The sequence below is a fragment of the Lissotriton vulgaris genome, chromosome 8, assembly GCF_964263255.1.
Source record: "Lissotriton vulgaris chromosome 8, aLisVul1.2, whole genome shotgun sequence".
In the NCBI taxonomy this organism is placed as follows: Eukaryota; Metazoa; Chordata; class Amphibia; order Caudata; family Salamandridae; genus Lissotriton; species Lissotriton vulgaris.
In genome coordinates this window covers 1551782940-1552359655 of record NC_141696.1, presented here as the reverse complement: position 1 = coordinate 1552359655, position 576716 = coordinate 1551782940, and the positions used below count along the sequence as shown (strand labels likewise).

The window sequence follows — 576716 nt, the reverse complement described above, 5'->3', positions numbered from 1 at the left end:
CAGCTTGAGGCCCGTGACCGTGCACGCGTTCCTCCCGCCTGTTGGTACAAGCAAGAGCGTGATGTTTTAGCGGCCGCCTTGCCGCTGGGAGCGAACCACCCCTTGATACCTGGGGGCCACAGGGGAGTGCATCCAGTACTCCCCTCCTTGTGGATTCACGGACACTGAATGCAGAACCCACCTGTTTGCCAGGGCCCACTGGGGGGCCGAAATTGCCAGCAGAACATTTATCCACGCACATGCAGAGGAGATATCCATATTCCTCAGGACTGCAGGTACCAGCAATCAATGCGCAGTCAGCTGATCCACAGCGCGCCAATAATAAAGCTCATAACTGCAGTACCTGCATATGCGTGTCTTTCTCCTTCACCCAAAGCCTCTGATGAAGACTTATCGAAACGCGTCAGGCAGTGGTGTCTGGGGCTGCCAAACGGACGTGGCAAGCAGGCAGCTTCTAGATCACGGATTGAAACTGGGCTGCAGCTTGAGGCCCGTGACCGTGCACGCGTTCCTCCCGCCTGTTGGTACAAGCAAGAGCGTGATGTTTTAGCGGCCGCCTTGCCGCTGGGAGCGAACCACCCCTTGATACCTGGGGGCCACAGGGGAGTGCATCCAGTACCCCCCTCCTTGTGGATTCACGGACACTGAATGCAGAACCCACCTGTTTGCCAGGGCCCACTGGGGGGCCGAAATTGCCAGCAGAACATTTATCCACGCACATGCAGAGGAGATATCCATATTCCTCAGGACTGCAGGTACCAGCAATCAATGCGCAGTCAGCTGATCCACAGCGCGCCAATAATAAAGCTCATAACTGCAGTACCTGCATATGCGTGTCTTTCTCCTTCACCCAAAGCCTCTGATGAAGACTTATCGAAACGCGTCAGGCAGTGGTGTCTGGGGCTGCCAAACGGACGTGGCAAGCAGGCAGCTTCTAGATCACGGATTGAAACTGGGCTGCAGCTTGAGGCCCGTGACCGTGCACGCGTTCCTCCCGCCTGTTGGTACAAGCAAGAGCGTGATGTTTTAGCGGCCGCCTTGCCGCTGGGAGCGAACCACCCCTTGATACCTGGGGGCCACAGGGGAGTGCATCCAGTACCCCCCTCCTTGTGGATTCACGGACACTGAATGCAGAACCCACCTGTTTGCCAGGGCCCACTGGGGGGCCGAAATTGCCAGCAGAACATTTATCCACGCACATGCAGAGGAGATATCCATATTCCTCAGGACTGCAGGTACCAGCAATCAATGCGCAGTCAGCTGATCCACAGCGCGCCAATAATAAAGCTCATAACTGCAGTACCTGCATATGCGTGTCTTTCTCCTTCACCCAAAGCCTCTGATGAAGACTTATCGAAACGCGTCAGGCAGTGGTGTCTGGGGCTGCCAAACGGACGTGGCAAGCAGGCAGCTTCTAGATCACGGATTGAAACTGGGCTGCAGCTTGAGGCCCGTGACCGTGCACGCGTTCCTCCCGCCTGTTGGTACAAGCAAGAGCGTGATGTTTTAGCGGCCGCCTTGCCGCTGGGAGCGAACCACCCCTTGATACCTGGGGGCCACAGGGGAGTGCATCCAGTACCCCCCTCCTTGTGGATTCACGGACACTGAATGCAGAACCCACCTGTTTGCCAGGGCCCACTGGGGGGCCGAAATTGCCAGAAGAACATTTATCCACGCACATGCAGAGGAGATATCCATATTCCTCAGGACTGCAGGTACCAGCAATCAATGCGCAGTCAGCTGATCCACAGCGCGCCAATAATAAAGCTCATAACTGCAGTACCTGCATATGCGTGTCTTTCTCCTTCACCCAAAGCCTCTGATGAAGACTTATCGAAACGCGTCAGGCAGTGGTGTCTGGGGCTGCCAAACGGACGTGGCAAGCAGGCAGCTTCTAGATCACGGATTGAAACTGGGCTGCAGCTTGAGGCCCGTGACCGTGCACGCGTTCCTCCCGCCTGTTGGTACAAGCAAGAGCGTGATGTTTTAGCGGCCGCCTTGCCGCTGGGAGCGAACCACCCCTTGATACCTGGGGGCCACAGGGGAGTGCATCCAGTACCCCCCTCCTTGTGGATTCACGGACACTGAATGCAGAACCCACCTGTTTGCCAGGGCCCACTGGGGGGCCGAAATTGCCAGCAGAACATTTATCCACGCACATGCAGAGGAGATATCCATATTCCTCAGGACTGCAGGTACCAGCAATCAATGTGCAGTCAGCTGATCCACAGCGCGCCAATAATAAAGCTCATAACTGCAGTACCTGCATATGCGTGTCTTTCTCCTTCACCCAAAGCCTCTGATGAAGACTTATCGAAACGCGTCAGGCAGTGGTGTCTGGGGCTGCCAAACGGACGTGGCAAGCAGGCAGCTTCTAGATCACGGATTGAAACTGGGCTGCAGCTTGAGGCCCGTGACCGTGCACGCGTTCCTCCCGCCTGTTGGTACAAGCAAGAGCGTGATGTTTTAGCGGCCGCCTTGCCGCTGGGAGCGAACCACCCCTTGATACCTGGGGGCCACAGGGGAGTGCATCCAGTACCCCCCTCCTTGTGGATTCACGGACACTGAATGCAGAACCCACCTGTTTGCCAGGGCCCACTGGGGGGCCGAAATTGCCAGCAGAACATTTATCCACGCACATGAAGAGGAGATATCCATATTCCTCAGGACTGCAGGTACCAGCAATCAATGCGCAGTCAGCTGATCCACAGCGCGCCAATAATAAAGCTCATAACTGCAGTGCCTGTATATGCGTGTCTTTCTCCTTCACCCAAAGCCTCTGATGAAGACTTATCGAAACGCGTCAGGCAGTGGTGTCTGGGGCTGCCAAACGGACGTGGCAAGCAGGCAGCTTCTAGATCACGGATTGAAACTGGGCTGCAGCTTGAGGCCCGTGACCGTGCACGCGTTCCTCCCGCCTGTTGGTACAAGCAAGAGCGTGATGTTTTAGCGGCCGCCTTGCTGCTGGGAGCGAACCACCCCTTGATACCTGGGGGCCACAGGGGAGTGCATCCAGTACCCCCCTCCTTGTGGATTCACGGACACTGAATGCAGAACCCACCTGTTTGCCAGGGCCCACTGGGGGGCCGAAATTGCCAGCAGAACATTTATCCACGCACATGCAGAGGAGATATCCATATTCCTCAGGACTGCAGGTACCAGCAATCAATGCGCAGTCAGCTGATCCACAGCGCGCCAATAATAAAGCTCATAACTGCAGTACCTGCATATGCGTGTCTTTCTCCTTCACCCAAAGCCTCTGATGAAGACTTATCGAAACGCGTCAGGCAGTGGTGTCTGGGGCTGCCAAACGGACGTGGCAAGCAGGCAGCTTCTAGATCACGGATTGAAACTGGGCTGCAGCTTGAGGCCTGTGACCGTGCACGCGTTCCTCCCGCCTGTTGGTACAAGCAAGAGCGTGATGTTTTAGCGGCCGCCTTGCCGCTGGGAGCGAACCACCCCTTGATACCGGGGGGCCACAGGGGAGTGCATCCAGTACCCCCCTCCTTGTGGATTCACGGACACTGAATGCAGAACCCACCTGTTTGCCAGGGCCCACTGGGGGGCCGAAATTGCCAGCAGAACATTTATCCACGCACATGCAGAGGAGATATCCATATTCCTCAGGACTGCAGGTACCAGCAATCAATGAGCAGTCAGCTGATCCACAGCGCGCCAATAATAAAGCCCATAACTGCAGTACCTGCATATGCGTGTCTTTCTCCTTCACCCAAAGCCTCTGATGAAGACTTATCGAAACGCGTCAGGCAGTGGTGTCTGGGGCTGCCAAACGGACGTGGCAAGCAGGCAGCTTCTAGATCACGGATTGAAACTGGGCTGCAGCTTGAGGCCCGTGACCGTGCACGCGTTCCTCCCGCCTGTTGGTACAAGCAAGAGCGTGATGTTTTAGCGGCCGCCTTGCCGCTGGGAGCGAACCACCCCCTGATACCTGGGGGCCACAGGGGAGTGCATCCAGTACCCCCCTCCTTGTGGATTCACGGACACTGAATGCAGAACCCACCTGTTTGCCAGGGCCCACTGGGGGGCCGAAATTGCCAGCAGAACATTTATCCACGCACATGCAGAGGAGATATCCATATTCCTCAGGACTGCAGGTACCAGCAATCAATGCGCAGTCAGCTGATCCACAGCGCGCCAATAATAAAGCTCATAACTGCAGTACCTGCATATGCGTGTCTTTCTCCTTCACCCAAAGCCTCTGATGAAGACTTATCGAAACGCGTCAGGCAGTGGTGTCTGGGGCTGCCAAACGGACGTGGCAAGCAGGCAGCTTCTAGATCACGGATTGAAACTGGGCTGCAGCTTGAGGCCCGTGACCGTGCACGCGTTCCTCCCGCCTGTTGGTACAAGCAAGAGCGTGATATATATATATATATATATATATATATATATATATATATATATATATATATATATATATATATATATATATATATGTATATATATATATATATCAGGAACACTCCAAACTTCACCATACATGAAAGGCACTGACTCCGTGAAATTTTGAATTCCAAATAAGTTTTAATCACTTATTGGCTGCTTGACGCGTTTCGGCGGTAAGCACCCGCCTTGTTCACAACATCTCTGCAGTTTGTGGTTTAATTTATACCCCTGTGACACTCCATTACATCATGTGTGTTTGACTCTTATCTCATGGTAGGAGACAGCTTGTTTTACATTTCTGTCGCCTTGTTGCCTTGGTTACATTGGAAGCACTCGGTTTTGGCAGACATAGAAAAGTTCCTAAGGCATGCACATTCCTGTGTAACGTCATCCTCCCTTTCACGTTTACTCGTAACTATAGAAACCTCGCAGTGGCAACAGCCTAGTGATTCCTTCATTTTTACAGCGCGCTTGGCAAGTGCAGTACGGTATTTCATGTCTGCGGCGGTGTATTGTGCCAAATAAGTAACCGTGTTTGTATGACACATCCAGTTAGTATTTCGGCTTGCACGCTAAGACGGAGCATGTGTAGTTTGTCCGCGGCGGTGTATTGTACCCAGTAAGTAAGCCGTGTTTGTATGACTCATGAGGTTAATACTTAGGTTAGCGCGCTGGAACGAAGCATTTATTGCCTGTCGTTCGCTATGTGAGGGAAACTAATTCAAGGTTGAGTAACCGTGTGGTTCATGTCGGTGAGGTTGGTGGGTTTGTGTGAAAAGTGGGTCACGTTCTCCGCGATCCCAGACTAGACATCCGGGGGACCCTGGTGTTATCTGCGTGCAGTCGGATTCCCCAATTATGTGTATTGCACGGCCGTGGTTTTCGGCAATTGTTACAACTACCGCATGTGCCTAAAACACTTAACTTCTCCCAGTGGAATATATATATATATATTTGAGAGCTCAAGGTTACCCGTCCGGAGAGAAGCACTCAAGCCACAGTGTGCATCAAGCCTTTATTTGGTACGGTCACAGTTCCGCTTTTTGATTCATTTGAGACAGCCACTCCGTTATTGCCTGACGCGCTTCATTGTTAAACTTCTTCAGAGGCTGGCGGAAATGGTGAGTGCTCCGATCTGCTTCCCATTATCAACAATTGCCCGCCCTCGAATGGGCGGCTCCTTTGAGGCAGGGCATTATGGGGGATGCAGTTTCAGTAATTAGTCCTCCTTTATGGATGCACTTAATTCCTGTCAAAGTAGTGTTTTAAAAGCCCGCAGATGGGCCTCAATAGTCAGGCTGTGACCTAAATCCATCACCGTAGCTCCACAACAAAGCTCCGTAGTTACCAAGCCTCATGGCCCCTATCCATCTTCGGGTCGGGTGGTGCATTCTCGGCAGCTGGGCTGCTGCCTAAATGTGAGAGCTCAATGTTACCCGTCCAGAGAGAAGCACTCAAGCCACAGTGTGCATCAAGCCTTTATTTGGTACGATCACAGGTCCGCTTTTTGATTTATTTGTTTGACCAATTCGAAGAGTTTCTTGGGGCGGTTTGCCGCTTGATCCAGTTGGTGTCTGAAGTAAGTCGCCTTAGCACTTATCGGCTCCTTGCGTCTTTAAGGAGTTTTAGTTGGTTTGAGGAGGGATTGACTCACCATGAGCGTTCAAATGCCCTAAGGTTTAAGTTTTTGTTATACCAAGGTTTGGATATTTTTGTTGAGGCATTTTTTGTTGGAGTGGGGCAATATTCTCCATGATGTTGGAGATGGTTGAATGTACCTCAACTATGTCAGCTTGGAAGGAGAGGGCAGATTTACAATGGCAGCTAGTTTGTCAGAGTTTATAGCTCTTATGTCCCTTTTCCAAATCTTAGATTTTAGTGGTTGAGCCTTACTCATCAATACCTCTCTATTGATATAAAAGAGGATGCAGTGATGGTCGGACAAGTCACAAGGGGGTAATGGAATCTATGGAGATAGACTGCTCTTTAGAAATAATGAGGTATAACGTTTCTCCTTTGTTATCAATCAATCAAACATTTATAGAGCGCGCTACTCACCCGTGAGGGTCTCAAGGCGCTGAAGGGGGGGTGCTGCTACTGCTCGAAAAGGCAGGTTTTGAGGTGTTTCCTGAAGGTGAGATGGTCCTGGGTCATTCGTAGGTGTGCGGGGAGGGAGTTCCATGTTTTGGCTGCCAGGTAGGAGAACGATCTTCCTCCGGCGGTGGTTCTGTGAATTCGTGGGACGATGGCGAGGGCGAGGCTGGCGGATCGGCGCTGGCGGGTGGGAGTGTAGAACGAGAGGCGGATGTTGAGGTATTCGGGGCCCATGTCGTGGAGCGCTTTGTGTACATGGGTGAGGAGCCTGAATGTGATCCTCTTGTCGACGGGGAGCCAGTGCAGGGTTCTCAGGTGGGCGGATATGTGGCTGTAGCGAGGGATGTCCAGGATTAGTCATGCGGAGGCGTTTTGTATGCGTTGTAGTCGTTTCTGATGTTTGGCAGTGGTCCCTGCGTATAGGGCGTTTCCGTAGTCCAGTCGGCTGGTGACAAGGGCCTGGGTGACCGTCCTTCTGGTTTCGGTGGGGATCCACTTGAAGATCTTTCAGAGCATGCGCAGGGTGTTGAAATATGATGACTAGACGGCGTTGACTTGTTTGGTCATCATGAGGGAGGAGTCCAGGATGAATCTCAGGTTGAGTGCGTGGTCCGATGGTGTCAGCGCAGAGCTCAGTGCTGAGGGCCACCAGGAGTCATCCCAGGGGGATGGGAATAGTCCGAGGATGAGGACCTCCGTCTTCTCTGAGTTCAGCTTCAGGCGGCTGAGCTTCATCCATTCTGCTACCTCTTTCATTCCTTCCTGTAGGTTGGTTTTGACGTGGCTGGGTCTTTGGTGAGGGAGAGTATCAGTTGGGTGTCGTCGGCGTAGGATATGATGTTGATGTTGTGTTTGCGTGCTGAGCGAGGAGCCTTGGAGTACGCCGCAGATGATCTCGATGGCTTCTTAGCGGAAGGGAGGGAGACGGACTCTCTGGGTTCTGTCGGAGAGGAACAAGGTGATCCAGTCCAGGGCCTTTCCTTGGATCCCAGTGTTGAAGAGGCAGGTTATTAGGGTGCGATGGCATACGATATCGAAGGCTACTGAGAGGTCTAGGAGGATTAGGGCGGTTGTTTCTCCGTTGTCCATCAGGGTCCTGATGTCATCGGTGGCCACGATGAGGGCAGTCTCGGTGCTGTGGTTGGCTCGAAATCCAGACTGGAATGGGTCCAGTGAGTTGTTTGTCTCGAGGAAAGCAGTCAGCTGTTTATTGACGGTCTTCTCGATGACTTTGGCCTGGAAGGGGAGAAGAGAGATGGGGCGGGAGTTCTTGAGGTCTTTGGGGTCCGTTGTGGGTTTTTTCAGCAGGGCGTTGATTTCTGCTTTGATTTCTGCATGCTTCCAGCTCTCGGGAAGGCGGCTGACGCGAACAAGCTTTTTATGACGTTCCGGAGATGGGGTGCGATGATGGTGTCGGCTTTGTTGAAGATATGATGGGGGCAGGGGTCCGAGGGTGAGCCGGGGTGGATGGAGTTCATGACGTTGGTGGTGTCTTCAGTGCAGATGGGGGTCCAGGAGCTTAGGGTGGAGGTGGGAGTTGCTGGTTCGGTGACTGGAGGCGGAGTCTGGGGTCTGAAGCTGTTGTGTATATTTTGCGATCTTTAGGTGGAAGAATGTGGCGAGGGAGTTGCAGAGTTCTTGTGACGATGTGATGTCGTTGTTGCTGGCGCTGGGGTTGGAGAGCTCTTTGACGATGTTGAAGAGTTCCTTTCTGTTGTGGGTGTTGTTGTCTAGTCGCTCTTTGAATGATGTTCTTTTGGCGATGCGGATCAGCTAGTGGTGTTCGCGGGTGGCGATCTTTAGGGCTGTCTTCTGTGGTTCGTTCCTGGTGCCATGTTTTTTTAAGGGATCTGCAGGATTTCTTAGATTATTTGAGGGCGTCTGTGAACCATGAAGTTTTCCTGTTGCCGGTCCTGCTTGGGGGGTTCTTCGGTGGTGCGAGATCGTCGGCGCAGTTGGTGATCCACTGTACGAGGTTGTGGGCTGCGTCGTTGGTGTCTGCGGTGTCGGCTGGCGGGTTCTAGTTCAGCGATGAGTGGAGCTGGTTTGTGGTGATTTTGCTCCAGCATCTGCGGGGGGTTTGTTGCGTGCGGTGGTGGTGGGCTGTATTCTTTTCAAAGGTGGAGTGGGTGCATCTGTGGTCGGTCCAGTGTAGTCCGGCGGAGTGGTTGAATGATACGTGGTTGCTGGCGGAGAAGAAGGGGTCGAACGTGTGGCCAGCGATGTGGGTGGGAGTGTTCACCAGTTGCTTGAGTCCGAGGTTGGCGAGGTTGTCGAGCAGGGTGGTGGTGTTGTTGTCGCTGTTTTTCTCTAGGTGGAACTCCAAGGAGGATGTATTCTGGTGAGGCTAGGGCGTGCGGGCTGATGAAGTTGGCGATGGTGTCGCTGAATTGTGTGCATGGGCCCGGGGGTCTGTAGATGAGCGTTCCTCTAAGGGTGGGCTTGGGGTCGGTGTGAATCTGGAAGCGTAGGTGTTCGGCAGCGGAGAGTGTGTCTTCGGTGGCAGTTGTGATGTTGATGGTGTTCCTGTAGACAATGGCGATTCCTCCTCCTGTCTGGTTGATGCTGTCCTTCCGCGTGATCTTGTAGTCGTCCGGGATGGCTATGGCGATGTCGGGGACCGAGGAGGCGTTCATCTAGGTTTCTGTGAGGAAGGCGACATTTGGTGCTGTTGTGTCGATGAGGTCCCATAGTTCGACGGCGTGCTTGTGGAAGGAGCGGGTGTTGAGGAGGATGCACTTGAGGTGGTTGTTATTGTTGTGTGGTCTGGTGGGAGGTCTGCAGGTTCGGAGGCAGGTGTATTTGCAGGTTTGACAGGTGAAGGGTCCGTGGTTTCGCTTCGGGGTGGCTCGGTAGCAGGCGGGTGTTTGTCCAGCGTTGAGTGCGTTGAGGGCGGCAGAGTCCTATCTCAGTCGGGTGCTCTGGGTGCGGAGGGGGCCAGGTGCGCGGCCGCTGCGCGGCCTCCATATGAGGCAGAGAGGGAGGGAGGAGCAGCTGGGAGGCGGGAGTGGGGCAGCCAATGGGTAGCGAGGGGGCGCGCGGTGCCGTGAGCTGTGAGAAAAAGGTGGCACAGAAGGCAAGATGGGGCAGGGGGGAGAGACGGGCACAACGGGCGAAAAAACAGGGGGCACAATAAAGTAAGAGGGAAGAGACAAAAACCAGACAATCAGGAAAGAAAAAAACACTAAACACTAAACGAGCAAACGGACCAGTCTGCAGGGAGGCAGCAGACAACACGGAGCAGGGAAAGGCAGCAGCGGCATACAGGGGGTCAGCGCGGTGGCAGAGGGAGCGACCTGCCTGGTCACAGGGTCAAGGGTCGCTCCCTTGAGTTGGTTGGACACAGTGCTGAGTCAGATCTTGATCAATTAATAAAGATTAATTGCAAGATACAGCGGGGTTGTTGGGGTTCGACCAATTAAGGTTGAAATCACCAAGGAAAATTTGGGACACCGCTGAGTCGACATTACTAGAGATGATTTGCATTATCTGCTCAGTGAAAGGGAGATTGTCACCCGGGGGGTGGTAAAAGGTGTGAAGTTTGCAAACTGGTAGGTTCATACTTCATATAGTGAGACAGAGGTATTCACAAGAGGCAGGCGTCAAAGAATCTGAGTGAGAAACCAAAAGTGTGTTTCTGTGAATACATGCTAGTCCCCCACCCAGTTTCAGGGCTCTATCAAGCCTAATTATGTCATGAGTGGGGGGTACTAGGAGGTCTAAGATAGGAGTGGAAGCTGGATTTAGCCAAGTTTCAGTGAGGATGTTAATGTCTAAATCATTGTGTTGGATGAGGTTGAAGATATCAATGGCATGTTTACTGGCTGACCTGCAATTAAGTAGTACACATTTAAGACAGGGTGGATTTGGGGGGGAGACATCTGGGTGACGTTTACACAGGTGAGGTTGTCAATATTGCTGCATCTAAGATTGCGACGGGGTTCTCTGTATGGATTAGAAAGGATGGAAGGAATTTGTCTCGGAGGGTCATGGTTAGGTTCGGGCTAGAATTGAGAGAGTCATGTGGATCAGTGTTCGAAGGGTGGGACTCAGATCCACTGTGACAGGGGTTGGCGTTGAGTAGTGGGATAGATTCGGTTTGGAGGGAGCTAAAGACTGGACCATGTGATCAGTAGTCCTAGAGGCCTCTTTAGGCCAGTTTGTAGAAGTGAGGACAGAAATGATCATAGGGAAGAGATCAATTGAGAGGGCTTTAAGCTCATGTAGTTCAGAGGAGAGAAGGTGTAGCTGTAGAGATATATCATCAAGCGCGCAGTCAAGTCAGAGTGTTGGGTGAGGGGAGGAAGGAGTGGGGGAAAAGCGATAGGCGACAGGGAACCTTGGGGAAAACCTGTAGGGGCTTATGGGGGTGATCAAAGCCCAGACTCAAGTCAGTGTGTGGCAGGGCTATAGGGTAGGGGAGGGGGGGACATCATCTGAAATAAGAGAGGACTGTAAAACTAGCTCTGAAATTAGAGAGAGGACTGTAAGACTAGAGGGAGCGGCTCCACCCTAGAGTCTTCCTGGATCGAATTGACAGTAGGAGAAGAGATTGAGGCCATTGGGACTCGAGGGAGCAACTCCGCTCCAGAGTCGTCAAGTGTCAAGCTAAAAGTAGGTGAGGAAGATGAGGTCATTGGGGCTTGTGAGGGGGATCGATGCCCAGACTCAAGTCTAGTATGAGGCAGAGTTATAGGGTTGGTGAGAAGGACAGTGTCTGTTACATGGGAGGACTGTAAGACTTGAGGGAGTATCTCCACTCAAGAGTCATCGTGTTTCGAACTGACAGTCAGTGAGGACATAGAGGCCATAGATCCATCATCCAGTTGAGGAGGCGAACTAATGAGCTGAAGTGATCTGACTGTGGACACAGTGGCTATGCGATTATCCAGCTAAGGTGTGGGGTATAGGGAGAGTGGGGTACTCCTTACAGTTAAAGAGGGTGTTCTAGTGAGGTAATCTGACTGGGGACAGAGAGGCTATGGACTCAGTAGGAGGAGGTGAGGGGTTTAGGGAGAGTGGGGTACTCATTGTTGTCAAAAGAAGAGTAATATTCAAGCCTAGCGGAGAGGTGGTGGTTGAAATGGGGTCAGAGGAGTCACCCTAGACCGCTTTCCTGAGAGTTGGGTAAATATTCGCTATCTTTGCTATGTTGATGTTAGAGCCTTGGATTACGATGATACCATTATTATAGGGGGTAATAGTTGTGGTGGCTTTGAGAAAGGAGGAGGGAGACGTTGTTAGTTTGAGGCCATATGCGGTTTTCTTGGATCCAGTTATTCGAAGCATGGAGTAGAGCATAGACCGCCAGCAGGCCCGCTTTCTAGTATAGAAGATGAGATCGTTAACCACAGAACCTTTGTTGGTGCAGAAGTAGTGGTCAGAGATTAAAGTTTCTGGTCTAGCTTTGAGTAGGCGATGTTTGTATTTCTTTGCCGCATTCTTGGAGAGGTCAGTTGGGTAATTAATGATAAAGTCATCGAAATCATTGGGTCGGGACTTATCTCCATTCTGAGAAAAGACCAAGTAAGGATGGGGGTCCAGATAATGTAGAATCAGGGGAGGGAGAAGCTGACATCACTCCTGGGGACTCGCAGTGGATCTTGCAGAAGTAGTAATGGAGAGACCTGAAAGGGTCAATCCAGCGATGAAATGAAATCATTGACATGGAGGAATAATCTTCATGGAGTGCACGCCTCGTACCAAGCCCTCTGATATCAAACAATAACCAGAGCCACTAGCAGGTATTGAGTGCTAGGAAGAAGATCACAATCGAGAAATCCGAGGCAAAGTCAAATGTGTAGTGGGACATTACGCATGAAGTGTATGGAACTGCCACAAAACCACTAATTACAGTTCCTAAAACAGTGCTGATCCGGCTTTCTCTGCTCCTTTTCCACTGCTACCGACACATCTGAGAGAGCTCGAGCATTTATATCCAAATACAGGCATTTATAATCCAAGTACAGCCCACTGATATCAAACAATAACCAAAGCCACTAGCTGGTAGAGTGTGCTTATAAGGAGATCACAATCGAGAAATCCGAGGCGAAGTAAAATGTGTAATGGGACGTTACGCATGAAGTGTATGGAACTACCACAACACCACAAATTACAGTGCCTAAAACAGTGCTGATCCTCCTTTCTCTGCTCCTTTTCCGCTGCTACTGACACATCTGAGCTCGAGCATTTATAAACCAAGTACAGGCTTTTATAATCCAAGTGCAGGCAATCTGAAAGAGCTCGAGCGTTTATAATCCAAGCACAGGCATTTAAAATCGAAGTACAGGCAATCGTTAACACAGAGCGCCACCATTTTAAAGTCAGGCATTTGCATGCTAATACAATGTCTTCTTAATTACGCCATTTTAAAGTCAGGCAGAGAACAACAATCCTGCAAGAGAAGTAAGGGAAGCTGCAGACTAGCACCGCAACACGGTGGCCGTGTGGTCATGGTGCCGCACCAGTAAATAGGAGTCCTAGGGCGGGAGACTTGATGAGAGAATCTCGTCATAAAGAAGGCAACCACGAGTGGTATCAACATCTGGTGATTGAACTCCTGGCAGGATCCAGGCGAAGCCAGACCGCACAGCGCTCGATGCCGGTGGACAATAAAGGTCGGAAGTATAAAGACAAGCCGCCTGGCTCCAGGCACGACAGAAGTGGTACTATCATTTCGGTAAAAAAATAAAGTAAAACTGGACACAAACAGCGGACTCGGGAGCCCGGCAAAATTGTTGGCAGACATCTTGGAATGGTAAAATATACATGTAATTATAGTGAATACTGAATGCTCGCAGTTCCTGTGTCTTTTGCTTGCAGCTACCCAAGACAATACAATCTACGACATTGCAAGATAGTGAAATGCAAAATAGTAGTAAAATACAAAATCCTTGAAACGGACATGAATGGTGGTCTCTGAGAGCGTGACGATTTTGGAACTGCTTGTCAATATATATATATATATATATATATATATATATATATATATATATATATATATATAAATATACAAAAAAGAAGCAGAGAACTCTGGGTAGTTCTCAAGTTTAGGTGGAAACCAGCTGAACAACAACTGAATCGGATAAGGAATACATTAAAATGTTGAACATCAACTCTTTGAATTTACATTTTCAGGTACAGTAAGTCCAGTGGCAGTGGACTATCTGGACCTGAAAGTGTTTATAGCCGATAACAAACTAGAGACAGCCTTGTATCGAAAATCCACGGCTGGTAACTCCACATTGTTTGCCACCAACAATCACCCACCTCAACTCGTACAAAGTATACCCTACGGTGAGCTTTTGCGAATAAAAAGGAACAGTACCAGGGATGAGGACTTTGAAGTAGCAGCTAGAGAATGCCTTGTCAGATTTGGGCTTAGAGGATATACAAGCAAAACTCTAGAAAGTGCATATAATAAGGTAAAAAAAACTCCCAAGACAGCAGCTGTTGGTACAAAAGAACAAAAGCAAAAAAGAGATTGAAAGTGAGGGAAAGTTCAGAATGGTAACCACCTTTTCGGCAGAGGCAAACATTTTGAAACATATGCTAAGGAAACATGGGCATATTTTAAAAACGGATAATGTTATCTGTGAGGACCTTCCGCCTTATCCGTTGGTAACTTTCAAGAAGGCAAGATCGATAGGGGACATGTTAGTCAGGAGCCATTTAGATCCTGTACCCAAGCAGGCCAGCACCCTGAGAGAAATGAAAGGGTTTTTTCCTTGCAGAAAATGCAAGGCGTGCTCTAAGAGTAAAAGAGTACTAATGATGGAGCAAGGATTCGCACGTAAAGCGACTTGCTCACATTCATGAACCTCGTTAACCTGTAATAGTATTAACCAATCCCGTTTGTCATTAATATCGCACTTTTTCAGTACACGCGGGTGTCCCAGAGATGCTTGCCTATGTGTCTATTAATCATAATGGGGCTTGCATACTACAGCATCGCTGCTTCGCAGAAATTCAGTCTGCGCATGCGTCGGTCATACCCATGTGATGTGACGCACTCGCAGTTATGGAGGGATTATTTCGCTCATGCGCATTATTGCTAAAATGGCCGCTTTGTTTTTAAACACGCTCTCTGCTTGCCAGTGCTGCTTTGCACATCTGTCTATTTCTGCATACCTCCTAACCACTATAGTTAATATGAAGTAAGGGGTGCAGTGTAGATTATCATGGTGTACAGTGTATTCATTTTTTCTGTGTTTCTAATTTGTTTTCGCTTACTTTTCATGTACCGCGTATCTGGGGGCCTGGGAGTTGGGGAGCCTCTCCATTTTAGAAGTCTATGTGGACCCGATCACGTGATATGAGGACCGGGCCTTGCATCAGTGGAACTCAGCCAGCTGGCTATCGAAGCTGAAACGCTCCTGGGAAGATCACCCTTAACCCCGGGAGAAGATGCTGAATTTCACCTGAAAATGATACATTTGTTTCTTTCCACTGTGTACTCTATTGTCTTCTTCTACACGTATGCCTGGGAACAGGAATGTAAGGGGTGGGTACTGAAAAATAAATATTAATTATGGGAACTTGGAATTTTAGATGGTGACAATGACCTAACCACCTCTCCTGACCAATAGTAAGTAGGGACCCTGTCACTTGCAACATTTGTAGGTGGTCCAGGGACCCGAAAAGAGTATAACTAGCCTAGTTTTAGATAGAGAAATTGTCCGAATTGTCTGAATAGCTGACCTGTCACCGACCCCACGACTCTATAGGTGATTGATACAGAGGGCTGCGGAGCACTCTGTCCGAATTTTCCACAAACTCCAAGGGGTGGAAATAGTCCTAAGTGCTGGCGGAGCACTTTGCTGGGAGGTTCGAGAACCCAATCGGGGTTACTGGCGGATTCCGTGCAGTGAGGGGGTAGCGCAGGCGTTGCATCCGAAGCTGCAGGTGTTGGTCGTGCCCTTTGGTGAGCCCAGTCCTGACCCAAAGTCCTGAGGGGTATCCTGTCCTGATTTTCCGTGAGCTGTACCTTCTCACCTACTGGCATCCTAAACCCTTGAGGGTCCTTGTCCTCGTCTTTTCCCGAAGGTGACCCGTGGCCAGGGTTAGTCCTCATTCCTATCCTAGGTAAATATATCAGTGGGTGTCCGTTTACTATCCCTTTCCTTCTTGTTCTTTAATAAAGCCTCTATGCCCATGATATTCTCTCTGTTCTCTCAAATGTTGCATATGCAAACTGTTTATTAGTATGTTCCATTTTTCCCCTTCCTATAGGGCATATTAAGACTGTTTCTGCTTGAATAGTGTGATGAACATTATTTGATGTTTAGGATCTAAGTTTAGGTTAATAGATAGACTAAAATTAGGGTTTGAGTCACTTATAGGTTTTTAGTAATTCACTGACTAATGTGTTTTATTCACTGACTAAGGTATTTTAAACTTACCTTCCCTAGTATAAGCCTGAAGCTGAATAGCATGTTCCCTGTTATCCTTACCCAGTAGATTTTCCACTCGCACTCAATGGTGCTTGCCCTCATCAATCAATCAATCAATCAGTGACACTTATAAAGCGCGCTACATACCCGTGGGGTCTCAAGGCGCTGGGGGGGGGGGGAGCCGCTACTGCTCGAACAGCCAGGTCTTCAGCTTCTTCCTGAAGGAGAGGTGGTCTTGGGTCAGGCGCAGGTCGGTCGGGAGGGAGTTCCAGGTCTTGGCGGCCAGGTAGGAGAAGGACCTTCCTCCTGTAGTCGCTCTTCGGATGCGGGGGACGGCGGCGAGGGCGTGGTTGGCTGATCGGAGGTGGCGTTTGGGAGCGTAGAAGTTGACTCGGCTGTTGAGGTAGCTCGGGCCTTGGTCGTGTAGGGCTTTGTGTGCGTGGGTGAGGAGGCGGAAGGTGATTCTTTTGTTGACGGGGAGCCAGTGAAGGTCTCGCAGATGTCCGGAGATGTGGCTGGTTCGTGGGATGTCGAGGATGAGTCTGGCTGAGGCGTTCTGGATCCGCTGGAGTCTCTTCTGGAGCTTGGCGGTGGTCCCGGCGTAGAGGGCGTTGCCGTAGTCCAGTCGGCTGGTGACGAGGGCCTGGGTGACGGTCTTCCTGGTCTCGGTGGGGATCCACCAGAAGATCTTCCGTAGCATGCGTAGGATGTTGAAGCATGCCGAGGAGACGTTGTTGACTTGCCTGGTCATGGAGAGGGAGGAGTCCAGGATGAAGCCCAGGTTGCGTGCATGGTCTGTCGGTTTGGGTGCGGTGCCCAGGGCGGGAGGCCACCAGGAGTCGTCCCAGGCGGAGGGAGAGGAGCCCAGGATGAGGACCTCCGTCTTGTCCGAGTTCAGTTTCAGGCGGCTGGTCGTCATCCACTCGGCTACCTCTTTCATCCCTTCGTGCAGGTTGGCTCTGGCGGCGGCGGGGTCGTTGGTCAGGGAGAGGATCAGCTGGGTGTCGTCGGCGTAGGAGATTATGCTGAGGTTGTGTTTGCGTACGATGGCCGCGAGGGGGCTCATGTAGACGTTGAAGAGGGTGGGGCTCAGAGATGATCCTTGGGGGACGCCGCAGATGACTTCGGTGGCCTCTGACTTGTACGGTGGTAGGCGGACTCTCTGTGTTCTCCCGTCGAGGAAGGAGGTGATCCACTCCAGCGCCTTGTCCTGGATTCCGACGTTGCTGAGGCGCCGTACTAGGGTGCGGTGGCAGACCGTGTCGAATGCCGCGGAGAGGTCTAGGAGGATGAGGGCCGCTGTTTCTCCATTGTCCATCAGGGCTCGGATGTCGTCGGTGGCGGCGATGAGGGCGGTCTCGGTGCTGTGGTTGGCTCGGAAGCCGGACTGTGAGGGGTCGAGGGATCCGTTCGTCTCGAGGAAAGCGGCCATCTGCTTGTTGACGGTCTTCTCGATGACTTTGGCTGGAAACGGGAGGAGCGAGATGGGGCGGTAATTCTTGAGGTCGGTGGGGTCCGCTGTTGGTTTCTTGAGTAGGGCGCTGAGTTCGGCGTGTTTCCAGCTCTCGGGGAAGATGGTGGTGTCGAGGGATGTGTTGATGATGTCTCGCAGGTGGGGTGCGATGACAGCGTCGGCTTTGTTGAAGACGTGGTGAGGGCAGGGGTCGGTCGGTGATCCGGAGTGGATGGAGTTCATCGTGCGGATGGTGTCTTCGGTGCTGATCGGGGTCCAGGCGCGGAGGGTGGTGGTGGGGGGTGGTTGTTCGGTCATGGTGTGCGTTGGTTGGTTGTTGAAGCTGTTGTGTATGTCCGCGATCTTGTTGTGGAAGTATGAAGCCAGGGAGTTGCAGAGGTCTTGCGATGGGGTGATGTCGTTGTTTCCTGCGCTGGGGTTGGAAAGCTCTTTGACGATGTTGAAGAGTTCCTTGCAGTTGTGTGCGTTGTTGTCCAACCGGTCCTTGAATGCTGTTTTCTTGGCGGCGCGGATCAGCTGGTGGTGTTTCCGGGTGGCAAGTTTGAAGGAGGTCCTGTTGTCCGGTGTCGGTTCCCTTCTCCAGACTTTCTCGAGGGCTCGGCAGTTCTTCTTGGAGCTCTTGAGTTCGTCGGTGAACCATGGGGCTTTCTTGCTGCCGGGTCTGCTGGGCGGGGTCCTCAGTGGGGCGAGTTCGTCCGCGCAGTTGCTGATCCACTTCGTGAGGTTGTCGGCGGCCTGGCTGGGGTTCGCTGAGCTGGCAGGAGGGTGCTGGCTCAGGGAGGTGGCGAGCTGGTCTGCTGTGATCTTGTTCCAGCTTCTGCGGGCGGTCTGTTGCTGGTGGTGGTGGGTCGTTGTTTTCTTGAAGGTGAAGTGGACGCAGCTGTGGTCCGTCCATTGAAGCTCTGTGGTGTGGCTGAAGTTGATGTCCTTGCTGGATGAGAAGACAGCGTCGAGTGTGTGTCCGGCGAGGTGGGTGGGGGTGGACACCAGTTGCTTGAGTCCCAGGTTGGTGAGGTTGTCGAGCAGGGTGCTGGTGTTGCGGTCGTTGTTGTTCTCCAGATGGAAGTTGAGGTCTCCCAGGAGGATGTAGTCAGCGGAGGGGAGGGCATGTGGGCTGACGAATGTCTCATCCATAGCTACATTATAGTTGTAATCCTGATTATTGATATTTTGATCTGTATAAGTCTTATACTCTTGTCACTCTGAATCTTACTTGATATATAAAACTTTTAAAACCCTCCAGGTGTCTGTGGTCATTGAAGAATCATAAAGTGTTATTGAATGAATAGAGTAATTTTAGGATTTCGTGTCTCCTGTTTACAACTAGCTCCTGATTCATTGTGAGGATAGGTACCTGTGGTAAGTCGGGTGTCATGGTAATAGTGTCAAGGAAAACACACACAAAGTACTGATAGTAGTGCGTAAACTTGCCCGACTCACAAAATTTGTGTTATAATCACGTCATGGGCCCAAGTGCGTGAAAATCTGGTAAACTCAGAGCCGGGTGACCTGCGCGCTCTATCAATATTTTCTGGTAGCAGAGATATGGTTAGTACTAGTTAAGATAGGTAGATAAGATAGTTTGTTGAACCATGAAAAATAAAATGTGCTGCTAAATGATTTTTTGCTGCTAAGATAAGGATTGTTATTTCATTTAAATGTTATAGAATAAGTTTATTATATCTCATGAAATATTGCTATTATATATTACTAACCAATTGTGAGTGATTGTTTTCGTATTGTGGGGATCCCCGGGGAAATAAAATAGCAGGTGGTGAGTAGAATCCACTTGGCTGTGAGGTCACTGGCTAAGAGGGAGATTAGTGCATGGTTAGGCAGAACTGGAAGCGCTAATTAGGATTTTCTTGAATTTATTGATGTGTAATTGTTAGCTACCAATACCTTGATGAAACTCCTGTTGTGATATCACCTAGTAAGGGTCACAGACGGCAGGATTAATAGGTTCTTTGGAGCTTGAATGACAGCAAGGGAGGACGCTGATGAAAAAATTGACTTAGTATATATCCCGGAAAGAAGTGGATTAGTCAAAGGAGTAGCAGGTTATCTATTGCTTGTGTGAAAAGGATAGGCAGAAGAGATCTATCAGTAGTGAATGCAAAGTAGACAAAAGTGGTTTACTTGCAGTAAAAGAAAAACCCTTTTTCTTTTTTAAAACCCTCAAGCACCGTGGCGAACTTTATATGTTGTTAACTAAAATCCGCATTTGCACTTTAAGGAAAATTCAAAGTTTCCGTTACCTTGTAAAGGAGGGAGTCGGTCGCAAGGCTGCACTGACATCACTCCGTGCCGCGCTGGTATTGGTTGAGCCAGCGGGAGCGTAGCGAAGCCAGAATTGTAAGGGATGGGTGAGCACCGAAGAGTGAGACCGCGTCTCACGAAGGGGCCGCGCACCCATTGGTCAACAGATTTTGCAACCTCAGTGTTGATTGGTTGCCGCGAGTTAAAAGACGCACTAGCATTGGAAGCACATAAATAAACAAAATGAATCAATCCGAGCTTGAGGATAGTTTGGAGAGGTGTATGTGGTATCCCGAATTCTTACCTAATCCGCAAAACCTAGGTTTTCATAAGGAGCAGATGCTAAGAGGTAGACCTTACAATATGTACGGAGGAAAGAGAAAACTGTCTCTTGCCGAAAAGATCAAGAATTATTTTAAGAAAGACAAACCCGTTAGAACTAGGGAGGGTGTGATCATTCCACCTCCAAATACTCCCGCATCCTTCATGATGTTTGACAAAGGGTATCATACCTGTGTGTGGTTGGAAAATTAGGTAAAATACACTGAAGACGATGGAGTCCTAGCATTTCCCCTCGATGGTACCTTTAATGGTAGAATCCTGTTTAACTTGAGGACCCAAATGAATGAATTACACCCTCGACCCAGATTAACCCAGTATGAAGCTTTAGAGGAATGGGAGATTGAGGCTCTAGAACGAGACAGACCCCGAATGGATAAGGGAGTGAGCAAATGGTATCCAAAATTACAGCGAGAAACAAAAGAGCAGAAGATGAAGCAGTGGGGACAGAATATGATGGTTGAGGGACTATTTCCGATGTTTGGGGTAACCGAACCAGCAGAAGGAAAAAAGACAGAGAAACTCGACACCTAATGGCCATGGGGGATTCAGAAGATGAGTATCTGGAGGATTTGTTAATGAAAAATCCACCCTAAGTTCGAAAAATCCTTTTTTCCGACATCCCAGAAGTAGAAGGGCCAGAGAGACAGATGTAACTAATGCTGGTAGCAAACCCAGTAATAGTGATGAATTTTGCAGACCTAGTACAGCAGTCCCAAATTACCGACCTTTTGGGGAAGACAGACCAGGGTTAGCCATCCCCACTGCCCCGAATATATATCCTCTTTTAGTGCCCCAAATAATGCATGACTACTCGTCAGATAGGGTTCTACATGAGAAAGAAAGAGACGCCCTGATTAAGCAGCGAAACGATCTAATTCAGACTATAGCTCAGATACATCCCAGTCCTGACGCCCTGACAATCCCGGTAACTATTGGTCCTGCTATACCCCTTTACGGGGATAGGCAGGCTAGTCCAAGAACTCCAGTCATTACCCCAATCTCAGCACCCCCAAGAAAAGAGCCACTCGTAGTTGATGATCAGGCGAGTGAATGTGAGTCCGTGATCTCCCTGATGGATTCGCCCATAAGGGAACCTGGGACTAGTGAACCTCGGGCAGGGAGTCAGGCCAAGGCAAGGGAAGTCCTAATAGAAACAACGTCAGGGATCCGGAGTTCCACAGTGGTGACTCCAGAAGAACTGGATAGATGGACTAAAAAAATAGACAGATAGACTTCCCCGCCCAGACCTCTGGATATTTACCGGCTAAGGATAGAAATGGAGGAACAAATGGCCGGAAATGTGGGATTAGGCAGATTAAATACCCTTAATGAAGAAGAGTTGCTGTTTATCAGCAAGAGCCTTACCCGGAATACCAGAGTGCTTCACGAAAAACTAATGGACGCTGCTGCTGATATGGGAATTGATGTGAGTCGATCCAAAGTCTTGTAGAAACCCTATAGAGCAGAATTCTCAGATAAAGATTTGGAGAACATGAATGTGTCAGGAAAGAAAACACAGATAAAGGAATTACTGAACATACTGCAGAAATGGGGAGATCTAGACAAATGGAAAGCCAGATGGGCAAAGAAAAAGGAAGATAGTAGGGTCAAACCAAAGACTTCCGAATACGTGTTAAAAGAAGTAGGCCAAGCAGAAAAACTGTATCCCATGAGAGAAGTGCCAGGTGGGAAATTTGTACATGCCCCGTGGTCCCGGCAAGACATTGTGTCATTTACCAATGACTTGCCAAAATTGAGAGAGAAGCCAGTGGAGTGGTATAGGCAGGTGGAGCGATTTGTGAAGGTCCAAAAATGTCTCCTGAAGGACCTGGATGGGTTCTTTGACATTTTAGTTCCTGTAGATTCATGGACTGATTGCAAGATAGCAATTGATTGGCTCAGTGACGAATATACAAGGGACTCCCGAACTGGAGCTCCTTCCCCAGATGTAATGCGAAAGTATGAACAAGTCATACAATACCTAAAAGGAAAGGTACCAGCAAAAGAGACTGATTGGACCTGAATAGATAGGACTACCCAGGATCATAACGAAATTGTGAATTCCTATTATGAGAGACTATTACAGGTATTTAAAACCTACAGTGGCATCGATAACATTGAAATGAAGGATATGACTCATTTCATTTATCGATTCGTGCTGGGTTTGAGACCGGAGATATCCCAGTGGATTAGAGACAATAAAATCTGTTGGCAGGGAAAGCCCATAGATGATGTCCTCAAGTACGCTAAGTACTGTGAGGATGAAATGGAGAACAAAAAGAAGGCCCTGAAGGAGAAGGTGATGTGGGCACAAGTAAAATTGGCTGAGCAACAAGAGAAACAGTTAAGTAAAATGAATAGTAATACTCCAAATACTAACTCTGGGGGAGGAGGAAAACCCCGAGTAAAAATGAGTAAAGAAGAGGCTAAAAAGAAATTTCCCTGTCACGGGTGCGGTCAGATAGGGCACTGGAGAGACGAGTGTCCACATTTGCAGGCTGGTAATGCCCCCATAAATGGTTTAAATCCACAGGTGCAGAAAGAGGGGCTGCGAAAGAATCAGCAACAGGTAAATCCGCCTCCATTGCCTCGAGCTCCTAGACCTAATTATAAGAATCAGGCTCAACAGAATGAAAGGGTCGAGGTATGGGAAGGAGGGAATGAGAGAAATACAGCAACTTCACAATTCCTGTTAAATGATACATTCCTCTGTGATGAACAATACTGACGGGGCCTGAGGGGGGAGGAAGGGGAGTGCGTGCTTGGCGCCTTCCTACCGATAGACCAGACAGGGCCATACATTGAAGGAAAGGTTGAAGGAAATGATGTCACCTTTCTGTTGGACACTGGTGCTACCCGTTCGACTGTAAGAACAGCGGACGTTCCCAACCTACCCCTCTCGGGAGAAGCGATCCAAGTAGTGGGCGTATCAAATCAGATAATTAGTACACCTGTAACTGAACCAATGGAGATTTCTATAGGGAATTTCAAAGAGATGCACAGATTTGTTGTCTGTGATTCTAGCCCAGTGAATCTACTGGGACGTTATTTGTTGTGCAAAATGAATTGTACCATCTTTTGCACGCCAAAAGGCGTCGAAATTCGGACCCCAGATAAAGATGGCCTGTACAAACTAATGTTGTTAAGGCCCGATGCAGCAGTTAAAGCTCTGACCATTCACGACTTACCTGAAGAACTCCAATGAAATTTGATACCAGAGGTATGGGATTTCACCAGGAAAGATGTAGGATTGATGGCAAATGTGGACCCAGTTAAAATAGCCATTAAACCCAATGCTACCTACCCGAAAACTAGACAGTATAAAATGAGTGCAGAAGTAAAAGCTGGAGTCGCCCTGGAAGTAAACCGGTTGCTAGAAGCAAACATTATACAGGAAGTAATGAGCAGTCCTTGTAATTCACCCATAATTGGAATTAAAAAGCCTAGCGGAAAGTACAGGGTAGTGCAGGACCTGCGAAAGGTAAACCAGATTGTTGTACCTTGCTGTCCTATAGTGCCGAACCCTGCAGTGATCCTGTATCAAATCCCATGAAATGCGGAATGGTTCACTGTCATTGATTTGTGCCATGCGTTCTTTTCTATCCCATTGCACCCAGACAGCAAATTTCTTTTCTCGTTTGAGTTTGACAGCCATGTCTATGTCTGGAATCGTGTCCCCCAGGGGTACACGGAAAGCCCCTCAATATTTAATCAGATTCTAAAAAGATGCCTTGAATCCTTAGTCCTACCAAAAGAGTCTGTCCTGGTTCAGTACATAGACGATCTTCTAGTGGCGTCTAAAAGTCAAAGCGACTGTGTTACTGATACCATTGCCTTATTAAATCATTTGGGCAAGGGAGGACATAAAGTGTCACCTGACAAATTGCAGTACTGTAAAAATTCATTGAAATATCTGGGGCACCAGATAGAAAAGGGTTTTAGGAAAGTCACTTCCGAAAGAGTTAGAATAATTCGAGATATGGAATTACCTAGAACCCAGAAGGAAGTTAGAATGTTCCTAGGGGTTGTGGGATACTGCAGACAGTGGATTGTGGGATTTGCTGTTTTAGCCAAACCTTTGATAAAAATGACCAAGAAAGGAGTAGATGATCCAGTTAGTTGGAATGACGAAAGCATGACTGCCTGGATAAAATTACGAAATTGTCTGTGCTCAGCTCCGGCATTGGGAATGCCCGATTATTCCAAGAACTTTGAATTGTTCTGTGATACTCGAGACAATTGTGCGCTATCAGTCCTAACACAAGAACATGGTCTGACTAGACGTCCAGTGGCCTACTTTTCAGCCACTCTGGACCCAGTGGCTGCTGGGTTACCCGGGTTTCTGAAAGCAGTGGCTGCTACTTGCACGAGTCTGGAACAGAGTGAAAACATTGTCATGGGACATCCTGTAACGGTTTATGTTCCACATTCAGTTGTGATCCTGCTAACCCGAACCAAGACCCAGTATCTCACACCTAGTCGGCTGACTAAGTATGAGAGAATTCTTATTGGTGCAGAGAATGTGATAATTTCCCGATGCAACATTTTAAACCCTGCAACTTTGTTGCCCCTCACCCAAAATGCAGAAGTGGAAGGCGAAATTGAGCATAATTGTATTGACTTAACTGAGTTCAGCACCAAACCACGACCTGATATAAAAGAAACGGCCCTTCCCATAGAGGATCTTGTGATGTTTGTGGATGGCTCCTGTTTGAGACATGAGGATGGCGGGTTGAGTGCTGCCTATGCTGTAGTCACACTGGAAACGACCCTAGAGGCATCCTATTTAAGCGAAATAAAATCTGCTCAAGTAGCCGAGTTAATTGCATTGGCCAGAGCTTGTAAGCAAGGGAAATATAAGAGAGTAACTGTATATACTGACAGTCAATACGGTTACGGGGTTGTTCATGACTTCGGCCAGCTATGGTTGCAAAGAGAATTCATGACTTCCTCAGGTACCCCTATCAGAAATGGAAAAGTGGTACAAAACCTACTGGAAGCAATCCAGTTACCCAAAGAATTGGCGGTAGTCAAATGTGCTGCTCACAAGTCTAGTAACGACGATGTGACAGCTGGAAATAGATATGCTGACCAAATTGCCCAATATTGCGCCCGATACAAAATGTCCCTAAAAATCAAATTATGGGGAGGCGGAAACAGCTGCCAACTTATGGTGTTTGAGAATGTATCTACTTGGAGGGAACTGAAAGAGTTGCAGCAAGCAGCAGAGGAGGAGGAAAAGCAAAGATGGGAAACTGAGGAATGTCAACTTAGGGAAAGAGATGGTGTTATGGTTGATAAGGCGGGTGTGCCTGTGTTACCGGATAGCATGGCTGCCCCAATGGCACGGATGATACATGGAGATACCCATATTGGGAGGGTTGCAATGTGCCGTATGTTCCTCCAAGTATTCTATAACTCAAAGTTCAGAAACATCGCGGAGATGCTTTGCCAAAGGTGCTTAGTGTGCCAACAGTTCAACGCAGGGAAGAGGACTGTAGTAGAGCAAAGTACAATTGGAAGGGCAGAAGGTCCCTTTGTCAGACTGCAGGCAGACTTCATTCAGTTACCCATGTGCAAGGGATATAGATATTTCCTGGTAATAGTTGCCTATTCTCAAGATGGGTGGAAGCCTACCCAGCAAAGAAAAATGATGCCCTTACTGTAGCCAAGTTGTTACTCAGGGAGCTAATACCTAGGTATGGATTTCCAGAGACAATTGAAACAGACAGAGGTGGGCACTTTGGCAACGAAGTTCTAAAAGAGCTTTATACAGCTTTCGAAATTGAGCCTAAGCTACACTGTGCATATCGTCCAGAGGCTTCTGAAATAGTCGAACAAGTGAATGGCACTATAAAATCAAGATTGGGCAAGATGTGTAATTCTACAAAATTGAACTGGATAGAAGCTTTACCCCTTGTCTTGATGGGATTGAGAAGCATTCCAAATCGGAAGACAGGCCTAAGCCCCCATGAAGTACTAATGGGAAGAGTGATGCGACAGGCATGGGTACCTGGACACAAACTGCTGAGTATTTCTGATGATTTGGTGCTAGAATACTGCAGGCAGCTGGGTGACCAAGTGCGTTCTATCTCTCACCAGATTGGGGAGACTGCTGTCGAATGGCCAACCACTCCAGCCCATAAACTGATACCTGGGGATTGGGTGGTGTTGAAGAAGCATACCTTGGACCAAAGTGGGGAAAACCGAGGCAAGTGATCCTTGTCACTACCCCTGCTGTAAAGTGCGCTGGCGTGCCGAAGTGGATTCATGCCAGCCATACCAAGAAGGTAACCGAAGAAGAGGCGGCTGAGGCTGAAGGTGTGGAGAAGTGTGGCTCACTGGTTAGAGCAGGCAGACCCTGAAGCATAGGTCAGACCCGGGACCAGGGTTCAATTCCCGATGCGGCAGGGTCTTGAGCTCAAATGCCCACGGACTCGATAATTCTCGCTTCGGTGCCTGACCTAATCATGGGTTCACACTCTGCAACTCTGGGCATTAAGCTTGCTTAATCTCCACAACGGCCCCCCGCGGCGGGATGCCTGGCTTTCACCTTGGGGATGCCCGACAGGGGCTATCTCACAAGGAAAAGCCAGGACGGGTTCCCAAGGCAAGCGCCGAGATGCCTCCGGGTGATTCGAGCGCTATATAAGAACATACAAAAAAAAAAAAAAGTGGTGCAGCTGAGGAGACTTCAGACGAGGGTCCGGATCTAGCTGATGTAATACTACCGAGCACCAGCCAAGACGAATGGTTCCCAGCAGACGACCTGATTCTTGACCCAATAAGAACCAGAAAATATTCCTACCTAGATAGAGAGTGGGATAGTGAGGATGAGACAGGACTAGAAGAAGAAGGTCAGGTTATCGAGAATCACGTCAGACCTGATCAGGAAATAGGTCAAGTAGGGACAGACCAAGTCATCGACACACCTCCAAAGACTCCAGAAACTGAAAAGGGACAGATAGTAATTAAAGCTGAAGTTCATGCGGAAGAAAATCAAGGGTTCGAAGTGCATGAACAGGAACAGATAGACTTAGACGAACGTGTTCAGGAAATCGAGCCAGAAACAGTTGAAAATAAAAGACAAATCCAAAATATACCTGAACAAGGCCAGCTTAGAAACCAGGCAGAAAAAACTGAAGAAAGACCTGGAACTAGTCAGACAGGAAGGGAAAAGGACACTGCCAAAACAATAGTGCCACAACAGAACGAAAATAAAAGAGCTCGTGAAGAGGGCCCAACTACAGTAATAACTGACAGGCTCAAGAAGAAAAGTGAACCCAGATACATAAAAACAAACAAAGTTGAGAAACCTTAGACCGCACTCCTGTGGGCTAGTAATTATAACAATTAGGGCATAAGTTATAGGCCCTCAATGAATCAGACTCTATTAGTTATAGAGTAAACAAAGAAAACACATGACAAGGTAGCATTCAAATGGAAATTGTCCAAGCACAAAGTTTCAAGATATAGTCCACTTATTTTTGTTTTCTTCAATCTTTATTCTTTAGATTCCATAAAACAGATATTCCCAGCAAAATTAGAAATCACCAACACGTGTTTCGTCCTACACAAGGACTTTTTCAAGGCATGAAAAGAACGAACTGGGGTGTATGATGGGCGTCATATATAGACAAGGTAGACCGATATTGTAGAAAAGAGGATAATTATCCAATGTATGAGTAACACGGTGAGGAGTAAGGGTAGGAAGTGAGGTAAGAAAATCTTCCGGTCCGAAGTAACAGTCACAATGGTCAGATATGACCCAGCTCGTACGCTAGCTACACAATTATATCATCGGTGGAAGCACGTATGTTAATCTCGGGTTCTAGTAAACGAACACTTAAAGACGGACCGGTATTGTGGCAGAGGTAAGGTTAACAACCATGATAAGTTGACAAGCAAGAATCAGACTATCACATGTCCTCAACCATACGGTCTCTGCAGCGCTGCAGAGACCGTATGGTTGAGGACATGTGATAGTCTGATCGGTCTACCTTGTCTATATATGACGCCCATCATACACCCCAGTTCGTTCTTTTCATGCCTTGAAAAAGTCCTTGTGTAGGACGAAACACGTGTTGGTGATTTCTAATTTTGCTGGGAATATCTGTTTTATGGAATCTAAAGAATAAAGATTGAAGAAAACAAAAATAAGTGGACTATATCTTGAAACTTTGTGCTTGGACAATTTCCATTTGAATGCTACCTTGTCATGTGTTTTCTTTGTTTACTCTATAACTAATAGAGTCTGATTCATTGAGGGCCTATAACTTATGCCCTAATTGTTATAATTACTAGCCCACAGGAGTGCTGTCTAAGGTTTCTCAACTTTGTTTGAATTTATGTGACACACTTTTAGTGTGTACCAACGGTACCTTTAGGTGGTAGGTGCCCTGAGTTTCTATAGCACCCTATTCATTACTATTTTTCTTACAAGAAATAAGACTATTTTGATGTGTACTTAATTTAGAAATAATAAGTCTGTTTTGTAAAGTGTGTGCGGACGTTTCCCTTTGGGAACACTACCACCCTTCTCTTCCAGATACATAAAAAGACTGAAATTAAGATTGAAAACAGTAGAAGAGAAAATAGATGGCCGGAAAAGAGCTGTCAGTGAAAGACAAAGAGCAGGAACTCAGCAAAACAGACGCAGTACCCGAGTAAAAAGACTAAATAAAAACTATCGGAGTCCTGAATGGACCTATTTGGTGTTGGAAGAGATTGATGATCCTGAAGTGAGTGACAGAAGCGATCAAGATTCGATTGAGAATCTGGGCCCTGAGGAAGAGGATCCAACCTGAAAGAGAAACTGCGAAAGCCTCTCGTGTTGAGAAACTAAGAGGGGTTGGTAAAGCCACCTGTAAGCTAAAATGTCTGATTCAAATGTGAATGGAAGACCTAGAGGGAATTGTTGTAAAACTTGCTGTAAAATATGCTTATGCAGCGTAGCAATAGTTATAATAGTATGGATAGGACTAACAGTCTTTATACTTTTTATGATAAGTAAAGATACTAACTTGTACCCTACTAAATCCGTGTCACTAGACACGGAAGTTGTACATACCGAAGAAACACCACGAAGTGTAGAAAGACGTGACAATTCAGTCAGCTTGAAACAAACCCAACCTGACTTAGAAGCACCAAATGAGGAAGGACTGCATTTTCACAAAATGAGAAACAGATCACATTTGAATGTCTTTGCGAATCTTTTAGTGCATTACGTAGAAGCTATGGAAATAGAAGATTGTTATGTTTGCATGAAGCTACCTACTTCAGTAGCTGAAGGTGTGACCTATCACCATTTACCCCTGACCTAAGGAATTTCCTGTAGTATATTAGCAAGCTTATTTTATAGAAACACTTTACAGTACTACTATTCCAACACTGACGTGATTTTTTCTGAACTTCCTATTCGGGGAAACCTGAATATTGTACATGTTAGAAGCGAAGTGACTCGTTACATGGGAGAATACTTTCTGACTATAGGTGACATAGATTTAAATGAAGCTCGCAGAGAAAATTTGACTTGTTCATTACATGAAAAAGAGAAAATGTTTTTGAAGATGGCAGAAAAGAGAAGGGAGAGTTTCCAAAGAAAGGCCAATGATAAGAGACAGAAAACTCCTAAATGGGCTGAAAACATGGAAGGCACCTCAAATGGCGAAGCTAATCCTGCGCTGTTGCTGGACTTTGAACGGAAAGGGAAACTCTGTCTTCATAGAGAAAAGACTAGTTATTATAACAATGTATTCATCGGTTCCAGTGAATGCGAGCATAATTACAAGGTAATTGGAGGTTGGGGTTTCAAAAATGGGTCAGAACCTGTGTTTCCCAGAATTTATTATATATGTGGAAACAAGGCTTATTTCAAATTGCCAGATCACTGGTATGGAAGCTGCTATTTTGGCATTGTCTTCCCAAAAATATACCATGTGGACAACGCCGCTGGAAGCAATGAAAATACTAATGGTTTAGTACGTAGTAGACGTGAAAGTGTAGGAGAAATTATAGGTGATATATTTAGTGCACTGATACCTGGAGTGGGAGTGGTTCTGAATACTCACCGTATTTGCAAATTGTCTACAGTAGTGGATCGGTTGTCAACTGACACTGCTGCTGGATTTCTGCTGGTCAATACCGAAACGGTTGCGATCAGATCAATGGTTTTACAGAATCGCCTTGCTCTTGATACCTTATTGGCAAAAGAGGGCGGAGTCTGCAGAATGCTGAAGGCGTAACATTGTTGCACTTACATTCCTGATAAAAGTGTAGAAATTAAGAAATATGTACGAAACATAACTAATTTGGAAAAAGAACTCAAACCACTGGAGGTTGATAGTGCCTGGAAGAGACTGACTGATGGTCTCTCCTCTGTGGGTAGTTGGCTTACTAACATAGGTCGTAGCCTTGTGGGAAAAATACTGATGCCAATAGCTGGAATAAGTCTGATTGTGTTCATTATAATGATTTGCTCCAAATGCCAAAAATGCAGAAAGAAGTACACTGTAAACAGGAGGGGAGTAAAACGGAATGTGGATGAGTTGGAGTTAGAGGAATTAAGGAATCAGATTTATAAAAAAAGCCAAAAGTTTCCATCCAAATAAGGATGCTGAAAAGAGGCTCAACAACAAATTTGTTGAAATCGAAATGAGTGAGATGTGAGAGAGACGAAGTTGGCATCTGTTTCCATTAATAGTGATGATAGCAAATATCATCAAAGAGGGGATTGATGGAGCAAGGATTCGCACGATAAGCGACTTGCTCACATTCATGAACCTCGTTAACATGTAATAGTATTAACCAATCCCGTTTGTCATTAATATCGCACTTTTTCAGTACACGCGGGTGTCCCAGAGATGCTTGCCTATGTGTCTACTAATCATAATGAGGCTTGCATACTACAGCATCGCTGCTTCGCAGAAATTCAGTCTGCGCATGCGTCGGTCATACCCATGTGATGTGACGCACTCGCAGTTATGGAGGGATTATTTCGCTCATGCGCATTATTGCTAAAATGGCCGCTTTGTTTTTAAACACCCTCTCTGCTTGCCAGTGCCGCTTTGCACATCTGTCTATTTCTGCATAACTTCTTACCGCTATAGTTAATATGAAGTAAGGGGTGCAGTGTAGATTATCATGGTGTACAGTGTATTCATTTTTTCTGTGTTTCTAATTTGTTTTCGCTTACTTTTCATGTACCGCGTATCTGGGGGCCTGGGAGTTGGGGAGCCTCTCCATCAGTGGAACTCAGCCAGCTGGCTATCGAAGCTGAAACGCTCCTGGGAAGATCACCCTTAACCCCGGGAGAAGATGCTGAATTTCACCTGAAAATGATACATTTGTTTCTTTCCACTATGTACTCTATTGTCTTCTTCTACACGTATGCCTGGGAACAGGAATGTAAGGGGTGGGTACTGAAAAATAAATATTAATTATGGGAACTCGGAATTTTAGATGGTGACAATGACCTAACCACCTCTCCTGACCAATAGTAAGTTGGGACCCTGTCACTTGCAACATTTGTAGGTGGTCCAGGGACCCGAAAAGAGTATAACTAGCCTAGTTTTAGATAGAGAAATTGTCCGAATTGTCTGAATAGCTGACCTGTCACCGACCCCACGACTCTATAGGTGATTGATACAGAGCGCTGCGGAGCACTCTGTCCGAATTTTCCACAAACTCCAAGGGGTGGAAATAGTCCTAAGTGCTGGTGGAGCACTTTGCTGGGAGGTTCGAGAACCCAATCGGGGTTACTGGCGGATTCCGTGCAGTGAGGGGGTAGCGCAGGCTTTGCATCCGAAGCTGCAGGTGTTGGTCGTGCCCTTTGGTGAGCCCAGTCCTGACTCAAAGTCCTGAGGGGTATCCTGTCCTGATTTTCCGTGAGCTGTACCTGCTCACCTACTGGCATCCTAAACCCTTGAGGGTCCTTGTCCTCGTCTTTTCCCGAAGATGACCCGTGGCCAGGGTTAGTCCTCATTCCTATCCTAGGTAAATATATCAGTGGGTGTCCGTTTACTATCCCTTTCCTTCTTGTTCTTTAATAAAGCCTCTATGCCCATGATATTCTCTCTGTTCTCTCAAATGTTGCATATGCAAACTGCTTATTAGTATGTTCCATTTTTCCCCTTCCTATAGGGCATATTAAGACTGTTTCTGCTTGAATAGTGTGATGAACATTATTTGATGTTTAGGATCTAAGTTTAGGTTAATAGATAGACTAAAATTAGGGTTTGAGTCACTTATAGGTTTTTAGTAATTCACTGACTAATGTGTTTTATTCACTGACTAAGGTATTTTAAACTTACCTTCCCTAGTATAAGCCTGAAGCTGAATAGCATGTTCCCTGTTATCCTTACCCAGTAGATTTTCCACTCGCACTCAATGGTGCTTGCCCTCATCCATAGCTACATTATAGTTGTAATCCTGATTATTGATATTTTGATCTGTATAAGTCTTATACTCTTGTCACTCTGAATCTTACTTGATATATAAAACTTTTAAAACCCTCCAGGTGTCTGTGGTCATTGAAGAATCATAAAGTGTTATTGAATGAATAGAGTAATTTTAGGATTTCGTGTCTCCTGTTTACAACTAGCTCCTGATTCATTGTGAAGATAGGTACCTGTGGTAAGTCGGGTGCCATGGTAATAGTGTCAAGGAAAACACACACAAAGTACTGATAGTAGTGCGTAAACTTGCCCGACTCACAAAATGTGTGTTATAATCACGTCATGGGCCCAAGTGCGTGAAAATCTGGTAAACTCAGAGCCCGGTGACCTGCGCGCTCTATCAGTACTAACATATAACATACCAGAAACAGGCATAAATTGGAAGATAACTAAATTCATTACTTGCAGTATACTGTCTGATATGCCCATGCGGGCTGCGCTACATAGGCAGCGCTATCAACCCTATAAAAATCAGAATACTCGAACATCTGAGGGCGATAGATAAAAAAGACGCAGCATATCCTGTTGCACGTCATTTTGCAGAAAAACATTCCAGTGACCACAACAAATTACAGTTTTTTAGTTTGGACTGTGTTTCCTCAAATGTGAGAGAAGGGGACAGAACCCACAAGGTGCGCAGATTAGAGTCGCAATATATAATAGATCTGCAGACTAAGTTTCCGAAGGGATTGAATTTCGGGGAGGAATTGGCCTCACATTTGGGTTTATGAATTCCTCTTATGATTTGCGTATAAAATCTGTGGGCTGATACACAGCATGATGTAGTTAGTATGCCCCCCTAGACAGAATAAATGGTAAGACAACTTTATGATAATGGTTGAGATTGATGCTTAGCTGTAACTCAATGAATAGCGCTTTGACAGTGTTTTCACAGGATGTTGATAATTGAAGGGACCATTGCCGATCCACGGCAAGATAAATGAAGTACATTGCATACTGCTTTCATTTCTAAATGATGAAACTATGACCATGAAATGTAATCGATATAATGTATTCAGGAATTAATGCAGCATAATGTACCGTTAAGTATAGATAACTAATACAGAAACGGGCATACAATGTAAATATGTATATATTTATATGTTACAAAATGGCGCCCGTGTTCTTGCTACAGCGCTTGTCCCTTTTTTATTGTGAAATGCACTGAATAATTAATTTAAACATGTTGTCTTCCGGTGTGATGGTAACACCGAGGAAGGCTGACTGCTGAAACGCGTCTGTTGTCCACTTGAAAATAAAGGTTCTTCAAACGCCCCGTGAGTGCGGACTTTTCTTTACAAATTAGGAAAGTGGAGCGATAATTTAGTGCGGATTCCACAGCCGCATATCCGCACCCGCTCGAGAGTGCTTCCAGAGAAAGTGGAATGGGAGCGTGAATATATATATATATATATACATATATATATATATATATATATATATATATATATATATATATATATATATATATATATACAAAAAGAAGCAGAGAACTCTGGGTAGTTCTCAAGTTTAGGTGGAAACCAGCTCCTGTATAGAGCACTCTCAGCACCAGGTTGTGGGCTTATCCGGAGCACACTAGGATTTCATTCAGGATGCACCCGTCCTCACACCCGCTCCGCCTTACGGATATTAGGAGTCACGTGCATTTACCCCACCGGGCTTCTTATCTAATGAGATTTTTTAAACCATTAATTCTTGATTACCACGTATCATTTGCTTTTGTTTGTAGATTTAAGTTAGATACCAACTCGAATTCCGCTTGAAAATCTCCACATACAGACGAGACGTAATTTTCACCGGTCCTGGGCCCTTCGGGTCGGAATTATCACCGATAGAGCGACCTTTCAATTCGTACCCGTCCGGTACAGCCCTGAAGAGTCGTAGGCAGACTGTGCCATACGCGACAAAACACCAGGGTGGAGCCCACTTAGGCGAGCGCTCTGTGCAATATGTTAATATGCGTTTGCGCTAACCAGAGAAAACAGCACTGCATCTATCAAGGTCTCCATCCCTAAGACTATGATCAGGGGGGCAAAGGCTTAAGCTTTGGACTGATAAAAGACTCTTGAGTGGGCAGTGCTTCGCCATCATTCTTACTTTGGAATTAAGTTCCCTGCTAAAGAAAATGCTCTCTTTCTTCAATTGTCACAGTATTTGGTAGCATTTCTGTAGAAGCAAATTCTTGCTCCTGGGAATTCTTTTGCCCATGGCAATGTGCAGGAGTTCAACAGCAGATTTTGAAAGCATGCCTCAAACAATAGCAAGTGGAGAGTCCTTAAAGTTGGGGTAATATGATCTGATTTGGGTTCTCTGTGACTCAGTGAGCCATAGTATGGAGGGTGGTCTTTGGGGGTAGGATGGAGTTAAGCTGGTAGAGCAGAGAGGATGGTGTTCTCTCTTGCAATTCTACAGATAATCAATCTATAATAATAAATAATCAATCCAGCTGTGGTCCTCAGCTGGCCGCTTGTAAGGAGGAATTCTATTTTCTTCAGATGGGGCAGGTTTGAAAGCGTCATGGGATGTGGGCATGAAGCCTGTATTGATACATTCATCACTAAAATTGGGATTAAACCCCAAAGATTGAATTTACAAATAATAAGACACATAATAGTAGCAAGTTGAGGTTTTCCAAAAGGATTACTGGGATTTATATATGCATTCATTACTAAAAAAAGGTATGCAGACTTTAAACTCACTTGTTGATTACTACTTTTACAGCCAAAAGAAAATCAGAACTTCTCCCCAATCTAGTTATGCTACAAGCTAAGATGTGAATCTAGAATTAATTAATTGTGTATTATTATTAATGTTGGTTTGTTTGCCATCTAATTTGTGCCAGTAGTCATACTGTTTGCCTGGGTGCATTACTTTACACACATTGTTTACCCTGACCCAGGAACTTTATACATATCAGGGGGTCCTTGCTTTTTACACAGTGAATCTAGAAAACAACACTTCATTTTTCTCTCTAGTATTTGTGCTCTCATGCAGTGGGGGGAAAAGCTAGCTCACTTTGTTGTTGATGACTTCCTCAACGCGGGACACTTGCGAGACTTTCTGGGGTGCTGGCATTGTCAAGATCACAACTCTGGTGTCAACAACTGCAGCTGTACAACATTCCAGGAGAACATTTGACATCTACAGTTGCAGAACGGTATGTGTGTTGACGTCCTGCCCAGATCATTTGCCTATTAGCTAATATTGCTATATATAATTTAGGGGCAACTTACATAAATTAGATCCCGAGCTATGAAATATTTCTGTCAGATTGAAAGTGAGCCTACCTCTTGTCATGTCGCTTTGCCTGAACCTGATGTTAAGACAGGGCAGGCGGAGGCGGAAGGGGCGGGGACAGGAAACAAAGGGTGAAAGTGGAGTAGAGAATTGGCACAGGAGAATAAAGAGGTGTCAAGAACGTGCTCCCGTGTTGAGTCTTCCTTGGGGCTTAACGGGGCCATTACACCACTGGCGACGAGGATGGGATCCTGCCCACCCACTGCTGCTGCCCTCCTGCTGTGATCGTGCAGCCAAAGAACAGTCTCCTCAGCGCGCCAAAACACAAAAAGAGCGCGAAAACGCAATCGAAATCGCGAGGGGAGGCGAACGCTGTTTGAGCGCCATCACACGAAGACTGGAGCTGCAAGAGGGTGAGTCCAAGTCCAAAATATTGACTACCCTTGAAGAGGCAAATAATAAACCGAAGTCACTGTAAAGAGAGAGATTCATGTCCCTTTTGGCGGCCATCTTGAAGTCAGGCGCCAGTCATAGGACTACATTGACACTCATCCGGTGGCCATTTTGATGTCAGGCAACCTCCAAAAACATTCAAAATCACCGGAATCTCAGCAAATAAAGCACTGTCTAAACTGGAAAGCCTGTGCCTGAAACCAGAATGTCAGTAGAACCTGACACCTCACGCCCAGCAGCCATGGGATCAGCCTTACAACCCCAGCAACCACACCCGATGTTATTAGGAGTGTTGTATCTGCGCCCGCCAGAACCGTTGGAACTGACGTCAGGGAACAGCATGGGGCCCAAATGGAAGAGTTGGGCTGAAGATTTTGAAGACTTTATGACAGGGTCTCAAGTACAAGACCCCAAGCAGAAGCTGATAGCGTTGCGAAACCTGATAGGGAAAGACATCGCTCAAATCATCAAAGAATTGCCTGCCGCCAGCGCCGCTTCGTAAGATGATGTGAAAGGAGCTCTGGATCAGAAGTTTCTGCACAAGCGAAATTTAGACTACGAGCGGTACAGGTTCAACTTTGCGTCTCAAGAAAAGGATGAACCGATGTGCAATTTCATTGCGCGCATCCGGTGTCTTGCCCTATATTGCGAATTTGACACATTCAACACAGAAGATGCGTTGCGGCTGCGCATCATTGCAGGATGCCAGTCAGAATCATTACGCCGCCGGTTCTTAAAAAAAACACTACACACTTGAAGAAATAGAGGAACTAACGCGCATAAACGATCAACCAGAAGACCAAGCCAAGAAGATGGAAGCCAACAAGCCTGAGAAAAGGGAACAAGTATTCTGAATGCAGTCAGGCACAGACCCGAAGCGCCGGTCGGATCACCGCAAGACAGGAAGATCCACACACACCTCCCGGGGGACATCTTCCAGCGATGGACCTCGAAGCAGTTTGACAAACAGACCAACCTCGAAATGTTATAGGTGCTGACAAGACTACCCCCATTCAGGACAGTGCCCTGCCATCGGACATCAGTGCCACTGCTGTGGTAGAGAAAACCACTTCGAAGCAGCCTGTCAAACACGACGATCAGAGACAAGGACAACCATGTCAAGTTCAGACACTCGTCACCACGCCAGAGCGGTGAAGTGAAGAGGGAGCCGCTCATCCAGCTCGTCGAGGTCGAGCGTCCAATCAGCCAGCTCATACAGATCCCAGAGGTCAACGTCCCGAGAATCATCGTCTCCCACGCCTGTCTCACAGGACAGCGATGAATACATATGCATGGTGTCAGATCCTGACAGACTGAAAAGATACGCAAAACTGGACATTCAAATATGGAATCACCCCGCCAAGTTTGTACTAGACTCAGGAGCGTCCCTGAACTACATGTGCGCCCTGGAATATCAAAGCATGAAACCCCAGCCGAAACTGGAGCCAACAGCCGTTCGAGTCTATACCTGGATGTCCAGGAAACCACTACCGTGCCTGGGACGGTTCAGCACGACAGTAGCCTATAAAGACCGACAGATTCAAGCCTAGTGGTTGAGGGTCTAGACGCAGCAGATTGCCTTCTCAGTCTGCCGACAGCAGAACACCTCAAGCTTGTCGAACTTCTATACATGGTAGATGATTCCCTAGTCATTGTCAGCAAGTTCCCGAACCTCTTCAAGGGTCTTGGGAAACTCAACCAGTTCAAAGTCAAGCTACATATCATTGAACAGTCCACAGGGACCACTCCGTGGGTATCGCCAGTAGTGGTAGTGCCCAAGAAAGGACAAGACAATAAAGTGCGCCTGTGTGTGGACATGCGCGCACCAAGCAATTGAAAGGGAGCAACATCCTGGACCTCATATCAGCGATATGATTGCTCGCCTCAATGGAGTAACCGTCTTCTCGAAGCTGGATCTCAACAAGGGATACCACCAGCTGGAACTGCATGAGAAGTCTCGCTACATTACCACCTTCACCACTCACCAAGGCCTATTTCGCTATAAACGCTTACATTTTGGAATATCCTTTGCTGCCAAGATATTTCAAGAAGCTATTCGGCAAGTAATCCAGGGCATCCCAAATGCCTTTAACTACAGTGAGGATATTCTAGTCTTCGGAGAAAATGAAACAGAACACGACAAAGCATTAGACCGAGTGTGCCACGCATTACTCAGTGCCAACCGCACACTGAACTCAGCCAAATGTGAATTCCAGAAATCTACATTGAAATTCTATGGACATATCTTTTCCAAAGATGGCATGAAACCAGATCCTGAGAAGGTGTCGGCCCTTACAGACACCCCACAACTACAGGACATTAGTGACCTTCGCTCGTTCTTGGGAATGGCGAGTTACTGCGCTCGTTACATTAAAGACTATGCTACCATCAGCTACCCCCTCAGAGAACTCACCCACCAAGGTCAAAAATTCCAAAGGTCACCCGCGTGTGAACACGCCTTCAACAAAATCAAGAAAGCCGTGAGCTCTGCCATTAACCTAACCTACTTTGACACAAAAAAGAAAACTGAAATCACCGTGGATGCCAGTCCTGTGGGGCTAGGTGCCATCCTGGCGCAATACAACGATGAAGCAGACCAACGTCCTGTGGTTGCCTATGCCAGTCGCAGTCTCACCGACATGGAGAAGGCTTACTCGCAACCCGAGAAAGAGAGCCTCGCGGTTGTGAGGGCCACCTGTTCGTATACGAGAAACACTTTATGCTCATTACAGATCACCAAGCCCTTGTCACCATATTTGGCAACCCACGAGCAAAGATGCCCCCGCGCATAGAAAGATGGGGCCTACCATTGCCCATAAGCCCGGGAAAGCGGAGAACCCTACGGACTATATGTCACGGCACCCACAATTGCATACCCTGGAGCGCTGCTCTGTAGCTGAAGAATACATTCACTTTGTCATCGACAGTGCATGCCCTCCTGCAGTACCACTGGAAGCCATTTGTGAAGCATCTAGTCAAGACCCCACGATTCAAGACGTCATGGTCCGAATATGTGACAACTCATGGAGACATCTAAGGGACATCAAGACACAACCGTTGATGTCCAAGAACTGGTAGCTTTCAGACATGTCCAGGATGAACTGTCAATCAGCATGGATGGCCTATTGCTAAGATGGGGGAGGATAGTCATTCCTCGGCGACTGCGACAAGGAATCATCAACCTGGCCCAGGAAGAGCACAGAGGAATAGTAGCCACCAAGAAAGCACTTTGGGAACGTGCCAGGTTTCCCATACTTGATCAAATGGTGGAAGCCACACTTAAAGACTGTGTCTCATGTCAATTAGTGGGTCGAGACGAACCTCCAGCTCCCCCACAGATGTCCGAACTACCAGATGGGGTGTGGCAGCAATTGGCTATTTACTTTTTCGGTCCACTGAAATCGGGCAAATATATAATCGTCATCATGGACGAGTACTCTCGCTTTCCCATCGCACATCAAGAACCGTCCACCAAAACAACAGCCGTCATCCCTGTCATTGATGAGACCTTTGCAGCATGGGGAATCCCCACCGGAGTAAAGACAGACAATGGACCACCGTTCAATGGTCACAAATTCGCTGAATTTGCAAACCATCTTAATTTCAAACATAGGAACATCACCCCTTATGGCCTCAAGTAAACGGTATGGTGGAACGGTTTATGGGGACCCTCAAGAAGGCAGTCCAGCAAGCAGAACTCGCTCGTCGTGACGTACCTCAAGCCTTGAATGAAGTACTGCGAGCCTACGGCACCATGCCACACAGTGCCACGAATCAATGTCCAGCCACCCTGATGCTTGGACGAGTTCCTCGCACACGGCTACCCACCTCAAGCGCTGTCACGCAATCTCGAACTGTGACCACGGATCATGATACGCTGGTGAAGCTGGATCACAACAAGAAATTAAAAATGAAAGACTTTGCTGATCAACGCAGGCATGCCAAACAGACAGATATTCAGGAAGGAGATTGGGTGATGGTTAAGCGCGACCGTAGAACAAAAGCAGACAGTCGATACCTCGCACACCCATTGTGAGTCTCCAATCGGAAAGGGACCATGGTTACAGCTGAGGCTGCCAACAAACGAATAACCCAAAACATAACCTATTTCAAAAAATTTAACCCCTCGGCTCGCGATCGAGCCCAGGCTCGGGACTCCAGCACTGATTCATTGAGCCAAGGAGAAGACAGCGATCGAGAGTATTCCAGCCCAACAAGACATGAAGATGTCAGAGATCACCATCTTCCTGAGCAGGTGCGTGCCAGCCACCCACGGAGGATTGCCAAACGACCTGTCCCTCTGATTGAAGAACTCTAAGAGACAGTAAGCCTTACTGTACAAAGGGGGGAGGTGTTGTGTCGCCTTGCCTGACCCTGATGTTAAGACAAGGCAGGCGGAAGAGGCGGGGACAGGAAACGAAGGGTGAAAGGGGAGTAGAGAATTGACACAGGAGAATAAAGAGGTGTCAAGAACAAGCACCCGTGTCGAGTCTTCCTTGGGGCTTAACGGGGCCATTACACCTCTCAAAACTGCATGAAAAAGATCTTCTAAAGGGCATTAGAAAACTTCTTAAAGCTCAATGAGCTATCTCGAAACTCTAACAAAAGGACCAGGCCACTGTTTAAGCTGAATATGGTTGCCATCCAACCCCATCAACATCAGCAAGATTACTGGCCTTTATACAGGCAATATACTTTCATCTGAGCCTCATGTAAATAAACTTGCCCAAACCACAAATATCCTCCATCATTAATTACAAAGTATAACATCTCGGCTCTGTAACAATAGACTCAAGCCAGCCTTTTATGCAATGATAATATCCGGATTAGACGCAGAAAATATCATCCCATCCGGCCTAATGCCAACAACCTTGCAACCCCCAAAAGCAGCCATACACTCTACAGCATGGACTGTCTGAGAGAAAAGAACACTTTACCATGTCTACCATTAGCTACCACTTGAGGCTAAAATCTAATAAAAAAATTTCAATCAGACATTCAAATTCATCCACATAGGTAGATTGAGCTATCTGACTGAACTATCAAAACTATTATAATGTAGCATCCATACTTTTCTTGGACTTCTTGTATTATACTATTTTAAACCATACTTCTCAATGCCTTTGTACCTTTCTTCTAACTCACAGTAACTAACGTTCTGCGTCCCTCCCTCCCTCTTCCTGAGGCTTTTGGGTGAACTTTTCTTAGCTGTGTTCTGCAGGGCTTTAAGTGAGATGAAAAAACTGGGGTGGGTCTCTTAAAGGGGCGTGGTCAATGTAATTAAGGGCGTGGCTTAAAACCACGTAAACTAAAAATCCGTGCCTAGCATAGTGTGCCGCCCGACTTGTATTTTGCTGTTCCTGTAATTGCGTTCAGATATATGATACAACAAGTCACATCATACCTACAAGTCAGGACTATTGGCTTTGTCAATGGTTGCTAGTTGCATAAGATAAATAAGCAGTAACTATGGTTTGTATATAATATTGTAAACACTTCCACTTAAAGCCTTGGTAACACCACGACAATGTTGCTGCTCCTGAGTTTCAAAAAGAGAAGGGAAATCCAGAGAGAAAATGACTCTCTTTAAAGGATTTGCCTTCCCCTACAACACTCACCACGCGCACATCGATGTGTCTGCTGTCACTGCAGGACCACCTGTGCCAGGGCACAAAACAGAGCCCGATAGAGACCCGTTTCGAGGCCTCCTTGAAAAAACTGCCAGTGCTTGTAATGTTTGAAGACTGCATGTTAGCAGTCTAGTTTGTCGTGTACGTAGACGTGCACATACGCGGTGTCGTACGGACGCCGCGTAGGGTATAAAATAAAGGAGGCGTGGTCCCGGAGTTAGTAGTTAGTCCGGAACACGCGGAGAGTGTAACTGGTGTCCGGGTCCCTCATTCCTGCGGCGCTGTGTGTATGCGCGCCCAATCACATCTTGAGACCCGGCAATGGCGACGAGGGAGTGAACGAACCTCACGCTGTGCTCGGTCGGCCGCTCCGTCTGCCCCGTTGGAGTGCCGATGCCGCCCCTGTGGCTGACGCCCTGAATGCGGTCGGCCCAGCCGAGCCCCCTGTCCCGACCTCAGCAGTCGGTGGACGGCGGCCCGTGGTGCGGTTGCCCTGAGCACGAACACACTTTGTGAGGGGTGCAGCTGGCGGTATGCGCCCGAGGGCATGTGCCTTAGTCTGCCCGGCAGAGGGAGAAAGGAAGGCGCCGGTGACCTACACACGCCGGTGGAGCCCACAAGGCCTGAGAACTCGCAAATGAGATCTCCCCATCACCAGGGGTGCCCCTGCTCATCGCTGGCCTTGCTGCACGTGTGCTGAGTGACTACCTACCGGCGAATCACCTGAGGTGGGTGTCATTTTCTGGCCTGTGCAGCGCTTGTGATCCTCCTTCTACTCACGACAGATCCCCGCGTGCCAATAAATCAAAATGGCGGCCATCCCCCCCATCGACCCATTTGTGGTTGACGGTGCTCCGGCTTCCCTAGCGCCTCACTGGAAGGACTGGACAGAGCGACTGCAATTCTATTTCGAGGGTGCTGGAATGGCGAGGGAACGGCGTAGAGCGCTTCTTCTTCATCTAGGGGGAAAGGATATCCACAGAATCTACAAGACCCTGGTAGAGGATATGCCACATACCTACATCACATTCCTCAATGCGCTCAACGCACATTTTGAGCCAATGACCAGCAAAGATTATGAATGATTCATTTTCCGGCAGGCGCGACAGGAGGCAGAAGAATCCCTAGACGCATTCGACGGTAGGCTGAAAGAACTCGCCAGCACCTGTGGTTTCAGAGACGAACAGGAAGAGATATGTGGCCAAATAATCCAAGGCTGCAATTCCTCCAACTTGCGAGTCAAAATCCTCCAGGAGGATGGAAAACGGCTAGCCGAAACTTGGCCGCTCCAAAGAGTTATCGCAGGCGAGAGCGTCACACATGGAGGCGGCGCTCCATAGACCGGTGAAGGTCGTGCAAGTCAACGTGGCTGAGCAAGTGAATGTTGTCCGACCGAAGCAGCGACAATTCGGTCGAAAGAAGCCGCAAGAACGGCGAAAAGAGTGCGGATACTGCGGGGGCGTGCCCCACCGCGCTCAAGACTGTCCAGCACGCGGGAGAAAGTGTGGCGCATGTGGACGGATGAATCATTTTGCATCAGTTTGTAGATCCTCTAAACAAAAACCGGAGGTGGCCCATGCCATCAAGGAAAACCCAGATAGTGAAGTCATGGACGACGACTCCAGCGACTATCCAGTCCACTACGTTTTTGCCATCAATCCGCCACAAAGAAAGAAGAGGCGGCTCCCAAAGTGCCGAATAAGATTAAACCACCAAGAGGTGAGGGCCACCATTGACACAGAAGCCTCGATAGAACTCATGGCAGCGGATGTGTACAACCAACTGAGAGACAAACCAGTCTTGAAGACAGCGAAAATCCGCGTCTTCGCCTATGGACAGAAAACCCCAATCCCGCTGATCGGGTGCTTCCAAACGGAACTACGACATCAAGACCGGAAGGTCCCCACAACCGTCTACGTGACCAAAGAAGGCAGAGGCATGCTCCTCAGTGGACGGGCGGTGGAGGAACTCCAACTGATCTTCTATGCAATGGCAGTGTTGGAGGATGAGCTAGACGCAATTCTCGAGGAGTTTGAAGACACATTTCGAGGCATTGGATGTCTAAAAGGAAAGGAAGTGTCTCTCCACATAGACCTGTCCATCCAGCCAGTCGCCCTCAGGCACAGGAGAATAGCCTTCCACCTCCGGAAGAAAGTGGAGGAAGAACTCGAGACCCTCGAGAAACAGGGCATCATTGAGAAAGTCAGCGGGCCCACCCCGTGGGTATCGCCAATCGTGGTGGCGCGAAAACCCAAACAGCCAGGACAGGTCCGCATATGCGTAGACATGCGCCTACCCAACGCGGCAGTCAAGAGAGAACTGTATTTGACGCCCACCATTGATGACATCCTGGGGGAATTAAACGGCGCAAAATGGTTTTCCAAAATGGATCTCCGATCTGGCTATCATCAGCTGCCTCTGCACCCAGACTCCCGGTACATCACAACCTTCTCTACCCACGTGGGCCTCAGACGCTATCGACGCCTCAACTTCGGTATTTCCAGCGCAGCCGAAGTTTTCAAAACACCATCGGAGAAGTGTTGAGCGGACTCCCGGGGGTAATGAACGTCAGTGATGACCTGCTCATATGCGCAAACACCGTTGAGGAACACCACCAGAGGTTGAAGGGTGTATTGCAGAGAATCAAAGACTCAGGCCTAGCGCTGCACAGGGAGAAGTGCCAATTTCTCCAGAATAAGATCAGCTTCTTCGGGTACACATTTTCTGACAAAGGGATCGCCCCAGATCCAGACAAAGTCAAAGATGTACAAGCCGCTCCAGCCCCGACGAACATATCAGAGGTGCGAAGTTTTCTGGGGATGGTAAACTTCTGTGGGAGGTTCATCCCTGATCTATCCAATCTCACCAGGCCCCTTAGAGAACTCACCAAGTCGACCACCCCCTGGCAGTGGGGCGAGGAACAAAGCGCGGCATTCCACAACACCAAGGCCGCACTGTCTGCAGAAAAGACCCTGTCGTACTTCGACCTGGCAAAACAGACCAACATAGCCGTTGACGCCAGCCCCTACGGCCTGGGAGCAGTTCTGAAGCAGCGCCAAGGCAAAGAAGACTGGGCTCCCATTGCCTACGCCAGCAGATCACTAACCGAAACGGAGCAACTGTACTCCCAGATCGAGAGGGAGGCGATTGCAATTCATTGGGCCGGCAGACACTTCCATGTATATGTATATGGGCACCCGTTCACCGTCCCCACGGATCACAAACCTCTAATCCCCCTATTCCGAGGATCGATCTCCAAACCCCCTCCCAGAATAGAAAAGTGAATCCTGCAGCTACAGGAGTACGATTACCGTCTGGAGTTCAAAGCAGGAGCAACCAACCATGCGGATTACCTCTCCAGACACCCCCGGGCAGGCACCAGCGGGGAGAAAGAGGATGCAGAAGAGACGGAGGAATACGTGAAGGCGGTAATAGAGAGGTCAAGGCCGCTACCCATGAGCATGGACATGATCATTGAAGCAACCCGGAAAGATGAGGTCCTCCAACTAGTGGTGAACGCCATACAGGCCAACGACTGGAGAACACTTCAAGTGTCACTGAGCAAAAGGACACCACAAGCAAAGAGTATTCTAGAAGCATTGCTGAGAGTACGGGAAGAGCTATCGGTGGACAACCAGGGGTGCCTGCTACGAGGGCCCCGAACCGTGATGCCAATGAGTCTAACCCAACAAGCCATCGAACTCGCTCACCAGGGGCACCAGGGCATGGTGAAAACCAAGAGCAGACTTTGTGCGAAGGTGTGGTTTCCGGACATGGACGCCAGAATAGAACGGACTGTCAAAGAATGCCAATGGTGCCAGGCAGCAGGACAACCTGACTGCCCACCCCCAGTCATCACCGAGGACGACCCACTGAAGCCCTGGAAACGCGCAAGTGCAGACTTCGGTCACCTGCCGGACGGGAGACATATGCTCGTCATAATGGATGACTTCACGAAGTACCCGGAAGTGGAAATCGTGACAACGCTCGCAGCTAAAGAAGTAATAGCCAAATTCGAGAAGGCCATCGCCACCCACGGCATCTTCGAGTGGGTCAAGACTGATAATGGACCTCCATTCCAGGGACAAGAATTTGCAGACTATCTTGCAGAGTGGGGAATCCAGCACCGGAAAGTGACGCCTCGATGGCCTCAAGCCAATGGAGAGGTTGAAAGGTTTATGCGCACTCTAAACAAAGTCATCCGGATAGCCCATGCTGAAGGAGCCCCGTTGGAGAAGGCAATCTACTCGTTCCTCAGGGAATACCGGCTCACGCCACATCTCACTACGGAGTCCGCCCCGGGCCCGTCAGCAATGGGACGGGTAGTCAGAGACACAATCCCTAGCCACCACACCTGGACTCCAAGTCGTGCAAATTCAAGCAAGACATTGTTCAAGCGGAGGAGGTCAAATAATTATGTCACCTTCCGACGGAGGGCCAAGGAACCATCTATCAATGAGAGAGACCAGGTCTATGTGAGGGACAGATATCCGGGAAGTAAGTTCCGCTCCCATTTGAGCCACAGCCATGGACAGTTACGCGCCGCACTGGTACTACGGTGACGGCTCAGTGAGGAGGAGAGACCGTCATGCGCAACGTCTCGCTCTTCAAGAAAGCAGCCAATCCAACAGAAGATCGCCACGGCCAGGACTCCGGTCAAGACTCACCCAACCGGCCAGAAGAGAACAGGAGTCCACTTGGAAGTGAAAACAGTCCCAGGAGTGACAGCTCAGCAGCGAGCCCTTTTGGCTCGGAGACGCCGAGGTCTGCAAGTCCTCAACCCCCCCCCGGAGACCCGGTCGGCCGGACCCCCACATCACGAGACCCCCAGGAGGGTACTGTTCCGAGGGGAAGCGGCAGGCTATGGACTAAGAAGAAATCCAGCCCCATCTTCGCAGCTGGGGACTTTGCTGTGGGCTGAATGCGGACTCCCGAACCATGATACTTGAAACTGGCCGGATCGGCCATCGTTCTTTATCAATAATGCAATGTTTTGATTCTTAAAAAAATAAATAACTGTGATTTTCGTTCAAATAAAGGTTGAAAGGAATGTAATGTTTGAAGACTGCATGTTAGCAGTCTAGTTTGTCGCTTACGTAGACGTGCGCATACGCGGTGTCGTACGGACGCCGCGTAGGGTGTAAAATAAAGGAGGCGTGGTCCCGGAGTTAGTCCGGACCACGCGGAGAGTGTAACTGGTGTCCAGGTCCCTCATTCCTGCGGCGCTGTGTGTATGCGCGCCCAATCACATCTTGAGACCCGACAGTCCTCAGACCCGGTGAGACCCGGCCCATTTAAAGCCCTGGTGTACGGGATCAAGAATAGTAAGGGTTTGCTATGCGGTAATCATAGGGGGAAAGTAAGGGACTGGAGGGTGGACTAATAAAATTGTATTCAGGCAATGTAAAATTTGATTTGTCCTCTGTTGCTCCTTATAGGCTGTACAATTTAGAGCCTTACGTTCGGTGAAAACAATCCCAAAAGAGTGTTCAGCAGATGCTAACCCCTCTGGGCAAACAGCTCCGGGCCTACCCACTGACGAGGTGTTGGAAAAATTCTATTAGAGCACGTATGATTGGCCTAGTAGTTTGATGCTTCTTGGCATGCACCCCATTTGCTTGTAGGTGAATAATATTCCTCGATATTCGATAAAAAGTGGATATAAGTTAATTGGATATCACCTTAGGGCTTGCTTTGTATTAGACAATGCAAGCCCAAGTTAATGTGAAATATCTGGACCATATGTGGAGCCATTCAATGTACTGCCATCCTGGGTAGGAGCGATTTCAAATTGCTCAATCATTTAAATACTACTATAGAGGCCAGTGCATTGCTGTCCAAACTGAAAAGACTGCTTTGGAATAGGTTGGGAGTTTAGGTTTAAGATTTTTTTTTTATATTAGTCCCAGCTGCTCTCTGTAGCTTATTAGTCTTTTTTCTTCTAAATCAGTGTTATATGTATATAAATATTCTATGTTCAAGAGAGGAAGATTGTTGGGACAGCACATTTATTTTAATCAAATGTGCAAGGGCGCTTTTATTCCCAGAGGACTCGCACATCTTGAGACTGCCCTTGAAGTTTCCAGATTACACTTTAATTTCTTCATAGTTTTTTCATATAGATGGTTTGGAAGGGGCGAACTCGCAACTGGGATAACAAATGTGTTTATCCGGGTCTGACATGTGTTATATGCGCATGCGCACGCAGGCGCACATAACACCTTGTCAGTTGCTTAAGAAAGTGCGGCCTGGGATAAGACAGAGCTCATTGGTGCATGCGTAGAGAGGCGGCCTGTGGCATGCGCGTGCGCGTGGTACCATACACTACAGCTTGCCTAGTAACAGTATACCATCCACCGAGTCCTGTGTCTGCGCATGCGTCGTGCTGCTGTAATGTCTGCCATCATCCCTGCTCTGTCACAGCTGGATGGTGCAGTCTCTCGCTGGTACAGCGCAACCAGACATGCTTCTGCAGGTGAGGAACATACGTCTTTATGCTGCTAATGCTAATGTGACACAGCTGTACGTTCGTGTATAAAAGTGTGGCATGTTTATGCCTTGTATGCAGGGTGTAGCTTGGTCAGTATGTTTGAGGGGGTGAGAGCCTCAGATTTGACAACAATCACACTGGTTAAAATACATTATATGAGTAGCAGGGCAGGTGGGGGTCAGGGGGGGGAGTTAAGGAGCAGTAGGAAGGAGGAGGAGGGCGGATTGTGAGGGGCAATTAAAACAAAAAAAATGGTAAAATAACCATTTTTAAGACCTTTAAAACAAAGGTGACAATGTGTGTGTGTTTTTGTCTGCATGTGTATGTAAAAGTTCCAAGTGAAACACGACAAACACCTCGACATACCCGAGGTAAATCTCATTTATCCAACTATTTACTACATAATCCATTTATTAGGGGGGTGTAACATCCCAAACTCCCCCTGAAACTACTCCCATGTCTATCTCAGGGACATTAAAACCTTCTATGATAGTGAAGAAGGACGAAAGAGTTTAGCCAGGGCCACACACCTCTGGCTTTTGGTAAAATAACACAGTTTTATCATGTCAGAAAAACGATGTCATTCGTAGGAAAGGAGGGAGTTCAAGTTCAAGTTCAAGTTCAGGCATTTGTATAGCGCACTACTCACCCAGAGGGTCTCAAGGCGCTAGTGGAAGGGGTTCACTTATTTGTCGAATAGCCAGGTTTTCAGTTCTTTTCTGAAGGAGATGTGGTTCTGATTAAGGCGGAGGTGGGTGGGGAGTGAGTTCCAGGTCTTGGCAGCCAGGAAGGAGAAGGATCTGCCACCTATGGTGGATTTCCGGATGCGCGGGACTGCGGCGATGGCTTGATTGGACGATCTTAGTTGGCGGGTGGGTTTGTAGAAGGACAATCGAGTGTTGAGGCATTCGGGTCCTAGATTGTAGAGTGCCTTGTGTGCGTGGGTGAGAAGGCGGAAGGTAATTCTTTTGTTGACGGGAAGCCAGTGGAGGTCTTTTAGATGTCCGGTGATGTGATCTTGGCGCGGGATGTCTAATATGAGTCTCGCTGACGCGTTTTGGATGCGCTGGAGTTTTTTCTGTAATTTTGTTGTGATTCCGGCGTAAAGTGTGTTACCATAATCCAGTCGACTCGTGACCAGAGCGTGGGGGACAGTCTTTCTTGTCTCGAGGGGGATCCAGCGGAAGATCTTTTTGAGGATGCGAAGTACGTTGAAGCAGGAGGACGAGACGGCGTTGACTTGTCTGCACATCGAGAGAGAGAAGTCAAGGATGAAGCCAAGGTTACGTGCATGGTCTGTGGGTGTGGGTGCTGTGCCCAGAGCTGAAGGCCACCAAGATTCGTCCCAAGCTGAGGGTGAAGATCCTAGGATGAGCACCTCCGTTTTGTCTGAGTTGAGTTTTAGGCGGCTCTGTTTCATCCATTCGGCTACTTCTTTCATGCCTTCGTGAAGATTGGTTTTGGCGGTGTTGGGGTCTTTGGTGAGGGAAAGGATTAGCTGGGTGTCGTCGGCGTGAGAGATGATGTTGAGGTTGTGTTGACGCGCGATGGAGGCGAGAGGACTCATGTAGACGTTGAAGAGGGTGGGACTGAGTGAGGATCCTTGAGGTACGCCGCAGATGACTTCGGTGGCCTCTGAGTAGAATGGGGGAAGTCGGACTCTTTGAGTTCTCCCAGCGAGGAATGAGATGATCCAGTCCAAGGCTTTTCCTTGTATGCCGATGTTGCTGAGTCGATGTATAAGGGTGCTGTGGCAGACAGTGTCGAAAGCGGCGGAAAGGTCGAGTAGGATGAGGGCCACTGTTTCTCCATTGTCCAGGAGTGCTCGGATGTCGTCGGTCGCTGCAATGAGGGCGGTTTCGGTGCTGTGTTTGGCTCGAAACCTGGATTGAGATGGATCAAGGGAGTTGTTCGATTCAAGGAAGGTGGCGAGCTGGCTGTTGACGGCTTTCTCGATGACTTTGGCCGGGAAAGGGAGGAGGGATATGGGTCGGTAGTTTTTCAGTTCTGAGGGGTCCGCTGTGGGTTTCTTCAGAAGGGTGCTGAGTTCGGCGTGCTTCCAGCTTTCTGGAAAGGTGGCAGAGTTGAAAGAGCAGTTGATGACATCGCGGAGTTGGGGTGCGATGATGGAGTCAGCTTTGTTGAAGATGTGGTGGGGACAGGGGTCAGAAGGCGAGCCAGAGTGGATTGAGTTCATGAGGTGAATGGTGTCTTCAGTGGTGATTGGGTTCCAGGCGCTGAGGATGTTAGTTGGAGGAGTAGGATCTGAAGGGGGTGGGGGGGTTGATCGCTGGGAGAATTCTCGAAGCTGTTGTGGATGTCGGCAATTTTGTTGTAGAAGAAGGAGGATAGCGCATTGCAGAGGTCTTGGGAGGGGGTGATGTCGTTAGTTGCTGCGGTGGGGTTGGTGAATTCTTTGACGATATGAAGAGTTCCTTGCTGTTATGAGTGTTGTTGTCAAGACGATCCTTGAGTGCTGATTTCTTGGCGGATCGAATCAGTTGGTGGTGTTTGCGGGTGGCTGTCTTGACGGAGGCCATGTTGTCTGAGGTTGGGTTTTTTCTCCAATTCTACTCTATGGTGCGGCATAGCTTCTTGGATTTTTTAAGTTCGTCATTGAACCAGGGAGCCTTTTTGCTGGCTGATTTCATCTGGTGCTTTTTCAGGGGTGCTAATTCGTCCGCACTGAGGGTAATCCAATGCCTGAGGTTGGTGGCCGCTTGGTCTGGGTCCATAGAGAGGGTGGGAGGGTTTTGGCTGAGTGTTGTGAGGAGTTGGTCGGTGGTGATTTTGTTCCAGTTTCTCTGAGGAATAGGTTGTGGACGGTTGTGGGTCAGGGTGGTTTTGTAGCTGAAGTGAACACAACTGTGATCCGTCCAGTGGAGAGCTGTAGTGCGATTGAAGGAGATGTGCTTGCTGGAGGTGAAGATAGGGTCGAGCGTGTGTCTGGCTGTGTGAGTGGGGGTGTCAACAAGTTGTTTGAGTCCGAGATTGTCCAGGTTGTCCAGAAGGGTGGTGGTGTTGTTGTTGTGTTTGTTTTCAAGGTGGTAGTTGAGGTCTCCTAGAAGAATGTAGTTTTCGGAGGTGAGGGCGTGTGGGCTGACGAAGTCCGTGATGTCATCGCTGAATTGAGTGCGGGTGCCTGGAGGCCTGTAAATGAGGGTGCCTCTAAGTGTCGTCCTGGGGTCGGTGTGGATCTGGAAGTGGAGATGTTCGGCGGTTGCAAGATTGTCGTCGGAGCTGGTTGTAATTTTGATGGTGTTTCTGTGGACGATGGCGATGCCTCCTCCTGTTTGATTGGTGCGGTCCTTTCGGATAATTTTGTAAGCGTCCGGTATGGCTATGGCGATGTCGGGAGCAGATGATGTGTTCATCCATGTTTCAGTAAGGAAGGCGATGTCAGGTGACGCAGTGTCGATTAAGTCCCAGAGTTCTGTTGCGTGTCTGTGGACCGAGTGGGTGTTGAGCAGGATGCAATTGAGGCGGTTAGGGTCGGAGTTGTGTTTGGAGGACGTGGATTTGGTGAGGGTCCTGAAGCAGTTGAACTTGCAGGAGAGGCAGGCGAATGGGCCGTGGGTACGTCCTGGAGTGGCTTCGCAGCATTGTGGTGTGCGTCCGGGGTTGAGGGCGAGGAGAGTTGCGGCATCATATGTGAATCTAGTGGATTGGGTGTGGCGGGGACCAGGGGGCCTGGCGCTGGGCGCGGTCCAGGCGCGGACGGGCGTAGACGGGCTTACCTTTGGCGCACCTTCAGCGCGGCCGTAGCGCGTGGACGCTGCACGTAGGTCCATCTGTCCATAAATGGATAGTGTGGGGGGGGGGAGCGTGGGAGGGTCAGCTGGGAGGCGGGAGCGGGGAGGAGACACGGGGACAAGGTAAACACCAACAACAACAGCAAAATGGCGGTAGGGTAGCGCGAGCCAAAGCAGGGGCACAGTCGTACTTCAAAATGCCTAAATACAGTACACGCGCAATTAAATAAATTATGTTACCGCTATGCAGGAGCACTGAGCACAAATTAATAAATTAATCAAATCAAACAATAGCAGACGCTATGCAGGAGCACTGAGCACAAACGATACCAGGCACTATGAAATCTCCAAGGCACTTTCTCTGGACAGGCAGGGCTCGAGGAGGAGCGAGTGGGAGCGACCGCTGAGTGCAAGATCCAGACGGTCACAGAGGTAGAGGAGGACGGGGCCTGCAGAGCGATACTAGTGTGTGGGAGGGTCAGCTGGGAGGCGGGAGCGGGGAGGAGGCACGGGGACAAGGTAAACACCAACAACAACAGCAAAATGGCGGTAGGGTAGCGCGAGCCAAAGCAGGGGCACAGTCGTCCTTCAAAATGCCTAAATACAGTACACGCGCAATTAAATAAATTATGTTACCGCTATGCAGGAGCACTGAGCACAAATTAATAATTTAATCAAATCAAGCGATACCAGGCGCTATGCAGGAGCACTGAGCACAAACGATACCAGGCGCTATGAAATCTCCGAGGCACTTTCTCTGGACAGGCAGGGTTCGAGGAGGAGCGAGTGGGAGCGACCGCTGAGTGCAAGATCCAGAGGCAGAGGACTATTCACTAAATTGCCTGGGGTACCGGAAGTGACATCACACACCCTTTGACATCATAGGAAGTGGTATATGATCTGGGTGTCGTCGGCGTAGGAGATGATGTTGAGGTTGTGCTGGCGTGCGATGGCTGCGAGGGGGCTCATGTAGACGTTTGAAGAGGGTTGGGCTGAGTGAAGATCCTTGTGGTACGCCGCAGATGACTTCGGTGGCCTCGGATCTGAATGGAGGGAGGCGGACTCTCTGGGTTCTTCCGGTGAGGAACGAGATGATCCATTCCAGCGCTTTTTCTCGAATTCCGATGTTGCTGAGGCGCTTTACTAGAGTTCGGTGGCAGACGGTGTCGAATGCCGCAGAAAGGTCCAGGAGGATGAGGGCCGCTGTTTCCCCGTTGTCGATCAGGGTTCTGATGTCGTCGGTGGCTGCGATCAAGGCGGTCTCGGTGCTGTGATTGGCTCGAAACCCGGACTGCGAGGGGTCGAGGGATCCGTTCGTCTCAAGGAAGGCGGCCAGCTGTTTGTTGACGGTCTACTCGATGACTTTGGCCAGAAAAGGAAGGAGCGAGATGGGACGGTAGTTCTTGAGGTCGGTGGGGCCCGCCGTTGGTTTCTTCAGGAGGGCGGTCAGCTCGGCGTGCTTCCAGCTCTCCGGGAAGGTGGCGGTGTGGAAGGAGGAGTTGATGGTGTCTCGGAGATGGGGTGCGATGGTGGCGTCGGCTTTGTTGAAGACGTGGTGTGGGCACAGGTCGGTTGGTGATCCGGAGTGGATGGAGTTCATCGTGCGGGTGGTGTCTTCGGTGCTGATCGGGGTCCAGTTGCAGAGGGTGGTGGTGGCGGGCGTTGGTTCGGTGGTAGGGTGCGTGGTCTGTGCGTCGAAGCTGTTGTGTATGTCTGCGATCTTGCGGTGAAGAACGAGGCAAGTGAGTTGCAGAGGTCTTGCGACGGAGTGATGTCGTTGTTTCCGGCGCTGGGGTCGGAGAGCTCTTTGACGATGCTGAAGAGTTCCTTGCTGTCGTGGGTGTTGTTGTCCAGTCGTTCTTTGAGTGCCGTCTTCTTGGTGGCGCGGATCAGCTGATGGTGTTTGCGGGTGGCGTGCTTGAGGGCGATCCTGTTGTCTGTGGTGTGGTCCAGCCGCCAGGCTTTCTCAAGGGTGCGGCAGTTCTTCTTGGATTCCTTGAGTTCGGCGGTGAACCAGGGGGTTTTCTTGCTGCCATGTCTGCTGGGAGGGTTCTTAAGTGGTGCGAGGTCATCGGTGCTGGCGGTCAGCCACTTGGTGAGGTTGCTGGCTGCTTCGTTGGCGTCCGTCGTGCTGGTGGAGTGTTCTGGTTGAGGGAGGCGGTGAGCTGCTCGGCGGTGATCTTGCTCCAGCATCGGCGGGGGACCTGTTGCGGGTGGTGGTGGGTCGTAGTTTTTTTGAAGCTGAAGTGGACACAGCTGTGGTCGGTCCAGTGGAGTCCGGTGGCGTGGCTGAAGGAGATGTGCTTGCTTGATGAGAAGACTGGGTCAAGCGTGTGGCCGGCGTAGTGGGTGGAGGTGTTCACCAGTTGCTTGAGTCCGAGGTTGGCGAGGTTGTCCAGCAGGGCGGTGGTGAGGGCGATAGATAGATAGAGTGAGGGCGATAGATAGATAGACAGATAGAGTGAGGGCGATAGATAGATAGATAGATAGATAGAGTGATGGCGACAGATAGAGTGAGTGTGATAGATAGACAGAGTGAGGGCGATTGATAGATAGATAGACAGATAGATAGAGTGAGGGCGAAAGATAGATAGAGTGAGGGCGATAGAGAGATAGATTGAGGGCGATAGATAGATAGATAGATAGATAGATAGATAGATAGATAGATAGATAGATAGATAGATAGAGTGAGGGTGATAGAGTGAGGGCGAAAGATAGAGTGTGGGCAATGGATAGATAGAGTGAGGGCGATAGATAGACAGATAGATGGAGTTAGGGCGATAGAGAGATAGAGTGAGGGCAATGATAGATAGAGGGCGATAGATAGAGAGAGTGAGGGCGATAAAGTGAGGATGATAGATAAAGAGAGGGCGATAGAGAGAGTGAGGGCGATAGATAGAGTGAGGGCGATAGATGGAGTGAGGGTGATAGATAGATAGAGTGAGGGTGATAGATAGAGTGAGGGCGATAGAGTGAGGGTGATAGATAGATAGAGGGCAATAGATAGATAGAGGGCGATACATAGAGTGAGGGCGATAGAGTGAGGGCGATAGATAGATAGAGTGAAGTCGATTAACAGAGTGAGGGCAATAGATAGATAGATTGATAGAGTTAGGGCAATAGATAGAGTGAGGGAGAAAGATAGATAGAGTGAGGGCGATAATAAAGATAGAGTGAGGGCGATAGATCGAGTGAGGGCGATAGAGTGAGGGCGATAGATAGAGTGAGGGAGATAGATAGAGCGAGGGAGATAGATTGAGGGCGATAGATGGATAGATAGATAGATAGATAGATAGATAGATAGATAGATAGATAGAGTGAGGGTGATAGATAGAGTGAGGGTGAAAGATACGAGTGTGGGCGATAGATAGATAGAGTGAGGGCGATAGATAGATAGACAGATAGATGGAGTTAGGGCGATAGAGAGATAGAGTGAGGGCAATGATAGATAGAGGGCGATGAATAGATAGAGTGAGGGCGATAAAGTGAGGGTGATAGAGAGAGGGCGATAGAGAGAGTGAGGGTGATAGATGGAGTGAGGGTGATAGATAGATAGAGTGAGGGTGATAGATGGAGTGAGGGTGATAGATAGATAGAGTGAGGGTGATAGATAGATAGAGGGCGATAGATAGATAGAGGGCGATAGATATAGTGAGGGCGATAGAGTAAGGGTGATAGATAGATAGAGGGCGATAGATAGAGGGCAATACATAGAGTGAGGGCGATAGATAGAGTGAGGGCGATAGATAGATAGATAGATAGAGTGAAGTCGATTGATAGAGTGAGGGCAATAGATAGATAGATAGAGTGAGGGCGATAGATAGATAGATTGAAAGAGTGATGGCAATAGATAGAGTGAGGGCGAAAGATAGATACAGTGAGGGCGATAATAAAGATAGAGTGAGGGCGATAGATAGAGTGAGGGTGATAGATAGAGTGAGGGAGATAGATAGAGCAAGGGAGATAGAGTGAGGGCGATAGATAGAGTGAGGGCGATAGATAGATAGAGTGAGGGAGATATATACACAGAGTGAGGGAGATAGATAGAGTGAGAGAGATAGATAGAGTGAGGGTGATAGATAGAGTGAGGGCGATAGATAGATAGAGTGAGGGCGATATATACACAGAGTGAGGAAGATAGATAGAGTGAGGGAGATAGATTGATAGAGTGAGGGAAATAGATAGAGTTTGGGTGATAGATAGAGTGAGGGCAATAGATAAGTAGACTGAGGGCGATAGATAGATAGATAGAGTGAGGGCGATAGATAGATAGAGTGAGGGAGATAGATAGACTGAGGGCTATAGATAGATAGATAGAGTGAGGGCGATAGAGTGAGGGCAATAGATAGATAGAGTAAGGAGATAGATAGATAGAGTGAGTGAGATAGATAGATAGAGTGAGGGTAATAGATAGATAGAGGGCGATACATAGAGTGAGGGCGATAGATAGAGTGAGGGTGATAGAGTGAGGACGATAGATATAGTGAGGGAGATAGAGTGAGGGCGATAGATATAGTGAGGGAGATAGATAGAGCGAGGGAGATAGAGTGAGGGCGATAGATAGAGTGAGGGCAATTGAGAGATAGATTGAGGGCGATGGATGGATAGATAGATAGATAGATAGATAGATAGATAGATAGATAGAGTGAGGGTGATAGATAGAGTGAGGGCGAAAGATAGAGTGTGGGGGATAGATAGATAGAGTGAGGGCGATAGATAGATAGATAGAGTGATGGTGACAGATAGAGTGAGTGTGATAGATAGACAGAGTGAGGGTGAAAGATAGATACAGTGAGGGCGATAGAGAGATAGATTGAGGGCGATAGATAGATAGATAGATAGATAGATAGATAGATAGATAGAGTGAGGGTGATAGAGTGAGGGCGAAAGATAGAGTGTGGGCGATGGATAGATAGAGTGATGGCGATAGATAGATAGACAGATAGATGGAGTTAGGGCAATGATAGATAGAGGGCGATAGATAGATAGAGTGAGGGCGATAAAGTGAGGATGATAGATAAAGAGAGGGCGATAGAGAGAGTGAGGGCGATAGATAGAGTGAGGGCGATAGATGGAGTGAGGGTGATAGATAGATAGAGTGAGGGTGATAGATAGAGTGAGGGCGATAGAGTGAGGGCGATCGAGTGAGGGTGATAGATAGATAGAGGGCAATAGATAGATAGAGGGCGATACATAGAGTGAGGGCGATAGATAGAGTGAGGGCGATAGATAGATAGAGTGAAGTCGATTATTAGAGTGAGGGCAATAGATAAAGTGAGGGCAAAAAATAGAGTGAGGGCGATAGATAGATAGATAGAGTGAGGGCGATAGATAGATAGATTGATAGAGTGAGGGCAATAGATAGAGTGAGGGAGAAAGATAGATAGAGTAAGGGTGATAATAAAGATAGAGTGAGGGCAATAGATAGAGTGAGGGCGATAGAGTGAGGGCGATAGATAGAGTGAGGGAGATCGATAGAGCGAGGGAGATAGATTGAGGGCGATAGATGGATAGATAGATAGATAGATAGATAGATAGAGGGTGATAGATAGATAGAGTGAGGGCGATAGATAGATAGACAGATAGATGGAGTTAGGGCGATAGAGAGATAGAGTGAGGGCAATGATAGATAGAGGGCGATAGATAGATAGAGTGAGGGCGATAAAGTGAGGGTGATAGATAGAGAGAGGGCGATAGAGAGAGTAAGGGCGATAGATGGAGTGAGGGCGATAGATGGAGTGAGGGTGATATATAGAGTGAGGGTGATAGATAGATAGAGGGCGATAGATAGATAGAGGGCGATAGATAGAGTGAGGGCGATAGAGTAAGGGTGATAGATAGATAGAGGGCGATAGATAGATAGAGGGCAATACATAGAGTGAGGGCAATAGATAGAGTGAGGGCGATAGATAGATAGATAGATAGATAGATAGATAGATAGAGTGAAGTCGATTGATAGAGTGAGGGCAATAGATAGATAGAGTGAGGGCGATAGATAGATAGAGTGAGGGCGATAATAAAGATAGAGTGAGGGCGATAGATAGAGTGAGAGCGATAGATAGAGTGAGGGCAACTGATAGAGTGAGGGCGAAAGATAGATAGAGTGAGGGCGATAATAAAGATAGAGTGAGGGCGATAGATAGAGTGAGAGCGATAGATAGAGTGAGGGCGATAGATAGAGTGAGGGAGATAGATAGAGCGAGGGAGATAGAGTGAGGGCGATAGATAGAGTGAGGGCGATAGATAGATAGAGTGAGGGAGATATACACACAGAGTGAGGGAGATAGATAGATAGAGTGAGGGAGATAGATAGAGTGAGGGTGATAGATAGAGTGAGGGCGATAGATAGAGTGAGGGCGACATATACACAGAGTGAGGGAGATAGATAGAGTGAGGGAGATAGATTGATAGAGTGAGGGAGATAGATAGAGTTTGGGTGATAGATAGAGTGAGGGCAATAGATAGATAGAGTGAGGGTGATAGATAGATAGATAGATAGAGTGAGGGCGATAGATAGATAGAGTGAGGGAGATATATAGACTGAGGGTGATAGATAGGTAGATAGAGTGAAGGCAATAGATAGATAGAGTGAGGGAGATAAATAGACTGAGGGCAATAGATAGATAGAGTTAGGGCGATAGAGTGAGAGCAATAGATAGATAGAGTGAGGAGATAGATAGATAGAGTGTGTGAGATAGATAGATAGAGTGAGGGCAATAGATAGAGTGAGAGTGATAGATATATAGAGTGAGAGAGATAGATAGAGTGAGAGCGATAGATAGATAGACTAAGGGGGAGATAGATAGATAGACTGTGGGAGATAGATAGATAGATAGACTGAGGGAGATAGATAGAGTGAGGGAGATAGATAGAGTGAGGGCGATAGATAGATAGATAGATAGAGTGAGGGCGATAGATAGATAGAGTGAGGGAGATAGATAGACTGAGGGCGATAGATAGGTAGAGTGAGGGAGATAAATAGACTGAGGGCAATAGATAGATAGATAGAGTCAGGGCGATAGAGTGAGGGCAATAGATAGATAGAGTGAGGAGATAGATAGATAGAGTGTGTGAGATAGATAGATAGAGTGAGGGCAATAGATAGAGTGAGAGTGATAGATATATAGAGTGAGAGAGATAGATAGAGTGAGAGCGATAGATAGATAGACTAAGGGGGAGATAGATAGATAGACTGAGGGAGATAGATAGATAGATAGACTGAGGGAGATAGATAGAGTGAGGGAGATAGATAGAGTGAGGGCGATAGATAGATAGAGTGAGGGCGATAGATAGAATGCGGGCGATAGATAGCTAGAATGCGGGTAATAGCTAGCTAGAGTGAGGGCGATAGATAGATAGATTGAGGGAGATAGATAGCTTGAGTGAGGGCGATAGATAGATAGAGTGAGGGCGATAGATTGATAGAGTGAGGGCGATAGATAGAGTGAGGGCGATAGATAGAATGCGGGCGATAGATAGCTAGAATGCGGGTAATAGCTAGCTAGAGTGAGGGCGATAGATAGATAGATTGAGGGAGATAGATAGCTTGAGTGAGGGCGATAGATAGATAGAGTGAGGGCGATAGATAGATAGAGTGAGGGCGATAGATAGAGTGAGGGCGATAGATAGAGTGAGGGCGATGGATAGATAGAGCGAGGGCGATAGATAGATAGAGTGAGGGATATAGATAGACAGAGTGTGGGAGATAGATAGACAGAGTGAGGGAGATAGATAGACAGAGTGAGGGAGATAGATAGACAGAGTGAGGGAGATAGATAGATAGGGTGAGGGAGATAGATAGATAGATAGAGTGAGGGCGATAGAGATAGATAGATAGAATGAGGGCGATAGATAGAGTGAGAGCGGTAGATATATAGAGTGAGAGAGATAGATAGAGTGAGAGCGATAGATAGATAGACTAAGGGAGAGATAGATAGATAGACTGAGGGAGATAGATAGATAGATAGATAGATAGATAGATAGATAGATAGATAGATAGATAGACTGAGGGAGATAGATAGAGTGAGGGAGATAGATAGAGTGAGGACGATAGATAGATAGAGTGAGGGCGATAGATAGAATGCGGGCGATAGATAGCTAGAATGCGGGCAATAGCTAGCTACAGTGAGGGCGATAGATAGATAGAGTGAGGGAGATAAATAGCTAGAGTGAGGGCAATATAGATAGAGTGAGGGCGATAGATAGAGTGAGGGTGATAGATAGAGTGAGGGCAATGGCTAGATAGAGTGAGGGAGATAGATAGACAGAGTGAGGGAGATAGATAGACAGAGTGAGGGAGATAGATAGACAGAGTGATGGAGATAAATAGACAGATAGATAGATGGATAGATAGATAGATAGATAGATAGATAGATAGATAGATAGATAGATAGATAGATAGAGTGAGTGAGGGAGATATATATAGAGTGAGGGAGGTAGATAGATAGAGTGAGGGCTATAGATAGAGTGAGAGCGATAGATAGAGTGAGGGCAATAGATAGAGTGAGGACGATAGATAGATAGAGTGAGGACGATAGATAGATAGAGTGAGGACGATAGATAGATAGAGTGAGGACGATCGATAGATAGAGTGAGGGCGATAGATAGAGTGAGAGCGATAGATAGATAGACAGAGCGAGGGAGATAGATAGATAGAGTGAGGGAGATAGATAGACAGAGTGAGGGAGATAGATAGACAAAGTGAGGGAGATAGATAGAGTGAGGGAGATAGATAGATAGAGTGAGGGCGATAGATAGAGTGAGGCAGATAGATAGAGTGAGAGTGATAGATAGAGTGAGGGTGATAGATAGTTAGAGTGAGGGCGATAGATAGAGTGAGGGCGATAGATAGAGTGAGGGCGATAGATAGAGTGAGGGCGATAGATATAGTGAGGGCGATAGTTATATAGAGTGAGAGCGATAGATAGATAGAGTGAGGAAGATAGATAGACAGAGTTAGGGAGATAAATAGATAGAGTGAGGGAGATAGAGAGATAGAGTGAGGGAGATAGATAGATAGAATGAGGGAGATAGATAGAGTGAGAGCGATAGATAGATAGAGTGAGGGAGATAGATAGACAGAGTGAGAGCGATAGATAGATAGAGTGAGGGAGATAGATAGATAGACAGAATGAGGGAGATAGATAGATAGAGTGAGAGCGATAGATAGATAGAGTGAGGGAGATAGATAGACAGAGTGAGGGAGATAGATAGATAGAGTGAGGGAGATAGATGGAGTGAGGGCGATAGATAGATGGAGTGAGGGCGATAGATAGATGGAGTGAGGGCGATAGATAGATACAGTGAGGGTGATAGATAGATAGATAGAGTGAGATAGATAGATAGAGTGAGGGAGATAGAGTGAGGGTGATAGATAGATAGAGTGAGGGAAATAGAGTGATGGAGATAGATAGAGTGAGGGCGATAGATTGATAGAGTGAGGGCGATAGATAGAGTGAGGGAGATAGATAGATAGACAGAGTGAGGGAGATAGATAGATAGAGTGAGGGAGGTAGATGGAGTGAGGGCGATAGATAGATGGAGTGAGGGCGATAGATAGATGGAGTGAGGGCGATAGATAGATACAGTGAGGGTGATAGATAGATAGATAGAGTGAGATAGATAGATAGAGTGAGGGAGATAGAGTGAGGGTGATAGATAGATAGAGTGAGGGAAATAGAGTGATGGAGATAGATAGAGTGAGGGCGATAGATTGATAGAGTGAGGGCGATAGATAGAGTGAGGGAGATAGATAGAGCGAGGAGATAGAGTGAGGGCGATAGATAGAGTGAGGGCGATAGAGAAATAGATTGAGGGCGATAGATAGATAGATAGATAGATAGATAGATAGATAGATAGATAGATAGATAGATAGATAGATAGATAGATAGAGTGAGGGCGATAGATAGAGTGAGAGCGATAGATAGTGTGAGGGCAATAGATAGAGTGAGGACGATAGATAGATAGAGTGAGGACGATAGATAGATAGATAGAGTGAGGGTGAAAGATAGAGTGTGGGCGATAGATAGATAGAGTGAGGACGATAGATAGATAGACAGATAGATGGAGTTAGGGCGATAGAGAGATAGAGTGAGGGCAATGATAGATAGAGGGCGATAGATAGATAGAGTGAGGGTGATAGATAGAGTGAGGGCGAAAGATAGAGTGGGGGCGATAGATAGAGAGAGTGAGGGAGATAGATAGAGTGAGGGAGATAGAGTGAGGGTGATAGATAGATAGAGTGAGGGAAATAGAGTGAGGGAGATAGATAGATAGATAGAGTGAGGGAGATAGATAGATAGAGTGAGGGAGATAGAGTGAGGGTGATAGATAGAGTGAGGGCGATAGATAGAGTGAGGGCGATATATACACAGAGTGAGGGAGAGCGATAGAGTGAGGGAGATAGATAGAGTTTGGGTGATAGATAGAGTGAGGGCAATAGATAGATAGATTGATAGAGTGAGGGCAATAGATAGAGTGAGGGCGAAAGATAGATAGAGTGAGGGCGATAATAAAGATAGAGTGAGGGCGATAGATAGAGTGAGGGCCATAGATAGAGTGAGGGAGATAGATAGAGTGAGGGAGATAGAGTGAGGGTGATAGATAGATAGAGTGAAGGAAATAGAGTGAGGGAGATAGATAGATAGATAGATAGATAGATAGATAGATAGATAGATAGATAGATAGATAGATAGATAGAGGGAGATAGATAGAGTGAGGGAGATAGAGTGAGGGTGATAGATAGATAGAGTGAGGGAAATAGAGTGAGGGAGATAGATAGAGTGAGGGCGATAGATTGATAGAGTGAGGGCGATAGATAGAGTGAGGGAGATAGATAGAGCGAGGGAGATAGAGTGAGGGCGATAGATAGAGTGAGGGCGATAGAGAGATAGATTGAGGGCGATAGATAGATAGATAGATAGATAGATAGATAGATAGATAGATAGATAGATAGATAGAGTGAGGGCGATAGATAGAGTGAGAGCGATAGATAGAGTGAGGGCAATAGATAGAGTGAGGACGATAGATAGATAGAGTGAGGACGATAGATAGATGGAGTGAGGGCGATAGATAGAGTGAGAGCGATAAATAGATAGAGCGAGGGAGATAGATAGATAGAGTGAGGGAGATAGATAGACAGAGTGAGGGAGATAGATAGACAAAGTGAGGGAGATAGATAGAGTGAGGGAGATAGATAGATAGAGTGAGGGCGATAGATAGAGTGAGAGCAATAGATAGAGTGAGGGAGATAGATAGACAGAGTGAGGTAGATAGATAGATAGAATGAGAGTGATAGATAGATAGACTGAGGGAGATAGATAGATAGAGTGAGGGAGATAGATATAGAGTGAGAGCGATAGATAGATAGAGTGAGGGCGAAAGATAAAGTGAGGGCAATAGATAGATAGAGTGAGGGAAATAGATAGAGTGAGGGCGATAGATAGAGTGAGGGAGAAAGACATAGTGAGGGCGATAGTGTGAGGGCGATAGATAGAGTGAGGGCGATAGATAGATAGAGTAAGGAAGATAGATAGACAGAGTTAGGGAGATAGATAGATAGAGTGAGGGAGATAGAGAGATAGAGTGAGGGAGATAGATAGATAGAATGAGGGAGATAGATAGAGTGAGGGCGATAGATAGAGTGAGAGCGATAGATAGATAGAGTGAGGGAGATAGATAGACAGAGTGAGAGCGATAGATAGATAGAGTGAGGGAGATAGATAGATAGACAGAATGAGGGAGATAGATAGAGTGAGAGCGATAGATAGATATAGTGAGGGAGATAGATAGACAGAGTGAGGGAGATAGATAGAGTGAGGGAGATAGAGTGAGGGTGATAGATAGATAGAGTGAGTGAGGGAAATAGAGTGAGGGAGAAAGATAGAGTGAGGGCGATAGATTGATAGAGTGAGAGCGATAGATGGAGTGAGGGCGATAGATAGATGGAGTGAGGGCGATAGATAGATACAGTGAGGGCGATAGATAGATACAGTGAGGGCGATAGATAGATGGAGTGAGGGCGATAGATAGATACAGTGAGGGTGATAGATAGATAGATAGAGTGAGGGAGAAAGATAGATAGAGTGAGGGCGATAATAAAGATAGAGTGAGGGCAATAGATAGAGTGAGGGCGATAGAGTGAGGGCGATAGATAGAGTGAGGGAGATCGATAGAGCGAGGGAGATAGATTGAGGGCGATAGATGGATAGATAGATAGATAGATAGATAGATAGATAGATAGATAGATAGATAGATAGAGTGAGGGTGATAGATAAAGTGAGGGCAATGATAGATAGAGGGCGATAAATAGATAGAGTGAGGGCGATAAAGTGAGGGTGATAGAGAGAGGGCGATAGAGAGAGTGCGGGCGATAGATGGAGTGAGGGTGATAGATAGATAGAGTGAGGGTGATAGATAGATAGAGGGTGATAGATAGATAGAGGGCGATAGATATAGTGAGGGCGATAGAGTAAGGGTGATAGATAGATAGAGGGCGATAGATAGATAGAGGGCAATACATAGAGTGAGGGCGATAGATAGAGTGAGGGCGATAGATAGATAGATAGATAGAGTGAAGTTGATTGATAGAGTGAGGGCAATAGATAGAGTGAGGGCAAAAGATAGATAGAGTGAGGGCGATAATAAAGATAGAGTGAGGGCGATAGATAGAGTGAGGGCGATAGATAGAGTGAGGGAGATAGATAGAGCGAGGGAGATAGATAGAGTGAGGGTGATAGAGTGAGGGCGATAGATAGATAGAGTGAGGGCGATATATACACAGAGTGAGGGATATAGATAGATAGAGTGAGGGTGATAGAGTGAGGGCGATAGATAGATAGAGTGAGGGAGATATATACACAGAGTGAGGGAGATAGATAGATAGAGTGAGGGAGATAGATAGATAGAGTGAGGGAGATAGATAGAGTGAGGGAGATAGATAGAGTGAGGGTGATAGAGTGAGGGCGATAGATAGATAGAGTGAGGGCGATATATACACAGAGTGAGGAAGATAGATAGAGTGAGGGAGATAGATTGATAGAGTGAGGGAGATAGATAGAGTTTGGGTGATAGATAGAGTGAGGGCAATAGATAGATAGAGTGAGGGCGATAGATAGATAGATAGAGTGAGGGCGATAGATAGATAGAGTGAGGGAGATAGATAGACTGAGGGCGATAGATAGATAGATAGAGTGAGGGCGATAGATAGATAGAGTGAGGGAGATAGATAGACTGAGGGCAATAGATAGATAGATAGAGTGAGGGCGATAGAGTGAGGGCAATAGATAGATAGAGTGAGGAGATAGATAGATAGAGTGAGTGAGATAGATAGATAGAGTGAGGGTAATAGATAGATAGAGGGCGATACATAGAGTGAGGGCGATAGATAGAGTGAGGGCGATAGAGTGAGGGCGATAGATAGATAGAGTGAAGTCGATTAATAGAGTGAGGGCAATAGATAGAGTGAGGGAGAAAAATAGAGGGAGGGCGATAGATAGATAGATAGATAGAGTGAGGGCGATAGATAGATAGATTGATAGAGAGAGGGCAATAGATAGAGTGAGGGAGAAAGATAGATAGAGTGAGGGCGATAATAAAGATAGAGTGAGGGCGATAGATAGAGTGAGGGCGATAGAGTGAGGGCGATAGATATAGTGAGGGCAATAGATAGAGTGAGGGCGATTGAGAGATAGATTGAGGGCGATAGATGGATAGATAGATAGATAGATAGATAGATAGATAGATAGATAGATAGATAGATAGATAGATAGATAGATAGATAGAGTGAGGGTGATAGATAGAGTGAGGGCGAAAGATAGAGTGTGGGCGATAGATAGATAGAGTGAGGGCGATAGATAGATAGACAGATAGATGGAGTTAGGGCGATAGAGAGATAGGGTGAGGGCAATGATAGATAGAGGGCGATAGATAGATAGAGTGAGGGCGATAAAGTGAGGGTGATAGATAGAGAGAGGGCGATAGAGAGAGTGAGGGCGATAGATGGAGTGAGGGTGATATATAGAGTGAGGGTGATAGATAGATAGAGGGCGATAGATAGATAGAGGGCGATAGATAGAGTGAGGGCGATAGAGTAAGGGTGATAGATAGATAGAGGGCGATAGATAGATAGAGGCAATACATAGAGTGAGGGCAATAGATAGAGTGAGGGCGATAGATAGATAGATAGATAGATAGATAGAGTGAAGTCGATTGATAGAGTGAGGGCAATAGATAGATAGATAGATAGAGTGAGGGCGATAGATAGATAGATTGATAGAGTCAGGGCAACTGATAGAGTGAGGGTGAAAGATAGATAGAGTGAGGGCGATAATAAAGATAGAGTGAGGGCGATAGATAGAGTGAGGGCGATAGATAGAGTGAGGGCGATAGATAGAGTGAGGGAGATAGATAGAGCGAGGGAGATAGAGTGAGGGCGATAGATAGAGTGAGGGCGATAGATAGATAGAGTGAGGGAGATATACACACAGAGTGAGGGAGATAGATAGATAGAGTGAGGGAGATAGATAGATAGAGTGAGGGAGATAGATAGAGTGAGGGTGATAGATATAGTGAGGGCGATAGATAGATTGAGTGAGGGCGACATATACACAGAGTGAGGGAGATAGATAGAGTGAGGGAGATAGATTGATAGAGTGAGGGAGATAGATAGAGTTTGGGTGATAGATAGAGTGAGGGCAATAGATAGATAGAGTGAGGGCGATAGATAGATAGATAGATAGAGTGAGGGCGATAGATAGATAGAGTGAGGGAGATAGATAGACTGAGGGCGATAGATAGGTAGATAGAGTGAGGGCGATAGATAGATAGAGTGAGGGAGATAAATAGACTGAGGGCAATAGATAGATAGAGTTAGGGCAATAGAGTGAGGGCAATAGATAGATAGAGTGAGGAGATAGATAGATAGAGTGTGTGAGATAGATAGATAGAGTGAAGGCAATAGATAGAGTGAGAGTGATAGATATATATAGAGTGAGAGAGATAGATAGAGTGAGAGCGATAGATAGATAGACTAAGGGGGAGATAGATAGATAGACTGAGGGAGATAGATAGATAGATAGATAGATAGACTGAGAGAGATAGATAGAGTGAGGGAGATAGATAGAGTGAGGGCGATAGATAGATAGAGTGAGGGAGATAGATAGACTGAGGGCGATAGATAGGTAGATAGAGTGAGGGCGATAGATAGATAGAGTGAGGGAGATAAATAGACTGAGGGAGATAGATAGATAGAATGACTGAGGGAGATAGATAGAGTGAGGGAGATAGATAGAGTGAGGGCGATAGATAGATAGAGTGAGGGCGATAGATAGAATGCGGGCGATAGATAGCTAGAATGCGGGTAATAGCTAGCTAGAGTGAGGGCGATAGATAGATAGATTGAGGGAGATAGATAGCTTGAGTGAGGGCGATAGATAGATAGAGTGAGGGCGATAGATAGATAGAGTGAGGGCGATAGATAGAGTGAGGGCGATAGATAGAGTGAGGGCGATGGATAGATAGAGCGAGGGCGATAGATAGATAGAGTGAGGAAGATAGATAGAGTGAGGGAGATAGAGTGAGGGTGATAGATAGATAGAGTGAGGGAAATAGAGTGAGGGAGATAGATAGAGTGAGGGCGATAGATTGATAGAGTGAGGGCGATAGATAGAGTGAGGGAGATAGATAGAGCGAGGGAGATAGAGTGAGGGCGATAGATAGAGTGAGGGCGATAGAGAGATAGATTGAGGGCGATAGATAGATAGATAGATAGATAGATAGATAGATAGATAGATAGATAGATAGAGTGAGGGCGATAGATAGAGTGAGAGCGATAGATAGAGTGAGGGCAATAGATAGAGTGAGGACAATAGATAGATAGAGTGAGGACGATAGATAAATAGAGTGAGGGAGATAGATAGATAGAGTGAGGGAGATAGATGGAGTGAGGGCGATAGATAGATGGAGTGAGGGCGATAGATAGATGGAGTGAGGGCGATAGATAGATACAGTGAGGGTGATAGATAGATAGATAGAGTGAGATAGATAGATAGAGTGAGGGAGATAGAGTGAGGGTGATAGATAGATAGAGTGAGGGAAATAGAGTGATGGAGATAGATAGAGTGAGGGCGATAGATTGATAGAGTGAGGGCGATAGATAGAGTGAGGGAGATAGATAGAGCGAGGAGATAGAGTGAGGGCGATAGATAGAGTGAGGGCGATAGAGAAATAGATTGAGGGCGATAGATAGATAGATAGATAGATAGATAGATAGATAGATAGATAGATAGATAGATAGATAGATAGATAGAGTGAGGGCGATAGATAGAGTGAGAGCGATAGATAGTGTGAGGGCAATAGATAGAGTGAGGACGATAGATAGATAAAGTGAGGACGATAGATAGATAGATAGAGTGAGGGCGATAGATAGAGTGAGAGCGATAAATAGATAGACAGAGCGAGGGAGATAGATAGATAGAGTGAGAGCGATAGATAGAGTGAGGGAGATAGATAGACAGAGTGAGAGCGATAGATAGATAGATAGAGTGAGGGAGATAGATAGACAGAATGAGGGAGATAGATAAAGTGAGAGCGATAGATAGATAGAGTGAGGGAGATAGATAGACAGAGTGAGGGAGATAGATAGAGTGAGGGAGATAGAGTGAGGGTGATAGATAGATAGAGTGAGGGAAATAGAGTGAGGGAGATAGATAGAGTGAGGGCGATAGATTGAATGAGTGAGAGCGATAGATGGAGTGAGGGCGATAGATAGATGGAGTGAGGGCGATAGATAGATACAGTGAGGGCGATAGATAGATGGAGTGAGGACGATAGATAGATACAGTGAGGGTGATAGATAGATAGATAGAGTGAGGGAGATAGATAGAGTGAGGGAGATAGAGTGAGGGTGATAGATAGATAGAGTGAGGGAAATAGAGTGAGGGAGATAGATAGAGTGAGGGCGATAGATTGATAGAGTGAGGGCGATAGATAGAGTGAGGGAGATAGATAGAGCGAGGGAGATAGAGTGAGGGCGATAGATAGAGTGAGGGCGATAGAGAGATAGATTGAGGGCGATAGATAGATAGATAGATAGATAGATAGATAGATAGATAGATAGATAGATAGATAGATAGATAGAGTGAGCGATAGATAGAGTGAGAGCGATAGATAGAGTGAGGGCAATAGATAGAGTGAGGACAATAGATAGATAGAGTGAGGACGATAGATAGATAGAGTGAGGGCGATAGATAGAGTGAGAGCGATAAATAGATAGACAGAGCGAGGGAGATAGATAGATAGAGAGAGGGAGATAGATAGACAGAGTGAAGGAGATAGATAGACAAAGTGAGGGAGATAGATAGAGTGAGGGAGATAGATAGATAGAGTGAGGGCGATAGATAGAGTGAGAGCAATAGATAGAGTGAGGGAGATAGATAGACAGAGTGAGGTAGATAGATAGATAGAATGAGAGTGATAGATAGATAGAGTGAGGGAGATAGATTGACAGAGTGAGGGAGATAGATAGACAGAGTGAGGGAGATAGATAGATAGAGTGAGGGAGATAGATATAGAGTGAGGGCGAGAGATAGATAGAGTGAGGGCGAAAGATATAGTGAGGGCAATAGATAGATAGAGTGAGGGAGATAGATAGAGTGAGAGCGATAGATGGAGTGAGGGAGATAGATAGACAGAGTGAGGAAGATAGATAGAGTGAGGGAGATAGAGTGAGGGTGATAGATAGATAGAGTGAGGGAAATAGAGTGAGGGAGATAGATAGAGTGAGGGCGATAGATTGATAGAGTGAGGGCGATAGATGGAGTGAGGGCGATAGATAGATGGAGTGAGGGCGATAGATAGATACAGTGAGGGCGATAGATAGATAATGTGAGGGAGATAGATAGAGTGAGGGAGATAGAGTGAGGGTGATAGATAGATAGAGTGAGGGAAATAGAGTGAGGAGATAGATAGAGTGAGGGCGATAGATTGATAGAGTGAGGGCGATAGATAGAGTGAGGGAGATAGATAGAGTGAGGGTGATAGATAGAGTGAGGGAGATAGATAGACAGAGTGAGGGAGATAGATAGAGTGAGGGAGATAGAGTGAGGGTGATAGATAGATAGAGTGAGGGAAATAGAGTGAGGGAGATAGATAGAGTGAGGGCGATAGATTGAATGAGTGAGAGCGATAGATGGAGTGAGGGCGATAGATAGATGGAGTGAGGGCGATAGATAGATACAGTGAGGGCGATAGATAGATGGAGTGAGGACGATAGATAGATACAGTGAGGGTGATAGATAGATAGAGTGAGGGAGATAGATAGAGTGAGGGAGATAGAGTGAGGGTGATAGATAGATAGAGTGAGGGAAATAGAGTGAGGGAGATAGATAGAGTGAGGGCGATAGATTGATAGAGTGAGGGCGATAGATAGAGTGAGGGAGATAGATAGAGCGAGGGAGATAGAGTGAGGGCGATAGATAGAGTGAGGGCGATAGACAGATAGATTGAGGGCGATAGATAGATAGATAGATAGATAGATAGATAGATAGAGTGAGGGCGATAGATAGAGTGAGAGCGATAGATAGAGTGAGGGCAATAGATAGAGTGAGGACAATAGATAGATAGAGTGAGGACGATAGATAGATAGAGTGAGGGCGATAGATAGAGTGAGAGCGATAAATAGATAGACAGAGCGAGGGAGATAGATAGATAGAGAGAGGGAGATAGATAGACAGAGTAAGGGAGATAGATAGACAAAGTGAGGGAGATAGATAGAGTGAGCAAGATAGATAGATAGAGTGAGGGCGATAGATAGAGTGAGAGCAATAGATAGAGTGAGGGAGATAGATAGACAGAGTGAGGTAGATAGATAGATAGAATGAGAGTGATAGATAGATAGAGTGAGGGAGATAGATAGAGTGAGGGCGAGAGATAGATAGAGTGAGGGCGAAAGATATAGTGAGGGCAATAGATAGATAGAGTGAGGGAGATAGATAGAGTGAGAGCGATAGATAGAGTGAGGGAGATAGATAGACAGAGTGAGGAAGATAGATAGAGTGAGGGAGATAGAGTGAGGGTGATAGATAGATAGAGTGAGGGAGATAGAGTGAGGGCGATAGATTGATAGAGTGAGGGCGATAGATGGAGTGAGGGCGATAGATAGATGGAGTGAGGGCGATAGATAGATACAGTGAGGGCGATAGATAGATAATGTGAGGGAGATAGATAGAGTGAGGGAGATAGAGTGAGGGTGATAGATAGATAGAGTGAGGGAAATAGAGTGAGGAGATAGATAGAGTGAGGGCGATAGATTGATAGAGTGAGGGCAATAGATAGAGTGAGGGAGATAGAGTGAGGGTGATAGATAGAGTGAGGGAGATAGAGAGATAGATTGAGGGCGATAGATAGATAGATAGATAGATAGATAGATAGATAGATAGATAGAGTGAGGGTGATAGATAGAGTGAGGGCGAAAGATAGAGTGTGGGCGATAGATAGATAGAGTGAGGACGATAGATAGATAGACAGATAGATGGAGTTAGGGCGATAGAGAGATAGAGTGAGGGCAATGATAGATAGAGGGCGATAGATAGATAGAGTGAGGGTGATAGATAGAGTGAGGGCGAAAGATAGAGTGGGGGCGATAGATAGAGAGAGTGAGGGAGATAGATAGAGTGAGGGAGATAGAGTGAGGGTGATAGATATATAGAGTGAGGGAAATAGAGTGAGGGAGATAGATAGATAGATAGAGTGAGGGAGATAGATAGATAGAGTGAGGGAGATAGAGTGAGGGTGATAGATAGAGTGAGGGCGATAGATAGAGTGAGGGCGATATATACACAGAGTGAGGGAGAGCGATAGAGTGAGGGAGATAGATAGAGTTTGGGTGATAGATAGAGTGAGGGCAATAGATAGATAGATTGATAGAGTGAGGGCAATAGATAGAGTGAGGGCGAAAGATAGATAGAGTGAGGGCGATAATAAAGATAGAGTGAGGGCGATAGATAGAGTGAGGGCCATAGATAGAGTGAGGGAGATAGATAGAGTGAGGGAGATAGAGTGAGGGTGATAGATAGATAGAGTGAAGGAAATAGAGTGAGGGAGATAGATAGATAGATAGATAGATAGATAGATAGATAGATAGATAGATAGATAGATAGATAGAGTGAGGGCGATAGATAGAGTGAGAGCGATAGATAGAGTGAGGGCAATAGATAGAGTGAGGACGATAGATAGATAGAGTGAGGACGATAGATAGATAGAGTGAGGGCGATAGATAGAGTGAGAGCGATAAATAGATAGAGCGAGGGAGATAGATAGATAGAGTGAGGGAGATAGATAGACAGAGTGAGGTAGATAGATAGATAGAATGAGAGTGATAGATAGATAGAGTGAGGGAGATAGATAGATAGAGTGAGGGAGATAGATATAGAGTGAGAGCGATAGATAGATAGAGTGAGGGCGAAAGATAAAGTGAGGGCAATAGATAGATAGAGTGAGGGAAATAGATAGAGTGAGGGCGATAGATAGAGTGAGGGAGAAAGACATAGTGAGGGCGATAGTGTGAGGGCGATAGATAGAGTGAGGGCGATAGATAGATAGAGTGAGAGCGATAGATAGATAGAGTAAGGAAGATAGATAGACAGAGTTAGGGAGATAGATAGATAGAGTGAGGGAGATAGAGAGATAGAGTGAGGGAGATAGATAGATAGAATGAGGGAGATAGATAGAGTGAGGGCGATAGATAGAGTGAGAGCGATAGATAGATAGAGTGAGGGAGATAGATAGACAGAGTGAGAGCGATAGATAGATAGAGTGAGGGAGATAGATAGATAGACAGAATGAGGGAGATAGATAGAGTGAGAGCGATAGATAGATATAGTGAGGGAGATAGATAGACAGAGTGAGGGAGATAGATAGAGTGAGGGAGATAGAGTGAGGGTGATAGATAGATAGAGTGAGTGAGGGAAATAGAGTGAGGGAGAAAGATAGAGTGAGGGCGATAGATTGATAGAGTGAGAGCGATAGATGGAGTGAGGGCGATAGATAGATGGAGTGAGGGCGATAGATAGATACAGTGAGGGCGATAGATAGATACAGTGAGGGCGATAGATAGATGGAGTGAGGGCGATAGATAGATACAGTGAGGGTGATAGATAGATAGATAGAGTGAGGGAGAAAGATAGATAGAGTGAGGGCGATAATAAAGATAGAGTGAGGGCAATAGATAGAGTGAGGGCGATAGAGTGAGGGCGATAGATAGAGTGAGGGAGATCGATAGAGCGAGGGAGATAGATTGAGGGCGATAGATGGATAGATAGATAGATAGATAGATAGATAGATAGATAGATAGATAGATAGATAGATAGATAGAGTGAGGGTGATAGATAAAGTGAGGGCAATGATAGATAGAGGGCGATAAATAGATAGAGTGAGGGCGATAAAGTGAGGGTGATAGAGAGAGGGCGATAGAGAGAGTGAGGGCGATAGATGGAGTGAGGGTGATAGATAGATAGAGTGAGGGTGATAGATAGATAGAGGGTGATAGATAGATAGAGGGCGATAGATATAGTGAGGGCGATAGAGTAAGGGTGATAGATAGATAGAGGGCGATAGATAGATAGAGGGCAATACATAGAGTGAGGGCGATAGATAGAGTGAGGGCGATAGATAGATAGATAGATAGATAGAGTGAAGTCGATTGATAGAGTGAGGGCAATAGATAGAGTGAGGGCAAAAGATAGATAGAGTGAGGGCGATAATAAAGATAGAGTGAGGGCGATAGATAGAGTGAGGGCGATAGATAGAGTGAGGGAGATAGATAGAGCGAGGGAGATAGATAGAGTGAGGGTGATAGAGTGAGGGCGATAGATAGATAGAGTGAGGGCGATATATACACAGAGTGAGGGATATAGATAGATAGAGTGAGGGTGATAGAGTGAGGGCGATAGATAGATAGAGTGAGGGAGATATATACACAGAGTGAGGGAGATAGATAGAGTGAGGGAGATAGATAGAGTGAGGGTGATAGAGTGAGGGCGATAGATAGATAGAGTGAGGGCGATATATACACAGAGTGAGGAAGATAGATAGAGTGAGGGAGATAGATTGATAGAGTGAGGGAGATAGATAGAGTTTGGGTGATAGATAGAGTGAGGGCAATAGATAGATAGAGTGAGGGCGATAGATAGATAGATAGAGTGAGGGCGATAGATAGATAGAGTGAGGGAGGTAGATAGACTGAGGGCGATAGATAGATAGAGTGAGGGCGATAAATAGATAGAGTGAGGGAGATAGATAGACTGAGGGCAATAGATAGATAGATAGAGTGAGGGCGATAGAGTGAGGGCAATAGATAGATAGAGTGAGGAGATAGATAGATAGAGTGAGTGAGATAGATAGATAGAGTGAGGGTAATAGATAGATAGAGGGCGATACATAGAGTGAGGGCGATAGATAGAGTGAGGGCGATAGAGTGAGGGCGATAGATAGATAGAGTGAAGTCGATTAATAGAGTGAGGGCAATAGATAGAGTGAGGGAGAAAAATAGAGGGAGGGCGATAGATAGATAGATAGATAGAGTGAGGGCGATAGATAGATAGATTGATAGAGAGAGGGCAATAGATAGAGTGAGGGAGAAAGATAGATAGAGTGAGGGCGATAATAAAGATAGAGTGAGGGCGATAGATAGAGTGAGGGCGATAGAGTGAGGGCGATAGATATAGTGAGGGCAATAGATAGAGTGAGGGCGATTGAGAGATAGATTGAGGGCGATAGATGGATAGATAGATAGATAGATAGATAGATAGATAGATAGATAGATAGACTGAGAGAGATAGATAGAGTGAGGGAGATAGATAGAGTGAGGGCGATAGATAGATAGAGTGAGGGAGATAGATAGACTGAGGGCGATAGATAGGTAGATAGAGTGAGGGCGATAGATAGATAGAGTGAGGGAGATAAATAGACTGAGGGAGATAGATAGATAGATAGACTGAGGGAGATAGATAGAGTGAGGGAGATAGATAGAGTGAGGGCGATAGATAGATAGAGTGAGGGCGATAGATAGAATGCGGGCGATAGATAGCTAGAATGCGGGTAATAGCTAGCTAGAGTGAGGGCGATAGATAGATAGATTGAGGGAGATAGATAGCTTGAGTGAGGGCGATAGATAGATAGAGTGAGGGCGATAGATAGATAGAGTGAGGGCGATAGATAGAGTGAGGGCGATAGATAGAGTGAGGGCGATGGATAGATAGCGCGAGGGCGATAGATAGATAGAGTGAGGAAGATAGATAGATAGAGTGAGGGATATAGATAGACAGAGTGAGGGAGATAGATAGACAGAGTGAGGGAGATAGATAGACAGAGTGAGGGAGATAGATAGACAGAGTGAGGGAGATAGATAGATAGGGTGAGGGAGATAGATAGATAGAGTGAGGGCGATAGAGATAGATAGATTGAGTGAGGGAGATAGATAGATAGAGTGAGGGCGATAGATAGAGTGAGAGCGGTAGATATATAGAGTGAGAGAGATAGATAGAGTGAGAGCGATAGATAGATAGACTAAGGGAGAGATAGATAGATAGACTGAGGGAGATAGATAGATATATAGATAGATAGATAGATAGATAGATAGATAGATAGATAGATAGATAGATAGATAGATAGATAGATAGATAGATAGGTAGATAGACTGAGGGAGATAGATAGAGTGAGGGAGATGGATAGAGTGAGGACGATAGATAGATAGAGTGAGGGCGATAGATAGAATGCGGGCGATAGATAGCTAGAATGCGGGCAATAGCTAGCTACAGTGAGGGCGATAGATAGATAGAGTGAGGGAGATAAATAGCTAGAGTGAGGGCAATATAGATAGAGTGAGGGCGATAGATAGAGTGAGGGCGATAGATAGAGTGAGGACAATGGCTAGATAGAGTGAGAGTGATAGATAGATAGAGTGAGGGAGATAGATAGACAGAGTGAGGGAGATAGATAGACAGAGTGAGGGAGATAGATAGACAGAGTGATGGAGATAGATAGATAGATAGATGGATAGATAGATAGATAGATAGATAGATAGATAGATAGATAGATAGATAGATAGATAGATAGATAGATAGATCCAAGGCCGACCCTGGGCTGGGGCTGATCCAAGGCCGACCCTGGGCTGGGGCTGATCCAAGGCCGACCCTGGGCTGGGGCTGATCCAAGGCCGACCCTGGGCTGGGGCTGATCCAAGGCCGACCCTGGGCTGGGGCTGATCCAAGGCCGACCCTGGGCTGAGGCTGATCCAAGGCCGACCCTGGGCTGGGGCTGATCCAAGGCCGACCCTGGGCTGGGGCTGATCCAAGGCCGACCCTGGGCTGGGGCTGATCCAAGGCCGACCCTGGGCTGGGGCTGATCCAAGGCCGACCCTGGGCTGGGGCTGATCCAAGGGCGACCCTGGGCTGGGGCTGATCCAAGGCCGACCCTGGGCTGGGGCTGATTCAAGGCCGACCCTGAGCTGGGGCTGATTCAAGGCAGACCCTGAGCGGGGGCTGATTCAAGGCCGACCCTGAGCGGTGGCTGATTCAAGGCCGACCCTGAGCGGGGGCTGATTCAAGGCCGACCCTGAGCGGGGGCTGATTCAAAGCCGACCCGGAGCTGGGGCTGATTCAAGGCCGACCCTGAGCTGGGGCTGATTCAAGGCTGACACTGAGCTGGGGCTGATTCAAGGCCGACCCTAAGCGGGGGCTGATTCAAGGCCGACCCTGAGCTGGGGCTGATTCAAGGCCGACCCTGAGCTGGGGCTGATCCAAGGCCGACCCTGAGCTGGGGCTGATCCAAGGCCGACCCTAGGCTGGGGCTGATCCAAGGCCGACCCTGGGCTGGGGCTGATCCAAGGCCGACCCTGGGCTGGGGCTGATCCAAGGCTGACCCTGGGCTGGGGCTGATTCAAGGCCGACTCTGAGCTGGGGCTGATTCAAGGCCGACTCTGAGCTGGGGCTGATTCAAGGCCGACCCTGAGCTTGGTCTGATCCAAGGCCGACCCTGAGCTGGGTCTGATCCAAGGCCGACCCTGAGCTGGGTCTGATCCAAGGCCGACCCTGGGCTGGGGCTGATCCATGGCCGACCCTGGGCTGGGGCTGATCCATGGCCGACCCTGGGCTGGGGCTGATCCATGGCCGACCCTGGGCTGGGGCTGATCCAAGGCCGACCCTGGGCTGGGGCTCATCCAAGGCCGACCCTGGGCTGGGGCTCATCCAAGGCCGACCCTGGGCTGGGGCTGATCCAAGGCCGACCCTGGGCTGGGGCTGATCCAAGTCCGACCCTGGGCTGGGGCTGATCCAAGGCCGACCCTGGGCTGGGGCTGATCCAAGGCCGACCCTGAGCTGGGGCTGATTCAAGGCCGACCCTGAGCGGGGGCTGATTCAAGGCCGACCCTGAGCGGGGGCTGATTCAAGGCCGACCCTGAGCGGGGGCTGATTCAAAGCCGACCCTGAGCTGGGGCTGATTCAAGGCCGACCCTGGGCTGGGGCTGATCCAAGTCCGACCCTGGGCTGTGGCTGATCCAAGGCCGACCCTGGGCTGGGGCTGATCCAAGGCCGACCCTGAGCTGGGGCTGATTCAAGGCCGACCCTGAGCGGGGGCTGATTCAAGGCCGACCCTGAGCGGGGGCTGATTCAAGGCCGACCCTGAGCGGGGGCTGATTCAAAGCCGACCCTGAGCTGGGGCTGATTCAAGGCCGACCCTGAGGCTGATTCAAGCCGACCCTGAGCTGGGGCTGATTCAAGCCGACCCTGAGCTGGGGCTGATTCAAGGCCGACCCTGAGCTGGGGCTGATTCAAGGCCGACCCTGAGCTGGGGCTGATTCAAGGCCGACCCTGAGATGGGGCTAATTCAAGCCCGACCCTGAGCGGGGGCTGATTCTAGGCTGACCCTGAGCAGGGGGCTGATTCAAGGCCGACCCTGAGCGGGGGCTGATTCAAAGCCGACCCTGAGCTGGGGCTGATTCAAGACTGACCCTGAGGCTGATTCAAGGCCGACCCTGAGGGAGGCTGATTCAAGGCTGACCCTGAGCTGGGGCTGATTCAAGGCCGACCCTGAGCTGGGGCTGATTCAAGGCCGACCCTGAGCGGGGGCTGATTCAAGGCCGACCCTGAGCGGGGGCTGATTCAAAGACCCTGAGGTGGGGCTGATTTAAGGACCCTGAGATGGGGCTGATTCAAGGCCGAGCCTGAGTTGGGGCTGATTCAAGGCCGACCCTGAGCTGGGGCTGATTCAAGGCCGACCCTGAGCTGGGGCTGATTCAAGGCCGACTGCCGACCCTGAGCTGGGGCTTATTCAAGGCCGACCTTGAACTGGGGCTGATTCAAGGCGGACCCTGACCTGGGGCCGATTCAAGGCCGACCCTGGGCTGGCGCCGATTCAAGGCCGACCCTGGGCTGGGGCTGATTCAAGGCTGACCCTGGGCTGGGTCTGATTCAAGGCCGACCCTGGGCCGGGGCTGATTCAAGGCCGACCCTGGGCCGGGGCTGATTCAAGGCTGACCCTGAGCTGGGGCTGATTCAAGGCCGACCCTGAGCTGGGGCTGATTCAAGGCCGACCCTGAGCTGGGGCTGATTCAAGGCCGACCCTGAGGGGGGGCTGGTTCAAGGCCGACCCTGAGGGGGGGCTGGTTCAAGGCCGACCATGAGCTGGTGCTGATTCAACCCTGAACTGGGGCTGATTCAAGGCTGACAGTGAGCTGGGGCTGATTCAAGGCTGACAGTGAGCTGGGGCTGATTCAAGGCTGACACTGAACCTGGGCTGATTCAAGGCTGACACTGAGCTGGGGCTGATTCAAGGCTGACACTGAGCTGGGGCTGATTCAAGGCCGACCCTAAGCTGGGGCTGATTCAAGGCCGACCCTGAGCTGGGGCTGATCCAAGGCCGACCCTGAGCTGGGGCTGATCCAAGGCCGACCCTGAGCAGGGGCTGATTCAAAGACCCTGAGGTGGGGCTGATTTAAGGACCCTGAGATGGGGCTGATTCAAGGCCGAGCCTGAGTTGGGGCTGATTCAAGGCCGACCCTGAGCTGGGGCTGATTCAAGGCCGACCCTGAGCTGGGGCTGATTCAAGGCCGACTGCCGACCCTGAGCTGGGGCTTATTCAAGGCTGACCTTGAGCTGGAGCTGATTCAAGGCTGACCCTGACCTGGGGCCGATCCAAGGCCGACCCTGGGCTGGGGCTGATTCAAGGCCGACCCTGGGCTGGGGCTGATTCAAGGCTGACCCTGGGCTGGGGCTGATTCAAGGCCGACCCTGGGCCGGGGCTGATTCAAGGCCGACCCTGGGCCGGGGCTGATTCAAGGCCGACCCTGGGCCGGGGCTGATTCAAGGCTGACCCTGAGCTGGGGCTGATTCAAGGCCGACCCTGAGCTGGGGCTGATTCAAGGCCGACCCTGAGGGGGGGCTGGTTCAAGGCCGACCCTGAGGGGGGGCTGGTTCAAGGCCGACCATGAGCTGGTGCTGATTCAACCCTGAACTGGGGCTGATTCAAGGCTGACAGTGAGCTGGGGCTGATTCAAGGCTGACAGTGAGCTGGGGCTGATTCAAGGCTGACACTGAACCTGGGCTGATTCAAGGCTGACACTGAGCTGGGGCTGATTCAAGGCTGACACTGAGCTGGGGCTGATTCAAGGCCGACCCTAAGCTGGGGCTGATTCAAGGCCGACCCTGAGCTGGGGCTGATCCAAGGCCGACCCTGAGCTGGGGCTGATCCAAGGCCGACCCTGAGCTGGGGCTGATCCAAGGCCGACCCTGGGCTGGGGCTGATCCAAGGCCGACCCTGAGCGGGGGCTGATTCAAGGCCGACCCTGAGCGGGGGCTGATTCAAAGACCCTGAGGTCGGGCTGATTTAAGGACCCTGAGATGGGGCTGATTCAAGGCCGAGCCTGAGTTGGGGCTGATTCAAGGCCGACCCTGAGCTAGGGCTGATTCAAGGCCGACCCTGAGCTGGGGCTGATTCAAGGCCGACTGCCGACCCTGAGCTGGGGCTTATTCAAGGCCGACCTTGAGCTGGGGCTGATTCAAGGCTGACCCTGACCTGGGGCTGATTCAAGGCCGACCCTGGGCTGGGGCTGATTCAAGGCCGACCCTGGGCTGGGGCTGAATCAAGGCTGACCCTGGGCTGGGGCTGATTCAAGGCCGACCCTGGGCCGGGGCTGATTCAAGGCCGACCCTGGGCCGGGGCTGATTCAAGGCCGACCCTGGGCCCGGGCTGATTCAAGGCTGACCCTGAGCTGGGGCTGATTCAAGGCCGACCCTGAGCTGGGGCTGATTCAAGGCCGACCCTGAGCTGGGGCTGATTCAAGGCCGACCCTGAGGGGGGGCTGGTTCAAGGCCGACCCTGAGGGGGGGCTGGTTCAAGGCCGACCATGAGCTGGTGCTGATTCAACCCTGAACTGGGGCTGATTCAAGGCTGACAGTGAGCTGGGGCTGATTCAAGGCTGACAGTGAGCTGGGGCTGATTCAAGGCTGACACTGAACCTGGGCTGATTCAAGGCTGACACTGAGCTGGGGCTGATTCAAGGCTGACACTGAGCTGGGGCTGATTCAAGGCCGACCCTAAGCTGGGGCTGATTCAAGGTCGACCCTGAGCTGGGGCTGATCCAAGGCCGACCCTGAGCTGGGGCTGATCCAAGGCCGACCCTGAGCTGGGGCTGATCCAAGGCCGACCCTGGGCTGGGGCTGACCCAAGGCCGACCCTGGGCTGGGGCTGATCCAAGGCCGACCCTGGGCTGGGGCTGATCCAAGGCCGACCCTGGGCTGAGGCTGATCCAAGGCCGACCCTGGGCTGGGGCTGATCCAAGTCCGACCCTGGGCTGGGGCTGATCCAAAGCCGACCCTGGGCTGGGGCTGATCCAAAGCCGACCCTGGGCTGGGGCTGATCCAAAGCCGACCCTGTGCTGGGGCTGATCCAAGGCCGACCCTGGGCTGGGGCTGATCCAAGGCCGACCCTGGGCTGGGGCTGATCCAAGGCCGATCCTGGGCTGGGGCTGATCCAAGGCCGTCCCTGGGCTGGGGCTGATCCAAGGCCGACCCTGAGCTGGGGCTGATTCAAGGCCGACCCTGAGCGGGGGCTCATTCAAGGCCGACCCTGAGCGGGGGCTGATTCAAGGCCGACCCTGAGCGGGGGCTGATTCAAAGCCGACCCTGAGCTGGGGCTGATTCAAGGCCGACCCTGAGGCTGATTCAAGGCCGACCCTGAGCTGGGGCTGATTCAAGGCCGACCCTAAGCGGGGGCTGATTCAAGGCCGACCCTGCTGATCCAAGGCCGACCCTGGGCTGGGGCTGATCCAAGGCCGACCCTGGGCTGGGGCTGATCCAAGGCCGACCCTGGGCTGGGGCTGATCCAAGGCCGACCCTGGGCTGGGGCTGATCCAAAGCCGACCCTGGGCTGGGGCTGATCCAAGGCCGACCCCGGGCTGGGGCTGATTCAAGGCCGACCCTGGGCTGGGGCTGATTCAAGGCCGACCCTGGGCTGGGGCTGATTCAAGGCCGACCCTGGGCCGGGGCTGATTTAAGGACCCTGGGCCGGGGCTGATTTAAGGACCCTGGGCCGGGGCTGATTCAAGGCCGACCCTGCGGGGGGGCTGATTCAAGGCAGACCCTGAGCTGGGGCTGATTCAAGGCAGACCCTGAGCTGGGGCTGATTCAAGCCCGACCCTGAGCTGGGGCTGATTCAAGCCCGACCCTGAGCTGGGGCTGATTCAAGGTCGACCCTGAGCTGGGGCTGATCCAAGGCCGACCCTGAGCTGGGGCTGATCCAAGGCCGACCCTGAGCTGGGGCTGATCCAAGGCCGACCCTGGGCTGGGGCTGATCCAAGGCCGACCCTGGGCTGGGGCTGATCCAAGGCCGACCCTGGGCTGGGGCTGATCCAAGGCCGACCCTGGGCTGAGGCTGATCCAAGGCCGACCCTGGGCTGGGGCTGATCCAAGTCCGACCCTGGGCTGGGGCTGATCCAAAGCCGACCCTGGGCTGGGGCTGATCCAAGGCCGACCCTGGGCTGGGGCTGATCCAAGGCCGACCCTGGGCTGGGGCTGATCCAAGGCCGACCCTGGGCTGGGGCTGATCCAAGGCCGACCCTGGGCTGGGGCTGATCCAAGGCCGACCCTGAGCTGGGGCTGATTCAAGGCCGACCCTGAGCGGGGGCTCATTCAAGGCCGACCCTGAGCGGGGGCTGATTCAAGGCCGACCCTGAGCGGGGGCTGATTCAAAGCCGACCCTGAGCTGGGGCTGATTCAAGGCCGACCCTGAGGCTGATTCAAGGCCGACCCTGAGCTGGGGCTGATTCAAGGCCGACCCTAAGCGGGGGCTGATTCAAGGCCGACCCTGAGCTGGGGCTGATCCAAGGCCGACCCTGGGCTGGGGCTGATCCAAGGCCGACCCTGGGCTGGGGCTGATCCAAGGCCGACCCTGGGCTGGGGCTGATCCAAGGCCGACCCTGGGCTGGGGCTGATCCAAAGCCGACCCTGGGCTGGGGCTGATCCAAGGCCGACCCCGGGCTGGGGCTGATTCAAGGCCGACCCTGGGCTGGGGCTGATTCAAGGCCGACCCTGGGCTGGGGCTGATTCAAGGCCGACCCTAGGCCGGGGCTGATTTAAGGACCCTGGGCCGGGGCTGATTTAAGGACCCTGGGCCGGGGCTGATTCAAGGCCGACCCTGCGGGGGGCTGATTCAAGGCAGACCCTGAGCTGGGGCTGATTCAAGGCAGACCCTGAGCTGGGGCTGATTCAAGGCAGACCCTGAGCTGGGGCTGATTCAAGCCCGACCCTGAGCTGGGGCTGATTCAAGCCCGACCCTGAGCTGGGGCTGATTTAAGCCCGACCCTGAGCTGGGGCTGATTTAAGCCCGACCCTGAGCTGGGGCTGATTCAAGCCCGACCCTGAGCTGGGGCTGATTCAAGCCCGACCCTGAGCTGGGGCTGAGTCAAGCCCGACCCTGAGCTGGGGCTGATTCAAGGCTGACCCTGAGCAGGGGCTGATTCAAGGCCGACCCTGAGTTGGGGCTGAGTCTGGAAAGGACAAGAGCTGAATTCAGCCTCTATTCGCTGTAATGGTTGTTAAGAGCAGGTTGGGATAACCTTTTGAAGGAATGTCATTTTCTATTCACCATTTTACAAATCTGAAAGGCGGAAAATACTGATTTTTCACATTTCAAAGTTGTTCTTGGCTTTGAAATGATAAAACTGTTCATTCTAGTTAATTAATGCACTGGTCTGGTGGCAGTCCTGTACACCGTACTGAATAAAGTAACATGATTTCCCCGGGAATATGAAAATGGTCCCACTATAATTTCTTTACTAGGTTATATTATTAGGTATATTAACCCCAACCCAGTAAACAAAGGAGACATTTTATTTTTACAGATTAGTTCACCTAATGAGGGAAACCTATCTCTTCAGCTGACAGCCAGGTCAGGAATAGAGAAACTCTGCTCTTTAGGTCTGGGTACCAAACGCCTTGGTGTAACGGAAATCCTTTAAGTCCTTGGCTATTAACCCTGTACTAGAGCCCCATTAATAGCTGCTACAGAGTGGAGAACAGCTTTGTGTCTGGATGTGTTGCCTCTAAACCCATTGCTGTTGAAGCCTAGAATGAGGATCAAGAGAAAATGCGTTAAATGTCGAAGGACATGAACTTGAGATGGGGAGGTATGAGTGTTATGATGCTCATTTTATGCATGACATCACGAGTGTTACTGATCACAAGGCACTAGGTAACTCATTCCAGACTGCAATGGCTGGCTTATGAAAACACTGCAAATACAAATACATGAAAATGAAGTAATTTGGCTTCTTTGGTGTCCCAGGACATGTTTCTTGATGCTTTGGCCATTTCTGGTATAACCGCTTTGAACCCAATGACTCCATATCTCTGGAATTTTTCAAATTGCGACATAAAAGAATATTCTTCCAAATAGTTTCCCCTGTTCATCTCATCATAAGGTTCTCTGGAATCATACATGTGATCTAAAACAAGCCTCTGAAAAATGGTCTACGCTTGCAGTGGCACTGATTGTCGCTGGGTCACTGGCACCCTTTGGCCTGTTGTACATATAATGCTCTCTCCTATGGCAACCACCAACAATAAAGCAATCTATTAGAGCAGCTTTTCCCAAACTGTGGTCCGCTGACCCCAAGGGGGCCGTGAGACATTACCAGGGGGTCCGCAGGACTCGAGTGCCTGTCGTAGTGAAAAATGAAACGCCCAAGAGCTGTGAATGTTGGCGCAGGGGCGGCGAGACCACAACAATACAATCAGGAGGCGGGGGCGGCGAGTGGGCAGTCAGTGGGGCGGGTCCGCAGGGGCCAAAGCGGCTGGGGAGACTAGTGGAACAGAAGGCAAAAGGGGCACAAAAACAAGGAAAAAACAAGTGGCACAGAAGGCAGAAGGGCACAAAAAGCGAGGGGAAAACGAAGTGGAACAGAGGGCAGAAAGGCAAAAAAAACGAGTGGAACAGAGGGCAGAACGGCACAAAAAACGAGTGGAACAGAGGGCAGAAGAGCACAAAAAACTAGTGGAACAGAGGGCATAAAGGCACAGAAAACGAGTGGAACAGAGGGCAGAAGAGCACAAAAAACGAGTGGAACAGAGGGCAGAAGGGCACAAAAAACGAGGGGAAAACAAGTGGAACATAGGGCAGAAAGTCACAAAAACAAGTGCAACAGAGGGCAGAAGGGCACAAAAAATGAGGGGAAAACGAAGAGGAATAGAGGGCAAAAAGGCACAAAAAACGAGTGCAACAGAGGGCAGAAGGGCATGAAAAATGAGGGAAAAACGAGTGGAACAGATGGCAGAAAGGCACAAAAAACGAGTGGAACAGAGGGCAGAAGGGCACAAAAAACAAGGGGAAAACGAGTGGAACAGAGGGCAGAAAGGCACAAAAACAAGTGGAACAGAGGGCAGAAGGGCACAATAAACGAGGGGAAACTAAGTGGAACAGAGGTCAAAAAGGCACAAAAAACAAGTGCAACACAGGCTAGAAGGGCCCAAAAAACGAGGGAAAAACGAGTGGAACAGAGGGCAGAAAGGCCCAAAAAACGAGTGGAACAGAGGGCAGAAGAGCTCAAAAAACGAGGGGGAAACGAGTGGAACAGAGGGCAGAAAGGCACAAAAAACAAGAGGAACAGAGGGCAGGAGGGCACAAAAATGAGAGAAAAACGAGTGGAACAGAGGGCAGAAAGGCAAAAAAACGAGGGAAAACGAGTGGCACAGAGGGCAGAAAGGCACAAAAAACGAGGGAAAATTAGTAGAACAGAGGGCAGAAAGGCACAACAAACGAGTGGAACAGAGAGCAGGAGGGCATAAAAATGAGGGAAAAACGAGTGGAACAGAGGTCAGAAAGGCACAAAAAACGAGTGGAACAGAGGTCAGAAAGGCTCAAAAAACAAGTGGAACAGAGGGTAGAAAGGCACAAAAAACGAGGGGAAAATGAAGTGGAATAGAGGGCAGAAAGGCACAAAAAACGAGTGGAATAGAGGGCAGAAGGGCACAAAAAACAAGCGAAAAACGAGTGGAACAGAGGGCAGAAAGGCACAAAAACGAGTGGAACAGAGGACAGAAAGGCACAAAAATCAAGTGGAACAGAGGGCAGAAGGGCACAAAAACGAGGGAAAAACGAGTGGAACAGAGGGCAGAAAGGCACAAAAAACGAGTGGAACAGAGGGCAGAAGACCACATAAAACGAGTGGAACAGAGGGCAGAAGGGCACAAAAACGAGGGAAAAACTAAGTGGAACAGAGGGCAGAAAGGCACAAAAAAGGGAAAACGAGTGGTACAGAGGGCAGAAAGGCACAAAAAACTAGGGAAAGAGTGGAACAGAGGGCAGAAAGGCACAAAAAACTAGTGGAACAGAGGGCTGAAAGGCACAAAAAACTAGTGGAACAGTAAATGAGAAAAAACGAGTGGAACAGAAGGCAAAGGGGCACAAAACGAGGGAAAAACAAGTGGCACAGAGGGCATACGGGCACAAAAAACGAATGGCACAGAGGCAAATTACAGAATACAGAATACAGAAATACAGGGGCAGCTAAGAACAGTAAGCAGAACGGGCAGAGAGGCACGGGGCAGCGAGGGGAACAGAAGGGAAAATCGGGCAGAGACACGAGGCAGCAAGGGGTACAGAAGGGAAAACTGGGCAGAGAGAGCACGGGTACAGTGAGGGGAACAGAGGGAAGAAAAAGGGGCACGGACCACGTACAGGCAGCGGGGGAAGACAGAAAACAGCAGTCACAGACACAACAATGAAAATACAGGCAATACAATAAAAGCGATAAAATATTGAAAGGCACATGTGTATAGGTTACCGTCACTTGGCAGGCAGGTAAAAATAGATGCAGCCAGGATCAGCAGTAGGATTTTCGTGCTACTGTTTGATTGCTCACTTTCCACAAGCCCTTGGGTACCACTAAATATTACACTGCTGTATGCATACATGTCCATGCCAATAGACCCAATTCAGGCTGTCTCCCTCTTGAAATTGACTCTGCTTCAAAAGGCGTTTTTAAAAAGAAATTTGTACAAATTGCTTGGGGGTCCCCGGCTTCCAGTAGTGATTCAGTGGGGGTCCTCATGAGTCAAACGTTTGAAAACCACTGTATTAAAGTGTTATTATTGGCTGAGTGTTATCAACAGTGTTGCTTCTTGGCTGGTGATTATGCACCCACTCGCTTGTAGGTAAATAGCATTCCTCAATATTCGATTGAAAGAATCTATAAGTTGATTGGATATCACCTTAGGGCTTGCTTTGTATTAGACAATGGCAAGCCCAAGTTGGTGTGAAATATCTGGACCATATGTGGAACCATCAGATGTCTCCTGTGATCATGGGTAGGAGCTATTTCAAGTAGCTTAATCATTTAAGTATTGATACAGAGGCCAGTGCATTGCTGCCCAAACTGAAAGAGACTGCTTTGGAATAAGTTAGGAGATTACGTTTGGGAACCTTTTAAAGTTAGATCAAACGGTTCTTTGTAGCTTATTAGACTTTTTTTAAATCATTGTTTTAAGTATCTAAATATTCTGTGTTTAAGGGTGGAAGATTGTTGGTACAGCACATTTATTATATTCAAATGTGCAAGGGCACTTTAGTTTTCAAACATAGGACATTCACAACTTGAGACTGCCCCTGAAGTTTCCTTCTTTCAATGTAATTTTGTCATCGTTTTTAGTTCTCGTGCCTGCGTTGCAGTGCGTAGCACTGCTCACGCAGTGAGAGCCCTTTTGTATAGCGGTTCTGAAAGCTGCTCACACGCTTGTGAGTGTGATCAGGCTTTCGCTGGCTGCCATTGGGTTTAGCGTGTTTTTTAAATAAAAATTATGCACGCAAGTGGGCAAAGGCGAGCGTATGTCCCGTCTTTGCTTAGCCCATTCCCACCGGTGGCCAACAAGCGCAGCAGCGCGCGTTCGCCTCGCTGCCGCACTCCCTCCCCTCGCTCCTCTGTGGTGCGCCCGCACCACTGGTTTTTCACTACTTTTTTTGGTGTGTTGGCACTTCCTGTCGCTTTCTGCCCGTCCTTGCAGATCAGCTCACGCCTTGCGATGCTCTCCCCACACCATAACTTCCTATTCCTGCTTGCTTTACTTCTGCAGTCACTTCTCTACTGCTGCCTGCTAAGTAAAACAGGTAACCGGCTGCCGCACGTTCACGTTTTGTTTCCCATTTCGGCTGCGTGTCTTGTTGCTTTTATATAGTGCATACTCGACCCGAGTGTATCAGAGCGCTTTACAGACACACAATCATTTTTTATTATTCACGGGGAGATTTGCACAGAATCACGGGATGTTGAGTTTAGCGTCCCTGCTGAAACTCGAATCCGTTTCCAGAGCTCAACCGTTCTAGCCGTTAGGTCGCATCCTCGCCCAAATCTTCTTTTTTTTTTATTATTTATGTATTCATTTATTTAGCCGCAGAGTTTGTATGTGTAGTTTTTCTACTGGGTGGGTACTTTTCATCTGATTATATAGCGCATACTCGACCCGAGGATATCGGCGCGCCTTTCAGATACACAATAATTTTTTATTAGGCATGGGGAGATTTGCACAGAATCACAGGATGTTGAGTTGAGCGTCCCTGCTGAGACTCGAACCCGTTTCCGAGCTCGACCGTTCTAGCCGTTAGGCCGCATCCTCGCCCAAATGTTTGTTTTATTTATTATGTATGTATTCATTTATTTAGCCATTTTCTAAACCATCCTTTTTCATTTATATAAAAGCAGTGTTTGAGGTCCGCCTAAGATCGCGGAGTTTGTATGTGCAATTTTTCTACTGGGGTGGTTACTTTTCATCTGATTACATAGCGCATACTCAACCCGAAGGTATCAGAGCGCTTTACAGACACACAATCATTTATTATTAGGAACGGGGAGATTTGCACAGAATCACAGGATGTTGAGTTGAGCGTCCCTCCCGAGACCCAAACCCGTTTCCAGAGCTCGACCGCTCTAGCCGTTACGGCGCATCCTCTCCCAAATGTTTGTTTTATTTATTATTTATGTATTCATTTATTTAGCCATTTTCTAAACCATCCTCTTTCATTTACATAAAGCAAGTGTTTGAGGCACGCCTAAGATTGCAGAGTTTGTATGTGCATTTTTTTTACTGTGTGGTTACTGTTCATCTGACACATGCCCTTTGAATGCAACACGTTGACGGGCTGGGGATTACTTAGCCACGTTTCGTTGGGAGCTTGCATGTTTTGAACATTGTATTTTCAAAGCACCGAGGTTAATGCTTATTGTAATACGGATGTATGACGTTACAACGCATGCTTTTACCACGCATGCCTTTACAACGCGGTTTTTACAATGCAAACCTTTACAACGCATAGCTCTTTGGGGTGCTGGATAGTGAATAGTTTAATTTACTATTCCAACTCCAGTCCCCGTGGACACTAGGGAAGGTGTTGGATAGTAAATTAAACTTATTCCCTATCCTAGAGCGCCACCCAGCGCAATGCGTTGTAATGGTTTGCATTGTAAAAGTTGCGTCATAAAGGCACTGCGTGGTAAAAGTTGCGTTGTCAAGGATGTTTCAATACAGCACTCAGCGTTGCTATCATCAGCTTCAAGGCGCACTTTTTAAAACTAACAAACTAAAGTCTCTAAAAGGGGCCGGTGTTGTCCCTGCTCTTAGAAGTCTGAGGGGCATCACTTACTGATTATTTGCACATCTCCCAACTCCTGTGGTCATCGCATGGTCCATTTCCATTATTTTCCGGGGGACTCTTCTCTTTCCCAACAAACTCAACAGCTTGTGCGCCTTGCAGTACTGATTTTTCACATTTCAAAGTTGTTCTTGGCTTTGAAATGATAAAACTGTTCATTCTAGTTAATTAATGCACTGGTCTGGTGGCAGTCCTGTACACCGTACTGAATAAAGTAACATGATTTCCCCGGGAATATGAAAATGGTCCCACTATAGTTTCTTTACTAGGTTATATTATTAGGTATATTAACCCCAACCCAGTAAACAAAGGAGACATTTTATTTTTACAGATTAGTTCACCTAATGAGGGAAACCTATCTCTTCAGCTGACAGCCAGGTCAGGAATAGAGAAACTCTGCTCTTTAGGTCTGGGTACCAAACGCCTTGGTGTAACGGAAATCCTTTAAGTCCTTGGCTATTAACCCTGTACTAGAGCCCCATTAATAGCTGCTACAGAGTGGAGAACAGCTTTGTGTCTGGATGTGTTGCCTCTAAACCCATTGCTGTTGAAGCCTAGAATGAGGATCAAGAGAAAATGCGTTAAATGTCGAAGGACATGAACTTGAGATGGGGAGGTATGAGTGTTATGATGCTCATTTTATGCATGACATCACGAGTGTTACTGATCACAAGGCACTAGGTAACTCATTCCAGACTGCAATGGCTGGCTTATGAAAACACTGCAAATACAAATACATGAAAATGAAGTAATTTGGCTTCTTTGGTGTCCCAGGACATGTTTCTTGATGCTTTGGCCATTTCTGGTATAACCGCTTTGAACCCAATGACTCCATATCTCTGGAATTTTTCAAATTGCGACATAAAAGAATATTCTTCCAAATAGTTTCCCCTGTTCATCTCATCATAAGGTTCTCTGGAATCATACATGTGATCTAAAACAAGCCTCTGAAAAATGGTCTACGCTTGCAGTGGCACTGATTGTCGCTGGGTCACTGGCACCCTTTGGCCTGTTGTACATATAATGCTCTCTCCTATGGCAACCACCAACAATAAAGCAATCTATTAGAGCAGCTTTTCCCAAACTGTGGTCCGCTGACCCCAAGGGGGCCGTGAGACATTACCAGGGGGTCCGCAGGACTCGAGTGCCTGTCGTAGTGAAAAATGAAACGCCCAAGAGCTGTGAATGTTGGCGCAGGGGCGGCGAGACCACAACAATACAATCAGGAGGCGGGGGCGGCGAGTGGGCAGTCAGTGGGGCGGGTCCGCAGGGGCCAAAGCGGCTGGGGAGACTAGTGGAACAGAAGGCAAAAGGGGCACAAAAACAAGGAAAAAACAAGTGGCACAGAAGGCAGAAGGGCACAAAAAGCGAGGGGAAAACGAAGTGGAACAGAGGGCAGAAAGGCAAAAAAAACGAGTGGAACAGAGGGCAGAACGGCACAAAAAACGAGTGGAACAGAGGGCAGAAGAGCACAAAAAACTAGTGGAACAGAGGGCATAAAGGCACAGAAAACGAGTGGAACAGAGGGCAGAAGAGCACAAAAAACGAGTGGAACAGAGGGCAGAAGGGCACAAAAAACGAGGGGAAAACAAGTGGAACATAGGGCAGAAAGTCACAAAAACAAGTGCAACAGAGGGCAGAAGGGCACAAAAAATGAGGGGAAAACGAAGAGGAATAGAGGGCAAAAAGGCACAAAAAACGAGTGCAACAGAGGGCAGAAGGGCATGAAAAATGAGGGAAAAACGAGTGGAACAGATGGCAGAAAGGCACAAAAAACGAGTGGAACAGAGGGCAGAAGGGCACAAAAAACAAGGGGAAAACGAGTGGAACAGAGGGCAGAAAGGCACAAAAACAAGTGGAACAGAGGGCAGAAGGGCACAATAAACGAGGGGAAACTAAGTGGAACAGAGGTCAAAAAGGCACAAAAAACAAGTGCAACACAGGCTAGAAGGGCCCAAAAAACGAGGGAAAAACGAGTGGAACAGAGGGCAGAAAGGCCCAAAAAACGAGTGGAACAGAGGGCAGAAGAGCTCAAAAAACGAGGGGGAAACGAGTGGAACAGAGGGCAGAAAGGCACAAAAAACAAGAGGAACAGAGGGCAGGAGGGCACAAAAATGAGAGAAAAACGAGTGGAACAGAGGGCAGAAAGGCAAAAAAACGAGGGAAAACGAGTGGCACAGAGGGCAGAAAGGCACAAAAAACGAGGGAAAATTAGTAGAACAGAGGGCAGAAAGGCACAACAAACGAGTGGAACAGAGAGCAGGAGGGCATAAAAATGAGGGAAAAACGAGTGGAACAGAGGTCAGAAAGGCACAAAAAACGAGTGGAACAGAGGTCAGAAAGGCTCAAAAAACAAGTGGAACAGAGGGTAGAAAGGCACAAAAAACGAGGGGAAAATGAAGTGGAATAGAGGGCAGAAAGGCACAAAAAACGAGTGGAATAGAGGGCAGAAGGGCACAAAAAACAAGCGAAAAACGAGTGGAACAGAGGGCAGAAAGGCACAAAAACGAGTGGAACAGAGGACAGAAAGGCACAAAAATCAAGTGGAACAGAGGGCAGAAGGGCACAAAAACGAGGGAAAAACGAGTGGAACAGAGAGCAGAAAGGCACAAAAAACGAGTGGAACAGAGGGCAGAAGACCACATAAAACGAGTGGAACAGAGGGCAGAAGGGCACAAAAACGAGGGAAAAACTAAGTGGAACAGAGGGCAGAAAGGCACAAAAAAGGGAAAACGAGTGGTACAGAGGGCAGAAAGGCACAAAAAACTAGGGAAAGAGTGGAACAGAGGGCAGAAAGGCACAAAAAACTAGTGGAACAGAGGGCTGAAAGGCACAAAAAACTAGTGGAACAGTAAATGAGAAAAAACGAGTGGAACAGAAGGCAAAGGGGCACAAAACGAGGGAAAAACAAGTGGCACAGAGGGCATACGGGCACAAAAAACGAATGGCACAGAGGCAAATTACAGAATACAGAATACAGAAATACAGGGGCAGCTAAGAACAGTAAGCAGAACGGGCAGAGAGGCACGGGGCAGCGAGGGGAACAGAAGGGAAAATCGGGCAGAGACACGAGGCAGCAAGGGGTACAGAAGGGAAAACTGGGCAGAGAGAGCACGGGTACAGTGAGGGGAACAGAGGGAAGAAAAAGGGGCACGGACCACGTACAGGCAGCGGGGGAAGACAGAAAACAGCAGTCACAGACACAACAATGAAAATACAGGCAATACAATAAAAGCGATAAAATATTGAAAGGCACATGTGTATAGGTTACCGTCACTTGGCAGGCAGGTAAAAATAGATGCAGCCAGGATCAGCAGTAGGATTTTCGTGCTACTGTTTGATTGCTCACTTTCCACAAGCCCTTGGGTACCACTAAATATTACACTGCTGTATGCATACATGTCCATGCCAATAGACCCAATTCAGGCTGTCTCCCTCTTGAAATTGACTCTGCTTCAAAAGGCGTTTTTAAAAAGAAATTTGTACAAATTGCTTGGGGGTCCCCGGCTTCCAGTAGTGATTCAGTGGGGGTCCTCATGAGTCAAACGTTTGAAAACCACTGTATTAAAGTGTTATTATTGGCTGAGTGTTATCAACAGTGTTGCTTCTTGGCTGGTGATTATGCACCCACTCGCTTGTAGGTAAATAGCATTCCTCAATATTCGATTGAAAGAATCTATAAGTTGATTGGATATCACCTTAGGGCTTGCTTTGTATTAGACAATGGCAAGCCCAAGTTGGTGTGAAATATCTGGACCATATGTGGAACCATCAGATGTCTCCTGTGATCATGGGTAGGAGCTATTTCAAGTAGCTTAATCATTTAAGTATTGATACAGAGGCCAGTGCATTGCTGCCCAAACTGAAAGAGACTGCTTTGGAATAAGTTAGGAGATTACGTTTGGGAACCTTTTAAAGTTAGATCAAACGGTTCTTTGTAGCTTATTAGACTTTTTTTAAATCATTGTTTTAAGTATCTAAATATTCTGTGTTTAAGGGTGGAAGATTGTTGGTACAGCACATTTATTATATTCAAATGTGCAAGGGCACTTTAGTTTTCAAACATAGGACATTCACAACTTGAGACTGCCCCTGAAGTTTCCTTCTTTCAATGTAATTTTGTCATCGTTTTTAGTTCTCGTGCCTGCGTTGCAGTGCGTAGCACTGCTCACGCAGTGAGAGCCCTTTTGTATAGCGGTTCTGAAAGCTGCTCACACGCTTGTGAGTGTGATCAGGCTTTCGCTGGCTGCCATTGGGTTTAGCGTGTTTTTTAAATAAAAATTATGCACGCAAGTGGGCAAAGGCGAGCGTATGTCCCGTCTTTGCTTAGCCCATTCCCACCGGTGGCCAACAAGCGCAGCAGCGCGCGTTCGCCTCGCTGCCGCACTCCCTCCCCTCGCTCCTCTGTGGTGCGCCCGCACCACTGGTTTTTCACTACTTTTTTTGGTGTGTTGGCACTTCCTGTCGCTTTCTGCCCGTCCTTGCAGATCAGCTCACGCCTTGCGATGCTCTCCCCACACCATAACTTCCTATTCCTGCTTGCTTTACTTCTGCAGTCACTTCTCTACTGCTGCCTGCTAAGTAAAACAGGTAACCGGCTGCCGCACGTTCACGTTTTGTTTCCCATTTCGGCTGCGTGTCTTGTTGCTTTTATATAGTGCATACTCGACCCGAGTGTATCAGAGCGCTTTACAGACACACAATCATTTTTTATTATTCACGGGGAGATTTGCACAGAATCACGGGATGTTGAGTTTAGCGTCCCTGCTGAAACTCGAATCCGTTTCCAGAGCTCAACCGTTCTAGCCGTTAGGTCGCATCCTCGCCCAAATCTTCTTTTTTTTTTATTATTTATGTATTCATTTATTTAGCCGCAGAGTTTGTATGTGTAGTTTTTCTACTGGGTGGGTACTTTTCATCTGATTATATAGCGCATACTCGACCCGAGGATATCGGCGCGCCTTTCAGATACACAATAATTTTTTATTAGGCATGGGGAGATTTGCACAGAATCACAGGATGTTGAGTTGAGCGTCCCTGCTGAGACTCGAACCCGTTTCCGAGCTCGACCGTTCTAGCCGTTAGGCCGCATCCTCGCCCAAATGTTTGTTTTATTTATTATGTATGTATTCATTTATTTAGCCATTTTCTAAACCATCCTTTTTCATTTATATAAAAGCAGTGTTTGAGGTCCGCCTAAGATCGCGGAGTTTGTATGTGCAATTTTTCTACTGGGGTGGTTACTTTTCATCTGATTACATAGCGCATACTCAACCCGAAGGTATCAGAGCGCTTTACAGACACACAATCATTTATTATTAGGAACGGGGAGATTTGCACAGAATCACAGGATGTTGAGTTGAGCGTCCCTCCCGAGACCCAAACCCGTTTCCAGAGCTCGACCGCTCTAGCCGTTACGGCGCATCCTCTCCCAAATGTTTGTTTTATTTATTATTTATGTATTCATTTATTTAGCCATTTTCTAAACCATCCTCTTTCATTTACATAAAGCAAGTGTTTGAGGCACGCCTAAGATTGCAGAGTTTGTATGTGCATTTTTTTTACTGTGTGGTTACTGTTCATCTGACACATGCCCTTTGAATGCAACACGTTGACGGGCTGGGGATTACTTAGCCACGTTTCGTTGGGAGCTTGCATGTTTTGAACATTGTATTTTCAAAGCACCGAGGTTAATGCTTATTGTAATACGGATGTATGACGTTACAACGCATGCTTTTACCACGCATGCCTTTACAACGCGGTTTTTACAATGCAAACCTTTACAACGCATAGCTCTTTGGGGTGCTGGATAGTGAATAGTTTAATTTACTATTCCAACTCCAGTCCCCGTGGACACTAGGGAAGGTGTTGGATAGTAAATTAAACTTATTCCCTATCCTAGAGCGCCACCCAGCGCAATGCGTTGTAATGGTTTGCATTGTAAAAGTTGCGTCATAAAGGCACTGCGTGGTAAAAGTTGCGTTGTCAAGGATGTTTCAATACAGCACTCAGCGTTGCTATCATCAGCTTCAAGGCGCACTTTTTAAAACTAACAAACTAAAGTCTCTAAAAGGGGCCGGTGTTGTCCCTGCTCTTAGAAGTCTGAGGGGCATCACTTACTGATTATTTGCACATCTCCCAACTCCTGTGGTCATCGCATGGTCCATTTCCATTATTTTCCGGGGGACTCTTCTCTTTCCCAACAAACTCAACAGCTTGTGCGCCTTGCAGTTTTCTACTAGTTTCTAGCGCTTAAATCAGACCGCTGGAAAAAAAGACTTTGGGTCCAGGCAGTTAATTGTTTGGTCTGCTCAGATAGGCACATGTGACATAGGTGTAACATATCAATGGGAACTTTTAAAGGCTGAAAACCAGGATTAATATGTACACCACCTTCAACTGTAACCACATTATTCAAAGTTAAGCTTATTCACAATACTCAGTGCCTAGTTATCAGCGTGGGCATTTTCTTCATTCTCATGAAGAACGCCAAAGCCATAAGTACAAAACTTAAAATTTCAGGCAAAGTACAGAGTGTTTTAATTAGAGCTCAAGAGTTGCTCCCCTCTGGTAACTATAACCACTGGCAGAATCAACAATAATATAGAACTTTGCAGATGGGCTAATTCCATTCATTAATAGTATTTATTCACAGTAACATTCTGATTCAATACCTTCATTTTCTATTTTATTATAGCCTTATAGCCCGCCGTAGCGGGCTATACCGGCTATTAAAGGCCCGCTGAATCGTTAAAGGCCCAAGCCGAAGGCGAGGGACTTTAACGAGACAGCGGGACTTTAATTGCCGGTATAGGCCTGCTGCGAAGGGCTATAAGGCTATTAGAACATTCTGCCACTAGAGGGCAGAATGTTCTAACAAATTAAACAAAGGGTTCTCGAAGCTCGAGGGGATATAAATCCCCTCGAGTTTCGAGAAGCCTTTGTAGAACATTAGAATGTTGCTCTGCGGGCCTTTACCAGCCCGTAGAAGCAGGGAGCACTCCATTGTCTGCAATGGAGCTCCCAACATTCCAATGTTCTAATATTACATCAAGATTAGAAGATTAATGAGACACCAAAGGCACATGCTCAACCATTTAAACATGAAGGTCATGTTAGTTCATTCTAATGTAGAGAGTAAAATAATGAACTTGAAGTCTCATTTAGATGTTGCCGAACAAGGTACTCGGCCACAAATGTCCTCGAAGCTGACAGTCTGTTCAGAGTTGGGGGGAGGGAGCCATCATGATTTCACAGATTTAAAAAAAACATTTTATTAAATTTAAAGCATCAACTGTCGGATACATCATGCAACTTGCATCAATATGCTGATACATTGTGATTAGACTATACCAACTTGTTTCCCTCCCTCTAACTCCCACAGGTGTAACTCTGGTGTGATAACATATTAACAACATTTTGGTGTAGATATAGGTATGTAACAAGGCGGGATCACTGTATACATTGAACAGTTTGCAAAACAACACTTTTTGAGCCTTAAGTGGTTCTCATGGCTTCCCAGGATTACAGTGCATAACCGTGAATATGCCATGTATCTTTACTATTGGCTATTCGACTATGTCATCCCCAACCGGTGTACCCTCCCCCATATGCAGATCCAAGAGCATCTGTCTTCACCCCTTTAGATCATCTTCTAGCTTCTCGTCATGCCTAACATGCCTCATTCTGACTTCTTCCACAGTTGCCCACTTCAGCATGCCCCGCAACCATTCCCGATGACTGGGTGGCAATGCATGCAGCCATTTAATAGCAATTTGTCTCTTGGCAAGCACTAGTCCCAGGCCTGACAACACTTCGTGGGGAGTACCTTCAAACTCCCATCCACTAGCTCTCCCAATTATCCCACTCATCAAACCAGGTTATCGCATGCTGAAGGTTTGCTGCCATATAATAGAACTCTAGATTGGGGTGTTCAATTCCCTCTCTTTCCCAGGGTGTTGCAACATATGTAGTCCAATTCTTTTCCGCTTCGTGGCCCATAATAGATTCACAAGGAGGCTGTCCAGCTCTCTAAAGTACCATCAGGGGATCTCGTATATTGAGCCCTGCATGACATATAGGCAGCAAGGCAATATCACCATCTTGAATAGGGCCGATCTCCCCATCAGTGTTAGAGGAAGGTCTTTCCAAAGTTGGACCGGCGCACGTACTCCTGTCAAGACCCTACCTATATTCAAATCCAGGAATCTCTACCTCTCTGTGGTTATCCTAATACCCAAGTAGTGGACTCCTTCCAGGCACCACGCTAGTGGAATTTGCGGGGGGAGTACGGGGTCCATATCCATTAGTGTCCCTAACGAGGCCGGGTCACCCCCTTTGCTTCCCACGCCTGCCGCTGCCTGCCTCCTGTTGCAGTTGAGCGACCCAGCCACCGCTGGGCCGCCCGGACCTCCCCTCCTGTTTCTCACGCCTGCCCCCTGCTGCAGTTGAGCGACCCAGCCGCGGCTGGGCTGCCCGGATCTCCCCCTGCTTCCCACGCTTGACCCTGGTACAGCGACCCAGCCGCCCGCCGTCCAGAGGTCCCGCCGCTGCCTCCCTGCGGCCCCGCCCACCACCAGCCCATTGGCCGCCCGCTCCCGCCACCCAGCTGACCCGCCCTCCCGGATCCTTACTAAAGGGGTCCGCGGGGTCAGCTAGGGAGTGACCACTGCGCCTTTAACGAGGCCGGGTCACCCCCTTTGCTTCCCACGCCTGACGCTGCCTGCCTCCTGTTGCTGTTGAGCGACCCAGCCGCCGCTGGGCCGCCCGGATCTCCCCCTGCTTCCCACGCTTGACCCTGGTACAGCGACCCAGCCACCCGCCGTCCAGAGGTCCCGCCGCTGCCTCCCTGCGGCCCCGGCCACCACCAGCCCATTGGCCGCCCTGCTCCCAACACCCAGCTGACCCGCCCTCCCGGCTCCTTACTAAAGGGGTCCGCGGGGTCAGCTAGGGAGGGTCACCCCCTTTGCTTCCCATGCCTGACGCTGCCTGCCTCCTGTTGCTGTTGAGCGACCCAGCCGCCGCTGGGCCGCCTGGACCTCGCCTCCTGTTTCTCACGCCTGCCGCTGCCTGCCTCCTGCTGCAGTTGAGCGACCCAGCCGCCGCTGGGCCGCCCGGATCTCCCCCTGCTTCCCACGCTAGACCCTGGTACAGCGACCCAGCCGCCCGCCGTCCAGAGGTCCCGCCGCTGCCTCCCTGCGGCCCCGCCCACCACCAGCCCATTGGCCGCCCCGCTCCCGCCACCCAGCTGACCCGCCCTCCCGGCTCCTTACTTAAGGGGTCCGCGGGGTCAGCTAGGGAGTGACCACTGCGCCTTTAACGAGGCCGGGTCACCCCCTTTGCTTCCCACGCCTGCCTCCTGTTGCTGTTGAGTGACCCAGCCACCGCTGGGCCGCCCGGACCTCCCCTCCTGTTTCTCACGCCTGCCGCTGCCTGCCTCCTGCTGCAGTTGAGCGACCCAGCCGCCGCTGGGCCGCCCGGATCTCCCCCTGCTTCCCACACTTGACCCTGGTACAGCGACCCAGCCGCCCGCCGTCCAGAGGTCCCGCCGCTGCCTCCCTGCGGCCCCGCCCACCACCAGCCCATTGGCCGCCCCGCTCCCGCCACCCAGCTGACCCGCCCTCCCGGCTCCTTACTTATGACGCCCCCAGAGCGACCGCGCAGCGGACCCGCGCAGCGGACCCGCGCAGCGGGAGCACCGATTGAGCGCCGAAGGTGCGCCAAAGGTAAGCCCGTCTGCGCCCGTCCGCGCCTGGACCGCGCCCAGTGCCAGGACCCCTGGCCCCCGCAGATCCCAGCCCACCCGCCGGACCTACGACGCCACCGAACTCAACGCACTCAACACCGGCCGGATCCCTGGATGCTACCGAGCCACCCCGAGACGCACCCACGGACCCTTCAGCTTGCACTCCTGTAAGTTCACCTGCATCCGGACCTGCACTGCACCCGCACCCACCAAGCCGAACACCTGCAGCAACCACCTCATGTGCATCCTGCTCAACACCCGCTCCGTCCACAGACACGCCATGGAGCTCTGGAACCTCCTCGACACAACATCACCAGACGTCGCCTTCCTCACGGAAACCTGGATGAACGCCTCCTCAGCGCCCGACATCACCATCGCCATCCCAGACGGTTACAAGATCACCCGGAGGGACCGCGGCAACCAGACCGGAGGAGGCATCGCCATCATCCACAGGAACACCATCCGCATCACGACCAACAACGACGACACCCTGACTACCGCCGAACACCTGCACTTCCAGATCCACACCGACCCCAAGACCACCCTCAGAGGCACTCTCATCTACAGACCCCCGGGACCACGCACACAATTCAGCGAAGACATCGCCGACTTCATCAGCCCGCACGCCCTCCCCTCCGCAGACTACATCCTCCTCGGCGACCTCAACTTCCACCTGGAGAACAACAACGACCGCAACACCACCACCCTGCTGGACAACCTCGCCAACCTCGGTCTCAAGCAGCTGGTGACCACCCCCACCCACTACGCCGGACACACACTCGACCCCGTCTTCTCATCCAGCAAGGACATCGCCTTCAGCCATGCCACCGGACTCCACTGGATGGACCACAGCTGCGTCCACTTCAGCTTCAGAAGAACCACGATCCACCACCACCAGCAACAGGTTGCACGAAGAAGCTGGAACAAGATCACAGCCGAACAGCTCGCCGCATCCCTGAGCCAGCACCCTCCCGCCAGCTCAGCGAACCCCAGCCAGGCCGCCGACAACCTCACGAAGTGGATCAGCAACTGCGCAGACGACCTCGCCCCACTGAGGACCCCGCCCAGCAGACCCGGCAGCAAGAAGGCCCCTTGGTTCACCGACGAACTCAAGAGCTCCAAGAAGAACTGCCGAGCCCTCGAGAGAGCCTGGCGAAGAGACCCAACGCCAGACAACATGACCACCCTCAAACTCGCCACCCGAAAGCACCATCAACTGATCCACGCCACCAAGAAAACAGCATTCAAGGAACGGCTGGACAACAACGCACACAACAGCAAGGAACTCTTCAACATCGTGAAAGAGCTCTCCAACCCCAACGCAGGAAACAACGACATCACCCCATCGCAAGACCTCTGCAACTCCCTCGCCTCCTACTTCCACAACAAGATCGCTGACATACACAACAGCTTCAGCACACAACCAACGCTCCCCATGCCCGCACCAACGCCCCCCACCTCCACCCTCAGCGCCTGGACCCCGATCAGCACCGAAGACACCATCCGCACGATGAACTCCATCCACTCCGGATCGCCCACCGACCCCTGCCCTCACCACGTCTTCAACAAGGCCGACGCTGTCATCGCACCCCACCTGCGGGACATCATCAACACCTCCTTCGACACCTTCCCGGACAGCTGGAAGCACGCCAAACTCAGCGCTCTATTGAAGAAACCAACAGCGGACCCCACCGAACTCAAAAACTACCGCCCAATCTCGCTCCTCCCGTTTCCAGCCAAAGTCATCGAGAAGACCGTCAACAAGCAACTGGCAGCCTTCCTCGAGACGAATGTATGCCTCGACCCCTCGCAGTCGGGCTTCCGGGCCAACCACAGCACCGAGACCGCCCTCATCGCAGCCACCGATGACATCCGAGCCCTCCTTGACAATGGAGAAACAGCGGCCCTCATCCTCCTGGACCTCTCCGCGGCATTCAACACTGTCTGCCACCGCACCCTAGTGCAGCGCCTCAGCAACGTCGGAATCCAGGAGAAGGCACTGGAGTGGATCAAGTGGAGAAGTGTGGCTCAGGGGTTAGAGGCGGCAGACCCGGAAGCTGAGATCGGTCCTGGACCAGGGTTCAATTCCCCGCCTCGGCGGGTCTTGGGCTAAAAATTCCACAGACTCGATAATTCTCGCTCCGGTGCCTTCTCGACTCAAGGGTTTACACTCTGCGACTCTGGGCAACAGCTTGCTTAATCTCCACAACGGCCCCTCGCGGCGGGATGCCTGACTTTCACCTTGTGGATACCCGCTGGGGCTATCACACAGGGGAATATCAGGATGGGTTCCCTAAGCAAGCGCCGGGACACCCACTGCGGGTAGCTGTGCGCTATATAAGCTCAACTACATTTATATTTACATTTACATCTCCTTCCTCGCTGGAAGGACACAGAGAGTCCGCCTACCGCCGTTCAGATCAGAAGCCACCAAAGTCCTCTGCGGCGTTCCTCAAGGCTCCTCGCTCAGCCCCACCCTCTTCAATGTCTACATGAGCCCTCTCGCAACCATCGCACGCCAACACAACCTCAACATCATCTCCTACGCCGACGACACCCAGCTGATCCTCTCCCTTACCAACGACCCCGCCACCGCCAGAGCCAACCTACACAAAGGGATGAAAGACGTAGCCGAGTGGATGATGACCAGCCGCCTGAAACTGAACTCAGACAAGACGGAAGTCCTCATCCTGGGCTCCTCACCCTCCGCCTGGGACTACTCCTGGTGGCCCCCCGCCCTGGGCACCGCACCCAAACCAACAGACCACGCACGCAACCTGGGCTTCATCCTGGACTCCTCCCTCTCCATGACCAGACAAGTCAACGCCGTCTCCTCGTCTTGTTTCAACATCCTGCGCATGCTACGTAAGATTTTCCGGTGGATCCCCACCGAGACCAGGAAGACGGTCACCCAGGCCCTCGTCACCAGCTGTCTGGACTACGGCAACGCCCTCTATGCCGGAACAACCGCCAAGCTCCAAAAGAGACTCCAGGGAATCCAGAACGCCTCAGCGAGACTCACCCTCGACATCCCCCGACACAGCCACATCTCCGGACACCTGAGAGACCTGCACTGGCTCCCGGTCAACAAGAGAATCACCTTCCGGCTCCTCACCCACGCACACAAAGCCCTACACAACCAAGGCCCGAGCTACCTCAACAGCCGCCTCAACTTCTACGTTCCCACACGCCAGCTCCGTTCGACCAGCCACGCCCTCGCCGCCGTCCCCCGCATCCGAAGAGCCACAACAGGAGGAAGATCCTTCTCCTACCTGGCCGCCAAGACCTGGAACTCCCTCCCGACTCTCCTCCGCCTGACCCAGGACCACTTCGCCTTCAGGAAACAGCTCAAGACCTGGCTGTTCGAGCAGTAGCGGACCCCCCCTCCCAAAGCCCCTTGAGACACTCCGGGTGAGTAGTGCACTATATAAATGCGATGATTGAATAGCGGCATGAATTGTGACTTCTGGGCGTTCACCGAGAGGCCGGAGACCGACACAAACTCAGACAGTGCTGTTTGTCGTATCGGCAGTGCCTCGGCTGGGTCCCGCAGATACCCCAGGGCGTCATCGGAGTAGAGCGATATTATATGCACAGTTCTCCCCACCCTGATTCCCCATTGCTTAAGCCTGTGTCGTAGCAATATTGCGAGCGGTTCCATTGCCACCGCAAATAATATCGGCAATAGAGGGCACCCTTGCATCGTTCCGGGCATAGAGGGAAGGACTCCAGCTCATAGCCACCAGTTCGGCCACTGGCGGTCGGTGCAGTATACAGTAGTATTATCTACACTATAAATTTGGGCCCAAACCCCATTTTCCTCATGACCTGCCATATGTATGCCCCCACTACCAAATCAAAGGCTCGTTCTATATCGAGAAATTCAACCGCATATGGGCCATCTTGTATTTCAGGGGGATGGAGGACGTTAAAGAGTCTTTGAAGATTTAACATGGTGCTCCTCGTAGGGATGAACCCACATTGATCTTCATGTGGCAGTGTAGATAGGTAGGGAAGCATTCGGGATGCCAAAAGATCACTCAGTATTTTGGTATCCATGTTAAGCATCGAGAGAGCGCTGTAAGACTTCACCTCATCTTCTGGTTTGCCCGGTTTGGGCACTAACACCACAAGTGCTTCTCGCATAGCATCCAGGAGGCACCACACTTGGTAAGCCTCGCTGTATATCTTCAACAGCCTATCTACAATTAAGTTTGCAGATTTATGATAACATTTTGAAGGAAAGCCGATACCTGACGGCTTTTGATTTTTCAACGAGGCAAGAATCTCATCCTTAGTCAGGGCTGCCTCGATTATAGTCCTATTTTCCGGCCACAGACTAGTCCCGCTAAATAGAACATCCCACTGGGGTCTGGCGTTGTCATTTCCAGTGCATACAAGTCAGTTAGTTGAGGTCATATCAGCTTATTTGTACCCCCCTGTGTTGTAAGTAATGTGACCCCTGGGTCACTCAACGGCAAGATGGAAACTCGGGAGTCCTGCTGCCTCACCTGTCTGACTAAGTGAGCCCCCATCTTGTTCCCCCTCAGCATGTAGTCTCTGTCTGTGGGCCATATAAGTGTATTTTTCCAGTTTGCGCCAGTCATCGAGTACGGCACTACGCAAGCGTCACCACTCTTCTAGCCTGGAAGGTTGAGTTGGGAGCATCTTTTCTATCTGCAATAATTTGGATTCATCTCATTTCAGGTCACCTATCAATTGTTTCCGCACCCCATATGATGTGTTCATACACACTCCCCAGATTACCACTTTCAACGCTTCCCAGTCATGAGCCCTACTCGTAGAACTTCCCCAGCTTTTGTGGAAATAATGCCCTATTGCATTCTGGACCATGGCCAAAACTGGCAGGTCTGCCAGTGACTCTGCACGTAGGCGCCATTGCGGCACCACTGGTCGCAGTAGTTACCAAGCCAGGAAGAGCAAGAGGGGGTTTGGTCAGAAAGATACCTCGCCAGATATGTCACCTTGCAAGTCAGAATTGCAAGGCCTGGAGTCGATAGATAATAGTCTAGTCTGCTATATGTACCCGCTGCCACTGTGTAGCAAGAGAATATTCTAGCAGTCCGGTGCCTTTCCCTCCATACATCTTTTAACCCTAAGTCAGGCATCAATGTCTGCAACCATGACATCATGTGGGGTTTTGTGTGTATTCTGGGAGGCTCGTGGTCCAGCGCTGGATCTAGTATACAATTACAGTCGCCTGCGAGCTGTATGTCATTGGTTAGGTATGGAGTCGCTACTGTTACCAACTCAGTAAAGAACTGCGAGTGATCTGCATTTGGAGCATTTACCAAAATTAGACAGAGATCTCGCCCATCTAGCCCTCCAGACAAGATCCCAGAACGGGGGATCAGTGCCCACTACATGGCCCCTGTGCTGAAACGGCACCCCGGGAGCCACCCAGATTAAGGTATCTCGTGCAAACAACAAGTACGATGTTGCATACAGCTGACTCCTCCATCGCTTACAAAGCGCCAGGAGACAGTTCCCCCTTGACATGCGTCTCCTGTAGAAAGGCGAACAAGATATGATATCTCTTAAGGTATGCATTCACTCTTTGACTTTCCACGTCAGGAATTTAAATGTCTTATCTACCATTCTAGTTTGTCTGCCGAACCTGGTCTATATTTGAACAAAGTTCCAGGTAGTGCCTCGTCACACCCTTACCCTTTCATCCTTCTAAGTTATCCCCACCCTGTGTTGAAACAAGAAAAGAACTTCCCATACCCACAACTCCCCTCACCCCCTGCGTAGTACCACCAAGCCGGTCCGGCTCACAACAAGCAGCACTAAAAACTGCTGGTCCCTCCCCATACCCAACTTTGTACTCATGAGTATATCAAATCAAAAACTTGAGATAACTGCTGTGCAATACTAGGGGTCGGTGCCCCACGACCGGCACCAGAGGAAGGAAGGACTAGAAGAAAAACCTCCCCCTCTCGCTACCCTGCCACAGCCAAATGACCCCTGGTCCCTACATGTGAAAGCTGTGCCTGTCAATACAGTGTTATCTATAAGAAGTTCTCGCCCAAGCCCCTCTGCTTACTAGAAAGAAAGTACATACAAACTTGGGAATTGAAGTATGTGGGGGCCCATTTCCTGATAGCAACTCCCTCCCCGGTTCACAACAGCAGAAGCATACAAACGGATTCTGCAAGTCCAGGATGTAGTAAAGGAAGTTTAATTAGTAGGGGCCTTGCAGGAGTTCCTGTCTGTGCCACCACCCATCACAGCCTCTGGTCTGTAGAAATGACCATATTTTGTCAGGAGAAAATCATGGATGGCTGTCGTCTGTGCTGTCAGTGTAGTACTCAGGGCCATCCCGTCTATCTAAATGAAGTTTTGGAGTTGCCAGCTGGGCATTTATTTCACACAGTGCTCCATCAGAGCAAACTTCTATGCGTCCCTGTCCAGTATGCGAGCCAAGCCGTACACTTTTCACGGCTCGCCGTCTCTGTCGTGATGATCTGCATTTAGTCGTTAAGGTATGTAGCCTTGATCTCCCCGAAGACGGAAAAGGGGACCCTTGGAGCGTGTCCACCCAGTCTGAAGCTTCAGCCGCTGAGCAGAAGAAATGCACCTTTCTCTGTGTAGATTATGGTTGCGGAGCTCCCTTTGACTGCTGGAAAAGTTCGCCGCTGCTCTTGGACCTACAAGGTGTTATCCGGGAACACAGAGATCGAGGGGCCCTTCACTCACATGCGCTGCAGTAATGCGTCCCTATCTCTGTAATTAAACATCCGGGTGATAATGGCCCTTGGCGGCGCACTAGGACGAGGGGCTGCTCCAGCGCCCTATGTGTTTGTTGCACTGTGAAGAATGTTGATAAAGTCTGTGGGTGCTTGATCTCTTTGATCCACTCCCTGAGGACCAGCTCCGCCGACTGCTCTTCCGCCTTTTCAGGAAACCCACAAAGGGGAGGTTGTTCCTCTGAGACCAGCCCTCTGCATCTTTGACTCGGACTTCCAGGCGGATGGTAAATACTATTTTGCGAAGAGTCACCACCTCTGACTGCTGGTCCGCCACGTCACTCGGTCCGCCACCCCTGCAGGTCCTCCCAGAGCAAGGTGACATCGATGGCCACAGAGTCTATTTTAGCAACTAGCTACGTGCGTGTGCTCTGGATGGCTGCCATGAGATCAGATAATGCGGGCTCCTTTGGTGGGACTGTCACAGTTGAGTGCTCGACAGAGTCAGTATGCACCTCACCAGCGCTTCCCGCCGGTGCAACGACCTGGGTATAATTGTCAATTTTGTTGAATTGTGTAGTCTTGGTGGCCTTATCTTTTCCCATGGTGGCCCTGTTGTTGGCCAGTTCAGGGCCCATCTGGGTACTGTCAAATTCACTCTTCAGGCACAATTACAATTACTGACTCACAGTACCCTGCCAGAAGGATGTTGTCTTCAGGTTCACAGATAACGTCAAGCAAGGGTAGAGTCTTTTCCACTCGTCCACTGAGGCCCAATGCAGCTCGGTCCAGCAGCGGTCAGTGTTAGTATACCCCCATCCCAGGCTATGTACACCGCCTCATGCTTGCCTCCAAGCATCTCCACAGTCCTCAGGTGCTCTGGCAATGGAAAGCCGCATGGGTCTGCCAAGTGTGTTAAGGGGTGGCAGGCAACCACAGTCAGGCCGGGGCTGCCACAGCGCAACCACCACGATGCCAGAGCCCCGTTAGCTCATGCAGCGCACTGTAGACTGAAGGCTCTGCTCTCTGCTTCCCAAACAGCGAGGGGCACCGTACTCAGACCCAGGGAGCATCTAACGGCCCTCAAATGGGCTGCCGCCTCACTATATCATATTTACAGCAAGGGGTGGTGAGGGACAGAGTCTCTGAATTAAGCAGAAAGCTCTCACCCAGTCAAGAGATCAGGGCTAGATCCAACACCGTTTTTTAGCTCACTGCACCATCCCAGTTTCAGAACCTGGCTGTATGCAAATTAGTCTGTTCCTGTCCCAGTGCATGATGGGAACAGGGCAAACCAAACTACAAAAGCCAATTCTTACACTGGGAAGGAAACAAGCTCCCGGGGACCGGTTTCTGGCATTACAGCCGTCTTCGGCCCGGTTTGCTTGAATCCTGATGGTGCAATGAGCAAGGGTCTCACATCTGAGAATACCCTTCCACGCTTAGGGTGGACAAAAATATTTACAGCAAGGGGTGGTGAGGGACAGAGTCTCTGAATTAAGCAGAAAGCTCTCACCCAGTCAAGAGATCAGGGCTAGATCCAACACCGTTTTTTAGTTCACTGCACCATCCCAGTTTCAGAACCTGGCTGTATGCAAATTAGTCTGTTCCTGTCCCAGTGCATGATGGGAACAGGGCAAACCAAACTACAAAAGCCAATTCTTACACTGGGAAGGAAACAAGCTCCCGGGGACCGGTTTCTGGCATTACAGCCGTCTTCGGCCCGGTTTGCTTGAATCCTGATGGTGCAATGAGCAAGGGTCTCACATCTGAGAATACCCTTCCACGCTTAGGGTGGACAAAAATATTTACAGCAAGGGGTGGTGAGGGACAGAGTCTCTGAATTAAGCAGAAAGCTCTCACCCAGTCAAGAGATCAGGGCTAGATCCAACACCGTTTTTTAGCTCACTGCACCATCCCAGTTTCAGAACCTGGCTGTATGCAAATTAGTCTGTTCCTGTCCCAGTGCATGATGGGAACAGGGCAAACCAAACTACAAAAGCCAATTCTTACACTGGGAAGGAAACAAGCTCCCGGGGACCGGTTTCTGGCATTACAGCCGTCTTCGGCCCGGTTTGCTTGAATCCTGATGGTGCAATGAGCAAGGGTCTCACATCTGAGAATACCCTTCCACGCTTAGGGTGGACAAAAATATTTACAGCAAGGGGTGGTGAGGGACAGAGTCTCTGAATTAAGCAGAAAGCTCTCACCCAGTCAAGAGATCAGGGCTAGATCCAACACCGTTTTTTAGTTCACTGCACCATCCCAGTTTCAGAACCTGGCTGTATGCAAATTAGTCTGTTCCTGTCCCAGTGCATGATGGGAACAGGGCAAACCAAACTACAAAAGCCAATTCTTACACTGGGAAGGAAACAAGCTCCCGGGGACCGGTTTCTGGCATTACAGCCGTCTTCGGCCCGGTTTGCTTGAATCCTGATGGTGCAATGAGCAAGGGTCTCACATCTGAGAATACCCTTCCACGCTTAGGGTGGACAAAAATATTTACAGCAAGGGGTGGTGAGGGACAGAGTCTCTGAATTAAGCAGAAAGCTCTCACCCAGTCAAGAGATCAGGGCTAGATCCAACACCGTTTTTTAGCTCACTGCACCATCCCAGTTTCAGAACCTGGCTGTATGCAAATTAGTCTGTTCCTGTCCCAGTGCATGATGGGAACAGGGCAAACCAAACTACAAAAGCCAATTCTTACACTGGGAAGGAAACAAGCTCCCGGGGACCGGTTTCTGGCATTACAGCCGTCTTCGGCCCGGTTTGCTTGAATCCTGATGGTGCAATGAGCAAGGGTCTCACATCTGAGAATACCCTTCCACGCTTAGGGTGGACAAAAATATTTACAGCAAGGGGTGGTGAGGGACAGAGTCTCTGAATTAAGCAGAAAGCTCTCACCCAGTCAAGAGATCAGGGCTAGATCCAACACCGTTTTTTAGCTCACTGCACCATCCCAGTTTCAGAACCTGGCTGTATGCAAATTAGTCTGTTCCTGTCCCAGTGCATGATGGGAACAGGGCAAACCAAACTACAAAAGCCAATTCTTACACTGGGAAGGAAACAAGCTCCCGGGGACCGGTTTCTGGCATTACAGCCGTCTTCGGCCCGGTTTGCTTGAATCCTGATGGTGCAATGAGCAAGGGTCTCACATCTGAGAATACCCTTCCACGCTTAGGGTCGACAAAAATATTTACAGCAAGGGGTGGTGAGGGACAGAGTCTCTGAATTAAGCAGAAAGCTCTCACCCAGTCAAGAGATCAGGGCTAGATCCAACACCGTTTTTTAGCTCACTGCACCATCCCAGTTTCAGAACCTGGCTGTATGCAAATTAGTCTGTTCCTGTCCCAGTGCATGATGGGAACAGGGCAAACCAAACTACAAAAGCCAATTCTTACACTGGGAAGGAAACAAGCTCCCGGGGACCGGTTTCTGGCATTACAGCCGTCTTCGGCCCGGTTTGCTTGAATCCTGATGGTGCAATGAGCAAGGGTCTCACATCTGAGAATACCCTTCCACGCTTAGGGTGGACAAAAATATTTACAGCAAGGGGTGGTGAGGGACAGAGTCTCTGAATTAAGCAGAAAGCTCTCACCCAGTCAAGAGATCAGGGCTAGATCCAACACCGTTTTTTAGCTCACTGCACCATCCCAGTTTCAGAACCTGGCTGTATGCAAATTAGTCTGTTCCTGTCCCAGTGCATGATGGGAACAGGGCAAACCAAACTACAAAAGCCAATTCTTACACTGGGAAGGAAACAAGCTCCCGGGGACCGGTTTCTGGCATTACAGCCGTCTTCGGCCCGGTTTGCTTGAATCCTGATGGTGCAATGAGCAAGGGTCTCACATCTGAGAATACTCTTCCACGCTTAGGGTGGACAAAAATATTTACAGCAAGGGGTGGTGAGGGACAGAGTCTCTGAATTAAGCAGAAAGCTCTCACCCAGTCAAGAGATCAGGGCTAGATCCAACACCGTTTTTTAGCTCACTGCACCATCCCAGTTTCAGAACCTGGCTGTATGCAAATTAGTCTGTTCCTGTCCCAGTGCATGATGGGAACAGGGCAAACCAAACTACAAAAGCCAATTCTTACACTGGGAAGGAAACAAGCTCCCGGGGACCGGTTTCTGGCATTACAGCCGTCTTCGGCCCGGTTTGCTTGAATCCTGATGGTGCAATGAGCAAGGGTCTCACATCTGAGAATACCCTTCCACGCTTAGGGTGGACAAAAATATTTACAGCAAGGGGTGGTGAGGGACAGAGTCTCTGAATTAAGCAGAAAGCTCTCACCCAGTCAAGAGATCAGGGCTAGATCCAACAGCTTTTTTTAGCTCACTGCACCATCCCAGTTTCAGAACCTGGCTGTATGCAAATTAGTCTGTTCCTGTCCCAGTGCATGATGGGAACAGGGCAAACCAAACTACAAAAGCCAATTCTTACACTGGGAAGGAAACAAGCTCCCGGGGACCGGTTTCTGGCATTACAGCCGTCTTCGGCCCGGTTTGCTTGAATCCTGATGGTGCAATGAGCAAGGGTCTCACATCTGAGAATACCCTTCCACGCTTAGGGTGGACAAAAATATTTACAGCAAGGGGTGGTGAGGGACAGAGTCTCTGAATTAAGCAGAAAGCTCTCACCCAGTCAAGAGATCAGGGCTAGATCCAACACCGTTTTTTAGCTCACTGCACCATCCCAGTTTCAGAACCTGGCTGTATGCAAATTAGTCTGTTCCTGTCCCAGTGCATGATGGGAACAGGGCAAACCAAACTACAAAAGCCAATTCTTAAACTGGGAAGGAAACAAGCTCCCGGGGACCGGTTTCTGGCATTACAGCCGTCTTCGGCCCGGTTTGCTTGAATCCTGATGGTGCAATGAGCAAGGGTCTCACATCTGAGAATACCCTTTCACGCTTAGGGTGGACAAAAATATTTACAGCAAGGGGTGGTGAGGGACAGAGTCTCTGAATTAAGCAGAAAGCTCTCACCCAGTCAAGAGATCAGGGCTAGATCCAACACCGTTTTTTAGCTCACTGCACCATCCCAGTTTCAGAACCTGGCTCACTGCTCCATCAGGATTCAAGCAAGCCGGGCCGAAGAAGGCTGAAATGCCAGAAACTGGTCCCCGGTAGCTTGTCTCCTTTCTGGTGAAGAATTGGCTTGGTAGTTTAGTCTGCCCTGTTCCCATGATGCACTGGGCCAGGGACAGACTGATTTGCATATAGCCAGGTTCTGAGCTGGGATGGGGCAGTGAGATAAATAACGGTGATGGATCAAGCCCTGATCTTTGGACTGGGTAAGAGTGGTCTGTTTAACTCAGACACTCTGTTCATCACCACCCCCTTATTGTAAATCGTTTTTGGCCACTATAGGTGTGGCAGGGTATACTCAGACATGAGTCCCTTTCTCACTGCTCCATCAGGATTCAAGCAAGCCGGGCCGAAGAAGGCTGAAATGCCAGAAACCGGTCCCCGGTAGCTTGTCTCCTTTCTGGTGAAGAATTGGCTTGGTAGTTTAGTCTGCCCTGTTCCCATGATGCACTGGGCCAGGGACAGACTGATTTGCATATAGCCAGGTTCTGAGCTGGGATGGGGCAGTGAGATAAATAACGGTGATGGATCAAGCCCTGATCTTTGGACTGGGTAAGAGTGGTCTGTTTAACTCAGACACTCTGTTCATCACCACCCCCTTATTGTAAATCGTTTTTGGCCACTATAGGTGTGGCAGGGTATACTCAGACATGAGTCCCTTTCTCACTGCTCCATCAGGATTCAAGCAAGCCGGGCCGAAGAAGGCTGAAATGCCAGAAACCGGTCCCCGGTAGCTTGTCTCCTTTCTGGTGAAGAATTGGCTTGGTAGTTTAGTCTGCCCTGTTCCCATGATGCACTGGGCCAGGGACAGACTGATTTGCATATAGCCAGGTTCTGAGCTGGGATGGGGCAGTGAGATAAATAACGGTGATGGATCAAGCCCTGATCTTTGGACTGGGTAAGAGTGGTCTGTTTAACTCAGACACTCTGTTCATCACCACCCCCTTATTGTAAATCGCCTCACTATATCAGCAGCCACACCTCACCAGGCTCGCGCTTTCAATGGCTCCCCAGGATCGGCACCGGGACTCCCAGCCCCCACCGCCTACCTTCTATCTCGCAGTCTGCCCTCTGGGACCTCCGACCAGACTGCAGGTTGCATTTCCAGCATGCAACCTACAGCGTTTGCCCAAGGATCAGGTAGTCTGCCACAGCTTCCTAGTGCTGGGCTGTCATCTCATGCCTGCCCGGCGCTGCTGCAGCATAAACCCCTCAGTTCTGAGCAGGGGGCCTCCGCCCGATCAACTGTCGGGCCAGTGGGCCACTCAAGACGATCAGGAATAGCCGCGGCCGGCTTCCAACAGTCTTCGTAGCAGTGTTGCCGGGCAATGCACACCCCCTCTTGTCTCCGACAGCCCCGTCGTGGGCCGCAGACTTCACACTTGTAGACCTCACCACCATATTCTTGTCTACTCAGGCGCCTCCAAACTATCAAAAACAATAAGGAGCACAGAGGGAAAAATACGGACATAGGTCGCCCTCCACTCATAAAGTCATTTATACACCAAAGACCTAGTCCCCAAAAGGCACTATTTCAAGGTCCTGTACCACACGTTGCACCAAAATTACAACTAGCCCCCCTCTTTAAAGTCTATGGGGTAGGGGGTACATCAGAACCGTGCCAATTATTAAAATCAACCACAGTCCCTTAATTCAACAGTTGTGAAACATAAAACACACACCCTTTTGTGTCTATGTGAAAAAATGTGTGTGAAAGCGAGATGGCACCTCACGGGCGCACCACCATCGGGGAACCTGGCAGGTACTCACCAGGGTTGCCCTGTTCTCATCATCGGTGCCATCAAGCCATAAAAATGAAAAGTGTCCTAACAAAACTTACAGGTGTTTGTGAAACAGTGCAGTAGAAACACAGTGTATTACACAGACAATACACTGTGATATAACACAACATAAAAGTTAAATTACAAACAACACGAATATGCCAATTTTATTCTGTTCTTTTCGTGCTGATTGTGGAATACGCATTCGCAGGCTCCCGCGAATGCGCAGTTTCAAGAAGAAGCCGAGATAAAACAGGAAGATGCCCCCGTGATAAGGTAAGTGTTTTTTTTTTTTTTTTTAATTTTTGAAAACCTTTATTGAAATCAGAACACACAGCTATTCAGCCTGACATCCCGGAGGCAAGGCAGCAGGAATAACAGGAGAGAAATAGTGTCAAACAATTAAGACATAGTCGTCGAAGGTTGATTTTATATTAGGATGAATACAACAACAAGGCGCCCGCGGGCGCGAAAGTGGCAGTGTGAATAGTGTGACGCTGGGTGTCGGGGATGGGTAGGGGAAAAAGGCAGGGAGACGTGCATCAAGGATAGGTTGCAGAATGGGAAGGAGGAGGCAGGGGGAAGGTGACAGGAGAATACAGTACAATAGAGCTCAGTTGGCGTCACAGGCTAGGGAGACATATTATCATGCTGGCTGATTGATTCAGGCGGTAAGCACACATCTCCCCTGTATTCATTCCATGCTCCCAAAATTTTAGTCCAAGTTCGAGGTCTCCCTCTGGCCACATAGACTGTCTTCTCCCTGAACATGCACCAGTCCATGTTGGCCTTCCACTGTACCAGCAGGGGGGCCTCGGCCGCACCCCACTTCTGGGCTATGTCCCTCTTAGCTACCATGTTCCCAAGGGTAACCCACCTAGTCTGCGCAACGTTGTGATCGGAAGGCTCCCATACGTTCAGAAGGCATCGACGGGCCTCAGCGTGAGCAGCCACGCCAGTCACCTCCTCCATAACGCGGTGTACTCTTCTCCAGTAGGAGGCGATCACCGGGCAGTCCCAAAGGATGCGCAAGAAAGTGGCAAGGGCTCCACAGCCCCTACGACAGAGACCGTCAGGCGAGAAACCCATGTGCATCAATCGGGGTCCTGTCATATACACCCGGTGCAGGATCTTAAATTGCACGAGGCGAAGACGGGAAGAAATGGCCACCTCCTTAGGCGAGGAAACTGCGCTCTGCCAATCCTCATCGTCCAATTCAAGGCCATCCGCCACCCACTGGTCTCTCAAACTAAGGAGGAGGTCCGTGCGCACATTGATTAATTTTTTATAGGAGAGGGAGATTGCGCTGTCCGGCATGTGCCCATCCAGTATCCTGTCTTCCAGAGGGGAACTCTCGGGAATGACGCCGTCCGGCGGAGAGGCCGAGAGCAGCGCGTGTCGCAGTTGAGCGTAGCGAAAAAACTCCGTCGCGCCCAGCTGGTATTCGGTTTGTAACTGGGGGAAGGTCTTAATTGAGCCCTTGGAGAGCATATCATCAACTCTGCTGATGCCGATAAGGTCCCACTTATCAAATCCCTTGGTGTGCCATAGTCTACCCAGGATGTCCGAATCAAAGAGGGGAGTGAACCTCGTGAGTCTGCCCTGCCACCCTTGTGCTTTATTAACCGCCCGCCAAGTGCGGACCGCCGTACGGGTGGGGCCCGTCAACCGTCGGTCAAAAGACTTCGAGTATAGGGCCCGATAATAGTTACCATCGCCCATCAGCCATCTATCCATGGCATAGCCGGGGCTCTCCACTGGGCCATAGAAGCCGTGGTTGAGGGCAGCTAGTTGCGAAGACCAATAGTAACGGCGCACATCTGGGAGGACGATGCCACCGTCGTACCAGGGGAGTGTGAGTTTGTGAAAGGCAACGTGGGGCCGACCCTCCCAGAGGAGGGTCCGGAGAAGGCCTTCAAGATCACGAAAGTAGCGCGCCGGGACCGGGTCCTGAGCGTTTTGGAGCGCGTATAGGAACCTGGGCAGGGCCATCATCTTGAATAGAGCGGCACGGCCAAGAAGGGAGAGCGGCAGTTTACGCCAGCTGTCCACATCACGCCGTAACCGCTGAAGAGGAGGGAGTAGATTGTTGTCATGCCTCAACTTGGGATTACCAGAGATGTAGATGCCCAGGTACTTGAAGCCGCGCGTGGCAATCTGAATCCTGCAGCCTCTGGGGAGACGTGGAGTATCCCCCTTGAGGACATACAGGGAGGACTTGGCCCAGTTGATAATCAGGCCAGAGTACCGCCCGAAAAGTCTGATCACATCACAGGCCACAATGAGGGACCTGCAGGGGTAAGTCAGATAAAGCAGGATATCATCGGCGTACAGGGAGACCCTGTCTTCGAAGCCAGGGGCCCATGTAATGCCTCGCAGGTCAGGATGCGCACGCAGTAAAGCCGCAAGCGGTTCAAGGGCCAAGGCAAACAGAAGGGGCGACAGGGGGCAACCCTGTCTAGTACCCCGGCGTAGGGGGAATGGCGCCGACAGGCGACCGTTGACCGTAACATTAGCCATCGGGTCCGCATACAAGAGCTTCACCCAGCTCACAAAGACAGGTCCGAACCCGAGTTTGGTCAGCACTGCCCAGAGGTATGGCCATTCGAGCGAGTCGAAGGCCATAGTGGCGTCGAGAGACGCCAGGACAGCCGGCTCTTCAAGAGTGTGGGCCCTGGCCATGACACCATGGAGACGACGCAAATTGAGGGCAGTGTTTCGGTGGGGGATAAATCCCGACTGGTCGGGGTGCACGAGGTCGCTAATGACGCCAATCAAGCGGTTGGCGAGCAGCTTGGCGAGGACCTAGGGCTCCACGTTAAGGAGAGAGATAGGACGGTACGATCGACAGACGTCCCGTTGCTTACCCTCCTTGTGGATGACCACGATGGTAGCTAGTCGTTGATCCAGGGGGAGACAGCCTCTCTCAAAGGACTCCAAGAACATCTTACGGAGGTGCGGGGAGATCGCGTCCGAGCGGATTTTATACAGTTCCACCGGTATGCCGTTAGGCCCGGAGGCCTTTCCGGTCTGTAGGGAGCGGATCGCAAGGTCAATCTCGTCAGCGGTGATGTCTCTATCCAGGTCCGCTCTCTCTTCCTCGGAAAGGCAGGGTAGGTCAATATCCGAGAGGAAGGCCGATGAGTCCGCCTCCGAAAAGTCCAAGGCAGACTCATAGACCCCCTGAAAGTAGCCAGCGAATGAGTCAACGATAGCACTAGGATCCGTAAGGACCACACCGTCATCTCCGAGGAGTTCGGGTACCACACGGCTGGCCATCTCCCTTCTGTCTAACCAAGCCAGCAACTTCCCGGCCTTATCGCCCACGTCGTAGATGCGGCCTCGCTGTTCCTTGGCCAGAGCGAGGGCGGCATTAGTGGCCAAGGCATGGTACTCCGCTTGTTTCAGCGAGAGGGTATGCAGGACAGAGGGGTCCGGCTCGGGCCCCAGCTGGGCCTCGAGTCGCAGGACTTCCTGCTCAACAACCAGCATGTCAGAATCCCTAGTCCGGCGGGTCTCAGCGATGAGCGCCTGGGCCTCGCCACGGAGCACCGTCTTGAAGGCTTCCCAGAGTGTAACGGCCGACCTCACCGAGCCCACGTTCTCGGAGAAGTAAAGATCAATGGTTTTGGCCAGAAGGGAGCGGGTTTTGAAATTCCGGAAATACCACGGATTGACCGCTGCCGGTCGTTCCGACAGGACCACCCCAAAGTCAAAGGAGACCCATAGCGGGGAGTGATCAGAAATGCCCCTCGCCAGAAAGCGGGCTTCGGAAACGGCCAGTGCGTCCGAAGCCAATGTGAGGACATAGTCGATGCGAGAAAGACTCCCGTGTGCACCCGATAGGAAGGAAAATTGACGGAACGTGGGATGCAGAAGTCGCCACCCGTCTACCAGACCCATGGACTCGAGAAAGGATGGCAGCCACATCTGCGGGCTACGTAGGTCGCGGGGCGGTTGGCGATCAAGCAGACCAGAGCAAACTGAATTAAAGTCACCCCCCACTATCAACCAGCCAGCCGGCATAGACAAGATGGCACCACCAAGGTCATGAAAGGTACTAGATTGGAGCCCCGGGGGGACGTACACAGAGAACAACGTGAGGGAACGCCCTTCCCATCTACCAGCCACGGCGGCGTACCGCCCCCTGTCATCAATCAAGGTGGTCTCTATCTCCAGGGGAAGGGACGCGCGCACGAGGATGCCCGCCCCCCGGGAGCCGGAAGAGAACCCCGAGTGTGCCACCATTTTGTAACCCTTATGATTCAGAGCTTTACAAGCGTTGCCCACCAAGTGCGTCTCCTGAAGAAGGACAATATCTGGCATGTGCCGTTTAATCAGTTGTATCACCACCCCTCTCTTGATTCGGTCACCCAACCCGTTAACATTCCAACTGAGAATTCTTAACATCCTACCCCCCATTCCCCCACTGCCCGCCCCACCCAAAGCCCAAAGACACCCGCATCAAAAACAGTTCAGGAGCACCAATGTCCCATTGCCACACAAGAGAAAGAAAGGAAAAAACAACACACAAAATAACTGTACCCAACAAACCCCCCACCCTGCACCCCTGCAGTAGACTAAAAAGCCCCCCCAACCAGCAGTGTGCCTGTCGCCCCATTAACTACTCTACGAAAGACCCAGAGGAGTAAGGAATCCCCGCGAAATCGTCCCGCCACCCACCATGTAAATGAAGGAGAGATCATTAAGTAACAAAACACCAGTCCGACGGTCATTCGAGGCGGGGGTAGCATCAGCTCCTAGTTCAGTCTTGCCGCTCCGCTCCGCCCGAGGCGCCTCCAACTTCATCCTCTTGCTCGTCACGAGCAGGCGAAACAGTGTCCAGCCATTCACTGACATTTACAGGATAGTCAAAAAAGAGGGCACGTCCCTTGTGTTCAACACGGAGTTTCGCAGGGAACATCATGGAGTACTTGAGACCCAAGTCTCTGAGGCGTCTCTTCACCCCCGCGTAGCTCAGGCGCTGACGCTGCACCATCCTGGTGAAGTCCGGATAAAAGTGCACCTCCGCATTTTGGTAGTGAAGTGGTCCATGCGATCTGGATGCTTGGAGGATCGCGTCTCGGTCTCTGAAGTTGAGGAGGCGCGCCACAATCGGTCACGGCGACGCTCCCGTTTTCGGCGGGCCCCCCGGTACACGGTGGGCACGCTCCACTGAGAAAAAATTACTCAGTCCAGAGGGCGCCAAATGAGTCTTAACCAAGTCCTCCACAAATAGGTCAGCTGCGTCATTCTCGGATCCCTCCGGTACCCCTACTATGCGGACGTTCTGCCGCCTGGCTCGCCCCTCAAAGTCCTCCAGCCGCCTTGAGAATAGATCAGCGGTCGTCCGCAGGTTGCGGACCTCAGTCTGTAGCTCGGAAACGTCCGAGGTTAGGCTGGCGGTCTTGATGTCGAGAGCCTTCACACGCTCGTTGGTCTTGCCCAAGTCGGCCCTAATGAGGGTGATATCAACAGCCATGGAGTCCACTTTATGAGTCAGGGTCTCGTGCTGCTGCTGCATGTCGGCACGGAGGCTAGTAATGGCACCCATGATGTCCACGAGGGTGGGGTCCGATCCATCTGGCGGGCTAGTCGATGGGGTCCCTTTAGAGACGGCCCCAGATGTAGGTGGCGACTTGAGATTAACATATCGCTCCATGCGATTGTTCTGCGTTTGCGACTTGCCCCGACCACCTTTATTCGATGCCCTGTCCGGATCACCTCTGCCCGCCATGATGGGTGCGTGAGAACAAAGGCGAGGTGGCAACAGATCTGGGTCCACAGCCGAGAGGCAGACGGATCAAGAAGGCAAGACCAGGGTGCCGAAGGCTCAAGCAGGAGCGCAGTTACTTCACCAATGAAGGCGGCAGGCGGGCACTACGCAGTCCGATCGTGCGAAGTGACGAAGTCCGGAGGGACAATGGCACCGTCACGGTGCGGAGTTCAGCTCGACGTAACTTTGCTCAGGATCCACCGATTCGGAAGCCGATTGCAGTCCCCACCTCAGTAGGCCACCAGCATTACAATTCCACCAATGTGGACCAGGATTTCAGGCAGGATAGTTGCGGTGGGTCGGACGGTCCACGGAGCTCCGAGCTTACGCGGCCATCTTGGTCGCCCGAGAAGCTCCTCCCCCAAGGTAAGTGTTTTTAAACTTATTTTTGGTCTTTTAAACGATGTAATATTGCGGGCGGGAGGCGGGTGGCCAACTTCCGTTCCGCCCCCGAGTGTGCGGAAATTTGCCCCATTTTTCCGCCTTCTTTGCGGAAGGCGGAAAAGGCACATTTCTGCACATTCCGTGGGCGGAACGGAAATGTCTGCCCACCCTTAAATACCAGTTGGGATGTTGTCTGTTTATTCTCAAGCTGCGTGTCACGCAGGGCTCCAAAGTGCATATCTTCACGGAGCCAAAGGCTGCATTGGCCTATGCGAAGAAATTTGACCAGGCACAATGCTCTTCTCAATCCTGCTCCCAGGCTGTTGTCGACAGCAACCTGAGTGATAATGACTTACTCCTGCCTCTGCTATTGTGTCTTTGCAATCTGTGCTTTCTGGTGTAATGCTGCCTTCCATAGCTGAGTTCCACTCTGTCCCAGTTACTGCATGTGTCCCTTCTCTCCACTGTTGCGCTCCTGCTCGTTGTCCATTGGGCCCTGGGACTCGCTATAGTCGTGGGGCTACTCACCGCTCCTGCAGTACTGGCCTTCTCCTTACCTCCTCTCTCCCATGACCTCCGCTAGCTTCCATTTCTGGTTTTTACACTGCACTTCCCATTTCCTCTATTCATGGTCCCCATTGCCCATCTGTCCATATTCGTCATTCATTCACCTGGCACTGCGAAATGACGTACACCACTCTCTGGTCTTGGAAAGTCCGCGATTTCAATAACCACTGCAAGGGCCGCCTGGTACATGCCCACCTTATCAGGCATAAGGTTGACCTTTGTTTTCTTCAAGAGACCCACCTGCTGCCCGCCACCTCCTCCAAGCTTCTCTCTAGACATTGGGGTGAAATCGACTTCTATTCCAACTATTCTCACGGGGTATCCCAGACCTCCAGGGATGCTTTGTCATCCTGCGCTGCACTCTCCTGGCCCAACCACTGATCCTCGCGATGCTATATGCTCCTAATTCCGATGGCCCTGAATTCTTCGTGCAGGTTAGGCAGCACATTTCTTCTCCGGGTCTAGCCGCGCTCCTTTTTGGGGGAGTGAGGGGGGGGGGGGTGCGATTTCAACATTACACTATCAGCCACTCTTGACATGCTCTCCACCCGCGCGCAACCTCTCTTCTGCCTTCTGCACTCCATACTCACTGATAACTCACTGTTCGATGCGTGGCGGCACACCTGTCCCGTGGCATGCAAGGGCACATGCGTGACAGGCTTCTGGGGCTGCTGGTCCCGCTCTTGATCACTACGTCGGACGCCTTTGCGTGGCTTACCTCGGTGGAACACATGGCGCGCACCCTTTCCGACCACGCTCCCGTTCGCCTCTGTGTGCAACTCCCTCATTTCCCACGGCGCATGTTCTCTTCGCAGCTGCTCCCAATGCACTCCGGGATTCGGTATTTTGTGACGAGATTCAAACGCAATCACAAGCTACTTTGACCTCAATGTAGGCTCTGACGACTCCCCTTCCACGCCCTGGGAGGGTTTTAAGGTAGGGATCCGAGGTGAATGCATCTCCAAGCAATTCAGTGTACTACGCTCTATGCGCGGCACTCTTGACAGGATGGAGGGGGAGATTAAGGCTGTAGACTTGCATTCTCTTGACCCTAACCCTGACACTTTTGCGAAGCTCCGGGGTAAACTCACTGATTTCAATGTTGAAGCCAATAGGGAGCTCTCCTTCTTAGGTGGAGAGGCGAAGGCGCGCTGCTTCAGTGAGGGGGATTGTCTTGGCAAGATCTGGCCAATCTCTTACGACAGCCCCACGCGGGCTCTTTTATTACTGAGCTCCAGGACGGACATCCGTACAGAACTACCTCTCCCGAGGAAGTAGTGGCTCAATTTACTGCATTTTATTCCCAACTCTACACAGCTGGGGCCGTGCCCTCGCTTGACATTCTTGATCAATATTTCCATACCCTTCAGCTCCTCTGGCTGGGCATCAGCCACCGGGAATACCTCAACGAACCTTTCTCCATGGAAGAGTTCCTGGCTGCCATCAACAGCCTGCTGGGGGACAAGGCCCCCGGTTTTGACGTCTTGCCAGCGTCCTTTTATAAGTCTTTTGCGGTCTTTCTGGTCCGCATCTCACTGCTATGTACAACAAATCATTTGAGTGTGGCCAATTCCCTCCCTCCCTCCCTCCCTCGCTCTGCGAGGCCTTGCTAAAGCTTCTCCTGACTCTTATCGTCCTCTGTCTTTATTAATACTGATAACAAGATCTTTGTCAAATTGCTGGCCTCCCGACTTCTCCCTCTCATAACGCTAATCGCTCGCCCGGCCACACTACGTCACATAATCTCCAGACCATTTTTTCTGTCCTTCATCAAATCAATCCCGCACTTCTGGCTGTGGCGGCCCTTTTGGACACCACCAAAGCTGTTGATACTCTAGAGTGGCCCTTTCTTTTTTACCTACTCCCTCGCTTAGGCTTTAGCCCATTTTTTCTGCGCAAAGTTCAGCTTCTCTACACCCATCCCACAGCCCGCCTTTGGATCAATGGTCAGATCACTGAGCCTAATCCCATCGCTAGGGGCACAAGACAGGGGTGCCCGCTTTCACCCATGTTATTCGTTATCGCCATGGAACCCCTTGCTGCCGGGCTCAGACAATACCACACCCAGAGGGGTCTCGGCTTCGCGGCTCGAGCTCTGGTTGTCTCCATGTATGCAGGCAACGTCACACTCTATGTCTGCAATCCCCTGGAGAATCTCGGACCTACGGTCCGCGAGGTGGTACGTTTCGGGGGCCTATCTGCATCCAGGTTAACTGGAGCAAGTCCATTCTTTTACCCCTCACAGACGCCACTGTCCCCTTCACTCCTGATTACCCATTTTCATTGGAGTCGGGACCTACTAGGTACTTAGGCATTTGGGTCAGCAGGGATGTGGACGAACTCTGGAAGGCCAATTTCAGCCGCGCAGTGGACTGGCTGGAGTCTAAAATCCAACTCTGGCGAAGACTGCCCCTGTCTCCGGCGGGACGCATAGCCATCGCCAAGATGGTGGTGCTCCCGAAGTTTTTGTATTTATTCATGAATGTCCCCATCTCCCTCACAGCTCACTTTTTTCGCAGACTCCACTCACTTATAATCAGCATTGTCTCGGCCGGTCGGCAACCTTGATTCACATATAATATACTCACTCTTCCTTTGTTGTGTGGCAGACTGGGAGCCCCGGATTTCAAACTATACGCCCTCAGCGCCCAAGCCAGCTCCCTTCACTTCTGGCTACACTTGACGGCTTGTAACATGGGTAAGGGACCCCCTCTTTTATACTTAAAGCCAGGGAAGAGAGAGGAAAACATCAATACAACAAAATAGAATTCCCTGATGGCCTAAATAATTTTTCATCTTGTGACATAGTTCATGTACTTTTCAAAAAGCCCTTCAAAGCATAGCAAATAAAACACTTTCTATATTTGTATTTTCAGTATTTTATTGATTTTTTGTATTATATCAAAATACTTTTATCTACGTTTTTTATATATTTTTCTTTTTAAATTCATTAAACTCCTTTGGTTCTTTCATATAAACATTAAAATACACATCAAATATATATTTTTCAAGTTATACATACACATCATAGAAACCACCCTTCAATGCCACACATCTCTACACACTCACATACTACTCATACATACACTTACACACACTTCACTTCTCATCCAGAACAATCTCTTTTTTCTGTGACTGAGGTAACACAGATTGTAATGTCAATTTCCACGCCAGGTCGACGCGCATTTCGGTGGGCTTGTACCACCTTCCTCAGGACCAACAGAGAAAAGTTTGCTTCCTTTTTGTGTGGACACAGGGTTTCCCCCAAAGATAATAGTGATGCACCAACGTGTTATCAATTGCTGCGCAACCACTTTGTTCACTTTTCAGTCCTATTAACAAGATAGATGTTATAAACTTGTTATGCGATGCTTCTTTTTCTCTTATTTAGGACATTCACAAACACAGTCTTTGGTAGAGATTTCTTATTTCAATCAGCAGACTTGACTTTTTGTTAATTTCTTCAAATTATTCGTAATCGAGTGATCTTTTGTCCTTTACTATATTTTGTACTAGTTTGGAGATGTTTTTCAATAAACCATCCTCCTCATTTGTTCATGTTTGTAAGCTTAGTCCATCAGTCACACGCCGCGAAAACACCCAACGACTTTCCAACTGCTCTTGGTGGTGGAGGCTGATCTTGCTGTTCCCTGGCCGCTCCTGACCACTCTTTTTGCCCCAGCGATACCCCCACACGGCGAGATCGACACAGTGGAGACTTTGCGTTGGGCCTGGGATGGGTTCCGGAGATATTCTGGCTTTAGCATGCTCTCTGCAAATGCCATGCCCATTGCACATAACCTTACATGCCCCCCTCTACAGACGGCCGGAATGGTCAAACGTGCGACCCGCTTGGGACTCTCCACGGTGTCGGACCTCTACCCTAGCAACACGTTCTTTTCTCTCACACCAGAGTCCGTCCCCATGGACACTCTGCTTTATTATCAATTTAGAGATCTCTGCAGGGAGCTTCATCCCACGTTTCCTCAGCCCCCCCGATGGCTGTCCTCAACTTTATCTACACATCCTCCTTCCCCACAAGCAGGTCACCAAGAATTACGCCCTCGTGCTTTGCGGACTCTTCCATCTCCACTGACCAGGCCCGTGCGGCATGGAGTGAAGACCTTGGGGGCGATCTCTCTCAGGAGGTCTGCTGTACTTCTGCAATCAGACCAAACGCTTATCCCTAAACTACCGCCTGCGCCTCATGCATTTTAAATACTTGCATAGACTATACCGCTCCCCCGCTGAGCTGCACAAAATGGGCCTCACCCCCAGCGACAGATGTGTGCGATGCTCTGCTCCTGCGGCAGACTTCTCCCACCTCGCCTGGCTGTGCCCCAAGGTCTCAGCATACTGGTGCGATGTGTGCGTCGCTATCACTGACATTACCTCTATGCCTGTCACACCGGACCCACTGCTTTGTCTCCTAGGCTTTGTGAAATTCTGCAAGACGCTACTCGTCGGCAGACTGCAATGCTTCTCGTTTTTGCACGGCGCAGGGTCTCCATGTGCTAGGGTCGAAGATCTGTGCCCTAGGTTAGCGCTTGGCTCGAGGACGCTTTGCGCTGTTAGACACTTCTGTACGAATTCTGGGACTTAGTGCCTGTCTCTTATCTCGAGCGCAAAGGCGCCCTGCCCTTTGCGACCTCTCCCACGCTCCCCGCCCGCCCGCCGTGGCTGCCGAAGTTGGCTCGTGAGGTGCTGCCTCCCCACCCACACACTCTTCAGGTCCCTTCCGCCTTCTTCCATCTCACCTTAGCATTTCTCTTTCTGTGTAATGCAATGGGCTTCTTATATATGATGGTTCATATAATATATGTAACAAATGTAGTCCTCCTCTTCGATTGCGGACCTTCCGCCTGCATACACTGTAACTTGAAGTGCCATTCATTCTCAATAAAGGTTTTTGACAAATTAAAAAAAAAACGTTTTGCCCTCTCTACTTGGAGCACGGAGTTCGGTAAAACTCCGCCCACCACTGGCGTGGCTGAGAATATCAGCGCACGCTCAAGAAAATGAAGGATACTGTGTCCCTTTCGGGGAGACAAAAGGGTTGCCTGGCGTGTGGTCACCATTGAGACGCTCTGGCTATGCCTCCGGACTGCAGTTGGCTTCCACTTTACCCCGTAACCTGCTCACTTCTTGCTCCTCCTTGTGGGCGCTGCATGGATGAAGCACCACCAGAGTAGAGGAGTCACTCCATAACCCGCACCATGTCAACTGCGAAGGAGGAACACAGTACCGGCCGACACCCGTCCCCTACTCAGCTTCACCCTGCTCTGGGTGTAGGGTAGCTTTCTGGGCATCACTGTACTCGGGTGTCGCACAGAAAGAAAGAAATCCCAGTGGCTCATACAGACTGCTACACTCACCGGTCAAAAACAGCTAGGACTGGGAAGGAGCTGAACTGCTGCCATTCCCTTAGAGTGCTATGCGAGCACTGCTGCACATGCACTGATGTCAGGCGTGTGTTTGGTGCCATCGAAGTACCTGATGCTGCACGTGCACCAGGCATTTGTTCAGTCCAGTAGAAGCAAGTACTTGATAGTGCACGTTCTCCTGGTGCCATTCATGTACACTACTTTCATTCACATAGTGCAAGCCGAGAACTTGATGGTGCACATGAAGCACATTGCTGCACACGTACTTATTGCAGTGCAACAGTACACGATCCTGCAGGTGCACCCTGGGCTGGAGCTGGACATTTCCTTCTTTGGTCCAGTTTGCACTCGGTTACGTATACAAACTCGGCGAATTCCACTGAGTTTTTAGATAACTCCGCAGATTAGAGTCCGCCCACCCCTACTGATAACCTTGTTTGAACAAAGCTTTTGAAAATGTGGCTATTTGTTCAGTAAAAAATTCGCTTCTGGCCGCAGCTTCCTTCCCTTTAACATTAGAAAACTGTAATTGGTATTGCTGTGCTCCTCAAATAACTGAACTAAGTAAATAATGTCTTAGAAGCTTTCTTATTTAGCCCAATACATGCTGTGGATATTACCATTAAATGATAGATGTCGTTATGTCAGCGTCAATTCATGCTGTAATCATTGGATTACACTTCTAGGTTTTTGTTTTAATCCATGTTGTCAGCAGAGTCATGTTTGCCACTTTTTCCTATGTTTGTTGTCATGTATTTGGTCTTTGGATTGCAGGTTTCTCAGTGTGCATTATAATTTGTGATGTGAACATTGTTAATGAATGACTAACAATGTGCTCTGGATCTCGTTACAAGATTGCGAGTGTTTTGGTTTACACACAAATAAAATACCATGTTCATTAGATTATGATTAAACCACTTCTATGCTAATGTACAATTGTGTACCTGGCTTTTGTTAATTCATTTCCATATAAGAAAACAAATAGATTTTTTTTTATTCTGATATTTGTTTTTTTGGGCTCATGAAATGCTAATGCTTAGATATTATTTTTGTCCTTTTAGTGAAAGACAGCAAGAATAAAAGCAATAGTCAAAGGAATATTATGGACAGCAGGAATTGCAATTTAACTTTTGAGACACTAACCACCTGAAAAGTACGGAACAGTTTTCGGAGATTTTTTTCCACTAAAGAAGCTCTTCAATTGTTACAGATGTGCATTCCTTAGACAAACAGCCTTTTTCTGTGCTAAATTGGTAGCAGACCCCAATAGAATGATGAATGGGACATAGTACCTCACAACAAAGGAGTAAGGAGTATCTCTTGAATATGTCTATATATTAACATTACAAGGAACTCTAATCAATCAAGTGACCTACAAAGGAGAAAGTCCACAGAAATGTTTAGAATGTAATAAATCTTTCCAGGCTAAAGTAGCTTGGATAACAACAGAAAATGTATACATTTACACTGGACACCAGCCACGGACACTTCTACTTATTGCTGTCTTCTGCGTAAAAGGCAACTCTAGCAACACATCAGAATATCCCCTAGTGAGAGGCTAGCACAGAGCATCACCATGTAAATAAACATTGAATATGAGAACAGAAATGGCTATCTTCTGATAAATCAAATGTGCCAGGTAATGCCATAATATTGACTTTATACCAGCGAGAAAGGAAATAGGAGAGAGATAGAATGCAGAAATGTTGCCTCCACGGTGTTAAATTAGTAGAAATTATTTACTTAATTTGTCATGGCAAAGAGAAAGGTGCACTTCATTTAAGTACACAGCTTTGCAGTTGTAATATTAGTACCAAGAATTTAGAATGTAGAGAGGTTATTTTTCATTTATATGTGTTAGTAAAATGTACCTAACTTGAAAGTACTAACCTGGACAGACACAGGAGAAGCTACATGCATTTACTCAGTGTCTCTAGAATTTTATTACAACTATATAATTATTTAAACATAATATGTTTAAATGGGGGAGGCACACAAATGCACTAAATGTGATGATTTCTATATAAATATCCATCTGGAAAAACATCAAGGAGACCCATCTGGAAAAACATCAAGGAGATCTCAGCATATTAAGATTAAAAAAATCGGCAGTGTTTACCAAGACTTTTATTAGAAAAAGCCATTGGATGGTAGGCAAACAAAACCATACTGTAAAAAATAAAATTCAGTGTCTCAAAGGTAAAGGCTATATCTCAAATGGCTCTCATTGGACAAAAGTCAGGCTACACTGAACGAAGACCTTATAAATGCACTGAATGTGACCAGATGTTCATTACAAAGGCACAGCTGCTGATAGATCAACAAACTCATGCTGGTGAGAAACCATGTGAATGCTTTGAATTCAACAAGATTTTCAGTCAAAAAGGTGGACTAGTACTACATCACAGAAATCACACTGGAAAGAAACCATATAAATGTTCCGAATGTGTAAAGACTTTGAAGCATAAGAGAAAATCATCATCACATGAGAGAATTCACATGGGGGAAAAACCATATAGGTGTTCTGAGTGTAATAAGGGGTTCCATCAAAAATCCAGTTTGATAAGACATAAAAGAACACACACTGGCGATAAACCATATAAATGTTCTGAGTGTGACAAGTGTTTAATCACAAAGAGCCAGCTAATAATACATCAAAGAAATCACACTGGCGAGAAACCATATAAATGTTCCGAATGTCAAAAATCTTTTACTAGAAAAGGTGGAGTAATCAGTCACCAGAAAACTCACACCGGCGAGAAACCATATAAATGTTCTGAATGTGACAAGTGTTTCATTACAAAGAGCCAGCTAATAATACATCAAAGAATTCACACTGATGAGAGACCATATAAATGTTCTGAATGTGACAAGTGTTTCATCACAAATGCCCAGCTGATAATACATCAAAGAAATCACACTGGTGAGAAACCATATAAATGTTTGGAATGTCAAAAATGTTTTACTGGAATAGGTGGAGTAACCAGTCACCAGAAAACTCACACCGGTGAGAAACCATATAAATGTTCTGAATGTGAAAAGGCTTTCAGTTTAAAGTCATCATTGGTAATACATCAGAGAGTTCACACTGGGACAAAACCTTATGGATGTTCTGAATGTGAGAAGGCTTTCATTACAAAAGGACAGTTAAGAAGACATCACTTGTCTCACAGCGGTGAGACTCCATACAAATGTTCTGAGTGTGACAAGGGTTTCAAAGCCAAGCCTCATCTGATGCGACATCAGATTGATCACACTGGAGAGAAACCGTATAAGTGTACTGACTGTGACAAGGCTTTCAAACAAAAATATATATTGTCATTACACCAGAGAAATCACAAGGGAGAGAAACCTTATAAATGCTCTGAATGTGGCAAGGCTTTCATTCTGAAGGCTGAACTATTAGTGCACCAGAGATATCACACTGGAGAGAAACCCTACAGATGTTCTGAATGTGACAAGTCATACATTGATAAGAAAAGGCTGACCATACATCAGAGAACTCACACTGGTGTGAAACCTTATAAATGTTCTGAATGTGATAAGGCTTTTACGCGGTATAGTGATCTGTACAGTCACAAGAGAGTCCACACGGGGGAGTCACCATATAAATGTACGGAATGTGACAAGGCTTTCAAGCAAAAGAATCATCTTTCAGTTCATCAGAAAATCCACACAGGGGAGAAACCATATAAATGTTCTGAATGTGACAAGGCTTTTACTACAAAGAGAACACTGATGATACATCAGAGGATTCACAGTGGAGAGAAACCATATAAATGCTCTGTATGCTATAAACCTTTCAGTCAAAAAGGTAATCTGTTGCGTCATCTGAGAATCCACATACCTTCACTACATGTGTAGATCCAGTGACAAATAAGATTATTTACAACAGAGAAACCAAGTACATTTACTTAGTGTGACAAGGCTTTCCTGGGAAAAAATTATCTATCACTCTATCTGGAAGAGATAAAGGAAACAAATCATGTTAATGCCCTAAGAGCCTGATTACAAGTAGTTATTGCCCCTAATAAATAATGATACCACAGGGTATGGTATTTATCAGGTGCGATAAATAACTCCTATTATGAGTTTATGGGGAACAACTTGTGGATTCAGATGTTTAATGCCCCAAAATCTGCATGATATGGTAAATGCTGCCTGTTTTCTGTGGTTAAATATTGTCCGGTTTAGCCTGCCGAAATTTAACAAAAGTTGAGTTATTCAACACGTCTGATAAATATTGGATGCGTTAAATACCTTTAAACTCGTAATTCTGACCTATGAGTAAACAGGGGTTAAAACATGGGTCAGAAAGTTAGAAGCAATTCATAATCGGGCCCAAACTGTAAAAAGTCTTTCACTACATAGTGTGATCATATGAGAGTCACTGCACAGGCGTAACAAACGCCCCCACAGTGCGGGTGGGGGCCCAAGCTCCAGGGGACCCTGCCGGGCACAGTACCCTAAGGGTGTGTCGCTGGGGCCTAATTTTAATGTTATGCTTGTCGCTATTATGTAGTGTATTCTGCACACGCGCTTCAGTGCTGTCTTGAGCCTCAGGGTGGGGGCATAGGGTGGGGCAGAGCTGTGCTGGTGTGATTGAATTGTCATATGCAGACTAGTTAGTGTAAAGTAAACGCGCGAGGGCCGACAGGGCCATTTCGGACATTGGGACCAAAGCAAAATGTAATTTCCAGCTGCGGTCTCCTGACTGTCGGCCCATGCATGACACCAAAGCGGCAGGTCTCAGGCGAGTGGGTGAGAGAGAGTGAGGCGATGGCATGACTGGTAGTAGTACTCCAGTCGCTCCCTATGTTGTTAAGTTCTGCCACGTTCTTTCTTCACTTTTCTGCATTCAGGGCTGCTTTTACTCAGGGCTCCAGGCAAGGTTGCTTGGTACCGTTGCAAGGCTTGAGCAACACATAATATTAGGCTTTTTAGTCCTTACGTGAAATATTGTTGAAAGCGACCCTGCGGCCCTGCGAGGGCATTGTTGGAGTTATTGATGATTTTTTATTACAGGGCAGGTAACTCTCCAGTAGCTGCAAGGGGGGTGGGACGCATACCTAAATAAAAGCCTGGTAAATGACAACTTATGCAGATGGTGCAGCCATTCTTAAGGATTTTAGGCAGCAATTCCATTGCACCTTGGTGGAAACTATGAAAGCAGACAATTGACAAGTCTAAATTGTTTTCTATGATCGCATGCTTCCTCTGGAGGAGCAGTGTGGTATTCTGTTGATATGACAATGTTCATTTTTCATTTTGCTAAAAATGCCTAATCGTGCTTCACATTCAGATATTCAAAGTAAATTACGCATGCCCCCATTCCTGTTTTTTTCTGTAACTGTGTGAAAATTAGGCAAGATTTGAAGTGATTATGTTCTGAAGAGATGACGTTTGGCTACCGCTTGCTTAATTTTCAATTTGGGTGAGTGTCTATTACAGACATTTGTAGTTAAATGTTGTGTTTATGCTACATGCAACAGCCATTCAAAAAGTTTCTTTAAGATCAAATTAGTACCTCACATATGAGAAATGTCTGTGTCCCAGAGATTATTTGGAGTTAATATTAGTGAGATACTCCTGTGTTACTGTATTAAAAACACACATCCCCTATCCCTGAATGTTTACATGTAAACATAATTTGAATTTGGACCAGTGTGCCTGTGCACTATCTCTGACATGGGCAACGATAACATGAAAGAGCTGAAACTGGATCATGAATTTAAAACAGTTCCTAACAGGGGCCCCCAAAATATGCTTGGCCCAGGGACCCCAAAAACCTTAAGATATCCCTGGGGCCATCTGTGAATATGATGGTCATAGTTACCACGTGTGCTGGCACGGCTAGGTCCATTATGGGAAAGACATTTCCATTTCTCTTTGCATTACAAGTGTGCTCACGTCCCATTTCCTCAACATGAAAAATGACCTTACTGAAAGAGTATCATGCTGCAGAAACAAACAATACATCTAGAGATCTATTTCATCCATTCATCTCTGGGTAAATTAAGATCGCCAAATTCTGAATTGGCTGAAATTCACAGAATTGGGAGCTGGTTGAACCCACAAAGCATTTTTCAAATGCGAGCTTGTGGTTTGTGGGTTTGTGCGATGCATAGTGGGCAGTCTGGCATTTATTTTAATGAGCGCTATACTACACCAACATGTAAGAGAAATTAGTAGTAGTCGGAAGCACCACACATGATTGCAACAACCTCCTCTTTCATAGACTGCCTAGTGTCAAAATAGCAAATATTCTCTCTTTATGTCATCAAGAATGGTACAACAAGATGAGTAGCATAACAAAGCCTACATTTTAATCAAATGCATGTATTTTTAAAACATTATTCATTCACATGGGAGGTAATAATGCCTGTCTCCTATGTTATTTACCACAAAACTCATGAAAAATATGTTGAATGAACTTGGGAACTCCTGCAGTGGGTACCAGAATGTAAATAATGTCATCCTAGCACAGTGGCCTGGAATCCTGAAGTCTATTACGTGGTAATGATGGAACACAATACTGCCTGGCTTCCTTGAATTTGAAATACACTCCTGGCATTTTTATCAACAGTTGGCATTAATGATGACAATCACTTCGGTGGAGCTGCTGGGGGTTGACAGTGATGTGTGGGTTTTTAGAGCTGCCTCACTCATGGAACCCTCGAGATAGAGAGGGTCAGCCTGAATCACGCTGTGTGCTTTTGTCCTCCATTCGCCATCATTTTAGCTTTTAATGAGACATTAAAGAGTTTCTAATTCCATCAACGTGTCTCCTACCTGCAAAGTATTAAAGAGGGGAACTTATTTTCTATTAGAAAGTCTGAGCGATCTTCATTTATTTCCTACAGTTTGTAATCCAGAAATTTCTTAAGAAGGCAGTGTTAAGAACAACTTGCACTTTGCGAGGCTTTGTGTCAAGGGGGTGTACTACAGGTGGGCCATGGCCTGTCCTCTGCAACCAGTGCTTAAAATGGGCCGGTGATGTCTGGTACAGAATGCCTGCACTTCTAAAATTTGGCAGGGAGATTACCTGCACTTCTCAGCACTAGTGCATTACTTTTAATAGGACAGTGCCAGCACTCCTCATTTGAAAACAGGTACACCAGATGATAGAGTACTCACACTTTTATATTTCCATTTCAAGGATTACAAGCAACCAGACATGTGTTTGTCGCAAATCACTATATACTAACCTATATGTGGATGGGTATTTACACCAAAAATGTATATAACTCCTCAAGGCATCACTCACACACTCATCTTGAGCTCACGCATCTTGCACAGTGCAGCGCTCACATACTCCTCATTCATCCTCACTTTGAGTAATCGCAGGGGCAGTCAGCTGAACCTGCTGCAGACGTGTGATGCAGCACAGCACATAGACTATAATCCATCAGATTGCTTAGCACTGTGCACTATTGCACAATAACCTGCACACATCTCGCTCAGTGGTCCTCGAACACAACATGGAAACACTTCCCACATAGCATCAAAACAAATACAACACCCTTCCAACCGCACACCCTACACATAGTATAGCTTGCTACTCATGTAGGCAAGCGGTAAGCGCTTTAGTGCTCCACATAGGGGTAGTAAGCCCTCTATAAATATGACAATACAATACATTCAAGATAGCTCCCGGCTCTTATCTCCTGTCTTCTTGGCTCTGTCCCTTTAGCTCCTGCCTCCTTGCCGTTTATTTAGTTCATGCTTTCTTGCAGCTATCCCTTTAACTCCTGGCTTGTATCGTCTTCATCCAACTGTTGAGTGATTACCTCCCAATCCCATCCCTTCTGCTACTTCCTGTTTTGTATCTTTCCCTTGAATACTCGCCTTCTTGCATCTATTCCTTGATGCAAGAAGAAAGAGGGATTGTTTTACAAGACATGCTTGAGTTTTGTATATCGTTGGACTGTTGATTGTATTATTTTGCACTTTGAAAGTATTTGCACTTTTTCTTTTGCTTTAACAACTACTTGCTGATATGGTCTGTAAAATGTGTGCCCTAAATCTTGCAATTAGCATTGTTTACACTTAAGAAATGATTAATTCAAACATACAAACATCTGCAACAATGTTCTGAAGCATCCAAGCAGTTTTCATTACCAGCCTCGTTTTTGTCCTGATTACTAATACAGGCATGATGGTAGAAAGTAAAATTGCTTCTTCAGTTCAATTTATTTTCATGTACACCCTTGACAATCGCAAGTGTGTGGCATGCAGATAATTCACTAGTTTATCTCTCTTGGAGCTTGCAGTATGCTGAGTTATAGCTTGTGTACTCATGTATTGTCAGTCGAGTCTGTGAAATTGCAAGTTTGGGTTTGTCTTTCAAAGTTTCAGGTTATTGTCTATCAAAATAGTTGTTCTTTGTTCTTCAGCGATAGGCAGTTCCTAAGACAATAGGACCACTCCTTGGCATTGTTCGGATTGCTGTCTCAGTTAAATAATCTGCTCTTGACAATGTTACAAATGGCGCAGTTTATATATTAAGAGTGTTTCCCACTTTCTTATTAAAACATTGAACTAGACAATATAGAGGCATTTCATTAAATGTTGGAGGTGTAAAAATCAAAATATACCAGATTTATGGGTAGTGAGGCAAAGTAGAAGGTGGTGGGCTGTGCCGCTAGGAGGGCCCATGATGTATTTTTCAGGGGGGCCCCCTCAAGTTTCGTTACGCCACTGAGTCACTGTAAACTGAAATAATTTAAATATTCTGAATGTACATTACAGAAATATCACTTCTAGTACAAAAGAGAACCCACACTAGTCTGTTACCGGATGCATGTTCTGAATGTGGCAAGACTTTCAAGTAAAAAAGTCCTCTCTCATGACATCAGATAGTCCCCACCAGGGAAATCAGGAAACCCTCTAAATATTTTGTTTTTTAACTATGAAAACTTATACCTGATACAGAGCACACAGAGGATAGGGCATAAAGGAATCATGCATGGCTACTGGAAACCATCCTTCGTCTACAGAGGTATGGCAATACCAGTGACCTAAATGTTCAGAATACTGTACAGCTTGGGTAGATGAGAGTAAGTGCGGATTTCATTATTAGATATGGCCTGCCAATGTACATTTCAAAACTGTTACAGAAGACGCCCACTACAAGAAGAAAAACCACGACTACACACAGAATAACTGAATAACCATTTAAGTAACAGAGCAAGCAGAAGAAAACTAGACAATTAAGCATCACTTGACATATAGTAAAAAGTACAACATACTACAGAAACCTCATTCTGATTAAAATAGAGGCATAATGGTTATATGTGGTTATGAAAGACTAAATGAAGTCCAGAAATGATCGATAACTCCTATCATACAAGGTTAGTTGACATTCTACTACACAATTTACCAAATGTGTAGAGAAAAACTGAACAATCGGAATCATGCAGAATCTGCAATACATGAAAGATACAGGAGATGGTGGTCACTTTATCAGATTCCAGTATCGTCCCATAATCTAGATTGCAGTATGGCAGAAACACTGGGACTGCCAGCTAGATTAAATTATGAAATTACAATTATTTTTAAACTGCTGTTCCACCACTGCATTCTGCAGTTGAGCGAAATCAAATATATCACATAAAATGCCTCTCTGGACCTTAAGAAGGCTTGAAATTGAGCTTTTCACTCCAAGGTGCTACTTATATATTTGTGGACATGAATCAATTTTGGAGACATTATTGGATTAACATAAACCTTTAACTGGAACTGAAAACCAGTTAATGCATTGATGAAATGACTCCCTTCTTTGCATTCCTTTGTTTGCGTGGCAGCTTCAGGGTCTGAGGCACACTAGAAAAGATATCTGGGTCAAAGACATCAAATAATGGGCCAGATCTATTCCTGGAAATGTTTTTAAAATGAGTAATTCCCTCCGTTCACCCGTTCTGAGTGTGCTGTTTGCTATTTATTGCATCACTGCATTTTGACAATTGTTTCTCTCAAGATCTGCCATTTGCACAATTGCACAAAGACCAGCTCTCCCCTGAATATTTGTTGTTGCCTTTAGATGTAGTTAGTGTAATAAAATCGAAGAACCCATCTCAAGGAGCGTGATGAGGTGGCAGTAATTCCTAAAGCAGCCTCAGATGCCCAATATATTTTGTACTTTGTACATGCCTCCGCCTTAGAAGCGGAGTGTAGGTCCTAGTTTACAGAGAAGGAGCTAAAGAAATAATGAAAACTGGGTAGGTGGAGGTTTGTAATGGCATAGGATTGTGAATCGGACACACGCCGATTGTCCTCACCAGCTCCACCAGGATCCAGATTTGACCTGGACTCGCTATTGGACCGAATGCCTTACTAACAACTGCCCCCCCGGACTCCTCATCTTGCCTCCGGCTCATCGCGTTTTTCCCAGCTTGGAACAATTCATTACCCTCAGCCCCTGGATGCACAACTCGCCGGACCGCAGCTGAAGCCCTCCACTCCCACAGGACTTCTGTTGGTCATCATCCTTCCTCCCATTCCTTGGGACGGATGTTTGCTTCAAATAGGCATTCTTACTCCTGTGTACTCCGGTTGGCAGTACACCAAGCTCACTGGGCCCCGCACCCATCAGCAGAGATCAATTTCTCCTGGTTTACCCCCCATCAGCACCTACGCTACGGTAACCTGATCCTAAAGATGACCCTGACTCATTAAGGGTTAAAAAGTCGTTGACTCCCAGTGCAGCTTTCGGCGCTTGCCTCTGGTTCACATAGTGCTAATTTCTGTGCAATCTTGTGTAAATAATTTATTGTGAACCTAAAGCTCTCTGGAAATATTTCACCACTGTGCACTCTGCGCCGTTTATCGCTGTGTCATTTGTCACTTGCGCCTTTCACCTTATGTGTCACGAGCACGTATGTGCACAAAGTGTTTTCTGGTTATGCTTACATTCAGTGTAAACAATGCTGATACTATTGTTTTCCTACACTTTTTTCAAAATACATAGTGCCATTGGCACATTCTCCTACTTTGGAGTCTCTCTTGTCTTTTCCTTTTGCAATTATATGTGCATACTTATATAATAGCCTAAATTGAATGTTAACTGTTGAGACATTGTTCATGTTACGTTCATCGCCCAGTTCTCAACTAGATATATGGGTGTATTCCTGTCGTTTGTTCTCTAAATTCTACATAGTAACACAAAGGAAATTCTGGATTGGGACCAGTATCCATACATGTACATGGCAATTACATGATGAGTTGTCCCTTAGCCAGATGTTTTTTTTTATGGGGAGAGTGTTACTATGTACCATTATGGTGGTTCTATATACTAAACTGCTTTTTAATGGCATTGAAGGGCTGTGCATTTGCGTCTTTTCGGTGGACGCATACCTGAGATCTTTTTCTAACTCAGCAATTGCTGTTGATTGGAGGAAGCCAATTATTTTATTCCACACTCTCCTCTTTAGTTGACGTAATGCTGACAGGCTAATATCAATCTTGAAACATGTTTCTGGGCTTTTTGTTTCTGTGTTGTGTCTCTTTGCAGCTTGTAGATTTCCTTTAGCTGTTCCTCTTCTGGGGTCTTAGCCACATGATTGCTTAAGATAACTGGCTGGATATTATACAACCAGGTATTTAAAAGTCTTTGTTGTGTTATAATCAATAGGTTTCTAATTTAAACAAGGTGTCCTTTTTGGATCGTGGTTTCTAGATCATGATTTCAGAATTTTGATGTACTGAAATAAGGAAAGTTCTTGGAGCATCTGCATACAAAAGCAGCGTAATGCTTGTGTTGCTTCTTCTTATGGACATCAGGACCACCTCCTTCCTCTCCGGGAGAACCCAGAGCGTCCGCCTCCCCCCCCCTTCCGCTCCGAAGCCACCGAGATCATCTGCGGCGTACCCCAGGACTCATTTCTCAGCCCAACGTTGTTCAACGTCTACATGGCACCACTCGCCCACGTCGCCTGTCAGCATGACCTAAACATCATCTCCTACGCTGACGACACCCAGCTTATCCTCTCGCTCACCAAGGACCCCCACACCGCCAAAACCAACCTCCACGAAGGAATGAAGGCCATCGCCGACTGGATGAGGAACAGCCGATGAAGCTGAACTTGGGCAAGACAGAGGTCCTCATCCTCGGCTCCACCCCCTCGGCCTGGGACGACTCCTGGTGGCCGACGGCACTAGGAGCACCCCCTACACCTACCAACCACGCACGAAACCTAGGGGTCATCCTCTACTCCACACTCTCCATGACAGCAGGTCAACGCAGTCTCCTCCTCCTGCTTCAACACCCTCTGCATGCTTCGCAGGATCCTCAATTGGATCCCCACCGAAACTAGAAGGACGATCACCCAGGCCCTCGTCAGCAGCAGACTGGACTACGGCAAGGAGCCCCGGCCAAACTCCTGAAACGACTCCAACGCATCCAGAACGCCTGATCCTCGACATCTCCCGCCGCAGCCACATCACACCCCACCTGAAAGACCTGCACTGGCTCTCCATCAACAAGAGGATAACCTTCAAGCTCCTCACCCACGCACACAAGGCACACCACAACACCGGACCAGCGTACTTCAACAGATGACTCAGCCTCTACACCCCACCCGCCAGCTCCGCTCCGCAGAAAACGCCCTCGCCATTGTCCCCCCGCATCCGAAGAATGACCACCGACGGCAGATTATTCACCCACCTTGCCGCCAAGACGTGGAACACACTCCCCATCTGCCTACGTCAGACCGAAGACCTTCTAACCTTCAGAAGACTCCTCAAGACCTGGCTCTTCGAACAGTAGCAGCACCAAACCCCCTCCCCCCCCCCCCCAAGCGCCTTGAGACACTCACGGGTATGTAGTGCGCTTTACAAATGCTATGATTGATTGATTGATTGATTGCTTGAATACTCTTGTCTGTTGCAAATGTTGTGCATCTTGTTCCATTTAGGCCTTTCCTGGTGCTTTAAAATCTGTTTAGAAATGGGTTATTTGTTTAGATCTCGCCTATGCAGCGCTTGCTCGGGCTCTTTGAGACATGCTGTATTCAGGTATGGACTTTAAGCTCTGCCTATTTTCCACCCATCTTTTCTATTGGCTCCTGTTACTGTCCGTTGTAAATGGTGGCTTTTGATTAGGCAATATGCTTAGTAGTTCCTCCTTAGTACCTCCTTTTCACCTGTTGTAACGTCCCCTGGGACTCCCCCTGTTACATGTGTTGTTACTCAGGATGTTTTACTTACAGCCTGCCAGCACTATTTTCTTGAATCTGCTCTGCTCCAACGCTATCCCAGTTCACCTAATCTTCGTGTCCTTCGCAGAACAACATCTCCCGCCCCTGTCCTGTGTGTAAAGAGCACGAGTGCTCAATGCTTTCAGTTGCCCTGAGCTTCAGTGTCAGGCAGCTGCTTATTTCCCGTTTTTGTTTCGAGTTCATGGGGCTGAGGGGTCAATATTGAACTTCTCTAAATTAAAACATTTTATAGTGGATGGCTTTACCATGTTTTTGCATTTGTGCAAGCGTTGTGTACTAAATTACATTCAGTTATGGACACGCTGGCTGCCTCGCTGTATCGAAGACACAGAGAAGAGACAGGTGCTTGCAATGGAGCCCATAGAGCTGAAAACTTGGCGGCCATCTTGGAAATGTTTAGAAACACACACATCATTTGATGCCTTTGGTCATGTTTTCAAAATATTCTTTTTATTGTCTTTCTGAAAAAATTCCAATCAGACGACAGTACTTTCAGTTTCCAAACACACACGGCATTCAATGATAGAGGTTGGCATTTTTAGTTTAGAAACACACACAACTATGATTGCTTCAGCTAATGTTTTCAGATTGTTCTTTTGTTTGTCTTTCTGGAAAAAATGCAATCAGATGACTCTGTGTTTCGTTTCTAAACACACACGGCATTTGCGCACAGATGTTTATTTTTTGGGGTGGAAACACACATGGCATTCGCTTGCCTTGGCTCGTCTTTTTAGAATGCCTCACAAAACGCGAACAGATAACTTGCTTTTGATATTATCTTCATACAGCAAATGATAAATTATTTGGCACATTCTGCAAATCCATAATTATGTAGAAAATACTGTGGCCACAAAATAGTATAATTCCAGTATTCCTGCCTACGGATGAGCTCTTTTGTTAAACTTCGGAATGGCAACATAAAGGCTGGCTCTCCCTGAAAAGTGAATATATGAAACAGTCTCTGGTGCCATTTACTGATAACACTATTATTTGGGAGTTGATAGAAAGACAAAGCCGATGTGTAATTTATGGTACCTACACAAGTCAGTGTTGACAGAATACAAGAGAGCACCCTGACGCGCTGATGGTGTCGTAAACCACTATATAAAGCAAAAGCAGTAATACACAAACATTTACATAACCCTCAAGTTCCGTTAACATGGTGAGCCAGGCACAACACTTCAGGAAACAAGCCTCTGAATGCCTTTCTGCCTCATCTTGGGTCTTAAACGCAGGCGTGACGAGTTTCTAGACAGGACCATTTAGTGAAACCTGGTTATTTTATCCAGTTTGTTAATAATTCCGATGGTAAGCTAAGCAGTGGTGCTGATGAAATATATGTACGACATAAACCCCAAATGTACCTACAATATTACAGAACATCGCTAAATTGTAATTGTGAGTTGTTCCAGGTGTAGGGTGCTCCAGGAGAGGATTTAATCTTGCGGTCCTTACTCTCTCCCTGTGTCTGTTTATGCATCCACTTTGTTTAGTTGTGAGCGATTTATCACTATTAGTTTAGTGTTTTTACCTCCTCCCTTGATTGTGGTTTTATTGGTGGTCGTATGTTCTCAGTCTCTTTCTCCTGACTGCTACGGCTGGTTACTGCTTATTATTATAGGGGTGACTGGTCTTGGGATTTATCACGAACTGTGCAATTGAGTGGGATAAGGGATGCATGTTATGACCTTGGTTTCATTGCTGGAGTGAAGTCTGTGCAGGTTCTGATTATCAAACAAAAGAACAGGTGTGTGTGTCTCAGATGCCAGGATGGTACTGATCCAGCGGTTCAGCATCAACAGACACTCCACTACCACATACTCACCTGGGCCCATAAATTCACACAATATCTAAAACACTGGGGATCAAGTTTATACATTTTCACTAACCATTTAGGATTGGTTTTATTCAATTTTCTCTGTTAATTTCTTAAGCTGACCCCTCACAGATCAAAAATCTCTTTCGTCTGGTCGATGGACCATTAGTCGAGCTAGTTGATGGTGATATTAACTTAAATACTTACTAACTTTGAAATAACCTTATAATCAAATAACCACAGACTCTGAATAGTTTTAAAATGTTATCTTAAGTAAAACATGCATGTGAACAATCTCAATACAGTGTAGACACGAAATCCTTATGAGAGAAAAATTCAATTAGGTGATACAATGCATCATTCTCGAACCCTTGCAATAATAACAATGCCTTAATTAGAGAGGATAGAAGAAAGAGACAAAAGAACATTTAGCAATTAACGGAAAAATATAATTAACCAGGATGGTCTGGAAGACTAACCCTCTGGCCAAAGGGCTTGAGGGGGTCCATTGGGATAGGTTCAGGAGACAAAGACTTCAGGACAGGACAGCTGGACCTCTCTAAAATACCGACGGTTTCACTGCACCCTTCTCTGGCACTCTCTCCCTCCTCGAGGTGCTTCCAGAATCTTCAGAACCAACCCAATTGGATCAGGATAGGATGATCTTCTTCAGGTTCTGCATTCAGCTCCCTCCACCCGCTTAGGCATCTGCTCCAGCAGCGATTCACTCCAACACGCTCTTCCCTTCCATGCAAAGGTTCCGCTCTTGTTCCTCTAACTAACTAACTAAACTACTTCAATTATACCTTTCATTTCACCAGGTTCCACCCACTAATGTTTCAATATCGGGAAAATTCTGAGATTGATTGGACAAGGCAAGGAGTGGTCTTCATCATACCATGCTTATATGACAGATATTCAATTCATTCATTGTTAAATAACTCGTCCCCTTACTTTTTAATCATAAATCTCATTCCCATACATCACTTGTATCTTTATTGGTAACAAGTAAACTTTATTAAATGCGACAATTCATATTCCAGTGCTGGACAGTTCCTTTCCCACGAATCACCGAAGACCAACTACACACAAACTCGCTCTCAGCCCACCCAACGAACCCTCCAACACCAACGATGCTGCCCACAGCCTCACACGCTGGATGCGCCAACATCCTGGCCCAGCTGAAGAAACCCCCCCACAGAGACACCAGCAAGAGGGCCAGCTGGTTCACCCCAGAACTCCTAGCCTCCAAGCGGGCCTGCCGAAAATTAGAGAAAAAATGGCACAGGGAACAGACTCCGGACAGCCACGCAGCCCACAAGGACGCCACCCACAACCACCATCACCTCATCAGGACTACCAAGAGGACCTCCTTCAAAGACCGCCTCGACAATAATGCAAACAACAGCAAGGAGCTCTTCAACATCGTGAAAGAACTCTCCAACCCCAGCCCCAACACCAACGACATCCCGCCATCGCAAGCCCTGTGCGATTCCATCGCCACATTTTTCAACCACAAGATAGCAGACATCCACAACAGCTTCATCACCCAGACAGCCACAACAGACAGCAACACAACAGACCCTCCGTACACCATCGACCACGACCCCCTGCTAGCCTAGGCCAGCGTGAGCATGGATGACACCATCAAAACCATGAGCACAGTCCACTCCAGCTCCCCATCAGACCCATTCCCGCACCACATCTTCAACAAAACCAGCCACTCCATTGCCCGCCAAATGCGCAACGTCATCAACCTCTCCCTCGAGACCGCAACCTTCCCAGAGAGCTGGAAACACGCCGAGATCAACTCCCTGCTCAAAAACCCAAGGCAGACCCTAAAGACCTCAAGAACTTCCCATCTCTCTGCTCCCGTTCCCAGGTCATCGAGAAGATTGTCAACAGACAACTAACCCGATACCTAGAAGAAAACAGAATAGAATCCTGGACCCTTCCCAGTCAGGGTTCTGCAGCAACCACAGCAATGAAACAGCCCTCATCGCCGCCGCTGACGACATCGGGAGCATGCTGGACAGCAGTGAGACTGCAGCCCTCATCCTCCTGGACCTCTCTGCCGCCTTCAACACCGTCTACCACCGCACACAACGCGCATGCCTCCACGCCGTAGGGATCCCTGGAATGGACCACCTCCTTCCTCTCCGGCAGAACCCAGAGCGTCCGCCTCCCCCTTTTCCGTTCCAAAGCCTCCGAGATCATCTGCGGTGTACCTCAGTGATCTTCCCTCAGCCCAACACTGTTCAACATTTACATGGCCCGCTCGCACAAGTCGCCCGACAGCACAACCTCAACATAATCTCCTACGCTGACAACACTCAACTGATCCTCTCCCTCACCAAGGACCCCATCGCCGCAAAAGCCAACCTCCATGAAGGAATGAAGGCAGTCGCCGACTGGATGAAGATCAGCCGACTGAAGCCTAAATCAGACCAAACGGAGGTTCTCATCCTCTTCTCCAACCCATCAGCCTGGGACGACTCTTGGTGGCCGACGGCACTGAGGGCAGCCCCGACACCCACGACCACGCACGCAAACAAACAGCAAATAGCAGTAGGAATCGACAGTTGCACCACCCTAGTATATACACAAACAGTCAAGGCAAAACCTTATTTACCATAGTTGCCCACCTCTTAGGTCCACTGCTATAGAACCCTAATTATACAGACAAAACTAGAGAACAGAGAGGCAACAATTTAGAATACAGTGCGCAAATCAAGTTTTTGTTCAAGAAAAGTTTGCATGTGTTCACAAAAAAGGGGGTAGTGGTCCTTCAAGTTGTTTTTCAAATATATTTTTATTGCAGTCTTCAAATAATATCTTGACAGAAATGACAGCCAACGTGTTTCGACCAGAATTGGGCTTCCTCAGGGCAAAAAATATATCTTTGAACGCAAATGGCACTGCAGTATGATGTCTCACAAATGGACTCAGAATCGTTGATAACGGTTTAAAACTGTTTACAGGTGGTGCAGTCCGCCCGCTTTCTATTCAAGTATAAGATGCAAATATGCATGAAATCCGGAAACGGTCCAGATGCTGCAATATGAGTTCCAGTAAATCTTTCTCAACAACGTATAGTAGTCAAGTCTCAATGAGAAATGCATTGAATTCGGGTAGACACTATGATAGGTGTCACTGGATGTCACAAATTATGAGGCAGAGCGAGGTGACGCCATCCAGCACCCGGTCCAGTATCTTTGTCCGTGTCAATTTTTTAAAAACGCCGCGTGACTACCCCCACGCACGCAACCTGGGAATCATCCTCGACTCAACGCTCTCCATGACCAAGCAAGTCAACGCCGTCTCCTCCTCCTGCTTCAACACCCTCCACATTCTCCGCAAGATCTACAGGTGGATCCCGACAGATACAAGAAGAACAGTAACCCAGGCCCTCGTCAGCAGCAGACTCGACTACGGAAACACCCTCTACGCAGGAGCCCCGACCAGGCTCATCAAACAACTGTAACGCATCCAAAATGCCTCGGCACGACTGATCCTCAATGTTTCACGCCACAGCCACATCACCCCCCACCTGAGAAACCTGCACTGGCTGCCCGTCAACAAGAGGATATCCTTCAAGCTCCTCATCCACGCATACAAGGCACTCCATGAGACCGGCCCAGCCTACCTCAACAGACTACTTTCCTTCTACATCCCTAACCGCCAGCTCGGCTCTGCTGACCTCGCACATCCGAAGAACAACCACTGGCGGGGGATCCTTCTCCCACCTCGCCGCCAAGACCTGGAACTCCATCCCACTGAGCCTACGACAGACCCAAGACCTGCTGACCTTCAGGAGACTTCTCAAGACCTGGCTGTTCGATCAGTAGACACCCCCCCTCCCCTCCCCAGCGCCTTGAGACCCTCACAGGTATGTAGCGCACTCTACAAATGGTTGATTGATTGATTGATTGATTGATTGATTGATACTACACAGATGTAGTTGACGCATGCCCGAAACAGATACCCAGATTTAAAGCGGTAATAGTCTGATTTCAGAGTTATTCATGGTAGGCATGCATACATAAGCGTCACTACCCCACATGTTGTTGTAATGCGTATTAATTTTCACAAAACTTTATTAATAACTTGTTAGTGAATTAAGCGAGCGGATTGCTTCTGACCAAGTCTCTATTTTTCGCGAGACCTTGCTCCATCAATCCCCATTTTAGAGCTATCATAAAATACCCATTCTTTCCCACTTCCCAACTTCAATTGATCTCAGTTTCTTCTTCCTCCCTCATAATTTTATCATTTATTTCTTTTCTTTCCAACTCTTTCATCTGTTTATACAGTTTTCCTTTCACCTCCTCTAATTCTATTTCTTCTATTTCTCTCTTTCTTTTCTTTACTTTCCCAATTATTCCTGTATTTATTCGTCTTTTCCCCTTACTCCTGCAACATTTGAATGTGATTATTATTATTAGTACTGCTATTATTACTGTAGCTACTGGTAGCATTATTTGACCTATTATACTCCTCCCAAAGACAGAAAACCAATTCCCTATAGCAGAAATACTTTTTGCTAATCTTTCCCATACACCGCCAACCTCTAGTTGGGTCAGGTCTTCATGAAGTTTTGTAATATTTTTAATATACCCTTCAATTGTTTTACGTTTGTCCAGATAAAATGTTCAGCAAACTCCGCCCTCTTTTGCCAATAAAATATCAAGAGCAAGACGATTTTGCAAAACCATCGCAATCATTTCTGTATTAATCATCAAGAAACCTCCAGCATTAAAGTCGATAGACGATCAACTACTGTTGATAATTTTCCAATCTTTTGTGAATTCAGAACGACTCCAATTGAGGGTATCAATGCACCAAATATGTCACCTACTATTTCAGTAAACCTTGCTCTCTTTCGTCGTGTTAGTCCTCTACTTATTTCATTGATTCCATTGGATCTGTCCACATGGTAGATCTTCGTAAAAACTATTCCGAAGTAGCAGCTACCATACCAGCGTGCAAGTAACCTATAATAGGCATTTTTACCACACACATAATATACTCCCAAAAACACAGGACCAGTTCCCCATTTTAGTTCCCTTCCCCCTGTAGAAATTTGTGTTCACACTCACTGGAACCAATGAAATACTATTATACCTGTAGATACAGAAATTTCCCTTCTTGGCTAAGTCTTGGGACATTGCAGCATAAGCCTCGCCTTTTGTATAGTCTCTTCTTTCCCAACCCATGGGGGTACATGAGTTTTCTGTTCAGCAGCCTTTCTTTTAAAATCCTGCCTCCTTTGACTAATTAAAAAATTATTTCTCTTCTTCACGCAACACACATGTTAAGTTATTCTTGTGAGCGTGTGCTATGTCTATTGAACTTGTTGTCAAAAAGAACTCAAACATGAACTGTGCATCCTTACTACTAAGTATTGGATTCATATTTCTTCTAACAGGCATTTCTGAAAACACTACATCTAAGTTTGAATAATAATACTGCAACTTTCCTGTTACATAGAATAAGCTTGCCAAAACACTACATGAAACACCATATGTTACAGGTATATGGTGGTAAGTTACCCCTTCTGAAACAGATGAGGGCAACTTCATACAGACATAGCAATCACTAACATCCATTGTGTCTATGTATTGAAACAACAGTTTTGTAAACACATTCAGAGATGAATCCTTATCAGATTTACCATGATGATACACGGCCTCATCCACTTGTTCTAGCCCTGTATTTTGTTCTTTTTGTAACAGTATCTACTTTCTCGTTAGTAACTGTATAATTCATGTTATTTGTTACCATTAATAAAGGTATCACCACAACCTTCACCTTCCCCGTCCTTCTCCAAAGCTCTCTTGTTTTCCCTTTTTTTAGGCAAAGTCTGATCCAGATCTTCTGCTCTTCCCTTTTTTACTGACTGAGTTGGTTCCGGATCAATTGACCCTCCTTCATTTTCTAATTGACATTGCTGTGTACCCTTTGTCTCTTGTTCTGCTTCTCCCTGTAACTGTTCAGGTCTTATTATGGTTATTTCTTCTTCTGCCTGAGCTTGTTCTTCTACCCCTACCCCTACCTGGTCCTGTTCAGGTCTTATTATAATGTGTTGTTCTTCTGCCTGAACGTGTTCTTCTTCTTCTAGCTGTCCCGGCTCAGGGTACCTTCTTCTATTTCTGCCTGAGTGCGTTTTTCTTTCCCTGTCTTTTCCTCACTATTTTTCTGTTTTCTCAAAGCTTTTCTGTAACTCTTTGGCAACAATTTCAGGTATTTCAGTCTCTGGTATCCACCTTTCTTGCCCAGGTATTTCCATTACCGGTATCCACCCTTCCTGACTTGTGCTTGTTTTTTCTTCGTCTCTGTATTCTTCAGAATATGTTACTCTAGATGCTTCTACTTCACAACCCTCTGCTTCTGGTATCCCAACTTGTTCAGTTGGATGCTGTTCTGGTTGCTCATGTGGACCTAGGACTCTTCTGGTATGACTGTGATGAATCAAATTAGGCAAACCAGCTCACTTCACTGCTGTGGTAGTGACTAGTATGACTTGACATGGTTTATCCCACCTGTGAGAAGTTGGCCCGATATGCAGCGTTCGCTATTCTAGCGACCGCTATGTATCGTTCCAAACGACCCTTATGGTGATTGGTTGTAAGTCAACCTATAGACCAGCTATCCTAGTAGCGTGGATACGAGCAGTCTAAGGCTAAAGACTCGAGAGGGCGCGTTAAGCCAGCTGTTTACCACACATGTACCCCTTGAACACCAAGTGAAAGGACACCACACAAGTGTTATGAAAATAAACAGGATATTTATTAAGATTCACAACAGCCCTGTACTCTTTATGAGGACAGGGTACTAAGCACAAACCAAATCTCTTAGGAAAATACTTCAAGTGCACAATTAAAACAAGTGTCCGAGGACACGGAAAGTTTAGAGGTCTCGGGCGGACCCGATAAGGCAAGTCGGAAGCGAGGGACTCGGGACCCTAGTGTAAAGAGGCTATGCAGGCACCGAAATGCCGAGTTACCTAGCCACGAGGGCTGCGGCTGCACAAGTCTTACAGGCGTCGGGGTCTTCGCTGACGAGCCAGGAGCCGGAAGAAAAGGAGTTGCTGGCCGGCGACCAGTGATGAATAGTTCGTAGAGATCCAAGCCTGGATCAGAGATCGTTGACACCTGAAAGCAGAGGGGACCAAGTTCGTACTACTAGCCAGTAGTCAGAGGGTACCAGGAGGGCACCGGTTGGCCGTCACCTCGACCAGGTGAGTGGGCGACGCTAGGCTCTGCAGTCTCACGGACCAGGAGGCGTTGTCGGCGACCAAGGTGGAGGTGCGAGCTGTCCCACGAAGGATGATGCTGTCGGCGTCGCTGGGCCCAGGATTGGGGCAACAAGCCTTGGCAAATCTCAGGGCCACGTGGTGGGCCTAAGATGGCGTCTGGAAGGGACCAGGAGGGTCCGGGGTGCTTCTCGCAAAGATGGAAGCAAGGGCCAGTCTGGAGCAACCAGACCAGCAGCGTTGGTTGTCGGATGTCGTCAAGGAAGGGCACAAGCCAGCGGCTAGTGACCAGACAACGTGCTGAGCAGCGAGCAGAAGGGCCCCACGCAGATCGTGGAGATGCTGGGAGACTGCACTTCGGTGCTGGAGCGGCTTAGGGTCGGGGCTTCTCGGACCCCAGAGCACTCACCAGAGAATTACTTCGATGGTCGTGCTGGTTAAGAAAGCGTGCAGGTTTTGATGATGGCCGGTCCCTCGAGGTCTCGTCGCACCCACAGATCACAGCTGAGCTGATGACGTGGGTAGAGGTCAGAGGTGCCAGGGAAGCCGGTTCTCGTCGAGCTGGGCCGTCGGATCCTTGAGGAAGGACTTGCAGCAAACCGCAGAGTTCTTAGATGGTGCCCGCTGATGCAGGGTGACTACTCCTTAGTCACAAGGGAGAAATCTTGAGAAGAGTCTTGAATGTCCTTTCGTAGAAAGTAGTTCTTGATTCAAAGATGATCTAATTTGGAAGGGTCCCCGCTCCGGCCTTTATCCTAAAGAAAGGGGTGGGTACATGACTAGGTCCTGCCCTAAGGGTGGGACCAGGAAGGGGGGTAGTTACACCCCTCTTCCCTGCCGGACTTTCCCCAGGCCAGGGCTGGCGCCCCTGGAACTGGTTCTGACCGGCAGATGCGTAGTGAGCACCGGGGTGCCACTCCGCAGTCACCTTCTTGCAAAAGCCCTACCTACCCAGAATACACAAACCCTGTCTGGGACGGTGCGAACACCGCCCTCGACAGGAAACCCTTTGTCCAAGCGCTCCTCGCTGGAAGGACTCCCAGCAGCAGGAGGTCAGACTCGTGTCTGTGGTGGCAGCATCCATTTTGTGGAGCTGAGGCTTTAGTTAACTTTAACCGGGGTTCACAGTTACGTACATGTCGTGTCCCTCTAGAAGGGCGGAATGCTAACCTCGTCGCCAGAATTGGTGAGAGGGCAGCATCCCGATTCGTATGACACCTTACTCGACATGTCTTGATAACGCGACACCAACGTTACCGATGTGGTACGCGTTATCATGGATCAGCCATTGGGTCTTTGATCCGCAAGCTGCAACCGGCTCGGCTCGGGCCAGAGCACAGTTCACACGAGCCCACGCACTCTGCCTTCAGGATTGTCAAGGCCTGCCATAGGAGTGACTGATAGGAACTCGGGTGTCCATTGTATGGTTAGATATAGAGCTACTATACCTAAAGCAAAGGGTGATTACACGACTTCGCCCCAGCTGTCATGCAGCCAGTTGTGTCAAATTTAGGAGGCCAGCCAGGGGTGGCATAATACATGCTGCAGCCCCTGGCGGCCCTGGGTACACCTATGCCCTGAGTTACAGGGTCTGATAAGGTGGCCCAGTACCAATTGGTAAATGCACCTAGGGTACATATCGTAATTTAGAAAGAGAACAGCCAGGCTGTGGGTCTGATTAGCAGGCCCACAGCCAGAGAAATTCGTAAACCAGTGAAACAAAAGTAAAAAATCTGGGTGATCATAGGATTGCAGACCCTACTCTCCTACACCACCTGGGTGCCAGACATGTTTTCCTTGTGTGTTTCTTCACTAACACCCAGTCTTCCAGAATTTAAATTGTGTGCTTGAGTTGGCTGTCCTGCAATTTTGTTTTCTCCAACCTGATGAGACACAGAACGTACCAGATCAGCTAATCCCTTGCAATAGTCCAACACTAGATCATCAGTTATAATCATCTATATATTTCCTGGAACATATGCTTGTCTCATTGCTCTTCCCATCAGGATTTCATGGGGGCTTAGTCCTGTGTTTCTGTCAGGTATGCTCCTAAGACCCATCAGTACAAGGGGTAAGGCATCTGGCCACTTTAGTATTGTGGATGCGCACACCATACCTAATCTTGACTTTATTGTATCATTAAGCTGTTCAACCATTCCAGAAGCCTCTAGTCGGTAGGCACAGTGTAACCTTTGTTCAATATTGAATGCAGCAAAGATGAGTCGAATTATTTCATTATTAAAATGTGGTCCTCTATCTGATTCCAAGGTGATTGGGAAACCGAAACGCGTAATCCCCTCTCTCAACAGTAGTTTAGCCACTGTGAGATTGTCATTTCTTCTAGTGGGATACGCTTCCACCCATCTCGAGAACAAGCACACAATCACAAGAATATATTTCAATCCATTGCATGGAGGCAATTCAATAAAATGTAGCTGCAACCTAGTGAAGGGTCCTTCGGCCTTTCCAATTTTTCCCCCAACTGTCCACTGTCTTCCTGCCTGGATTTTGCTGCTGACAGATTAAACATTGTTGGCAAAGGCTCTCTGCAACTACCCTAAACTTTGGATTATGCCATGTTTGTCTGAAAAGCCTGATCATTACATCCCTTCCAATGTGTGTTGTCTCATGATATACCCTCGCCCTTTGGGAGAGCAAACAATCTGGCACGACTGGTCTGCCATCTGAGTACACCCACACCTCATAAGAGGTGTTATTAATTATTGAAAGAGGGGTTGATGTTCACTAACTGTCCATGTAATGTCTCCTGCGACTGATTGTTACCAGAAACACATCTCACTCAAATATTTCTCAGTGGGTTGTGGGGGTGTAGGAAATGCGTTCCACCATTTAATCCACCTGTTTTTTGCTTCTGACTACTTATTTTGTTTTACTTTTTACTGCATTACCCCAGATAGGGGAACTGAGTAGAGAGTCCAGTTCTTAGAAAAAGGAACGGGGGGAATGACAGGGATGTTAGTGAAATGATACAGTTGTCAGGCACCATTATCATTTTAGCCAGGGCCACTCTTCTGATTGGAGCCAGGGGGACGGTCTTCCAGATATTTACAGCCGCCCTTATCCCTGCCAGTGCCTTACGATGGTTGCCCTCGTATAAATCGGTGAGGGAGTGGTACATTTTGACTCTATAGTACTTGGGGACGTGAATGCCCCAGGTGAGATCCCAGCCGCCCATGTTGATCCTTTGAAGGGTAAGATCTGGCCTCAGTGGATAGATCATGGATTTTGGCCCATTGATCCTTAGTCCCGATGCTTCGGCGAATTCTGTATGCATGGTCCAGATTGGGGCCAGGTCTGTTGTGATATCTCACGGCGTTGCTGCTATGGAAAGGCATGTGGTATCTGCATGTGGGGGCCCAATGCGGGCCCCCAGGGTGTCGGGGGTGGGGGTGGGTGCACATAGGTACCCCCCTGCATTTGCATGCACAACATGGCAGGCACCGGCCACATTGTGCATGCAAATGCACAACATGCCTTTTTTACATTGCGGCTGGTGCTTCTAAAAAGCATCGCACGCCGCAATGTAAAAAATGCAGGATGCGCCTGCCAGTGTGGTGGGCGCATCCTAATCTTCCCCTCGGGTCTGCCGCACATATGGCGGGTGGTCCCTTTTGCCGTTACAGTGGCGGGCAGACTTTGTCCGCCCGCCATTGTGACAGTCCCCATAGTGTGGTCATTCATCATTGACAACAAGCTCACCATGAAATCACAGCTCAACGCCATCTCCTCCTCCTGCTTCCTCACTCTGCGCATGCTACGTATGATCTTCAAGTGGCTGCCCCTATACACGAACTGCACAGTGACACAGGTCGTCATCACCAGCCGACTGGACTACGACAATACCGTCTTTGTAGGAATCACTACACACCTCCTGGCTCAGCTCTCCCCATGTTGCTGCATCATTCTTGCTCCTGTCTTCTCCCTTCTTTTTTCTCTGTTTTTTTTTTAGTTCCTGCTTGCTTTTTTCCTAATTTTCACTGCATTCTCCTTGCTTTTCCTCTGTTTTGTTAGTGCTATCTCCTTTCATTTCTCTATTTTTTCACTGGCTTCTCCAGTGTATTCTATGCTTTCTTTTTACTTTTTCCCCTGTTTTATGAGTGCCTTCTCTGCCTTTTACCTCGTTTTCCCTGCTTTCTTCTGGCCGCTTTCCCTGTTTTTTGAGTTTTCTTCTCCTTGCTTTTCCCTCATTTTTCATTGCGCTCTCCTGCTTTTCCCACATAGTTGAGAGTGCCTTCTTATTGCTTTTCCCTCATTTTTCACTGCTTTCTCCCTCTTTTTCATGTTTTTTGAGAGCCTTTTCTTTGCTTTTTCCTCATATTCACTGCTTTTCTTCTCTTTTTTTCCATTTTTTTAGTGCCTTCTCCTTCTTTTGTCTTGTTTTCACTGCATCCACCTTACCTTTTCCCTGTTGTTTGAGAGCCTCCTCCTTGATTTTTCTTCATTTTCACTGTTTTCTCCTTGTTTTCCCCATCCTCTGAGTACCTGCTCCTTGCTTTTCAATCTTTTTCACAGCTTTGTCCTTGTTTTTCCCTCATTGCCCTTCCTATCAGCTTTTTCCCACCTAGTCCCGCCCACCAGCACCCCTCCCTCCTCCTAGGACATACTTAATGGAGTGGCAGGGTGCTTTGCTATTCCCTCAGTCTTTTGAGTGCTTTCTCTTTGCTTTTCCCTCATTTTCACTGTGTTCTCCTTGCTTTTTCCCTTGTTTTGTACCTTCTCCTTGCCTTTCCCTTGTTGTGCCCTCATTGTGACATAATAAATAGATCGCCATGAAGCAGTTAGCAACTCCAGCTAAGATCCTCATGGGTGATTTGCCACACTTTATAAAGCCTGATTGTTTGATTGAATTATTGCTCTCCTACAGAGACTTCAGACCATACAGAACGCAGTAGCCAGACTCATCTTCTAGCTTCCCCGACGAACCCACATCACATCCCACCCAAGGCAACTTCAATGGCCCCCCATACAGGAGAGATGCCAAATCAACCTGTCGGCCCACGCACACAAGGGTCTACACAACCAAGGATCCGCCTACATTAACCACCGCCTGAACTTCCACCGACTTTCGAGGGGCCTACACTCGGCCTCCCTTTCACTTACCCAAACTCCTCACATCAACCGAAGCAGAAGTGGAGAACGCTACTTCTTCCACATCGCAACAAAGACCTGGAATAGCCTCCTACGCAATTCCAGACCATCACTCACTTCCAGAGTTCTGAATGGCCTAGATGTCTGAATAATCCTCCAGGACCTGCAAGTGCCTGGATACCGCGCTTTATAAATCCTGATTGACTGACTGATTGATGATGTAGGTAGAGGAACATCTATATGTTACCCCTCTGGCAGAAATAATTCTCTTTTTTAGTTTTATCCATTTCTCATATGCGGATGTTAGCAGGTTGATCATCAAGTTTGATGGAAACCTTCCTGCACTCAAACTAAGATTTAAACAGTGAATGATTGAGAATGTTGACTGGATGACACCCAACTCTTTTGCCTTAAACTTCTCAAAATTTGAGGAGCTGGTGTTAGGAGACCTCTCAGTCTGGACTCTCGACTGGTGGCCCACCTCGTTTCATTCCTTGCTCTCTTCCTCCTTTTCTGCTCACAATATGGGTATAGTATTTCATGGTTCATGAACAGAATATCGACTTACAAAAATATCGAAGTCCTATCTACATAATGGTACGTACAAATATATTGAGAAAAAAATCATCTTTGTTCGAAATATCGTTGTTAAAAATATTGTTTTTTGTAATGTTTAAAATTTGGGAAAAACCACTCCGAATAGCCGTACGGAGCGTTTTCTCGTACGAATCATCCCCTGCAACCTCCCCCGTACGTACGATAAAGTATGATGAAGTACCAGGAGCAGGACTACGTACGAATCGTACAAAGACCATACGACTCTAATCTCCGTACGATTCTCCCTCGGAACCCGCTGTACGTGACATCTGTACGGTTCGAAGCAGATTTTACCGACCCAGCAAGTTCGATTCGTGCCGGGTACGCACTGTACGATGCTTTTTTTACGGGAGCCCAAAACATCCGGAGAAGCAGAGTACGCCTCGAAACAGGTACGGAACGCTCCCCCCCCCGGGTACGGTGCGTACACCTCATGTCTGAAGGGGTACGATTCGTACCCCTGCGTTCATGGGGTGTACGCACCGTATTCCTGCGATCATGGGGTGTACGCACCGTATGATGTGTATATGATTGTGTGGTTGTCCGTACGAATCGCCCATACCTGACGTGGACCGTACGAATCGCGTCCTCATACCCCAGTCTGGATCGTACTCGTCGGGCCGTACGGCATTTACGAATCGTACGGAGAGGGCTTCGGATACGATTCGGAAGGACACTTTTTTTCCCGGATCGGAATCGCCCCCATAATGTAAAAGTAAATTATAAAAAACATTTATATAAAATATAATATATATATTTACTTAATAATATTGATAATTATTTTAATAAATTATAACCTGTTAGATCCATATAAGAAATGATAAATACATATATATATATATATATATATATATATATTTTATGTTATTGGTGTATGTGTGTTTATATATATATATATATATATATATATATATATATATATATATATATATATATATATATATATATATATATATACACATACACCAATAACATAAAAATTAAATATATATATATATATATATATATATATATATATAATATAAAATAAAACAATAAAAATGTTTTAATCTTTTTAAAATACATTTTACACTACATTAACTGAAACAGTGTTGGATAGCGGAGGGGTACAAATGACTATTCCCACTCCAAAGAGTGCAACAGTAGGGATAGTGTTGGGCAGCAGAGGGAATAAAATGACTATTCCAACTCCAACTAATGCAACAGTAGGGAAAGTGTTGGATAGCGAAAAACAAAAAAATACTAATCTCACTCCAGTGAGTGCAACAGTAGGGAAAGTGTTGGATAGCGTAGGGGTAAAAATTACTATTCCCACTCCAGAGAGTGAAACAGTAGGGAAAGTGTTGGACAGCAGACGGGTAAAAATTACTATTCCCACTCCAGATAGTGCAACCGTAGAGAAAGTGTTGGATAGCAGAGGATTAACATGAATATTTCCCCAAAATTTTAATATTACATAAAAATAAACAAAATAGCAACTACAATATACAAATTGTTAATAAAACAAATATAAAAACCATATAAAAAAATTGTGAATTACAAAAGATAAAAAACTCATTTTATGGTTAGAAATATTACAAATTAACTACAAACATTAATTTATAAAAGTTTGAATACAACATTTTACAAACAAATAACTATCTTCAAAATAAATTAATTATAATCAAAAAAATATGTATTTATTATTTTTAAATAAATTCCTACACACCATATTCCCCTATAAAAGCACAAACATCTCCTACAAATTTGACACATATTTATCAATTAATTATTTATGATTTACAATTAATTAATAATTAATTTATAATAAATAAATTGCCACAAACACGTCATAAAATCGAAATATAAAATAAATACTAATAAATTAAAAATATTAATTACTTTATTCTATTAAATTACTTCCCACCCCACTCCCCTATAAACCCACAACCCACTCCTAAAATAAATAACAGTATTAATATAATTATCAATTAATTATTTAATAAAAATGAATAGCCAATTAATAATAAATTAATTATAAATACTAATAAATAAAAAATAATAATTACATTATAATTAAATTACTTCCAGCCTATTCCCCTGTAAACCCACAACCCGCTCCTAAAATAAATAACGCTATTAATATAATTATATAACTTTGTCTGCCCGCCACCCTAACGGAAAACGGGACCAACTGCCAGAGGTGCGCAGGTCCCCCGGGCCAATTAGGATGCGACCGCCACCGTGGCGGTCGCATCCAGCATCTTTATCATTGCGGCCTGGGGTGTTGTAAGCAGCATCATAATATGGATGGTGGTGCCTTCCAGGCACCGCCACCATATTGTGGGCCTTTTCCGCCTGGCCGGTAATCGTGTGGATTGCCGACCGACGGAAAAGCGGCGGACGGACTTTCCGTCCGCCGCAGTACCCCAGTCATGGTAATATGGCGGGGGTAAATGGCAGTCGGGCGGGGAGATATGGCGGGCGGATCGCCACCACCGGTTGGGCGGTGGCAATCCGCCTGCCATCATAATAGCCTCTTTATTTTTACTAATGATATTACTAACTTCGGTATAAAACAAAATGATATTTCTTACCTTCATGTTGATATTCTGGTCAATGATATTCTTGCAGTCGATATTGTGCCACTTTGATATTTACAGCTCGATATTCTGGCACTTCGATATTCTAACTTCGATATTCTGTCTGTGCACCGTTTTTCATACCAGTCACCTTTCAAAAGCAAATTTCTAAACTGTTCCACCTACTTTTTTTTTTTTTGTCAAAGTAACTCCACCTACTTTTTCATCTTGAAGTTTCTAAAGAAGAGCTTAGCCCCTCGCACCCAATGACTGCTGGAAAACACTAGTCTAAGCATCCATTCAGCCATCCCTCTTGGTCAACCTCAAAAACCCTTTTTCAGACTTTGAAGCTTACAGAATGTCTCTGCCCATGTACTTGGCCTACAAAATTATGAACTTATTTCTCATCACCTGCATACACTCCATTGGCTTCCTGTTGAGAAAATTGCATTTTCAAAGGCCTAAGCCTTGTCCAGGCAACAAGAGATCAGGGTCAGTGTTAAATTAAGAGCTTATTTCCTAGCAATATGCCTTTCCACGCTCACAGGTCAGTTTCTGCAGAAAGCATTGTTATCCCCTATATAGTAAAAACAAGGATTGATAATCAATCCTTTTAGTTTCTAACTTTTTTTTGCTGTGGAACAATCTACTACAGTCCCTTTGCTTCATGGTTTCTTACTTGCAATTCAGGGGAAACCTGAAAACATAACTCTTGACTCATTGGTCCATCCGGACCAAATGGGCTTTATGCCCTGTAGAAATACCGCCCTTAACCCGTTGCGTGCTTAAGACGGAACAACGCCGTCATGAGTCACGGGTGGTGTGTGCTCATGACTGTGTGGTTCCGTCATGCGGCATTAATTCCCTGCCTGTACAGGCGAATTAATGAGTGGGCGGGGCCATGACGGACCCACGCCGTCATGAACACACGCCGCCCGTGACTCATGATGGCGTGTTTCCGTCATAAGCACGCAACGGGTTAAGGGTGGTATTTCTACAGGCGCTCACCCCCTAGACCTCCCCCCGCACCGTGGTGAAATTCGCGCCACGGCAAAGGAGTTAATCTAAGGTGCTTTTATGGCGTGCTGAGCAAGGCTAATAACCTCAACAAAGCACTTGAGTCTTCTCACTGGACGCCTAAATGGCATTTGATATGGTGGAATGGAGCTACATGCTTGGAGTGCTGACTAGGCTGGGTTTTGGCCTGACTTCTTCCTCAAATGGGTTTGCCTTCTATAATCTGGCCCCCTGGCCAAGGTGTGAGTCAATTGTGGATGCTCTCAGGTGTTTGAACTACAATGAGGTATAACACAGGACAGTCCTCTTTCACTGTTGATATTGCATTGGTCCTAGAGGCCCTAGCAGCCTGGTTCCGCCAAGATCCACTAATTCAGGGCCTTTACTGGACAGATGACTGGGACGCAGAATATCACTATATGCCAATGATATCCTGCTCTACATTACGGACCCATATTTTCCATTAGTTAGGATAATGCAAAGTTATCGTTTGGCCCATACTCAGGTTACATGATAAACTGGCATAAATCTACGATCTATATCTTGTAGGGACCGCTTCCTACACTGCCTTGTGACTGTGAGGCAGTCATAGTTAGTGAAGGGTTCCGCTAACAATAAACCTATATTACAACCAAAACAGAATTATTATTTAGCAATATTCTATTGCCTCCATTGAACAGGCTGAAAAAGAGATGCTTGCCATTGGAGATCCTTGCTGTGGTCACTCCTAGGAAGAGCCACAGTGCTTAAGATGATTTGCCTTCCTCATTTTCTATACGTTCTATATAATACACCCCATCCAATCCACATTTCATATTTCAGACCATTGGAAGGTGAACTCAAAACACTACTATGGGATGATAGTCAAGCTTAATTAGCCTTACGTAAACTCACTAGGGGATGGTATGACAGTGGCATTGTCCTACCCGACATTCAGAAGTATTACTGGGCGGCACAACTGACCACTATAAATAACTAGGGGGCCTATTACTATTTCCGCCTGCCATCGTAACGGAGCGTGGGGCCGCCCACCGATGCTGCGGCGGTCCCGCCATGCACATTAGGATGCGCCCGCCACACTGGAAAAGGACTGTGCACGGCACTCCCATGCACTACATGGCAGGCACCTTGTGGTGCCTACCACGTAGTGTATGGCAATGAGGCGGGTACCATAGGTACCCCCATTTGCACCCCTCACCCCCCCTTCACCCTGGGGGCCCGCGATGGGCCCCCAATGCAAGGACGTATGCATTTCCATGGCGGCAATGCCGCTGTGGAAAGGCCATTGACCGCCAGCATCCTAATATGGATGGCGGTGTCTCGCAGACACTGCCACCATATGCAGGCACTTTTTCCGCCGGTCGACGTTTGAGTTTGATGGGGTAAGGGTACCAGTCTAGGAGCATCTTAGAGTGTGCCTTTCTAAGGGCTACTGAATGATTATGTTTGGTGAGAGCCCCCAAAATGTGTTTCCACTCGTCGGCAGTAATGTCTCGCCCTACCGCCTGTTCCCAGAAAGACATGTACATGCCCTTGGAGCGTGTATATTGGCAGGCAGCATGGCATATAATGTGGAAATTGCCCCCTTCATGGTACCCGCTCGTCTGATCAATCTCTCCATGGCAGTGTATTCCCTGATGGCCGCGTCTCTTATGGGCGGTTGAGAGACCCAGTGCTTCAGCTGGAGGTAGTGGTAGTGCTCGCTATGTGCTACATCAAAGTCCCATTTCAGTTCTCAAATGTCAGCACGTCATAGTTATTAAATAATTCGGAAACCGTTAAACAGATCCCCTCCTTCCAACAGTCAAAGGGCCCATCGCGCATTGCTGGTGGAAAGGCAGGGTTAAAATGGATTGGGGTATAGGGAGATCGCGGGAGGTGATAGTTGGCATGGACCATGTTGAGGAACCCGTCTCCAAAGCCGTATTTCTGCGTGGTAAGAAAGAGGAACAACCAATCAACCCTGTCAAAGGCTTTTTCGGCGTTGAGGCCAACCAGAATTGCCGGTCTTAAATTTAGATACTTTTTCGATTAGGTGCAGAGTGCACCAGATGTTATCATGCGGCTGCCGTCCCTTTATGAAGCCGGACTGATCAGGGTGGATTAGTGTGGGCATCAGGTTCTCAATACTCGCGGCTAACATTGAGGAGTAGAGTTTTGCGTCAAGATTAAGCAGAGCAATGGGCCTGTAAGAGGCACAGCCTTGGGGATCCTTCCCGGGCTTTGGAATGACAGTTATCACCACCTCAGCCATCAAGGGCTATCGCATTATCGCATTAAACAACGCAGTGAGATGCGGGATAAGCTCAGACACCTAGCACCTGTAAAACTGGGCTGTGAGGCCATCGGGTCCCGGCGCCTTATGAAGCTTGAGTTTGGAGATGGCCTGTCCAACCTCTTCTTTGAAATGGGTGCATTTAAGTAAGGGATCCGCGGTAGCCGGGGAAAGATGGGAAAGGTCCACCGAAAATAGACACTGCTGTTGTAATATGGCATCGGAGGGAGTGCCATGATAGAGCTCCCCATAAAATTTACCAAAAATGTTAGCCTTGGTATCATCGTAGTGGGTGAGGTTACTATCCCCATCACGAATACCCCCGATATATTTGTGTTCCCTCTTCTCACACAGTTGGCGGGCTAGATGTGCCCTCACCTTGTCGCCGTGCGCATATGATGTCTGCCGTAACTTCAGCAAAGTGTACTCTGCTCTATTTTTATAGATGGAGTGCAGTGTGCCTCGAAGGGGGGTGAGCTGACGCTGCAATACCGAGTAGGTGTTTCCTTGTGTGCTTTCTCCACCACCTTCAATTCTCCCTCAAGTGCTGTGCGTTTCTTCTCCCATTGTTTATTCAGTACATCATTAAGTTGGATATATTTGCCCCTTAGGACCGCGTGTGGACCGCGTGGGGACGCTTTCCTCAGTGGTCGCTCCCCTCGCCCTCTGCCTCCCTTCAGACGCTGATTAGCACAGAAAAGTACATCGCGCTGCTGCCTGCCTGCCCTGGAAGAGCGCATCCAGCGCCCGGTATCGTTCTGCAGCCTCTTTATCTAATTATTTAATTAATTGCACACTCGGCGCCTGGATTCATTTGCCTGCATTATACGCTGATTAGCACAGAAAAAACATCGCGCTGCTGCCTGCCTGCCCTGAAAGAGCGCATCCAGCGCCCGGTATCGTTCTGCAGCCTCTTTATCTAATTATTCAAATAACTGCACACTCGACGCCTGGATTCATTTGCCTGCATTATTCCTATCTGTAATAGCGGCGCACTATTGGCATTGTTTGGGGGGAAGAGAAAATTGTGTGGAGAGTATTTAAAATTGTGCACCACTCCGGCTGTAACTCACTTTCGTTTCTAGGACCGGGCTGCCATTTTAGGCTTGTGTTTACCTGCGTGAGCCCGTGTCTCCTCCCAGCGCCCGCCTCCCAGCTGACCCTCCCACCCACGAGTACAGCTACGGCGCCCCGTCCCACTACCATTTGTGACCGTGTGGACGCTTTCCTCAGTGGTCGCTCCCCCGCCCTCTGCCTCCCTTCAGACGCTGATTAGCACAGAAAAGTACATCGCGCTGCTGCCTGCCTGCCCTGGAAGAGCGCATCCAGCGCCCGGTATCGTTCTGCAGCCTCTTTATCTAACTATTTAATTAATTGCACACTCGGCGCCTGGATTCATTTGCCTGCATTATACGCTGATTAGCACAGAAAAAACATCGCGCTGATGCCTGCTGCCCTGAAAGAGCGCATCCGGCGCCCGGTATCGTTCTGCAGCCTCTTTATCTAATTATTCAATTAACTGCACACTCGGCGCCTGGATTCATTTGCCTGCATTATTCCTATCTGTAATAGCGGCGCACTATTGGCATTGTTTGGGGGGAAGAGAAAATTGTGTGGAGAGTATTTAAAATTGTGCACCACTCCGGCTGTAACTCACTTTCGTTTCTAGGACCGGGCTGCCATTTTAGGCTTGTGTTTACCTGCATGAGCCCGTGTCTCCTCCCAGCGCCCGCCTGCCAGCTGACCCTCCCACGCTCCGCCCCCTCCTCTTACCATTTATGACAGATATTCCCCCGCGCAGCGTTCACGCGCAGCGATCGCGCCCCATTCGCGCCAAAGGTGCGCCAAAGGTAAGCCCGTCTACGCCTGTCCGCGCCTGGACCGCGCCCAGCACCAGACCCCCTGGCCCCCGTCCCACCCACCCCACCCGCATTACTTACGACGCCTCCACCATCTTAGCCCTCAACCCCGGTCGACTCCCCAACTGCGCCCAAGCCGCTCCTGGACACACCTATGGACCCTTCACATGCATTTCCTGCAAGTATGACAGCACCAAGACCAACTCCTCATCCCCTAACACTAAACAGAGATCTGACACCAACCACCTAAAATGCATCCTGCTCAACACCCGCTCGGTCCACAGACACGCCATCGACCTTTGGAATCTTCTAGACACCATCTCTCCGGACGTCGCCTTCCTAACAGAAACATGGATGAACGCCCCCTCAGCCCCCGACATCACCATTGCCATCCCGGAAGGCTACAAGATCATCCGAAAAGACCGTACCTACCAAACAGGAGGAGGCATCGCTATCGTCCATAAGAATTCCATCCGCATCTCAACCAGCTCAGACGTCAACTTCGCTAGCGCCGAACACCTCCACTTCCAGATCCACACCGACCCCAAGACCACACTCAGAGGCACCCTCCTCTACAGGCCACCAGGACCCCGTGCACAATTCAGTGAAGACATCACTGACTTTATCACCCCACACGCCGTCCCCTCCGAGGACTACATTCTACTGGGAGACCTCAATTTTCACCTGGAAAAAAGCAACGACAACAACACCAGCACCCTTCTGGACAATCTTGCCAACCTCGGACTCAAACAACTTGTTAATACCCCCACTCACTACGCAGGTCACACACTCGACCCTATCTTCACCTCCAGCAAACACATCTCCTTCAGTCACACCACAGTTCTCCACTGGACGGACCACAGCTGCGTTCACTTTATCTACAAAAAGACCTTAACCCACAACCCTCCTCAACCTACCCTGCGAAGAAACTGGAACAAAATCACCATCGACCAGATCTCCTCGTCGCTTCTTCAAAACCCCCCTGCCCACTCTTCGAACCCTAACCAAGCAGCCATTAACCTCACTCAATGGCTAACCAACAGCGCCGATAACCTAGCACCTTTGAAGAAACGTCAAATTATACTAGGCAGCAAAAACGCCCCCTGGTTCAACGATGATCTTAAGAAATCTAAGAAACTCTGTCGCTCCCTTGAGAAGGCATGGAAAAAAGACCCAAACACCAGCACAAGGGACACCTTCAAAAACGCCACCCGCATACACCACCAACTGATCCGGACTGCCAAGAAAACCGCATTCAAAGACCGACTAGACAACAACGCCCACAACAGCAAGGAATTATTCAACATCGTCAAAGAGTTTACCAACCCCACTGCCAACTCCAACAACATCACTCCCTCTCAAACGCTCTGCGACTCCCTAGCTTCGTTCTTCCACAACAAAATCGCAGACATCCACAACAGCTTCGACAAGCAACCCGAAGACCAACCCACCCAACCTTCCGCCGTACCTTCACCCCCCGTGAACATCCTTAATGACTGGAACCCAGTCTCCACTGAGGACACCATCCGTCTGATGAACTCCATCCTCTCAGGATCCCCCACAGACCCATGCCCTCACCACATCTTCAACAAAGCAGATTCCATCATAGCACCACACCTCCGAGACGTCATCAACTGCTCCCTCAACTCCGCCACCTTCCCGGAAAGCTGGAAACACGCCGAACTCAGCGCCCTTCTGAAAAAACCCACAGCTGACCCCACCGAACTCAAAAACTACCGCCCCATCTCGCTCCTTCCATTCCCTGCCAAAGTCATTGAGAAAGCTGTCAACAACCAGCTCGCAGCCTTCCTCGAAACCAACAAATCCCTAGACTCCTCACAGTCCGGCTTCCGAGCCAAACACAGCACGGAGACCGCACTCATCGCAGCAACTGACGACATCTGAACCCTACTGGACAATGGAGACACAGTCGCCCTCATCCTCCTCGACCTCTCCGCAGCCTTCGACACAGTTTGTCATAGCACCCTGTTACAGCGCCTCAGAAACATCGGAATCCAAGGAAAAGCACTGGAATGGATCACCTCGTTCCTTGCCGGAAGAACTCAGAGAGTCCGCCTCCCACCATTCAAGTCAGAGGCCACTGAAGTCATTTGCGGCGTGCCACAAGGATCTTCACTCAGCCCCACCCTCTTCAACGTATACATGAGCCCCCTCGCGGCTATCGCACGCCAACACAACCTCAACATCATCTCCTACGCTGATGACACTCAACTGATACTCTCACTCACCAAAGACCCTAACACCGCCAAAACCAGCCTACATGAAGGAATGAAAGAAGTAGCTGAGTGGATGAAGCACAGCCGTCTGAAACTGAATTCAGACAAAACAGAAGTCCTTATCTTAGGTACCTCCCCCTCCGCCTGGGACGACTCTTGGTGGCCAGAGGCCCTTGGAAAAGCACCCTTCCCGACGGACCACGCACGAAACCTGGGCGTCATCCTGGACTCCTCACTCTCGATGACCAGACAAGTCAACGCCGTCTCATCATCTTGCTTCAACATTCTTCGCATGCTCAAAAAAACATTTTGCTGGATCCCCACCGAAACTAGAAAAACGGTCACCCACGCACTGGTTACAAGCCGCCTGGACTACGGAAACACTCTTTACGCCGGTACCACCGCAAAACTTCAGAAAAAACTCCAACGCATCCAGAACGCATCAGCCAGACTCATACTAGACATCCCGCGTAAAGACCACATTTCTGGTCACCTAAAAAACCTCCACTGGCTCCCCGTCAATAAGAGGATAACATTCCGCCTCCTAACCCACGCACACAAAGCACTTTACGAACTGGGACCCGAATGCCTCAACACAAGACTTTCCTTCTACACCCCCTCCCGCCAGCTACGCTCTTCCAACCAAGCCCTTGCTGATGTCCCTCGCATCAACAAAACCACCATGGGAGGAAGATCCTTCTCCTACCTGGCAGCTAAAACCTGGAACTCACTTCCCATTCACCTTCGCCTCACTCAGAACCACCTAGCCTTCAGAAAGCAACTTAAAACCTGGATATTCGACAAGTAATTCCCCACCCTTCTTTAAGCGCCTTGAGACCCTCTGGGTATGTAGCGCGCTATATAAATTAATTGATTGAATTGAATTGAATTAAAAGCATCCCAGTTATTTTGGGGGGAGGTGGCTTGTGGAAGATTGTGAGTGAAATAGTCAATGGTGGAAACTCTTAAGTCGTCCTGTAACGTCTTATCCCGTAAGCGATGTAGGGAAATACCACAGAGAGGTGCTAGGTTTTGCCCCCCCCACTGGCTAAGCTAATAGAGATCAGGCTGTGGTCTGAGATGGAGATGGACAAGATCTGGGAAATCTGTAGAGTACCCTCCAGTGTTTGGCTGATGAAGCTGTAATCAATCCGCGAATAGAATTGATGGACATGGGAGTAGTATGTAAAGTCCTTAGTAGTCGATTAGAGAGTGTGCCAGCCATCCCGCAAGCCTAAGCCATGCAGTTTCTGTTCAACCCCCTTGGGGAAATTGCTGAGGGCAGCCCTGTGAGAACGAGAACTGTCCAGGGCCTCATGCCACGTCAGGTTAAAGTCGCCCAACAGATTCACCGGGCCTTCCGCAAACTCCCCAATCATGTCCAGGGCGGAAGTCATAAACGCTGTCTTTCCCACATTGGGTGCATAGAGTGAGATGAAAGTGCAGAGGCCGACCTGTAGTCTCCCCTTCACTGTGAGCAACCTCCCCTCTCGATCAGCCTTTATTGCCTCAGGTTGAAATTTGGCTGTACTACGGAAGAGAAGGGCTACCCCTTTTTGCTTGGTATTAGCGGAGGACCTGTAAATTAAAGGGTAAGATTTGTGACAGAGTCGCAATTCCTCTGATTTCTTGAGGTGAGTTTCTTGTAGCGCCACAACCTCAAACTGATGGTCGTTGAGGTATTTCCAAATCTTCTGCCTTTTATGAGGGGAATTCAGCCCCTTGACATTCCAGGATGCTATGGACACCATGGGCACACCCAACCCCCCTCCTCCAGCCCCTCAGCACTGCCACGTGAATCATTTACCTGCGATCGCACCACAGCATCCCACCAACTTCGCAGCCCAGAGGAATCCCCCAAAATGACCAGCTCGACTCCAAATAAAACATACATTAAAAGTACCAATGTGCCACCACCAGGAACCCTCCCCCCCAAAAAGAAAAACCCCGAAACCCCCCAAATACTGCATGCTGAGTTGCCAACGGGCTCCCAGATCTTAACTTCGTAGAGAAGAATTAAGTAATTCTGGTCAATAAGAACAAGGCCCGCCCCCCTGATTGCCCTTGCATTGAGAACACAGAGGACAGTTTGCGGACCATGAGTAGCTCAGGGTATCGGGTGCGGCTCAACAGAACCTGTATAAGTGTTCAAAGCAGCCACCTGGCGCTGTCATCGCCATGGTTAATGTCCCATCATCGGGCCCCGGCAGGCTTGGGACATGAGCTTCGCCTTGACCAGGGCTCACTTAGCCAGGAGACTTCATTTAGGCGTCTGTCTGTTTTTGGGGACCATATGCCAAGGTCGCTCCAGGGCAACCCCTAATCGGTAGATTGCTGTCGTCATCCGGGATGGGGAGACCCAGAATGCGTAGACCCTCCTTCAAATCTGAGATATGATGAGATTTGTTTTTGTGTTCAAAAGACAGTCCCAAGGGGAAGGTCCAGCGGTATCTCACCCGTCTTCTCGTAATTTGGAGGTGACAGGACGCAACGCCTGCCTTCGTGCCAGTGTAGAAGGTGCCAAGTCTTGAAGTAGCGCACATTTGTGACCTTGGAACATGATCTCTTCCTTTTTCCTCACCGCGCCCCAGACGACTTCTTTAGTGGTGAAGGAGTGCATCTTGACCAGAACATCCCTCATATGTCTGCGCTCTCCCGACTGTGGAGTCCCCAAACGATGGGCCCGGTCAATCTTGAGCTTCAGTTGTTGCAGACTTAGGACTTCAGAGAAGAGGCCCACTACCAGTGCCTCTAAGTTGGGGCCCTCCGCGCCCTCTTCCAGGTCCCGGATCCATATGTTCTCCCTCCGGGATCTGTTTTCCAGATCCTTCGCCTTCAGAAGCACTTGGTGAAGCTGAAACCGAAGGTCCTGTTGAGTTCTTGCATTTTGGCAGAGCGGGCATCCAGGGGCTGCATCTGTTCCTCCACCTCCACCACTCTGGATCCCAATGCGTACACGTCTTGTCGAAGCACCACCATCTTTCCCCAACAGGTCAGCCTTGAGTTGGTCCATGGAGGCACGCAGGTCCTGTTTTATTTCCAGGTATAGCTCGGCTTTAAAGTCCGGGAGGGAGGCCACCGGATCCTCCCTGGTGTGCGCCATGTGGTGATTTGATTTGAATTTTGATTTGAATAAAATTTATAACGCGCAGACAATAACCCGAAGGCATCAAGGCGCCTAACAAAGCATATCAAAATGTATAACCCTGACACCTTTACAAATAGGCCTGCACAAAGAGATGTGTCTTCAGAGCACTTCTGAATGCCTGAAGAGTGGGTAGTGATCTTAGTTCCAGTGGAAGGGCATTCCACCACTTGGGCGCCAAAGTGGAAAAAGCCCTGCCATCCCATTTGGCTCTTCTAGAGCGAGGGACTGTCAGGAGAAGTCCACTGGAGGAACGCAAGTCCCTGGAGGGAATATAGCGGGACAGGATAGATACTACACCAGTGGAACTATTTTTGGCAAGGGCCCTATAGGTCATACATAGGGTCTTGAAACGGATACGTGGTTCTGCAAAACACACAAGATGATGGACCGAATGTTGCACAATGGCAAAACATTCACACCCAGTCACAGATCTGGGTTTCATCCATCGTTATTTTGCTCACCAAGCCACCCCAGTTCAGACATGGTCATATGCAAATCAGTCTTGACCCTGTGCCTCATGGGAACAGTCCAGACCGAACTGCCAAGCCATGTCTTCCCTGGACCCGAATCAATCATCCTAGGACCGGTTTCTGGCTATCAGCCAGGATAGCTTGATTCCAGTGAGGTAGTGAGCACGGGACCCATGTCTGGGCATACCCTTGCCACATAGGGTGAACAGCAAAACACAAGATGATGGACGGAATGTTGCACAATGGCAAAACAGTGCAGTTCCTCCCCCCGCTCAACTCTGCGCCATTTTGCGTGCTCGCCCGGCTCTCCAGTCTGCCTTGTGTTTGGGCTGCAATCACACCCTGAATCTGGACATGGGGTAAATACGGCGCTCCGATCAGCACGGACACCAGCAAGAGCGGATTGCATGCCTGTTGGTCCTCTGTGGGCTCAATGAAAGTTAGTGGGCAAAATTTGGGGGCTGGAGCTGAGATGGCTCACGTCTGTTCAGCCATCTTGCTTGGCCACGCCCCGAGTATATATTTTTTAACTGTGACTCTGTAATCCTGAGCGCTGGTGTAAGGTATTTGCTTGACAGTTTAAGACTACAACCCCATACAGACCAGGCAACAGTGGGAGGAAATGATTAATGGCATCCATTCAGATACGGTTTTTACTGCCAGAATGAGATGGCTTGACCAATGTTTTCTGTGTTTCCCAATATAACTTTAATAAAAAGATTTTTAAGAAAAACTATTCACTTATTAAGCTCTTTGTTAGGCACTGCCTCCGCTTATCCAGCCAAGTGCCAGGCTACTCCATTTTGGATAGAAGCATGCTGTACAAAATCCTCAATCAATCATGACCAACAGCAGCAGATGAGATCTGTAGACTGGTGGTGCCACCCAGAGGTTCCACACTGAGTCCAGATCTGCATACATTTTCCTATGAAGACTACCAGCCAGATTTCTTAGTGTTCATGCAATGCAGGACAACTACAAAAGTGTGGCACACTTTCAGCTGCCCTATGGTAGTTTTTGTAAGACTGCACCCGTCTTGATAAATCCGTCCCTATTTCTCAGTGAATGAGTTTCTGCAATTCTACACAGGATCAGAGCATAAGCAACCATGCCACCTTTTCAAAGCAAACTGAGTCTCTAAGCATCACCTTGTTTTCAGTGTAAATCTTTCTAACAGTGATATGGAAGTAAAGGTAAAATACACACTCATTGCAACTTTTATAGACTTTCAGCCGAGGCTGCAAAAAAATGTGACTACTACAATTTTATTTTTTCTAAATATTTTTATATCAGAGATTTCAACAATGACATTAGCAACAAAGTTGGCATCATAGAATAAAAACAATTCATCTTAAGAAAAGAAGAAAAGAGAATAGCAGTTTGTCTTATAAACCAAAACTACATTCTTAACAACTCCAGAGAATAAATGACATTAAAATATATTGCACATTTACTCATTGCCCACATTTTTCTAAGATTAATACATTTTTATTTTGCTTTACCTCCTTCTTCCCCCCTCCTTATCCAAGAAACTCCCACAATTGTTTAAACTTAGTATAAGAGCTTGACCTTAGTGCATATATTTTTCCAGTTTCCCAATTCTGCACAATTTGGACCTCCATTGTTGGAACGTTTCTTTAGTTACTGGCTGTGAACTCTCCTTTTTTTACCCTTGCATCGCCCCCTTGACCCTCAAAACCCGGATTCCCAACCCATGAATTCTCCCGTGTAAGGATTGCCCACTCCTCCTTCCGCCTGCCCATCTTTCCCTGGGTACCAGTGGAATGCACCCTTTAACGCACAAATCTTCTCATATCTAGAATCTAATTCCAGAGGGTCCCGATCCCCTCTTAATGACCTGCATTTGATACATTACAATTCCCATTTTTTCCCCACATAGCGTTCTTATTTTTAGAAAACTTCAAGAATCACGTAATCATTTCCTAGTGATAATCGCGCTGCAGACAACTACGAGCAATCAATTACATTTGGTTTTATAATTTTCAAGAAGCGCCCGAGCATCACGATATCACTAAACATGAAAAGCTGGCCTTTCGCCAAAACCTTAAGCTTTGCCAGTTGAACAATGGACGCCTGAGCGCCCTTAGCCTTAAACGGATCAATCATTTTTACAAATTCTCTTTGTCTCGGACCAGTAACTGCGCACATGGCCGAAAATGTTTTTAATTGAACCACTTCCAGAGTTGAAAGAGTTCCTTTTGCAATGGCATTAGTTAAATTATGTTCCTTAATACAATTTTCTACAAAATTCAACAATATCGTACAAGGATATTTCGTATTTGTGTACTTCTGGACTGGTACCCTGTGTGCTCTGGTAATAGTCAAATCTCCATCTAACTCTGGCATTGCTTTCTTCAAGAGTGCCTCCGAACATTCAATACTTGCACACCCTCACTCCCCCTCTGGAATGCCCACTACCCGGAGGTTGGATCATCTATTGTAAAAAGTCCAGCAATTTATTCTCAATCAGGTTTTTGTTTTTCTTTAGTTGAATAACCTCATGCTGCAAGCTTGAAACCTTGTCTTCCAGATCCGAAACTCAGCTTTCTACCTCTTATAGTCTTTCAAGGGTCATACTCTCTTCCAGTTTTGTAAATCTTTCATGGAGCATTGCTATAATTTACATTTTCTTTTTGTTTTTACACTTTTACATAGCACAGACATGGTCTGAGGGCGTTAGCAAACTTAACAAGAGAACCAGATTCCTTTGTACATTACCCTGAATCACAAGATATTCAGCAGAGGCCAAGATTCAAGCTTGGGGACAGATATACTTTCTACTGGTCAACATTTGCATCCAGTAATGTTAATTTAGGAACCAACCTATGTGTTAATAGGTTGATTCTTAATTCTCCGAACAGCTGTGGGTTGGAATCTGACCTACTTCATGAATATTAAGGAGGTAAATTTGAAATTACAACTCACTATGATGGAGCGAAATCAATGATCAACAAGCTCACATCAACTAAAGCACAGGAGTTTGCAGAAGGGAAACAATATCAAACGAGAACAAGAAACTGCACTACCTCCACAGAGCCATGATCTATGAACAGTAATAAACAAACAATCTGCACAAAATGTCTTTATTACATTTTATTATACATGTATTAAAAAGTTAACTCTAATTTGTTAATGTATAACATCCTCAAATAAGCACATATAATATATCTAATCCATATCAGTGACCTAGAAACCTTCAATCATATCAGTCGCCACCATCCATTGCAATCGCACACATAGAGCATCCAATTAAAAGGTGTACTCATCTGTACAATGGATTCCTAACAAGTTCTCCACAATACATAGGAGGTCTGTTTACAACACAGACTTGACACATGTATCAGTGTTATTCTGATTAGAAAAACATCTTCCGCAGGACCAACATCATAATAGCAATTTCATTATGCCTGGGAAGTCAGGGAATATTCTTCAGTTACTTTCCATATGGTAGGGCAGACTTTCTTTGTTAGATTACTGGTTTTCTCTTCCATATAACATGGGCATCTGTACCAAGGACTATTGCCCACATGCATCAAACTCCCGTTTTGCGTTTCCAAATTTGCGAATTTTACCGAATCGCAAATATGGATTCGCAAAACGGGATGCATCATGGAAAGTGCAAAATATTTCCGATTCGGTAAAATTCGCAATTTTTACCGACTCGCAAATATTTTGTGACTTCAAAATTGCGAATTCGCAATTCCCATTGATTCCTATGGGCCAAAAGGCCCATAGGAATCAATGGAAATTGCGAATGGCACTTAGAAAATTTCATGGGTGCAGGGGGGGGTCCAAAGGACCCCCCCCTGCACCCCCGAAATGTAATTTGAAATGGATGTTTCACACACACATGTCCTAAGGACATGTGTGTCTGTAACATGACATCGTTTAAAATGTAAATTAGTACATTTTAAAAAAAATTCGCAATTTACCACGAGGGTCAACCTCGTGGTAATTTGCACTTCCAAACCTTGTTCTCGCAATTTCATTTCTGAATGATGCATTGCATTTAAGGAATCGCAAATTTGCGATTCCTTAAATGCATTCGCATTCTGGAAAGTCGCAAAATCAGCGAATTCCATTCAGAAATGATGATGCATCTGAAAAAGCACTTTTGCATTCGCAAACGGCCGATTTTAAGGAATCGCACCGTTTGCGAATGCAAAAGTGCTTGATGCATGTGGGCACAAGTGTTGGGCCTTATTATCCCAGTGAAGCTGTATATTTTGCTCTTCATCTAGAACATGCTGGGCATCTGGCCTCTTATGGCATTTTGTCTAGCTCTAGGTCATCTTGCACCAGTGTACTTCCATGTCACCACCTCCCACAAGTACTAGTAAAGAAAGGGCACCTACATTTTGGCAGATCTAATAAGGTGCAATGTCGGAACCCCTTTCAGAGGGCCACAGGGCAAGCAGGGCTTCATGGGGCCAATCTTGGGAGTTGCGGACTTGAAATCCTGCTGTCCTGGGGCCGACTTACTATGAGCCCTGAGTAACTGGGCCAAGTACTAGCCCTTCATCACTTCACTCTCACTGGTAGCGAAGGTCGAGCAGTCCAAGGCTCTTCCGTCAGGACTGCGGGCCTCTGCCACGAGTGTGGAGAATCGGTCAGGACTGCCGGTCTCAGCCATGAGTGCGGAGACTCTGTCAAGACTGTGTGGCTCCAGCCACGAGTGCAGAGACTTCGCCAGGACTGCAGGGCCTCCGCCACGAGTGTAGAGACTCCCTTAGGACTGCAGGGCCTCTGCTACGAGTGCACCGACTCCGCCAGGACTGCGAGGCCTCTGCCATGACTGCAGAGACTCCTTCAGGACTGCGGGCCTCAGCCACGAGTTCAGAGACTCCGTCAGGACTGCGGGCATCAGCCACGGGTGCAGAGGCACCGTCAGGACTGTGGGGCCTCTGCCACGAATGTGGAGACTCCGTCAGGTCTGCGGGGCCTCCGCCACGAGTGTAGAGACTCCCTCAGGACTGCAGGGCCTCTGCTACAGGTGCACTGACTCCGCCAGGACTGCGGGGCCTCTGCCATGACTGCAGAGACTCCGTCAGGACTGTGGGGCCTCTGCATGAGTGTGGAGACTCCATCAGGACTGCGGGCCTCAGCCACGAGTTCAGAGACTCCATCAGTACTGCGGGCCTCAGCCATGAGTTCAGAGACTCTGTCAGGACTGTGGGGCCTCTGCTACGAGTGTGGAGACTCCGTCAGGACTGCAGGGCTTCAGTCACGAGTGCAGAGACTCCATCAGGACTGCGGGCCTCAGCCATGAGTGCAGAGACTCCGTCAGGACTGTGGGGCCTCTGCCACGAGTGTGGAGACTCCATCAGGACTGTATGGCCTCAACCACGAGTGCAGAGACTCCACCAGGACTGCAGGGCCTCCTCCGCGAGTGCGGAGACTCCGTCAGGACTGCAGGCCTGAGCCACAAGTGTGGAGACTCCCCCAGGACTGCAAGGCCTCCGCCACAAGTGTGGAGACTCCGTCAGGACTGCGGGCCTCTGCCACAAGTGCAGGGACTCTGTCAGGACTGCGGGGCCTCCACCACGAGTGCAGAGACTCCCTCAGGACTGCGGACCTATGCCACGAGTGTAGGGAATCAGCCAGGAATGCGGCGATTTCGCCACGAGTGCAGAGACTCCATCAGGACTGCGGGCCTCTGTCCCGAGTGCAGAGACTCCATTAGGACTGTGGTGCCTCAGCTACAAGTGCGGAGATTCCGAACCCGATCCACAGAACTAACTTAAAACAAAATCCTAAACTTACTACCATTTTGGTATTTACAGAAGGCACTTACTCATTTCGGTATTCACAGAAATTGGGAGTCCTAACTTTAGGACTTCTGAATGCCTTCTGTGAATACCGAAAGTCTTAAAGTTAGATTTTTTCTCAGTTTAGGAGTAGTAAAGTTAGGACTCCTAACTTTAGGACTCCTAAACTGAGAAAAATTCTAACTTTAAGACTTTCAGTATTCACAGAAGGCATTCAGAAGTCCTAAAGTTAGGACTCCTAACTTTACTACTCCTAAACTGAGAAAAATTCTTACTTTAAGACTGTCAGTATTCACAGAAGGCATTTAGGAGTCCTAAAGTTAGGACTTCTAACTTATGTGAATACCGAAATGAGTAAGTGCCTTCTGTGAGTACCAATATTCCAGTAGTAAGTGCCTTCTGTGAATACCAAAATGGTAGTAAGTTTAGGATTTTGTCTTAAGTTAGTTCTGTGAATCGGGCCCTATGTCAGGACTGCGGGCCTCTGCCGCGAGTGCAGACACTCCGTCAGGATTGCGCAGCCTCTGCCACGAGTGCAGAGACTCCCTCAAGACTGCGGGCCTCTGCCAAAATTGCAGAGGCTCCGTCAGGACTGCGGGGCCTCTGCCAAGAGTGCAGAGACTCCGTCAGGACTGCGGGCCTCCACCGCAAGTGCGGAGACTCTGCAAGGACTGCGGGGCCTCTGCCACAAGTGTGGAAGCTCTTTGTGAATCAGGCCCTAAGTGTTTCAATGCGAGCACCATACCATGATCTGAGCAGTCCCCCGCCCACGTGGGTCCTCTCCCTCTTTCTTCCTCCAGCCTAACCCCAGTTTCCCTGGCAGGTCTATGTAGGTGACCCCACAGGTGCTGCCTGCACTAGGGTTGGTCCTCAACGTCTAGCTTTGGCCTTGGTGCTCATCTTCTGAGCTTGCGCTAATCTCAAAAGGGCCTGCTGTTGTGGTCCAGTTTGACTCAGCCATGGCTATCAGAAGAGTTTGGAAGCCAGGAGCATCTTCCTTTGCTCTGGCGATGAGTAGATCTCACTGTGTCCTCCCAAGGGTGGTGCGCTGATGCTGTCACAAGAAGCACCTGCTTCCAGGTGAAGCAGCTTCTTGAAGAAAGATTGGTTACAAACCCTTGAGGCAGCGATCCTGGAGGAGCACCCACATTGAAACAGGGCGGGGCAGATCATCGCATTCCACTATGTTACAGCAGAAGATCGGCGTGGTCAAACAGCATGGGGCCTCGACTGATTCCGAACCAAACAGAGGAGCCCCCAGGGTAGAGGTAATGAAAGAGGAAGCCCATATGATGGGGAAACATAGACAGCCCATGCAGGGGTGGAAACACAAACTGGGCCACCAGAGCGGCAACCGAAACACTGGACCCTGGTGCAACAGCCAGCAGAAAAACTCCCCCTGCCTCCCTCCCACTTCCTCCCTCAGCCCAGAGCAGCAGCAGTTAGTGGGGGACTCAGATACACAAAGTAAATATTGGTCACCCACAACAAAAGAGAGATGCCAGTGGAGCCCAGAATTCAACTGGCAGGCAGCAAGAATAACAAAAAACGACCCAACCACATGGTTGATAGCACAAATGTTCAACCACAGAGACAGGGATGACATTCTCCAAGCTTCTAGACAACAGGACCATCTGCAGTTTGAAAATGCAAGAACACGTTTTCTTTCCTGACTTCTCCCTGAGAGTCCAAAGATTGAGGCACCATTTTGATGAAGTGAAGACAGCTCTCTGGGCAAAGGAAATAAAATCTATGATGTTGCTACCCACAAAAATATGGATCATGGCTGAAGGAAAACATGGCACTTCAACACACTGGAAGAGGCATGGGAGTGGCTGGAAGGCTAGATAACCCACCAACACTTTTCGTGTCTCACAAGAGATGAGACCGAGGTCGTAAGGGCTAGCAGGACACAAGGGACACAGTCCACAACAGAGATGATCACCGACATCAAAAGGGGAAGACACGCCCACAACATAGACAAAGAAAGGACAACAACATCATAGACAACACGTGAATAATTCCTGCCCCTACGTGAATTCTGCAGGGGTAACTCATGAACCTCATCCGAGTTGGCCATGCAGATAATCAGACTGAGGAAAAAACACGGGACACTGGCAGAGCCAAGCTGGTGTATAGACAACACATGATTGAAGGGGATTGCTAAAGTAGAGACCCGCGAACCTGTTAACTGTTAAGAGAGGAGTAGTCATTCAATATCTAAAAGGATACGGCCCAAAGTAGTCATGTTGCAGGAAATCAACTTATGGGGCAACATACGTCATTTATTCTAATGGTATGGATACAAGGTGCTGGTCCATGTTGGCTTCACCACTGATTTAAGGGGCGTAGGCCTACTGAGTAATAAAACAGTGCCATAGATCCCTCACAAAATGTGGGAAGACCCACTGTGACACAGACAGGACACTGGAATGGGAAGATACTGAATTTCTGATCCAAATACACCCCAGGAAACTTTAATCAGCTACATTACAGGACTTTGGAGCACTTCTAATACATTTGCCACCTGGGATATTGGTAATGGGGGAGCTATCAATATGGTGGTTGCAGAAGCGATGGACAGGCAGAGGCAGCAGAGAGATAAGGACAGAATAACCCCACTGGCTAGTTTCCTAGAGGCTATGGGCCTAGCAGTTCTGTGGAGGGCCCAGAACCCACTAGATAGGAAATACATGTTCTATTCAAGAGCACACAAGAACTCCTCAAAAATAGACTGCTTCTTAACACATCAGATACATCTAGGCCGCCTCCAGGAGCTCAAAAAAACGGCCAAGGGAATTTCCGTTCACTCCCAACTATGGATCGAGATTAAGGGCCAGGAAGTGTGGAAATCTGAAATAATCTTTGCTAGCATGAGCTGAAGCCATTTTGGTTGTGGCATCCATTTTGTTGGCTTGGTGGTTCTCCTGTCTTCACTGTTGCTTGCCCTTCTATTCTGCTTGAGTCATCAACTTTAGTTAACTCCTTCTTTACCGAGCCAAAGCAATGTACGTGCTGAGAAAAGGCCTGTAGCTGCTAAAATGCACCTGGTCAAAGATGTAACTGTCAATTACTTTCTACTGTTTTAAACAGTTCTGTTCCCCCTCCCACTTTGCTGACTGAGTGATCATTTATCTGTCCTTGTTTGTCGACAACTATTTCTGTGTAGGCTTGTTCCTTCTATTTGTATCTGCATGCTTACCTTGCAACAAATGGGTAAAAAAGCCTCATGGTCTCTGTATTCAATGTACTACCTACTGCAACACTTGAGGGTGTTGTATTGACGTAGTCCCACTCATGAGTAATTAATAAACGTGTTATTTTTAATTCCAGCTTCAGCGTCGATCTCTATTTTGTTGGTCTACGGACCGTGGACAGAGAAGGGTGACCCCTGCATCAGTGTGCGCATTAAAAGGCACATTTCCACAGAAGGAGGAGAAAAGGTTGTCCCATTGACACATGTTTTTCTCAAAAATAAGGCAATTGTGAACAAACTCCAGATAGACTCGAAAAACTATTTCATGGAAAATTTAGAGTTTACACTGTGGGGGCATACAAAATGGTGCTTAGGGGGCAAGCCATCTCTCTGATTGCAGGCGAAAAGAAAAAAACAGGTGGGAGCAAATGACCACACTAGAAAGTGAAATCCTAAAGCTGGAGTTGGCGATGCAGTCACCGTAAGATGAGGCAAAAAGACATCTACTTTGCATGAAGCAGCAGGAATACTGTACCCATATCACACTGGGAACTGTACTCCCATAGTCCTCTCCACTGGAACACAGAACACCAAAGTTGTGTCCGTGATATATGAAAAATTATGAACAACTCACAGGACACTATGGGACAACTGAAAGAAATATCGAAGGTGTACCTAGGGGTCCTCGAGGATGAAGACTGGGAGGAAGTATTAAGAGACCCCCCGGGAGGTGGCAATAAGAGCTGGCTTCAGGCTAATCCAACCACATATTTTACACAGGTCCAACTACAGTCAAGGAGTGCAAAATAAACTGAGCAAGGCAGATGATTATAAGGGCCTGGGGACGTACCCAAGTTGGACCATTTTATCACATCATATGGTCGTGCCCAAAGACACGGCAATATTGGGAAGTGAGTATAGGACTGTTTAAAGCAAGCTATGGGTTAGCAAATAACGCCCCTAATGCATTTGTATCAAATATATGGGGGAAGATGGAGTTCCCAAGTACTCAAAAATACGGACAAGAGTTAGGGACCAGAGGAGACACCAGACCCAGAAAATTGGAAGAGGGACATGAACTGGTGCATGCTAGCCACATCGCAGGAAAATGAAGGAAGAGTGTGGTCCAAGAAGTGGGAGAAATGGGAGAAAATGTATGAGGGAATGGCAGGTACCGGAGGATTAAAATTAACTCTATAGCAGAGTCAAAGAAGAAGTGGAGAGGAGGTCCTTAGATACATTTGAATATCACAGGGATAGTAGAAATCTACTATGTGGTTGATTATAATACGTAGAAGCCCTGTGATGCATGCTGCAACTTCTGTGTTTTTGAACTAATAAATATAAAACTTTTTTAAAACTAATCAGACCCACCACGTCCCCAACAATGAGCCCAGGCCCCATTCACAAGTAACTTATCCTGGAATCAAAGAGACCTTTGATAATAATAATAATAATTCACATTTGTAAAGCGCACAATCACCCGTAAGGGTCTCTAGGCACTGGGGGCCGTCGGGAAGATTAAGAGAGCTATTGCCCAGAGTCACATGGTGCTGGGCTAATCTGCCGCCGGTGCCGGGGATCGAACCGTGATCCCTAGATTCCGGAGTCAGTCGCCCGAGCCGCGGCGCCACACCTCTTCCTCCAGGGTGTTTTTGATGTGCACAGAGGGTGCACAGAGGGTTTCCACCCCAGGCCTCAGAAATGTCACAAATCCGCATCTCCTATCTTGGGTTTGCAGTCCTCACCTCCACTAGCCACTCCACGCCCTGAGCTTCCAAAAAAAAACCACAAGACTCCATGTTACACATCCCAGAACACACATGCAAGAATCACATGCTTTGTGGTCCTGTACACAATCCATGCAGCCAAGGGAGAGTCAAGTATGCACCCATAGAACATTACAGGAGTGGGGTGGTAGACACCACTTCAGTGGCACAGTTAAAAAGACCTGTTCACACCACTGATCACAATGCAACACAAACCCAGTATGATGCCACCACTGCACTTGTGCCATTTAATTCCAGATAAGGGCAGTAGCCCTCGTCCACAATTAAAAAAAATGTTTTATTCTGAAAACCTTTATTGAGGATTAAACCAGACCTCTACCACTATAAGTGTAGGGCTTGGTGCTCCCCTCCTGGTGTAACTGGGCACATTACTATGAGACAGGCCTGTGTTCACCCATGATCACAAATTGTTACCAGGGGTCCAGATATATATTCTGTTTGGGCACTCAGGGCAGGGGTGCATGTCCATCACATGTAGCAGGCTTTTCCGTCCCAACACCCAATTTTTGGAAAAAGTAAAACTTTGTCAAAAATACTCCAGTAGTCCGATTAACTATAAAATATCAGTCTTTCTCAAATATTATAAAATAGAGCTGAAATGTAACAGCATTGTGTCAGAAACACAACCTGAGAGTGCTGCTGAAGGCAAAACTACTAGGAACACCTCCTGGATTCTGGAAAATAGTCATCATTAGTGGGATGCACTATACACGATGAAGAGTATCTCTATGCTTTGTAGCTGTCGACTCACCTGGCTTTGGCGGGGGGGGGGGTACCCATCTTGAGACTCTTCCACTGCATGGGCACAGTGGGCAATCGCCCAGGGCCCCCACCTTCTTATAGCCTCGGATGTAAAGTGATTGGGACAATCAGAAGTCCAGTCAGATGTCCTGCCGTAACAATAGGCATAAAAACAGATCCTTTTTTAATTTGACAGCTGGCCATACAAGCTACTAACCCTTGCGCTTTAAGACAGTTGGTAGCAATTTAACTGAATAAGCATTGGCAAATCCAGTAGATTTTGTCTTTCTAACCTATTGGCTTTGCCAGTGTTTTTACTGATGCTGGGCAGCACTAGCAAAGAGCAAAGTGTTTTTTTGTTAATGATGTACAACAGTGGGAAAAAATAAAGAAAAAATGCTAAATGAAGCGCCATGCAAATGAGTGCATATGCATTGTGACATCATGTGGCCACCTCATTCAGTAGGCATGGACAGCAAAGGCGTTATCAACCCCCTGATGGCAGACACCACTTGGAGCAGTAATTAACAAAAAATTATCTTACCTAAAAGCGCATTTCTTAAAGTGGCAGCATATATGAATTTCTGTATTGATATAATTCTGTTCTTGAAGGGAAGAAAATCAAAATGCTGGCTTCTGTGTATTGTACTGGGGGAGCACTTCAATACACTCCACTTTCCTCACTCCACTCCTTACCTTCACAGGCACATAGGCACTCCTAGCGAAAAATGTCTTGAGCATTTAATATGGGTGCCCACTGGCTGTTGAACCCCAAGCCTGGCCCCATATTAACTACTTGTACAAGGGCATTACTAGCCAGGAAAAGCCCTTAAGATCCCAAAGCTGCTGCACTAGCACTTTTCAGCAATTACACCAAATTTGCTTTGCTTACCCTGCCCCAGGATGCCGTACAAATCTCCTGATGCCCAAAACCATTACCTGAACATAGCCATTACTAGAGGGAAATGCCCCAGGCTCCCAAATTGCTGCATCTGCACTTTATCTACCAATGCACTTTACTTTCTGCACCTGCACTTTATGGTTAAACAGCGTACAAGAACCACCCAGTTGTGTAGTCTGCAGCCCTGCACGTGCTTGGGCCGACACTGCTGAGAAGGAAATTTGCTTGGTATGTTCCGGAGAGAAGCCTTCTCTAAACTAAACTACCAAGCCAATTCTTCACCAGAAAGGAGACAAGCTACCGGGGACCGGTTTCTGGCATTTCAGCCGTCTTCGGCCCGGCTTGCTTGAATCCTGATGGTGCAGTGAGAAAGGGACTCATGTCTGAGTATACCCTGCCACACCTATAGTGGCCAAAAACGATTTAGAAAAGGAGGTGGTGACTGGGTGAGAGTATTCTGCTTAATTCAGAAACTGTGTCCATCACCACCCCTTGTTGTTTAATTATTTTGTCCACCACAAGCGTGGAAGGGTATACTCACATGTGAGTCCCTTGCTCATTGCACCATCAGGATTCAAGCAAGCCGGGCCAAAGACGGCTGTAATGCCAGAAACCGGTCCCCGGAAGCTTGTTTCCTTCCCAGTGAAATAATTGGCTTTGTAGTTTGGTTTGCCCTGTTCCCATCATGCACTGGGACAGGAACAGACTAATTTGCATATAGCCAGGTTCTGAGCTGGGATGGTGCAGTGAGCTAAAAAACGGTGTTGGATCTAGCCCTGATCTCTTGACTGGGTGAGAGTATTCTGCTTAATTCAGAAACTGTGTCCATCACCACCCCTTGTTGTTTAATTATTTTGTCCACCATAAGCGTGGAAGGGTATACTCAGATGTGAGTCCCTTGCTCATTGCACCATCAGGATTCAAGCAAGCCGGGCCGAAGACGGCTGTAATGCCAGAAACCGGTCCCCGGAAGCTTGTTTCCTTCCCAGTGAAAGAATTGGCTTTGTAGTTTGGTTTGCCCTGTTCCCATCATGCACTGGGACAGGAACAGACTAATTTGCATATAGCCAGGTTCTGAGCTGGGATGGTGCAGTGAGCTAAAAAACGGTGTTGGATCTAGCCCTGATCTCTTGACTGGGTGAGAGTATTCTGTTTAATTCAGAAACTGTGTCCATCACCACCCCTTGTTGTTTAATTATTTTGTCCACCATAAGCGTGGAAGGGTATACTCAGATGTGAGTCCCTTGCTCATTGCACCATCAGGATTCAAGCAAGCCGGGCCGAAGACGGCTGTAATGCCAGAAACCGGTCCCCGGAAGCTTGTTTCCTTCCCAGTGAAAGAATTGGCTTTGTAGTTTGGTTTGCCCTGGTCCCATCATGCACTGGGACAGGAACAGACTAATTTGCATATAGCCAGGTTCTGAGCTGGGATGGTGCAGTGAGCTAAAAAACGGTGTTGGATCTAGCCCTGATCTCTTGACTGGGTGAGAGTATTCTGCTTAATTCAGAAACTGTGTCCATCACCACCCCTTGTTGTTTAATTATTTTGTCCACCATAAGCGTGGAAGGGTATACTCAGATGTGAGTCCCTTGCTCATTGCACCATCAGGATTCAAGCAAGCCGGGCCGAAGACGGCTGTAATGCCAGAAACCGGTCCCCGGAAGCTTGTTTCCTTCCCAGTGAAAGAATTGGCTTTGTAGTTTGGTTTGCCCTGTTCCCATCATGCACTGGGACAGGAACAGACTAATTTGCATATAGCCAGGTTCTGAGCTGGGATGGTGCAGTGAGTTAAAAAACGGTGTTGGATCTAGCCCTGATCTCTTGACTGGGTGAGAGTATTCTGCTTAATTCAGAAACTGTGTCCATCACCACCCCTTGTTGTTTAATTATTTTGTCCACCATAAGCGTGGAAGGGTATACTCAGATGTGAGTCTCTTGCTCATTGCACCATCAGGATTCAAGCAAGCCGGGCCGAAGACGGCTGTAATGCCAGAAACCGGTCCCCGGAAGCTTGTTTCCTTCCCAGTGATAGAATTGGCTTTGTAGTTTGGTTTGCCCTGTTCCCATCATGCACTGGGACAGGAACAGACTAATTTGCATATAGCCAGGTTCTGAGCTGGGATGGTGCAGTGAGCTAAAAAACGGTGTTGGATCTAGTCCCGATGTCTTGACTGGGTGAGAGTATTCTGCTTAATTCAGAAACTGTGTCCATCACCACCCCTTGTTGTTTAATTATTTTGTCCACCATAAGCGTGGAAGGGTATACTCAGATGTGAGTCCCTTGCTCATTGCACCATCAGGATTCAAGCAAGCCGGGCCGAAGACGGCTGTAATGCCAGAAACCGGTCCTTGGAAGCTTGTTTCCTTCCCAGTGAAAGAATTGGCTTTGTAGTTTGGTTTGCCCTGTTCCCATCATGCACTGGGACAGGAACAGACTAATTTGCATATAGCCAGGTTCTGAGCTGGGATGGTGCAGTGAGCTAAAAAACGGTGTTGGATCTAGCCCTGATCTCTTGACTGGGTGAGAGTATTCTGCTTAATTCAGAAACTGTGTCCATCACCACCCCTTGTTGTTTAATTATTTTGTCCACCATAAGCGTGGAAGGGTATACTCAGATGTGATTCCCTTGCTCATTGCACCATCAGGATTCAAGCAAGCCGGGCCGAAGACGGCTGTAATGCCAGAAACCAGTCCCCGGAAGCTTGTTTCCTTCCCAGTGAAAGAATTGGCTTTGTAGTTTGGTTTGCCCTGTTCCCATCATGCACTGGGACAGGAACAGACTAATTTGCATATAGCCAGGTTCTGAGCTGGGATGGTGCAGTGAGCTAAAAAACAGTTTTGGATCTAGCCCTGATCTCTTGACTGGGTGAGAGTATTCTGCTTAATTCAGAAACTGTGTCCATCACCACCCCTTGTTGTTTAATTATTTTGTCCACCATAAGCGTGGAAGGGTATACTCAGATGTGAGTCCCTTGCTCAATGCACCATCAGGATTCAAGCAAGCCGGGCCGAAGACGGCTGTAATGCCAGAAACCGGTCCCCGGAAGCTTGTTTCCTTCCCAGTGAAAGAATTGGCTTTGTAGTTTGGTTTGCCCTGTTCCCATCATGCACTGGGACAGGAACAGACTAATTTGCATATAGCCAGGTTCTGAGCTGGGATGGTGCAGTGAGCTAAAAAACGGTGTTGGATCTAGCCCTGATCTCTTGACTGGGTGAGAGTATTCTGCTTAATTCAGAAACTGTGTCCATCACCACCCCTTGTTGTTTAATTATTTTGTCCACCATAAGCGTTGGAGGGTATACTCAGATGTGAGTCCCTTGCTCATTGCACCATCAGGATTCAAGCAAGCCGGGCTGCAGACGGCTGTAATGCCAGAAACCGGTCCCCGGAAGCTTGTTTCCTTCCCAGTGAAAGAATTGGCTTTGTAGTTTGGTTTGCCCTGTTCCCACCATGCACTGGGACAGGAACAGACTAATTTGCATATAGCCAGGTTCTGAGCTGGGATGGTGCAGTGAGCTAAAAAACGGTGTTGGATCTAGTCCTGATGTCTTGACTGGGTGAGAGTATTCTGCTTAATTCAGAAACTGTGTCCATCACCACCCCTTGTTGTTTAATTATTTTGTCCACCATAAGCGTGGAAGGGTATACTCAGATGTGAGTCCCTTGCTCATTGCACCATCAGGATTCAAGTAAGCCGAGCCGAAGACGGCTGTAATGCCAGAAACTGGTCCCCGGAAGCTTGTTTCCTTCCCAGTGAAAGAATTGGCTTTGTAGTTTGGTTTGCCCTGTTCCCATCATGCACTGGGACAGGAACAGACTAATTTGCATATAGCCAGGTTCTGAGCTGGGATGGTGCAGTGAGCTAAAAAACGGTGTTGGATCTATCCCTGATCTCTTGACTGGGTGAGAGTATTCTGCTTAATTCAGAAACTGTGTCCATCACCACCCCTTGTTGTTTAATTATTTTGTCCACCATAAGCGTGGAAGGGTATACTCAGATGTGAGTCCCTTGCTATTTGCACCATCAGGATTCAAGCAAGCCGGGCCGAAGACAGCTGTAATGCCAGAAACCGTTCCCCGGAAGCTTGTTTCCTTCCCAGTGAAAGAATTGGCTTTGTAGTTTGGTTTGCCCTGTTCCCATCATGCACTGGGACAGGAACAGACTAATTTGCATATAGCCAGGTTCTGAGCTGGGATGGTGCAGTGAGCTAAAAAACGGTGTTGGATCTAGCCCTGATCTCTTGACTGGGTGAGAGTATTCTGCTTAATTCAGAAACTGTGTCCATCACCACCCCTTGTTGTTTAATTATTTTGTCCACCATAAGCGTGGAAGGGTATACTCAGATGTGAGTCCCTTGCTCATTGCACCATCAGGATTCAAGCAAGCCGGGCCGAAGACGGCTGTAATGCCAGAAACCGGTCCCCGGAAGCTTGTTTCCTTCCCAGTGAAAGAATTGGCTTTGTAGTTTGGTTTGCCCTGTTCCCATCATGCACTGGGACAGGAACAGACTAATTTGCATATAGCCAGGTTCTGAGCTGGGATGGTGCAGTGAGCTAAAAAACGGTGTTGGATCTAGCCCTGATCTCTTGACTGGGTGAAAGTATTCTGCTTAATTCAGAAACTGTGTCCATCACCACCCCTTGTTGTTTAATTATTTTGTCCACCATAAGCGTGGAAGGGTATACTCAGATGTGAGTCCCTTGCTCATTGCACCATCAGGATTCAAGCAAGCCGGGCCGAAGACGGCTGTAATGCCAGATACCGGTCCCCGGAAGCTTGTTTCCTTCCCAGTGAAAGAATTGGCTATGTAGTTTGGTTTGCCCTGTTCTCATCATGCACTGGGACAGGAACAGACTAATTTGCATATATTCAGGTTCTGAGCTGGGATGGTGCAGTGAGCTAAAAAACGGTGTTGGATCTAGCCCTGATCTCTTGACTGGGTGAGAGTATTCTGCTTACTTCAGAAACTGTGTCCATCACCACCCCTTGTCAGTTACAGAAGGAGGACAGAAGTGAACAGGTACAACCGGTGCCTACAGCCTCAGCAGACCTTACTAGTAAGGGGCGATCCTGCTAAGACCTCTGAGGATGGGATACAAACTATACATTTATGCAAAGCAGCTCCATCTGTAGCCATCACTTAATAATCACTTCATAAACACATCAGCACTTGGTCTTTATTCCTGTCTTGGTCATCATTTCTTTTGCATTGTTTAGGTTCGTATTTTATACCAGCACACACTCAGGTATATATATATTACTTCAGTGTTTTTCAATCAATATTCTTGAACTATAAAGTAGGTCATACAGTATATTTTAGTGCAAATACCCCGGTGTGTGTAACCAACAAAAGAATACAAGCATTGCCAATGCCAATAGACCTTGCTTTAAAGAATGTTGTATGGTAATGTGAAGCATTATAAGTAGATAACTTGGGATTAGATATGTATTTGTGTAGGAGCAAATACTTGAAGAATAATATTGGTGTATGTTAAAAGGTCAGGTGACAGTTCGACTATCAAGTCAGACCTAAAATTCCATGTACTGCTCTCCTGCCATCTGTGCTGCTGACAGAGTAAAACACCATACCTTATCTAGTTATCTAAGGCACTTTAATAGCATATGTGGGCCCTTGAAAGTTGAACTTCAGGCAGCTGGATAAATAAACAAAATGATCACAGCTGTGGGGAAAGCAGGCATTTTTTTGTGGAAGTGCACAAATTCTGCCCAATCAAAATATGTAGTCCTGGTTTCCGACATATGGGCGGAGCCAAAGCCCCTCCCCTGACGTTTTCATATAATAGTTTGACGACAGCTGCTTTGTCAAACCAGACCATTAACAAACCTCTCTAAAACATTTTGGCTCCATGCTATTATTCAGTAATGTCAACTGTACATACAGGGTTAAATAAATTACCCTACATTTTAAATCAACCAATGATATCTCTTTGAGAGCAAGTAGCACTTGCCTAGTAGCCTGTCCTTTAGATAAAGGGTTTACTAATAAGTAGATAAATGGCCTCATTGTTGTTCAACTGTCCCCATTCCTTGGTTATGTTCCTCATAACAGCTGACAATTCGTTTCGAGCTCGAGAAGTGGGTCAGTGCTTGTTGAGGTCTTCCTCCGAGCCCGCAGTGCACCTCCGTCAAGGCAAGACATTTGGGATTAATGCATCATAGTTGAACTTATTTCAATAATTCCACGGGCTTGCTATGTCTTTATGATACAATGAAAGGCACCATACAAAACAGAGTGTCGGTTTTGAAAAAAGAAAGCGAAAATTGAGGGAAAGACTTCGTTTCTGTCACATCATATCAATTTTTTATTTTTATTTTTTAATTTTTTTATTTGATTTTATTGCAAGCAAGTCAGATTACATATATTTTTTAGTAAATACAAAGTATAAGAGTTACATAGGTTTCAAAATACATCTTATTATTTCCAAGAGCATAAAAAAAGAATAGGACACATCATTTCAGCGACCATTTAAAATGAAAAGAGGTGTAGAAAAAAGAAAGAAGAGAAAGAAAAAAACCATAATAAACATAATAACGGGAATAGGGCAATCCCAGCTCCCCTTGAATCCACTGCTGAACTGGCGCCCATATTTTCCGTCCTAGGGCTCTTTTTTTCCGCCCCTTTGTTCTATAGATGGCATGTTATAATTATGCATAGCTAACAAGCGGGCCCTCCAAGTACAGAAGGAAGGTGGGCCTGGACTAATCCATTCTTGAGTAATACAGCCCCGCAAAATTGCCATAGAAATAAATATCAGATTTCTCTTTTCAACTAGCAATGTAGCCGAGGACACCCCTATCAGTACTAACTCCGCTGTTAATTCTAGTGAGAATCCAAGCAATAAAGAAAGAAAAGATTGAATTGTAGATAGCAATGGGGTTAGTTGTGGACAGAAAAAAACATATGAGCTGCATCCGCAGCAAACAGGCCGCATCTACTACATGATGTACCAACTGTTGTTCCCCATTTGGAAATTTTTGCGGGAGAATAATATAGATCGAAAAGTGCCATATAGTGCTGTGTGCGAGTTCTACCTGTCAAGAGAATAGAATTAGCCAGAGAGATAGAGTCCTCTATCATAATGTTATCAGAGCCCAACTTCTCGGCCCATCTCTGTTGAACAGTCAATAAGTCATCTGAGCACAGTGAGATTAGTAAATTATAGAAAAAGACAATCCTTCTTTTGCTATACAAACTGTAAATCAAAGGGATCTTCTGTAAACCAAAGCGTTCAACAGGTGTTAAAGTGTTAAGAAAGCTATGCAACTGAAGGTACTTAAAATAATCAACATGCGGCAAATTGAACTTAAGGTGAAGGTCTGAAAAGGGTATCATATAGTTATTCTGCCATAAGTCACCAAGGCAATTAATACCACCATTGCGCCATCTCGTCAATATATAATCTCTAAAGATAGGAGAAAAAATGTGTGGTGAGTTCAAAGAGGTATATCTCAAAATTTTTAAAATCCCTACATGACGCCTGATTAACTTCCAGGCCCGGAACGCTGCTTTCAAGGTCTTAAATTTTGTTTTTTTGTAGTAACTGGGTTCTACATTTTTTAGCAGACAGCCACGAGCCTCGACCCCTAATGCAAACTCATATATAGAAGAAGCATGTGATTCTAAAATGTGGGCCTTAGCCCCTATTATTAAGGGGGTAATAAACTGTAGTACAGACGCAAGATAATAAAACCCCAGCCCCCCCTTGCCTTCGGAAGAATCCTCTTTTAATATGCTCTGCGCTGCCGTTTATATCCCCACAAGAATCTCGCGGCCATCCTTTCCAATTGTTTAAAAAATATAGGAGGGAATTCGAGGGGTATCAATTCAATTCAATTCAAAAGTGCTTTATTCGAGTATTACTCATAAAAGCAGACAAACAAACACATAATAAAATACAATTAAATTACAAAGTCAGATATGATTTAAGCACAATACACGTTAAAAAGACAGTTTAGAATTACATTTCATCCTGTTATATACAATCAAAGGTGCAAAGTTCATATAATAAAAAGTCAAATTTAGAAGCGATCCAGTATCGCAATTAAAAATCAATGTAAAAATTGTTCGTCGGATAGACACCTCGCATGGGAACAGAGAATAGATAATCTAGCAGTCTCTGTTCAACTAGGCAGAGAGTAGTCACCCTACTAGCAATCTCTGCCTAATTACCCACGCCCACCCCAAGTACTTTGCAGTCGCTATAATAATCCAGTTTAAGGAGGTAGATTTAACAATGCGTAGAGCTACCATGCTGCTTTTAGTACCCAGATTTCTGCACATGGGAGCCAACCAAACACGTCTGGGAGCAGAATATGCATAACAGGCAAACAAAAAGTGACCCAACGTTTCCTTTCCTTCCCCACAAACTGGGCAAATAGCTGGACCTCCATTTCTCCATTTTGATGTTAAATTACTCAGAGGTAGAGAGCCAGCCCTCATTTGAAAAAACAGTTTCCTTTCCATGGGTTTAGTTATAAGATCCCAATACATTTCAAACATGGGAAACAGTTTAGCTTCAAGGAAAGCAGTCGTCATAGACCCATTATTATTACTAAGGAAACTCTTGTTTTCAACATGTTCCCAGAAAAGATTTTTTATGAACAACTTGGATGGGAAGGATGACCCGGTTGGATCGGACCACAGTTTGCTTAACCCTAGTTCACTTAATGCTATTTTTAATGATCTAAACCATCTGATTTTATGGAATCGGTCTGCTTTGATGACATCAGCAAATCCTGCTGCATATTGTGACAACTCAGGGGTGGTCCAGATTCTACGCCAATATAATATCGGACGAAGTTTGCACATTGCCGAGATTTCCTTCCTGCCAAGGTCATATCTGAGAGGCAAAAGGGGGCTGCTCTGTGGGGTGCCTGTTAGTTTTCGGAGGAAGTTATTCTCTGACGTCTGTAACTCCTGGAGGATTTCTTGCCCCCACATCTCTGCCCCATACAATGCTGACCCTATTGCCTTAGCCTCATATATGATTAAAGGAGGTTTAATTGGTTTGGTCAAAGATTTGCTATGCTCCTTAATGATGGTACCAGCCAGTTGTTTGTGTCTTAGTACTGCAATGTTTAAATGGTGGTTCCATCTATTGTCGTTTGAAATGTGGATCCCCAGGTAAGTAAAAGAATTCACTACTTCGAGGCAACGCCCACTCATGGATATTTTGGATTTAAAATTCCTACAAGGATTAAAAACCATGAGTTTTGTTTTGGCTGCGTTTACCTCCAAGCCGTGGTCACTACAAAATTTGTCAAAAATTACCAATGCCTTTTGCAGACCGCTGGGGGATTTTGATAAAATTAAGGTGTCGTCTGCGAACATTAAAATAGGAACTTTTGCACCTGCGAGTGAGGGAGCATCTACAGGCTCAGCTTGCATGCGGGGAACAATTCCATTTATGAAAAGTGTAAACAATGTCGGTGCCATTGAACAGCCCTGTCGAACCCCACGCTCGACAGGGAAATCAATAGTATCGTTACCGTAACCACCCCATTGAACTTTAGCAGAAGTGCCCTCATGGAGTCTCGTGATCAAAGTTAAAATGGTCATCGGGACCCCCAGAGCTGCCAGCACCTCCCACAATTTTGCCCTAGGCACCAGGTCGAATGCAGCCCGTAGGTCAACAAAAACTGCGTAGAGACTGCATCCGCCCAGGACCACGGTCCTCCACTGTATCAATTGGAAACGGAAGACCTGGTCCACAGTGCTGGTTGCTCTGCAAAACCCAGCCTGAAAAGGAGATAAGACGTTCTGCTCCTCTGCCCAATCAAGCAAGTTGTTAATGATTACACGTCCTACAACTTTTTGAACCGTGTCAATTAGGCTGATTGGGCGGTAATTGCAAGGTTGGGCACGATCTCCCTTTTTATATACTGGGATAATGACAGCACCCCGCCAGGATACCGGGATTTCAGCGCCCCTAGCAATATGGTTTAGTAGAAGGCAGATGTACTTGCTCCACCTGTCGGTGTCATTTAAAAAGACATCCGCCGGGACTCCATCAATACCCGGGGCTCGGCCACTATGCACAGATTTCAGGGCAGTCAGGACTTCGCTCTGCACAAAAACGTCTTCATCTGCGAACAGATATGTTGGGCTAGAGCTATTAAAAAACTGATCCCTGGAGGAGTACTGCTCGCTGAAAAATTTAACCCATGCATCATGAGAGACATTATTATTGGGAGTCTCTGGAGATCTATCGTGGCCCCATTTAACAATATGCCAAAATAGTCTAGAGTGTTTACATTCACTTGCACATCTCAGTTTCTGCCAGTGGTCTTCGTCCCATTCTCTTTTTGCCCTGGCAATGCAGTTTTTATAGTGCTTCCTGGCAGATCGAATCTCACTCAAGTTATTACTTTTGATTGCAGCTCCTAATTTAAATCTTGCTGCCCTGCAATCTTGATTATACCACTTTGCTGATTTATGCGGGCGGGCCCTAGTATTATGTGCGGGTTTTAAGAAGAAACTTTTAACTTCATTAAAAAGAGTCGTATGTGCTTTAGTGATGTCTTCATGTCCCTGTGAAGACCCAGTAATATTCTCCAGTGCCAAAATGGCCTTGTCTGCCGCTGCTCCTATCTTTTCCAGGGCCTGCTGATCTGTCTTGACACCAGACCACCTTAACCTACGCATATTATTAGATGGAATGATCGTCGGGAGCACAAGTTGGTCACAAAGGGTTGGAGCAATTTCGTTAGATGTCCACCAATTATGTGAGACACATAGCGGGTCATGGTCGCTTTCTGGCCTAGCTGTTACTACCATGTCACTGAGAGATGACCATATGGATATACTACAAATGACATAGTCAATGCGACTTTTACTTCGCCCGTTGTTAAAAGTCATGGCGGGAACACGATCTGATTGAGTTCGACCATTCAAGGCTCGTAGCCCGTGCTCCAGACACATAGCGTTTAGGCCTAGGATGTCAGCCGTCCACCGAGTTATCGGTGGGGAATCTAGTGTGGGGATGTCCCAAAGCTTATCTTCCTCTGCTCCCAGAGGAGAATCACCAGTGATGAGAGGTTCGAAAGTACGATTTAAATCACTTGCAATTAGAATGTTTTTCCCTGCAGATTGTGTCTCAAGAAGATTAAAAAGACTCAAAAGAACCTCAGAATTGCCTTTACTACCACCTCTAACATAGATATTATAAATGTCTATGGAGATGGATAGATCACTAGTCAATCTGATGAGCTGGATATCTTTTTGGTCAAGCTCCACACATTTTACGACAATTTTTAAAGACTGCCTAATCCATATGATAAGGCCCCCCATCGGCCGCCCTTTTGGTCCCTTAATAGCAGGAACATGAAAATTTACATACCCCAATGCAAAAATAGGTTCGCACGCCCAAGTCTCTTGGAAGATGCAAAGGTCGTAATTATTAATAAATTCAAACCAATCAGCGCAATCCATCTTGGAAGATATTTCAGCCACATTCCAGGACAAGAGGTTCCCTGAGTTAGGTGTCGTAAGAGAACAGGGGTTTGTAATAGGCTTGTGTGACATCCTACCCCCAGTGACCTGATTAGTGGTTATTACATTAGATAGCCCTGGTGAATCATCGGACGGATACCCCTGAGTACAATCTGTTGTTAAATTACTGACTGGATCAAAAGTTCTTTTGTCACAGAGGGGCAAGGGGATAGAGTTACAAATAGATGGTTGTCAATCGCAATCATTTAAGTTAGACAATGCAGAAAAACGATTTTCCAACCCCAAACCCCAGTCCACTGAAGCGACGCCCTTCCTCCCCCTCTTAGTCACAATGTTCCATTTGGTTCTCAAAATACTTGAGTTTGGGCCACTTCCCTTTCTTGGATAGAAGAAGTCCAAAGTCAATGGAACTATTGAGGTTGATCTCCTTTGTGGTGGTAGGATGTTAGGTAAGATGTTAGGCAAAACCCCAGGGTCAGAGAAGTGTAGGACGACGCACTCCCCTTTGAACTTTTTCACCCTGTCCCCAATCCACTGGACCCTTCTTGCATTAACGAGCTCTTCAGAGAGTTGCTGCTTTCCCCATGGAGTGATTACCATGTTGTTGGTTAGCCATGATAGGGATTTGTTTATTAGAGAAGATGTTGTTTCCCGCTCACCTTGAGCCAAGGGAGGAACATTAGCAAGAGCAAGTACCAATGGGGAAGCTTCAACCACAAGCTCGAAAGTCCCTTTTTCAGTAAATGGGTCTTCAGCAACAGGAGCAGGGATCGGGGCAATATGAGAGTCACCAGGAAGAGTACTATTAGTTGCCATTAGGGGGTTTGATACAGGGGTAGGGATGAGTCCACTGATAGCTGTAATTACTGATTTGTTTAGAGATTCCTCTATCTTGGCAGAGACATTTTCCGGGAGTTTTCCTATCTCACCCGTGGTTTTTTGCAGTAGACCTTCCAGTCGGTTTACCTCAGAGGTTAACTTATCTATTTTGCTGACCAGGGGTTTAACCACACCTTTGATTTTAGTATCCATCAGAGCCAGTAGTTTATTAAATTGGGCATTTGAAAGTGTGACATAAGCCTCATTAGTCAGATCAGGCTCCTCTTCCTCTGAATGTTTCCTCAGGAGGTTTGCAACTTTGTTCTTAGCTGACCGTAGACACTCCCGTTTCCCCGGAACGGGTACTGGAGGGGAGATGGAGGGATCATGACTAGTAGTTATCTCTGTCAGTACTTCGTTAACGCTAAGGTCTTCAGGTCCAGCAACAGTACCACTAGGCTGTATAATGATAGTATCCGGAAATGAGTCGAGTGTAGCACAATTTGTGCTATTATTAATTTGAAGGCCAAAGGGATCATCTGCCTCGATGTCAATAAAGGGAGATTGGGTAGATGAGTCTATTCCCAAAGAAGCTCTCCTGTCACTGTTGATTTTTTCTACAACTTGTACCAGATAGTTCTCAATAGAATTGCTAGGAGTAAGTAACTTTTTAGGAGGCATAATACTCTTTGCACACAACCAAAGTTGATAAAACTTACGTTGAAATCAGCCGGGATGAGGAAATACGCAGATGCGTCGATTTCAAGACAGCAAACCAAGAGACCAGGCCCAACCCAACCTTGGCCAACCTCGGACGGCCTCAGACGGCCCGCCCTTTGCCCGGGCTTAGCCCGGCGTCCCGCTTGCGTCCCGCAAGACGGGCTCTCTCTTGATGATGTAGGCGAGGCAGTGGTGGGCGGGGCACGCAGGGGGGCGCTGACCAGATGTCAGGTGGTCAAGCAGGGACTCCTGGGATAGTGAGTCCCTGCCGCGCTACCCCTGCAGCCTCCTCTGGTGATTCTCCCCCTGTCACGGCAAGCAGGCAGGGTCGGTGTTCTTTAAAGTTGGTGGGACCACCCACAAATCGAAGCGGCTCCCGCGCAGCGGGAGCGGCGAGTTGCAGGCTTTCAAATCCGAGGGACAGGCAATCCTCCGCAGCGTCTCTGGGCTCGGCTCAGCAATGGGACACACAAGGCGGGTGAAACCGCTTCCTTTTACTGGTCTGCCGGTGGTGGGCGGGGCACACAGGGGGGCGCTGACCAGATGTCAGGTGGTCAAGCAGGGACTCCTGGGATAGTGAGTCCCTGCCGCGCTACCCCTGCAGCCTCCTCTGGTGATTCTCCCCCTGTCACGGCAAGCAGGCAGGGTCGGTGTTCTTTAAAGTTGGTGGGACCACCCACAAAGCGAAGCAGCTCCCGCGCAGCGGGAGCAGCGAGTTGCAGGCTTTCAAATCCGAGGGACAGGCAATCCTCCGCAGCGTCTCTGGGCTCGGCTCAGCAATGGGACACACAAGGCGGGTGAAACCGCTTCCTTTTACTGGTCTGCCGGTGGTGGGCGGGGCACGCAGGGGGGCGCTGACCAGATGTCAGGTGGTCAAGCAGGGACTCCTGGGATAGTGAGTCCCTGCCGCGCTACCCCTGCAGCCTCCTCTGGTGATTCTCCCCCTGTCACGGCAAGCAGGCAGGGTCGGTGTTCTTTAAAGTTGGTGGGACCACCCACAAAGCGAAGCGGCTCCCGCGCAGCGGGAGCGGCGAGTTGCAGGCTTTCAAATCCGAGGGACAGGCAATCCTCCGCAGCGTCTCTGGGCTCGGCTCAGCAATGGGACAAAGGGGTATTGTTCTGAACAGATATAACAGTTTCGGTAGTATCAACATTTTAAGCACATTATTCCTCCCATATAAAGACAGATGCAGGGGATCGATACATTCCAATGTGGAATTAGCTTTTTTAAGAACTGGATTGAAGTTAAGTTCTGGAAAAGCAGACACTGGAGATGTAATCTTAATGCCCAGGTATGTCGCAACAGGTACTGTGTTAAGATGTGCAGGGGGTTCTGGCCAACAAATAATGTTTGGGTCTTAGACACGTTCAATTTATACCCTGAAAACACGCCGAACTGAGTTGCAAGGTCAACAATCTTTGGCATTGCCTTTGCTATGTCTGAGGAGATCACCACCACATCATCCGCATAGGCGAGTGCTCTATATCTGGTACCCGCAACGTCTACTGGAGTTATATCATCCGCTTGATTCAGTTCATTGAAAAAGATATCGATATAGATGGCAAAAAGGAGCGGTGAAGACGGGCACCCTTGTCTTGTGCCTCTTTAGATAGGAAACAAGGCAGATTTGTTTACCCCAAATTTAATAGTAGAAGTTGGTGAGTCATAGAGAGCTTTCAATGCCACAATCATGCGAGGTCCAAACCCTTTCAAAGAGAGCAGATCCCAAAGGCAGGGCCAGGCCACCCTGTTGAATGCTTTCTTGGCATCCAACAGGGTGACCCCCATGGCAGTATTAGTGCACTGTGCCTAGTCCATTAGGGCAATAATCCTCCGGACATGATCCGTGGTATCCCGATTAGGAATAAAACCGTGTTGCCAGCGTGACACTATACCAGAAATTACCCCTGAAATTCGGGAGGCTAGAATTTTTGAAAAGACTTTGCTGTCGCCGTTTATTAACGAAATCGGCCTGTAAGAGGCCGGATTAAGGAGAGATTTCTCTTTTTTAAGAAACGCCATTATTGTTGAATGTCTCCAAGAAGCTGGAGCCGCTCCTTTTTGTGCTTCCAAAAAAGTAGCCAATAGATCTTGTTTTAATATATGTCGAAATAATCTAAAAAACTCCAAAGGGATACCGTCAGGCCCCATGGCTTTGCCAACGGCAAGAGAGAGCAAGGCCGTCTCAATTTCCCTCCATGGAATATCGGCATCCATGGTCTGTGCCTGGGCAGTGGTTAGTTTCGAGATGTTATCTAGAGTGATAAAATTCAACATAGAATCACTAGAATACATTAGGGTATCCTGCTCATAAAGCTTAGAATAGAACTGCCGGAATACCTTAAGGATTTCCTCAGGTTCATTGTGGATCTGGCCTGCCTCATCCTGTATTTCATTAATGATATTAAGGACCTCTTTTCGTCTTATTTTTTTCACCAGGATCCTGCCCGAGTTTCCCCCCATTTCGTATATCTGTGATCTAAACATTGCCACCTGCTCCGCCAATTTAGTCGCGAATACATCATATAGCCTTGCTTTGTGTATGGCTAGGGTGATTTTAATATGCTCTGCGTCTTGTGATAGACTAATGGGAGTAACTAGCTTTTCCTCCCATTCCTATACCGCCTTATAGAGTGTATCGAGTTTACTCCGAATAATATTTTGCTTCTTGATCGAGTAAGCTAATGTCTCCCCTCGCACCCAAGTTTAAAAGCATCCCAGACATTTTGAACAGAAGCACTTCCTCTATTAAACTTAAAAAATTCGCTAATCCAGTTCCCCATATATTCTATATACGATGCGTCTGCCAGCAGTTTCCGCTCAAATGACCAAGGTCTAATCTCTGCTGAACATCTAGCCACTGTTTTGACCTCTATCAGCACCGGATTATGGTCTGAGATTATTCAGGGAAAAATCTCAAATGAAATATTATTAACAACCCCAGCAGTAGCAAAAAAATAATCCAACCGAACAAACTTCTGGTGCGGGGCAGAAAAGAATGTAAAACCCGGTGTCAAAGGATTTTGTACATACCCCACATCACACAGACCAAAATCCATTACTAGACCTCCTAATGCCTTGTATGTCTTTTTTTTTAAGCCTGAATATATTGAGTCACCCCGAATATCCAACCCGTCTTCCAAATTAATGTTTAAATCTCCACAGAATATTAGAGGAGCTGGCCAGTCAGCTTGTTCTATGCTTAAAAAGTTCAACATATCGGGATCATCCGAGTTTGGGGCATAGATTAAACAAATCGTCCATACTTTGCTATTAATACTGATCTCAAGAATCATCCATCTTCCCTAGTGATCTACTTTGGTACGTTTGTGACAACCCAGTCCTTTTCTCATAAGGATCGCGACCCTTTTTGTGGTGGTACCTTGGCGGGTACATCCCAATAAATGTAGACCCAGGTCATTAAATAGATGCCTGTCGTTCCAGGTGAGATGCGTTTCCTGAAGACACAGTAAGTCTATCCTCATACTCTGTATTATTTGTGCACAGACCCCCATTTTTTTCTTATTGTTGAGACCACATATATTCCAGGTAAAGATCCTCAACTTTCCCATCTTGATAATTTATTCAACAAAAACAAGATTATTCTCCCAAATATATCTGTATTAGGTTTTGCCTTAAGAAATACAAAGTTTTTGTAGTTCATAATCATATTCATATTCAAATTCGAATTCATCTTCATATTCACATTACTCAACAGATTGCTCTCGGATCCATCATTACTGAACTTGCTTGCCCCCTCCTCATCCCTCCCCAACCACCCAGTGCCTTCCCCTGACCCCTCCCTCTCCCCCCCTTGACCCCAACCCAAAGAGGGCAAAGGGACTGAAAAGTCCCTAACATTGATGATGTGAGAAGCATCTTGTGCCTTGTGACTCGCTTCCCATCACGTTTACACTTTTAGGTATAACACTGTGAAATAATTGATAAGAAACAAGAGGAAAGAAAGTATAAGTCTGGTTGATTTCCCTACAAGAAAAGGAACCCGCCAAGAGCACACAGCTACTACCCCACCAGAGATAACGTGGAAAAATCAGAATGAGGCTAGTAGCTCTTTGGCCGCCCCCTCAGATGTTTGAAAGTATGATCTCTCTTTATAAATAATTTTCAATTTTGAGGGGTTAAGGAGAAAGGCCTGGACGGCCTTGGCCTGAAAAGATGGAATTAGTTGGCAAAATTGCCAGCGCTGTTGGACAGTGGCGTGGCAATAATCCGGGCGAACAAAAAACTCCAGGCCTTTCCCCCTACGTTTACGCTCTGGTCTTGCCAGGTCATAAAGAGCTTCTCTAGCCAGAAAGTTGTTCAAGCATTTCAATATAGCTCTTGGTTTGGCATTTGTATCCAATCTAATATTTTTTTGAAAGGGAAATCTATGAGCCCTTTGGAGTTGCACGTCCCATTTCCAGTGGGATAATTCCGGAAAGGCCTCAAAGAAAAGCTCACTGACGAATTGCCTTACATTCCCCCCTCACTCCCCTCCGGTATGCCCAAAATTCATAATTTATTACGTCTAGATCTGTTTTCCAGATCGACTAGCTTACAGTTAATTTCATCCCTTAGACCTTCCAAAGACGATATCTGTTATTTTTGCTGGATCATAGTGTCTTCAATCGCCAAAATCCTGCCTTCAGCCTCCACAACTCTAGCAGTCATTTCCTTGCAAGATTTAGCCATGCGCCTTAGGTTGTTTTGCAGCCTGTGGACTGCACCTTGAGTGTGCAGATTCTCTGCTCTTGTCTCCTCCCGATGCTTGAGCATCAGCTGATATAATGTGCCCAGCGTGACTTCAGGAATCTGAGGCTCATCTATAGTGGCTACAGGCGTGAGTAGTGGAGAGACAACATTATCACCTTGTGCTGTGATAACTGTGTTTTCCTCTGCTCCCCACTCTGGTCCTCCGGAGGGTGATCTCTCCATATCGCCATCTTCCTCCTCTTCCATTGAACTCCGTACTTCATGTGTTGAGCTATTCATACTGATTGCGCTTGCATCGTCCTTCCATTCCCCATCTAGACTCTCTGACTCCAAGGCATTGGATAAGTCAGACATGGAATAAAAGTTCCCAGCCGAGTCAATAGAATCAGTATACCCCAAGGGGGTTGGTGCCTCATGTGTGTTAATTCCAGCAAGTAATGCCTCTGGATGCATTTGTGCGGTTGGGGAACAAGAGATAAGAGCTGTCGAAGGTAGAACCAGTTCTAATATAACAGTTCCTGGAGCCGAGTTTGATTTTTCCTTTGATACAGCAATATTACCCCGCTTACCAGCAATGTCTGGTTTCAGAGAGTGAGAGAGCTGAGTGGATGCAATAATCTGGGGGGTATTTACAACATCATCATCATTTATTAGATTGTCACCAGTCGCTTGGCTACCCTTGCCTACCCTTGCCTGAATTTTGTTTTTTTTTCTTAAACATCCCCGGTATTTTGGGGATTGCACCAGACCTACAAGTCCCAGAATCCACCATAGTTGCATGTACGGGAGCGGATTCAATAACGGTTTCATTAGCTTCGACTGAGATAGGATTTACGCTTGGGTGTGCAGCTGAGTTTTGCATTTGAGAGCTCAAAATAAATGTCACCTGTGTTAGAATTGATGGTATCTCCAATCTGCTCAGCTCCCACAGCTGCCGCTGTGAGCGCTCTGGTTTTCGGCTTCTGGGTCTGAGAGACTACACCGGAGGTAGGATTCTTAGGAGCCATCCTATTTCGAGCACTCCTCCCCTGATGATGCTGAGGCCGTGACCGCCAGTCCCTGGAGACCGCTTGGAGAGAATCTGCAGACCGTGTTTCGCTGCCCCGTTCCGCTGTATGCCGTTCTGCACTCCAAGTCCGGGTCGAAGCAGCGGCTGGGAAACGCCACGCTAACTGAAGTGACCGCCGAAAGCTACACCATAAATCCAGCCGCATCCCAAGTAAGGAAAAAATGCTCCAAGTAATAATATTAGCGGGCTAAAGTTTGCTCCAGAAGTGCTCTGAGATGACTCTGCATGCCCCCAGGTAACTCCGCTTTGGAACTCCGCATACAGGCTGTAGTGGGAAGCGTGTTATAGGCAGGGGAAAACCCAATCAACCCTTGTAGGCTTGGGCACTTGATAGTTAAGGTCAAAGTATGCTACAAGGGACTTATTTAAGAAGATAGTCAATCTTAGTTGTGATTTATACATGTGTAACACACTCAAATGTATCCACAGGATATCATGCTTAGTAAATAGTTGAAGTAAATCAGTGGAAGGTAAAAAGAAAGCACACAGAGAAAGAAAGTATATTCAGAAAAATGTATATTTACTGATGGAACATACAGTTGGGGAGACAAATACAGAAAAGTGAAATAAAGCAACAGTCATGACCAGAGATAGACACTAATTTCTCTACAGTTCACAACCAAAACATCAACTCCTGGTGAATATAGCAGACAACCAAAATTATTTAATAGAAAATGGTCGTGTATTTGTGCCAACGCAACGTTTCTGGAGATGATGGAAGTGTCGACGTTTCAGTCTAGAGGTCTAGACCATCATCAGGACAGAATATTTCATTGCTGAAAAAACTCCCTACATTGAAACAATGAATTCAAATTACTAACAAAGCATGTTAAAAGTCACTAAAATCATACATACATGAAAAACTCCATGTGCCAGGCAAAAACTTCATGTCTAATCAATACCAAACAAATTACCCCTTCCTGGTAATGCTTGGAAAAACAATCATTAGACAGTTGATAATAGATTTGACTCAATCAATTTTCATTGAGTATCATAAAGTCAATATAAGGATGCTCTATGTATTTAAAAATGGCAAAAGAGACATAGTACATTTACAGCCTAGTACAGCCTATAAATGGCTAAAGTCCTTTTTGATAGGGAGGCGGCAGAGGATCCAACTGGGAGAGGAGATCTCCGAGGCGGGAAATGTGGAATGTGGGGTCCCGCAGGGCTCTGCGTTATCACCACTGCTTTTTAACCTCTACCTGCAACCCCTTATTGAGTCCTTGGTACATATGGGTTGTCGAGTGTTTAATTACGCTGACGACACCCAATTGTTATTTAGTATTGAGAACTCAAATGGGGCACCGACACATGTGCAAGAGGTCCTTAGATACACAGTCAGTTGGATGACTAACAACTTGTTGAAAATCAACCCTGAGAAGACGGAGGTTCTGGTGGTGTCAACTGGCATATCACCTTGGGGCGACCTGTTTTGGCCAAAAGAACTTGGGCCCACTCCAATACCAGTGTCAAATGTAAAAAGTCTGGGTATAAAAATTGACAAAGAATTGTTAATGACTGCCCAGATCTCAACCGTCGTGGGAACCTGCATCGGCTTAATTAGGCAACTGCACAGACTAGTCCCTCTCCTGTCCGAATCTATGCTTCGGACTGTGGTTTCGGCCACAATAATATCAAGATTAGACTATGGCAATGTCCTCTATTTAGGCTTGCCTAAGAACCTAATTAACAGATTGCAGGTTGTTTTTAACGACGCTGCATGCTTAATTTCAAGCTTCCTAGAAGATCTCATGCGTCCCCTCTATTGCTCAAGCTTCACTGGCTCCCCGTGAAACAGAGGGTGGAGGGTAAAAGCTTGTGCATAGCACATAAGGCAATATATGGGCAGGCACCTGTCTATATAAAGGATCGTTTGACGCCTTACAATCCGAAACGATCTTTAAGATCATCTGATGCTCAGTTGTTGACCTGCCCTCGTTTTAAAATGGCGACAAAGGGCGGAAGATCCTTTTCTATACTTACCCCACTGCTGTGGAATAAGTTGCCGGTTTCCCTGCGCAAAGAGGCTAATCTTCTTCGCTTTAGAAAGCAGCTGAAAACTATTCTGTTTAGGGAGGCCTTTGGATCTATATGATAGTATATACACTACTTCATCCCCCCTGCTGGTAAGAATATGATGTAGTTCCTTTGGTCTAAAGCGCCTTGAGACCTGTAGGTGAGTTGGCGCTATACAAACCAAAGTAACATAACATAACATTTCTTGTCTTGAAAACATTGTTGCCAAAGAGTAGAATATTTACATTTGTACAACATTCAAAGAAACATTTAAAAAGAAATCAGAAAACGAATCCTGCTAAATCAAGATATAATCATGTTATCAGAAATTGGATACTTTATTGCAAAAAGTTTGATCAGGAGAAAATAGATTTTCCTGTTGGAGCTTGAACAAGATAGTGACAGTTTTAAAAAAAGCTCTTTAGTCAAATTTGTTGCTGCCTCAGTTTTTGTAGAGAAGTAATTGGTTTTGGCAGCTTTAATTGCTGCTTTGCATTCTTCCAGGGTTGATCTATAACTGTGTTTTCCCTGTTCACTGTATTCTAGCCTCTAGGTGCGTTCTAGACGTCTACACTTGGACTTTAAACTTCTAACTTTGGTGGACTACCAAGGGGCTGAAGCTTGATTCCTCCGGTATTTCATCGATTTCTCTGGGGCCAGAGGACTGATTGCCAACCTGAACCAGAGATCAACATTTTCTGTAGCCTTATTATTATCTTGGTCTAGTGGAGGGGGGTGTCTATGGAGGGCCTCTTCTAAAGCAACTGTATTTATTTTATTTTATGCCACATTTGGGCCTTGGTGGCAGGCAGTCTGTTGTAAGAGGGCATTGTGGTCGCCAGGAAGTAGGTGTTTGAAGAAAATAGCGCTAGGATCAGTCCAAGTTAGTGACAGTACTTTTTCCATGACATGATAATCTGAGTCAATCCAAAACCTGCCAAGCTATCCACCAAAAGGGTGGTGTCGATGTTATTCTTACATTGGAGATGAAAGTTCGAATCTCCAAGTAGAGTGAAAGTGGGGATCTTGTGTAGTTCCTATATTACCCATGTAGGACCTGTGCGTTTGGATAACATAAACTGTGGGTCTGGTGGCAGACTGGCTCTGAGCACCCCCACTGAGAATGTTAGCCTGTTTGCATTAGCTAGCTCACAGTGCCACTAGAATCTCCTCTGATCGGGGAGAGAATAGTTTCTGGCAACCTTAGAACATGACAGCCCTGATCCCTCAGGCTTGTGGAAAGAATGTACTACTTTTCGCTCCGTCGCTCGTGCTCATTTATCCTGTCTCAGAGAGTTACACAGAAGAAACAGCCGGGCGTGTTACAATAAGAATTTATTACACAGTTGTTCTTCTAGTGTAAAATAGATGTGCTGATATTAATCGTTAAACACTAGCAGAGATATAGGATTAGCAGTACAGTGAAAATAAAAGGATAGTACAGTTCTACCATCTTGCAATAAGCATGAATAAATACATGAATATAAAATGCATGATAAAAGTGTGCATAAACCTATGATGCCTATCTAGATGTACCGAAGTGTACCTAACATGTGAGTAGGTGTATAGCCAAGAATCCCTCTAGGATTTAGTTGAACCCCATTACCTGAAATGAGAGAGTGTGGGACCCCGTCCTGGTCTCGAGTTGGATACCCCGCAAGGAGCGCATATATGCAAGAGAGTCAGTGTCTCTGGTCGGTGTGTCGGCCTGGAAGTCTTCCTGGAAGGTTCCCTCTACTAACCATAGCAAGATGTTCTGTATTTATACAAAAAGTATCTAGGGTTTCTTTGTCCCTTGTTCCATGTATTAGCCATTATTGAGGATGACGTATGTGATGAACCTTGTACGTAGTTATGGTGGGGAAGGTGGTGTAGCCCATGCCTGGTTTCCAAGAACCCTTATGAATATTCATTCATACTGTATGAGTCCATTGATAAAGTTATAGAATGCTATTGTTCAGGAAAAACCCTACTTCTGCACCCATGACTAGAACTAGGTAAAGGTTCAATCCTAAAGGCTTGTTACTGTGTAGTATAAGGGAGATAACGTAGGTGAAGGTGTATGATATTTCCCGAGCCTATATTAGGGTACCTAAATGAAACATAACAGGGGGGCCTACAAATTATTCCAGGAAAGTTTTCAGAGATTGTGTGAAAGATGCCCTGGGCCCCAGCGGTCGGTAGAGAAGTATTTCTGGCAAGGTGCTAGAGTTACTGAATTTGAAATTAAACATCAACGCTTCTACTTCTAAGTGCTGGGTAGAGTCAAAGGTGCCCTTAAAATTGGTACGATAAATAATCGCTATGCTCCCACTCCATTTCCCTTCCCTATCTACACTTTCTAGCTCATATCCTGCTGGTATAGCAGCAATCCAGTCAGGCTCTGAAGTTTTATTGGCCCAGGTTTCTGTTAAAAAGACCAACTCTGGGTTAGATGTTTGCATCAGACTCTCAAATTCATACTTGTGTTTAATCAAGGATCCTGTGTTCAATAAGATGCAGGGCAACACATTATTTAAGTCCTTGGTCGAGTTGTTAACCCTCAATGAATTTTTTAATGAGGGAGCTGCTACGGGGTTAACCGTGGGGGAAAATTGACTTAGGTTGCAGCTGGAAAGAGCAGTATCCATCACCCCGTCCCATGGGGGGAATTAACGCACGTATCTTTATTGAGTCCTAACAGCTGTTCCCTCGGGTAGCAATGGGGGGCAGAAAGACCAGGGGTTCTAGGCCATGGTGCATTCCGGGCCCTGACGGGCGCAAACAGGCTTGTCTTTGGTGCGTCGGTGGCGCACCTCTGAGCGCGTCCACTGCGCTGTCGCATCAGCATGGAAATGTATGCCTCCTGCGTAGGGAATAACTAGCACGCTGACCATACAATAGCGGACCTGCTCTTACTTACGGGCACCGTGGTCGGCGAAATGAGAGAGAATAGCACTTGAGAGTGAGTAGAAACAGTTAAGATGCCACCACATCTAAAATATCCTCTTGTGCAGTCTAAAAATAAGCTTAAATAATGTCAGGCAATAAACGCTGTCACCCTTTAAGGAATTCCAGGTCCATGAGTGACTTTCTGTTCTAGTCCAGGTATTTTGTTTGCATTCTGGGACTTGTAGTCTTTTTTACTTTATAAAAGCAGGAATACAATACTCAGACAGTAAAGAAAATACGCAAGCAAATTTCACACCAACCTCGTAAACTCAGCAACTATACAGGGCGGGGCGTTGTGAAGCCCCTGATTATCTGCGAACAGCCTCTCCAACAGTTATGCAATTACTTACAGCTTCATCAGATAGGCTAATGATACATCTTCACTAAATTGACAGGGGGCAGCAGTTCATGGATATGGCAAAGCCACCCATGACTATGGCCACATTACTGGTCCCAGCAGGAAAACAATGCCTGGACCTGTTGCACTGCAAGGATCGGTGGTGTTGGAGAAGAGTTGTTACACTGGGGAAGTGAATAAAAAGCACATCTTGTACAGAGCTTTGTGTCCATGCATGCTGCAGTTCTGAGTGGCGCGGAACAGTGTTCTCTTGGGGCACTTCCCATGATCAGGGGTTTTAATCAGAGAATGGGGAAGCTGTCTGTGTCCTGTTCACCTTCATGCTGTGAATTCCTGGACACGTCTAGCAGTTTGTTTGCTCTCAGAGTAGGCAGTCCAGATGAAAGACATGTTTGGTCTCTGAAAGAAAAGAAAGATGGAGATGAGCTCAGAAGGTTAATGCACATGAAATTAAGACTTTTGTCTGACCTACACGCCATTAGGTCAACAGCCTTTAAGATAGCCTTGATATTTTTTTAACTTGATTGTGACATCTAGTGTCGGCACATATATCAACTCCCCCTCATTTGGAACCTGCGACTTATTTCCACTTTCCAAACAAGTGAAATACTTCCCATAGACTTCAGTGGGATCACCCACCCTGAAAATATACCCCATACTCCCAAAAACAAAATAAACTGGTCATGTAAATTAGTTTAGAGATGTATCCTCCAGGACCTCTCAAACCCACCCTCCTGGGGGGTAAAAGGTGCTACCACTGCCTTAAGCTTCGGTGCTCACAACTCTCGGCCTTTCACTGGTGACGTCCCAGGGTCCTTGCACTCACCCAGGGGCTAGCCTCTCTTCGTCACCCGTCTTGTCGCTTTGTGTTACTGTCACAGTGTTTCTGAAGCTCTGGCACTGACTATGGCGCTTGCACCAGGCCTGTTGGCTGAGATTATAGCTCACAGAGTCCCACCCAGCATAGGATCACAAGGGTTAGCAGCTGCTACCCCTAGCCTTGTTTGTCACCTTCGCCAGCCTGGCCTGTATTTTCATACCAACACAGCTATAAAAGTATCATTAAAATCTAGTACTTTTTAATATAAATTTAATGCAACAAATATAAACCTTTCTAAAGAATTCCAATGCAGGTCAGTCTTAAAATACTTTAAAAAGTAAGAAGGGCAAAACTGCTGCGTGCCGATGCCTTTCAGGGCTATTTGCATCAACTGTAGCACTTCCAGCACCACAGAACGCCCCCAATTAGTGGACAGGATGTGGTATAAGGACTGTACCTCCCAACTTTGAAGCTGGGGAATCGAGTTCGAGGCTCACTGGGAGTCTCAATAGCCTGTATTTCTGGGCAATAATCTCTTTATGTGTCCGTCTGCAATACAGGAGGTGCGCATGTAAAGCGCTCCGACACCTTGGTGCCAGTTGGCGCTATAGAAAACTCAACAGAAATGGCCCAGAGAGAGCCCGCCCCCTGCTGGAGCTGTCAGTACAGATGAAACTGCCCTGGATGGATCACTCTTTCTGAGCATGCGTGGAATGCAGTGTTTTCTCTCTGAGCATGCGCAATCATACTATGCCTTTTCCGCGCCTGCGCACTAGCTCCCGTCTCATCTCTGCTGTCGGTGCGGTTCCTCCTCCTTCCTCGGAGCCGCTCTCGGGTCTCAGTTCACACGAAAAAATTAGGAAGAAAGAACCGGAGGAATGAGGGGCAGGAAACCAGAACAAGTGAGTGATGGTGTGTGCATAGCTGCCAAGGTTTCAGAATGCTGTGTGTGACATTTTCATAATTTCATTGCAATTATGAGTGACATTTCAACAACTATGAGTGACACTTTCTCGCGAACAAAATCATCCAGTGAACATGAGGAAAACTACTTATAAATATCAGTAATTACACTCATTTGAGTAACGAGAACCTCTAAAAAGATCTTTAAACTACTACAAAGCACCAGAAATGGAAGGGCACTAACAGACATGTGTTTTATACCGTATATCGGGCTTCTCTGAGACTGGTCAAACTGAAAGCGAAACTAACATTGTTTTTCATTTCTGTTAGAGAACTCACTGACTAGAGAAAATGCTTAACATTTAACACACCAGACACAACCGTAAATGCATACCTCTGCTAAGGCGCCACTTTCAAAATTAGGAGCCAGGGGCCCAGTCGCACTCCGAGGGTAGAGGGGGTGTAGTTATGCCCCTGCCAAACACTAAATAATCCCTGGATATTAGTGCAAATTGTTAATACAGCCTATCTTTCCCCTTATGTAATATAATTTAAAAATAGTGACATGCATATTTATAGTGCTGCAAGAGGCTGGGACTTCCTAGCACTTCAAATACGTGTCACTAATCTCCAATGCATCAACAAGGGTTCCATTCTGTGTCAATGATGTTACAAACACACAGCTGCAGTGATTACATTAACCAGCTGACCTACCACACTAAGAACCCCACCGCCATTTCAGTGCACCATAATTATCATCTACAACATTCTCTGTTCGTTCAGTACTGGAAGCCATACAGATCTCTGCGGGGATACTTCCAGCTTTACATGCTGCGCCCCCTACTGATCTGGTAGGGCAATGGGGCTCGGTACAGGTCTGAGCTGGTGCACCACCTGCTTCTTCAGTTTTGGTTCCAGAACTCTGTGTACCTCGGTCCACTCGAGTGCCACAAGCTGTTCCAGACAACTTGGGCCTACCCATACCCCTCACTGTCCGTTATCTCCCCCTTATAATGCTCCGGTGGTGCTAACACACATAGGACACTCACAGTGCTACATATAGCAATGGTAGGCTGCGCTTCTGAGTTGAAAAAACCCAGCATTTAACATGGTGTGAAATGCCACCTTTACGTAATCCGACCCTTAAATACAAGTACTGATACTCAGCATAGTTTTGTCATTGTCAAAGCTCCCCACTCGCACGTCCGCCCTGCAAGTAGAGCTGTCAGTGCATCTAAATCTTCAGATGTGTCCTGTGAGTACTGGGGCTCAGGAGGGCATTGTCAATGCGCCTCAATCCTCACCTGCACTTACGAGCCGAAGATTTGTTAAATGCAAAAAAGCCAGAAGTAAACCCAGTACGAATCGGCCTGGTGACATTCCCCCATCGCTTCGGTCTCACCTCCTCTTCCTCTGAAGGTGACGGCACTAGTACTGTCAAATAGGGTGACCAACTGGCATTGGTGCAAATTCAGGACGGTGAGTGTAAAAATTCAGGCCAAGGGGTCAAAATTCAGGACACAAATTCAGGACAGGAGGTCAAAATTCAGGACAAAACTTCAGGACAATTGGATACGTTTTACAGACACATCAGAGGTCGCACAATAGTATATAAGTAAGCCCAGCCATATCCAAACATATTCAACCATTTGCAACCCTATCCATCATGTATCCTTCCATCTATCCTTTCACTCATCCATCCTTTATCCATCCATCCACCCTTTCACCCTAGCCATCTGTACACTCAGCCATCCACTCTTCTACCCATCCATTCACTCATCCATCCAGCCATTTACCCTTGCACCCATCCAGCCATCCTTTGACTTACTCATCCATCCACCCATTCACTCTTTCAGTCATTCATCCTCCTTCCTTTCTCTCTCCATCGTCCCTTTCACATAGCAATCCTTCCTTCCTTCCATCCATCCTTCCACCCATCCATCTACTCATCCACTCATGATTCCATCCATTGACCCTATCACTCATCCATTTATCCTTTCCCTCATTCACTCATCTATTCATCCTTTAGTCCATCTACCATCCCTTTCACTCACTCATCCATCCTTACATCCACCCTTTCACTCATCTGTCCATCCATTCACCCTTGCACTTATCAATTCATCAATCCATCCATAATTTCACTCATCCATCCACCTACCCACTCACTCATCCACCTTTTTACTCATCCATCCACCCTTTTACCCATCCAGCTACCCTTCCACCCATACATCCAGCTATTTACCCTTTCTCCCTCCCATCCTTCCACCACTCACTCATCAATCCACCCATCCTCTTTTGTTATCCATCTATTCAATATTTTATTCATCCATTCACCCTTTCACTAATTCATCCAGCCATCCACCCATCCCTTCACTTACTCACCCGCCCACCTTTTCATATTAATTTTGAGCTGAGCCTTTTTGAGCTGCAGGAACCATTCCTGGACTGGGACAGAAGCCACCCAGGGCAGAGACAGGATCCACCACAGGAGGGGGGGGGGGGACGAGGGACAAGAGCCATCACTGGGGGGAGGGTGGGCAGGAGGGGGACCAGGATCCACCAGGGTGGGCACAGGGGTGGGCATGCGGTATTCTAGTATCATCTTGGTCTCTTCCAGGGTGGGGTAGGGCTCCTCACCCCCCCCTGGACAAGACAATGAGAAGTCAGTCTCTCTTTCCAAAGTGTTACTTTTGCCATCCCCCACTGTGATGTACAGTACTTAAAGGAGATACTCCAAGAGAACTGATTTAACCGATTGTCCTCCATACTTTGTTAATCAGTGTGGGTGCGATTGTGCCATTTCTTTATTTTATTACATTAAAGACTTCATGTTTGAAGAATCGAGGCTTGTTTACAATTTAGTGACAGTAATTAAGCTGTGTGCTGTGAAGAGAACCACGTGCTGCCTCGGTGTAATCCAGACCGGTTGTAGGATGTTTGGGGCCCTGGGCAGAAAGGGAATGTCTCACACAAATTGCAGAGACATGACGCATTCAGGGCTGTTTGCATCTGAATAGATCCCCCCTGCTCCTGAAGCTGCACCCCCTCCCTCTGTCACCTTCAAGCACCTCTTAACAGCTCATCAAGGGCTGGAGGTGTGAGGGGTGGGGGCTGCAGCTTCAAGAGCAGGGTGCATCTATTCAGATGCAAACAGCCCTGAATGCGTCAAGTCAAGTCAAGAAGGGAGGTGGGTGGAAGCTGTGCCGGCTTTAGGGAGGTGTGGCCAGTGCCCGGTTAAAATTACGGACAAATGGCGTCCGTTAAAGAATCCTTCACGGACAACGGACAGATGGCCGAAATTACGGACTGATCGTGAAATTTACGGACGGTTGGTCACCCTACTGTCAAATCGGTTAATCCCGGGCCCGCATGGTGTGCCACAGTGACTAGCAAACAATGTTGAGAAGGCGAGCTCATTCCCCCACCCTCCTTGGCAATTGGCAGCAGTGTGTCAAAGCAGCGCGGCACCGCAGTAATTAATATGCAGCCTCGAGCCAGGCACGACATTAGAAGTGTGAATTGCACTAAGGACATTTCTATTACATATCTGACTTACCTTCAAGCTGTGGCATTTGGCCGCAAAGACTGACTCCTGGGGCAAACGGCCCTGCCACCTGGTCATTCACACTCGGATCAGCAAAGCAGCTCAGTGGTGTGATCTCTGGCCTGGCTCCAGCGGCCGCCGCGGGCCTTGGAGTTGGGTCCGATCGCACTCATCCATTTATCCTTTCCCTCATTCACTCATCTATTCATCCTTTAGTCCATCTACCATCCCTTTCACTCACTCATCCATCCTTACATCCACCCTTTCACTCATCTGTCCATCCATTCACCCTTGCACTTATCAATTCATCAATCCATCCATAATTTCACTCATCCATCCACCTACCCACTCACTCATCCACCTTTTTACTCATCCATCCACCCTTTTACCCATCCAGCTACCCTTCCACCCATACATCCAGCTATTTACCCTTTCTCCCTCCCATCCTTCCACCACTCACTCATCAATCCACCCATCCTCTTTTGTTATCCATCTATTCAATATTTTATTCATCCATTCACCCTTTCACTAATTCATCCAGCCATCCACCCATCCCTTCACTTACTCACCCGCCCACCTTTTCATATTAATTTTGAGCTGAGCCTTTTTGAGCTGCAGGAACCATTCCTGGACTGGGACAGAAGCCACCCAGGGCAGAGACAGGATCCACCACAGGAGGGGCGGGGGGGACGAGGGACAAGAGCCATCACTGGGGGGAGGGTGGGCAGGAGGGGGACCAGGATCCACCAGGGTGGGCACAGGGGTGGGCATGCGGTATTCTAGTATCATCTTGGTCTCTTCCAGGGTGGGGTAGGGCTCCTCACCCCCTCCTGGACAAGACAATGAGAAGTCAGTCTCTCTTTCCAAAGTGTTACTTTTGCCATCCCCCACTGTGATGTACAGTACTTAAAGGAGATACTCCAAGAGAACTGATTTAACCAATTGTCCTCCATACTTTGTTAATCAGTGTGGGTGCGATTGTGCCATTTCTTTATTTTATTACATTAAAGACTTCATGTTTGAAGAATCGAGGCTTGTTTACAATTTAGTCACAGTAATTAAGCTGTGTTCTGTGAAGAGAACCACGTGCTGCCTCGGTGTAATCCAGACCGGTTGTAGGATGTTTGGGGCCCTGGGCAGAAAGGGAATGTCTCACACAAATTGCATAGACATGACGCATTCAGGGCTGTTTGCATCTGAATAGATCCCCCCTGCTCCTGAAGCTGCACCCCCTCCCTCTGTCACCTTCAAGCACCTCTTAACAGCTCATCAAGGGCTGGAGGTGTGAGGGGTGGGGGCTGCAGCTTCAAGAGCAGGGTGCATCTATTCAGATGCAAACAGCCCTGAATGCGTCAAGTCAAGTCAAGAAGGGAGGTGGGTGGAAGTTGTGCCGGCTTTAGGGAGGTGTGACCAGTGCCCGGTTTTAATTACGGACAAATGGCGTCCGTTAAAGAATCCTTCACGGACAACGGACAGATGGCCGAAATTATGGACTGATCGTGAAATTTACGGACGGTTGGTCACCCTACTGTCAAATCGGTTAATCCCGGCCCCCATGGTGTGCCACAGTGACTAGCAAACATTGTTGAGAAGGCGGGCTCATTCCCCCACCCTCCTTGGCAATTGGCAGCAGTGTGTCAAAGCAGCGCGGCACCGCAGTAATTAATATGCAGCCTCGAGCCAGGCACGACATTAGAAGTGTGAATTGCACTAAGGACATTTCTATTACATATCTGACTTACCTTCGAGCTGTGGCATTTGGCCGCAAAGACTGACTCCTGGGGCAAACGGCCCTGCCACCTGGTCATTCACACTCGGATCAGCAAAGCAGCTCAGTGGTGTGATCTCTGGCCTGGCTCCAGCGGCCGCCGCGGGCCTTGGAGTTGGGTCCGATCGCAGCAGCGCGGAGGTCGGATCATCACTGATTTTAATATTTTACCCCTGCAGCCTCCAGAACTATTGAGGAACTCCAGCCTAAGCCACCCATAGCCTTGCGCCACTTGTAAGTCTGCCTCATGAGAGCGCTGATGTCGCGGTAGCCATTGGGCACTGGCTATCCTGACGTCAGACGCATGGAGAGAATGCCGTGCCGTCATGTCAGAAATAGCCTGTAGTTAACTTTATAGAACTGCAGCTCAGTAAAGTGAACCCCCAAGCATGCTGGGAGCCGTGTGCCTTCCAGAGTACAGCTGCCGCTCTAGTTTTTTGTTTTAATCACGCAGCATTACGGAATTATTTAGCAGCGCTACGTCTTCATGACAGCTGAGGCAGCCATTCCCACATATGCGTGACGTTGCATTTCAGTGCGGTGATGCGGATCACCACACTGAAATGCGTAACGTCACGCCTCATGTGTGACACTAGGCAGGGCTGTGTGTGCAGAGACTCTCGGTGCTGGAGGGAGGAGGGTCTCACAGTAAATAGTAGAGCCAAAAGCAGAGGTGACCAGGCCAAGCCTGAGCTGATTTAATGCCGACCCTGAGCTGGGGCTGATTCAAGGCCGACCCTGAGCTGGGGCTGATTGAAGGACCCTGCGCTGGGGCTGATTCAAGGACCCTGAGCTGGGGCTGATTCAAGGCCGACCCTGAGCTGGGGCTGATTCAAGGGCCATGAGCTGGGGCTGATTCAAGGCCGACCCTGATATGGGGCTGATTCAAGGGCCCTGAGCTGGGGCTGATTCAAGGACCCTGAGCTCAATCAATCAATCAATCAAGGAATTTGTAAAGCGCGCTACTCACCCGTAAGGGTCTCAAGGCGCTGGGGGGGGATGAGAACCGCTACTGCTCGAAGAGCCAGGTCTTGAGCTGTTTCCTGAAGGAGAGATGGTCCTGGGTCAGTCGTAGGTGGGTGGGGAGGGAGTTCCATGTCTTGGCTGCCAGGTAGGAGAAGGATCTTCCTCCGGCGGTGGTTCTACGAATGCGTGGGACTGTGGCGAGGGCGAGGCTGGCGGAGCAGAGCTGGCGGTGGGTGTGTAGAATGTGAGGCGGTTGTTGAGGTATTTGGGTCCCATGTCGTGGAGAGCCTAGTGTGCGTGGGTGAGGAGTCTGAACGTGATCTTCTTGCTGACGGGGAGCCAGTGCAGGTTTCTCAGCTGGGGCGAGATGTTGCTGTGGCGGGGGATGTCCAGTATGAGTCGTGCAGAGGCGTTCTGTATGCGCTGGAGTCTTTTCTGTAGTTTGGCTGTGGTTCCAGCGTAGAGGGTGTTTCCGTAGTCCAGTCGTCTGGTGACGAGGGCCTGGGTGACCGTCTTCCTGGTGTCGGTGGGGATCCACCGAAAGATCTTTCGGAGCATGCGCAGGGTGTTGAAACAGGATGACGAGACGGCGTTGACTTGCTTGGTCATCGTGAGGGAGGAGTCCAGGATGAAGCCCAGGTTGCGTGCATGGTCCGTTGGCTTGGGGGCGGTGCCCAGGGCAGGGGGCCACCAGGAGTCGTCCCAGGCGGAGGGCGATGTTCCCAGGATGAGGACTTCCGTCTTGTCTGAGTTCAGTTTCAGCTGGCTGAGCTTCATCCATTCCGCGACGTCTTTCATTCCTTCCTGGAGGCTGGCTCTCGCGGTGGCGGGGTCGTTGGTGAGGGAAAGGATCAGCTGGGTGTCGTCTGCTTAGGAGATGATGTTAAGGTTGTGTTGGCGTGCGATGGCTGCGAGGGGGCTCATGTAGACGTTGAAAAGGGTGGGGCTGAGCAGGGATCCTTGCGGCTCGCCGCAGGTGATCTTGGTGGCGTACCGGAACGGGGGAGGCGGACTCTCTGGGTTCTACCGGCGAGGAACGAGATGATCCACTCCAAGGCCTTTCCTTGGATTCCGATGTTGCTGAGGCGCTGTATCAGGGTGCGGTGGCATACGGTGTCGAAGGCTGTTGAGAGGTCCAGAAGGATGAGGGCAGCTGTTTCCCCGTTTTCGAGCAGGGACCTGATGTCGTCGATAGCTGCGATGAGGGCGGTCTCGGTGCTGTGGTTTGCTCTGAAACCAGACTGCGAATGTTCGAGGGATCCGTTTGTCTCGAGGAAGGCGGAGAGTTGTTTGTTGACGGTCTTCTCGATGACTTTGGACGTAAAAGGGAGGAGCGAGATGGGACAGAAGTTCTTAAGGTCCGTGGGGTCCGCGGTGGGTTTCTTCGGAAGGGCGCTGAGCTTGGCGTGTTTCCAGCTCTCCGGGAAGGTGGCGGACGCCAAGGAGCTGTTAATGATGTCCCGGAGTTGGGGTGCGATGATGGAGTCAGCTTTGTTGAGGATGTGGTGTGGGCAGGGGTCAGTTGGACAGGGGTCGGTTGGGGAGCCAGAGCTGGGGCTGATACAAGGACCCTGAGCTGGGGCTGATTCAAGGACCCTGAGCTGGGGCTGATTCAAGGACCCTGAGCTGGGGCTGATTCAAGGACCCTGAGCTGGGGCTGATTCAAGGACCCTGAGCTGGGGCTGATTCATGGACCCTGCGCTGGGGCTGATTCAAGGCCGACACTGAGCTGGGGCTGATTCAAGGCCGACCCTGAGCTGAGGCTGATCCAAGGACCCTGAGCTGGGGCTTCTTCAAGGCCGGCACTGAGCTGGGGCTGATTCAAGGCCTACACTGAGCTGGGGCTGATTCAAGGCCAAGGCAGCTCCTGAGGCGGAAGCCGGGAGACACTCGCCGAATATTTCTAAGCACGAAAATTTTTAAAACTTTTAATTATGTGAACTCACTTAATCTTGAGCACTCCCCCCCCACCCCCCCTTCATCACCAAAGTCGCACCGCGCAGCCGACTTGAACGCTGCCGCGGAGCTTTGGGAAATCTTGTAGCCGCCATTAGAGGGTAGTGAGGCCATGCCCACCTCCAGAGGCCACGCCCCCTCTCCCTCCTTGATATATAAGCCGCGCCGCTCCTCTGCATGCATTAGCCCTGATAGCTCCTGAGGCGGAAGCCGGGAGACCCTCGCCGAATATTTCTAAGCGCGAAAATTTTAAAAACTGTTTTAATTGTGTGAACTCACCTAATCTTGAGCACTCCTCCCCCCTCCTTCATCACCAAAGTCGCACCGCGCAGCCAACTTGAACGCTGCCGCGGAGCTTTGGGAAATCTTGTAGCCGCCATTAGAGGGTAGTGAGGCCACGCCCTCCCTCCCTACAAAATGTGCCTCAACCGGACGCGCAGCGGACGCGCACAGCCGGCGCGCCAAAGGAAAGCCCGTCTGGGCCCATTCGGGCCCAGCCGGCCCTAGGCCCAGACTCTATGCCCAAACCCACCGGCGATCGCTATAGCTATACCCAAGGAAACCTCCTCACACTTAACCCCATGAAAAACGCAAACTGCATCTATACCTACAAAGGGGAGAAAACCTTTACCAACTGCGATCTATGCAACGCAGCCCACACCACGGTAGGACGTCATGCCCTGCAACTTGGCCTCCTGAACTGTAGGTCCCTCCCGAAACATTCCCTAGAGATAAACCACCTTATACAGGATCATACGATTGACATTCTGTTCCTCACGGAAACATGGCTAACCCCCAACTCAGAATCCAACATCGTCAATGCCCTTCCCCAAGGCTACCTAATCTACTCACAGAACAGACCCCTCGGCAGAGGAGGTGGCCTGGCAATAATATATAGGGAGCACTTTGTTTGCAGAGCAAAAAACGGGACCATCGAAGACTGCGAGAGCTGACATTTCACCTTACAAATCTCACCCACAGTCTCCCTATCCGGCTTACTCATATACCGCCCACCGGGAGCCCCGACCAAGTTCTCCAGCGCCCTTATTGAAACCGTCACTTCAATGGCAACGTCATCCCCCAACTTCATAATCTTGGGAGATCTCAATCTCCACTTTCGAGACCCCCAAGACTTGACAGCGTCCGATCTCCTTCTCGAGCTCACCTCGTACGATCTAAGACTAGTGAACTCAGAGGCGACGCATGAAAAAGGTCACCTTCTTGATCCCATCTTTACCAACATCAACGACCTTAAAACCACACCCCTCCTCCCACTTCCGTGGACAGACCACTTCCTGGTCCCTATCGCTTGGCATTCCAGCGCCCCGCAACCTCAACCCCTCAAAACTCGGGTCACGGATAGACCCTGGTCCAAACTATCGACTGAAGACTGGTCCGCCAGACTTATGCAGTCTCTTTCCCCCCTAGCACTAGATCCAGTAACCGCAGATACGCAATTCAATACCTGGCTCACCCACTCACTCGATTCTCTCCTTCCAAAAAAAAGCACCCTGAAACTAGCCAATAGAGCTAACCCCGCCCCTTGGTACACTCCAGAGCTAAAACTACTACGGAAAGAATGTAAAAAACTGGAGCGCTCCTGGAGGAAAGACGGAACCAAATCCAGAAAAGACGCATTTCGCTCCTCCATGAGAACTTATAAAACTGCCTTGCGTAACACCAAAAGCCAATTCTTCGATGAGAGAATAAAAAAGTCCTCTAGCTCTGCTAGAGAAACTTTTATCATTATGAAAGATCTGCTCAAAGTCCCTGACCCTCCCCCAGTTCATGACACCTTTGAGGACAAAAGCCATAAACTGGCAAAATATTTTGACGAAAAAATTCACAACATCCTCGCTACATTGCCTCAAGTAAACCCAAGAGCAGACGCGAACGGTCTACTCAAGTCTGGAACAGAATCTAATCCTCAGCCGGCCAAATTAGACACTCACCTAGACACATTTGGTCCGGTAACTGGAGAAGAGGTCCTCAAAACGCTGGCCACGATAAAAAGTGGTTCTCCCAGTGATCCGGTTCCCCTTCGCATCCTTAAAACGGTGGCATCCACAATCGCCACCCCCCTAACTTACCTCATCAATTCCTCTCTCTCTGTCAGGGAACGGTCCCTCCCGGCTGGAAGGCTGCCGTCGTTAAAGCCCTCCTCAAAAAACCACTCCTGGATCCTTCGGACCTGGCCAACTACAGGCCAATCTCCCTTCTCCCCGGAATTAGCAAGATCACGGAAAAACTAGTTAACAAAAAACTCTCCCATTTCTTGGAGTCTAACAACCTTCTCCGGAATTCTCAGACTGTATTCCGCCCTGGACAGGGCACGGACACCGCCCTCCTGGCTGTGGTGGAGGAGGCCAGATGCATTCTGGATGCAGGAGGATCAGTGGCAGTGATCCTCCTGGACCTCAGTGCGACCTTCGACACTGTCAACCACCAGGTCCTCATCCATCGACTTAATGACATTGGGGTGGTGGGAACTGCTTTGTCATGGCTCACGTCATCCCTAAGCAACCGCACCTTCCAGGTCTGGGAGAATAACACCCGCTCCACGGCGATTCCCCTCCAATGCGGAGTGCCGCAAGGCTCCTCCCTTAGCCCAACTTTATTTAATGTCTACATGTCCCCACTGTAGGAGGTGGTCGCCCCGTTTGGAGTAAAAATCATTAGCTACGCCGATGACACCCAATTGGTAGTCTCACTATCCCAACCCGACCAAGGACCGTCCAATCTCCACACCTGCCTTTCTGAAATCTTCATCTGGATGAATGAATCAGCCCTAAAACTCAATGGGTCCAAGACTGAGATTATGCTTCTTGGGCATAAAGGGCCCACCGGTCCCCCGAACATCTGGCCCACATGCCTGGGAGAACCCCCGCTCCCAAAGAGGAGATCAAGAGTCTAGGGATCTGGATAGAAAAGGACCTGTCCTTTAAAAACCCAAGCTAAAAAAACAGCTGGTATCTGCTTCGGCCTTCTTAGATCAGTCAGAAAAATTCTGCCCCTTCTCCCGCAAACCTCCCGGAAGCTGCTCATCCAAGGACTGATCCTCTCTAGATTGGATCATAGCAAGGCCATCTTCCTGGGAGCACCCAAATCCACCCTCAACAAACTACAACAAATTCAGAACGCCGCAGCCCGGCTTCTCACGAACACCCCGGCTAGAACATCTGCCAAACCAGCTCTGAAACTACTGCACTGGCTCCCAATAAGAGAAAGGATAAAATTTAAATCCCTTTGTCTGGCGCATAAACTTCTCCAGGACAAGGGCCCACCCATCCTCAAAAACCTAATCACGGCCTACAAAGCCTCAAGGCCTCTCCGTTCGGATCATGAACATCTTATAACAGTGCACAGAGTAAAAAAGGCACGCACAGGAGGTTGGCGATTCTCGGTGAACACGGCTAGACTGTGGAACGCCCTACCTCTCAAACTCAGGAGCGAATCCTGTCATCTCCGCTTCAGAAAACTCTTGAAAATCCACCTCTTCCCCTGATCCCCTTTTTCTCCTGGTCACCTCCTCTGAATCGGCTGTCCTGGTTTTTAGCGCTGGGATGCTTCCGGGTTACTATGCGCTCTATAAAACCCACATTCATTCATTCATTCAAGGGGCTGATTCAAGGCCGAGCCTGAGCTGGGGCTGATTCAAGGACCCTGAGCTGGGGCTGATTCAAGGCCGACCCTAAGGTGGGGCTAATTCAAGGACCCTGAGCTGGGGCTGATTCAAGGACCCTGAGCTGGGGCTGATTCAAGGACCTTGAGCTGGGGCTGATTCAAGAACCCTGCGCTGGGGTTGTTTCAAGGCCGAGCCTGAGCTGGGGCTGATTCAAACACCCTGCGCTGGGGCTGATTCAAACACCCTGCGCTGGGGCTGATTCAAGGCCGAGCCTGAGCTGGGTCTGATTCAAGGACCCTGAGCTGGGGCTGATTCAAGGCCGACCCTGAGCTGGGGCCGATCCAAGGCCGACCCTGGGTTGGGGCTGATTCAAGGACCCTGAGCTGGGGCTGATTCAAGGCCGACCCTCGGCTGGGGCTGATTCAAGGCCGACCCTGAGCTGAGGCTGATTCAAGGCCGACCCTGAGCTGGGGCTGATTCAAGGACCCTGAGCTGGGGCTGATTCAAGGCCGACACTGAGCTGGGGCTGATTCAAGGCCGACCCTGGGCGGGGGCTGATTCAAGGCCGACTCTGAGCTGGGGCTGATTCAAGGCCGACCCTGAGGCTGATTCAAGGCAGACCCTGAGCTGGGGCTGATTCAAGGCCGACCCTGAGCTGGGGCTGATTCAAGGCCGACCCTGAGCGGGGGCTGATTCAAGGCCGACCCTGAGCGGGGGCTGATTTAAGGCCGACCCTGAGCGGAGGCTGATTCAAGGACCCTGAGCTGGGGCTGATTCAAGGACCCTGAGCTGGGCCTGATTCAAGGACTCTGAGCTGGGGCTGATTCAAGGAGCCTGAGCTGAGGCTGATTCAAGGCCGACCCTGGGGGGGGGGGCTGACTCAAGGCCGACCCTGAACTGGGCTGATTCAAGGCCGACCCTGAGGGGGGCTGATTCAAGGCTGACCCTGAGGGGGGCTGATTCAAGGCTGACCCTGAGGGGGGCTGATTCAAGGCCGACCCTGAGCTGGGGCTTATTCAAGGCTGACCCTGAGCGGGGGCTGATTCAAGTCCGACCCTGAGCTGGGGCTGATTCAAGGCCGACCCTGAGCTGGGGCTGATTCAAGGCCGACCCTGAGCTGGGGCTGATTCAAGGCCGACCCTGAGCTGGGGCTGATCCAAGGCCGACCCTGAGCTGGGGCTGACCCAAGGCGGACCCTGGGCTGGGGCTGATCCAATGCGGACCCGGGGCTGGGGCTAATTCTAGGCCGACTCTGGGCTGGGGCTGATTCAGGCCGACCCTGGGCTGGGGTTGATTCAAGGCCAACCCTGGGCTGGGGCTGATTTAAGGCCGACCCTGGGCTGGGGCTGATTCAAGACCGACCCTGGGCTGGGGCTGATTTAAGGCCGACCCTGGGCCGGGGCTGATTCAAGGACCCTGGGCTGGGGCTGATTCAAGGCCGACCCTGAGGGGGGGCTGATTGAAGCCTGACCCTGAGCTGGGGCTGATTCAAGGCTGACCCTGAGCAGGGGCTGATTCAAGGCCGACCCTGAGTTGGGGCTGAGCCTGGAAAGGACAAGAGCTGAATTCAGCCTCTATTTACTGTAATGGTTGTTAAGAGCAGGTTGGGATAGCTTTTTGAAGGAATGTCATTTTTTATTCACCATTTTACAAATCTGAAAGGCGGAAAATATACTGATTTTACACATTTCAAAGGTGTTCTTGGCTTTGAAATGATAAAACTGGTCATTCTGGTTAATTAATGCACTGGTCTGGTGGCAGTCCTTTACACCATACTGAATACAGTAACATGATTTGCCCGGGATTATGTAAATGGTCCTACTTTAGTTTCTTTACTGGGTTATATCATTAGGTATATTAACCCCAACCCAGTAAACAAAGGAGACATTTTATTTTACAGATTAGTTCACCTAATGAGGGAAACCTATCTCTTCAGCTGACAGCCAGGTCAGGAATAGAGAAACTTCGCTCTTTAGGTCTGGGTACCAAACGCCTTGGTGTAACGGAAATCCTTTAAGTCCTTGGCTATTAACCCTGTACTAGAGACCCATTAATAGCTGCTACAGAGTGGAGAACAGCTTTGTCTGGATGTGTTGCCTCTAAACCCATTCTGTTGAAGCCTAGAATGAGGATCAAGAGAAAATAGGTAACTCGTTCCAGACAGCAATGGCTGGCTTATGAAAACACTGCAAATCGTGACATAAAAGAATAATCTTCAAAATATTTTCCCCTGTTCATCTCATCAAAAGGTTCTCTGGAGTCATACAAAACAAGCCTCTGAAAAATGGTCTATGCTTGCAGTGGCACTGATTGTCGCTCGGTCACTGGCACCCTTTGGCCTGTTGTATATATTATGCTCTCTCCTAAGGCAACCGCCAACAATAAAACAATCTGTTAGAGCAGCGTTACCCAAACTGTGGTCCGCGGACCCCCAGTGGTCCGTGAAACATTCCCAGGGGGTCGTCAGGACTCGAGTTCCTGTCGTAGTGAAAAAAGAAACGCCCATGCGTCCTCCCAGCACACAAAAGCTGTGAATGTTGGCGCAGGGGCGGCGATACCAAAACAATACAATCGGGAGGTGGGGGCAGCGAGTGGGCAGTCAGTGGGGCAGTGCCGCAAGGGGCAAAGCGGCGAGGGAGACGAGTGAAACAGAAGGCAAAAGGGGCACAAAAACAAGGAGAAAAAGAGTGGCACAGAAGGCAGAAGGGCAAAAAAAAAGGAGTGAAACAGGGCAGAAGGGCACAAAAAGCAGGGAAAAACGAGTGGAACAGAGGGCAGAAAGGCAATAAACGAGGGAAAAACGAGTGGAACAGAGGGCAGAAAGGCACAAAAAACGAGTGGAACAGAGGGCAGAAGGGCACAAAAAAATGAGTGGAACAGAGGGCAGAAGGGCTCAAAAAATGAGGGGAAAACGAGTGGAACAGAATGCAGAAAGGCTCAAAAACGAGTGGAACAGAGGGCAGAAGGGCACAAAAAATGAGAGAAAAACGAGTGGAACAGAGGGCAGAAAGGACCCAAAAAGGAATGCAACAGAGGGCAGAAGGGCATAAAAAACGAGGGGAAAACAAAGTTGAACAGAGGGCAAAAGGCACAAAAAACGAGTGCAACAGAGGGCAGAAGGGCACAAAAATGAGGGGAAAACAAAGTGGAACAGAGGGCAAAAAGGCACAAAAAACGAGTGGAACAGAGGGCAGAAGGGCACAAAAACGAGGGGAAAACGAGTGTTCAATACCCTCTCTTTCCCAGGGTGTTGCAACATATGTAGTCCAATTCTTTTCTGCCCTGTACTAGAGACCCATTAATAGCTGCTACAGAGTGGAGAACAGCTTGTGTCTGGATGTGTTGCCTCTAAACCCATTCTGTTGAAGCCTAGAATGAGTATCAAGAGAAAATAGGTAACTCGTTCCAGACAGCAATGGCTGGCTTATGAAAACACTGCAAATCGTGACATAAAAGAATAATCTTCAAAATATTTTCCCCTGTTCATCTCATCATAAGGTTCTCTGGAGTCATACAAAACAAGCCTCTGAAAAATGGTCTATGCTTGCAGTGGCACTGATTGTCGCTCGGTCACTGGCACCCTTTGGCCTGTTGTATATATTATGCTCTCTCCTAAGGCAACCACCAACAATAAAACAATCTGTTAGAGCAGCGTTTTCCAAACTGTGGTCCGCGGACCCCCAGTGGTCCATGAAACATTCCCAGGGGGTCGTCAGGACTCGAGTTCCTGTCGTAGTGAAAAAAGAAACGCCCATGCGTCCTCCCAGCACACAAAAGCTGTGAATGTTGGCGCAGGGGCGGCGATACCAAAACAATACAATCGGGAGGTGGGGGCAGCGAGTGGGCAGTCAGTGGGGCAGTGCCGCAAGGGGCAAAGCGGCGAGGGAGACGAGTGAAACAGAAGGCAAAAGGGGCACAAAAACAAGGAGAAAAAGAGTGGCACAGAAGGCAGAAGGGCAAAAAAAAAGGAGTGAAACAGGGCAGAAGGGCACAAAAAGCAGGGAAAAACGAGTGGAACAGAGGGCAGAAAGGCAATAAACGAAGGAAAAACGAGTGGAACAGAGGGCAGAAAGGCACAAAAAACGAGTGGAACAGAGGGCAGAAGGGCACAAAAAAACGAGTGGAACAGAGGGCAGAAGGGCACAAAAAATGAGAGAAAAACGACTGGAACAGAGGGCAGAAAGGACCCAAAAAGGAATGCAACAGAGGGCAGAAGGGCATAAAAAACGAGGGGAAAACAAAGTTGAACAGAGGGCAAATGGCACAAAAAACGAGTACAACAGAGGGCAGAAGGGCACAAAAATGAGGGGAAAACAAAGTGGAACAGAGGGCAAAAAGGCACAAAAAACGAGTGGAACAGAGGGCAGAAGGGCACAAAAACGAGGGGAAAACGAGTGTTCAATACCCTCTCTTTCCCAGGGTGTTGCAACATATATAGTCCAATTCTTTTCTGCTTCGTGGCCCATAATAGATTCACAAGGAGGCTGTCCAGCTCTCGAAAGTACCATCAGGGGATCTCGTATATTGAGCCCTGCATGACATATAGGCAGCAAGGCAATATCACCATCTTGAATAGGGCCGATCTCCCCATCAGTGTTAGAGGAAGGTCTTTCCAAAGTTGGACCGGCGCACGTACTCCTGTCAAGACCCTACCTATATTCAAATCCAGGAATCTCTACCTCTCTGTGGTTATCCTAATACCCAAGTAGTGGACTCCTTCCAGGCACCATGCCAGTGGAATTTGCGGGAGCAGTACGAGGTCCATATCCATTAGTGTCCCTAGCGGCATGAGTTGTGACTTCTGGGCGTTCATCGAGAGGCCGGAGATCGGCATGAACTCAGACAGTGCTGTTTGCCGTATGGGCAGTGCCTCGGCCGGTTCCCGCAGATACCCCAGGGCATCATCGGAGTAGGGCGATTTTATATTTACAGTTCTTCCCACCTTGATTCCCCATTGCATAAGCCTGTGTCGTAGCAACATTGCGAGTGGTTCCATTGCCACCGCAAATAGTAGCGGCAATAGAGGGGCACCCTTGCATCGTTCCGGGCATAAAGGGAAGGACTCCGGCACATAGCCACCAGTTCGGCCTCTGGCGGTCGGTGCAGTATACAGTAGTATTATCTACGCTATAAATTTGGGCCCAAACCCCATTTTCCTCATGACCTGCCATATGTATGCCCCCACTACCAAATCAAAGGCTCGTTCTATATCGAGGAATGCAACCGCATATGGGCCATCTTGTATTTCAGGGGCGTGGAGGACGTTAAAGAGTCTTTGAAGATTTAACATGGTGCTCCTCGTAGGGATGAACCCACATTGATCTTCATGTGGCAGTGTAGGTAGGTAGGGAAGCATTCGGGATGCCAAAAGATCACTCAGTATTTTGGTATCCATGTTAAGCATCGAGAGAGCGCTGTAAGACTTCACCTCATCTTCTGGTTTGCCCGGTTTGGGCACTAACACCACAAGTGCTTCTCGCATAGCATCCAGGAGGCACCACACTTGGTAAGCCTCGCTGTATATCTTCAACAGCCTATCTACAATTAAGTCTGCAGATTTATGATAACATTTTGAAGGAAAGCCGTCACCTGCCGCTTTTGATTTTTCAGCGAGGCAAGAATCTCATCCTTAGTCAGGACTGCCTCTATTATAGTCCTATCTTCCGGCCTAAGACGGGTCCCGCTAAATAGAACATCCTACTGGGGTCTGGCGTTGTCATTTCCAGTGCATACAAGTCAGTTAGTTGTGGTCATATCAGCTTATTTGTACCCCCCTGTGTTGTAAGTAATGTGACCCCTGGGTCGCTCAACGGCAAGATGGGAACTCAGGAGTCCTGCTGCCTCACCAATCTGACTAAGCGAGCCCCCATCTTGTTCCCTCTCAGCATGTAGTCTCTGTCTGTGGGCCATATAAGTGTATTTTTCCAGTTTGCGCCAGTCATCGAGTACGGCGCTACACAAGCGTCACCACTCTTCTAGCCTGGAAGGTTGAGTTGGGAGCATCTTTTCTATCTGTAATAATTTGGATTCATCTCGTTCCAGGTCACCTATCAATTGTTTCCGCACCCCATATGATGTGTTCATACACACTCCCCAGAGTACCACTTTCATTGCTTCCGAGTCATGAGCCCTACTTGTAGAACTGCCCCAGCTTTTGTGGAAATAATGTCCTATTGCATTCTGGACCTTGGCCAAAACTGGCAGGTCTGCCAGTGCCTCTGCACGTAGGCGCCATTGCGGCACCACTGTGCGCGGTAGTTACCAAGCCAGGGAGAGAAAGAGGGGGTATGGTCAGAAAGATACCTCGCCAGATATGTCACCTTGTAATTCAGAATTGCGAGGCCTGGAGTTGATAGATAATAGTCTAGTCTGCTATATGTACCCGCTGGCAGTGTGTAGCGAGAAAGAATTCTAGCAGTCTGCTACCTTTCCCTCCATACATCTTTTAACCCTAAGTCAGGCGTCAATGTCTGCAATCATGACATCATGTCGGGTTTTGTGTGTATTCTGGGAGGCTCGCGGTTCACCGCTGGGTCTAGTATACAATTAGTCGCTTGCGAGCTATATGTCATTGGTTAGGTATGGAGTCGCTGCTGTTACCAACTAAGTAAAGAACTGCAGGTGATAGGGGAATGTATCCTATTGTGTCCAAATAAGAGCTCATCAATCATTCATCTCATTGGTTGTAATTAAAATAAAGTCTTTATGTGCGCTTTTATATTCTACTTGGTCGTTTTATTTGCAATTCTCATATGTTTTAGCTGCTTCCCTCAAAGCTTCATTATGTTAATGTGAATTTTGGTACAGGATTCCGTAATTCTTATGTCTGTCGGTTTCACCACGGTGTCACCTTGGGTATTCACTTTCAGATTGGTCAACAAGGTTCTGTAAACTGTATATGTTCTTCTAGTGCTCCACCTCGTACTTCACCGCGGGTCCGTCTAGTTCTGTCAGAACTAGACGGACCCGCAATGAATGATTGATGAGCTCTTATTTGGACACAATAGGATACATTCCCCTATTAAGGATCCTGATAACACAAGATCTAATGTAAAGAATGATTCCACAAAAACTTGGTGATGATGACCCCAATTATTTTTGTCCTGAGGAAGGTGTAACCATATCCAAGGCTAAAACATCGAAACGCGTCAACGCACTTTGTTTTTTAAAATCCAATTAAACCGAGTGGTTTCCATAAATACGCCAATCTTGGACATTGGAATGCTCATACACATTACAATAAGGCTATTGGATCTGATTATCTAGGACTAACATCTATTGTTCCACTGAAAAGAAGGGTTTTTTTGTCTGTTTTTTAATCAAGTTATATGTATTTATTTTGTGACATTTGTTGTTCATGTATACTGCGATAGTTTTTTGTATTGATGTATGTTTTATGAATTTTCTATTGTATTAACGAAGGTGTATATTAATTGTTGTTCAGAAAAAAACTGGTTTTTCTGAAATTTTTATTTGTCTTTGGGCTCCTTATGTTAAGGATAATACCCTATCAAGTGAGGAAAAAGATTTTTTAATAAAGAAAACGTACAAACGTTACATTTTAGTTGGTGGCGAAATTTATTTTTGAATAATGTGGTTATGTTATAGTTAAATGTTATTTAGAATACAAAATTATTCTCCATAAAGTTAGTCCAGGGAAATTCCCTTTGACTTTGATTGTCTGTAGTACCCTGTTCCCTGGAACGAGTGGGGTCTTCTCTCTTTTGTTAACCCAGATGTAATGTGAAACATCTTTTCTGCATCCGAACAAAGACCTCTGGTTGGAGATGCTGTCTCCAGCAATCCATGAACGCATTGGTTTTCAGTACAAATGTTTCTGTTAAAATTTGGAAAGAACCATGGTTTTCGATTTGTTGGGCTGCTACACTGCAACATGTTTGCTTCAGTTTTTTGTGACTTGCACTATGTTGCCCCATGAGCTGTCAATGTGTTTCCATTCAATACCCAGTTTGTTTTGGACAAATCTCATACCAAGCCTGCAAACAGGGATGAGGCCTATACAAGATGACATCAGGCCTAACAGGGACTTGTATTGTCTTGTCTTGTCTTGTATTGTCTTAGTGGGCCAGCTCACACAGATGGACGCACGGTTATTGACCTGCCTTGTGAAAGCATTTGATTTCCTTGTCCAGCATGTTGTGCGGAAAGAGAGGGAGGGTGAGGTGAGAGAAATATGAAAGAGAAGTGGAGAATGTGAAGGGATTTCCGGACACATGTGGCTAAGGTGGAGAGAGAGTAGGATGAAGTAAAGAGAGAAAGGAGTGGGGTGAGCAGAAGTAGAGGGTGAAGTGAACAGGACAGCAAGGTAAACTGGAGAGAAAGGAGGGTGAAGGCGGAAGGGAGGAGGGTGACATGGAGAGACAAGAGGGCGAGATGCCTAGAGCAGAAGAGATCAAACCTATGGGTTTAAACCTCTAGAAATACTCAGTTAAAACTAGCAGTCAGAACCCAGCAATATATATTGTATGCAGCTCACATCCGTACAAGACCACCCAACATGCACACACCCAGCTCTCGGACACCAAGGAGACACTGGACAAGCCGACTCATCTTTATGGCCCAGCCATTCTTCTTCATGGCCTACGTAGCTCCCAAATCCTGGAGTCGATCCTGCTGTGCGCTCTGGGAGGTGCCTGGCTCCTACTAAGTGGGCGCCTTATTACAAAGAATTCCTTTGCAGTATTTTTATTCCTTTCATGTGTTCCTTATTGCACCCTTTTTAGTTTGTTTGGATTTACTTTACCAGTACGACTCTGGGAGCAGGGAAGCCTCTCCTCAGAGCCTGGAATTTTTGGACCCTGGTTGGGAAGCCCATTTCTTTGCTCAAACTTATTTGAATTTCATGCTATCGGCGTTAATCAGGAGACGTCCACCTGGCCCCCCTAACCTCGCAAGGGGGCTTATGCTTCTAAGCACGTCCGCTTAGCGGGCTCACTGCTGGCGCGCACATGACAAGCCCGTCTGCGCTGAGTGCCAGCCCCCTTGCATCTCCAACAATCGAGACAATGCAAATAATAATGTATACTGGGGTGGAGTTATCATGCCTTAAACACCCGAGGTAAGAACTTTGCCTGCATATGCTTAAACTTTTATACATCACCAAATCAGTCTCAAATAACCTGCTACAAGTGTAAGGCCATCCTACCCAATATCATGTTCATAGGAAGTAACCTGAAAACACTCGCCAATCCTTAGTATAGCTCCAAGCAAAACAACAAAGTATTGCGCTGCACCCTGTTAAATGCTAGATCTCTGGTGAAACAGGGGAAACATCCTTTACAACGCAACTTTTACCACACAGTGCTTTTACATCGCAACTTTTACAACGCAAACCATTACAACGCATTGCGCTGGGGGCGCTCTAGGATAGGGAATAGATGTAATTTACTATCCAACACCTTCCCTACTATCCACGGGGACTGGAGTTGGAATAGTAAATTAAACTATTCACTATCCAGCACCCCTCTACACTATGCGTTGTAAAGGCATGCGTTGTAAAAGTTGCGATGTAAAAGCATGCGTTGTAATTTCATACATCCGTGAAACAGAGTATAGAGCGTGCTGAATTAATTGAAAGTCATAATATAAAGATTGCATTTGTTACAGAATCTTAGATGGATGCGACAGCGGGCCCCAAAATGGTCAATGCTACAGAGGGTTCATTTGTCACACCTTGAATAGGCCTTTAGGAGGAGTGGGGGCCTAGCAGTTATTTACCATAACTGATTGTCAGCTTCTTTCGCTACGGTCACTGCTACTACCTGCGAAGCCCTGTACTTCTACTTCCAATATTCTAACCATCACTCTTCCAAGGGAATATTACTCTCTGGACCTCTGGTCCCAAAAGTACTTTTGTGGCAAACCTAGGTACCCTATTAGAAGATGGGTCTTTGCACAAATAATGTCACAATACCTGGTGATTTTAACTTCCATCCAGAATGCACTTAGTATTCAGACACCGCTGTCCTTCAGGACATCATGAGTAGCACTGGGTTAGTACAATTAGTGTAAGACCCTACCCACAATGCAGTCCACACCTGGGACGGCATCTTTTGCAATCATCTGCATTTAGCTTATACAGGTTTATTACCTCTCTCATGGTCTGCTCACTCGGTGATTCTATTAGATTTAGCATCCCCTTCTCGACATCACAATCGCTTTGCCCCCAATAGCCCACTTACCATTCAGGCATGGAACACAATCAGCTGGTCCCTATTAGAAGAACAGCTCTCCACTTCCATGTCATCACTGCCCAAGGATATAGAGGCATCTACGGCCTAGTATACTGATTGGGTCCAATCAGCCTGCATGATTTTAGCACCTGAAAAAAACATCCAAACCTAAGCATTCCTATCCGACCACACCTTGGTATTCATAGGAACTTAGGGAACAAAAACGAATTTGCTAGCACCAAGAACACAATTGGATAAAGAGCTATATTAGCTCAGAAAGAGAAAAATATAAGTCAAAGGTTATCTTTATATAAGGCATTGTTAATAATAACTAAAACAGACTTCTTTGCCAGTCAGCTAACTGCTGCAAAACACTCTACCAAAGAACTTTTTAGAACAGTATCCAGACTAGCCTCTCCCTGCACTCAAAAATGTCTAGTACCCATACTCTTTCGGATTAAATCTCATTGTTCTTTTTAAATAAAGTCAAACACATTTTTCACACCTTCGGTTGCTCTTCGGTGGTGACGAGAGGTCTCATCGATCTCTGACAGCCAGAACACGCATATTGGCTCTGGTCCTTCGGTGCCCATGACACGCTTTACAGAATTCGCCCACTCTCACAAAAAACAACACTAGACTTCTTTCTATATGTTAAATCAGGATCCCCCCTCGATCCCTGTCCGGTAGTAGTGATTAGATTGACTTCTGAACCAATAGTTGAAATACTTACCTCACTGTTCAATGCTATGTTCAAATCAGGGCTTCTCCTTAAAGCATGGAAGGAGTCATCTACTCTCCCCCTTCTGAAAAAACAAAACCTTGACCCAAAGGATCCCGACAATACTGGTAGAAAAGGCCATGAATTCCCAGCTAACCAGATTCATACAGGATAACAACTCATTAGACCCAACGCATTATGGCTTCAGAGGAGGCCATAGCACAGAATCAACCCTTATCAAGTCTGTTGAAGAAATCATGAGAGGCTTTGATGTCGGGGACAACGCTGCTTTAATAATGCTAGCTCTCTCAGCGGCCTTCAAAGGGTCCACCATGACTTGATAATGGATCAATTGAATGCTCGTGGTATTCAGGGCAGGGCCTGGAAACTTCTACACTCCTTTCTCATGGAAAGGAAGCAAGCGGTGGCCTTAGTCACTTGGGGTGAGATGTAGGTATATTAGATTTACTAATTCATAAATACAGAATTTTACCGATTCGGTATTCATGAATAGGTAAATCTAATGTAGGTAATCATTCGGTATCAAATACCGAATCGGTAGGATTTGGTATTTACCGATTCGGTAATTACAGAATTGGTATTTGCCATTATCAATGGCAAATTCTGATTCGGTAATTACCGAATCGGTAAAAATACCGAATTGCCAAGGGGGACAGGGTGTCACTTTGACACCTTGTAGCGCCCCTGTTTCTGGCTTGTGTGCCATGTGGCACATATACATGCCCTAAGGGCATGTATGGCACAGGTAAACATGCACAGATGTGCATGAGCACAGGAATTCGTTATTTACCACCCAATACTATTGGGTGGTAAATAACAAATTCTTAAGGGCCTGTGGCACTGTTTACTGTGCCACCTACATCTGGATTTACAGAATCGGTAAATTTACCGAATCGGTACATTTACAGATTCTGTAAATCTCAAGCCCCCTACATGTCAAACACCAAATACCGGTTGGTAACGGCCAAAATCGCCGTTACCGATCGGTATTTGGTCTCCTACATCTGGCCCTTAGACGCCTAGCCCTACTCTATTTAATGTGTATGTGTCATCTCTGGCGCAATTGATTAGATCATATGGATTTCAATTAATATCTTGTACAGATGACACAGAAATAGTGATGTCACTGCTGCAAAACCAGGAAACAGATACAGGAGGCAAATTCCATGAATGTATGCAGTCAGTAAAAACTTGGATGAATGAAAACTGTCTAAAGTTGAATTTTGGAAAAAGCAAAGTGGTTATTTTGGGAACAAACGCCAACTTTTTGGTCACCTAGATGGTGGCCAGATGAATTAGGTACTCTTCCAACTCTAGTTAAGAAAGCAAAAAACCAAGAAGTAGTAATCCATAGTAATCTCATCTTTGGGGATCAAGTGAATGCTGTGACTTCTTCCACCTTTCTGATTCTAAGGATGATTAAAAAGATATTCCATCTACTGCCTCAGGACTGTCAAAAAATAGTAATAACCTCCCTCATCCTGTCAAAACTTGATAACTGCAATGGCTTATATGAACATGTGCAAAAACCACAGTTGATGGACAGAATGCAGAACAATGTCATACATTCACCCCAGTACAGAGATCGGGCCTAAATCCATCGTTTTTTTGCACTCCACACCACCCCAAGCTTGTTTCCGGTCCAGGGAAGGCATGGCTTGGCAGTTCGGGCTGGACTGTTCCCATGAGGCACAGGGTCAGACTGATTTGCATATGGCCATGTCTGAACTGGGGTGGTGTGGAGTGCAAAAAAACAATGGATTTAGGCCCAGATCTCTGTACTGGGGTGAATGTATGACATTGTTCTGCATTCTGTCCATCAACTGTGGTTTTTGCAATTGTCACCCCGAGTGGAATGGGTATGCTCAGACGTGAGTCCCATGCTCTCCACACCACTGGATTCAAGCAAGCCAGGCTGAGGACGCCTGGAATGCCAGAAACCGGTCCTCGGGAGCTTGTTTCCGGTCCAGGGAAGGCATGGTTTGGCAGTTCGGGCTGGACTGTTCCCATGAGGCACAGGGTCAGCCTGATTTGCATATGGCCATGTCTGAACTGGGGTGGCGTGGAGTGTAAAAAAACGATGGATTTAGGCCCAGATCTCTGTACTGGGGTGAATGTATGACATTGTTCTGCATTCTGTCCATCAACTGTGGTTTTTACAATTATATGAACATGTGACAGCAAAATTTGAATAAATTGCAATTATTGCAAAATGTGGCAGCTAGGCTGCTAAAAGTCATACCTAAGTTTAAGACCGTACAAAATGAAATCAGAAAGCACCACTGGCTACCAATCAGGCATGCTGTTAGATTCACAGCCCTTTGTTCTGCCTCCAAGGCTCTTCATGATTGCGGACCATGCGATCTCAGGCAGTGTTTTAGATGGTATATCCCTACTGGAACTCTCCGTTCCCTATGAACAAAGATGATGGTAGTGCCCAAATTCAGAAGAGCTAACTGGGGTGGAAGAAGTTTTGTCACCTGCACGACCAGGGCATGGAATGGACTTCCTTTCCATATATGTTCCTCTCCAGGCAAGGCTAAACACTGCCGGAATACTTGTAATATATTCTGAGGTTAAATCTGTTACCTTAATCATGTGAGGAAAGAAGTCTGCAGTCTGCGTGCAGAGCATGGGATAACCACTAGTCACCTTCTGTGTTGTGCCTCTCTCACAGGAACTACAGCTTCTTACAGATGCAGGAAGGGAAGCACCAGATGAAGAGGCGCCAGGCGTTGGGGAAATAAGCAGTTAACAAAACAAATGAAGAGGCACATGTATTCAAGGGTTTTTAGGTTCTTTCTGTGGAGGCTCGTTGAAGTAATTAGGATAATGAAGTGCATCAAATTACTCACAAAGACAGTTGAAAGGTGGCAAATATGCGTCCTGAAGGTCCAAGGATGCCATGTAGTCTGCTTCGTGGACTTGGATTGTCTTAGTGGGACTGACAACTTTGCAGACTCTGCCATGGCTTTGAGTTTTATTGCTATTTCCATAGATGGAAACACTTGTCCCAACTGAGTATTAGAGGATCAGTTTCAATACAGGAGTACAGCAGTCACCCTGGACCAGCAAAGGGCCTGGGACCTTAATCATGGTACTGTGTTGCAAGGTTCTTGTGGGAATATGGCCATATGGTCCTCCTTACCCATCTCCATGGGGAGACGGATGGCTTTATATTAGTTTTCAGTCCATCCTGCAGAATTATCCCTGCATCTTCCAGTCAGTCTTTTTTTGCTACTTGCAGGCCATAGTCACCAGGTAAATTTGGGGTAGTAAACTACTAGTGCACTGTACTATTTGAAGGGTCTGGGAGGTCCATGACTTAAGCCTTTAAACTGGGCAGTGACGAGGATCACAAAAGGAGACTGGTTGTTCAAGGATAGCAAAGGCCCGTTGTTGCAGCTTGAACTGAACACCTCAGAACAGCATGGCACCTTACACTTACTATAGAGCTACCCTGCCCCCATTCTCTCCCTCAAATAACTCAAGTTCCCTTGCTATGCTGGCTTGAGGCAATACCAAAGGGGATGATGGAGGGAGCGCTTGAGCAAATCATACAGTCACCCCCAGTCAACTGTTTTGGGTTTAATCCATCATCATTCTTTAGCTCACTCGACCACTCCAGTTCAGACATAGCCATATGCAAATCAGTCTCACCCTGTGCCTCATGGGACTGAAGCACAATTAATGGCTGGCCAAAGCGTCAAATTTTATTTTTCTGTGGTATGTGACTCAGTTTTGTCAGGTCACAAGACTGGTAGGCTTTAAATCCTGGGATCTCATTGAGATATTTCACTAGTGAGGTGTGATTAAATGACCATATAAAATCTGTTGAGCTATTTGCACAGACGTACAACCTAAACTGAGCCCATAGTTTGACGTCATTGTCTGTTTTGCAGTTGGTTAATTGGTGTTCCATTTTGTAACAATATGATGCTGATCAGATGGTGGAGAAAGGAAATGGGACAGAGTCGCCTGAAACTGAGAATGGACAGGGTCAGTGCTTGCCTGTGAATGTAGAGGCTAAGAGGAGTAAGTAGGAAAAGCCAACTCACCTTATAGGAAAGAGGCAGCATTTCAGGCGGTGACCAGGGGCATACAAGTGCAGGCAAGCTTGCCTTTGGCACACCGGAGGTACTCCCTAGAAGCTGATGCCCTTATATGTGTTGAGGCCCTTCTGCACATGCTCAGTATTAAGGGTGGGCGTAAAATCCGTTTCGCGGGCGAATTTGCAGATTTTCCGCGATTTCGCGATCCGGGAATCTCGCGAAATCGCGGTAAAATCCGCGAATCAGCAGGGACGAATTTTCATCCAAGCAAGGGTTACAGCAGCAGGTGCAAAAGTTGAACCTAATTTCTTTGTAACCTTTTACAAAAGGGTTACAAACAAATTAACTTCAACTTGGACACCTGCTGCTAATTGCTTCCTGGCGCCTCGTTGCCTACTTGCAACTATTCTCTGACCCTGCTCTGACCCTTGAAGCAGGGTCAGAGAATAGTTACAAGTAGGCAACGAGGCACCTGTCCAAGGAATTAAACCTCATCAGGAAGCACTTACAGATATAAAAAATTGGAAGAAGGGAGAGGATGGTAAATACACCCATTTTGAGTTGTCAGGAGGGGTTAAACTAAAAGAGACCTTTACAGCACAATTTTCCTATGCATTTTGCTAAAAATAAAAAGCTGTATGTTCTGTAGGGGCAACTCAGGAATCTGGCCCTTCAGAGATCCGGCCTCTCTTTCTTTCTCTCGTTCTCTCTCTCCCTCTCTCTTTCCCTGTCTTTCTCTCTCTTTCTATCTATCTATCTATCTATCTCTCTCTCCCTCTCCCGACTGCATGGATAACTTCGCTATGCAAGCGGCTCGCGAAGACGCAAAAATCCCCGCGTACACGCAAAAAACCCCGCGAGCACGCAAAAAAACAAAAATTCGCGAATTTTGCGGATCGCGAATTCGCAAATTTGCGGATCGCGAATTCTCAAAATTCGCCCATGCTTACTCAGTATATGGTTCAGCTCCCTTTAATAATGTTGCTGGGATATTAGAGGAATTGAAGAGGAGTCGTTACTGGTTGTATCATGAGCAACATGACATTTTAGAGTGTAAAGAGTGACCCTTCAAAAATACTAAGCATATTTTACCAAACTCAAGTAAGGAATATGACTTTAGAACCAGCAAAGGGCTGCAGTATATGATAAAAGCTTCTGTAAGGGCAACGACTAAGGATATGCTTTTTTTTTAACAATTTGTGCATTGTTACTGAATGTGTTTATGATGGACTTCAATTTGCTCTAGTCTGTTTATGGCATGTATGTTATAGCATTCAATCAAATCCTTTTTTTATGTTGAAACCATAAAAGCATAGTTATAGCATTCATATAAACATTAATACATCTTATTTGAATTCAGTTTCTGTGCCACTAAGTCATGAAATTCTCAGGTTAAGAGTAATTTCCATTGACACAGCGAATCCATTGCAGATATCTTGGTTTCTCTGTAATTCAATTCTGTGAACATTTGATCACAGGTATCTTATGGCCCGATTTAGAGTTTGGTGGAGAAGAGGGTATTTAGTCACAAAGGTGGTGGCGAACACACAAACCAACGTACCTCCCACCCTATTTAGAATCAGTAGAAGTGACATCTTTCTGTGAACAAAGACCCCTTTGGCTCTGTTGACGGAAGGTGCCCTCAGGCAGCACAAAAGAGTAGGGGCTGTCTGATGACAGGCATAGCACCGCCCACCTTATTTTGGGTAAATAGTGTGATGTCTCTTTTTCTCTCTGTTACCTGGCAGTTTGATCTGGCAGTAGGATGACGAAAAAAATCACATAGGGACACTCCCTGGATGTCGCTGTGTATAGTTCTTTGTTTCCAAAATTAAACTCACACTTTTTGAAAAACAAAAACTGTTGTTAATTTTGGTGAACCACTAACAAAACTAACAGCGGCTGTCCACCAAACCTTTAGTACCTTGACAGTAACTGCGTGGCCTGCAGCGAGCTCTAAATTTGGTGAATCATAGCCCGTCTGTCAAACACTAAATCTGGCCCTTACTTTCTGTGTTAATTAAAGCTCTGATCAATGAATTAGAAGGTATCTTTGTTTTTGGCATATCCTTGCTCTGTTAATTCGATCACATGTATCATTGTTTGAGTTTTAAACTGCGTGTTTAGAAGGGTTGGGCATGCGCTCTGCTCCCCCGGTAGAGTTTGCAAAGTTTGGCCCTCTCGGGGCCTGTGGCTTAGCCGGCTGCAAGATGGCCACACCTTCAGTGGGCTCTGCCAGCCAAGCCGTTAATCCGCCACGATCCTGCAGACATCAGTGTAGCTGTCTCCCTGCTCTACGCCATCCTGACTCTCCTCACTCGGGGGTGCTGATCGATCTCCCTTCAGGCCCCCGCCGCTGCATCGAGTTCTGCCACTGGATCCAGGCGCGGCTCCTGGGCACTTCTGCTGGCGTGTGGCTGGTATCCCCGCCGTGCTTCTATGGCGCTGCTAAATCGCTGCAATGCCAGTGCCGAACCGTGGGACTGGATCGCCCCATCAGAGCCAGCCTGCCGCCCGGCCTCTTCTGAGTCGCGTTTGTGTGGGGGTTTCCTGCGGCGGGGTAGGGGGCAAACGCACCATACCGTTGGTCCTGGGCCTTTCCTTTCTCCAATTGGCGCCTGCCGACGCCACTCGGGCTCATTACCTCCAGTTGCCTCCCTTGGGCCCCGAGTCGTGGGCAGCACGCTCCCCGTGTCTCCCCGCTGCCTTTGCCCCGCGGGATTGAACTCCTCGCAGCACTCCTGATTTCTCACCGCAGGGGCCGCGTTCTGCGCGGCTGCCTCCTACAGGCCCACCCCCGGCGCACCGGCTCGCAATGCTGGCACTTCTCCTCCTCTTAGGCCTGTGGACCTGGTATCCGGCCTTCATTGCCCATCATCGTGTGCGGCGGCGGTCACGGACCCTTATCGCCTCCTCCTTCAGCGAGTGGCCCATGTGCTATTTCAGGACCCTATGCTGGATTGGCCTTGCAGGTGCTCTGGCCACTGCAGCTGGCTACTGGTTGACTGCCTCTCCTTGTACTGCCACCATCTGCTTCCCGACACATACGGCCTCCCATGCCAGGCGCTGCTGCCGTTCCCTGCTGATGTTCTATGGACAGCGTGCCTCACCTGGAGTAGCCCCGCACATCTCTTTCATCTCTCCGGAAGTTTCCATCTGCCGGGGGGGGCCTGATTCACAGCAGCTCTCCTGTGTGGGCTCTGAACCTGTGGCCCAGAACCGTTGGCCGGCTAACCACCCTCATCAGTCTCCTTCCGGGGGCTTTTACTTACCGCACTGCCCAATACGCCTCCCACGGCCTCTTCTACCACCGTCTACCTCGCCCTGTGCTTCCGCTCTGCCTTTCTTGACTCTCGGCTGCTCCGTCTATACGACTGTGCCTGATCATGGGGAAAGCTGACCCCAAACAACCCAAGCTTGCCTTCGATCAACCCCAGCAAACACGTCAAGATGGGGCGGTCATTGACGTGGGCGAATCGGCCGCCCAGATTGATCTTGGCCCGAACAGAGAGGATGACTTTAAGGCCATCATGCTGGACGTGAAAACCACAGTCACTGGCATTGCCACCCTACTCCATCACCTGTCAGCCCGACTGGACACTGTTAAAGCCCGGGTTGACTTGCATGACAGACGCTTGACTCAGGTTGAGGCGAGAGTCTCGGATGCCGAGACGCCGCGACACAAGACGATCACAAGCTTCTACAAATGGACAAGGTTCTCGAGTTGATCAAGAATGAGGATTTGGAGGCGCGCTCCCGTCGGAGCAACCTTTGCATCACTGGCATGCCCGAATCCTCCAACATCTCTAAAATGGAAGACTTTGTGGAGCAGCTCATCCGTGATCTATTTGGCAATGTTCTTTCCCCCATTTTCATTGTCGCGTGAGCTCACCGCTCTCTTGGCCTTTGACCTGCTCCTGGTCCGCCGGCTTGCCCCATCATCGCCAAGCTGCTGAACTTTAGGGACTGAGACGCTGTTCTTCGTGCGGCCATGGAGAAAGGGAAATCCTTCATCAGGGGGAACTCCCTTGTCTTATTCTCTGACTACACAATGGCGGTGCAGGCTCCCAGCCAAGCGAATACCCCAAAAACATGACATCTCCTATTCCTTGGCGTACCCTGCTAAGCTGCCAGCCGACCGTGCAACACACTGGTTTTCGTCTTCCGTTCACCGCAAGTGACAGTTGCCGGCTACTTTCGAGGGCACGACTACACCTCCCAGCATACCACCTCTGGGCCTGTTCCCCATAGCACCCGCCCACTACACTGTCACTTCCCGCTGCTCCAACCCGTCCTCATAATTCTGCCCGCCTGTCCCCCACTATGACTTCAGTTCACCTCTTTATCTCGCTTCCTTTGCCACCCTACACGTGATCCCTTTTCCATCCAGCCCAACCTACCCACTCCGCCCTCCGCCTCTGGATCTCATCACCCCTATCCCTCAATTGTCTCCTTCTGTTCACTCCCTCCTCCCTCCACACACCTCCCAGCCTCACAGTTTTTTTCTTGTCCCACATGCCCTTTCACCCTCGATCACCCTTCCCCGGGACCCCACTGCACCCTTATTACATGGGCCACCCCAGCCATTCGCCGACCCATTGCGCCACCGTCTGTTCTTCTCCCCACTCTCTCCCTTCCCCCCCCCTTTTCTAGCCTTACCTTCTTCCTTCCTCCCCCGTACAGCACCGTTTTCCAAAGGCAATCCGGTCCTGAAGATGATCCTGATTAACAAGGATCGAAACGTCGTCGACCCCTCAGCGCAATAATTGGCGCATCTCCCAGTGTGGCTTGTCTGAATCATTCTTTTAAATCAGACAAACTTTCGCATTGCAATTTAACTTGAGCCACATTGTTCTTTTTCTTCACTGTTTATATTCAAACACTTTCACACCATGCGTCGTTCATGCTGATCACAATTGTCACTTGCGTCGCCACCCTTGTGTCACTTGCACATACCAAGCACCAAGTACAATTTGGGTTGTTTTGTTATTCATTTATGTACAGTGCTGCTACAACTGTGTTTCTTATTCCTATTTTTCTTTAATTACACGACGCCATGAGCACGTTCCAAAACGTATCGAGTCTCCTTGTTTCTGTTCATTGTAATGCTTTTCGCATACATGTCTAATTGTCTCTACAGTAATACCAGTAGGGGTGGGCGGAAGTCGCGTAATGGACTTTCGCAGAGAGGCAGGGAAATTGAACCAATTTCCCTGCCTCTCCGCAAATTCCCGTTACATGACACATGCCCGCCGCCCGCAATATTACATCGTTTAAAAGCCCAAAAATAAGTTTAAAAACACTTACCTTATCACAGGGGCATCTTCCTGTTCTATCTCAGCTTTCAAGAAGAAGCCGAGATAGAACAGGAAGATGCCCCTGTGATAAGGTAAGTGTTTTTAAACTTATTTTTGGGCTTTTAAACAATGTAATATTGCGGGCGGCGGGCAGCGGGCGGCCAACTTCGGTTCCGCCCCGAGTGTGCGGAAATTAGCCCCGTTTTACCGCCTTCTTTACGGAAGGCGGAAAGGGCAAATTCCTGCACATTCCGTGGGCGGAATGGAAATATCCACCCACCCTTAAATACCAGTTGGGATATTGTCTGTTTATTCTCAAGCTGCGTGTCACGCAGGGCTCCAAAGTGCATATGTTCACGGAGCCAAAGGCTGCATTGGCCTATGCGAAGAAATTTGACCAGGCGCAATGCTCTTCTCAATCCTGCTCCCAGGCTGTTGTCGACAGCAACCTGAGTGATAATGACTGAATCCTGCCTCTGCTATTGTGTCTTTGCAATCTGTGCTTTCTGGTGTAATGCTGCCTTCCATAGCTGAGTTCCACTCTGTCCCAATTACTGCATGTGTCCCTTCTCTCCACTGTTGCGCTCCTGCTCGTTGTCCATTGGGCCCTGGGGATCGCTGTGGTCGTGGGGCTACTCACCGCTCCTGCAGTACTGACCTTCTCCTTACCTCCTCTCTCCCATGAACTCCGCTAACTTCCATTACTGGTTTTTACACTGCACTTCCCATTTCCACTGCTCATGGTCCCCATTGCACATCTGTCCATATCCGTCATTCACTCACCTGGCACTGCGAAATGACGGACACGACTATCTGGACTTGGAAAGTCCGCGATCCCAATAACCACCGCAAGGGCCGCCTGGTACATGCCCACCTTATAAGGCATAAGGTTGACCTTTGCTGCCCGCCACCTCCTCCAAGCTTCTCTCTAGACATTGGGGTGAAATCCACTTCTATTCCAACTATTCTCACGGGGTATCCCAGACCTCCAGGGGCGCTTTGTCATCCTGCGCGGCACTCCCCTGGCCCAACCACTGATCCTTGCGATGCTATATGCTCCCAATTCCGATGACCCTGAATTCTTTGCGCAGGTTAGGCAGCACATTTCTTCTCCGGGTCCAGCCGCGCTCTTTTGGTGGGGTGGGGTTGCAATTTCAACATTACACTATCAGCCACTCTTGACATACTCTCCACCCGCGCGCAACCTCTCTTCTACCTTCTGCACTCCATACTCACTGTTCGATGCGTGGCGGCACACCTGCCCCGTGGCACGCAAGAGCACATGCGTGACAGGCTCCTGGGGCTGCTGGTCCCACTCTTGATCACTACGTCGGACGCCTTTGCGTGGCTTACCTCGGTGGACCCTTTCCGACCACGCTCCCGTTCGCCTCTGTATGCAACGCCCTCACTTCCCACGGCACATGTTCTTTTGGCAGCTCCGGGATTCGGTATTTTGGGACGAGATTCAAACCGCAATCACAAACTACTTTGACCTCAATGTAGGCTCTGACGACTCCCCTTCCACGCCCTGGGAGGGTTTTAAGGTAGGGATCCGAGGTGAATGCATCTCCAAGCAATTCAGTGTACTACGCTCTATGTGCGGCACTCTTGACAGGATGGAGGGGGAGATTAAGGCTTTGGACTTGCATTCTCCACCCTAACCCTGACACTTTTGCGAAGCTCCGGGGTAAACTCACTGATTTCAATGATGAAGCCAATAGGGAGCTCTCCTTCTTAGGTGGAGAAGCGAAGGCGCGCCGCTTCAGTGAGGGGGATTGTCCTGGCAAGATCTGGCTAATCTCTTACGACAGCCCCACGCGGCCTCTTATATTACTCCGCTCCAGGACGGAGATCCAGACAGAACTACCTCTCCCGAGGAAGTAGTGGCTCAATTTTCTGCATTTTATTCCCAACTCTACACAGCTGGGGCCGTGCCCCCGCTTGACATTCTTGATCAATATTTTCATACCCTTCAGCTCCTCTGGATGGGCATCAGCCACCGGGAATACCTCAACGAACCTTTCTCCATAGAGGAGTTTCTGGCTGCCAGAAACAGCCTGCTGTGGGACAAGGCCCCCGGTTCTGACGGCTTGCCAGCATACTTTTATAAGGCTTTTGCGGTCTTTCTGGTCCGCACCTCACTGCTATGTACAACAAATCATTTGAGTGCGGCCAATTCCCTCCCTCCCTCGCTCCGCGAGGCCTTGCTAAAGCTTCTCCCCACTCTGATCGTCCTCTGTCTCATTAATACTGATAACAAGATCTTTGTCAAATTGCTGGCCTCCTGCCTTCTCCCTGTCATGCCGCTAATCGCTCGCCCGGACCAGTCTGGCCTCATCCCAGGCCACACTACGTCACATAATCTGCAGACCATTTTTTCTGTCCTTCATCAAATCAATCCCGCACTTCTGGCTGTGGCGGCCCTTTTGGACACCACCAAAGCTTTTGATACTCTAGAGTGGCCCTTTGTTTTTTACCTATTCCCTCGCTTAGGCTTTAGCCCATTTTTTCTGCGCAAAGTTCAGCTTTTCTACACCCATCCCACAGCCCGCCTTTGGATCAATGGTCAGATCACTGAGCCTAATCCCATTGCTAGGGGCACAAGACAGGGGTGCCCTCTTTCACCCATGTTATTCATTATCGCCATGGAACCCCTTGCTGACGGGCTCAGACAATACCACACTCGGAGGGGTCCCGGCTTCGCGGCTCGAGCTCTGGTTGTCTCCATGTATGCAGGCGACGTCACACTCTGTCTGCAATCCTCTGGAGAATCTCGGCCCTATGGTCCGCGAGGAGGTTTGTTTCGGGGGCCTATCTGCATCCAGGTTAACTGGAGCAAGTCCATTCTTTTACCCCTCACAGACGCCACTGTCCCCTTCACTCCCGATTACCCATTTGCATTGGAGTCAGGACCTACTAGATACCTAGGCATTTGGGTCAGCAGGGATGTGGATGAACTCTGGAAGGCCAATTTCAGCCGTGCTGTGGACTGGCTGGAGTCTAAGATCCAACTCTGGTGAAGACTGCCCCTGTCTCCGGCGGGGCGCATAGCCATCACCAAGATGGTGGTGCTCCTGAAGTTTTTGTATTTATTCATGAATGTCCCCATCTCCCTCACAGCTCACTTTTTTCGCAGACTCCACTCACTTATAATCAGCCTGGTCTCGGCCGGTCGGCAACCTTGATTCACATATAATATACTCACTCTTCCTTTGTCGCGCGGCAGACTGGGAGCCCCGGATTTCAAACTATACGCCCTCAGCGCCCAAGCCAGCTCCCTTCACTTCTGTCTACACCTGACGGCTTTCCAACCGCTCTTGTTGGTGGAGGCTGATCTTGCTGTTCCCTGGCCGCTCCTGACCACTCTTTTTGCCCCAGCGATACCCCCACATGGCGAGATCGACACAGTGGAGACTTTGCGCTGGGCCTGGGATGGGCTCCGGAGATATTCTGGCTTTAGCATGCTCTCTGCAAATGCCATGCCCATCGCACATAACCCGACATGCCCCCCTCTACAGATGGCCGGAATGGTCAAACGTGCGACCCGCTTGGGACTCTCCACGGTGTCAGACCTCTACCTTAGCAACACTTTCTTTTCTCTCACTCCAGAGTCCGGCCCCATGGACACTCTGCTTTATTATCAATTCAGAGCTCTCTGCAGGGAGCTTCATCCCACGTTTCCTCAGCCCCCCGATGGCTGACCTCAACTTTATCTACACAACCCCCTCCCCCACAAGCAGGTCACCAAGAATTACGCCCTCGCGCTTGCGGACTCTTCCATCTCCACTGACCGGGCCCATGCGGCGTGGGGTGAAGACCTGGGGGACGATCTCTCTCAGGAGGTCTGGCTGTACTGCTGCAATCAGACCAAACGCTTATCCCTAAACTACCGCCTGCGCCTCATGCATTTTAAATACTTGCATAGACTATACCGCTCCCCCGCTGGGCTGCACAAAATGGGCCTCACCCCCAGCGACAGATGTTTGCGATGCTCTACTCCTGCGGCAGACTTCTCCCACCTCGCCTGGCTGTGCCCCAAGGTCTCAGAATACTGGTGCGATGTGTGCGTCGCTATCACTGACATTACCTCTATGCCTGTCACACCGGACCCACTGCTTTGTCTCCTAGGCTTTGTGAAATTCTGCAAGACGCTACTAGTCGTCAGACTGCAATGCTTCTCGTTTTTGCACCGCGCAGGGTCTTCATGTGCTAGGGTCGAAGATCTGTGCCCTAGGTTAGCGCTTGGCTCGAGGACGCTTTGCGCTGTCACACACTTCTGTCCGAATTCTGGGACTTAGTGCCTGTCTCTTATCTCCAGCGCAAAGGCGCCCTGCCCTTTGCGACCTCTCCCACGCTCCCTGCCCGCCCGCGGTGGGTGCCGAAGTTGGCTCGTGAGGTGCTGCCTCCCCACCCACACACTCTTCAGGTCCCTTGCACCTTCTTCCATCTGCATTGGGCCTTCCCCGGGTGCTCTCCCCCGCTCTCCCTGCTCACCTCTGCATTTCTCTTTCTGTGTAATGCAATGGGCTTCTTATATATGATGGTTCATATAATGTATGTAACAAATGTAGTCCTCCTCTTCGATTGCGGACCTTCCGCCTGCATACACTGTAACTTGAAGTGCAATTCATTCTCAATAAAGGTTTCTGACAAATTAAAAAAAAAAAGTGTTGCCCTCTGTGCTTGTAGCACGGAGTTCGGTAAAACTCCGCCAACCACTGGCGTGGCTCAGAATATCAGCGCATGCTCACAAAAATGAAGGATACTGTGTCCCTTTCAGGGAGGCAGAAGGATTGCCTGGCGTGTGGTCACCATTGAGACGCTTTGGCTATGCCTCGGGACTGCAGTTGGCTTCCACTTTGCCCCATAACCTGCTCACTTCTTGCTCCTCCTTGTGGGCACTGCCTGGATGAAGCACCACCAGAGTAGAGGAGTCACGCCATAACCAGCACCATGTCAACTGCAAAGGAGCAACACAGTACCCGCCGACATACGTCCCCTACTCTGCTTCACCCTGCTCTGGGTGCAGGGTAGCTTGCTGGGCATCACTGTACTCGGGGGTCACACAGTAAGAAAGAAATTCCAGCAGCTCATACATACTGCTACACTAACCGGTCAAAAACAACTAGGACTGGGAAGGAGCTGAACTGCTGCCATTCCCTTAGAGTGCTATGCGAGCACTGCTGCACATGCACTGATGTCAGGTGTGTGTTTGGTGCCATCAAAGTACCTGATGCTGCACGTGCACCAGGCATTTGTTCAGTCCAGTACTTGATAGTGCACGTTCTCCTGGTGCCATTCATGTACACTACTTTCATTCACATAGTGCAGGCCGAGAACTTGATGGTGCACGTGCACCACATTGCTGCACACGTACTTATTGCAGTGCAACAGTACACGATCCTGCAGGTGCACCCTGCGCTGGAGCTAGACATACCCTTTTTTGGTCCAATGTGCACTCTGTATCGTATACAAACTCAGCGAATTCCACTGAGTTTTTAGATAACTCCGCAGATTAGAGCTCCGCAAGTTCGGCCCACGCCTACTGATAACCTTGTTTGTACAAACTTTTGAAAATGCAGCTATTTGGTCAATAAAACCTTAACGTCTGGCTGCAGCTTCCTCTCCTTCAGCACTAGAAAACTGTAATTGATATTGCTGTGCTGCTCAAATAAAAGAACTAAGTAAATAAATGTCTTAGAAGCTTTCTTGTTTAGCCCAATACAAGCTGTGGATAGTACCATTAAATGATAGATGTCTTTATGTCAGCGTCAATTCATGCTGTAATCATTGGATTACACTTCTAGGTTTTTGTTTTAATCCATGTTGTCAGCAGTCATGTTTGCCACTTTTTCCTATGTTTGTTGTCATGTATTTGGTCTTTGGATTGCAGATTTCTCAGTGTCCATTATAATTTGTGATGTGAACATTGTAAATGTAAATGTACAGGAATTTATATAGCGCAAATCACCGAGCGGTTTCTAAGCGCTTGCTTAGGGAACCCGTCCTGGTATTCCCCTGTGAGATAACCCCGGCAGGGTATCCGCAAGGTGAAAGCCAGGCATCCCGCCGCGAGGGGCCGTTGTGGAGATTAAGCAAGCTATTGCCCAGAGTCGCAGAGTGTGAACCCGTGCATCGAGTAGGCACCGGAGCGAGAATTGTCAAGTCCATGGACATTTTAAGACTCAAGACCCCGCCGAGCCAAGAATTGAACCCTGGTCCCGGGCTGACCTCTGCTTCCAGGTCTGCCTCCTCTAACCAGTGAGCCACACTTGTTAATGAATGACTAACAATGTGCTCTGGATATTGTTACAAGGTTGCGAGTGTTTTGGTTTACACATGAATAAAATACCATGTTCATTAGATTATGATTAAACCACTTCTATGCTAATGTACAATTGTGTACCTGGCTTTTGTTACTTCATTTCCATATAAGAAAACAAATAGATTTGTTTTATTCTGATATTTGTTTTTTTGGGCTCATGAAATGTTAATGCTTAGATATTATTTTTGTCCTTTTAGTGAAAGACAGCAAGAATAAAAGCAATAATCAGAGGAATATCTTGGACACCAGGAATTGCAATTCAACTTTTGAGACACTAACCACCAGAAAAGTGCGGAACAGTTTTCGGAGATTTTGTTCCACTAAAGAAGCTCTTCAATTGTTACAGATGTGCATTCCTTAGACAAACAGCCTTTTACTGTGCTGAATTGGTAGCAGACCCCACTAGAATGATGAATGGGACATAGTACCTCACAACAAAGGAGTAAGGAGTATCTCTTGAGTATGTCTACATATTAACATTACAAGGAACTCTAATCAATCAAGTGACCTACAAAGGAGAAAGTCCACAGAAATGTTTAGAATGTAATAAATCTTTCCAGGCTAAAGTAGCTTGGATAACAACAGAAAATGTATTCATTTACACTGGACACCAGCCACGGACACATCTACTTATTGCTGTCTTCTGCGTAAAAGGCAACTATAGGAACACATCAGAATATCCTCTAGTGAGAGGCTAGCTCAGAGCATTGCCATGTAAATAAACACTGAATATGAGAACAGAAATGGCTATCTTCTGACAAATCAAATGTGCCAGTTAATGCCATAATATTGACTTTATTCCAGCGAGAAAAGAAATAGGAGAGAGATAGAATGCAGAAATGTTGCCTCCACGGTGTTAACTTAGCTGAACATCTGTACACAGTGGGACTATCAGTAGAAAATATTTACTTAATTTGTCATGGCAAAGAGAAAGGTGCTCTTCATTTAAGTACACAGCTTTGCAGTTGTAATATTAGTACCAAGAATTTAGAATGTAGAGAGGTTATTTTTCATTTATATGTGTTAGTAAAATGTACCTAACTTGAAAGTACTAACCTGGGCATACACATGAGAAGCTACATGCATTTACTCAGTGTCTCTAGAATGTTATTACAACTATGGAATTATTTAAACATAATGTGTTTAAATGGGGGAGGAGCACAAATGCACTAAATGTGACAGAGATTTCTTTATAAATACCCATCTGGAAAAACATCAAGTAGACCCATCTGGAAAAACATCAAGGAGATCTCAGCATATTAAGATAAAAAAATCGGCAGTGTTTACCAAGACTTTTATTAGAAAAAGCCATTTGATGGTAGGCAAACAAAGGTAAAGGCTATATCACAAATGGCTCTCATTGGACAAAAGTCAGGCTACACTGAACGAAGACCTTATAAATGAACTGAATGTGACCAGATGTTCATTACAAAGGCACAGCTGCTGATAGATCAACAAACTCATACTGGTGAGAAACCATGTGAATGCTTTGAATTCAACAAGATTTTCAGTCAAAAAGGTGGACTAGTACTACATCACAGAAATCACACTGGAAATAAACCATATAAATGTTCCGAATGTGTAAAGACTTTAAAGCAAAAGAGAAAATCTTCATCACATGAGAGAATTCACATGGGGGAAAAACCATATAGATGTTCTGAGTGTAATAAGGGGTTCCATCAAAAATCCAGTTTGATAAGACATAAAAGAACACACACTGGCGATAAACCATATAAATGTTCTGAGTGTGACAAGTGTTTAATCACAAAGAGCCAGCTAATAATACATCAAAGAAATCACACTGGCGAGAAACCATATAAATGTTCCGAATGTCAAAAATCTTTTACTAGAAAAGGTGGAGTAATCAGTCACCAGAAAACTCACACCGGCGAGAAACCATATAAATGTTCTGAATGTGACAAGTGTTTCATTACAAAGAGCCAGCTAATAATACATCAAAGAATTCACACTGATGAGAGACCATGTAAATGTTCTGAATGTGACAAGTGTTTCATCACAAATGCCCAGCTGATAATACATCAAAGAAATCACACTGGTGAGAAACCATATAAATGTTTGGAATGTCAAAAATGTTTTACTGGAATAGGTGGAGTAACCAGTCACCAGAAAACTCACACCGGTGAGAAACCATATAAATGTTCTGAATGTGAGAAGGCTTTCAGTTTAAAGTCATCATTGGTAATACATCAGAGAGTTCACACTGGGACAAAACCTTATGGATGTTCTGAATGTGAGAAGGCTTTCATTACAAAAGGACAGTTAAGAAGACATCACTTGTCTCACAGCGGTGAGACTCCATACAAATGTTCTGAGTGTGACAAGGGTTTCAAAGCCAAGCCTCATCTGATGCGACATCAGATTGATCACACTGGAGAGAAACCGTATAAGTGTACTGACTGTGACAAGGCTTTCAAACAAAAATATATATTGTCATTACACCAGAGAAATCACAAGGGAGAGAAATCTTATAAATGCTCTGAATGTGGCAAGGCTTTCATTCTGAAGGCTGAACTATTAGTGCACCAGAGATATCACACTGGAGAGAAACCCTACAGATGTTCTGAATGTGACAAGTCATACATTGATAAGAAAAGGCTGACCATACATCAGAGAACTCACACTGGTGTGAAACCTTATAAATGTTCTGAATGTGATAAGGCTTTTACGCGGTATAGTGATCTGTACAGTCACAAGAGAGTCCACACGGGGGAGTCACCATATAAATGTACGGAATGTGACAAGGCTTTCAAGCAAAAGAGTCATCTTTCAGTTCATCAGAAAATCCACACAGGGGAGAAACCATATAAATGTTCTGAATGTGACAAGGCTTTTATTACAAAGAGAACACTGATGATACATCAGAGGATTCACAGTGGAGAGAAACCATATAAATGCTCTGTATGCTATAAACCTTTCAGTCAAAAAGGTAATCTGTTGCGTCATCTGAGAAGCCACATACCTTCACTACATGTGTAGATCCAGTGACAAATAAGATTATTTACAACAGAGAAACCAAGTACATTTACTTAGTGTGACAAGGCTTTCCTGGGAAAAAATTATCTATCACTCTATCTGGACGAGATAAAGGAAACAAATCATGTTAATGCCCTAAGAGCCTGATTACAAGTAGTTATTGCCCCTAATAAATAATGATACCACAGGGTATGGTATTTATCAGGTGCGATAAATAACTCCTATTATGAGTTTATGGGGAACAACTTGTGGATTCAGATGTTTAATGCCCCAAAATCTGCATGATATGGTAAATGCTGCCTGTTTTCTGTGGTTAAATATTGTCCGGTTTAGCCTGCCAAAATTTAACAAAAGTTGAGTTATTCAACACGTCTGATAAATATTGGATGCGTTAAATACCTTTAAACTCGTAATTCTGACCTATGAGTAAACAGGGGTTAAAACATGGGTCAGAAAGTTAGAAGCAATTCATAATCAGGCCCAAACGGTAAAAAGTCTTTCACTACATAGTGTGATCATATGAGAGTCACTGCACAGGCGTAACAAACGCCCCCACAGTGCGGGTGGGGGCCCAAGCTCCAGGGGCCCCTGCCGGGCACAGTACCCTAAGGGTCTATCGCTGGGGCCTAATTTTAATGTTATGCTTGTCGCTATTATGTAGTGTATTCTGCACACGCGCTTCAGTGCTGTCTTGAGCCTCAGGGTGGGGGCATAGGGTGGGGCAGAGCTGTGCTGGTGTGATTGAATTGTCATATGCAGACTAGTTAGTGTAAAGTAAACGCGCGAGGGCCGACAGGGCCATTTCGGACATTGGGACCAAAGCAAAATGTAATTTCCAGCTGCGGTCTCCTGACTGTCGGCCCATGCATGACACCAAAGCGGCAGGTCTCAGGCGAGTGGGTGAGAGAGAGTGAGGCGATGGCATGACTGGTAGTAGTACTCCAGTCGCTCCCTATGTTGTTAAGTTCTGCCACGTTCTTTCTTCACTTTTCTGCATTCAGGGCTGCTTTTACTCAGGGCTCCAGGCAAGGTTGCTTGGTACCGTTGCAAGGCTTGAGCAACACATAATATTAGGCTTTTTAGTCCTTACGTGAAATATTGTTGAAAGCGACCCTGCGGCCCTGCGAGGGCATTGTTGGAGTTATTGATGATTTTTTATTACAGGGCAGGTAACTCTCCAGTAGCTGTAAGGGGGGTGGGACGCATACCTAAATAAAAGCCTGGTAAATGACAACTTATGCAGATGGTGCAGCCATTCTTAAGGATTTTAGGCAGCAATTCCATTGCACCTTGGTGGAAACTATGAAAGCAGACAATTGACAAGTCTAAATTGTTTTCTATGATTGCATGCTTCCTCTGGAGGAGCAGTGTGGTATTCTGTTGATATGACAATGTTCATTTTTCATTTTGCTAAAAATGCCTAATCGTGCTTCACATTCAGATATTCAAAGTAAATTACGCATGCCCCCATTCCTGTTTTTTTCTGTAACTGTGTGAAAATTAGGCAGGATTTGAAGTGATTATGTTCTGAAGAGATGACGTTTGGCTACCGCTTGCTTAATTTTCAATTTGGGTGAGTGTCTATTACAGACATTTGTAGTTAAATGTTGTGTTTATGCTACATGCAACAGCCATTCAAAAAGTTTCTTTAAGATCAAATTAGTACCTCACATATGAGAAATGTCTGTGTCACAGAGATTATTTGGAGTTAATATTAGTGAGATACTCCTGTGTTACTGTATTAAAAACACACATCCCCTATCCCTGAATGTTTACATGTAAACATAATTTGAATTTGGACCAGTGTGCCTGTGCACTATCTCTGACATGGGCAACGATAACATGAAAGAGCTGAAACTGGATCATGAATTTAAAACAGTTCCTAACAGGGGCCCCCAAAATATGCTTGGCCCAGGGACCCCAAAAACCTTAAGATATCCCTGGGGCCATCTGTGAATATGATGGTCATAGTTACCACGTGTGCTGGCACGGCTAGGTCCATTATGGGAAAGACATTTCCATTTCTCTTTGCATTACAAGTGTGCTCACGTCCCATTTCCTCAACATGAAAAATGACCTTACTGAAAGAGTATCATGCTGCAGAAACAAACAATACATCTAGAGATCTATTTCATCCATTCATCTCTGGGTAAATTAAGATCGCCAAATTCTGAATTGGCTGAAATTCACAGAATTGGGAGCTGGTTGAACCCACAAAGCATTTTTCAAATGCGAGCTTGTGGTTTGTGGGTTTGTGCGATGCATAGTGGGCAGTCTGGCATTTATTTTAATGAGCGCTATACTACACCAACATGTAAGAGAAATTAGTAGTAGTCGGAAGCACCACACATGATTGCAACAACCTCCTCTTTCATAGACTGCCTAGTGTCAAAATAGCAAATATTCTCTCTTTAAAACATTATTCATTCACATGGGAGGTAATAATGCCTGTCTCCTATGTTATTTACCACAAAACTCATGAAAAATATGTTGAATGAACTTGGGAACTCCTGCAGTGGATACCAGAATGTAAATAATGTCATCCTAGCACAGTGGCCTGGAATCCTGAAGTCTATTACGTGGTAATGATGGAACACAATACTGCCTGGCTTCCTTGAATTTGAAATACACTCCTGGCATTTTTATCAACAGTTGGCATTAATGATGACAATCACTTCGGTGGAGCTGCTGGGGGTTGACAGTGATGTGTGGGTTTTTAAGAGCTGCCTCACTCATGGAACCCTCGAGATAGAGAGGGTCAGCCTGAATCACGCTGTGTGCTTTTGTCCTCCATTCGCCATTATTTTAGCTTTTAATGAGACATTAAAGAGTTTCTAATTCCATCAACGTGTCTCCTACCTGCAAAGTATTAAAGAGGGGAACTTATTTTCTATTAGAAAGTCTGAGCGATCTTCATTTATTTCCTACAGTTTGTAATCCAGAAATTTCTTAAGAAGGCAGTGTTAAGAACAACTTGCACTTTGCGATGCTTTGTGTCAAGGGGGTGTACTACAGGTGGGCCATGGTCTGTCCTCTGCAACCAGTGCTTAAACTGGGCCGGTGATGTCTGGTACAGAATGCCTGCACTTCTAAAATTTGGCAGGGAGATTACCTGCACTTCTCAGCACTAGTGCATTACTTTTAATAGGACAGTGCCAGCACTCCTCATTTGAAAACAGGTACACCAGATGATAGAGTACTCACACTTTTATATTTCCATTTCAAGGATTACAAGCAACCAGACATGTGTTTGTCGCAAATCACTATATACTAACCTATATGTGGATGGGTATTTACACCAAAAATGTATATAACTCCTCAAGGCATCACTCACACACTCATCTTGAGCTCACGCATCTTGCACAGTGCAGCGCTCACATACTCCTCATTCATCCTCACTTTGAGTAATCGCAGGGGCAGTCAGCTGAACCTGCTGCAGACGTGTGATGCAGCACAGCACATAGACTATAATCCATTAGATTGCTTAGCACTGTGCACTATTGCACAATAACCTGCACACATCTCGCTCAGTGGTCCTCGAACACAACATGGAAACACTTCCCACATAGCATCAAAACAAATACAACACCCTTCCAACCACACACCCTACACATAGTATAGCTTGCTACTCATGTAGGCAAGCGGTAAGCGCTTTAGTGCTCCACATAGGGGTAGTAAGCCCTCTATAAAAATGACAATACAATACATTCAAGATAGCTCCCGGCTCTTATCTCCTGTCTTCTTGGCTCTGTCCCTTTAGCTCCTGCCTCCTTGCCGTTTATTTAGTTCATGCTTTCTTGCAGCTATCCCTTTAACTCCTGGCTTGTATCGTCTTCATCCAACTGTTGAGTGATTACCTCCCAATCCCATCCCTTCTGCTACTTCCTGTTTTGTATCTTTCCCTTGAATACTCGCCTTCTTGCATCTATTCCTTGATGCAAGAAGAAAGAGGGATTGTTTTACAAGACATGCTTGAGTTTTGTATATCGTTGGACTGTTGATTGTATTATTTTGCACTTTGAAAGTATTTGCACTTTTTCTTTTGCTTTAACAACTACTTGCTGATATGGTCTGTAAAATGTGTGCCTTAAATCTTGCAATTAGCATTGTTTACACTTAAGAAATGATTAATTCAAACATACAAACATCTGCAACAATGTTCTGAAGCATCCAAGCAGTTTTCATTACCAGCCTCGTTTTTGTCCTGATTACTAATACAGGCATGATGGTAGAAAGTAAAATTGCTTCTTCAGTTCAATTTATTTTCATGTACACCCTTGACAATCGCAAGTGTGTGGCATGCAGATAATTCACTAGTTTATCTCTCTTGGAGCTTGCAGTATGCTGAGTTATAGCTTGTGTACTCATGTATTGTCAGTCGAGTCTGTGAAATTGCAAGTTTGGGTTTGTCTTTCAAAGTTTCAGGTTATTGTCTATCAAAATAGTTGTTCTTTGTTCTTCAGCGATAGGCAGTTCCTAAGACAATAGGACCACTCCTTGGCATTGTTCGGATTGCTGTCTCAGTTAAATAATCTGCTCTTGACAATGTTACAAATGGCGCAGTTTATATATTAAGAGTGTTTCCCACTTTCTTATTAAAACATTGAACTAGACAATATAGAGGCATTTCATTAAATGTTGGAGGTGTAAAAATCAAAATATACCAGATTTATGGGTAGTGAGGCAAAGTAGAAGGTGGTGGGCTGTGCCGCTAGGAGGGCCCATGATGTATTTTTAAGGGGGGCCCCCTCAAGTTTCGTTACGCCACTGAGTCACTGTAAACTGAAATAATTTAAATATTCTGAATGTACATTACAGAAATATCACTTCTAGTACAAAAGAGAACTCACACTAGTCTGTTACCGGATGCATGTTCTGAATGTGGCAAGACTTTCAAGTAAAAAAGTCCTCTCTCATGACATCAGATAGTCCCCACCAGGGAAATCAGGAAACCCTCTAAATATTTTGTTTTTTAACTATGAAAACTTATACCTGATACAGAGCACACAGAGGATCGGGCATAAAGGAATCATGCATGGCTACTGGAAACCATCCTTCGTCTACAGAGGTATGGCAATACCAGTGACCTAAATGTTCAGAATACTGTACAGCTTGGGTAGATGAGAGTAAGTGCGGATTTCATTATTAGATATGGCCTGCCAATGTACATTTCAAAACTGTTACAGAAGACGCCCACTACAAGAAGAAAAACCACGACTACACACAGAATAACTGAATAACCATTTAAGTAACAGAGCAAGCAGAAGGAAACTAGACAATTAAGCTTCACTTGACATATAGTAAAAAGTACAACATACTACAGAAACCTCATTCTGATTAAAATAGAGGCATAATGGTTATATGTGGTTATGAAAGACTAAATGAAGTCCAGAAATGATCGATAACTCCTATCATACAAGGTTAGTTGACATTCTACTACACAATTTACCAAATGTGTAGAGAAAAACTGAACAATCGGAATCATGCAGAATCTGCAATACATGAAAGATACAGGAGATGGTGGTCACTTTATCAGATTCCAGTATCGTCCCATAATCTAGATTGCAGTATGGCAGAAACACTGGGACTGCCAGCTAGATTAAATTATGAAATTACAATTATTTTTAAACTGCTGTTCCACCACTGCATTCTGCAGTTGAGCGAAATCAAATATATCACATAAAATGCCTCTCTGGACCTTAAGAAGGCTTGAAATTGAGCTTTTCACTCCAAGGTGCTACTTATATATTTGTGGACAGGAATCAATTTTGGAGACATTATTGGATTAACATAAACCTTTAACTGGAACTGAAAACCAGTTAATGCATTGATGAAATGACTCCCTTCTTTGCATTCCTTTGTTTGCTTGGCCGCTTCAGGGTCTGAGGCACACTAGAAAAGATATCTGGGTCAAAGACATCAAATAATGGGCCAGATCTATTCCTGGAAATGTTTTTAAAATGAGTAATTCCCTCCGTTCACCCATTCTGAGTGTGCTGGTTGCTATTTATTGCATCACTGCATTTTGACAATTGTTTCTCTCAAGATCTGCCATTTACACAATTGCACAAAGACCAGCTCTCCCCTGAATATTTGTTGTTGCCTTTAGATGTAGTTAGTGTAATAAAATCGAAGAACCCATCTCAAGGAGCGTGATGAGGTGGCAGTAATTCCTAAAGCAGCCTCAGATGCCCAATATATTTTATACTTTGTACATGCCTCCGCCTTGGAAGCGGAGTGTAGGTCCTAGTTTGCAGAGAAGGAGCTAAAGAGATACTGAAAACTGGGTAGGTGGAGGTTTGTAATGGTATAGGATTGTGAATCGGACACACGCCGATTGTCCTCACCAGCTCCACCAGGATCCAGATTTGACCTGGACTCGCTATTGGACCGAATGCCTTACTAACGACCGCCCCCCCGGACTCCTCATCTTGCCTCCGGCTCATCGCGTTTTTCCCAGCTTGGAACAATTCATTACCCTCAGCCCCTGGATGCACAACTCGCCGGACCGCAGCTGAAGCCCTCCACTCCCACAGGACTTCTGTTGGTCATCATCCTTCCTCCCATTCCTTGGGACGGATTTTTGCTTCAAATAGGCATTCTTACTCCTGTGTACTCCGGTTGGCAGTACACCAAGCTCACTGGGCCCCGCACCCATCAGCAGAGATCAATTTCTCCTGGTTTACCCCCCATCAGCACCTACGCTACGGTAACCTGATCCTAAAGATGACCCTGACTCATTAAGGGTTGAAAAGTCGTTGACTCCCAGTGCAGCTTTCGGCGCTTGCCTCTTGTTCACATAGTGCTAATTTCTGTGCAATCTTGTGTAAATAATTTATTGTGAACCTAAAGCTCTCTGGAAATATTTCACCACTGTGCACTCTGCGCCGTTTATCGCTGTGTCATTTGTCACTTGCGCCTTTCACCTTATGTGTCACGAGCACGTAGGTGCACAAAGTGTTTTCTGGTTATGCTTACATTCAGTGTAAACAATGCTGATACTATTGTTTTCCTACACTTTTTTCAAAATACATAGTGCCATTGGCACATTCTCCTACTTTGGAGTCTCTCTTGTCTTTTCCTTTTGCAATTATATGTGCATACTTATATAATAGCCTAAATTGAATGTTAACTGTTGAGACATTGTTCATGTTACGTTCATCGCCCAGTTCTCAACTAGATATATGGGTGTATTCCTGTCGTTTGTTCTCTAAATTCTACATAGTAACACAAAGGAAATTCTGGATTGGGACCAGTATCCATACATGTACATGGCAATTACATGATGAGTTGTCCCTTAGCCAGATGTTTTTTTTTATGGGGAGAGTGTTACTATGTACCATTATGGTGGTTCTATATACTAAACTGCCTTTTAATGTCATTGAAGGGCTGTGCATTTGCGTCTTTTCGGTGGACGCATACCTGAGATCTTTTTCTAACTCAGCAATTGCTGTTGATTGGAGGAAGCCAATTATTTTATTCTTCACTCTCCTCTTTAGTTGACGTAATGCTGACAGGCTAATATCAATCTTGAAACATGTTTCTGGGCTTTTTGTTTCTGTGTTGTGTCTCTTTGCAGCTTGTAGATTTCCTTTAGCTGTTCCTCTTCTGGGGTCTTAGCCACATGATTGCTTAAGATAACTGGCTGGATATTATACAACCAGGTATTTAAAAGTCTTTGTTGTGTTATAATCAATAGGTTTCTAATTTAAACAAGGTGTCCTTTTTGGATCGTGGTTTCTAGATCATGATTTCAGAATTTTGATGTACTGAAATAAGGAAAGTTCTTGGAGCATCTGCATACAAAAGCAGCGTAATGCTTGTGTTGCTTCTTCTTATGGACATCAGGACCACCTCCTTCCTCTCCGGGAGAACCCAGAGCGTCCGCCTCCCCCCCCTTCCGCTCCGAAGCCACCGAGATCATCTGCGGCGTACCCCAGGACTCATTTCTCAGCCCAACGTTGTTCAACGTCTACATGGCACCACTCGCCCACGTCGCCTGTCAGCATGACCTAAACATCATCTCCTACGCTGACGACACCCAGCTTATCCTCTCGCTCACCAAGGACCCCCACACCGCCAAAACCAACCTCCACGAAGGAATGAAGGCCATCGCCGACTGGATGAGGAACAGCCGATGAAGCTGAACTTGGGCAAGACAGAGGTCCTCATCCTCAGCTCCACCCCCTCGGCCTGGGACGACTCCTGGTGGCCGACGGCACTAGGAGCACCCCCTACACCTACCAACCACGCACGAAACCTAGGGGTCATCCTCTACTCCACACTCTCCATGACAGCAGGTCAACGCAGTCTCCTCCTCCTGCTTCAACACCCTCTGCATGCTTCGCAGGATCCTCAATTGGATCCCCACCGAAACTAGAAGGACGATCACCCAGGCCCTCGTCAGCAGCAGACTGGACTACGGCAAGGAGCCCCGGCCAAACTCCTGAAACGACTCCAACGCATCCAGAACGCCTGATCCTCGACATCTCCCGTCGCAGCCACATCACACCCCACCTGAAAGACCTGCACTGGCTCCCCATCAACAAGAGGATAACCTTCAAGCTCCTCACCCACGCACACAAGGCACACCACAACACCGGACCAGCGTACTTCAACAGATGACTCAGCCTCTACACCCCACCCGCCAGCTCCGCTCCGCAGAAAACGCCCTCGCCATTGTCCCCCCGCATCCGAAGAATGACCACCGGCGGCAGATTATTCACCCACCTTGCCGCCAAGACGTGGAACACACTCCCCATCTGCCTACGGCAGACCGAAGACCTTCTAACCTTCAGAAGTCTCCTCAAGACCTGGCTCTTCGAACAGTAGCAGCACCAAAACCCCTCCCCCCCCCCCAAGCGCCTTGAGACACTCACGGGTATGTAGTGCGCTTTACAAATGCTATGATTGATTGATTGATTGATTGCTTGAATACTCTTGTCTGTGGCAAATGTTGTGCATCTTGTTCCATTTAGGCCTTTCCTGGTGCTTTAAAATCTGTTTAGAAATTGGTTATTTGTTTAGATCTCGCCTATGCAGCGCTTGCTCGGGCTCTTTGAGACATGCTGTATTCAGATATGGACTTTAAGCTCTGCCTATTTTCCACCCATCTTTTCTATTGGCTCCTGTTACTGTCCGTTGTAAATGGTGGCTTTTGATTAGGCAATAGGCTTAGTAGTTCCTCCTTAGTACCTCCTTTTCACCTGTTGTAACGTCCCCTGGGACTCCCCCTGTTACATGTGTTGTTACTCAAGATGTTTTACTTACAGCCTGTCAGCACTATTTTCTTGAATCTGCTCTGCTCCAACGCTATCCCAGTTCACCTAATCTTCGTGTCCTTCCCAGAACAACATCTCCCGCCCCTGTCCTGTGTGTAAAGAGCTCGAGTGCTCAATGCTTTCAGTTGCCCTGAGCTTCAGTGTCAGGCAGCTGCTTATTTCCCGTTTTTGTTTCGAGTTCATGGCGCTGAGGGGTCAATATTGAACTTCTCTAAATTAAAACATTTTATAGTGGATGGCTTTACCATGTTTTTGCATTTGTGCAAGCGTTGTGTACTAAATTACATTCAGTTATTGACACGCTGGCTGCCTCGCTGTATCGAAGACACAGAGAAGAGACAGGTGCTTGCAATGGAGCCCATAGAGCTGAAAACTTGGCGGCCATCTTGGAAATGAACTAACACCACGTTTTATGAGGTCTTTCTTGATTTCTTTCCTTTCTAGTTTAGAAACACACACATCATTTGATGCCTTTGGTCATGTTTTCAAAATATTCTTTTTATTGTCTTTCTGAAAAAATTCCAATCAGACGACAGTACTTTCAGTTTCCAAACACACACGGCATTCAATGATAGAGGTTGGCATTTTTAGTTTAGAAACACACACAACTATGATTGCTTCAGCTAATGTTTTCAGATTGTTCTTTTGTTTGCCTTTCTGGAAAAAATGCAATCAGATGACTCTGTGTTTCGTTTCTAAACACACACGGCATTTGCGCACAGATGTTTATTTTTTGGGGTGGAAACACACATGGCATTCGCTTGCCTTGGCTCGTCTTTTTAGAATGCCTCACAAAACGCAAACAGATAACTTGCTTTTGATATTATCTTCATACAGCAAATGATAAATTATTTGGCACATTCTGCAAATCCATAATTATGTAGAAAATACTGTGGCCACAAAATAGTATAATTCCAGTATTCCTGCCTACGGATGAGCTCTTTTGTTAAACTTCGGAATGGCAACATAAAGGCTGGCTCTCCCTGAAAAGTGAATATATGAAACAGTCTCTGGTGCCATTTACTGATAACACTATTATTTGGGAGTTGATAGAAAGACAAAGCCGATGTGTAATTTATGGTACCTACACAAGTCAGCGTTGACAGAATGCAAGAGAGCACCCTGACGCGTCGATGGTGTCGTAAACCACTATATAAAGCAAAAGCAGTAATACACAAACATTTACATAACCCTCAAGTTCCGTTAACATGGTGAGGCAGGCACAACACTTCAGGAAACAAGCCTCTGAATGCCTTTCTGCCTCATCTTGGGTCTTAAACGCAGGCGTGACGAGTTTCTAGACAGGACCATTTAGTGAAACCTGGTTATTTTATCCAGTTTGTTAATAATTCCGATGGTAAGCTAAGCAGTGGTGCTGATGAAATATATGTACGACATAAACCCCAAATGTACCTACAATATTACAGAACATCGCTAAATTGTAATTGTGAGTTGTTCCAGGTGTAGGGTGCTCCAGGAGAGGATTTAATCTTGCGATCCTTACTCTCTCCCTGTGTCTGTTTATGCATCCACTTTGTTTAGTTGTGAGCGATTTATCACTATTAGTTTAGTGTTTTTACCTCCTCCCTTGATTGTGGTTTTATTGGTGGTCGTATGTTCTCAGTCTCTTTCTCCTGACTGCTACGGCTGGTTACTGCTTATTATTATAGGGGTGACTGGTCTTGGGATTTATCACGAACTGTGCAATTGAGTGGGATAAGGGATGCATGTTATGACCTTGGTTTCATTGCTGGAGTGAAGTCTGTGCAGGTTCTGATTATCAAACAAAAGAACAGGTGTGTGTGTCTCAGATGCCAGGATGGTACTGATCCAGCGGTTCAGCATCAACAGACACTCCACTACCACATACTCACCTGGGCCCATAAATTCACACAATATCTAAAACACTGGGGATCAAGTTTATACATTTTCACTAACCATTTAGGATTGGTTTTATTCAATTTTCTCTGTTAATTTCTTAAGCTGACCCCTCACAGATCAAAAATCTCTTTCGTCTGGTCGATGGACCATTAGTCGAGCTAGTTGATGGTGATATTAACTTAAATACTTACTAACTTTGAAATAACCTTATAATCAAATAACCATAGACTCTGAATAGTTTTAAAATGTTATCTTAAGTAAAACATGCATGTGAACAATCTCAATACAGTGTAGACACGAAATCCTTATGAGAGAAAAATTCAATTAGGTGATACAATGCATCATTCTCGAACCCTTGCAATAATAACAATGCCTTAATTAGAGAGGATAGAAGAAAGAGACAAAAGAACATTTAGCAATTAACGGAAAAATATAATTAACCAGGATGGTCTGGAAGACTAACCCTCTGGCCAAAGGGCTTGAGGGGGTCCATTGGGAAAGACTTCAGGACAGGACAGCTGGACCTCTCTAAAATACCGACGGTTGCACTGCACCCTTCTCTGGCACTCTCTCCCTCCTCGAGGTGCTTCCAGAATCTTCAGAACCAACCCAATTGGATCAGGATCGGATGATCTTCTTCAGGTTCTGCATTCAGCTCCCTCCACCCGCTTAGGCATCTGCTCCAGCAGCGATTCACTCCAACACGCTCTTCCCTTCCATGCAAAGGTTCCGCTCTTGTTCCTCTAACTAACTAACTAAACTACTTCAATTATACCTTTCATTTCACCAGGTTCCACCCACTAATGTTTCAATATCGGGAAAATTCTGAGTTTGATTGGACAAGGCAAGGAGTGGTCTTCATCATAACATGCTTATATGACAGATATTCAATTCATTCATTGTTAAATAACTCGTCCCCTTACTTTTTAATCATAAATCTCATTCCCATACATCACTTGTATCTTTATTGGTAACAAGTAAACTTTATTAAATGCGACAATTCATATTCCAGTGCTGGACAGTTCCTTTCCCACGAATCACCGAAGACCAACTACACACAAACTCGCTCTCAGCCCACCCAACGAACCCTCCAACACCAACGATGCTGCCCACAGCCTCACACGCTGGATGCGCCAACATCCTGGCCCAGCTGAAGAAACCCCCCCACAGAGACACCAGCAAGAGGGCCAGCTGGTTCACCCCAGAACTCCTAGCCTCCAAGCGGGCCTGCCGAAAATTAGAGAAAAAATGGCACAGGGAACAGACTCCGGACAGCCACGCAGCCCACAAGGACGCCTCCCACAACCACCATCACCTCATCAGGACTACCAAGAGGACCTCCTTCAAAGACCGCCTCGACAATAATGCAAACAACAGCAAGGAGCTCTTCAACATCGTGAAAGAACTCTCCCACCCCAGCCCCAACACCAACGACATCCCGCCATCGCAAGCCCTGTGCGATTCCATCGCCACATTTTTCAACCACAAGATAGCAGACATCCACAACAGCTTCATCACCCAGACAGCCACAACAGACAGCAACACAACAGACCCTCCGTACACCATCGACCACGACCCCCTGCTAGCCTAGGCCAGCGTGAGCATGGATGACACCATCAAAACCATGAGCACAGTCCACTCCAGCTCCCCATCAGACCCATTCCCGCACCACATCTTCAACAAAACCAGCCACTCCATTGCCCGCCAAATGCGCAACGTCATCAACCTCTCCCTCGAGACCGCAACCTTCCCAGAGAGCTGGAAACACGCCGAGATCAACTCCCTGCTCAAAAACCCAAGGCAGACCCTAAAGACCTCAAGAACTTCCCATCTCTCTGCTCCCGTTCCCAGGTCATCGAGAAGATTGTCAACAGACAACTAACCCGATACCTAGAAGAAAACAGAATAGAATCCTGGACCCTTCCCAGTCAGGGTTCTGCAGCAACCACAGCAATGAAACAGCCCTCATCGCCGCCGCTGACGACATCGGGAGCATGCTGGACAGCAGTGAGACTGCAGCCCTCATCCTCCTGGACCTCTCTGTCGCCTTCGACACCGTCTACCACCGCACACAACGCGCATGCCTCCACGCCGTAGGGATCCCTGGAATGGACCGCCTCCTTCCTCTCCGGCAGAACCCAGAGCGTCCGCCTCCCCCTTTTCCGTTCCAAAGCCTCCGAGATCATCTGCGGTGTACCTCAGTGATCTTCCCTCAGCCCAACACTGTTCAACATTTACATGGCCCGCTCGCACAAGTCGCCCGACAGCACAACCTCAACATAATCTCCTACGCTGACAACACTCAACTGATCCTCTCCCTCACCAAGGACCCAAAAGCCAACCTCCATGAAGGAATGAAGGCAGTCGCCGACTGGATGAAGATCAGCCGACTGAAGCCTAAATCAGACCAAACGGAGGTTCTCATCCTCTTCTCCAACCCATCAGCCTGGGACGACTCTTGGTGGCCGACGGCACTGAGGGCAGCCCCGACACCCACGACCACGCACGCAAACAAATAGCAAATAGCAGTAGGAATCGACAGTTGCACCACCCTAGTATATACACAAACAGTCAAGGCAAAACCTTATTTACCATAGTTGCCCACCTCTTAGGTCCACTGCTATAGAACCCTAATTATACAGACAAAACTAGAGAACAGAGAGGCAACAATTTAGAATACAGTGCGCAAATCAAGTTTTTGTTCAAGAAAAGTTTGCATGTGTTCACAAAAAAGGGGGTAGTGGTCCTTCAAGTTGTTTTTCAAATATATTTTTATTGCAGTCTTCAAATAATATCTTGACAGAAATGACAGCCAACGTGTTTCGACCAGAATTGGGCTTCCTCAGGGCAAAAAATATATCTTTGAACGCAAATGGCACTGCAGTATGATGTCTCACAAATGGACTCAGAATCGTTGATAACGGTTTAAAACTGTTTACAGGTGGTGCAGTCCGCCCGCTTTCTATTTAAGTATAAGATGCAAATATGCATGAAATCCGGAAACGGTCCATGCATTAAATTCGGGTAGACACTATGATAGGTGTCACTGGATGTCACAAATTATGAGGCAGAGCGAGGTGACGCCATCCAGCACCCGGTCCAGTATCTTTGTCCGTGTCAATTTTTTAAAAACGCCGCGTGACTACCCCCACGCACGCAACCTGGGAATCATCCTCGACTCAACGCTCTCCATGACCAAGCAAGTCAACGCCGTCTCCTCCTCCTGCTTCAACACCCTCCACATTCTCCGCAAGATCTACAGGTGGATCCCGACAGATACAAGAAGAACAGTAACCCAGGCCCTCGTCAGCAGCAGACTCGACTACGGAAACACCCTCTACGCAGGAGCCCCGACCAGGCTCATCAAACAACTGTAACGCATCCAAAATGCCTCGGCACGACTGATCCTCAATGTTTCACGCCACAGCCACATCACCCCCCACCTGAGAAACCTGCACTGGCTGCCCGTCAACAAGAGGATATCCTTCAAGCTCCTCATCCACGCATACAAGGCACTCCATGAGACCGGCCCAGCCTACCTCAACAGACTACTTTCCTTCTACATCCCTAACCGCCAGCTCGGCTCTGCTGACCTCGCACATCCGAAGAACAACCACTGGCGGGGGATCCTTCTCCCACCTCACCGCCAAGACCTGGAACTCCATCCCACTGAGCCTACGACAGACCCAAGACCTGCTGACCTTCAGGAGACTTCTCAAGACCTGGCTGTTCGATCAGTAGACACCCCCCCTCCCCTCCCCAGCGCCTTGAGACCCTCACAGGTATGTAGCGCACTCTACAAATGGTTGATTGATTGATTGATTGATTGATTGATTGATTGATTGATACTACACAGATGTAGTTGACGTATGCCCGAAACAGATACCCAGATTTAAAGCGGTAATAGTCTGATTTCAGAGTTATTCATGGTAGGCATGCATACGTAAGCTTCACTACCCCACATGTTGTTGTAATGCGTATTAATTTTTACAAAACTTTATTAATAACTTGTTAGTGAATTAAGCGAGCGGATTGCTTCTGACCAAGTCTCTATTTTTCGCGAGACCTTGCTCCATCAATCCCCATTTTAGAGCTATCATAAAATACCCATTCTTTCCCACTTCCCAACTTCAATTGATCTCAGTTTCTTCTTCCTCCCTCATAATTTTATCATTTATTTCTTTTCTTTCCAACTCTTTCATCTGTTTATACAGTTTTCCTTTCACCTCCTCTAATTCTATTTCTTCTATTTCTCTCTTTCTTTTCTTTACTTTCCCAATTATTCCTGTATTTATTCGTCTTTTCCCCTTACTCCTGCAACATTTGAATGTGATTATTATTATTAGTACTGCTATTATTACTGTAGCTACTGGTAGCATTATTTGACCTATTATACTCCTCCCAAAGACAGAAAAACAATTCCCTATAGCAGAAATACTTTTTGCTAATCTTTCCCATACACCGCCAACCTCTAGTTGGGTCAGGTCTTCATGAAGTTTTGTAATATTTTTAATATACCCTTCAATTGTTTTACGTTTGTCCAGATAAAATGTTCAGCAAACTCCGCCCTCTTTTGCCAATAAAATATCAAGAGCAAGACGATTTTGCAAAACCATCGCAATCATTTCTGTATTAATCATCAAGAAACCTCCAGCATTAAAGTCGATAGACGATCAACTACTGTTGATAATTTTCCAATCTTTTGTGAATTCAGAACGACTCCAATTGAGGGTATCAATGCACCAAATATGTCACCTACTATTTCAGTAAACCTTGCTCTCTTTCGTCGTGTTAGTCCTCTACTTATTTCATTGATTCCATTGGATCTGTCCACATGGTAGATCTTCGTAAAAACTATTCCGAAGTAGCAGCTACCATACCAGCGTGCAAGTAACCTATAATAGGCATTTTTACCACACACATAATATACTCCCAAAAACACAGGACCAGTTCCCCATTTTAGTTCCCTTCCCCCTGTAGAAATTTGTGTTCACACTCACTGGAACCAATGAAATACTATTATACCTGTAGATACAGAAATTTCCCTTCTTGGCTAAGTCTTGGGACATTGCAGCATAAGCCTCGCCTTTTGTATAGTCTCTTCTTTCCCAACCCATGGGGGTACATGAGTTTTCTGTTCAGCAGCCTTTCTTTTAAAATCCTGCCTCCTTTGACTAATTAAAAAATTCTTTCTCTTCTTCACGCAACACACATGTTAAGTTATTCTTGTGAGCCTGTGCTATGTCTATTGAACTTGTTGTCAAAAAGAACTCAAACATGAACTGTGCATCCTTACTACTAAGTATTGGATTCATATTTCTTCTAACAGGCATTTCTGAAAACACTACATCTAAGTTTGAATAATAATACTGCAACTTTCCTGTTACATAGAATAAGCTTGCCAAAACACTACATGAAACACCATATGTTACAGGTATATGGTGGTAAGTTACCCCTTCTGAAACAGATGAGGGCAACTTCATACAGACATAGCAATCACTAACATCCATTGTGTCTATGTATTGAAACAACAGTTTTGTAAACACATTCAGAGATGAATCCTTATCAGATTTACCATGATGATACACGGCCTCATCCACTTGTTCTAGCCCTGTATTTTGTTCTTTTTGTAACAGTATCTACTTTCTCGTTAGTAACTATATAATTCATGTTATTTGTTACCATTAATAAAGGTATCACCACAACCTTCACCTTCCCCGTCCTTCTCCAAAGCTCTCTTGTTTTCCCTTTTTTTAGGCAAAGTCTGATCCAGATCTTCTGCTCTTCCCTTTTTTACTGACTGAGTTGGTTCCGGATCAATTGACCCTCCTTCATTTTCTAATTGACATTGCTGTGTACCCTTTGTCTCTTGTTCTGCTTCTCCCTGTAACTGTTCAGGTCTTATTATGGTTATTTCTTCTTCTGCCTGAGCTTGTTCTTCTACCCCTACCCCTACCTGGTCCTGTTCAGGTCTTATTATAATGTGTTGTTCTTCTGCCTGAACGTGTTCTTCTTCTTCTAGCTGTCCCGGCTCAGGGTAACTTCTTCTATTTCTGCCTGAGTGCGTTTTTCTTTCCCTGTCTTTTCCTCACTATTTTTCTGTTTTCTCAAAGCTTTTCTGTAACTCTTTGGCAACAATTTCAGGTATTTCAGTCTCTGGTATCCACCTTTCTTGCCCAGGTATTTCCATTACCGGTATCCACCCTTCCTGACTTGTGCTTGTTTTTTCTTCGTCTCTGTATTCTTCAGAATATGTTACTCTAGATGCTTCTACTTCACAACCCTCTGCTTCTGGTATCCCAACTTGTTCAGTTGGATGCTGTTCTGGTTGCTCACGTGGACCTAGGACTCTTCTGGTATGACTGTGATGAATCAAATTAGGCAAACCAGCTCACTTCACTGCTGTGGTAGTGACTAGTATGACTTGACATGGTTTATCCCACCTGGGTGCCAGACATGTTTTCCTTGTGTGTTTCTTCACTAACACCCAGTCTTCCAGAATTTAAATTGTGTGCTTGAGTTGGCTGTCCTGCAACTTTGTTTTCTCCAACCTGATGAGACACAGAACGTACCAGATCAGCTAATCCCTTGCAATAGTCCAACACTAGATCATCAGTTATAATCATCTATTTATTTCCTGGAACATATGCTTGTCTCATTGCTCTTCCCATCAGGATTTCATGGGGGCTTAGTCCTGTGTTTCTGTCAGGTATGCTCCTAAGACCCATCAGTACAAGGGGTAAGGCATCTGGCCACTTTAGTATTGTGGATGCGCACACCATACCTAATCTTGACTTTATTGTATCATTAAGCTGTTCAACCATTCCAGAAGCCTCTAGTCGGTAGGCACAGTGTAACCTTTGTTCAATATTGAATGCAGCAAAGATGAGTCGAATTATTTCATTATTAAAATGTGGTCCTCTATCTGATTCCAAGGTGATTGGGAAACCGAAACGCGTAATCCCCTCTCTCAACAGTAGTTTAGCCACTGTGAGATTGTCATTTCTTCTAGTGGGATACGCTTCCACCCATCTCGAGAACAAGCACACAATCACAAGAATATATTTCAATCCATTGCATGGAGGCAATTCAATAAAATGTAGCTGCAACCTAGTGAAGGGTCCTTCGGCCTTTCCAATTTTTCCCCCAACTGTCCACTGTCTTCCTGCCTGGATTTTGCTGCTGACAGATTAAACATTGTTGGCAAAGGCTCTCTGCAACTACCCTAAACTTTGGATTATGCCAGGTTTGTCTGAAAAGCCTGATCATTACATCCCTTCCAATGTGTGTTTTCTCATGATATACCCTCGCCCTTTGGGAGAGCAAACAATCTGGCACGACTGGTCTGCCATCTGAGTACACCCACACCTCATCAGAGGTGTTATTAATTATTGAAAGAGGGGTTGATGTTCACTAACTGTCCATGTAATGTCTCCTGCGACTGATTGTTACCAGAAACACATCTCACTCAAATATTTCTCAGTGGGTTGTGGGGGTGTAGGAAATGCGTTCCACCATTTAATCCACCTGTTTTTTGCTTCTGACTACTTATTTTGTTTTACTTTTTACTGCATTACCCCAGATAGGGGAACTGAGTAGAGAGTCCAGTTCTTAGAAAAAAGAACGGGGGGAATGACAGGGATGTTAGTGAAATGATACAGTTGTCAGGCACCATTATCATTTTAGCCAGGGCCACTCTTCTGATTGGAGCCAGGGGGACGGTCTTCCAGATATTTACAGCCGCCCTTATCCCTGCCAGTGCCTTACGATGGTTGCCCTCGTATAAATCGGTGAGGGAGTGGTACATTTTGACTCTATAGTACTTGGGGACGTGAATGCCCCAGGTGAGATCCCAGCCGCCCATGTTGATCCTTTGAAGGGTAAGATCTGGCCTCAGTGGATAGATCATGGATTTTGGCCCATTGATCCTTAGTCCCGATGCTTCGGCGAATTCTGTATGCATGGTCCAGATTGGGGCCAGGTCTGTTGTGATATCTCACGGCGTTGCTGCTATGGAAAGGCATGTGGTATCTGCATGTGGAGGCCCAATGCGGGCCCCCAGGGTGTCGGGGGTGGGGGTGGGTGCACATAGGTACCCCCCTGCATTTGCATGCACAACATGGCAGGCACCGGCCACATTGTGCATGCAAATGCACAACATGCCTTTTTTACATTGCGGCTGGTGCTTCTAAAAAGCATCGCACGCCGCAATGTAAAAAATGCAGGATGCGCCTGCCAGTGTGGTGGGCGCATCCTAATCTTCCCCTCGGGTCTGCCGCACATATGGCGGGTGGTCCCTTTTGCCGTTACAGTGGCGGGCAGACTTTGTCCGCCCGCCATTGTGACAGTCCCCATAGTGTGGTCATTCATCATTGACAACAAGCTCACCATGAAATCACAGCTCAACGCCATCTCCTCCTCCTGCTTCCTCACTCTGCGCATGCTACGTATGATCTTCAAGTGGCTGCCCCTATACATGAACTGCACAGTGACACAGGTCGTCATCACCAGCCGACTGGACTACGACAATACCGTCTTTGTAGGAATCACTACACACCTCCTGGCTCAGCTCTCCCCATGTTGCTGCATCATTCTTGCTCCTGTCTTCTCCCTTCTTTTTTCTCTGTTTTTTTTTTAGTTCCTGCTTGCTTTTTTCCTAATTTTCACTGCATTCTCCTTGCTTTTCCTCTGTTTTGTTAGTGCTATCTCCTTTCATTTCTCTATTTTTTCACTGGCTTCTCCAGTGTATTCTATGCTTTCTTTTTGCTTTTTCCCCTGTTTTATGAGTGCCTTCTCTGCCTTTTACCTCGTTTTCCCTGCTTTCTTCTGGCCGCTTTCCCTGTTTTTTGAGTTTTCTTCTCCTTGCTTTTCCCTCATTTTTCATTGCGCTCTCCTGCTTTTCCCACATAGTTGAGAGTGCCTTCTTATTGCTTTTCCCTCATTTTTCACTGCTTTCTCCCTCTTTTTCATGTTTTTTGAGAGCCTTTTCTTTGCTTTTTCCTCATATTCACTGCTTTTCTTCTCTTTTTTTCCATTTTTTTAGTGCCTTCTCCTTCTTTTGTCTTGTTTTCACTGCATCCACCTTACCTTTTCCCTGTTGTTTGAGAGCCTCCTCCTTGATTTTTCTTCATTTTCCCTGTTTTCTCCTTGTTTTCCCCATCCTCTGGGTACCTGCTCCTTGCTTTTCAATCTTTTTCACAGCTTTGTCCTTGTTTTTCCCTCATTGCCCTTCCTATCAGCTTTTTCCCACCTAGTTCCGCCCACCAGCACCCCTCCCTCCTCCTAGGACATACTTAATGGAGTGGCAGGGTGCTTTGCTATTCCCTCAGTCTTTTGAGTGCTTTCTCTTTGCTTTTCCCTCATTTTCACTGTGTTCTCCTTGCTTTTTCCCTTGTTTTGTACCTTCTCCTTGCCTTTCCCTTGTTGTGCCCTCATTGTGACATAATAAATAGATCCCCATGAAGCAGTTAGCAACTCCAGCTAAGATCCTCATGGGTGATTTGCCACACTTTATAAAGCCTGATTGTTTGATTGAATTATTGCTCTCCTACAGAGACTTCAGACCATACAGAACGCAGTAGCCAGACTCATCTTCTAGCTTCCCCGACGAACCCACATCACATCCCACCCAAGGCAACTTCAATGGCCCCCCATACAGGAGAGATGCCAAATCAACCTGTCGGCCCACGCACACAAGGGTCTACACAACCAAGGATCCGCCTACATTAACCACCGCCTGAACTTCCACCGACTTTCGAGGGGCCTACACTCGGCCTCCCTTTCACTTACCCAAACTCCTCACATCAACCGAAGCAGAAGTGGAGAACGCTACTTCTTCCACATCGCAACAAAGACCTGGAATAGCCTCCTACGCAATTCCAGACCATCACTCACTTCCAGAGTTCCGAATGGCCTAGATGTCTGAATAATCCTCCAGGACCTGCAAGTGCCTGGATACCGCGCTTTATAAATCCTGATTGACTGACTGATTGATGATGTAGGTAGAGGAACATCTATATGTTACCCCTCTGGCAGAAATAATTCGCTTTTTTAGTTTTATCCATTTCTCATATGCGGATGTTACCAGGTTGATCATCAAGTTTGATGGAAACCTTCCTGCACTCAAACTAAGATTTAAACAGTGAATGATTGAGAATGTTGACTGGATGACTCCCAACTCTTTTGCCTTAAACTTCTCAAAATTTGAGGAGCTGGTGTTAGGAGACCTCTCAGTCTGGACTCTCGACTGGTGGCCCACCTCGTTTCATTCCTTGCTCTCTTCCTCCTTTTCTGCTCACAATATGGGTATAGTATTTCATGGTTCATGAACAGAATATCGACTTACAAAAATATCGAAGTCCTATCTACATAATGGTACGTACAAATATATTGAGAAAAAAATCATCTTTGTTCGAAATATCGTTGTTAAAAATATTGGTTTTTGTAATGTTTAAAATTTGGGAAAAACCACTCCGAATAGCCGTACGAAGCGTTTTCCCGTACGAATCATCCCCTGCAACCTCCCCCGTACGTACGATAAAGTATGATGAAGTACCAGGAGCAGGACTACGTACGAATCGTACAAAGACCATACGACTCTAATCTCCGTACAATTCTCCCTCGGAACCCGCTGTACGTGACATCTGTACGGTTCGAAGCAGATTTTACCGACCCAGCAAGTTCGATTCGTGCCGGGTACGCACTGTACGATGCTTTTTTTACGGGAGCCCAAAACATCCGGAGAAGCAGAGTACGCCTCGAAACAGGTACGGAACGCCCCCCCCCCCCCGGGTACGGTGCGTACACCTCATGTCTGAAGGGGTACGATTCGTACCCCTGCGTTCATGGGGTGTACGCACCGTATTCCTGCCATCATGGGGTGTACGCACCGTACGATGTGTATATGATTGTGTGGTTGTCCGTACGAATCGCCCATACCTGACGTGGACCGTACGAATCGCGTCATCATACCCCAGTCTGGATCGTACTCGTCGGGCCGTACGGCATTTACGAATCGTACGGAGAGGGCTTCGGATACGATTCGGAAGGACAGTTTTTTTCCCGGATCGGAATCGCCCCCATAATGTAAAAGTAAATTATAAAAAACATTTATATAAAATATAATATATATATTTACTTAATAATATTGATAATTATTTTAATAAATTATAACCTGTTAGATCCATATAAGAAATGATAAATACATATATATATATATATATATATATATGTATATATATATATATATATATATATATATATATATATATTTTATGTTATTGGTGTATGTGTGTATATATATATATATATATATATATATATATACACATACACCAATAACATAAAAATTAAATATATATATATATATATATATATATATAATAAAATAAAACAATAAAAATGTTTTAATCTTTTTAAAATACATTTTACACTACATTAACTGAAACAGTGTTGGATAGCGGAGGGGTACAAATGACTATTCCCACTCCAAAGAGTGCAACAGTAGGGATAGTGTTGGGCAGCAGAGGGAATAAAATGACTATTCCAACTCCAACTAATGCAACAGTAGGGAAAGTGTTGGATAGCGAAAAACAAAAAAATACTAATCTCACTCCAGTGAGTGCAACAGTAGGGAAAGTGTTGGATAGCGTAGGGGTAAAAATTACTATTCCCACTCCAGAGAGTGAAACAGTAGGGAAAGTGTTGGACAGCAGAGGGGTAAAAATTACTATTCCCACTCCAGATAGTGCAACCGTAGAGAAAGTGTTGGATAGCAGAGGATTGACATGAATATTTCCCCAAAATTTTAATATTACATAAAAATAAACAAAATAGCAACTACAATATACAAATTGTTAATAAAACAAATATAAAAACCATATAAAAAAATTGTGAATTACAAAAGATAAAAAACTCATTTTATGGTTAGAAATATTACAAATTAACTACAAACATTAATTTATAAAAGTTTGAATACAACATTTTACAAACAAATAACTATCTTCAAAATAAATTAATTATAATCAAAAAAATATGTATTTATTATTTTTAAATAAATTCCTACACACCATATTCCCCTATAAAAGCACAAACATCTCCTACAAATTTGACACATATTTATCAATTAATTATTTATGATTTACAATTAATTAATAATTAATTTATAATAAATAAATTGCCACAAACACGTCATAAAATCGAAATATAAAATAAATACTAATAAATTAAAAATATTAATTACTTTATTCTATTAAATTACTTCCCACCCCACTCCCCTATAAACCCACAACCCACTCCTAAAATAAATAACAGTATTAATATAATTATCAATTAATTATTTAATAAAAATGAATAGCCAATTAATAATAATTTAATTATAAATACTAATAAATAAAAAATAATAATTACATTATAATTAAATTACTTCCAGCCTATTCCCCTGTAAACCCACAACCCGCTCCTAAAATAAATAACGCTATTAATATAATTATATAACTTTGTCTGCCCGCCACCCTAACGGAAAACGGGACCAACTGCCAGAGGTGCGCAGGTCCCCCGGGCCAATTAGGATGCGACCGCCACCGTGGCGGTCGCATCCAGCATCTTTATCATTGCGGCCTGGGGTGTTGTAAGCAGCACCCACCGCAATGTTAAAGGTGCATGTTGTGCATTGCAATGCACAGCGTGACAGGCACTGCGCGGTGCCTGCCACCTTGTGTATGCCCACCGCACTCATCATAATATGGATGGTGGTGCCTTCCAGGCACCGCCACCATATTGTGGGCCTTTTCCGCCTGGCCGGTAATCGTGTGGATTGCCGACTGACGGAAAAGCGGCGGATGGACTTTCCGTCCGCCGCAGTACCCCAGTCATGGTAATATGGCGGGGGTAAATGGCAGTCGGGCGGGGAGATATGGCGGGCGGATCGCCACCACCGGTTGGGCGGTGGCAATCCGCCTGCCATCATAATAGCCTCTTTATTTTTACTAATGATATTACTAACTTTGGTATAAAACAAAATGATATTTCTTACCTTCATGTTGATATTCTGGTCAATGATATTCTTGCAGTCGATATTGTGCCACTTTGATATTTACAGCTCGATATTCTGGCACTTCGATATTCTAACTTCGATATTCTGTCTGTGCACCGTTTTTCATACCAGTCACCTTTCAAAAGCAAATTTCTAAACTGTTCCACCTACTTTTTTTTTTTTTTTGTCAAAGTAACTCCACCTACTTTTTCATCTTGAAGTTTCTAAAGAAGAGCTTAGCCCCTCGCACCCAATGACTGCTGGAAAACACTAGTCTAAGCATCCATTCAGCCATCCCTCTTGGTCAACCTCAAAAACCCTTTTTCAGACTTTGAAGCTTACAGAATGTCTCTGCCCATGTACTTGGCCTACAAAATTATGAACTTATTTCTCATCACCTGCATACACTCCATTGGCTTCCTGTTGAGAAAATTGCATTTTCAAAGGCCTAAGCCTTGTCCAGGCAACAAGAGATCAGGGTCAGTGTTACATTAAGAGCTTATTTCCTAGCAATATGCCTTTCCACGCTCACAGGTCAGTTTCTGCAGAAAGCATTGTTATCCCCTATATAGTAAAAACAAGGATTGATAATCAATCCTTTTAGTTTCTAACTTTTTTTTGCTGTGGAACAATCTACTACACTCCCTTTGCTTCATGGTTTCTTACTTGCAATTCAGGGGAAACCTGAAAACATAACTCTTGACTCATTGGTCCATCCGGACCAAATGGGCTTTATGCCCTGTAGAAATACCGCCCTTAACCCGTTGCGTGCTTAAGACGGAACCACGCCGTCATGAGTCACGGGTGGTGTGTGCTCATGACTGTGTGGTTCCGTCATGCGGCATTAATTCCCTGCCTGTACAGGCGAATTAATGAGTGGGCGGGGCCATGACGGACCCACGCCGTCATGAACACACGCCGCCCGTGACTCATGATGGCGTGTTTCCGTCATAAGCACGCAACGGGTTAAGGGTGGTATTTCTACAGGCGCTCACCCCCTAGACCTCCCCCCGCACCGTGGTGAAATTCGCGCCACGGCAAAGGAGTTAATCTAAGGTGCTTTTATGGCGTGCTGAGCAAGGCTAATAACCTCAACAAAGCACTTGAGTCTTCTCACTGGACGCCTAAATGGCATTTGATATGGTGGAATGGAGCTACATGCTTGGAGTGCTGACTAGGCTGGGTTTTGGCCTGACTTCTTCCTCAAATGGGTTTGCCTTCTATAATCTGGCCCCCTGGCCAAGGTGTGAGTCAATTGTGGATGCTCTCAGGTGTTTGAACTACAATGAGGTATAACACAGGGCAGTCCTCTTTCACTGTTGATATTGCATTGGTCCTAGAACCCCTAGCAGCCTGGTTCCGCCAAGATCCACTAATTCAGGGCCTTTACTGGACAGATGACTGGGACGCAGAATATCACTATATGCCAATGATATCCTGCTCTACATTACGGACCCATATTTTCCATTAGTTAGGATAATGCAAAGTTATCGTTTGGCCCATACTCAGGTTACATGATAAACTGGCATAAATCTACGATCTATATCTTGTAGGGACCGCTTCCTACACTGCCTTGTGACTGTGAGGCAGTCATAGTTAGTGAAGGGTTCCGCTAACAATAAACCTATATTACAACCAAAACAGAATTATTATTTAGCAATATTCTATTGCCTCCATTGAACAGGCTGAAAAAGAGATGCTTGCCATTGGAGATCCTTGCTGTGGTCACTCCTAGGAAGAGCCACAGTGCTTAAGATGATTTGCCTTCCTCATTTTCTATACGTTCTATATAATACACCCCATCCAATCCACATTTCATATTTCAGACCATTGGAAGGTGAACTCAAAACACTACTATGGGATGATAGTCAAGCTTAATTAGCCTTACGTAAACTCACTAGGGGATGGTATGACAGTGGCATTGTCCTACCCGACATTCAGAAGTATTACTGGGCGGCACAACTGACCACTATAAATAACTATGGGGCCTATTACTATTTCCGCCTGCCATCGTAACGGAGCGCGGGGCCGCCCACCGATGCTGCGGCGGTCCCGCCATGCACATTAGGATGCGCCCGCCACACTGGAAAAGGACTGTGCACGGCACTCCCATGCACTACATGGCAGGCACCTTGTGGTGCCTACCACGTAGTGCATGGCAATGAGGCGGGTACCATAGGTACCCCCATTTGCACCCCTCACCCCCCCTTCACCCTGGGGGCCCGCGATGGGCCCCCAATGCAAGGACGTATGCATTTCCATGGCGGCAATGCCGCTGTGGAAAGGCCATTGACCTCCAGCATCCTAATATGGATGGCGGTGTCTCGCAGACACTGCCACCATATGCAGGCACTTTTTCCGCCGGTCGACGTTTGAGTTTGATGGGGTAAGGGTACCAGTCTAGGAGCATCTTAGAGTGTGCCTTTCTAAGGGCTACTGAATGATTATGTTTGGTGAGAGCCCCCAAAATGTGTTTCCACTCGTCGGCAGTAATGTCTCGCCCTACCGCCTGTTCCCAGAAAGACATGTACATGCCCTTGGAGCGTGTATATTGGCAGGCAGCATGGCATATAATGTGGAAATTGCCCCCTTCATGGTACCCGCTCGTCTGATCAATCTCTCCATGGCAGTGTATTCCCTGATGGCCGCGTCTCTTATGGGCGGTTGAGAGACCCAGTGCTTCAGCTGGAGGTAGTGGTAGTGCTCGCTATGTGCTACATCAAAGTCCCATTTCAGTTCTCAAATGTCAGCACGTCATAGTTATTAAATAATTCGGAAACCGTTAAACAGATCACCTCCTTCCAACAGTCAAAGGGCCCATCGCGCATTGCTGGTGGAAAGGCAGGGTTAAAATGGATTGGGGTATAGGGAGATCGCGGGAGGTGATAGTTGGCATGGACCATGTTGAGGAACCCGTCTCCAAAGCCGTATTTCTGCGTGGTAAGAAAGAGGAACAACCAATCAACCCTGTCAAAGGCTTTTTCGGCGTTGAGGCCAACCAGAATTGCCGGTCTTAAATTTAGATACTTTTTCGATTAGGTGCAGAGTGCACCAGATGTTATCATGCGGCTGCCGTCCCTTTATGAAGCCGGACTGATCAGGGTGGATTAGTGTGGGCATCAGGTTCTCAATACTCGCAGCTAACATTGAGGAGTAGAGTTTTGCGTCAAGATTAAGCAGAGCAATGGGCCTGTAAGAGGCACAGCCTTGGGGATCCTTCCCGGGCTTTGGAATGACAGTTATCACCACCTCAGCCATCAAGGGCTATCGCATTATCGCATTAAACAACGCAGTGAGATGCGGGATAAGCTCAGACACCTAGCACCTGTAAAACTGGGCTGTGAGGCCATCGGGTCCCGGCGCCTTATGAAGCTTGAGTTTGGAGATGGCCTGTCCAACCTCTTCTTTGAAATGGGTGCATTTAAGTAAGGGATCCGCGGTAGCCGGGGAAAGATGGGAAAGGTCCACCGAAAATAGACACTGCTGTTGTAATATGGCATCGGAGGGAGTGCCATGATAGAGCTCCCCATAAAATTTACCAAAAATGTTAGCCTTGGTATCATCGTAGTGGGTGAGGTTACTATCCCCATCACGAATACCCCCGATATATTTGTGTTCCCTCTTCTCACACAGTTGGCGGGCTAGATGTGCCCTCACCTTGTCGCCGTGCGCATATGATGTCTGCCGTAACTTCAGCAAAGTGTACTCTGCTCTATTTTTATAGATGGAGTGCAGTGTGCCTCGAAGGGGGGTGAGCTGACGCTGCAATACCGAGTAGGTGTTTCCTTGTGTGCTTTCTCCACCACCTTCAATTCTCCCTCAAGTGCTGTGCGTTTCTTCTCCCATTGTTTATTCAGGACATCATTAAGTTGGATATATTTGCCCCTTAGGACCGCGTGTGGACCGCGTGTGGACGCTTTCCTCAGTGGTCGCTCCCCTCGCCCTCTGCCTCCCTTCAGACGCTGATTAGCACAGAAAAGTACATCGCGCTACTGCCTGCCTGCCCTGGAAGAGCGCATCCAGTGCCCGGTATCGTTCTGCAGCCTCTTTATCTAATTATTTAATTAATTGCACACTCGGCGCCTGGATTCATTTGCCTGCATTATACGCTGATTAGCACAGAAAAAACATCGCGCTGCTGCCTGCCTGCCCTGAAAGAGCGCATCCAGCGCCCGGTATCGTTCTGCAGCCTCTTTATCTAATTATTCAATTAACTGCACACTCGGCGCCTGGATTCATTTGCCTGCATTATTCCTATCTGTAATAGCGGCGCACTATTGGCATTGTTTGGGGGGAAGAGAAAATTGTGTGGAGAGTATTTAAAATTGTGCACCACTCCGGCTGTAACTCACTTTCGTTTCTAGGACCGGGCTGCCATTTTAGGCTTGTGTTTACCTGCGTGAGCCCGTGTCTCCTCCCAGCGCCCGCCTCCCAGCTGACCCTCCCACCCACGAGTACAGCTACGGCGCCCCGTCCCACTACCATTTGTGACCGTGTGGACGCTTTCCTCAGTGGTCGCTCCCCTCGCCCTCTGCCTCCCTTCAGACGCTGATTAGCACAGAAAAGTACATCGCGCTGCTGCCTGCCTGCCCTGGAAGAGCGCATCCAGCGCCCGGTATCGTTCTGCAGCCTCTTTATCTAACTATTTAATTAATTGCACACTCGGCGCCTGGATTCATTTGCCTGCATTATACGCTGATTAGCACAGAAAAAACATCGCGCTGATGCCTGCTGCCCTGAAAGAGCGCATCCAGCGCCCGGTATCGTTCTGCAGCCTCTTTATCTAATTATTCAATTAACTGCACACTCGGCGCCTGGATTCATTTGCCTGCATTATTCCTATCTGTAATAGCGGCGCACTATTGGCATTGTTGGGGGGGAAGAGAAAATTGTGTGGAGAGTATTTAAACTTGTGCACCACTCCGGCTGTAACTCACTTTCGTTTCTAGGACCGGGCTGCCATTTTAGGCTTGTGTTTACCTGCATGAGCCCGTGTCTCCTCCCAGCGCCCGCCTGCCAGCTGACCCTCCCACGCTCCGCCCCCTCCTCTTACCATTTATGACAGATATTCCCCCGCGCAGCGTTCACGCGCAGCGATCGCGCCCCATTCGCGCCAAAGGTGCGCCAAAGGTAAGCCCGTCTACGCCCGTCCGCGCCTGGACCGCGCCCAGCGCCAGACCCCCTGGCCCCCGTCCCACCCACCCCACCCGCATTACTTACGACGCCTCCACCATCTTAGCCCTCAACCCCGGTCGACTCCCCAACTGCGCCCAAGCCGCTCCTGGACACACCTATGGACCCTTCACATGCATTTCCTGCAAGTATGACAGCACCAAGACCAACTCCTCATCCCCTAACACTAAACAGAGATCTGACACCAACCACCTAAAATGCATCCTGCTCAACACCCGCTCGGTCCACAGACACGCCATCGACCTTTGGAATCTACTAGACACCATCTCTCCGGACGTCGCCTTCCTAACAGAAACATGGATGAACGCCCCCTCAGCCCCAGACATCACCATTGCCATCCCGAAAGGCTACAAGATCATCCGAAAAGACCGTACCTACCAAACAGGAGGAGGCATCGCTATCGTCCATAAGAATTCCATCCGCATCTCAACCAGCTCAGACGTCAACCTCGCTAGCGCCGAACACCTCCACTTCCAGATCCACACCGACCCCAAGACCACACTCAGAGGCACCCTCCTCTACAGGCCACCAGGACCCCATGCACAATTCAGTGAAGACATCACTGACTTTATCACCCCACACGCCGTCCCCTCCGAGGACTACATTCTACTGGGAGACCTCAATTTTCACCTGGAAAAAAGCAACGACAACAACACCAGCACCCTTCTGAACAATCTTGCCAACCTCGGACTCAAACAACTTGTTAATACCCCCACTCACTACGCAGGTCACACACTCGACCCTATCTTCACCTCCAGCAAACACATCTCCTTCAGTCACACCACAGTTCTCCACTGGACGGACCACAGCTGCGTTCACTTTATCTACAAAAAGACCTTAACCCACAACCCTCCTCAACCTACTCTGCGAAGAAACTGGAACAAAATCACCATCGACCAGATCTCCTCGTCGCTTCTTCAAAACCCCCCTGCCCACTCTTCGAACCCTAACCAAGCAGCCATTAACCTCACTCAATGGCTAACCAACAGCGCCGATAACCTAGCACCTTTGAAGAAACGTCAAATTATACTAGGCAGCAAAAACGCCCCCTGGTTCAACGATGATCTTAAGAAATCTAAGAAATTCTGTCGCTCCCTTGAGAAGGCCTGGAAAAAAGACCCAAACACCAGCACAAGGGACACCTTCAAAAACGCCACCCGCATACACCACCAACTGATCCGGACTGCCAAGAAAACCGCATTCAAAGACCGACTAGACAACAACGCCCACAACAGCAAGGAATTATTCAACATCGTCAAAGAGTTTACCAACCCCACTGCCAACTCCAACAACATCACTCCCTCTCAAACGCTCTGCGACTCCCTAGCTTCGTTCTTCCACAACAAAATCGCAGACATCCACAACAGCTTCGACAAGCAACCCGAAGACCAACCCACCCAACCTTCCGCCGTACCTTCACCCCCCGTGAACATCCTTAATGACTGGAACCCAGTCTCCACTGAGGACACCATCCGTCTGATGAACTCCATCCTCTCAGGATCCCCCACAGACCCATGCCCTCACCACATCTTCAACAAAGCAGATTCCATCATAGCACCACACCTCCGAGACGTCATCAACTGCTCCCTCAACTCCGCCACCTTCCCGGAAAGCTGGAAACACGCCGAACTCAGCGCCCTTCTGAAAAAACCCACAGCTGACCCCACCGAACTCAAAAACTACCGCCCCATCTCGCTCCTTCCATTCCCTGCCAAAGTCATTGAGAAAGCTGTCAACAACCAGCTCGCAGCCTTCCTCGAAACCAACAAATCCCTAGACTCCTCACAGTCCGGCTTCCGAGCCAAACACAGCACGGAGACCGCACTCATCGCAGCAACTGACGACATCTGAACCCTACTGGACAATGGAGACACAGTCGCCCTCATCCTCCTCGACCTCTCCGCAGCCTTCGACACAGTTTGTCATAGCACCCTGTTACAGCGCCTCAGAAACATCGGAATCCAAGGAAAAGCACTGGAATGGATCACCTCGTTCCTTGCCGGAAGAACTCAGAGAGTCCGCCTCCCACCATTCAAGTCAGAGGCCACTGAAGTCATCTTCACTCAGCCCCACCCTCTTCAACGTATACATGAGCCCCCTCGCGGCTATCGCACGCCAACACAACCTCAACATCATCTCCTACGCTGATGACACTCAACTGATACTCTCACTCACCAAAGACCCTAACACCGCCAAAACCAACCTACATGAAGGAATGAAAGAAGTAGCTGAGTGGATGAAGCACAGCCGTCTGAAACTGAATTCAGACAAAACAGAAGTCCTTATCTTAGGTACCTCCCCCTCCGCCTGGGACGACTCTTGGTGGCCAGAGGCCCTTGGAAAAGCACCCTTCCCGACGGACCACGCACGAAACCTGGGCGTCATCCTGGACTCCTCACTCTCGATGACCAGACAAGTCAACGCCGTCTCATCATCTTGCTTCAACATTCTTCGCATGCTCAAAAAAACATTTCGCTGGATCCCCACCGAAACTAGAAAAACGGTCACCCACGCACTGGTTACAAGCCGCCTGGACTACGGAAACACTCTTTACGCCGGTACCACCGCAAAACTTCAGAAAAAACTCCAACGCATCCAGAACGCATCAGCCAGACTCATACTAGACATCCCGCGTAAAGACCACATTTCTGGTCACCTAAAAAACCTCCACTGGCTCCCCGTCAATAAGAGGATAACATTCCGCCTCCTAACTCACGCACACAAAGCACTTTACGAACTGGGACCCGAATGCCTCAACACAAGACTTTCCTTCTACACCCCCTCCCGCCAGCTACGCTCTTCCAACCAAGCCCTTGCTGATGTCCCTCGCATCAACAAAACCACCATGGGAGGAAGATCCTTCTCCTACCTGGCGGCTAAAACCTGGAACTCACTTCCCATTCACCTTCGCCTCACTCAGAACCACCTAGCCTTCAGAAAGCAACTTAAAACCTGGATATTCGACAAGTAATTCCCCACCCTTCTTTAAGCGCCTTGAGACCCTCTGGGTATGTAGCGCGCTATATAAATTAATTGATTGAATTGAATTGAATTAAAAGCATCCCAGTTATTTTGGGGGGAGGTGGCTTGTGGAAGATTGTGAGTGAAATAGTCAATGGTGGAAGCTCTTAAGTCGTCCTGTAACGTCTTATCCCGTAAGCGATGTAGGGAAATACCACAGAGAGGTGCTAGGTTTTGCCCCCCCCACTGGCTAAGCTAATAGAGATCAGGCTGTGGTCTGAGATGGAGATGGACAAGATCTGGGAAATCTGTAGAGTACCCTCCAGTGTTTGGCTGATGAAGCTGTAATCAATCCGCGAATAGAATTGATGGACATGGGAGTAGTATGTAAAGTCCTTAGTAGTCGATTAGAGAGTGTGCCAGCCATCCCGCAAGCCTAAGCCATGCAGTTTCTGTTCAACCCCCTTGGGGAAATTGCTGAGGGCAGCCCTGTGAGAACGAGAACTGTCCAGGGCCTCATGCCACGTCAGGTTAAAGTCGCCCAACAGATTCACCGGGCCTTCCGCAAACTCCCCAATCATGTCCAGGGCGGAAGTCATAAACGCTGTCTTTCCCACATTGGGTGCATAGAGTGAGATGAAAGTGCAGAGGCCGACCTGTAGTCTCCCCTTCACTGTGAGCAACCTCCCCTCTCGATCAGCCTTTATTGCCTCAGGTTGAAATTTGGCTGTACTACGGAAGAGAAGGGCTACCCCTTTTTGCTTGGTATTAGCGGAGGACCTGTAAATTAAAGGGTAAGATTTGTGACAGAGTCGCAATTCCTCTGATTTCTTGAGGTGAGTTTCTTGTAGCGCCACAACCTCAAACTGATGGTCGTTGAGGTATTTCCAAATCTTCTGCCTTTTATGAGGGGAATTCAGCCCCTTGACATTCCAGGATGCTATGGACACCATGGGCACACCCAACCCCCCTCCTCCAGCCCCTCAGCACTGCCACGTGAATCATTTACCTGCGATCGCACCACAGCATCCCACCAACTTCGCAGCCCAGAGGAATCCCCCAAAATGACCAGCTCGACTCCAAATAAAACATACATTAAAAGTACCAATGTGCCACCACCAGGAACCCTCCCCCCCAAAAAGAAAAACCCCGAAACCCCCCAAATACTGCATGCTGAGTTGCCAACGGGCTCCCAGATCTTAACTTCGTAGAGAAGAATTAAGTAATTCTGGTCAATAAGAACAAGGCCCGCCCCCCTGATTGCCCTTGCATTGAGAACACAGAGGACAGTTTGCGGACCATGAGTAGCTCAGGGTATCGGGTGCAGCTCAACAGAACCTGTATAAGTGTTCAAAGCAGCCACGTGGCGCTGTCATCGCCATGGTTAATGTCCCATCATCGGGCCCCGGCAGGCTTGGGACATGAGCTTCGCCTTGACCAGGGCTCACTTAGCCAGGAGACTTCATTTAGGCGTCTGTCTGTTTTTGGGGACCATATGCCAAGGTCGCTCCAGGGCAACCCCTAATTGGTAGATTGCTGTCGTCATCCGGGATGGGGAGACCCAGAATGCGTAGACCCTCCTTCAAATCTGAGATATGATGAGATTTGTTTTTGTGTTCAAAAGACAGTCCCAAGGGGAAGGTCCAGCGGTATCTCACCCGTCTTCTCGTAATTTGGAGGTGACAGGACGCAACGCCTGCCTTCGTGCCAGTGTAGAAGGTGCCAAGTCTTGAAGTAGCGCACATTTGTGACCTTGGAACATGATCTCTTCCTTTTTCCTCACCGCGCCCCAGACGACTTCTTTAGTGGTGAAGGAGTGCATCTTGACCAGAACATCCCTCATATGTCTGCGCTCTCCCGACTGTGGAGTCCCCAAACGATGGGCCCGGTCAATCTTGAGCTTCAGTTGTTGCAGACTTAGGACTTCAGAGAAGAGGCCCACTACCAGTGCCTCTAAGTTGGGGCCCTCCGCGCCCTCTTCCAGGTCCCGGATCCATATGTTCTCCCTCCGGGATCTGTTTTCCAGATCCTTCGCCTTCAGAAGCACTTGGTGAAGCTGAAACCGAAGGTCCTGTTGAGTTCTTGCATTTTGGCAGAGCGGGCATCCAGGGGCTGCATCTGTTCCTCCACCTCCACCACTCTGGATCCCAATGCGTACACGTCTTGTCGAAGCACCACCATCTTTCCCCAACAGGTCAGCCTTGAGTTGGTCCATGGAGGCACGCAGGTCCTGTTTTATTTCCAGGTATAGCTCGGCTTTAAAGTCCGGGAGGGAGGCCACCGGATCCTCCCTGGTGTGCGCCATGTGGTGATTTGATTTGAATTTTGATTTGAATAAAATTTATAACGCGCAGACGATAACCCGAAGGCATCAAGGCGCCTAACAAAGCATATCAAAATGTATAACCCTGACACCTTTACAAATAGGCCTGCACAAAGAGATGTGTCTTCAGAGCACTTCTGAATGCCTGAAGAGTGGGTAGTGATCTTAGTTCCAGTGGAAGGGCATTCCACCACTTGGGCGCCAAAGTGGAAAAAGCCCTGCCATCCCATTTGGCTCTTCTAGAGCGAGGGACTGTCAGGAGAAGTCCACTGGAGGAACGCAAGTCCCTGGAGGGAATATAGCGGGACAGGATAGATCCTACTCCAGTGGAACTATTTTTGGCAAGGGCCCTATAGGTCATACATAGGGTCTTGAAACGGATACGTGGTTCTGCAAAACACACAAGATGATGGACCGAATGTTGCACAATGGCAAAACATTCACACCCAGTCACAGATCTGGGTTTCATCCATCGTTATTTTGCTCACCAAGCCACCCCAGTTCAGACATGGTCATATGCAAATCAGTCTTGACCCTGTGCCTCATGGGAACAGTCCAGACCGAACTGCCAAGCCATGTCTTCCCTGGACCCGAATCAATCATCCTAGGACCGGTTTCTGGCTATCAGCCAGGATAGCTTGATTCCAGTGAGGTAGTGAGCACGGGACCCATGTCTGGGCATACCCTTGCCACATAGGGTGAACAGCAAAACACAAGATGATGGACGGAATGTTGCACAATGGCAAAACAGTGCAGTTCCTCCCCCCGCTCAACTCTGCGCCATTTTGCGTGCTCGCCCGGCTCTCCAGTCTGCCTTGTGTTTGGGCTGCAATCACACCCTGAATCTGGACATGGGGTAAATACGGCGCTCCGATCAGCACGGACACCAGCAAGAGCGGATTGCATGCCTGTTGGTCCTCTGTGGGCTCAATGAAAGTTAGTGGGCAAAATTTGGGGGCTGGAGCTGAGATGGCTCACGTCTGTTCAGCCATCTTGCTTGGCCACGCCCCGAGTATATATTTTTTAACTGTGACTCTGTAATCCTGAGCGCTGGTGTAAGGTATTTGCTTGACAGTTTAAGACTACAACCCCATACAGACCAGGCAACAGTGGGAGGAAATGATTAATGGCATCCATTCAGATACGGTTTTTACTGCCAGAATGAGATGGCTTGACCAATGTTTTCTGTGTTTCCCAATATAACTTTAATAAAAAGATTTTTAAGAAAAACTATTCACTTATTAAGCTCTTTGTTAGGCACTGCCTCCGCTTATCCAGCCAAGTGCCAGGCTACTCCATTTTGGATAGAAGCATGCTGTACAAAATCCTCAATCAATCATGACCAACAGCAGCAGATGAGATCTGTAGACTGGTGGTGCCACCCAGAGGTTCCACACTGAGTCCAGATCTGCATACATTTTCCTATGAAGACTACCAGCCAGATTTCTTAGTGTTCATGCAATGCAGGACAACTACAAAAGTGTGGCACACTTTCAGCTGCCCTATGGTAGTTTTTGTAAGATTGCACTCATCTTGATAAATCTGTCCCTATTTCTCAGTGAATGAGTTTCTGCAATTCTATACAGGATCAGAGCATAAGCAACCATGCCACCTTTTCAAAGCAAACTGAGTTTCTAAGCATCACCTTGTTTTCAGTGTAAATCTTTCTAACAGTGATATGGAAGTAAAGGTAAAATACACACTCATTGCAACTTTTATAGACTTTCAGCCGAGGCTGCAAAAAAATGTGACTACTACAATTTTATTTTTTCTCAATATTTTTATATCAGAGATTTCAACAATGACATTAGCAACAAAGTTGGCATCGTAGAATAAAAACAATTCATCTTAAGAAAAGAAGAAAAGAGTATAGCAGTTTGTCTTATAAACCAAAACTACATTCTTAACAACTCCAGAGAAAAAATGACATTAAAATATATTGCACATTTACTCATTGCCCACATTTTTCTAAGATTAATACATTTTTATTTTGCTTTACCTCCTTCTTCCCCCCTCCTTATCCAAGAAACTCCCACAATTGTTTAAACTTAGTATAAGAGCTTGACCTTAGTGCATATATTTTTCCAGTTTCCCAATTCTGCACAATTTGGACCACCATTGTTGGAACGTTTCTTTAGTTACTGGCTGTGAACTCTCCTTTTTTACCCTTGCATCGCCCCCTTGACCCTCAAAACCCGGATTCCCAACCCATGAATTCTCCTGTGGAAGGATTGCCCACTCCTCCTTCCGCCTGCCCATCTTTCCCTGGGTACCAGTGGAATGCACCCTTTAACGCACAAATCTTCTCATATCTAGAATCTAATTCCAGAGGGTCCCGATCCCCTCTTAATGACCTGCATTTGATACATTACAATTCCCATTTTTTCCCCACATAGCGTTCTTATTTTTAGAAAACTTCAAGAATCATGTAATCATTTCCTACGAGCAATCAATTACATTTGGTTTTATAATTTTCAAGAAGCGCCTGAGCATCACGATATCACTAAACATGAAAAGCTGGCCTTTCGCCAAAACCTTAAGCTTTGCCAGTTGAACAATGGACGCCTGAGCGCCCTTAGCCTTAAATGGATCAATCATTTTTACAAATTCTCTTTGTCTCGGACCAGTAACTGCACACATGGCCGAAAATGTTTTTAATTGAACCACTTCCAGAGTTGAAAGAGTTCCTTTTGCAATGGCATTAGTTAAATTATGTTCCTTAATACAATTTTCTACAAAATTCAACAATATCGTACAAGGATATTTCGTATTTGTGTACTTCTGGACTGGTACCCTGTGTGCTCTGGTAATAGTCAAATCTCCATCTAACTCTGGCATTGCTTTCTTCAAGAGTGCCTCCGAACATTCAATACTTGCACACCCTCACTCCCCCTCTGGAATGCCCACTACCCGGAGGTTGGATCATCTATTGTAAAAAGTCCAGCAATTTATTCTCAATCAGGTTTTTGTTTTTCTTTAGTTGAATAACCTCATGCTGCAAGCTTGAAACCTTGTCTTCCAGATCCGAAACTCAGCTTTCTACCTCTTATAGTCTTTCAAGAACAAGGGTCATACTCTCTTCCAGTTTTGTCAATCTTTCATGGAGCATTGCTATAATTTACATTTTCTTTTTGTTTTTACACTTTTACATAGCACAGACATGGTCTGAGGGCGTTAGCACTTAACAAGAGAACCAGATTCCTTTATACATTACCCTGAATCACAAGATATTCAGCAGAGGCCAAGATTCAAGCTTGGGGACAGATATACTTTCTACTGGTCAACATTTGCATCCAGTAATGTTAATTTAGGAACCAACCTATGTGTTAATAGGTTGGTTCTTAATACTCCGAATCTGACCTACTTCATGAATATTAATGAGGTAGGTTTGAAATTACAACTCACTATGATGGAGCCAAATCAATGATCAACAAGCTCACATCAACTAAAGCACAGGAGTTTGCAGAAGGGAAACAATATCAAACGAGAACAAGAAACTGCACTACCTCCACAGAGCCATGATCTATGAACAGTAATAAACAAACAATCTGCACAAAATGTCTTTATTACATTTTATTATACATGTATTAAAAAGTGAACTCTAATTTGTTAATGTATAACATCCTCAAATAAGCACATATAATATATCTAATCCATATCAGTGACCTAGAAACCTTCAATCATATCAGTCGCCACCATCCATTGCAATCGCACACATAGAGCATCCAAATAAAAGGTGTACTCATCTGTACAATGGATTCCTAACAAATTCTCCACAATACATAGGAGGTCTGTTTACAACACAGACTTGACACATGTATCAGTGTTATTCTGATTGGAAAAACATCTTCCGCAGGACCAACATCATAATAGCAATTTCATTATGCCTGGGAAGTCAGGGAATATTCTTCAGTTACTTCCCATATGGTAGGGCAGACTTTCTTTGTTAGATTATTGGTTTTCTCTTTCATATAACATGGGCATCTGTACCAAGGACTATGTGTTGGGCCTTATTATCCTGGTGAAGCTGTATATTTTGCTCTTCATCTAGAACATGCTGGGCATCTGGCCTCTTATGGCATTTTGTCTAGCTCTAGGTCATCTTGCACCAGTGTACTTCCATGTCACCACCTCCCACAAGTACTAGTAAAGAAAGGGCACCTACATTTTGGCAGATCTAATAAGGTGCAATGTCGGAACCCCTTTCAGAGGGCCACAGGGCAAGCAGGGCTTCATGGGGCCAATCTTGGGATTTGCGGACTTGAAATCCTGCTGTCCTGGGGCCGACTTACTATGAGCCCTGAGTAACTGGGCCAAGTACTAGCCCTTCATCACTTCACTCTCACTGGTAGCGAAGGTCGAGCAGTCCAAGGCTCTTCCGTCAGGACTGCGGGCCTCTGCCACGAGTGTGGAGAATCGGTCAGGACTGCCGGTCTCAGCCATGAGTGCGGAGACTCTGTCAAGACTGTGTGGCTCCAGCCACGAGTGCAGAGACTTCGCCAGGACTGCAGGGCCTCCGCCACGAGTGTAGAGACTCCCTTAGGACTGCAGGGCCTCTGCTACGAGTGCACCGACTCCGCCAGGACTGCGGGGCCTCTGCCATGACTGCAGAGACTCCTTCAGGACTGCGGGCCTCAGCCACGAGTTCAGAGACTCCGTCAGGACTGCGGGCATCAGCCACGGGTGCAGAGGCACCGTTAGGACTGTGGGGCCTCTGCCACGAATGTGGAGACTCCGTCAGGACTGCGGGGCCTCCGCCACGAGTGTAGAGACTCCCTCAGGACTGCAGGGCCTCTGCTACAGGTGCACTGACTCCGCCAGGACTGCGGGGCCTCTGCCATGACTGCAGAGACTCCGTCAGGACTGTGGGGCCTCTGCATGAGTGTGGAGACTCCATCAGGACTGCGGGCCTCAGCCACGAGTTCAGAGACTCCATCAGTACTGCGGGCCTCAGCCATGAGTTCAGAGACTCTGTCAGGACTGTGGGGCCTCTGCTACGAGTGTGGAGACTCCGTCAGGACTGCAGGGCTTCAGTCACGAGTGCAGAGACTCCATCAGGACTGCGGGCCTCAGCCATGAGTGCAGAGACTCCGTCAGGACTGTGGGGCCTCTGCCACGAGTGTGGAGACTCCATCAGGACTGTATGGCCTCAACCACGAGTGCAGAGACTCCACCAGGACTGCAGGGCCTCCGCCACAAGTGTGGAGACTCCGTCAGGACTGCGGGCCTCTGCCACAAGTGCAGGGACTCTGTTAGGACTGCGGGGCCTCCACCACGAGTGCAGAGACTCCCTCAGGACTGCGGACCTATGCCACGAGTGTAGGGAATCAGCCAGGAATGCGGCGATTTCGCCACGAGTGCAGAGACTCCATCAGGACTGCGGGCCTCTGTCCCGAGTGCAGAGACTCCATTAGGACTGTGGTGCCTCAGCTACAAGTGCGGAGATTCCGAACCCGATCCACAGAACTAACTTAAAACAAAATCCTAAACTTACTACCATTTTGGTATTCACAGAAGGCACTTACTCATTTCGGTATTCACAGAAATTGGGAGTCCTAACTTTAGGACTTCTGAATGCCTTCTGTGAATACCGAAAGTCTTAAAGTTAGATTTTTTCTCAGTTTAGGAGTAGTAAAGTTAGGACTCCTAACTTTAGGACTCCTAAACTGAGAAAAATTCTAACTTTAAGACTTTCAGTATTCACAGAAGTCATTCAGAAGTCCTAAAGTTAGGACTCCTAACTTTACTACTCCTAAACTGAGAAAAATCCTAACTTTAAGACTGTCAGTATTCACAGAAGGCATTTAGGAGTCCTAAAGTTAGGACTTCTAACTTATGTGAATACCGAAATGAGTAAGTGCCTTCTGTGAGTACCAATATTCCAGTAGTAAGTGCCTTCTGTGAATACCAAAATGGTAGTAAGTTTAGGATTTTGTCTTAAGTTAGTTCTGTGAATCGGGCCCTATGTCAGGACTGCGGGCCTCTGCCGCGAGTGCAGAGACTCCCTCAAGACTGCGGGCCTCTGCCAAAATTGCAGAGGCTCCGTCAGGACTGCGGGGCCTCTGCCAAGAGTGCAGAGACTCCGTCAGGACTGCGGGCCTCCACCGCAAGTGCGGAGACTCTGCAAGGACTGCGGGGCCTCTGCCACAAGTGTGGAAGCTCTTTGTGAATCAGGCCCTAAGTGTTTCAATGCGAGCACCATACCATGATCTGAGCAGTCCCCGCCCACGTGGGTCCTCTCCCTCTTTCTTCCTCCAGCCTAACCCCAGTTTCCCTGGCAGGTCTATGTAGGTGACCCCACAGGTGCTGCCTGCAGTAGGGATGGTCATCAAAGTCTAGCTATGGCCTTGGTGCTCATCTTCTGAGCTTGAGCTAATCTCAAAAGGGCCTGCTGTTGTGGTCCAGTATGACTCAGCCATGGCTATCAGAAGAGTTTGGAAGCCAGGAGCATCTTCCTTTGCTCTGGCGATGAGTAGATCTCACTGTGTCCTCCCAAGGGTGGTGCGCTGATGCTGTCACAAGAAGCACCTGCTTCCAGGAGAAGCAGCTTATGGAAGAAAGATTGGTTACAAACCCTTGAGGCAGCGATCCTGGAGGAGCAGGCTTGCAGCAGTACCCACATTGAAACGGGGCGGGGCAGATCATCGCATTCCACTATGTTACAGCAGAAGATCGGCGTGGTCAAACAGCATGGGGCCTCGACTGATTCCGAACCAAACAGCGGAGCCCCCGGGGCAGAGGTAATGAAAGAGGAAGCCCATATGATGGGGAAACATAGACAGCCCATGCAGGGGGGGAACCACAAACTGGGCCACCAGAGCGGCAACCGAAACACTGGACCCTGGTGCAACAGCCAGCAGAAAAACTCCCCCTGCCTCCCTCCCACTTCCTCCCTCACCCCAGAGCAGCAGCAGTTAGGGGGGACTCAGATACACAAAGTAAATATTGGTCACCCACAACAAAAGAGAGATGCCAGTGGAGCCCAGAATTCAACTTGCAGGCAGCAAGAATAAAAAAAACGACCCAACCACATGGTTGATAGCAAAAATGTTCAACCACAGAGACAGGGATGACATTCTCCAAGCTTCTAGACAACAGGACCATCTGCAGTTTGAAAATGCAAGAACATGTTTTTTTTCCTGACTACACCTTGAGAGTCCAAAGATTGAGGCACAATTTTGATGAAGTGAAGACAGCTCTCTGGGAAAAGGAAATAAAATCTATGATGTTGCTACCCACAAAGCTACGGATCATGGCTGAAGGAAAACATGGCACTTCAACACACTGGAAGAGGCATGGGAGTCGCTGGAAGGCTAGATAACCCACAAACACTTTTCGCATCTCACAAGAGATGAGACCGAGGTCGTGAGGGCTAGCAGGACACAAGGGCCACAGTCCACAATGGAGATGATCACCCACATCAAAAGGGGAAGACACTCCCACAACATAGACAAAGAAAGGAGAACAACTTCATAGACAACACGTGAATAATTCCTCCCCCTACGTGAATTCTGCAGGGGGGGACTCATGAACCTCATCTGAGTTGGCCATGCAGATAACCAGACTGAGGAAAGATATAGGACACTGGCAGAGCCAAGCTGGTGTACAGACAACACATGATTGAAGGGGATTGCAAAAGTAGAGAGCCGCGAACCTGTTAACTGTTAAGAGAGGAGTAGTCATTCAATATCTAAAAGGATACGGCCCAAAGTAGTCATGTTGCAGGAAATCAACTTATGGGGCAACATATGTCATTTATTCTAATGGTATGGATACAAGGTGCTAGCCCATGTTGGCTTCACCACTGATTTAAGGGGGGTAGGCCTACTGAGTAATAAAACAGTGCCATAGATCCCTCACAAAATGTGGGAAGACCCACTGTGACACAGACAGGACACTGGTATGGGAAGATACTGAATTTCTGATCCACATACACCCCATGAAACTTTAATCAGCTACATTACAGGACTTTGGAGCACTTCTAATACATTTGCCACCTGGGATATTGGTAATGGGAGAGCTCTCAATATGGTGGTTGCAGAAGCGATGGACAGGCAGAGGCAGCAGAGAGATAAGGACAGAATAACCCCACTGGCTAGTTTCCTAGAGGCTATGGGCCTAGCAGTTCTGTGGAGGGCCCAGAACCCACTAGATAGGAAATACATGTTCTATTCGAGTGCACACAAGACCTCCTCAAAAATAGACTGCTTCTTAACACATCAGATACATCTAGGCCGCCTCCAGGTGGTCAAAAAAATGGCCAAGGGAATTTCCGTTCACTCCCAACTATGGATCGAGATTAAGGGCCAGGAAGTGTGGAAATCTGAAATAATCTTTGTTAGCATGAACTGAAGCCATTTTGGTTGTGGCATCCGATTTTGTTGGCTTGGTGGTTCTCCTGTCTTCACTGTTGCTTGCCCTTCTATTCTGCTTGAGTCAACAACTTTAGTTAACTCCTTCTGAACCGAGCCAAAGCAATGTACGTGCTGAGAAAAGGCCTGTAGCTGCTAAAATGCACCTGGTTAAAGATGTAACTGTCAATTACTTTCTACTGTTTTAAACAGTTCTGTTCCCCCTCCCACTTTGCTGACTGAGTGATCATTCATCTGTCCTTGTTTGTCGACAACTATTTCTGTGTAGGCTTGTTCCTTCTATTTGTATCTACATGCTTACCTTGCAACAAATGGGTAAAAAAGCCTCATGGTCTCTGTATTCAATGTACTACCTACTGCAACACTTGAGGGTGTTGTATTGACGTAGTCCCACTCATGAGTGATTAATAAACGTGTTATTTTTAATTCCAGCTTCAGTGTCGATCTCTATTTTGTTGGTCTACGGACCGTGGACAGAGAAGGGTGACCCCTGCACCACTGTGCGCATTAAAAGACACATTTCCACAGAAGGAGGGTAAAAGGTTGTCCCATTGACACATGGTTTCTCAAAAATAAGGCAATTGTGAACAAACTCCAGATAGACTCGAAAAACTATTTCATGGAAAATTTAGAGATTACACTGTGGGGGCATACAAAATGGTGCTTAGGGGGCAAGCCATCTCTCTGATTGCAGGCGAAAAGAAAAAAACAGGTGGGAGCAAATGACCACACTAGAAAGTGAAATCCTAAAGCTGGAGTTTGCGATGCAGTCACCGTAAGATGAGGAAAAAAGACATCTACTTTGCATGAAGCAGCAGGAATACTGTACCCATATCACACTGGGAACTGTACTCCCATAGTCCTCTCCACTAGAACACAGAACACCAAAGTTGTGTCTGTGATATATGAAAAATTATGAACAACTCACAGGACACTATGGGACAACTGAAAGAAACATGGAAGGTGTACCTAGGGGTCCTCGAGGATGAAGACTGGGAGGAAGTATTCAGAGACCCCCCGGGAGGTGGCAATAAGAGCTGGCTTCAGGCTAATCCAACCACATATTTTACACAGGTCCAACTACAGTCAAGGAGTGCAAAATAAACTGAGCAAGGCAGATGATTATAAGGGCCTGGGGACGTACGCAAGTTGGACCATTTTATCACATCATATGGTCGTGCCCAAAGACACGGCAATATTGGGAAGTGAGTATAGGACTGTTTAAAGCAAGCTATGGGTTAGCAAATAACGCCCCTAATGCATTTGTATCAAATATATGGGGGAAGATGGAGTTCCCAAGTACTCAAAAATACGGACAAGAGTTAGGGACCAGAGGAGACACCAGACCCAGAAAATTGGAAGAGGGACATGAACTGGTGCATGCTAGCCACATCGCAGGAAAATGAAGGAAGAGTGTGGTCCAAGAAGTGGGAGAAATGGGAGAAAATGTATGAGGGAATGGCAGGTACCGGAGGATTAAAATTAACTCTATAGCAGAGTCAAAGAAGAAGTGGGGAGGAGGTCCTTAGATACATTTGAATATCACAGGGATAGTAGAAATCTACTATGTGGTTGATTATAATACGTAGAAGCCCTGTGATGCATGCTGCAACTTCTGTGTTTTTGAACTAATGAATATATTGTTAAAAAAAGTTTTTTTAAACTTATCAGACCCACCACGTCCCCAACAAGGAGCCCAGGCCCCATTCACAAGTAACTTATCCTGGAATCAAAGAGACCTTTGATAATAATAATAATAATCCACATTTGTAAGGCGCACAATCACCCGTAAGGGTCTCTAGGCGCTGGGGGCCGTCGGGAAGATTAAGAAAGCTATTGCCCAGAGTCACATGGTGCTGGGCTAATCTGCCGCCGGTGCCGGGGATCGAACCGTGATCCCTAGATTCCGGAGTCAGTCGCCCGAGCCGCGGCGCCACACCTCTTCCTCCAGGGTGTTTTTGATGTGCACAGAGGGTGCACAGAGGGTTTCCACCCCAAGCCTCAGAAATGTCACAAATCCGCATCTCCTATCATGGGTTTGCAGTCCTCACCTCAACTAGCCACTCCAGGCCCTGAGCTTCCAAAAAAAAAAACCCACAAGACTCCATGTTACACATTCCAGAACACACATGCAAGAATCACATGTTTTGTGGTCCTGTACACAATCCATGCAGCCAAGGGAGAGTCAAGTCCGCATCCATAGAACGTTACAGGAGTGGGGTGGCAGACACCACTTCAGTGGCACAGTTAAAAAGGCCTGTTCACACCACTGATCACAATGCAACACAAACCCAGTATGATGCGACCAAAGCGCATGTGCCATTTAATTCCAGATAAGGGCAGTAGCCCTCGTCCACAATTAGAAAATTTTTTTTATTCTGAAAACCTTTATTGAGGATTAAACCAGACCTCTACCACTATGAGTGTAGGGCTTTGTGCTCCCCTCCTGGTGTAACTGGACACATTACTATGAGACAGGCCTGTGTTCACCCATGATCACAAATTGTTACCAGGGGTCCAGATATATATTCTGTTTGGGCACTCAGGGCAGGGGTGCATGTCCATCACATGTAGCAGGCTTTTCCGTCCCAACACCCAATTTATGGAAAAGTAAAACTTTGTCAAAAATACTCCAGTAGTCCGATTAACTATAAAATATCAGTCTTTCTCAAATATTATAAAATAGAGCCGAAATGTAACTAAGCATTGTGTCAGAAAGGCAACCTGAGAGTGCTGCTGAAGGCAAAACAACTAGGAACACCTCCAGGCTTCTGGGAAATAGTCATCATTAGTGCGTTTGGGATGCACTATACACGATGAAGAGTATCTCTATGCTTTGGGTAGCTGTCGACTCACCTGGCTTTGGCGGGGGGTACCCATCTTGAGACTCTCCCACTGCATGGGCACAGTGGGCAATCGCCCAGGGCTCCCACCTTCTAATAGCCTCGAATGTAAAGTGATTGGGACAATCAGAGGTCCAGTCAGATGTCCTGCCGTAACAATAGGCATAAAAACAGATCCTTTTTAGTTTGACAGCTGGCCATACAAGCTACTAACCCTTGCGCTTTAAGACAGTTGGTAGCAATTTAACTGAATAAGCATTGGCAAATCCAGTAGATTTTATCTTTCTAACCTATTGGCTTTGCCAGTGTTTTTACTGATGCTGGGCAGCACTAGCAAAGAGCAAAGTGTTTTTTTGTTAATGATGTACAACAGTGGGAAAAAATAAAGAAAAAATGGTCAATGACGCGCCATGCAAATGAGTGCATATGCATTGTGACATCATGTGGCCACCTCATTCAGTAGGCATGGACAGTGAAGGCGTTATCAACCCCCTGATGGCAGATACCACTTGGAGCAATATTTTAAAAAAAATCTCTTACCTAAAAGCGTATTTCTTAAAGTGGCAGCATATATGAATTTCTGTATAGATATAATTCTGTTCTTGAGGGAAGAAAATCAAAATGCTGGTTTCTGTGTATTGTACTGGGGGAGCACTTCAATACACTCCACTTTCCTCACTCCACTCCTTACCTTCACAGGCACATAGGCACTCCTAGCGAAAAATGTCTTGAGCATTTAATATGGGTGCCCGCTGGCTGTTGAACCCCAAGCCTGGCCACATATTAACTACTTGTACAAGGGCATTACTAGCCAGGAAAAGCCCTTAAGATCCCAAAGCTGCTGCACTAGCACTTTTCAGCAATTACACCAAATTTGAATGCTTACCCTGCCCCAGGATGCCGTACAAATCTCCTGATGCCCAAAACCATTACCTGAACATAGCCATTACTAGAGGGAAACGCCCCAGGCTCCCAAATTGCTGCATCTGCACTTTATCTACCAATGCACTTTACTTTCTGCACCTGCACTTTATGGTTAAACAGAGTACAAGAACCACCCAGTTGTGTAGTCTGCAGCCCTGCACGTGCTTGGGCTGACACTGCTGAGGAGGAAATTTGCTTGGTATGTTCCGGAGAGAAGCCTTCGCTCCTCTACAGCGAGATTGGTAAAGGTGCCTAGGTTTAAAAATATGAAATTAGGAGGTAGGGTATTTGGCACCTCGGCTGCCCGACAATGGAACAGGCTCCCTCTGGAGCTGAGACAAATGGAGGATCTCCTCCCTTTCAGAAAGAGATTAAAAACTTGACTCTTTCCTAGTTCGTAACTGGTCACTTTTGCGTCTCCCGGAACACTAGTCTGATTGTACACTGTTGGTTCAGCGCCAGGATGCCTGTTAGGTGATAGAGCGCTCTATAAGTGTTATAAATAAATAAATAAATAAGGGCAGCCATGCCCTGATTATTGGCCTCATTTACAGGTGCACATTATCGACAAAGCCAATTTATTTTAAGCTACAGGACAGGAAGTGAGCCCCCTTCTTAAATATGCCATAAAACTTTGTTTTAAATGAATGTCATGCTTCTTAGTGAGGGTGATGCTAATGCCTTTAGTGGAATGACAATGGCACTACTTGGATGTTCTGTGGATCCTTGTAATGTACTTCTTTGTATCTTTTACGGTATTTCTTTGTGCACTGCATTGCAAAGGTGTTAATAACCAAGCAAAAAAGATTTACGATTTACTGGGGGAGCAGAAAACTCTAGTCTGTCGTCTGAGATCAGCGAGGAGAGCAGTAAAATGAAGGGCAGCTGGATTGGGCACTGGGAGCCCCCAGAGGTTGGATCCCTGTCCCCAGAGTCAATCTACACGATCCTCCAGGAAAAGTGTTTTAAGAAGAGAGAGCATAACTGCAGTGTTAACATATTTGATAGCAATAATGGAATGTAGCTGTCTGAGTGACCTTAGACAGGATAGGGTTTATATCTTGAGCAGTTTATTGAACTTTGCAAAAGAAACTTTAAGCGCTCAAGGGACAGTTCAGCTCATGCAGCAGATCACAGGGGAGAGCGAGACTCCTTCAGATCCTACCAACTCCTACAATGGAGCAGTCATAGCAAAAAAAGCATTCAGTGTAAATGAGCAGCCAAGACTAACCAGATCAGTGCTGTGACCAGTTACAGAAGGATTCAGAAAAAGGGGTGGTGATGAACAGAGTGTCTGAATTAAGCAGACCACTCTTACCCAGTCCAAAGATCAGGGCTTGATCCATCACCGTTATTTATCTCACTGCACTATCCCAGCTAAGAACCTGGCTATATGCAAATCAGTCTGTCCCTGGCCCAGTGCATCACGGGAACAGGGCAGACTAAACTACCAAGCCAATTCTTCACCAGAAAGGAGACAAGCTACCGGGGCCCGGTTTCTGGCATTTCAGCCGTCTTCGGCCCGGCTTGCTTGAATCCTGATGGTGCAGTGAGAAAGGGACTCATGTCTGAGTATACACTGCCACACCTATAGTGGCCAAAAACGATTCAGAAAAGGGGGTGGTGACTGGGTGAGATTATTCTGCTTAATTCAGAAACTGTGTCCATCACCACCCCTTGTTGTTTAATTATTTTGTCCACCACAAGCGTGGAAGGGTATACTCAGATGTGAGTCCCTTGCTCATTGCACCATTAGGATTCAAGCAAGCCGGGCCGAAGACGGCTGTAATGCCAGAAACCGGTCCCCGGAAACTTTTTCCCTTCCCAGTGAAAGAATTGGCTTTGTAGTTTGGTTTGCCCTGTTCCCATCATGCACTGGGACAGGAACAGACTCATTTGCATATAGCCAGGTTCTGAGCTGGGATGGTGCAGTGAGCTAAAAAACGGTGTTGGATCTAGCCCTGGTCTCTTGACTGGGTGAGAGTATTCTGCTTAATTCAGAAACTGTGTCCATCACCACCCCTTGTTGTTTAATTATTTTGTCCACCATAAGCGTAGAAGGGTATACTCAGATGTGAGTCCCTTGCTCATTGCACCATCAGGATTCAAGCAAGCCGGGCCGAAGACGGCTGTAATGCCAGAAACCGGTCCCCGGAAGCTTGTTTCCTTCCCAGTGAAAGAATTGGCTTTGTAGTTTGGTTTGCCCTGTTCCCATCATGCACTGGGACAGGAACAGACTCATTTGCATATAGCCAGGTTCTGAGCTGGGATGGTGCAGTGAGCTAAAAAATGGTGTTGGATCTAGCCCTGATCTCTTGACTGGGTGAGAGTATTCTGCCTAATTCAGAAACTGTGTCCATCACCACCCCTTGTTGTTTAATTATTTTGTCCACCATAAGCGTGGAAGAGTATACTCAGATGTGAGTCCCTTGCTCATTGCACCATCAGGATTCAAGCAAGCCGGGCCGAAGACGGCTGTAATGCCAGAAACCGGTCCCCGGAAGCTTGTTTCCTTCCCAGTGAAAGAATTGGCTTTGTAGTTTGGTTTGCCCTGTTCCCATCATGCACTGGGACAGGAACAGACTAATTTGCATATAGCCAGGTTCTGAGCTGGGATGGTGCAGTGAGCTAAAAAACGGTGTTAGATCTAGCCCTGATCTCTTGACTGGGTGAGAGTATTCTTCTTAATTCAGAAACTGTGTCCATCACCACCCCTTGTTGTTTAATTATTTTGTCCACCATAAGCGTGGAAGGGTATACTCAGATGTGAGTCCCCTGCTCATTGCACCATCAGGATTCAAGCAAGCCGGGCCGAAGACGGCTGTAATGCCAGAAACCGGTCCCCGGAAGCTTGTTTCCTTCCCAGTGAAAGAATTGGCTTTGTAGTTTGGTTTGCCCTGTTCCCATCATGCACTGGGACAGGAACAGACTAATTTGCATATAGCCAGGTTCTGAGCTGGGATGGTGCAGTGAGCTAAAAAACGGTGTTGAATCTAGCCCTGATCTCTTGACTGGGTAAGAGTATTCTGCTTAATTCAGAAACTGTGTCCATCACCACCCCTTGTTGTTTAATTATTTTGTCCACCATAAGCGTGGAAGGGTATACTCAGATGTGAGACCCTTGCTCATTGCACCATCAGGATTCAAGCAAGCCGGGCCGAAGACGGCTGTAATGCCAGAAACCGGTCCCCGGAAGCTTGTTTCCTTCCCAGTGAAAGAATTGGCTTTGTAGTTTGGTTTGCCCTGTTTCCATCATGCACTGGGACAGGAACAGACTAATTTGCATATAGCCAGGTTCTGAGCTGGGATGGTGCAGTGAGCTAAAAAACGGTGTTGTATCTAGTCCTGATCTCTTGACTGGGTGAGAGTATTCTTCTTAATTCAGAAACTGTGTCCATCACCACCCCTTGTTGTTTAATTATTTTGTCCACCATAAGCGTGGAAGGGTATACTCAGATGTGAGTCCCTTGCTCATTGCACCATCAAGATTCAAGCAAGCCGGGCCGAAGACGGCTTTAATGCCAGAAACCGGTCCCCGGAAGCTTGTTTCCTTCCCAGTGAAAGAATTGGCTTTGTAGTTTGGTTTGCCCTGTTCCCATCATGCACTGGGACAGGAACAGACTAATTTGCATATAGCCAGGTTCTGAGCTGGGATGGTGCAGTGAGCTAAAAAACGGTGTTGGATCTAGCCCTGATCTCTTGACTGGGTGAGAGTATTCTGCTTAATTCAGAAACTGTGTCCATCACCACCCCTTGTTGTTTAATTATTTTGTTCACCATAAGCGTGGAAGGGTATACTCAGATGTGAGTCCCTTGCTCATTGCACCATCAGGATTCAAGCAAGCCGGGCCGAAGACGGCTGTAATGCCAGAAACCGGTCCCCGGAAGCTTGTTTCCTTCCCAGTGAAAGAATTGGCTTTGTAGTTTGGTTTGCCCTGTTCCCATCATGCACTGGGACAGGAACAGACTAATTTGCATATAGCCAGGTTCTGAGCTGGGATGGTGCAGTGAGCTAAAAAACGGTGTTGGATCTAGCCCTGATCTCTTGACTGGGTGAGAGTATTCTGCTTAATTCAGAAACTGTGTCCATCACCACCCCTTGTTGTTTAATTATTTTGTCCACCATAAGCGTGGAAGGGTATACTCAGATGTGAGACCCTTGCTCATTGCACCATCAGGATTCAAGCAAGCCGGGCCGAAGACGGCTGTAATGCCAGAAACCGGTCCCCGGAAGCTTGTTTCCTTCCCAGTGAAAGAATTGGCTTTGTAGTTTGGTTTGCCCTGTTCCCATCATGCACTGGGGCAGGAACAGACTAATTTGCATATAGCCAGGTTCTGAGCTGGGATGGTGCAGTGAGCTAAAAAACAGTGTTGGATCTAGCCCTGATCTCTTGACTGGGTGAGAGTATTCTGCTTAATTCAGAAACTGTGTCCATCACCACCCCTTGTTGTTTAATTATTTTGTCCACCATAAGCGTGGAAGGGTATACTCAGATGCGAGTCCCTTGCTCATTGCACCATCAGGATTCAAGCAAGCCGGGCCGAAGACGGCTGTAATGCCAGAAACCGGTCCCCGGAAGCTTGTTTCCTTCCCAGTGAAAGAATTGGCTTTGTAGTTTGGTTTGCCCTGTTCCCATCATGCACTGGGACAGGAACAGACTCATTTGCATATAGCCAGGTTCTGAGCTGGGATGGTGCAGTGAGCTAAAAAACGGTGTTGGATCTAGCCCTGATCTCTTGACTGGGTGAGAGTATTCTGCTTAATTCAGAAACTGTGTCCATCACCACCCCTTGTTGTTTAATTATTTTGTCCACCATAAGCGTGGAAGGGTATACTCAGATGTGAGTCCCTTGCTCATTGCACCATCAGGATTCAAGCAAGCCGGGCCGAAGACGGCTGTAATGCCAGAAACCGGTCCCCGGAAGCTTGTTTCCTTCCCAGTGAAAGAATTGGCTTTGTAGTTTGGTTTGCCCTGTTCCCATCATGCACTGGGACAGGAACAGACTAATTTGCATATAGCCAGGTTCTGAGCTGGGATGGTGCAGTGAGCTAAAAAACGGTGTTGGATCTAGCCCTGATCTCTTGACTGGGTGAGAGTATTCTGCTTAATTCAGAAACTGTGTCCATCACCACCCCTTGTTGTTTAATTATTTTGTCCACCATAAGCGTGGAAGGGTATACTCAGATGTGAGTCCCTTGCTCATTGCACCATCAGGATTCAAGCAAGCCGGGCCGAAGACGGCTGTAATGCCAGCAACCGGTCCCCGGAAGCGTGTTTCCTTCCCAGTGAAAGAATTGGCTTTGTAGTTTGGTTTGCCCTGTTCCCATCATACACTGGGACAGGAACAGACTAATTTGCATATAGCCAGGTTCTGAGCTGGGATGGTGCAGTGAGCTAAAAAACGGTGTTGGATCTAGCCCTGATCTCTTGACTGGGTGAGAGTATTCTGCTTAATTCAGAAACTGTGTCCATCACCACCCCTTGTCAGTTACAGAAGGAGGACAGAAGTGAACAGGTACAACCAGTGCCTACAGCCTCAGCAGACCTTACTAGTAAGGGGCGATCCTGCTAAGACCTCTGAGGATGGGATACAAACTATACATTTATGCAAAGCAGCTCCATCTGTAGCCATCACTTAATAATCACTTCATAAACACATCAGCACTTGGTCTTTATTCCTGTCTTGGTCATCATTTCTTTTGCATTGTTTAGGTTCGTATTTTATACCAGCACACACTCAGGTATATATATATTACTTCAGTGTTTTTCAATCAATATTCTTGAACTATAAAGTAGGTCATACAGTATATTTTAGTGCAAATACCCCAGTGTGTGTAACCAACAAAAGAATACAAGCATTGCCAATGCCAATAGACCTTGCTTTAAAGAATGTTGTATGGTAATGTGAAGCATTATAAGTAGATAACTTGGGATTAGATATGTATTTGTGTAGGAGCAAATAATTGAAGAATAATATTGGTGTATGTTAAAAGGTCAGGTGACAGTTCGACTATCAAGTCAGACCTAAAATTCCATGTACTGCTCTCCTGCCATCTGTGCTGCTGACAGAGTAAAACACCATACCTTATCTAGTTATCTAAGGCACTTTAATAGCATATGTGGGCCCTTGAAAGTTGAACTTCAGGCAGCTGGATAAATAAACAAAATGATCACAGCTGTGGGGAAAGCAGGCACTTTTTTGTGGAAGTGCACAAATTCTGCCCAATCAAAATATGTAGTCCTGGTTTCCGACATATGGGCGGAGCCAAAGCCCCTCCCCTGACGTTTTCATATAATAGTTTGACGACAGCTGCTTTGTCAAACCAGACCATTAACAAACCTCTCTAAAACATTTTGGCTCCATGCTATTATTCATTAATGTCAACTGTACATACAGGGTTAAATAAATTACACTACATTTTAAATCAATCAATGATATCTCTTTGAGAGCAAGTAGCACTTGCCTAGTAGCCTGTCCTTTAGATAAAGGGTTTACTAATAAGTAGATAAATGGCCTCATTGTTGTTCAACTGTCCCCATTCCTTGGTTATGTTCCTCATAACAGCTGACAATTTGTTTCGAGCTCGAGAAGTGGGTCAGTGCTTGTTGAGATCTTCCTCCGAGCCCACAGTGCACCTCCGTCAAGGCAAGACATTTGGGATTAATGCATCATAGTTTAACTTATTTCAATAATTCCACAGGCTTGCTATGTCTTTATGATACAATGAAAGGCACCATACAAAACAGAGTGTCGTTTTTGAAAAAAGAAAGTGAAAATTGAGGGAAAGTCTTCGTTTCTGTCACATCATATGAATTTTTTATTTTTATTTTTTAATTTTTTTATTTGATTTTATTGCAAGCAAGTCAGATTACATATATTTTTCAGTAAATACAAAGTATAAGAGTTACATACGTTTCAAAATACATCTTATTATTTCCAAGAGCATAAAAAAAGAATAGGACACATCATTTCAGCGACCATTTAAAATGAAAAGAGGTGTAGAAAAAAGAAAGAAGAGGAAGAAAAAAACCATAATAAACATAATAATGGGAATAGGGCTATCCCAGCTCCCCTTGAATCCACTACTGAACTGGCGCCCATATTTTCCCCCCTAGGGCTCTTTTTTTCCGCCCCTTTGTTCTATAGATGGCATGTTATAATTATGCATAGCTAACAAGCGGGCCCTCCAAGTACAGAAGGAAGGTGGGTCTGGACTAATCCATTCTTAAGTAATAGAGCCCCGCAAAATTGCCATAGAAATAAATATCAGATTTCTCTTTTCAACTAGCAATGTAGCCGAGGACACCCCTATCAGTACTAACTCAGCTGTTAATTCTAGTGAGAATCCAAGTAATAAAGAAAGAAAAGATTGAATTGTAGATAGCAATGGGGTTAATTGTGGACAGAAAAAAACATATGAGCTGCATCCGCAGCAAACAGGCCACATCTACTACATGATGTACCAACTGTTGTTCCCCATTTGGAAATTTTTGCGGGAGAATAATATAGATCGAAAAGTGCCATCTAGTGCTGTGTGCGAGTTCTACCTGTCAAGAGAATAGAATTAGCCAGAGAGATAGAGTCCTCTATCATAATGTTATCAGAGCCCAACTTCTCGGCCCATCTCTGTTGAACAGTCAATAAATCATCTGAGCACAGTGAGATTAGTAAGTGAGATTAGTAAATTATAGAAAAAGACAATCCTTCTTTTGCTATACAAACTGTCAATCAAAGGGATCTTCTGTAAACCAAAGCGTTCAACAGGTGTTAAAGTGTTAAGAAAGCTATGCAACTGAAGGTACTTAAAATAATCAACATGCGGCAAATTGAACTTAAGGTGAAGGTCTGAAAAGGATATCATATAGTTATTCTGCCATAAGTCACCAAGGTAATTAATACCACCATTGCGCCATCTCGTCATTATATAATCTCTAAAGATAGGAGAAAAAATGTGTGGTGAGTTCAAAGGGGTATATCTCGAAATTTTTAAAATCCCTACATGACGCCTGATTAACTTCCAGGCCCGGAACGCTGCTTTCAAGGTCTTAAATTTTGTTTTTTTGTAGTAACTGGGTTCTACATTTTTTAGCAGACAGCCACGAGCCTCGACCCCTAATGCAAACTCATATATAGAAGAAGCATGTGATTCTAAAATGTGGGCCTTAGCCCCTATTATTAAGGCGGTAATAAACTGTAGTACAGACGCAAGATAATAAAACAAGAAATGTGGAATACCCCAGCCCCCCCTTGCCTTCGGAAGAATCCTCTTTTTATATGCTCTGCGCTGCCGTTTATATCCCCACAAGAATCTCGTGGCCATCCTTTCCAATTGTTTAAAAAATATAGGAGGGAATTCGAGGGGTATCGTTCTGAACAGATATAACAGTTTCGGCAGTATCAACATTTTAAGCACATTATTCCTCCCATATAAAGACAGATGCAGGTGATCGATACGTTCCAGTGTGGAATTAACTTTTTTAAGAACTGGATTGAAGTTAAGTTCTGGAAAAGCAGACACTGGAGATGTAATCTTAATGCCCAGGTATGTCGCAACAGGTACTGTGTTAAGATGTGCAGGGGGTTCTGGCCAACAAATAATGTTTGGGTCTTAGACACGTTCAATTTATACCCTGAAAACACGCCGAACTGAGTTGCAAGGTCTATGATCTTTGGCATTGCCTTTGCTATGTCTGAGGAGATCACCACCACATCATCCGCATAGGCGAGTGCTCTTTATCTGGTACCCTCAACGTCTACTGGAGTTATATCATCCGCTTGATTCAGTTCATTGAAAAAGATATCGATATAGATGGCAAAAAGGAGCGGTGAAGACAGGCACCCTTGTCTTGTGCCTCTTTAGATAGGAAACAAGGCAGATTTGTTTACCCCAAATTTAATAGTAGAAGTTGGTGAGTCATAGAGAGGTTTCAATGCCACAATCATGCGAGGTCCAAACCCTTTCAAAGAGAGCAGATCCCAAAGGCAGGGCCAGGCCACCCTGTCGAATGCTTTCTCGGCATCCAACAGGATGACCCCTATGGCAGTATTAGTGCACTGTGCCTAGTCCATTAGGGCAATAATCCTCCGGACATGATCCGTGGTATCCCGATTAGGAATAAAACCGTGTTGCCAGCGTGACACTATACCAGAAATTACCCCTGAAATTCGGGAGGCTAGAATTTTTGAAAAGACTTTGCTGTCTGCGTTTATTAACGAAATCGGCCTGTAAGAGGCCGGATTAAGGGGAGATTTCTCTTTTTTAAGAAACGCCATTATTGTTGAATGTCTCCAAGAAGCTGGAGCCGCCCCTTTTTGTGCTTCCAAAAAAGTAGCCAATAGATCTTGCTTTAATATATGTCGAAATAATCTAAAAAACTCCAAAGGGATACCGTCAGGCCCCATGGCTTTGCCAACGGCAAGAGAGAGCAAGGCCGTCTCAATTTCCACCCATGAAATATTGGCATCCATGGTCTGTGCCTGGGCAGTGGTTAGTTTCGAGGTGTTATCTAGAGTGATAAAATTCAACATAGAATCACTAGAATACATTAGTGTATCCTGCTCATAAAGCTTAGAATAGAACTGCCGGAATACCTTAAGGATTTCCTCAGGTTCATTGTGGATCTGGCCTGCCTCATCCTGTATTTCATTAATGATATTAAGGACCTCTTTTGTCTTATTTTTTTCACCAGGATCCTGCCCGAGTTTCCCCCCATTTCGTATATCTGTGATCTAAACATTGCCACCTGCTCTGCCAATTTAGTCGCGAATACATCATATAGCCTTGCTTTGTGTATGACTAGGGTGATTTTAATATGCTCTGCGTCTTGTGATAGACTAATGGCAGTAACTAGCTTTTCCTCCCATTCCTATACCACCTTATAGAGTGTATCGAGTTTACTCCGAATAATATTTTGCTTCTTGATCGAGTAAGCTAATGTCTCCCCTCGCACCCAAGTTTAAAAGCATCCCAGACATTTTTAACAGAAGCACTTCCTCTATTAAACTTAAAAAATTCGCTAATCCAGTTCCCCATATATTCTATATACGATGGGTCTGCCAGCAGTTTCCGCTTAAATGACCAAGGTCTAATCTCTGCTGAACATCTAGCCACTGTTTTGACCTCTATCAGCACCGGATTATGGTCTGAGATTATTCAGGGAAAAATCTCAAATGAAATATTATTAACAACCCCAGCAGTAGCAAAAAAATAATCCAACCGAACAAACTTCTGGTGCGGGGCAGAAAAGAATGTAAAACCCGGTGTCAAAGGATTTTGTACATACCCCACATCACACAGACCAAAATCCATTACTAGACCTCTTAATGCCTTGTATGTCTTTTTTTTTAAGCCTGAATATATTGAGTCACCCCGAATATCCAACCCGTCTTCCAAATTAATGTTTAAATCTCCACAGAATATTAGAGGAGCTGGCCAGTCAGCTTGTTCTATGCTTAAAAAGTTCAACATATCGGGATCATCCGAGTTTGGGGCATAGATTGAACAAATCGTCCATACTTTGCTATCAATACTGATCTCAAGAATCATCCATCTTCCCTAGTGATCTACTTTGGTACGTTTGAGACAACCCAGTCCTTTTCTCATAAGGATCACGACCCTTTTTGTGGTGGTACCTTGGCGGGTACATCCCAAAAAATGTAGACCCAGGTCATTAAATAGATGCCTGTCGTTCCAGGTGAGATGCGTTTCCTCAAGACACAGTAAGTCTATCCTCATACTCTGTATTATTTGTGCACAGACCCCCATTTTTTTCTTATTGTTGAGACCACATATATTCCAGGTACAGATCCTCAAATTTCCCATCTTGATAATTTATTCAACAAAAGCAAGATTATTCTCCCAAATATATCTGTATTAGGTTTTGCCCTAAGAAATACAACGTTTTTGTAGTTCATAATCATATTCATATTCAAATTCGAATTCATCTTCATATTCACATTACTCAACAGATTGCTCTCGGATCCATCATTACTGAACTTGCTTGCCCCCTCCTCATCCCTCCCCAACCACCCAGTGCCTTCCCCTGACCCCTCCCTCTCCCCCCCTTGACCCCAACCCAAAGAGGGCAAAGGGATTGAAAAGTCCCTAACATTGATGATGTGAGAAGCATCTTGTGCCTTGTGACTCGCTTCCCATCACGTTTACACTTTTAGGTATAACACTGTGAAATAATTCATAAGAAACAAGAGAAAAGAAAGTATAAGTCTGGTTGATTTTCCCTACTAGAAAAGGAACCCGCCAAGAGCACACAGCTACTACCCCACCAGAGATAACGTGGAAAATCAGAATGAGGCTAGTAGCTCTTTGCCCGCCCCCTCAGATGTTAGAAAGTATGATCTCTCTTTATAAATAATTTTCAATTTTGAGGGGTTAAGGAGAAATGCCTGGACGGCCTTGGCCTGAAAAGATGGAATTAGTTGGCGAAATTGCCAGCGCTGTTGGACAGTGGCGTGGCAATAATCCGGGTGAACAAAAAACTCCAGGCCTTTCCCCCTACGTTTACGCTCTGGTCTTGCCAGGTCATAAAGAGCTTCACTAGCCAGAAAGTTGCTCAAGCATTTCAATATAGCTCTTGGTTTGGCATTTGTATACGATCTAATATTTTTTGAAAGGGAAATCTATGAGCCCTTTGGAGTTCCACGTCCCATTTCCAGTGGGATAATTCCGGAAAGGCCTCAAAGAAAAGCTCACTGACGAATTGCCTTACATTCCCCCCCTCACTCCCTTCCGGTATGCCCAAAATTCATAAGTTATTACGTCTAGATCTGTTTTCCAGATCGACTAGCTTACAGTTAATTTCATCCCTTAGACCTTCCAAAGACGATATCTGTTATTTTTGCTGGATCATAGTGTCTTCAATCGCCAAAATCCTGCCTTCAGCCTCCACAACTCTAGCAGTCATTTCCTTGCAAGATTTAGCCACGCGCCTTAGGTTGTTTTGCAGCCTGTGGACTGCACCTTGAGTGTGCAGATTCTCTGCTCTTGTCTCCTCCCGATGCTGGAGCATCAGCTGATATAATGTGCCCAGCGTGACTTCAGGAATCTGAGGCTCATCTATAGTGGCTACAGGCGTGAGTAGTGGAGAGACAACATTATCACCTTGTGCTGTGATAACTGTGTTTTCCTCTGCTCCCCACTCTGGTCCTCCGGAGGGTGATCTCTCCATATCGCCATCTTCCTCCTCTTCCATTGAACTCCGTACTTCATGTGTTGAGCTATTCATACTGATTGCGCTTGCATCGTCCTTCCATTCCCCATCTAGACTCTCTGACTCCAAGGCATTGGATAAGTCAGACATGGAATAAAAGTTCCCAGCCGAGTCAATAGAATCAGTATACCCCAAGGGGGTTGGTGCCTCATGTGTGTTAATTCCAGCAAGTAATGTCTCTGGATGCATTTGTGCGGTTGGGGAACAAGAGATAAGAGCTGTCGAAGGTAGAACCAGTTCTAATATAACAGTTCCTGGAGCCGAGTTTGATTTTTCCTTTGATACAGCAATATTGCCCCGCTTACCAGCAATGTCTGGTTTCAGAGAGTGAGAGAGCTGAGTGGATGCGATAATCTGGGGGGTATTTACAACATCATCATCATTTATTAGATTGTCACCAGTCGCTTGGCTACCCTTGCCTACCCTTGCCTGAATTTTGGTTTTTTTTCTTAAACATCCCCGGTATTTTGGGGATTGCACCAGACCTACAAGTCCCAGAATCCACCATAGTTGCCTGTAAGGGAGCGGATTCAATAACGGTTTCATTAGCTTCGACTGAGATAGGATTTACGCTTGGGTGTGCAGCTGAGTTTTGCATTTGAGAGCTCAAAATAAATGTCACCTGTGTTAGAATTGATGGTATCTCCAATCTGCTCAGCTCCCACAGCTGCCGTTGTGACCGCTCTGGTTTTCGGCTTCTGGGTCTGAGAGACTAGACCGGAGGTAGGATTCTTAGGAGCCATCCTATTTCGAGCACTCCTCCCCTGATGATGCCGAGGCCGTGACTGCCAGTCCCTGGAGACCGCTTGGAGAGAATCTGCAGACCGTGTTTCACTGCCCCGTTCCGCTGTATGCCGTTCTGCACTCCAAGTCCGGGTCGAAGCAGCGGCTGGGAAACGCCACGCTAACTGAAGTGACCGCCGAAAGCTACACCATAAATCCAGCCGCATCCCAAGTAAGGAAAAAATGCTCCAAGTAATAATATTAGCGGGCTAAAGTTTGCTCCAGAAGTGCTCTGAGATGACTCTGCATGCCCCCAGGTAACTCCGCTTTGGAACTCCACATACAGGCGGTAGTGGGAAGCGTGTTATAGGCAGGGGAAAACCCAATCAACCCTTGTAGGATTGGGCACTTGATAGTTAAGGTCAAAGTATGCTACAAGGGACTTCTTTAAGAAGATAGTCAATCTTAGTTGTGAGTTGTACATGTGTAACACACTCAAATGTATCCACAGGATATCATGCTTAGTAAATAGTTTAAGTAAATCAGTGGAAGGTAAAAAGAGAGCACACAGAGAAAGAAAGTATATTCAGAAAAATGTATATTTACTGATGGAACATACAGTTGGGGAGACAAATACAGAAAAGTGAAATAAAGTAACAGTCATAAACAGAGATAGACAATAATTTCTCTACAGTTCACAACCAAAACATCAACTCCTGGTGAATATAGCAGACAACCAAAATTAATTAATAGAAAATGGTCGTGTGTTTGTGCCAACGCAACGTTTCTGGAGATGATGGAAGTGTCGACGTTTCGGTCTAGAGGGCAGTCGTCATGTAGACCATCATCAGGACAGAATATTTCATTGCTGAAAAAACTCCCTACATTAAAACAATGAATCCAAATTACTAACAAAGCGTGTTAAAAGTCACTAAAATCATACATACATAAAAAACTCCATGTGCCAGGCAAAAACTTCATGTCTAATCAATACCAAACAAATTACCCCTTCCTGGTAATGCTTGGAAAAACAATCATTAGACAGTTGATAATAGATTTGACTCAATCAATTTTCATTGAGTATCATAAAGTCAATATAAGGATGCGCTATGTATTTAAAAATGGCAAAAGAGACATAGTACATTTACAGCCTAGTACAGCCTATAAATGGCTAAAGTCCTTTTTGATAGGGAGGCGGCAGAGGATCCAACTGGGAGAGGAGATCTCCGAGGCGGGAAATGTGGAATGTGGGGTCCCGCAGGGCTCTGCGTTATCACCACTGCTTTTTAACCTCTACCTGCAACCCCTTATTGAGTCCTTGGTACATATGGGTTGTGGAGTGTTTAATTACGCTGACGACACCCAATTGTTATTTAGTATTGAGAACTCAAATGGGGCACAGATACATGTGCAAGAGGTCCTTAGATACACAGTCAGTTGGATGACTAACAACTTGTTGAAAATCAACCCTGAGAAGTCGGAGGTTCTGGTGGTGTCAACTGGCATATCACCTTGGGGAGACCTGTTTTGGCCAAAAGAACTTGGGCCCACTCCAATACCAGTGTCAAATGTAAAAAGTCTGGGTATAAAAATTGACAAAGAATTGCCAATGACTGCCCAGATCTCAACCGTCGTGGGAACCTGCATCGGCTTAATTAGGCAACTGCGCAGACTAGTCCCTCTCCTGTCCGAATCTATGCTTCGGACTGTGGTTTCGGCCACAATAATATCAAGATTGGACTATGGCAATGTCCTCTATTTAGGCTTGCCTAAGAACAATTAACAGATTGCAGGTTGTTTTTAACGATGCTGCACGTTTAATCTTCAAGCTTCCTAGAAGATCTCATGCGTCCCCTCTATTGCTCAAGCTTCACTGGCTCCCCGTGAAACAGAGGGTGGAGTTTCAAAGCTTGTGCATAGCACATAAGGCAATATATGGGCAGGCACCTGACTATATAAAGGATCGTTTGACGCCTTACAATCCGAAATGATCTTTAAGATCGTCTGATGCTCAGTTGTTGACCTGCCCTCGTTTTAAAATGGAGACAAAGGGCGGAAGATCCTTTTCTATACTTACCCCACTGCTGTGGAATAAGTTGCTGGTTTCCCTGCGCAAAGAGGCTAATCTTCTTCGCTTTAGAAAGCAGCTGAAAACTATTCTGTTTAGGGGGGCCTTTGGATCTATATGATAGTATATACACTACTTCATCCCCCCTGCTGGTAAGAATATGATGTAGTTCCTTTGGTCTAAAGCGCCTTGAGACCTGTAGGTGAGTTGGCGCTATACAAACCAAAGTAACATAACATAACATTTCTTGTCTTGAAAACATTGTTGCCAAAGAGTAGAATATTTACATTTGTACAACATTCAAAGAAACATTTAAAAAGAAATCAGAAAACTAATCCTGCTAAATCAAGATATAATCATGTTATCAGAAATTGGATACTTTATTGCAAAAAGTTTGATCAGGAGAAAATAGATTTTCCTGTTGGAGCTTGAACAAGATAGTGACAGTTTTAAAAAAGTTCTTTAGTCAAATTATTTGCTGCATCAGTTTTTGTAGAGAAGTAATTGGTTTTGGCAGCTTTAATTGCTGCTTTGCATTCTTCCAGGGCTGATCTATAACTGTGTTTTCCCTGTTCACTGTATTCTAGCCTCTAGGTTCGTTCTAGACGTCTACACTTGGACTTTAAACTTCTAACTTTGGTGGACTACCAAGGGGCTGAAGCTTGATTCCTCTGGTATTTCATCGATTTCTCTGGGGCCAGAGGACTGATTGCCAACCTGAACCAGAGATCAACATTTTCTGTAGCCTTATTATTATCTTGGTCTAGTGGAGGGGGATGTCTATGGAGGGCCTCTTCTAAAGCAACTGTATTTATTTTATTTTATGCCACATTTGGGCCTTGGTGGCAGGCAGTCTGTTGTAAGAGGGCATTGTGGTCGCCAGGAAGTAGGTGTTTGAAGAAAATAGCGCTAGGATCAGTCCAAGTTAGTGACAGTACTTTTTCCATGACATGATGTTGGATTTGTCGTAAAAATCCCGTCCAACATGTGCAAGGCCTTGTGCGTAGGCTCAGTGATAATCTGAGTCAATCCAAAACCTGCCAAGCTATCCACCAAAAGGGTGGTGTCGATGTTATTCTTACATTGGAGATGAAAATTCGAATCTCCAAGTAGAGTGAAAGTGGGGATCTTGTGTAGTTCCTATAATACCCATGTAGGACCTGCGCATTTGGATAACATAAACTGTGGGTCTGGTGGCAGACTGGCTCTGAGCACCCCCACTGAGAATAGTAGCCTGTTTGCATTAGCTAGCTCACAGTGCCACTAGAATCTCCTCTGATCGGGGAGAGAATAGTTTCTGGCAACCTTAGAACATGACAGCCCTGATCCCTCAGGCTTGTGGAAAGAATGTACTACTTTTCGCTCCGTCGCCCGTGCTCATTTATCCTGTCTCAGAGAGTTACACAGAAGAAACAGCCGGGCGTGTTACAATAAGAATTTATTACACAGTTGTTCTTCTAGTGTAAAATAGATGTGCTGCGATAATCGTTAGACACTAGCAGAGATATATAATTAGCAGTACAGTGAAAATAAAAGGATATTACAGTTCTACCATCTTGCAATAAGCATGAATAAATACATGAATATAAAATGCATGATAAAAGTTTGCATAAACCTATGATGCCTATCTAGATGGACCTAAGTGTACCTAACATGCGAGTAGGTGTATAGCCAAGAATCCCTCTAGGATTTAGTCGAACCCCATTACCTGAAATGAGAGAGTGTGGGTCCCCGTCCTGGTCTCGAGTTGGATACCCCGCAAGGAGCGGCTATATGCAAGAGAGTCAGTGTATCTGGTCAGTGTGTCGGCCTGGAAGTCTTCCTGGAAGGTTCCCTCTACTAACCATAGCAAGATGTTCTGTATTTATACAAAAAGTATCTAGGGTTTCTTTGTCCCTTGTTCCATGTATTAGCCATTATTGAGGATGACGTATGTGATGAACCTTGTACGTAGTTATGGTGGGGAAGGTGGTGTAGCCCATGCCTGGTTTCCAAGAACCCTTATGAATATTCATTCATACTGTATGAGTCCATTGATAAAGTTATAGAACGCTATTGTTCAGGAAAAACCCTACTTCTGCACCCATGACTACAACTAGGTAAAGGTTCAATCCTAAAGGCTTGTTACTGTGTAGTATAAGGGAGATAACGTAGGTGAAGGTGTATGATATTTCCCGAGCCTATATTAGGGTACCTAAATGAAACATAACAGGGAGGCCTACAAATTATTCCAGGAAAGTTGAGTCCTAACAGCTGTTCCCTTGGGTAGCAATGGGGGGCAGAAAGACCAGGGGTTCTAGGCCATGGTGCATTCCGGGCCCTGACGGGCGCAAACAGGCTTGTCGTTGGTGCGTCGGTGGCGCACCTCTGAGCGAGTCCACTGCGCTGTTGCATCAGCATGGAAATGTATGCCTCCTCTGTAGGGAATAACTAGCACGCTGTCCATACAATAGTAGACCTGCTCTTACTTACGGGCACCGTGGTCGGCGAAAGGAGAGAGAATAGCACTTGAGAGTGAGTAGAAACAGTTAAGATGCCACCACATCTAAAAAATCCTCTTGTGCAGTCTAAAAATAAGCTCAAATAATGTCAGGCAATAAACGCTGTCACCCTGTAAGGGTTTCCAGGTCCATGAGTGACTTTCTGTTCTAGTCCAGGTATTTTTTTTGCATTCTGGGACTTGTAGTCTTTTTTACTTTATAAAAGCAGGAATACAATACTCAGACAGTAAAGAAAATGCGCAAGCGAATTTCACACCAACCTCGTAAACTCAGCAACTATGCAGAGCGGGGTGTTGTGAAGCCCCTGATTATCTGCGAACAGCCTCTCCAACAGTTATGCAATTACTTACAGCTTCATCAGATAGGCTAACGATAAATCTTAGGGGCAGCACCTTCACTAAATTGACAGGGGACAGCAGCTCATGGATATGGCAAAGCCACCCATGACTATGGCCACATTACTGGTCCCAGCAGGAAAACAATACCTGGACTTGTTGCACTGCAAGGATCAGTGGTGTTGAGAAGAGTTGTTACACTGGGGAAGTGAATAAAAAGCACATCTTGTACAGAGCTTTGTGCCCATGCATGCTGTATTTCTGAGTGGAGCGGCACAGTGTTCTCTTGGGGCACTTCCCATGATCAGGGGTTTTAATCAGAGAATGGGGAAGCTGTCTGTGTCCTGTTCACCTTCATGCTGTGAATTCCTGGACACGCCTAGCAGTTTGTTTGCTCTCAGAGTAGGCAGTCCAGATGAAAGACATGCTTTGGTCTCTGAAAGAAAAGAAAGATGGAGATGAGCTCAGAAGGTTAATGCACATAAAATTAAGACTTTTGTCTGACCTACACGCCATTAGGTCAACTCCCTCTAAGATAGCCTTGATATTTTTTTAACTTTATTGTGACATCTAGTGTCGGCACATATATCAACCCCCCCTCATTTGGAACCTGCGACTTATTTCCACTTTCCAAACAAGTGAAATACTTCCCATAGACTTCAGTGGGATCACCCACCCTGAAAATATACCCCATACTCCAAAAAACAAAATAAACTGGTCATGTAAATTAGTTTAGAGATATATCCTCCAGGACCTCTCAAACCCACCCTCCTAGGGGGTAAAAGGTGCTATCACTGACTTAAACTTCGGTACTCACAACTCTCGGCCTTTCACAGGTGACGTCCCAGGGTCCTTGCACTCACCCAGGTGCTAGCCTCTCTTCGTCACCCGTCTTGTCGCTTTGTGTTACTGTCATAGTGTTTCTGAAGCTCTGGCACTGACTGTGGCGCTTGGACCAGGCCTGTTGGCTGAGATTATAGTTCACTGAGTCCCACCCAACATAGGATCACAAGGGTTAGCAGCTGCTACCCCTAGCCTTGTTTGTCACCTTCGCCAGCCTGGCCTGTATTTTCATACCAACACAGCTATAAAAGTATCATTAAAATCTAGTACTTTTTAATATAAATTTAATGCAACAAATATAAACCTCTCTAAAGAATTCCAATGCAGGTCAGTCTTAAAATACTTTAAAAAGAAACAAGGGCAAAACTGCTGCGTGCCGATGCCTTTCAGGGCTATTTGCATCAACTGTAGCACTTCCAGAACCACACAACGCCCCCAATTAGTGGACAGGATGTGGTATAAGGACTGTACCTCCCAACTTTGAAGCTGGGGAATCGAGTTCGAGGCTCACTGGGAGTCTCCATAGCCTGTATTTCTGGGCAATAATCTCTTCGTGAGTAAAAATTAATGTGTCCGTCTGCAATACAGGAGGTGCGCATGTAAAGCGCTCCGATACCTTTGTGCCCAGTTGGCGCTATAGAAAACTCAACAGAAATGGCCCAGAGAGAGCCCGCCCCCTGCTGGAGCCGTCACTACAGATGAAACTATGCCCTTGATGGATCAATCTCTCTGAGCATGCGTGGAATGCAGTGTTTTCTCTCTGAGCATGCGCAGTCATAAGTATGCCTTTTCCGCGCCTGCGCACTCGCGCAGTCTCTATGCTGCTCTCTGTCGGTGTTATTCCTCGTCCTCCCTCGGAGCCGCTCTCGGGTCTCAGTTCACACGAAAAAATTAGGAAGAAAGAACCGGAGAAAGGAGGTGCAGGAAACCAGAACAAGTGAGTGATGGTGTGTGCATAGCTGCCAAGGTTTCAGATTGCTGTGTGTGACATTTTCATAATTTCATTGCAATTATGAGTGACATTTCAACAACTATGAGTGACACTTTCTCGCGAACAAAATCATCCAGTGAACATGAGGAAAATTAATTATAAATATCAGTAATTACACTCATTTGAGTAACGAGAACCTCTAAAAAGATCTTTAAACTACTACAAAGCATCAGAAATGGAAGGGCACTAACAGACATGTGTTTTATACCGTATATCGGGCATCTCTGAGACTGGTCAAACTGAAAGAAAAACTAACATTGTTTTTCATTTCTGTTAGAGAACTCACTGACTAGAGAAAATGCTTAACATTTAACACACCAGACACAACCGTAAATGCATACCTCTGCTAAGGCGCCACTTTCAAAATTAGGAGCCAGGGGCCCAGTCGCACTCCGAGGGTAGAGGGGGTGTAAGTATGCCCCTGCCAAACACTAAATAATCCCTGGATATTAGTGCAAATGGTTAATACAGCCTATCTTTCCCCTTATGTAATATAATTTAAAAATAGTGACATGCATATTTATAGTGCTGCAAGAGGCTGGGACTTCCTAGCACTTCAAATACATGTCACTAATCTCCAATGCATCAACCAGGGTTCCATTCTGTGTCAATGATGTTACAAACACACAGCTGCAGTGATTACATTAACCAGCTGACCTACCACACTAGGAACCCCACCGCCGTCTCAGTGCACCATAATTATCATCTACAACATTCTCTGTTTGTTCAGTACTGGAAGCCATACAGATCTCTGCGGGGATACTTCCAGCTTTACATGCTGCGCCTCCTACTGATCTGGTAGGGCAATGGGGCTCGGTACAGGTCTGAGCTGGTGCACCACCTGCTTCTTCAGTTTTGGTTCCAGAACTCTGTGTACCTCGGTCCACTCGAGTGCCACGAGCTGTTCCAGACAACTGGGGCCTACCCATACCCCTCACTTTCCGTTATCTCCCCCTTATAATGCTCCAGTGGTGCTAACACACATAGGACACTCACAGTGCTAGATATAGCAATGGTAGGCTGTGCTTCTGAGTTGAAAAAACCCAGCATTTAACATGGTGTGAAATGCCACCTTTACGTAATCCGACCCTTAAATACAAGTACTGAGACTCAGCATAGTTTTGTCATTGTCAAAGCTCCCCACTCGCACGTCCGCCCTGCAAGTAGAGCTGTCAGTGCATCTAAATCTTCAGATGTGGCCTGTGAGTACTGGGGCTCAGGAGGGCATTGTCAATGCGCCTCAATCCTCACCTGCACTTACGAGCCGAAGATTTGTTAAATGCAAAAAAGCCAGAAGTAAACCCAGTACGAATCGGCCTGGTGACATTCCCCCATCGCTTCGGTCTCACCTCCTCTTCCTCTGAAGGTGACGGCACTAGTACTGTTAAATAGGGTGACCAACTGGCATTGGTGCAAATTCAGGACGGTGAGTGTAAAAATTCAGGACAAAGGGTCAAAATTCAGGACACAAATTCAGGACAGGAGGTCAAAATTCAGGACAAAACTTCAGGACAATTGGATACGTTTTACAGACACATCAGAGGTCGCGCAATAGTATATAAGTAAGCCCAGCCATATCCAAACATATTCAACCATTTGCAACCCTATCCATCATGTATCCTTCCATCTATCCTTTCACTCATCCATCCTTTATCCATCCATCCACCCTTTCACCCTAGCCATCTGTACACTCAGCCATCCACTCTTCTACCCATCCATTCACTCATCCATCCAGCCATTTACCCTTTCACCCTTTCACCCATCCAGCCATCCTTTGACTTACTCATCCATCCACCCATTCACTCTTTCAGTCATTCATCCTCCTTCCTTTCTCTCTCCATCGTCCCTTTCACTTAGCAATCCTTCCTTCCTTCCATCCATCCTTCCACCCATCCATCTACTCATCCACTCATGATTCCATCCATTGACCCTATCACTCATCCATTTATCCTTTCACTCATTCACTCATCTATTCATCCTTTAGTCCATCTACCATCCCTTTCACTCACTCATCCATCCTTACATCCACCCTTTCACTCATCTGTCCATCCATTCACCCTTGCACTTATCAATTCATCAATCCATCCATAATTTCACTCATCCATCCACCTACCCACTCACTCATCCACCTTTTTACTCATCCATCCACCCTTTTACCCATCCAGCTAGCCTTCCACCCATACATCCAGGTATTTACCCTTTCTCCCTCCCATCCTTCCACCACTCACTCATCAATCCACCCATCCTCTTTTATTATCCATCTATTCAATATTTTATTCATCCATTCACCCTTTCACTAATTCATCCAGCCATCCACCAATCCCTTCACTTACTCACCCGCCCACCTTTTCATATTAATTTTGAGCTGAGCCTTTTTGAGCTGCAGGAACCATTCCTGGACTGGGACAGAAGCCACCCAGGGCAGAGACAGGATCCACCACAGGAGGGGGGGGGGGGGGGGGGGCGAGGGACAAGAGCCATCACTGGGGGGAGGGTGGGCAGGAGGGGGACCAGGATCCACCAGGGTGGGCACAGGGGTGGGCATGCGGTATTCTAGTATCATCTTGGTCTCTTCCAGGGTGGGGTAGGGCTCCTCACTCCCTCCTGGACAAGACAATGAGAAGTCAGTCTCTCTTTCCAAAGTGTTACTTTTGCCACCCCCCACTGTGATGTACAGTACTTAAAGGAGATACTCCAAGAGAACTGATTTAACCGATTGTCCTCCATACTTTGTTAATCAGTGTGGGTGCGATTGTGCCATTTCTTTATTTTATTACATTAAAAACTTCATGTTTGAAGAATCGAGGCTTGTTTACAATTTAGTGACAGTAATTAAGCTGTGTGCTGTGAAGAGACCCACGTGCTGCCTCGGTGTAATCCAGACCGGTTGTAGGATGTTTGGGGCCCTAGGCAGAAAGGGAATGTCTCACACAAATTGCAGAGACATGACGCATTCAGGGCTGTTTGCATCTGAATAGATCCCCCCTGCTCCTGAAGCTGCACCCCCTCCCTCTGTCACCTTCAAGCACCTCTTAACAGCTCATCAAGGGCTGGAGGTGTGAGGGGTGGGGGCTGCAGCTTCAAGAGCAGGGTGCATCTATTCAGATGCAAACAGCCCTGAATGCGTCGCGTCAAGTCAAGAAGGGAGGTGGGTGGAAGCTGTGCCGGCTTTAGGGAGGTGTGACCAGTGCCCGGTTAAAATTACGGACAAATGGCGTCTGTTAAAGAATCCTTCACGGACAACGGACAGATGGCCAAAATTACGGACTGTTCGTGAAATTTACGGACGGTTGGTCACCCTACTGTCAAATCGGTTAATCCCGGGCCCCCATGGTGTGCCACAGTGACTAGCAACCATTGTTGAGAAGGCGGGCTCATTCCCCCACCCCCCTTGGTAATTGGCAGCAGTGTGTCAAAGCAGCGCGGCACCGCAGTAATTATTATGCAGCCTCGAGCCAGGCACGACATTAGAAGTGTGAATTGCACTAAGGACATTTCTATTACATATCTGACTTACCTTCGAGCTGTGGCATTTGGCCGCAAAGACTGACTCCTGGGGCAAACGGCCCTGCCACCTGGGCATTCACACTCGGATCAGCAAAGCAGCTCAGTGGTGTGATCTCTGGCCTGGCTCCAGCGGCCGCCGCGGGCCTTGGAGTTGGGTCCGATCGCAGCAGCGTAGAGGTCGGATCATCACTGATTTTAATATTTTACCCCTGCAGCCTCCAGAACTATTGAGGAACTCCAGCCTAAGCCACCCATAGCCTTGCGCCACTTGTAAGTCTGCCTCATGAGAGCGCTGATGTCGCGGTACCTATTGGGCACTGGCTATCCTGACGTCAGACGCATGGAGAGAATGCCGTGCCGTCATGTCAGAAATAGCCTATAGTTAACTTTATAGAACTGCAGCTCAGTAAAGTCAACCCCCAAGCATGCTGGGAGCCGTGTGCCTTCCAGAGTACAGCTGCCGCTCTAGTTTTTTGTTTTAATCACGCAGCATTACGGAATTATTTAGCAGCGCTACGTCTTCATGACAGCTGAGGCAGCCATTCCCACATATGCGTGACGTTGCATTTCAGTGCGGTGATGCGGATCACCACACTGAAATGCGTAACGTCACGCCTCATGTGTGACACTAGGCAGGGCTGTGTGTGCAGAGACTCTCGGTGCTGGAGGGAGGAGGGTCTCACTGTGAATAGTAGAGCCAAAAGCAGAGGTGACCAGGCCAAGCCTGAGCTGATTCAATGCCGACCCTGAGCTGGGGCTGATTCAAGGCCGATCCTGAGCTGGGGCTGATTGAAGGACCCTGCGCTGGGGCTGATTCAAGGACCCTGAGCTGGGGCTGATTCAAGGCCGACCCTGAGCTGGGGCTGATTCAAGGGCCATGAGCTGGGGCTGATTCAAGGCCGACCCTGATATGGGGCTGATTCAAGGGCCCTGAGCTGGGGCTGATTCAAGGACCCTGAGCTCAATCAATCAATCAATCAATCAATCAAGGAATTTGTAAAGCGCGCTACTCACCCGTAAGGGTCTCAAGGCGCTGGGGGGGATGAGAACCGCTACTGCTCGAAGAGCCAGGTCTTGAGCTGTTTCCTGAAGGAGAGATGGTCCTGGGTCAGTCGTAGGTGGGTGGGGAGGGAGTTCCATGTCTTGGCTGCCAGGTAGGAGAAGGATCTTCCTCCGGCGGTGGTTCTACGAATGCATGGGACTGTGGCGAGGGCGAGGCTGGCGGAGCAGAGCTGGCGGTGGGTGTGTAGAATATGAGGCGGTTGTTGAGGTATTTGGGTCCCATGTCGTGGAGAGCCTAGTGTGCGTGCGTGAGGAGTCTGAACGGGATCCTCTTGCTGACAGGGAGCCAGTGCAGGTTTCTCAGCTGGGGCGAGATGTTGCTGTGGCGGGGGATGTCCAGTATGAGTCGTGCAGAGGCGTTCTGTATGCGCTGGAGTCTTTTCTGTAGTTTGGCTGTGGTTCCAGCGTAGAGGGTGTTTCCGTAGTCCAGTCGGCTGGTGACGAGGGCCTGGGTGATCGTCTTCCTGGTGTCGGTGGGGATCCACCGTAAGATCTTTCGGAGCATGCGCAGGGTGTTGAAACAGGATGACGAGACGGCGTTGACTTGCTTGGTCATCGTGAGGGAGGAGTCCAGGATGAAGCCCAGGTTGCGCACATGGTCCGTTGGCTTGGGGGCGGTGCCCAGGGCAGGGGGCCACCAGGAGTCGTCCCAGGCGGAGGGGGATGTTCCCAGGATGAGGACTTCCGTCTTGTCTGAGTTCAGTTTCAGCTGGCTGAGCTTCATCCATTCCGCGACGTCTTTCATTCCTTCCTGGAGGCTGGCTCTCGCGGTGGCGGGGTCGTTGGTGAGGGAAAGGATCAGCTGGGTTACGTCTGCTTAGGAGATGATGTTAAGGTTGTGTTGGCGTGCGATGGCTGCGAGGGGGCTCATGTAGACGTTGAAGAGGGTGGGGCTGAGCAGGGATCCTTGCGGCTCGCCACAGGTGATCTTGGTGGCGTACCGGAACGGGGGAGGCGGACTCTCTGGGTTCTACCGGCGAGGAACGAGATGATCCACTCCAAGGCCTTTCCTTGGATTCCGATGTTGCTGAGGCGCTGTATCAGGGTGCGGTGGCATAAGGTGTCGAAGGCTGCTGAGAGGTCCAGGAGGACGAGGGCAGCTGTTTCCCCGTTTTCGAGCAGGGACCTGATGTCGTCGATAGCTGCGATGAGGGCGGTCTCGGTGCTGTGGTTTGCTCAGAAACCAGACTGCGAATGGTCGAGGGATCCGTTTGTCTCGAGGAAGGCAGAGAGTTGTTTGTTGACGGTCTTCTCGATGACTTTGGACGTAAAAGGGAGGAGCGAGATGGGGCAGAAGTTCTTAAGGTCCGTGGGGTCCGCGGTGGGTTTCTTCGGGAGGGCCCTGAGCTTGGCGTGTTTCCAGCTCTCCGGGAAGGTGGCGGACGCGAAGGAGCTGTTAATGATGTCCCGGAGTTGGGGTGCGATGATGGAGTCAGCTTTGTTGAGGATGTGGTGTGGGCAGGGGTCAGTTGGACAGGGGTCGGTTGGGGAGCCAGAGCTGGGGCTGATACAAGGACCCTGAGCTGGGGCTGATACAAGGACCCTGAGCTGGGGCTGATTCAAGGACCCTGAGCTGGGGCTGATTCAAGGACCCTGAGCTGGGGCTGATTCAAGGACCCTGAGCTGGGGCTGATTCAAGGACCCTGCGCTGGGGCTGATTCAAGGCCGACACTGAGCTGGGGCTGATTCAAGGCCGACACTGAGCTGGGGCTGATTCAAGGCCGACCATGAGCTGAGGCTGATCCAAGGACCCTGAGCTGGGGCTTCTTCGAGGCCGGCACTGAGCTGGGGCTGATTCAAGGCCTACACTGAGCTGGGGCTGATTCAAGGCCAAGGCAGCTCCTGAGGCGGAAGCCGGGAGACACTCGCCGAATATTTCTAAGCACGAAAATTTTAAAAACTTTTAATTGTGTGAACTCACTTAATCTTAAGCACTCCCCCCCCCTCCTTCATCACCAAAGTCGCACCGCGCAGCCGACTTGAACGCTGCCGCGGAGCTTTGGGAAATCTTGTAGCCGCCATTAGAGGGTAGTGAGGCCACGCCCACCTTCAGAGGCCACGCCCTCCCCCCCATCAAAATGTGCCTCAACCGGACGCGCACAGCGGGTGCACCGTCAGCGCGCCAAAGGCGCGCCAAAGGAAAGCCCGCCTGGGCCCATCCGGGCCCAGCCAGCCCTAGGCCCAGACTCTATGCCCAAACCCACTGGCGATCGCTATAGCTACACCCAAGGAAACCTCCTCACAGTTAACCCCATGAAAAACGCAAACTGCATCTATACCTACAAAGGGGAGAAAACCTTTACCAACTGCGATCTATGCAACGCAGCCCACACCACGGTAGGACGTCATGCCCTGCAACTTGGCCTCCTGAACTGTAGGTCCCTCCCGAAACATTCCCTAGAGATAAACCACCTTATACAGGATCATACGATTGACATTCTGTTCCTCACGGAAACATGGCTAACCCACAACTCAGAATCCGACATCGTCAATGCCCTTCCCCAAGGCTACCTAATCTACTCACAGAAATGACCCCTCGGCAGAGGAGGTGGCCTGTCAATAATATATAGGGAGCACTTCGTTTGCAGAGCAAAAAACGGGACCATCGAAGACTGCGAGAGCTGCCATTTCACCTTACAAATCTCACCCACAGTCTCCCTATCCGGCTTACTCACTCGCCCACCGGGAGCCCCAACCAAGTTCTCCAGCGCCCTTATTGAAACCGTCACTTCAATGGCAACGTCATCCCCCAACTTCATATTCTTGGGAGATCTCAATCTCCACTTTCAAGACCCCCAAGACTTGACAGCGTCCGATCTCCTACTCGACCTCACCTCATACGATCTAAGACTAGTGAACTCAGAGGCGACGCATGACAAAGGTCACCTTCTTGATCCCATCTTTACCAACATCAACGAACTTAAAACCACACCCCTCCTCCCTCTTCCGTGGACAGACCACTTCCTGGTCCCTATCGCTTGGCATTCCAGCGCCCCGCCACCTCAACCCCTCAAAACCCGGGCCACGGATAGACCCTGGTCCAAACTCTCGACTGAAGACTGGTCCGCCAGACTTATGCAGTCTCTTTCCCCCCTAGCACTAGATCCAGTAACCGCAGATACGCAATTCAATACCTGGCTCACCCACTCACTCGATTCTCTCCTTCCAAAAAAAAGCACCCTGAAACTAGCCAAAAGAGCTAACCCCGCCCCTTGGTACACTCCAGAGCTAAAACTACTACGGAAAGAATGTAAAAAACTGGAGCGCTCCTGGAGGAAAGACGGAACCAAATCCAGAAAAGACGCATTTCGCTCCTCCATGAGAACTTATAAAACTGCCTTGCGTAACACCAAAAGCCAATTCTTCGATGAGAGAATAAAAAAGTCCTCTAGCTCTGCTAGAGAAACTTTTATCATTATGAAAGATCTGCTCAAAGTCCCTGACCCTCCCCCAGTTCATGACACCTCTGAGGACAAAAGCCATAAACTGGCAAAATATTTCGACGAAAAAATTCACAACATCCTCGCTACATTGCCTCAAGTAAACCCAAGAGCAGACGCGAACGGTCTACTCAAGTCTGGAACAGAATCTAATCCTCAGCCGGCCAAATTAGACACTCATCTAGACACATTTGGTCCGGTAACTGGAGAAGAGGTCCTCAAAACGCTGGCCACTATAAAAAGTGGTTCTCCCAGTGATCCGGTTCCCATTCGCATCCTTAAAACGGTGGCATCCACAATCGCCACCCCCCTAACTGACCTCATCAATTCCTCTCTCTCTGTCAGGGAACGGTCCCTCCCGGCTGGAAGGCTGCCGTCGTTAAAGCCCTCCTCAAAAAAACACTCCTGGATCCTTCGGACCTGGCCAACTACAGGCCAATCTCCCTTCTCCCCGGAATTAGCAAGATCACGGAAAAACTAGTTAACAAAAAACTCTCCCATTTCTTGGAGTCTAACAACCTTCTCCGGAATTCTCAGACTGTATTCCGCCCTGGACAGGGCACGGACACCGCCCTCCTGGCTGTGGTGGAGGAGGCCAGATGCATTCTGGATGCAGGAGGATCAGTGGCAGTGATCCTCCTGGACCTCAGTGCGGCCTTCGACACTGTCACAACAAACTAAGGCGTCCCCTAGACAAAGACACACATAGGTTGAGTTTTTTATCCTAGAACCAGCATGCCGGTATTTCGGCGGGAAAGGTAAAGTTACAGGATTTTAAACATAATCTCTAAACACATACTTGAATGGGAAGGCAAGATCTCTGGAGTAACTTATCAATATTCCTGCAGTTACCAATTTTTAAGTAATTAGCATGTCTAAAAGTATATATTTAATCCAAACATAAGAAAGAATGAACACAAGTAAAACAATTTAGAATAATTTTAAAAAGATATTTTCCACACCATGAATTTAGTAAACCTCTGTTATACTCACTAAATATTTGCACCACTAAAAGAAAAGTAACCCTGTTTTTTTAAAAAATTCTTTTTTTAACCTGTTTAGAATCAGTCCTGAAGAAGGTAGTGATACAGAATACCGAAACGCCGCGTCGACTTGTGATTCTTTGTTTTAAAATGTTTTTATGAAATGTATAATCATGTTGTTTATGAATTAGTGTATTGTATTATGATTAACTGTATTTCCAAATGTAATAAATGTATAACAGAGGTTTACTAAATTCATGGTGTGGAAAATATCTTTTTAAAATTATTCTAAATTGTTTTACTTGTGTTCATTCTTTCTTATGTTTGGATTAAATATATACTTTTAGACATGCTAATTACTTAAAAATTGGTAACTGCAGGAATATTGATAAGTTACTCCAGAGATCTTGCCTTCCCATTCAAGTATGTGTTTAGAGATTATGTTTAAAATCCTGTAACTTTACCTTTCCCGCCGAAATACCGGCATGCTGGTTCTAGGATAAAAAACTCAACCTATGTGTGTCTTTGTCTAGGGGACGCCTTAGTTTGTTGTTGCATTCATTTCCCCCCAGTCCCCTATTAATCTGCGCGGGGTCCTCCTTCATTTTCGTGATTGTACACTCGGCTTGTAAGCTGAGGAGGTCATTGTTGTCGAAGTGCAAATTAGCACACAGGTATAAATTTAAAAAAAATACCTGTACATTTAATCTAACAAGTACCCTTAATATGGAGGGGATAAAAACATACAGTTTTTCTGAGGATCAATTTGATAGATTAATAAATAAGAGATCACGCAATACCACCACAATAAGATTAGATAAAAGTGATGAAGATCAATGGGAAAAATTATGGAACCTAAAAAAGAAAGTAGTGAGAGCAGAACTACATGCAGAGTTCCTGGTGGAATACTGCAAGAATGGAATTATTCCTAAAGGTCTACAGGTGACTAATGAGCCAGGGATCTTTATCACAGACAAAAAATTCATAGATAAATGGACACTTGTGGCAAACAGGTGTAGTAGAGATTGGATTTTGCTCATTGTAGAAACAGCGGAAGAATTTATAATTATTGAGAAAAAGGAAATAGAAGATATGGAGACTCAACTAAGGGATAGTACAGCACTAGATGATGCTAAAGCCAAATTAAAAGAAATTCAAAATGATGTGGATAGTTACAGTGAGTATTTGATTAAAAAGAAGAGTAACAAACTAAAAAAAGATATAGAAAACTACAACCCTGAAATCGTTTATCCATATCTTCAAAAAGACTTCTACGATCGCCCCAAAGAAAATTTCCAACCCCGTAGACAGTGGCAGAACCAACCTAGAAACCAATCCAGAAAACGCGTGAGATTTTTTGATTCTTCATTCAGCAGTACAGACTCAGAGGGAGAAGTAGGAAATGAAAGGCACCACCAAGAGGGAGAGACAAATAGACAACAACAGACATCTGTTAAAGAGGGCTTAGCTTTTTTAGACAGGCGCAACCAGATGTTTGGACAACAGAGAGGGAGAGGGAGGGGCAAGAACAATTACAATCAGGCACAATACACTCCAGCCCAAAACCCTCAACGTCCTCGAACTCGGAGCCAAAAACAGTGGGATTAGCACAAAACAAAAAAGTAGCTGTGATTAATCTATCAGACCATGAGCTAACTACAATAGAAACTAAACTGTTAGAGAAGGGACTCGGTTACGCAATATGCACACCAGTTGATAGATATGCTTTAGAAAGAGATCTACAGAACTTTTTTAGAAAAGTAAGACTTCAAATCTTTTTTGAAGGGAAAGAAAGACCTACAAGACATAACAAATCTGGATTAAAAAACAAGTAAACCTGGGTTCCCCCTCTAAATGCCGTACACAAAGATGTGGAGGCGTTCGAGAGATCTGTGGACAAGAGCATTGATAACCTTCTAAAACAAAAAAACTGGACATCATATAACTTAACCAGGGAAGAGAAGGAGGCCTTAAAATCATTAGAAAAAGATAGCAGCCTAACAGTAAAGCCAGCTGACAAGGGTGGAAGTATTGTAATCATGAACAGTCAAGATTATGATAATAGGATGCTTAAACTACTGAATAACACCAACCACTACAAAAAATCTAATAGAGAGGAATGGCAAACGTTAAAGAAGGAAATTGAAAGAATGCTGAGACTGGCCAGAGAGGATGAAATCATATGCGAGGAAGAACTCGCATTTTTGCTTAACAAAGATCCATTAATACCGGCACTGTATGGCCTCCCAAAGGTTCACAAAGATATCTGTGATCCCCCCATGAGACCTATAGTTTCATGTATAGGATCACTAACAGAGCCATTGAGTAAGTATGTGGAGGTGTTCTTACAACCCCTTGTGCAACAACAAAGATCCTATGTGAAGGACACTACTTCCATGATCAAAAGAATTGAAAACCTAGGTTTCAATCCAGAGTCACAAATATTAGTGACTCTGGATATTGAAGCATTATACACGAACATTCCTCAAAATAACACCATTGAAATCATGGAAGAGATCCTAGGCGAAAACCAACAGGATTTAACCAGCCATCAGATCTTTATAATTGATTGCATAACCATAATTCTAAAAAACAATATTTTTCTATACAAGGACAACCTTTTCAGGCAGGTTAAGGGGACCAGCATGGGGGCCACCTGTGCCCCTAGTCTGGCATGTTTGTATGTATCTAAATTCGAGGAGAAACATGTCTACAATATAGCTGCCCCATTTTATGAAAACATCTCGGAATGGGGTCGCTATATTGATGATATTTTCTTCATATGGACAGGAGAAATGGAGGACCTTAATGAATTCCTAACATGGTTAAATCTAGGAGATGAGAACCTGACATTCACATCTCATATCAGTAGGAGCCAGGTAGAATTTCTGGACATCATTATAAAACATCAAGAAGGACAGTTAGTGGTCGAATTATACACAAAACAGACTGATAGAAACAGTATGTTACACTACGGAAGCAACCATCCAGCGTCCCAGAAAAATAATATCCCCTTCGGTCAGTTTCTCCGCCTAAGGAGAAACTGTACCTCAATGGCGGACTATGAAACTCACGCCACAAATTTAAAAGAAAAATTCCTTGAAAGAGGGTATCCAAGGAGAATGATCAGACATGCTTTTAAACGAGCTAAATACTTCAACAGAGAAAATCTTTTTAGCCCCAAACAGAGAAATCAGGACTCAACACAGCCAATCATATTTGTGACGAATTTTTCACAAGTAAGCTACAAAGTAAAAAATATAATTAATAGGAATTGGCATCTCATTGAAGATAAAGCTCAGATCCCCATCCCCAAACCTATGTTCTCGTACCGGAGGAATAGAACAATTAGAAATTCTTTGGTACATACCTATAAAGAGAACCCGAAGAGCCAACAAACTACTATCAATAACAACCCTTTACCCACGGGAACCCATCCTTGCATGGGATGTGTAAATTGTACTAACATCCTTAAAGGCAGCCAAATTACTGTAAATGGAAAAACAATATATATAAAAAATTTCATCAATTGTAGAACAAAGAATGTTATCTATTTAATTCAGTGTCCCTGCAGCAAACCATACATCGGAGAAACCTCTAGGGAACTCAGACTACGTCTGAATGAACATCGGTCAGCACTGAGGACAAACAAAATAGGAGCACCCCTTACTGAACATTGGAGAACAGCCAACCACAAAATTGAAGATCTAAGATGGTGTGGTTTGGAGAAGATATCTGACAATACTAGAGGGGGGAACATTAATAACAAAAGGAAAAGGAGGGAACAATTTTACATGTCTACCCTCAACAGCGTAAGATGTGGCCTAAATTCAAGGGAAGATTGGGAGAAAATAATTCATTAGACACGGGCCTTTAGGAGACCTTTAACATAGCAGAATAGATGCACCCAAGATCTGAGTAAAACTTGGGGTACCTGAATAACTACCTATCCTGAATCAGGGAGCTTAGACTCACTTATCCTGAATTAGAGAAGCAAATAATAATAGGGAGAATGAGTATAATGAACTTATTTTGAAAATACAATGCCTTATAGCTGCAAGGGAAAAACACAAACACGGGACCAAAAAAAAAAGATTTAAATTAGGCAGCACACTCCTAAGAAATAGAGTACGTAGCAAATGCATCAGCATTGATGATGGCTGGGGCAGGCGAGAAACGGCAGTGATAGCCATGACAACTGAGTGTCACTGTACAAGTGAGCCGGGATGTATCTAAAAATCGAGCTTTTCTGAATTTATATATATAGAAAGAAAACAGACCAGCAGATGTAGAAACGTGCGTGGAGACACTCAAGCACAACCTCGTTCCAAAACGAGACTCGGAACACGAGGAAACTAACGCGGTATATAATCGAAATAAAAAGCACTCGGTTGCTACGGCAACCTCTCGCGCTATTCCCCTAGCTAATAACATAAAATGCCGAGCAAAGGAGCAAAAGCGTTCGGTTTCTATGGAAACCGTGCCCCCATTGGTCCGCTGAAAACCAATCGGAAGAAAGGTATCAGCAACCAATGACGAACCGGGTAATATAAAAGTACCGGTGAAGACGCAATCACTCGGTACTCGTGACGGCTCGTAGCGCATCAGCTGGAGAGCGTGGAAGAGACTGCCAGGACATCAGGAGCAGGGAGGCCGAATTCGAAAATAAAGGTAATGAAACCTGGAGGTTAGAAAGGAGTGGGGGATATAGGGCTACTCTAAGCGCCCTGGAGCAAAGGAAATGGGAATTGTCTATAGATTTATTCCAAATAACCCACAGACTAAAGTCAGGTTAATACCTTGTTGAGCTTTTGAAACTTCCCTTTCTTTTAAACATAAAGTAACACAGTGCATATAAATAAAGCACTTTGGAATTAGAATTAAATAGAATTCAGATAAGACATCATGTGTAACGTCATCCTCTCTACACTTTATATCATTGATTGTAGAACGGACTTTTAACTCACAAAGGAAGGACTGGAAAGCGTTATATCCAAGAAATTGCGCCAGTCATCTAATATTGAATGGTGAGTAAATCCCCCTCAGCTGTAATATTCTCTAAAACTTTATCGATATCCTCAATAGAGTAAAGCTCAAATGTACTAATATAGAACGATTAAAAACTCCTTAGGGTCATTGATGAAACCCAAGGCTATGATTACGGTGGCTCCTCCTGGTGGTCCAATACCAAGCTAATTCACCTTGAAAACCAGGTATTTCAATTTATGATAAATAAGTAAATGGAAGTGTATATTGTGATGGGTTAAACACAATCTTCTGCACTAAGAACTTAACCCCTAGTGGTGAGATGTATAAAAGAAGATAAAAAACATCGGTCTTATTCATTTATTTCAAATAGTGACATCAAAACTGGCAAATTAACACCAAGAAGAAAAAGCCAAGTTATTTGAAGGCACCTGGGTACAGAACTGAAGTAGACTGTGTCCAGTGGGACAAAGTTGCCCTATCTTAATTGAAGGTATGCAAAAATATGAAATCCATCCATAGTGAATATGTGTATAGAATTTGAGGCCCTAAAGAGGCTTGTAGAGCATTGGACTATATAGTCCAAGGGAAAGGTAAACACCATTAGTTATGTCCGAGAGTAGGAGTGTGTACAGATAATGCTTGACATGTTCCCAGAAATGGGGGGAGTGTAGATTGAAAAGATGGGAAAAAGTACCATGGAGACAACAGAACTCTGCATCAGAGTTATAGGCCTTGTGTTTTTTAAAAAAATGTTTAGACAAAAAATAAAGAATAATGAAGTGTACTGCAGTTACCATGTACTGTGATCATGTATAGTGTTGACTCACTAAATATTTGCACCACTAAAAGAAAAGTAACCCTGTTTTTTTAAAAAATTCTTTTTTTAACCTGTTTAGAATCAGTCCTGAAGAAGGTAGTGATACAGAATACCGAAACGCCGCGTCGACTTGTGATTCTTTGTTTTAAAATGTTTTTATGAAATGTATAATCATGTTGTTTATGAATTAGTGTATTGTATTATGATTAACTGTATTTCCAAATGTAATAAATGTATAACAGAGGTTTACTAAATTCATGGTGTGGAAAATATCTTTTTAAAATTATTCTAAATTGTTTTACTTGTGTTCATTCTTTCTTATGTTTGGATTAAATATATACTTTTAGACATGCTAATTACTTAAAAATTGGTAACTGCAGGAATATTGATAAGTTACTCCAGAGATCTTGCCTTCCCATTCAAGTATGTGTTTAGAGATTATGTTTAAAATCCTGTAACTTTACCTTTCCCGCCGAAATACCGGCATGCTGGTTCTAGGATAAAAAACTCAACCTATGTGTGTCTTTGTCTAGGGGACGCCTTAGTTTGTTGTTGCATTCATTTCCCCCCAGTCCCCTATTAATCTGCGCGGGGTCCTCCTTCATTTTCGTGATTGCTTCGACACTGTCAACCACCAGGTCCTCATCCAACGACTTAATGACATTGGGGTGGTGGGAACTGCTTTGTCATGGCTCACGTCATCCCTAAGCAACCGCACCTTCCAGGTCTGGGAGAATAACACTTGTTCCACGGCGATTCCCCTCCAGTGCGGAGTGCCGCAAGGCTCCTCCCTTAGCCCAACTTTATTTAATGTCTACATGTCCCCACTGGAGGAGGTGGTCGCCCCGTTTGGAGTAAAAATCATTAGCTACGCCGATGACACCCAATTGGTAGTCTCACTATCCCAACCCGACCAAGGACCGTCCAATCTCCACACCTGCCTTTCTGAAATCTTCATCTGGATGAATGAATCAGCCCTAAAACTCAATGGGTCCATGACTGAGATTATGCTTCTTGGGCATAAAGGGCCCACCCGTCCCCCGAACATCTGGCCCACATGCCTGGGAGAACCCCCCGCTCCCAAAGAGGAGATCAAGAGTCTAGGGATCTGGATAGAAAAGGACCTGTCCTTTAAAAACCCAAGCTAAAAAAATAGCTGGTATCTGCTTCGGCCTTCTTAGATCAGTCCGAAAAATTCTGCCCCTTCTCCCGCAAACCTCCCGGAAGCTGCTCATCCAAGGACTGATCCTCTCTAGATTGGATCATAGCAAGGCCATCTTCCTGGGAGCACCCGAATCCACCCTCAACAAACTACAACAAATTCAGAACGCCGCACCCCGGCTAGAACATCTGCCAAACCAGCTCTGAAACTACTGCACTGGCTCCCAATAAGAGAAAGGATAAAATTTAAATCCCTTTGTCTGGCGCATAAACTTCTCCAGGACAAGGGCCCCCCCATCCTCAAAAACCTAATCACGGCCTACAAAGCCTCAAGGCCTCTCTGTTCGGATCATGAACATCTTATAACAGTGCACAGAGTAAAAAAGGCACGCACAGGAGGTCGGCGATTCTCGGTGAACACGGCTAGACTGTGGAACGCCCTACCTCTCAAACTCAGGAGCGAATCCTGTCATCTCCGCTTCAGAAAACTCTTGAAAATCCACCTCTTCCCCTGATCCCCTTTTTCTCCTGGTCACCTCCTCTGAATCGGCTGTCCTGGTTTTTAGCGCTGGGATGCTTCCGGGTTACTATGCGCTCTATAAAACCCACATTCATTCATTCATTCAAGGCCGAGCCTGAGCTGCGGCTGATTCAAGGGCCCTGAGCTGGGGCTGATTCAAGGCCGACCCTGAGGTGGGGCTAATTCAAGGACCTTGAGTTGGGGCTGATTCAAGGACCCTGAGCTGGGGCTGATTCAAGGACCTTGAGCTGGGGCTGATTCAAGGACCCTGCGCTGGGGTTGATTCAAACACCCTGCGCTGGGGCTGATTCAAGGCCAAGCCTGAACTGGGGCTGATTCAAGGACCCTGAGCTGGGGCTGATTCAAGGCCGACCCTGAGCTGGGGCCGATCCAAGGCTGACCCTGGGTTGGGGCTGATTCAAGGACCCTGAGCTGGGGCTGATTCAAGGCCGACCCTCGGCTGGGGCTGATTCAAGGCCGACCCTGAGCTGAGGCTGATTCAAGGCCGACCCTGAGCTGAGGCTGATTCAAGGACCCTGAGCTGGGGCTGATTCAAGGCCGACACTGAGCTGGGGCTGATTCAAGGCCGACCCTGGGCGGGGGCTGATTCAAGGCCGACTGTGAGCTGGGGCTGATTCAAGGCTGACCCTGAGGGGGGGCTAATTCAAGGTCGACCCGGAGCTGGGGCTGATTCAAGGCCGACCCTGAGGCTGATTCAAGGCCGACCCTGAGGGGGGCTGATTCAAGGCTGACCATGAGCGGGGGCTGATTCAAGGCCGACCCTGAGCGGGGGCTGATTTAAGGCCGACCCTGAGCGGGGGCTGATTCAAGGACCCTGAGCTGGGGCTGATTCAAGGACCATGAGCTAGGGCTGATTCAAGGACTCTGAGCTGGGGCTGATTCAAGGACTCTGAGCTGGGGCTGATTCAAGGAGCCTGAGCTGGGGCTGATTCAAGGCCGACCCTGGGGGGGGGCTGACTCAAGGCCGACCCTGAACTGGGCTGATTCAAGGCCGACCCTGAGGGGGGCTGATTCAAGGCTGACCCTGAGGGGGGCTGATTCAAGGCCGACCCAGAGCTGGGGCTGATTCAAGGCCGACCCTGAGCTGGGGCTTATTCAAGGCTGACCCTGAGCGGCGGCTGATTCAAGGCCGACCCTGAGCTAGGGCTGATTCAAGGCCGACCCTGAGCTGGGGCTGATTCAAGGCCGACCCTGAGCTGGGGCTGATTCAAGGCCGACCCTGAGCTGGGGCTGATCCAAGGCCGACCCTGAGCTGGGGCTGATCCAAGGCAGACCCTGGGCTGGGGCTGATCCAAGGCGGACCCTGGGCTGGGGCTGATCCAAGGCGGACCCTGGGCTGGGGCTGATCCAAGGCCGACCCTGGGCTGAGGCTGATTCAAGGCCGACCCTGGGCTGAGGCTGATTCAAGGCCGACCCTGGGCTGGGGCTGATTCAGGCGGACCCTGGGCTGGGGTTGATTCAAGGCCGACCCTGGGCTGGGGCTGATTCAAGGCCGACCCTGGGCTGGGGCTGATTCAAGGCCGACCCTGGGCTGGGGCTGATTCAAGACCGACCCTGGGCTGGGGCTGATTCAAGGACCCTGGGCTGGGGCTGATTCAAGGCCGACCCTGAGGGGGGGCTGATTGAAGCCTGACCCTGAGCTGGGGCTGATTCAAGCCCGACCCTGAGCTGGGGATGATTCAAGGCTGACCCTGAGCAGGGGCTGATTCAAGGCCGACCCTGAGTTGGGGCTGAGTCTGGAAAGGACAAGAGCTGAATTCAGCCTCTATTTACTGTAATGGTTGTTAAGAGCAGGTTGGGATAGCTTTTTGAAGGAATGTAATTTTTTATTCACCATTTTACAAATCTGAAAGGCGGAAAATATACTGATTGTACACATTTCAAAGGTGTTCTTGGCTTTGAAATGATAAAACTGGTCATTCTGGTTAATTAATGCACTGGTCTGGTGGCAGTCCTTTACACCGTACTGAATACAGTAACATGATTTGCCCGGGATTATGAAAATGGTCCTACTTTAGTTTCTTTACTGGGTTATATCATTAGGTATATTAACCCCAACCCAGTAAACAAAGGAGACATTTTATTTTACAGATTAGTTCACCTAATGAGGGAAACCTATCTCTTCAGCTGACTGCCAGGTCAGGAATAGAGAAACTCCGCTCTTTAGGTCTGGGTACCAAACGCCTTGGTGTAACGGAAATCCTTTAAGTCCTTGGCTATTAACCCTGTACTAGAGGCCCATTAATAGCTGCTACAGAGTGGAGAACAGTTTTGTGACTGGATGTGTTGCCTCTAAACCCATTCTGTTGAAGCCTAGAATGAGGATCAAGAGAAAATAGGTAACTCGTTCCAGACAGCAATGGCTGGCTTATGAAAACACTGCAAATCGCGACATAAAAGAATAATCTTCAAAATATTTTCCCCTGTTCATCTCATCATAAGGTTCTCTGGAGTCATACAAAACAAGCCTCTGAAAAATGGTCTATGCTTGCAGTGGCACTGATTGTCGCTCGGTCACTGGCACCCTTTGGCCTGTTTTATATATTATGCTCTCTCCTATGGCAACCACCAACAATAAAACAATCTGTTAGAGCAGTGTTTCCCAAACTGTGGTCCACGGACCCCCAGGGGTCCGTGTAACATTCCCAGGGGGTCGTCAGGACTCGAGTTCCTGTCGTAGTGAAAAAAGAAACGCCCATGCGTCCTCACAGCACACAAAAGCTGTGAATGTTGGCGCAGGGGCGGCGATACCAAAACAATACAATCGGGAGGTGGGGGCAGCGAGTGGGCAGTCAGTGGGGCAATGCCGCAAGGGTCAAAGCGGCGAGGGAGACGAGTTAAACAGAAGGCAAAAGGGGCACAAAAACAAGGAGAAAAAGAGTGGCACAGAAGGCAGAAGGGCACAAAAAAAGGAGTGAAACAGAGGGCAGAAAGGCACAAAAAGCGGGGAAAAACGAGTGGAACAGAGGGCAGAAAGGCAATAAACGAGGCACAAAAAATGAGTGGAACAGAGGGCAGAAGGGCACAAAAAAACGAGTGGAACAGAGGGCAGAAGGGCTCAAAAAATGAGGGGAAAACGAGTGGAACAGAATGCAGAAAGGCTCAAAAACGAGTGGAACAGAGGGCAGAAGGGCACAAAAAATGAGAGAAAAACGAGTGGAACAGAGGGCAGAAAGGAACCAAAAAGGAATGCAACAGAGGGCAGAAGTGCACAAAAAACGAGGGGAAAACAAAGTTGAACAGAGGGCAAAAGGCACAAAAAACGAGTGCAACAGAGGGCAGAAGGGCACAAAAATGAGGGGAAAACAAAGTGGAACAGAGGGCAAAAAGGCACAAAAAACAAGTGGAACAGAGGGCAGAAGGGCACAAAAACGAGGGGAAAACGAGTGTTCAATACCCTCTCTTTCCCAGGGTGTTGCAACATATGTAGTCCAGTTCTTTTCTGCTTCTTGGCCCATAATAGATTCACAAGGAGGCTGTCCAGCTCTCGAAAGTACCATCAGGGGATCTTGTATATTGAGCCCTGCATGACATATAGGCAGCAAGGCAATATCACCATCTTGAATAGGGCCGATCTCCCCATCAGAGTTAGAGGAAGGTCTTTCCAAAGTTGGACCGGCGCACGTACTCCTGTCAAGACCCTACCTATATTCAAATCCAGGAATCTCTACCTCTCTGTGGTTATCCTAATACCCAAGTAGTGGACTCCTTCCAGGCACCATGCCAGTGGAATTTGCGGGAGCAGTACGGGGTCCATATCCATTAGTGTCCCTAGCGGCATGAGTTGTGACTTCTGGGCGTTCACCGAGAGGCCGGAGATCGACATGAACTCAGACAGTGCTGTTTGCCGTATGGGCAGTGCCTCGGCTGGGTCCCGCAGATACCCCAGGGCATCATCGGAGTAGGGCGATATTATATTTACAGTTCTTCCCACCTTGATTCCCCATTGCATAAGCCTGTGTCGTAGCAACATTGCGAGTGGTTCCATTGCCACCGCAAATAGTAGCGGCAATAGAGGGGCACCCTTGCATCGTTCCGGGCATAAAGGGAAGGACTCCGGCACATAGCCACCAGTTCGGCCTCTGGCGGTCGGTGCAGTATACAGTAGTAATATCTACACTATAAATTTGGGCCCAAACCCCATTTTTCTCATGACCTGCCATATGTATGCCCCCACTACCAAATCAAAGGCTCGTTCTATATCGAGAAATTCAACCGCATATGGGCCATCTTGTATTTCAGGGGGATGGAGGACGTTAAAGAGTCTTTGAAGATTTAACATGGTGCTCCTCGTAGGGATGAACCCACATTGGTCTTCATGTGGCAGTGTAGGTAGGTAGGGAAGCATTCGGGATGCCAAAAGATCACTCAGTATTTTGGTATCCACATTAAGCATCGAGAGAGCGCTGTAAGACTTCACCTCATCTTCTGGTTTGCCCGGTTTGGGCACTAACACCACAAGTGCTTCTCGCATAGCATCCAGGAGGCACCACACTTGGTAAGCCTCGCTGTATCTCTTCAACAGCCTATCTACAATTAAGTCTGCATATTTATGATAACATTTTGAAGGAAAGCCGTCACCTGCCGCTTTTGATTTTTCAACGAGGCAAGAATCTCATCCTGAGTCAGGACTGCCTCTATTATAGTCCTATCTTCCGGCCTAAGACGAGTCCCGCTAAATAGAACATCCTACTGGGGTCTGGCGTTGTCTTTTCCAGTGCATACAAGTCAGTTAGTTATGGTCATATCAGCTTATTTGTACCCCCCTGTGTTGTAAGTAATGTGACCCCTGGGTCACTCAACGGCAAGATGGGAACTCAGGAGTCCTGCTGCCTCACCAATCTGACTAAGCGAGCCCCCATCTTGTTCCCTCTCAGCATGTAGTCTCTGTCTGTGGGCCATATAAGTGTATTTTTCCAGTTTGCGCCAGTCATCGAGTACGGCGCTGCACAAGCGTCACCACTCTTCTAGCCTGGAAGGTTGAGTTGGGAGCATCTTTTCTATCTGTAATAATTTGGATTCATCTCGTTCCAGGTCACCTATCAATTGTTTCCGCACCCCATATGATGTGTTCATACACACTCCCCAGAGTACCACTTTCATTGCTTCCGAGTCATGAGCCCTACTTGTAGAACTGCCCCAGCTTTTGTGGAAATAATGTCCTATTGTATTCTGGACCTTGGCCAAAACTGGCAGGTCTACCAGTGCCTCTCCACGTAGGCGCCATTGCGGCACCACTGTGCGCGATAGTTACCAAGCCAGGGAGAGAAAGAGGGGGTATGGTCAGAAAGATACCTCGCCAGATATGTCACCTTGCAATTCAGAATTGCGAGGCCTGGAGTCGATAGATAATAGTCTAGTCTGCTATATGTACCCGCTGGCAGTGTGTAGCGAGAAAGAATTCTAGCAGTCTGGTACCTTTCCCTCCATACATCTTTTAACCCTAAGTCAGGCATCAATGTCTGCAATCATGACATCATGTCGGGTTTTGTGTGTATTCTGGGAGACTCGCGGTTCACCGCTGGGTCTAGTATACAATTAGTCGCCAGCGAGCTATATGTCATTGGTTAGGTATGGAGTCGCTGCTGTTACCAACTAAGTAAAGAACTGCAGGTGATAGGGGAATGTATCCTATTGTGTCCAAATAAGAGCTCATCAATCATTCATCTCATTGGTTGTAATTAAAATAAAGTCTTTATGTGCGCTTTTATATTCTACTTGATCATTTTATTTGCAATTCTCATATGTTTTAGCTGCTTCCCTCAAAGCTTCATTATGTTAATGTGAATTTTGGTACAGGATTCCGTAATCCTTATGTCTGTCGGTTTCACCACGGTGTCACCTTGGGTATTCACTTTCAGATTGGTCAACAAGGTTCTGTAAACTGTATATGTTCTTCTAGTGCTCCACCTCGTACTTCACCACGGGTCCGTCTAGTTCTGTCAGAACTAGACGGACCCGCAATGAATGATTGATGAGCTCTTATTTGGACACAATAGGATACATTCCCCTATTAAGGATCCTGATAACACAAGATCTAATATAAAGAATGATTCCACAAAAACTTGGTGATGATGACCCCAATTATTTTTGTCCTGAGGAAGGTGTAACCATATCCAAGGTTAAAACATCGAAACGCGTCGACGCACTTTGTTTTTTAAAATCCAATTAAACCGAGTGGTTTCCATAAATACGCCAATCTTGGACATTGGAATGCTCATACACATTACAATAAGGCTATTGAATCTGATTATCTAGGACTAACATCTATTGTTCCACTGAAAAGAAGGGTTTTTTGTCTGTTTTTTAATCAAGTTATATGTATTTATTTTGTGACATTTGTTGTTCATATATACTGCGATAGTTTTTTGTATTGATGTATGTTTTATGAATTTTCTATTGTATTAACAAAGGTGTATATTAATTGTTGTTCAGAAAAAAACTGGTTTTTCTGAAATTTTTATTTGTCTTTGGGCTCCTTATGTTAAGGATAATACCCTATCAAGTGAGGAAAAAGATTTTTTTATAAAGAAAGCGTACAAACGTTACATTTTAGTTGGTGGCAAAATTTCTTTTTTGAATAATGTGCTTATGTTATAGTTAAATGTTATTTAGAATACAAAATTACTCTCCATAAAGTTAGTCCAGGGAAATTCCCTTTGACTTTGATTGTCTGTAGTACCCTGTTCCCTGGAACGAGTGGGGTCTTCTCTCTTTTGTTAACCCAGATGTAATGTGAAACATCTTTTCTGCATCCGAACAAAGACCTCTGGTTGGAGATGCTGTCTCCAGCAATCCATGAACGCATTGGTTTTCAGTACAAATGTTTCTGTTAAAATTTGGAAAGAGCCATGGTTTTCGATTTGTTGGGCTGCTACACTGCGACATGTTTGCTTCAGTTTTTTGTGACTTGCACTATGTTGCCCCATGAGCTGTCAATGTGTTTCCATTCAATACCCAGTTTGTTTTGGACAAATCTCATGCCAAGCCTGCAAACAGGGATGAGGCCTATACAAGATGACATCAGGCCTAACAGGGACTTGTATTGTCTTGTCTTGTCTTGTATTGTCTTAGTGGGCCAGCTCACACAGATGGACGCAGGGTTATTGACCTGCCTTGTGAAAGCATTTGATTTCCTTGTCCAGCATGTTGTGCGGAAAGAGAGGGAGGGTGAGGTGAGAGAAATATGAAAGAGAAGTGGAGAATGTGAAGGGATTTCCGGACACATGTGGCTAAGGTGGAGAGAGAGTAGGATGAAGTAAAGAGAGAAAGGAGTGGGGTGAGAAGAAGTAGAAGGTGAAGTGAACAGGACAGCAAGGTAAACTGGAGAGAAAGGAGGGTGAAGGCGGAAGAGAGGAGGGTGACACGGAGAGACAAGAGGGCGAGATGCCTAGAGCAGAAGAGATCAAACCTATGGGTTTAAACCTCTAGAAATACTCAGTTAAAACTAGCAGTCAGAACCCAGCAATATATATTGTATGCAGCTCACATCCATACAAGACCACCCAACATGCACACACCCAGCTCTCGGACACCAAGGAGACACTGGACAAGCCGACTCATCTTTATGGCCCAACCATTCTTCTTCATGGCCTACGTAGCTCCCAAATCCTGAAGCCGATCCTGCTGTGCGCTCTGGGAGGTGCCTGGCTCCTACTAAGTGGGCGCCTTATTGCAAAGAATTCCTTTGCAGTATTGTTATTCCTTTCATGTGTTCCTTATTGCACCCTTTTTAGTTTGTTTGGATTTACTTTACCAGTACCACTCTGGGAGCAGGGAAGCCTCTCCTCAGAGCCTGGAATTTTTGGACCCTGGTTGGGAAGCCCATTTCTTTGCTCAAACTTATTTGAATTTCATGCTATCGGCGCTAATCAGGAGACGTCCACCTGGCCCCCCTAACCTCGCAAGGGGGCTAATGCTTCTAAGCACGTCCGCTTAGCGGGCTCACTGCTGGTGCGCACATGACAAGCCCGTCTGCGCTGAGTGCCAGCCCCCTTGCATCTCCAACAATCGAGACAATGCAAATAATAATGTATACTGGGGTGGAGTTATCATGCCTTAAACACCCGAGGTAAGAACTTTGCCTGCATATGCTTAAACTTTTATACATCACCGAATCAGTCTCAAATAACCTGCTACAAGTGTAAGGCCATCCTACCCAATATCATGTTCATAGGAAGTAACCTGAATACATCGCCAATCCTTAGTATAGCTCTAAGCAAAACAACAAAGTATTGCGCTGCACCCTTTTAAATGCTAGATCTCTGGTGAAACAGGGGAAACATCCTTTACAACGCAACTTTTACCAAGCAGTGCTTTTAAATCGCAACTTTTACAACGCAAACCATTACAACGCATTGCGCTGGGGGGCGCTCTAGGATAGGAAATAGATTTAATTTACTATCCAACTCCTTCCCTACTATCCACGGGGACTGGAGTTGAAATAGTAAATTAAACTATTCACTATCCAGCACCCCTCAACACTATGCGTTGTAAAGGCATGCGTTGTAAAAGGTGCGATGTAAAAGCATGCGTGGTAAAAGCATGCGTTGTAATTTCATACATCCGTGAAACAGAGTATAGAGCGTGCCGAATTAATTGAAAGTCATAATATAAAGATTGCATTTGTTACAGAATCTTGGATGGATGCGACTGCGGGCCCGGAATGGTCAATGCTACAGAGGGTTCATTTGTCACACCTTGAATAGGCCCTTTAGGAGGAGTGGGGGCCTGGCAGGTATTTACCATAACTGATTGTCAGCTTCTTTCGCTACGGTCACCGCTACTACCTGCGAAGCCCTGTACTTCTACTTCCAATATTCTAACCATCACTCTTCCAAGGGAATATTACTCTCTGGACCTCTGGTCCCAAAAGTGCTTTTGTGGCAAACCTCGGTACCCTATTAGAAGATGGTCTTTGCACAAATAATGTCACAATGCCTGGTGATTTTAACTTCCATCCAGAATGCACTTAGTATTCAGACACCGCTGTCCTTCAGGACATCAAGAGTAGCACTGGGTTAGTACAATTAGTGTAAGACCCTACCCACAATGCAGTCCACACCTGGGACGGCATCTTTTGCAATCATCTGCATTTAGCTTATACAGGTTTATTACCTCTCTCATGGTCTGATCACTCAGTGATTCTATTAGATTTAGCATCCCCTTCTCGATATCACGATCGCTTTGCCCCCAATAGCCCACTTACCATTCAGGCATGGAACACAATCAGCTGGTCCCTATTAGAAGAACAGCTCTCCACTTCCATGTCACCACTGCCCAAGGATATAGAGGCATCTACGGCCTAGTATACTGATTGGGTCCAATCAGCCTGCAGGATTTTAGCACCTGAAAAAAACATCCAAACCTAAGCATTCCTATCCGACCACACCTTGGTATTCATAGGAACTTAGGGAACAAAAACGAATTTGCTAGCACCAAGAACACAATTGGATAAAGAGCTATATTAGCTCAGAAAGAGAAAAATATAAGACAAAGGTTATCTTTATATAAGACATTGTTAATAATAACTAAAACAGACTTCTTTGCCAGTCAGCTAACTGCTGCAAAACACTCTACCAAAGAACTTTTTAGAACAGTATCCAGACTAGCCTCTCCCTGCACTCAAAAATGTCTAGTACCCATACTCTTTCGGATTAAATCTCATTGTTCTTTTTAAATAAAGTTTTTCACACCTTCGGTTGCTCTTCGGTGGTGACGAGAGGTCTCATCGATCTCTGACAGCCAGAACACGCATATTGACTCTGGTCCTTCGGTGCCCATGACTCTCTTTACAGAATTCGCCCACTCTCACAAAAATCAACACTAGACTTCTTTCTATCTGTTAAATCAGGATCCCCCCTCGATCCCTGTCCGGTAGTAGTGATTAGATTGACTCCTGAACCAATAGTTGAAATACTTACCTCACTGTTCAATGCTATGTTCAAATCAGGGCTTCTCCTTAAAGCATGGAAGGAGTCATCTACTCTCCCCCTTCTGAAAAACAAAACCTTGACCCAAAGGATCTCAATCTATTTTTGACCCATCTCACCGCTTCCTTTCCCGACAATACTGGTAGAAAAGGCTATGAATTCCCAGCTAACCAGATTCATACAGGATAACAACTCATTAGATCCAACGCATTATGGCTTCAGAGGAGGCCATAGCACAGAACAACCCTTATCAAGTCTGTTGAAGAAATCATGAGAGGCTTTGGATGTCGGGGACAACGCTGCTTTAATAATGCTAGCTCTCTCAGCGGCCTTCAAAGGGTCCACCGTGACTTGATAATGGATCAATTTAATGCTAGTGGTATTCAGGGCAGGGCCTGGAAACTTCTACACTCCTTTCTCATGGAAAGGAAGCAAGCGGTGGCCTTAGTCACTTGGAGTGAGATGTAGGTAAATTAGATTTACTGATTCATAAATACCGAATTTTACTGATTCGGTATTCATGAATCGGTAAATCTAATGTAGGTAATCATTCGGTATCAAATACCGAATCGGTAGGAAGGTCAGTGGATAGATGAACGGATACTGGGACGGGATCCAAGATGGCGGAGTGAGGACCCGTGCTAGCGGCTCGTCCGAGAGGCTCTGACCCTCTCCTTTCCTTTCTTCCGTGAGCAGTGACCTTGCGATTAGAGATGCGGTGAACTTATCGCACGTTGGAGAAACAATGAAGCGCCGCTGAAACCGATTGGGAAAACTTCAATATCGGTTTACTCACAGTGGTGGTAACAGCTTATATCGGAACAGAAGCGTCGATATCCTCTTCATTCACCTACCCTAGGAGGCTCCGCCTTTGAGAACTGAGAGCAAACAGGACTCTAGACATGCAGCGGTGGAGCTGCATGGCAGGACGCCGATGCTTAGCCTTTCAGACCCGGCAAGTCTCCTCCGACGTGTGCTCCGTGTTTGGATCAGCGGCTCGGGCCTCAACTGGATTGGTCTGAGCCTCAGTGCTGCTACAATCGGCGGCTGGCGGTGGCGAAGCAAGATGTCACCCAGGGTCCGTATCTCCCTCGAAAAACCAGGAGCAACAAGCAAGCTACTTCGACTCTCCCTCGGTAGCTCCTGTAGCAAGTCTACCAATACCAATTACCGAGGAGCCGGCTATAGAAAACCACGATGCTGAGGAGGTGGGAGCTGCTCATGGCGATAACGGCAGAGAGAGCGACGGTGCAAGAGACACGGAGCAGCTACCAGCACAACCAACCTCAACTATCAGAAAACAGAATCAAGTTGGAGACCAGGCGCAGGGCAAAGGCAAGCAGGTACAGAAACCCTCAATAATGGGCAAAGACATTAAAAACTCACTTTCTAAATCAATTAAGGTTGGGGCTAAGCAGGCAGTTAAAACAGGGCTCCTGGCTGAAGAAAGTGAAGGTGGCTTGGGCACCGCAGTAACTACCTCTACGAGTGAGTTTCAAAAATCTACTCTATCTATCTTACTCCCAAGTCCTATTCAGGAAGGGTCCATCTCTACATCTAAAGTCCACGACACCGCGACAGCACAAGTGGAAGTACGTCGAGGGCTGTTGACCCCGGTGTCGACGTTAGATCACTCGGGCCAAGCCCCATGTAAGGGGAATGAGGGGGACATTAATTCACTCACAGCACAGAACGTAGACATAAGAACTGTCCCCCTACCCCTGAATAAGACGGATGAGGCCATCTCGGCCAAAATCAAGGAGGTCACCCCTCCTGTAAAACAACTAGGGACCGAAGCCCATATGGGGGAACAGATGGAATAGTTGATATCGATACGGATATCGATTTGGACTCTTATGAAGACTACGAGGCGGAATCCGACGAGGACCCTAGCGATAATAGATCTAACCCTCCGGTGGGGGGGGGGGGGGTCTGCAAGGCAAAAAATAAGCAAAAAGCTAAAGGGGGGGGGGGTAAGGTTTGCAGAACTCCAACAAGACTCAAAAGCAACAATAGGCAAACGCAAAGAAAATCCCTACAGGTTAAGAGCCCACTGAGAAAATGGATAGAAGCAAAGGGTTTAGTTAAAACCATGATGTTAAGACTCTTGGGGGCGAGTCCCCCGGACCCTATGGCTACAGGATCCTCCTCAACCGAAACAACCCCCACAAGTATCTCATTTAACACTATTAGTCCACAGCCGGCGGAACAGGCGGCGGAACTAACTGTAATGGGATCAGGGGACCTTATTACTTCCAGATCATCTATGGCATTACCAACATCGGCAGGGGGCCCGGTCAATGCAGACACATTGGCCACCGTCAGCAAGCATCAGATGCCACCCACCGAACCCAGAACGGTACTACCATCCAAAACGGTTCCTGAGGGCTCCCATTTAGAAGCGCCGCCAGGACCAGCCTCGGGACCTGCAATGACCAATCAATCACCTTTGGATGAAATATTACAAATATTAAGTAATCAACGGGCCGAGGCACAAGAATATTACCTCCAACTGAGGGAAGACAATAATAAGATGCAGTCCTCTCTTTTTGAACTCATGGCTAAAATCGGTGGTATCTCACAAGAAACAATTGAGCTGCAGCAACGGGTGGTGGAGGTGGAAGAGACCACCACTAAGGTGGCCGCGGCATCCGAGAAACACGATGATCAGATTTCTGGACTTCAAAGGAAAGTTGAAGATTTGGAGAACAGACAAAGACGTTCTAACCTGAGATTATTTGGGATCCCGGGAAAATCGGAGGGTTCAGACCCGAGGGCTTATGTTGTTGGTATACTCCAGAAGGCTTTTCCCGATTTGGCCGACTGGGACTGGGATTCACAGATCCAACGGGCTCACCGTCTGCCATTATTTCAGAGAAACAAAAATTCACAGTTCCCCCGTCCATTTCTAATCTATTTTGGGAATTTTCTTTTGCGCCAGGCAGTTTGGCAGAGAGCACGTCCTAACTCTCCAATTTTGGTCGGGGAGATGTCGCTTTTCACTCGCTCAGACTTAAGTAAGGAAACCATGGACAGGCGATGGCATCTCCGCAAAGTGATTGATCCCATTAAAGCTTGTGGCGCCCAGATATTTCTACAAGAACCTGCGCGTCTTAAAGTCATCAAGAATGGGCGTACATATTTTCTCAACGATACTAAGGAGGCTGAAGCTTTTTTAGCCAACATTAACTCTGATAAAAATTAGAGACAGATTTATAGAAGAGCCATGCAGGGACTTTTCCTTTCCCTTTCCCCCTTTTTTTTTCTCTCTCTCTACTCTTCCTGCTTTTTCCTGGTTCTCTTTCCTTTTCCTTTTTTCCTTTTTTCTTGTTTTAGGGGGTCGATAAACAGATGAGGCGACTGGGAAGCTAAAGATTTAATGTCTGGAGGGTCAATTCTAATTTGTCGACGATCAGTCTACTTTCCTTCGTGCTGCTTTTGTGTAGGTCTATTATGGCTCACGACAGGGAAGGGGGGGGCGGGGCCCGTAGGGACGATCCTCTACACGAGCTGCCTCTCCAACGGCAGCTGAAGCTGAAGGGTGGTTCTTCCCCGGTTGGGGTAGGTACCAGGGGGGGCAAGGGAGGGGGGACCTTCTCCGCAGGTCGTGGTGGGTGGGTGGTGGGCGAGGGGAAAACAGCTAAAACAAGTTTACAGGCTGACAAGGATTTGTTTGAAGATGGACTAGACATGGACATTATGGTACTGAATGTGAAGTACATCAGATGTGGTATTAATTGTTTGAGAAATCGAGAATCTACGATGTTTTTGCTACTTCTTTTGCTCTTTTGTATACATAATTATCAACGGTTAATTGCTAATTGGGAGTTGGGACCGATGTTTTCGCCATTTTTTAAATGCATGAAATAAAATGTTTAGCTAGGAATATAGCGGGCTTGAATAGTAAAGGCAAAAGATCTTTGGTTTCTGAAGAGCTAAAATTATATAGGCCGCATTTTTGTTTACTATCAGAAACACATCTCATTTGGAAAGATAGGAAATTACTGAATCAATTAGGATACGAAATTATGGTCTGCTCTTCTGCCGGGACATCTGTAAGAGGGGTTGCTATACTTAAGGACCGGCGAGTTAGGACTGAAGCGATGCAGACAGCTTATGATAAGGATGGCAGATGGGCAATAGTTCAGTTTAAGTATGAAAACAATATATTTGTATTATGTGCGGTGTATGGATCAAATATAGATGAACCAATGCTTTTCGATCAATTGAACATTAAACTTCTGGACTGGGCGGGGGAAATTATAATTATGGGTGATTTCAATTACATCATGGATTATAAATTGGACACAACTAGACCAAATAGCCATCAACGGATGCATAAGACTAGGACAGCCATATTAGATATTTGTCGTTTACATAACATTAAAGATGCCTGGCGACAACTACACCCAAAACGACCTGGGTATACTTATTATTCGGCACCTCACAAACTATGCTCCAGATTAGATATGGCTCTAGTCAGCGACAATCTATTAAAGACTTGCTCTATGACCCTCTGCCCTCGTATTTCTTCCGATCATAATGCCATAATTATATCATTCTCTATACCACATAGCACAACCCCTTCTAGAATGTTCTCCTTTCCCAGATATCTTATCTCAGATCTATCCTATATCTTGCAGCTGAAAGCTCATCTTGTCGAGTTTATCAGCATCAATAAGAACTCGGCCTCGTGCTATGTAGTATGGGATGCCTGCAAGGCAAGTATAAGGGGCTTTACACAGGCTTATGTGTTTAGACAAAATGCTGAACTTAAGCAGTGCCGAGCTTTGGTAATATCACAAATAACTAATCAAGAAGAGCAATTGGCTCTAGCACTTCGACATAACCTACCAACTGCTACGGATATTAATCTTAAACTTAGTGCATTAAAAAAATGATGCAAAGAAAAGTTTTTATCAGAAACACAGTGCCAACATCCACAAATATAAAATAGCGCAATACGAGGGGGGGGGGGGAAATTGGCCGTATTTTGGCCTATAAAGTGGCTGAATCCAGAGCAGGCTCCTTAATTTCTAACATCCGGGGGTCAGACAACAACATATATAATAAACCACAGGAAGTGCTAGAGCAATTTGCTAGCTTCTATAAAACCCTATATACCCCAGAGAATCAGCCAGATTCTGATCTTATATGGGATTATATTGATGAATATGCACCGTGCTCTGCTGATAGGTTAGACTTGAGCTCTCTGTCTGACGGTCTAACTATGATAGAGCTACACCAGGCTATTAACTCCTTGCCCGTGGATAAAGCAGCAGGGGAAGATACCATCCCGCTAGAACTATACAAGGCCTGCTTACCCGAACTAGACCTGCTATTATTAGAAGTTATGCAGTCAGTAGGGACGAATGGAAAAGCACCTAAGTCGTGGAATAGGGCAAAAATAATATTTTTTCTAAAAAAAGATAAACCAAAGGAAGAGAGAGGGTCATATCGACCAATTTCACTGATAAACACAGATGCTAAATTATTTGCCAAAATTCTTGCAATCAGACTGGTACCTATCATGCCTCAACTTGTTAACATACAACAACACAGATTTATTTCTGGGAGAGACACCACCTCACATGTAAATACGGCTATTACGGCCTTTGATGTTGCAGAGATAGAATCCACCCCACTAGGCATGATCTTATTAGATGCAGAAAAAGCATTTAATCGAGTGGGGTGGAACTATCTCTGGAGCACGCTGTCCAAAATAGGGTTTAGGGGAAAGTTTTTGAGGGGCATGCAGGCTTTATACGATAATCCCATTGCCTGCACTAGCTATAACGGTCTAACCTCCTCGGATTTTCCAATTTTGCGTGGCACGCGCCAGGGCAGCCCTCTCTCACCCCTTTTATTTGCTCTTTCTTTGGAACCTTTTTTAATGGCTCTTAACTCCCAAAACTTGATTGTCCCATTTAGCTCTGGTTCTCAAGAGCTCAAATTGACCGCTTATGCAGATGATATTGCCGTTTATACACATGATATAAATGAGGCCCTAAAAGGAATTAAACTAGAGGCTATTAAATTTGGGAAAGTGTCTAGTTACAGGCTCAATATACAGAAGACGCAAGTTTTTGCCAACTATTCCCCTTCTACGGCCATTCCAGAGATTTGCAAGGTAGCTACTTATCTTGGTGTCAATATTACAGCCAAAATACAAGAAATAAACCACATCAATTATAATGAGCTAATCAAATCCACGACTCTACTCTTAAAGAAATGGCATAGGCTACCTCTGAATATCATCGGCAGAATTAATCTTATTAAGATGAAGGTATTACCTAAGTTCTTATATCTATTCCGATTTATCCAGCTGGCATTGAATAACCGTTTTTTTCAACAACTGGATGGCGTTTTAAATAGCTTTATCTGGGGCTATAAAAAAGCAAGAAGATCGTTGAAATACCTGAAAAATACTACGAACGAGGGAGGGCTTAATTTTCCAGATTTTAAGTAGTATTTTTGGTCTTCGTTTTTTTTACGATTACGCTCTTTACTTCATAAGGAAGGAACCATATTTTCTCATCATCTTATGTTGAAGCAAGAATCAAACATGTTTTTGTTTAGAGCAAACGATCCCAATTATTTCAAGAGGGTAAGGTTTAAGATGGCCAGGGATTCAATAAAGATATGGAAGAACGTATTGACATATTGCAGGACTTCATTTTTTCACCCAAAGCTACCATTATGGGGCAATCCTGGTCTCCCAAGAGTATTTTCTGACAATATTAATAACATATGGGCTGAGAAGGGAATTAATACTTTGGCCGATTTATATGGCCCACAGGGATTTGCTGACTTTAATCTGCTGAAATTTATATATGATCTACCGGAAAATGCTAGATATAAATATCTACAGATTCATGATTTTCTAATTAACAAAAAAAAAGATTCGAAGTATTACAGATTGTGACATTTGGACATGTTTATATTCCAAAAAAACCAAATCAGTTATTAGTGGGGCCTATAAACTACTATTAAAATATAAAACAAATGACCTGTCTAAACTAACGGAAAAATGGGGGGCCCAACTTGGCTCAAATGTTACTCTAAAACAAATAGAGAACTCTTTGTCTAATATTAACAAGTTAGTTAGATCTTCTAGTCTTAGGCTACAGCAGTTTAGAACAACCTGTATGCTCTATTACACTCCTGCAAGAATCTCTAGGTGGTCCCCTAATCCTGATTTTACAGATCGTACAAAATGCCCTAAATGCTCTGAGGTAGCTGCTAAATTTAGTTCATATGTTATTTTCCTGCCCCAAGCTTAAGACCTTTTGGGAGGAGGTTCAAGATATTTGTAGAATTAAGAAGATTGCGCTGCCCACTTTTACCGCTCCCTTAATTTTGCTAGATTGCCATCTTTCCCCAATCTCACAATCTTCCTTGGCAACCATACTAATTTCCTGTGCTAAATTAACTATTGCAAGAGCCTGGATTGCCACGGATCCACCTACCGTTTGGGATTGGTGGGCTTTAGTAATGGAAATATACTCCATGGAACTTGCCCTAGCAAACATAAGGGGTGGCCGCTCACTGGTTAAATTCGAAAGAAATTGGGGAACTCGCTGCTTAACATGATATGATTTCGTCAAACTCTATTTTTTTGACTTATTATGAAATGTATTAATTGCTTCTTCCTGATGCTCCATAAATTTGTATGTATATGATCTTCTGCTGTCTTTAATGATACTCTTTGTGTTCCTTAATTACTTATTTATCTGCTGTATAATTTAATTATTTTCTCTCATGCTTTCAATGTCCTGGATATATATATGTATTTTTCTCTTGTCAGCTTGTTTACAATAAAAACTTAAAAAAAAAAAAAAAGGATTTGGTATTTACCAATTCGGTAATTACCGAATTGGTATTTGCCATTATCAATGGCAAATTCTGATTCGGTAATTACCGAATCGGTAAAAATACCGAATTGCCAAGGGGAACAGGGTGTCACTTTGACACCCTGTAGCACCCCTGGTTCTGCCTTGTGTGCCATGTGGCACATATACATGCCCTAAGGGCATGTATGGCACAGGTGTACATGCACAGATGTGCATGAACACAGGAATTCGTTATTTACCACCCAATAGTATTGGGTGGTAAATAACGAATTCTTAAGGGCCTGTGGCACTGTTTACTGTGCCACCTACATCTGGATTTACCGAATCGGCAAATTTACAGATTCTGTAAATCTCAAGCCCCCTACATGTCTAACACCAAATACCGGTTGGTAACGGCCAAAATCGGCCGTTACCGACCGGTATTTGGTCTCCTACATCTGGCCCTTAGATGCCTAGCCCTACTATATTTAATGTGTATTTGTCATCTCTGGCGCAATTGATTAGATCATATGGATTTCAATTAATATCTTGTACAGATGACACAGAAATAGTGATGTCACTGCTGCTAAACCAGGAAACGGATACAGGAGGCAAATTCCATGAATGTATGCAGTCAGTAAAAACTTGGATGAGTGAAAACTGTCTAAAGTTGAATTTGGGTAAAAGCAAAGTGGTTATTTTGGGAACAAACGCCAACTTTTGGTCACCTAGATGGTGGCCAGATGAATTAGGTACTCTTCCAACTCTAGTTAAGAAAGCAAAAAACAAAGAAGTAGTAATCCATAGTAATCTCATCTTTGGGGATCAAGTGAATGCTGTGACTTCTTCCACCTTTCTGATTCTAAGGATGATTAAAAAGATATTCCATCTACTGCCTCATGACTGTCAAAAAATAGTAATAACCTCCCTCATCCTGTCAAAACTTGATAACTGCAATGGCTTATATGAACATGTGCAAAAACCACAGTTGATGGACAGAATCCAGAACAATGCCATACATTCACCCCTGTACAGAGATCTGGGCCTAGATCCATCGTTTTTTTGCACTCCACACCACCTCAATCTTGTTTCCGGTCCAGGGAAGGCATGGCTTGGCAGTTCGGGCTGGACTGTTCCCATGAGGCACAGGGTCAGACTGAATTGCATATGGCCATGTCTGAACTGGGGTGGTGTGGAGTGCAAAAAACAATGGATTTAGGCCCAGATCTCTGTACTGGGGTGAATGTATGACATTGTTCTACATTCTGTACATCAACTGTGGTTTTTACAATTATATGAACATGTGGCAGCAAAATTTGAATAAATTGCAATTATTGCAAAATGTGGCAGCTAGGCTGCTAAAAGTCATACCTAAGTTTAAGACCGTACAAAATGAAATCAGAAAGCACCACTGGCTGCCAATCAGGCATACTGTTAGATTCACAGCCCTTTGTTCTGCCTCCAAGGCTCTTCATGATTGCGGACCATGCGATCTCAGGCAGTGTTTTAGATAGTATATCCCTACTGAAACTCTCCGTTCCCTATGAACAAAGATGATGGTAGTGCCCCAATTCAGAAGAGCTAACTGGGGTGGAAGAAGTTTTGTTACCTGCACGACCAGGGCATGGAATGGACTTCCTTTCCATATATGTTCCTCTCCAGGCAAGGCTAAACACTGCCGGAATACTTGTAATATATTCTGAGGTTAAATCTGTTACCTTAATCGTGTGAGGAAAGAAATCTGCAGTCTGCGTGCAGAGCATGGGATAACCACTAGTCACCTTCTACAGCTTCTTACAGATGCAGGAAGGGAAGCACCGGAGGAAGAGGAGCCACGCGTTAGGGAAATAAGCAGTTATCAAAACAAATGAAGAGGCACATGTATTCAAGGGTTTTTAGGTTCTTTCTGTGGAGGCTCGTTGAAGTAATTAGGATAATGAAGTGCAGCAAATTACTCACAAAGACAGTTGAAAGGTGGCAAATATGCGTCCTGATGAAGGTCCAAGGATGCCATGTAGTCTGCTTCATGGACTTGGATTGTCTCAGTGGGACTGACCACTTTGCAGACTCTGCCATGGCTCTGAGTTTATTTGCTATTTCCATAGATGGAAACACTTGTCCCAACTGAGTATCAGAGGACCAGTTTCAATACATGAGTACAGCAGTCACCCTGGACCAGCAAAGGGCCTGGGACCTTAATCATGGCTCTGTGCTGCAAGGTTCTTGTGGGAATATGGCCATATGGTCCTCCTTACCCATCTCCATGGGGAGACGGATGGCTTTATATTAGTTTTCGGTCCATCCTGCAGAATTATCCCTGCATCTTCCAGTCAGTCTTTTTTTGCTACTTGCCGGCCATAGTCACCAGGTCAATTTGGGGTAGTAAACTACAAGTGCACTGTACTATTTGAAGGGCCTGGGAGGTCCATGACTTAAGTCTTTAAAGGATTAGGATATATGTTTATGGGGCAGTGACGAGGATCACAATAGGAGACCGGTTGTTCAAGGATAGCAAAGGCCCGGCGTTGCAGTTTGAACTGAACACCTCAGAACAGCATGGTACCTTACACTTACTATAGAGCTACCCTGCCCCCATTCTCTCCCTCAAATAACTCAAGTTCCCTTGCTATGCTGGCTTGAGGCAACACCAAAGGGGATGATGGACGGAGCGCTTGAGCAAATCAAACAGTCACCCCCAGTCAACTGTTTTGGGTTTAATCCATCATCATTCTTTAGCTCACTCAACCACTCCAGTTCAGACATAGCCATATGCAAATCAGTCTCACCCTGTGCCTCATGGGACTGAAGCACAATTAATGGCTGGCCAAAGCGTCAAATTTTATTTTTCTGTGGTATGTGACTCAGTTTTGTCAGGTCACAAGACTGGTAGGCTTTAAATCCTGGGATCTCATTGAGATATTTCACTAGTGAGGTGTGATTAAATGACCATATAAAATCTGTTGAGCTATTTGCACAGACGTACAGCCTAAACTGACCCCAGATTTTCAGATACCTCCAGCTACACCATGCACACTCTGAACATAACGAGGCTTTGAAGAATGTCTTGAGTTTAACTGTCTGGAGGCCAAATTAGTGCTTAAACCCCTGGGATGCGAGGACATTTCTAGACTTATAGGTTCTTACTCCTTAACTTAACACATGGGTAAGACTAGGGCAGTTTGGGAGCGAAACCTAGGTGAGATGGATAACGTATTATCAGGAAGCAAAGGTGGCAAGATGATCCCAGGCCATTTTGCTCAAATCGAAGAGTAATACAGTGCAGTTACCTGCACACAATGTCCTACAGTCCCTGTCAGGTGTGAAGGATGAGCAGCAGCAGTAGCCCAGAATCTCCCCCCGTCCCAGCTACATTTTATCATATCATCTCCATGTATACCTAGGCCTGAATCGCACACAAGCCAAGTAACCTTGAACCTAAAGTTGCCGCCCTGGGCATAAGGGCGCCTGGTTCTCTTCCAAGGCGCAAAGATTGCATGTAGGGCTGGGATTCCGGATAGCCAAGCATGATATTGCGTGCCACAGATGTCAGGCTGAACCTCCCTCTGTGGGTGAATGGCAGAGCAGCATGGACTATTGTGGGCCCACAGAGAAGGTAGTTTATAGTGGAGACTCTGAAAAAAGAAATACAAGAAGATCTGGGGTCATGGACTTCTCATCATTGTTTGACGTCATTCTCTGTTTTGCAGATAGTTTATTGGTGTTCAATTTTGTAATAATATGATGCTGATCAGATGGTGGAGAATGGAAATGGGACCGAGTCACCTGAAAATGAGAATGGACAGGGACAGTGCTTACAAATGAATGTAGTTGCTCAGAGGAGTAAGTAGGAAAAGCCAACTCACCTCATAGGAAGGAGGCAGCATTTCAGGCAGTGACCAGGGGCATAAAAGGGCAGGCAAGCCACTAAGTCATGAAATTCTCAGGTTAAGAGTAATTTCCATTGAAACAGTGATTCCATTGCAGATATATTGGTTTCTCTGTAATTCAGTACTGTGCACATTTGATCACGGGTATCTTAGGGCCCGATTTAGAGTTGGTGGAGAAGAGGGTATTTAGTCACAAAAGTGGTGGCGAACGCACAAACCAACACACCTCCCACCCTATTTAGAATCAGAAGAAGTGACATCTTTCAACATCTTTCCGTGAACAAAGCCCCCTTTGGCTCTGTTGTCGGAAGGTGCCCTCAGGCAGCCCAAAAGAGTAGGGGCTGTCTGATGAAAGGCATAGCACTTCCCACCTTATTTTGGGTAAATAGCGTGATGTCTTGTTTTCTCTCTGTTACCTGGCAGTACGACCTGGCAGTAGGATGACGAAAAAAACACATAGGGACACTCCCTGGATGTCGCTGTGTATAGTTCTTTGTTTCCAAAATCAAACTCACACTTTTTGAAAAGCAAAAACTGTTGTAAATTTTGGTGAATGACTATCAAAACCAACAGCGGCTGTCCACCAAACCTTTAGTACCTTGACAGCAACTGCATGGCCTGCAGTGAGCTCTAAATTTGGTGGATGGTAGTCCTTCTGTCAAACACTAAATCTGGCCCTTAGCTTCTGTGTTAATTAAAGCTCTGATCAATGAATTAGAAGGTATCTTTGTTTTTGGCATATCCTTTCTCTGTTAATTCTATCCCATGTATCATTGTTGGAGTTTTAAACTGCGTCTTTAGTAGGGTTGGGCATGCACTCTGCTCCCCCGGTGGAGTTTGCAAAGTTTTGCCCTCTCTGCTTGGAGCACGGAGTTCGGCAAAACTCCACCAACCACTTGCGTGTCAGAGATTACCAGCGCCCGCTCACAAGAATGAAGGATACTGTGTCCCTTTCGGGGAGACAAAAGGGTTGGCTGGCCTATGGTCAGCATTGAGACATTCTGGCTATGCCTCCGGACTGCATTTGGCTTCCACTTTACCCCGTACCCTGCTCACTTCCTGCTCCTACTTGTGGGCGCTGCCTGGAGGAAGCACCGCCGGAGTATAGGAGTCACTCCGTAGCCCGCACCATGTGAACTGCGAAGGAGGAACACAGTACTGGCCGACACCCATCCCCTACTCTGATTCACTCTGCTCTGGGTGCAGGGTAGCTTGCTGGGCATCACTGTACTCGGAGGTCACGCAGTAAAAAAGAAAAACCAACGGCTCATACATACTACTACACTCACCGGTCAAAAACAACTGGGACTGGGAAGGAGCTGAACTATGCTATGCGAGCACTCTTGCCAGACATGCTTGGTGCCTCCAAGTAGTCGATGCTGCACATGCACCGGTGTCAGGTGTGTGTTTGGTGCCATCGAAGTACCCGATGCTGCTCGTGCACTGGTGCCAGGCATTTGTTCAGTCCAGTACAAGCAAGTACTTGATAGTGCACGTGACTCTTGTGCCATTCATGTACACTACTTTCATTCACATAGTGCAAGCCGAGTACTTGATGGTGCACATGCACTACATTGCTGCCCACATACTTATTGCAGTGCAACAGTACGCAATTGCAGATTAGAGCTCCGCAAGTTCCGTCCAATTCTACTTATAACCTTGTTTGTACAAAGCTTTTGAAAATGTGGCTATTTGTTCAATAAAACCTTGACCTCTGGCTGCAGCTTCCTCTCCTTTAGCACTAGAAAACTGTAATTGATATTGCTGTGCTCCTCAAATAACTGAAATAAGTAAATAAATGTCTTAGAAGCTTTCTTATTTAGCCCAATACATGCTGATAATTGGATTACACTTCCAGGTTTTTGTTTTAATCCATGTTGTCAGCAGAGTATGTTTGACACTTTTTCCTATGTTTGTTGCTATGCGTTTGGTCTTTGGATTGCAGATTTCTCAGTGTCCATTATAATTTGTGTTGTGAACATTGTTAGTGGATGACTAACAATGTGCTCTGGATCTCGTTACTAGATTGCAAGTGTTTTGGTTCATACATGAATAAAATACCATGGTCATTAGATTATGTTTATACCACTCCTATGCTAATGTACAATTGCGTACCCAGCTTTTGTTACTTCATTTCCATATAAGAAAACAAATGGATTTTTTTAATTCTGATATTTGTTTTTTTTGGCTTATGAAATGCTAATGCTTAGATATTTTTCAGTCCTTTTAGTGAAAGAAATCCAGAAAAAAAGCAACAGTCGGAGGAATATCATGGACACCAGGAATTGCAATTCAACCTTTGAGGCACTAACCCCCTAAAAAGTACAAAAAAGTCTTTGGAGATTATTTTCCACTAAAGAAGCTCTACAGTTGTTACCAATGTGCGTTCTTTAGACAAACAGCCTTTTTCTTTGCAGAATTGGTAGCAGACCCCAATAGAATGATGAATGGGACATAGTACCTCACAACAAAGGAGTAAGGAGTATCTCTTGAGTATGTCTACATATTAACATTACAAGGAACTGTAATCAATCAAGTGACCTACAAATGAGAAAGACAACACAAATGTATAGAATGTAATAAATCTTTCCAGGCTAAATGTAGCTTGGATAACAACAGAAAATGTATACATTTACACGGGACACCAACCATGGACACATCTACTTATTGATGTCTTCTGCATAAAAGGCAACTCTAGCAACCCATCAGAATATCCCCTCGTGAGAGGCTAGCCCAGAGCATTGCCATGTAAATAAACACTGAATATGAGAAGAAAAATGGCGATCTTCTAACAAACCAAATGTGCCAGCTAATGCCTTAATATTGACTTTTGTACCAGCAAGAAAGGAACTAAGAGAGAGTTAGAATACAGAAATAATGCCTACAAGGTGTTACCTTCGCTGAACACCTGTACACAGTGGGACTATCAGTAGAAATGATTTACTTAATTTGTCATGGCAAAGACAAAGGTGCACCTCATTTAAGTTCACAGCTTTGCAGTTGTAACATTAGTACCAAGAATTTAGAGTGTAGAGAGGTTATTTTTCATTTATATGTGTTAGCTACATTTTACTAACTTGAAAGTACTAACCTGGACAGATACAGGAGAATCTACATTCATTTACTCAGTGTCTCTAGGATTTCATTACAACTATGTAATTATTTAAACATAATGTGGTCCAATGGGGGAGGCGAAACAAATGCACTAAATGTGACAGAGATTTGTATATAAATACCTATCTGGAAAAACATTAAGGAGATCTCAGCATATTAAGACAAAATAAAAAAAGCCATTGGATGGTAGGCAAACAAAACCATACTGTAAAAAAAAAGATTCTGTGTCTCAAAGGTAAAGGCTATATCACAAATGGCTCTCATTGGACAAAAGTCAGGCTACACTTAACGAAGGCCTTATAAATGCACTGAATGTGACCAGATGTTCATTACAAAGCCAATTCTGCTGATAGATCAACAAACTCATACTGGTTGGAAACCATGTGAATGCTCTGAATGCAAGGTTTTCAGTCAAAAAGATGGGCTAGTACTACATCACAGAAATCACACTGGAAAGAAACCATATAAATGTTCTGAATGTTCCGAATGTGCCAAGACTTCCAAGCAAAAGAGTAAATCGTCATCACATGAGAGAATTCACATGGGGGGAGAACGATATAGATGTTCTGAGTGTAATAAGGCTTTTACACAAAAGCGTGATTTAACATTTCATGAGAGAATTCACACTAGGGAAAAACTATATATATGTTCTGAATGTAATGAGGGGTTCCATCAAAAATCCAGTCTGATAAAACATCAAAGAACACACACTGGCGAGAAACCATATAAATGTTCTGAATGTCAAAAAGCTTTCTCCATAAGAAATAGTCTAACCCTTCACCAGAGAACACACACTGGCGAGAAACCATATAAATGTTTCAAATGTGCAAAATCTTTTACTGGAATAGGTGGACTAACCAGCCACCAGAAAACTCACACCGGTGAGAAACCATATAAGTGCTCTGAATGTGAGAAGGCTTTTACTTTAAAGTCATCATTGGTAATACATCAGAGAGTTCACACTGGGATAAAACCTTATGGATGTTCTGAATGTGAGAAGGCTTTCATTACAAAAGGACAGTTAAAAATACATCACTTGTTTCACACTGGTGAGACTCCCTACAAATGTTCTGAGTGTGACAAGTGTTTCGTCACAAAGGCCCCGCTGATAATACATCAAAGAAATCACACTGGCGAGAAACCATATAAATGTTCTGAATGTCAAAAAGCTTTTACCACTAGAGGTAGTCTAACCCTTCACCAGAGAACACACACTGGCGAGAAACCATATAAATGTTCTGAGTGTGACAAGTTTTTCATCACAAAGGCCCAGCTGATAATACATCAAAGAAATCACACTGGCGAGAAACCATATAAATGTTTCGAATGTCAAAAATCTTTTACTGGAATAGGTGGACTAACCAGCCACCAGAAAACTCACACCGGTGAGAAACCATATAAGTGCTCTGAATGTGAGAAGGCTTTTACTTTAAAGTCATCATTGGTAATACATCAGAGAGTTCACACTGGGATAAAACCTTATGGATGTTCTGAATGTGAGAAGGCTTTCATTACAAAAGGACAGTTAAAAATACATCGCTTGTTTCACACTGGTGAGACTCCCTACAAATGTTCTGAGTGTGACAAGGGTTTCAAAACCAAGCATTATCTGATGCAACATCAGATTGATCACACTGGAGAGAAACCGTATAAGTGTACTGATTGTGACATGGCTTTCAAAATAAAATCTGGGTTGTCATTACACCAGAGCAATCACAAGGGAGTGAAACCATATAATTGCTCTGAATGTGGCAAGGCTTTCATTCTGAAGGCTGAACTATTAGTACACCAGAGATATCACACTGGAGAGAGACCCTACAAATGTTCTGAATGTGACAAGTCATTCGCTGTTAAGAAAAGGCTGACAGTACATCAGAGAACTCACACTGGAGAGAAACCCTATAAATGTTCTGAATGTGATAAGACTTTCAGGCGTAATGATAATCTGTACGCTCATCAGAGAATCCACACTGGAGAGACACCATATAAATGTACCGAATGTAACAAGGCTTTCAGGCAAAAGAGGCATCTTTCAGTTCATCAGAAAATCCACACAGGGGAGAAACCATATAAATGTTCTGAATGTGACAAGGTTTTTATTAGAAAGAGAAATCTGATGATACATCAGAGGATTCACAGTGGAGAGAAACCATATATATGCTCTGTATGTTATAAACCTTTCAATCAAAAAGGTAATCTGTTGCGTCATCTGAGAAGCCACACACCTTCACTACATGTGTAGATCCAGTGACAAATAAGATTATTTACAACAGAGAAACCAAGTACATTTACTTAATGTGACAATGCTTTCCTGGAAAAAGATTATATATCACTATCTGGGAAGAGATAAAGGAAACAAATCATATTATTGTACTAAGAGCCTGATTACAAGTAGTTATCGCCTCTAATAAATAATGATACCACGGGGTATGGTATTTATATGGTGCGATAAATAGCTCCTATTATGAGTTTATGGGGAACAACATACAGATTTAGATGTTTAACGCCCCAAAATCCGCATGATACAGTAAATACTGTGTGTTTTCTGTGGTTAAATGTCCTCAGGTTTAGCCTGCCAAAATTTAACAAAGGTTGAGTTATTCAACACGTCCGATAAATATTGGATGTGTTAAATACCTTTAAACTCGTAATTCCGACCTATGAGTAAACAGGGGTTAGTACATGGGTCTGAAAGTTAGAAGCAATTCATAATCAGGCTGAAACTGGAAAAAGTCTTTCACTAAATAGTGTGATCATATGACAGTCACTGTAGACTAAATCATTTAAATATTCTGAATATACATTACAGAAATATCACTTATAGTAAAAAGGAGAACTCACACTAGTGTGATACTGTATGCATGTTCTGAATGTGGCAAGACTTTCAAGTAAAAAAGTCCTCTCCCATGACATCAGATCGTCCACACCAGGGAAATCACGAAACCCTCTAAATATTTTGCATTTTAACAATGAAAACTTATACCTGATACAGAGCAGATAGAGGATCGGGCATAAAGGAATCATGCATGGCTACAGGAAGCCATCCTTCGTCTACTGATGTTATATTTCATATCGGTACCTTGACATGGGTTTAGAGAACATCGTATTCTTTCCCTACATCATCTCCCCTTCATTTCATAAGAATGAGCCTTTCAAGGACATAACTCCAAATAAGGACAGAAAGCCTTATAGGGACTGAACGCCTTATAAGTACTGAGGCCTTTTAAGGACTAAACCTTTCACCTAGTTTCATGACGAGAGTGAACTCTGCCCAATTGATTTTGCTAAGACGTCATCTTTAGCACATATGAATAATTTATGAGAACACTCTCCAGGGGGCATACCTCAACTCTCCTATCTACGTACAAATGCTTATTCCCCAATGTCATCCTTATACTGAACAATGGGTAACACACATGCATAGACTGTATAAATACAGCACCTTTTACTATCAGTAGTCAGGAGGGACCAGAGACCTCGAGGCCGACACACTGACCAGAGACGCTGCGGCTCAGATATGCCATCCCTCCAGCTGACTGAGGTCTGACCATCCCTTGCGGGGTATCCAGCTCAAGTCCAGGACAAAGACCCACACTTTCACTCTTCAGGTATGGAGGTTTGACTAAATCCTAGTGGGATTCTTGGTTCATAGATTCTAGGCTTTAGACTATTAGGCTCTTAGGCTTATTAGCTCTTTCGCACCTACACACATGCTAGGTTCATCTAGTCAGGCATCGTAGGAGTACGTACTGTATTTTATAAATGCATTTTATATTCATGTACATGTTCATGACTATTGAAAAATGGTAGAGCTGTACCATTCCTTTTTATTCACTGTACTGCTGATACTATATTTCCGCTATTGTGTTACAGTTATAGCAGCACATATATTTAACAGAAGAACAACGATATAATAAATTCCTATTGTAAATGTCCTGACTGTTTCTTCTATGTGTCTCTCTGAGAGCAAAACAGACACGCATGAGTGACTGAGTGAAAAGTAATATATGGTTTCCACAAGTCTGAGGTTATTGTGTTCTGAGGTTGCCAAAAATGAATCTCTCTGATTGCTGGAGATTTTAGTAGGCAAACCATAGGCTGATATATGCGGTGGGGTGTACAGAGTTAGTCTACTATCAGACCCACAGCATAGGTCCTGCATGACAGGGTACTATTAGGACTACACTACACAGAGGTACAGGAAATAACAGTGACCTAAATGTTCAGAATACTGTACAGCTTGGGGAGATGAGAGTAAGTGTGGATATCATTGGCCTGCCAATGTACATTTGAAAACTGTTACCGAAGACGCCCACTACAAGAAGAAAAATCACTAATACACAGAATAACTGAATAACCATTTAAGCAACAGAGCAGGCAGAAGGAAACTAGACAATTAAGCATCACTTAACATATTGTAAAAAGTACAACATACTGAAGAAACATCATTCAGATTAAAATAGAGGCAAAACGGTTATATGTGGTTATGAAAGACTAAATGAAGCCCAGAAATGATTGATAACTCCTATCATACAAGGTTAGTTGACATTCTACTACATGATTTACCAAATGTGTAGAGAAAAACTGAGCAATCGGAATGATGCAGAATCTGCAATACAAGAAAGATACAGGAGACGGTGGTCACTTTATCAGATTCCAGTATCATCCCGTAATCTAGATTAAAGTATGGCAGAAACACTGGGACCGCGAGCTAGATTAAATTATGAAATTACAATTATTTCTAAACTGCTGTTTCACCACCGCATTCTGCAATTGAGCGAAATCAAATATATCACATAAAATGCATCGCTGGCCCTTAAGAATGCTTGAAACTGAGCTTTTCACTTCAAGGTGTTACATATATATTTGTGAACATGAATCAATTTTGGAGACATTATTGGATTAATATAAACCTTTAATTGGATCTGAAAACCTGTTAATGCATTGATGAAATGACTCCCTTCTTTGCATTACTTTATTTGCTTGTCCACTTCAGGGTCTGAGGCATACAGGGAGGAAAGATATCTGGGTCAAAGACATCAAACAATGTGAAAGATCTGTTCCTGGAAAAGTTTTTAGAATGAGTAATTCCCTCCATTCACCGGTCTTGAGTGTGCTGGTTGCTATGTATTGCATCATTGCATTTTGACAATTGTTTCTCTCAAGATTTGTCATTTACACAATTGCACAAAGAGCAGCTCTCCCCTGAATATTTATTAGTTATTGCCTTTAGATGTAGTTAGTGTAATAAAATCAAAGAGCCCATCTCAAGGAGCGTGATGAGGTGGCAGTAATACTTAAAGCAGCCTCAGATGCCCGACATATTTTGTAATGGTTTAGGATTGTGAATCGGACACACGCCGATTGTCCTCACCAGCTCCACCAGGATCCAGATTTGACCTGGACTCGCTATTGGACCGCATGCCCTACTAACGGCCGGCCCCCGGACTCCTCAATCTTGACTCCAACTCATTGTGTTTTTCCCACCTTGGGCCGCCGCATTACCCTCAGCCCCCATACACACAACTCGCCAGACCGCAGCTGAACCCCTCCACACCCACAGGACTTCTGTTGGTCATCATCCTTCCTCCCATTCCTTGGGATGTTTTTTCGCTTCAAATAGGTGTTCTTACTCCTGTGTACTCTAGCTGGCAGTACACAAAGCTCACTGGCCCCCCCACCCATCACCAGAGATTGTTTTCTCCTGGTTTACTCCCCCATCGGCACCTATGCTACGGTAACCTGGTCCTGAAGATGACCCTGACTCACTAAGGGTCGAAAAGTTGTTGAGTCGCAGGGCAACTTTCAGTGCTTGCCTCTGGTTCACATAGTGGTAATGTCTGTGTAATCGCATGTAAATAATTTATTGTGAACCTAAAGTTCTTTGTAAATATTTCACCACTGTGCACTCTGTGCCATTTATCGCTGTGTCACTTGTCACTTGCGCCGTTCACCTTGTGTGTCACAAGCACATATGTGCACAAAGTGTTTTCTGGTTATACTTTCAGTGTAAACAGTGCTGATACTGTTGTTTGCCTACACTTTTTCCAAAATACATAGTGCCATTGGCACATTCTTCTACTTTGGAGTCTCTCTTTTCTTTTCCTTTTGCAACTATATGTGCATACTTATATAATAGCGTAAATTGAATGTTAACTGTTGAGATATTGTCCATGTTACATTCATCGCCCAGTTCTCAACTGGGTATATGGGTGTACTCCTGTCGTTGTTCTCTAAATTCTACATGGTAGCACAAAGGGGATTCTGGATTGGGACCAGTACACATACAAGTACATGACAATTACTTGGTAAGGTGTCCCTTAGCCAGATGCTCTTTTATGGAGAGAGTGTTACTATGTACCATTATGGTGGCTTGATATACTAAACTAAAAAAAAGGTTATCTGGGATCTACCCTTTCTTATCAGGAAAAGGATTGGGTCAACAATATCAAAAAATCAGAGTTCCTTCTCCTGGGTTCACTATCAATCAGATCACTAATTGGTCATGGGGTCTTCCCTAGGAGTGCAAGGAGGTTGTAGTGTTACATTAGTTACCAAATTTACACTTGAATGCGAATGGTGCCCACAGGTATCAACAAAGACATGAAACAGTAGTATTTTGTATAAAAATATTGATCAATTATTTATTAAAAAGGCAAAGTAAAAACAAATTAGAATAAGTAACAACATATACAGGATTTCAAATTTTATCATAGGATTTTACAAACACAAAAAAACATATTTAAAAGATTACTATTAAAACATTATACTGTCATTTATACAATGATTTAGGTTTAAAATTAAATTGGACATGGGAACGAAAAAGTGTTGACGCAGCGTTTCGGTGCCTCTTTATTTTGCACCTTCTTCAAGGACTCGTTCACGATTCAGTTATTCTACTCTGAAAACATACAGTGATACATAACGTTAGGCCCATATTTTCGTACATTTGCACATAGATATTAATAACATTTCTAGATTTATACTAATATTTGGTAACTATGAACATCTTTACAAGCACCCTACGGTTCCTTAGCATTCATTTTGTTAACAGAATGCCAGGGATGGAATACATCCCTAATGCTATGGGAGGTCTAATTACTGTTATCTAGACACCTCGTGTTCTACTCCCTGCGGGTTCTCACTATAAGAGGAGAAATGTCGGCTGGATGGGTTCTTTGGTTATTTTTAGTTCAAACTGAACGGTTTAACTTACCCAGGTACAATTATCCTGGTGATATTTCTTGTAATTCAAATTGAACACGTTTCTTCGTGTGCTCACTGTACTTCCTTATCTCTTTTCTCTAAAAGGAATTGTATCATATGTCATGTTCGAGAACTATGCTTATGTTCCCTGCAACTGAACTTTGCTTAGCACTTAAATGATCTTATTCCAATTTTTACCTTGTGCAAGTGCCTTTGGTTAAGCGTCACTTGTTTTAGAAGAGATTGGGGACACGCTTCAGTCCTGTAGGAAGGATGTGTTCTGGTTACAACACTGGTTATCTAGTGTATTTACTCCACCATTTAGCAATTTTACAACTAAAACAGCATGTTGCTGGCTGTCTAGAGGCTCTGTCAGTCTAAATTTAACGTGACATTTCTTACCGGTCCGCTTTACTCTTGGTCTTTTGAGAGTAATGGAGGACGCCTCTGGGAGCTACCTTCTGGTAATTTCATCAACCATTTACTCTGTGAAGTACATTGTTATATTTGTTACTCTCATACCGTTTCATATGTCACTCAATTATACTTCATAGGGATAATTTATTACCTGTATGGTTAAAATGAAAATGTCTTAAGTTTATTTCTTTCTCCTTATAGCTTCATCTTTGTGGGGCTTTTTTAGCACATTAGCGGTCCACTCTATGGGGGAGAATCAGAAAATGATAGCATTTAGTCAAGTATTGACTCTCTATACTTTGCCCTCAAAAGTCAAAAGTCAAAAAGATTTTATTTGTGTTGGTACTCAACCGAGGACCACAAATATACATGAGATAATAGAATAACATTACGTAAGATAAGTACAACAATAATCAATATAAAGCTAACATGGATTTAAAAAATTTGTACAAATTATAACATACAAATTCATTCGGGGGATTTATAGCCATTGTTAAAAATTCTTTTTCCTTTGTTAGCTTACAGGATCTGTAAATCGGTAAAATGTAATGGGCGCGAGCTGCTACCACCTTAGAATTAGGGCAAATGAACAATAAGTGCTCCACAGTCTGCTCACCTCCTAAACATAACGTGCATAAGTTGGGGTGATCTCCGGGTAGCCATTTTGTTTTATAGGCTTGTACAGGTAAAATCCCTGCTCGATACATAAAAATTACCCTCCTTGCATTGTGAGAGAGACAGTAAGAAATGTATGGCTGTATATGTTTATACTCAATGACTGTTATAAATAGCTTGAATGTTTTTAGCCTATAGCTATGAGCATAGTCCAAGTCATAACTTAACCTTGGAGTAAAGTTTTTAAGAAATAGTTTTAATTGTGAAGTGGACCAAGTCTGTAAAATTTCACTCGAAATTTCAGCCATTTGAAACGCCGCAGACATGTTCTTTATAAAACTTTGATTAACGATATCTGTGCCAAAAGTCTCTTTTTGTAGCAAAAACCGGAGAGTTCCTTCCGTAGCGTGTAGTAGCTGGTATGCCCATCTAATTATATTAGCCACAGCCGTGGCAAAGGCACTGGTGATTCCGAATTCCAGCCGAAGGACTTGAACTGGAGTTGCTGTAGGGACCTTCATGATTTTTTTTCAGGATTTTTCCCTCTTGACGATCCATGAAGCCCCATTGTTGAATTGGAATACATTCCGTGGCATAAGACAAGACCGCAGGAATTTTAGCTTTGTAAATTTTTATTAGTGAGGAAAAGTGTCTGCTCCCCGTGGCGTTATAGAATCTCGATAAAGCACCAGCATGTATTTCAGATTTTTTCGTTAACTTATCGATGTGATGTATATTTGTTAGATTCTTGGAGAGAATCCTGCCCAGGTAAATATATTCTTTCTCTTCATCGACCTTTTCCTCACCTAGCTTCCAGATATATTTGGCACTTTTCTTCCTCCCGGAAAAAGCTACGACTTTGGTTTTTCCTATATTCGGGATTAAATAGTTGTCATTTGAGTATATAGACAGTATATCCAGAGATTTTTGGAGACCAAACGGAGTGAGATCGAAAAGGACTATATCGTCCGCATAGAGCAGCAGGTGCACTCTTTGTTGGTTAATTTTCGGGGGCAGACTTGAGCCCTTTTGCAGTTGTGTTGGCAAATCGCTAAGATATAACGAAAACAACATGGGTGCTAGTAGACAGCCCTGTTTAAGTCCATTTTCGGTGTCTATTGATTTCGTTAATCCTTTCTGGCCTCCCATTTGAACACGGCACCACGTCATTGTGTGGAGACTTATTATCGCCTGTAACAGGTATTCGTTAATTCCCAGCCTCCTCAATTTTTTCCACAGGGTAGGGCGATCCACGCGATCAAATGCGGTTGAATAATCTATGAAGGCCATATAGACCGTTTGTTTTCTTATTGTAACGTATTTGTCCAGAAAAAATTGGATTATTGCAATATTGTCCATGACCGAATGTTTGGGTCTGAAACCTGCCTGAAACATAGGGATCAGTCCCTTCGAAAAGGCCCAATTTTTTAATTGCAATAATACCTCTGCCGCGAAGATTTTTCCGGTCGCGTCCATCAGGGCTATTTGACGGTAGTTACCTGCTACCATTCTACAACCTTTTTTATGGATGGGGATTATTGTACTCCCTTGCCATGACTTGGGGACCAGTCCAGAGGAAAAGATATGGTTGAAGAGTGGAGTTAGAAAAAGGCTCCATTCCTTGGAGTTTATTTGTAGGGCCTTTATAGGGATTTGGTCAGGACCAAAGGCTCCTGAGCTTCTTGCCCTCCGAATATGAGTTTCAACCATTATAGTAGTAGTTTTCGGGATTATTTTTTCAATAGATTTTTCCTTTACCTTTTCTGGACTGTTTGTCTGTAGTTTGTCCCCGTTTTTCTTGTACAGTTCTGCCAGGTAAATTTCCCACTCTTTCGGAGGAACAGGTACTGCATGTAATTTCTTTTTTGTCCCAGATAACTTGGCTATTATAGACCAATACGTTCTTTGGTTTGGTTCTTTCACAGCGTTATGTAATTCTACCCAGATTCGGTCTTCAACAGATTTTCTCTCGCTTATTTTTTCTCTCTTGAGTTGGTTTTTCAATTTATTTATTTCTTTCTTTTTAGTGGGAGAGAAATGTAGATATTGCGCGCGTATTAATTTGTTTAGGGTTTTCTTTGTCAATGAGTTCCCTGTTTTATTGTTGTTTTTTCTTTTTAGGGTTATATCAGTTCTTTGATGTTTCCTTTCGATTATTGCCTCCTTAAGCTCAGTGAGCATGGTCTCGAAGTTTTCTATAGGATCTTCTGAGTATAGATTCCTTAAAAACTGTTGTCGATCGACCAGATTTGTCATTTTACTCAATGAGGTGGGGTTCCAGAAGATTCGTCTCTGATCGCTGCTTACCAAAGTTTCCTTTCTCTCAAGGGTCATCAAGCCTTCTTCATCAGACAGAGCCGAACAATTAGTTACAAGTTGCAAAACAGCATGATCGCTCTCTGGAGTGAAATTTGAACAGAGATGGGTCATTGTTTCGAGCTGGTTTTTACCACAAATAATATAGTCTAATATAGATGGTCTCCCGTTTCCTTGTCGTGTATACCCTGCCGGGATGTCGCCTTCCACATTCCCGTTAAGAATTGTTCCGTTTATAGTGAGCAATACAGACAACAACATTTTCCCTCTTTTATTAGATCGAATGTCGTTGGGGAATTGGGGGATTACATGGTCCAGGCTTTCTTCTTCCAGGATTTTTCCCCATTTTTTTATTTCTGTACAAGAAATTTTCCCGTTAAAATCTCCCATGATTATATAGGGTAAAGATGTATGGGTTTCAATTATTTGTATGATAGTTTGCAAGGTCTCGTCATATAAGCTGTCGTGGTTTTTTCCTGGAGGAGCATATACATTGAAAAACAATGTTGGTTTATTTGTAGTCAGATTTGAGGCTTTCAGAGACAGTTTCATACATTGCACGTTTTCACTGCTGGTTTCCACTATCTCCTGGGCCCACGAATAGTCCTCTCTTATTAGAAACGCCAGTCCCCCTTTGGCATGGCCCCGATTCGAGGCTTTCGCATTAATATTGTATACATAGTATCCTTTTTGTAAAAAAGGGTCTATTGCCCAGGTTTCTTGCAGGGACAATATGTCAGGTTGGTTTCTGAGGACTTCCTTCATTTTTTTGTTTGTTCTTCCAGCGATGTTCCACGAAATGATCTTTAGACCTTGGTTAAACGGGATACTTTAGATAGTTAAAACCTTTCTTATAGTTTAGAATCCCTGGTAGCCAGGTCCATGAGTTTTCCATCTTATTTTCTACATATTCTTCCTTTGGTTCCATATGCCACACTTCCCTTTCCCCTTTTTTTACTCGAATTCTTAGTATCTCTTCTCCCTGTTCTGCATTTCTGTTTTGGATACCCTCAAGGTGTCTTAAGGTCTCAGAGGATCTTTGTCCCACTTTCGATTGTAGTGTTGAATAGAGAGTCGTGTTACTATTAAAGGTTAGTTGTTTTTTGTTACCTTTGTACTCCGATTTCTCTATGATGTCATAACCAAATCGGTATATTATCTCTTTTTCTTTCATAATGATACTTGGTATCACTGGAGACCAAAATGAGACTATTGCAATTTTACTTTGACCTCGCATTGGTTGTGATACTAGGTCAATGTCACTGCTAGTCATAAATTGGAGAGGTTTTACGTTCTGTAAGAGATGTAAAATCCTGCTTCTGTTAAGGGAGCTATTGTCGGTGGGGAATAGTTCTTCAAATTGAAGTACCTTAGATTGTGTGGCATTCCAGCAGAAATTTTCTTTTTCAGAAGAGAGTTTCACAGTGTTTTCTTCTGTTGTCGTAGTAACTAAGTTTTCTGGGAGATATACGTCCGCCTTTGGGTTCAAGGATTTCTTACTGTCTGTTGTTGTTCTTTTAGTGGATTCTTCTTTGTTTCTACTTTGCGGAGTACTTTTCTCATCATTTTTCACTTGTGGTTCTTTTTGTGGTATTATATGTTGTTGAAATTTTAATTTGCGTGCTTGCTTTTTATGAATCCTTCTCATAGGTCTTTTCTTCCTTTTATTTTTTTCCTTACACGAAACTTCCTTAGTAGCGTTAGGTGTCTTTTCTCTTACAGATATATCTGATTTGATTTCAATTTTTGATTCCTCGCCTACATTTGTAGAATCCTTGTCTGGTCTTTCACTTCCCGTTTTTTTATTGAATATCGGGTATTGTTTTTCTTTTTTTGGGGGATTTTCTCTAAACAGACGTTTCAGAGAGAAAAGAGTGGATTCGTTGAGATGATCTTTCTTTCTCCTATTATCAGTTGATTTAAGATTATCTTCTGATGTCTGAGTAGATGTATGGCAGATGGTTTGCTTGTTTTTATTCGTTAGTTGATTGGTATTCTCTGATTTTCCTTCTGTGTTTTTTAAGGACTCCTTTTTTCTTTTCTCTTCAACTAAAAACTTCAGAATGCCGATTTGCACATCCAAAGTTTGATCAGAGTTTTCGAGGATGTTTCCTAGGAAGGAAAGAACTTATTCAAGAATTTCTTGTAATGTAAAGAAAGCCTTAGATAAGGGAATAGACGATTTTTCAGGGTTATTGCTTTCTATTAAAAGTGGATCAAAAAAGGAATCTTGTTCGTGTATAGAAAGTTTTTTTGCATCTGTGTTTGTTGACTTAAGCTCTGGGCTGTTTTCTCCGTCTCTTTGGTTGGATAGACATGAGTCTTTTTGTGGTTGTGTTTGAGGGCTCCCATTGCCCTTTGTCATAAAGATTTCAGAGGTTAGAATATTTTGTTCTGTTGTATGAATTAAAATACTCAAGTCGTCTGATTTGGGTACACCCTCATAGTTTTTGATAGGCGTTGATGATTTCACCACACTAGTGTTGGAATTTTCAGGTTGTTGGTCTCTCATTGTATGTGTAAACTTATTATTGTTGTTGAACACAGTATCGCTGACATTATGAGACAGATGGGGGGGTGCCGATAAGCAAGATCTATCCTCCATGCTTCCTGGTGTTTTATTTTCGAGAGCGGGCATGGTTTTTTCCGGTTTCTTTTTTGCCGATAAAGAAGAGAAATATTCACTGATTGCTGGGGTCAGGCTGCTGCGACCAGCTTTGATTCCGTTGTCAGTGGATTTTCTAACGGCTTCCTCAGTTCCCATTCGCTTCATAAAAATAGTCCGCGAACGTAGTTTCTTAAGACCCATTTTTGTTTTCTGAGGAAACAGCCACTAGTATCGCAACTCTGGAGGTAGGGAGACGTAGATGGAGACCGTAGACTTTCTCTGAAATTATAACTCCACGGTGTACTATATTTTGGTGTTTATTTAGGCGTGGATGTTAAAGGGGTGGCCCGTCCCGTCCTCAGACGTCCCCGCGCCCGGCGTCCCGCTCGCGTCCCGCGTAGCGTGGAGGGTGTGTCTTAAGTAGGAGCAGGGGGCGGGAAGAGACTCCAGGTGCGCTCAGATCTCCTCGCGCTGCACCCTGGGTCTCGCAGTCCCAGCCCCTGTCGGTAAGCCTCGGTTGTATTAGAAACCAAGCAAATAGCCTTCCTCCTGGCTATCTCAACGCGGCAGGCAGCAGGCGATGAGAGGGCAGCAACAAGCACTCCAAGTAGATAGCGCACAAAAGCAGCTACGAGCGGCGCCCGCGAAGCGGGGGCCGCGAGCTGTTAAAGCGCCTTCGACCAATCCAGGAACAGCAGCCAGGTAGCAGAGGCGGAGCAGGGGCGGGAAGAGACTCCAGGTGCGCTCAGATCTCCTCGCGCTGCACCCTGGGTCTCGCAGTCCCAGCCCCTGTCGGTAAGCCTCGGTTGTATTAGAAACCAAGCAAATAGCCTTCCTCCTGGCTATCTCAACGCGGCAGGCAGCAGGCGATGAGAGGGCAGCAACAAGCACTCCAAGTAGATAGCGCACAAAAGCAGCTACGAGCGGCGCCCGCGAAGCGGGGGCCGCGAGCTGTTAAAGCGCCTTCGACCAATCCAGGAACAGCAGCCAGGTAGCAGAGGCGGAGCAGGGGCGGGAAGAGACTCCAGGTGCGCTCAGATCTCCTCGCGCTGCACCCTGGGTCTCGCAGTCCCAGCCCCTGTCGGTAAGCCTCGGTTGTATTAGAAACCAAGCAAATAGCCTTCCTCCTGGCTATCTCAACGCGGCAGGCAGCAGGCGATGAGAGGGCAGCAACAAGCACTCCAAGTAGATAGCGCACAAAAGCAGCTACGAGCGGCGCCCGCGAAGCGGGGGCCGCGAGCTGTTAAAGCGCCTTCGACCAATCCAGGAACAGCAGCCAGGTAGCAGAGGCGGAGCAGGGGCGGGAAGAGACTCCAGGTGCGCTCAGATCTCCTCGCGCTGCACCCTGGGTCTCGCAGTCCCAGCCCCTGTCGGTAAGCCTCGGTTGTATTAGAAACCAAGCAAATAGCCTTCCTCCTGGCTATCTCAACGCGGCAGGCAGCAGGCGATGAGAGGGCAGCAACAAGCACTCCAAGTAGATAGCGCACAAAAGCAGCTACGAGCTGCCCTCAATTTTACTTTATTTCTTATAGATTGTCTTTACTTAGTTCAACTCTTAGGGAATGCCTAAGCCTGGCCACGGTATTGGGAGTCAGAAGGGGACTTTCTCACTTGCTCACCTTTAAAGGATAGCTGAACTGCACGGCGTCCTCCACCTTCCTGGGCTTGTTTGGAATGAATGGTTACTGCTCTTGACCCCCATTCTAATACTACGTCTTATTGGGCGATTGCTTACACCTGTGGTTCATCATTCCAACAAAGAGACCGAGCCCGGTTGAACATCGTGGTATTTTCGAGAAACGGTGGTAAATTAATGGTTCCCCAAGTAAAGAAGAGGCCGCTCTCACTACAAATAGTAAGAATACGCGAAGGGTATCAAATTGGTTATCAAACATAGATAATTCTAAAAAGACTTTTATGAAGTTCCGTTTCTAACGTTTAACCCTGATAATAAACGGGATGCAGATATGACAGAAAAAAACCCAGTTAAAAACATTCAAAACACAGAGACCTTAAATCACGAGGAACAACAATCAGTATAGTGACTATAAGAGGTACACTACAAGATGGCGACCGGTGTGTTTAACTAAAAACATCCACCTAACACAACTGGTGGAATGATGAACCACAGGTGTAAGCAATCGCCCAATAAGACGTAGTATTAGAATGGGGGTCAAGAGCAGTAACCATTCATTCCAAACAAGCCCAGGAAGGTGGAGGACGCCGTGCAGTTCAGCTATCCTTTAAAGGTGAGCAAGTGAGAAAGTCCCCTTCTGACTCCCAATACCGTGGCCAGGCTTAGGCATTCCCTAAGAGTTGAACTAAGTAAAGACAATCTATAAGAAATAAAGTAAAATTGAGGGCAAAGTATAGAGAGTCAATACTTGACTAAATGCTATCATTTTCTGATTCTCCCTCATAGAGTGGACCGCTAATGTGCTAAAAAAGCCCCACAAAGATGAAGCTATAAGGAGAAAGAAATAAACTTAAGACATTTTCATTTTAACCATACAGGAAATAAATTATCCCTATGAAGTATAATTGAGTGACATATGAAACGGTATGAGAGTAACAAATATAACAATGTACTTCACAGAGTAAATGGTTGATGAAATTACCAGAAGGTAGCTCCCAGAGGCGTCCTCCATTACTCTCAAAAGACCAAGAGTAAAGCGGACCGGTAAGAAATGTCACGTTAAATTTAGACTGACAGAGCCTCTAGACAGCCAGCAACATGCTGTTTTAGTTGTAAAATTGCTAAATGGTGGAGTAAATACACTAGATAACCAGTGTTGTAACCAGAACACATCCTTCCTACAGGACTGAAGCGTGTCCCCAATCTCTTCTAAAACAAGTGACGCTCAACCAAAGGCACTTGCACAAGGTAAAAATTGGAATAAGATCATTTAAGTGCTAAGCAAAGTTCAGTTGCAGGGAACATAAGCATAGTTCTCGAACATGACATATGATACAATTCCTTTTAGAGAAAAGAGATAAGCAAGTACAGTGAGCACACGAAGAAACGTGTTCAATTTGAATTACAAGAAATATCACCAGGATAATTGTACCTGGGTAAGTTAAACCGTTCAGTTTGAACTAAAAATAACCAAAGAACCCATCCAGCCGACATTTCAACTCTTATAGTGAGAACCCGCAGGGAGTAGAACACGAGGTGTCTAGATAACAGTAATTAGACCTCCCATAGCATTAGGGATGTATTCCATCCCTGGCATTCTGTTAACAAAATGAATGCTAAGGAACCGTAGGGTGCTTGTAAAGATGTTCATAGTTACCAAATATTAGTATAAATCTAGAAATGTTATTAATATCTATGTGCAAATGTACGAAAATATGGGCCTAACGTTATGTATCACTGTATGTTTTCAGAGTAGAATAACTGAATCGTGAACGAGTCCTTGAAGAAGGTGAAAAATAAAGAGGCACCGAAACGCTGCGTCAACACTTTTTCGTTCCCATGTCCAATTTAATTTTAAACCTAAATCATTGTATAAATGACAGTATAATGTTTTAATAGTAATCTTTTAAATATGTTTTTTTGTGTTTGTAAAATCCTATGATAAAATTTGAAATCCTGTATATGTTGTTACTTATTCTAATTTGTTTTTACTTTGCCTTTTTAATAAATAATTGATCAATATTTTTATACAAAATACTACTGTTTCATGTCTTTGTTGATACCTGTGGGCACCATTCGCATTCAAGTGTAAATTTGGTAACTAATGTAACACTACAACCTCCTTGCACTCCTAGGGAAGACCCCATGACCAATTAGTGATCTGATTGATAGTGAACCCAGGAGAAGGAACTCTGATTTTTTGATATTGATATACTAAACTGCCTTTTAATGGCATTGAAGAGCTGTGCATTTGCATCTTTTCGGTGGACGCATACCTGAGATCTTTTTCTAACTCGTCAATTGATGTTGATTGGAGGAAGCCAATTATTTTATACCACACTCTCCTCTTTAGTCGACGTAATGCTGACAGGTTGATATCAATCTTGAAACATGTTTCTGGGCTTTTTGGTTCTGTGTTGTGTCTCTTTGCAGCTTGTAGAATTCCTTTAGCTGTTCCTCTTCTGGTGTGTTAGCCACAAGATTGCTTAAGATAACTGGCTGTATGTTATACAACCAGGTATTTAAAAGTATTTGTTGTGTTGTAATCTATAGTTAACTAATTTAAACAAGGTGTCCTCTTGGATCTTGGTTTCCAGATCATGATATCAGAATTTTGATGTACTGAAATACTGATAGTTCTTGGAGCATCTGCATACAAAAGCAGCAGAATGCTCGTGTTGCTTCTTCTTAGGGACATCAGGAAATGCTGTAAGTAGTTTGCTATGCATGTCATTCTGTCATTCATATAGAAATTGAACAGAAGAGGGTTCAGATGCAACCTTGCTTGAATACTCTTGTATGTGGCAAATGTTGTGCATCATGTTCCATTTAGGCTTTTCCTGGTGCTTTAAAATCTGTTTAGAAACTGGTTATTTTTTCAGATCTCGCCTATGCAGCGCTTGCGCTTGCTCTTCGAGACATACTGTATTCCGACATGGACTTTAAGCTCTGCTTATTTTCTGCCCATCTTTTCAATTGGCTCCTGTTTAGGCCTTGGCAGTAAATTCCGTTCCACTCGCGGAATTTGGGTAATTTTGTGTTCTGCGGAGAACGTGGAATTGCCAAAAATTCCGCGATCTGCAGCTTCGTGGAAATTTATGCTTGTTCGCGCTTTCAAAACGTGTGTTTATGAGATATTTCTCCCCGAGCACCCAAACAGCGTTCGCAAACAGGAAAAAGCATTGTGAACGGGCAGAACAAGCAATTCCGCGTGTTCACTGAACTTTTGCGTGCTTGCGGAGATTTTTTACCATTTCGTGGAGCTTTGCCTTTGCGTAGCGCGACTACGCAAATTCCGCCCACCCCTACTCCTGTTACTGTCCTTTGTGAATGGTGGCTTTTGATTAGGCAAACTGACACTGACCCTGGCCACTAGCTACTCCATTGTTCTTCAATCTCCTCCCCTCGAACAACAGATTTAATTTGGGATGGCTGAATGTAACGCTAAGGTTAATAGTCCCCTGCCGACCCCAAGATGGCTGTCATAGTGGTCCCCTCCTCGTTGTTTTACTTCCCTGGGACAAAATTTGGACATGGACCAGACATTGAACCTATCCCCTAACCTGCTTACACATCAGGACTTGGAACCTGCAAAGCTTACCCCAGACTGTGGAGACCAAGCGATTTGGCTGATGCCCTGTGAAGCTACCAGATAGCTAAAGAGATGGGTTGTGGACTCCCCCCGCCCCCCTGCCGTCACCTACCCAGCCGGACCTTGGGCAGATTTCCCGCTCGTCCCTAAGTCCTATCTTCCTCCTACCCCTTTACCCTATCCCCTTACCCTTCCTTGCTCCATTCACCCTGTCCCCTATGTTCTTTAAATTCTTTTCTTGATACTTTTGTAACTTTTGATTTGATTTAAAAATGTATAGAGTGCACAAATGTCCTAAGGCGTCTTGGCGCTAAATCGGTTATATTGAGTCTAGGACTGATCAGGATGGGAGTCGAACTATGCTGAGAAGAGCCAGGTTTTTAAGGCTTTTCGAAACAGTAGCAGTGAAGGAATATTTTTTATTGGTATTGGTATCTGGTTCCAAGTCTTATCTGTATGCAGCAGAAAGCTTCACCCCCCCCCATCTTAGTTGTTTAAATCTGGGAGTTTTGATTAATTTTGCATTGCTTGATCTGAGTATTTTTGGTGGATCATACTGTTTCAGGTTGGTTTTCAAAAATTGTGAGCTAACCCCTGTAAAGCCTTATATGCCAGGCAGGCTGACTTGTACATAACCCTTTTCTCCATCTTTAGCCAGTGGAGACTTCTTAGTCTGTGAGCTACCGGCTCGGACCTAGGGATGTCTAGCACTAGCCTAGCTGCAGCGTTTTGGAGACGCTGGAGTTTTAACAGTAGTTGTTTTAAGCCCCGCATACAGAGCAGTCCCATAATCCATCCTGGATAGGGCCAGCATAGTTACCAGGGTTTTATAGGTTACTACTGGAATAAAAGGCAGGAGGTTTTTTATCAACTTCAAGGTGTGCCACACAGAGGAGGAGAGTTTGTTAATCTGAGCTTGAAATGTTAATTTGGCATCAAATACAAAACCCAAATTCCTGACTTTGTCCACCGGTGCCAGGCAGCTGCCTAGGCTGGCAAGCCACCACTTATGTGACCAAATGCTAGGCTCCGCCCCTAGCAGCATGACCTCGGTTTTATCACCGTTCAATTTTAGACAATTTAGTTGCATCCAACGGTTGACTTGCTCCATGCAATTACTAAACCTGTCCGCTGTTTCACCTGTGTTGTTAGAGATTGACACCACTATTTGGGTGTCATCAGCATATGATACGGGGAGAAATCCACAATTTCTAATGATAGTTGCTAATGGGGCAACATATATATTAAAAAGGGTGGGGCTTAAGGACGAACCCTGTGGCACCCCCCAGTGGGATTTAAAGGATTTAGATGTGTAGTCCCCTAACTTGAAAGTAAAGGTTCTCTCCCCCAAGAATGAAGAGAGCATTGCGAGTTCTGATTCATGCACTCCCATTTCTACTAGACGGGCCAGGAGTATATCATGATTGACGGTGTCGAAGATTGCCGATAGATCTAAAAGAATCAAGGCAGCCTTCCCCCCCTGTATCGAATGGGCTCCTGAGCTCCTCTGCCGCCATGATCAGTGCGGTTTCAGTCCTGTGTTCCTCCCTGAACCCATACTGCAATTCATCTAAGGCGTGGGAGGACCTAATAAATCTAGCCAGCTGTGTATTCAAGAGCTTTTCCAGTATTTTTGCCAGAAATGGTATTCGTGAGATTGGCCTATAATTTGCTGGGTCTAACGGATCCATATTAGGCTTTTTCAGCAACGGCAGAACAGATGCAGTTTACCAAGCATCAGGGAAACAGCTAGCCTGTATTATCTTTGCATAGAGTAGCTGAAGTTGTTTGCTGGGCAGCTCTGGAAACAGGTGTAAGACCCTTGGTGGACAAGGGTCCGTAAGGCCCCCTGACTTGGTTGTCAGTATTAGTTGATATATTAGTGGACATAACCGATTCGTAGACTAGTTTCACTTTGTCAACGAAAAATTGACCCAGCTCATTACATAATCCTGTACTACCTTCTATCTGTTTTGAGGCTGGCTTTGTAAGTTTCTTAACTGTAGCAAACAGTTCTTTGCTCAAGTTTTTGGCCTGATGTTAGTTTTAACTGATGTAAATTGCAACATTATTCTTCCTCATGTTATAGCGCTCTGATTCCTTCGGGTCTAGCCAACGCTATATAAAACTCATTAATTAAATATGTTCCGATTTAGTACACTTTCTCTCTGTCTACTTCCCTAGCTCCTATCCCCTCTCCCCTGAATCTCTCCCCTTGCCTACTACTCTGTCCAGCCCCCTGTCCTTTGTGCCCTTTGACTAAGCACTCCTTCTCCCCTTTTTGGGGAAAGATCCAATATTTATACTCTGGAGTCTCAGCGAACCCGCTGAAAGAGTCCACTGCGCCAAGGGAGCCACTCACAGCTGAGGTATGGTATGGCACCTCTTGCCAAAGCACTCCCTCTCCCCTTTTTGGGGAAGGATCCAGTATGTAGGCCTTGGAGTTTCAGAGATCGTCTGAGAGAGTCCACTGCGTAAAGGGAGCCTCTCGCAACAGAGATAGGGAAGTAATACCACTTTCCCTGGGATCACAGCTTTACTGGACTTTGGACGCTGCTTTGACTCGTCTACTGGTTTGTGTCCCCTTCGCCCTTCCCCTCCTCTTTCCATGCTGTGTCTGTCACCCTCCCCTCCTCTTTCCCGCCTTCATTATCTATCTACTTCCCCTGCTCCTACCCCCCTCCCCTGAATCTCTCCCCTTGCCTGCTTTTCCCCTTACGTATTTGTGCTTATTGTTTATCTAGACCTTACAAGTACCTATGTTGCCATGCTCTAATAACTGTGTAACCTTTGTAACTATGTAACCTGTAACTATGATCTGATACTCATGTAAAGTGCTCTGATACCTCCGGGTGTAGCCAGCGCTATATAAAACCTTTAAAATAAAATTTAAAAAATTAGGCAATAGGCTTAGTAGTTCCTCCTTAGTATCTCCTTTTCTCCTGTTGTAACCTCCTCTGGGGACACTCCCTGTTACATGTGTTGTTACTCAGGATGTTTACTTACAGCCTGTGAGCACTATTTTCTTAAATCTGCTCTTCTCCACCGCTTTCCCAGTTCACTTAATCTTCGTGTCCTTCCCAGAACAACACTTCTTACCCCTGTCCTTTGTGTAAAGAGCACAAGTGTGGAGCAGATTAATTAATAACCTGCGGATGCAGGGATCACCACTTTGCCACAGGTTCTTAAGAAGTAAGGAGGAATCGACACTGGAGCGAAGTCAACCCTTGGATAGTTTATTCAATCATTTATGAATGGGTCTCCATCCGACAAGTACCATCAAGATACCCAAGGATAAAGCACACTGAACAATGGTTACATGAGTTTATATAGGGAAAATCACAGACTAGGAACGCCCAGAGGTAAATAGAACTTTGGGAAGAACACACAAATGAGACAATCGGTAAGAATCAACAACCTTGGTGTCTTGTGTAACTGTTGCGTCTTGAGGCTGCACAACAAGATAGGCTTATCTGAACAAACTTTATCTATGGCTTTTCCATTGTTTAATACACACACGAAACCCACCGTGTAGACATCAGCTGGGCCCATAAATTCACACAATATCTAAACCGCTGGGGATCAAGTTTATACATTTTCACTAACCATTTAGGATTAGTTTTATTGAATTTTCTCTGTTCATTTCTTAAGCTAACCCCTCACAGATCAAAAAGCTCATTCCTCTGGACCATTAGTTGAGATAGTTGATGGTGATATTAACTTAAACACCTACTAACTGTGAAATAACCTTATAATCAAATAACCACAGACTTTGAATACTTTTAAAATGTTATCTTAAGTAAAAAGTGCATGTGAACAATCTCAATACAGCGTATACACCAAATCCTTAATAGAGATAAATTCAATTAGGTGATACAATGCATCATTCTCGAACCCTTGCAATAATAAGAATGCCTTAATTAGAGAGGATAGAAGAAAGAGAAAAAAGAACATTTAGCAATTAATGGAAAAATATAATTAACAAGAATGGTCTGGAAGGCCAACCCTCTGGCCAAAGGGCTGGTGGGGGGTCCATTGGGATAGGTTCAGGAGACAAAGACTTCAGGACAGGAAACAGGACAGGACAGCTGGACCTCCCTAAAATGCTGACGGTTGCACTGCACCCTTCTCTGGCATTCTCTCCCTCCTCGAGTTGCTTCCAGAATCTTCAGAACTAAACCAATTGGATCAGGATAAGATGATCTTCTTCAGGTTCTGCATTCAGCTCCCTCCATCAGCTTAGGCATCTGCTCCCGCAGCGATTCACTCCAACACGCTCTTCCCTTCCATGCAAGGGGACCGCTCTTGTTCCTCTAACTAACTAACTAAACTACTTCAATTATACCTTTCATTTCACTGCGGGCAAGCAGTGTTAAGTCAATCTGGAACGTGCTGCCGCTGACCGGTTCCTTTCTCGTTTTCTGAGAGGTTTCTCCAAGCTATATATGGTATTGGTACATTCAATGTCATTTTCCTATCGTTTTCTTCGGTGTCGCCATTCTGCTCGCTAACCTTTTTGTTTTTGTTGCTATGCATTGTGTGCAGTCTTTTGCCCGGTGTCTCTGTAGCAGTATTACTTGATTGATTCATTAGGTATTCCTGGTTATTCTGCGACGTGTCCCCGAGATACTGCCAACCTGTTTCATTAGAGACATTCGGGTTCTTTTAATGAAATGTTGAATTTCCAACGCGCCAACATCCGTGGTTGCTGCTCTGACCTTAATTGAACGTAAAGAGGGATCCGCAGACAGAAGCGGAGGCCTAGCAAGCTTCTGCATTAACCTCTTGTGTTCCGAGAGCAGAGGTTGGAGCACACGGCTTCCAACTGATAGATTACGAAACCGTGATCCGAAGCAAGCCGCTGCCTCCGAGTGGGAAAAACCGACCAGCGAGACATTACACGGAGCTGCGATTCCATCACCGAGCAGCTTTCTTTAATCCCATCGTTCTCCTCCACCCCCTCTCCAGGAAAGATCTCTTTGAGCCCTTCAGCTATCGGCTCGCCTCTGAATCCGGGTGCATTGCTCTAGTGGTTAAAATCCCTGCTGCTAAGATATTTTTAATAGCAGTAAAAAAGACCTGCCCCTGCTGCCGCTGCCGAGTACCCGTAAGTATGCTCTACCCCCGTTTCTGTGCCCCGTTTGTGCCCTCTCTGCCACTGTTTTTCCCCCTCAGTGTGCCCCGTTTTTGCTTCTGTGCCACTCGTTTTTCCCCTCTGTTGTGCCCCGTTTTTGCCCTCTGTGCCACTGTTTTTCCCCCTCTGTGTGCCCCGTTTTCGCTTTCTGTGCCACTGTTTTTCCCCCTCTGTGTGCCCCGTTTTTGCTTCTGTGCCACTGTTTTCCCCCTCTTTGTGCCCCATTCTGCTTTCTGTTCCACTGTTTCCTGGCCCCCCTGCCCACTCGCTGCTCCCGCCTCCCAGGTGCTCCTCCTTCCCACCTGCTCATATATGCCGGACGCTGCACGGTGAGGTGAGCGACCCCGGACCCTCCTGGTAGGTCGCTCACCCTCCATGCAGCTCTGCCTGTGTGCCCCTGCTGCCTCTGCTGAGTACCCGCTGGTAAGTGTGCTCTACCCCCGTTTCTGTGCCCCGTTTGTGCCCTCTGTGTAACTGTTTTTTCCCCACTGTGTGCCCCGTTTTTGCCCTCTGTGCCACTGTTTTTCCCCCTCTATGTGCCCCGTTTTCGCTTTCTGTGCCACTGTTTTCCCCCTCTGTGTGGCCCGTTTTTGCTTCTGTGCCACTCGTTTTTCCCTTCTGTTGTGCCCTGTTTCTGCCCTCTGTGCCACTGTTTTCCCCCTCCTTTGTGCCCCGCTTTTGCTCTCTGTGCCACTCGTTTATCCCCTCTGTTGTGCCCCGTTTGTGCCCTCTGTGCCACTGTTTTTCCCCCTCTGTGTGCCCCGTTTTTGCTTCTGTGCCACTCGTTTTTCCCCTCTGTTGTGCCCTGTTTTTGCCCTCTGTGCCACTGTTTTTCCCCCTCTATGTGCCCCGTTTTCGTTTCTGTGCCACTGTTTTCCCCCTCTGTGTGGCCCGTTTTTGCTTCTGTGCCACTCGTTTTTCCCCTCTGTTGTGCCCTGTTTCTGCCCGCTGTGCCACTGTTTTCCCCCTCCTTTGTGCCCCGCTTTTGCTCTCTGTGCCACTCGTTTTTCCCCTCTGTTGTGCCCCGTTTGTGCCCTCTGTGCCACTGTTTTTCCCCCTCTGTGTGCCCTGTTTTTGCTTCTGTGCCACTCGTTTTTCCCCTCTGTTGTGCCCCGTTTTTTCCCTCTGTGCCACTGTTTTCCATTCCTTTGTGCCCCGCTTTTGCTTCTGTGCCACTCGTTTTTCCCCTCTGTTGTCCCCCGTTTTTGCCCTCTGCGCCACTGTTTTTCCCCCTCTGTGTGCCCCGTCTTCGCTTTCTGTGCCACTCGTTTTTCCCCTCTGTTGTACCCCATTCTGCCTTCTGTCCCACTGTTTCCCCGCCCCCTGCCCACTCTCTGCTCCTGCCTCCCAGCTGCTCCTCCCTCCCACCTCCCCATATATCCCGGCCCTTGTGCGGCCGCCCACTGGCGCTCCGCGCCAAAGGCAAGCCCGTCTGCGCCCGTCCACGCCTGGACCGCGCCCAGCGCCAGAACCCCTGGACCCCGCGAACGTCACAACACCAGACTCCACTACGACGCCAGCTCCCTCCATGCGCTCAACGCCGGCAGAAACCACACCTGCTTCCAGGCCACTCGAAACTGACCCACAGACCCTTCTCCTGCCGCACCTGCAGCTTTACATGCGACAGAGCCACCAAACCTCCAAAGACTGGACCGAACCACCTCCACTGCATACTCCTCAACACCCGCTCCGCACGCAAACACGCCGTCGAGCTCTGGGATCTGCTCGACACCTCCGCCCCAGACATGGCCTTCCTAACCGAGACCTGGTGGAACTACTCCTCAGCGCCCGACTTTGTCATAGCCATCCCTGATGGCTACAAGATCACCCGCAGGGTTCGTGCCAACGGAATCGGAGGAGGAATAGCCATCGTCCACAAGTCCACCCTCAGGGTCGCCACGCACGCATACGACACCCTCAACACCGCCGAACACCTGCACTTCCGGATCCACTCCGACCGCAACACCACCCTCAGAGGAACACTCGACTACAGACCCCCCGGACCCTGGGCTCAGTTCAGCGACTCCATCGCCGACCTCGCAGGCACCCACGCACTCGCCTCCACGGACTACATCCTCCTCTGGGACCTGAACTTCCACCTCAAGAACGCCAACTCCTCCACGCTGATCAATAATCTCGCCAACCTTGGCCTCAGACAACCCGTCACCGCACCCACCCATGCCGCCGGCCACACGCTGGACCCCATCCTCTCCACAAGCACCAACGTCGCCTTCGACCACACCACTGAACTCCACTGGACCAACCACCATCCATTTTACCTTCAAGAAACCAACCACGCACCACCGCACCAAACAGCTGCCTCGCCGCTGCTGAAGCAAAGTCACCAAAGACCAGCTGATCACCACCCTCACCCAGAACCCACCCAGCGACCCCACCAACCCATACGCCGCAGCCCGCAACCTCAGACAGTGGATCGACGACTGCGCCAACATCCTCGCCCCACTCAAGAAACCCTCCAACAGCCACGCCAGCAAGAGAGCCACCTGGTTCACTGAGGAGCTCCAGACCTCCAAACGTGCATGCCGGAAACTGGAGAAGAATTGGCTCCACAAACGCACACCGGACAACCATGCAGCCCACAAGGACGCCACCCGCAGACATCAACACCTCATCAGATTAGCCAACAGATCCTCCTTCAAAGACCGCCTGGATAACAACGCACACAACAGCAAAGAGCTCTTCAGCATCGTAAAAGAACTCTCCAACCCCAGCGCCAACGCTAACGCCATCCCGCCCTCACAAGAACTGTGCGACTCACTGGCCATCTTCTTCCACCGCAAGACAAGATCGCTGACAACCACGACAGCTTCAACACCACGACCGCCCAGACTACGCAAGATTCCACCTCTCCTGCGAACACCACCAACCCCAACCGCCTGACCTCCTGGTCCAACGTCAACGACAGCGAGACATGCAAGGTCATGAACTCCATCCACTCAGGATCTCCGTCAGACCCATGCCCACACCATGTATTCAACAAAGCAGACGCAGCCATCGCACCCCAACTACGGAAGGTCATCAACATCTCCTTCGAAACAGCGATATTCCCGGAAAGCTGGAAGCACGCCGAAATCAACGCCATCCTCAAGAAGCCCAAGGCGGACCCCAAGGACCTCAAGAACTTCCAGCCCATCTCCCTGCTCCCGTTCCCGTCGGAGGTCATTGAGAAAATCGTCAACATGCAATTGGCCCACCACCATCTTGGACCCGTCCCTGTCTGGATTCAGACGAAACCACAGGACTGAGACAGCCCTCATCGTCGCCACAGACGACATCAGGCACCAACTAGACAAAGGCGAAACATCAGTCCTCATCCTCCTGGACCTGTCAGCCGCCTTTGACACGGTCTCCCATCGCACTCTAAAGACACACCTCCAAGAAGCCGGAATCCAAGAGAAGGCCCTTGACTGGACCTCGTCCTTCCTCTCCGGCAGAACCCAGAGCGTCCGCCTCCCACCCTTCCAATCCGAAGCCACCGACATCATCTGCGGCGTCCCCCAGGGCTCATCCCTCAGCCCGACGCTGTTCAACGTCTACATGGCTCCCCCCGCACAAGTGGCCCGCCATCACGACCTCAACATCATCTCCTACGCCGACGACACCCAGCTCATCATGTCCCTCACCAAGGACCCACACACCACCAAAACAAACCTCCACGAGGGAATGAAGGCCGTCGCTGACTGAATGAGGAGCAGCCGTCTGAAACTGAACTCGGATAAGACGGTGGTCCTCATCCTCGGACCCACCCCCTCAGCCTGGGACGACTCCTGGTGGCCGACCACACTGGGACTAGCACCGACACTCACCGACCATGCACGCAACCTAGGATTCATCCTCTACTCTTCCCTCTCCATGTCTAAGCAGGCCAACTCCGTCTCCTCCTCCTGCTACAACACCCTCCGCACGCTCCGCAGGATCTGCAAGTGGATCCCAACCGAAACAAGAAGAACGGTGACACCCTCGTCAGCAGCAGACTGGACTATGGCAACGCACTCTATGCAGGAATCCCAGCCAAACACCTACGACGACTACAACGCATCCAAAACGCCTCTGCCCGACTGATCGTCAGCGTCCCCCACCGCAGCCACATCACCCCCCACCTGACAGACCTACACTGGCTCCCCGTCGACAAGAGGATCACCTTCAAGCTCCTCACCCACGCACACAAAGCACTCCACAACACCGGACCAGCCTACCTGAACAGCAGACTCAGCTTCTACACACCCACCCGCCAGCTCCACTCCGCCAGCCTCGCCCTCACCGCTGTCCCCCGCATCCAACGAATGACTTCCGGTGGCAGATCCTTCTCCTACCTCGCCGCCAAGACTTGGAACACCCTCCCTACCCACCTACGGCAGACCCTAGACCTACTCGCCTACTCGAGACCTGGCTCTTCAAGCAGTAGCGGCACCCCTCTCCCCTCAGCGCCTTGAGACCTCACACGTAAGTAGCGCGCTTTACAAGTACTCTGATTTATTGATTGATTGATTGAATATCGGGAAAATTCTGAGTTTGATTGGACAAATTAAGGGGTGGTCTTCATCACACCATGCTTATATGACAGATATTCAATTTGTTCATTGTTAAATAACCCATCCCCTTACTTTTTATTCATAAATCTCATTCCCATACATCACTTGTATCTTTATTGGTAACAAGTAAACTTTATTAAATGCGACAATTCATATTCCGGCGCTGGACAGTTCCTTTCCCACGAAACGTTCTCTTTGTATTGTAATTGTATTTATATAGCGCTTACTACCCCTGACGAGGCGTCAAATCGCTTTTCGGCTAGTAGCACGCTATTCCGGGACCCATAGAGGATTAGTGTTGAATTAGTATAGTGAAACATGCAAGTACATTTTAAGTGGTGGATAGGTTAGTCAGTTATTTGGATTTGGAATGATAGCAGAAGGATAGAGGAGGACAAAGGTTTGTATTTATATAGCGCTTGTTGATTCACGCTATTCAGGAAGCGTACAAAGGATTAGTGATGAATTACTATGGTGAAATATGAAGTAATTTCAGTGGTGGATATTAGTCAGTTACTTGGAGTGAGAAGGATAGCGGAGGGATAAAAGGGGAAGAAAGATTTGCATTCATATAGCACTTGTTACCCCTGATGGGTGTTCTGGCGCCACTCCGGAACCCATAAAGGATTACAGTTGAAAATTAGTATAGTAAAAAAAATATGAAGTAATTTGAGTAGTTGATATGTTATTCAGTTCTTTGCGTAGTATATTAGTATAGTTTAATATGGAATTTGAGAAGTGAACGTGTTAGTCTGTTATTTTCGATTGAAAAGGATAGTGGAGGGATAAAAGAGTGAAAGATTTCTTTTTTTGCTTTTTCTTTTTAGGTCTTAGCAATAGGAGGAGGCTTTTGGATGAGTAAATAGGAGTTTTGGAGGGGAGGACTCAGAGGAAAGAGTTTAGAAAGGTTTGTTTTAGGGGATCGGTATAGTAAAAAAGGTGTCAGATGATGCAAGGAGGGGTAGAGTAGGAGATAAAATGTGGTCTGTTAGGTGTAATTACAGCAGGGAGAGTGTGTCTGAATGGGATGTAGTTATATATGGTCTTGATTGGCGTTGTGTTAGTGATGAGTGTATTGGTTAGTGGTATAGGATAGAGTTCTGTACTGTTTGTAGGTGAAGGTGGATATGTGTGGTAGTTGGGATAGTAGGGTGTGTAGATGTGGTTTGGTTGGCTTTGCAGTGCAGGCTGGTACATTAATTTGTGCATAGTGTTGTGCGTGGTGTACATTTGGTGTGAGTGTGCTGCTCTGTTTGTGGATGTGGATGGTGTGGGCTGGGTATTGCTAAATGAGAAAAATGGCAGCATTTCTGGCCCTAGTCCCGACCAGTCTCGAACAGGCTCAAACTGGAAACTGCCTTTGTCCTCTTCGCCCTTAACAGGCTCAAACAAGAAACTGCCCTTGTCCTCTCTGCCCTTAGCCTCGACGCCCGGGCTGAGATGCCCTAAGCCAGGCTTTTTTAAAGCCCTAGTAATCATTTGACCCCTTCAGCCAATGGGAACCCTAGCCCTAACACTATCCAATCACAACACTAGCCCTAAAATCTAGAGCCAATAGGAGACCAGGACCTTACAGCCAATCTTAGCCCTTGTCCAAGCACCCAATCAGTTCAAAAACCCTGATCTCTACGTCCAATAAAGGCCCTAGCCCTACCAATAGTCCCAAAATAAGTCCATGCAACCAATGGCACAGGTAGCCCTAGTCCCTACTTCCAGTAGAAAGCCTAACCCTATAAGTCCCACACCTAGTCCAGCAACCAATCACACCAGAAGCCCTAATCTCTACTTCCAATTAAAGGTCTAACCCTAGCCCTAGTCCCACCCTACTCCCAACAACCAATAGCAAAGGAAGCCATAGTCCCTACTTTCAATAGAAATCCTAACCCTAGCCCTAGTCCCAACCCTACAATGATTGAATCACAGACCCAGAAACCAATCAGAACCCTCAAATACACAACCAATGAGGACATTAACCCTAATCCAATAGAATCACCAGATACAACCACCAATCAGTGTAGACGTGTACCAACCACTAGCAGACCATATAAGGTCCCAGCGACCTCAGACAAGGTTTGCTGGCCAGGGAGTTGGAAGCTGCTTCTCCTGTTCAGAATCTCCTAGGAGACAGACAGGCTCAATCCACACTTTGGACTTCAGCAGGTAAGGGCCTCACTAACTTGAAAATCTAACAATACTGTTTGAATAAAACTTTACTCCCCCTGCTTGCCAAAAACAAAGTGCACAGGCCCTAGTAGAATGGACATGCGCAGGGTCTACATCACTCAGTTCAGTCCAGCCATACCAGAAGGCCCAACTGTTCACTAGTAATAAAAGTTAGAAGACAAGTATTAATTTCTCAAATAAATGATTACACTGTATACCACCCACCTCTACCCTATCCCATTATTAATATTCATTTTTCCCGCATTAGCATTAGTAAATAAAATGCTTATTTTCTTAAGCAAGCAGGTGCCATGTTCCAGAGTTTTCAAAACGCTGTTTTAAAGCTTCTTCTCATGCGCAGGATTTTCCCTCCAAGCGTTATGTCGTCATACTACACAGATGTAGTTGACGCATGCCCGAAACAGATTCCCAGATTTAAAGCGGTATTAGTCCTATTTCGGAGTTATTCGCGTTAGGCATGCATACGCAAGCTTCACTAATGCGTATTCATTTTCACAAAACTTTATTAATAACTTGTTAGTGAATTAAACAAGCAGATTGCTTCTGAGCAAGTCTCTATCTTTCTCGAGACCTTGCTCCATCAATCCCCATTTTAGAGCCATCATAAAATACCCATTCTTTCCCAGTTTCCAACTTCAATTGATCTCAGTTTCTTCTTCCTCCTTCATAATTTCATAATTAATTTCTTTTCTTTCCAACTCTTTCATCTTTTTATATATATTTTTATTTGTTTATTGCAGTTTCAAAGGTAAAAGAAACAAGATACAACAAAACAGAAAAAACATTGGCAAATCACAAGCATCAAATAGCACAATTATGATTACATCTGTCAGAATCAGCAATTGCATAAAAATGAATACATTTTTCATAATATCAAGTGGGTAGTAACATAATGACATCTTGTAAAGAAAAGAGGGAAGAAATCCACACTATGTAGGCTGGCTTAATGAAAACATCAAGCCACCCATCGTGACTATTTCTCAATGTCCCAGTTTCGCAGAGCAAGCTGCTCAGACTAAGGAGGTGTCTCAGTGTGCGTCGCACCCATCATAGTAGGCATGTCGGTACTGTCGTAACAGGTGTCCCCATTCATCACTTCCTCATCAATTTGCGCGTCACCATCATCTGCACTATCTCAGTCCTGAGCGTTTGACATTAACGTACCATCCAGTATTAGGGACCAGAAGTTCTTAGGTCTTTTGTTTGGGGGCATCAGCTCACTGTATAATTAGGTTTGTGTGCAGCAATATATTAATTCCCTCTTCCATAAATTAAGAGAAGGAGGGGGGCCTCTCATCCAGGTTCTAGCGATGCACCATTTAGCTATAAGAAACTCCGTGTCAACTAATCTCAGGGCAGGGCGTAAGGTTTTTGAATATCCCAGGAGAGCTAGTAGTGGCTCCGGGGCCAGGGTTAAAGACATTACTCTGTTAATTTCACCATATATCGCCAACCAGAAAGGGGAGACAGCCGGGCAAGACCAAGCTACATGCAGAAAATCCGCCATTGGGGCTCTGCATCGTTCGCATTCCAATGAGTCATGCAGACGGTACCTGTAAAGTCTCTCTGGGGTGTAATAAGTCCTGTTCAGGAATTTAAAGTGTATGAGTCTGTGGCACCCATTTAGGGAGATCTTTCTAGTGCTGGTGCAGCAGTACTGCCACAGTTCCTCATTCAATTCAGTACCTAAATCGCGCTGCCAGGCTAATCTAGGCTTCGTGTACTCAGTTTATTTCTCAGTTTGTGCTATCCTATAAAGGTTAGTCGGAAGTTTCATAGGGGACTTGGCTGCTACCACATAGTCAAATGCGGCGACCATCACCGGCTCCTCCATGTCATCGCCCAGGAGCTCCCGCATAGCATGTCGCACCCTGTGGAACTGAAAACGGGATATCAGAGTGGGGTTCATCTCAGCAGTGTTAACATCGTACCAGGTTCGCGCCGTGCCACCCGCAAATAGGTCGCCCATAGTGCGCAGTCCGAGTTGATGAAGGGCCAGAATTACCCCTCTCTCCCGGCATGGTGCTAGCCAATGGCACCATTCGATCTCCGCCCTTGGGGAGTACAATAAAGTGCACGCCTGAATCTTCATCATGCGATGCCGAGCATGGATAACAGAGTTTAGGGAATCTAATATGCCCGTGCGGCGATCTAGAAAGAGCGTCAGTTGTGCCGGCAAAGGAGTCGGGTCCGCGACAATTCTTTCAATACGGACGTAGGGAGCGTCACACGGGCTGTGTATCCAGGAGAAAGCATGAGCACTCTGCGCAGCGCGATAGTAGAGCTCCAAGTCTGGAGAGTTGGGGCCTCCCGCTGCATATGGTCGTACTAGTACGCTCCAGGCCACCCTAGGTTGCTTACCCGCCCAAGCAAGGTGTATTAATAGGGACTGTAGCCCGCGTAAAAAGTGGGAAGATAGGATCATCAGGATATTACGGAATAAGAAGAGAAATTGTGGAAGAATCACCATTTTCATCAGGGAAATGCGTCCCAAAAGTGATAGCGGGAGGGAAATTAATTTCTGTTTGTCGTCCTCCAGTTTAGATATGGCGCACCCATAGTTTTCGCTAAGAATGATCTTGGAATCCATATGGAGGCGTTTTCCAAGATATCGGACCGCCTCGGTAATCCACTGTAGTGGATACTCCGGTTCAAACTGTATTTTGGAGGGCGTCAAAGGGAACATCATGGACTTAGTCCAGTTAACCTGAATGCCTGAGAGTGATCCAAATAGAACCACCTCCAATAGAGCCGTAGAGAGATGTGTAGAGGGGTCCCTAACGTAGAGGAGAGTGTTGTCCGCGTAAGTGGAAACAATAAGATTATATGACGGGAAGCGGATGCCTCGATGACTATGATACTCCCGAAGAGCACACGCAAGTTGTTCAGCGGCCAGTGCATAAAGTATCAGGGAGAGGGGGCATCCCTGCCTTGTGCCTCTGCCGATAACGATGGGTTCCGAGACCAGCTGGCCAATGCGGATGCGTGCCATCGGTAAAGAAAACAATACCATCAGAAATTGTAAGAATAGCTGCCCCACCCCCATCCTGCTAAGCACCTGGTGGAGAAACACCCATTCCACTGAATCAAATGCCTTCCCCATATCCAGAAAGACTGTGACAGCCGACACCTCCGGGCGCGTATGTTGGAACGCAGCAAAGACCGTTCTGACGTTATATGTGAGATTGCGCGTAGGGACAAAGCCAGATTGCTCCGGGGCCACCAGAGTTGTGACCAAGGGTTGGAGGCGGTTAGAAAGGAGCTTGGCGAAAATGTTTGTGTCGACATTCATGAAAGAAAGTGAACGGTACGAGGCACAGTGACTTGGGTCCTTGCCCGGTTTGAGAATTGCTACGATGATTGCTTCTCTCATGGAAGGTGGCATGGTACCCGAATTGGCCATATCGTCAAACAGAGTAAGTAAATGTGGTATCAAAAGTTCAGAGAAAGCCTTATAGAAGGCAACTGTAAGACCATCGCTGCCCGGCGCGCTTCCACTCTTCATGGACGACAAAGCCAGAACCACTTCGTCTCTCTCAAATGGACGAGCGAGGAATTCACGATGTAGGTCTGAGAGCCAAGGGAGCTCGATATGTGCCAGGTAGTCCACAATACGCTCTTCAGGAGCAGGGCCTCTCGACGCGTACAGCTTCGCGTAATACTCACGAAACCGTACCGCAATAGATTAATTTGAGAGCGGAACATCCGAGTCCTCCGAACGTCGCAACGGTATCGAGGTGCTATCTCTACCGCGTTTAGCCAGACGGGCCAGCACAGAACCCGGACGCTCACCTTCACAGTAGGTCCGGGCTGTGGCATACTTTCCTAGATGCTTGATTTCCGAGTCCGCCTCGTCATTATAGTCTCGTAGGACCCTCACTATTTTCTGATCAATTGAATCGTCCCCGGTCTGCGCTCTCAAAGCCTCCAGATCCTTAAGTTTACTTTCCAACAACTTTAGTCTGCCCCTGATCGACTTCAGTACCCCTGCGTGCTTGGAGATGGTGACCCCTCTGGCGTATAGCTTAAACGCCTCCCAAACCAATTGAAACGCATCAACAGAACCCGCATTCGTTTCGAAAAAGATCTCCAGTGCCGTCAGTAGTTCCTCTTTAAAGAGAGGATCCAGCAAAGAGTATGGGGGGAAGCACCAGGCAAAAGGCAGAATCCGTCGGGCATGCATGGAGCAAGTAACCAGGATTGGCGAATGGTCCGAGTAGGTACGGGGCAAGACATCGCATGCTCGCACGTTCTGTGGCTAGCGGGGACCATGTTAAGGAAGACTTTGGGTTGAACCAGGTAAGGACACCTCTGGCGTGCGTGTTGAAACCTGCTGCGTGTATATTACCCTTGCGCCCTCTATATCTAAGGATAGGACTATCTAATGGGAGGTGCGTTTCCTGCAAGACCGCAATGTCTACTCTATGTCTGACTAGATATTGGAGGACTTTGCGCACTTTACGATGGTCATTCAGTCCTCGCACATTCCAGGTCAGGAGTCTTAACGTATCGGGCGCTTCAACTCCTACTGTCTCGTTAACTGCCATGGTGTGTGTGGAAGAGTCATCTCTATCAGGTCAAGTGTAAATGTGAGGTGTGTTTCGGACACATTACTGCCCATCTGCGCATCTCGCTTGCTTGCCATGAACCATGTAACCAATAAAGAACTTTGCATTAAAACAGTTCCCACAGAGTCCCTTTCCCAACCCCCCGCCAGCCCAACCCCAACTAGGCCGCGTTCATTCTTCCGCCCCATCAAGTAGTCCCCAGCCCCCCTCACACAACCCAACATCCAAACACTCATAATCACATGCATCCACACAATCAAGCCCCCCCACAGACCCCCAAAATATACATTTGGAAACAGTGGTAATCACACGGGGGCAGATGTAGTCGGCAAAAACTGTGCGTCGAGCACTTTAAAACAATATCAAGTACGCTGCCCCCTTTACCCCCCCCCGAACCAGAACTCTAGAAAATAGTAGGGTGGCATTACCACCCCGTAGTCAGCTGCCAAATGTCTCAATCTACAAATGCAAAATCGTAAACTGCAAAAACACACAAATGTCAAGAGCCCCCAAGACAATAAGCAGTGCTGTAAGTTCAAACGAATACACCCAGCCAGAGTGGAGCCCAAAGTGTCAAGGTGCGAACCCTATAGAACTTGGGGACATAGAGTCATCTTATAGCAATAAACATATCTATCTATATCTATATGAACATGTACCCTAGCCCCCCTCCCGCACACAAAACATGCCGCGTAATGAGGCATCAAAACATCAGAAAATAAACTTAAGTTGTATTCAGTCTTGCTCCTCGAAGGGCTCCCCATCCGCATCGTCGCTTTCCCTCCTCGGCGAGCGTTTCTCCTTCTGCTAGTCTTTCAGGGCCTTTTGGAGCGCCTTGGGGTCCGTAAAGATCATAGATCTCCCCTGCCTATTGATGCGTAGTTTTGCTAGATATAACATCGCATAATCTGCGCCCAATTCGCGGAGCTGATGCTTCATAGGAGCCAACTGTTTCCTGGCCTCCTGCACCCTGGCCGTAAAGTCGTGATAAATAGAAAGAACCGAGCCCTCGTATTGCAGCGGCTGCTTTTTTCTGGCCAGTTTCAGAGAAATGTCACGGTCCCGATAGTTTAACAGTTTGGCAATGATGGGCCGAGGGGGAGCCCCCGGCTTAAGTCGTGGGCCCAATGAGCAATGTGCTCTTTCAACAATGAACATGGGTGAGAACGCCGTGTCCCCAAGTAGTTTCTTCAGGAGACCCTCCATAAATAGTTCCATATTACCTGTCTGAGTGTTTTCCGGAAGGCACGTGACGCGCAGGTTACATCGGTGCGAGCGGGCCTCCAAATCCTCAGTAGTGTCCAGAAGGGACTGTATGGCTCTACCAATTTATTTGTTCTCCGAGTCAAGCGTGGTCTGGGCATCCTCTACCTCAGTGATCCGACGCTCCGACATATCTATTCTCTCCGCTTGTTTGTCAAGCCGCTCGGCCATACGATCCATGCGGTAGGTAAGAGCATCTATTTTTGTGCCCAGGTTCGCCAGACCCCCCTGCAGATTCTTTTCCATGGAGAGAAGGATACCTCGTAAGTCCTGCTGCTGGGTTTCCTCTGTCTCAGGCCTATACGCCGCACCGCCTCTGCTCGTGTCCTCCATCGTCTTAGAGCCCTTGGGGCCAAAGGAAAGCTTGGACTCTGTCAAAGCGACCCATTGCAGTCGGGAGTGCACCCCCTTTCCGCAGGGATGAGGTCCAGATCAGGAAGCCCCCAAATTCAGGTCACAGTATCCTAGTCCCCCTCCAGACACCCTCTCAGTCGGGCACGTCTCCAGGCGTAATGACCGTGTCCGCGTAGGGTGTTAGCCTCAGCGAGGAGATTAAAAGTGAGGGTGTACACACCGCCGAAGTATAACCAGGGGGAGCAGGTGGGTGCGCAATTGTGAGGTGGTCGGTACAGGCCCGGGGTGCTGGCGGGGCGCAGCACCACACAATGCGGGCAGCGACCAGTAGGAAGGTGATCAGCAGGAGGCAGACAACGGGGAGAATCAAGTGTCTCTAGTACCGCAGCAGCGTGGCAGTCCCTGTGGACCAGGGAGGGAGTTATCAGCACGTGCATGGCTAGGCGGCCTCAGCAAATTCAGGCAATGCCCCCTCTCCACCCAAGCACCATAAGCATTCCAATTGCAGCATTGTCGGGGGGCAGCGACGAGCGGTGTACCCCACTCCACAGGAGACCACAATTCAGCACACGCAATCAATGGTGCAGGTAGTCATGAGTCAACTAGCGCTGTCATCTGGGCCAGCCATAGCAAAGAGCGCTCTTGCGTAGGTCTCTGGGGGCTAAGACAAGTCCACAGCCCAAGTAGTGCTCCCTCGTGGTGGTTTTGGCAGCGATGCGGCAGGCCTCACGTCGCCAGTCCGATCTGCGAAGCGGGAGTGGGGGGAAGAGGGGAGGAGTCTGGGGTCCTCGATATGATCACCAAAGCCCCCCTGAAGCCCGCACTCCCGCACTCACTGCCGAGTCAGCAAGCCGCCGCTTCAGGCCGCAGCGCGGTGTCTTCAGGGGCCTCGGTGGGAGCGGCTTGAAACTGTGGCGTGGGTAGCGCAAAACTCGAGACCGCGGCTTAGTAGGCCCGCCGCGCATCTCAATGCAGGTCGCTCGTTCTCTGCCCCGCCGGGTTCAGACTCGGGCAGAGTCGCAGGATTCGGGTGCCCAGCGTGAGCACACACTCCGGTGCTGCAGTTTAGCCAAAGAAATACGGCAACTAGCAGGATACTTGTAGGATCGTTCGTCTGAGCGGAGGAGCTCCGGACTTAGGCAGCCATCTCGGTCGCCGCTAGCTCGACCCCAACTTTTTATATAGTTTTTCTTTCACCTCCTCTAATTCTATTTCTTCTATTTCTCTCTTTCTTTTCTTTCCTTTCCCAATTATTCCTGTATTTATCCGTCTTTTTCCCTTACTCCTGCAACATTTGACGGTGATTAATATTATTTGTACTGCTATTATTACTGTAGCTACTGGTAGTATTATTTGACCTATTAAACACTTCCCAAAGATAGAAAAACAATTCCCTACAGCAGAAATACTGTTTCTTTCCCATTCACCGTCAACCGCCAGTTGGGTCAGGTCTTCATGAGGTTTTGTAATATTTTTAATATACCTTTCAATTGCTTTACTTTTGTCCCGAAAATATATGCAGCAATGTTGAATTTTCAACATGCCACAAACTCCGCCGTCTTTTGCCAATAAAATATCAAGAGCAAGATGATTTTGTAAAACCATCGACCTAATCGCAATAATTTCTGTATTAATCATCAAGAAACCTCCAGCAGTATCAGTCGATAGACGATCAGCTACTGTTGATAATTTTCGAATCTTGTGTGAATTCAGAACGACTCCAATTGAGGGTATCAATGCACCAAATATGTCACCTACTATTTCAGAAAACCTCGCTCTCTTTCGTCGTGTTAGTCCTCTACTTATTTAATTGATTCCATTGGATCTGTCCACTTGGTAGATCTTCGTAAAAACTATTCCGAAGTAGCAACTACCATACCAGCGTGCAGGTAACCTATAATAGTCATTTTTACCACACACATAATATACTCTTGGAAACACAGGATCAGTTTTAGTCCCCATCCCCTATAATTAGAAATTTGTGTTCACACTCACTGGAAGCAATGAAAATACATTTATACTCTGTTTTTAACCTGTAGATACAGAATTTTCCCTTCTTGGCTGAGTCTAGGGACATTGCAGCATGAGCCTCGCCTTTTGCATAGTCTCCTCTTTCCCAACCCATGGGGGTACATGGGTTTTCTGTTCTGCAGCCTTTCTTTTAAAATCCTGCCTCCTTTGTTTGACTAAATGTAAAAACTCTTTCTCTTCTTCACGCAACACACATGTTAAGTTATTCTTGTGAGCCTGTGCTATATCTATTGGACTTGTTGTCAAAAAGAACTCACACACGTACTGTGCATCCAAAGTATTGGATTCATATTTCTTCTAATAGGCATTTCTGTAAACACTACATCTAAGTTTGAATAATAATACTGCAACGTTCCTGTTACATAGAATAAGCTTGCCAAAACTCTACATGAAACACCATATGTTAAAGGTATATGGAGGTAAGTTACCCCTTCTGAAACAGATGAGGGCAACTTCATACAGACATAGCAATCACTAACATCCATTGTGTCTATGTATTGAAACAACAGTTTTGTAAACGCATTCAAAGATGAATCCTTATCGGATTTACCATGATGATACACGGCCTCATCCACTTGTTCTAGCCCTGTATTTTGTTCTTTTTGTGACAGTATCTACTTTCTCATTAGTAACTGTATAATTCCTGTTATTCGTTACCATTAATAAAGGTATCACCACAGTTAGCAATAACCATAGTAATATTAGCAATAGGATACTACATAAGCAAGCTTTAAGACATCTTCGTTTTAGGCTTCGCTTCGGTTGTCCAGTCATCTCAATCTCTGTCATTTTGCAATCTCAAGACTTTCCCGTCTTCTTTTTAATTTTCTCTTCCCCTTATTTCTATACTTGATTTTCCCTTAAGGTGGTTTCAATTTGCTTTCATCAATCTGTGCAACATATATTCCTTCTGCCCCTTCTCATAAATCCAAATTTTCAAATTCCTCCAAGATAACATAAGCCCATTCAGGGGCCTTGTATGTACTGGTTGGAATTTTAAATCTCGGGCTTCTCCTTGTGGATCTCGCTACTAGCTGTTCAGGTTCAGTTTGACATGAAATATCATTTATTTGTTCTGGTCTTTCTCCTGCTCTTTTCCTCAGAAAATATCTTAGTCTTTTCACTCCACTTGGCCAATGTTCACCCTTTCTGACCCTTTTTATTTTAACTGAACCTTCACCTTCCCGGTCCTTCTCTAAAGCTCTCTTGTTTTCCCTTTGTTTAGGCAAAGTCTGATCCAGATCTTCTGCTCTTCCCCTTTTCACTGACTGAGTTGGTTCCTGATCAATTCACCCTCCTTCATTTTCTAATTGACTTTGTTGTGTACCCTTGGTCTCTTGTTCTGCTTCTCCCTGTAACCGTTCAGGTCTTATTAAGGTTATTTCTTCTTCTGCCTGAACATGTTCTTCTACCACTACCCCTACTTGGTCCTGTTCAGGTCTTATTATAATGTGTTCTTCTTCTGCCTGAACGTGTTCTTCTTCTTCTCGCTGTCCTGGCTCAGGAATCTGGGTAATTTCTTCTATTTCTACCTGAGTGCGTTTTTCTTTCCCTTTCTTTTCCTCACTATTTTTATGTTTTCTCAAAGCTTTTCTGTAACTCTTTGGCAACAATTTCAGGTATTTCAGTCTCTGGTATCCACCTTTCTTGCTCAGGTATTTCCATTACCGGTATCCACCCATCCTGACTTGTGCTTGTTTTTTCTTTGTCTCTGTATTCTTCAGAATCTGTTACTCTAGATTCTTCTACTTCACATACCTCAGCTTCTGGTATCCCAACATGTTCAGTTGGATGCTGTTCTGGTTGTTCAAGTGGACCTGGGACTCTTCTGGTATGACTGTGATGAATCAAATTAGGCAAACCAGCACACTTCACTGCTGTGGTAGTGACTAGTATGACTTGACGTGGTTTATCCCACCTGGGTGCCAGACATGTTTTCCTTATGTGTTTCTTCACTAACACTCAGTCTTCCAGGATTTAAATTGTGTGCTTGAGTTGGCTGTCCTGCAACTTTGTTTGCTCCAACCTGATGAGACACATAACGTACCAGATCAGCTAATCCCTTGCAATAGTCCAACACTAGATAATCAGTTATATTTATCTATTTATTTCCTGGAACATATGCTTGTCTCATTGCTCTTCCCATCAGGATTTCATGGGGGTTTAGTCCTGTGTTTCTGTCAGGTATGCTCCTAAGACCCATCAATACAAGGGGTAAGGCTTCTGGCCACTTTAGTATTGTGGATGCGCACACCTTCCCTAATCTTGACTTTATTGTATCATTAAGCTGTTCAACCATTCCAGAAGCCTCTAGTCGGTAGGCATAGTGTAACTTTTGTTCAATATTGAATGCAGCAAAGATCAGTCGAATTATTTCATTATTAAAATGTGGTTGTAGTCCTCTATCTGATTCCAAGGTGATTAGGAAACCGAAATGCGTAATCACCTCTCTCAGCAGTAGTTTAGCCACTGTGAGACTGTCATTTCTTCTAGTGGGATACGCTTCCACCCATCTCGAGAACAAGCACACAATCACAAGAATATATTTCAATCCATTGCACGGAGGCAATTCAATAAAATGTAGCTGCAACCTAGTGAAGGGTCCTTCAGCCTTTCCAATTTTTCCCCCAACTGGCCACTGTCTTCCTGCCTGGATTTTGCTGCTGACAGATTAAACATTGTTGGCAAAGGCTCTCTGCAACTACCCTAAACTTCGGATTATACCATGTTTGTCTGAAAAGCCTGATGATTGTATCCCTTCAAATGTGTGTTGTCCCTTGATATACCCTCGCCCTTTGGGAGAGCAAACAATCTGGCACAACTGGTCTGCCATCTGAGTACACCCACACCTCATCTGAGGTGTTATTAATTATTGAAAGAGGGTTTGATGTTCACTAACTGTCCATGTAATGTATCTTGCGACTGATTGTTACCTGACACACATCTCACTCAAATATTTCTCAGTGGGTTGTGGGGGTGTAAGAAATGCGTTCCACCATTTAATCCACCTGTTTTTTGCTTCTGACTACTTATTTTGTTTTACTTCTTACTTCATTGCCCCAGATAGTAGAGAGTCCAGTTCTAGGAAAAAGGAAGGGGGGAATGACCGGGATGTTAGTGAAATGATACAGTTGTCGGGCACCATTATCATTTTAGCCAGGGCCACTCTTCTGATTGGAGCCAGGGGGACGGTCTTCCAGAAATTTACAGCCGCCTTTATCCCTGCCAGTGCCTTACGATGGTTGCCCTCGTATAAATCGATGCGGGAGTGTTACATATTGACTCTTAAGTACTTGGGGACGTGAATGCCCCAGATGTTCACTAACTGTCCATGTAATGTCTCTTGCGACTGATTGTTACCTGAAACACATCTCACTCAAATATTTCTCAGTGGGTTGTGGGGGTGTAGAAAATGTGTTCCACCATTTAATCCACCTGTTTTTAGGTTTAGACTGGCGATGCGCACGTAGTGCGCATGCGCCAAAAAACGTTATGATTTCTGTGTGGGGTCGGGTATCCGCCCCCTCCTCCCATTGGCTGGCTCCATAAATGGCGGCTAGCCATTGGGAGAGGGCTCTGTCTGTCAATCTCGGACCAGATTCGGGTGCGTTCCCGAGAATTTTTGGCTTTTGGCTACGTCAGCCGAAAGCCTCTTCTTGTCAACGCCCCCGAATCTGGTCCGGGATTGAGGGCACCCGCCTTCCTGCTCCTGTCTCACGCGGCGCCCGGGCAGTAGCCTGTCGCGTTGATTTCTCTTTTGCGGACCCAGGGGGTCTGGCTGCTCTGGGACCCCGGTTTCACATTTAGGAAACATCCCGGAGCCTGGTGGTCTCATTGGCGGCAGCAATAACGGCCTGAGGGAGACTTGGGGAGGGTTCAAGAATACGCTGCCTGACCTGGCGGCATGAGGAGCTCGGCGAGCCGGACCAATCTGCGGGAAAGGGCATGAAGGTCAAACCAAGCTGCAGGGAGGTATCGCCGGCAGCCTGTCATCCGAGGAGATGGTTGGCTGCAGAGAAAGTAGGAGGCAGGCGGACGAGAGCCTGGGGCAGCGCTGCGTGGTATCGGCCAGGCGCCTGTAGGACGGCAGCACGGGGCTGCGGCCGACGCCTTGGCCTTCAGCTTTCACTCTGCAAGATGGTGAATGCTGTGGCCCTACAGGGAGACCAGAGTGAGTGACCTCTGCCCCCGCCCATCAGCCCTCTCCTACAACTAAAGACGATTCTAACTCGGAACACTTCTATTGCTTGCCTTGTGTTCCATGTCTGAGGTGGGTTTCATGATCCGTCTCGTCTCTCCTTGTAGTTCAGTTCTGAATCATAGCTGCCAAGGTTTCAGATTGCTTTGTGTGACATTTTCAGAATTGTACTTTAATTATGAGTGACATTTAATGACTACGAGTGACGACGGAAGGAGGGAGACGTCACGTCCTGCTTCCAAAGGGGGGGGGGTTTGTTACGGGCAAATTTGCGATGGTGCTTTAATCATGGCGCATGCAGCGCTGCCTCCTTCTGCTTCCCGCACCGGTCCAGGCTGCTGCGTGCAGTCAAAATCTAATGGACCAGCACCGCGCCTAATTTAGTTACAGCTGAGCTGCACGTCACACAGTGATCGGCGATTGCAGCGGCCGGTGGTCGGAACACATCGCAAAGAAAGAAAGAAAGCGGTAACTGTGTCTTACCCTAATGGATTACTAGTAAACTGTGCCCCTCCTAACTTAAAAATTGTTGCTTCTTATAACCCTAACTGCTGCCTTTGTCGGTGCTGCTCCATTGCGGGGTTTAGCGGGTAGAGTCTTCGGGATGTCTGAGGGCGTCAGGATGCCAGAAAGAAGTCTGCACATACAATGCGTGCTGTTGGTTGGTAAGGGGTGAGAGGGTACAGTGTGCCCTGGTACATGTGCCCTGTTACAGCTGAAGTTACTCTCTGACTTAAGTGACATTAAGCCCACAAACTCCTGTTGAGACGGTCGGGGTCACAGTACTGATGGATTCTGTGACTATGAGTGGTGCCGCTGCCCGTCCAATTATTTTCTGTGCCAGTGGTGTCGCCAAAGTCTGTCAGCAAAGCCTCTGTGATAGCCGGTGGGTCATGTTGATGTGTGCCGATGCCTGCAGGGTTGGGCAGGTAGCGGCGCGCCAACAGGGGCGGCCGCTTGGGGTTAATGATTTCAATAGTGTTAAAGTGCAGTTCGATTGTGATATTTACAGTTTTGTTAACAAGACGCTGTACTCATTTGCGTAAAGTCTTATTTATTCAGCCTATACCTATTTCCCTCATTTTCATTGCTTGATTTTGTGCGTGAGAAAGTGTCACTCGTAGTCATTAAATGTCACTCATAATTAAAGTACAATTCTGAAAATGTCACACAAAGCAATCTGAAACCTTGGCAGCTATGTGGGTGGAAGGATGAGTGGGTGGAAGGATGAGTGGGTGGAAGGCTGAGTGGTGAGTGGGTGGAAGGATGAGAAGGTGGATGGATGAGTAGGTGGAAGGATGAGTGGGTGGATGGATGAGTAGGTGGAAGGATGAGCGGATGGATGCGTGGGAGAAAGGATGAGCGGATGGATGAGTGAGAGGATGGATGAGCGGGTAGAAGGATGAGCAGATTGATGAGTGGGCGGATGGATGTGTGAGCGGATGGATGAGTAGGTGGATGGATGAGTAGGTGGAAGGATGAGTGGATGGATGAGTAGGTGGAAGGATGAGCGGATGGATGAGGTGGTGGAAGGATGAGCGAATGGATGAGTAGGTGGAAGGATGAGCGGATGGATGAGTGGGCGGATGGATGAGTGGGCGGATGGATGAGTGGGCGGATGGATGAGTGGGCGGATGGAAGAGTGGGCGCATGGATGAGTGAGCGGATGGATGAGTAGGTGGAAGGATGAGCGGATGGATGAGTGGGTGGATTCATGGATGAGTAGGTGGAAGGATGAGTGGAAGGATGAGTAGGTGGAAGGATGAGCGGGCAGATGGGTGGGTGGAAGGATGAGCAGATGGATGAGTGAGAGGATGGATGAGCGGGTGGAAGGATGAGCAGATTGATGAGTGGGCGGATGGATGTGTGAGCGGATGGATGAATAGGTGGAAGGATGAGTGGATGGATGAGTAGGTGGGCAGCTGGAGGGAGGGACGAGGGAGCGGATGTATGATGAGGTCGGCGGGCGCCTGCTTTGATAGATGAGTGGGTACCGGAATGGACAAATGGGCAGCTGGGTGGGTGAATGAAGATATGCGCATGCGTAGATAGATGAGCGGGTGGATCAGTGGCTGGGTGTTCAGATGGGTTAGATGAGTGGTTGAATTTGCTATTGTAAATGACAATGCCATTTATGTTAAAAAAACATAAATAAAAATAATGTCAAGAGCAATGCCAATAGCTCTAACTTTAACAAAGGCAAAACCATTGCATTGTAAATGCTTGTTTTGCTTCTGACTACTTTTTTTGTTTTACTTTTTACTGCATTGCCCCAGATAGGGGAACTGATAAGGCTCTGGTCCAAACTCAACATAAACGAATGGTCGGAAGCACTAAGGATCTCTTTACCATCTGCTAACCATGACATACATCTATCGAACTCAGAGTTCAACCAGTGGATAGAGAACTCACTGGATGTCACCCTGCCTAAGAAATCTGTCATCCAAAAAAGGGGATCCATCAATCATCCTTGGTTTAGTCCAGAGCTCCGATACCTTAAACAGAGCTGTAAAAAAGAGGAGAGACTATGGAGGAAAAATTTCAACCCTGAAATCACAAGCAAATACAGAGCCTCCATCAAAGACTACAAAGCTGCGCTAAAGACTACTAAAATAGCCTTCTATACCGAGAAAATCTCTGCATCCCCTAACTCATCGAAAGAAATCTTCACTATTTTCAAAAGTCTGTTAAAACCCCCTGACCCCCCCCCCTTTCTGGCCCCTCAATCATCTGGTCCTCGCTGTGAAGAATTGGCACTCTTCTTTTACAATAAAATTCAAAATATTCTCCTGGCCTTCCCACCTATCACCACCCTTGATCCTCCGCCGCTACCTAAACCCCTCTCTCAAGACTCCACCCCCAAACTTTCCTCCTTTTCCCCTTTTCCCCTCTTCCCCTCTCACCAAGGAATTATTCCCCCCATCAATCAAAAGTGGCTCTCCCCTTGATCCCGTCTCAATTAACACCCTCAAGCTAGTCCAGCCCATCATGGAAGCACCAGTTATTAACCTGATTAACACCTCGATCGAAACAGGAACTGTCCCACGGGACTGGAAAATGGCCATGGTTAAACCGTTATTGAAAAAACCTAACCTGGGCCCTGGAGACCTATCCAACTACCGTCCCATCTCCCTTCTCCCGGGCATTAGTAAACTGGCAGAAGAACTCATTAACCAGCAACTGTCCTCATTCCTGGAGGCCTCCAATTTACTCCATCCCTCTCAAACAGGCTTCCGCCCAGGACAAGGGACAGAGACGGCACTCCTTAAGGTGGTGGAGGAGTCTAGGAGGATCCTGGACACAGGTGGCAATGTGGCCATCATCTTCCTAGACCTCAGCGCCGCCTTCGATACGGTAAGTCACTGTATCCTTTTAGCCCGCCTAAACGAAATCGGATGTCTCGGGAAAAGCTGTTTCATTGCTGGCATTCCGCGCCATTACCCCTGCAGTGTGGGGTGCCACAGGGCTCCTCCCTTAGCCCCACACTTTTTAATGTGTACATGCCCCCTTTAGCTAGGATAGTGGCCCCCTACGGAATTGAATTGGTTAGCTACGCTGACGACACTCAGCTCGTGGTCTCCCTCAATCAGGCAGAATTATCCCACACGAGTCTGAGTGACTGTCTGGAGGGGGTATCAAAGTGGATGGGCTTGTCCCAGCTAAAACTCAATAACCAAAAGACCGAATTGATGTTATTAGGCAGGAATGCATCATTCAACTCCCCCACTCTATGGCCATCTTCTATGGGCACTAGCCCAACTTCCAAAAGCGTGATCAAGAGTCTGGGTTTTTGGCTAGACAACGATCTTACTTTCAAAGTACAAGCCAGAAAAACTGCGGCCACCTGCTTCTGCTTGCTCGAATCCATCCGTAAAATCCTCCCTCAACTGCCCGACAGAGCCAAAAAAATCCTGGTCCAAGCCATGATCTTGTCGAGGCTGGACTACGGGAACACGCTCTACCTGGGAGCCCCAGTCTCTGTAATCCAGAAACTACAGGTGGTACAAAACTCCGCCGCTAGATTGCTGACGAGCACTAACCACCGCTCCTCAGCCAAACCAGCGTTGAAATCACTCCACTGGTTACCCATACAGGAACGGGTACATTTCAAGGCCCTCTGTATAGCCCATAAAAATCTTCAGGGTAAAGGCCCCCCCATTCTTGCCAATCTGATTAAACCACACAGAACCCCGAGAAATCTCCGTTCCAACGAGCTTAACCTTGGCACAATTCAGCAGAATCAATAAGGCTTGTACGGGTGGTCGCCTCTTCTCCTACAACACCTCAAGGTTGTGGAACTCCATGCTCCTCCCGCTTCGACAGGAGCCCAACCATCTTTCCTTCCGTAAGAAATTAAAAACCTGGCTCTTCCCTACAAAATAATGATACCTGACCTTGTCCTTCTTCAACCTCCTCTTTCGTAACTGCAAGCGCTGGGATGCCTCCGGGTAGCCATGCGCTATACAAGAATCCTTTAAATTCAATTCAATTTCAACTGAGTAGAGAGTCCAGTTCTAGGAAAAAGGAACGGGGGGAATGACCGGGATGTTAGAGAAATGATACAGTTGTCGTGCACCATTATAATTTTAGCCAGGGCCACTCTTCCGATTGGAGCCAGGGGGATGGTCTTCCAGAAATTTACAGCCGCCCTTATCCCTGCCAGTGCCTTACGATGGTTGCCCTCGTATAAATCGGTGAGGGAGTGGTACATTTTGACTCTTAAGTACTTGGGGACGTGAATGCCCCAGGTGAGATCCCAGCCGCAAATGTTGATCCTTTGAGGGGTAAGATCTTGGCTCTGTGGATAGATCATGGTTTTTGGCCCATTGATCCTTAGTCCCGATGCTTCGGCGAATTCTGTATGCATGGTCCAGATTGGGGCCAGGTCTGTTGTGATATCTCGCACGTATAATAGTAGGTCATCTGCATATAATGAGATGCTATGGGTGGTACCTGCTACGGGGATATCCCAGGTCTCCCCCTCCAGGCGGAGGCAGATAGCTAGCGGCTCTACCACCATGGAGAATAACAGGGGGAGAGGACACCTCTGTCTCGTGCCTCTCTCCACCCGAAAGGGGGCTGAGATATACCATCATGGACGTGAGCTGAGTGTTTAGTAATTGTGTGTATGCTAAAAGGGTAGGGCCTATTCTCACCCAATGGAGCACTGCGAAGAGGTACGGCGATGTGAGGGTATCGCATACCTTGTCCAGCTCTAGGATCAGGCAGGCGACCCTAAGATATGTGGTGCGTGCTCTGTCCTGAACGCGGAATAGCCTGCGTATGTTCTGTGACGTATTTCTAACTCGAACAAACCCGTATTGGGATGAATGAATTGGTGTCGGGAGAGTTTGAGCATATATGTCTGCTAGTTTTTGTCCCAGGATTTGCAATCTGCTGTCAGTAGTGTTATGGGTCTGTAAGAGGTTAGTAGTGTTGGGTCGCAATTCAGTATCAGAAATGACACCAGGGGAGATTCCCTGAGTGAACCTGGGATTTCCCTCTATCTAGTGCCTCTCCATACATGTCTGCTACACAGGGCGCCAGTAGTAAGGACAAGGTACTGCACCTGGCCACCCCAGTGCAGCTGGTGATGCAGTACATGCCTTAAACTGAACCTTGCCCAGTGTTGGTCTAAACATCTGAAGATTGGAAGAGTAGGTTGTGTACTTACCTGTTAATGCATATGCCTGTTTTCTTCCCATAGGATTACGTTGCATTTTCTCCAATTGCATTTACCTGTCTACTGTTTCTGATTGACAATACAAACATATTTCCATTACTGTAAAGCATGATGCAGTGTTGCAAAACAATTCCTACTGCATCTTCAAAGGTATTATTGCTATTCTTGAAACTGTTACTTACCTGCAACTGAGTTCCTCTTGGTTCTAAAATAAAATAACAAAGTGATATTTGTTTTAAAAAACAATTGGTCTTAGATTCAGTCCTTGAGTGTGTGTAATTATTTATTGCCTGGGTGTGTACATCAAATGCTTCACAGGCCCTCTGATAAGCCTAACTGCTCAACCACAAATAAAGCTTTTAGTATTATCTACTTTAGTCTCTGTGACCCGCGGGGGTCCACTGGACTCTGTGCACACTATACAATTACTTTGGTACAGTATATACAGAGCCAGCTTTCTACACTCAACCCCCAGCCCCGCGCTCTTCAACTCATATATGACCAGGCTGGCCAACATTGTCAGATCCCATGGTCTCAGCATAGTTTGCTACACAGACGACATCCAACATATCCTCTCTCCCACGGCGGCCCCACCACCACGAGAACCAACTTCCACAAATGCGTGACACCAGTCTCCATCTGGATGAAGAAAAACTGCCTGCAGGTGAACACAGACAAGATGGAAGTACTGATCTTCGACAACAAAAGCAACATACTGAACAACTCCTGGTTGCCATCAGACTTAGGACCGGCACCCTCTTCCTCTGACCACTCCAGAATCCTCGGAATCAACATTGACAACAAGCTCACCATGCAATCACAGCTCAACGCCATCCCCTCCTCCTGCTTCCTCACTCTGTGCATGCTACGTAAGATCTTCAAGTGGCTGCCACTACACACGTAAGATCTTGTAGTAAAGAGGAAGAAGTCTTGTTTGGTACCCAGTCAGGGGACTGTTTTCCTGGGCTTTCAGATTTGGACATTGGATTGTGTGTTGAGGTTACCGATGGAGAAGGTGAGGAGAATTTGCAGGGATGTGCGAAGGATGTTAGTAAGCGAATGGATGACTTTGAGGTAGGTAGCAAGAGTTATAGGACTTCTTACGGCCTCCATTCAAGCAGTTTTTCTGGCTCCTTTACATTATCGAGCACTTCAGTGACTGAGGAATTTGTTTCTGCTCAAAGGGGTGAGTTACTCTCAGAGAGTTCAGAAAGATGCAGAAGCGCAGGAGGAACTAGCGTGGTGGTTGGAGAATTTTGAGGCGTGGAATGGTTGACCAATCTTTGGACCAACCCCAGACATTGTGATAGAATCGGATGCCAGCCTTCAGGGTTGGGGGACAGATGTGGCTCATTGGCAACAGGAGGGAAATGGACTGGTCAGGAGAGAAGGATGCATATCAACTACCTAGAGTTGTTGGCAGGTTCTTTTGCAGTAAGGAGTTTCGCCAGGGATCAGGTGTAATGTTGTGTTCTCTTAAAGATGGCCAACATTTCTGCAGTGAGATATGTAAACAAATTGGTAGGTCCATGTTCGAAAGCTTTAGTGGATTTGGCAAGAGAGTTTTGGCATTTCTGTCTGAGCAGAAACATTATGATTCTAGCTCAATACTTGCTGGGAATGTGCAATACCATAGCGAATTGGAACTTAAGGCAGCTGAAGGATTTCAGCGATTGGAGACTAAACAGGGAAATGTTTTTATTATTAGACAGGAAATAGGGCCCTTTGCTGTTGGATCTTTTTGCAAACAGAGTAAATGCCAGATTTTACAGTTGGAGGCCGGACCCAGCTGCAGAGGCGGTGGACGCTTTTTTGCAGGTCTCGCTGTGACGCATTCCCTCCTTTTGCTCTGATTCAGAGAGTTTTGTTGAAAGTAAAGACAGAAAGGACAGAGGTGGTGTTAATAGTACGGTTTTGGACCTCTCAAGTTTGTTGTCCAGATGTGATGGAAATGTTTATTGCCTACCCGGTACTTCTGCCGAATGTTCCAGGGTTGTTAACCAAGGCTTCAGGAGATTTTCATGAGTTGGTTCTTCAGGGTAATTTAAGGATAATGGCTTGGTTGATTTTGGGAGAGCCTGGCAAATGTCGGGCTTATCATCAGAAGCTTCAACGCTCATTAAGGAGTCATGGGCACCGGGGACGTCCAAGGCCTACAGGCTGGCCTGGGGAAGATGGATTCGTTGGTGTGCTTCGAGGAGTCTGGATCCAGTATCAGCTCCTCTGGTGGAAGTAGTTAATTACTTAATTGAGGTTTTTCATGATGGGAAATCTTATAGATCTTTCATTGAAGTTGGTTATGTCTGATTTCTTTCAGGAGGGTCTCAGACGTAAGAGATTTAGAGATTACAAGGGGAAGGTTTGTTCCAGATGCTGTTTGTTTCTGTATCTCTAAAAGAACTAAAACTGTGTAAAAAACAATTTTTTACCCTAGCTTTGATGAATGTAGGAAACTTTGGGGTCTATTAGTATGTCGGGCAGATTGCCACCACCGGCATGGCGGTGGCGATCCACCCGCCATATTCCACCGCCCGCATCCCATTTCCCCCGCCATATTACGATTGCGGTGGGGGCCCTGGCGGACGGAAAGACCGTCTGCGTGTTTTCCGCCTGTCGACGAGTCAACCGTGCGGAAAGGGGCTTAATATGGTGGCGGTTTCTGGAAGACACTGCCATCCATATAAAGACGCAGGCGGTGATGTGCCATTCCATGGCGGCGTTGCTGCTATGGAAAGGCATATGGTATCTGCATGTGGGAGCCCATTGCGGGCTCCCAGGGTGTTGGGGGTGGGAGGGTGCACATAGGTACCCCCCTGCATTTGCATGCACAACATGGCAGGCACCGGCCACATTGTGCATGCAAATGCACAACATGCCTTTTTTACATTGCGGCTGGTGCTTCTGAAAGCATCGCACGCCGCAACTTACAAAATGCGGGATGCGCCCGCCAGTGTGGTGGGCGCATCCTAATCTTCCCCTCGGGACTGCCGCATATAAGGTGGGTGGTCCCTTTTGCCGTTACAGTGGCGGGCAGACTTTGTCCGCCGGCCATCGTAATAGTCCCCATAGTGTGATGAATCATCATTGACAACAAGCTCACCATGAAATCACAGCTCAACGCCATCTCCTCCTCCTGCTTCCTCACTCTGCTCATGCTACGTAAGATCTTCAAGTGGCTGCCCCTACACACGAACTGCACAGTGACACAGGCCGTCATCACCAGCCGACTGGTCTACAGCCATACCCTCTATGTAGGAATCACTACACACCTCCTGGCTCAGCTCTCCCCATGTTGCTGCATCATTCTTGCTCCTGTCTTCTCCATGCTTTTTTCTCTGTTTTTTTTTTAGTTCCTTCTTGCTTTTTCCCGAATTTTCACTGCATTCTCCTTGCTTTTCCTCTGTTTTTTTAGTGCTATCTCCTTTCATTTCTCTAGTTTTTCACTGGTTTCTCCAGTGTATTCTATGCTTTCTCCTTGCTTTTTCCCCTGTTTTATGAGCGCCTGCTCTGCCTTTTACCTCATTTTCGCTGCTTTCTTCTGGCTGCTTTTCCTGTTTTTGGAGTGTCTTCTCCTTGCTTTTCCCTCATTTTTCATTGCTCTCTCCTGCTTTTCCCACATAGTTGAGAGTGCCTTCTTATTGCTTTTCCCTCGTTTTTCACTGCTTTTCTTCTCTTTTTCCCGTTTTTTTGAGTGCCTTCTCCTTCTTTTGTCTTCTTTTCACTGCATCCACCTTACCTTTTCCCTGTTGTTTGAGAGCCTCCTCCTTGATTTTTCTTCATTTCCACTATTATTCCTTGTTTTTCCCATCCTCTGAGTCCCTGCTCCTTGCTTTTCAATCTTTTTCACAGCTATGTCCTTGTTTTTCCCTCATTGCCCTTCCTATCAGCTTTTTCCCACCTAGCCCCGCCCACCAGCACCCCTCCCTCCTCCTAGGACATAATTAATGGAGTGGCAGGGTGCTTTGCTATTCCCTCAGTCTTTTGAGTGCTTTCACTTTGCTTTTCCCTCATCTCCACTGTGTTCTCCTTGGTTTGCCCCTTGTTTTGTACCTTCTCCTTGCTTTTCTTTTGTTTTCCCCTCATTGTGACTGAATAAATAGATCACCATGAAGCAGTTAGCAACTCCAGCGCCTTGAGATCCTCATAGGTGATTTGCCTCACTTTATAAAGCCTGATTGTTTGATTGAATTATTGCTCTCCTACAGAGACTTCAGACCATACAGAAAGCAGTAGCCAGACTCATCTTCTAGCTTCCCCGACGAGCCCACATCACATCCCACCCAAGGCAACTTCAATGGCCCCCGTACAGGAGAGATGCCAAATCAAGCTGTCGGCCCACGCACACAAGGGTCTACGCAACCAAGGATCTGCCTACATTAATCATCGCCTGAACTTCCTCCGACTTTCGAGGGGCCTACACTCGGCCTCCCTTTCACTTACCCAAACTCCCCACATCAACCGAAGCAGAAGTGGAGAATGCTACTTCTTCCAAATCGCAACATACTGATTGCACAAACTCCTGAGGCGGAAGCCGAAAGGATAGAACCTAGTAGCATAAAAATTGTTATTTTGAGCACTGCACTTTGAAAACTAATAGCACTTTTTAACCATTGGCATTATCTTATTTTACTGTGTTTTGTGTAAATTTTACTTGATAATTGCCCCCGACGACCGCAGTGAGCAGCTTCTCCCTGCAGAATTAATTGCTTGAAACGAAGCCGTTTTCAGGGCTCCTAGTCACTCCTAGCAATCACCCTCGAGGCGCAGAACTACGGGCGCCATCTTAGGAAGGGGCCTGACAGCGCTCTAGTGGCTGGGCGATTTGGGCCCACCCACTATAAAAGAGCCTTTACACTGTCCTTCTCCCATACTGATTGCACAAACTCCTGAGGCGGAAGCCGGGAGGATAGAACCTAGTAGCATAAAAATTGTTATTTTGAGCACTGCACTTTGAAAACTAATTGTGCTTTTTAACCATTGGCATTATCTCATTTTACTGTGTTTAGTGTAAATTTTACTTGATAATTGCCCCCGACGACCGCAGTGAGCAGCTTCTCCCTGCAGAATTAATTGCTTGAAACGATGCCGTTTTCAGGGCTCCCGGTCACTCCTAGCAATCACCCTCGAGGCGCAGAACTACGAGCGCCATCTTGGAACGGAGCCTGACAGCGCTCTAGTGGCTGGGCGATTTGGGCCCACTCACTATAAAATGAAGCCCGTTACCCGTACGCGCAGCGGGCGGGCGCAGCGGGCGCGCCGGAGGCGTGCCAGAGGCAAGCCCATCTGGGCCCGTCCGGGCCAAGCTGGGCTCAGGGCCACCCACTATGCCCATTTCACTTGATTATCGGATCAAATACTCACGAGATCACCTTTTACAATACAGTACGTCTGCCTCCCCTCTCGTCCCTCCACCTTCTCTTCAGGGTGAGCCCATTTGGAAAGCTAATCGCCATACACCAAAAAATGTCAGCCTTGCTTTGCTTAACTGTAGATCTGCACCTAAACACTCCACAGAAATCAATTTGCTGATCCAAGATACTAAGCTAGACATACTATTCCTCACGGAAACATGGTTGACGTCGAACTCCGAGGCAGATATTGTCAACATGTTACCTCATGGCTATGTAATACAGTTCCATAATAGAACCAAGGGAAAAGGAGGCGGTTTAGCGATAGTGTACAGAGATAACCTTACATGCCGGACTCAAGAGGGAGGAATTGCGGACTGCGAAAGCGTCCATTTTTCCCTTCAAATTAGCCCAAACAAATCCCTCTCTGGTATTCTTATATACCGCTCGCCCGGTAGTCTAGGAGATTTCGTTGGATCACTGCTAGAGTCCACAATCACTTCTTGTACCGAGACCTCCAATTTCATCCTACTAGGAGATCTAAATCTCCATTTTGAGGATTGCGCAGATAAAATTGCAAGCGACCTTATATCAGAGCTGAAGGCATTCGACCTCTATTTAAAAAACTCAGAGGCAACGCATGCCAAAGGACATCTTTTAGACCCAGTTTTTGCCAACATCCCCAGAATAGAAATTTTTCCCGCACTCCCTCTTCCATGGTCTGATCATTTCCTCATCCCGTTCACATGGCAAACCAATCTAGACACTCCCCAAATTCAAATAGCTAGAGCTCAGGAGAGAATATGGTCCAAACTCTCATTCGAGAACTGGACCCAGGAATTAATAAAATCTGCCCCTCCCGCAGACCCTGACCCAGTGAAAGCAGACGCTAATTTTACTAGATGGCTCACCACCACTCTGGATTCAGTCGCACCCAAGAAAAAGCTAAAGAAAAAAAGCAAAATCTTCAAATCTCCATGGTACTCCCAAGAATTGAGGAACTTAAGAAAAATCTGTAAAATCCGGGAGCGGAAATGGAGGAAGGATTGGGACCCCCTCAACAAAGAGGAATACAAAATAGCTATGAGGACTTATAAATCAGCCCGAAAAACAGCCCAAGCCTCCTTCTTTGAAGAAAAAATTAAATCTGCCTCCAACTCGTCCCGGGAGACCTATAAAATAGTCAAAGAGTTACTCAAAATTCCTAATCCCCCCTCAACACAGGAACCCACGGTCGCTAGGTGCAACCAAGTAGCAGCCTTCTTCGAGAGTAAAATAACAAATATTTTACAAGCCCTCCCGCCAAAATCTGACAATAATGCCCCTGCGGCCTTTCTGGCCTCAACCGTAGGCCCTACTCTGGACAGTTTTAACTAGCTGTCCAATGAAGACTTCCTGAAAGCTCTATCAGGCATGAAAAGTGGTTCCCCGAATGACCTAGCCCCTATTAACATCATCAAACAGGTGGGACCTACCATCTCGCATCTGGCCACCAACCTTATCAATGCCTCATTCAACCAAGGAGTGGTTCCCCCCAATTGGAAGCACGCAATAGTCAAAGCCCTACAGAAAAAAACAGGACTTGACCCTCAAGACCTTTCTAATCTTCGACCAATCTCTCTTCTGCCTGGTATAAGTAAGATTGCAGAGAAGGCCGTCAACCAGCAATTGTCGGCCTTCCTAGAAACTAACAATCTTCTTCGCCCCTCACAAACAGGATTCCGCCCGGGTCAGGGGACTGAGACCGCTCTTCTGAAAGTGTTCGAAGAAGCTAGGTGCATCTTGGATTCAGGAGGATCGGCTCTACTGATCCTCCTGGATCTAAGCGCTGCATTTGACACGGTAGACCACAGGATCCTGATCCAGCGACTCCTCAATCTAGGGGTGAGAGACACAACATTATGCTGGCTCACATCCTTTCTAAAGGACAGAACCTTCCAGGTTTGTGAAGAGAATGTGCGATCCAAGTCTTTCCCCCTCCAGTGTGGGGTTCCTCAGGGCTCTTCACTGAGTCCTACATTATTTAACATCTATATGGCCCCCCTGGAGGATGTGGTCATTCCCTTTGGGATCAAAGCCATCACCTACGCCGATGACACCCAAATGTTTGTTTCATTTTCTCTAGAAAGAGATAAACTTAGAAACCTGCATGACTGTCTTGAAGGAATCCATAACTGGATTTGTGACTCAAGACTTAAATTAAACGGCTCTAAAACTGAGCTCATGCTTCTGGGTCACCAAACTACATCCCTCCCCATTGCTATGTGGCCATCGTGTTTAGGAGCCCTTCCACAACCCAAGACAGAACTCAAAAGCTTGGGATTCTGGTTGGAGCAAGACCTCTCTTTGAAAGCTCAGGCCAAAAAGACGCTGGTACCTGTGTGGGCCTACTCCGCTCAGCTAGGAAGATCCTCCCTTTACTTCCCACACATTCCCAAAAACTGCTCATCCAAGGTCTCATCTTATCCAGATTTGACTACAGCAACGCCCTTTTTTGGCTGCCCCAGAATCCACTATTAACATCCTTCAGCGAACCCAAAACGCTGCAGCAAGGCTTCTGACACGCACCGCTCGGAGAGCATCAGCTAAACCAGCGCTAAGGGCTCTCCATTGGTTGCCGATCCGTGAAAGGATCAAATTTAAGGCTCTGTGTTCTACTCACAGATCTTTGCAGGGTAAAGGACCCCCCTTGCTGAGGACCATGCTCTATCCCTATAAACCGAACAGGTCCCTGCGATCCTCCCAAGGCAACTTGGCCACTGTTCACAGAGTCAAGAAGGCCCGCACTGGAGGGCGACGTTTTTCGGTCACAGCAGCAACCCTATGGAATTCCCTGCCTACCCAGTTGCACTCCGAACCGAGCTAGATGAAATTCCGGAAACTGCTGAAGACCTACCTTTTCCCGCAATAACTTTAAATTCACTTCTTCTACCCCTCTGTCTCTCCTCAGTTGTAAATTGCAATCACAGCGCTGGGACGCTCCCGGGCAGCCATGCGCTATATAAATCCTTTTTCATTTCATTTAATTTCATTTCACAAAGACCTGGAACAGCCTCCCACACAATTCCAGACCATCACTCACTTCCAGAGTTCGGAATGGTCCTCAAGACCTGGATGACCGAATAAGCCTCAAGGACCTGCAAGTGCCTGGATGCCGGGCTTTATAAATCCTGATTGACTGATTGATGATGTAAGTAGAGGAACGTCTATATGTTACCCCTCTGGCAGAAATCATTCGCTTTTTTAGTTTTATCTATTTTTCCTATGCGGATGGTACCAGGTTGATCATCAAGTTTGATGGAAACCTTCCTGCACTCAAACTAAGATTTGAACAATGAATGATTGAGAATGTTGACTGGATGACTGCCAACTCTTTTGCCTTAAACTTCTCAAAATTTGAGGAGCTGGTGTTAGGAGACCACTCAGTCTGGACTAACGACTGGTGGCCCACCTCAATTGATTCCTTGCTCTCTTCCTCCATTTCTGCTTACAATATGGGTATAGTAGTTCATGGATCATGAACAGAGTATCGACAACGAAAATATCGAGTAACAAAAATATTGTTGTCCAGAATTTCGAAGTCCTATCTACATAATAGTAAGTATAAAAATATTGAGAAAAAAATATCTTTGTTAGAAATATCGTTAAAAATATAGTTTTTTGTAATGTTTAAAAAATATTGTAAAATAAAGGAAATAATAGATATAATTTTTTTTGTTATCATTTTTATTTTATTAAAGAAAAATAACTTATACACAAGGCAATAAGACAATACATTCGGACATGTGTTCAAGGAGGAGGGAAATTGAAGTACAATGTAATACAAACATCATTGATGCAAGGGGGGGGGGCAGTGAGGAAACAAGATCAGTGATCATAAAAGCTACACAAGACTTGGAATGCCGGGTCAGGGGGAAAGGGGAACCTCTGGGGTCTCCACGAATGGAGGCGTGCATACATTTCCACGGTAGGAGTTCCACTGGCTCCACATTTTATTCCATTTCCTGGGTCTACACCATGCCACATACACCGTCTTCTCCCTGAACATACACCGGTCCATGTTCTCCTTCCATGCCAAAACCGTGGGCGGCCGCTGGGAGCCCCACAACTGCGCGATGTCTCTCTTAGCAATCATATTCCCAAGGGTCGCCCACTGCGTCTGTGCCACATCATAGTCATTCGTTTCCCATTCAACAGGCAACGCCTAGCTTCGGGCAAAAATGCCACCCCGTGACTCTTTCCATCACAGCATGTACACGATTCCAGAACACCACCACCTCCGGACACTCCCAAATTATATGGAGGAAGGTTCCAACCAGTCCACAACCACGCTTACATAACCCATCCACTGAATAACCCATATGAATCAAGCGCGGGCCAGTGACATATATCCGATGTAGGATTTAAAGTTGAACGAGTCGGAGACGGGCCGGAATCGCGAACTCCTTAGGCGAGGATAGTGCCGACTGCCAGTCCTTGTCATCCAACTCTAAACCGTCGCTTGTCCAAACCTCCCTGAGCCGCACCAACAGATCCATTCGATTATTAATCAATTTCTTATATATCAAAGAAATAGTGCTGTCGGGCACATGGCCGTCAAGCACCCGATCTTCTAGTGGGGAGGATTCGGGGATGTCAGTACCCTCAGGAAAAACCAAACTCAATGCGTGGGTAATCTGTGCATAACGGAAGAATTCCCTATCACTCAGCTCATTCTCTACCTTCAGTGCCTCGAAGGTCTTGATTTTACCCTTGACCCACAGATCACTCACCCTACTAATACCAATCATATCCCACTTTTTACATCCTTTCGTCTTCCACAGGCAACCCAGTCTTTCAGACGCGTAAAGCGGAGTCGCACGGGTCAGTCGATCCCTCCATCCCGATGCCGCATTCGCATCATGCCACACTCGTACTGCTATCTTGGTGGGTCCCGAGAGTTCCCTTCCCGCTGCTTTGGCATAAAGGGCCCTGTTATAGTCCCCACCCGGTAACAACTACTTATCCATCTCGAATGCAGGGTTAGAGGCTGGTCCATACATTCCATGATTAATCGCTCCCAACTGAGAAGCCCAATAAAATTGCCTGATATCCGGAAGTGCTATACCTCCGTCGTATCAGGGAAGCGTGAGCTTGGCGAGGGCAATACGCAAGCGTCCATCCCAGATCAATCGTCTCTGCAGACTCTCCACCTCCCGAAAATAACTCGCCGGAATAACATCAAACGTATTCTGGAGCGCGTATAGAAATCGAGGTAAGGACATCATTTTAAAAGGAGCTGCACGCCCAACTGGTGAAAGCGGTAGCCTGAGCCAGCCCACAACGTCAGATTTTAACCTCTGAAGAGGAGGGAGCAGATTACGATCATAACGAGCCATGGGATCTAAAGTTATAAAAATCCCCAAGTACTTAAATCCCATCTGCGACACCTGGATGGGACATCCGCGCAGTAAAGGTGGGGTATCACCCGAAAGCACATACACACAGGACTTGGTCCAATTGATCACAAGGCCGGAGTTCCTTCCAAACGAGGTGAGCACATCAAAAATACATTCAACGACTTACGAGGGGACGTGAGGTACAACAAAATGTCGTCTGCATAGAGCGATATGCGATCCTCGAACTCTGGGGTCCACTGAATACCCTTCATCGAAGGCTCCAATCGCAGCCAGGCAGCCAGAGGCTCCAGGGCAAGGGCGAAAAGAAGTGGGGACAACGGACAGCCCTGCCGCGTACCCCTCCCAAGAACAAAAGGCTTAGACACTCGACCATTCACCACCACCTGCGCCAATGGCTCCTCATACAAAAGTTTCACCCAGCCAATGAAAGCAGGACCGAAACCAAATTTTGCAAGAGCGGCCCAGAGGTACGGCCACTCCACCGTATCAAAGGCCATCGTAGCGTCCAAGGAAGCCAAAATGGCCGGCTCACGCAGCAAAGCCGCCCTCGCGAGAACACCGTGGAAGCGCCTCAGGTTAAGTGCTGTATTGCGGTGTGGGATGAAACCGGACTACTCTGGGTGAATCAAGTCACTAATTACTTTTAGCAAGCGGTTTGCCAGCAACTTAGCGAGAATCTTTGGTTCGGCCTTTAAGAGCGAAATGGGCCTGTAGGACGCACAGCGATCCCGCGGTTTCCCCTCCTTATGAATCACCACGATGGTAGCAAGACACTGATCACGAGGAAGGGAGCCGATGTCTCGCGACTCTAGAAACATATCACAGAGATACGGCACCATTTTGTCAGGACACAGCGTGTAGAGTTCGATGGGATGACCATTAGGGACCATAGCTTTTCCCGAGCGCACAGAGCGAATAGCGAGGGCCACCTCGTCAGCTGAGAATGCAGCGTCCATTAGGTCCCTATCTGAATCCGACAGGCGAGGCAATGCAATGTCACGCAGCAACAGGTGGGAGTCTTCCTCCGATCTATCGGAGACTGGGGAAACACATTTCGGAAATGTTCCGCGAAACACTCGACAATCTCAGTCGAGTCGGTCACACAAACTCCATCAATTTTCTCAATCACAGGAACCACTCGACTCGCCCTCTCCTTTTTATCCAGCCAAGCAATCAGTTTCCCTGCCTTATCTCCCACATCATACAGTCTGCCCTGCTGCTCTCTACTCATGACTTTAGCGGCATCCGTCACAAGGGCCCCATAATCCAGTTGTTTGAGGCTGAGGGCATGAAGCTTGTTACGAGTCACACCTAGTTCCAAATCCCTTTCTAGCTCAGTTATTTCAGTCTCTAAACGGACCACCTCCTCATTTTTACTTTTCTTGGCAACAGCGATTAACAATAATGCCTGTCCTCGGATGACCGTCTTAAATGCCTCCCACAGTGACACAGAAGAGGACACGGACCCCTCGTTCTCAGCAAAGTACTGATCCAGGGACTTAATCAACTCAGCACGAGTTTCGGGGTTGCGAAGATACCAGGGATTGATCAGGGCAACCCATCCCTCGACACCCAAACTAGCGCCAATCTGGAGCCACATTGGGGAGTGATCTGATATACCCCGGGCCAGATGTTTAATCTCCCTGACAGAGGAGGCCTGCACCGCCGGCATCAAAACATAGTCAAGTTTAGAGAGACTGCCGTGGGCCCCAGAGTGGAAGGTGTATTGTACCTGTCCCGGATGCATCAACCTCCAACAATCTACCAAACCCAGTGTCTCCAAAAACCCACTTAACCAAGACTGTGACCTAGTGAGGTCTCTGGGGGGGTAGCGATCTACACTACCGGAGACAACCGAGTTGAAATCTCAGCCCATCACCAGGATACCATCCGGAAGCCCCAGTACCACACGCCCAAGATCAGCAAAAGTCGAGGTCTGTAGACCAGGCGGGACATATACAGAAATCAGAGAGACAGTCCTCCCCTCCCGCCTCCCTGTGAGAGCAGCGTAGCACCCCCTGTCATCAAGGATCATGTTTTCTATTTCCAAGGGGAGAGAGTTCTTGACTTGGATGCCCACGCCCCTAGAACCAGTAGTGAACCCAGAGTGTACAGCAAGACGATATCCTCGCCGATTCATGGTGTGACAAGTGTTTCCAATCAAGTGCGCCTCCTGCAACAACACAACATAAGGGGAGAGACGTCTCAACAGTTGCAACACTACTCCCCACTTTATCCTATCCCCCAACCCATTGACATTCCAACACAGTAGTTTCAACCCACTACTCCCCATCCCGGAAATGAATGCAGAATCCACCCCATAGCAAACACAGTACCCAGATCCAAGAATAAAACAATACGTTGCCTTGAGAAAAAATTAAACATACCCAAACTCCCCCCTCCACCCCCCAACATGGACCCGTTACAATACCCCCCACCCTGCACCCCTGCGTTAGACTCAAAAGCCACCCCAATTTGCAGTGTGCCTGTCACCCTAACATTAAACTAGTCTACAAAAAGAAACCCAGAGGAGGAAAGAGTCCCACTCCCCCCGCCACCCTCGGGTATGCCACCATAAATCACATAAGTATGAAAGACATCAAACCGAGCTGTATGGTATGTTAATTGTTCGGAAATCAGGAACCACATTGTCATTCTTGCTCCGGCACGCCACCCTCTGCTCCACCCGAGTGTTCCGTTCGATCGCTCTGCATTTGTAATGTATCCAGCCAGTCACTCACTCTCTCGGGACGATCAAAGAAAAACGTCCGGTCCTCATATTCGACACGGAGCCTGGTTGGAAATAGCATTGCGTATTTCAAGTCCATGTCTCTCAACCGTCGCTTCACCCCCTGAAACCCCATCCTTTGCCTCTGAACGAACTGGGTAAAGTCCGGGTAGAAGCTCACCGTTGTGTTTTCAAACTTCACGGGGCTGCCCACCCACGATGCCTGCAGGATAGCGTCTCTGTCTCTAAAGTTGAAAATTCTGGCGATAATCGGCCTCGGAGGGGCACCCGGCTTCGGCTTCCCACCCGGCACTCGGTGCGCACGCTCCACAGCAAAGAATTTACTTAGGCCTTTGGGGGCGAGGTAATTTAGGATGAGGTCCTCCACAAGGAGATCTGCAGCAGATTTTCCGATTTTTCAGTGACCCCAATAATACGTACATTATTGCGTCTGTCCCTATTTTCAAAATCCACCAGTCGACGAGCCATGAGATCATTGGAGGATCGCAGACTGCAGACCTGGAGGTCTTCAGATCTAAGGATTTGACCTTCTCATTATTCTTCGATAAGTCCGCTCTAATCAAATTGACGTCAATGGCTACGGTGTCGAGCTTAAGGGCGAGAGCCTCATATTGCTGGCCAATGGAAGTCTTAATACCAGCAATGGCGCCCATGACATCCTGTAGAGTTAACTCGATCAACGCAACGCTTCCTTTGCCTCTTCCAGAGTCCTATTCGTACCACCGGGTGACCCCTTGGGATGGGTATATCGATCCATGACATTTGTTTGAATAGTTCCCCCCCGAAGAGGTGTCTTGGTTTTTCGCTTCTTGTTGTCGGGCCTGCCCGCCATGTTGGGCAATGTGCCCCCGAGGGGCCTGTGAGACCTGGTGAAAATGGCCCTTCGCGGTCAACCCACCGGAGTCTTCAAAAGCAGGCGCCAGCAGCTGTAGCTCAGCACGCAGACACTCGCGACCGTTGGCACACAGTGGATTCACAGAGTTCGGCTAGACCTCGGGCAACCAGATCGATCTTGAGATAGGATAAGGCCAAAGTCCCAAAAGCGAAACCGAAAGTTAACTCCAAGGCAATGAGCGGAGCCCCATGGGCCATTGTTGTTCAACTACTGCCTGGGCGTCTCAACGACTCGAGCCCCAGGCGTCGCCATGGGGTGGGCCTCAAAAGTTCAGGTTGTCGTGGTAGCGGTTCCCGAAGTCCGAATCAATTTTTGAAAGCAGCTAATCTATCAGCTGAGTTTCATCTCCAATAACCCTGTCTTCATAATCAGGATATCGTTCAGGATATATGCGGGAGGCAGCGAGGGTCTCAGGAGCCCTGTGCTCACGCGGCCATCTCGGATGCGCGCAAAGCTCCTCCCCATAATAATAGATATAATTAAAATTAAAAAAACATTCTTAGAATTATTAGAAAATGTTTAAAAATATAAGTAATACATATAATGTAAAAGTAAATTAAACATACATATATATAAAATATAATATATATATATTTACTTAATAATATTGATAATTATATTAATAAATTATAACATGTTAGAACCATATTAGAAATGATAAATACATATACATATATATATATATATTTATATATATATATATATATATATATATATATATATATATATATACACATTCACCAATTACATAAAAATTAAATATATATATATATATATATATATATATATATATATATATATATATATATATATATATATATATATTCACTGAAAAAACCATAGGTTTCACACCAGTTATAGTTAGGAATTAGCATTTAAAAAACCTATTAAATTCACTGAAAAAACCATAGGTTTCACACCAGTTATAGTTAGCTGGAAATTTTACTGATATAAAACCATTGAAATTCCCACGTTATAGTTAGATGGACTCACTATAACTTGCGCGTGCAATGCACTGCTGATGACATCACATATTACATCACTCATGACATGGTCAGTGACATCACTCATGACATCACTGATGACACCATCCAGTGAATGTGTGTCTTTCTGAAAAATAAATATATTTTATATATGTATATGTAAAAGTTGATGGAAGAATAAATGTTTAAATAAGTGTCTAAATGGATGGTTTTTAAAAATTGATTGGTTAACTGGCTTAATAAGACATCATCAGCAGTGCATTGCACGCGCAAGTTATAGTGAGTCCATCTAACTATAACGTGGGAATTTCAATGGTTTTATATCAGTAAAATTTCCAGCTAACTATAACTGGTGTGAAACCTATGGTTTTTTTAGTGAATTTAATAGGTTTTTTAAATGCTAATTCCTAACTATAACTGGTGTGAAACCTATGGTTTTTTCAGTGAATTTCATAGGTTTTTTAAATGCTAATTCCTTTGTATATCGAGTTTCTAACCTTTTTTTTTTTTTACAATTTGCTGTTTTTTTTAAGTATTCATTTTTTTTATATAATTTTTTTTTTTTGCGCTCTGGGTGCGCGCTCCGGGAAGCTTTCAGCTAAGCTCTCCGGTAAGCTTTTCCGAGAGCTCATCTGAAAGCGCACCCAGAGCGCAACTGTCGTTCGTGAAAAAAAATATGAATGAAAAGTTAATAATAATGCAAAACATTTCGTACCATACAAATAAAATTAGTTTTTTTTAATAAGGAAAATGATTATGCATTTCTATAAAAGATTGATGACGTCATTTCGGCGCGCAACGTAAGTGCCCTCGGAAGCGCCTACGTTCGCGGCGCATAAACGCACGCAAAAGCGCCTACGATCGCGCCACGTTTGCGCCCCGGAAGCGCCTACGATCGCGCTGCGTAAACGCACCGGAAGTGCTCCGGAGCGCGCAGCGTAAACGCGTCGGGTCATGTGACCCTAAAATAACACTTTTCATTGGTTGCTAACAGTTTTTTTTTACAATGAATGAAATCCCCACCCATTTCCTTCACTTCTTCTTTCACTTTTGTGACTGAAAGACCTGCCTTTTTTGCTGTTCCATATTCCTTGATTAATCATGGCTGCCAGACCATCCAGCAGTGAAGATGACTCCAATGATTTCATTGATGAAGAGCCTCCTCAGCCGAAGGTCAAAGAACATTTCATCTGGAAATTTTTTAAGTTTCCAGCAGACCAGAAGAAGGTGAATGCACCAAAAGTAGAGTGCAGGATCTGCAAACAGGTCCTGTCACGGGGTAACCCCCCAAAAAAATACTCTTTTGGCAACTTCACCATGATTCGCCATGTGGAGAGGAGGCACCCCCAGAATTTTGCCCGGGAAAGTGTCAGGGCTCTGGCACAAGAGGTTCCCAGAGATGGGGCCTCTACATCAACAGGAGGAGCAACTTCTTCTGGGAGAGAACAATCACAGGAGCAGGTAGCAAACATACAACCTGCATTTAACCATGGGGTCGTCAAATGCAGATACTGCAATCAACTCCTCACCTATGGGGAGCAAAGTGTCCTGCTCATGGTTCGAGCATTGGAGAACCATCGCTGCCCTTCCCACCCCTAATTTTTTTCTTTTCTTTTTGCTCCTGTTGAGCAGTTTCCATTCCCTGTTTTTGTTCCTGTTCAGTTAAAAGAAGAAAACCAAAAGTTCTTTTCAGAACTACCTCCAATTCTCATCAAAGAGCTATATTCTTAAAAAATGAAGAGTAAGTGAAATATAGTGCATTGATAATTGAAAGGAGAATGAGTAAGAAAGAACAGAAAGGTATGAGAGGTGAAAGGAAGTGAAGTAGGAGGAATGAAAGAAGGTGAGTGTTAGAAAAGAAAGTTATGACACAGTGAATAAACTGGAGGCCTCATTTCTGAAAAGTGACGCATCGCTACGTGAAAACAGCGATGCGTCACTTTTCTGGACGCACTCCTTATGACATTCCAGATATGTCATATTTAATATATGACTAATCAATTCGCAAGGAGTTACAGATATGTCAGTATTTCTGACGTATCTGTAAACACAAAAGTAACGCATTGCAGGAGTGCGTCACAAAAGTGACGCAACTCCAGTAATGTGTCCTTTCACATGGAAAAAGCACCATGTGAAAGGTTTGCTGTGAAGCAGGCGCAAGATTTTGGCGCAACAGCATCCTAAAAGTGACGCACTGCGTCATTATTACCAAGCTTTTTGCAAGGAACACCCCCTCTGCATGCATTATACCTGACACTATTTTTTAAAAAGTGACGCATCTAGGTACATGGGTCACTTTTTAAAACTCTGCGCCACATTGTATCTGCATCAGGTATAATGTATGCAGAGGGGGCAATCCCTCGCAAAAAGCTTGGTAATAACGACGTTTTGAAATCTATGAGATTTCTCTGCGTCACTTTTAGGATGCTGTTGCGTCAAAATCTTGCGCCTGCCTCGCGTCACTTTCATGTTTACAGATATGTGAGAAATACTGACGTATCTGTAACTCCTTGCAACATGATTCATCATACATTAAATATGACACATCTGGAATGTCATAAGGACTGTGGACAGAAAAGTGACGCATCACACCAGCAGTGTAATAAAATGTGCCTCGTTGCACTATATTTAAAGGATGCAACAGCATCCTAAAAGTGACGCAGTGAAATCTCAAACATTTCACTGCGTCGCTATTACAAAGCTTTTTGTGGGGGAACACCCCCTCTGCATGCATTATACCTCACGCAGATATAATGTGGCGCTTGATTTTAAAAAGTGACCCATCTACCTAGATACGTCACTTTTTAAATATAACGCAACGAGGCACATTTTTTTACACCACTGGTGCGATGCGTCACTTTTCTGTGCGCACTCCTTATGACATTCCAAGTAACGCATTGCTGGAGTGCGTCACAAAAGTGACGCAACTCCAGTAATGCGTCCTTTCAAATGGGGAAAGCAGCATGTGAAAGGTCTTGCCTCAGTCTAACACCTGCTGTAAAGCAGGCACAAGATTTTGACGCAACAGCATCCTAAAAGTGACGCAGTGAAATCTCAAAGATTTCACTGCGTCGCTATTACAAAGCTTTTTGCGGGAGAACTCCCCCTCTGCATGCATTATACCTGACGCTATTTTTAAAAAGTGACGCATCTAGGTACATGGGTCACTTTTTAAAACTCTGCGCCACATTATATCTGCGTCAGGTATAATGTATGCAAAGGGGGCATTCCCCCGCAAAAAGCTTGGTAATAACGACGTACTGAAATCTATGAGATTTCTCTGCGTCACTTTTAGGATGCTGTTGCGTCAAAATCTTGCACCTGCCTCGCATCACTTTTATGTTTACAGATATGTCAGAAATACTGACGTATCTGTAACTCCTTGCAACATGATTCGTCATACATTAAATATGACACATCTGGAATGTCATAAGGAGTGCGCACAGAAAAGTGACGCATAACACCAGCAGTGTAATAAAATGTGCCTCGTTGCACTATATTTAAAAAGTGACGCATCTAGATAGATGCGTCACTTTTTAAATATTGCATAACAATGCGCATTTTTTTACACCGCTGGTGCATCACATAAATTGACGCACAGGAGGCGCAAAACTAACAGCGCAAGGCCTTCATAAATATGGTCCTGGATTTTCCCCGTGCTTCGCCGGTGCGCGTACCATGCGCTTCCCCCGCGCAAAACGAAAAAAAAAATTAATGCCCCGCAGGACCCTATTTTAGCCCCCACATCAAACCTAGGGGGTCAGAGGGGGTCTACTCTTCCCCCTTATGGTCATTTGCCCCTTTTTTTTTCAAACCCCTTGTGTCTCGATTTTACCGAGACACAAGATGGCGGCCGCTCCAGACTGTTTAGAATGTTTACAGACACCCAAGAGCCAATCAGCTTTCTGCGCGCAAGTCGCGTGTCGCGCCAGGAGCGCACTCAAGTGCGCGCACCGGAGAGCGCCTATAGATATATATATTTTTTTGAACCTAAATTACTCAAAATCCACTGGAGCACATATCTTGAGACATAGCAAAGGCACATCGGGCTACCAGTCCCTACAATTTTGCCAAGTTTGGTGTAAATCCATTCAGCCGTTCGGGCTAAAAGTGAAATTGACCGCCCTATGGAAATTAACATGGGGAAAATGCGTTTTGGGACCCCCCTTTTATCTCGGCCCCCGCTTGACGTATCCCCCCCAAACTTTCAGGGAAGGACCGGAGCTCGACGAGGCCATTTTCAGGAAATTTTCAGGCAGATTCGTCAACCGGTGCCAAAGTTATTCCAAATAGAATTTTGAGATTTAACATTGAAAAAAATCCTAACTATAACTACCTACTGGCGACCGCCAGTAGGTAATATAAAAATAAAACAATAAAAATTATGTAATATTTTTAAAATACATTTTACACTACATTAACTGAAACAGTAGACAAAATGTTGGATAGCGAAGGGTAAAAAATTACTATTCCCACTCCAGTAAGTACAACAGTAGGAAAAGTGTTGGCTAGCGTAGGGGTAAAAATTACTATTCCCACTCCAAAGAGTACAACAGTAGGGATAGTGTTGGGTAGCAGAGGGAATAAAATGAATATTCCCACTCCAACTAATGCAACAGTAGGGAAAGTGTGGATAGCGAAAAACAAAAAACTACTAATCCCACTCCAGTGAGTGCAACAGTAGGGAAAGTGTTGGACAGCGTAGGGGTAAAAATTACTATTCCCACTCCAAAGAGTACAACAGTAGGGATAGTGTTGGGTAGCAGAGGGAATAAAATGAATATTCCCACTCCAACTAATGCAACAGTAGGGAAAGTGTGGATAGCGAAAAACAAAAAACTACTAATCCCACTCCAGTGAGTGCAACAGTAGGGAAAGTGTTGGACAGCGTAGGGGTAAAAATTACTATTCCCACTCCAGAGAGTGCAACAGTAGGGAAAGTGTTGGATAGCGTAGGGGTAAAAATTACTATTCCCACTCCAGAGAGTAAAACAGTGGGGAAATTGTTGGACAGCAGAGGGGTAAAAATTGGTATTCCCACTCCAGATAGTGCAACCGTAGTGAAAGTGTTGGATAGCAGAGGGTTAACATAAATATTTCCCCAAAATTTTAATAATATTTAGAAATAAACAAAATAGCAACTACAATATAAAAATTGGAAATAACACAAATATAAAAACCATATAAAAAATAGCGAATTACAAAAGATAGAAAACAAATTTTATGGTACGAAATATTACAAATTAACTACAAACATTAATTCATAAAAGTTTGAATACAATATTTTACAAACAAATAACTATCTTCAAAATAAATTAATTATAATCAAAAAAATATTTATTTATTATTTTTAAATAAATTCTTTCACACCATATTCCCCTATAAACGCACAAACAACTCCTACAAATTTGACACAATAAACATATTTATCAATTAATTAGTTATAATTTACAAACAATTAATAATTCATTTATAATAAATAAATTACCACAAACACGCTATAAAATCGGAATATAAAATAAATACTAATAAATTAAACATATTAATTACTTTATTCTATTTAAATTACATCCCACCCGTTCCCCTATAAGCCCACAACCCACTCCTAACATAAATAACACTATTAATATAATTATCAATTAATTAAATAATAAAAATTAATAACCAATTAATAATAAATTAATTATAAATGCTAATAAATAAATAAAAATAATTACATTATAATTAAATTACTTCCAACCCACTCTCCTGTAAACCCACAACCCGTTCCTAAAATAAATAACACTATTAATATAATTATCAATGAATTAATACAAATTAGCAACCAATTAATAATTAATTAATAATACATTAATTAGGAATTTTTATAAATACAAATGTATAATTACTTTATTATAATTACATTACTTCCTACCCTATTCCCCTATATACCCACAACCTGCTCCTAAAATAAATAACACTATTAATATAATTATATTTACTTTGTCCGCCCGCCACCCTAATGGAAAATGGGACCGACTGCCAGAGGTGCGCCGGTCTCCCGGGCCAATTAGGATGCGACTTGCTGTAAGCAGCACCCACCGCAATTTTAAAGGTGCATGTTGTGCATTACAATGCACAGCGTGACAGGCACCGCGCGGTGCCTGCCACCTTGTGAATGCCCACCGCACTCATCATAATATGGATGGTGGTGCCTTCCAGGCACCGCCACCATATTTTGGGCCTTTTCCGCCTGGCCGGCAATGGTGTGAATTGCCGACCGACGGAAAAGCGGCGGACGCCGCAGTACCCCAGCCATAGTAATATGGCGGGGGTAAATGGCGGTTGGGCGGAGAGATATGGCGGGTGGAACCACCACCGGTTGGGCGGTGGCGATCCGCCTGCCATCATAATAGCCTCTTTATTTTTACTAACAATATTACTAACTTCGGTATGAAAAAAATGATATTTCTTACCTTCATGTTGATATTCTGGTCAATGATCTTCTTGCAGTTGATATTGTGCCACTTCGATATTTACAACTCGATATTCTGGCACTTCGATATTCTAACTTCGATATTCTGTCTGTGCACCGTTTTTCATACCAGTCACCTTTCAAAAGCAAATTTCTAAACTGTTCCACCTACTTTTTCATCTTGAAGTTTCTAAAGAAGAGCTTAGCCCCTTGCACCCAATGACTGCTGGAAAACACTAGTCTAAGCATCCATTCAGTCATCCCTCTTGGTCAACCTCAAAACACTTTTTCAGACTTTGAAACATACAGAATGTCTCTGCCCATGTATTTGGCCTACAAAATATGAACTTATTTCTCATCACCTGCATACACTCCATTGTCTTCCTGTTGAGAAAATTGCATTTCCAAAGCCCTAAGCCTTGTCTAGGCTACAAGAGATCAGGGTCAGTGTTACATTAAGAGCTTATTTCCTAGCAATATGCCTTTCCACGCTCTCAGGTCAGTTTCTGCAGAAAGCATTGTTATCCCCTATATAATAAAAACAAGGATTTATAATCGATCCTTTTAGTTTCTAACTTTTTTTGCTTTGGAACAATCTACCAGAGTCCCTTTGCTTCATGGTTTCTTACTTGCAATTCAGGGGAAACCTGAAAACATAACTCTTCACTCATTGGTCCATCCGCACCAAATGAGCTTTATGCCCTGTAGAAATACCTCCCTTAACCCGTTACGTGCTTATGACGGAACCACGCCGTCATGAGTCACTGGCGGCATGTGCTCATGACGGCGTGGTTCTGTCATGCAGCATTAATTCCCCGCCTGTGCGGGCGAATTAATGAGTGGGCACGGCCATGACGGACCCACGCCGTCATGAGCACACGCTGCCCGTGACTCATGATGGCGTGGTTCCGTCATAAGCACGCAACGGGTTAAGGGCAGTATTTCTACAGGCGCTTACCCCCTAGACCTCCCCCCGCGCCTTGGTGAAATTTGCGACACGGCGAAGGAGTTAATCTAGGGTGCTTTTATGGCGTGCTGAGCAAGGCTAAACACCTCCAAGAAAGAACTTGAGTCTTCTCACTGGACGCCAAAATGGCATTTGATATGGTGGAATGGAGCTACATGCTTGGAGTGCTGACCAGGCTGGGTTTTGGCCCGACTTCTTCCTCAAATGGGTTTGCCTTCTATAATCTGGCCCTCTGGCCAAGGTGCAAGTCAATTGTGGATGCTCTCAGGTGTTTGAACTACAATGAGGTATAACACAGGACAGTCCTCTTTCACTGTTGGTATTGCATTGGTCCTAGAGGCCCTCGCAGCCTCGTTCCGCCAAGATCCACTAATTCAGGGCCTTTGCTGGACAGATGACTGGGACGCAGAATATCACTATATGCCAATGATATCCTGCTCTACATTATGGACCCATATTTTCCATTAGTTAGGATAATGCAAATCTATCGTTTGGCCGATACTCAGGTTACATGATAAACTGGCATAAATCTACGATCAATATCTTGTAGGGACCACTTCCTACACTGCCTTGTGACTGCGAGGCAGTCATAGTTACTGAAGGGTTCCGCTAACAATAAACCTATATTACAACCAACAGAGATTTATTTTTTAGCAATAATCTATTGCCTCCATTGAACAGGCTCAAAAGAGATGCTTGCCATTGGATATCCTTGCTGTGGTCACTCCTAGGAAGAGCCGCAGTGCTTAAGATGATTTCCTTTCCTTATTTTCTATATGTTCTATATAATACACCCCATCCAGTCCACATTTCATATTTCAGACCATTGGAAGGGGAACTCAATACACTACTATGGGATGATAGTCAAGCTTCATTAGCCTTACGTAAAATCACTAGGGGATGGTATGACAGTGGCATTATCCTACCCGACATTCAGAAGTATTACTGGGCGGCACAACTGACCACTATAAATAACTAGGGGGACTATTACTATTTCCGCCTGCCATCGTAATGGAGCGTTGGGCCACCCACCGATGCTGCGGTGGTCCTGCCATGCACATTAGGATGCGCAATCTTGTGCCTTTTCCATTGCGGGTGGATGTGCTGGCTGCAGACCCGCCCGCAATGGAAAAGGACTGTGCACGGCACTGCCATGCACTACATGGCAGGCAGCACGGGTGCCTACCACATAGTGCATGGCAATGTGGGGGGTACCATAGGTACCCCCATGTGCACCCCTCACCCTCCTTCACCCTGGGGGCCCGCAATGGGCCCCCAATGCAAGGACCGTATGCCTTTCCATGGCGGCAATGCCGTTGTGGAAAGGCCATTGACCGCCAGCATCCTAATATGGATGGCGGTGTCTCGCAGACACCGCCACCATATGCAGGCACTTTTTCCGCCGGTCGATGTTTGAGTTTGATGGGGTAAAGGTACCAATCTAGGAGCATCTTATAGTGTGCCTCTCCAAGGGCTACTGAATGATTTTGTTTGGTGAGATCCCCCCAAATGTGCTTCCACTCGTCGTCAGTAATGTCTCGCCCTACCGCCTGTTCCCAGAAAGACATGTACATGCCCTTGGAGCGTGTATATTGGCAAGCAGCATGGCATACAATGCGGAAATTTCCCCCTTCATGGTACCCGCTCGTCTGACCAATCTCTCCATGGCAGTGCATTCCCTGATGGCTGCGTCTCTTATGGGCGGTTGAGAGACCCAGGGCTTCAGCTGGAGGTAGTGGTAGTGCTCGCTATGTGCTACATCAAAGTCCCGTTTGCAGTTCTCAAATGTCAGCATGTCATAGTTATAAAATAAGTTGGAAACCGTTAAACAGATCCCCTCCCTCCAACAATCAAAGGGCCCACCGCGCATTGCTGGTGGAAAGGCAGGGTTAAAATGGATTGGGGTATAGGGAGATCGTGGGAGGTGATAGTTGGCATGGACCATGTTGAGGAACCCATCTCCATAGCCGTATTTCTGCATGGTAAGAAAGAGAAACAACCAATGAACCCTGTCAAAGGCTTTTTCGGCGTCAAGGCCAACCAGAATCGCCGGTCTCAAATTTAGATACTTTCTCGATTAGGTGCAGAGTGCGCCAGATGTTATTGTGCGTCTGCCGACCCTTTATGAAGCCGGACTGATCAGGGTGGATTAGTGTGGGCATCAGGTCCTCCAAACTCGCAGTTAAAATTGAGGAGTAGAGTTTTGCGTCAAGATTAGGCAGAGCAATGGGCCTGTAAGAGGCACAGCCTTGGGGATCCTTCCCGGGCTTTGGAATGACAGTTATCACCACCTCAGCCATCGAGGTTGAGACCTGGACATCTAGGGCTATCGCATTAAACAACGCGGTGAGATGCGGGATAAGCTCAGACACATAGCACCTGTAAAACTGGGCTGTGAGGCCATCAGGTCCCGGCACCTTATGAAGCTTGAGTTTGGAGATGGCCTGTCCAACCTCTTCTTCTGAAATGGGTGCATTTAAGTAAGGGCTCCGCGGTAGCCGGGGAAAGATGGGAAAGGTCCACAGAAAATAGACACTGCTGTTGTAATATGGCATCGGAGGGAGTGCCATTATAGAGCTCCCCATAAAATGTACCAAAAATGTTAGCCTTGGTATCATCGGAGTGGGTGAGGTTACCATCCCCATCACGAATACCCCCAATATATTTGCGTTCCCTCTTCTCAAACAGTTGGCGGGCTAGATGTGCCCCCACCTTGTCGCCGTGCGCATATGATGTCTGCCGCAACTTTAGCAAAGTGTACACTGCTCTATTTTTATAGATGGAGCCCAGTGTGCCTCGAAGGGTGGTGAGATGACGCTGCAATGTTTCCTTGTGTGCATTCTCCACCACCTTCAATTCTCCCTCAAGTGCTGTGCGTTTATTCGCCCATTGTTTATCTAGGACTGCATTAAGTTGGATAAATTTGCCCCTTAGGACTGCATTAAAAGCATCCCAATTATTTTGGGGGAGGTGGCTTGTGGAAGATTGTGAGTGAAATAGTCAATGGTGGAAGCTCTTAAGTCGTCCTGTAACGTCTTATCCCGTGTGAGCGATGTAGGAAAATACCACAGAGGGTAAACGTCGTTTACAACTCGGTGTTTACACCGCACAACCTTTACCATGCTGGCATTACAACGCAAGTCCTTACTACGACTTGCGCTGGAGGGCGCTGTTGGTTAAGGAATGTTGTAATTTTCTATTCCAACACCTTCCCTACTGTTACGTGGGCTGGTGTTGGAATGGAAAATTATAATAATCCTCAATCCGAGCCCTCCAACGGATGTCGTTGTAACGACTTGCGTTTTAAAATCCGCGATGTAAAGTACCGTGATCAAAATGTTCACGTTGTACAATCATACATCCACCACAGAGAGGTGCTAGGTTTTGCCCCCCCCCCACCGGCTAAACTAATAGAGATCAGGCTGTGGTCTGAGATGGAGATGAGCAAGATCTGGGCAATCTGTAGAGTACCCACCAGGGTTTGGCTGCTGAAGCTGTAATCAATCCGCGATTAGGATTGATAAACATGGGAGTAGTATGTAAAGTCCTTAGTAGTCAATTAGAGAGTGTGCCAGGCATCCCGCAAGCCTAATCCATGCAGTTTCTGTTCAACCCCCTTGGGGAAATTGCTGATGGCAGCCTTGCGAGAACGAGAACTGTCCAGGGCCTCATGCCACGTCAGGTTAAAGTCATCCAACAGAATCACCGGGCCTTCCGCAAACTCCCCAATCATGTCCAGGGCGGAAGTCATAAACGCTGTCTTTCCCACATTGGGTACATAGAGTGAGATGAAAGTGCAGAGGCCGCCCTGTAGTCTCCCCTTCACCATGAGCAACCTCCCCTCTCGATCAGCCTTTTATTGCCTCAGGTTGAAATTTGGCTGTTCTACGGAAGAGAAGGGCTACCGCTTTTTGCTTTGTATTAGTGGAGGACCTGTAAATTAAAGGGTAAGATTTTTGACAGAGTCGCAATTCCTCAGATTTCTTGAGGTGAGTTTCTTGTAGCGCCACAACCTCAAACTGATGGTCGTTGAGGTATTTCCAAATCTTCTGCCTTTTATGAGGGGAATTCAGCCCCTTGACATTCCAGGATGCTATGGACACCATGGGCACACCCAACCCCCTCCTCCAGCCCATCAGCACTCCCACGTGGATCATTTACCTGCGATCGCCCCACAGCATCCCACCAACTTCGCAGCCCAGAGGAATACCCCAGCATGACCAGCTCAACTCCAAATAAAACATAAATTAAAAGTACAAATACGCCACCACCAGGAACCCTCCCCCCAAAAAGAAAAAACCCTGAAACCCCCCAAATACTGCATGTCGAGTAGCCAACGGGCTCTCAGATCTTAACTTCGTAGAGAAGAATGAAGTAATTCTGGTCAATATGGACAAGGCCCTCCCCCCTGATTGCTCATGCATTCAGAACATAGAGGACAGTTTGCGGACCATGAGTAGCTCGGGGTATAAGGTGCGGCTCAACAGAACCTGTATAAGTGTTCAAAGCAGCCATGTGGTGCCGGCATCGCCATGGTTATTGTCCTATCATCGGGCCCCGGCAGGCTTGGGACATGAGCTTCGCCTTGACCAGGGCTCACTTAGCCAGGCGACTTCATTTAGCTGTCTGTCTGTTTTTGGGGGCCGTATGCCAAGGTCAGGATTCTCTCCAGGGCAACCCCGAATCGGTAGAAGGAGATCTGAGATATGATGAGATTAGTTTTTGTGTTCAAAAGACAGTCCAAAGGGGAAGGTCCAGCGGTACCTCACCCGCCTTCTCGTAATTTGGAGGTGACAGGACGCAAAGCCTGCCTTCGTGCCAGTGTAGAAGGTGCCGAGTCTTGAAGTAGCGCACATTTGTAGCCTTGGAACATGATCTCTTCCTTTTTCCTCGCCGCGTCCCAGATGGCTTCTTTAGTGGTGAAGGAGTGCATCTTGACCAGAACATCCCTCATACGTCCGCGCTCTCCCGACTGTGGAGTCCCCACATGATGGGCCCGGTCAATCTTAAGCTTCAGTTGTTGTGGACTTAGGACTTCCGAGAAGAGGCCCACTATGAATGCCTCTAAGTCTGGGCCCTCTGTGCCCTCTTCCAGGTCCCGGATCCGTATGTTCTCCCTCCGGGATCTGTTCTCCAGATCCTCCGCCTTCAGAAGCACTTGGTGAAACTGAAACCGAAGGTCCTGTTAAGTTTCTTGCATTTTGGCAGAGCGGGCATCCAGGCCCTGTGTCTGTTCCTCCACCTCCACCACTCTGGATCCCACTGCCTCCACGTCTTGTCGAAGCGCCACCATCTTCTCCGACAGGTCAATCTTGAGTTGGTACATGGAGGCACGCAGGTCCTGTTTTATTTCCAGGCATAGCTCAGCTTTAAAGTCCCAGAGGGAGGCCACTGGATCCTCCCTGGTGTGCGCCATGCGGTGGTTCTGCAAAACACACAAGATGATGGACGGAATGTTGCACAATGGCAAAACATTCACACCCAGTCACAGATCTGGGTTTAAACCATTGTTATTTTGCTCATCTAGCCACCCCAATTCAGACATGGCCATATGCAAATCAATCTTGACACTGTGCCGCATGGGAACAGTCCAGACGAACTGCCAAGCCATGTCTTCCCTGGACCAGAATCAAGCATCCTATGACCAGTTTCTGGCTATCAGCCTTCATCAGCCAGGATAGCTTGACTCCAGTGGCGTAGTGAGCACGGGACCCACGTCTGGGCATACCCTTCCCGCATAGGGTGAACTGCAAAACACACAAGATGATGGATGGAAGGTTGCACAATGGCAAAACATTCACACCCAGTCACAGATCTGGGTTTAATCCATCGTTATTTTGCTCACCAAGCCACCCCAGTTCATACATGGCGATATGCAAATCAGTCTTGACCCTGTGCCTCATGGGAACGTCCAGACCGAACTGCCAAGCCATGTCTTCTCTGGACCGGAATCAAGCATCCTAGGACCGGTTTCTGGCTATCAGCCTTCATCAGCCAGGATAGCTTGACTCCAGTGGCGTAGTGAGCACGGGACCCACGTCTGGGCATACCCTTCCCACATAGGGTGAACAGCAAAACACACAAGATGATGGACGGAATGTTGCACAATGGCAAAACATTCACACCCAGTCACAGATCTGGGTTTAATCCATCGTTCTTTTGCTCACCAAGCCACCCCAGTTCAGACATGGCCATATGCATATCAGTCTTGACCTTGTGCCTCATGTGAACAGTCCAGACCGAACTACCAAGCCATGTCTTCCCTGGACCGGAATCAAGCATCCTAGGACCGGTTTCAGGCTATCAGCCTTCATCAGCCAGGATAGCTTGACTCCAGTGGCGTAGTGAGCACGGGACCCACGTCTGGGCATACCCTTCCCACATAGGGTGAACAGCAAAACACACAAGATGATGGACGGAATGTTGCACAATGGCAAAACAGTGCAGTTCCTCCCCCCGCTCAACTCTGTGCCATTTTGTGTGCTCGCCCGGCTCTCCAGTCTGCCTTGTCTTTGGGCTGCAATCACACCCCGAATCTGGACACTTTACCTACAACAAGCCCAAACCCAACAACCACCCCCTACCAACTCTGCAAAGAAACTGGAACAAAATCACCATCGACCACATCTCCTCATCGCTTCTTCTAAACCCCCCAGCCCACTCCTCAAACCCCGACCAAGCCGCCACCAACCTCACCCTCTGGTTACCCAACAGCGCCGACATCCTAGCACCACAGAAAAAACGACAAAGCAAACCTGGCAGCAAGAAGGCCTCATGGTTCAACGATGATCTTAAGAAATCCAAGAAACTCTGCCGCTCCCTTGAGAAGGCCTGGAAAAAAGACCCAACCACCAGCACCAAGGACGCCTTCAAAAACGCCACCCGCATACACCACCAACTGATCCGAAAGGCCAAGAAAACCGCCTTCAAGGACCGACTAGATAACAACGCCCACAACAGCAAGGAACTTTTCAACATCGTCAAGGAATTTACCAATCCCTCGGCCAACTCTAACGACATCACCCCCTCTCAAGCCCTCTGCGACTCCCTAGCTTCATTCTTCCACAACAAAATTGCAGACATCCACAACAGCTTCGACAACCAACCCGGAGACCAACCCACCCAACCATTTGCTGGACCTTCACCCCCCTCGAACATCCTTAATGACTGGAACCCAATCTCCACTGAGGACACCATCCGCCTGATGAACTCCATCCACTCAGGATCCCCCACAGACCCATGCCCTCACCACATCTTCAACAAAGCAGACTCCATCATAGCACCGCACCTCCGAGACGTCATCAACTGCTCCTTCAACTCCGCCACCTTCCCGGAAAGCTGGAAACACGCTGAACTCAGCGCCCTTCTGAAAAAACCCGCAGCGGACCCTACCGAACTCAAAAATTACCGCCCCATCTCGCTCCTTCCATTCCCGGCCAAAGTCATCGAAAAAGCTGTCAACAACCAGCTCGCCGCCTTACTCGAAGCCAACAAATCCCTCGACTCCTCACAGTCCGGCTTCCGAGCGAAACACAGCACTGAGACCGCCCTCATCGCAGCAACAGACGACATTCGAACTCTACTGGACAATGGAGACACAGTCGCCCTCATCCTCCTCGACCTCTCCGCAGCCTTCGACACAGTCTGCCACAGCACCCTTCTACAGCGCCTCAGAAACATCGGAATCCAAGGAAAAGCACTAGAATGGATCACCTCGTTCCTCACCGGAAGAACCCAGAGAGTCCGCCTTCCACCATTCAAGTCAGAGGCCACTGAAGTCATCTGCGGCGTACCACAAGGATCTTCACTCAGCCCCACCCTCTTCAACGTGTACATGAGCCCCCTCGCGGTCATCGCACGCCAACACAACCTCAACATCATCTCCTACGCGGATGACACTCAACTGATCCTATCACTCACCAATGACCCTAGCACCGCCAAAACTAACCTACACGAAGGAATGAAAGAAGTAGCCGAATGGATGAAACACAGCCGTCTGAAACTGAACTCAGATAAAACAGAAGTCCTCATCTTAGGTACCTCCCCCTCCGCATGGGACGACTCTTGGTGGCCAGAAGCCCTTGGAAAAGCACCCATCCCGACAGACCACGCACGGAACCTGGGCGTCATCCTGGATTCCTCACTTTCAATGAACAGACAAGTCAACGCCGTCTCCTCATCCTGCTTCAACATTCTTCGCATGCTCAAAAAAACATTTCGTTGGATCCCCACCGAAACCAGGAAAACGGTCACCCACGCTCTGGTCACGAGCCGACTGGACTATGGAAACACCCTCTACGCCAGTACTACCGCTAAACTCCAGAAAAAACTCCAACGAATCCAAAATGCCTCAGCCCGGCTCATATTAGACATCCCGCGTAAAGAACATATCTCTGGTCACCTGAAAAACCTCCACTGGCTTCCCGTCAATAAGAGGATCACTTTCCGGCTCCTGACCCACGCACACAAAGCACTCTACGAAATCGGACCAGAATGCCTCAACACACGACTGTCCTTCTACACCCCCTCCCGCCAGCTACGATCATCCAACCAAGCCCTTGCCACTGTACCTCGCATCAACAAAACCACCATGGGAGGTAGATCCTTCTCCTACCTGGCAGCTAAAACCTGGAACTCCCTTCCCACTTACCTTCGCCTTACCCAGAACCACCTAGCATTCAGAAAGCAACTTAAAACGTGGATATTCGACAAGTAAATCCCCACCCCCCCTCAAGCGCCTTGAGACCCTCTGGGTATGTAGTGCGCTATACAAATTCTCTGACTTGACTTGACTTGACATACAGCGCTCCGGATCAGCACAGACACCAGCAAGAGCGATTTGCACGCCTGTTGGTCCTCTGTGGGCTCAATGAAAGTTAGTGGGCAAACTTGGGGGCTGGAGCTAAAACGGCTCACGTCCACTCAGCCATCTTGCTTGGCCTCGCCCGAGTCTATATTTTTTAACTGTAACTCTGTAATCCTGAGCGCTGGGGTAAGGTATTTGCTTGACAGTTTAAGGCTACAACCCCATACAGACCAGGCAATAGTGGCAGGAAATGATTAATGGCATCCATTCAGATACGGTTTTTACTGCCAGAATGCAATGGTTTGACCAAGGTTTTCTGTGTTTCCCAATATAACTTTAATAGTAAGATTTTTAAGAAAAACTATTCACTTAATAAACTCTTTGTTAGGCAGTGCCTCCGCTTATCCAGCCAAGTGCCAGGCTACTCCATTTTGGATAGAAGCATGCTGTACAAAATCCTCAATTAATCATGACCAACAGCAGCAGATGAGATCTGTAGACTAGTGGTGCCACCCAGAGATTCCACACTGAGTCCAGATCTGCATACCTTTTCCTATGAAGACTACCAGCCAGATTTCTTAGTGTTTATGCAATGCAGGACAACTACAAAAGTGTGGCACACTTTCAGCTGGCCTATGGTAGTTTTTGTAAGACTGCACCCGTCTTGATAAATCTGTCCCTAGTTCTCAGTGAATGAGTTTCTGCAATTCTACACAGGATCAGTGCGTAAGCAACCATGCCACCTTTTCAAAGCAAACTGAGTCTCTAAGCATCACCTTGTTTCAGTGTATATCTTTCTAACAGTGATATGGAAGTAAAGGTAAAACACACACTCATTGCAACTTTTACAGACTTTCAGCCGAGGCTGCAAAAAAATGTGACTACTACAATTTAATTTTTTCTAAATAATTTAGAGAGATTTCAACAATTACATTAGCAACAAAGTTGGCATTGTAGAATAAAAACAATTCATCTTAAGAAAAGAAGAAAAGAGTATAGCAGTTTGTCTTATAAACCAAAACTACATTCTTAACAACTCCAGAGAATAAATGACATTAAAATATATTGCACATTTACTCATTGCCCACATTTTTCTAAGATTAATACATTTTTATTTTGCTTTACCTCCTTCTTCCCCCCTCCTTATCCAAGAAACTCCCACAATTGTTTAAACTTAGTAAAAGAGCTTGACCTTAGTGCATATATTTTTTCCAGTTCCCCAATTCTGCACAATATGGACCTCCATTGTTGGAACGTTTCTTTAGTTACTGGCTGTGAACTCTCCTTTTTAGGTTTCGCCTGGGGCCGGAGCAATTTATTCTCAATCAGGTTTTTGTTTTCCTTTAGTTGAATAACCTCATGCTGCAAGCTTGAAACCTTGTCTTCCAGATCCGAAACTCAGCTTTCTACCTCTTATAGTCTTTCAAGAACAAGGGTCATACTCTCTTCCAGTTTTGTAAATCTTTCATGGAGCATTGCTATAATTTACATTTTCTTTTTGTTTTTACACTTTTACATAGCACAGACATGGTCTGAGGGCGTTAGCAAACTTAACAAGAGAACCAGATTCCTTTATACATTACCCTGAATCACAAGATATTCAGCAGAGGCCAAGATTCAAGCTTGGGGACAGATATACTTTCTACTGGTCAACATTTGCATCCAGTAATGTTAATTTAGGAACCAACCTATGTGTTAATAGGTTGGTTCTTAATACTCCGAATCTGACCTACTTCATGAATATTAATGAGGTAGGTTTGAAATTACAACTCACTATGATGGAGCCAAATCAATGATCAACAAGCTCACATCAACTAAAGCACAGGAGTTTGCAGAAGGGAAACAATATCAAACGAGAACAAGAAACTGCACTACCTCCACAGAGCCATGATCTATGAACAGTAATAAACAAACAATCTGCACAAAATGTCTTTATTACATTTTATTATACATGTATTAAAAAGTTAACTCTAATTTGTTAATGTATAACGTCCTCAAATAAGCACATATAATATATCTAATCCATATCAGTGACCTAGAAACCTTCAATCATATCAGTCGCCACCATCCATTGCAATCGCACACATAGAGCATCCAATTAAAAAGTGTACTCATCTGCACAATGGATTCCTAACAAATTCTCCACAATACATAGGAGGTCTGTTTACAACACAGACTTGACACATGTATCAGTGTTATTCTGATTGGAAAAACATCTTCCGCAGGACCAACATCATAATAGCAATTTCATTATGCCTGGGAAGTCAGGGAACATTCTTCAGTTACTTTCCATATGGTAGGGCAGACTTTCTTTGTTAGATTATTGGTTTTCTCTTCCATATATATACACATGGGCATCTGTACCAAGGACTATGTGTTGGGCCTTATTATCCTGGTGAAGCTGTATATATTGCTCTTCATCTAGAACATGCTGGGCATCTGGCCTCTTATGGCATTTTGTCAAGCTCTAGGTCATCCTTGCACCAGTGTTCTTCCATGTCACCACCTCCCACAAATACTAGTAAAGAAAGGGCACCTACATTTTGGCAGATCTAATAAGGTGCAATGTCGGAACCCCTTTCAGAGGGCCACAGGGCAAGCAGGGCTTACTGGGTCCAATCTTGGGAGTTGCAGACTTTAAATCCTGCTGTCCTGGGGCCAACTTACTATGAGCCCTGAGTAACTGGGCCAAGTACTAGCCCTTCATCACTTCACTCTCACTGGTAGCGAAGGTCGAGCAGTCCAAGGCTCTTCCGTCAGGACTGCGGGCCTCTGCCACGAGTGTGGAGACTCCGTCAGGACTGCCGGCCTCAGCCACGAGTGCGGAGACTCTGTCAAGACTGTGTGGCTTCAGCCACGAGTGCAGAGACTTCGCCAGGACTGCGGGGCCTCCGCCACGAGTGTAGAGACTCCCTCAGGACTGCAGGGCATCTGCTACGAGTGCACCGACTCTGCCAGGACTGCGTGGTCGATGCCATGACTGCAGAGACTCCGTCAGGACTGCGGACCTCAGCCACGAGTTCAGAGACTCCGTCAGGACTGCGGTCCTCAGCCACGAGTGCAGAGACTACGTCAGGACTGTGGGGCCTCCACCACGAGTGTAGAGACTCCCTCAGGACTGCAGGGCATCTGCTACGAGTGCACCGACTCTGCCAGGACTGCGTGGCCGATGCCATGACTGCAGAGACTCCGTCAGGACTGCGGACCTCAGCCACGAGTTCAGAGACTCCGTCAGGACTGCGGTCCTCAGCCACGAGTGCAGAGACTACGTCAGGACTGCGGGGCCTCCGCCACGAGTGTAGAGACTCTGTCAGGACTGCGGGCCTCAGCCACGAGTTCAGAGACTCCGCCAGGACTGCGGGCCTCAGACATAAGTTCAGAGACTCCGTCAGGACTGCGGGCCCCATCCACGAGTGCGGAGACTCTGTCAAGACTGTGTTGCTTCAGCCACGAGTGCAGAGACTTCGCCAGGACAGCGGGGCCTCCGCCACGAGTGTGGAGACTCCTTCAGGACTGCCGGCCTCAGCCACGAGTGCGGAGACTCTGTCAAGACTGTGTGGCTTCAGCCACGAGTGCAGAGACTTCGCCAGAACTGCGGGGCCTCCGCCACAAGTGTAGAGACTCTGTCAGGACTGCAGGCCTCAGCCACGAGTTCAGAGACTCCGTCAGGACTGCGGGCCTCAGACACAAGTTCAGAGACTCCGTCAGGACTGCCGGCCTCAGCCACGAGTGCGGAGACTCTGTCAAGACTGTGTGGCTTCAGCCATGAGTGCAGAGACTTCGCCGGGACTGCGGGTCTCCGCCACGAGTGTAGAGACTCTGTCAGGACTGTAGGGCCTCTGCTACGAGTGCACCAACTCCATCAGGACTGTGTGGCCTCAGCCACGAGTGCAGAGACTCCGTCAGGACTGCGGGCCTCAGCCACGAGTTCAGAGACTCCGCCAGGACTGTGGGGCCTCTGCCATGACTGCAGAGACTCAGTCAGGACTGCGGGGCTTCAGCCACGAGTGCAGTGACTCCATCAGGACTGTGTGGCCTCAGCCACGAGTACAGAAACTCCGTCAGGACTGCCGGCCTCAGCCACAAGTGCGGAGACTCTGTCAAGACTGTGTGGCTTCAGCCACGAGTGCAGAGACTTCGCCAGGACTGCGGGGCCTCCGCCACAAGTGTGGAGACTCCGTCAGGACTGCCGGCCTCAGCCACGAGTGCGGAGACTCTGTCAAGACTGTGTGGCTTCAGCCACGAGTGCAGAGACTTCGCCAGGACTGCGGGGCCTCCGCCACGAGTGTAGAGACTCTGTCAGGATTGCAGGCCTGAGCCACGAGTGTAGAGACTCCGTCAGGACTGCGGGGCTTCAGCCACGAGTGCAGAGACTCCATCAGGACTGTGTGGCCTCAGCCATGAGTGCGGAGACTCCGTCAGGACTGCGGGCCTCCGCCACGAGTGTAGAGACTCTGTCAGGACTGTAGGGCCTCTGCTACGAGTGCACCGACTCCGCCAGGACTGCCGGGCCTCTGCCATGACTGCAGAGACTCCGTCAGGACTGCGGGGCTTCAGCCACGAGTGCAGAGACTCCATCAGGACTGTGTGGCCTCAGCCACGAGTGCAGAGACTCCGTCAGGACTGCGGGCCTCAGCCACGAGTGCAGAGACTACGTCAGGACTGCAGGGCTTGAGCCACGAGTGCAGAGACTCCATCAGGACTGTGTGGCCTCAGCCACGAGTGCAGAGACTCCGTCAGGACTGCGGGCCTCAGCCACGAGTTCAGAGACTCCGTCAGGACTGCGGGGCCTCTGCCATGACTGCAGAGACTCCGTCAGGACTGCGGGGCTTCAGCCACGAGTGCAGAGACTCCGTCAGGACTGCGGGCCTCAGCCACGAGTTCAGAGACTCCGTCAGGACTGCGGGGCTTCAGCCACGAGTGCAGAGACTCCATCAGGACTGCAGAGCCTCCTCCGCAAGTGCAGAGACTCTGTCAGGATTGCAGGCCTGAGCCACGAGTGTGGAGACTCCCCCAGGACTGCGGGGCCTCTGCCACAAGTGCAGGGACTCCGTCAGGACTGCGGGGCCTCCAACACGAGTGCAGAGACTTCCTCAGGACTGCGGGCCTCTGCCACAAGGGCAGGGACTCCGACAGGAATGCGAGGCCTCCACCACGAGTGCAGAGACTCCATCAGGACTGCGGGCCTCTGTCCGGAGTGCAGAGACTCCATCAGGACTGTGGTGCCTCAGCTACAAGTGCGGAGACTCCGGGCCCGATCTACAGAACTAACTTAAAACAAAATCCTAAACCTACTACCATTTTGGTATTCACAGAAGGCACTTACTCATTTTGGTATTCACAGAAGGCACTTACTCATTTTGGTATTCACAGAAGTTGGGAGTCCTAACTTTAGGACTCCTAAATGCCTTCTGTGAATACCGAAAGTCTTAAAGTTAGATTTATTCTCAGTTTAGGAGTAGTAAAGTTAGGACTCCTAACTTTAGGACTCCCAAACTGAGAAAAATTCTAACTTTAAGACTTTCCGTATTCACATAAGGCATTTAGAAGTCCTAAAGTTAGGAGTCCTAACTTTACCACTCCTAAACTGAGAAAAATCCTAACTTTAAGACTATCGGTATTCACAGAAGGCTTTCAGGAGTCCTAAAGTTAGGACTTCTAACTTCTGTGAATACCTAAATGAGTAAGTGCCTTCTGTGAATACAAAAATGAGTAAGTGCCTTCTGTGAATACCAAAATGGTAGTAAGTTTAGGATTTTGTCTTAAGTTAGTTCTGTGAATCAGGCCCTATGTCAGGACTGCGGGCCTCTGCTGCGAGTGCAGACACTCCGTCAGGATTGCGCAGCCTCTGCCACGAGTGTAGAGACTCCGTCAGGACTGCGGGGCCTCTGCCAAGAGTGCAGAGACTCCGTGACTCCGAAAGGACTGCAGGGCCTCCACCGAGAGTGTGAAGACTCTGCCAGGACTGTGGGCCTCAGCTATGAGTGTGCAGACTCCGCCAAGACTGCGGGCCTCTGCCACGAGTGCAGAGACTCTGCAATCAATCAATCAATCAATAAATTGTTACTTGTATCAATTATTAGTTATCAATCAATCAATCACGGCATTTGTATAGCACACTACTCACCCGGGAGGGTCTCAAGGCGCTGAGGACTGCGGGGCCTCTGCCACAAGTGTGGAAGCTCTTTGTGAATAAGGCCCTAAGTGTTTCAATGCGAGCACCATACCATGATCTGAGCAGTCCCCCGCCCACGTGGGTCCTCTCCCTCTTTCTTCCTCCAGCCTAACCCCAGTTTCCCTGGCAGGTCTATGTAGGTGACCCCACAGGTGCTGCCTGCACTAGGGTTGGTCCTCAAAGTCTAGCTTTGGCCTTGGTGCTCATCTTCTGAGCTTGAGCTAATCTCAAAAGGGCCTGCTGTTGTGGTCCAGTTTGACTCAGCCATGGCTATCAGAAGAGTTTGGAAGCCAGGAGCATCTTCCTTTGCTCTGGCGATGAGTAGATCTCACTGTTTCCTCCCAAGGGTGGTACGCTGCTGCTGTCACAAGAAGCACCTGCTTCCAGGAGAAGCAGCTTCTTGAAGAAAGATTGGTTACAAACCCTTGAGGCAGCGATCCTGGAGGAGCACCCACATTGAAACGGGGCGGGGCAGATCATCGCATTCCACTATGTTACAGCAGAAGATCGGCGTGGTCAAACAGCATGGGGCCTCGACTGATTCCGAACCAAACAGAGGAGCCCCCAGGGTAGAGGTAATGAAAGAGGAAGCCCATATGATGGGGAAACATAGACAGCCCATGCAGAGGTGGAAACACAAACTGGGCCACCAGAGCGGCAACCGAAACACTGGACCCTGGTGCAACAGCCAGCAGAAAAACTCCCCCTGCCTCCCTCCCACTTCCTCCCTCACCCCAGAGCAGCAGCAGTTAGGGGGGGACTCAGATACACAAAGTAAATATTGGTCACCCACAACAAAAGAGAGATGCCAGTGGAGCCCAGAATTCAACTTGCAGGCAGCAAGAATAACAAAAACGACCCAACCACATGGTTGATAGCAAAAATGTTCAACCACAGAGACAGGGATGACATTCTCCAAGCTTCTAGACAACAGGACCATCTGCAGTTTGAAAATGCAAGAACATGTTTTTTTTCCTGACTACACCTTGAGAGTCCAAAGATTGAGGCACAATTTTGATGAAGTGAAGACAGCTCTCTGGGAAAAGGAAATAAAATCTATGATGTTGCTACCCACAAAGCTACGGATCATGGCTGAAGGAAAACATGGCACTTCAACACACTGGAAGAGGCATGGGAGTCGCTGGAAGGCTAGATAACCCACAAACACTTTTCGCATCTCACAAGAGATGAGACCGAGGTCGTGAGGGCTAGCAGGACACAAGGGCCACAGTCCACAACGGAGATGATCACCCACATCAAAAGGGGAAGACACTCCCACAACATAGACAAAGAAAGGAGAACAACTTCATAGACAACACGTGAATAATTCCTCCCCCTACGTGAATTCTGCAGGGGGGGACTCATGAACCTCATCTGAGTTGGCCATGCAGATAACCAGACTGAGGAAAGACATAGGACACTGGCAGAGCCAAGCTGGTGTACAGACAACACATGATTGAAGGGGATTGCAAAAGTAGAGAGCCGCGAACCTGTTAACTGTTAAGAGAGGAGTAGTCATTCAATATCTAAAAGGATACGGCCCAAAGTAGTCATGTTGCAGGAAATCAACTTATGGGGCAACATATGTCATTTATTCTAATGGTATGGATACAAGGTGCTAGCCCATGTTGGCTTCACCACTGATTTAAGGGGGGTAGGCCTACTGAGTAATAAAACAGTGCCATAGATCCCTCACAAAATGTGGGAAGACCCACTGCAACACAGACAGGACACTAGAATGGGAAGATACTGAATTTCTGATCCACATACACCCCATGAAACTTTAATCAGCTGCATTACAGGACTTTGGAGCACTTCTAATACATTTGCCACCTGGGATATTGGTAATGGGGGTCCTCTCAATATGGTGGTTGCAGAAGCGATGGACAGGCAGAGGCAGCAGAGAGATAAGGACAGAATAACCCCACTGGCTAGTTTCCTAGAGGCTATGGGCCTAGCAGTTCTGTGGAGGGCCCAGAACCCACTAGATAGGAAATACATGTTCTATTCGAGAGCACACAAGAACTCCTCAAAAATAGACTGCTTCTTAACACATCAGATACATCTAGGCCGCCTCTGGTCAAAAAAATGGCCAAGGGAATTTCCGTTCACTCCCAACTATGGATGGAGATTAAGGGCCAGGAAGTGTGGAAATCTGAAATAATCTTTGTTAGCATGAACTGAAGCCATTTTGGTTGTGGCATCCGATTTTGTTGGCTTGGTGGTTCTCCTGTCTTCACTGTTGCTTGCCCTTCTATTCTGCTTGAGTCAACAACTTTAGTTAACTCCTTCTGAACCGAGCCAAAGCAATGTACGTGCTGAGAAAAGGCCTGTAGCTGCTAAAATGCACCTGGTTAAAGATGTAACTGTCAATTACTTTCTACTGTTTTAAACAGTTCTGTTCCCCCTCCCACTTTGCTGACTGAGTGATCATTCATCTGTCCTTGTTTGTCGACAACTATTTCTGTGTAGGCTTGTTCCTTCTATTTGTATCTACATGCTTACCTTGCAACAAATGGGTAAAAAAGCCTCATGGTCTCTGTATTCAATGTACTACCTACTGCAACACTTGAGGGTGTTGTATTGACGTAGTCCCACTCATGAGTGATTAATAAACGTGTTATTTTTAATTCCAGCTTCAGCGTCGATCTCTATTTTGTTGGTCTACGGACCGTGGACAGAGAAGGGTGACCCCTGCACCAGTGTGCGCATTAAAAGACACATTTCCACAGAAGGAGGGTAAAAGGTTGTCCCATTGACACATGGTTTCTCAAAAATAAGGCAATTGTGAACAAACTCCAGATAGACTCGAAAAACTATTTCATGGAAAATTTAGAGATTACACTGTGGGGGCATACAAAATGGTGCTTAGGGGGCAAGCCATCTCTCTGATTGCAGGCGAAAAGAAAAAAACAGGTGGGAGCAAATGACCACACTAGAAAGTGAAATCCTAAAGCTGGAGTTTGCGATGCAGTCACCGTAAGATGAGGAAAAAAGACATCTACTTTGCATGAAGCAGCAGGAATACTGTACCCATATCACACTGGGAACTGTACTCCCATAGTCCTCTCCACTAGAACACAGAACACCAAAGTTGTGTCCGTGATATATGAAAAATTATGAACAACTCACAGGACACTATGGGACAACTGAAAGAAACATGGAAGGTGTACCTAGGGGTCCTCGAGGATGAAGACTGGGAGGAAGTATTCAGAGACCCCCCGGGAGGTGGCAATAAGAGCTGGCTTCAGGCTAATCCAACCACATATTTTACACAGGTCCAACTACAGTCAAGGAGTGCAAAATAAACTGAGCAAGGCAGATGATTATAAGGGCCTGGGGACGTACGCAAGTTGGACCATTTTATCACATCATATGGTCGTGCCCAAAGACACGGCAATATTGGGAAGTGAGTATAGGACTGTTTAAAGCAAGCTATGGGTTAGCAAATAACGCCCCTAATGCATTTGTAGCAAATATATGGGGGAAGATGGAGTTCCCAAGTACTCAAAAATACGGACAAGAGTTAGGGACCAGAGGAGACACCAGACCCAAAAAATTGGAAGAGGGACATGAACTGGTGCATGCTAGCCACATCACAGGAAAATGAAGGAAGAGTGTGGTCCAAGAAGTGGGAGAAATGGGAGAAAATATATGAGGGAATGACAGGTACCGGAGGATTAAAATTAACTCTATAGCAGAGTCAAAGAAGAAGTGGGGAGGAGGTCCTTAGATACATTTGAATATCGTCCTCATGAGTCAGACAAAGGTTGGCTTATCAAGACAGCTATCGGTTCTATCAGCTTTTCTGTCTGCAAACAACTTGGCTCTTAATTTTTCAAAATCTAAAACAATGCTAATTACTAATTGACATATAACTTCACACAATGTTTGGCTAGAAGGACAACAGTTGGAAAGGGTGACAAGTTACAAATACTTGGGATATTACATCGATGATAAGCTCACCTTAAAGGCCCAGAAAACCTATTTAACTTATAGATCAACAGCACTAACATTTGCACTTAGCACTTTATCGAAAAAGCTAGAAGGTCCCTCTTTAAAACCTTTACTTACGGTGATAGCCAATAAAGCTCTTCCAACGCTAGCCTACGGTAGTGTAGCAATGAATGGCAAGGATTCCGTTCTCCTAAACAGTTTAATTACCAAAATTTACAAACAGGTACTACAATTGCCGAACTCCGCTTCACCAGCGCAAATTTGCCAAGAGTTTGGACTAAAGAATGAAAGTTTGGGACGGCTTTATTCATGCATAAAGGAGTGGTATCGGATCAAAAAGAGAGCAGCAGCAAATAATTTGAATAAATGTATATGGCAGGAATTAGAAACTCAAAAGAAATGAGAAGCAAACAAATATCTGATTAGTACAATTGGAGATAACATGCACCACTAAAATTTGGGACAAAAACCTGCCATTTTCAGCATTCAAAATAGCACTAAATAAGGCCGCAAAATTTCACTCTCTGATTATGGACAAAGACATTTTTTCGCACCGTTCACATTCTTGGATGCTGATCAATAGCTACAGATTTTTAACCCCAGCGGCTTATCTGGATGCAACATACTCAATCTTTATCAAAAGAAAGCTGATGGCATTGAGGTTCGGTAAATTTCCAACATTGGCCGACGAGCCAGCCTGGAAATATACAGAATCCGTCTCCTGCCGCCTCTGTGGGCATGTAAAAGAAGATCTTATTCATATAATATGTATCTGTAAACCGTTGACAATGGAGCGAAGACGCTTTTTAAGGAACATATTCCTAGCAAGGAAACTACGTACTTGTAGGACTGCTGTAATTGGTTGTCTGGACGCAACGTCACCACAATCAAATGGCAAGACTGTAAAGTTCATGAGGACTTTCGAAAAACTTGTGAACGCAATGTAAATACTAAGTTTTTGTTGTATTTCTTTAATATTTCCAGTTATTTGTTTAAATATAATTATTAGGTTTTAAATAGAAGACCAAATTCAATTATCAAAATTTTAATTTAAGTTGAGATTAAAATGGAAATGTGTTGTATTTGTCCTTATTCATTGATCATATTTTAATTATGCTTAACACCGATAAGGAAATTTTGTTAAGGTTTTAATTAACTGAACAATAAAATAAATATATATAACAAAAAAAAAATATATATAACAATACATTTGAATATCACAGGGATAGTAGAAATCTACTATGTGGTTGATTATAATACGTAGAAGCCCTGTGATGCATGCTGCAACTTCTGTGTTTTTGAACTAATAAATATATTGTTAAAAAAACTTTTTTTAAACTAATCAGACCCACCACGTCCCCAACAATGAGCCCAGGCCCCATTCACAAGTAACTTATCCTGGAATCAAAGAGACCTTTGATAATAATAATAATAATCCACATTTGTAAAGCGCACAATCACCCGTAAGGGTCTCTAGGCGCTGGGGGCCGTCGGGAAGATTAAGAGTGCTATTGCCCAGAGTCACATGGTGCTGGGCTAATCTGCCGCCTGTGTCCGGGATTGAACCGTGATCCCTAGATTCCGGAGTCAGTCGCCCGAGCCGCGGCGCCACACCTCTTCCTCCAGGGTGTTTTTGATGTGCCCAGAGGGTGCACAGAGGGTTTCCACCCCAGGCCTCAGAAATGTCACAAATCCGCATCTCCTAACTTGGGTTTGCAGTCCTCACCTCCACTAGCCACTCCAGGCCCTGAGCTTCCAAAAAAAAAACACAAGACTCCATGTTACACATCCCAGAACACACATGCAAGAATCACATGCTTTGTGGTCCTGTACACAATCCAGCAGCCAAGGGAGAGTCAAGTCCGCATCCATAAAACGTTACAGGAGTGGGGTGGCAGACACCACTTCAGTGGCACAGTTAAAAAGGCCTGTTCACACCACTGATCACAATGCAACACAAACCCAGTATGATGCGACCAGAGCGCTTGTGCCATTTAATTCCAGATAAGGGCAGTAGCCCTCGTCCACAATTAAAAAAAAAAAAAAATATTCTGAAAACCTTTATTGAGGATTAAACCAGACCTCTACCGCTATGAGTGTAGGGCTTTGTGCTCCCCTCCTGGTGTAACTGGACACATTACTATGAGACAGGCCTGTGTTCACCCATGATCACAAATTGTTACCAAGGGTCCAGATATCCATTTGGTTTGGGCACTCAGGGCAGGGGTGCATGTCCATCACATGTAGCAGGCTTTTCCGTCCCAACACCCAATTTTTGGAAAAGTAAAACGTTGTCAAAAATACTCCAGTAGTCCGATTAACTATAAAATATCAGTCTTTCTCAAATATTATAAAATAGAGCTGAAATGTAACTCAGCATTGTGTCAGAAACGCAACCTGAGAGTGCTGCTGAAGGCAAAACAACTAGGAACACCTCCAGGCTTCTGGGAAATAGTCATCATTAGTGCGTTTGGGATGCACTATACACGATGAAGAGGATCCCTATGCTTTGGGTAGCTGTCGACTCACCTGGCTTTGGCGGGGGGGTACCCATCTTGAGACTCTCCCACTGCATGGGCACAGTGGGCAATCGCCCAGGGCTCCCACCTTCTAATAGCCTCGAATGTAAAGTGATTGGGACAATCAGAGGTCCAGTCAGATGTCCTGCTGTAACAATAGGCATAAAAACAGATCCTTTTTTAATTTGACAGCTGCCCATACAAGCTACTAACCCTTGCGCTTTAAGACAGTTGGTAGCAATTTAACTGAATAAGCATTGGCAAATCCAGTAGGTTTTGCCTTTGTAACCTATTGGCTTTGCCAGTGTTTTTACTGATGCTGGGCAGCACCAGCAAAGAGCAAAGTGTTTTTTGGTCAATGCTGTACAACAGTGGGAAAAAATAAAGAAAAATGCTAAATGAAGCGCCATGCAAATGAGTGCATATGCATTGTGACATCATGTGGCCACCTCATTCAGTAGGCATGGACAGTGAAGGCGTTATCAACCCCCTGATGGCAGATACCACTTGGAGCAATATTGTAAAAAAATTCTCTTACCTAAAAGCGTATTTCTTAAAGTGGCAGCATATATGAATTTCTGTATTGATATAATTCTGTTCTTGAAGGGAAGAAAATCAAAATTCTGGCTTCTGTGTATTGTACTGGGGGAGCACTTCAATACACTCCACTTTCCTCACTCCACTCCTTACCTTCACAGGCACATAGGCACTCCTAGCGAAAAATGTCTTGAGCATTTAATATGGGTGCCCGCTGGCTGTTGAACCCCAAGCCTGGCCACATATTAACTACTTGTACAAGGGCATTACTAGCCAGGAAAAGCCCTTAAGATCCCAAAGCTGCTGCACTAGCACTTTTCAGCAATTACCCCAAATTTGAATGCTTACCCTGCCCCAGGATGCCGTACAAATCTCCTGATGCCCAAAACCATTACCTGAACATAGCCATTACTAGAGGGAAACGCCCCAGGCTCCCAAATTGCTGCATCTGCACTTTATCTACCAATGCACTTTACTTTCTGCACCTGCACTTTATGGTTAAACAGAGTACAAGAACCACCCAGTTGTGTAGTCTGCAGCCCTGCACGTGCTTGGGCCGACACTGCTGAGAAGGAAATTTGCTTGGTATGTTCCGGAGAGAAGCCTTCGCTCCTCTACAGCGAGATTGGTGAAGGTGCCTAGGTTTAAAAATATGAAATTAGGAGGTAGGGTATTTGGCACCTCGGCTGCCCGACAATGGAACAGGCTCCCCGTGGAGCTGAGACAAATGGAGGATCTCCTCCCTTTCAGAAAGAGATTAAAAACTTGACTCTTTCCTAGTTCGTTACTGGTCACTTTTGCGTCTCCTGGAACACTAGTCTGATTGTACACTGTTGGTTCAGTGCCAGGATGCCTGTTAGGTGATAGAGCGCTCTATAAGTGTTATACATAAATAAATAAATATATAAGGGCAGCCACGCCCTGATTGTTGGCCTCATTTACAGGCTCACATTATCGACAAAGCCAATTTATTTTAAGCTACAGGACAGGAAGTGAGCCACCTTCTTAAATCTGCCATAAAACTTTGTTTTAAATTAATTTAACGCTTCTTAGTGAGGGTGATGCTAATGCCTTTAGTGGAATGACAATGGCACTACTTGGATGTTCTATGTATCCTTGTAATGTACTTCTTTGTATCTTTTACGGTATTTCGTTGTGCACTGCATTGCAAAGGTGTTAATAACCAAGCAAAAAAGATTTACGATTTACTGGGGGAGCAGAAAACTCTGGTCTGTCGTCTGAGATCAGGGAGGAGAGCAGTAAAATGAAGGGCAGCTGGATTGGGCCCTGGGAGCACCCAGAGGTTGGATCCCTGTCCACAGAGGCAATCTACACAATCCTCCAGGAAAAAAGTGTTTTAAGAAGAGAGAGCATAACTGCAGTGTTAACATATTTGATAGCAATAATGGAATGTAGCTGTCTGAGTGACCTTAGACAGGATTGGGTTTATATCTTGAGCAGTTTATTGAACTTTGCAAAAGAAACTTTAAGCGCTCAAGGGACAGTTCAGCTCATGCAGCAGATCATAGGGGAGAGCGAGACTCCTTCAGATCCGACCAACTCCTACAGTGGAGCAGTCATAGCAAGAAAAGCACTCAGGGTAAATGAGCCGCCAAGATTAAGCAGATCAGTGCTGTGACCAGTTACAGAAGGAGGACAGAAGTGAACAGGTACAACCGGTGCCTTCTGCCTCAGTAGACCTTACTAGTAAGGGGCGATCCTGCTAAGAACTCTGAGGATGGGATACAAACTATACATTTATGCAAAGCAGCTCCATCTGTAGCCATCACTTAATAATCACTTCATAAACACATCAGCACTTGGACTTTATTCCTGTCTTGGTCATCATTTCTTTTGCATTGTTTAGGTTCGTATTTTATACCAGCACACACTCAGGTATATATATTACTTCAGTGTTTTTCAATCAATATTCTTGAACTATAAAGTAGGTCATACAGTATATTTTAGTGCAAATACCCCAGTGTGTGTAACCAACAAAAGAATACAAGCATTGCCAATGCCAATAGACCTTGCTTTAAAGAATGTTGTATGGTAATGTGAAGCATTATAAGTAGATAACTTGGGATTAGATATGTATTTGTGTAGGAGCAAATAATTGAAGAATAATATTGGTGTATGTTAAAAGGTCAGGTGACAGTTCGACTATCAAGTCAGACCTAAAATTCCATGTACTGCTCTCCTGCCATCTGTGCTGCTGACAGAGAAAAACACCATACCTTATCTAGTTATCTAAGGCACTTTAATAGCATATGTGGGCCCTTGAAAGTTGAATTTCAGGCAGCTGGATAAATAAACAAAATGATCACAGCTGTGGGGAAAGCAGGCACTTTTTTGTGGAAGTGCACAAATTCTGCCCAATCAAAATATGTAGTCCTGGTTTCCGACATATGGGCGGAGCCAAAGCCCCTCCCCTGAAGTTTTCATATAATAGTTTGACGACAGCTGCTTTGTCAAACCAGACCATTAACAAACCTCTCTAAAACATTTTGGCTCCATGCTATTATTCATTAATGTCAACTATACATACAGGGTTATATAAATTACACTACATTTTAAATCAATCAATGATATCTCCTTGAGAGCAAGTAGCACTTGCCTAGTAGCCTGTCCTTTAGATAAAGGGTTTACTAATAAGTAGATAAATGGCCTCATTGTTGTTCAAGTCTCCCCATTCCTTGGTTATGTTCCTCATAACAGCTGACAATTCGTTTCGAGCTCGAGAAGTGGGTCAGTGCTTGTTGAGGTCTTCCTCCAAGCCCGCAGTGCACCTCCGTCAAGGCAAGACATTTGGGATTAATGCATCATAGTTTAACTTATTTCAATAATTCCACAGGCTTGCTATGTCTTTATGATACAATGAAAGGCACCATACAAAACAGAGTGTCGTTTTTGAAAAAAGAAAGTGAAAATTGAGGGAAAGTCTTCGTTTCTGTCACATCATATGAATTTTTTATTTTTATTTTTTAATTTTTTTATTTGATTTTATTGCAAGCAAGTCAGATTACATATATTTTTCAGTAAATACAAAGTATAAGAGTTACATACGTTTCAAAATACATCTTATTATTTCCAAGAGCATAAAAAAAGAATAGGACACATCATTTTAGCGACCATTTAAAATGAAAAGAGGTGTAGAAAAAAGAAAGAAGAGGAAGAAAAAAACCATAATAAACATAATAATGGGAATAGGGCTATCCCAGCTCCCCTTGAATCCACTACTGAACTGGCGCCCATATTTTCCCCCCTAGGGCTCTTTTTTTCCGCCCCTTTGTTCTATAGATGGCATGTTATAAATTATGCATAGCTAACAAGCGGGCCCTCCAAGTACAGAAGGAAGGTGGGTCTGGACTAATCCATTCTTAAGTAATACAGCCCCGCAAAATTGCCATAGAAATAAATATCAGATTTCTCTTTTCAACTAGCAATGTAGCCGAGGACACCCCTATCAGTACTAACTCCGCTGTTAATTCTAGTGAGAATCCAAGCAATAAAGAAAGAAAAGATTGAATTGGAGATAGCAATGGGGTTAGTTGTGGACAGAAAAAAACATATGAGCTGCATCCGCAGCAAACAGGCCACATCTACTACATGATGTACCAACTGTTGTTCCCCATTTGGAAATTTTTGCGGGAGAATAATATAGATCGAAAAGTGCCATATAGTGCTGTGTGCGAGTTCTACCTGTCAAGAGAATAGAATTAGCCAGAGAGATAGAGTCCTCTATCATAATGTTATCAGAGCCCAACTTCTCGGCCCATCTCTGTTGAACAGTCAATAAGTCATCTGAGCACAGTGAGATTAGTAAATTATAGAAAAAGCCAATCCTTCTTTTGCTATACAAACTGTCAATCAAAGGGATCTTCTGTAAACCAAAGCGTTCAACAGGTGTTAAAGTGTTAAGAAAGCTATGCAACTGAAGGTACTTAAAAAAATAAACATGCAGCAAATTGAACTTAAGGTGAAGGTCTGAAAAGGATATCATATAGTTATTCTGCCATAAGTCACCAAGGTAATTAATACCACCATTGCGCCATCTCGTCATTATATAATCTCTAAAGATAGGAGAAAAAATGTGTGGTGAGTTCAAAGGGGTATATCTCGAAATTTTTAAAATCCCTACATGACGCCTGATTAACTTCCAGGCCCGGAACGCTGCTTTCAAGGTCTTAAATTTTGTTTTTTTGTAGTAACTGGGTTCTACATTTTTTAGCAGACAGCCACGAGCCTCGACCCCTAATGCAAACTCATATATAGAAGAAGCATGTGATTCTAAAATGTGGGCCTTAGCCCCTATTATTAAGGGGGTAATAAACTGTAGTACAGACGCAAGATAATAAAACAAGAAATGTGGAATACCCCAGCCCCCCCTTGCCTTTGGAAGAATCCTCTTTTTATATGTTCTGTGCTGCCGTTTATATCCCCACAAGAATCTCGTGGCCATCCTTTCCAATTGTTTAAAAAATATAGGAGGGAATTCGAGGGGTATCGTTCTGAACAGATATAACAGTTTCGGCAGTATCAACATTTTAAGCACATTATTCCTCCCATATAAAGACAGATGCAGGTGATCGATACGTTCCAGTGTGGAATTAACTTTTTTAAGAACTGGATTGAAGTTAAGTTCTGGAAAAGCAGACACTGGAGATGTAATTTTAATGCCCAGGTATGTTGCAACAGGTACTGTGTTAAGATGTGCAGGGGGTTCTGGCCAACAAATAATGTTTGGGTCTTAGACACGTTCAATTTATACCCTGAAAACACGCCGAACTGAGTTGCAAGGTCTACGATCTTTGGCATTGCCTTTGCTATGTCTGAGGAGATCACCACCACATCATCCGCATAGGCGAGTGCTCTATATCTGGTACCCTCAACGTCTACTGGAGTTATATCATCCGCTTGATTCAGTTCATTGAAAAAGATATCGATATAGATGGCAAAAAGGAGCGGTGAAGACAGGCACCCTTGTCTTGTGCCTCTTTAGATAGGAAACAAGGCAGATTTGTTTACCCCAAATTTAATAGTAGAAGTTGGTGAGTCATAGAGAGGTTTCAATGCCACAATCATGCGAGGTCCAAACCCTTTCAAAGAGAGCAGATCCCAAAGGCAGGGCCAGGCCACCCTGTCGAATGCTTTCTCGGCATCCAACAGGATGACCCCTATGGCAGTATTAGTGCACTGTGCCTAGTCCATTAGGGCAATAATCCTCCGGACATGATCCGTGGTATCCCGATTAGGAATAAAACCGTGTTGCCAGCGTGACACTATACCAGAAATTACCCCTGAAATTCGGGAGGCTAGAATTTTTGAAAAGACTTTGCTGTCTGCGTTTATTAACGAAATCGGCCTGTAAGAGGCCGGATTAAGGGGAGATTTCTCTTTTTTAAGAAACGCCATTATTGTTGAATGTCTCCAAGAAGCTGGAGCCGCCCCTTTTTGTGCTTCCAAAAAAGTAGTCAATAGATCTTGCTTTAATATATGTCGAAATAATCTAAAAAACTCCAAAGGGATACCGTCAGGCCCCATGGCTTTGCCAACGGCAAGAGAGAGCAAGGCTGTCTCAATTTCCTCCCATGAAATATTGGCATCCATGGTCTGTGCCTGGGCAGTGGTTAGTTTCGAGGTGTTATCTAGAGTGATAAAATTCAACATAGAATCACTAGAATACATTAGTGTATCCTGCTCATAAAGCTTAGAATAGAACTGCCGGAATCTTAAGGATTTCCTCAGGTTCATTGTGGATCTGGCCTGCCTCATCCTGTATTTCATTAATGATATTAAGGACCTCTTTTGTCTTATTTTTTTCACCAGGATCCTGCCCGAGTTTCCCCCCATTTCGTATATCTGTGATCTAAACATTGCCACCTGCTCTGCCAATTTAGTCGCGAATACATCATATAGCCTTGCTTTGTGTATGGCTAGGGTGATTTTAATATGCTCTGCGTCTTGTGATAGACTAATGGCAGTAACTAGCTTTTCCTCCCATTCCTATACCACCTTATAGAGTGTATCGAGTTTACTCCGAATAATATTTTGCTTCTTGATCGAGTAAGCTAATGTCTCCCCTCGCACCCAAGTTTAAAAGCATCCCAGACATTTTTAACAGAAGCACTTCCTCTATTAAACTTAAAAAATTCGCTAATCCAGTTCCCCATATATTCTATATACGATGGGTCTGCCAGCAGTTTCCGCTTAAATGACCAAGGTCTAATCTCTGCTGAACATCTAGCCACTGTTTTGACCTCTATCAGCACCGGATTATGGTCTGAGATTATTCAGGGAAAAATCTCAAATGAAATATTATTAACAACCCCAGCAGTAGCAAAAAAATAATCCAACCGAACAAACTTCTGGTGCGGGGCAGAAAAGAATGTAAAACCCGGTGTCAAAGGATTTTGTACATACCCCACATCACACAGACCAAAATCCATTACTAGACCTCTTAATGCCTTGTATGTCTTTTTTTTTAAGCCTGAATATATTGAGTCACCCCGAATATCCAACCCGTCTTCCAAATTAATGTTTAAATCTCCACAGAATATTAGAGGAGCTGGCCAGTCAGCTTGTTCTATGCTTAAAAAGTTCAACATATCGGGATCATCCGAGTTTGGGGCATAGATTGAACAAATCGTCCATACTTTGCTATCAATACTGATCTCAAGAATCATCCATCTTCCCTAGTGATCTACTTTGGTACGTTTGAGACAACCCAGTCCTTTTCTCATAAGGATCGCGACCCTTTTGGTGGTGGTACCTTGGCGGGTACATCCCAAAAAATGTAGACCCAGGTCATTAAATAGATGCCTGTCGTTCCAGGTGAGATGCGTTTCCTCAAGACACAGTAAGTCTATCCTCATACTCTGTATTATTTGTGCACAGACCCCCATTTTTTTCTTATTGTTGAGACCACATATATTCCAGGTACAGATCCTCAAATTTCCCATCTTGATAATTTATTCAACAAAAACAAGATTATTCTCCCAAATATATCTGTATTAGGTTTTGCCCTAAGAAATACAACGTTTTTGTAGTTCATAATCATATTCATATTCAAATTCGAATTCATCTTCATATTCACATTACTCAACAGATTGCTCTCGGATCCATCATTACTGAACTTGCTTGCCCCCTCCTCATCCCTCCCCAACCACCCAGTGCCTTCCCCTGACCCCTCCCTCTCCCCCCCTTGACCCCAACCCAAAGAGGGCAAAGGGACTGAAAAGTCCCTAACATTGATGATGTGAGAAGCATCTTGTGCCTTGTGACTCGCTTCCCATCACGTTTACACTTTTGGGTATAACACTGTGAAATAATTAATAAGAAACAAGAGAAAAGAAAGTATAAGTCTGGTTGATTTTCCCTACTAGAAAAGGAACCCGCCAAGAGCACACAGCTACTACCCCACCAGAGATAACGTGGAAAAATCAGAATGAGGCTAGTAGCTCTTTGCCCGCCCCCTCAGATGTTAGAAAGTATGATCTCTCTTTATAAATAATTTTCAATTTTGAGGGGTTAAGGAGAAATGCCTGGACGGCCTTGGCCTGAAAAGATGGAATTAGTTGGCGAAATTGCCAGCGCTGTTGGACAGTGGCGTGGCAATAATCCGGGTGAACAAAAAACTCCAGGCCTTTCCCCCTACGTTTACGCTCTGGTCTTGCCAGGTCATAAAGAGCTTCACTAGCCAGAAAGTTGCTCAAGCATTTCAATATAGCTCTTGGTTTGGCATTTGTATACGATCTAATATTTTTTGAAAGGGAAATCTATGAGCCCTTTGGAGTTCCACGTCCCATTTCCAGTGGGATAATTCCGGAAAGGCCTCAAAGAAAAGCTCACTGACGAATTGCCTTACATTCCCCCCCCTCACTCCCTTCCGGTATGCCCAAAATTCATAAGTTATTACGTCTAGATCTGTTTTCCAGATCGACTAGCTTACAGTTAATTTCATCCCTTAGACCTTCCAAAGACGATATCTGTTATTTTTGCTGGATCATAGTGTCTTCAATCGCCAAAATCCTGCCTTCAGCCTCCACAACTCTAGCAGTCATTTCCTTGCAAGATTTAGCCACGCGCCTTAGGTTGTTTTGCAGCCTGTGGACTGCACCTTGAGTGTGCAGATTCTCTGCTCTTGTCTCCTCCCGATGCTGGAGCATCAGCTGATATAATGTGCCCAGCGTGACTTCAGGAATCTGAGGCTCATCTATAGTGGCTACAGGCGTGAGTAGTGGAGAGACAACATTATCACCTTGTGCTGTGATAACTGTGTTTTCCTCTGCTCCCCACTCTGGTCCTCCGGAGGGTGCTCTCCATATCGCCATCTTCCTCCTCTTCCATTGAACTCCGTACTTCATGTGTTGAGCTATTCATACTGATTGCGCTTGCATCGTCCTTCCATTCCCCATCTAGACTCTCTGACTCCAAGGCATTGGATAAGTCAGACATGGAATAAAAGTTCCCAGCCGAGTCAATAGAATCAGTATACCCCAAGGGGGTTGGTGCCTCATGTGTGTTAATTCCAGCAAGTAATGTCTCTGGATGCATTTGTGCGGTTGGGGAACAAGAGATAAGAGCTGTCGAAGGTAGAACCAGTTCTAATATAACAGTTCCTGGAGCCGAGTTTGATTTTTCCTTTGATACAGCAATATTGCCCCGCTTACCAGCAATGTCTGGTTTCAGAGAGTGAGAGAGCTGAGTGGATGCGATAATCTGGGGAGTATTTACAACATCATCATCATTTATTAGATTGTCACCAGTCGCTTGGCTACCCTTGCCTACCCTTGCCTGAATTTTGTTTTTTTTTCTTAAGCATCCCCGGTATTTTGGGGATTGCACCAGACCTACAAGTCCCAGAATCCACCATAGTTGCCTGTATGGAAGCGGATTCAATAACGGTTTCATTAGCTTCGACTGAGATAGGATTTACGCTTGGGTGTGCAGCTGAGTTTTTCATTTGAGAGCTCAAAATAAATGTCACCTGTGTTAGAATTGATGGTATCTCCAATCTGCTCAGCTCCCACAGCTGCCGCTGTGACCGCTCTGGTTTTCGGCTTCTGGGTCTGAGAGACTAGACCGGAGGTAGGATTCTTAGGAGCCATCCTATTTCGAGCACTCCTCCCCTGATGATGCTGAGGCCGTGACCGCCAGTCCCTGGAGACCGCTTGGAGAGAATCTGCAGACCGTGTTTCGCTGCCCCGTTCTGCTGTATGCCGTTCCGCACTCCAAGTCCGGGTCGAAGCAGCGGCTGGGAAACGCCACGCTAACTGAAGTGACCGCCGAAAGCTACACCATAAATCCAGCCGCATCACAAGTAAGGAAAAAATGCTCCAAGTAATAATATTAGCGGGCTAAAGTTTGCTCCAGAAGTGCTCTGAGATGACTCTGCATGCCCCCAGGTAACTCCGCTTTGGAACTCCGCATACAGGCTGTAGTGGGAAGCGTGTTATAGGCAGGGGAAAACCCAATCAACCCTTGTAGGCTTGGGCACTTGATAGTTAAGGTCAAAGTATGCTACAAGGGACTTATTTAAGAAGATAGTCAATCTTAGTTGTGAGTTGTACAAGTGTAACACACTCAAATGTATCCACAGGATATCATGCTTAGTAAATAGTTGAAGTAAATCAGTGGAAGGTAAAAAGAGAGCACACAGAGAAAGAAAGTATATTCAGAAAAATGTATATTTACTGATGGAACATACAGTTGGGGAGACAAATACAGAAAAGTGAAATAAAGCAACAGTCATGAACAGAGATAGACAATAATTTCTCTACAGTTCACAACCAAAACATTAACTCCTGGTGAATATAGCAGACAACCAAAATTATTTAATAGAAAATGGTCGTGTGTTTGTGCCAACGCAACGTTTCTGGAGATGATGGAAGTGTCGACGTTTCAGTCTAGAGGGCAGTCGTCATGTAGACCATCATCAGGACAGAATAATTCATTGCTGAAAAAACTCCCTACATTAAAACAATGAATTCAAATTACTAACAAAGCATGTTAAAAGTCACTAAAATCATACATACATAAAAAACTCCATGTGCCAGGCAAAAACTTCATGTCTAATCAATACCAAACAAATTACCCCTTCCTGGTAATGCTTGGAAAAACAATCATTAGACAGTTGATAATAGATTTGACTCAATCAATTTTCATTGAGTATCATAAAGTCAATATAAGGATGCTCTATGTATTTAAAAATGGCAAAAGAGACATAGTACATTTACAGCCTAGTACAGCCTATAACTGGCTAAAGTCCTTTTTGATAGGGAGGCGGCAGAGGATCCAACTGGGAGAGGAGATCTCCGAGGCGGGAAATGTGGAATGTGGGGTCCCGAAGTGCTCTGCGTTATCAACACTGCTTTTTAACCTCTACCTGCAACCCCTTATTGAGTCCTTGGTAGTTGGTACATATGGGTTGCCGAGTGTTTAATTACGCTGACGACACCCAATTGTTATTTAGTATTGAGAACTCAAATGGGGCACAGACACATGTGCAAGAGGTCCTTAGATACACAGTCAGTTGGATGACTAACAACTTGTTGAAAATCAACCCTGAGAAGACGGAGGTTCTGGTGGTGTCAACTGGCATATAACCTTGGGGCGACCTGTTTTGGCCAAAAGAACTTGGGCCCACTCCAATACCAGTGTCAAATGTAAAAAGTCTGGGTATAAAAATTGACAAAGAATTGTCAATGACTGCCCAGATCTCAACCGTCGTGGGAACCTGCATCGGCTTAATTAGGCAACTGCGCAGACTAGTCCCTCTCCTGTCCGAATCTATGCTTCGGACTGTGGTTTCGGCCACAATAATATCAAGATTGGACTATGGCAATGTCCTCTATTTAGGCTTGCCTAAGAACCTAATTAACAGATTGCAGGTTGTTTTTAACGACGCTGCACGCTTAATCTTCAAGCTTCCTAGAAGATCTCATGCGTCCCCTCTATTGCTCAAGCTTCACTGGCTCCCCGTGAAACAGAGGGTGGAGTTTAAAAGCTTGTGCATAGCACATAAGGCAATATATGGGCAGGCACCTGTCTATATAAAGGATCGTTTGACGCCTTACAATCCGAAACGATCTTTAAGATCGTCTGATGCTCAGTTGTTGACCTGCCCTCGTTTTAAAATGGCGACAAAGGGCGGAAGATCCTTTTCTATACTTACCCCACTGCTGTGGAATAAGTTGCCGGTTTCCCTGCGCAAAGAGGCTAATCTTCTTTGCTTTAGAAAGCAGCTGAAAACTATTCTGTTTAGGGAGGCCTTTGGATCTATATGATAGTATATACACTACTTCATCCCCCCTGCTGGTAAGAATATGATGTAGTTCCTTTGGTCTAAAGCGCCTTGAGACCTGTAGGTGAGTTGGCGCTATACAAACCAAAGTAACATAACATAACATAACATTTCTTGTCTTGAAAACATTGTTGCCAAAGAGTAGAATATTTACATTTGTACAACATTCAAAGAAACATTTAAAAAGAAATCAGAACACTAATCCTGCTAAATCAAGATATAATCATGTTATCAGAAATTGGATACTTTATTGCAAAAAGTTTGATCAGGAGAAAATAGATTTTCCTGTTGGAGCTTGAACAAGATAGTGACAGTTTTAAAAAAGCTCTTTAGTCAAATTTTTTGCTGCCTCAGTTTTTGTAGAGAAGTAATTGGTTTTGGCAGCTTTAATTGCTGCTTTGCATTCTTCCAGGGTTGATCTATAACTGTGTTTTCCCTGTTCACTGTATTCTAGCCTCTAGGTGCGTTCTAGACGTCTACACTTGGACTTTAAACTTCTAACTTTGGTGGACTACCAAGGGGCTGAAGCTTGATTCCTCTGGTATTTCATCGATTTCTCTGGGGCCAGAGGACTGATTGCCAACCTGAACCAGAGATCAACATTTTCTGTAGCCTTATTAATATCTTGGTCTAGTGGAGGGGGATGTCTATGGAGAGCCTCTTCTAAAGCAACTGTATTTATTTTATTTTATGCCACATTTGGGCCTTGGTGGCAGGCAGTCTGTTGTAAGAGGGCATTGTGGTCGCCAGGAAGTAGGTGTTTGAAGAAAATAGCGCTAGGATCAGTCCAAGTTAGTGACAGTACTTTTTACATGACATGATGTTGGATTTGTCGTAAAAATCCCGTCCAACATGTGCAAGGCCTTGTGCGTAGGCTCAGTGATAATCTGAGTCAATCCAAAACCTGCCAAGCTATCCACCAAAAGGGTGGTGTCGAGGTTATTCTTACATTGGAGATGAAAGTTCGAATCTCCAAGTAGAGTGAAAGTGGGGATCTTGTGTAGTTCCTATATTACCCATGTAGGACCTGTGCGTTTGGATAACATAAACTGTGGGTCTGGTGGCAGACTGGCTCTGAGCACCCCCACTGAGAATGTTAGCCTGTTTGCATTAGCTAGCTCACAGTGCCACTAGAATCTCCTCTGATCGGGGAGAGAATAGTTTCTGGCAAACTTAGAACATGACAGCCCTGATCCCTCAGGCTTGTGGAAAGAATGTACTACTTTTCGCTCCGTCGCTCGTGCTCATTTATCCTCTCTCAGAGAGTTACACAGAAGAAACAGCCGGGCGTGTTACAATAAGAATTTATTACACAGTTGTTCTTCTAGTGTAAAATAGACGTGCTGCGATAATCGTTAGACACTAGCAGAGATATAGGATTAGCAGTACAGTGAAAATAAAAGGATAGTACAGTTCTACCATCTTGCAAAAAGCATGAATAAATACATGAATATAAAATGCATGATAAAAGTTTGCATAAACCTATGATGCCTATCTAGATGTACCTAAGTGTACCTAACATGTGAGTAGGTGTATAGCCAAGAATCCCTCTAGGATTTAGTCGAACCCCACTACCTGAAATGAGAGAGTGTGGGACCCCGTCCTGGTCTCGAGTTGGATACCCCGCAAGGAGCGGCTATATGCAAGAGAGTCAGTGTCTCTGGTCAGTGTGTCGGCCTGGAAGTCTTCCTGGAAGGTTCCCTCTACTAACCATAGCAAGATGTTCTGTATTTATACAAAAAGTATCTAGGGTTTCTTTGTCCCTTGTTCCATGTATTAGCCATTATTGAGGATGACGTATGTGATGAACCTTGTACGTAGTTATGGTGGGGAAGGTGGTGTAGCCCATGCCTGGTTTCCAAGAACCCTTATGAATATTCATTCATACTGTATGAGTCCATTGATAAAGTTATAGAATGCTATTGTTCAGGAAAAACCCTACTTCTGCACCCATGACTAGAACTAGGTAAAGGTTCAATCCTAAAGGCTTGTTACTGTGTAGTATAAGGGAGATAACGTAGGTGAAGGTGTATGATATTTCCCGAGCCTATATTAGGGTACCTAAATGAAACATAACAGGGGGGCCTACAAATTATTCCAGGAAAGTTTTCAGAGATTGTGTGAAAGATGCCCTGGGCCCCAGCGGTCGGTAGAGGAGTATTTCTGGCAAGGTGCTAGAGTTACTGAATCTGAAATTAAACATCAACGCTTCTACTTCTAAGTGCTGGGTAGAGTCAAAGGTGACCTTAAAATTGGTACGATAAATAATCGCTATGCTCCCACTCCATTTCCCTTCCCTATCTACACTTTCTAGCTCATATCCTGCTGGTATAGCAGCAATCCAGTCAGGCTCTGAAGTTTTATTGGCCCAGGTTTCTGTTAAAAAGACCAACTCTGGGTTAGATGTTTGCATCAGACTCTCAAATTCATACTTGTGTTTAATCAAGGATCCTGTGTTCAATAAGATGCAGGGCAACACATTATTTAAGTCCTTGGTCGAGTTGTTAACCCTCAATGAATTTTTTAATGAGGGAGCTGCTACGGGGTTAACCGTGGGGGAAAATTGACTTAGGTTGCAGCTGGAAAGAGCAGTATCCATGACCCCGTCCCATGGGGGGAATTAACGCACTTATCTTTATTGAGTCCTAACAGCTGTTCCCTTGGGTAGCAATGGGGGGCAGAAAGACCAGGGGTTCTAGGCCATGGTGCATTCCGGGCCCTGACGGGCGCAAACAGGCTTGTCTTTGGTGCGTCGGTGGCGCACCTCTGAGCGCGTCCACTGCGCTGTCGCATCAGCATGGAAATGTATGCCTCCTGCGTAGGGAATAACTAGCACGCTGACCATACAATAGCGGACCTGCTCTTACTTACGGGCACCGTGGTCGGCGAAATGAGAGAGAATAGCACTTGAGAGTGAGTAGAAACAGTTAAGATGCCACCACATCTAAAATATCCTCTTGTGCAGTCTAAAAATAAGCTCAAATAATGTCAGGCAATAAACGCTGTCACCCTTTAAGGGTTTCCAGGTCCATGAGTGACTTTCTGTTCTAGTCCAGGTATTTTGTTTGCATTCTGGGACTTGTAGTCTTTTTTACTTTATAAAAGCAGGAATACAATACTCAGACAGTAAAGAAAATACGCAAGCAAATTTCACACCAACCTCGTAAACTCAGCAACTATACAGGGCGGGGCGTTGTGAAGCCCCTGATTATCTGCGAACAGCCTCTCCAACAGTTATGCAATTACTTACAGCTTCATCAGATAGGCTAACGATACATCTTCACTAAATTGACAGGGGACAGCAGTTCATGGATATGGCAAAGCCACCCATGACTATGGCCACATTACTGGTCCCAGCAGGAAAACAATGCCTGGACTTGTTGCACTGCAAGGATCGGTGGTGTTGGAGAAGAGTTGTTACACTGGGGAAGTGAATAAAAAGCACATCTTGTACAGAGCTTTGTGTCCATGCATGCTGCAGTTCTGAGTGGCGCGGAAGAGTGTTCTCTTGGGGCACTTCCCATGATCAGGGGTTTTAATCAGAGAATGGGGAAGCTGTCTGTGTCCTGTTCACCTTCATGCTGTGAATTCCTGGACACGCCTAGCAGTTTGTTTGCTCTCAGAGTAGGCAGTCCAGATGAAAGACATGTTTGGTCTCTGAAAGAAAAGAAAGATGGAGATGAGCTCAGAAGGTTAATGCACATGAAATTAAGACTTTTGTCTGACCTACACGCCATTAGGTCAACTGCCTTTAAGATAGCCTTGATATTTTTTTAACTCGATTGTGACATCTAGTGTCGGCACATATATCAACTCCCCCTCATTTGGAACCTGCGACTTATTTCCACTTTCCAAACAAGTGAAATACTTCCCATAGACTTCAGTGGGTTCACCCACCCTGAAAATATACCCCATACTCCCAAAAACAAAATAAACTGGTCATGTAAATTAGTTTAGAGATGTATCCTCCAGGACCTCTCAAACCCACCCTCCTGGGGGGTAAAAGGTGCTACCACTGCCTTAAGCTTCGGTGCTCACAACTCTCGGCCTTTTACTGGTGATGTCCCAGGGTCCTTGCACTCACCCAGGGGCTAGCCTCTCTTCTCCACCCGTCTTGTCGCTTTGTGTTACTGTCACAGTGTTTCTGAAGCTCTGGCACTGACTATGGCGCTTGCACCAGGCCTGTTGGCTGAGATTATAGTTCACTGAGACCCACCCAACATAGGATCACAAGGGTTAGCAGCTGCTACCCCTAGCCTTGTTTGTCACCTTCGCCAGCCTGGCCTGTATTTTCATACCAACACAGCTATAAAAGTATCATTAAAATCTAGTACTTTTTAATATAAATTTAATGCAACAAATATAAACCTCTCTAAAGAATTCCAATGCAGGTCAGTCTTAAAATACTTTAAAAAGTAACAAGGGCAAAACTGCTGCGTGCCGATGCCTTTCAGGGCTATTTGCATCAACTGTAGCACTTCCAGAGCCACACAACGCCCCCAATTATTGGACAGGATGTGGTATAAGGTCTGTACCTCACAATTTGAAGCTGGGGAATCGAGTTCGAGGCTCACTGGGAGTCTCAATAGCCTGTATTTCTGGGGAATAATCTCTTCTTAATGTGTCCGTCTGCAATACAGGAGGTGCGCATGTAAAGCGCTCCGATACCTTTGTGCCCAGTTGGCGCTATAGAAAACTCAACAGAAATGGCAAGTGAGAGCCCGCCCCCTGCTGGAGCTGACAGTACAGATGAAACTATGCCCTTGATGGATCAATCTCTCTGAGCATGCGCGGAATGCAGTGTTTTTTCTCTGAGCGTGCGCAGTCATAAGTATGCCTTTTCCGCGCCTGCGCACTCGCGCAGTCTCTATCCTGCTCTCTGTCGGCGTTATTCCTCGTCCTCCCTCGGAGCCGCTCTCGGGTCTCAGTTCACACGAAAAAATTAGGAAGAAAGAACCGGAGGAATGAGGTGCAGGAAACCAGAACAAGTGAGTGAGAGTGTGTGCATAGCTGCCAAGGTTTCAGAATGCTGTGTGTGACATTTTCATAATTTCATTGCAATTATGAGTGACATTTCAACAACTATGAGTGACACTTTCTCGCGAACAAAATCATCCAGTGAACATGAGGAAAATTACTTATAAATATCAGTAATTACACTCATTTGAGTAACGAGAACCTCTAAAAAGATCTTTAAACTACTACAAAGCATCAGAAATGGAAGGGCACTAACAGACATGTGTTTTATACCGTATATCGGGCATCTCTGAGACTGGTCAAACTGAAAGCGAAACTAACATTGTTTTTCATTTCTGTTAGAGAACTCACTGACTAGAGAAAATGCTTAACATTTAACACACCAGACACAACCGTAAATGCATACCTCTGCTAAGGCGCCACTTTCAAAATTAGGAGCCAGGGGCCCAGTCGCACTCCGAGGGTAGAGGGGGTGTAAGTATGCCCCTGCCAAACACTAAATAATCCCTGGATATTAGTGCAAATTGTTAATACAGCCTATCTTTCCCCTTATGTAATATAATTTAAAAATAGTGACATGCATATTTATAGTGCTGCAAGAGGCTGGGACTTCCTAGCACTTCAAATACATGTCACTAATCTCCAATGCATCAACAAGGGTTCCATTCTGTGTCAATGATGTTACAAACACACAGCTGCAGTGATTACATTAACCAGCTGACCTACCACACTAAGAACCCCACCGCCATTTCAGTGCACCATAATTATCATCTACAACATTCTCTGTTCGTTCAGTACTGGAAGCCATACAGATCTCTGCGGGGATACTTCCAGCTTTACATGCTGCGCCCCCTACTGATCTGGTAGGGCAATGGGGCTCGGTACAGGTCTGAGCTGGTGCACCACCTGCTTCTTCAGTTTTGGTTCCAGAACTCTGTGTACCTCGGTCCACTCGAGTGCCACAAGCTGTTCCAGACAACTTGGGCCTACCCATACCCCTCACTGTCCGTTATCTCCCCCTTATAATGCTCCGGTGGTGCTAACACACATAGGACACTCACAGTGCTACATATAGCAATGGTAGGCTGCGCTTCTGAGTTGAAAAAACCCAGCATTTAACATGGTGTGAAATGCCACCTTTACGTAATCCGACCCTTAAATACAAGTACTGATACTCAGCATAGTTTTGTCATTGTCAAAGCTCTCCACTCGCACGTCCGCCCTGCAAGTAGAGCTGTCAGTGCATCTAAATCTTCAGATGTGTCCTGTGAGTACTGGGGCTCAGGAGGGCATTGTCAATGCGCCTCAATCCTCACCTGCACTTACGAGCCAAAGATTTTTTAAATGCAAAAAAGCCAGAAGTAAACCCAGTACGAATCGGCCTGGTGACATTCCCCCATCGCTTCGGTCTCACCTCCTCTTCCTCTGAAGGTGACGGCACTAGTACTGTCAAATAGGGTGACCAACTGGCATTGGTGCAAATTCAGGACGGTGAGTGTAAAAATTCAGGACAAGGGGTCAAAATTCAGGACACAAATTCAGGACAGGAGGTCAAAATTCAGGACAAAACTTCAGGACAATTGGATACGTTTTACAGACACATCAGAGGTCGCACAATAGTATATAAGTAAGCCCAGCCATATCCAAACATATTCAACCATTTGCAACCCTATCCATCATGTATCCTTCCATCTATCCTTTCACTCATCCATCCTTTATCCATCCATCCACCCTTTCACCCTAGCCATCTGTACACTCAGCCATCCACTCTTCTACCCATCCATTCACTCATCCATCCAGCCATTTACCCTTGCACCCATCCAGCCATCCTTTGACTTACTCATCCATCCACCCATTCACTCTTTCAGTCATTCATCCTCCTTCCTTTCTCTCTCCATCGTCCCTTTCACTTAGCAATCCTTCCTTCCTTCCATCCATCCTTCCACCCATCCATCTACTCATCCACTCATGATTCCATCCATTGACCCTATCACTCATCCATTTATCCTTTCCCTCATTCACTCATCTATTCATCCTTTAGTCCATCTACCATCCCTTTCACTCACTCATCCATCCTTACATCCACCCTTTCACTCATCTGTCCATCCATTCACCCTTGCACTTATCAATTCATCAATCCATCCATAATTTCACTCATCCATCCACCTACCCACTCACTCATCCACCTTTTTACTCATCCATCCACCCTTTTACCCATCCAGCTACCCTTCCACCCATACATCCAGCTATTTACCCTTTCTCCCTCCCATCCTTCCACCACTCACTCATCAATCCACCCATCCTCTTTTGTTATCCATCTATTCAATATTTTATTCATCCATTCACCCTTTCACTAATTCATCCAGCCATCCACCCATCCCTTCACTTACTCACCCGCCCACCTTTTCATATTAATTTTGAGCTGAGCCTTTTTGAGCTGCAGGAACCATTCCTGGACTGGGACAGAAGCCACCCAGGGCAGAGACAGGATCCACCACAGGAGGGGGGGGGGGGCGAGGGACAAGAGCCATCACTGGGGGGAGGGTGGGCAGGAGGGGGACCAGGATCCACCAGGGTGGGCACAGGGGTGGGCATGCGGTATTCTAGTATCATCTTGGTCTCTTCCAGGGTGGGGTAGGGCTCCTCACCCCCCCCCTGGACAAGACAATGAGAAGTCAGTCTCTCTTTCCAAAGTGTTACTTTTGCCATCCCCCACTGTGATGTACAGTACTTAAAGGAGATACTCCAAGAGAACTGATTTAACCGATTGTCCTCCATACTTTGTTAATCAGTGTGGGTGCGATTGTGCCATTTCTTTATTTTATTACATTAAAGACTTCATGTTTGAAGAATCGAGGCTTGTTTACAATTTAGTGACAGTAATTAAGCTGTGTGCTGTGAAGAGAACCACGTGCTGCCTCGGTGTAATCCAGACCGGTTGTAGGATGTTTGGGGCCCTGGGCAGAAAGGGAATGTCTCACACAAATTGCAGAGACATGACGCATTCAGGGCTGTTTGCATCTGAATAGATCCCCCCTGCTCCTGAAGCTGCACCCCCTCCCTCTGTCACCTTCAAGCACCTCTTAACAGCTCATCAAGGGCTGGAGGTGTGAGGGGTGGGGGCTGCAGCTTCAAGAGCAGGGTGCATCTATTCAGATGCAAACAGCCCTGAATGCGTCAAGTCAAGTCAAGAAGGGAGGTGGGTGGAAGCTGTGCCGGCTTTAGGGAGGTGTGGCCAGTGCCCGGTTAAAATTACGGACAAATGGCGTCCGTTAAAGAATCCTTCACGGACAACGGACAGATGGCCGAAATTACGGACTGATCGTGAAATTTACGGACGGTTGGTCACCCTACTGTCAAATCGGTTAATCCCGGGCCCGCATGGTGTGCCACAGTGACTAGCAAACAATGTTGAGAAGGCGAGCTCATTCCCCCACCCTCCTTGGCAATTGGCAGCAGTGTGTCAAAGCAGCGCGGCACCGCAGTAATTAATATGCAGCCTCGAGCCAGGCACGACATTAGAAGTGTGAATTGCACTAAGGACATTTCTATTACATATCTGACTTACCTTCAAGCTGTGGCATTTGGCCGCAAAGACTGACTCCTGGGGCAAACGGCCCTGCCACCTGGTCATTCACACTCGGATCAGCAAAGCAGCTCAGTGGTGTGATCTCTGGCCTGGCTCCAGCGGCCGCCGCGGGCCTTGGAGTTGGGTCCGATCGCACTCATCCATTTATCCTTTCCCTCATTCACTCATCTATTCATCCTTTAGTCCATCTACCATCCCTTTCACTCACTCATCCATCCTTACATCCACCCTTTCACTCATCTGTCCATCCATTCACCCTTGCACTTATCAATTCATCAATCCATCCATAATTTCACTCATCCATCCACCTACCTACTCACTCATCCACCTTTTTACTCATCCATCCACCCTTTTACCCATCCAGCTACCCTTCCACCCATACATCCAGCTATTTACCCTTTCTCCCTCCCATCCTTCCACCACTCACTCATCAATCCACCCATCCTCTTTTGTTATCCATCTATTCAATATTTTATTCATCCATTCACCCTTTCACTAATTCATCCAGCCATCCACCCATCCCTTCACTTACTCACCCGCCCACCTTTTCATATTAATTTTGAGCTGAGCCTTTTTGAGCTGCAGGAACCATTCCTGGACTGGGACAGAAGCCACCCAGGGCAGAGACAGGATCCACCACAGGAGGGGGGGGGGACGAGGGACAAGAGCCATCACTGGGGGGAGGGTGGGCAGGAGGGGGACCAGGATCCACCAGGGTGGGCACAGGGGTGGGCATGCGGTATTCTAGTATCATCTTGGTCTCTTCCAGGGTGGGGTAGGACTCCTCACCCCCTCCTGGACAAGACAATGAGAAGTCAGTCTCTCTTTCCAAAGTGTTACTTTTGCCATCCCCCACTGTGATGTACAGTACTTAAAGGAGATACTCCAAGAGAACTGATTTAACCGATTGTCCTCCATACTTTGTTAATCAGTGTGGGTGCGATTGTGCCTTTTCTTTATTTTATTACATTAAAGACTTCATGTTTGAAGAATCGAGGCTTGTTTACAATTTAGTGACAGTAATTAAGCTGTGTTCTGTGAAGAGAACCACGTGCTGCCTCGGTGTAATCCAGACCGGTTGTAGGATGTTTGGGGCCCTGGGCAGAAAGGGAATGTCTCACACAAATTGCATAGACATGACGCATTCAGGGCTGTTTGCATCTGAATAGATCCCCCCTGCTCCTGAAGCTGCACCCCCTCCCTCTGTCACCTTCAAGCACCTCTTAACAGCTCATCAAGGGCTGGAGGTGTGAGGGGTGGGGGCTGCAGCTTCAAGAGCAGGGTGCATCTATTCAGATGCAAACAGCCCTGAATGCGTCAAGTCAAGTCAAGAAGGGAGGTGGGTGGAAGTTGTGCCGGCTTTAGGGAGGTGTGACCAGTGCCCGGTTTTAATTACGGACAAATGGCGTCCGTTAAAGAATCCTTCACGGACAACGGACAGATGGCCGAAATTATGGACTGATCGTGAAATTTACGGACGGTTGGTCACCCTACTGTCAAATCGGTTAATCCCGGGCCCCTATGGTGTGCCACAGTGACTAGCAAACATTGTTGAGAAGGCGGGCTCATTCCCCCACCCTCCTTGGCAATTGGCAGCAGTGTGTCAAAGCAGCGCGGCACCGCAGTAATTAATATGCAGCCTCGAGCCAGGCACGACATTAGAAGTGTGAATTGCACTAAGGACATTTCTATTACATATCTGACTTACCTTCGAGCTGTGGCATTTGGCCGCAAAGACTGACTCCTGGGGCAAACGGCCCTGCCACCTGGTCATTCACACTCGGATCAGCAAAGCAGCTCAGTGGTGTGATCTCTGGCCTGGCTCCAGCGGCCGCCGCGGGCCTTGGAGTTGGGTCCGATCGCAGCAGCGCGGAGGTCGGATCATCACTGATTTTAATATTTTACCCCTGCAGCCTCCAGAACTATTAAGGAACTCCAGCCTAAGCCACCCATAGCCTTGCGCCACTTGTAAGTCTGCCTCATGAGAGCGCTGATGTCGCGGTAGCCATTGGGCACTGGCTATCCTGACGTCAGACCCATGGAGAGAATGCCGTGCCGTCATGTCAGAAATAGCCTGTAGTTAACTTTATAGAACTGCAGCTCAGTAAAGTCAATCCCCAAGCATGCTGGGAGCCGTGTGCCTTCCAGAGTACAGCTGCCGCTCTAGTTTTTTGTTTTAATCACGCAGCATTACGGAATTATTTAGCAGCGCTACGTCTTCATGACAGCTGAGGCAGCCATTCCCACATATGCGTGACGTTGCATTTCAGTGCGGTGATGCGGATCACCACACTGAAATGCGTAACGTCACGCCTCATGTGTGACACTAGGCAGGGCTGTGTATGCAGAGACTCTCGGTGCTGGAGGGAGGAGGGTCTCACAGTAAATAGTAGAGCCAAAAGCAGAGGTGACCAGGCCAAGCCTGAGCTGATTTAATGCCGACCCTGAGCTGGGGCTGATTCAAGGCCGACCCTGAGCTGGGGCTGATTGAAGGACCCTGCGCTGGGGCTGATTCAAGGACCCTGAGCTGGGGCTGATTCAAGGCCGACCCTGAGCTGGGGCTGATTCAAGGGCCATGAGCTGGGGCTGATTCAAGGCCGACCCTGATATGGGGCTGATTCAAGGGCCCTGAGCTGGGGCTGATTCAAGGACCCTGAGCTCAATCAATCAATCAATCAAGGAATTTGTAAAGCGCGCTACTCACCCATAAGGGTCTCAAGGCGCTGGGGGGGGATGAGAACCGCTACTGCTCGAAGAGCCAGGTCTTGAGCTGTTTCCTGAAGGAGAGATGGTCCTGGGTCAGTCGTAGGTGGGTGGGGAGGGAGTTCCATGTCTTGGCTGCCAGGTAGGAGAAGGATCTTCCTCCGGCGGTGGTTCTACGAATGCGTGGGACTGTGGCGAGGGCGAGGCTGGCGGAGCAGAGCTGGCGGTGGGTGTGTAGAATGTGAGGCGGTTGTTGAGGTATTTGGGTCCCATGTCGTGGAGAGCCTAGTGTGCGTGGGTGAGGAGTCTGAACGTGATCCTCTTGCTGACGGGGAGCCAGTGCAGGTTTCTCAGCTGGGGCGAGATGTTGCTGTGGCGGGGGATGTCCAGTATGAGTCGTGCAGAGGCGTTCTGTATGCGCTGGAGTCTTTTCTGTAGTTTGGCTGTGGTTCCAGCGTAGAGGGTGTTTCCGTAGTCCAGTCGTCTGGTGACGAGGGCCTGGGTGACCGTCTTCCTGGTGTCGGTGGGGATCCACCGAAAGATCTTTCGGAGCATGCGCAGGGTGTTGAAACAGGATGACGAGACGGCGTTGACTTGCTTGGTCATCGTGAGGGAGGAGTCCAGGATGAAGCCCAGGTTGCGTGCATGGTCCGTTGGCTTGGGGGCGGTGCCCAGGGCAGGGGGCCACCAGGAGTCGTCCCAGGCGGAGGGCGATGTTCCCAGGATGAGGACTTCCGTCTTGTCTGAGTTCAGTTTCAGCTGGCTGAGCTTCATCCATTCCGCAACGTCTTTCATTCCTTCCTGGAGGCTGGCTCTCGCGGTGGCGGGGTCGTTGGTGAGGGAAAGGATCAGCTGGGTGTCGTCTGCTTAGGAGATGATGTTAAGGTTGTGTTGGCGTGCGATCGCTGCGAGGGGGCTCATGTAGACGTTGAAAAGGGTGGGGCTGAGCAGGGATCCTTGCGGCTCGCCGCAGGTGATCTTGGTGGCGTACCGGAACGGGGGAGGCGGACTCTCTGGGTTCTACCGGCGAGGAACGAGATGATCCACTCCAAGGCCTTTCCTTGGATTCCGATGTTGCTGAGGCGCTGTATCAGGGTGCGGTGGCATACGGTGTCGAAGGCTGTTGAGAGGTCCAGAAGGATGAGGGCAGCTGTTTCCCCGTTTTCGAGCAGGGACCTGATGTCGTCGATAGCTGCGATGAGGGCGGTCTCGGTGCTGTGGTTTGCTCAGAAACCAGACTGCGAATGTTCGAGGGATCCGTTTGTCTCGAGGAAGGCGGAGAGTTGTTTGTTGACGGTCTTCTCGATGACTTTGGACGTAAAAGGGAGGAGCGAGATGGGACAGAAGTTCTTAAGGTCCGTGGGGTCCGCGGTGGGTTTCTTCGGAAGGGCGCTGAGCTTGGCGTGTTTCCAGCTCTCCGGGAAGGTGGCGGACGCCAAGGAGCTGTTAATGATGTCCCGGAGTTGGGGTGCGATGATGGAGTCAGCTTTGTTGAGGATGTGGTGTGGGCAGGGGTCAGTTGGACAGGGGTCGGTTGGGGAGCCAGAGCTGGGGCTGATACAAGGACCCTGAGCTGGGGCTGATTCAAGGATCCTGAGCTGGGGCTGATTCAAGGACCCTGAGCTGGGGCTGATTCAAGGACCCTGAGCTGGGGCTGATTCAAGGACCCTGCGCTGGGGCTGATTCAAGGCCGACACTGAGCTGGGGCTGATTCAAGGCCGACCCTGAGCTGAGGCTGATCCAAGGACCCTGAGCTGGGGCTTCTTCAAGGCCGGCACTGAGCTGGGGCTGATTCAAGGCCTACACTGAGCTGGGGCTGATTCAAGGCCAAGGCAGCTCCTGAGGCGGAAGCCGGGAGACACTCGCCGAATATTTCTAAGCACGAAAATTTTTAAAACTTTTAATTATGTGAACTCACTTAATCTTGAGCACTCCCCCCCCCCCCTCCTTCATCACCAAAGTCGCACCGCGCAGCCGACTTGAACGCTGCCGCGGAGCTTTGGGAAATCTTGTAGCCGCCATTAGAGGGTAGTGAGGCCATGCCCACCTCCAGAGGCCACGCCCCCTCTCCCTCCTTGCTATATAAGCCGCGCCGCTCCTCTGCATGCATTAGCCCTGATAGCTCCTGAGGCGGAAGCCGGGAGACCCTCGCCGAATATTTCTAAGCGCGAAAATTTTAAAAACTGTTTTAATTGTGTGAACTCACCTAATCTTGAGCACTCCTCCCCCCTCCTTCATCACCAAAGTCGCACCGCGCAGCCAACTTGAACGCTGCCGCGGAGCTTTGGGAAATCTTGTAGCCGCCATTAGAGGGTAGTGAGGCCACGCCCTCCCTCCCTACAAAATGTGCCTCAACCGGACGCGCAGCGGACGCGCACAGCCGGCGCGCCAAAGGAAAGCCCGTCTGGGCCCATTCGGGCCCAGCCGGCCCTAGGCCCAGACTCTATGCCCAAACCCACCGGCGATCGCTATAGCTACACCCAAGGAAACCTCCTCACATTTAACCCCATGAAAAACGCAAACTGCATCTATACCTACAAAGGGGAGAAAACCTTTACCAACTGCGATCTATGCAACGCAGCCCACACCACGGTAGGACGTCATGCCCTGCAACTTGGCCTCCTGAACTGTAGGTCCCTCCCGAAACATTCCCTAGAGATAAACCACCTTATACAGGATCATACGATTGACATTCTGTTCCTCACGGAAACATGGCTAACCCCCAACTCAGAATCCAACATCGTCAATGCCCTTCCCCAAGGCTACCTAATCTACTCACAGAACAGACCCCTCAGCAGAGGAGGTGGCCTGGCAATAATATATAGGGAGCACTTTGTTTGCAGAGCAAAAAACGGGACCATCGAAGACTGCGAGAGCTGCCATTTCACCTTACAAATCTCACCCACAGTCTCCCTATCCGGCTTACTCATATACCGCCCACCGGGAGCCCCGACCAAGTTCTCCAGCGCCCTTATTGAAACCGTCACTTCAATGGCAACGTCATCCCCCAACTTCATAATCTTGGGAGATCTCAATCTCCACTTTCGAGACCCCCAAGACTTGACAGCGTCCGATCTCCTTCTCGAGCTCACCTCGTACGATCTAAGACTAGTGAACTCAGAGGCGACGCATGAAAAAGGTCACCTTCTTGATCCCATCTTTACCAACATCAACGACCTTAAAACCACACCCCTCCTCCCACTTCCGTGGACAGACCACTTCCTGGTCCCTATCGCTTGGCATTCCAGCGCCCCGCAACCTCAACCCCTCAAAACTCGGGTCACGGATAGACCCTGGTCCAAACTATCGACTGAAGACTGGTCCGCCAGACTTATGCAGTCTCTTTCCCCCCTAGCACTAGATCCAGTAACCGCAGATACGCAATTCAATACCTGGCTCACCCACTCACTCGATTCTCTCCTTCCAAAAAAAAAGCACCCTGAAACTAGCCAATAGAGCTAACCCCGCCCCTTGGTACACTCCAGAGCTAAAACTACTACGGAAAGAATGTAAAAAACTGGAGCGCTCCTGGAGGAAAGACGGAACCAAATCCAGAAAAGACGCATTTCGCTCCTCCATGAGAACTTATAAAACTGCCTTGCGTAACACCAAAAGCCAATTCTTCGATGAGAGAATAAAAAAGTCCTCTAGCTCTGCTAGAGAAACTTTTATCATTATGAAAGATCTGCTCAAAGTCCCTGACCCTCCCCCAGTTCATGACACCTCTGAGGACAAAAGCCATAAACTGGCAAAATATTTTGACGAAAAAATTCACAACATCCTCTCTACATTGCCTCAAGTAAACCCAAGAGCAGACGCGAACGGTCTACTCAAGTCTGGAACAGAATCTAATCCTCAGCCGGCCAAATTAGACACTCACCTAGACACATTTGGTCCGGTAACTGGAGAAGAGGTCCTCAAAACGCTGGCCACGATAAAAAGTGGTTCTCCCAGTGATCCGGTTCCCCTTCGCATCCTTAAAACGGTGGCATCCACAATCGCCACCCCCCTAACTTACCTCATCAATTCCTCTCTCTCTGTCAGGGAACGGTCCCTCCCGGCTGGAAGGCTGCCGTCGTTAAAGCCCTCCTCAAAAAACCACTCCTGGATCCTTCGGACCTGGCCAACTACAGGCCAATCTCCCTTCTCCCCGGAATTAGCAAGATCACGGAAAAACTAGTTAACAAAAAACTCTCCCATTTCTTGGAGTCTAACAACCTTCTCCGGAATTCTCAGACTGTATTCCGCCCTGGACAGGGCACGGACACCGCCCTCCTGACTGTGGTGGAGGAGGCCAGATGCATTCTGGATGCAGGAGGATCAGTGGCAGTGATCCTCCTAGACCTCAGTGCGGCCTTCGACACTGTCAACCACCAGGTCCTCATCCAACGACTTAATGACATTGGGGTGGTGGGAACTGCTTTGTCATGGCTCACGTCATCCCTAAGCAACCGCACCTTCCAGGTCTGGGAGAATAACACCCGCTCCACGGCGATTCCCCTCCAGTGCGGAGTGCCGCAAGGCTCCTCCCTTAGCCCAACTTTATTTAATGTCTGCCGTTTGGAGTAAAAATCATTAGCTACGCCGATGACACCCAATTGGTAGTCTCACTATCCCAACCCGACCAAGGACCGTCCAATCTCCACACCTGCCTTTCTGAAATCTTCATCTGGATGAATGAATCAGCCCTACAACTCAATTGGTCCAAGACTGAGATTATGCTTCTTGGGCATAAAGGGCCCACCCGTCCCCCAAACATCTGGCCCACATGCCTGGGAGAACCCCCCGCTCCCAAAGAGGAGATCAAGAGTCTAGGGATCTGGATAGAAAAGGACCTGTCCTTTAAAAACCCAAGCTAAAAAAACAGCTGGTATCTGCTTCGGCCTTCTTAGATCAGTCCGAAAAATTCTGCCACTTCTCCCGCAAACCTCCCGGAAGCTGCTCATCCAAGGACTGATCCTCTCTAGATTGGATCATAGCAAGGCCATCTTCCTGGGAGCACCCGAATCCACCCTCAACAAACTACAACAAATTCAGAACGCCGCAGCCCGGCTTCTCACGAACACCCCGGCTAGAACATCTGCCAAACCAGCTCTGAAACTACTGCACTGGCTCCCAATAAGAGAAAGCATAAAATTTAAATCCCTTTGTCTGGCGCATAAACTTCTCCAGGACAAGGGCCCCCCCATCCTCAAAAGCCTAATCACGGCCTACAAAGCCTCAAGGCCTCTCCGTTCGGATCATGAACATCTTATCACAGTGCACAGAGTAAAAAAGGCACGCACAGGAGGTCGGCGATTCTCGGTGAACACGGCTAGACTGTGGAACGCCCTACCTCTCAAACTCAGGAGCGAATCCTGTCATCTCCGCTTCAGAAAACTCTTGAAAATCCACCTCTTCCCCTGATCCCCTTTTTCTCCTGGTCACCTCCTCTGAATCGGCTGTCCTGGTTTTTAGCGCTGGGATGTTTCCGGGTTACTATGCACTCTATAAAACCAACATTCATTCATTCATTCAAGGGGCTGATTCAAGGCCGAGCCTGAGCTGTGGCTGATTCAAGGACCCTGAGCTGGGGCTGATTCAAGGCCGACCCTGAGGTGGGGCTAATTCAAGGACTTTGAGGTGGGGCTGATTCAAGGACCCTGAGCTGGGGCTGATTCAAGGACCTTGAGCTGGGGCTGATTCAAGGACCCTGCGCTGGGGTTGATTCAAGGCCGAGCCTGAGCTGGGGCTGATTCAAACACCCTGCGCTGGGGCAGATTCAAGGCCGAGCCTGAGCTGGGGCTGATTAAAGGACCCTGAGCTGGGGCTGATTCAAGGCCGACCCTGAGCTGGGGCCGATCCAAGGCTGACCCTGGGTTGGGGCTGATTCAAGGACCCTGAGCTGGGGCTGATTCAAGGCCAACCCTCGGCTGGGGCTGATTCAAGGCCAACCCTGAGCTGAGGCTGATTCAAGGCCGACCCTGAGCTGGGGCTGATTCAAGGACCCTGAGCTGGGGCTGATTCAAGGCCGACACTGAGCTGGGGCTGATTCAAGGCTGACCCTGGGCGGGGGCTGATTCAAGGCCGACTCTGAGCTGAGGCTGATTCAAGGCCAACTGTGAGCTGGGGCTGATTCAAGGCCGACCCTGAGGGGGGGCTAATTCAAGGCCGACCCTGAGCTGGGACTGATTCAAGGCGACCCTGAGGCTGATTCAAGGCCGACCCTCAGGGGGGCTGATTCAAGGCTGACCATGAGCTGGGGCTGATTCAAGGCCGACCCTGAGCGGGGGCTGATTGAAGGCCGACCCTGAGCGGGGGCTGATTTAAGGCCGACCCTGAGCGGGGGCTGATTCAAGGACTTTGAGCTGGGGCTGATTCAAGGACCCTGATCTGGGGCTGATTCAAGGACTCTGAGCTGGGGCTGATTCAAGGAGCCTGAGCTGGTTGATTCAAGGCCGAGCCTGAGCTGGGGCTGATTCAAACACCCTGCGCTGGGGCTGATTCAAGGCCGAGCCTGAGCTGGGGCTGATTCAAGGACCCTGAGCTGGGGCTGATTCAAGGACCCTGAGCTGGGGCTGATTCAAGGACTCTGAGCTGGGGCTGATTCAAGGAGCCTGAGCTGGTTGATTCAAGGCCGAGCCTGAGCTGGGGCTGATTCAAACACCCTGCGCTGGGGCTGATTCAAGGCCGAGCCTGAGCTGGGGCTGATTCAAGGACCCTGAGCTGGGGCTGATTCAAGGCCGACCCTGAGCTGGGGCCGATCCAAGGCCGACCCTGGGTTGGGGCTGATTCAAGGACCCTGAGCTGGGGCTGATTCAAGGCCGACCCTCGGCTGGGGCTGATTCAAGGCCGACCCTGAGCTGAGGCTGATTCAAGGCCGACCCTGAGCTGGGGCTGATTCATGGACCCTGAGCGGGGGGGCTGATTCAAGGCCGACACTGAGCTGGGGCTGATTCAAGGCCGACCCTGGGCGGGGGCTGATTCAAGGCCGACTGTGAGCTTGGACTGATTCAAGGCCGACTGTGAGCTGGGGCTGATTCAAGGCCGACCCTGAGGGGGGGCTAATTCAAGGCCGACCCTGAGGGGGGGCTAATTCAAGGCCGACCCTGAGCTGGGGCTGATTCAAGGCCGACCCTGAGGCTGATTCAAGGCCGACCCTGAGTGGGGCTGATTCAAGGCTGACCATGAGCTGGGGCTGATTCAAAGCCGACCCTGAGCGGGGGCTGATTGAAGACCGACCCTGAGCGGGGGCTGATTTAAGGCCGACCCTGAGCGGGGGCTGATTCAAGGACCCTGAGCTGGGGCTGATTCAAGGCCGACCCTGAGCTGGGGCTGATTCAAGGCCGACCCTGAGCGGGGGCTGATTCAAGGCCGACCCTGAGCGGGGGCTGATTTAAGGCCGACCCTGAGCAGGGGCTGATTTAAGGACCCTGAGCTGGGGCTGATTCAAGGACTCTGAGCTGGGGCTGATTCAAGGAGCCTGAGCTGGGGCTGATTCAAGGCCGACCCTGGGGGGGGGCTGACTCAAGGCCGACCCTGAACTGGGCTGATTCAAGGCCGACCCTGAGGGGGGCTGATTCAAGGCTGACCCTGTTCTGGGGCTGATTCAAGGCCGACCCTGTTCTGGGGCTGATTCAAGGCCGACCCTGAGCTGGGGCTTATTCAAGGCCGACCCTGAGCTGTGGCTTATTCAAAGCTGACCCTGAGCGGGGGCTGATTCAAGGCCGACCCTGAGCTGGGGCTGATTCAAGGCCGACCCTGAGCTGGGGCTGATTCAAGGCTGACCCTGAGCAGGGGCTGATTCAAGGCTGATCCTGAGTTGGGGCTGAGTCTGGAAAGGACAAGAGCTGAATTCAGCCTCTATTTACTGTAATGGTTGTTAAGAGCAGGTTGGGATAGCTTTTTGAAGGAATGTAATTTTTTATTCACCATTTTACAAATCTGAAAGGCGGAAAATATACTGATTTTACACATTTCAAAGGTGTTCTTGGCTTTGAAAGGATAAAACTGGTCATTCTGTGCCCTTGTACTGGTGGCGAACCCGCGGTTCTACACGCATTGCGGAGGTGTAATGATCCTGTGAGTGGCTGAGTGGCCGGAGGTCCCCTTCTCGGCGTTCCCTTCCCGCCGGGGTGGGGCCCCCGTCCGAGAGGCCCTATCGCTGCTGGACTGTGTGCCTCCTGCCCCCGCCTGCCTTCCTCGCACTTCGGTCCCTGGGGGAATCGGGTGACCCGAAGGGTGCACTGATGTCTGGTGTCGATCAGTTCGCGGCAGTGCGGGGTGAAGAAGAGCCATCATTGCGAACCATGATGGCCGCCATTCAGGGTCTGGGCTCCTACATGGTTGCTCTTTCACATAAGCCGATCGCGGATGCCACCGAAACTGCCCGATCGTACAATGACTCTGATCTGTCTGGTCCCCCTAAGCAAGCTGTTTCCCCGACTCTGATCCCGGAATCTACGACTCGAGGACCATCTAGTGTCAAAACATGGACAGCACTGTCTGTACCGCAGTGTACGGCTGAATCCGCCACCATGGTGTACCGCCCGCCTACGTTGAAGAGTCCGCCTGGGGTCATGTTCACCAGCTCGTCCCCCAATGACTTCTTTGAAACTGTGACCCGACGGAAACAGCGAACATCTATCGATCGTGTGAGCTGTGCAGTGTGGTGGAGTATGGGACGGTTGGGATCTGGTCGTACCACGGCGAGTGTCATGGCGGCTGAGGATTGTGGTGGACTGTGGATATCCATTGGACTCGCCGCACAGATTTGTGGACTGGCTGGACTTTTGCTTTATCCTGTGAAAAGGCGGATGCGGTGTGCGGAACTCATGGTGAACACTCGTAGAGGTCAAGGGTGAGACTGGTGTTCGACTCGGATGCTAGGGGTTTGTGAGGGACCCGGGACCCGCCATTTTCTTGTATTGGGGCGGGGCGGTAGGACGTCTTTCCTGGGTTCTACCGCATCTATTTTGCTTTGTTGCTTATTGTTTAATGACCAGGACTGTACGTCGCAGGAGGGGGGCAGTGTGACCGGGAATGTGTGCTTCTCCTCTTCCCTTAATTTTTCTTTTCTTTCTTTCTCTGAGTTTCCTTCCTTTATAAATCTCTTTTCTACTATATTTCGGGTTTTTGGTCGCTGGGCGATAGGCACGCTGCTAGGGGGGTAGGCCGTAGCCATCTGCAGGGGTGCAGGGTGGGGGGTAGGGGGTGGGGTATTTTTGTTTTTCCGTTCCTTGTTTCTATGGCCCTTTTCTCTTTTTAATTTGACTGGACTTTTCTTTCTCCTCTGTCCCTGAGTAGGGGGTCAGTGTATCGGGTTACTTTTCGGACCTTTGGGGCGGGGCTGGGACTGTGGCCGCTCAGCCTCTCCTGTCATTGGAATCATCGGGTGGGGCGTTAGTCGAGAGTATTCGAAAATGTATGTTTGCCTATACTGTTCGCTTTAAAATGTGGGTGTCTCTGCAGTTGGACTTGCTTCCCTGCCCACCCGGTGATTGTATCTACTTTAGATCCTGTAGCCGGCCCCCTCCTGTTTACTTTTCTCTCTCTTCTTTTTGTTAACGTATGGAACAGTATATTTACCGTGAATATCCTGTTTTACTTTAAAAGAAAATTGACCTCTCTTATCCTGAGCAGCTCTCCTGGGTGTGCCAAAACAGTTTGATGCTCTAATTTTGCTGCCATGCCTCCGGGATGTTTGGCTGAATAGCTGTGTGCACCCTTTTCTAAATAAAGGTCTTCCAAAAATTTAAAAAAAAACAAAAAAACCTGGTAATTCTGGTTAATTAATGCACTGGTCTGGTGGCAGTCCTTTACACCGTACTGAATACAGTAACATGATTTGCCCGGGATTATGAAAATGGTCCTACTTTAGTTTCTTTACTGGGTCATATCATTAGGTATATTAACCCCAACCCAGTAAACAAAGGAGACATGTTATTTTACAGATTAGTTCACCTAATGAGGGAAACCTATCTCTTCAGCTGACAGCCAGGTCAGGAATAGAGAAACTCTGCTCTTTAGGTCTGGGTACCAAACGTCTTGGTGTAACGGAAATCCTTTAAGTCCTTGGCTATTAACCCTGTACTAGAGGCCCATTAATAGCTGCTACAGAGTGGAGAACAGCTTTGTGTCTGGATGAGTTGCCTCTAAACCCATTTCTGTTGAAGCCTAGAATGAGGATCAAGAGAAAATGAGTTAAATGTTGGAGGATATGAACTTGAGATGGGGAGGTATGAGTGTTATGTTGCTCATTGCTTGCATGGCATCGCGAGTGTTACTGATCACAAGGCACTAGGTAACTCGTTCCAGACAGCAATGGCTGGCTTATGAAAACACTGCAAATACAAATACATGAAAGTGAAGTAATTTGGCTTCTTTGGTGTCCCAGGACATGTTTCTCTTGATGCTTTGGCCATTTCTGGTATAACCGCTTTGAACCCAATGACTCCATATCTCTGGAATTTTTCAAATCGCGACATAAAAGAATAATCTTCAAAATATTTTCCCCTGTTCATCTCATCATAAGGTTCTCTGGAGTCATACATGTGATCTAAAACAAGCCTCTGAAAAATGGTCTATGCTTGTAGTGGCACTGATTGTCTCTCGGTCACTGGTACCCTTTGGCCTGTTGTATATATTATGCGTCTCTCCTATGGCAACTACCAACAATAAAACAATCTGTTAGAGCAGCGTTTCCCAAACTGTGGTCCGCGGACCCCCAGGGGTCCGTGAAACATTCCCAGGGGGTCGGCAGGACTCGAGTTCCTGTCGTAGTGAAAAAAGAAACGCCCATGCGTTCTCACAGCACACAAAAGCTGTGAATGTTGGCGCAGGGGCGGCGATACCAAAACAATACAATCGGGAGGTGGGGGCAGCGAGTGGGCAGTCAGTGGGGCAGTGCCGCAAGGGGCAAAGCGGCTAGGGAGACAAGTGGAACAGAAGGCAAAAGGGGCACAAAAACAAGGAGAAAAAGAGTGGCACATCAGGCAGAAGGGCACAAAAAAAGGAGTGAAACAGAGGGCAGAAGGGCACAAAAAGCGGGGAAAAACGAGTGGAACAGAGGGCAGAAAGGCAAAAAATTAGGGAAAAACGATTGGAACAGAGGGCAGAAAGGCACAAAAAATGAGTGGAACAGAGGGCAGAAGGGCTCAAAAAATGAGGGGAAGCGAGTGGAACAGAGGGCAGAAAGGCACAAAAAACGAGCGCAGTATCGTCTCGCAGCACTCTGGCGTCGCCTTTGGACGACCCCAGAGCTTAGTCTTTTCGCTCATGAATTGGGCGAGGTCAGATCATTATGGGGTGCTCACAAAATCCCATGGCTCCGGGAAGTAAAACAAATTTTGTATTCAATGGGCCTCCCCGAATTATGGTTACATCCTGAATGCTCTAGGTTTCCATCTAAACAAGAATTTAAAGAGCAGTTCTTGGCTGCAAAGAAATCTGCACTGGTCTCTCTTTCGTCAGAAAACAGCTTAACGGGACTTTTTTTAACACACAGGGTAACACCGTCCCTTGAGCCCTATTGGGACTTGATCTGCAAAACCCTAGACCGTAAGCTGTATCATCAGTTTTGGGTGGGTACTTTGCCGACCAACTCCTTCACTGCAAAGTGGGCGAAGAATGCAAGTAACAAATGTCTTTTTTGTCCTGACCAGGTTGAAAGTATTGGTCATCTGTTTTTCGCATGCCCAGCATATCGATCGCCTCGACTGAAATGGTTGAAACCTATTTGTAAAACCTTGAATTGTGGGGGGAATCGTGAAGCCCTGTTGAAATTACGTGATATACGTATTGAAATATCTGTGATCTGTGTTGCCAAATTTTTGGGATGGGTGTGGCTGATCCGTGCAAAGAAATCGAAACCCCTTTTAAATTAATTACTATGAAATGATTGTATGTCGATTGAGACACATTCTTTTTGCATTTTGGGGGCTTATTGAAAATGTTTTTAATGTTTTATTATGTATGCTGTCTTTTATGAATTTTATTCGAAATAAAGACAAAATGAACTGAACTGAACTGAGTGGAACAGAATGCAGAAAGGCTCAAAAACGAGTGGAACAGAGGGCAAAAGTGCACAAAAAATGAGAGAAAAACGAGTGGAACAGAGGGCAGAAAGGAACCAAAAACGAATGCAACAGAGGGCAGAAGGGCAAAAAAAACGAGGGGAAACAAAGTGGAACAGAGGGCAAAAAGGCACAAAAAACGAGTGCAACAGAGGGCAGAAGGGCACAAAAACGAGGGAAAAACAAGTGGGACAGAGGGCAAAAAGGCACAAAAAACGAGTGGAACAGAGGGCAGAAGGGCACAAAAAACATGGGGAAAACGAGTGGAACAGAGGGCAGAAAGGCACAAAAAACGAGTGGAACAGAGGGCAGAAGGGCACAAAAAATGAGAGAAAAACGAGTGGAACAGAAGGCAGAAAGGAACCAAAAACGAGGGAAAAACGAGTGGCACTGAGGGCAGAAAGGCACAAAAAACGAGGGAAAAATGAGTGGAACAGAGGGCAGAAAGGCACAAAAAATGAGTGGAACAGAGGGCAGGAGGGCACAAAAAACGAGGGGAAAACAAGTGGAACAGAGGGCAGAAAGGCACAAAAAACGAGTGAAACAGAGGGCAGATGGGCACAAAAAAACAAGTGTAACGGCAGAAGGGCACAAAAAACGAGGGGAAAACGAGTGGAACAGAGGGCAGAAAGGCACAAAAACGAGTGGAACAGAGGGCAGAAGGGCACAAAAAACGAGGGGAAAATGAGTGTTCAATACCCTCTCTTTCCCAGGGTGTTGCAACATATGTAGTGTAATTCTTTTCTGCTTCATGGCCCATAATAGATTCACAAGGAGGTTGTCCAGCTCTCGAAAGTACCATCAGGGGATCTCGTATATTGAGCCCTGCATGACATATAGGCAGCAAGGCAATATCACCATCTTGAATAGGGCCGATCTCCCCATCAGTGTTGGAGGAAGGTCTTTCTAAAGTTGGACCGGCGCACGTACTCCTGTCAAGACCCTACCTATATTCAAATCCAGAAATCTCTACCTCTCTGTGGTTATCCTAATACCCAAGTAGTGGACTCCTTCCAGGCACCATGCCAGTGGAATTTGCGGGAGCAGTACGGGGTCCATATCAGTTAGTGTCCCTAGCGGCATGAGTTGTGACTTCTGGGCGTTCACCGAGAGGCCGGAGACCGACACGAACTCAGACAGTGCTGTTTGCCGTATGGGCAGTGCCTCGGCCGGGTCCCGCACATACCCCAGGGCATCATAGGAGTAGAGCTATATTATATTTACAGTTCTCCCCTCCTTGATTCCCCATTGCATAAGCCAGTGTCGTAGCAACATTGCGAGCGGTTCCATTGCCACCGCAAATAGTAGCGGCAATAGAGGGGCACCCTTGCATCGTTCCGGGCATAAAGGGAAGGACTCCGGCACATAGCCACCAGTTCGGCCTCTGGCGGTTGGTGCAGTATACAGTAGTATTATCTACGCTATAAATTTGGGCTCAAACCCCACTTTTCTCATGACCTGCCATATGTATGCCCCCACTACCAAATCAAAGGCTCGTTCTATATTGAGGAATGCAACCGCATATGGGCCATCTTGTATTTCAGGGGTGTGGAGGACGTTAAAGAGTCTTTGAAGATTTAACATGGCGCTCCTCGTAGGGATGAACCCACATTGATCTTCATTTGGCAGTGTAGATAGGTAGGGAAGCATTCGGGATGCCAAAAGATCACTCAGTATTTTGGTATCCACATTAAGCATCGAGAGAGCTCTGTAAGACTTCACCTTATCTTCTGGTTTGCCCGGTTTGGGCACTAACACCACAAGTGCTTCTCGCATAGCATCCAGGAGGCACCACACTTGGTAAGCCTCGCTGTATATCTTCAACAGCCTATCTACAATTAGGTCTGCAGATTTATGATAACATTTTGAAGGAAAGCCGTCACCTGCCGCTTTTGATTTTTCAACGAGGCAAGAATCTCATCCTTAGTCAGGACTGCCTCTATTATAGTCCTATCTTCCGGCCTAAGACGAGTCCCGCTAAACAGAACATCCTACTGGGGTCTGGCGTTGTCATTTCCAGTGCATACAAGTCAGTTAGTTGAGGTCATATCAGCTTATTTGTACCCCCCTGTGTTGTAAGTAATGTGACCCCTGGGTCACTCAACGGCAAGATGGGAACTCAGGAGTCCTGCTGCCTCACCAATCTGACTAAGCGAGCCCCCATCTTGTTCCCTCTCAGCATGTAGTCTCTGTCTGTGGGCCATATAAGTGTATTTTTCCAGTTTGCGCCAGTCATCGAGTACGGCGCTACACAAGCGTCACCACTCTTCTAGCCTGGAAGGTTGAGTTGGGAGCATCTTTTCTATCTGTAATAATTTGGATTCATCTCGTTCCAGGTCACCTATCAATTGTTTCCGCACCCCATATGATGTGTTCATACACACTCCCCAGAGTACCACTTTCCTTGCTTCCGAGTCATGAGCCCTACTTGTAGAACTGCCCCAGCTTTTGTGGAAATAATGCCCTATTGCATTCTGGACCTTGGCCAAAACTGGCAGGTCTGCCAGTGCCGTTGCACGTAGGCGCCTTTGCGCACCACTGTGCGCGGTAGTTACCAAGCCAGGGAGAGAAAGAGGTGGTATGGTCAGAAAGATACCTCGCCAGATATGTCACCTTGCAATTCAGAATTGCGAGGCCTGGAGTCGATAGATAATAGTCTAGTCTGCTATATGTACCCGCTGCCAGTGTGTAGCAAGAAAGAATTCTAGCAGTCTGGCACCTTTCCCTCCATACATCTTTTAACCCTAAGTCAGGCATGAATGTCTGCAATCATGACATCATGTCGGGTTTTGTGTGTATTCTGGGAGGCTCGCGGTTCACCGCTGGGTCTAGTATACAATTAGTCGCCTGCGAGCTATATGTCATTGGTTAGGTATGGAGTCGCTGCTGTTACCAACTAAGTGAAGAACTGCAGGTGATAGGGGAATGTATCCTATTGTGTCCAAATAAGAGCTCATCAATCATTCATCTCATTGGTTGTAATTAAAATAAAGTCTTTATTTGCGCTTTTATATTCTACTTGATCATTTTATTTGCAATTCTCATATGTTTTAGCTGCTTCCCTCAAAGCTTCATAATGTTAATGCGAATTTTGGTACAGGATTCTGTAATCCTTATGTCTGTCGGTTTCACCACGGTGTCACCTTGGGTATTCACTTTCAGATTGGTCAACAAGGTTCTTTAAACTGTATATGTTCTTCTAGTGCTCCACCTCGTACTTCACCGCGGGTCCGTCTAGTTCTGTCAGAACTAGACGGACCTGCGATGAATTATTGATGAGCTCTTATTTGGACACAATAGGATACATTCCCCTATTAAGGATCCTGATAACACGAGATCTAATATAAAGAAGGATTCCACCAAACTTGGTGATGATGACCCCAATTATTTTTGTCCTGAGGAAGGTGTAACCATATCCAAGGCTAAAACACCGAAACGCGTTGACGCACTTTATTTTTTAGAATCCAAGTAAAGCCGAGTGGTTTCCATAAATACGCCAATCTTGGACATTGGAATGCTCATACACATTACAATAAGGCTATTGGATCTGATTATCTGGGACTAACATCTATTGATCCACTGAAAAGAAGGGGTTTTTTGTCTGTTTTTTAATCAAGTTATATGTATTTATTTTGTGACATTTTTTTGTATGTTTTATGAATTTTCTATTGTATTAAGAAAGGTGTATATTAATTGTTGTTCAGAAAAAAACAGTTTTTTCAGAAATTTTAATTTGTCTTTGGGCTCCTTATGTTAAGGATAATACCCTATCAAGTGAGGAAAAAGATTTTTTAATAAAGAAAACGTACAAACGTTACATTTTAGTTGGTGGCAAAATTTCTTTTTTAATAATGTGCTTATGTTATAGTTAAATGTTATTTAGAATACAAAATTATTCTCCATAAAGTTAGTCCACGGAAATTTCCTTTGACTTTGATTGTCTGTAGTACCCTGTTCCCTGGAACGAGTGGGGTCTTCTCTCTTTTGTTAACCCAGATCTAATGTGAAACATCTTTTCTGCATTCGAACAAAGACCTCTGGTTGGAGATGCTGTCTCCAGCAATCCATGAACGCATTGGTTTTCAGTACAAATGTTTCTGTTAAAATTTGGAAAGATACTTCAAATTATGTGGAAGGTTCCCCTGTTGAATGTACACAGGTAGGGGTAGAGTACTGTGAGAAAAACGAGAGACCTGTGGTTTGCATAAAGCTAAATAGAGTCACAAATACTGACTGAAACTAGACTATGCTAAGTGGAAACTGATTCATGCATATAAGTCACTGCAACACTATGTGAGAATAGTTAGAATTTCAAGCACTATCCGTTTGTATAGCTCCCCAAAAAGGTTATAATCAATGAACAAAATCTAACAGGTAAATACACAACAGAAGAATTTAAAAGGTATAAACACAATTTATTAAAATACCTCCCTATGAGGGTTACAATCTAAATAAAATACAATATGTATGTTGTGACTTATATGCATGAATCAGTTTCCACTTAGCATAGTCTAGTTTCAGTCAGTATTTGTGACTCTATTTAGCTTTATGCAAACCACAGGTCTCTCGTTTTTCTCACAAAATTTGGAAAGAGCCATGGTTTTCGATTTGTTGGGCTGCTAGACTGCAACATGTTTGCTTCATTTTTTTGTGACTTGCACTATGTTGCCCCATGAGCTGTCAATGTGTTTCCATTCAATACCCAGTTTGTTTTTGACGAATCTCATACCAAGCCTGCAAACAGGGATGAGTAAAGAGAGAAAGGAGTGGGGTGAGAAGAAGTAGAGGGTGAAGTGAACAGGACAGCAAGGTAAACTGGAGAGAAAGGAGGGTGAAGGCGGAAGAGAGGAGGGTGACATGGAGAGACAGGAGGGCGAGATGCCGAGAGCAGAAGAGATCAAACCTATGGGTTTAAACCTCTAGAAATACTCAGTTAAAACTAGCAGTCAGAACCCAGCAATATATATTGTATGCAGCTCACATCCGTACAAGACCACCCAACATGCACACACCCAGCTCTCGGACACCAAGGAGACACTGGACAAGCCGACTCATCTTTATGGCCCAACCATTCTTCTTCATGGCCTACGTAGCTCCCAAATCCTGGAGCCGATCCTGCTGTGCCCTCTGGGAGGTGCCTGGCTCCTACTAAGTGGGTGCCTTATTGCAAAGAATTACTTTGCAGTATTTTTATTCCTTTCATGTGTTCCTTATTGCACCCTTTTTAGTTTGTTTGGATTTATTTTACCAGTACGACTCTGGGAGCAGGGAAGCCTCTCCTCAGAGCCTGGAATTTTTGGACCCTGGTTGGGAAGCCCATTTCTTTGCTCAAACTTATTTGAATTTCATGCTATCGGCGCTAATCAGGAGACGTCCACCTGGCCCCCCTAACCTCGCAAGGGGGCTTATGCTTCTAAGCACGTCCGCTTAGTGGGCTCACTGCTGGCGCGCACATGACAAGCCCGTCTGCGCTGAGTGCCAGCCCCCTTGCATCTCCAACAATCGAGACAATGCAAATAATAATGTATACTGGGGTGGAGTTATCATGGCTTAAATACCCGAGGTAAGAACTTTGCCTGCATATGCTTAAACTTTTATACATCACCGAATCAGTCTCAAATAACCTGCCTCAAGTGTAAGGCCATCCTACCCAATATCATGTTCATAGGAAGTAACCTGAATACACTCGCCAATCCTTAGTATAGCTCCAAGCAAAACAGCAAAGTATTGCGCTGCACCCTTTTAAATGCTAGATCTCTAGTGAAACAGGGGAAACATCCTTTACAACGCAACTTTTACCACGCAGTGCTTTTACATCGCAACTTTTACAACGCAAACCATTACAACGCATTGCGCTGGGGGGGGGCGCTCTAGGATAATTTACTATCCAACACCTTCCCTACTATCCACGGGGACTGGAGTTGGAATAGTAAATTAAACTATTCACTATCCAGCACCCCTCAACACTATGCGTTGTAAAGGCATGCGTTGTAAAAGTTGCGATGTAAAAGCATGCGTGGTAAAAGCATGCGTTGTAATTTCATACATCCGTGAAACAGAGTATAGAGCGTGCCGAATTAATTGAAAGTCATAATATAAAGATTGCATTTGTTACAGAATCTTAGATAGATGCGACAGCGGGCCCCAAAATGGTCAATGCTACAGAGGGTTCATTTGTCACACCTTGAATAGGCCTTTAGGAGGAGTGGGGGCCTAGCAGTTATTTACCATAACTGATTGTCAGCTTCTTTCGCTACGGTCACCGCTACTACCTGCGAAGCCCTGAACTTCTACTTCCAATATTCTAACCATCACTCTTCCAAGGGAATATTACTCTCTGGACCTCTGGTCCCAAAAGTGCTTTTGTGGCAAACCTCGGTACCCTATTAGAAGATGGGTCTTTGCACAAATAATGTCACAATGCCTGGTGATTTTAACTTCCATCCAGAATGCACTTAGTATTCAGACACCGCTGTCCTTCAGGACATCAAGAGTAGCACTGGGTTAGTACAATTAGTGTAAGACCCTACCCACAATGCAGTCCACACCTGGGACGGCATCTTATGCAATCATCTGCATTTAGCTTATACAGGTTTATTACCTCTCTCATGGTCTGATCACTCAGTGATTCTATTAGATTTAGCATCCCCTTCTCGATATCACGATCGCTTTGCCCCCAATAGCCCACTTACCATTCAGGCATGGAACACAATCAGCTGGTCCCTATTAGAAGAACAGCTCTCCACTTCCATGTCACCACTGCCCAAGGATATAGAGGCATCTACGGCCTAGTATACTGATTGGGTCCAATCAGCCTGCAGGATTTTAGCACCTGAAAAAAACATCCAAACCTAAGCATTCCTATCCGACCACACCTTGGTATTCATAGGAACTTAGGGAACAAAAACGAATTTGCTAGCACCAAGAACACAATTGGATAAAGAGCTATATTAGCTCAGAAAGAGAAAAATATAAGACAAAGGTTATCTTTATATAAGGCATTGTTAATAATAACTAAAACAGACTTCTTTGCCAGTCAGCTAACTGCTGCACAACTCTACCAAAGAACTTTTTAGAACAGTATCCAGACTAGCCTCTCCCTGCACTCAAAAATGTCTAGTACCCATACTCTTTCGGATTAAATCTCATTGTTCTTTTTAAATAAAGTCAAACACATTTTTCACACCTTCGGTTGCTCTTCGGTGGTGACGAGAGGTCTCATCGATCTCTGACAGCCAGAACACGCATATTGACTCTGGTCCTTCGGTGCCCATGACTCTCTTTACAGAATTCGCCCACTCTCACAAAAATCAACACTAGACTTCTTTCTATCTGTTAAATCAGGATCCCCCCTCGATCCCTGTCCGGTAGTAGTGATTAGATTGACTCCTGAACCAATAGTTGAAATACTTACCTCACTGTTCAATGCTATGTTCAAATCAGGGCTTCTCCTTAAAGCATGGAAGGAGTCATCTACTCTCCCCCTTCTGAAAAACAAAACCTTGACCCAAAGGATCTCAATCTATTTTTGACCCATCTCACCGCTTCCTTTCCCGACAATACTGGTAGAAAAGGCTATGAATTCACAGGATAACAACTCATTAGATCCAACGCATTATGGCTTCAGAGGAGGCCATAACACAGAACAACCCTTATCAAGTCTGTTGAAGAAATCATGAGAGGCTTTGGATGTCGGGGACAACGCTGCTTTAATAATGCTAGCTCTCTCAGCGGCCTTCAAAGGGTCCACCGTGACTTGATAATGGATCAATTTAATGCTAGTGGTATTCAGGGCAGGGCCTGGAAACTTCTACACTCCTTTCTCATGGAAAGGAAGCAAGCGGTGGCCTTAGTCACTTGGAGTGAGATGTAGGTAAATTAGATTTACTGATTCATAAATACCGAATTTTACTGATTCGGTATTCATGAATCGGTAAATCTAATGTAGGTAATCATTCGTTATCAAATACAGAATCGGTAGGAAGGTCAGTGGATAGATGAACGGATACTGGGACGGGATCCAAGATGGCGGAGTGAGGACCCGTGCTAGCGGCTCGTCCGAGAGGCTCTGACCCTCTCCTTTCCTTTCTTCCGTGAGCAGTGACCTTGCGATTAGAGATGCGGTGAACTTATCGCACGTTGGAGAAACAATGAAGCGCCGCTGAAACCGATTGGGAAAACTTCAATATCGGTTTACTCACAGTGGTGGTAACAGCTTATATTGGAACAGAAGCGTCGATATCCTCTTCATTCACCTACCCTAGGAGGCTCCGCCTTTGAGAACTGAGAGCAAACAGGACTCTAGACATGCAGCGGTGGAGCTGCACGGCAGGACGCCGATGCTTAGCCTTTCAGACCCGGCAAGTCTCCTCCGACGTGTGCTCCGTGTTTGGATCAGCGGCTCGGGCCTCAACTGGATTGGTCTGAGCCTCAGTGCTGCTACAATCGGCGGCTGGCGGTGGCGAAGCAAGATGTCACCCAGGGTCCGTATCTCCCTCGAAAAACCAGGAGCAACAAGCAAGCTACTTCGACTCTCCCGGCGGTAGCTCCTGTAGCAAGTCTACCAATACCAATTACCGAGGAGCCGGCTATAGAAAACCACGATGCTGAGGAGGTGGGAGCTGCTCATGGCGATAACGGCAGAGAGAGCGACGGTGCAAGAGACACGGAGCAGCTACCAGCACAACCAACCTCAACTATCAGAAAACAGAATCAAGTTGGAGACCAGGCGCAGGGCAAAGGCAAGCAGGTACAGAAACCCTCAATAATGGGCAAAGACATTAAAAACTCACTTTCTAAATCAATTAAGGTTGGGGCTAAGCAGGCAGTTAAAACAGGGCTCCTGGCTGAAGAAAGTGAAGGTGGCTTGGGCACCGCAGTAACTACCTCTACGAGTGAGTTTCAAAAATCTACTCTATCTATCTTACTCCCAAGTCCTATTCAGGAAGGGTCCATCTCTACATCTAAAGTCCACGACACCGCGACAGCACAAGTGGAAGTACGTCGAGGGCTGTTGACCCCGGTGTCGACGTTAGATCACTCGGGCCAAGCCCCATGTAAGGGGAATGAGGGGGACATTAATTCACTCACAGCACAGAACGTAGACATAAGAACTGTCCCCCTACCCCTGAATAAGACGGATGAGGCCATCTCGGCCAAAATCAAGGAGGTCACCCCTCCTGTAAAACAACTAGGGACCGAAGCCCATATGGGGGAACAGATGGAATAGTTGATATCGATACGGATATCGATTTGGACTCTTATGAAGACTACGAGGCGGAATCCGACGAGGACCCTAGCGATAATAGATCTAACCCTCCGGTGGGGGGGGGGGGGGGTCTGCAAGGCAAAAAATAAGCAAAAAGCTAAAAGGGGGGGGGGTAAGGTTTGCAGAACTCCAACAAGACTCAAAAGCAACAAGAGGCAAACGCAAAGAAAATCCCTACAGGTTAAGAGCCCACTGAGAAAATGAATAGAAGCAAAGGGTTTAGTTAAAACCATGATGTTAAGACTCTTGGGGGCGAGTCCCCCGGACCCTATGGCTACAGGATCCTCCTCAACCGAAACAACCCCCACAAGTATCTCATTTAACACTATTAGTCCACAGCCGGCGGAACAGGCGGCGGAACTAACTGTAATGGGATCAGGGGACCTTATTACTTCCAGATCATCTATGGCATTACCAACATCGGCAGGGGGCCCGGTCAATGCAGACACATCGGCCACCGTCAGCAAGCATCAGATGCCACCCACCGAACCCAGAACGGTACTACCATCCAAAACGGTTCCTGAGGGCTCCCATTTAGAAGCGCCGCCAGGACCAGCCTCGGGACCTGCAATGGCCAATCAATCACCTTTGGATGAAATATTACAAATATTAAGTAATCAACGGGCCGAGGCACAAGAATATTACCTCCAACTGAGGGAAGACAATAATAAGATGCAGTCCTCTCTTTTTGAACTCATGGCTAAAATCGGTGGTATCTCACAAGAAACAATTGAGCTGCAGCAACGGGTGGTGGAGGTGGAAGAGACCACCACTAAGGTGGCCGCGGCATCCGAGAAACACGATGATCAGATTTCTGGACTTCAAAGGAAAGTTGAAGATTTGGAGAACAGACAAAGACGTTCTAACCTGAGATTATTTGGGATCCCGAAAAAATCGGAGGGTTCAGACCCGAGGGCTTATGTTGTTGGTATACTCCAGAAGGCTTTTCCCGATCTGGCCGACTGGGACTGGGATTCACAGATCCAACGGGCTCACCGTCTGCCATTATTTCAGAGAAACAAAAATTCACAGTTCCCCCGTCCATTTCTAATCTATTTTGGGAATTTTCTTTTGCGCCAGGCAGTTTGGCAGAGAGCACGTCCTAACTCTCCAATTTTGGTCGGGGAGATGTCGCTTTTCACTCGCTCAGACTTAAGTAAGGAAACCATGGACAAGCGATGGCATCTCCGCAAAGTGATTGATCCCATTAAAGCTTGTGGCGCCCAGATATTTCTACAAGAACCTGCGCGTCTTAAAGTCATCAAGAATGGGCGTACATATTTTCTCAACGATACTAAGGAGGCTGAAGCTTTTTTAGCCAACATTAACTCTGATAAAAATTAGAGACAGATTTATAGAAGAGCCATGTAGGGACTTTTCCTTTCCCTTCCCCCTTTTTTTTTCTCTCTCTCTACTCTTCCTGCTTTTTCCTGGTTCTCTTTCCTTTTCCTTTTTTCCTTTTTTCTTGTTTTAGGGGGTCGATAAACAGATGAGGCGACTGGGAAGCTAAAGATTTAATGTCTGGAGGGTCAATTCTAATTTGTCGACGATCAGTCTACTTTCCTTTGTGCTGCTTTTGTGTAGGTCTATTATGGCTCACGAGAGGGAAGGGGGGGCAGGGCCCGTAGGGACGATCCTCTACACGAGCTGCCTCTCCAACGGCAGCTGAAGCTGAAGGGTGGTTCTTCCCCGGTTGGGGTAGGTACCAGGGGGGGCAAGGGAGGGGGGACCTTCTCCGCAGGTCGTGGTGGGTGGGTGGTGGGCGAGGGGAAAACAGCTAAAACAAGTTTACAGGCTGACAAGGATTTGTTTGAAGATGGACTAGACATGGACATTATGGTACTGAATGTGAAGTACATCAGATGTGGTATTAATTGTTTGAGAAATCGAGAATCTACGATGTTTTTGCTACTTCTTTTGCTCTTTTGTATACATAATTATCAACGGTTAATTGCTAATTGGGAGTTGGGACCGATGTTTTCGCCATTTTTTAAATGCATGAAATAAAATGTTTAGCTTGGAATATAGCGGGCTTGAATAGTAAAGGCAAAAGATCTTTGGTTTCTGAAGAGCTAAAATTATATAGGCCGTATTTTTGTTTACTATCAGAAACACATCTCATTTGGAAAGATAGGAAATTACTGAATCAATTAGGATACGAAATTATGGTCTGCTCTTCTGCCGGGACATCTGTAAGAGGGGTTGCTATACTTAAGGACCGGCGAGTTAGGACTGAAGCGATGCAGACAGCTTATGATAAGGATGGCAGATGGGCAATAGTTCAGTTTAAGTATGAAAACAATATATTTGTATTATGTGCGGTGTATGGATCAAATATAGATGAACCAATGCTTTTCGATCAATTGAACATTAAACTTCTGGACTGGGCGGGGGAAATTATAATTATGGGTGATTTCAATTACATCATGGATTATAAATTGGACACAACTAGACCAAATAGCCATCAACGGATGCATAAGACTAGGACAGCCATATTAGATATTTGTCGTTTACATAACATTAAAGATGCCTGGCGACAACTACACCCAAAACGACCTGGGTATACTTATTATTCGGCACCTCACAAACTATGCTCCAGATTAGATATGGCTCTAGTCAGCGACAATCTATTAAAGACTTGCTCTATGACCCTCTGCCCTCGTATTTCTTCCGATCATAATGCCATAATTATATCATACTCTATACCACATAGCACAACCCCTTCTAGAATGTTCTCCTTTCCCAGATATCTTATCTCAGATCTATCCTATATCTCACAGCTGAAAGCTCATCTTGTCGAGTTTATCAGCATCAATAAGAACTCGGCCTCGTGCTATGTAGTATGGGATGCCTGCAAGGCAAGTATAAGGGGCTTTACACAGGCTTATGTGTTTAGACAAAATGCTGAACTTAAGCAGTGCCGAGCTTTGGTAATATCACAAATAACTAATCAAGAAGAGCAATTGGCTCTAGCACTTCGACATAACCTACCAACTGCTACGGATATTAATCTTAAACTTAGTGCATTAAAAAAATGATGCAAAGAAAAGTTTTTATCAGAAACACAGTGCCAACATCCACAAATATAAAATAGCGCAATACGAGGGGGGGGGGGGAAATTGGCTGTATTTTGGCCTATAAAGTGGCTGAATCCAGAGCAGGCTCCTTAATTTCTAACATCCGGGGGTCTGACAACAACATATATAATAAACCACAGGAAGTGCTAGAGCAATTTGCTAGCTTCTATAAAACCCTATATACCCCAGAGAATCAGCCAGATTCTGATCTTATACGGGATTATATTGATGAATATGCACCGTGCTCTGCTGATAGGTTAGACTTGAGCTCTCTGTCTGACGGTCTAACTATGATAGAGCTACACCAGGCTATTAACTCCTTGCCCGTGGATAAAGCAGCAGGGGAAGATACCATCCCACTAGAACTATACAAGGCCTGCTTACCCGAACTAGACCTGCTATTATTAGAAGTTATGCAGTCAGTAGGGACGAATGGAAAAGCACCTAAGTCATGGAATAGGGCAAAAATAATATTTTTTCTAAAAAAAGATAAACCAAAGGAAGAGAGAGGGTCATATCGGCCAATTTCACTGATAAACACAGATGCTAAATTATTTGCCAAAATTCTTGCAATCAGACTGGTACCTATCATGCCTCAACTTGTTAACATACAACAACACAGATTTATTTCTGGGAGAGACACCACCTCACATGTAAATACGGCTATTACGGCCTTTGATGTTGCAGAGATAGAATCCACCCCACTAGGCATGATCTTATTAGATGCAGAAAAAGCATTTAATCGAGTGGGGTGGAACTATCTCTGGAGCACGCTGTCCAAAATAGGGTTTAGGGGAAAGTTTTTGAGGGGCATGCAGGCTTTATACGATAATCCCATTGCCTGCACTAGCTATAACGGTCTAACCTCCTCGGATTTTCCAATTTTGCGTGGCACGCGCCAGGGCAGCCCTCTCTCACCCCTTTTATTTGCTCTTTCTTTGGAACCTTTTTTAATGGCTCTTAACTCCCAAAACTTGATTGTCATATTTAGCTCTGGTTCTCAAGAGCTCAAATTGACCGCTTATGCAGATGATATTGCCGTTTATACACATGATATAAATGAGGCCCTAAAAGGAATTAAACTAGAGGCTATTAAATTTGGGAAAGTGTCTGGTTACAGGCTCAATATACAGAAGACGCAAGTTTTTGCCAACTATTCCCCTTCTACGGCCATTCCAGAGATTTGCAAGGTAGCTACTTATCTTGGTGTCAATATTACAGCCAAAATACAAGAAATAAACCACATCAATTATAATGAGCTAATCAAATCCACGACTCTACTCTTAAAGAAATGGCATAGGCTACCTCTGAATATCATCGGCAGAATTAATCTTATTAAGATGAAGGTATTACCTAAGTTCTTATATCTATTCCGATTTATCCCGCTGGCATTGAATAACCGTTTTTTTCAACAACTGGATGGCGTTTTAAATAGCTTTATCTGGGGCTATAAAAAAGCAAGAAGATCGTTGAAATACCTGAAAAATACTACGAACGAGGGAGGGCTTAATTTTCCAGATTTTAAGTAGTATTTTTGGTCTTCGTTTTTTTTACGATTACGCTCTTTACTTCATAAGGAAGGAACCATATTTTCTCATCATCTCATGTTGAAGCAAGAATCAAACATGTTTTTGTTTAGAGCAAACGATCCCAATTATTTCAAGAGGGTAAGGTTTAAGATGGCCAGGGATTCAATAAAGATATGGAAGAACGTATTGACATATTGCAGGACTTCATTTTTTCACCCAAAGCTACCATTATGGGGCAATCCTGGTCTCCCAAGAGTATTTTCTGACAATATTAATAACATATGGGCTGAGAAGGGAATTAATACTTTGGCCGATTTATATGGCCCACAGGGATTTGCTGACTTTAATCTGCTGAAATTTATATATGATCTACCGGAAAATGCTAGATATAAATATCTACAGATTCATGATTTTCTAATTAACAAAAAAAAGATTCGAAGTATTACAGATTGTGACATTTGGACATGTTTATATTCCAAAAAAAACAAATCAGTTATTAGTGGGGCCTATAAACTACTATTAAAATATAAAACAAATGACCTGTCTAAACTAACGGAAAAATGGGGGGCCCAACTTGGCTCAAATGTTACTCTAAAACAAATAGAGAACTCTTTGTCTAATATTAACAAGTTAGTTAGATCTTCTAGTCTTAGGCTACAGCAGTTTAGAACAACCTGTATGCTCTATTACACTCCTGCAAGAATCTCTAGGTGGTCCCCTAATCCTGATTTTACAGATCGTACAAAATGCCCTAAATGCTCTGAGGTAGCTGCTAAATTTAGTTCCAAAGTTATTTTCCTGCCCCAAGCTTAAGACCTTTTGGGAGGAGGTTCAAGATATTTGTAGAATTAAGAAGATTGCGCTGCCCACTTTTACCGCTCCCTTAATTTTGCTAGATTGCCATCTTTCCCCAATCTCACAATCTTCCTTGGCTACCATACTAATTTCCTGTGCTAAATTAACTATTGCAAGAGCCTGGATTGCCACGGATCCACCTACCGTTTGGGATTGGTGGGCTTTAGTAATGGAAATATACTCCATGGAACTTGCCCTAGCAAACATAAGGGGTGGCCGCTCACTGGTTAAATTCGAAAGAAATTGGGGAACTCGCTGCTTAACATGATATGATTTCGTCAAACTCTATTTTTTTGACTCATTATGAAATGTATTAATTGCTTCTTCCTGATGCTCCATAAATTTGTATGTATATGATCTTCTGCTGTCTTTAATGATACTCTTTGTGTTCCTTAATTACTTATTTATCTGCTGTATAATTTAATTATTTTCTCTCATGCTTTCAATGTCCTGGATATATATATGTATTTTTCTCTTGTCAGCTTGTTTACAATAAAAACTTAAAAAAAAAAAAAAAAAGGATTTGGTATTTACCAATTCGGTAATTACCGAATTGGTATTTGCCATTATCAATGGCAAATTCTGATTCGGTAATTACCGAATCGGTAAAAATACCGAATTGCCAAGGGGAACAGGGTGTCACTTTGACACCCTGTAGCACCCCTGGTTCTGCCTTGTGTGCCATGTGGCACATATACATGCCCTAAGGGCATGTATGGCACAGGTGTACATGCACAGATGTGCATGAACACAGGAATTCGTTATTTACCACCCAATAGTATTGGGTGGTAAATAACGAATTCTTAAGGGCCTGTGGCACTGTTTACTGTGCCACCTACATCTGGATTTACCGAATCGGCAAATTTACAGATTCTGTAAATCTCAAGCCCCCTACATGTCTAACACCAAATACCGGTTGGTAACGGCCAAAATCGGCCGTTACCGACCGGTATTTGGTCTCCTACATCTGGCCCTTAGATGCCTAGCCCTACTATATTTAATGTGTATTTGTCATCTCTGGCGCAATTGATTAGATCATATGGATTTCAATTAATATCTTGTACAGATGACACAGAAATAGTGATGTCACTGCTGCTAAACCAGGAAACGGATACAGGAGGCAAATTCCATGAATGTATGCAGTCAGTAAAAACTTGGATGAGTGAAAACTGTCTAAAGTTGAATTTGGGTAAAAGCAAAGTGGTTATTTTGGGAACAAACGCCAACATTTGGTCACCTAGATGGTGGCCAGATGAATTAGGTACTCTTCCAACTCTAGTTAAGAAAGCAAAAAACAAAGAAGTAGTAATCCATAGTAATCTCATCTTTGGGGATCAAGTGAATGCTGTGACTTCTTCCACCTTTCTGATTCTAAGGATGATTAAAAAGATATTCCATCTACTGCCTCATGACTGTCAAAAAATAGTAATAACCTCCCTCATCCTGTCAAAACTTGATAACTGCAATGGCTTATATGAACATGTGCAAAAACCACAGTTGATGGACAGAATCCAGAACAATGCCATACATTCACCCCTGTACAGAGATCTGGGCCTAGATCCATCGTTTTTTTTGCACTCCACACCACCTCAATCTTGTTTCCGGTCCAGGGAAGGCATGGCTTGGCAGTTCGGGCTGGACTGTTCCCATGAGGCACAGGGTCAGACTGAATTGCATATGGCCATGTCTGAACTGGGGTGGTGTGGAGTGCAAAAAACAATGGATTTAGGCCCAGATCTCTGTACTGGGGTGAATGTATGACATTGTTCTACATTCTGTCCATCATCTGTGGTTTTTACAATTATATGAACATGTGGCAGCAAAATTTGAATAAATTGCAATTATTGCAAAATGTGGCAGCTAGGCTGCTAAAAGTCATACCTAAGTTTAAGACCGTACAAAATGAAATCAGAAAGCACCACTGGCTGCCAATCAGGCATACTGTTAGATTCACAGCCCTTTGTTCTGCCTCCAAGGCTCTTCATGATTGCGGACCATGCGATCTCAGGCAGTGTTTTAGATGGTATATCCCTACTGGAACTCTCCGTTCCCTATGAACAAAGATGATGGTAGTGCCCCAATTCAGAAGAGCTAACTGGGGTGGAAGAAGTTTTGTTACCTGCACGACCAGGGCATGGAATGGACTTCCTTTCCATATATGTTCCTCTCCAGGCAAGGCTAAACACTGCCGGAATACTTGTAATATATTCTGAGGTTAAATCTGTTACCTTAATCGTGTGAGGAAAGAAATCTGCAGTCTGCGTGCAGAGCATGGGATAACCACTAGTCACCTTCTACAGCTTCTTACAGATGCAGGAAGGGAAGCACCGGAGGAAGAGGAGCCACGCGTTAGGGAAATAAGCAGTTATCAAAACAAATCAAGAGGCACATGTATTCAAGGGTTTTTAGGTTCTTTCTGTGGAGGCTCGTTGAAGTAATTAGGATAATGAAGTGCAGCAAATTACTCACAAAGACAGTTGAAAGGTGGCATATATGCGTCCTGATGAAGGTCCAAGGATGCCATGTAGTCTGCTTCGTGGACTTGGATTGTCTCAGTGGGACTGACCACTTTGCAGACTCTGCCATGGCTCTGAGTTTATTTGCTATTTCCATAGATGGAAACACTTGTCCCAACTGAGTATCAGAGGATCAGTTTCAATACATGAGTACAGCAGTCACCCTGGACCAGCAAAGGGCCTGGGACCTTAATCATGGCTCTGTGCTGCAAGGTTCTTGTGGGAATATGGCCATATGGTCCTCCTTACCCATCTCTATGGGGAGACGGATGGCTTTATATTAGTTTTCGGTCCATCCTGCAGAATTATCCCTGCATCTTCCAGTCAGTCTTTTTTTGCTACTTGCCGGCCATAGTCACCAGGTCAATTTGGGGTAGTAAACTACAAGTGCACTGTACTATTTGAAGGGCCTGGGAGGTCCATGACTTAAGTCTTTAAAGGATTAGGATATATGTTTATGGGGCAGTGACGAGGATCACAATAGGAGACCGGTTGTTCAAGGATAGCAAAGGCCCGGCGTTGCAGTTTGAACTGAACACCTCAGAACAGCATGGTACCTTACACTTACTATAGAGCTACCCTGCCCCCATTCTCTCCCTCAAATAACTCAAGTTCCCTTGCTATGCTGGCTTGAGGCAACACCAAAGGGGATGATGGACGGAGCGCTTGAGCAAATCAAACAGTCACCCCCAGTCAACTGTTTTGGGTTTAATCCATCATCATTCTTTAGCTCACTCAACCACTCCAGTTCAGACATAGCCATATGCAAATCAGTCTCACCCTGTGCCTCATGGGACTGAAGCACAATTAATGGCTGGCCAAAGCGTCAAATTTTATTTTTCTGTGGTATGTGACTCAGTTTTGTCAGGTCACAAGACTGGTAGGCTTTAAATCCTGGGATCTCATTGAGATATTTCACTAGTGAGGTGTGATTAAATGACCATATAAAATCTGTTGAGCTATTTGCACAGACGTACAGCCTAAACTGACCCCAGATTTTCAGATACCTCCAGCTACACCATGCACACTCTGAACATAACGAGGCTTTGAAGAATGTCTTGAGTTTAACTGTCTGGAGGCCAAATTAGTGCTTAAACCCCTGGGATGCGAGGACATTTCTAGACTTATAGGTTCTTACTCCTTAACTTAACACATGGGTAAGACTAGGGCAGTTTGGGAGCGAAACCTAGGTGAGATGGATAACGTATTATCAGGAAGCAAAGGTGGCAAGATGATCCCAGGCCATTTTGCTCAAATCGAAGAGTAATACAGTGCAGTTACCTGCACACAATGTCCTACAGTCCCTGTCAGGTGTGAAGGATGAGCAGCAGCAGTAGCCCAGAATCTCCCCCCGTCCCAGCTACATTTTATCATATCATCTCCATGTATACCTAGGCCTGAATCGCACACAAGCCAAGTAACCTTGAACCTAAAGTTGCCGCCCTGGGCATAAGGGCGCCTGGTTCTCTTCCAAGGCGCAAAGATTGCATGTAGGGCTGGGATTCCGGATAGCCAAGCATGATATTGCGTGCCACAGATGTCAGGCTGAACCTCCCTCTGTGGGTGAATGGCAGAGCAGCATGGACTATTGTGGGCCCACAGAGCAGGCAGTTTATAGTGGAGACTCTGAAAAAAGAAATACAAGAAGATCTGGGGTCATGGACTTCTCATCATTGTTTGACGTCATTCTCTGTTTTGCAGATAGTTTATTGGTGTTCAATTTTGTAATAATATGATGCTGATCAGATGGTGGAGAATGGAAATGGGACCGAGTCACCTGAAAATGAGAATGGACAGGGACAGTGCTTACAAATGAATGTAGTTGCTCAGAGGAGTAAGTAGGAAAAGCCAACTCACCTCATAGGAAGGAGGCAGCATTTCAGGCAGTGACCAGGGGCATAAAAGGGCAGGCAAGCCACTAAGTCATGAAATTCTCAGGTTAAGAGTAATTTCCATTGAAACAGTGATTCCATTGCAGATATATTGGTTTCTCTGTAATTCAGTACTGTGCACATTTGATCACGGGTATCTTAGGGCCCGATTTAGAGTTGGTGGAGAAGAGGGTATTTAGTCACAAAAGTGGTGGCTAACGCACAAACCAACACACCTCCCACCCTATTTAGAATCAGAAGAAGTGACATCTTTCAACATCTTTCCGTGAACAAAGCCCCCTTTGGCTCTGTTGTCGGAAGGTGCCCTCAGGCAGCCCAAAAGAGTAGGGGCTGTCTGATGAAAGGCATAGCACTTCCCACCTTATTTTGGGTAAATAGCGTGATGTCTTGTTTTCTCTCTGTTACCTGGCAGTACGACCTGGCAGTAGGATGACGAAAAAAACACATAGGGACACTCCCTGGATGTCGCTGTGTATAGTTCTTTGTTTCCAAAATCAAACTCACACTTTTTGAAAAGCAAAAACTGTTGTAAATTTTGGTGAATGACTATCAAAACCAACAGCGGCTGTCCACCAAACCTTTAGTACCTTGACAGCAACTGCATGGCCTGCAGTGAGCTCTAAATTTGGTGGATGGTAGTCCCTCTGTCAAACACTAAATCTGGCCCTTAGCTTCTGTGTTAATTAAAGCTCTGATCAATGAATTAGAAGGTATCTTTGTTTTTGGCATATCCTTTCTCTGTTAATTCTATCCCATGTATCATTGTTGGAGTTTTAAACTGCGTCTTTAGTAGGGTTGGGCATGCACTCTGCTCCCCCGGTGGAGTTTGCAAAGTTTTGCCCTCTCTGCTTGGAGCACGGAGTTCGGCAAAACTCCACCAACCACTTGCGTGTCAGAGATTACCAGCGCCCGCTCACAAGAATGAAGGATACTGTGTCCCTTTCGGGGAGACAAAAGGGTTGGCTGGCCTATGGTCAGCATTGAGACATTCTGGCTATGCCTCCGGACTGCATTTGGCTTCCACTTTACCCCGTACCCTGCTCACTTCCTGCTCCTACTTGTGGGCGCTGCCTGGAGGAAGCACCGCCGGAGTATAGGAGTCACTCCGTAGCCCGCACCATGTGAACTGCGAAGGAGGAACACAGTACTGGCCGACACCCATCCCCTACTCTGATTCACTCTGCTCTGGGTGCAGGGTAGCTTGCTGGGCATCACTGTACTCGGAGGTCACGCAGTAAGAAAGAAAAACCAACGGCTCATACATACTACTACACTCACCGGTCAAAAACTACTGGGACTGGGAAGGAGCTGAACTATGCTATGCGAGCACTCTTGCCAGACATGCTTGGTGCCTCCAAGTAGTCGATGCTGCACATGCACCGGTGTCAGGTGTGTGTTTGGTGCCATCGAAGTACCCGATGCTGCTCGTGCACTGGTGCCAGGCATTTGTTCAGTCCAGTACAAGCAAGTACTTGATAGTGCACGTGACTCTTGTGCCATTCATGTACACTACTTTCATTCACATAGTGCAAGCCGAGTACTTGATGGTGCACATGCACTACATTGCTGCCCACATACTTATTGCAGTGCAACAGTACGCAATTGCAGATTAGAGCTCCGCAAGTTCTGTCCAATTCTACTTATAACCTTGTTTGTACAAAGCTTTTGAAAATGTGGCTATTTGTTCAATAAAACCTTGACCTCTGGCTGCAGCTTCCTCTCCTTTAGCACTAGAAAACTGTAATTGATATTGCTGTGCTCCTCAAATAACTGAAATAAGTAAATAAATGTCTTAGAAGCTTTCTTATTTAGCCCAATACATGCTGATAATTGGATTACACTTCCAGGTTTTTGTTTTAATCCATGTTGTCAGCAGAGTATGTTTGACACTTTTTCCTATGTTTGTTGCTATGCGTTTGGTCTTTGGATTGCAGATTTCTCAGTGTCCATTATAATTTGTGTTGTGAACATTGTTAGTGGATGACTAACAATGTGCTCTGGATCTCGTTACTAGATTGCAAGTACATTTTGGTTCATACATGAATAAAATACCATGGTCATTAGATTATGTTTATACCACTCCTATGCTAATGTACAATTGCGTACCCAGCTTTTGTTACTTCATTTCCATATAAGAAAACAAATGGATTTTTTTAATTCTGATATTTGTTTTTTTTGGCTTATGAAATGCTAATGCTTAGATATTTTTCAGTCCTTTTAGTGAAAGAAATCCAGAAAAAAAGCAACAGTCGGAGGAATATCATGGACACCAGGAATTGCAATTCAACCTTTGAGGCACTAACCCCCTAAAAAGTACAAAAAAGTCTTTGGAGATTATTTTCCACTAAAGAAGCTCTACAGTTGTTACCAATGTGCGTTCTTTAGACAAACAGCCTTTTTCTTTGCAGAATTGGTAGCAGACCCCAATAGAATGATGAATGGGACATAGTACCTCACAACAAAGGAGTAAGGAGTATCTCTTGAGTATGTCTACATATTAACATTACAAGGAACTGTAATCAATCAAGTGACCTACAAATGAGAAAGACAACACAAATGTATAGAATGTAATAAATCTTTCCAGGCTAAATGTAGCTTGGATAACAACAGAAAATGTATACATTTACACGGGACACCAACCATGGACACATCTACTTATTGATGTCTTCTGCATAAAAGGCAACTCTAGCAACCCATCAGAATATCCCCTCGTGAGAGGCTAGCCCAGAGCATTGCCATGTAAATAAACACTGAATATGAGAAGAAAAATGGCGATCTTCTAACAAACCAAATGTGCCAGCTAATGCCTTAATATTGACTTTTGTACCAGCAAGAAAGGAACTAAGAGAGAGTTAGAATACAGAAATAATGCCTACAAGGTGTTACCTTCGCTGAACACCTGTACACAGTGGGACTATCAGTAGAAATGATTTACTTAATTTGTCATGGCAAAGACAAAGGTGCACCTCATTTAAGTTCACAGCTTTGCAGTTGTAACATTAGTACCAAGAATTTAGAGTGTAGAGAGGTTATTTTTCATTTATATGTGTTAGCTACATTTTACTAACTTGAAAGTACTAACCTGGACAGATACAGGAGAATCTACATTCATTTACTCAGTGTCTCTAGGATTTCATTACAACTATGTAATTATTTAAACATAATGTGGTCCAATGGGGGAGGCGAAACAAATGCACTAAATGTGACGGAGATTTGTATATAAATACCTATCTGGAAAAACATTAAGGAGATCTCAGCATATTAAGACAAAATAAAAAAAGCCATTGGATGGTAGGCAAACAAAACCATACTGTAAAAAAAAAGATTCTGTGTCTCAAAGGTAAAGGCTATATCACAAATGGCTCTCATTGGACAAAAGTCAGGCTACACTTAACGAAGGCCTTATAAATGCACTGAATGTGACCAGATGTTCATTACAAAGCCAATTCTGCTGATAGATCAACAAACTCATACTGGTTGGAAACCATGTGAATGCTCTGAATGCAAGGTTTTCAGTCAAAAAGATGGGCTAGTACTACATCACAGAAATCACACTGGAAAGAAACCATATAAATGTTCCGAATGTTCCGAATGTGCCAAGACTTCCAAGCAAAAGAGTAAATCGTCATCACATGAGAGAATTCACATGGGGGGAGAACGATATAGATGTTCTGAGTGTAATAAGGCTTTTACACAAAAGCGTGATTTAACATTTCATGAGAGAATTCACACTAGGGAAAAACTATATATATGTTCTGAATGTAATGAGGGGTTCCATCAAAAATCCAGTCTGATAAAACATCAAAGAACACACACTGGCGAGAAACCATATAAATGTTCTGAATGTCAAAAAGCTTTCTCCATAAGAAATAGTCTAACCCTTCACCAGAGAACACACACTGGCGAGAAACCATATAAATGTTTCAAATGTGCAAAATCTTTTACTGGAATAGGTGGACTAACCAGCCACCAGAAAACTCACACCGGTGAGAAACCATATAAGTGCTCTGAATGTGAGAAGGCTTTTACTTTAAAGTCATCATTGGTAATACATCAGAGAGTTCACACTGGGATAAAACCTTATGGATGTTCTGAATGTGAGAAGGCTTTCATTACAAAAGGACAGTTAAAAATACATCACTTGTTTCACACTGGTGAGACTTCCTACAAATGTTCTGAGTGTGACAAGTGTTTCGTCACAAAGGCCCCGCTGATAATACATCAAAGAAATCACACTGGCGAGAAACCATATAAATGTTCTGAATGTCAAAAAGCTTTTACCACTAGAGGTAGTCTAACCCTTCACCAGAGAACACACACTGGCGAGAAACCATATAAATGTTCTGAGTGTGACAAGTTTTTCATCACAAAGGCCCAGCTGATAATACATCAAAGAAATCACACTGGCGAGAAACCATATAAATGTTTCGAATGTCAAAAATCTTTTACTGGAATAGGTGGACTAACCAGCCACCAGAAAACTCACACCGGTGAGAAACCATATAAGTGCTCTGAATGTGAGAAGGCTTTTACTTTAAAGTCATCATTGGTAATACATCAGAGAGATCACACTGGGATAAAACCTTATGGATGTTCTGAATGTGAGAAGGCTTTCATTACAAAAGGACAGTTAAAAATACATCGCTTGTTTCACACTGGTGAGACTCCCTACAAATGTTCTGAGTGTGACAAGGGTTTCAAAACCAAGCATTATCTGATGCAACATCAGATTGATCACACTGGAGAGAAACCATATAAGTGTACTGATTGTGACATGGCTTTCAAAAGAAAATCTGGGTTGTCATTACACCAGAGCAATCACAAGGGAGTGAAACCATATAATTGCTCTGAATGTGGCAAGGCTTTCATTCTGAAGGCTGAACTATTAGTACACCAGAGATATCACACTGGAGAGAGACCCTACAAATGTTCTGAATGTGACAAGTCATTCGCTGTTAAGAAAAGGCTGACAGTACATCAGAGAACTCACACTGGAGAGAAACCCTATAAATGTTCTGAATGTGATAAGACTTTCAGGCGTAATGATGATCTGTACGCTCATCAGAGAATCCACACTGGAGAGACACCATATAAATGTACCGAATGTAACAAGGCTTTCAGGCAAAAGAGTAATCTTTCAGTTCATCAGAAAATCCACACAGGGGAGAAACCATATAAATGTTCTGAATGTGACAAGGCTTTTATTAGAAAGAGACATCTGATGATACATCAGAGGATTCACAGTGGAGAGAAACCATATATATGCTCTGTATGTTATAAACCTTTCAATCAAAAAGGTCATCTGTTGCGTCATCTGAGAAGCCACACACCTTCACTACATGTGTAGATCCAGTGACAAATAAGATTATTTACAACAGAGAAACCAAGTACATTTACTTAATGTGACAATGCTTTCCTGGAAAAAGATTATATATCACTATCTGGGAAGAGATAAAGGAAACAAATCATATTATTGTACTAAGAGCCTGATTACAAGTAGTTATCGCCTCTAATAAATAATGATACCACGGGGTATGGTATTTATATGGTGCGATAAATAGCTCCTATTATGAGTTTATGGGGAACAACATACAGATTTAGATGTTTAACGCCCCAAAATCCGCATGATACAGTAAATACTGTGTGTTTTCTGTGGTTAAATGTCCTCAGGTTTAGCCTGCCAAAATTTAACAAAGGTTGAGTTATTCAACACGTCCGATAAATATTGGATGTGTTAAATACCTTTAAACTCGTAATTCCGACCTATGAGTAAACAGGGGTTAGTACATGGGTCTGAAAGTTAGAAGCAATTCATAATCAGGCTGAAACTGGAAAAAGTCTTTCACTAAATAGTGTGATCATATGACAGTCACTGTAGACTAAATCATTTAAATATTCTGAATATACATTACAGAAATATCACTTATAGTAAAAAGGAGAACTCACACTAGTGTGATACTGTATGCATGTTCTGAATGTGGCAAGACTTTCAAGTAAAAAAGTCCTCTCCCATGACATCAGATCGTCCACACCAGGGAAATCACGAAACCCTCTAAATATTTTGCATTTTAACAATGAAAACTTATGCCTGATACAGAGCAGATAGAGGATCGGGCATAAAGGAATCATGCATGGCTACAGGAAGCCATCCTTCGTCTACTGATGTTATATTTCATATCGGTACCTTGACATGGGTTTAGAGAACATCGTATTCTTTCCCTACATCATCTCCCCTTCATTTCATAAGAATGAGCCTTTCAAGGACATAACTCCAAATAAGGACAGAAAGCCTTATAGGGACTGAACGCCTTATAAGTACTGAGGCCTTTTAAGGACTAAACCTTTCACCTAGTTTCATGACGAGAGTGAACTCTGCCCAATTGATTTTGCTAAGACGTCATCTTTAGCACATATGAATAATTTATGAGAACACTCTCCAGGGGGCATACCTCAACTCTCCTATCTACGTACAAATGCTTATTCCCCAATGTCATCCTTATACTGAACAATGGGTAACACACATGCATAGACTGTATAAATACAGCACCTTTTACTATCAGTAGTCAGGAGGGACCAGAGACCTCGAGGCCGACACACTGACCAGAGACGCTGCGGCTCAGATATGCCATCCCTCCAGCTGACTGAGGTCTGACTATCCCTTGCGGGGTATCCAGCTCAAGTCCAGGACAAAGACCCACACTTTCACTCTTCAGGTATGGAGGTTTGACTAAATCCTAGTGGGATTCTTGGTTCATAGATTCTAGGCTTTAGACTATTAGGCTCTTAGGCTTATTAGCTCTTTCGCACCTACACACATGCTAGGTTCATCTAGTCAGGCATCGTAGGAGTACGTACTGTATTTTATAAATGCATTTTATATTCATGTACATGTTCATGACTATTGAAAAATGGTAGAGCTGTACCATTCCTTTTTATTCACTGTACTGCTGATACTATATTTCCGCTATTGTGTTACAGTTATAGCAGCACATATATTTAACAGAAGAACAACGATATAATAAATTCCTATTGTAAATGTCCTGACTGTTTCTTCTATGTGTCTCTCTGAGAGCAAAACAGACACGCATGAGTGACTGAGTGAAAAGTAATATATGGTTTCCACAAGTCTGAGGTTATTGTGTTCTGAGGTTGCCAAAAATGAATCTCTCTGATTGCTGGAGATTTTAGTAGGCAAACCATAGGCTGATATATGCGGTGGGGTGTACAGAGTTAGTCTACTATCAGACCCACAGCATAGGTCCTGCATGACAGGGTACTATTAGGACTACACTACACAGAGGTACAGGAAATAACAGTGACCTAAATGTTCAGAATACTGTACAGCTTGGGGAGATGAGAGTAAGTGTGGATATCATTGGCCTGCCAATGTACATTTGAAAACTGTTACCGAAGACGCCCACTACAAGAAGAAAAATCACTAATACACAGAATAACTGAATAACCATTTAAGCAACAGAGCAGGCAGAAGGAAACTAGACAATTAAGCATCACTTAACATATTGTAAAAAGTACAACATACTGAAGAAACATCATTCAGATTAAAATAGAGGCAAAACGGTTATATGTGGTTATGAAAGACTAAATGAAGCCCAGAAATGATTGATAACTCCTATCATACAAGGTTAGTTGACATTCTACTACATGATTTACCAAATGTGTAGAGAAAAACTGAGCAATCGGAATGATGCAGAATCTGCAATACAAGAAAGATACAGGAGACGGTGGTCACTTTATCAGATTCCAGTATCATCCCGTAATCTAGATTAAAGTATGGCAGAAACACTGGGACCGCGAGCTAGATTAAATTATGAAATTACAATTATTTCTAAACTGCTGTTTCACCACCGCATTCTGCAATTGAGCGAAATCAAATATATCACATAAAATGCATCGCTGGCCCTTAAGAATGCTTGAAACTGAGCTTTTCACTTCAAGGTGTTACATATATATTTGTGAACATGAATCAATTTTGGAGACATTATTGGATTAATATAAACCTTTAATTGGATCTGAAAACCTGTTAATGCATTGATGAAATGACTCCCTTCTTTGCATTACTTTATTTGCTTGTCCACTTCAGGGTCTGAGGCACACAGGGAGGAAAGATATCTGGGTCAAAGACATCAAACAATGTGAAAGATCTGTTCCTGGAAAAGTTTTTAGAATGAGTAATTCCCTCCATTCACCGGTCTTGAGTGTGCTGGTTGCTATGTATTGCATCACTGCATTTTGACAATTGTTTCTCTCAAGATTTGTCATTTACACAATTGCACAAAGAGCAGCTCTCCCCTGAATATTTATTAGTTATTGCCTTTAGATGTAGTTAGTGTAATAAAATCAAAGAGCCCATCTCAAGGAGCGTGATGAGGTGGCAGTAATACTTAAAGCAGCCTCAGATGCCCGACATATTTTGTAATGGTTTAGGATTGTGAATCGGACACACGCCGATTGTCCTCACCAGCTCCAGCAGGATCCAGATTTGACCTGGACTCGCTATTGGACCGCATGCCCTACTAACGGCCGGCCCCCGGACTCCTCAATCTTGACTCCAACTCATCGTGTTTTTCCCACCTTGGGCCGCCGCATTACCCTCAGCCCCCATACACACAACTCGCCAGACCACAGCTGAACCCCTCCACACCCACAGGACTTCTGTTGGTCATCATCCTTCCTCCCATTCCTTGGGATGTTTTTTCGCTTCAAATAGGTGTTCTTACTCCTGTGTACTCTAGCTGGCAGTACACAAAGCTCACTGGCCCCCCCACCCATCACCAGAGATTGTTTTCTCCTGGTTTACTCCCCCATCGGCACCTATGCTACGGTAACCTGGTCCTGAAGATGACCCTGACTCACTAAGGGTCGAAAAGTTGTTGAGTCGCAGGGCAACTTTCAGTGCTTGCCTCTGGTTCACATAGTGGTAATGTCTGTGTAATCGCATGTAAATAATTTATTGTGAACCTAAAGTTCTTTGTAAATATTTCACCACTGTGCACTCTGTGCCATTTATCGCTGTGTCACTTGTCACTTGCGCCGTTCACCTTGTGTGTCACAAGCACATATGTGCACAAAGTGTTTTCTGGTTATACTTTCAGTGTAAACAGTGCTGATACTGTTGTTTGCCTACACTTTTTCCAAAATACATAGTGCCATTGGCACATTCTTCTACTTTGGAGTCTCTCTTTTCTTTTCCTTTTGCAACTATATGTGCATACTTATATAATAGCGTAAATTGAATGTTAACTGTTGAGATATTGTCCATGTTACATTCATCGCCCAGTTCTCAACTGGGTATATGGGTGTACTCCTGTCATACATACACATACAAGTACATGACAATTACTTGGTAAGGTGTCCCTTAGCCAGATGCTCTTTTATGGAGAGAGTGTTACTATGTACCATTATGGTGGCTTGATATACTAAACTAAAAAAAAGGTTATCTGGGATCTACCCTTTCTTATCAGGAAAAGGATTGGGTCAACAATATCAAAAAATCAGAGTTCCTTCTCCTGGGTTCACTATCAATCAGATCACTAATTGGTCATGGGGTCTTCCCTAGGAGTGCAAGGAGGTTGTAGTGTTACATTAGTTACCAAATTTACACTTGAATGCGAATGGTGCCCACAGGTATCAACAAAGACATGAAACAGTAGTATTTTGTATAAAAATATTGATCAATTATTTATTGAAAAGGCAAAGTAAAAACAAATTAGAATAAGTAACAACATATACAGGATTTCAAATTTTATCATAGGATTTTACAAACACAAAAAAACATATTTAAAAGATTACTATTAAAACATTATACTGTCATTTATACAATGATTTAGGTTTAAAATTAAATTGGACATGGGAACGAAAAAGTGTTGATGCAGCGTTTCGGTGCCTCTTTATTTTGCACCTTCTTCAAGGACTCGTTCACGATTCAGTTATTCTACTCTGAAAACATACAGTGATACATAACGTTAGGCCCATATTTTCGTACATTTGCACATAGATATTAATAACATTTCTAGATTTATACTAATATTTGGTAACTATGAACATCTTTACAAGCACCCTACGGTTCCTTAGCATTCATTTTGTTAACAGAATGCCAGGGATGGAATACATCCCTAATGCTATGGGAGGTCTAATTACTGTTATCTAGACACCTCGTGTTCTACTCCCTGCGGGTTCTCACTATAAGAGGAGAAATGTCGGCTGGATGGGTTCTTTGGTTATTTTTAGTTCAAACTGAACGGTTTAACTTACCCAGGTACAATTATCCTGGTGATATTTCTTGTAATTCAAATTGAACACGTTTCTTCGTGTGCTCACTGTACTTCCTTATCTCTTTTCTCTAAAAGGAATTGTATCATATGTCATGTTCGAGAACTATGCTTATGTTCCCTGCAACTGAACTTTGCTTAGCACTTAAATGATCTTATTCCAATTTTTACCTTGTGCAAGTGCCTTTGGTTAAGCGTCACTTGTTTTAGAAGAGATTGGGGACACGCTTCAGTCCTGTAGGAAGGATGTGTTCTGGTTACAACACTGGTTATCTAGTGTATTTACTCCACCATTTAGCAATTTTACAACTAAAACAGCATGTTGCTGGCTGTCTAGAGGCTCTGTCAGTCTAAATTTAACGTGACATTTCTTACCGGTCCGCTTTACTCTTGGTCTTTTGAGAGTAATGGAGGACGCCTCTGGGAGCTACCTTCTGGTAATTTCATCAACCATTTACTCTGTGAAGTACATTGTTATATTTGTTACTCTCATACCGTTTCATATGTCACTCAATTATACTTCATAGGGATAATTTATTACCTGTATGGTTAAAATGAAAATGTCTTAAGTTTATTTCTTTCTCCTTATAGCTTCATCTTTGTGGGGCTTTTTTAGCACATTAGCGGTCCACTCTATGGGGGAGAATCAGAAAATGATAGCATTTAGTCAAGTATTGACTCTCTATACTTTGCCCTCAATTTTACTTTATTTCTTATAGATTGTCTTTACTTAGTTCAACTCTTAGGGAATGCCTAAGCATGGCCACGGTATTGGGAGTCAGAAGGGGACTTTCTCACTTGCTCACCTTTAAAGGATAGCTGAACTGCACGGCGTCCTCCACCTTCCTGGGCTTGTTTGGAATGAATGGTTACTGCTCTTGACCCCCATTCTTATACTACGTCTTATTGGGCGATTGCTTACACCTGTGGTTCATCATTCCACCAGTTGTGTTAGGTGGATGTTTTTAGTTAAACACACCGGTCGCCATCTTGTAGTGTACCTCTTATAGTCACTATACTGATTGTTGTTCCTCGTGATTTAAGGTCTCTGTGTTTTGAATGTTTTTAACTGGGTTTTTTTCTGTCATATCTGCATCCCGTTTGTTATCAGGGTTAAATGTTAGAAACGGAACTTCATAAAAGTCTTTTTAGAATTATCTATGTTTGATAACCAATTTGATACCCTTCGCGTATTCTTACTATTTGTAGTGCGAGCGGCCTCTTCTTTACTTGGGGAACCATTAATTTACCACCGTTTCTCGAAAATACCACGATGTTCAACCGGGCTCGGTCTCTTTGTTACAGTATTTTTGGTGGATCATACTGTTTCTGAGTATTTTTGGTGGATCATACTGTTTCAGGTTGGTTTTCAAAAATTGTGAGCTAACCCCTGTAAAGCCTTATATGCCAGGCAGGCTGACTTGTACATAACCCTTTTCTCCATCTTTAGCCAGTGGAGACTTCTTAGTCTGTGAGCTACCGGCTCGGACCTAGGGATGTCTAGCACTAGCCTAGCTGCAGCGTTTTGGAGACGCTGGAGTTTTAACAGTAGTTGTTTTAAGCCCCGCATACAGAGCAGTCCCATAATCCATCCTGGATAGGGCCAGCATAGTTACCAGGGTTTTATAGGTTACTACTGGAATAAAAGGCAGGAGGTTTTTTATCAACTTCAAGGTGTGCCACACAGAGGAGGAGAGTTTGTTAATCTGAGCTTGAAATGTTAATTTGGCATCAAATAAAAAACCCAAATTCCTGACTTTGTCCACCGGTGCCAGGCAGCTGCCTAGGCTGGCAAGCCACCACTTATGTGACCAAATGCTAGGCTCCGCCCCTAGCAGCATGACCTCGGTTTTATCACCGTTCAATTTTAGACAATTTAGTTGCATCCAACGGTTGACTTGCTCCATGCAATTACTAAACCTGTCCGCTGTTTCGCCTGTGTTGTTAGAGATTGACACCACTATTTGGGTGTCATCAGCATATGATACGGGGAGAAATCCACAATTTCTAATGATAGTTGCTAATGGGGCAACATATATATTAAAAAGGGTGGGGCTTAAGGACGAACCCTGTGGCACCCCCCAGTGGGATTTAAAGGATTTAGATGTGTAGTCCCCTAACTTGAAAGTAAAGGTTCTCTCCCCCAAGAATGAAGAGAGCATTGAGAGTTCTGATTCATGCACTCCCATTTCTACTAGACGGGCCAGGAGTATATCATGATTGACGGTGTCGAAGATTGCCGATAGATCTAAAAGAATCAAGGCAGCCTTCCCCCCCTGTATCGAATGGGCTCCTGAGCTCCTCTGCCGCCATGATCAGTGCGGTTTCAGTCCTGTGTTCCTCCCTGAACCCATACTGCAAATCATCTAAGGCGTGGGAGGACCTAATAAATCTAGCCAGCTGTGTATTCAAGAGCTTTTCCAGTATTTTTGCCAGAAATGGTATTCGTGAGATTGGCCTATAATTTGCTGGGTCTAACGGATCCATATTAGGCTTTTTCAGCAACGGCAGAACAGATGCAGTTTACCAAGCATCAGGGAAACAGCTAGCCTGTATTATCTTTGCATAGAGTAGCTGAAGTTGTTTGCTGGGCAGCTCTGGAAACAGGTGTAAGACCCTTGGTGGACAAGGGTCCGTAAGGCCCCCTGACTTGGTTGTCAGTATTAGTTGATATATTAGTGGACATAACCGATTCGTAGACTAGTTTCACTTTGTCAACGAAAAATTGACCCAGCTCATTACATAATCCTGTACTACCTTCTATCTGTTTTGAGGCTGGCTTTGTAAGTTTCTTAACTGTAGCAAACAGTTCTTTGCTCAAGTTTTTGGCCTGATGTTAGTTTTAACTGATGTAAATTGCAACATTATTCTTCCTCATGTTATAGCGCTCTGATTCCTTCGGGTCTAGCCAACGCTATATAAAACTAATTAATTAAATATGTTCCGATTTAGTACACTTTCTCTCTGTCTACTTCCCTAGCTCCTATCCCCTCTCCCCTGAATCTCTCCCCTTGCCTACTACTCTGTCCAGCCCCCTGTCCTTTGTGCCCTTTGACTAAGCACTCCTTCTCCCCTTTTTGGGGAAAGATCCAATATTTATACTCTGGAGTCTCAGCGAACCCGCTGAAAGAGTCCACTGCGCCAAGGGAGCCACTCACAGCTGAGGTATGGTATGGCACCTCTTGCCAAAGCACTCCCTCTCCCCTTTTTGGGGAAGGATCCAGTATGTAGGCCTTGGAGTTTCAGAGATCCTCTGAGAGAGTCCACTGTGTAAAGGGAGCCTCTCGCAACAGAGATAGGGAAGTAATACCACTTTCCCTGGGATCACAGCTTTACTGGACTTTGGACGCTGCTTGGACTCGTCTACTGGTTTGTGTCCCCTTCGCCCTTCCCCTCCTCTTTCCATGCTGTGTCTGTCACCCTCCCCTCCTCTTTCCCGCCTTCATTATCTATCTACTTCCCCTGCTCCTACCCCCCTCCCCTGAATCTCTCCCCTTGCCTGCTTTTCCCCTTACGTATTTGTGCTTATTGTTTATCTAGACCTTACAAGTACCTATGTTGCCATGCTCTAATAACTGTGTAACCTTTGTAACTATGTAACCTGTAACTATGATCTGATACTCATGTAAAGTGCTCTGATACCTCCGGGTGTAGCCAGCGCTATATAAAACCTTTAAAATAAAATTTAAAAAATTAGGCAATAGGCTTAGTAGTTCCTCCTTAGTATCTCCTTTTCTCCTGTTGTAACCTCCTCTGGGGACACTCCCTGTTACATGTGTTGTTACTCAGGATGTTTACTTACAGCCTGTGAGCACTATTTTCTTAAATCTGCTCTTCTCCACCGCTTTCCCAGTTCACTTAATCTTCGTGTCCTTCCCAGAACAACACCTCTTACCCCTGTCCTTTGTGTAAAGAGCACAAGTGTGGAGCAGATTAATTAATAACCTGCGGATGCAGGGATCACCACTTTGCCACAGGTTCTTAAGAAGTAAGGAGGAATCGACACTGGAGCGAAGTCAACCCTTGGATAGTTTATTCAATCATTTATGAATGGGTCTCCATCCGACAAGTACCATCAAGATACCCAAGGATAAAGCACACTGAACAATGGTTACATGAGTTTATATAGGGAAAATCACAGACTAGGAATGCCCAGAGGTAAATAGAACTTTGGGAAGAACACACAAATGAGACAATCGGTAAGAATCAACAACCTTGGTGTCTTGTGTAACTGTTGCGTCTTGATGCTGCACAACAAGATAGGCTTATCTGAACAAACTTTATCTATGGCTTTTCCATTGTTTAATACACACACGAAACCCACCGTGTAGACATCAGCTGGGCCCATAAATTCACACAATATCTAAACCGCTGGGGATCAAGTTTATACATTTTCACTAACCATTTAGGATTAGTTTTATTGAATTTTCTCTGTTCATTTCTTAAGCTAACCCCTCACAGATCAAAAAGCTCATTCCTCTGGTCTATGGACCATTAGTTGAGATAGTTGATGGTGATATTAACTTAAACACCTACTAACTGTGAAATAACCTTATAATCAAATAACCACAGACTTTGAATACTTTTAAAATGTTATCTTAAGTAAAAAGTGCATGTGAACAATCTCAATACAGCGTATACACCAAATCCTTAATAGAGATAAATTCAATTAGGTGATACAATGCATCATTCTCGAACCCTTGCAATAATAAGAATGCCTTAATTAGAGAGGATAGAAGAAAGAGAAAAAAGAACATTTAGCAATTAATGGAAAAATATAATTAACAAGAATGGTCTGGAAGGCCAACCCTCTGGCCAAAGGGCTGGTGGGGGTCCATTGGGATAGGTTCAGGAGACAAAGACTTCAGGACAGGAAACAGGACAGGACAGCTGGACCTCCCTAAAATGCTGACGGTTGCACTGCACCCTTCTCTGGCATTCTCTCCCTCCTCGAGTTGCTTCCAGAATCTTCAGAACTAAACCAATTGGATCAGGATAAGATGATCTTCTTCAGGTTCTGCATTCAGCTCCCTCCATCAGCTTAGGCATCTGCTCCCGCAGCGATTCACTCCAACACGCTCTTCCCTTCCATGCAAGGGGACCGCTCTTGTTCCTCTAACTAACTAACTAAACTACTTCAATTATACCTTTCATTTCACTGCGGGCAAGCAGTGTTAAGTCAATCTGGAACGTGCTGCCGCTGACCGGTTCCTTTCTCGTTTTCTGAGAGGTTTCTCCAAGCTATATATGGTATTGGTACATTCAATGTCATTTTCCTATCGTTTTCTTCGGTGTCGCCATTCTGCTCGCTAACCTTTTCGTTTTTGTTGCTATGCATTGTGTGCAGTCTTTTGCCCGGTGTCTCTGTAGCAGTATTACTTGATTGATTCATTAGGTATTCCTGGTTATTCTGCGACGTGTCACCGAGATACTGCCAACCTGTTTCATTAGAGACATTCGGGTTCTTTTAATGAAATGTTGAATTTCCAACGCGCCAACATCCGTGGTTGCTGCTCTGACCTTAATTGAACGTAAAGAGGGATCCGCAGACAGAAGCGGAGGCCTAGCAAGCTTCTGCATTAACCTCTTGTGTTCCGAGAGCAGAGGTAGGAGCACATGGCTTCCAACTGATAGATTACGAAACCGTGATCCGAAGCAAGCCGCTGCCTCCGAGTGGGAAAAACCGACCAGTGAGACATTACACGGAGCTGCGATTCCATCACCGAGCAGCTTTCTTTAATCCCATCGTTCTCCTCCACCCCCTCTCCAGGAAAGATCTCTTTGAGCCCTTCAGCTATCGGCTCGCCTCTGAATCCGGGTGCATTGCTCTAGTGGTTAAAATCCCTGCTGCTAAGATATTTTTAATAGCAGTAAAAAAGACCTGCCCCTGCTGCCGCTGCCGAGTACCCGTAAGTATGCTCTACCCCCGTTTCTGTGCCCCGTTTGTGCCCTCTCTGCCACTGTTTTTCCCCCTCAGTGTGCCCCGTTTTTGCTTCTGTGCCACTCGTTTTTCCCCTCTGTTGTGCCCCGTTTTTGCCCTCTGTGCCACTGTTTTTCCCCCTCTGTGTGCCCCGTTTTCGCTTTCTGTGCCACTGTTTTTCCCCCTCTGTGTGCCCCGTTTTTGCTTCTGTGCCACTGTTTTCCCCCTCTTTGTGCCCCATTCTGCTTTCTGTCCCACTGTTTCCTGGCCCCCCTGCCCACTCGCTGCTCCCGCCTCCCAGGTGCTCCTCCCTCCCACCTGCTCATATATGCCGGACGCTGCACGGTGAGGTGAGTGACCCCTGACCCTCCTGGTAGGTCGCTCACCCTCCATGCAGCTCTGCCTGTGTGCCCCTGCTGCCTCTGCTGAGTACCCGCTGGTAAGTGTGCTCTACCCCCGTTTCTGTGCCCCGTTTGTGCCCTCTGTGTAACTGTTTTTTCCCCACCGTGTGCCCCGTTTTTGCCCTCTGTGCCACTGTTTTTCCCCCTCTATGTGCCCCGTTTTCGCTTTCTGTGCCACTGTTTTCCCCCTCTGTGTGGCCCGTTTTTGCTTCTGTGCCACTCGTTTTTCCCTTCTGTTGTGCCCTGTTTCTGCCCTCTGTGCCACTGTTTTCCCCCTCCTTTGTGCCCCGCTTTTGCTCTCTCTGCCACTCGTTTTTCCCCTCTGTTGTGCCCCGTTTGTGCCCTCTGTGCCACTGTTTTTCCCCCTCTGTGTGCCCCGTTTTTGCTTCTGTGCCACTCGTTTTTCCCCTCTGTTGTGCCCTGTTTTTTCCCTCTGTGCCACTGTTTTCCATTCCTTTGTGCCCCGCTTTTGCTTCTGTGCCACTCGTTTTTCCCCTCTGTTGTCCCCCGTTTTTGCCCTCTGCGCCACTGTTTTTCCCCCTCTGTGTGCCCCGTCTTCGCTTTCTGTGCCACTCGTTTTTCCCCTCTGTTGTACCCCATTCTGCCTTCTGTCCCACTGTTTCCCCGCCCCCTGCCCACTCTCTGCTCCTGCCTCCCAGCTGCTCCTCCCTCCCACCTCCCCATATATCCCGGACCTTGTGCGGCCGCCCACTGGCGCTCCGCGCCAAAGGCAAGCCCGTCTGCGCCCGTCCACGCCTGGACCGCGCCCAGCGCCAGAACCCCTGGACCCCGCGAACGTCACAACACCAGACTCCACTACGACGCCAGCTCCCTCCATGCGCTCAATGCCGGCAGAAACCACACCTGCTTCCAGGCCACTCGAAACTGACCCACAGACCCTTCTCCTGCCGCACCTGCAGCTTTACATGCGACAGAGCCACCAAACCTCCAAAGACTGGACCGAACCACCTCCACTGCATACTCCTCAACACCCGCTCCGCACGCAAACACGCCGTCGAGCTCTGGGATCTGCTCGACACCTCCGCCCCAGACATGGCCTTCCTAACCGAGACCTGGTGGAACTACTCCTCAGCGCCCGACATTGTCATAGCCATCCCTGATGGCTACAAGATCACCCGCAGGGTTCGTGCCAACGGAATCGGAGGAGGAATAGCCATCGTCCACAAGTCCACCCTCAGGGTCGCCACCCACGCATACGACACCCTCAACACCGCCGAACACCTGCACTTCCGGATCCACTCCGACCGCAACACCACCCTCAGAGGAACACTCGACTACAGACCCCCCGGACCCTGGGCTCAGTTCAGCGACTCCATCGCCGACCTCGCAGGCACCCACGCACTCGCCTCCACGGACTACATCCTCCTCTGGGACCTGAACTTCCACCTCAAGAACGCCAACTCCTCCACGCTGATCAATAATCTCGCCAACCTTGGCCTCAGACAACCCGTCACCGCACCCACCCATGCCGCCGGCCACACGCTGGACCCCATCCTCTCCACAAGCACCAACGTCGCCTTCGACCACACCACTGAACTCCACTGGACCAACCACCATCCATTTTACCTTCAAGAAACCAACCACGCACCACCGCACCAAACAGCTGCCTCGCCGCTGCTGAAGCAAAGTCACCAAAGACCAGCTGATCACCACCCTCACCCAGAACCCACCCAGCGACCCCACCAACCCATACGCCGCAGCCCGCAACCTCAGACAGTGGATCGACGACTGCGCCAACATCCTCGCCCCACTCAAGAAACCCTCCAACAGCCACGCCAGCAAGAGAGCCACCTGGTTCACTGAGGAGCTCCAGACCTCCAAACGTGCATGCCGGAAACTGGAGAAGAATTGGCTCCACAAACGCACACCGGACAACCATGCAGCCCACAAGGACGCCACCCGCAGACATCAACACCTCATCAGATTAGCCAACAGATCCTCCTTCAAAGACCGCCTGGATAACAACGCACACAACAGCAAAGAGCTCTTCAGCATCGTAAAAGAACTCTCCAACCCCAGCGCCAACGCTAACGCCATCCCGCCCTCACAAGAACTGTGCGACTCACTGGCCATCTTCTTCCACCGCAAGACAAGATCGCTGACAACCACGACAGCTTCAACACCACGACCGCCCAGACTACGCAAGATTCCACCTCTCCTGCGAACACCACCAACCCCAACCGCCTGACCTCCTGGTCCAACGTCAACGACAGCGAGACATGCAAGGTCATGAACTCCATCCACTCAGGATTTCCGTCAGACCCATGCCCACACCATGTATTCAACAAAGCAGACGCAGCCATCGCACCCCAACTACGGAAGGTCATCAACATCTCCTTCGAAACAGCGATATTCCCGGAAAGCTGGAAGCACGCCGAAATCAACGCCATCCTCAAGAAGCCCAAGGCGGACCCCAAGGACCTCAAGAACTTCCAGCCCATCTCCCTGCTCCCGTTCCCGTCGAAGGTCATTGAGAAAATCGTCAACATGCAATTGGCCCACCACCATCTTGGACCCGTCCCTGTCTGGATTCAGACGAAACCACAGGACTGAGACAGCCCTCATCGTCGCCACAGACGACATCAGGCGCCAACTAGACAAAGGCGAAACATCAGTCCTCATACTCCTGGACCTGTCAGCCGCCTTTGACACGGTCTCCCATCGCACTCTAAAGACACACCTCCAAGAAGCCGGAATCCAAGAGAAGGCCCTTGACTGGACCTCGTCCTTCCTCTCCGGCAGAACCCAGAGCGTCCGCCTCCCACCCTTCCAATCCGAAGCCACCGACATCATCTGCGGCGTCCCCCAGGGCTCATCCCTCAGCCCGACGCTGTTCAACGTCTACATGGCTCCCCCGCACAAGTGGCCCGCCATCACGACCTCAACATCATCTCCTACGCCGACGACACCCAGCTCATCATGTCCCTCACCAAGGACCCACACACCGCCAAAACAAACCTCCACGAGGGAATGAAGGCCGTCGCTGACTGAATGAGGAGCAGCCGTCTGAAACTGAACTCGGATAAGACGGTGGTCCTCATCCTCGGACCCACCCCCTCAGCCTGGGACGACTCCTGGTGGCCGACCACACTGGGACTAGCACCGACACTCACCGACCATGCACGCAACCTAGGATTCATCCTCTACTCTTCCCTCTCCATGTCTAAGCAGGCCAACTCCGTCTCCTCCTCCTGCTACAACACCCTCCGCACGCTCCGCAGGATCTGCAAGTGGATCCCAACCGAAACAAGAAGAACGGTGACACCCTCGTCAGCAGCAGACTGGACTATGGCAACGCACTCTATGCAGGAATCCCAGCCAAACACCTACGACGACTACAACGCATCCAAAACGCCTCTGCCCGACTGATCGTCAGCGTCCCCCACCGCAGCCACATCACCCCCCACCTGACAGACCTACACTGGCTCCCCGTCGACAAGAGGATCACCTTCAAGCTCCTCACCCACGCACACAAAGCACTCCACAACACCGGACCAGCCTACCTGAACAGCAGACTCAGCTTCTACACACCCACCCGCCAGCTCCACTCCGCCAGCCTCGCCCTCACCGCTGTCCCCCGCATCCAACGAATGACTTCCGGTGGCAGATCCTTCTCCTACCTCGCCGCCAAGACTTGGAACACCCTCCCTACCCACCTACGGCAGACCCTAGACCTACTCGCCTACTCGAGACCTGGCTCTTCAAGCAGTAGCGGCACCCCTCTCCCCTCAGCGCCTTGAGACCTCACACGTAAGTAGCGCGCTTTACAAGTACTCTGATTTATTGATTGATTGATTGAATATCGGGAAAATTCTGAGTTTGATTGGACAAATTAAGGGGTGGTCTTCATCACACCATGCTTATATGACAGATATTCAATTTGTTCATTGTTAAATAACCCGTCCCCTTACTTTTTATTCATAAATCTCATTCCCATACATCACTTGTATCTTTATTGGTAACAAGTAAACTTTATTAAATGCGACAATTCATATTCCGGCGCTGGACAGTTCCTTTCCCATGAAACGTTCTCTTTGTATTGTAATTGTATTTATATAGCGCTTACTACCCCTGACGAGGCGTCAAATCGCTTTTCGGCTAGTAGCACGCTATTCCGGGACCCATAGAGGATTAGTGTTGAATTAGTATAGTGAAACATGCAAGTACATTTTAAGTGGTGGATAGGTTAGTCAGTTATTTGGATTTGGAATGATAGCAGAAGGATAGAGGAGGACAAAGGTTTGTATTTATATAGTGCTTGTTGATTCACGCTATTCAGGAAGCGTACAAAGGATTAGTGATGAATTACTATGGTGAAATATGAAGTAATTTCAGTGGTGGATATTAGTCAGTTACTTGGAGTGAGAAGGATAGCGGAGGGATAAAAGGGGAAGAAAGATTTGCATTCATATAGCACTTGTTACCCCTGATGGGTGTTCTGGCGCCACTCCGGAACCCATAAAGGATTACAGTTGAAAATTAGTATAGTAAAAAAAATATGAAGTAATTTGAGTAGTTGATATGTTATTCAGTTCTTTGCGTAGTATATTAGTATAGTTTAATATGGAATTTGAGAAGTGAACGTGTTAGTCTGTTATTTTCGATTGAAAAGGATAGTGGAGGGATAAAAGAGTGAAAGATTTTTTTTTTTTGCTTTTTCTTTTTAGGTCTTAGCAATAGGAGGAGGCTTTTGGATGAGTAAATAGGAGTTTTGGAGGGGAGGACTCAGAGGAAAGAGTTTAGAAAGGTTTGTTTTAGGGGATCGGTATAGTAAAAAAGGTGTCAGATGATGCAAGGAGGGGTAGAGTAGGAGATAAAATGTGGTCTGTTAGGTGTAATTACAGCAGGGAGAGTGTGTCTGAATGGGATGTAGTTATATATGGTCTTGATTGGCGTTGTGTTAGTGATGAGTGTATTGGTTAGTGGTATAGGATAGAGTTCTGTACTGTTTGTAGGTGAAGGTGGATATGTGTGGTAGTTGGGATAGTAGGGTGTGTAGATGTGGTTTGGTTGGCTTTGCAGTGCAGGCTGGTACATTAATTTGTGCATAGTGTTGTGCGTGGTGTACATTTGGTGTGAGTGTGCTGCTCTGTTTGTGGATGTGGATGGTGTGGGCTGGGTATTGCTAAATGAGAAAAATGGCAGCATTTCTGGCCCTAGTCCCGACCAGTCTCGAACAGCCTCAAACTGGAAACTGCCTTTGTCCTCTTCGCCCTTAACAGGCTCAAACAAGAAACTGCCCTTGTCCTCTCTGCCCTTAGCCTCGACGCCCGGGCTGAGATGCCCTAAGCCAGGCTTTTTTAAAGCCCTAGTAATCATTTGACCCCTTCAGCCAATGGGAACCCTAGCCCTAACACTATCCAATCACAACACTAGCCCTAAAATCTAGAGCCAATAGGAGACCAGGACCTTACAGCCAATCTTAGCCCTTGTCCAAGCACCCAATCAGTTCAAAAACCCTGATCTCTACGTCCAATAAAGGCCCTAGCCCTACCAATAGTCCCAAAATAAGTCCATGCAACCAATGGCACAGGTAGCCCTAGTCCCTACTTCCAGTAGAAAGCCTAACCCTATAAGTCCCACACCTAGTCCAGCAACCAATCACACCAGAAGCCCTAATCTCTACTTCCAATTAAAGGTCTAACCCTAGCCCTAGTCCCACCCTACTCCCAACAACCAATAGCAAAGGAAGCCATAGTCCCTACTTTCAATAGAAATCCTAACCCTAGCCCTAGTCCCAACCCTACAATGATTGAATCACAGACCCAGAAACCAATCAGAACCCTCAAATACACAACCAATGAGGACATTAACCCTAATCCAATAGAATCACCAGATACAACCACCAATCAGTGTAGACGTGTACCAACCACTAGCAGACCATATAAGGTCCCAGCGACCTCAGACAAGGTTTGCTGGCCAGGGAGTTGGAAGCTGCTTCTCCTGTTCAGAATCTCCTAGGAGACAGACAGGCTCAATCCACACTTTGGACTTCAGCAGGTAAGGGCCTCACTAACTTGAAAATCTAACAATACTGTTTGAATAAAACTTTACTCCCCCTGCTTGCCAAAAACAAAGTGCACAGGCCCTAGTAGAATGGACATGCGCAGGGTCTACATCACTCAGTTCAGTCCAGCCATACGAGAAGGCCCAACTGTTCACTAGTAATAAAAGTTAGAAGACAAGTATTAATTTCTCAAATAAATGATTACACTGTATACCACCCACCTCTACCCTATCCCATTATTAATATTCATTTTTCCCGCATTAGCATTAGTAAATAAAATGCTTATTTTCTTAAGCAAGCAGGTGCCATGTTCCAGAGTTTTCAAAACGCTGTTTTAAAGCTTCTTCTCATGCGCAGGATTTTCCCTCCAAGCGTTATGTCGTCATACTACACAGATGTAGTTGACGCATGCCCGAAACAGATTCCCAGATTTAAAGCGGTATTAGTCCTATTTCGGAGTTATTCGCGTTAGGCATGCATACGCATGCGTATTCATTTTCACAAAACTTTATTAATAACTTGTTAGTGAATTAAACAAGCAGATTGCTTCTGAGCAAGTCTCTATCTTTCTCGAGACCTTGCTCCATCAATCCCCATTTTAGAGCCATCATAAAATACCCATCCTTTCCCAGTTTCCAACTTCAATTGATCTCAGTTTCTTCTTCCTCCTTCATAATTTCATTTCTTTTCTTTCCAACTCTTTCATCTTTTTATATATATTTTTATTTGTTTATTGCAGTTTCAAAGGTAAAAGAAACAAGATACAACAAAACAGAAAAAACATTGGCAAATCACAAGCATCAAATAGGACAATTATGATTACATCTGTCAGAATCAGCAATTGCATAAAAATGAATACATTTTTCATAATATCAAGTGGGTAGTAACATAATGACATCTTGTAAAGAAAAGAGGGAAGAAATCCACACTATGTAGGCTGGCTTAATGAAAACATCAAGCCACCCATCGTGACTATTTCTCAATGTCCCAGTTTCGCAGAGCAAGCTGCTCAGACTAAGGAGGTGTCTCAGTGTGCGTCGCACCCATCATAGTAGGCATGTCGGTACTGTCGTAACAGGTGTCCCCATTCATCACTTCCTCATCAATTTGCGCGTCACCATCATCTGCACTATCTCAGTCCTGAGCGTTTGACATTAACGTACCATCCAGTATTAGGGACCAGAAGTTCTTAGGTCTTTTGTTTGGGGGCATCAGCTCACTGTATAATTAGGTTTGTGTGCAGCAATATATTAATTCCCTCTTCCATAAATTAAGAGAAGGAGGGGGGCCTCTCATCCAGGTTCTAGCGATGCACCATTTAGCTATAAGAAACTCTGTGTCAACTAATCTCAGGGCAGGGCGTAAGGTTTTTGAATATCCCATGAGAGCTAGTAGTGGCTCCGGGGCCAGGGTTAAAGACATTACTCTGTTAATTTCACCATATATCGCCAACCAGAAAGGGGAGACAGCCGGGCAAGACCAAGCTACATGCAGAAAATCCGCCATTGGGGCTCTGCATATTCGCATTCCGATGAGTCATGCAGACGGTACCTGTAAAGTCTCTCTGGGGTGTAATAAGTCCTGTTCAGGAATTTAAAGTGTATGAGTCTGTGGCACCCATTTAGGGAGATCTTTCTAGTGCTGGTGCAGCAGTACTGCCACAGTTCCTCATTCAATTCAGTACCTAAATCGCGCTGCCAGGCTAATCTAGGCTTCGTGTACTCAGTTTATTTCTCAGTTTGTGCTATCCTATAAAGGTTAGTCGGAAGTTTCATAGGGGACTTGGCTGCTACCACATAGTCAAATGCGGCGACCATCACCGGCTCCTCCATGTCATCGCCCAGGAGCTCCCGCATAGCATGTCGCACCCTGTGGAACTGAAAACGGGATATCAGAGTGGGGTTCATCTCAGCAGTGTTAACATCGTCCCAGGTTCGCGCCGTGCCACCCGCAAATAGGTCGCCCATAGTGCGCAGTCCGAGTTGATGAAGGGCCAGAATTACCCCTCTCTCCCGGCATGGTGCTAGCCAATGGCACCATTCGATCTCCGCCCTTGGGGAGTACAATAAAGTGCACGCCTGAATCTTCATCATGCGATGCCGAGCATGGATAACAGAGTTTAGGGAATCTAATATGCCCGTGCGGCGATCTAGAAAGAGCGTCAGTTGTGCCGGCAAAGGAGTCGGGTCCGCGACAATTCTTTCAATACGGACGTAGGGAGCGTCACACGGGCTGTGTATCCAGGAGAAAGCATGAGCACTCTGCGCAGCGCGATAGTAGAGCTCCAAGTCTGGAGCGTTGGGGCCTCCCGCTGCATATGGTCGTACTAGTACGCTCCAGGCCACCCTAGGTTGCTTACCCGCCCAAGCAAGGTGTATTAATAGGGACTGTAGCCCGCGTAAAAAGTGGGAAGATAGGATCATCAGGATATTACGGAATAAGAAGAGAAATCGTGGAAGAATCACCATTTTCATCAGGGAAATGCGTCCCAAAAGTGATAGCGGGAGGGAAATTAATTTCTCTTTGTCGTCCTCCAGTTTAGATATGGCGCACCCATAGTTTTCGCTAAGAATGATCTTGGAATCCATATGGAGGCGTTTTCCAAGATATCGGACCGCCTCGGTAATCCACTGTAGTGGATACTCCGGTTCAAACTGTATTTTGGAGGGCGTCAAAGGGAACATCATGGACTTAGTCCAGTTAACCTGAATGCCTGAGAGTGATCCAAATAGAACCACCTCCAATAGAACCGTAGAGAGATGTGTAGAGGGGTCCCTAACGTAGAGGAGAGTGTTGTCCGCGTAAGTGGAAACAATAAGATTATATGACGGGAAGCGGATGCCTCGATGACTATGATACTCCCGAAGAGCACACGCAAGTGGTTCAGCGGCCAGTGCATAAAGTATCAGGGAGAGGGGGCATCCCTGCCTTGTGCCTCTGCCGATAACGATGGGTTCCGAGACCAGCTGGCCAATGCGGATGCGTGCCATCGGTAAAGAAAACAATACCGTCAGAAATTGTAAGAATAGCTGCCCCACCCCCATCCTGCTAAGCACCTGGTGGAGAAACACCCATTCCACTGAATCAAATGCCTTCCCCATATCCAGAAAGACTGTGACAGCCGACACCTCCGGGCACGTATGTTGGAACGCAGCAAAGACCGTTCTGACGTTATATGTGAGATTGCGCGTAGGGACAAAGCCAGATTGCTCCGGGGCCACCAGAGTTGTGACCAAGGGTTGGAGGCGGTTAGAAAGGAGCTTGGCGAAAATGTTTGTGTCGACATTCATGAAAGAAAGTGAACGGTACGAGGCACAGTGACTTGGGTCCTTGCCCGGTTTGAGAATTGCTACGATGATTGCTTCTCTCATGGAAGGTGGCATGGTACCCGAATTGGCCATATCGTCAAACAGAGTAAGTAAATGTGGTATCAAAAGTTCAGAGAAAGCCTTATAGAAGGCAACTGTAAGACCATCGCTGCCCGGCGCGCTTCCACTCTTCATGGACGACAAAGCCAGAACCACTTCGTCTCTCTCAAATGGACGAGCGAGGAATTCACGATGTAGGTCTGAGAGCCAAGGGAGCTCGATATGTGCCAGGTAGTCCACAATACGCTCTTCAGGAGCAGGGCCTCTCGACGCGTACAGCTTCGCGTAATACTCACGAAACCGTACCGCAATAGATTAATTTGAGAGCGGAACATCCGAGTCCTCCGAACGTCGCAACGGTATCGAGGTGCTATCTCTACCGCGTTTAGCCAGACGGGCCAGCACAGAACCCAGACGCTCACCTTCACAGTAGGTCCGGGCTGTGGCATACTTTCCTAGATGCTTGATTTCCGAGTCCGCCTCGTCATTATAGTCTCGTAAGACCCTCACTATTTTCTGATCAATTGAATCGTCCCCGGTCTGCGCTCTCAAAGCCTCCAGATCCTTAAGTTAACTTTCCAACAACTTTAGTCTGCCCCTGATCGACTTCAGTACCCCTGCGTGCTTGGAGATGGTGACCCCTCTGGCGTATAGCTTAAACGCCTCCCAAACCAATTGAAACGCATCAACAGAACCCGCATTAGTTTCGAAAAAGATCTCCAGTGCCGTCAGTAGTTCCTCTTTAAAGAGAGGATCCAGCAAAGAGTATGGGGGGAAGCACCAGGCAAAAGGCAGAATCCGTCGGGCATGCATGGAGCAAGTAACCAGGATTGGCGAATGGTCCGAGTAGGTATGGGGCAAGACATCGCATGCTCGCACGTTCTGTGGCTAGCGGGGACCATGTTAAGGAAGACTTTGGGTTGAACCAGGTAAGGACACCTCTGGCGTGCGTGTTGAAACCTGCTGCGTGTATATTACCCTTGCGCCCTCTATATCTAAGGATAGGACTATCTAATGGGAGGTGCGTTTCCTGCAAGACCGCAATGTCTACTCTATGTCTGACTAGATATTGGAGGACTTTGCGCACTTTACGATGGTCATTCAGTTCTCGCACATTCCAGGTCAGGAGTCTTAACGTATCGGGCGCTTCAACTCCTACTGTCTCGTTAACTGCCATGGTGTGCGTGGAAGAGTCATCTCTATCAGGTCAAGTGTAAATGTGAGGTGTGTTTCGGACACATTACTGCCCATCTGCGCATCTCGCTTGCTTGCCATGAACCATGTAACCAATAAAGAACTTTGCATTAAAACAGTTCCCACAGAGTCCCTTTCCCAACCCCCCGCCAGCCCAACCCCAACTAGGCCGCGTTCATTCTTCCGCCCCATCAAGCAGTCCCCAGCCCCCCTCACACAACCCAACATCCAAACACTCATAATCACATGCATCCACACAATCAAGCCCCCCCACAGACCCCCAAAATATACATTTGGAATCAGTGGTAATCACACGGGGCAGATGTAGTCGGCAAAAACTGTGCGTCGAGCACTTTAAAACAATATCAAGTACGCTGCCCCCTTTACCCCCCCCCGAACCAGAACTCAAGAAAATAGTAGGGTGGCATTACCACCCCGTAGTCAGCTGCCAAATGTCTCAATCTACAAATGCAAAATCGTAAACTGCAAAAACACACAAATGTCAAGAGCCCCCAAGACAATAAGCAGTGCTGTAAGTTCAAACGAATACACCCAGCCAGAGTGGAGCCCGAAGTGTCAAGGTGCGAACCCTATAGAACTTGGGGACATAGAGTCATCTAATAGCAATAAACATATCTATCTATATCTATATGAACATGTACCCTAGCCCCCCTCCCGCACACAAAACATGCCGCGTAATGAGGCATCAAAGCATCAGAAAATAAACTTAAGTTGTATTCAGTCTTGCTCCTCGAAGGGCTCCCCATCCGCATCGTCGCTTTCCCTCCTCGGCGAGCGTTTCTCCTTCTGCTAGTCTTTCAGGGCCTTTTGGAGCGCCTTGGGGTCCGTAAAGATCATAGATCTCCCCTGCCTATTGATGCGTAGTTTTGCTAGATATAACATCGCATAATCTGCGCCCAATTCGCGGAGCTGATGCTTCATAGGAGCCAACTGTTTCCTGGCCTCCTGTACCCTGGCCGTAAAGTCGTGATAAATAGAAAGAACCGAGCCCTCGTATTGCAGCGGCTGCTTTTTTCTGGCCAGTTTCAGAGAAATGTCACGGTCCCAACAGTTTGGCAATGTTGGGCTGAGGGGGAGCCCCCGGCTTAAGTCGTGGGCCCAATGAGCAATGTGCTCTTTCAACAATGAACATGGGTGAGAACGCCGTGTCCCCAAGTAGTTTCTTCAGGAGACCCTCCATAAACAGTTCCATATTACCTGTCTGAGTGTTTTCCGGAAGGCACGTGACACGCAGGTTACATCGGTGCGAGCGGGCCTCCAAATCCTCAGTAGTGTCCAGAAGGGACTGTATGGCTCTACCAATTTATTTGTTCTCCGAGTCAAGCGTGGTCTGGGCCTCCTCTACCTCAGTGATCCGACGCTCCGACATATCTATTCTCTCCGCTTGTTTGTCAAGCCGCTCGGCCATACGATCCATGCGGTAGGTAAGAGCATCTATTTTTGTGCCCAGGTTCGCCATACCCCCCTGCAGATTCTTTTCCATGGAGAGAAGGATACCTCGTAAGTCCTGCTGCTGGGTTTCCTCTGTCTCAGGCCTATACGCCGCACCGCCTCTGCTCGTGTCCTCCATCGTCTTAGAGCCCTTGGGGCCAAAGGAAAGCTTGGACTCTGTCAAAGCGACCCATTGCAGTCGGGAGTGCACCCCCTTTCCGCAGGGATGAGGTCCAGATCAGGAAGCCCCCAAATTCAGGTCACAGTATCCTAGTCCCCCTCCAGACACCCTCTCAGTCGGGCACGTCTCCAGGCGTAATGACCGTGTCCGCGTAGGGTGTTAGCCTCAGCGAGGAGATTAAAAGTGAGGGTGTACACACCGCCAAAGTATAACCAGGGGGAGCAGGTGGGTGCGCAATTGTGAGGTGGTCGGTACAGGCCCGGGGTGCTGGCGGGACGCAGGACCACACAATGCGGGCAGCGACCAGTAGGAAGGTGATCAGCAGGAGGCAGACAACGGGGAGAATCAAGTGTCTCTAGTACCGCAGCAGCGTGGCAGTCCCTGTGGACCAGGGAGGGAGTTATCAGCACGTGCATGGCTAGGCGGCCTCAGCAAATTCAGGCAATGCCCCCTCTCCACCCAAGCACCATAAGCATTCCAATTGCAGCAGTGTCGGGGGGCAGCGACGAGCGGTGTACCCCACTCCACAGGAGACCACAATTCAGCACACGCAATCAATGGTGCAGGTAGTCATGAGTCAACTAGCGCTGTCATCTGGGCCAGCCATAGCAAAGAGCGCTCTTGCGTAGGTCTCTGGGGGCTAAGACAAGTCCACAGCCCAAGTAGTGCTCCCTCGTGGTGGTTTTGGCAGCGATGCGGCAGGCCTCACGTCGCCAGTCCGATCTGCGAAGCGGGAGTGGGGGGAAGAGGGGAGGAGTCCGGGGTCCTCGATATGATCACCAAAGCCCCCCTGAAGCCCGCACTCCCGCACTCACTGCCGAGTCAGCAAGCCGCCGCTTCAGGCCGCAGCGCGGTGTCTTCAGGGGCCTCGGTGGGAGCGGCTTGAAACTGTGGCGTGGGTAGCGCAAAACTCGAGACCGCGGCTTAGTAGGCCCGCCGCGCGTCTCAATGCAGGTCGCTCGTTCTCTGCCCCGCCGGGTTCAGACTCGGGCAGAGTCGCAGGATTCGGGTGCCCAGCGTGAGCACACACTCCGGTGCTGCAGTTTAGCCAAAGAAATACGGCAACTAGCAGGATACTTGTAGGATCGTTCGTCTGAGCGGAGGAGCTCCGGACTTAGGCAGCCATCTCGGTCGCCGCTAGCTCGACCCCATCTTTTTATATAGTTTTTCTTTCACCTCCTCTAATTCTATTTCTTCTATTTCTCTCTTTCTTTTCTTTCCTTTCCCAATTATTCCTGTATTTATCCGTCTTTTTCCCTTACTCCTGCAACATTTGACGGTGATTAATATTATTTGTACTGCTATTATTACTGTAGCTACTGGTAGTATTATTTGACCTATTAAACACTTCCCAAAGATAGAAAAACAATTCCCTACAGCAGAAATACTTTTTCTTTCCCATTCACCGTCAACCGCCAGTTGGGTCAGGTCTTCATGAGGTTTTGTAATATTTTTAATATACCTTTCAATTGCTTTACTTTTGTCCCGAAAATATGTGCAGCAATGTTGAATTTTCAACATGCCACAAACTCCGCCCTCTTTTGCCAATAAAATATCAAGAGCAAGATGATTTTGTAAAACCATCGACCTAATCGCAATAATTTCTGTATTAATCATCAAGAAACCTCCAGCAGTATCAGTCGATAGACGATCAGCTACTGTTGATAATTTTCGAATCTTGTGTGAATTCAGAACGACTCCAATTGAGGGTATCAATGCACCAAATATGTCACCTACTATTTCAGAAAACCTCGCTCTCTTTCGTCGTGTTAGTCCTCTACTTATTTAATTGATTCCATTGGATCTGTCCACATGGTAGATCTTCGTAAAAACTATTCCGAAGTAGCAACTACCATACCAGCGTGCAGGTAACCTATAATAGTCATTTTTACCACACACATAATATACTCTTGGAAACACAGGATCAGTTTTAGTCCCCATCCCCTATAATTAGAAATTTGTGTTCACACTCACTGGAACCAATGAAAATACATTTATACTCTGTTTTTAACCTGTAGATACAGAATTTTCCCTTCTTGGCTGAGTCTAGGGACATTGCAGCATGAGCCTCGCCTTTTGCATAGTCTCCTCTTTCCCAACCCATGGGGGTACATGGGTTTTCTGTTCTGCAGCCTTTATTTTAAAATCCTGCCTCCTTTGTTTGACTAAATGTAAAAACTCTTTCTCTTCTTCACGCAACACACATGTTAAGTTATTCTTGTGAGCCTGTGCTATATCTATTGGACTTGTTGTCAAAAAGAACTCACACACGTACTGTGCATCCAAAGTATTGGATTCATATTTCTTCTAATAGGCATTTCTGTAAACACTACATCTAAGTTTGAATAATAATACTGCAACGTTCCTGTTACATAGAATAAGCTTGCCAAAACTCTACATGAAACACCATATGTTAAAGGTATATGGAGGTAAGTTACCCCTTCTGAAACAGATGAGGGCAACTTCATACAGACATAGCAATCACTAACATCCATTGTGTCTATGTATTGAAACAACAGTTTTGTAAACGCATTCAAAGATGAATCCTTATCGGATTTACCATGATGATACACGGCCTCATCCACTTGTTCTAGCCCTGTATTTTGTTCTTTTTGTGACAGTATCTACTTTCTCATTAGTAACTGTATAATTCCTGTTATTCGTTACCATTAATAAAGGTATCACCACAGTTAGCAATAACCATAGTAATATTAGCAATAGGATACTACATAAGCAAGCTTTAAGACATCTTCGTTTTAGGCTTCGCTTCGGTTGTCCAGTCATCTCAATCTCTGTCATTTTGCAATCTCAAGACTTTCCCGTCTTCTTTTTAATTTTCTCTTCCCCTTATTTCTATACTTGATTTTCCCTTAAGGTGGTTTCAATTTGCTTTCATCAATCTGTGCAACATATATTCCTTCTGCCCCTTCTCATAAATCCAAATTTTCAAATTCCTCCAAGATAACATAAGCCCATTCAGGGGCCTTGTATGTACTGGTTGGAATTTTAAATCTCGGGCTTCTCCTTGTGGATCTCGCTACTAGCTGTTCAGGTTCAGTTTGACATGAAATCTCATTTATTTGTTCTGGTCTTTCTCCTGCTCTTTTCCTCAGAAAATATCTTAGTCTTTTCACTCCACTTGGCCAATGTTCACCCTTTCTGACCCTTTTTATTTTAACTGAACCTTCACCTTCCCGGTCCTTCTCTAAAGCTCTCTTGTTTTCCCTTTGTTTAGGCAAAGTCTGATCCAGATCTTCTGCTCTTCCCCTTTTCACTGACTGAGTTGGTTCCTGATCAATTCACCCTCCTTCATTTTCTAATTGACTTTGTTGTGTACCCTTGGTCTCTTGTTCTGCTTCTCCCTGTAACCGTTCAGGTCTTATTAAGGTTATTTCTTCTTCTGCCTGAACATGTTCTTCTACCACTACCCCTACTTGGTCCTGTTCAGGTCTTATTATAATGTGTTCTTCTTCTGCCTGAACGTGTTCTTCTTCTTCTCGCTGTCCTGGCTCAGGAATCTGGGTAATTTCTTCTATTTCTACCTGAGTGCGTTTTTCTTTCCCTTTCTTTTCCTCACTATTTTTATGTTTTCTCAAAGCTTTTCTGTAACTCTTTGGCAACAATTTCAGGTATTTCAGTCTCTGGTATCCACCTTTCTTGCTCAGGTATTTCCATTACCGGTATCCACCCATCCTGACTTGTGCTTGTTTTTTCTTCGTCTCTGTATTCTTCAGAGTCTGTTAATCTAGATTCTTCTACTTCACATACCTCAGCTTCTGGTATCCCAACATGTTCAGTTGGATGCTGTTCTGGTTGTTCAAGTGGACCTGGGACTCTTCTGGTATGATTGCAATGAATCAAATTAGGCAAACCAGCACACTTCACTGCTGTGGTAGTGACTAGTATGACTTGACGTGGTTTATCCCACCTGGGTGCCAGACATGTTTTCCTTATGTGTTTCTTCACTAACACTCAGTCTTCCAGGATTTAAATTGTGTGCTTGAGTTGGCTGTCCTGCAACTTTGTTTGCTCCAACCTGATGAGACACATAACGTACCAGATCAGCTAATCCCTTGCAATAGTCCAACACTAGATAATCAGTTATATTTATCTATTTATTTCCTGGAACATATGCTTGTCTCATTGCTCTTCCCATCAGGATTTCATGGGGGTTTAGTCCTGTGTTTCTGTCAGGTATGCTCCTAAGACCCATCAATACAAGGGGTAAGGCTTCTGGCCACTTTAGTATTGTGGATGCGCACACCTTCCCTAATCTTGACTTTATTGTATCATTAAGCCGTTCAACCATTCCAGAAGCCTCTAGTCGGTAGGCATAGTGTAACTTTTGTTCAATATTGAATGCAGCAAAGATCAGTCGAATTATTTCATTATTAAAATGTGGTTGTAGTCCTCTCTCTGATTCCAAGGTGATTAGGAAACCGAAATGCGTAATCCCCTCTCTCAACAGTAGTTTAGCCACTGTGAGATTGTCATTTCTTCTAGTGGGATACGCTTCCACCCATCTCGAGAACAAGCACACAATCACAAGAATATATTTCAATCCATTGCATGGAGGCAATTCAATAAACTGTAGCTGCAACCTAGTGAAGGGTCCTTCTGCCTTTCCAATTTTTCCCCCAACTGGCCACTGTCTTCCTGCCTGGATTTTGCTGCTGACAGACTAAACATTGTTGGCAAAGGCTCTCTGCAACCACCCTAAACTTCGGATTATACCATGTTTGTCTGAAAAGCCTGATGATTGTATCCCTTCAAATGTGTGTTGTCCCTTGATATACCCTCGCCCTTTGGGAGAGCAAACAATCTGGCACAACTGGTCTGCCATCTGAGTACACCCACACCTCATCTGAGGTGTTATTAATTATTGAAAGAGGGTTTGATGTTCACTAACTGTCCATGTAATGTATCTTGCGACTGATTGTTACCTGAAACACATCTCACTCAAATATTTCTCAGTGGGTTGTGGGGGTGTAAGAAATGCGTTCCACCATTTAATCCACCTGTTTTTTGCTTCTGACTACTTATTTTGTTTTACTTCTCACTTCATTGCCCCAGATAGTAGAGAGTCCAGTTCTAGGAAAAAGGAAGGGGGGGAATGACCGGGATGTTAGTGAAATGATACAGTTGTCGGGCACCATTATCATTTTAGCCAGGGCCACTCTTCTGATTGGAGCCAGGGGGACGGTCTTCCAGAAATTTACAGCCGCCTTTATCCCTGCCAGTGCCTTACGATGGTTGCCCTCGTATAAATCGGTGCGGGAGTGTTACATATTGACTCTTAAGTACTTGGGGACGTGAATGCCCCAGATGTTCACTAACTGTCCATGTAATGTCTCTTGCGACTGATTGTTACCTGAAACACATCTCACTCAAATATTTCTCAGTGGGTTGTGGGGGTGTAGAAAATGTGTTCCACCATTTAATCCACCTGTTTTTAGGTTTAGACTGGCGATGCGCACGTAGTGCGCATGCGCCAAAAAACGTTATGATTTCTGTGTGGCGTCGGGTATCCGCCCCCTCCTCCCATTGGCTGGCTCCATAAATGGAGGCTAGCCATTGGGAGAGGGCTCTGTCTGTCAATCTCGGAACAGATTCGGGTGCGTTCCCGAGAATTTTTGGCTTTTGGCTACGTCAGCCGAAAGCCTCTTCTTGTCAACGCCCCCGAATCTGGTCCGGGATTGAGGGCACCCGTCTTCCTGCTCCTGTCTCACGCGGCGCCCGGGCAGTAGCCTGTCGCGTTGATTTCTCTTTTGCGGACCCAGGGGGTCTGGCTGCTCTGGGACCCCGGTTTCACATTTAGGAAACATCCCGGAGCCTGGTGGTCTCATTGGCGGCAGCAATAACGGCCTGAGGGAGACTTGGGGAGGGTTCAAGAATACGCTGCCTGACCTGGCGGCATGAGGAGCTCGGCGAGCCGGACCGATCTGCGGGAAAGGGCATGAAGGTCAAACCAAGCTGCAGGGAGGTATCGCCGGCAGCCTGTCATCCGAGGAGATGGTTGGCTGCAGGGAAAGTAGGAGGCAGGCGGACGAGAGCCTGGGGCAGCGCTGCGTGGTATCGGCCAGGCGCCTGTAGGACGGCAGCACGGGGCTGCGGCCGACGCCTTGGCCTTCAGCTTTCACTCTGCAAGATGGTGAATGCTGTGGCCCTACAGGGAGACCAGAGTGAGTGACCTCTGCCCCCGCCCATCAGCCCTCTCCTACAACTAAAGACGATTCTAACTCGGAACACTTCTATTGCTTGCCTTGTTCCATGTCTGAGGTGGGTTTCATGATCCGTCTCGTCTCTCCTTGTAGTTCAGTTCTGAATCATAGCTGCCAAGGTTTCAGATTGCTTTGTGTGACATTTTCAGAATTGTACTTTAATTATGAGTGACATTTAATGACTACGAGTGACGACGGAAGGAGGGAGACGTCACGTCCTGCTTCCAAAGGGGGGGGGGGGTTTGTTACGGGCAAATTTGCGATGGTGCTTTAATCATGGCGCATGCAGCGCTGCCTCCTTCTGCTTCCCGCACCGGTCCAGGCTGCTGCGTGCAGTCAAAATCTAATGGACCAGCACCGCGCCTAATTCAGTTACAGCTGAGCTGCACGTCACACAGTGATCGGCGATTGCAGCGGCCGGAGGTCGGAACACATCGCAAAGAAAGAAAGAAAGCGGTAACTGTGTCTTACCCTAATGGATTACTAGTAAACTGTGCCCCTCCTAACTTAAAAATTGTTGCTTCTTATAACCCTAACTGCTGCCTTTGTCGGTGCTGCTCCATTGCGGGGTTTAGCGGGTAGAGTCTTCGGGATGTCTGAGGGCGTCAGGATGCCAGAAAGAAGTCTGCACATACAATGCGTGCTGTTGGTTGGTAAGGGGTGAGAGGGTACAGTGTGCCCTGGTACATGTGCCCTGTTACAGCTGAAGTTACTCTCTGACTTAAGTGACATTAAGCCCACAAACTCCTGTTGAGACGGTCGGGGTCACAGTACTGATGGATTCTGTGACTATGAGTGGTGCCGCTGCCCGTCCAATTATTTTCTGTGCCAGTGGTGTCGCCAAAGTCTGTCAGCAAAGCCTCTGTGATAGCCGGTGGGTCATGTTGATGTGTGCCGATGCCTGCGGGGTTGGGCAGGTAGCGGCGCGCCAACAGGGGCGGCCGCTTGGGGTTAATGATTTCAATAGTGTTAAAGTGCAGTTCGATTGTGATATTTACAGTTTTGTTAACAAGACGCTGTACTCATTTGCGTAAAGTCTTATTTATTCAGCCTATACCTATTTCCCTCATTTTCATTGCTTGATTTTGCGCGTGAGAAAGTGTCACTCGTAGTCATTAAATGTCACTCATAATTAAAGTACAATTCTGAAAATGTCACACAAAGCAATCTGAAACCTTGGCAGCTATGTGGGTGGAAGGATGAGTGGAGAAGTGTGGCTCAGGGGTTAGAGGCGGCAGACCCGGAAGCTGAGATCGGCCCTGGACCAGGGTTCAATTCCCCGCCTCGGCGGGTCTTGGGCTCAAAAATTCCACGGACTCGATAATTCTCGCTCCGGTGCCTTCTCGACTCACGGGTTCACACTCTGCGACTCTGGGCAATAGCTTGCTTAATCTCCACAACGGCCCCTCGCGGCGGGATGCCTGGCTTTCACCTTGTGGATACCCTGCTGGGGTTATCTCACAGGGGAATACCAGGACGGGTTCCCTAAGCAAGCGCCGGGAAACCCTTGGTGGGTAGCTGTGCGCTATATAAGCTCAAATACATTTACATTTACATTTACAGTGGGTGGAAGGATGAGTGGGTGGAAGGATGAGTGGGTGGAAGGCCGAGTGGTGAGTGGGTGGAAGGATGAGAAGGTGGATGGATGAGTAGGTGGAAGGATGAGTGGGTGGATGGATGAGTAGGTGGAAGGATGAGCGGATGGATGCGTGGGAGAAAGGATGAGCGGATGGATGAGCGGGTGGAAGGATGAGCAGATTGATGAGTGGGCGGATGGATGTGTGAGCGGATGGATGAGTAGGTGGAAGGATGAGTGGATGGATGAGTAGGTGGAAGGATGAGCGGATGGATGAGGTGGTGGAAGGATGAGCGGATGGATGAGTAGGTGGAAGGATGAGCGGATGGATGAGTGGGCGGATGGATGAGTGGGCGGATGGATGAGTGGGCGGATGGAAGAGTGGGCGCATGGATGAGTGAGCGGATGGATGAGTAGGTGGAAGGATGAGCGGATGGATGAGTGGGTGGATTCATGGATGGGTGGGTGGAAGGATGAGCAGATGGATGAGTGAGAGGATGGATGAGCGGGTGGAAGGATGAGCAGATTGATGAGTGGGCGGATGGATGTGTGAGCGGATGGATGAATAGGTGGAAGGATGAGTGGATGGATGAGTAGGTGGGCAGCTGGAGGGAGGGACGAGGGAGCGGATGTATGATGAGGTCGGCGGGCGCCTGCTTTGATAGATGAGTGGGTACCGGAATGGACAAATGGGCAGCTGGGTGGGTGAATGAAGAGATGCGCATGCGTAGATAGATGAACGGGTGGATCAGTGGCTGGGTGTTCAGATGGGTTAGATGAGTGGTTGAATTTGCTATTGTAAATGACAATGCCATTTATGTTAAAAAAACATAAATAAAAATAATGTCAAGAGCAATGCCAATAGCTCTAACTTTAACAAAGGCAAAACCATTGCATTGTAAATGCTTGTTTTGCTTCTGACTACTTTTTTTGTTTTACTTTTTACTGCATTGCCCCAGATAGGGGAACTGATAAGACTCTGGTCCAAACTCAACATAAACGAATGGTCGGAAGCACTAAGGATCTCTTTACCATCTGCTAACCATGACATAAATCTATCGAACTCAGAGTTCAACCAGTGGATAGAGAACTCACTGGATGTCACCCTGCCTAAGAAATCTGTCATCCAAAAAAGGGGATCCATCAATCATCCTTGGTTTAGTCCAGAGCTCCGAAAACTTAAACAGAGCTGTAAAAAAGAGGAGAGACTATGGAGGAAAAAGTTCGACCCTGAAATCAAAAGCAAATACTGAGCCTCCATCAAAGCCGACAAAGCTGCGCTAAAGACTACTAAAATAGCCTTCTATACCGAGAAAATCTCTGCATCCCCCAACTCATCAAAAGAAATCTTCACTATTTTCAAAAGTCTGTTAAAACCCCCTGACCCCCCCCCCCCTTTCTGGCCCCTCAATCATCTGGTCCTCGCTGTGAAGAATTGGCACTCTTCTTTTACAATCAAATTCAAAATATTCTCCTGGCCTTCCCACCTATCACCACCCTTGATCCTCCGCCGCTACCTAAACCCCTCTCTCAAGACTCCACCCCCGAACTTTCCTCCTTTTCCCCTTTTCCCCTCTTCCCCTCTCACCAAGGAATTATTCCCCCCATCAATCAAAAGTGGCTCTCCCCTTGATCCCGTCTCAATTAACACCCTCAAACTAGTCCAGCCCATCATGGAAGCACCAGTTATTAACCTGATTAACACCTCGATCGAAACAGGAACTGTCCCACGGGACTGGAAAATGGCCATGGTTAAACCGTTATTGAAAAAACCTAACCTGGGCCCTGGAGACCTATCCAACTACCGTCCCATCTCCCTTCTCCCGGGCATTAGTAAACTGGCAGAAGAACTCATTAACCAGCAACTGTCCTCATTCCTGGAGGCCTCCAATTTACTCCATCCCTCTCAAACAGGCTTCCGCCCAGGACAAGGGACAGAGACGGCACTCCTTAAGGTGGTGGAGGAGTCTAGGAGGATCCTGGACACAGGTGGCAATGTGGCCATCATCCTCCTAGACCTCAGCGCCGCCTTCGATACGGTAAGTCACTGTATCCTTTTAGCCCGCCTAAACGAAATCGGATGTCTCGGGAAAAGCTGTTTCATTGCTGGCATTCCGCGCCATTACCCCTGCAGTGTGGGGTGCCACAGGGCTCCTCCCTTAGCCCCACACTTTTTAATGTGTACATGTCCCCTTTAGCTAAGATAGTGGCCCCCTACGGAATTGAATTGGTTAGCTACGCTGACGACACTCAGCTCGTGGTCCCCCTCAATCAGGCAGAATTATCCCACACGAGTCTGAGTGACTGTCTGGAGGAGGTATCAAAGTGGATGGGCTTGTCCCAGCTAAAACTCAATAACCAAAAGACCGAATTGATGTTATTAGGCAGGAATGCATCATTCAACTCCCCCACTCTATGGCCATCTTCTATGGGCACTAGCCCAACTTCCAAAAGCGTGATCAAGAGTCTGGGTTTTTGGCTAGACAACGATCTTACTTTCAAAGTACAAGCCAGAAAAACTGCGGCCACCTGCTTCTGCTTGCTCGAATCCATCCGTAAAATCCTCCCTCAACTGCCCGACAGAGCCAAAAAAATCCTGGTCCAAGCCATGATCTTGTCGAGGCTGGACTACGGGAACACGCTCTACCTGGGAGCCCCAGTCTCTGTAATCCAGAAACTACAGGTGGTACAAAACTGCGCCGCTAGATTGCTGACGAGCACTAACCACCGCTCCTCAGCCAAACCAGCGTTGAAATCACTCCACTGGTTACCCATACAGGAACGGGTACATTTCAAGGCCCTCAGTATAGCCCATAAAAATCTTCAGGGTAAAGGCCCCCCCATTCTTGCCAATCTGATTAAACCACACAGAACCCCGAGAAATCTCCGTTCCAACGAGCTTAACCTTGGCACAATTCAGCAGAATCAATAAGGCTTGTACGGGTGGTCGCCTCTTCTCCTACAACACCTCAAGGTTGTGGAACTCCATGCTCCTCCCGCTTCGACAGGAGCCCAACCATCTTTCCTTCCGTAAGAAATTAAAAACCTGGCTCTTCCCTACAAAATAATGATACCTGACCTTGTCCTTCTTCAACCTCCTCTTTCGTAACTGCAAGCGCTGGGATGCCTCCGGGTAGCCATGCGCTATACAAGAATCCTTTAAATTCAATTCAATTTCAACTGAGTAGAGAGTCCAGTTCTAGGAAAAAGGAACGGGGGGAATGACCGGGATGTTAGAGAAATGATACAGTTGTCGTGCACCATTATAATTTTAGCCAGGGCCACTCTTCCAATTGGAGCCAGGGGGATGGTCTTCCAGAAATTTACAGCCGCCCTTATCCCTGCCAGTGCCTTACGATGGTTGCCCTCGTATAAATCGGTGAGGGAGTGGTACATTTTGACTCTTAAGTACTTGGGGACGTGAATGCCCCAGGTGAGATCCCAGCCGCAAATGTTGATCCTTTGAGGGGTAAGATCTTGGCTCTGTGGATAGATCATGGTTTTTGGCCCATTGATCCTTAGTCCCGATGCTTCGGCGAATTCTGTATGCATGGTCCAGATTGGGGCCAGGTCTGTTGTGATATCTCGCACGTATAATAGTAGGTCATCTGCATATAATGAGATGCTATGGGTGGTACTTGCTACGGGGATATCCCAGGTCTCCCCCTCCAGGCGGAGGCAGATAGCTAGCGGCTCTACCACCATGGAGAATAACAGGGGGAGAGGACACCTCTGTCTCGTGCCTCTCTCCACCCGAAAGGGGGCTGAGATATACCATCATGGACGTGAGCTGAGTGTTTAGTAATTGTGTGTACGCTAAAAGGGTAGGGCCTATTCTCACCCAATGGAGCACTGCGAAGAGGTACGGCGATGTGAGGGTATCGCATACCTTGTCCAGCTCTAGGATCAGGCAGGCGACCCTAAGATATGTGGTGCGTGCTCTGTCCTGAACGCGGAATAGCCTGCGTATGTTCTGTGACGTATTTCTAACTCGAACAAACCCGCATTGGTATGAATGAATTGGTGTCGGGAGAGTTTGAGCATATATGTCTGCTAGTTTTTGTCCCAGGATTTGCAATCTGCTGTCAGTAGTGTTATGGGTCTGTAAGAGGTTAGTAGTGTTGGGTCGCAATTCAGTATCAGAAATGACACCAGGGGAGATTCCCTGAGTGAACCTGGGATTTCCCTCTATCTAGTGCCTCTCCATACATGTCTGCTACACAGGGCGCCAGTAGTAAGGACAAGGTACTGCACCTGGCCACCCCAGTGCAGCTGGTGATGCAGTACATGCCTTAAACTGAACCTTGCCCAGTGTTGGTCTAAACATCTTAAGATTGGAAGAGTAGGTTGTGTACTTACCTGTTAATGCATATGCCTGTTTTCTTCCCATAGGATTACGTTGCATTTTCTCCAATTGCATTTACCTGTCTACTGTTTCTGATTGACAATACAAACATATTTCCATTACTGTAAAGCATTCATACAGCCTTGCAAAACAATTCCTACTGCATCTTCAAAGGTATTATTGCTATTCTTGAAACTGTTACTTACCTGCAACTGAGTTCCTCTTGGTTCTAAAATAAAATAACAAAGTGATATTTGTTTTAAAAAACAATTGGTCTTAGATTCAGTCCTTGAGTGTGTGTAATTATTTATTGCCTGGGTGTGTACATCAAATGCTTCACAGGCCCTCTGATAAGCCTAACTGCTCAACCACAAATAAAGCTTTTAGTATTATCTACTTTAGTCTCTGTGACCCGCGGGGGTCCACTGGACTCTGTGCACACTATACCATTACTTTGGTACAGTATATACAGAGCCAGCTTTCTACACTCAACCCCCAGCCCCGCGCTCTTCAACTCATATATGACCAGGCTGGCCAACATTGTCAGATCCCATGGTCTCAGCATAGTTTGCTACACAGACGACATCCAACATATCCTCTCTCCCACGGCGGCCCCACCACCACGAGAACCAACTTCCACAAATGCGTGACACCAGTCTCCATCTGGATGAAGAAAAACTGCCTGCAGGTGAACACAGACAAGATGGAAGTACTGATCTTCGACAACAAAAGCAACATACTGAACAACTCCTGGTTGCCATCAGACTTAGGACCGGCACCCTCTTCCTCTGACCACTCCAGAATCCTCGGAATCAACATTGACAACAAGCTCACCATGCAATCACAGCTCAACGCCATCCCCTCCTCCTGCTTCCTCACTCTGTGCATGCTACGTAAGATCTTCAAGTGGCTGCCACTACACACGTAAGATCTTGTAGTAAAGAGGAAGAAGTCTTGTTTGGTACCCAGTCAGGGGACTGTTTTCCTGGGCTTTCAGATTTGGACATTGGATTGTGTGTTGAGGTTACCGATGGAGAAGGTGAGGAGAATTTGCAGGGATGTGCGAAGGATGTTAGTAAGCGAATGGATGACTTTGAGGTAGGTAGCAAGAGTTATAGAACTTCTTACGGCCTCCATTCAAGCAGTTTTTCTGGCTCCTTTACATTATCGAGCACTTCAGTGACTGAGGAATTTGTTTCTGCTCCAAGGGGTGAGTTACTCTCAGAGAGTTCAGAAAGATGCAGAAGCGCAGGAGGAACTAGCGTGGTGGTTGGAGAATCTTGAGGCGTGGAATGGTTGACCAATCTTTGGACCAACCCCAGACATTGTGATAGAATCGGATGCCAGCCTTCAGGGTTGGGGGACAGATGTGGCTCATTGGCAACAGGAGGGAAATGGACTGGTCAGGAGAGAAGGATGCATATCAACTACCTAGAGTTGTTGGCAGGTTCTTTTGCAGTAAGGAGTTTCGCCAGGGATCAGGTGAAATGTTGTGTTCTCTTAAAGATGGCCAACATTTCTGCAGTGAGATATGTAAACAAATTGGTAGGTCCATGTTCGAAAGCTTTAGTGGATTTGGCAAGAGAGTTTTGGCATTTCTGTCTGAGCAGAAACATTATGATTTTAGCTCAATACTTGCTGGGGATGTGCAATACCATAGCGAATTGGAACTTAAGGCAGCTGAAGGATTTCAGCGATTGGAGACTAAACAGGGAAATGTTTTTATTATTAGACAGGAAATAGGGCCCTTTGCTGTTGGATCTTTTTGCAAACAGAGTAAATGCCAGATTTTACAGTTGGAGGCCGGACCCAGCTGCAGAGGCGGTGGACGCTTTTTTGCAGGTCTCGCTGTGACGCATTCCCTCCTTTTGCTCTGATTCAGAGAGTTTTGTTGAAAGTAAAGACAGAAAGGACAGAGGTGGTGTTAATAGTACGGTTTTGGACCTCTCAAGTTTGTTGTCCAGATGTGATGGAAATGTTTATTGCCTACCCGGTACTTCTGCCGAATGTTCCAGGGTTGTTAACCAAGGCTTCAGGAGATTTTCATGAGTTGGTTCTTCAGGGTAATTTAAGGATAATGGCTTGGTTGATTTTGGGAGAGCCTGGCAAATGTCGGGCTTATCATCAGAAGCTTCAACGCTCATTAAGGAGTCATGGGCACCGGGGACGTCCAAGGCCTACAGGCTGGCCTGGGGAAGATGGATTCGTTGGTGTGCTTCGAGGAGTCTGGATCCAGTATCAGCTCCTCTGGTGGAAGTAGTTAATTACTTTATTGAGGTTTTTCATGATGGGAAATCTTATAGATCTTTCATTGAAGTTGGTTATGTCTGATTTCTTTCAGGAGGGTCTCAGACGTAAGAGATTTAGAGATTACAAGGGGAAGGTTTGTTCCAGATGCTGTTTGTTTCTGTATCTCTAAAAGAACTAAAACTGTGTAAAAAACAATTTTTTACCCTAGCTTTGATGAATGTAGGAAACGTTGGGGTCTATTAGTATGTCGGGCAGATTGCCACCACCGGCATGGCGGTGGCGATCCACCCGCCATATTCCACCGCCCGCATCCCATTTCCCCCGCCATATTACGATTGCGGTGGGGGCCCTGGCAGACGGAAAGACCGTCTGCCGGTTTTCCGCCTGTCGACGAGTCAACCGTGCGGAAAGGGGCTTAATATGGTGGCGGTTTCTGGAAGACACTGCCATCCATATAAAGACGCAGGCGGTGATGTGCCATTCCATGGCGGCGTTGCTGCTATGGAAAGGCATATGGTATCTGCATGTGGGAGCCCATTGCGGGCTCCCAGGGTGTTGGGGGTGGGAGGGTGCACATAGGTACCCCCCTGCATTTGCATGCACAACATGGCAGGCACCGGCCACATTGTGCATGCAAATGCACAACATGCCTTTTTTACATTGCGGCTGGTGCTTCTGAAAGCATCGCACGCCGCAACGTACAAAATGCGGGATGCGCCCACCAGTGTGGTGGGCGCATCCTAATCTTCCCCTCGGGACTGCCGCATATAAGGTGGGTGGTCCCTTTTGCCGTTACAGTGGCGGGCAGACTTTGTCCGCCGGCCATCGTAATAGTCCCCATAGTGTGATGAATCATCATTGACAACAAGCTCACCATGAAATCACAGCTCAACGCCATCTCCTCCTCCTGCTTCCTCACTCTGCTCATGCTACGTAAGATCTTCAAGTGGCTGCCCCTACACACGAACTGCACAGTGACACAGGCCGTCATCACCAGCCGACTGGTCTACAGCCATACCCTCTATGTAGGAATCACTACACACCTCCTGGCTCAGCTCTCCCCATGTTGCTGCATCATTCTTGCTCCTGTCTTCTCCATGCTTTTTTCTCTGTTTTTTTTTTAGTTCCTTCTTGCTTTTTTCCGAATTTTCACTGCATTCTCCTTGCTTTTCCTCTGTTTTTTTAGTGCTATCTCCTTTCATTTCTCTAGTTTTTCACTGGTTTCTCCAGTGTATTCTATGCTTTCTCCTTGCTTTTTCCCCTGTTTTATGAGTGCCTGCTCTGCCTTTTACCTCATTTTCGCTGCTTTCTTCTGGCTGCTTTTCCTGTTTTTGGAGTGTCTTCTCCTTGCTTTTCCCTCATTTTTCATTGCTCTCTCCTGCTTTTCCCACATAGTTGAGAGTGCCTTCTTATTGCTTTTCCCTCGTTTTTCACTGCTTTTCTTCTCTTTTTCCCGTTTTTTTGAGTGCCTTCTCCTTCTTTTGTCTTCTTTTCACTGCATCCACCTTACCTTTTCCCTGTTGTTTGAGAGCCTCCTCCTTGATTTTTCTTCATTTCCACTATTTTCTCCTTGTTTTTCCCATCCTCTGAGTCCCTGCTCCTTGCTTTTCAATCTTTTTCACAGCTATGTCCTTGTTTTTCCCTCATTGCCCTTCCTATCAGCTTTTTCCCACCTAGCCCCGCCCACCAGCACCCCTCCCTCCTCCTAGGACATAATTAATGGAGTGGCAGGGTGCTTTGCTATTCCCTCAGTCTTTTGAGTGCTTTCACTTTGCTTTTCCCTCATCTCCACTGTGTTCTCCTTGGTTTGCCCCTTGTTTTGTACCTTCTCCTTGCTTTTCTTTTGTTTTCCCCTCATTGTGACTGAATAAATAGATCACCATGAAGCAGTTAGCAACTCCAGCGCCTTGAGATCCTCATAGGTGATTTGCCTCACTTTATAAAGCCTGATTGTTTGATTGAATTATTGCTCTCCTACAGAGACTTCAGACCATACAGAAAGCAGTAGCCAGACTCATCTTCTAGCTTCCCCGACGAGCCCACATCACATCCCACCCAAGGCAACTTCAATGGCCCCCGTACAGGAGAGATGCCAAATCAAGCTGTCGGCCCACGCACACAAGGGTCTACGCAACCAAGGATCTGCCTACATTAATCATCGCCTGAACTTCCTCCGACTTTCGAGGGGCCTACACTCGGCCTCCCTTTCACTTACCCAAACTCCCCACATCAACCGAAGCAGAAGTGGAGAATGCTACTTCTTCCACATCGCAACATACTGATTGCACAAACTCCTGAGGCGGAAGCCGAAAGGATAGAACCTAGTAGCATAAAAATTGTTATTTTGAGCACTGCACTTTGAAAACTAATAGCACTTTTTAACCATTGGCATTATCTTATTTTACTGTGTTTTGTGTAAATTTTACTTGATAATTGCCCCCGACGACCGCAGTGAGCAGCTTCTCCCTGCAGAATTAATTGCTTGAAACGAAGCCGTTGTCAGGGCTCCCGGTCACTCCTAGCAATCACCCTTGAGGCGCAGAACTACGGGCGCCATCTTGGAACGGGGCCTGACAGCGCTCTAGTGGCTGGGCGATTTGGGCCCACCCACTATAAAAGAGCCTTTACACTGTCCTTCTCCCATACTGATTGCACAAACTCCTGAGGCGGAAGCCGGGAGGATAGAACCTAGTAGCATAAAAATTGTTATTTTGAGCACTGCACTTTGAAAACTAATTGTGCTTTTTAACCATTGGCATTATCTCATTTTACTGTGTTTAGTGTAAATTTTACTTGATAATTGCCCCCGACGACCGCAGTGAGCAGCTTCTCCCTGCAGAATTAATTGCTTGAAACAATGCCGTTTTCAGGGCTCCCGGTCACTCCTAGCAATCACCCTCGAGGCGCAGAACTACGAGCGCCATCTTGGAACGGGGCCTGACAGCGCTCTAGTGGCTGGGCGATTTGGGCCCACTCACTATAAAATGAAGCCCGTTACCCGTATGCGCAGCGGGCGGGCGCAGCGGGCGCGCCGGAGGCGTGCCAGAGGCAAGCCCATCTGGGCCCGTCCGGGCCAAGCTGGGCTCAGGGCCACCCACTATGCCCATTTCACTTGATTATCGGATCAAATACTCACGAGATCACCTTTTACAATACAGTACGTCTGCCTCCCCTCTCGTCCCTCCACCTTCTCTTCAGGGTGAGCCCATTTGGAAAGCTAATCGCCATACACCAAAAAATGTCAGCCTCGCTTTGCTTAACTGTAGATCTGCACCTAAACACTCCACAGAAATCAATTTGCTGATCCAAGATACTAAGCTAGACATACTATTCCTCACGGAAACATGGTTGACGTCGAACTCCGAGGCAGATATTGTCAACATGTTACCTCATGGCTATGTAATACAGTTCCATAATAGAACCAAGGGAAAAGGAGGCGGTTTAGCGATAGTGTACAGAGATAACCTTACATGCCGGACTCAAGAGGGAGGAATTGCGGACTGCGAAAGCGTCCATTTTTCCCTTCAAATTAGCCCAAACAAATCCCTCTCTGGTATTCTTATATACCGCTCGCCCGGTAGTCTAGGAGATTTCGTTGGATCACTGCTAGAGTCCACAATCACTTCTTGTACCGAGACCTCCAATTTCATCCTACTAGGAGATCTAAATCTCCATTTTGAGGATTGCGCAGATAAAATTGCAAGCGACCTTATATCAGAGCTGAAGGCATTCGACCTCTATTTAAAAAACTCAGAGGCAACGCATGCCAAAGGACATCTTTTAGACCCAGTTTTTGCCAACATCCCCAGAATAGAAATTTTTCCCGCACTCCCTCTTCCATGGTCTGATCATTTCCTCATCCCGTTCACATGGCAAACCAATCTAGACACTCCCCAAATTCAAATAGCTAGAGCTCAGGAGAGAATATGGTCCAAACTCTCATTCGAGAACTGGACCCAGGAATTAATAAAATCTGCCCCTCCCGCAGACCCTGACCCCGTGAAAGCAGACGCTAATTTTACTAGATGGCTCACCACCACTCTGGATTCAGTCGCACCCAAGAAAAAGCTAAAGAAAAAAAGCAAAATCTTCAAATCTCCATGGTACTCCCAAGAATTGAGGAACTTAAGAAAAATCTGTAAAATCCGGGAGCGGAAATGGAGGAAGGATTGGGACCCCCCAACAAAGAGGAATACAAAATAGCTATGAGGACTTATAAATCAGCCCGAAAAACAGCCCAAGCCTCCTTCTTTGAAGAAAAAATTAAATCTGCCTCCAACTCGTCCCGGGAGACCTATAAAATAGTCAAAGAGTTACTCAAAATTCCTAATCCCCCCTCAACACAGGAACCCACGGTCGCTAGGTGCAACCAAGTAGCAGCCTTCTTCGAGAGTAAAATAACAAATATTTTACAAGCCCTCCCGCCAAAATCTGACAATAATGCCCCTGCGGCCTTTCTGGCCTCAACCGTAGGCCCTACTCTGGACAGTTTTAACTAGCTGTCCAATGAAGACTTCCTGAAAGCTCTATCAGGCATGAAAAGTGGTTCCCCGAATGACCCAGCCCCTATTAACATCATCAAACAGGTGGGACCTACCATCTCGCATCTGGACACCAACCTTATCAATGCCTCATTCAACCAAGGAGTGGTTCCCCCCAATTGGAAGCACGCAATAGTCAAAGCCCTACAGAAAAAAACAGGACTTGACCCTCAAGACCTTTCTAATCTTCGACCAATCTCTCTTCTGCCTGGTATAAGTAAGATTGCAGAGAAGGCCGTCAACCAGCAATTGTCGGCCTTCCTAGAAACTAACAATCTTCTTCGCCCCTCACAAACAGGATTCCACCCGGGTCAGGGGACTGAGACCGCTCTTCTGAAAGTGTTCGAAGAAGCTAGGTGCATCTTGGATTCAGGAGGATCGGCTCTACTGATCCTCCTGGATCTAAGCGCTGCATTTGACACGGTAGACCACAGGATCCTGATCCAGCGACTCCTCAATCTAGGGGTGAGAGACACAACATTATGCTGGCTCACATCCTTTCTAAAGGACAGAACCTTCCAGGTTTGTGAAGAGAATGTGCGATCCAAGTCTTTCCCCCTCCAGTGTGGGGTTCCTCAGGGCTCTTCACTGAGTCCTACATTATTTAACATCTATATGGCCCCCCTGGAGGATGTGGTCATTCCCTTAGGGATCAAAGCCATCACCTACGCCGATGACACCCAAATGGTTGTTTCATTTTCTCTAGAAAGAGATAAACTTAGAAACCTGCATGACTGTCTTGAAGGAATCCATAACTGGATTTGTGACTCAAGACTTAAATTAAACGGCTCTAAAACTGAGCTCATGCTTCTGGGTCACCAAACTACATCCTTCCCCATTGCTATGTGGCCATCGTGTTTAGGAGCCCTTCCACAACCCAAGACAGAACTCAAAAGCTTGGGATTCTGGTTGGAGCAAGACCTCTCTTTGAAAGCTCAGGCCAAAAAGACGCTGGTACCTGTGTGGGCCTACTCTGCTCAGCTAGGAAGATCCTCCCTTTACTTCCCACACATTCCCAAAAACTGCTCATCCAAGGTCTCATCTTATCCAGATTAGACTACAGCAACGCCCTTTTTTTGGCTGCCCCAGAATCCACTATTAACATCCTTCAGCGAACCCAAAACGCTGCAGCAAGGCTTCTGACACGCACCGCTCGGAGAGCATCAGCTAAACCAGCGCTAAGGGCTCTCCATTGGTTGCCGATCCGTGAAAGGATCAAATTTAAGGCTCTGTGTTCTACTCACAGATCTTTGCAGGGTAAAGGACCCCCCTTGCTGAGGACCATGCTCTATCCCTATAAACCGAACAGGTCCCTGCGTTCCTCCCAAGGCAACTTGGCCACTGTTCACAGAGTCAAGAAGGCCCGCACTGGAGGGCGACGTTTTTCGGTCACAGCAGCAACCCTATGGAATTCCCTGCCTACCCAGTTGCACTCCGAACCGAGCTAGATGAAATTCCGGAAACTGCTGAAGACCTACCTTTTCCCGCAATAACTTTAAATTCACTTCTTCTACCCCTCTGTCTCTCCTCAGTTGTAAATTGCAATCACAGCGCTGGGACGCTCCCGGGCAGCCATGCGCTATATAAATCCTTTTTCATTTCATTTAATTTCATTTCACAAAGACCTGGAACAGCCTCCCACACAATTCCAGACCATCACTCACTTCCAGAGTTCGGAATGGTCCTCAAGACCTGGATGACCGAATAAGCCTCAAGGACCTGCAAGTGCCTAGATGCCGGGCTTTATAAATCCTGATTGACTGATTGATGATGTAAGTAGAGGAACGTCTATATGTTACCCCTCTGGCAGAAATCATTCGCTTTTTTAGTTTTATCTATTTTTCCTATGCGGATGGTACCAGGTTGATCATCAAGTTTGATGGAAACCTTCCTGCACTCAAACTAAGATTTGAACAATGAATGATTGAGAATGTTGACTGGATTACTGCCAACTCTTTTGCCTTAAACTTCTCAAAATTTGAGGAGCTGGTGTTAGGAGACCACTCAGTCTGGACTAACGACTGGTGGCCCACCTCAATTGATTCCTTGCTCTCTTCCTCCATTTCTGCTTACAATATGGGTATAGTAGTTCATGGATCATGAACAGAGTATCGACAACGAAAATATCGAGTAACAAAAATATTGTTGTCCAGAATTTCGAAGTCCTATCTACATAATAGTAAGTATAAAAATATTGAGAAAAAAATATCTTTGTTAGAAATATCGTTAAAAATATAGTTTTTTGTAATGTTTAAAAAATATTGTAAAATAAAGGAAATAATAGATATAATTTTTTTGTTATCATTTTTATTTTATTAAAGAAAAATAACTTATACACAAGGCAATAAGACAATACATTCGGACATGTGTTCAAGGAGGAGGGAAATTGAAGTACAATGTAATACAAACATCATTGATGCAAGGGGGGGGCAGTGAGGAAACAAGATCAGTGATCATAAAAGCTACACAAGACTTGGAATGCCGGGTCAGGGGGAAAGGGGAACCTCTGGGGTCTCCACGAATGGAGGCGTGCATACATTTCCACGGTAGGAGTTCCACTGGCTCCACATTTTATTCCATTTCCTGGGTCTACACCATGCCACATACACCGTCTTCTCCCTGAACATACACCGGTCCATGTTCTCCTTCCATGCCAAAACCTTGGGCGGCCGCTGGGAGCCCCACAACTGCGCGATGTCTCTCTTAGCAATCATATTCCCAAGGGTCGCCCACTGCGTCTGTGCCACATCATAGTCATTCGTTTCCCATTCAACAGGCAACGCCTAGCTTCGGGCAAAAATGCCACCCCGTGACTCTTTCCATCACAGCATGTACACGATTCCAGAACACCACCACCTCCGGACACTCCCAAATTATATGGAGGAAGGTTCCAACCAGTCCACAACCACGCTTACATAACCCATCCACTGAATAACCCATATGAATCAAGCGCGGGCCAGTGACATATATCCGATGTAGGATTTAAAGTTGAACGAGTCGGAGACGGGCCGGAATCGCGAACTCCTTAGGCGAGGATAGTGCCGACTGCCAGTCCTTGTCATCCAACTCTAAACCGTCGCTTGTCCAAACCTCCCTGAGCCGCACCAACAGATCCATTCGATTATTAATCAATTTCTTATATATCAAAGAAATAGTGCTGTCGGGCACATGGCCGTCAAGCACCCGATCTTCTAGTGGGGAGGATTCGGGGATGTCAGTACCCTCAGGAAAAACCAAACTCAATGCGTGGGTAATCTGTGCATAACGGAAGAATTCCCTATCACTCAGCTCATTCTCTACCTTCAGTGCCTCGAAGGTCTTGATTTTACCCTTGACCCACAGATCACTCACCCTACTAATACCAATCATATCCCACTTTTTACATCCTTTCGTCTTCCACAGGCAACCCAGTCTTTCAGACGCGTAAAGCGGAGTCGCACGGGTCAGTCGATCCCTCCATCCCGATGCCGCATTCGCATCATGCCACACTCGTACTGCTATCTTGGTGGGTCCCGAGAGTTCCCTTCCCGCTGCTTTGGCATAAAGGGCCCTGTTATAGTCCCCACCCGGTAACAACTACTTATCCATCTCGAATGCAGGGTTAGAGGCTGGTCCATACATTCCATGATTAATCGCTCCCAACTGAGAAGCCCAATAAAATTGCCTGATATCCGGAAGTGCTATACCTCCGTCGTATCAGGGAAGCGTGAGCTTGGCGAGGGCAATACGCAAGCGTCCATCCCAGATCAATCGTCTCTGCAGACTCTCCACCTCCCGAAAATAACTCGCCGGAATAACATCAAACGTATTCTGGAGCGCGTATAGAAATCGAGGTAAGGACATCATTTTAAAAGGAGCTGCACGCCCAACTGGTGAAAGCGGTAGCCTGAGCCAGCCCACAACGTCAGATTTTAACCTCTGAAGAGGAGGGAGCAGATTACGATCATAACGAGCCATGGGATCTAAAGTTATAAAAATCCCCAAGTACTTAAATCCCGTCTGCGACACCTGGATGGGACATCCGCGCAGTAAAGGTGGGGTATCACCCGAAAGCACATACACACAGGACTTGGTCCAATTGATCACAAGGCCGGAGTTCCTTCCAAACGAGGTGAGCACATCAAAAATACATTCAACGACTTACGAGGGGACGTGAGGTACAACAAAATGTCGTCTGCATAGAGCGATATGCGATCCTCGAACTCTGGGGTCCACTGAATACCCTTCATCGAAGGCTCCAATCGCAGCCAGGCAGCCAGAGGCTCCAGGGCAAGGGCGAAAAGAAGTGGGGACAACGGACAGCCCTGCCGCGTACCCCTCCCAAGAACAAAAGGCTTAGACACTCGACCATTCACCACCACCTGCGCCAATGGCTCCTCATACAAAAGTTTCACCCAGCCAATGAAAGCAGGACCGAAACAAAATTTTGCAAGAGCGGCCCAGAGGTACGGCCACTCCACCGTATCAAAGGCCATCGTAGCGTCCAAGGAAGCCAAAATGGCCGGCTCACGCAGCAAAGCCGCCCTCGCGAGAACACCGTGGAAGCGCCTCAGGTTAAGTGCTGTATTGCGGTGTGGGATGAAACCGGACTACTCTGGGTGAATCAAGTCACTAATTACTTTTAGCAAGCGGTTTGCCAGCAACTTAGCGAGAATCTTTGGTTCGGCCTTTAAGAGCGAAATGGGCCTGTAGGACGCACAGCGATCCCGCGGTTTCCCCTCCTTATGAATCACCACGATGGTAGCAAGACACTGATCACGAGGAAGGGAGCCGATGTCTCGCGACTCTAGAAACATATCACAGAGATACGGCACCATTTTGTCAGGACACAGCGTGTAGAGTTCGATGGGATGATCATTAGGGACCATAGCTTTTCCCGAGCGCACAGAGCGAATAGCGAGGGCCACCTCGTCAGCTGAGAATGCAGCGTCCATTAGGTCCCTATCTGAATCCGACAGGTGAGGCAATGCAATGTCACGCAGCAACAGGTGGGAGTCTTCCTCCGATCTATCGGAGACTGGGGAAACACATTTCGGAAATGTTCCGCGAAACACTCGACAATCTCAGTCGAGTCGGTCACACAAACTCCATCAAGTTTCTCAATCACAGGAACCACACGACTCGCCCTCTCCTTTTTATCCAGCCAAGCAATCAGTTTCCCTGCCTTATCTCCCACATCATACAGTCTGCCCTGCTGCTCTCTACTCATGACTTTAGCGGCATCCGTCACAAGGGCCCCATAATCCAGTTGTTTGAGGCTGAGGGCATGAAGCTTGTTACGAGTCACACCTAGTTCCAAATCCCTTTCTAGCTCAGTTATTTCAGTCTCTAAACGGACCACCTCCTCATTTTTACTTTTCTTGGCAACAGCGATTAACAATAATGCCTGTCCTCGGATGACCGTCTTAAATGCCTCCCACAGTGACACAGAAGAGGACACGGACCCCTCGTTCTCAGCAAAGTACTGATCCAGGGACTTAATCAACTCAGCACGAGTTTCGGGGTTGCGAAGATACCAGGGATTGATCAGGGCAACCCATCCCTCGACACCCAAACTAGCGCCAATCTGGAGCCACATTGGGGAGTGATCTGATATACCCCGGGCCAGATGTTTAATCTCCCTGACAGAGGAGGCCTGCACCGCCGGCATCAAAACATAGTCAAGTTTAGAGAGACTGCCGTGGGCCCCAGAGTGGAAGGTGTATTGTACCTGTCCCGGATGCATCAACCTCCAACAATCTACCAAACCCAGTGTCTCCAAAAACCCACTTAACCAAGACTGTGACCTAGTGAGGTCTCTGGGGGGGTAGCGATCTACACTACCGGAGACAACCGAGTTGAAATCTCAGCCCATCACCAGGATACCATCCGGAAGCCCCAGTACCACACGCCCAAGATCAGCAAAAGTCGAGGTCTGTAGACCAGGCGGGACATATACAGAAATCAGCGAGACAGTCCTCCCCTCCCGCCTCCCTGTGAGAGCAGCGTAGCACCCCCTGTCATCAAGGATCATGTTGTCTATTTCCAAGGGGAGATAGTTCTTGACTAGGATGCCCACGCCCCTAGAACCAGTAGTGAACCCAGAGTGTACAGCAAGACGATATCCTCGCCGATTCATGGTGTGACAAGTGTTTCCAATCAAGTGCGCCTCCTGCAACAACACAACATAAGGGGAGAGACGTCTCAACAGTTGCAACACTACTCCCCACTTTATCCTATCCCCCAACCCATTGACATTCCAACACAGTAGTTTCAACCCACTACTCCCCATCCCGGAAATGAATGCAGAATCCACCCCATAGCAAACACAGTACCCAGATCCAAGAATAAAACAATACGTTTCCTTGAGAAAAAATTAAACATACCCAAACTCCCCCCTCCACCCCCCAACATGGACCCGTTACAATACCCCCCACCCTGCACCCCTGCGTTAGACTCAAAAGCCACCCCAACTTGCAGTGTGCCTGTCACCCTAACATTAAACTAGTCTACAAAAAGAAACCCAGAGGAGGAAAGAGTCCCACTCCCCCCGCCACCCTCGGGTATGCCACCATAAATCACATAAGTATGAAAGACATCAAACCGAGCTGTATGGTATGTTAATTGTTCGGAAATCAGGAACCACATTGTCATTCTTGCTCCGGCACGCCACCCTCTGCTCCACCCGAGTGTTCCGTTCGATCGCTCTGCATTTGTAATGTATCCAGCCAGTCACTCACTCTCTCGGGACGATCAAAGAAAAACGTCCGGTCCTCATATTCGACACGGAGCCTGGTTGGAAATAGCATTGCGTATTTCAAGTCCATGTCTCTCAACCGTCGCTTCACCCCCTGAAACCCCATCCTTTGCCTCTGAACGAACTGGGTAAAGTCCGGGTAGAAGCTCACCGTTGTGTTTTCAAACTTCACGGGGCTGCCCACCCACGATGCCTGCAGGATAGCGTCTCTGTCTCTAAAGTTGAAAATTCTGGCGATAATCGGCCTCGGAGGGGCACCCGGCTTCGGCTTCCCACCCGGCACTCGGTGCGCACGCTCCACAGCAAAGAATTTACTTAGGCCTTTGGGGGCGAGGTAATTTAGGATGAGGTCCTCCACAAGGAGATCTGCAGCAGATTTTCCGATTTTTCAGTGACCCCAATAATACGTACATTATTGCGTCTGCCCCTATTTTCAAAATCCACCAGTCGACGAGCCATGAGATCATTGGAGGATCGCAGACTGCAGACCTGGAGGTCTTCAGATCTAAGGATTTGACCTTCTCATTATTCTTCGATAAGTCCGCTCTAATCAAATTGACGTCAATGGCTACGGTGTCGAGCTTAAGGGCGAGAGCCTCATATTGCTGGCCAATGGACGTCTTAATACCAGCAATGGCGCCCATGACATCCTGTAGAGTTAACTCGATCAACGCAGCCGGGTCTTCCTTTGCCTCTTCCAGAGTCCTATTCGTACCACCGGGTGACCCCTTGGGATGGGTATATCGATCCATGACATTTGTTTGAATAGTTCCCCCCCGAAGAGGTGTCTTGGTTTTTCGCTTCTTGTTGTCGGGCCTGCCCGCCATGTTGGGCAATGTGCCCCCGAGGGGCCTGTGAGACCTGGTGAAAATGGCCCTTCGCGGTCAACCCACCGGAGTCTTCAAAAGCAGGCGCCAGCAGCTGTAGCTCAGCACGCAGACACTCGCGACCGTTGGCACACAGTGGATTCACAGAGTTCGGCTAGACCTCGGGCAACCAGATCGATCTTGAGATAGGATAAGGCCAAAGTCCCAAAAGCGAAACCGAAAGTTAACTCCAAGGCAATGAGCGGAGCCCCATGGGCCATTGTTGTTCAACTACTGCCTGGGCGTCTCAACGACTCGAGCCCCAGGCGTCGCCATGGGGTGGGCCTCAAAAGTTCAGGTTGTCGTGGTAGCGGTTCCCGAAGTCCGAATCAATTTTTGAAAGCAGCTAATCTATCAGCTGAGTTTCATCTCCAATAACCCTGTCTTCATAATCAGGATATCGTTCAGGATATATGCGGGAGGCAGCGAGGGTCTCAGGAGCCCTGTGCTCACGCGGCCATCTCGGATGCGCGCAAAGCTCCTCCCCATAATAATAGATATAATTAAAATTAAAAAAACATTCTTAGAATTATTAGAAAATGTTTAAAAATATAAGTAATACATATAATGTAAAAGTAAATTAAACATACATATATATAAAATATAATATATATATATTTACTTAATAATATTGATAATTATTTTAATAAATTATAACATGTTAGAACCATATTAGAAATGATAAATACATATACATATATATATATATATATTTATATATATATATATATATATATACACATTCACCAATTACAAAAAAATTAAATATATATATATATATATATATATATATATCTCGTTCAGTAAAGCTCCTACTGCAACCCTTCGCCTTCGTGGGTGTGGCTCGAGCCGGCGGAGCAGCCGGATTCAATATCCAAAAAAATAGCGGCGTTCCTAACGAGCACTCGGAAAAGGAACACACAGCACACCACAGGATTACCAAGCCATTAGATTTATTCCTTCATAAATCTCGTCCGTGACGCGTTTCGCACTCCAGAGAGTGATCAAGTACTGTTGGCTAGCGTAGGGGTAAAAATTACTATTCCCACTCCAAAGAGTACAACAGTAGGGATAGTGTTGGGTAGCAGAGGGAATAAAATGAATATTCCCACTCCAACTAATGCAACAGTAGGTAAAGTGTGGATAGCGAAAAACAAAAAACTACTAATCCCACTCCAGTGAGTGCAACAGTAGGGAAAGTGTTGGACAGCGTAGGGGTAAAAATTACTATTCCCACTCCAGAGAGTAAAACAGTGGGGAAATTGTTGGACAGCAGAGGGGTAAAAATTGGTATTTCCACTCCAGATAGTGCAACCGTAGTGAAAGTGTTGGATAGCAGAGGGTTAACATAAATATTTCCCCAAAATTTTAATAATATTTAGAAATAAACAAAATAGCAACTACAATATAAAAATTGGAAATAACACAAATATAAAAACCATATAAAAAATAGCGAATTACAAAAGATAGAAAACAAATTTTATGGTACGAAATATTACAAATTAACTACAAACATTAATTCATAAAAGTTTGAATACAATATTTTACAAACAAATAACTATCTTCAAAATAAATTAATTATAATCAAAAAAATATTTATTTATTATTTTTAAATAAATTCCTTCACACCATATTCCCCTATAAACGCACAAACAACTCCTACAAATTTGACACAATAAACATATTTATCAATTAATTAGTTATAATTTACAAACAATTAATAATTCATTTATAATAAATAAATTACCACAAACACGCTATAAAATCGGAATATAAAATAAATACCAATAAATTAAACATATTAATTACTTTATTCTATTTAAATTACATCCCACCCGTTCCCCTATAAGCCCACAACCCACTCCTAACATAAATAACACTATTAATATAATTATCAATTAATTAAATAATAAAAATGAATAACCAATTAATAATAAATTAATTATAAATGCTAATAAATAAATAAAAATAATTACATTATAATTAAATTACTTCCAACCCACTCTCCTGTAAACCCACAACCCGTTCCTAAAATAAATAACACTATTAATATAATTATCAATGAATTAATACAAATTAGCAACCAATTAATAATTAATTAATAATACATTAATTAGGAATTTTTATAAATACAAATGTATAATTACTTTATTATAATTACATTACTTCCTACCCTATTCCCCTATATACCCACAACCTGCTCCTAAAATAAATAACACTATTAATATAATTATATTTACTTTGTCCGCCCGCCACCCTAATGGAAAATGGGACCAACTGCCAGAGGTGCGCCGGTCTCCCGGGCCAATTAGGATGCGACTTGCTGTAAGCAGCACCCACCGCAATTTTAAAGGTGCATGTTGTGCATTACAATGCACAGCGTGACAGGCACCGCGCAGTGCCTGCCACCTTGTGAATGCCCACCGCACTCATCATAATATGGATGGTGGTGCCTTCCAGGCACCGCCACCATATTTTGGGCCTTTTCCGCCTGGCCGGCAATGGTGTGGATTGCCGACCGACGGAAAAGCGGCGGACGCCGCAGTACCCCAGCCATAGTAATATGGCGGGGGTAAATGGCGGTTGGGCGGAGAGATATGGCGGGTGGATCACCACCACCGGTTGGGCGGTGGCGATCCGCCTGCCATCATAATAGCCTCTTTATTTTTACTAACAATATTACTAACTTCGGTATGAAAAAAATGATATTTCTTACCTTCATGTTGATATTCTGGTCAATGATCTTCTTGCAGTCGATATTGTGCCACTTCGATATTTACAACTCGATATTCTGGCACTTCGATATTCTAACTTCGATATTCTGTCTGTGCACCGTTTTTCATACCAGTCACCTTTCAAAAGCAAATTTCTAAACTGTTCCACCAACTTTTTCATCTTGAAGTTTCTAAAGAAGAGCTTAGCCCCTTGCACCCAATGACTGCTGGAAAACACTAGTCTAAGCATCCATTCAGTCATCCCTCTTGGTCAACCTCAAAAACACTTTTTCAGACTTTGAAACATACAGAATGTCTCTGCCCATGTATTTGGCCTACAAAATATGAACTTATTTCTCATCACCTGCATACACTCCATTGTCTTCCTGTTGAGAAAATTGCATTTCCAAAGCCCTAAGCCTTGTCTAGGCTACAAGAGATCAGGGTCAGTGTTACATTAAGAGCTTATTTCCTAGCAATATGCCTTTCCACGCTCTCAGGTCAGTTTCTGCAGAAAGCATTGTTATCCCCTATATAATAAAAACAAGGATTTATAATCGATCCTTTTAGTTTCTAACTTTTTTTGCTTTGGAACAATCTACCAGAGTCCCTTTGCTTCATGGTTTCTTACTTGCAATTCAGGGGAAACCTGAAAACATAACTCTTCACTCATTGGTCCATCCGCACCAAATGAGCTTTATGCCCTGTAGAAATACCTCCCTTAACCCGTTACGTGCTTATGACGAAACCACGCCGTCATTAGTCACTGGCGGCATGTGCTCATGACGGCGTGGTTCTGTCATGCAGCATTAATTCCCCGCCTGTGCGGGCGAATTAATGAGTGGGCACGGCCATGACGGACCCACGCCGTCATGAGCACACGCTGCCCGTGACTCATGATGGCGTGGTTCCGTCATAAGCACGCAACGGGTTAAGGGCAGTATTTCTACAGGCGCTTACCCCCTAGACCTCCCCCCGCGCCTTGGTGAAATTTGCGACACGGCGAAGGAGTTAATCTAGGGTGCTTTTATGGCGTGCTGAGCAAGGCTAAAAACCTCCAAGAAAGAACTTGAGTCTTCTCACTGGACGCCAAAATGGCATTTGATATGGTGGAATGGAGCTACATGCTTGGAGTGCTGACCAGGCTGGGTTTTGGCCCGACTTCTTCCTCAAATGGGTTTGCCTTCTATAATCTGGCCCTCTGGCCAAGGTGCAAGTCAATTGTGGATGCTCTCAGGTGTTTGAACTACAATGAGGTATAACACAGGACAGTCCTCTTTCACTGTTGGTATTGCATTGGTCCTAGAGGCCCTCGCAGCCTCGTTCCGCCAAGATCCACTAATTCAGGGCCTTTGCTGGACAGATGACTGGGACGTAGAATATCACTATATGCCAATGATATCCTGCTCTACATTATGGACCCATATTTTCCATTAGTTAGGATAATGCAAATCTATCGTTTGGCCGATACTCAGGTTACATGATAAACTGGCATAAATCTACGATCTATATCTTGTAGGGACCGCTTCCTACACTGCCTTGTGACTGCGAGGCAGTCATAGTTACTGAAGGGTTCCGCTAACAATAAACCTATATTACAACCAACAGAGATTTATTTTTTAGCAATAATCTATTGCCTCCATTGAACAGGCTCAAAAGAGATGCTTGCCATTGGATATCCTTGCTGTGGTCACTCCTAGGAAGAGCCGCAGTGCTTAAGATGATTTCCTTTCCTTATTTTCTATATGTTCTATATAATACACCCCATCCAGTCCACATTTCATATTTCAGACCATTGGAAGGGGAACTCAATACACTACTATGGGATGATAGTCAAGCTTCATTAGCCTTACGTAAAATCACTAGGGGATGGTATGACAGTGGCATTATCCTACCCGACATTCAGAAGTATTACTGGGCGGCACAACTGACCACTATAAATAACTAGGGGGACTATTACTATTTCCGCCTGCCATCGTAATGGAGCGTTGGGCCGCCCACCGATGCTGCGGTGGTCCTGCCATGCACATTAGGATGCGCAATCTTGTGCCTTTTCCATTGCGGGTGGATGTGCTGGCTGCAGACCCGCCCGCAATGGAAAAGGACTGTGCACGGCACTGCCATGCACTACATGGCAGGCACCACGGGTGCCTACCACATAGTGCATGGCAATGTGGGGGGTACCATAGGTACCCCCATGTGCACCCCTCACCCTCCTTCACCCTGGGGGCCCGCAATGGGCCCCCAATGCAAGGACCGTATGCCTTTCCATGGCGGCAATGCCGTTGTGGAAAGGCCATTGACCGCCAGCATCCTAATATGGATGGCGGTGTCTCGCAGACACCGCCACCATATGCAGGCACTTTTTCCGCCGGTCGATGTTTGAGTTTGATGGGGTAAAGGTACCAATCTAGGAGCATCTTATAGTGTGCCTCTCCAAGGGCTACTGAATGATTTTGTTTGGTGAGATCCCCCCAAATGTGCTTCCACTCGTCGTCAGTAATGTCTCGCCCTACCGCCTGTTCCCAGAAAGACATGTACATGCCCTTGGAGCGTGTATATTGGCAAGCAGCATGGCATACAATGCGGAAATTTCCCCCTTCATGGTACCCGCTCGTCTGACCAATCTCTCCATGGCAGTGCATTCCCTGATGGCTGCGTCTCTTATGGGCGGTTGAGAGACCCAGGGCTTCAGCTGGAGGTAGTGGTGAAGTATTTCGGGGTTCCCAAGGCCTACACGCTCCGGAGATAACCCACTCACACTCAAGAACTGTTGGCACGGAAACTGTAAAAGGCAAAGAACAAGTTTATTAAGACCCCATGGGGTGGTGGTACACTCAAACAGCACCCTTCGGTAATGCAAGAGGTATCACACCGAACATCGGCGCGACCTCATATTATATACAGTTTTGGGGCAATAAAAGATAGGCGGCACAAGTTAAGACACATTTTCGAGACATATATGGTCATGTTTTGGAATACTGCCAGCTCATTGGAGGGGGCACAACTCCGCTGGTCAGTTTGGTGCACATTCCTGAAGGTTTACGGGTCAGTGGGAGCTGCGCATGTGCGGCTTGACCAGTACTAAAAATAGCCTGTTGCTGGGCAGATAAGCGTGGTCAGTGGAACGGACAACGGACTAAAGGGCACGTCGGCCACGAGGCCGCTCATGATCTAAGATGGCCGCCGTAACATTCAAAATGGCGTTTATCGTATATAGCCAAGTTAAGGAGGACAACGTGTAGGTTCAGCTAATCGCTAATGCGAACGGGCCAATTACGACAGACGACCCTTTTAGCGTTTAGCTGAATCTACCTCATAATGAACATAGTCAGGATGTTCGTCCTCGATGTCTATTAACATAATTTGTGTCACCTCTTTGTGTAGCATCATTTTGTCATGGGCAAGAGCTCGCCTCGATGGTAAGCAAGCTGATAGACACATTGAACATAAGGCGGGGCCACATTGAATACACAAGCATATAAAGAACATTGCTCCCACAAGTATGCAAAGAATTGTCAACAGTTTCCAGCCCCACGTCGCAATCATGGACCAGAACCATCCTGAAAGTGTCCAAGTCCCATTGTCCGGGTGTATTTCAGCAGCTATTTTATGCAGCTTGGAAATAGCATCATACACAGATGGAGAATTGTCCGGGACGTATACGCAACAGCTGCTTCCGATAATCCTACATGCCCCTGAGGTTCCGTGACGGTTCCGTGACGATTTGAACCCGTGTTTTCAAGTTTGTCAGAAATACATAATATTGGTATCAGTGAACCGCAAATGATCCATTTAGCATACCCTGGTGTTTTCGCTACGCTACAAGCAAGAGCACTCCTTTTATTAACACATTTCTAATCTACCCACGGCATCCATCTTAGATCATGGCAGCCATTTTGTGTTTCTTGCCCTCACATACGCAATAACCTCTGATCACTTCATTTCGATTAAGGACACGTAGCCTTAGCCGGAGATTCACCTCTTTCATGATACGTGCACCTTAAACCAGATCACGCTGTAGCTGCATGACTCGACAAAGACTGCCTCCTCTGCCCGAGGCCAGCCCTGCCAAACTGGTCTTCGTGTCCATTGTCCTGATCATGATTAGGCGGCCGAAGCCGGTAGCCTTGCCCATTTACAACCCACAAGCATCTCTTATCCCGCTCTCCTATCTTCCACACCTGGCTCCGTTCCTTTCTTTCTGAAACTTTATTAGGGGGAGGTAACAAACTTTACGATGAGGCGGTCCGGGTCCTGAATGCAATATTGACAGGGAATTGTGATGAACTAGTGGGAACCCCTCTTCGTAGATGTTTCGTATCAGATTTTATCAACGGTTCCTGTGCACGCCAAATATTTATTGTTTATGACACAAAGGTTTTGGGAATGTACCAACATGTGAAGAATTCGCCTGAAGGCCAAAAACTAGTATATAAGGAGCAACCCGCTTTGTACAATTTGAACAGGCTCCTAGATTCTGCCCGTGTGTAGTATCTGTGACTTCTGTGTCCCTGCAGTAATAAACCTTTGGTCTTTGACGCCACCATCGAGAAGCCCGTGTTTCTGTTCATTTGTGCACCAAGACAGGTGGAACTCCGGGGTCTTTGGGTGTTGTTCCCTGACACCTCTGGACGGAACCAAAAAGTCCAGAACTCCAATTGGCGCCCAACGTGGGGCGACGTCATTCGGTACCGGTCCAAAAGCCTGAAGAGTTCGAGAAGCTTCGTGTGAAGATTCCTGAGGGAGGCGCCCCACTTCATCGATCCCGGCATATCGCAAAAGTGGCCCGAAGTTCTCTTCCACGAGGGTTTCCCGTTCAGGACGGCTGCAGTGGGCCGTTGCCTTGACCGTCGCCCTGTCTTGGACCCGAGGTGCAGTCCTTAGTACGGCGAAACGTGACGGGTTTCTCCTTGGTGACGTCTTCAGTGACTCAGTTAAGTATTTAGTGATAGCTAGCTGGTTACTTTGTGAGGATTGTTAAAATCCTTGATTGGTTCTTGGTTTGGTTTTGGTTCTTGGTAGGATTATCACAGGTTGTTCTGGTTAAGATAATCTATTTGGTTTAGTTTGGGTATCGATACAACAGTTCGTTTTGGTAGGCCTAAATTCTTGGTTCAAGTGCACATATCTGTTTTGTGTTTTGTTTGTTTTGTGTTCCGGACTGAAAAATGGTAAGTCGGAAAATGTTGTCTTGCTTTGGTTGCAACCGTGACTCACGATTGGAGGACTCTTGTCTGGTTCCTCCGATTGGGACTCCCCTATATGATTTATATTGTAAACATGGTGTGGGTCCTATATCTTATAATGAGGTATGGGTCCGTTACACTGCGAAGGATGGTGTCCTTAGTTGGCCACTGCATGGTAGTTTTGAACCCGAGATTCTCGACAACTTAGAAGAGAAATTGTTTAGGAAGAAAGCCCGGCCGGCAATGTTTGATTCTTTCCGTTATTGGCGAAAAGAATCCAAACAGAGAGAAATTAAAAGGTTGAAGAAAGAACAGAAAGAACAAGAAGAGTTGACTCTAGAGCAAGCGGCTAAGCAGTTGCAGGCTAACGAGTGTGAGAAGGCCATAGATGTAGCCATTAGAGAGCATAACTTAGCGATTGACAAGTGCTATCCTGCCTTGCCATCGAAAATGGCTAAGATACTGGAGGATTCCGAAAACGATCCTCTGTTATCTTATCTGTTACGGTCACCTCCACCGTATGCACAAGGTGCTGCGGCTCCACTTGTCCCGAATGTTCAATTGCCGGTTGCTGGACAACCTGGTGTTCCTGCTCCTGTCCCCCAGAATCAAGTTCCCGTACCTCCTGTGATGAATGTGAATGTTCCTACAGCTCCTTCTCTTCCTGAACTGTCAGCTTCTGTACCTACTATTCCACAAACTATTTATCTCGATACTCCTACTGTTCCGTTATCTATTCCTACCTCTACTGCGTTCTCTACGTCTGCGAGTGTGCTAACTCCACTTTCTGTTCGTCGAAGAATCACTGATTCTGTTACTAATATGCTGTCTCCTTTATATAAAACTTTAATTAAGACTCCTACTCCTGACTCAGTTCAGAGACGTAGTCAGCTTCCAAGTACTGAGGAACGGGGAATTTTAGATTCCACGGCTCTCAGATAGATTTCGAAGAGTAGAAGATATAGTACGAGAGATGTGTTAGACACATTTATGCAGTGGAAGGAACCAACACAACGGTATGTCTTTGATGAGATGTGCTCGTTGTTACGTGAAGAAATAGAAGAAGATGATGTAGAATCAGATTTGGAAGATTTAATTAAAGTTCAAAAAGAGTTTGCTGCTGGAATGATAGTGGGTGATAATATAAAAGAAGCGATGGAACTTATTTTAAGTTTTAGGAATGATCCATCTCTTCGTTCGCCGAGAGATTTAGAAAGAGGAAAAATGAAGCTAAGTCGCCAATATCCTATGAGGGAAGTTCCTCCAATCTGGCGCGAAGCAGTGGCACGTGATGATAATGCTGGTATTGCAGGTGCTCCAGCGCAGTTCCAAAGAGTGTGGATACACATTCCATGGAAGCGAGCTGAAGTGCTAGCGGTGAAGCAGGCCTTGCCAGATCCACGTAAGAATCCTGCTGGATATTACAAGGAATTAACACAGACAGTTGAGGCGTGTATAATGAACTTAGCCGACATCGATATGTTATTTGGCAATGTAGTTCCGCAACCAGTGTGGGCTAAAATTCGTAGAGAGGATCATCAAGCTGCCTTAGGTGGTGATTGGGCAGCTATCACTGCAGCAGATGGTCAACAAATAGGTGGTGCGAAACCCGAACCCCTAATTGCTAATCTACCAGGTAGAATAATTGATCTAATGAAGACTCTGATGCCAGCATTGCGTGTAAATTGGGACAAGCTGTCAGCATGCAGGCAGAAGAAAGACGAAAGTGTCTCCGACTTCTTCACAAGGTTTGAAGAGACTTTTGTAGATCATAGTGGTCAGGACATGAGTACAGAAGGAGGACAAAGACTGTTTGTCGATAAATTTGTGCATAATTTGTTACCTGAATTATGCAATAAATTAAAAGACTCAGAAAGTGCGTGGGCTGTATCCACAACAGCGCAAATACTTGCGACTGCACAGTACTACGAAAATAGGGATAAAGAGGAAAAGGAGAAATCAGAAAAGAAAACGAAAGATTTAAAAACTAAAGTTCTTTTGCAGCAGGCGTATCCGCCTCGCATGAATCAATCTAATACGCAGCAAGGTTCGTACCAAAGGACAGATTATAGTTCATCAAGACCTCAATATCAGTGGAATCAGTGTGCGTACTGTAAGAAAGAGGGTCACTATAAAAATGAATGTCCGATCTTAGCGCAAAATAATGCAGCAGCAGCTCAGAGAGGTCGTGGTGGTTTTGTGCAGAATTCTAGAGGTCGAGGACGAGGTGCTATGCCTCCACAAACGAATGATCGTCCTTCCAATCACTTTGATCAACGAAATGGACAATCTACTCAGCAAAATAGATCTCAACAATATCTTGTTGAGGACTATTGTGAAGTAGATGAGGGTTTTCAGCAAAATGGGTACTAGGACAGCCATGGACAGAGAGAGGGAGTAGTATCAGTTCCAGTGGATCAGAGTGGGCCTTATGTGGCAGTAGCAACATCAGGTGTAGTCGAACCGTTTCTGTTGGATACTGGTGCCGCAAAAAGTTCTATCATTCATGCGAAACTCCCTGGCGCACCTTTTTGTCCGGCTCAACAAATGTTTCCGTAGGTTTTTCAGGCGCCCCTGTTTACAACCCGATATCTGGTCCTTTGTCTATTTCTGTTGGACCGTGCCAATTGAAAGCACCCCTGATTTTGACGACAGGTTGTAATGAAAATCTGCGTGGTTTAGATTTGTTAAAACGACTATATGCGACATTGTACTGTTCTCCGGAAGGAGTACAACTCACGTTGGGTAAAAATATCACCTCTCCGATGTACTTGTCAATGGACGCACTCCCGCCAGAGCTACGCTCACTCCCTGATTCTCTTTGGGCGACTGGTCCTAATGATGTAGGTCTCTTAGAAATTCCACCATATGTGGTAACCTTGAAAACAAATGTAAAATTTCCAAGAATTCCCCAATATAAAATATCTAGTGAAGGAGAGCGTGCACTTTTATTGATTGTGCAAGATTTAATTAAGAAAGATGTGATTGAAGAAACTAGGGGAAATGTCTGTAATAGCCCTGTACTACCGATTTTGAAACGAACTGATCCTACAAAACCTCCAGTGTACAGGTTTGTCATAGACCTTAGAGAAGTTAATAAGATTGTGGTTCCGCAGTTTCCTGTGGTTCCGGATATTACTGCCTTGCTAACATTGATTCCTGCTACAGCCACATGGTTCTCAGTTATTGACTTAAAGAATGCCTTTTTCAGCATTCCGATAGCCGAAGAAAGTAGAGATATTTTCGGCTTCTGTTTAGGAGGACGAAGCTTCAGATTTAAACGAGCTCCACAAGGCTATTGTGAAAGTCCATCTATTTATAGTCAAACATTAAAAAGCCAGTTAGATTCTTTTGTCCTTCCTCCAGGTTCTGCTCTAGTACAGTACGTAGATGATCTTCTAGTGGCTGCCGATGACAAGGAAACTTGCAAAGCAGCTACAATTTCCTTATTGCATCATTTGTCTAATTTGAATCACAAGGTGTCTCCTTCCAAAATGCAATACTGCTGCCAAGAAGTGACCTACCTAGGTCATCTCTTGTCAAAGGAGGGAAGGAAGTTGACCCCAGAAAGAATAAAAGCAATTACACAGATGAGTGTTCCACGCACACAGAGAGAAGTACGTGCCTTTCTAGGTATTACCTCTTACTGTAGGCAATGGATCCCAAATTTTTCTCTTTTAGCGAAACCATTGGTAGCCTTGACTGGGAAAAATGTTCCGAGTCCAGTGCCATGGTCTGATGAATGTCAAGAGAGTTTTACTGAATTACGAAAAGCATTGTGTTCAGCTCCTGTATTGGGTACACCTGATTACAGTAAGCCGTTCACGCTCTACGTTCACGAGAGAGAAGGTTGCGCATTGAGTGTTCTGACACAGAAGTTTGGTGATAAACAACGCCCTTGTGCGTATTTCTCATCAACATTAGATCCGGTAGCCAGAGCGTTACCTAGTTGTTTGAGAGCTACAGCGGCAGCTGCGGCTTCCATTCGACAATCTGCTGGTTTGGTGATGAACAACATGCTAGTGGTCATGGTTCCTCATGCAGTGGATACACTCATGAACCGAACGAAGACACAACACCTTACTAGTGCGAGATTATCCGGTTACGAGCTGACATTACTAGCGAGTCATATTCAGATCAAAAGATGTAATGTATTGAATCCAGCAACACTGTTGCCGACTGATCAAGAGTCGAGTGATTCCGAGCCACATGATTGCTGTTTTAAAACGGAGGAAGAGACAAAAGGACGCATTGATTTGAAGGATACTCCGTTATCCGATCCGGATGGTACGCTGTATGTGGACGGGTCATGTTTTAAATTGGAGAATGGTGATGTGACTGCTGCTTACGCAGTAACGACTTTGAAGACGATTGTGGAGACTGCAAGAGTGAGTCAGAATTCTGCCCAAGCTGCAGAATTAATAGCTCTAACGAGAGCATGTGTTTTAGCGGAGGGAAAGAGAGTGAATGTGTTTACAGATAGTCAGTACGCATTTGGCGTGGCCCATAGTTTTGGCCGGTTGTGGAGAGAAAGAGGTTTCATTACGTCCCATGGGACTAAGATCCAACATGGTCAGCTAGTGAATGACTTGTTGGAATCTCTAACCTTGCCGACTGAAGTTGCGATTGTGAAGTGCAGTGCTCATAAAGCAATCACGGATGATGTTGGTCGTGGGAATGCTTTTGCTGATGAAATTGCTAAACAGACAGCTAGAGACACGATGAGCAGAATGTATGTTGCTACGTCTGCAAGATGGATTGCTGAGTCTGGAATGTGCGAGGATACTATGGAAAGTGTGAAAGAGATTCAGAAAGAAGCAACTGAGGAAGAGAAACGTGTATGGAGAGAAAGTACGGGCAAGTTGGACTCGAATGGATGTTGGATTGATTTGACAGAACAGCAGCGTTGGATGTTGCCCGATGCGTATGTGCTTGCAGTAGTGACGATGGCGCATGGAGTAGCGCATATAAGTTCTAAAGGGATCTGTAAGATGTTGGCTCCGGTCTGGAAGAATGAGGGAATCAGTAAGTGTGCAGAGAGAGTGGTGAAAAATTGTATGGTGTGCTTGATGCATAATCCTGGCAAGGGAACTCCAACTCCAGCTGGTCATTTCGCTCCTCCTTCCTGCCCTTTTGAAGTGATTCAGTTAGATTTTATTCACATGGACCGCTGTAATAATTTAAAATATGTCCTAGTGGTGGTCTGTGCTTTTTCCAGGTGGATAGAAGCATACCCACTAAAGGACAACACTGCCCTATCAACTGCCAAAATTCTTCTCAAAGAATTTTTCCCTAGATATGGAATGCCACGGATTGTATGGTCAGATAACGGAAGTGAGTTTATAGGGAAAGTTATGCAGAGTGTGTGTGCCGGTCTAGGACTGAAACAGAAATTCCACAGTGCAAACCATCCCCAGTCTGCTGGTTTAATGGAGGGTTACAATGGCACCCTCAAGCTGAAAATAGCTAAAATACAAGCATCCACAGGTTTAGCCTGGCCAGACGCACTTCCTTTGGCCTTGTTATCAATGAGAGCAACGGTACATTCTAGAATAGGGCTTAGTCCTTATGAAATAGTCTTTGGTCGCCCGGCAAATATCTGGGGTGTGCCAAGGCCTAAAGAATTTTGTTCCATAGAATATCCTATGTTGATAGACTACCTTTACGACTTGACTGCTAAATTGAGTCTTATTCATCAACAGGTTTTCGATGCTTTGCCAAAACCTCCGGAGAGTCCAGGGCATCAGCTGAAACCGGGAGACTTCGTCGTCATCAAAAACTTCGCGAGGACGAAGAACCTTCAGCCGAGATTTGTGGGGCCCTTCCAAATCCTACTTGCAACGAGGACAGCAGTTCGTGTAGCTGGCCGCAAGCACTGGGTACACGCATCCCACGTTAAGCGTGTCCCTTTGCCGCTCCCTTACGACGACTGGGTGAAGAAGGGAATTGGTGCCTCCGAATCTTTAAGCACACCGAAGTTCATCTCTTTCAGCGATGCCGAATTGATTACTGACACTCCAAAATCTGACTCTCCTCCTGAAAAGACTCCTTTGAACACTGAACATTTGTCTCCAGCATCAGAAGAAACTTTGCCATCTGCGAACTTAAACACTGCAACAGCTGCTAGTGATACACTATTTTTCGATCAGACAGTACCAGCGAAACAGAGATATAACTTAAGAAGCCGTAAAATGGACAAATAAAGCAGGCAACTGCATATTGTGATTTTGATATATTGAAATTTTGCCTTCAGCCAGGAAGTTTGCTATTGTTTATTGTTTTTAAAAATTGCCTTGCCGTCTGGGTAGCCGTAGGGTCGTGGCTGTGTGCCTAGTTGAATCTGCAGGGGTCTGACACAAGGTCGATCCTTCTGTTGGTTCTGGGAACTCCCAGGGCTGATAGAGGCATTTTTATCTACGTACACATCATCAGTGGTCGCGAGCGGATTGTAGAAGATGGAGCTTCCTGCGCTGCAACGAAAAAATGTGATTTATGTTCGCAGAAACAGACTTCATAGAATCCTTCATAGCAAATGCTTTTTGATGCAATGTGCCATTACATTCTTGATTATTTTAGCAACATTGGTGGGTGGAATCGTCTTTAGTATAAATTTGATTTTTGTGCCAGTTACTACAGTACCTCCCCTTGATCCTGCCATTTCTACTGTTTCTTCTTTACACTCTTTTCACTCGTTTCCGGAACATGAGCAAGCCCGACGCTCAGAATTCACCAACAACACTTTTGTACAGCTCTTGCACCAACACCAACTGGTAGTTAACACTACAGACTGCTGGGTGTGTGGTTTGATACCCCACACTATGGATAAAGGTATTCCCTATCTGGTTTTGCCTTACAGCTACAATGGATCATTTCAGGCTCTCCAAACCATCTTTGCTTATGCCCTTGAAACCTATCCTCCACGTCCACCGCGTTCCACTAAATATAACTCTGCCAACAAAGCCTTAGTCCAGGGAATTATTGACATGGTCAAGGACGTCAATAATACTCCATCCTACCCTAGAGACGAATTGCGAGTATATTTAAGTTGGAATACTTCAGAGTATCGCCTTAGTTTAGGAGAAAGCAAGCGTAAAAGCTCAACTCCAATCTGGGTCGTACCTCACCGAGGTCAGGTCTGCTTGCAAGGTAATGGGAGAAATCCGAGAGCTCAGCTAGGGAGGAGTGAGTGCGTAGAGACTTATGTGTTTCCGGCTAACTCTTCCCCTGCCTTTCTCACTGCTAGGGGTACCTACTTCATTTGTCGAGACAGAGCTTATACATGGTTGCCTGCCGACTTTTCAGGATCATGTTATATTGCTCGATTGTTGCCTCCGACATACACTGCTTCATCTGATTACCACAGAACCAGAGTAGCGAGAGGTGTCTTCAGCAAGGAAGATACCGCTGGTCAGGAAGCTGGAGACTTCTTCAAAGGCTTCCTTCCGTTCTGGGGGCCTATGGCCAATAGTAGAAACATACGTCAGCTAACACGGGTAGTTGAATCTACTATTACCGAAACTGCTGGTGCCCTTAGCAACTTAACAGCTGAGCTTCAGGCGGATAGACTCATGACGTTGCAGAACCGTATGGTTCTAGACGTTATACTTGCAGATCGAGGTGGGGTATGCAGAATGATCCAATCGAGCTGCTGTGTCTTTATTCCTAATAATGCTCCAACAGTCTATGAGGCGATCTCTAAGCTACACAAGATTTCCGACTCTATACATGTAGACAAGGGAAACTGGTCCTTCATGGAGTGGTTTTGGACTCTGATATCAGCGTGGGGATGGAAGGTTCTAATGGTCATTGGTGTCATCTTAGTATTCCTATTCTCATGCTGCCTGATTATCCAGTGTGGTCCTGCTCTGTGTAGTCTTTGTGCTGCAACTTGTCTCAGAAAACCACCTGCGTTTGGAGAAAAGGCACGAGAAAGGATGATGATACAACAGCATGTCACTGACCTGATGAGCATAGAACTAGATTCTGACATAGACTGAGTAATTGCCTATGTAAGGGCAAAAGGAGGGTCTGAGGTTCCGTGACGGTTCCGTGACGATTTGAACCCGTGTTTTCAAGTTTGTCAGAAATACATAATATTGGTATCAGTGAACCGCAAATGATCCATTTAGCATACCCTGGTGTTTTCGCTACGCTACAAGCAAGAGCACTCCTTTTATTAACACATTTCTAATCTACCCACGGCATCCATCTTAGATCATGGCAGCCATTTTGTGTTTCTTGCCCTCACATACGCAATAACCTCTGATCACTTCATTTCGATTAAGGACACGTAGCCTTAGCCGGAGATTCACCTCTTTCATGATACGTGCACCTTAAACCAGATCACGCTGTAGCTGCATGACTCGACAAAGACTGCCTCCTCTGCCCGAGGCCAGCCCTGCCAAACTGGTCTTCGTGTCCATTGTCCTGATCATGATTAGGCGGCCGAAGCCGGTAGCCTTGCCCATTTACAACCCACAAGCATCTCTTATCCCGCTCTCCTATCTTCCACACCTGGCTCCGTTCCTTTCTTTCTGAAACTTTATTAGGGGGAGGTAACGAACTTTACGATGAGGCGGTCCGGGTCCTGAATGCAATATTGACAGGGAATTGTGATGAACTAGTGGGAACCCCTCTTCGTAGATGTTTCGTATCAGATTTTATCAACGGTTCCTGTGCACGCCAAATATTTATTGTTTATGACACAAAGGTTTTGGGAATGTACCAACATGTGAAGAATTCGCCTGAAGGCCAAAAACTAGTATATAAGGAGCAACCCGCTTTGTACAATTTGAACAGGCTCCTAGATTCTGCCCGTGTGTAGTATCTGTGACTTCTGTGTCCCTGCAGTAATAAACCTTTGGTCTTTGACGCCACCATCGAGAAGCCCGTGTTTCTGTTCATTTGTGCACCAAGACAGGTGGAACTCCGGGGTCTTTGGGTGTTGTTCCCTGACACCTCTGGACGGAACCAAAAAGTCCAGAACTCCCCGCGATCAGCCAAAACAACGTCCAAAACCATTCGATTTTGGAGGGTGACAATTCTGGAAATCTGTAGTTCCTCGGTAATATTCCCCAGGGCAACAGCAGTGTCATTCGCAACAGCCTCGACAACGCATGTCAGTCGTCTGATTTTCCGGCTGTTCAATGCAGCCCCCACAAAGGAGAATAGTCCCAGATTAAAATCCACATACTGTTGTAATGCAGTGTCCGTTTGATCAATGTCCTCTAGGGCAACAGTTCGTTTAACCCTGTTCAAAATGAAATCGTGGTACAGTGTGTAATCGTTGTGGTACATTGGAGGGGCAATGAATACAGGAGGCAGCACAAACGATACATAGCACGTGCCCAACCACCCCACTGGAAGCTGATGGTACCCCTTCGTTCCACAGATAAAGTATGTGTTTCGAGATGCAACAAATGAAATGCCATTCGGACTATCAAACGTGAGAGTAATGTTACATTCACTTTTCCCCACTGCAATCGTGCCCTTGTTTCTAATACATAAATCGGCTTTTGTAGCAATGACATTTATGACATGAGCACTAGATACATTCACATTTCGCTGATTGCTATATAAACGTGGAGCAGATACATTGTCAGGCCTGTACTCTTCCCATTCGAAACGTGTGCCCTCAGCCCGGGGAAACCCATCCTTGTCATGGGAACATACTTTATTCAAACTGAAAAGCACCCCCCCTTTGGTTGGCCATCTCAGAGTAAAGAGGAGGGTGTACCAGGCGTTGCATGACCCATTGTGCGAAAACGGGAGTGGGATAAGTGGGGTGCCCCCTCTCTTCTGGTGCCCAGGCAACATTCCACACACCCAGCAATTAGAGGTATTGGTCATATTATGCGTGTGGTGAAGAATCTGAATGAAGCTGTTATTTAAGTACGTTTGGCGATGGCGCTCTTCATGGAAAGGCAATGTAAAATGAAAGTGTTCAGACGGTGCCGGGGTAGTCGGCAGCAAATGTTCACGTACAGGCACCACAAGTTCGACTACCCAGGCTATAACAGCTATCACCACAATGGTCAAGACAAAGAGAAAGGCACCCAATATTTTCTTATCACGAGATGCCGTTGGTGCCATAGTTCAAGAAAGTTTGTGCAAAGTCTCAAGTGGCACAAATTGTTCACAAATTGTTCACAAATTGTCTCAGATACACGTGCGTGTATACCTAAAAAAAAGGAAAAATGCGGTGCTGAACTCTGAGGTAGCCGTTGTTTTCTTCTCCGGGCCAAGACGGGTGTCGCTACTCTGGCAGAACTGATCCCCCCCCCTTGGAATTCCCGGTTTCCGTTTCACAAACCTGGAGCGGTAACCAACCAGTCATAAAAAGGAACAAAAATCTTCTTATCGTGGACGTAGATCATAACGCTCTCTTCCGGTAGCAGATTGGTCCGGGAAGGCTCCCTCCACTTCGGCCGACGTCACAGCTGGGCTCTTTTCTTTTTCCAAGATCTCCTTATAATCAGTCAACACAGCAGGAGTCACCAGATCCGGAGAGACACGGCGACAATGTGTCGAATGCACCCACCGCTTCCTGTTCGTCACTCATACTGCGGTGCGGGTCGCCAGGAGGACCTGCTCGGGGCCCTTCCACCTGGGCTCCAAACTGCTTGCTCTTTCAAACGAACAGACCATTACATGGTCCCCAGGACGAAGATCGTGGCCCTCTCCAGTGGAGTTATCAGGGAGCGCTTCTCGAACCTGTTGATGAATAGAGAGCAAATCATTTGTTAATCGTGCCAAATAATCATTCATCATAACACAAGGCACATCATGTATTAATCGCGGCTTGGGCACCCCCCAGATATTCATAGGGCGGCCAAACACCACCTCATAGGGCGTAAGGCCAGTTCGTGAGTGGGGTACTGATCTAAGAGATAGTAGTGCTAGCGGCAACGCATCTGGCCACTTCAACGATGTAGACGCCACAATTTTGGCCAGCTTAAGCTTCAACGTGGCATTGTACCGCTCGACCAAACCTGCTGACTGAGGGTGGAATACAGCGTGGAACTTTTGCTGAATCCCTAACCCCTTCAGTACATATTCCACAATCTTTCCAACAAAATGGGGCCCATTATCGCTCCACAAAAATTTGCAAATTCCAAAGCGAGGAAAGAATTCCTTAAGCAACACCTTAGCTGTTGTCAAAGCCGTATTGTCTTTCGTGGGGTAGGCCTCAACCCATTTGCTAAAAGCACACACCACCACTAGGACGTACTTCAGGTTATTGCAGCGCTCGAGTTGGATGTAATCCATTTGAAGCACTTCAAACGGTGCAGAAGGTGGAACGAACCCTCCTTTTGGAGTATGGGTCCCCTTCCCAGGATTGTGTTGCAAACACACCAGGCAGGTCTGCACTACTCTCTTTGCAGTATTCGCAATCTCAGGATGTTCCCAAACTCGTGTTAAAAGACGAGTGATTGCAAGAGCTCCGACATGGGCCAGTCCATGAGTCATCTGGACCATCGCCTGTAAGTAAGCCGCAGGCAATTTCCACTTCTCCATGTCTTTGCTTCTCCAACAACCTTCGTCATCTAGTACCCCATCTGCTGCCCAAGCCGCAAGTTCAGATTCTGTAGCTGATTTTTGAATATCCCGTATCTCTGCTCTAGCATCACTCCATCTCTCAGCCTGTGATTGTACCACGTACATAGGGGAGCTAGTTCGGGACATAGCCGTCTGCCTTGCTATGCTGTCTGCAAAGGCATTTCCTTGACCCACTTTATCCGTAATCTTCTTATGGGCACTGCACTTCACTATCGCTACTTTTTTAGGACTGAGCAACGCATTCAGGAGATCACGCACTAGCTCTCCGTGCATAATGTGCTCCCCGTGTGATGTCAGGAACCCGCGTTCCCTCCAGAGAAGCCCGAAGTCATGGGCCACTCCAAAGGCATACCGGCTGTCCGTGTATATGTTCACACATAGGCCAGCACTCAATTCGCAGGCTCTTGTTAAAGCTATCAGCTCTGCTGCCTGAGCCGATTTTTGTGGTATTCTAGCTGTTTCGACCACCGTTTTAAGAGTCGTGATCGCATATGCTGCGGAAGTCGTACCATCTGGCAGCCTCAAACACGATCCATCAACCCACAGTTCCCCATCCACATCTGGAAGTGGCACATCCTGTAAATCGACACGACCCTTTGTCTGTTCCTCAGTCAGGAAAACACAATCATGATGTTTTTCTTCCTGACCCTCCTCGGCCGGATAGGGCAATAAGGTGGCAGGGTTCAAAGTAGCGCATCTTTTCAATGTTATGTGTGGCGCTAAGAGTGTCAACTCGTATCCTGTAAGTCGTGCACTCGTGAGGTATTGGGTCTTTGTTTGGTTTAACAGGGCATCTACTGCATGAGGAACTAACACCAACAATTTGTGTGATAACACTATGCCCTCACTCTGTCGTATGGCTACTGCTGTTGCCGCTACCGCTCGAAAACACCAAGGCAGCCCTCGTGCTACAGGATCCAAAATGGCAGAGAAGTATGCACATGGTCTCTGCTTATCCCCGTGTAACTGCACTAACACTGACAACGCACACCCGTCATTCTCGTGCACGTACAATGTGAAAAGTTTCGTATAGTCTGGTGTCCCTAACACAGGTGCGGAACAAAGGGCCTGCCTCAACTGTTCAAAAGCTCTCTGACATTCATCTGTCCACTCAAGAGGCATCGGTGTGGCTTTGGACAGTAATGCTAGCAAAGGTTTTATAATATGTGAAAAACCCATGATCCATTGCCTACAAAAGGACGTCAACCCTATGAAGGCACGCACATCTCTCTGCGTGCGGGGGACTGGTGTGTCTAAAATTGCTTGAATTCGATCAGATGTTAATGCACGCCCCTCCTTAGACAACAGATGACCGAGGTAGGTCACC

At 46.6% G+C, this 576716-nt stretch overlaps 1 protein-coding gene across 3 annotated transcripts; it reads left to right on the top strand.

The window, feature by feature from the left end:
* The first annotated feature begins 127673 nt into the window (after window positions 1–127673).
* On the top strand, window positions 127674–507599 carry LOC147700366 (uncharacterized). 3 transcript variants are annotated; one of them, XM_086935723.1, is made up of 5 exons: window positions 127674–128416; window positions 224448–224461; window positions 244328–245849; window positions 354176–355855; window positions 504360–507599. In XM_086935723.1, the coding sequence occupies exons 1-5, from the start codon at window positions 127846–127848 to the stop codon at window positions 505904–505906; spliced, it is 5334 nt and encodes a 1777-aa protein (XP_086791849.1). In that variant the 5' UTR covers window positions 127674–127845; the 3' UTR covers window positions 505907–507599. The 3 variants fall into 3 exon arrangements, with proteins under 3 accessions (XP_086791849.1, XP_086791847.1, XP_086791848.1); XM_086935721.1 differs by lacking the exons at window positions 127674–128416; window positions 224448–224461; window positions 244328–245849; window positions 504360–507599 and adding an exon at window positions 312227–312339 and having other exon boundaries at window positions 352756–357600; XM_086935722.1 differs by lacking the exons at window positions 127674–128416; window positions 224448–224461; window positions 244328–245849; window positions 354176–355855 and adding an exon at window positions 462961–463088 and having other exon boundaries at window positions 502772–507599.
* Window positions 507600–576716: the final 69117 nt, after the last annotated feature.

What these genes read in the sequence shown, in the direction of transcription:
- LOC147700366 (XM_086935723.1), top strand. Translation starts at nt 127,846, where the DNA reads ATGCGACATCAGATTGATCACACTGGAGAGAAACCGTATAAGTGTACT. An exon ending in AAAAGGTAATCTGTTGCGTC is followed by an intron (nt 245,850 to 354,175) that starts ATCTGAGAAGCC and finishes AATCGTCATCAC; the next exon opens with ATGAGAGAATTCACATGGGG. An exon ending in AAAAGGTAATCTGTTGCGTC is followed by an intron (nt 355,856 to 504,359) that starts ATCTGAGAAGCC and finishes GTCTGATAAAAC; the next exon opens with ATCAAAGAACACACACTGGC.